Source organism: Castor canadensis, chromosome 6, assembly GCF_047511655.1.
Source record: "Castor canadensis chromosome 6, mCasCan1.hap1v2, whole genome shotgun sequence".
Classification (NCBI taxonomy): domain Eukaryota; kingdom Metazoa; phylum Chordata; class Mammalia; order Rodentia; family Castoridae; genus Castor; species Castor canadensis.
Window position 1 is genome coordinate 29,997,168 of NC_133391.1, and position 576,716 is coordinate 30,573,883.

The 576,716-nt window shown below is 44.0% G+C and overlaps 1 protein-coding gene, 3 long non-coding RNA genes, 2 other non-coding genes and 2 pseudogenes across 11 annotated transcripts; 2 read left to right on the forward strand and 6 right to left on the reverse strand.

The window, feature by feature from the left end:
* Positions 1-92,871: 92,871 nt before the first annotated feature.
* Positions 92,872-93,041, reverse strand: LOC141424369 (U2 spliceosomal RNA; annotated as a pseudogene).
* Positions 93,042-106,129: 13,088 nt separating this feature from the next.
* Positions 106,130-109,151, reverse strand: LOC109684693 (large ribosomal subunit protein eL38 pseudogene; annotated as a pseudogene).
* A 27,674-nt stretch (positions 109,152-136,825) lies between these two features.
* Positions 136,826-352,357, reverse strand: Etv6 (ETS variant transcription factor 6). Of its 6 annotated transcripts, none has more exons than XM_074076036.1 (8): positions 352,137-352,357; positions 262,088-262,214; positions 184,973-185,137; positions 173,539-173,673; positions 160,002-160,547; positions 146,595-146,737; positions 145,220-145,320; positions 136,826-140,873 (listed from the first exon to the last, which is right to left on the reverse strand). In XM_074076036.1, exons 1-8 carry the CDS (start codon positions 352,167-352,169, stop codon positions 140,768-140,770), a joined length of 1,356 nt encoding a protein of 451 aa, XP_073932137.1. In that variant the 5' UTR covers positions 352,170-352,357; the 3' UTR covers positions 136,826-140,767. The 6 variants fall into 6 exon arrangements, with proteins under 6 accessions (XP_073932137.1, XP_073932139.1, XP_073932136.1 ...); XM_074076038.1 differs by having other exon boundaries at positions 262,057-262,214; XM_074076035.1 differs by having other exon boundaries at positions 262,088-262,217.
* Positions 185,182-193,156, forward strand: LOC141424038 (uncharacterized). The gene is made up of 3 exons (XR_012448840.1): positions 185,182-185,683; positions 191,781-191,838; positions 192,876-193,156. It is a non-coding gene; the product is annotated as an uncharacterized lncRNA (long non-coding RNA).
* Positions 352,358-368,951: 16,594 nt separating the features above from the next.
* LOC141424394 (U6 spliceosomal RNA) lies at positions 368,952-369,058 on the reverse strand. The gene has a single exon (XR_012449331.1). It is a non-coding gene; the product is annotated as a U6 spliceosomal RNA (small nuclear RNA).
* A 5,937-nt stretch (positions 369,059-374,995) lies between these two features.
* On the reverse strand, positions 374,996-375,789 carry LOC141423859 (uncharacterized). Its single transcript, XR_012448629.1, has 2 exons — positions 375,668-375,789; positions 374,996-375,221 (listed from the first exon to the last, which is right to left on the reverse strand). It is a non-coding gene; the product is annotated as an uncharacterized lncRNA (long non-coding RNA).
* Positions 375,790-396,335: 20,546 nt separating this feature from the next.
* On the forward strand, positions 396,336-410,477 carry LOC141423860 (uncharacterized). Its single transcript, XR_012448630.1, has 3 exons — positions 396,336-397,027; positions 398,734-398,840; positions 406,545-410,477. It is a non-coding gene; the product is annotated as an uncharacterized lncRNA (long non-coding RNA).
* LOC141424431 (U6 spliceosomal RNA) lies at positions 408,192-408,295 on the reverse strand. Its single transcript, XR_012449365.1, has one exon. It is a non-coding gene; the product is annotated as a U6 spliceosomal RNA (small nuclear RNA).
* Positions 410,478-576,716: the final 166,239 nt, after the last annotated feature.

Sequence of the window (576,716 nt, forward strand, 5' to 3'; positions counted from 1 at the left end):
GTTTGGTTAGCCGAGACGCAGTAAAGAAATATTAAGAATGGATTTTAGTCTTTTTTGGAGGAAGATGCATACAGTATGTTTGAACAATTGAAACTCCCTGTAGAGCTATCTTAAACAAAAATCTGTTTTTTCAAAAACAGAAGACAGGAGGGTAATTTGTGTCCTGTTTGGAGCTTGGTAACAGTGAGAGGGGGGAGGGCATAGGGAAAGGGTGCAGGAGGGTGAATGTGGTGGAGCTATTATGTACTCATGTGTGCAAATGGAAAAATGAGATATGTTGAAAGCATTCCAGAAATGCGGGAATAAAGGAGAATGAGGGAGGAGGTGAATTCATTTATGATACATTGTAAGAACTTTTGTAAATGTCACAATGTACCTCCAGCACAAAAATAATATGGTAATTCAAAAAAGAGTCATGAAATAGATTGCCAGTGAGTGAATCGCACAGTATGGCCTGAGGCTGTTGTCAGAGTTCAAGTTAGGTAACTAAATGACTGATCGCAGAAGCCATTAAAAACACCCAAAGCAACGGAGCATGGTGGCTCCTGTCTGTGATTCCAGTTACTTGGGAGGCACAGATAGGGAGGATCTCAGTTCAAGGTCAGCCCAGGCAAAAAGTCCAACCATTAAAGCTGGTTGTGGTGTACACCTGTGGTCCCATAATCCCAGCTATGAAGGAGGCATAAGTAGGACTGAGGTTCAGGCTGCCCCTCAAGAGAAGAATGCAAGACCCTATCTGAACAATAACTGAAGCAAAAAAGGTGGGAGTGTGGGTCAAACAAACCCAGTGCCCTGCCTGATAGAATCCAAACAAAGCTACTTTTCTCTTGATTGTAAAGCTACGCAGACACTTCTAAAACAGAAAACATGGTAAAATAAGGACCCCCCCCCGCAATCCAGGCATCCCCACATCCAGTGACAAATATTAAAGACAAGGTGCACGTCCTGGTTAGCTAGTGACCTGTCAGGTGGTTGTCCAGCCCATCATCCTTTCTCTTTATGCTGCCCTGGGGCTTCAGAAGATGTCACCCTGTGACATGTCACTCTGGAATAAGGATATTTTGAGCTGTTAAAATGCTATATAACCCCAATCCATCCCTCCTTCCTCCCTCCCCTCCCTCCCTCCCTCCCTCTCTCCCTCCCTCCCTCCCTCCTTCCTTCCTTCCCTCCCTCCCTCTTTCCTGCCCTCCCTCCCTCCTTCCTTCCTGCTCTCCCTCCCTCCTTCCTTCCTTCCTTCCTTCCTTCCTTCCTTCCTTCCTTCCTCCTTTCCTCACTCCCTCTCTTCCTCTCCCCTTCTCCTCCCTCCCTCCTTCCTCTCTTTCTTTTTCCTTGTTTGTGACAGGGTCTTGCTATGTGGCTCAGGCTGGCCTTGGACTCTTGATCCTCCTGCCTCAGCCTCCCAGGGGCTGGGATTACAGGCATGCACCACCACGCCTGACTCACAAGCCCCTTTGTGTTACTCATCACTGCACTCCACCCCCTCCTCTACACCTGTCAGGAAATCCTCTAACTGTGTTTGGGCAAAGAAGCGATGATGTTGTGTGACTGTGGCTGGCACCGAGGATAGAATTGTGACAGAAGACTGTACCACCCTGGCTTTTTTTGACACCTCACCTGCAGTGGAGAAAGAGCGTCTCTTTGATGCACACATTACCTGCTACTGAGGGAGATGTGAGGGCAGAGCTTGTTCTACACTTGAATCTGACTGACCAAAGGCACCCGTTACTCTAGTGGAGGCCCTGGGAAACTTGGAGAAAATTAACTCTCAGTTATTGTAGAATTCTGAGCCTGGTGGGTCATTAGCTTTTTCTTTTCTTGATGGTCCTGGAGTTTGAACTCAGGGCTTCAAGCTTACTGGACAGGTGCTCTACTACTTGAGCTGCACTCCCAGCCCTTTCTATTCTGGTCATTTTTCAGATAGGGTCTCACATTTTTGCTCAGGGCCAGACTCAGATCTCAATCCTCTTACCTCCATCTCCCACAATAGCTGAGATTACAGGTGCTCACCACCATACCTGGCTTAGTTGTTGGAAAAGGGTCTTGTGATAACTTTGCCTTGAACATCAATCCTCCTAATTTCCACCTCCTGAGTAGCTGGGATTACAGGCATGAGCCATGCACACGCTGTCAGCCTTTAGAGCAAAGACAGGCACCACTGTGACAACTCTTATTTTACTGAGTCTCTAACAATAATTAACCAGCTGTGTGTGTGGCACTTACAGTTGTACTCATCCTACACACAAGGAGACTGAGGCACAGAATTGCCCAACGTGACACACCACATGTGGCAGAGCTGAGACTGGAGGGAGCCCAGGCAGGTTGTCTTTAGAGCCTACACCCTGAGCCCTAACCTAGGCCGCCTTCTTCATCTGTTGCACTTTGTCCCCTTGGGTCTTTTTACTTTTCTGGACTCACTGTCCCTGCTCTTGTGACTCTGGAGTAGATTAACACCAGAAGATTTAAAACGGCCCAGTGAGATGGCTAGGGCCCCTTTTAGCAGTTCTGCGGCTATCTGGCTTTATAAAGACACACCCCTTTGCTTGCTTTATTTTTTTATTTTTTCTTAAATTTGATTTTAGTTTTTGGCAGCACTGGGGGTTGAACTCAGGGCCTCATGCTTGCTAGGCACGTGCTCTTACTACTTGAGCCACGCCACCAGCCCTAAATTTTATTTTTCAATCACCATGCATTAACAATGTGAGGGGATTTTATTGTGCTCATGTCATAGCTGCGTCCAGTGAACCTGGAGCAAGGTCCCCTCCATCTCGTTTCCATGCTTGCCTCAGAACTGTTTCTCAGTTCTTCAGAGATGCGAGTTAACTTGTAGAGAACGCTGAGTCACTCAAATAATAATTCCCATTGAAAGGAAAATTAGCTCCTGTGAGTGCAGTACCTTAGGGTGTGGTTGATAACAACTGGCTTTTCCACTCTCCTCTGCCTTCAGAATCACTTCAGGATTTTTTATCTAATAGTGAATGTTTAATGGGGCTCGCCTTTGAACTGGTTGCAATAGTTTATTGGTTCCCTTTGCGTTAATCACCACTGCACTCCACCCGCTCCTTCTTTACATCAGGTGAAAGTCATGATTTCACTTTTACATTTTTTTCTTTTCTTTTAATATTGGTTAAATGATTTAAATTCTCAGGACCTCAGGTCACCTCAGTCCCTTCTTGGACTCTATGCTTAACCGATGCATTTGCAGGGACATCCCTAGGGTTGGTTACTGATTCTGCCTCTCACTAGCTACACAAAGAAGCCAAAGAAAACACTTGATTTGAGGCTAAAAAGAGGATTTTGGAAGGGCTTTCACTTTAAAAGTACATATACATGCTGGGTACAGTGGCTCACACCTGTAATCCTAGCTACTCAGGAGGCAGAGATCAGGAGGATCACAGTTTGAGGATAGAGCAGGCAAAAAGTTATTGAAACCCAGACTCAACAAATAAGCCAGGCGTGGTGGTGTGCATCTGTCACTCTGGCTTAAATAGAAGAATTGGAGTCCAGGCTGGCCTGGGCGTTAAAGTGAGAGCCTATAAAAAAAATAACTAGAGCAAAAAGGGCTGTGGCCGTGACTCAACTGGTAGGGTGCTGCCTAGCAAGTGTGAGGCCCTGAGTTCAAACCCCAGTACCACTATCCATATATATATGTATATATAGTGTGTACATATATATGCATATATATATAGTGTGTACACACACACACACACACACACACACACACACTCTCACGTACCATAAGGTCCTCAAAAATAAGAACAATTATTCCAACACCTGCTAACATGGTAAGGCAGAGAATTTGGGTCTGTGGCCATTGGTGTGGTGGTTCCTGTAATGGGGTTTTGCATGGGGAGAGAGAGTCTGCTCAACTCTGAAAACATCACCAGCAAGTGGAATTTAAAGCCAGGGAGCCATGGACACGAAGTCCTAAGAGAAAATATCGGGAAAAGGAGAGACTCGCTGGACCAAGGTGGCTGGTTGCTGAGCAAGTCGGGTGACCAGACCTCAGCTGAGGGATGGAGGAAGAAGACGAGGGGTTTGATGGGAAGTGAGGATGAAGGACACACTGAGGACAAGGCCCTGGTGGCTTCTGATGAGCCTGGCTAAAACTTGGTCAAAGAGAGAGTCTTCATCAGTGGCTACAATAAAAAACACCACCACCAACATAAAAAGCAAATATAGAACAAGAGCAGAACAGGCCTGGAAGAGGAGTGTCAGACTAGATGAAGGCTCTAGAAGAAGTGAATTACCAATGAAGGGGTGTCTCAGAAGGCAGAGAGAAAGCAGACCTGCTGTGAGTCTGGGATTTCTGTCTTCTCTATGAAGAAGGACAGTGTCAGTTGGAAGCAGCAGTACAGTTAGCAGCTTTAAGTAAATGTCACTAAGGCCCAGTGTCAGATCCAGGGTCACCATTGAGGGGGGAGTGAGAATGGGGTGACTCAGGTTCAGGGAGCTGGCGGGCTCCAGAAGCCTCAGGCTTTCACTAATGCCTTGCAGAATCCTACACCGGATTACTGAGTGGATGGTTTGTGAGCTGTTAGGATGGCGAGTTTCACGTGTTGTCGCCACCTGCGAGGACATAGGGATCCCACCTTTGATGGGGTGTCTTCGATGAAGTGCATGTTCATTCCCGCAGCTGCACGACAAAGGCCTCAGCAGATGTGTGGGAGCATGTTGGAGATCGCCGGCTGGATGGCACTGTAACTGCAAGACTTTTGGGTGGCTTCTCACTGACACCCTAAGTGTGCGCTGTAGGATGGCAGACTTGACCTTCCTAGTTTATTTTTCCATTTCCTTTGTTGCCCAGCTGTGTGAGTGTGGGCAAATTGCTGGACGTCTCTGGCCCTAACGTTATGTGGACGTCTCATCTCCAGCAGTCTGTGAGTAGGTGAGATTGGTCTGTGTACATCAGAGGTGTCATTTACCTCTGGGTTCTGTCCTTGAGTCTGTGTGGCATGTTTTAGCTGAGGATGAATTGGTTGAAGGTGCAAAGAGGCAGGAGAGAGTCTGGATGAATGTTCAGGCCCTGGAGTCAGATCACTGTGAACGTGAATCTTGGGTCTGTCACTTCTCATGGGATCTGGAGCAAGTTTCTTAACCTCCCTGTCTTGATTTCCTGATTAAGGCTAATCCTGAATAAACAAAGACAGTATGAACATTTGAAGTTGTGCAAAGACTCAACAACTCTGTGATCCCAGCTATGTGGGAGCCATAGGTAGGAGGACCGTGGTCCAAGGCTGGCCAGGGCAAAAACTCGAGACCCTATCCAAAAACCAACTAAAGCAAAAAGGGCTGGGCGAGACTCAAGTTGCAGAGCTCCTGCCTAGAAAGTGCAAGGCCCTGAGTTCAAATTCCATACCGCCACCACCAAAACAAAACAAAACAACACAACACAACAGAAGGCCAAACGACTCTAAAGGTGTATCATGAAAAACACAAAGTAGATGCTTGGTACACAACCTGCCAGCTGCTCCTGTTATGCTGTTCCTATGCTGGGAGAGGTCACCTTTGATAATTTATCTAGTTCAAAAATTACTGCTAGAATTTGTAGCAGCAAATGTGAAAGCCAACATTTAGGATGAAGTGATCAGCTGCATGTGACAGAATGGGAGGGACCCAGGTCCAAAACATTTAGGTGATCGTTAGCCTCACGTGTGATGTGGCTCCCAAGAAAGCCAGCGTTGTCTTAGGCTGAATACAAAATGCTCTGGTAGGTTGTCCCAGCCTACAAAGCTCAGCTCGGCTCAGCCTTTGCAGTTTTGCAAACCAAAGGGTCAAACCCAGAGCCCCACACATGCTAGGCAAGAGCTCTACCCCGAGCTACAGGCTCAGTCCTATGCTTGTGTTTTTACTTTTACTTTTGGCAGTTCTGGAACTTGAACTCCGGACCTTGCACTTGCCAGGCAGACAGACACTCAACCACTTGAGCCACGCCTCCCAACCCTTTTTTGCTTTACTTATTTTTCAGGTAGGGTCTTGTGTTTTTGCCTAGGGCAGATCTCAAACTGTGGTCTTCCTACCTATTCGTCCCACGTAGCTGGGATGACAGGTGGTTGAGTGCCCTGTTTATTGGCCTATTTATTGGTGAACTTTTTGCCCAGCCTAGCCTCAAACTGTGATCCTCCTGATCTCTGCCTCCTGAGCCAACTCTTGTGTATTTTGTTTTTGTGGTGGAGGGGTAGGCTTTCTTCATGCTAGGCAAGCACTCTGTCACTGAGCTACATCCCTCTTGAATTTTTTTTTTTAAACAAAGAAGTAAAGCAGGTAGCCCGACTGTCTACATTCAAGTCCTACCTCTGTCGTTAGAAGCGCTGTATGAACTTGGGCATAATCTCTCTGTGTCACTGCTTTCTAATTTGTGTGAAAATAAAAAACTAAGGTGGGTGCCATTTGGTCAAGAGAGAGAGCCCAAAACTACTCTGTGAGCCTTAGATTGCATTTGACAGCTGCTGCTGCATTCACTGACACAAATGCCTCACTTTTAGCTTCCAGAAAGAATGCTGTCTGAAAAGAATGCGCTAACAAGACTCCAACATCGCAACAGTTTCCCATCCTGGGACTTCTGCTGACTTATTACTGATAACCCCATGGTGACAGCCATTGCCCCTAGCTATTGTCACCCCAGCCACTGTACCTTAATGTAAAAACAGACCCCTCAGTATAATCTAAATAGCAAAACGATGTGTGTAACTAACAGAGCCAAGCGAGACTTGTTACAGAAAGTTGTCATCTCACTCCATCCATCTTTCCCCTTTCAAAAGCCAAGTCCTCTTTTTCCTTAAAGGAACACTTAGCTTGGTTTCTAACTCAACCTGTGGCTTATCTGCAAAGGCCATCCCATAGCTGAGTAAAAGCCGTCTTTGCTGCCACTGTAATCTGTTTACGATCACATTTGTATCATGGGAATACGAACTGTACCTGTCTCATAGAGCCGTCAGGAGACAGTGGGGTAGAATTAGATAGTAAAATGCTTCCAGAGGTGTCGGGCTGATGGGAAGCAGAGACATGCTGCTGGTGCCCGTGCTGAGGGAGTGCTGGTGGTGCTGTCACACCATTCTCAGGAGATTGTCCCCAAAGGGACCTGATCAGGATGGTGATTCATGCCGTATCAGGGAGACAGGTAGAACATTGAATCAATGACCCCCTTGGTATCCCCAACAACCCCGCCCCCAGACACACCCCATTTCCTGGATATGGGCAGGATTCACACTTTGGGGCTCTTACCAAGTCAGGTTGCTCGGAGTTTTTGGCATCAAGGGCCCTCGTGATCATCTAGTCAGGGCCCTCGTTTTAGATGGACTCAAGGTCACAGAGCAGTTAGGGTTCCACAATGTACCTCTGGGTAAGTAACCAAGGAAACTGAGTGCACCATGTTGCAGACACACCTGCACCCCGTGTTCATTGCGGCGCTGTTCACAGTACCAACCCAAGTGTCCACCGACAGGTGCAGGGATGAGTAATGGTGGCCTCCATACGCAATGGAGCCTTAAAATCCTGCCTTAAAAGGGGAGAAATGGGGTAGGAGGCGTGGTTCCAGGGGCAGAGCTCCAGCCTGGCAAGTGCGAGGCCTTGAGTTCAAATTCTGCCACCCCCCAAAGGGAGAAATTCTGTTTTTTCTGACCACAAGGATGGAACTGGAGAGCAGTAAGTGGCGCAAGCCAGGCACAGGAAAAGAAATACTACAGATCCATTTATATACAGATCCAAACAAGTAGGAGGACAATAATGGAGACCAGAGGCTGGAGAGAGGGGACTTGGGGGAAGGGAAGAGGTTGATCAAAGTGTAAAAAACGTCATTGTACAGTGGTCTAATTTACAACGATAGTGCGCTGTTTACTTTGAAACTGCCGGAATTGAGTTTAAATATTTTCACACAAAATGGTAAGTATGCAAGGTGATTAATTTGTTAATAAGCCTGATTTGATCACTCACATTAGAAACGTATCAACACATTCCTTGCACCTCACAAATTATTTTATATATATGTATATTGTCAATACAAACTAATTTAACAACTCAAAATTAAATAAGTAAACAAAAAGAGACTGTGCAACAGCCAGGGTTCTGGCCCTTGATGTTTCTTGGTCAGGAGAGCAGGAACAGAAATGGTTAGGCGGCAAGTTCTATAATTATGGTTTTATTTTTGTGGTCCTGGGATTGAATCAAGGGCCTCACGCTTCTGCTGCTTGAGCTATGATCCCAGTCCTTTTGCTTTTAGTTGGTTTTTCAGGTCGGATGTCCCACTATTTTTCATGTGCTGGCCTCTGACTGCCATCCTCCTGTCTCCACCTCCCAAGTAGCTGGGATTACAGGTGTGCACCACCATACCTGTAAGACTTTAATGTGGATTCATATTGCTCTATTACAATTTTGTTGAAATCTTAAAATGACCTACACCTGTTGACTTTGTAAATCTGAGAATAACCAGTTGAAATCCTTGAGCCCTCACAGGCTGGAAGCATGTACCAGACTGCACAGGTGTCAGTTTTAACAGTGCAGTTGGTGTATATTTTAGCTGTGTAGGTTTCCTGGAATTTATAGTCTCTCTGTGCTAAATTCGACCAAAGATGATCAATTGTCCACCACTAAAAATACCTTTTCACTTGGAAAGTGGCCAGAATGTGGTGATCTTTAGGCAGGCATTCTTACCACTTAAGCCACTCCACCAGGCAGCGGTGATCTTTAAAAAGTAAATTATTATAATGGCATAAGAAGTTGGCAAAAATGTCTTTTATTTATTTTTTTGAGACAAGGTGTTTCCATGTATCCCAGGCTGACCTGGAACTCATGATTCTCCTGTCTCCACCTCCTGACTGCTGGGAGGATTATGGATTTTTTTTTAACCAGAACTGGGATTTGAACTCAGGACCTCAGACTTGGTAGGCAGGTCAGGTGCTTTTACTGCTTGAGCCACTCCACCAGCTCTGTTTTTGTGACGAGTTTTTTGAGATAGGGTCTCTTGAACTATTTGACCTGATCCTTCTGATCTCTGCCTCCTGAGTAGCCAGGATTATAGGTGTGAGCACCGACACCTGGCTTAGTTTACTATTTATTGATCATTTATTTATTTTTGTAAGCCTAAAAGTGATTCTTTGAAAGATCAAAGAAACTTGACCAAAAGACAATGCAAAAACACTGGCACTTGAATGTTGAATGGCACTGTATTGTGAAATAATATATTCCAGTGTAGTGTGAGCTTTCAATGTCAAGTTCTCTAAACTTGAAACAAATGAACTAGACCCAGCATTGGCAATGTAGCAATAGTTTCCTGACAAAATTGGAGGCAAAATTGACAACTTGAAATGAAACATCCGTTCATAGACTTGTCTTAAGATATTAGTGAAAATGTTTGTCAATCCTGCTACAATGTGTCCACGCTCTCAAAGTTTCTCTGAATCTTTATTTAGATAAGGATTTAACTTGCTTTGGTTTTCAATGGCTGGCTGGCGTATTTACAATCTTGGAACATGATTACCTTAGTATATTGTCATATTGTCACAATCAGTGACTTTTACAGTCAGTTTTATTTGCCAGCAACATATTCAGTAAATAACAATAGACTTAATTTGCTGAATGCAAACTTGCTCGTTACTGGGAGCTTAACAACTGCTTACTGTGTTAGTTTAGATGCTGGTTCTGTGTGTGCTGTGTTTATTCTGATTTTACTAAAACGAAACATTGCACACACACACACACACACACGCAACATGTAGGTCTCACCACCTGCTCCCTCTCAAACTCCAACTCAAAGCCCACTCTTCCTAGGAGCCTTTGCAGACCTCCACGTTGAGTGGTCTGCCTCCCCATGCCCATGCCCACCCCAGGAAGCTCTGAACGTCTGTCACAGAACTCACCACCTTGTCTGTGCTGGGGTCCAGCGTCCTGTCTGTCCTCACCCTACCTGCTGGGAAGCAAGAAGCCAGGGTTCAGGTCCCACTCAGCACACCCACACATTTTTCATGTAACATGAAGTGCTCGTTGGGTAATTTGGACTCTGTTCTGGAGCTCAGAAGAGTCGGGGGAATGGGAACTCATGGAGACAAAGGATTCCATTTAGAGTCGTAGCTGCAGACAGCAGAACAAGGTCCAGGGACAGTCACCGTGTTTAATGAGAAGGAGGCCACAGGTGTTCAAGCAGAGGTAGGGGTGCAGTGGAGAGGATCCCTGATGCACCGAGAGGCTCCCCGTTTCTGAGCTGGGTTTCAACATCGCTGCATCCCTGCTGACTTTAGGGTTCACATGTAGTCAGACACCACAGACGCATGGGAGGTCTGGGCTATTGACGCAACGGGTTGAGACATGGCCAGTGCTGTCTGGAGGACCCAGGTCTCACAGTGTCACTCTGACACTTGCTAGTCCAGTGTGCAGAGACTGTGTCATGCAGATGGCTCCTTCCCCCCACTTCCTCCATGTCCTGCAATGTCCCTTCCCTCATCACTTCTCTCTCTGCCCACTTTTGTCTGATGAGCCCAATTTCATGTGGAACTTACAGTGAAAAGCCCTGACTTCAGCACTTGGGGTGTCTCGCTGTGAATCCTAAATCCTAAAACCTTAGCTTTAGTTTATGGCGTGTTCAATCCCTGCTGAGCCCTTCCACAAAGAGGTCCAGATCTTTCCTCTCTAGGCACTGGGCTTTGAGCTAGACTTTTGTATTTCTTCTGTTTATTCTACTTCTTTCTCCAAATATGGCCCTAGCCATTTCTTTACTATTTGGGCCCCAGACGTACAGTTGTCCCTCAGTACCTGGTTCCAGGGGCCTCCTGGACACCAAAATCCGCGGATGCTTAAGTTCCTTCTGCAAAATGGTATTTGCTCACCACGGGCACACGTCCTCCTGTACACGTGAAACCATCTCTAGAGAACATGTAATACCTAACACAACGGAAATAGTCGTGAGGCTGTGTTGTTTAGTGTTGTGGTTTGAATATGAAATGTCTCCTCTAAAGACTCATGGATTGGAGGCGTGGCCCCCAGCTGGTGGCACTATTTTGAAAGGTTCTGGAAACTTGGGGGTGGGCGAGCTGGAGGAAGTAGGTCACTGGGAGCAGGTCTTTGGGGGTGTCTTATTCAAAGCCCTTTTAACAAATTTTTTGTCTCTTTCTCTCGGCTTCCCGGCCACAATGGTGTGAACAACCCTCTTCCACAAGTGCCCACCACCACGATGCCTGACTGGTCACCGGCACAGACACAGAGCCCAGTGACCAGGAACAGAACACTGCAAAACCATGGGCCAAAATTGCTTTCCTCCCTTAATTGTTTCTGTCAGGTGTCAGTCATAGAAAATCAGCAATACCTTCAAAGACTCACGTTAAGAGAAAAATATCTGAACACGTTCAGCACAAATGCACACTTTTTTGTCCATATACTTTTTTTTTTTTTTTGGTATGACTGGAGTTTGAGCTCAGGGCTTTGCATTTGCACAGGAGGTGCTCTACCACTTGAGCCATGCCTTCAGTCCATTTTGCTCTGGTTATTTTGGGGATAGGGGTCTCTTGAACTATATGCCTGGGGTGGCCTCCAACAGCAATCCTCCTGATCTCAGCCTCCCAAGTAGCTGGGATTACAGATATGAGCCACTGCACCCAGTTTGTCCATATACTTTTGATAGGCATTTGGTTGAATCTACAGATGCAGAACCCACAGACAGAGAGGGCCAGTCGTGTTCCTGTGAGTTTCTGGTTAAAGACCCCCAAAAGAGCTCTGTGGACTCCATTTTCCCTGTGTTTGAGGCTTCTTTCCTAGTCCTCTCCCAAGCCTCTGTGACCTCCTGCAGCTCATTCAAGTTCATCTAGATCTCCTTCTACCACAGCTGTGCCCCACTCAGGCACTTGGTCTCATTCCCTTCTCAACTGGTGAGGTCAGCAGAGTCCCTTCTCCACATCAACCTGGTGAGTGAGGGGTCCCCAGGCCACCTTCTCCTGTGGCATTCAATTCTATGCAGTGTGGAATGAAGAGCAGGCACTTTTGCAAAGGCTCCTCTCAGAGACTTGTGTAGAGTCATGTTTTCTCTCGCCTCCCTCTTCGTGGTGGGTGGTGTTGCCAGGTGAGTCCAGGGTGAAGCTATGGCCTTGAGCTGTGGAATCCTTAAGAGTGGTAACAGTGTCCAGAATATCCCGTTTCTATGGGGAAGATTTGCAGAGTTCTGACTTGGAATGAGGGGAATCCATTAACTGTTTACAGTGAGAACGTCCCACCTTCATATTAAAAAAACACTTGAATGACTGCAGTTTTGGGGGAGATTACCATACAACAGGCACAGGCTGAGTTATGATCCTTCTTGCTCCCATCAACACTGTGAAGTGGGGACTGCTGTCACCCACCCTTTTCAGACAGGGAGGTCCGGGTTAAGGGAACTGTTTCCAGTGACTTTGGAGAAGGGATTCTAGTTTAAAAAAAAAAAAAGTTAGGAAGTTCTAGGAAAGGAACTTTCCTAGATGAAAGGTGTGAGCAGAGCTGGGCAGGGCTGGGAAAGGTGAGACAAGTGACTGTGGGGACATGGCCGAAGCGGTTTGGTTCAGAGTGAGGAATTTATAGTCATTTATTCCCTTCCCGTGGGACACTCAGATCCTGTTGTACAGACTTTGGAGCAATGGACAATAGGCACAGTTGGCCACGAGAAGGAAAAGTACTTAGATGGCAGTGCCAGGGCTGGACCCTCACAACAGCAAAATAGACAGACAGACAGACACATACACACCCTCTTTCAAAGCTCTGAGCGTCTCCTTCCTCCTCTCATTTCCCGCCTCGCTTAGATGAGGTGGAAAGACAGGTCAGGGTTGTTGCTTAAGAAAGACACATATGGACTAGATTACAGGTGACTCACACGTGCAATCCCAGCTACTTGGCAGGCTGAGAATTGTGGTTCAAGGCCAGCCTTGGTAAATACTTCCTCCAAAATAAACAGAGAAAATGGACTGGAGGTGTGGCTCAAGTGGTTAGAGCACCGCTTTCCAGGTGCAAAGTCCTGAGTTCAAACCCCAGTCCCACAAAAAAAAAAAAAAAAAAAGAAAGAAAGAAAGGAAGGAAGGAAAAGAAAGCAAAAAAGAAATATGGAAGCAGGTGTCTTTCATCTTGGAGGTGGTCAGTGTGGTGCGGGAGTCCCAGCTTCCACCTCCTGTGCCCTCCTGCCAGAGAGTGACCTGCCAAGTTCAGCAGAACTCTGCGAACTCATGAATAACAAATCTCTTTTCATATGCTCTGAATGTTATTAAAAGTAAGTTTTTTAAGCTAGGTTTTCTTTTTTGAGGTAATTGTCGATTTATATTGTAAGAAACAATAGAAATGCTGTGATCCCTTTACCCACTCTCCTTCAATGCTACAGCATGGCGATGTCACAGGGCACCGACATGGGTACGGTGCAGACATGGGGCACTCCAGTACCCTCAGGACCCCTCATGCCATGAGTTTCTCAGCCACAGCCCTTTCCATCCTGCTTCTACTCCTTCCTTAACTCTTGGCCACCTTGTCTATAATTTAGCAATCTTAAGAATGCTAAATAGACGAAGCCACACAGTGTGCGCCCTTTCAGGATTGGCCTCTCCCATCCCCCGCTCAGCATAGGCCTCTGACAGTCCCCAGGTTGTGGCGTTCAAGTTTGCTCCTTTTCACTGCTGAGTAATATTGCACGGGATGCTCTGCCTTTCCTTTAACCTTCACCCCGCGAAGCAGAGCTAGATTATTTCCAGTTTGGGACTATTATGAATAAAACTGCTCTAAACATTCTGGTAGAAATTTTTGTTTCAGTATCAGTTTTTATTTCTCTGAGATAAATGCCCAGGACCTCAGTTGCTAGGTTGTACAGCAATCGCTTTTGGGTGGCTCTCTCTTTCTGGTGGTATTCTGTCTCTCTCTTTGTGGTGCTTCTCTTGTAGTGATCTCTCTCTCTCTCTCTCTCTCTTTCCCCCTCTCCCTGATGGTACTGGATTGAATGCAGACATCACACATTCTTTGCAAGGCTCTCCCACATCCCCAAGTCTCCTTTTCTCTTTTTTTGGAGCCAGCATTTAGTTCTACTAATTCTCCTCTCAGCACGCTTTAACTGTGTTCCACTAATTTTTGAATTTTCATTTTCATTCAGTCCAATGTAATTTGCATTTCAGTTGAGACTTTGACCAATGAATCAGAAGTGTTATTTGGTGTCTGATTGTTTGGATATTTTCCTGGTATTTCTGTGGTTTTAATTGTGGTCAGAGAATGTACTCTGTACAACTTTAATTATTAAGCTTTCCTGAGGTTTGTTTTATAAGATCTATTTTGGTATATGCTCACTGGACACTCAGAAAGAACTTGCACTAGAAGAGAAGTTGCCCTTGAATCATCATGCAAGCTTCCTCTCCCTCCGAAGCCCACTTTTCTTTGCTCCAAAGTCTACCTTATGTGATATTGATGCTGTCATTCTCACTTTCCTTTTGTTAGTGCTTGTATGATATACATTTTCCCATCTTTTTCCTTTTAGTCTGTTGATATCATTGTATTTGAAGTAAATCTGTTACAGTGTCCATAGTCATATTTTGGTCAATCTGTCAATTCCTTTTTCTTAATTGATGTTTTCAGGTTATTTTCATTTAATGTAAGTATGAACATGTTACAAGTTAAGTCTGCCTTACTTTTCACTTATTCTGTGTTTCGTGTGTCTGTTTACTTTTTCTTACCTTCTTTTGGGTTAATTGAACATTTTCCCACTTTATTTATCTATAGTGTTTATGAATGTATCTTTTTGTATAGCTTTTTTAATGGTTGCCGTAGGAGTTACTCTACCTATTTATCTATCTAGCGAATCGTTTTGCTAGTTCCGGTGAAGCATAGAAAGCATTCCTCCTTTTTCATCCCTTCAGCCTTCCCTGTTTACAGTGCATCTGCCTTAAATATTTCCTCTATGTGAATTGAGGAACACATCAATTTGTGTTTGATTGGCTGTTCCATAAACCATGGCCACTTTCCCCTGCACCATGATTCCTGGGGTCCTGTGTATAGGAGACTCGACATGCCCTTGACACAACACCTTCTGGGTTTAAGTTTCTGAGCAATATCCAGTAGACATGAAGGACATAAGTGGTAGGAAGAAAAGGTGGTCCAGAGCTACACGGTAGGTAGTGGGACAGGCTGATGATAAGACGCCAGGGAAAACAAGGTCCTTCAATTCAACATAATTTAGGAAACCCGTGGCATTTCCCCATATTTTTGCTTTTCATGATCTTCCATGCTTCTTTCACCATTTCCTTTCTGCTTGGAGAACGAAGCTATTCCTTTAGAGGGGGGCCTGCTGGTAACAAGTTCTCTCCAGCTTTCTTCCACCTGAGAATATTGTGAATTCTCCTTAATTATGGACGGATAATTTCACTGGGCGTGGGACTTCCGCCTGTCTGACACATATACATCTGATTATGAAAGAGAGAAAGTTTGTAGTCATTGTTTTAGAGATGCATGTTGGTGGGCAACACTTTTTAAAAACATGGATTTTACAGGGAAATAGTGAAGCAGGAGCCAAGTCTGGGACACCATGATCCAGAAAGTAACTTGCCCAAGGACACCGTGACCTTGGCTTGTTAGTCGCAGCATCCAGACTAGACCTCATTTTTCCTGGTGTCTCGTCATCAGCCTGTTCCCACCGCCTATGTTCTTCACGTTTATCGGATTTTGCTGTGGGAACTCCAGTCCAGGATATGTCGTGCCACAGGCATCTCAACCCTCACATATGAGGCCCCCAGGAATCAGGGTACGGAGAAGGTGTTTGTCATGATTCAGAGGAATAGCCAAAAGCTTTCTCCTGCTACCCTTTGTCAATTAGAGGAATGTGTGGTTCAGAGATTGTAAACGCTTGGCAATTACTTAAGAAAAAAACCATGTTGCTTGTTCATATCGTTTGTGCTTTGTGCCTGTGGGAAAAAAAAAACCAGGATATTTACAGCCACCGCAAATCAAAGTGGCTGAAATGCCCAGGAGAAAGTGGACCAGGTGGGAGCGGGAACTGTGCACCTGTGCACCTGTCTGCAGAGAGGTGTGTTTTTACGATATGGTCACCAGGTGGCGCTACACACACACGGTCAAATCTAACAGCGTTTCCAGGCTTGAACTTTTTTCCTGGTTCACTGAGGCAAGAAAAATACAAAACAAAACAAACAACCCTCTTTCCCCCAAAACACAGGTCCATTACTTCAGCTCAGAGTAGTCTAGCTGAAAGATGGTGCAAAAGCCCCAATGAACCCTGCCCAGCTGTGTGGCAGAAAATCCACTCAGCATTACTTGGATTCATTGAGTAAACTGAGGCTGGAGCTGGCAGAGTGCACAGGGAGAGGTGGCAGGCCCCGGTAGGAAGAAGCCCTGACATACTCAGAAGGGCAAAGCCCTCCAGGATTAGGGTTCCTGCTGTGCCTGTCACTAGGGTAAACTTTAAGGCCTTGGAAGGCAATGTCCACTTCTGTACTAGAAACTCATTCCTTTGTTGCTTCTCTCACTTTTTTCCTCCTGGGAGGAGGAGCGGGACCAAGCAGAGGGCCAGCAGTGTCCTGTCCTGCACAGGACCCTCCTTCCCTCACCTGCCCAGCCCTCCATCCGTGCCTTTCTCCATTCTGGATTTTCTGCTCTGTTCTAATTTAAAGAATCTTGCGTTCAAGAGGCCACTTTGCATTAAAAGATCAACAAAATCCCATGCCTCCAACCCCAGAGCCTTTCCTTGGTACGAGGAGAAACAATTGAGTTATCCTCAGCCTTCTAGCACCTCCAATACTAGGCCAAGGGCCACCATACGATGGTGATGACCAAGGTGATGGCACCTTCTCTGCGACTGTGAGGACTAAGCTGTGACTCCACCAGGTCCCTGGTGCTGCTTACATTTTAGAGGAAACCATGCTCCAAAGCAAGGCGTCCAGCCCTGGGCGAGCACCTGCCGGGCCCTGCTTCCAAGTAGGGAATTTGCATTTTTATCAAAGTCCCTCCCCCACACCCCCAGGGCTCCCCCACACCCCCAGGGCTCCCCCACACCCCCAGGGCTCCCCCACACCCCCAGGGCTCCCCCACACCCCCAGGGATGCTACTGGTCTGGAGGCCTCACTTTGAGAACCAGTGTTTGGGAACTGAATGCTGCTGGGGGTAGAGGAGCCCAGAAAGCTCAGGGTGTGGCTAGGATGGTCTTTTCCTTTTTTTGGTGGGACTGGGGTTTGAACTCAGGGCCCTGTGCTAGCTAGGCAGGTGCCTCAACCACTTGAGCCATGTCCCCCACCCCCCTTTTTTTAGGTAAGGCCTTGGATCAATATTGTCTTATCTTTACCTTCCAAATCCAATTTGCTCTTTGAGATGAGGTGTTGCTAACTTTTTTTTTTTTTTTTTTTTGCCCAGCCTGGCCGTGGGTTTCAATTCGCCTATCTCTGCCCCCAAGCAGCCAGGATTACAGGCGTGCACCACCGCGCCCAGCTTGTCTTTTTCTCAGGGGGATGGCAGGTCCTCAAGAAGATTCTTCCTTTGGTGAGGCTGGAAACCCACTCTTCTTTCTAGACTGTGGTTCTAAAACCTGACAGCAGACTGGAGTTACTTTGGGAGTTTTAAAAAACATAGCTGAGGCTGGGGCGGTTGCATGCACCAGGCTTTGGATGAGGAAATGCATTCGTTTCAATTCTGTACAACAAACTGAGTACCTATTCAGTGGTCAGACTCCGGTGCTTGTGGGAGAAAATGTGGACACTACCCTTAAGAGAGCCCTCCCAGACTTGGGCTCTTGTTAAATCTAGCTGGGAAATCAGTGAGGTGGACCCCAGGCACAGAGCAGAGCTGGGTCTTCCATGGCATTCCCCACCACAGGGTTGAGTGCATTTCTTGAGTCTTTTGCAAACCCCCCTTTCCAGACACACAAGGCACAGCACATTCCATACTTGGGGTGTAGCTCCCCGCATACACCAGGCCCTGCCAGCTACACCTTTCTGCTCCCCACAGTGCCCTGCTCACCTTGCCTGGCCAACTTCAGCCCCGGCTCAAGGGGCTTCCTGGGTGCTAGGTGAGTGCCTTCTCTTTGTATTTGAGCATTTTACATACTTGCCATGGTTCAAATGTATCTCCTGAAAGCTCTGGTGTTGAAAACATACAAATGTCCATGTAGTGGCAATTGGAGCTGTGTGTGTGTGTGTGTGTGTGTGTGTGTGTGTGTGTGGCAGGGGGACTTTGGAGTTAATTAGGAGTAGATGAGGCCAAGGGATGGGGACCCCATCATGGAATTAGTGGCTTTATAAGAGGAAGAAGAGCACATAAGCTGTGTCAGGACAGGATGCCCTTCACTGTCCTGGAGACTTCCAGCCTCCAGAACTGTGGGCCAAATAAAACTTTATTCTTTATAAATTACCCGATCTCAAGTGTTTTGTTATAGCAACAGAAAATGGACTAAGACAACGTCTTTATCATTAGGTGGAAATAATTCAAACTCTGTCTTTCTGTCAGTCTCTCTTTTGGTGGTACTAGGATTTGAACTCAGGGCCTGCACTTGCTAGGCAGGTGCTCTACCCCTTGAGCCACACCCTCAGCCCTTCAATTTCATTTTCCTTTTTATGGGCCTGGCAACAGTAGGAGCTTCCTGTGTATTGAGCTGAGGCGATCGATTCCAGAGTGATTGTTAAACTTTCTTCCTGTCTATGTCCTGTTCACATGCAAAACGCGTTTACGTCTCTCTTGACCCAGTGTTTCTTCCCCCCGGGGTTATGGGTTTGGAACAGGTGGGCACATTTTCACAAGGGGAGTGAGAATCCAGAGCAGGAGGGAGGGAGGACTCAGCTAGAAGCCCTCCATGTGCTACCTACATTCTAATATGTGCCTTGCTGTCAAGTAGAGAGCTGTGGCGTTACCATAGGGAGGCAGCGCGCTGGGTGACTTTAAAATTATGTCTACAGTGCTCATACAGCCCTGCCAGTCATTGTCATCATCATTGCCATTTTATGGACACTAAGACTGAGGCTAAGTGATTCGTCTGAAGCGCACAGCTGGCGAGTGGCAGGTGGATATAAGGACCGAAGCCACACCATCTTCTGACTTGGTTCTCTTTCTCTTCCTCCCAAACTGGGTGTTTCCTGCAGGCGTGGACTTGGCCTTGGTAACTCTGAGCCTCCCAGCACCTGACACAGATGGTCCTCAGTGAACGAGTGCTGATCGAGCAGGATCGTTCTTGGCTGCATCTCTCCATCATTTAGCTACAAATGCTGGTGGAGGTGACATGCTCAGATGTTGTGGTGACTTCATCCCTGGGGATGTCAGGGTCAAACGATCATGTTTATTCACACGTATCACAAGAGTCTTATTTTAATTGATCTTTTGCCAATGGTCTACTAAAACCCTGGCATTTTCTACTTCTACGGTGACCTAACTCCTATGGCGTGGGTTTGGCTTTAATTTCTCTTCTGCTGTTCTTTTTATGTGGCTCCTTCTGGGAACTCTCTTCCCACCATAATCACATGGAGAAGTCAGTCCTGGCAGCTCGTCTCCTGCCTCCCGACAGGTCAGACAGCAGCACTGAAGACCAGAGCTCAGTTTCCCCTCCCGGACTCAGGACCCAAGCCAAGTTCACACCCTGTCCCTGGAGCAGGACAGACCATGTGTGCCCCGAAAATCGGTGTGAGATCAGATGCTTGAAGCATCCTCTAGCAGACGTCCATCCCCCCAGGTTATTCTCTTCTGACCTGCATGTCCCCACGTCTATCCTGACACTCGTCACCACGAAAGTCCCCCATGTGACCTGCTCACAGTGCTCCAAGTGCATGACCTCATCTTCTCACCACAGCGCTGTGTGTCAGGCTGGGCTCAGTGTGCGTCCTCCTGCTTGTCCTTCATTCCCTCTCTACTCTGTGTCCTTTCTGGGCCACTGTTAGCATCTTCTCTACTGACTTTCTGCCCATAACTGTTTTATTTCAGCGGTTACTGGAAATAATGTCTCCGTAGCTGTCACAGTCCGACTTGAATTAGGAAGGCATCCTGTGACTATCAGAACTTACAACAACTCACTCCCCTCACCCGTCCTCTGTCCTGTGTGCTGTCATTGACATACATTTTATTCTGCATAAATTATCATGATTATTATTGGTGGCACTGGGGTTTGAACTCAGGGTCTCATGCTTGCTACCTCAGTGCTCTACCACTTGAGCCACTCTGCCAGCAGTTTTTTTACAAATATTATAAATCCCCAAACACACCATCATTATTTTTGTTTTACTGTCAGTATAAAGAAATCGAAAAATAAAGTGTTTTCAGTGAAAACCATTAATTTGTAATTAACATGATGAATTATTTAATTATAATGAAAATAAAGTGTTTTCTATCCACTCTACACATTTACCCCATCTGGCACTCTCCTTTGTGAATTGTAGATCTATGTTTCCCTTTGGCCTGAAGATCTTTGTGTGTGTGTGTGTGTGTGTGTGTGTTGATAAATTCTCTCAGCTTTTGTTTATCTGAATATGCCTCTTTTTTTTTTTTTTTGGCAGCACTGGGGTTTGAACTCAGGGCCTCATGTTCATTTGGCAGGTGCTGTACTGCTTGAGCCACTCTGCCAGCCCTCTTTTTGTGTTGGGTTTTTTTTCTTTTTCAAGATAGGGTGTTGAGAACTATTTGCCCAGGTTGGCTTCAAACCAAATCCTTCTGATCTCTGCCTCCTGAGTAGCCAGGATTACAGGGGTGACCACTGGTGCCTGACTTGCCTTCATTTTTAAGGCAGAATTCCAGGTTCACGGTTCTTTTCTCTTTCAGAACTCCCAAGGTTCCATGTGATATGGATTCTGATGGAGATTGCATTCCTGTGTGGGGGAGTGGTTGCTGTGTGGGTTGTGGGTTGTGTTTTGCCTCCTGAATGCTTTTAAGATTCTTTACCTCTGTTGTTCAGTAACTCGACTATAATGTGCTTAGATGTGGATTTCCCTGCCTTTATCTTGTTTAAGAAACACTGAGATTTTTGGATCTGTGGACTGGTACTTTTCATTGCATTAGGAGGTCATTTTTTTCCTTTCGAGACAAGCCCTCAAACTTAAACTGGCCTCCAACTCATGATTTTCATCTTTGCTTCCCTAGTGCTGGGATTATAGGCATACATTACCATTTCTGGCTTTTTTTTTCTTTTTTTCGAAACATTTCTTCTACCTTACTTTCTCTTTGCTTTCCTTCTGAGACTTCAACTGTACATGTTAGACTAATATTATCCCATGTGTAATTCAAGCTCTGTTCTTTTTTTCCTCAGCCCTTTTTTCTCTGTGTGCAATTTGGATAATTTCTGTTATTCTGTCTTCAAGTTTTCTGGGCCTCTCTTTGATAGTGTCTAACATCCTGTTATGTCCGTTCAGTTGCTGCATACTTTTGAGCTCTATAGTTTCCATGTGGTCTTTTCACAGTCTCTTCCTTGATAAGCTTTCCATCTGTTCATTCCTCTGTCCTCTTTTTCCCCCTTTAAGTTCTTAAACATATTTATTCCACTCACTTTAAAGTCCCTGCCTGCTAATTCCACCAATGTCACTGTGGGATCCTTTCTATTGACTGCTTTGTTTTCTTCGTATTACATGTCTACTGATTTTTTTTTATTGCATGCCAAAACATCATGGACTTGTCTTTTTTTAAAGAGCATTGCATCTGTTTTGGCCAGCAGTTTATTGATGGATCAGCTAAATATTATGGAGTGTTAGCTGTTGGCTCTGTTATGGTGGGCTCAGTACAGCCCCTCTCCAGGGTTAAGGGGGGGCAAAGTCCAAAGATGTGGTTTTTACTGGTCCTCAGTTCAATGCCCAGAGTGTATATTGAATTCTCTCTACTAGGGACACTGAGACCCTTAGACTCTCCCACTGTGTGACCCTGGTTCAATACATAGCTCCTAACATCTCTTCTCTGCTGGGCTTTGTGAAGTGTTACCCCTCCATGTGCAGCTTGGTTTTCAGCCAGACTCAGGTGTCCTTTCTAGTGCCTGGCCCCACAAATTCAGTCCCTTCAGCAGCTCTAACATTTGGTCCCTTTTTCTTCCATCCTCGGTATAGCTCTGTTTCCCTGTGCTGTTGTTGGGTAGCCCCCAGGTGGAGGAACACATAAATGAGGATTTCACCTCGTGAGTTTTTCTTCTTTCTTCCCTGTATCATCTGTAGTGAAGTAGCTGGAAACCACTGTTTCATACATTTTGTTCAGTTTTGCTGTTGTTTTATGGCAAGAGGGTAAGTCCCATCTCCCTTACTGTGTCATGGCAACAACCAGAAATTACTGTCATTAGACAAACATCATTAGTCTATGTTGTAATTGAAGGAACTGAGGCTCAGAGCACATAGCACCTTGCTCAAGATCCAGCTGGGGAAGGGCTGGGCCTCAGAGTAGAGCCTTGGCCCTTTGGCTCACAGAGAGGGATCTTAACATGGCTTTCCAATCCACTTCCTGTTTCCTCTCTATCTCACTCCCTTCCAGAGAGAACATTCTCGAATCTCTTATCAGACTTCATATCTTCAATTCTGCCCTATTTCACACTGTCTCTCATTTTCATGGCTTTGAATTTTGCTCTGCCTCACCTGGCAGGTGCTACCTTTTAACCATTTCCCCTCCCCTTTCTGCTTCTGTCTTTGCCAGACTACCTAGCAATGTTTCTCTTTTATTCTTGTACGTCCTCAGTCTCAAATTCGGCAAGTGGTACACAGTCATGTCTTTATAAATGTTTAACAGGACCAAGGAGAAATGAGGACCTCGTCTCGTTCATATTCCACCTTTTTCCCCATGTGCCATTGAAAACAGGTGTATAGCGAGGCCCAGGTGAGGAGCCAAAGTCACAGGTGCCAGTGGGGTGTGTGGGGGGATCCCTGGATGTGCCTCGATTCTGCACACGAGGCTTGACCCCACTTCTCTCTAGATAGGGGCTGTTGGCTGATAATTCACACATTTCTTTATGATTCTTGGCAAGCTGGGATCGTCCCACTGCCTTCTCAATCTGCATTTCTCCTGGAAACAATTTCATAAGATCCCTTGTATTATTCATTTCAATCTTGCCACTACAATCTGGTCACTTATCTTGTTTAATTCTCCCATTACTCTCTTCCCCCTACATTACTAGAACACTCTAGAATTTTGTATGTGACTTCTTTATCTTTGCTGTATCTCTCTTTTTCTTAATCTGACCTCCTCTGGAAACCTCTCTGGGGTCTTTTTGCATTTCATCATTTCTCTCCAACTTCTTCATCCTGATCTGTTTATTGCTTCTGCTTGACAGACTTTAGTTTTCTTTTTGATTTCAGGGTCACTTTCCTACTACCACTTTCTAACAACCCACCTCCAGCAGCCTGGGAGATCAGAGGCCTGGCCTCCCTCCACCTCATCTCTTTTGTCTTAGTCTCTTCCTGTTCCATCTTGATATCCTTCCAAATGTCTCATTTTTAAGAGGTGAATTTTGGCTTCCATCTTCATAAAATAAAAAAATGCAGGCACCATTCACACTACCTGTCACAACTGCTATTCTTTTTTGTACATCAACAACGTCAGTCCTCCTGGCTCAGGTTCCATTTTGGTAGCCAACTGTTGGCAGCTGTACAAGCAAACACCCTTCAGGCCTATCCGCCTACTGCCTGGGTTATTTGGTTTCTTGGGGGGCACTTTTCTTAGATCCTCTGTTTCACTATTTTTCCAAGAATCACTGGAAATCTTTCTCTCTTCTCTCTCATGATGTATATGCAGTGAGTCGTATTTTTACCTATGGCTTTTCTTTTTCGCATGCTTTTCGATTGTAAGGATTTCTTTCAGGGGGGTGTGCATATTCAGGAAGGGAACCATTGTACTTCTTCAGGTCACATGCTCATATCATCAGGACCTCAGCAAGTTCTTTTTTACTTTTTTTTTGGTGGTACTAGAGCTTGGACTTGACCTCCCACTTGCTATGCTGGGCAGGTGCTCTATTTCTTGAACCATGTCTCCAGTCTTTTCTGCTTTAGTTATTTTGGAGACAGGGTCTTAAGCTTTTTGTCCAGGCCCAGCCTTGGACTGTGATTTTCCTACCTGTGCCTCCTGCACAGCTGGGATTACAGCTGTGACCCTGGCAGACATCCCTTTGGAATAAGGGTTCCCTGCCTTGGGAACTTTTCTCATTTGACGCTGTCTTCTGCTGGGGGTGTGCCTCAAGTGGTAAAGTGCTTGCCTGGCATGCTCCAGACCCTGGGTTCAATCCCCAGTACTGCAAAGAGAGAAAGAAAAAAAAATCTGTCTTCCCCCAGGTACCTTCTCTGGGCACTGGCTATCACACCCTGGCTTCTTTTTCTCCTTTTCTTTTTCTTTTCTTCCCTGTGACCAGCTGAAATAAGTCTTCCTTAATTCTCCCTTTTCCTTCATTCTGCTTGAACTCACCATTGTCTTTTCTCCTCTCCTCTGCCTGCTGAAGCCAGCCCAGCTGGTCCAGCCTCCCGAGACTGACCTGCTCTGGGCACGCTGCCTACACTTTCTTCAACAAAGGCCACACACTGGGTAATTATGATTTTATTCCCAACACCTGACGTGTGATTGCTTGATGGTCACCTTTCTTTTTTCTTCTCCTGGCTTTATCAAGGTGTTAATTGACTAAATGAAATTAAACCTATTTAAAGTGTATGTTTTGATATCTGTATATATTATGAAATGATCACTGTAATCAAAATCATTAATATATTCACCACTTCACATAGGGACCATTTTTTTTCTTTTTTCTGGTGAGAACCTGCTAACCTTTTAACAAATTTTGGGACTATAATATAGTATTATTAACTCTGCGCTATATAACAGATCTCCAGAATTTACTCATATGGCAGAACTGCAACTTTGAACATTTTGAAAAATATTTCTTTACTTCCCCCATCCCCTGGAAACACTGATCTGCTCTGTGCTTCTATGAGTTTGACTGTTTTTGATTTCCCATTATTGAGGTCATGTAGAAGTAGTCTTTTTATGCCTGACTTATTTCACTTTAGCTCCCTGTATTCCGTGTTGTTGGAAACGGGTGAATTTCCTTCTTTTTCAGTTTCAATAATATTCCACTGGGTGGGAGTAGTTCACATTTTCCTTCTCCACTCATCTGCTGATGAGCACTTAGGTTTTTTCCACATCTTTTTAGGCTGTCTTTTGCGACTCTTTTTCCTACACAAAAATTATAGGATAGCATCTCACACTTTCTATGTAATATTTGCATTTTTTGTTTCCCCAGTCAGATTCCATAGTGGCTGACCATTATTGACGCTACCAAGTAGCTGATACCTCACCAGGTCTCATTAGCCACATCATAATATCTTTATGAAGAAGGCCTGAGATGTGACCTTCCCAGTGGGATCACTGGGAAGTTCTGTAATATCCTGACTCCATTTAACGGGTACAGACAGATTTTTCTGATGCTCTGAACTGACTACTCATTGCTAGAAAGGAAACTTTGTATTATGTGTTCATCCATGATGAATTGAGACCAGGGTGGCCTAAGGTCTCAGACTGCAGAGGACTTGAGATGGTGCTGTCACTCCCAGTGTCTGGGTGGCTTTGGAGCAGTTCTTACATATAGATCCGTATCCGGAACAGAGGCAAAACTTTGAAGTGGTCTGATTCAGATGAAGGAAACTTTACCTTTCCCAGTGTCTAGACTGGGTGGTTGGGAATTCTTTGTTGATATTTATGGTTTGTTTTATGGTCAGCAGGACTGGTGGTGGCTAATTGGTGTGGTAAGAATAGCCACATTTCCAGCTCATGGGGTCCTCTGTGCGATTGTACTGACAATGGTTGGTGATGGCAGCTCGGAGCACCTTAGGCTGGTTTCTGAGGCTCTGGCTTCTAGACAGCATGATGAAAGTGCAAATATTCCTAAAGATTCTTGTCAGATGATTCCTCAGGTAGGGCCCTGGTCCCGCCATTGCCTCTGGAGTTGGATGAACCAGGATTCCCATTCTCTTCCCTATTAGCTGACAGATCTAGAAAGTCTTTGCGCCCCAGTGTCCTCATGGGTAAAAATGAGCATGACAATACCAGCCTTCACTGGATTGTTCTAGAGTTCACGGACAGTTTTGGAAGAGGATTAGTATTGCAGAGGGCTCTGGTAGTCATTTCTTCCTTTTTCTGTTTCTTCCTCTTGCCTACAGCTTCTGTGCGTGGTGTGTGGCAAGACATTGGTGTGGCAGGGGCATTGGTGGTGGAATCCAGGACATGCAATAGACAATGATAAAGAGTAAAAGTAGAGAACTCAGGACAGGTGGGCAGATTTCACCCTCAGGTAGAGAGGGCAACCTGGGACCCAGGGTGAAACTCTGTGCTAGAAGCGAGAGAAACCCACATGCCCGTATGTCAGGGAAGGAGGGCGGAAAGCCTTGTTTCTAATTTGAGGAGGGTATAGGTGTCAATTTTTGCTTTATTGCAGGAAGTGGGAAAGAAACAGTGTATATGCTTCTTTGGTTGAAGTGTTTTTCTCTTGGCAGGGCTTGGACAGTATTAGGACAATGACAAATGCTAGATTCCAAAGGTAGGGGACATGGAACTGGGGACTAGCGGTGGGAGGGGGTACTGAAGTTACCCTGCACCCACTCACCAACCTTGCTAGGACAGACCTTGTTGTTTCCCCCATGTTGGGCACATTTGGCCAGACACCCAGCCTGAGAATGGGAACCAGTCTGAATGGAATTTAGTGGGTTGAGCTGGTGACCCACAGGGACATGAATGTCAGCTCTGGGCTGGTCATAGCCAGAGAAAAAGCTGGGAGTCCCCACTCTGGGATCCTACCTGGAGCACTGGGCTCAGGGGTCTGTGTGGAGTGGTGGGTGCTGGGGGAATAAGCTCGGACCTGGCTACCTCTTAGCCATGTCACTTGGGATGCATTTCCTAATCTCTGAGCCCCACCGTCTTAATAGTCCTCGTATCTGACATCACTACTTAAATCCTATGTTCTTTGCGCTCATTAAACAAAAGCCCTTAGTTTTTTGGTACATAATGGTGCAAGGGGGTTTCATTGTGACAATTCCATAAAAGCATGCCGTATATTTTGAACAAGTTTACCCTTGATTATATTCCCTTAATCCCCTTTTCTCTCCTTTTACAAACAGTACTTGGTGGGTTTCATTGTTTTCCCTTGGTATCACACACACACACACACACACACACACACACACGTAACGTACTTCCATCTTCTTCATCCCCAGGACTATCTCCTTGCCCCCTCCTCCTTCCCGCAGATTCATGTCCCCTGCAGACATTCCTTGGTCTGTTTTTTAAAATATTTCGTAAATTATTTATTAATATCAATAATTGTACAAATGAGTTTCATTGTGATATTTACAACTTGCATATAATGTACTTTGATCAAATTCACCCCATCCTTGGTTGCTTTTAAGTTCCACACAAATTTTATTTTTCTATGAAATTTGAATGGAACTTTATTATTTTAAAGTCCAGCCATTTTAATGGTACAAGGACATTTTTATGGTATAAGAAGTTACAGTTTGAAGAGGTTCAGTGAGTGCTTGAGGCTGTCAGTGGCACAGGCAGGAAAGGAACCCAGGGCTCTGATCACTGGGAAAGGAGTGGGGGCAGCTGGAGGACAGTGTGAGTGTCTCAGCCAGGTGAGCAGATTCTGAAAGGCCAGGGACAGCAGAGCTGGCAGCCAGGGCTCTTCCGTGTGTCAGCCATCGGGCAGGAGGGCAGAGCACAGAATGAAGTCTTTCATAAGTGAGTTACCACCTGGCTATGCCAAAACTGCCCAAGGGAAGGGGCCTTGGTGGGTGACTCCTTGGAGGAGTGGGGGACTGTGGGGAGCGCTAAGGAGATGGGAGGGGTGAGGGTTTCCTCCCCCTCTCATGTAGATGTTGGGAGGGACTCGTAGGGAGGGAGTCTGGGACCAGGCAAGGGAAGTTGCAGCTATAGCAGGGCAGGAAGAGTCCATCCTTGGTCATCTTGTGACTGGAGCCAGGTTCCCCAGACCAGAAATGGTAGAAGCAGGGCCAGACCTGGAGGAATCAGGCTATCTGCTCAGGCATGTCGGGAGGCAAGAACAGCCAGCAGTTCCCTGGAGAAAGGAAAAAGGGATTGGGGGTAATACAGAAGAGTTCCTGCCAAAAGTTCCTTCATGAGAAAAGGGATTGGAGCTTGCAGTGTCTGGTCCTGAGTGGCCAGTGTCTCAGCTTAGCTGTGGGCAGCTCACAGGTCAGCTCTGACTACGAGGGTGAGGAGCTGGCCCTAGTTTGCACGTTTAGTAGGACATGTTTGTAGCTGTTGCAGTTTTAATTCTGGGACTCTGTGGGAACCCCGGTTCCCATCTACATCCTTGCTTGGCTTTGGTGCGAAAGCATATTCAGGTCTGATCCCTGTGGCACCCCTTCCCAGCTATCTGTTATTTTTTTAATCCCTATTTTCAGCATTTTATTTATTTATTTATTTATTTATGTGGGGCTGAGGTTTGAACTCAGGGCTTCCAGCTTGCAGTAGACATTCTGCCACTTGAGTCATACCTCCAGTCCATTTTGCTGTGGTTGTTTTGGAGATGGGGTCTTGTCAACTTTTTGCCCAGGTTTGCCTCGATCTATGATCGTCCTGATCTCAGCCTCTCAAGTAGCTAGGATTACAGGTGGGAGCCACTGTGCCCAGTGGCGGTTGTTAAACTTTTACCTGTGTATCACTAGATAACGGGATGCAGAATTCAGACTGGTCCTTCGAGTGTCTTCTGTTTAAGTCCCCAGAGGCCACGAGTGCTTCCCAACAACATCAGTGACCCCAATTCAAGGCAACCACCCTCTTGGGGTGTTGGCTGCCTTGGGAGAAAGTGACAAGGAGCAGCATAACAGGGAAGGTCTTTGAGGGAATTGTTCGTGGCAGTTACCCCTTCCTAATTCTTTAAGAGCGCCTTCCAAAGGCTTTATTGGTGTGAACAAAAGCAAATTTTGGTGGAACTGGAATTTGAACTCAGGGCCTCCTGCTTACCATGTAAGCTCTACCACCTAAGACATGCCTCAGCCCTCAGTCATAAAGAGACAACTTTAAGATTTTTATTTTTTGAGGCAGGGTCTTACTCTGTAGTTCAGGCTGGCCTTGAGCCCGCCTCTGCCTCTGGAGGGCTGGGCTTATACTGCCAGGCCTGGCTAAATGGTTAAGATGCTAACTGCTAAATCTTTCTTTAGATCACAGAACCCAGAATATCTGACGGCATTTGTCCTTAATCTTTCACTGCAGGAGATGGAAGTCCATTGTGATGTCCTGGCCAGGAAAAAAAAGGAAAGGAGACATGTAGCCTGAATGGCGAAGACTCCCTTTCCTTCCCATTGTCTCGCTGCACCTCCTTGCCCTCCCCATAAAAGCCTTTTTGTGCCCCTGAGAAGGGCTTGGTGATATGAACTCCTCACTTCTTGTGCTGGCTTTTTGAATGAAGTCAGTGTCCTTACCTTAATGCCCTGTCTTTGGACTTGACTGGCCTGTGGTAAGGACAAGCAGACAGGCAGTGACACCAATACTGAGCAATACATCAGGCTTGGCAGTGAGCGGCCTCCTTCTTTCCCAGGTTCTGGCTACCATCACTTATGCCCGAGGGAACTGCTCTGCAGCGGAGTGACCACATTCTTTGATGAGGTGGCAGGGATAAGCCCAGGGCTCTGAGCCTCCTTGGAAGTCTGAGCCAGGACTCCCTTTCCCTTCCTTATCTTTGGATGGCAATCACATGAAAACCAGATGTTAAACTCTCACTGATTTCCTAGCCAAGGCATCTGGTGTTTGGCATTTCCTTAGGCATCTGACTATGACTTTGAACTACCTTGACCTTGATGTGATCAAACCCTGGAGGCTTTTTCTTCCCCCCAAAACTTTCTCTCCCAGTGCCTCCAATGCTTCACTGAAACACATCACCACAGAACAAAACAAATATTTAAAAAACCCAGCTAAACAACAACAGAAACCAAATCAAGCCTCACTTTGAAAGAGGGAAGCCCAGACATCCACACCCACACCTCGGAGGAGGCCAACTCTACCTTCCAGAAAGTGATGGAAAGTGCTATTCAGAAAGCACTTAGCACTTGAATCACATCTCCTCCCACTCCTTCATCTGTATGAAAATAGTCACTTCGGCTGCTTCTATTTCTACTTTCCTGCCCAGAAGTCATTATTCTTTGGTGTCATCAGCACTGGTAGCTTCAAGGGATGGTTGTAGGGAAGGGAAAGGCAGAGATGAGCTGGGTGTGAGAAGGGAGGACAATGACGAGAACACCCAGAGATGGCAGAGTCTAGGTCCCTTTTTGTCCTTTTTCTTAGGGTCCAGACAGGGTAGTTGACCTGCCGAAGATCATCTCATGAATGGGTTTAGACATGGGACAGAGAAAGAGTGTGTCAGGTCCAAAGTTCTATACCAGACAGAGGCTGTAGTTGGCAGGGTTTGGACTAGGCCATTATCCTGGCTGGCAGTGGGGCACACTGTGAACAAGGGAGATGGGGGCAGCTTATATATCAGGTGCAGAACCGAATCTGTGGATTCTAACCCCACGCTGAGCCCCAGTCACTTGCCTTTCCTAAGAGTCAGATTTCTCATGTCTCAAGAGGAGCTTGCCTGGACAAACCAGAGTTGGTAACCTATGGCTCAAGGGCTAAATCCAGCTGCTGCCTGTTTTCCTGGTTTGTTTCGCAGTATTGGGGTTTGAACTCAGAGCTTCATATTTGCTAAGCAGGCGCTCTACCCCTTGAGCCACACCCCCAGCCCTTTTTGCTCTGGTTATTTTAGAGATGGGGTTCTCACAAAATGTTTTTCCCAGGCTGGCCTGGAACTGTGATCCTCCCAAACTCAGCCTGAGCTGGATTACAGGTGTGAGCCTGTAATCAAGTGCCTGGCTTGTGGCCTGCTTTTGTCTGGCTAAGGAAATAAGAATGGTTTTCACATTTTTTAATGATTAGAACAAGAATTTCCTGACACACAAAGATGCTAAGAAATTCAAAAGTTGGTATCCACAGACAAAATTTTATTCGAATACAACTATGTCCACTTTGTTCCCCGTTGTCTGTGGCTGCTTTTGCTGAGCTGTTGGGACAGAGATGGCATGTGACCTGTGAATTGAATATGTTTACATTAAGCTAGGTGTCACCATTCCCCTCCCACTGTGAGGCCCTTGCAGCCCTGACATTCTAGACAGGACGCCATATTTCCCCTCGGAGTTTTCTCACCGCCCTTGCCCCACCACTTCTCCTGTGAGATCTACACCTGTCTCTCAGCACATGTTCCTGCCCCTTGTTGTCCTGGTTGTGGTCACACTAAGTGAAGTGGTATTCCGACCTCCAAGGAGGGTGTGACTTGGAAACGTGGACTTTTAATCAAAGGTTCCATAGCAAGGGGACAAGGCAGGGTGGGAGAAAGGTGACTCTAGACCTGGAATAGAGCCATTTCTCAGTGTCACAACTTAATTTCCATTACCCTAAGGTGGCCGGTGGTTGTTTGGGACAGTCATGCTCTTGGAATGGCACATTGGGGTTGGAAATCAGCACTCTTGGGTTTGCCTCCAGATCGTTCATTCATTTTCCCCAACAAACAGCTACTGAGCTCCTACAGGGACACACCAGTAAAAAACAGACATGAGCATTGCAAGAGGGACCTGGATGGTGTTCAGAGAGCGAAATGCATAATGCAATGCTGACAAAAAATAAAAATAAAACACACAAAAAAGTAGAGCAAAGCCAGGTGCCTGTGGCTCATGCCTGTAAATCCTAGCTACCTGGGAGGCAGAGATCAGGAGGATTGTGGTTTGAGGCCAGTCAGGGCAAATAGTTCATGGTGAGAAACTGTCTCAAAAAAAAAACCCACCATAAGAAAGGGCTGGCAGAGTAGCTCAACTGATAGAGTTCCTGTCTAGCAAGCAATGAGGCCCTGAGTTCAAACCCCAGTCAGAGATGTAGACAGAAGGTTCCAGGAGTTCTGACTCTGACGCTGGCTAGCAGTGTAGCCTTGGTAGAGCAATGGAGGTTGATTGAGACCTACCATTTTCAGGCAGGGCTCAGGAAAAGGCCAGGTCTTTGGCAAGGTGTCTTAGGGTCTCTATAAGGTAGGGTGTTAAGGAGCGAATTGTGGGGGGCTAACTTGTCAGACTGTCAGAACCTTTGCCTAACCAGAGTTGTGCCATTTCAAACTTTCTTTTACTTGCTGGGCCTCTGTGTGAAATTCCAGCTGACAGAAATGTTCTAGAGTTTAAAAAGAGCCTGACGGTGTCTACGCTAAGTAGTTTCTAAGTTCTCTTCTTGGAGAAAAGACTAAGAATCATGGGGTTTTTTAAGTATATGAAATCTATGAACTGCTGCAAACACAGACCTTGCGCAGGTCTGTGTTCCAGCTTTGTTTTTTGTTCTAGTACAAAGCTCAAGTGCAGAACTTACATTTACATCTGAAGTTACACCTTCATAGTTTGAAGGTACCTGAGAGAAATTCGGAACATTGCTCCTAGCATTTTCTGTATTAGTGATGCTTCTCAGCTTTGGTTTATCTGCACAGATTTTTTGTTCTCTACTAGGCTACTTTACAAGTTAGTCTATCATCAATATCCTTTGAATTTTTTCCCCAGCATTGAATTTGAACTCAGAACCTTGCACATGTTAGGCAAGTATTCTACTAGTGATCAACACTCCCGGCGCAGACTTTGAGATTTCTATGGTCAGATAGACTCACTGACGTACAATGGCACCATCCTCTGTTTCCCCTTCTCTTCCCCATGTCATCTCAATTTCCACACCAATTTCATGGCTTCTACCTGTCAAGGTCTGGGATGGATCTTGGTGAAACATGAGAAGACACCAGGGTCTCGCCACTAGAGGACAAGATGGACGTAAATGACAGGAGTCATAGCAACGATACAAGGGCTGGAAGGGGGTGTGAACCAGGAGGTAAGAGAGGAAGGGCCTGGCTTTGCCTGGCCAGAGAGATTTTCTCAGCCAAAGAGACATTGTGGAGGGTCTGGTTCCAACAGGTATCCGTGAGAAATGTTGTCCAATGTCATATGAATCCAGACGTGACATCTACAGCATCCTTTGTTCTAAGGATTCAACAAACGTTTTTTGAATTTGACTTAAGGAAGGGGCGGCATTTCGTGGGTTGGGGAACAGATGACTGGAGAGGAAGGAGGCTTTGGGAGTGGAGAGAGGTGAGGGGTGGTGAGAACCTGAGTCAGTCTGCAGCAGTGGGAGAGGAGAGGGCAGAAAACAGGTGACAGGAAAGTCCGGGCATGTGAAAAACATGGAGTGGATTGCGGCAGAGGGAGGAGGAAGCCATGCAGCACTCTAGGTTTCTGTCTTGGGGATCTGCGGGCTGGTGGTGCTGTTCCCTGAGTTTGCAAGGAGACACATATGAACTTGAGTTTCAGAGGCTTGCAAGACATTTAGTGTTCTAAATTTTTCACCGTGTTCTTTTCCTTTCTAGTTCTGACTTTGATTTCAGATTTCCTCTGATAGCTACTGACTCAGGACAAGATTTCTAGGTGGCCAGGAGTGGTGACAGAACAGGAGTGAGCTCAATTCTCCTCAAGGAGCTCTCACCCCAATCATGCCCTCTTCTTCAGTGTGGCCTGGCTGGCTCTGTCCTAACCACTGAGACACAGTTTTGGTGTGTGTCACCAAAACTCTGCAGGCCATTGTATCTGTGTGCTTGGCCAACTCATTTCATTTTGCCTGGGACTTTCTTCATTTTAACAATGGAAGCCCCACCTCCTGGATCTCATCAGCCCTAGGCAAAGCAGGGCTGTTGATCACCCTGATGCACACAGGGTGCTGGGTAATTGCTATGCATTGAACATCCTGGGTGGCTGTGATGGTTACTCTTGATTGTTGACTGGATTGGATTGGGAAGTGGATAGGAGATCAGTCAAGCAGCGTCTCAGCATGTCTGTGAGGGCATTTCCAGAGAGGATTAACAAGGCAGAGGAAGACCCGCCCTGAATGTGGGCCCCGATGGAATAAATGGAGAACAAAGGAGAAAGCCAGCTAGCAAGGCATTCCATCTCTCTGTCTACCATGACATGGGCTGTCCTGCTCTGCTCACCCTTCCTGCCATGAAGGACTGAGACCTCTGGAACCATAAACCAGAAAAAATAATTCCTCCCTGAAAAGGTTTATGTCAAGTATTTTGACCAAGTCTGACTAAAAGAAAATTGGTACCAGAGAAGGGGGGTCATGACTGTGACTACTTGACTATGTGGTTCAAAAGCCTTAGGATTGTGAGAGGAAATTGGAAAAGTTTGGAGATGCCCAAGGTTAAGAGAAGTCCTAGAATGCTGTAAGTTCAGCTTGATGGGTCTTTTGGTGGGAACTCAGAAGACCAGAATGCTGATAGGAACACAGACAGCAAAGACTGTGCTCAGGGGGTTTCAGATGGGAGCCAAGACTCTATTGAAAATAAGACTAGAGGCCATCATGTTGCATTGTGGCAAAGAACTCATCTACCCTTTGTCCCTGCCCTGAGACTTTGTGGGAAGAACTTAAAAGTGATGGACTAATTATCTGGGGAAGATTTCAAAGCAGCTCACCATGTGTATTGCTGGCTGCTTTTAGCCTGGTTTATAGTGAGAATCATGAGCAAAAAAGCAGAACAGAGGGTTTGAAAAATTGCAGTTTATCTAGAAAAGAAGCTTAGGTAAAGTTGGGAGCAGGGAAAGCATGGCTGCTGAAGAGATTGGGCCATTATAAAGAAGGCACACACTGGACAAGAGAAAAGATACCTAAGGACATTCATGTATTGACTGGTCCCAACCATCCTGGGCTCAAGGATGTGATGGTTTTAACTTGTGAAAGATTTTGCTTTGAGACTAGACAGGGCACCCTGTTTGCAAATGGCCTGCTAAGGAAGTGTTTCCTTGCTTTCAGTCATCCAGCACTCAGAGGCCACTGCAGTCTGGTCCAAGGGGGCATCAGCTGGCATCAGACCTTGGTGATGATGGCTTTGCAGATATGCAGAAAGCAAGAATTGCAGTGTCATGAAGGCTTCCACCCAGATGTTAAAGGAAAGCCTGGGAGGCCAGGCAATGTGTGGTCAGGATCCCTGTGGGCAGCCCCTAAAGAGTGACAAATAATGTTATTAGAATAAAGCTGAAGATGTGATGGGAACCTCAGGAAGGTAGAGATGCCAGGAATGTGGGATGTTTGCTAAGGAAAGGCAACAAGCAGAGCCAGCTCAGGAGAGAGGCTGTGTGGGCTAAATATGGGGGCTGTCTAGGACATCCAGAGCTCACATCACACACAGTGTGCCCCAGGTGCTGGTCATGGATGGAGCTATAGGATTTAGTGTTTACCTTGCTGGGTTTGGTCTTGCTTTGATCCAAGTTCACCTTGCTGTGCTCCTAGTCCTTTTTTTTTTCTTTTTCTTCAGCATTGAGGTAGAACTCAGGGCCTCATGCTTGCTAGGCAGGTGTACCACCACTTGAGTCGTGCCTCCCACCTTAGTCCTTCCTTTTGGAATTGGAATGTGTAAGTTGTGTCATTGTAGCTTGGAAGTATGTAACCTGTTTTGTTTTTTTTTCCCCCACAGGGGTTCAATGCTAAAAGTTTCCCTTGAGTCTCAGAGGATGAAGTTGAATTTTTGAACAGTGTTGGAATTGTTGACTATGGGGCTCTTGGAGGTGGACTGAATTATTTGGTGTTAGAAGATTGACGTAAGCCTTTTGGGGGCTGGGGGTGAACGTCATGTTTAAGGACTTGTGTTTCGGTGTCAAGTTGGAAAAGGATGGACTTGTAAGAGTTAATCTTAATTATGTAAAGCACACACCTCAGTGTGTCTGTGAGGGTGTTTCCAGAGAGGATTAACTAGTAGGGGAGAGGCACCCTGACTACGGGAAGCAGCATCACATTGGCTGGGGACCCCTGACAAGTAAGAGGGGTAAAAAGAGGTATTCCATCTCTTTGCTTTCTGGCTGCCATGAGGCAAGCTCCCTGGTGCCCTCTCCACCATGACAGTCTCTGAAACTCTGAGTCAAATAAATCCTTCTTCCCTTATGTTGTTTTCTCAGGAGTTTTGTCCCAGTGATGGGAAACTGACATTAGTCAGAGACACAGAGGAAATGCAAGCTCTGGATCAAAGCACTGCTCACAATTCTACATGTGCTAAGAGAGGTGCGGGGGACTGTGACACAGCAGAGAAAGGCCCAGGGTGTCTTGCGTGTTTGTGGTCCCCAGGAAGGTCACTCTAAGGCAGACGTACATGGCTCAGGCCTCGGGTAGCACTGTGGGCGGCTACAGTGGGTCTTGCCACCTCTCCTGGACACTGGGTCTGTCCTTCCCACTTTTCTTTCCTGAGTATCAAGCTGGGTTCCTAGCGCTCAGACCATAGCTGCTTCTATGCAGAAGTGTCCTGGGAACATGTCCCCACTTTCCTTCCTGTCACTTACATTGCTGCTGCAAGCCAAGGACATCAAATAGCCAGGGCTGCTGTCCTCTACAGAAACCTTGGGTCAAGGACTGGAGGCATGGTTCAAGCTGCAGAGTGCTTGCTTTGCAAGCACAAAGTCCTGAGTTCAAACCCCAGTCTCACGAAAAACAACAACAACGAACGTCATCAGAAACCTTGGGTCAGTAAAACCAAATGATTATGGAGGTGAGGTGGACAAAGAAGACCCAGGGACAATTTTTACTCCTGCCTTTGCTGGCTTTTCCTGCACACACTTGTGTACCCACTCACACAGGGAGGGACACAGGATGGTTACAGGATGCCTCTTTTCTCTTCCTGTAGGAAGCAGACAAAATCTTTTGCCCGATCTAGTCCTAAATGTGTCACTCAGGGAATATCCAGCAACCCCCTCATGCCTCTCCCCCAAAGGTTAAATAGTTCCCACAGTGTGCAAGAAAGGGTTATTGAAAACAGCAGGTTTTTTTGTTTTTTTTTTTCCTTCACTTCTGCACTTCTGGTAAATCTCTGATCCAGCATCTAGTGGTTAACCACTGATACAGGAAATGACATTTAACGTTTTTATCACTTAGCCAGAAATGGAAGAACAAGGCAAGTCTGTGTTTAGGGAAGATGGATGGCTGCCCACCACTTCATTTTGAAGGCACACCGTCTCTTTCCCTGATTGCTGAGTTGATAGGTGGCCCCCACCCCCCACCCCAGTCTGCTCGCTTCACTGACAAGAGTTAGCAGGAATGTCAGGAGGACATTTGCTGCCTTGTTGCTCAGAATGGGCACACAGGCTGTCAGCTATCAGCAGAGGTGAAGTGGGTGTGGGGCTACTTGGTTCCCTCCTGTCAGGAGCCCTTGCACGTGGTGACAGGCAGGCAGGAAATGAGCTGGGATGTCCATGTCCCAGCTGCTTGGAACCACAGCACCAGCCTGGGGTGGCTGAGCCCAGGAGGCTACCTGGCTGGCTGGGACTTTGAAGAGTCCTGGCTGGTCATTGTAAGGAGGACACCCAGCAGAGCCCCTTAGCCGCCCCCAAGACCATAGGCAAAGCAAGGGTATTGAAAACCGCAACCCACAGCCAGGGTGACAGCATTCGGTTTCACTTCCAGTTTCCCTGGTCACTGGGTTCTTCCCCATTTCTTATTGCCTGTTGGTGGCGAGGGGGTTTTCAGTGCAGCTGCTAAGTGGGAATGACATGACAACAGCAATGATAGGCATTTGGAATTGTTGAGTGGTAAAAGTTTAGCTGCATGATGCTTCCATGCTCAAGGTCTAGGGGTGCCAAGTGCCATGGCTAGCCAGCATTTGAACCCAGCTGAGTCTATGCAAAGTCCAAACCACCTATAAACACCTAGTCATGTCCTTCCTCGTGTCCTTCTCCATGAGGAAAAGAGAAATCGCTGTTTGACTTAAAGTCTTTCCAAAGGATACGGTTGCATATGGGTGTCGCGTGTGCAGGGACTGTATGGCCAACTCAGTGATGTAGCTTTGTACAGGAAGGAGTTGAAGAGTCAAGGGTAAGATGAGAGTCCCAAGGGTGTCATCTCTAAACCCATGCCTTCTCCATACCTTCCCTTCTCAACTCAGTTGTTTGCTCTACACATGGAAGCAAAGAGCAATCTAGCATGTTCTCTGAGATGAAGGAATTACAGTCCACACAGTGGTGCCCATTACAGTTGTTTGGGGGATGGGGAAGCTTGTGAAACACCAAGGGCCAGGACAACCTTAAGAGGTTCTTATTTAATTAGTGTTAGCAAGTTTCATAAGGTCCTTATGTGACTCTGCTGCATAGTCCGGGTGTAGACCTGTCTACATGGAGAGAGATAAGAAAACACAGCCAAACCAACAACACAAAGTATTGCTGTACAAGCACCGAGAGCCACTTAACCTAGCCCTGAAAGACTTGGGGAGAAGGTAGGAGCACCACACTGAGATTCCAGGAGCAGGAATCAGGGTAGATCGGGGCTGGAGAGGCTTAGGTAGGAGGGAGGTGAAGTTAGGATGATTTGCAGGGAAAGCAAAGTGCATTTTCAGAGTCCAGGAGTGAAAGGGATGAGCGTTTTCGTGGGGCTGGAAGTAGTTCAGTGTGGTGGAGAAAGCTGGGTGGGATGCACAGTGTGGAGGCTGGAGATGGGACCCGAGTCCAGCACAAGCAGGAGGCTAACAGCAGCATTAGGAACCTGGGATCTTACCTCGAAGGTGAGTGGAGCTAATGAAGAGCTCTGATCAGAGGAAGGGCTGCGGTCAGCTTTGCAGGGTGAGAAACAGGTAGGAAGGGAGCCAGACAGAGGTGGGAGGAAGTCAGAACATGCTTCACTGGCTATGGGGATAGCAAAAGGTGGCCATCAGATGTGAGGAGTGAAGGAGAGATAGATCAAGGACAATGTCTAGGTTTTATCAGGATGGTGATGCTAAGCCCTGGGTCCTACAGGCCAGGCAGGAGAGCCTGACTTGTAAGTGAGTAGGGTGGCCTAATGGTGGCTGGCACAGAGTCCTAGAAGCTGACCAGGGCTGGAGAGCCTCCCAGGCAGCTCATGGTCCCTAAGCCTGTGCACATCTCCTGTGGGTGGCACAGTCCTCTTGGTGCATCATGGGAGGATGTGGGGCTTGGGTGTTGTGTTCTTTCAGCTTGCTGGCTTATTCAGGTCTCCTGGGACCCTTCCCACTCAGGACAATCATTCCCTCAGCTGGACAAATGCCAGACCAACCCCAGAATCTCAGAGGCAATAGTGACTCATTTCCATTGTCTGTGACTTATTTTTTCTCCTCTAGAGAAAAACCATCCATCTATCCTTATAAACAATTCTTTAATGAGATTCCTTAAAATGATATTTCTGCATAGCGCAAGCTATCATCCTGCCTCAGGTTCCTGAGTGCTGGATTTACAGGTGTACACTACTATACTTGGCCTCTTTTGTGTTCTTGTAGAGAAGTTTAGGAGTCTTGTAGACTCCCATGTCATCCCTGCCCCTCCAAAGAGCCCCTCTCATTTCTCATCCTACAGTTGTGTCTCCATCCCCACAGTGTACTGATGTCAAGTTCAAAGACCACCATTGAGGCCAACTTCTAAGATCACTACCCTCTTTCCCTGGCTTGGGGGCCATCCCTGCAGTACTCGTAGGTGACACCCTTCCTCTTGTTAAACCTCTTCCTCCTTCTCCTCCATGTTCCCTTCTTTCCTTCCTTTCTTCCTTCCTTCCTTCTTCCTTCTTGTTGATACTGGGGTTTGAACTCACAGCCTTGTGCTTGCTAGGCAGGTGCTCTACCAGTTGAGCCATGCTCCCCAGCCCTTTTTGCATTAGTTATTTTTCAGATAGGGTCTCATGTTTTTTTCCTCCAGGCTGACCTCAGATTGAGATCTTCTACTTATGCTTGCTGAGTGGGTGAGATTACAGACATGAGCCACTGCACCCGACTTGATCATCTTCTGATTCTCTCTTGTGCCTCAGCCATCACTCTACTTCCTTTTGGGGACTCTTTTCTGATTTACCTGTCATCTTGTTATTCCACAAATATGTCAAAAAGTTATTCTGCAAAGATGTCAAGGTTGAATCCTATGATTTTAAACTATTTATTTATAATGTTTTTCTGTGGTTTTTGGAACCACGTTTGGGGTGTCACTCTAACACTGAGTTGCACTCCTCGTATTGATGACTAGGGCTGTGTAGTGCTGGCTGAATATGACAACGTAAAGGACAATGGTTTGTAAACCTTCACATGCACACCAAATCGTCGCTAGACAATAGTGACAGGCTTTGAAGGTCTCCACCTGCATGGTAATTAGGTAAAAGTGACACAGCTAGGAACAGGTTGAATTGCAATGAGATTATATTCCTAAAGTCTCCTGAAAGTCCTGTGCTTACAAAATTGATCTTTCAATTCATTAAATTAATTAATTAAAAATATTTTTGGTACTACTGGGATTTGGATTTAAGGGCCTCAGGTTTGCTAGGCAAGCACTCTACCATTTGGGCCACTCAACAAGCCCATCTTTGCTGTAGTTATTTTACAGATTACCTGGGGATAGCCTTGATCCATGATCCTCTTTATTCTCCGCCCATCCTTAATAGCTGGGATTGCAGGTGTGTGCTGCCTCGCCCAGCCCCTAAATTGATCTTGCATAATTCAGATTGTAAACTGAGATGAAACACTGAAACACCACAGCTATGTAAAACTTGGCTTATGTCCAGGCTCTTGTCTTTTATAAAAAAATTTGTCCTGTACACCATGCAAACTTTTTTTTTCAAATGCTGTCACTTGGAATTCTTTCCTCCCTCCCTTCTTCTGTCCCTCCCTCCCTCCGTCCTGTCCCTTCTTCTCTCTCTCTCTCTCTTTCTCACACACACACTATCTCATCTCATTCATTCATTCACTCAGTCACTCATCCTGCATCTAACTTGAATCCTGTTGTGTGACTCAAGATATACTAAAAGCTAGGGACCCAGTAGTGGGCAAAGTAGATAGGGTTCATGTCCTCATGAGTTTGTAACTTAAAGTCAAGTGTGGGGACAAACACATTAAAATGCTTATACAAATAACAGTAAAATACTAGTTATGCTGAATAAAACACTAGCCAGAGGCCTGGGGTGGTTGGTAGGTGGGCAAGAGAAACACTTTCCTGAGGAGACCATGTTTCTGCTCAGCCATGAAAGATGAGGAGGAGTTAAGCAAGTGAGGCAGGGAATGGGGGGGGACGGTGAGGAGATTTCAGGCAGAGGCAGAGGTGATGTGGAGGCAGAGAGGGTGATGGATTTGAAAAAAATCCTGATTGGAAATCCTCTGAAATATTTTAATCCAAACAGTATTAAAAAACCAGGGCCCCCGCCTTTGTCCTCTGTCCTCGAGAAGCCCGGGTTGATGGAAGTTGTCAAATTCATGAAGGATGGGTTCATACCATGGAAGTCTGAGGAAGTGAGGCTTTCCCCTTCCAGGTGAAGACAATCACAGAAGGTTTCAAAAGTGAGGTGTCATGGGTTTGATATGAATCGCCCCCACAGTCTCATGTGTTGAAGACTTGGTCCCTGTTGGTGGTGCTTTTTTGGGAGGGGTAGAATCTCTAGAGACGGGGCTTAGCTGGAGGAAGTAGGTCACTCTAGTCATGCCTTTGAAGGCTGTATCTTGTTCCCTTCCTTTTTCTCTCACTGCTTCCTGGCTGCCATGAGGTGAGCAGCTCTGCCACCTGCTCCCGCTGCCATGATATTCTGGCTTGTCTTTAGCCCAAAGCAATGGATCCAACCAACCCTGAACTGAAACCTCTGAAGCCATGAGCTAAAATAAATGAATCCACATTTTAGGTCATTTTCTCAGGTACTTGTCACAGCAATGAGAAGTCTGACTAACATAGGAGGTCATATTTGAACTTGGCATTGAAAAACAGGGCTACCCAGGTAACAAGAAGTGTGGGAAGGGATGAAGGGGCACATTTGGAGAAGGAATTGGATATCTAATGTAGAGGTCAGTGTCACAGGTTAGCATGAAGACCAGTCATTGGGTGTGGCTTGAGACTGGGGCTGTTTAGCAATATCCCAAATCTCTTTTCTTCTCCGCAGATAGTGGCTTTGGATTTTCTAGAAGACCTGAGTTTAGATGTGGGTGATGACTGTAAGCAGAGGGATGTCTGTCACTTCCACTTAGAAGATTTAAAAAGTATTGCACTCTGTTACATTCTCTTTTCCTTCAGCCACTGACAGTGGTCAGAGAGTAGGTGTTTTGTCAGATCATGACCTACAGTGAGGACAAGGATGGATGATGGGAGAAGGGCCACCATCTGCAACCAACTTGCAAAGGACATGGAGGATGAGCAAGAAACAAAGGTCTGTTGAAAGGCACTGAGATTTGGGGGTCATTTGTCCTAGTAGCATAACTTAGTTAATCGTGACTGGTGCAGGGATCTGTCAACAACTGCAAAGGGTCATGAGATGTTACGTGGTGTGGAAGCTAGCAAGCTAGCCAGACAGAGTTACAGGGACGTTGACAGAAGACACAAGTTTCCTGAGGCAAAGACACAGGATTTTACTGCTTGTGGCATGAGCTGCATTTTCTCATTGATTCCCTTGCCTTCCAAGTCACAGTGTGACAATGCAGAGTGGCCCCAATGGGTACTGCACCCAGTGGGGTTGTGTCACAACTGAGGAACCCCAATTTTTTTCTGGAGAGAAATACTATCTTTCCTATACTGGAAGCAAACACATCCTCCCTCTGCTTAGGAAAGAGTTACTGTATTTATTTTCCAAAGCTGTTCACCACATAAACATTTCTTTTTTAATTTCCTTTATTCATATGTGCATACAATGATTGGGTCATTACTCCCCCCTTCCCCTACCTCCTCCATTTCCCCCCACCCCCTTCCTTACCACATAAACATTCTTGAAAAGATAGTCTGGAACAAAATTTGTTAAGCGCCTCTGTTTGCAAGAAGTGCAGGAAGGTGATAGGCTCATGGACAGTGCCTTCAGATACGTGAAGGATAATGAATGACAGAAGGCATCTGGAACCAGATTTGGGGGAGTTTTGTAAAACACACCAGGGAAGAAAGACTTTCATCGGGAAGGCAATGGGGAGTCATCGAAGATGTTAAAACTTGTTATGGAGAGTAGAGTGTGGATGGAAGAAGAGGGATACTAGTGCTAGGTGAAAAGTTTGGCTAAAGATGTAGATTTGAGAATTTTTTTAACATACTTCAGTGAGCCAAAGTCACAGTATTTCATCTATCCTTGGATAAATTCTATAGCCCTGAAAGCCAGATCAAAGGGTGTCACCTTTTGTAGTTTAAAAAAGATATTTTTTTAAAGCAGAAGCTTTTTGTCAAAGCCTAATGCATACTTCCAACAAGTAAAGCAGATCTAAGACACTATGGTTTGGTTGAAGCAATAATGACAGCCTTAAGTTCTGCCTCTCACTCCTCCTGCCCTGAAAGGCCCCCAGGGACTCCTCCCTGGAGCCCCCGGGATCTTTAAAACACACTTTGAATTCACTTTTCTCAGACCACGTGGGCCACACTGAATTAATTGTTCCTTTTCTGTTCCGCTCAACGTTTTAATCTTCTCATCAGACAACATCTATCATCTTGACCTGTTTGCGGGATATGCATCCTCCAGCTCTTCCCTAGCATTCCCCAGAGCCCAGCCCAGCCCCTGTCATCCTGGAAAGCTCTCAGCCAAGGTTTGAGGAATTAAATCAAACACACCAATGAAACAACGATAGAATTACACTTTTTCTTAATCTTTGTCTTTTATATGTAATTAAGTATAATAGACAATCAAATAAGAATCAAAGACATAATGGGAAAAAACCCAACCTCTTTTTACAGTGAAACAGTTATACGGAAATGCTGTTAGTTTGTCCAATGTACCAACAAATGGTCATTCAAGAAACAAAGAGCTTTTGATTAAAAAGAGGACCGCCGTTCAATAAATGACATCCTCCAAATCAGTGTGAGAAGACTGTCAGAACTTCCTTCACTCAGGCACCTGTGGTTTTTGTCAGGCAAGGAAGGAAAGCCTGGTGTTTGCTCTGCTAACTTTCGCCAGCAGACTATTTACATTAGAAAAACAGAATAATAAATACTAAAAAAGTAACCCAGCAACGAGGTGGAACACATTGGGTCTGGCTATCGCGTTCACAGGTGGCGTTCGGAGGTGATTAGGTGCAGACAGGAATCCGAGCCCCCTGCGTTGCCATGGGACTTCACACCGCTAATGAAGGAACCCGCTTCACGATGAAGGAGAAAACCCGCACAAATGGAAATTCTGTTCATCTTGATCTGGTTCTGTCCTGGCTCTGTCTGTCTGTCTGTCTGGCCATGGATCAGCCTCAAGTTTGGATGAGGAAGGAGGGAGGGACAAAGCTGAGGTCTATTGTGAGATGGATCAGGGTTCGTAGAGGGAAAATTTTCAGTAACAATGAGAAATTAGGAACGAAAAGTGGATGTTTAGAATGAGAACAGAAATAACAACCCTTTTATTAATTATTAGACAAAAATTTATAATATATTTATATTATTTCAGCTACACTGTATTTTTTTATCCTTTCTTTTTTGCAGTCCTGAGGCTTGGACTCAGGGCCTGGTGCTTGCTAGGCAGGCCCTCTGCAACTGAACCAGGCCCCCGGTCCTTTTTGCTTTAGGTTATGTTTCAAGTAGGGCCTTGCTGTTTTGCCCTGGGCCTGCCTTGGACGACAGTTCTCCTAAGTCAGCGTCCCAAGTGGCTGGGATGACAGTCCTGGGCCACCACGGCTGGCTTGTTTTGTTAAAATGGGGTCTTGCTGACTTTTCGTCCAGGCTGGCTTCTAACCATGATCTTCCCAATCTCTGTCTCCTTAGTAACCGGAATTACAAATGTGAGCCGCCATGTCCAGGCTGCTGTCAAGTTTTTATCTTAAGTACGCTCAGAACTGATGACACCATGTCTTCATGTCCATGAAAAATTATGAATTCTGTGCTGCTTTCATTGATGTCAGTATTTTGTGCCAAACCAGAAAAATTTAAATCTTTTCTTATGATTCACTTGTCATGAATTAGATTATCAAATAATCCAGGGGTTTATTACTTATCACTGAGTCTATTTGAGATCACTCCCTTCCCTTCCTCTTGCTGAATCACTCACTGCTTTGTGTAATGTAATGAGTTTTGTTGTTGATTTGCTCCGTGATGTTGGTATTTCTAATGATTTTATTACTCATCTGTATTGCTTTTCATTTTACACTTCATTACTATGGTTTTTTTTTTATGTGTGTGCATGATTTTTTTTAAAGACAAGATCTTGCTGTATAGACAGGCTGGCCCTGAACTTGTGATCCTCTCACCTCCACCTCCTGGGTGCTGGGATTACAGGTGTGTGCCACGTGTAGTTCTTCAATAACTAAATTTATTAGACTTCATGAGAAGATGATAAGTCGTCACTTGACTTATTAAACAATTCCAAGACATCTTTGGATATTGAAAGGAGGGAGGAAACAGGTTGGGTTAGGATCTTGACTTAGTATAGACAATGAGCCAGAAAAAGCTTCTGGAGTTGGGCTAGGCGGAGGATCAGGCAAGGGCTGATGGGTACTGCATATGAATATGAAGAGTTGAGGGAGGCCAGGGCTGCTCCTTTGGGCTGGAATTGCTAAAACCTCATCTAATCAATCCAGGGAAAGGGACATTAGGATGGGAGACCCAAAAAGAGGATAGCCAGGCCTGAAAAGGAGCAAGGCAGAGTCTCCTTAAACAGTGACAAAGATTGGGTTTGATCCCCAGCTCCTCAACAAACAAAACAACAACAAACTTAACAGGATGATTTGGAGAAAAAGCCCAAGTTCTGGAGAGGCTGGGCTGGTCAGGTGGGGAGGACCAGGATTCTGGTGGCTGTCCTGTGTCTCATGCTTAGTGATTGTCTTCAGGGGACCCTGGGGGAGAAGGTACCTTCCTCCTTCAGGAGACCACCAGCAATGGGAAATCCTAGATTCTCCCCTGGGGCTTGAAGGGCCAGTGTATTTCTCAAGATAGAAACATTTTGAAAAGGGACAACTGTAAAATAGACCATGGATATTGGAGTCTGAAGGTCTTGGATTTGAATTCTACTATTGTCCCTAGCTCAGATCCTAAGCCATGATATCTAATTTCCCCCCTTTCTCGAAATGGAGAAAATAGGACACACCTGTTTGTGTAGACTGTACGTAAATCTTATAAAACAATGCAATGAAGAGCACAAGACTATGCAGTTGCATCGTCCGTCATAGCTGTGTTTAAAATGGCAGGGTTTTAAAAAACACTTGGTTTCTTTTCATAATTTTGCTGCATCTGTGTTCATTTTTTATTTCCCAAAGGAAGAAAATGACATAAGATTGACTTGCCTCAGACAGATCTCAGAATTCTCAGTGTTTACCTGGGCGTGTTTGCTTATTTTTATAATACTATCAGTGTCGCACACACACCCACGCACACACACCCCACACTTTGCTGGACGTTATGAAAAAGAGGGCCAGGGAGAGAAGTGGAGGGGGTGCTGAATACAGTGGAGGGGATGGACTTGTTTAAAGTACACCGTGTACAGCTATGAAAGTTTTACAATGCAATCTACTTGTACCATTAATGATCCCTAAAAAAAAAGTAATTATAAATTTAAAAAGAAATAGAACCAGAGTCCTTGAACTAATTCCAGAATTTAAAGCAAAAAACTCAGAATTGTGTTTCTCCCCAATGTTTTCTTTTGTTTATTATTTTATAAATAGATATATTTCATTCATTCCATAACTCCGTGATTTTGGAAATCAAGGAATGTGCACAGGCTATACTTTTTTTTGGGTGATTTTGTTGCTATTATTTATTCTTTTCCTTTTCCACATTGTTTGGGTTTGTTGCTTGGATGTGTTCTGCCAGAATGTAATCACAAGTTCAGCTGCCAGCCATCAGGTGCTCTGTCATCAGGTGCTCTAGGCTCATCCAGAGCACATTCTGCTGCAGTCACAGTTGGTGAGACACCTTGGGACTGGGTGGGACAGAACCTTGGCTCTCTCTCCTGTGTCCCATCAGGCCTCCCCCTCCCCTTTGCCAGCATTGTGAGTTCCTTTAAGCTCTGTGTGTTATTATCTCACCATGAGAAAGTAAATAAAAGGAACACAAGTGCCAGATTGGGATGATTTAAGTATGCCAGACCAGAAATTTTCCCTCAGAATTTGTGTTAGAATTTTGCCTTTGGAGAAAGGTGAAGGCAAAGCTGTGTTTGGCTTTGGAGATTAACACTGGCTCATTTAGTATTTTCTCTACTTACTGAGACCCAGACTCTCCTCAGATTCCCTTTCTGAAGGTCCAGAAACCTCAGTACAATAACAATTAGTTCTCAATTCCTCTGGTTGGATACTAAGAAAGAGCCAGATAACAAAGGGCCAGCCCTGTTCTGATGTCGTGGTTATGGAGAGAGGGCTCAACCAGAGCTGGCCATTCCCAGGTGACAGGATGAGGTGAGCAACCTGGACGTCTGAGCCTGCTCAGGGCGGGTGCTTTGGTGCATGTCTAGTTTGGTTGGATGGTAACTTCAGACCCAACCAGATTATTTAAAACTTCTCCCATCAAAGAAGGCAATAAATAAATAAATAAATAAATAAATAAATAGAGCCTGTAGACGGTCAAGTCATAAGTTAAGGGAGGTAATTAACAGCTTCCTGTGCTTCACTCATCTGAGTGAGGAGCACAGTAGTATCCCCTTACCCACTTGGACAGTTTCACTTTCCATCTTTTCAGTTACATATGGTCTGAAAACATTAAATGGAAAATTACAGATATAAACAATTCATTACATTTTAACTTGCATGTCATTCTGAGATGAAATCTGTGCCACCCCATCCTTCCTCCCTGAGATGTGAGTTTTCTTTTTGTCTAGGGTATCCATGCTGTACCCTCCTGCTAGTCACTTTGTAGCTATCTTGGTTATCACAGTAACGCAGTGCTTATGTTCAAGTAACCCCTATTTTACTTTATAACAGTCCCCAAATGCAAAAGTAGTGATGCTGACAAGTCAGGTGTGCCAAAGAGAAGCCACTAAGTGTTTCCTTTCAGTGGAAAGGTTACAGTTTTCTACTTAAAAGAAGAAAAAAAAAATCTATGCTGAGGTTATCAGATCTATTAAGAATGAATCTTCTGTTCATGATGATGTGAAGAAGGAAAAAGAAATTCATGGCGGCAGATGCTGATGGCTTGCACCTGTAAACCTAGCTACCGAGGTGGCAGAGTTCCAGGAGGGTTGTGGTTCAAAGCCAGCTGGGTCAAATAGTTTGCGAGATCCTAACTCAAAAATACCCAACACAAGAAAAGGGTTGGCAGGGTGGCTCAAGTGGTGGAGTGCCTGATTAGCAAACATGAGGCCCTAAGTTCAAAGCCCAGTACCGCCAATAAAAAAGAAAGCGATGCTAATTTTGCTATTATACCTCAAAAGTTATGGTCACCATACTTAAGCAGGAAGCAGTAAGTGCTTAAGATGAAGAAGATATTAAACTACAGGGTTCGGTACTACCCATAATTTTAAGCATCCCCTAAGGGGTCTTGGAATGCATTTCCCACTGATAAGGAGAGACAACTGTACCAATTGAAAGACTATCCTGTCTGGGGACCTTGAGTGGGGTAGTACAGTGACGCTTTTCTGTCTTTTCCTTTTCTGTTTACAGACTTCAACAACCCTATCTTTTTTTCCCCAGTGGCTGGCACAGAGTGGCCAATTTAATTAAAGCACTCAGGAGGACGAGGGAGGATTTGCATACATGTATGCACCATGGTGTGCCACTGTCACCACAGTGTCCACATAAGAATGTGGACATGCCACAGCTGGGGAGAACAAGCTTCCCTTCTTCACTGGACCAACAAATGATGTCTGAGCATCGAGAGATGTGTTATAGTTACTACTAAAATGAAAGCTAACGCAAAACAACAGTAACACATTGACTTCCCACCAGGATTTCTTATTCAAAAAGACGTTGCCTACAGAAGGCCCGTAGAGGTTAAGGGGAAGTCCTGCCCAGGTGAGAATGGACCACTTTTCTCAGGTGTGTGATGAGTAAGCACAGTACGTGGAAATTTAAAATGGAAAAAAGAGCCCACAGTTGTCTTCATGCTGGCCTGTGGCTTTTGTCATTTTGTGTCTTATCAGCCAGGATATTCTCTATTGCATGTTATCAAAATAATCCTACCCCAAATGACTTAACCAGAAAGGAGATTTACTACTTATGTGACAGCCCCAGCCAGGAAAGGCTGCCTGTCACAATGGTGTCATCATATCCCCCCTTTCTATGTGTACCATGACAGCTCACCTTCATCTTGGCTCCATTCTCAGTGCCTCTTCCTGGGGGGTCATAATGGCTGCACAGCTTCTGGCTCACCTCTTCTCACCTTTGACTCTCAAGGGGAAAGACATCAATTCAGGTTTTCTGAAGTCCCAGCAAATGTCCCGTTTCCTCTCCTTGGTATATTGGGTTATGCCATCAATGCTACTGGACTATTGCAAAGAATGAAATGTTGATTGACTGAGAGAGGAGAGACCATCCCTGTGCTAATTTTACATTTGAACTTAACTGAGCTAAGAAATGCCCAGATAGCTGACAACACATTACTTCTGGGAGTGTCTGTGAGGGCATTTCTGGAAGAGATGAGCATTTGAGTCAGTACTGAGTGAGGAAGATATACCTTAGCAAGGTGGGTAGGTATTGTCCAATCCATTGAGAGCCCTACAGAACAAAAGGAGAGGAAGGGCAACCTCAGTTGTTCTTGTGCTGGGATAGCTATCCTCTGTCCTTGGACATTGGCGCTCTCAGTCCTCCAGCCTTTGGGCACTAGGACTGACAGCAGCCTCACTCTGCTCTCAGGCCTTAGCCTCGGACCGAATCACACCACTGGCTTTCCTGGTTTTCCAGCTTGCAGAAGGCAAATGGTGGGATTTCTCAGCTCGGTGCTCATAATTGTGTGAACTGATTTTGTAATCTCTTCCTCCCTCTCTCTTCTATCCTCCCTCCCTCATTTCCTCCCCTCTTCTTCCTTCCTACCCCCTCCTCCCTTCCATGTCCCTCCCCTCCTCCTCCTCTTTCCCTTCTTCTTCTTCTCCTTCTCCTTCTTCTCTCTCTCTGACACATACATGCACTCTTTTGCCTACTGCCCTCTGTGACATTATGATACAACAGGGAGGCTCTCACAGATGTGGCCCCTCAACCCTGGGCTTCCCAGCCTCTAGAACTGTGGTCAAATAAAGTTTTATTACTTATCCATGGTATTCTGTTAGACACCCAGAAAACAGGCTAAGCCACCATTCAAATGGGATCTTTTTGGTCCCCTTCATTCTAATCCTATTCTCCTTGTTACCTTAGCCACCATGGTGGCTCAATTGGACCAAACTCATACCACAGATAGAGATTTCAAGTGTTTGCCTTCTGTGCCATCCCACAGTTCTCCCCAGGGTGCCAGCAACTGCCATATGTCACAGCAGCCTGTTAGTGAGGAGGCCTACAGCTGCCACAACATCCAGTGGCAGTTGGCCACTAGGATCTAATGAAGAGATAATTAACCAAGAGAAAATCTGAAGTCTTTATGTGAAAAAACATGTCTCCACCACTGGCTAAGCCCCTCTCAATAGCATGAAACCCTGGGAGAAACTAGTGACATTCTTCTCTTTGTTCCTTTCCTAGGAATAGGGAGAAAAATCACTTTCCTCTGTTTTTCAGTAATTACCAAATTAAAATGGGCTACAGTTTTCTTACTAATCCAACCAGGATGCAGAACCATTGTTGGATTCCTAGCTGATAAAGTCATCAGCAGACACTGTATTGTGTCTCCTAAGCTTTCATCTGGGGACAAAGACTGGAAGGAAAGAAAGACAGAGAGCTTTACGTCTGGGAATGGCTAGAGGCTAAAATGGGGACTTCTGATGAACCACCACCTGTGGGAGGCAGAGATGTTTGAACACAAATTATTCTCCTAATCCCTGTCCGAGAGCCCAGGGAGTGCAATGAGTTTCTATTTCTCCTCACGCTTCAGCAGTGTGTGTAAAATTGTCACTTATTCCAACCTTCCCCTCCAGAAAGCTGTCTGCTGAAGAGAGGAGCAGGAGCGTGGAGTTAGCTGGCTTCCAGCCAGTTTTCAGGAAAGTAACAAGCACGTCTTTTTCTAACCATGCATTCTGAGTTATCTCCTACAAGAAAGTGGGTCCAGAGAATAAGGGTCTAGAACTGACGGCCACAGGTTTGTAGGTCATTTCTCTTACATCCACTCTACCTTCTGGAAAAACTGCAGACTTTTGTTGAGAGGTGGTGGGGCAGGGGAGGGGGAGGGAAGGAGAAGGAGGAGAAGAAGAAGGAGAAAGGATGAGGAGGAAGGGGAAGGAGAAACACTCTCTTGATAACAGACTTAAGCCATTGCTGAGGGCAGAGCCCTATGACCTAATCACCTCTTAAAGGTCCTCTCAGCACTGTCGCATTGGGGATTAAGTTTCTGAGGGAACAGTCAGACCATAGCAAGTGGTTCTTAAGCCATCATCCTACATTCATTTTGGAGGAACATTTTGCCAAGTTCCTCTCAACCACAAAACATCCTTCTGGAAATTACTGGGGACATGCATGGACAGCATGGCATGATTTAGACAGAACAAAGCTGGGCACAGTAGTGCATGCCTGCCATCGCAGTGACAGTGAGAAGCATAAATAGGAGGTTTGAAGCCAGTCTGACCAAAAAGCTAGACCCTCTCTCCAAAATAACCAAGGAAAAAGGGCTGGAGGTGTGGCTTAAGTGGTAGAGCGCCTGCCTAGCAAGTGCGAAGCCCTGAGTTCAAACCCCAGTACTGCTAAAAAAACTAAACAGACAATAACCCATAAATTCATGTTGCCCCACTTGTCCAGCCTGTCAGCATGGTAGTTTGGAAGAAACTCTGGACAGGAAACAACAATGCTGTCTCTCTGAGGGGCTGGCCAGTCCCCATTTGTGGGTGGAAGCTATTGCTTCACGTGTTCTTCCTGTCCCTTGATTTCACCAGAGGATTGGACCTATCCAGACTGGATGGTGATGGTTTTGGAAGTGGGAGGACAGGGAGAGTAAGGAGACAACATGCACAGCTATCTTTTGTAACTTAATCTAGCCCCCAACCACACACTCCTGGGCATTTCGGGGCTGGGGTCTTTCCTTCAGAACATCAGCTCAGGAGCAAGAGTGTCACAATAAGAAAACAGTTCCAATCCACTCTTATTTTCTCCTTTGACTCTAGCTTCATATTAGGACAGTTGTGTTTTCTGACTCCACTAGGAACTTGCCAGGAAAATTTCCCAGAGTGGCTGACTGGTGTAAGGCTTGCACCTTAACTTTTCTCAGCTTCAGTGTGCTGGGGGTGAGGGGGTGGTAGTTGATAAAGGCAAAGCATTTGGAAGCATTCTCTTTTTGGTAGAACCAGGTTAGTTTTGTGTACTGTTTCTCTACCACATGTTTCCCTCCAGTCAACATTTTTCAACTCACTGAATTAACTTTTGAGATTTAATTTTTTTCTAGCATTTCTACTGTTTTTTTTTTTTTTTTAAATTCAGCTGTTTGCTGAAATTCCCCGTGTTCTCTTCTTATCTAGTTTTTCTGGAATACATTTTAATATATTTGTCATAATTATTAAGTCTGTGACTGACAGTTCCAACACATGGGTCATCTCTGGGTCTGTTTCTAACGATGATTTCTTCTCTCTGCCATTAGTCTTGTTTTCTTGATTCTTCTTTCTTGTTTTTACAATTTTTTTTGGTTTTTATTTCTTTTGGACAGGTTTCACTATGTAGCCCAGGCTGGCCTGGAACTCACCATATAGCTCCTCAGGCTGTCCTCAAACTCCTGATGCTCCTGAAAGTGCTAGGATTACAGGTGTGTACGACCATGCCTGGCTTGACTTTCGGATTGTGTGCTGAGATTTGGGTGTCAAACAGTAGATTTTTATCCCCCAAAGAAGTTAACTGCTTAAGTTAGGCCACTAGGGTGGAGTCTGTGTCAGTCTGCTCTATAGTCAGAGTAGGTCTGGGCTTTGTTGTAATTTTAAGTAGATTCAAGTCACAATTACTGCCAGATTTTCCTTTTAGCAGTGCTTAGGATCTGAACACTGGTAATACTCTTCTTTGCTTTCTATTTTGTAGTCAGCTGTAGGGTTGTGTGTGTGTGTGTGTGTGTGTGTGTGTGTGTGTGTGTATGTATGTGTCTGGAGGTTTTCTTTGCTCTCTGTTTTCCTAACTTTTAGTTCCTCAGGAGACCTCTCCCCACTTGACTTCCCCATCTCTGGCAGCACTCTCAGTGATAGCTGCAGAATTTTGCAGGAATTACTCCCAGCTCTCTTTGCTTCTCCTGGCCTCTGGAGTACTACAGGCAGTACAGCTGGAAGAGGCTTATGGGCCTCGGAAGTATTTATTCTTGCTCTCCTGTACTACTCTTGGCCTTTGGAAGGCTCTGTCTTACAATCAGTGAAGGTGAGTATCTTCCACCCTTAGCCCACTTCACACCTTAGGAGGGCTGCTCCCTCTAGAGCACTCTGTGAAGTTGGGATGTCTTGGATGTGTTCTTGGCCCCCTAGGCCTGCCTTGGGTCTTCAGCAGGCTTCTGTCATGCACTTGGGAAGACTCTGTGCTCTTGCTGGGGTGGGAGGTGGGACAGGGTATGTGGATCTTGCTTAAGCTTCTTGTATTGCCTGCATTGTCCAGGACATCCCTGGATGTCAGAGACCCTGAATCCTTCCTCCTTATTGTTCAGCTACGTGTGGCCTTGGGTCATGGTTTAACACAGGGCTGTCACATTAAGGAGAAGAGCAGAAGAGATATAATGAGACTGGGGAAGGGTGCACGTGTGCCATCTCTTTGGGAAGGTTCTCAACGTCTGCTCAGTGTACTCCCACTCTTTCCATCAGCAAGAGCTCTTTCATATGCCCACACTTAGTCAAAAAAAGAGGTAGAAAACACAGTCCTACTGTAAGTAGCTACATGTCCTTCTAGGAATTGGGAGTTCTAGAGAGCCACAGACAGAGGGGAGAATGTATTTTAGGAGAACTTCTGAAGTCTTGGTCAACAATTAGCTCTTTGGTGAAGAACATTACAGATTTCCAGTTTATTCCCAGACCTTGGAACCATTTTAGGAGGAGATAAGTTTCTTTTTTTCCCCCATTTTTTATAGCATATATTCATCGCACAAGGGGATTCATTGTACCTTAGTTAGATCGCCCCCACCATTTCCCTCCCTCAACCCCCTCCCTGCCCCCTTAAAAACAGTTGCCCAAGATTTCATTGTTCTATTTCATATATGTATACTAAGTCCATTAACCATATTCTCTCACCTTCATTTCCTTCATTCTCCACCCCCCTTGCCACAAGCACTCCCCTGCCCCATACCTTGTCTATAGTTTCTCCATGTATCTCAGCTGTGAATAGACTTTGATTTGGTCAGTTCAATCCCCTCCAGTACTCTCCCCTATCCCTTCCCTCTCACTCCCCATTATTCAACAGATTTCAGTACCTATTGCTATACCCTCCATCTGCACAAATGCAATGTACTTCGTTATTGTTGACTCTAGATCATTCTCTTTTCCTTTCCCTCCTCCCTTGGGAGGGATAATATGTCAATAAGTTTCAATGCTGGTAGTTGTTCCCCTTCTCTGTTACCCATGTGGTAACAAAGAATCAGAGTAGAATCTGATTCTACTCTGTAGAATCAGAGTAGTGATGTACTCAGAGAAGAGCATCCAAAGTAATGGAGGAACTAAAATGCCATGCCACTTTTGGATCAGCTGATGAAACCAAGGCTATTTAGTCTAGAGGGAATTGAGAATAACCCATGTTTTTCACATATTTGAATGACCATCTTAGGAAAAATCTAGATGGACCAGAAGGGAGAATCTAGACAGTGGGTGGAAGTTTCAGGAGGAATATTCTAAGTTCAATGTACAGAGGGGAATTCTAATAAGAAAGAGCTGTCTTAAAAAGGAGTGAGCTCAGTTCCCATTGCTGACAGATGCTGAGGACAAAACAGTCACCAGAGAAAGTTTGGTTACTGCCCTCATGGATCTATAATCTGGTGAGAATGACAGGTCTTGATCAGATAATAACACATGTAAATGCACATGGCCAAGTGTAACAAGGAGGTCTTAGACTATAATTGTGGGAGAAGCAAGGGACAGTCAACCCTTCGGAGTCCTCATAGAGACAGGGTTTGTGCTCATGTGGATTTTGACTAAATGGCTTTTGGTCTCTTTTGGTTCATTTCTCGAAATGTGCTTTATGGAGTAGGAGTGGGAAGAATAGAAAAGATTTGCCTTGGAGGGCAAAGTGAATTTCAAATTTGTGGGATTTCTAAAGTGGACTTTTTAAAGTTCCACAATAGGTCACCATGACTAACCCAGGTTCTGGTAATCCCTTGTCTAGTCAGAGGACATTGGCTGAACACATGGGGAGTTAGTAACTTGAAAACTAGAAGACTTGAAATCAATTTAGGATAAGTAAAGACTCCCTAAAATCTGTTAATTTTCTGAAAATTCTGAAAAGTTTTTCTACTGACTACTTAAAAAAAAACCAAAAAACCAACTCTCTTTTGCCCAAGAAAATTACCAGGAAAGAAATCAGGATAACTCTTTTTTCAGATCTTCCAATGTCTAAATATATCAATATACAAAACATGGTAATTTTATGAGTGAAACAAGTTATACATAATGCATTTTTTGTTCCTAAACTAACAGCATGACTTTATATCCGTAAAGGGCACTAAAAATAAGCTCTGCATGTATTTCAATCCCTTGCCCCTAAGTTTTCTTTGAAAAAAACCATTTTTTTGTTCTTTCATGACTTAAAATTTGTGAAAAAATTTATCTAGTCTGTTTCTTTGTTCTTACTGCCTTCTATCTTGTGTTCCACTCCTACAAAATTTAAGGGTATGACATAAACTGATCTGTTAGCTTAACTGATAGAAGGGATTCACCCTCCATAATGTCTCACGAATTCCCCACTAGGTTGTCTAGAGTGTTGTCAATGGTTTTAACCAAGGTGGGGTACTGCATTTCTCCTCAGCTGTAGTATCCATGGGTCCTTCCAGGTACAGTGACATGCAGCAAGTATGTTCAAAGGACTACAGAAGCATACAGCTAGAGAGTAATAGGTCTTCACGACATCCCTTGAAGGCACTCAGGCAAAGAGGCTGTTACCAGTGTGGAGCACTGGCAAGGGAACCAGCTTGAGGTCTGGACAGAGTTGGTTGGGAGCCAAGAGTCTTAGGCACTGCCACAATTCTGTGAGGCCACGGGCAGCTTGGTTGCCCTCCCTGAGGCCTCCGTTGGTTATGAAGGCTGGAGTTACCGAACCAAATCTTCATGGCACAGGTATTATCATTCTATAGCTCTACTTAATGTTGAATCTATTTTACAGTAGAAGAAGATTGGAGGCTTGAGATAAACTTATAAGGTAGGTTAATGGGAGAGTTAAGCTCTCTCCCTTCTGAATCTCACTATTGTCTTTAGCACTTTGATAGACAATTCTTGTTTGCTATGAGAAGTTGTGGAATTGATCAAGAGGCTGAAGGAAGAGTGTATGTCCTTCTGGTGCCAAAATGACTGTGTTCCACTGCAGTGGGATTTCAACAACCAGCTTTAGACTGTGTCACCTCGATGTCTCTTGGGCAGGAGAAGTTGGAGAAGGAATGGTTCCTTACTTACTGGTGCTCTTTTGCTGGCTTCCTTCCTTCCAGAGCCTTCCCTTAAATGCCCAACTTGACTTATGATCAGTCAGCTTGATATTGGCTTTGAGCTGTGCCCGACTGGTGTAATAATGCAGACCACCCTCCTCTGCTGTGGTGATGGAGATGGGATGAGCAGCTGGGTGGCATTTCTGCCCTAGAGGTAAAGACACAGAGTTCCTTTGTCTTCCAAAAGTGGCTCCAAGAGCAGGATTGCCAGGAGGCTACAGGGCTCCTGGCCTTGTTTTGTCTCTAGCCTAATTGGAACGTCCCAAAGGCTGAGATGAGCATTAGAATTTAATGCTGATTCAAAACTTAAGCTGGGTTCTGGAACTAACCTGCTTCTATAAAATTTTGAGTGAATTGCCGTCAACATATGTGCTGTTTCAAAAATGACTAATCTCCACCCAACCACTATTTCCTTTCTTTTTGCCCACATTCTAACACCACAAGGGTGGCTCTATTTGTTGTCAACAAGACACTGCTCAGATTTCTTAGAGCTGAAAATGAAAATAAATACCTTAGTTTGTATATGACATGAAGTGGGTTATTATTCATGCAGAAAGTAATTCTGAAAAAGTTGGAAATAACCTAAACTTCCATCAAAAGGGCACTGGCTTCACCATTTCTGTTAATTCATAAATAAAAGCCAAGGCCTGACTTGAAATGATGATAGCATTGTATCTCTGTTGATAAGAAAAATTATTCTGGTATGAAAAGTAGCATTAATAGATGATCTACTGTCTACAAAAATAAATAGTGCATCTGTACATACTGTAAACATTTAAAAAGTCCATTGGAGCCTTTGTAGTTGAGGGATGAGGGTAAGAATGTCTGGTGTTCAAGGAGCCTGCTCAGGACCCTTTCTCGTCACCATCTGGGTAAGGTTGCTTCAATTTCCAATGCTCTGTGGTTTCCATTGAACAGCAGCTAACTAGAGTGATAGAATTAATGGCTGTGTTTTCTGCTTATAAGATTATTTTTCTACACTTGCCTCTGTGGTAAAATAGTAAAAATAAGAAAAAAACCAGATTTGGTAGAATGTTTGCTTGGGATGTTTTGGTTGGAATTATTTGAACTTCATTTCTTTCCTTTACTTCCTTTTTGTCTCTCAGGTTCTTATTTGTTTATTTTATTTATTTACTTTCGGTACTAGAGTTTGAGCTCAGGGCCTCTCACTTGCTAGGCAGGCACTCTATCACTTGAACCTCAGCTCCAGCTCTTTTTGCTTTAGTTATTTTGGGATAGGGTGTCAGTTTTGCTGGGATAGGTCCCAGGCTGGACTGGGATTTATTCTTCCCACTTAGCTGGGATGGCAGGTGCATGCCTGTACCTCAGTTATTTGTTGATGAGGAGTTTTGCTGCCTGTACCTCAGTTATTTGTTGATGAGGAGTTTTGCTAACTTTTTTGTCTGGGCTGGACTTGACCTCAATCTTCATGACTCCTGCCTTCGGAGTCGCTGGGTTTACAAGTATGAGCCACAGCGCCCAGCTTGCCTTTGAATTCTTTACACTCAGTTGCAGTGCACTAGCATGTCCCCTTCCAATAAATGAAGAAACCCTGGCATGTGACGAGTTGGGCAGTGCCTTCCAAAAGAAAGGTTGTCCTTCTCCATTTAGGAAGGTAACGCTTTCCCCCGACTCACTTGTAGGGTGAAAGTATCATTGAGGAAGCCAGAGGAAAACACCAGAAGTAGTCAGAGCGGGCAAATTGGTTGATATGTGGATATTTAATCACCATTATGGAAAACAGTACTGTTCTCGATTCTTCATGGTCTTATCAGAGACTTATTCACCACATTCTTACTGGGGTCTGCCCAGTAGGGGTTGGGAAAGGCGAATCCTAGTGGATGTGACATGAGCCCTGCATTAAAGCTGAGTCTTTTTGTGTGTCAGTGATGTGTCATGAGATCTTCCCCAGGTATGGACATCCATTCAGCCCAGCCCTGGAATGAACACACATGTCTACACGAACACACATATGTACAGCCCCACCCTGTAGGCCAGAGCCAAGCAAGGCTGGAGCCAAGGGCAGCTGCACCATAGCCTTGCTCAGCCTGGATCAGCTGACCCACAGTCAGCCCTGAAGACTCGTGAGTGTTAGGCTAAATCCTTGGTGTGTTAAACCACTGAGTTTTGAAGCAGTTTATTATACATCATTATAATTGAGTATAGACATGTAGCTACGTCTGCCCAGCAGGATTTCATGGGGTTCCTGGTCACTTGTGCAGATGGGTATGAAAAAGCTAGTAGACATGTTATTTGTGACAACCTGGGGAGGAAAAGAATACAGTCAACCAGCCTAACTTCCTGTCCTAGGGAGCTAACTGGTGCTAATTTTTGATCCAGGACAAATGTGGCTTTTTCCAGCTGATTACAATGCATCCCAGCATCACTTGGACTTCTCAAATAAAGGATTGCACTGCCAGCATTGGATCTCTCGGGCCACAGGCATTCAGTTCATTGTCACTGCCTGACCAGTGACTGAGTCACTCTGAATGGCTTACAAACCACGAAGTCCACACTCCATTTGCGCGCTGGTTTTCTGTCAATCCTACTTTTTTTCACAGGCTCTCTTCCCTCCTATTTTAGCTTTGCTCTTAGTGTGAAATCCAGCAGGCTGTGGACCAGTCAGAGATCACTGTAGAGGATGGTAGCAGGAGACTCACAGAGGTGACAGCAGCTCCAAAGAGCTTTGTAAACTGAGAAGTGTCCTTGGAGCTGGGACTGTGCTTAGGTTCCCTCGGGATCCTTTATCCAGGTCCTCCTCCCCTCTTTTTTTTTTGTGGTTCTAGAGTTTGAACTGGAGCCATGCCACAAGCCCATTTTTGTGATTTTTTTTTTTTTTGAGATAGTTCTCTTGAACTATTTCCCCAGGCTGAATTGCGATCCTCCAGATCTCTGCCTCCTGAGAAGCTAGGATTACAGGCGTGAGCCACAGGTGCCCAGCTCAGGTTCCCCTTCTTGTTCAGTGTTTGTTAAGAAATCAGACTTCCTCTCTGGGATGCTTGCCTTGTGTGCCTCAATTGCTAGTGTATACCAGGGGACCGCGGCACTCTTGAGGAACACAGATTTGGGGACATTAGCATAGAGGTCATGTGACATCTTCTCTGTGACAACAGACAAGTGAAGTCCAGTGAACCTAGAAAGCAGCAGGACCCCCCTACTCACTGCCTGCCTTTTCTGCATGGGATACTCATTGAAAGTGAATTTATTTATGGGCTAAATGTCTAAATCAATGAACTTCGAAGAATCGTAAAGTCATACTACTACTGTCGTTGTAGGTATTTTGGAAAATATAGAGAAGTATGAATAAGAAGCCAGAATTACCTGTAATCCTGTAACCTGGTGTTTGTCTCTATTACCTGACCTCACAAAGAATTTGGTATTTGGAATACAGGTCATTTTATTTAACAACTCATGAAATTAGCCAGGCATCGTGGCTCAGCCTATAATCCTAGCTACTCAGGACACAGAGATGGGAGGGAGATTGTGGTTCAAGGCCAGCCCAGGCGAAATGCTCACGAGACTCCATCTCAAACAATGACTCTGTGTGTTGGCGCATGCCTGTCATCCTTGGAAGCACAACAGGAAATGGCAGTCCGGGCTGGCCTGGATGTAAAACGAGACCCTAGCTCAAATTTACCCAGCACAAAAAGGGCTGCCACAATGGCTCCCGTGGTAGCATGCCTGCCTAGCAAGGCCTGAGTTCAACCCCAGTGCTGCCAAAAATATAAAAAGAAGAAAAGAGAAGAATTTATGAAGTCACTTTTCTTTGCCACTCCATCGTCTTTAATACAACTCCAATTACTAAAAAATAACTGATAATCAGCTATTTTTACTTCCACTATTGAAGGGTGTTCATTTTTCTTCTGATTTTTGCCATTGTAAATAATGCTGCAAGGAGAATTCTTTCCTGAGTTCATTCCTGGTGGGGGAACAGGAGTTATTTTTAAGATCTCTCATATTTTGTAGCAAGAGGAGACTGTCACATGGTACTGTGATGATCCCTAAACTGTTTCATATCTTTTATCTATAAAATTATTCATACTTAGGAAAAATTTGAATGTGACCCCAAAAATTCATGCTCAAATTTTTCTTTGCACTTTGTGTGTGTGTCTCCAATCCAGGTCTTTACTGAACGTAGTGAGGCCTTCAGCGTTCTATGAAAAGTAACACCTTGTCCTCAGAACACTTAAGGGAACGAGATGTTCAGTTTTCTTAAAAACATGAGTCTGGATGACTCCAGTACTCATGAGAAGATCCAGTACTTGGTCTGACACCACAAGGCAAGTCTGTGACCATCCTGGGCCACCAGGCTGCTCCCACCCCAGCGCAGGGGAGGAGACAGAGCTGCCAGACACCTGCTCTGTTTGCACTTTTTAAAAAAGTAAAATATTGAAAAAAATAAATGCCTGTATGGGGAAATAGCTAAATAAGTTACAGTTTATTCTTCTGGTTGAGATGACAGGATAATTTTAAATAAGGGAAGTGCTGACTGTGAATGTTAAACATAAACATAAAATTGCATGTCTAGTTTGAGCTCAAATATAAGCAATGGTGTGCTAAGGAAAGACCTGGCAAAGACCAGAATTTACCACGCCTGGAATGATGGGATTAAGTGAGTTCTCTCCTCTTCACTGTACTTTGAGTATTACCTTAAATGTATTGCTTTTATAATTGGGAGATAGCTGTTGTTCTTTAGACTTACATATTAGAAATGAGGTCACTTCCAGGGAAAGAAAGTCAGGCTGGTCTGTGTGGGTCACATTTCCTTTCTGGCAGGAAGCATGGGGAGTCTGGTGACAGTCACATACCATGCGCTGTCGCCTTTAAATAAGGCAGTGCCCTTATTTTCAGTTTTGTTCAGTTCACTATGAGCTCACCTCTGGCTTGCTATCCTGAGAATTTTTTATAGAGAAAGTTTTTATAGAAAAGTTTTCTAGCTTCCATACATCTTGATGTTTTCTCCAGAGTGAACAAAAGTCCACCTGTTGGGTCTAACCCCCAAATTCTTCTCTTAATTTCATTTTGACTCAAATTTCAGGTAATGTAATGTGATTTGTTGGATTGTAAACACACACACACACACACGCACGCACGCACACACACACATCGACTTTGGAGACAGATAATTCTCACACCATATAATTCGCTCATTTAAGATGTTCACTGCAGTGCTGTGTGGGGTATTCACAGGCATGTGTGGCCATCATGACAATCATTTTTGGAACATTTTCATCATGCCAGAAAGAAACCCTAGATCCATTAACAGTCACTTCCTATTTCTCCGACCCTCCCCCTACCCCATTAATCTATTTTCTGTCTCTCTAGATTTGTTTACTTTGAACTTGATGTAAATTCATAGTCTTAAGCTTTTGTGACTGGCTTTTTTGACTGCACATTTTAAGGCTCATCGTCCTTCTTGAGGCATGTTATCACTTAATCCCTTTTGAGGGCCAAATAATATTCCATCACATGGATTTACCATACCTTATTGACCTGTTCATCTCTTGATGGACCTCTGGATTCTCCTACTCATCAGCAGTTATGAACAATGCTACTGTGAACATTATGTATAAGCTTTTGTGTGGCTACATATTTTCATTTCTCTTGGGTACATACCGAGGAGTGGAATTTCTGGTTCATATAATAATTCCAGGTTTAGCCTTTTGAGGCTCAGCTGAACCGTTTTCCAACATGGTGGTACCACTTTATATCCCACTGGAAATGTGGGAAGAATCTGATTTCTCCACATTTGTTAACACTGGCTGTTACCTATCTTTCTGATATCTTTCATAGTGGGTGTAAACTGGAATCTCATTGTAGCTTGTTTTCCTGGTGGCTAATGGTGACGAACATCTTTCTGTGTGCTTATTAGCCGTTTTATATCCTCTTTAGAGAAGGTATTCAGATTGTTTGCTTATGCTTTCTTCTTTGTTGGCCCATATTTCATTATGGCATTTTCATATATACATATACATATATATATGTATATATATTTTCATATATACATATACATATATACGTATATATATATATATATATCATGCACTTTGATCAATTCACCCTCACTACCCTCTCTTGTCCCCTTCCCCCTCTCATTGGTCCCTTTCCTCTTCCAAAATAGTCACCTTTCTACCAACACATCTCTCTTTTAAAAAAAATCTAGGTTCCACATGTGAGAGAAAATGTGGTATTGATCTTTCTGAGTCTAGCTTATTTCACTTAACACTATGATCTCAAGTTCCATCCATTTTCCTGCAAATGACATGATTCCATTCTTCTTTATGGCCGATTAAAGCTTTATTGTATAAATGTACCATGTTTTTCTTTTAATCCACTCATCTGTTGAGAAATACCTAGGCTGATTCCATAACTTGGCTGTTAGGAGTTGAGACATAATAAGCATGGCTGTGAGGTGTCTCTCTTGTAAGCTGACTTTGATTTCTTCAGCTATATGCCCAGGACTGGTATAGCTGGATCATATCGTAATTCTATATTTAGTTTTTTGAGAATCCTACACTAATTTACATTGCCACCAGTGGTGTATAAAGGCTTCTTTTTTCTCATATGACCTCATTGGTGTTTGTTGTCATTTGTTTTCTTGACGATAGTCCTTCTGACTGGGGCGAGATGGAATCTCAATGTGGTTTGATTAGCCGTCACTGATGGCTACAGATGTGACTATTTTTCATGTATTTATTCACCATTTGCACTTCTTCTGAGAACTGGTTTTTTTTTTTTACTTCAATTGCCCATTTATCAATGGGGTTATGAGGAATTTTGGGGGGTGTAGTTTTTTGCATTCTTATATAGTCTGGATATTATTCTCCTGTCAGATGAATAACTGGAAAAGATCTTCTTCCATCCTGTAGGCTGTTTCTTCACTCTGGTAATTGTTTTCTTTGCTGTGCAGAATATTTTTAATGTGATGCTAATCTATTTGTCAGTGCTTGCTGTCATTTCCTGAGCTACTGGAGTCCTGTACAGAAAGTCATTGCCTGTACCTGTGACTGACAGGGTTTTCCTACACACTCCTCTAGTAGTTTCAAAGCTGTTGCTACATTTAGAATTGAGTTTTGTGGAGGGTGACTGATAGGCATCCAGTTTCAGTCTTCTACATGTGGATATCCAATTTTTCCAGCACAATTTTTTTTTGTGTGTGGGACTGGGGTTTGAACTCAAGGCTTAGAGTTTGCAGAGCAGGTGTTCTACCACTTGAGCCACACCTCCAGTTTATTTCACTCTGGTTATTTTAGAGATGGGGGTCTCACAAATTATTTGCCCAGGCTGGCCTTGAACCGTGATCTTCCCGATCTCAGCCTCCCATGTAGCTAGGATTACAGGTGTGAGTCTTTGGCACTCAGTCACCCAGCCCTATTTATTGAAGAGGCTGGGTTTTTTTGTTTGTTTGTTTTTTGTTTTTTTCTCCATGTTTTTGGTCACTTTTGTCAAAAATCAGATGACTGGAGCTTTACAGATTTATTTCTGGGTCCTCTATTCCATTCCACTGAGCATCTGTTTTTGTGCAGTGCCAAGCTGTATCTGTTGTGATGACTCTATGGCATAATATGAGATCAAGTATTGTGATACTTCCAGCATTGCTGCTTTTGCTCAGCATTGCCTTGGCTCTTTGGGAGTCTTTCATGCTTCTATGAATTTTAGGGTTGGTTTTGCTGGCTCTATGAAGAATGACATTAGAATTTTATGGGTATTGCATTAAATCTGTAGATTGCTTTCAGTAATATGACTTTTTCACAATATTAACTGCTGATCCATGTGCCTGGGCGTTCTTCCCACCTTCTAGTGTCTTTAATTTCTCTGTTCTGTGTTGTATTTTTTAAATTTTTTGTCTTTTCTTTTTGGGTGCTGGGACTGAACCCGGGCCTCATGCATGCTAGGCAAGCGCTCTACCACTGAACCACATCCCTGCTCTATTTTCTGCTTTTTATTGTAGCATTCTTTAACCTCCTTGGTTAGGTTTATTTCTAGGGATTTTTTTTTTGAGGCTATTATTGATGGGATTGTTTTCCCAATTCTTTTTTTAGTATGTTTATTTTTGCTTTATAGAAACAAACGATTTATGTATGTTGAGTTTGTATTGTTCTACTTTCTGTGAACAGGGATACTTTAATTTTTTTTCCTTTTCTATTTTATTCCTTTTCTTTCTTTCTCTTGCCTTATTGCTAATAATTCAAGCAGTAGCCAGGTGTGGTGACAAGTGCTTGGGATTGCAGCATTTGGGAGACTGAGACAGGATTGTGAGTTTGAGGCCAGCCTGGTCTACGTGGCAAGACCCTGTCTCAAAAGAAACCAAACAAACAAAAACAAAAACAAAAACAAAGGAAAAAAGAAGTCCAGCACAATATTGAATAAGAGTGGGGAGAGTGACACTCTTGTCTCCTTCTTGATCGTAGAGGAAATGCTCAGTTTTCCTCCATTCTGTATAGTGCTAGCTACAGGACTGTCACAGGTAGCCTTCATCATGCTGTGCTACAGTCCTACTATTCCTAGCTTCTCCAGGATGCCATCGTTAAGGGATGCTGAATTTTTTTGAAGGCTTTTTCTTCATCTATTGAGATGATCATGTGATTTTTGTCCCTTATTCTGTTTATGTGCTGGATTGATTTCTGTGTATTGAATCATCCTTGCATCCCTGGAATGAAGCCAACTTGATTGTGGTACGTGATCTTTGCAATGTGCTGTTGAATTCTGTTTGCAAGTATTTTATTGAGGGTTTTTGTGACTACGTTCATCAAAACGTTGTTAAAATTTTCTTTTTCATTGTTGTGTCCTTCTCTGGCTTTGGAATCAGTGTAATACTGGCTTCATAGAGTGAGTCTGAAGCATTCCTTCACTTTCTGTTTCATGGAGCAGTATGAGAGCATTGGTATTCATTCTTCTTTAAAGGTCTGGTAGAATTTGGCAGGTCCTGGGCTTTCCTTTGTTGGGGGGCTCTTTATTATTACTTCACTCTCATAGCTCAGTATAGAACTGTTTAGGTTGTTTATATTTTCTTGGTTCAATTTTGGTAGGTCACATTTGTCTTAAAATTTATCCATTGCTTCTATGTTTTCCAATTTGTTAGAATATAAATCAGCCAGGCGCCAGTGGCTCATACCTGTGATCCTAGCTACTCAGGAAGCAGAGATCGTGGTTCGAAGCCAGCCTGGGCAAATAGTTGGCCCCAGTACTGAAAAAATAATAAAAAAAACCCCAGAATATTAATCAGAATATTCCTCTGCATTTTAGTGGTATACCTTGCAAATCCCTCTTTTCATCTCTAGTTTTATTCTGCTCCCTATTTAATTCGGCTGAGGGTTTATCAATCTTGTTTTTCTGTTCAAAGAAGCAACTGCTTGCTTCATTGATCCTCCATGTGGCTCTTTTAGTCTCAATTTCATTAATCTGCCCTGACTTTTATTATTTCTTTCTATCTGCTTTGTCAAATATTCTTAGCCTATTCATTTTGTTTTTGTTTTGGTGGTACTGGGGTTTGAACTCAGGGCCTCATGCTTGCTAAACAGGCACTCTACCATTTTATCCAGGCTGCCAGCCCTTTTTTGCTTTAGTAAATTTTCAGATAGGTTCTTGCATTTTTGCCTGAGGCCAGCTTTGTCTGAGATCCTTCTACCTAAGACTCCCATGTAGGTGGGATTACACATGCATGACACCATGCCTGACTTGTAAAAGATGGGATCTCACTAACTTTGTTTTTGTTTGCCTGGGCTGGCCTTGTGGTGTGATTCTGCTGATCTCTGCCTCCCAAGTAGCAGGGATTACAGGCACGAACCACCATGCCCTGCTAGTTTATTCTTATTTTTCTAAGATCTTGAGTCTGCATCATTAGGTTATTTATTTGACATCTCTCTGATGTTTTTAAATGTAGTCACTCATAGTTATAAATTTCCCTATTAAGAACTACCTTTGCCAATAAATAAGAATGAATTTATGTTGTTTGCAGAAGAATGGGTGGAAGTGGACATCATCACATTGAGCTAGATAAACCAAGCTCAGAAAAACAAATATTGCATGTTTTTGCTCATATTCAGTATCTAGACATAGTAATAATATGACCTGATTATAAAAGGGGGGAATGTCTGGGGAGAGAATCAGTGGGGGGAGGGGAGATGAGAGGTTGATGGGTGAATATGATCAAAGTACATTATATTTGTGTATGAAAATAGCTTAATGAAACCCACTAAAACTGTTAAAAAGGAGAAGAGGATGGTGGGAGGTTAAACAAAAAGAAAAAGAGCCAGGGTGTGAATTGACCAAAGTACACTATATTCTTGTATGGAAATATCACTATTAATTTATGCTAATTAAAAAAAGGAACTGCCTTTGCTGTATTCCAAAAGTTCAGGTAAGTTTTATTTTCATGTTCATTTGATTCTAGGAATTTTTAAATTTGCACCCTGATTTCTTCAATGGCCCACTGACCATTCAGAACATTGCTCAATACCCCTGTGTATGTATGATTTCTACAGCTTTCTACTGATGACCTCTAATTTTACTCAATTTATAATCTGATAAGATATGAGAAAATATTTCTTTTTTATTTTAAAGGTTCACTTTATGGGGCTGGTAGTATGGCTCAAGTGGTAGAGCACCTGCCTGGCAAGCGCAAGGCCCTGAGTTCAAACCCCAGTACCACCCCAAACAAAAATTCACTTTATGACTTAAAATGTGATCTGTTTTGGAGAAAGGTCCATGAGCTGCTGGGAAGCATGCATATTTTGCTGCTGTTGGATGGAATATTCTGCAGATGTTGGCTAAGTGCCTTTGGCCTATGGAGCAGTCTAATCCTGAAGTCTCTTTGTGGATTTTTTTTGTGATCAACCTATTGATGAAGTGGAGTATTGAAGTCACCTGCTATTTTTGACCCATCTATTCCTGAATGTCCCAGTAGTGTTAATTTTATGAAATTGAGTGCATCAATGTTTGGTGCATATATATTTACAATTGTTTTATCTTCTTGATGGATTATTCCCTGATATATCCTTCTTTATCCTTGGTGACTAATTTTGGTCTGCTTTGTCAGATATGAGCATAGCTTGCTTGCAGATTCTGTTTGCCTGGTACATTTTCCATCCTTTTTCTTTCAGGCTGGGTGTGTCTTTACCAGTGAGGTGAGTTTCTTGTAGATAGCAAAGAGTTGGATTTTGTTTTTTAATCCATTCAGTCAGTCTTTGTCTTTTATTTGGAGTATTAAGACTGTTTACATTTAGGGTGATTATTAAAAGGTAAGTACTAATTAGTACAAACTTCCAACTTGGAAGTTTGCTGGCTTACTGAGCTAACAATATTTTATTCATTCCTAATTCTGATTTGTTTATCAATTCTTCTCATGAGATTTATTCTTCTCTAAGTGCTCATGCTTGTGCATAACTTTCTTTCTCTCCTGTATGTATTATCCACATGAGTATCTTTGCAGTCCTAGCTTAGTGGTCATGAATTGCTTTAGCTTATCCTGGAAGGTCTTTATTTCTCCTTTGATTTTAAAGGATATCCTTCCTGGATATAGTAATCTTGGTTGGTAGGTATTTTTTTTTTTTGTCAGTAGATATTTTTTTGTCAGGGCTTACAATACATCACTCCATGCTTGCTTAAGCTTTAGGGTTTCTGCTGAGGGGTCTGTATTTATTCTGATAGGTTTGCCTTTTTAAGTAACTTGGCATTTCTTTCTTGAAGTTTTCAGTATTCTTTCTTCATTCTGTACTCTTTTTCCTATATTTTAATTGAGATGTTTGTTTTTTATTATTGCGTTGTAAGAATTCTGTATATGTTTTGGACACAAGTGCCTTGTAGTACATGATTTGTAGTATTCTCTCATTCTGTGAGTTTTCTACTTTCCTGATTTGCTGTCCATTGAAGCACAAAAGTTTTAATTTTGATGCAGTCCAATGTATTTTTTCCTTTTATGACAAAAGGTTGACATCATGCTTTTAGTGTTATTTTGAAGAAGGCTTTGGCTAATCTCAGGTCATGAAATTTACCCTTATATTTTCTTCTAAAAGTTTTATTTATAGCTTTTTTCTTTTACATGTAGGTCTTTGATCTATTTTGAGTTAGTTTTTGTGTATGGCACGAGACAGGTTTGCTATACACTGAATGGATATGTTATAGGTCCAAATGTATGTTAGAGGTCCTAATAACTCCAAATGTAACTATATCTGGAGATGGGATCTTTAGTAAGTAATCAAGGCTAAATGAAGTCATTAGGGTAGGGCTCTGGTCAGATAGGACTTACTAGAAGAGGAAGAGCCATCTTTCTCCTTCTGTCTTTTCCTACCATGTGAGCACACAGCAAGAAGGTGTCTGTCTGCAAGTCAGGAAGAGAGCTCTCACTAGAACCTCCATTTGTGGCATCCTGATCTCAGATTCCCAGTCTCTAGAACTGTGGTGTAGGTCCTCCACTTACTTGCTTTGTTGTGGCACCATTGGTGACTTACACAGTGGTCCAGTCCTTTCTCTTACACACTACATGTCCCCCCATCATTTGGTAGAAGGACTATTCTTTCCCATTGTAATGTCTTGGCTCCAGTCACCATTAAACTAGCTCAGAACTGAGAACAGAACCTGTCCAAATCATCTGTGAACAGAGGAGAAACAGTGAAATAAATAACACCACTCCCAGCCCCAACTGGTAAGTAGATGAGGACATTCTAGAATTTTGAGCGGAAGCTTTGTCTCTGGTAAGAGTGAATTTTAAATCTCCCTATCTTTGCCAGCATTTGCAAATATCTCTATAACCTGGCATCTGCTTCCATTGGCAAGATAATCAGGCAACGTCAGGCACAAAACACTTTAGCACCTTAGTAAAGGGTGTTTTAGTGTCTGGAACTCAGCTGGTGGATTGTGGGGTGGGAAGGGGGGGCGAAAGAGTACATGTATAAGCGAATGTGTACTTAGTAGCAATTTTAGCTATAAACCTATGAATTTGTACAAAAGTCTAAATCCCAACCCAAGAAAGGAAAGTTTGTCTGCCCAGTTGTTTTCCTTCATAGCCCACGGCCAGGTTTAATTTCTGCTCCAAACCAACATTGAAAGAGATGGAGAAAGAGAGAAAGAATAAATAAATAAAAGCAGCAACAACAAAAGCCTTTTTGCTCCCTAAGGCACATAATGGATTCATTGATCTGAGAACAAGTTAGTTCAATTGCTTGCTTTACCTTACTGCTGGGAAAAAAACAAAACCTCCCATGAAAAACATGGCTTGTGGGGAAAGGTGTGATTACTTTACAAAGCTTTTCTTTGTTTTTGTGGACACTGTACTCCACAGAGCTTGAGTTATGCAGCCATCAGGATGCAGAGTTAAAGTTAGTCCTGGCTAAGTTACTGATGCAGCCTGTGGCTTGGGAAGACTGGGAAATCTCACCAAAGTACCCACAGGAAAAGGGGAGGAGCATAGTGATTTCTCCATGTGACTATGCATTTGGCCTTCTGTCTTTAGCTCCTAAGGGTAGCACTGTGAACCTCAGGAGATGCGAGAGGATGAAGCTTGACTCTTCCTCCTCTACTCTGAATTGGATAGAGGCCCAAGAACCAGAACCAGCTAATAGTTGGCATGCCCCAGCTGCTAATGTGACCAGGTGTCTCCAGTTAGAAAGCAAATGCTAAAGTGGACTTTCCATTCACACATTAACAACTGAAAGAAAATTTTCACAGACCTTTTTTTCTAGTGTAGGAGTGACATAGACATGTCTCAGATTCTCAGAGGCTACATGCATTGACATCTTCAAGAAGGAATGCAATGAAACCCAAAGAAGCAGCCCCGACAGACTGTCCCCTCTTTATGGTGGGGAATCCGAGCTAATGCTGCACTTGCCCAGCCACTTACCTCTGTTGTCCACGCTGCCTCTCTGGAATGTGCTGTGTGGCATTGGGTCAGAGACTACTGCCACAAGAATCCCCTGCATTGTAGGATTTAGACTTGAAGTGGAGTGTTCCTGAACACAGGACATGTGGTTACTGTCATGTTAAGGTAACTGACTTGGAAGTTCCCACTAGGCAGGCTAGAATTAGGGAAAATTTGGGACTTTTAGAAAATATGACTTAATATTGTATTTCAGATTAAACATTCCTCTCTTTCTCAGAGCCTTCTTTTCCATTGCAAGTATGTGTAGGTTATTTACACCCTGACTCAAGGACTACTGAAACCACCCTCATCTGGCCCAGGGATCACTCATGGCCCGCCCTACTCATCCATTACTGGCTAGGAACTTCAGGTTTTCCTTTCCCATAGGTTAGTATAACTTTTAAAGCCACCTGGAAAAGAGAAAGACTCACTCAGCTTCCAGCTCTCTGCTTCTACCTGGCCCCACCATGTAATTACCCTCCCTGACTTTTAATAAACTCCATCAAACCCACGTGTTCTGCAGTGACTTCTTCCATGTGGGCTACAAAGAATTTGGAAGTCTTCTGCCCAGTGGCTACACCATTACCGTTAACACCACCACAGCCTGTAGCATCCCTTCTGGTCTCAGTGGGCACCAACACCAGGTCCTGATGGTCCCCACCATGTAAGCCTCTTTCTTTCTTCCTTTAGAGTCTAGTTGGGGACACAGGGAAGCAGGTAACTGGGGGACTCTCTCAGACTCCAGGCAAATAATTTGGGTCTGAAGGACTGCTAATTTACATAAAAGTTCAGAATGTTCTTGTTGCCATGTCTAGGGAACTAGGCTGTTTCTGTGACTGGAAATGACCCACATACCTAGGAAAGATCAGAGGGCTGCTAAATCTCAACTAGGGACAGAGAAAGAACTTACTGAAAGAGCAGCTTGAAGGGACAGTAGAAGAAAGAAAATCATATTGCAGCCATTGGCTATTTCCTTTATCAAAATACAATTGTGCTGGAGCCACTAACATCTAACTCTAGTGTGAAATTCTGAGACGTTCCCCAAGATGCTGACCATGACCATTGCTCATCCCAGAAATGAAGCAGGAGTGTAAAGCCTGTCTCATCCTGAGGCAGGCTAGGACATAGGTAAAAAGCTTAGGGACTCCTCAGACCCCATGTAACTTATTCTCCTCACATTTCATGCTAAACTCCTGATCTCAACCCAATGCTATCCTTTGCAGTTGTAAATTGCAGGCAAGAAGCCTTGGGGGTGATTCTGCCCTCCATTATCTCTCAGATAAAAGCCATGGATATTGATCACACCCCATACATATGATTAGAATACCTAAGGGCTTAAGTGCATGGTCAGCCCCACCCACCAGAACGGCCCAGATCTTTCCCCACTCACAGGTTACCATGGTTTAAAATACCTTGAAACAGAGAGCTCTCTGCTTCCTGCTTCTTCCATCCTGCCTGGAGAGCCACCATTGCTTTTTGTGATGCATTTCCCTTGTCTTTAATAAACTCTGTTACTTCCCTTACTATATCCACATGTTCTGCCTGGATGCTTCCATGCCGGATACCAAGGCTGGGACTCTTCTGATCAGAGACAACAATCTCACTGAATTCAACTCAGGAGACATGATCTAGAGCCAAGCACATGCCAGTGCCTGAGAAGCACCAATGAGTAGGAGCGAGCTCCTGGAGAGAGATACTGGTCATCTACCTTGTGCCAGAGACCAACTTTATCTCACTGACTACTATGACCAGCCTATGTTCAAGGTTCTGATCTTCATGTGTATAGTTAGAATTCCAGCTCAAGTTTCTTTCTACTGTCCCTTGTTTCTGATAGAACAATAATGTCGCCATTTATAAATCAGCAGCCATTTTATCCTCAGACCTCACTTGAGAAACTCCCAAGGACAAATTCCCATGCTTTAAGACAGCCCCATCCCTACCAGAGATTACTGCTCATGCACTAACTTCCTTAACCTGCCCCTTCTATAAAAGCCACGCCTGACCCAGATTTGCTGCTGCGCCATCTTTTCCCCAGCTAGCCTGGCAGTTTGGGCCTGCCATTAAACTTTACTCTATGGACATGAGGCTTTTCTCGTGAGCTTTCTTTGTGAGCGGCGTTTTTCCTAATGTTTGGTGCCATGACTTGTATTGGGGTGCACTTCAGCACTGACCTTGCTCTCCTGGCCTACCTCCCCCACCCCATCCCTCTTTCTCTCTCTCAACTCCCATTCCCTTCTTCCGAGATCTGAGCTGCTTTGCTGGAACCCCTGATTCTAGAAAATGCCACTCCCTCACTAGCTCACAGGGAAGTTCCTCTACCCCAGCACGCCTCCAACTGCCATCCACCACTGGCCAATTTTCCCTCAAGGTCCTCTCTCTTGGTGAGACCTTCTTGCACGCAGAGCTGTGATCTCTCTCATTTCCTTGAAATCCTAGCGCTAGGTCTCGGCTCACTCCCATCCCTGGGAACCCACCAGGGACTGTGGACCCCTGTGGTGAAGATGTTCCCTCTGGGTACTCCACATCTCTCTCTTTCTCCTGAGGACCTGATATTTTGGGGACAACCACCATATCTCTCCTCAGGTCAGGCCTCACCATGGGAGTTGGAACCATCCCAAATTCCTTCAGACTCCCCATTGGGATGTCTCCTGGCCAACCCTGGGTCTCTCTGCCTAACACCTGATCTTAAGCCATGAAAGCTCATTTTTCTCTGTAATCAGGCCTGGCCCCAATATCCATTAGACAATGCCTCCAAATGGCCACTTAATGGCACTTTTGATCCCAATATTTTAAGGGATTTATACAATTTCTGTGAGCATGCTGGTAAATGGAAGGAACTTTCCTACATCCAATCCTTTCCCTATCTGTGCACCAAACCCTCCCTCTGTACTTTCTGTTCCCCTGTACAGATTCTATTAGTCTCTAAACCAGTTTCTAAATCAATCAATTCCTCTCCCAAACCTCCTCCTTCCCCATGAAAACAGACTTCTTGTGCTGCTTACCATGCCTGTCTCTTCCTATCTTCCTGAGGGACTTTCCTGTCATGGTCTTAAATCAGCCACTCCTTGCCAACTCTGGCCTCACTGCGATTCCGGCTCTGGGGAGCTCATGTTCCCTCCCTGTGGGCTGAGACCAAGCCCGGGGTTTATTCAGTGACCCGAGAATGGAGGTTTCATTTTGCTGAAAGTGTTCCAGTACCAGTCAATGGGAGTGACCTAGAGGCACAGGTGATGGATAATCCCTCAGGCATGTGTCATGCCTCTAGGCTCTGCCTTCCCCTCCCTTACCCAAGATGTCAGGACACCTTTTCTGTTTCCTCCATGGTCTCACCATATGTCCTCTGTCTCTGTCTGCCTTCCCCTCCCTGGGCTTACTGGGACCCTGCCTCCCATGAAAAACCTGTAGCATGGTACCTTATGACTTAAGTTATTCCAACTAGTTTGCCAGGCCTCTCAGTCTAAAGTAACTTTAAGTCAGCTGCTTTATAAAAAGTGCTTACAAAAAACTACAGCTGCCACGCTAATGCCCTAACTCTGCCCCCACAAGGGGAGGAGGGAAAGCAAATAGGGAATGCTTGCCATAGCTAAGAGAACCCATAGGCCAACCCAACACACATCCTAGGCCGCCAGCCGCACATGGCGGTGGCTGCGGCCTGCCACCACTTCCCCTAGAGTACACAGGAAGTGGGGAGGGGCGACAGGCTGCAGGATCAGGCCTAGGCAGTCAGGCTTGCTTGTCCCAGGTGTGTGTGCAGGGAGTGGTGCCTTGCACAAGCCCTGTTCCTAGCTCCACCTCACACCTCGGGGCACCGGACCCAGCCCTTGTAAGCCAATTGTTAACTCAAGGTTATAATCCCAGAAATAAAACATTACTGTAGTCTCTAAACTTCCCATTCAAAACTTTCTATACTTTCGGCCTCAACATAATTTTTCCCTCCAAATATTAAAAGTAGTTGTCCCATATTGTACTGTTATTGACCCAGGATGCTCTCTGAATGCCCTTCTCTAACTTTACAGGTGATTTATTCCTTTGTTAAAAAGTAGCTTTTATTAAAGAGGCTGCCTGCTGTTAGCTAAAAGACAGGATCCTAACGCTTTGCTCTTTCTAGATGGGACCTGCACCTTCCAGTCTTCTGGCTGGTAGATGTTGGAAGCTTTGTACTGAGGCCTGGCCTCAGGATGCCTTGGGTGACCAAGAGAAGTGGCCTTCACAGGGTTCCTTAAATTACAATACCATACTCCAATTAGACCTTTTTTATAAAAGGGCAAAAAATGAACTAAGGTCCCCTATACACATTTCTACCTTCTAAGCTACCCTAATATCCAGAACCTCTAATGGGTGCTTCCCCCTTCAACAGGTAATGGTAGGAAGAGGGCAAGTCTTATGTCCCCTTCCAGTTATCAGATCTAAGGGAAATTTAAAAACATCTAAACAGCTGTACTGATGCCCAGACAAATACATTAAGCCTTTATCTCTGTGATCCAAACCTTTTAACTGACATGAAAGGATATTCTGCTTCTACTAGACCAGACTCTTGTCTCATTAGAAAAGCAATGGGTTCTAGCCCAAACCACTCAGGTTAAAAATGATTACCATTTACAATAAGCCCCAGTACTAGTGGTACCTGGAAATGGAATAAATGTGCCTACCTACAGGGGCACAGGCAGTCCCCTTGACAGATCCACACTAAAAGGGGCTGGTGATATGGCTCAAGCAGTAGAGTGCCACTTTACAGGCATAAAGTCCTGAGTTCAAGCCCAGTATAGCCAAAGGAAAGAAAAAAAAAATTTGGGGCCGAGGAAGTAGCTCAATGGGATAATGTCTGCCCAGCATGTACAAAGCCCTGGGTTCAATTCCCCAGCATTGCTAAATCAAAAAAAAAAAAGGAAGAAATACAACTGGCATTAATGTCACTTCAGCCATTTCATAGTGGAAGAAAGTAGTTTAACCTAGACCAGATCCCTCATTCTTCTAGTGAGGAAACTGAGGCCTAGAACAGTTCAGAGACTTGCTCTCCAGAGTGTCAGGTGTCAATGTAAAATAACAACTTTTCTTTGCAGCAACATCCTAAAGAAAATCCCCTTACCTTTCTGTAGCATCTTGAGGACGCTATCAGAAAGCACACCACAGTGGACCCAGTGTCACAGGTGAGAGAGGTTCTCCTCAAAGATAATTTCCTACAGTCAGCCCCAGATATTTGTAGAAAACTGTCTGTGGCTGAAGGAGAAAAGTCATTGGATCAACTAATACAACCAGCCATGTCTGTACACTATAACTGGGACATTACTAACAGAGAGAAAGATAAGAGACACCATGACCTCATTGCTGCCCCCACCCAACTGGGGCCTACATCTCGAGTTTGTTACCATTGTGGATGGGAGGGGCACTTCCACAGGGAATGCAAAAAGGTGGGACAGCCTGGGAGATGGCCCCACCCCCAGCCGGGTCCCTGCCCTCTCAGCGAAGGTAACCACTGGAGGTCTAAGTGCCCCCTGCCTCCAGATGGAAGGCGAGGTGCCACCTCCTATGGATTGATGGGTCCCGGCCTCTTGTCCATGCTCCACTTATTGATATCAATATTGAGGAGCCTCAGGTAGCCATAATGGTAGAGAAGTGAAAGGTCACTTTCCTCTTAGACAGTGGAGCCCGTTTCTCTGTCCTACCTTTCTCTCCTGGTCCCTGGTCCAATGACAAAAGTTATTGTTTGGGGCAAATCTGGCCAGCCCCTAGAGCACTACTTTACCCTGCCTCTGGCCTGCTCTTTGGGAGACCTCCTGTTCTGTCACTCTTTCCCCATAGTACCTAAAACTCCAATGTCCCTGCTGGGACAGGATTTACTATCTCAACTGAAAACTCAAATTCTCCTCCCCCCAGGTAGCTAGTTCTGCTGCCCCCTCCTTCAGGAAAAAATAGGTTCCACGATATGGACTGATGAGATGAGTGTAGAGTGAGCCTGGATGGCCCTCCCTATTCAAATAAAACTCAAAAATCCCTCACAGTTTCCACTCCCAAAACAATATCCCCTCAAGCCCCTCTGAAGGACAATAAGGCCTTATGCCTATCATAAATTCCTTAAAACACCAAGAGCTACTAATTAGTTGCCCCAGCCCATATAATAAATTCAAAATTCTTATAAAAGTTAATTTTAAAATGCAAGTTACAAAGTAAACAACTAAAAAGGATATAGATTGGTAGTGAATGTATATTTTGAGAAGTTAAAGGAAAAAGGAATGTTTTTGGATGAGAAAGGATTTTGTAAAGGGTTTGTCCTAAAGATTTTTTCAAATAGGAGGAATAAGGACAAACCATAAAAGGGTTTAGCATGTTTTATAAAGGTCTAAGTAAGTTTTAAAGGTGTATAATAAAAAGCTTTGGTGTGTAATAAAGTTAAAGTTGAATATAATCTAAGAGTTGCCTAAAATATTTTTAGGGTCATGTCAAACTAAAATTAAATTCTCTATGTCTATAAAATAACAAGGTTATGTTAATATTGTTCTGCTCTGAGTAACATCTACAAAAAAACCATTACAGAGAAAGATTTTATTAAAAAAATTATTTGTGTTTTCTGCTGATCTTGTCAAGCTTTAAGTACTACTAAATCAGAGTTCATTTACATATTTGCTTACGTGTCTTAAATGACCACCTTGTTAACAGTGTTATGTTATACTTTATCTAAATATGGTACAAACATTTACAAAGTTATATACAAAATGAGCTAAAACTCTCTTTTATCCAAAGGTATTACATTTAACCTAAATCCTGACAGCCCCTGCCTCCCACAGGTCACCTACCTAGTTGTGGCCTTAAAGGGACAGACTCACTCCCTGAGTCATGAGTGCATTAACCCAATCTTCTGTTTTCCTCTTCCATACCATAAGACAGCTTATAGCAAGCTTGGGAGTTACAGGATTTTGCAGAATTTAGATCCCTAGGTATGCAGTCCCTTAACAGACACCTTTTTATGCTCCTCCTAATATTCCTATTTGGTTCTTAAATAATGTATGGCCACCCATTTCTCTTAGAAAACTTGCTTCTTCCAGACTCTGCTCTTCTAGCTGACTATCTACCTTACCTTAACCTTTTCAGGGAACTTCTCAGAGAGCATGCAGACCGGATCCTGCCCCACCCTATAGCAATTTCTGCTAAACCAGGGTATCTTGTTCTCCTAAATGAATCTTCTATCCTCTCCATTGGGACTTCGGTGGACTAGCCCTCATCTGGTCATTCTCACAACACTCACTGCTGTCAAGCTCAATGGGTTTCCCCCAATGGTGGCACCTCTCAAGAAACAGTTAAAAAAAAATGGAGAAGGGAATTGGAGGACCCTTGAAATTGTCTAGGGAACAACATTTCACAGTGGATCTCCTGGCCAATGCCCATCCTAATGCCTATGTTCTCGCTCTCCTATTCTTAAGCTTCTTCCCTTGTATCATACTACATGTCTGCTATTGCTAATCAAAAGTTTAACCAATTGTACCTCCAGGGGTACCAACCTCTCCAAAACCATCCAGAGGACTGCTGTGAGGGCCCCCACCAGGACATAGGAGCCTGAGGATCCTGCCCCATACAACACCCCCTGCCAGCAGGAAGCAGCTAAAGACACTGATGCTTCACCCCAATTCCTGATCCACAGCCCCTACCCTCATCATTAAAGAAAAAATGGGGGAATGATAGAACAATAATGTCACCATTTATAAATCAGTGGCCATTTTATCCTCAGGCCTCACTTGAGAAACTCCCAAGGACAGCCCCGCCCTTAAATAGAAATTCCCACACTCTAAGACAGCTCCACCCCTACCAGAGACTACTGCACATGTGCTGATGTCCTTACCCTCCCCCTTCTATAAAAGCCACACCTGGCCCAGATTCGCTGCTGCACCATCTTTTCCCCAGCCAGCCTGGCAGTTTGGGCCTGCCGTTAAACTTTGCTCTGTGGACGTGAGACTTTTCTTGTGAGCTTTCCTTGAGAGCGGTGTTTTTCCTAACAGTTTCCATTTCAGGAGCTGTTGAAATTCTTAAAGAACTTTGCTCATTCTGTGGACTGCTTTGCCATTGGTGTGGTGGTCAAGACTCAGGAACTTGGGAACAGATAACCTGAGTTCAGATCCTGCCTCTGAGCCTGATGAACTGTGTGACCTTAAATAAGACATTCATCTTTCTGTGCCCTAGGGAGAGAAGTGATAATAATGGTATTCATTTAATAAGATGGTTGTGAGGTTTAATATGTGCAAAGGGTTTAAGAAGACTCTAGTATGTGGTAAAAATGTTAACCAGTATTATTAATATGCTTTGATTATCTTATTTCCCTGATGCTTGCAGCACAAACCTCTGTAGCCAGTAAGATTAGTGCACCTGGATATTGAAGGACTGTCACCTGCTCCTGAAGGCTGTGCGCCGTGCTCCACCTTGTGCTCAAACCATCCCCTGCCTGCCAGTGCTTCCCTCTGTGAGCAGATTTGGGCCTCGGATCTTTCCAGTTTATGTTACTATAGAGATTAGATCTATGTCAAGATCAACCAGTCTCTCTCTTCTTGCCTCTCTCCCTTTTCATGTTATTTGTTTTTCTTAACAAAGGAAACAGGAGCACTTCAGTTCAAATTTACTTCATCAAAATTTTCCCCAAAGATAAAGTCCTTCTCAGGAGGAGGCTTGGAGCAGGAATCAAGCAGCTTCCTTTGTAACCTTTGTTTGTCGGCAGCCTTTCCTACTTGCCTTTAAGGTTGTAGGAACCGGCCTATGTTGGAGTCTTTCTAGAGGCCTCCCCAAGACCGTTAGAGAAATCTTACTATGAACTCTACTGAGTCAAGTCTGAGGACCTGTATGTCTCAGGACCTCACCTGAGATCCCCATTTTTGCACGTTTCAGTTTATATTACCAGGCTTAGAATAGGTTTCATCACTGGGCCAGAAATCACAAGGAAAGAAGGAGCCCCCCTCCCAGCTGGGCTCCGGTGGCTCATGCCTAAAATCCTAGCTACTCAGGAGCCAGAGATCAGGAGGATCTCTATTTAAGGTCAGCCTGGGCAAATAGTTTGTGAGACCCTATCTCGAAAGTACCCAACACCAAAAAGAGTTGGTGGAGTGGCTCAAGTGGTAGAGTGCCTGCCTACATGAGGCCATGAGTTCAAGCCCCAGTACAACCAAAAGTAATAATAAAATAAGTAGCCTCTTCCTGATTCGCATTTAGCGCCTCAGTATCCCCCTCTCTGGTAGTCAGTCTATATTAAGGATGCTAGATGTGAGGGTGGGCTTTGAGGAGGCTGGCTCCGAAGTGGGCCAAGAGTTTCTTGTCAGGCAGCCAAGTCACAGGCAGCAATAGTTGAAGTGGTACCAAGTATCTGGTCAAAGCAGAGATGGTAAGATTTTAAAAAAGTACTGCCTTAGAAAGTGGGAACTTGCAGAAGGTACAGCATATTCCATACTGAACAGCACTGAAAGGAGAGGAAGTTGATCTGAAGGAAGAAATGACAGGAGGAGAGAGAGGCCAGCTAGCAGGTAGCCTAGACCAGGTGGGCAGTGACAGAAGACAGCTTGGAAAAGAGACAGGAGAAAGAGATGAGGAGACAGGGAAATTATATTAACTTAATAAATGCTAAAAGGGCCAGACTCAGACATTAGAATAAGGAAGGAAGAAAAAACCGAAAAGCCAGAGCAAGTAGCCATGTCCCCCTCCCCCCCAAGACCCTTTGGATGGGTAGAGGGACAGAAAGAAAGAAAGGCACGTCTGGCAAAGGGAGGTCCTAAAACTCACCTATTGTCCCTGTGTTTTGGGTGGGCCTAGATCACATCTTCATATTTTAAAATAATAAACAGCACCCGTCTTTGGGCACCCAGATCCATTGTCTCAATTTTTAGGGGTTGCTAGGCGACGTGACCATGTGTATTTCAAGCTCAGAAAGTACAAGAGTAGGGATGAAAACCACCATTTTGAGTCTTTCTTCCCATTTCCTGTGTGGGGTACAGGAAATGATTCTCCTTCTTTTCCCACTTCTCCTGACTTTATCCTATTATACTGAAATACTTGCTAAAACTTCCACCGTGTGAGACTCCTTGTGAGACACCTTACAATGCTTTCCACGTTGGCTCTCAAGGACCTGAGATTTTGCATGGGGCCTCTTTAGCCCTCATCTGGTAGCAGAAAGAGGTCAGGACACAGCATAGCTGGTTTGCATGGCTGCAAAGAGGCCTCTGAACTTGGGACACAGAGTCTGAGCCTAAAGCACAGCATGAGGGAAGACCTGCTTGAGGAAGGCCTGTGTTAGGCAGAGATATGCCCATCCAATCTGCTACTTACACCCCCATGAGGTTCAGTGTCCATGGGCCAGAGTGGAGGAAAACACACATGCCTGAGCAAAACTGCGTTTGAGTCTCAACTCACAATTTATTTGCTGTGTTCTGAGACAAACTGCTCAATCTTTCCTCATTTTTGAATAAAAGTGGGTCAATAATAAGTGTCCAACTCTTGGATTGTTGAAAGGACCAATTGAGAAGGTGTATCTGTCTTATGAGTCCAGAGATCTGTATCAGACCGGCTACTCAATCAGTGAGTATTGACTTGGGGCAGTGGCCAAGTTAAGGCAGGCTAAAATAGGAAAAGCTCGGGACTCTTAAAACACGGATGACTTAATATTGTATTTCAAACTGAACCTTCTTCTCTTTCTCTGTGCCTTCTTTCCCATTGCAAATATGTCCAGATTTTTCATGCCCTAGCCCGGGGACAACTCAAACCATCCCCGCCATAACCCAGGGGCTACCCACACCCCTTCCTACTCACCGATTATTGGTGATCAAGAGTCACCCAGCTTTTTCCCCTCTCATGAGTTAGCGCAGGTTTTAGAAGCACCTGGATGCAGGAAGAGCTCACTTTTTCTTTCCTTCCACCTCATACCTGGCCTGTCATGATTGTAACTTTTCCCCTAACCTTTAATGAACTCCACTACCCCCCTTACTATATCTACGTGTCCTGCCTGGACAAAAGAATTTGGGAATCTTCTGACCAGATCTGACACAAGCCTGCAACAAAATGCCATGTCCCTGGCTAGCTCCTAAAATGAGATGTTAGCGTGGAAGGTTGTGCTGAACAAAGAGTGCATCTTTTCCAAACTGCTCTGTAGCTAAATTGTGATTTCCATTTTTGTGGAGAGCTTAGGTTCTGGAATGCTCTACATGGGGTGAGAGAGGGAACATATTTCCACTCTGAGCAATGGACTGAATGGTGTGACAGTAAATCTGGGCTCGTGAGTGGAAATGGGACAAGTTCAGAGTCTAGAGTGAAAAGTGACCTTCAATTTCTTGGAAGCATCTGTGGGGAGAAACAAAAACTGTCTCTTTCTGGCTGATTCCCCATGGTGATTTTTCTTTTCTTTTTTTGCATTGGAGAACAGAAATGTAGAGCTGCAACATGGCACAGGGTTAAGGTTACTTTTTTTTTTTTTTAAGATGGGGTCTCACTGTGTTGCCTAGGCTTGTCTGAAATTCCTGGGCTCAAGTATCCTCCTGCCTCAGCTTCTATGTAGCTGAGACTATAGGCACCCAGTTAAGGAGTGACTCTCAGACCTTAGCATCCAGGGTTTGCTAGAGCACAGCTTGCTGGGCCTGACTCCCCTGGTTTTCTGACTCAGTCGGTCTCTGACAAGTTCCCAGGAGGAGCAGGTGTTGCCAGTCCAGGACTCACAATCTGTGAGCCACATCTGTAGAGTCAGCCTGGTTTTACATTTCCGTCATTGACTACTTTTATGATGTTGGGTAGATGATACAACTTGTATCTTCAGTAAATAAGGCAATAATATTTCATCTTGTACCTATTGTGAAGATCAGTTAAAAATGTATGGAAAATGCCTAGCACTTAAAAACGCAACCATTAATAAGGAGTTATTAGGGATGTAGCAAGAGTGGAAGATGTGAGGATCCAGAAAACTGTAATTAACAAGGGCCCCAGAAGCAGGGGTAGTGATGCCTAATTTTCCCTCCTGGATCCTCTGCTTACATCACTGGCGTGGGTGTGGGTGGCATGGGAGTCTGTGTGGGGCAGAGACACCAAGGCAGACTTGGAGAACCTCGTGTCAGGGAGAAAGACTCGGTTATTTTTAGCAAAATTGGTATTTCTGGCTTTTCAGCTTAGTAACGCAAGGCAAAAATCCCATCTCAGAAGCATTTTGAAGAGAGAGGAAATCTGCAGTGAGCTGCAGTCTATGCCTACTCAGAGATCCCACGGCTGGATTTGGACTCTCACTAGGACTCTGTGCAACCTGGCCTCGGGGCTGCAACTCAGGCTGTCATCTCTGCTCAGAATATTTCACTTCAGCCCTATCTGTAGAATTTGTAATAATAATTTCTCTCTTTTTTTTTTGGCAGTACTGGTGTTTGAACAAAGGGCTTTATGCTTGCTGGGCAGGTGCTCTGCCCCTTGAGCCATGCCGCTCCAGCCCTTTTTGCTCTGGTTATTTTGGAGATGGGGTCTCACTTTTTGCCCAAGACAGACTGGACCACGATCCTCCTATTTAAGCTTCCCACCATAGCTGACCAAAGCTGAGATGACAGTTGTACACCACAGCACCCAGTTTTTTCTGTTGAAATGAAGTCTCACAAAGTAACTCCCCCTTCCCAAGCTGGCCTCGAACCACAGTCCTCCCAATCTTGGCCTCCTGGGTAGCCAGGATTATAGGTTTGAGTCATCCTGCCCAGGTTGTAATCATCTTGTTGGGTCTGGGGACCTAAAGGACAGATGAGTGAGTTTCCCATTCCCCATGGAGGGCACTATGAACCCTGCACCCTGAGAAGGAGTTACATGGTCTCGTAAATCTTCCACAGAGCTGATAAACAGCATGATCTCAAGGTTGTTTCTCTCCATAAGGGGCAAACAGACCAGCTCATCGAAGACAGCCCATGTGCACGAATCCACAACCAATGGAAAGAACCCACCTAACCCTTACCCTAATCCAGAGTTAAAGCACCCATAAAAAGTCCCAGCCTTCACCTGAGCAGGGAGCCACCGGTTTCCAGGCTCCACTGCACTGCTCTAGCTGCAGCTCTTTCTTTCTCTAATAAATTCTACTTTATGTGCTGACCTTGTTGTCTCACGAGCCAATTCTTTGGCCCATGAAGGCAAGAACTCACGACACCGGCCTGCAACAATCTTTCCACATTTCTTTGCCTCTGTAAAGCTTGTGGCCCCTCACAGGCCTGTGTAATTTAATTATTTTTTTCTAACTAACTTTTGCTAAAGCATGACCTAGAACCTATCTTTTTTTTGTTTGTTTGTTTGGCTATTCTGGGGGTTGAACTCAAGGCTTCATACTTGCTAGGCAGGTGCTCTCCCACTTGAGTCATGCTCCTTGCCCTTTTTGCTTGGGTTTTTGGAGATAGGGTCTCACTGCCTAGGCTGGTCTGGGACTGTGTTTTTCCTCTTTGTGCTTCCTGGCAGAGCTTAGGATGACAGACCCCACCGGCACCCATCCATGGTTGAAATGGGGACTCACAACCTTTTTTCCTGGGCTGGCCTCCAATTGTGATCCTCCCGATCTCTGGCTCCCAAGTAGCTAGAATTACAGGCTCAAGGCAATATATCTGGCCAGAACTTATCCTTATAAACCTTTTGTGATCTCTAGCAAGGGAATGGCTCAACAAACGCCTGATAAACTATAGAGGAGGAAGAAGGAAGGACAGAGGGAGGGAAGGGACAAAGAGAAAGAGGGACATTGAGCACCTCCCCGCCACAGGGAGGACCAACTGAAGAGTTAGCACTCTCTCCTGAAGGGATTGACCTCAAGAGGATCAGAGCCAGGTCTGCCTGTGAAATCATACAGTTTAGGGTGTCGGGCGACACACATATCTTGTCACCAAGTACTGGAAGAACAACATGGAGGACAACCAGATGGAGTTTGAGAGAAGTGGCTTGTGCACACTGCTCTGTAACCTCCCCGACCCCTCCCCACCCTCACCTGCTTCCGGAAGCAAATGGCTTCTGTTTCTTCTGAGCCTGGAAGCATGACTATTGCCAAGAAAGAGGGATGGAGGGCTGAGGACACACCTGTGGGGGGGCAAAGCACTCAATCACCATCTTTTCTCCTTGTCTCATCAGTAAAATCCATGGTTGGATTGGATGTCGAAGCATTCCGACCCAATCTGCAATCCTCGGCTCCAATGACCTCAGGAAGTTCACACCAGCAGAGCTACATGGAAATCCAGCTCCATTATGCCGGTGCTCCAGGCCTGTCTGGCTCTGGGGTTTTGGCCCCAAATAGCCCCATCCCCAACTGTGAGCATGAGGGGGTTACCCTACCTCTTCACTCACACTCCTTCCTCTTGGTCCAGCACTCAGGTCTGTTTTTAGGTCTCACTTGTAGCCTAGAAGTGCCTTATTAGCTAAGTAAATGACTCTCTCTTGCCCCTTCTTCACGTTAGCACCTTTGAATTCCTGCTTACCTTTAAGTGACAGGTTGTCATTAAGACTCTCAGTGGGCTGGCATGGTGACACATATCTGCAATCCCTGCAACTCAGGAGATGGAGACAGAAAGGATTATAGTTCAAAGCCAGCCTGGTCAAAAAGTTAGCAAACAAGCCAGGTGTGGTGGTTCATACCTGTAATCTCAGCGATTTAGGAAGCAAAGGTAGGAAGATCGTGTTCTGAGGTTGGCCACCAGCAAAAGAGAAACCCTTTCTGAAAATTAACTAAAAGCAAAAAAGTAACTAAAAGCTGGTGGCGTGGCTCAAGTGGTAGATCACCTGCTTAGCAAGCGTGAGGCCCTGAGTTCAAACCCCAGTACTGCCAAAACCAAAACAAAAAAATGACTCTCGATAAGTGTTATTACCATTTACACTCCAAAATACGTTTCTAGAGGGCCAAATCTGTAGCCTATTTTTTTGGCAGTACTGGGGTTTGAACTCAGGGCCTCGTGCTTGCAAGGCAGATGCTCTACTGCTTGAGCCACCCCACCAGCTCTTATATCCTACTTTTTATTTTAGCTTTCATCCTCAGTTCAACATTGAAGATGTCGGGTGTTCAGTAAGTACTTCATATGACAGATGGCGCTATCTGAATGGAGATGGAAGTTCTCCCCTTTCTGCTGCCTCTTTTCCTTCCCTTCCCTTCACCTGTCCTGTTCCTCCCTTCTATGATTAACCTAACCCAGCTGTGGATTCTGCATTCACATAACCAACTGTGGGTTGGAATTGTCTGAAAAAAAAAAATCCATAAAGTTCCTAAAAGCAAAATATGAATTTTCCAGGTACCCATGCTGCACTGATCCATGGGAATTCAGTGACGGTGGGCACCCTGCTGCTGAGTCCTGCTGTCTGACAGTCTCTCCGTCTCTCTCAGCCCTCCTTGTTTGAGATTTGTTCACCTGTCTCCTTTGTGTGCTCTGCGTTGTGTCTGTGATGGCTGCATCTGCCTCCACATGTACAGACCTCTCTTCTGTCATTATTCCCTGAACAATGCATAGCATTTACACTGGGCTAGGTGTTCTAAGTTCTACCTGGTGGCTTTATTTAACCTTAATTATCTCCAGAAAGGCCCTAGCTCCATACACAGTGTGGGCATTGGGCTTCCACGTGAATTTGGGGAAGACAGTTTGGTTCCTGACACCTTGCTCGCTCCTCTGTACAAGAGGAAGAAGATGGGAGAGAGCCTAACACACCCATTGGGCCAGACTTGGGGGGCTAGAGAATGACATAAAAGTGGGGGCTCCTTGTGTCCTGTTTCCTGCCTCCTAACCTTCTCTAGTGAGGCCCCATGAGCGACAAAATGAGCCAATTTAGGTGGTCCTAGCTAAAGTCCTGTGTATCTTCCTGTTCCTCAGCATGGGTAGGCGGAGAGTCAGGCCAGCAGAGCGCTGCACATCTGCCCCCGCAACTCTGAGAAGAAGCAAGGGTGCCCCACTTGTTCCCAAGCCATGTCCTCCCAGCAGACTTTATGAGAAAGCCCAGTTCTTTGACCTTGAGCTCCCCTTCCCCATCCTCCCCCTCCCATCCTTCTCCTTCCCCATCCTCCCCTTCTCCCATCCTCCTCCTCTCCCCTCCTCCCCCTTCCCCATCTTCCCCCTCCCTCCAATCCTCCTTCTTCACCCTCTTAGCCCCCTTACCTGCTCCCTTTCTCTGCTCTAGCCTACTTTTCTTACCTTCTTCTTCTTACCTCCTCCTCCTCCTCTTTCTTCTTCTCAGTACTGGAATTTGAACTCAGTGCCTCAAACTTGCTAGGCAGGTGCAGTACCACTTGAGCCACTCCACCAGACCCCATCCTCTTGCATTTCTCCAGTTTATTTGTAAGAAATAACCAACCTTCCTTCCTTCCTTCCTCCCTCCCTCCCTTCCTTTTCGTTTCTTTCTTTTTTTGAGACCGCTCTTGCTGTGTAGCCCAGTTTGACACTCACCATCCTCCTGTCTCTGCCTTCCGAGTTCTGGGATTGCAGGCGTGCCCACGGTGCCTAGCTGTGAGGGTCTTTTAACATGGCACTAGATGGCTTCCTGTAAAAAATATACACGATCACACCATCAGAGGATTCTGAATGTTACTCTATTGAGGGATCTAGCATAGGAAATTCCTGTTTACCTTTGGAAGAAAAGCTTTTTTCTGGAGGAGAACATACAGACTGCTCCCAAATACCTACAGCACTGTTTTGGAGCAGAGGTATTGCAGGCTCTGGAATTTTCCCTCGTGGAAGCTAGGCAGGACGTGATGATGGTGATGGCGGAAGCACTGAATCCCTCACCGTGCCTGGCAGAATGATCAGTGCTTTGGAAGGATTTTCTCTGCAACGATTCCTGTGTCTTAGCAAACACTGCTTTCCCCATCTTACATCTAGGGAAACTGAGGCCCACATTTAAGCCGCATCGAAGACACCATTTTGTTAGCAGTAGAACTGATCACTGTAAAATCAAACAGAGGAAAACAATGAAGCAACCCCCTCCCCAAAGGTTGGGTTGGGTGAGGTCCAACCCAAGTCCTCTTTCCGGGGCCCACGTGAGCTGCCCGGCCTAAGGACAGAACATTCTAAGGACTAGCGTTGGCCGGGGATGGAGAGCAGGGACTGCCATGTGGCCCCTTCCCCCGCGCCCAGCCTGCTCCAGCCGAGGCTGTGCGGCCATATGTGGTTCTGCTGCTTAGGGAAGAGGGCTTTGCACAACTTGTGTGTCTCTTCTCAGCCATAAGAGCCTGAGAAAACGTGACAGAAGAGTGGCATTTCTCAGACTTTTCCATCTGGAAACCTCCAATGTCAAAGGCAAGAGAAAGACACTCTTGGGAGGCCTGGGAAGAGCTGGCTGTGGTGCCTGAAGCGAGATTGGGTGCCAAATCTGAAAAGGAAACCATTCGAACCTTTTACTCTATACTTCTTCTTGTTTGTGTAACACAAATCTGCTAAGTTAGAAAATCATTTTTAAAAGCATGGGCCTTCCATGCAATGCTTAAATCTCACCCCTCAGTAAATCTTCATTTTAATTGGTTCATCAGGAGAACATACCATCGCTTCTTGGCCTTTTGGCTAAGATCATGTGTAGGAGAACATACCATATTTATTTTGTGGGTTTACAGATCCTCAGTACGTCACCAAGGGTCCCTGGGGGACCATTTATCCCTCTGTGAGAGATAAAGTAGTTCTGTTAAACCAACGGGGATGGACCTCTCCCCATGCAAACAGGATCTTCCTCCCTCCCTCTCTCTCCCTCCCTTCTCCCTCCCTTTCTTCCCTTCTTCTTTCCTTTCTCCCTCTCTCTCTCTTTCCTAATTTCCTTCTCTCTCTCTCCTCTCTTTCTTTCCCTTTCTCCCTTCTTCCTTATTTCCTTTTTCGGTTGTTTTTTCTTTTTTTGGGGGAGATGGATAGGGTCTTGGTATTTAGCCCAAGTTCTAGGCCTAGAACTTGTTATCCTCCTGCTTTGGCCTCCCAGGTGCTGGGATTACAGGCATACACCACCACACCCACCATAAGAGCGTTCTAACTACTGCAGCTGTCCAACGGTGGAACAAGCTCTCTTAAGAGGCAGAAAGTACTCTTACTGAAAATTTTCCAAGCAGAGAAGATCTTGGGGCTAGGGAAGTTGACAGAGAATTCTGCTTTGGGGTGCTAGTGCCAGGCAAATTCACAGTCATGCTGAAAGGACTAGAGACAATGCATGCTTCTATGGCTTGAAGAAGCCTCCTTGCTTATAGGGAAGCCATCGTTAGAGCACTTACAGGTAGCATAGTCCTTCCTGTGTGCTGGGCCCTACTACCAAGGCTTTGCCATGTCACTGAGTTCTCAGGCTCACGACAAATTCAGCTCATTTTCCAGATAAGGAAGAACAGGGAAATTCAGTAAACTCACCAATGTTTCATGACTGTCAATGATGACCTGCTTTTAAACCACAACTGCTGGATTTAGGGCCGGTTCTGCCTGTTTTGACACTCTGTCCACCCCCCTCTGCTTGTCCCCTCCACACAGTGACATCGCCACACAGTCCCAGCTCTGACGTAGAAGGAATTTTGAAGAGGCATCAAGGACTGGTGATGAGGTTAGGCCCCTGGATTCCGGTCCACACTCTTACCACTAACCAAGTGACTTTGGGAGGGTTATTGCCTTTTTTCTCCCTTGAGTTTTTTCACTTGCTGATTCATCATTTCTGAGTCTGCCATGGAGGTCATACTTTTTGCATGCCTTTTACTAAAACTTAGGGAATTGTGCCACACCATGGAGTCTCACTCTGCAACCAGTAGAACTGAGCCATGGCAAATCAAAACAGAGCAAAACAACCCAGAAAGGCCTCAAAGCAGACACCTAGTGGGAAATGGATTTACTTTTTGGCAGGGGGCGTCCTGTCCCCAGTCTGCACAGGGAGTGTGTCTTCCACTAGATGGGGAAATGTCTGTGAGGGGGGGTCTTCATGGTTCCCAGCACCGACATTATAATAGAATTTGACTGGACTCCTTTTACTGTGTATTTACTTCCAAAAATATGGCAGATTGTGTCAAGATGGCTGTTTGCTTTTGAATTAAGTGGCCTCTTACTGTGACAGGGGTACAATGGTTTCAACTGTGTCATTTCTGTGCTTTCTACTGTGAAATGGTATAAGGTCTCCCAAGGAGTTTCTGCTTTATGCGCCCCTCTCCAGAAAATAGTAAAATTAAATTAATTTAAAAAATAAAACAAAATATGAAATGAAATAATAAAATAAAATAGAAGCAGTAAGTACAGAAGGGAGTTCCTTAACATGAAGCCACACTGGCCACTGAGAATTTTATCTTATCACCCAGGATGGAGAAGGAATGTGCCAAAGAGTTCTTTCCAAGAAGCTTTTAACAAGGGGACAGTCACAAGGCAGTTGGCCACTGGGGGAATCTCTCCCCGCCCCTCCGTTTCATCTCAGGAGAGAGGCTCCTCCACATGAGTCAAATGCACCCAGGGTTGGTTCTGTCAAGTGTCCTGGGAAATATACCGAAGTGTCCTGGAGGTCTCACGCTCTTTGCATGTTATAGGTGGCAAACAAAGCTACAATCTGCATTTTGGTGTCCCTGGAAATTCTTCCAAGTGGTCTAACACAAATGGAATGGCTTGACCAGATGTGGAGTGCTCATGTAGAATCTCAGCTCTGCAGGAGGTGTAAGTAGGAATAGCTCTAACTGGGGATGGCCTGGGGGGAAAACACAAGACCCTATCTGAAAAATAGCAAAAGCAAAAAAGGCTGGGGTGTGGCTCAAGTGGTAGAGTTCCTGCCTAGCAAGTGCAAAGCCCTGAGTTCAAATCCCAGTACTGCCAAAAAAACGACTGGCTCAATTCACAAGAAACAGTCTGTTTGCTCATTCATGCCATGACCGTGCCTTGAGGACCTTCTAGGTGGGGCTCTGCAGATAAACATGACATGTTGTCTTCCTTCAAGGAGCTCACAGCATGGCTGAGACGTGTATTCCATAAGCAAAACTTGGGAGTAAGATGAGCCAAGTGCAATGTCAGAGCCGGGTTCAGAGAGCAATGGAGCAGGACTGATGGAGCAGGACTGATCGTCTGGAGTAGGAGAATACGAAGACATGGGCATCCCAGAGAAAGAAAAGACAAAGAACCATCAAAGAGCTGCTGCCACCGAGGCCTGAGCACGGAGGAGAGTTCACAGAGCCAGGGGACGCTGGGAGCTGGGAAGCTGGATTGCAGGAGATCTGCCTTGAAGAGGTGGGGATAAGGGTGGGGAAGAAATGGGAGGCTGAGTAAGTGGATTACAATGGGAAGAAACAAATATTAATTACAAAGGGGAAATTAATATTAATAGCAGCGAACATTATTGAATACCTTTTTTTTGGTGGTACTGGGGTTTGAACTCAGGGCTTCACACTTGCTAGGCAGGTGCTCCACCACTATGAGCCATGCTTCCAGCCCGTTTTGCTGGTAATTTTGGAGATAGGATCTTGCTTTTTTGCCCAGGCTGGCCTGGACAGTGATCCTTCTATTTTATGCTTCAGGCCATTGCTGGGATGACAGGCAATGTCACCAGGCCCAGCTGTTTTCTATTGAGATGGGGTCTCGCAAACTTTTTTTGCTGAGGCTGGCCTGGAGCTATGATCCTCCCAATCTCAGCCTCTCATGTGGCTTGGGGATGACAGGTGCATGTCATGTCACAATGCCTAGCTCTCTGTTGAGATGGGATCTTGCGAACTTTTTGCCCAGGCTGGGCTTGAAGCATGATCCTCCTGATCTCAGCCTCTCAAGTAGCTAGGGTCACAGGTGTGAGCCACTGGTGCCCGGCTACATTATTGAATAATTTCTATGTGCCAAATGGGACAAATACATTTAAAATCCTCATGGCTGCCCAGAGAGATGGCTCCCATAATTATCTTTTAGCTTATAGATGAGGCTAGTGGAGACATAATAAATGCAATAAATGTAATAAATGTAGTAAGTGTAATAAATGTAATAAATTGCCCAAAGTCACCCAGATACTAAGAAGAGAGTCAAGTTTCAAATCCTGGCTGTCTAATTCAAAGAAGAGCAAACTCAAGACAAAAAGTGTGAAGAAAAAAGAGAATCAATTTGCTCATCTTGAGTTATTTCTCTGACCATTTAATTATACAGCACTCATCGAAAAATATTTTGTCTCAGAAAACCCTTCATTCCAAAGTCTTTTGTTAAAGATTTTCTCTTTGCTGGGCGCCAGTGGCTCACTTCTATAATCCTAGCTTTTCAAGAGGCAGAAATCAGGAGGCTTGCAGTTCAAAGGAAGCCCAGGAAAATAGACCCTTACCCTGTCTTGAAAAAAACCCACCACACACACACACACACACACAAGGCTAGTGGAGTGACTCAAGTGGTAACAGTGCCTGCCTTGCAAGTGTGGGTCCTTCAGTTCAAACCCCACTGCTACAAAAAAAAAAACAAAAAGAAAAAAAAACACAACTCTCTTTGCTATCCATTTTATTACCTGTTTCTGCAATTCCTGCTACATTTGCATAGTTCATGGTGAAAATCTTTTTAGGAAGCAGTTGTAGGAAAACCAGAATGCAAAATAAAAATTAGTCTATAATATGTACGGGCAAGAGAAGCAGAGTTCTTTGTGGTTTTCTCTGCACAGGTCATTTGCTTCTCAGAGCTGGGCTCTGGGGAGGATATTCAGTGTCTCTTTTCTTCCCCCCTCACACTTCCTGAACAGGAAATGGTTTGGATCTGGTGTCTATCCAGTATCAACCAGTATGCAAAGTAATTGAATCAGATAAAAGCAAAAAGAAGACGCTCTCTACCATCCTGAATTGGACACGAGCACAGTGAGACGGAATTCGCCTTTTTCGTGTATGAGTGGCGAGGGGGAGAAGGTTCTAGTTTAGCATATGGTTGGACAATAAAGGTGTCCTTTCACAGAGAGGAGCTTGGAGAAAGGTGTCCCTAACAGGGACCTCAGCATTCGTGCACAGACCTGCACAGCAATTGCCAGCAAAGGTGTGTTCTCATGGGCAGATGGCCAGGGACCTTTGCCTGGGAGATGAGTGGAAGCCAAGGCCACCCAAGGGCAGGGGCTCTGGCAGGGGCTCTGGCAGGTTCGTCCTCTTTCACATGATGGTGTTCACAAGGGTAGGGAAAACTTAATGTAATGGTTTTGCCTCTCCTTGGGGACTGTCAGAGAGGACTTTAGACTAAGCATATTTGTATATACAAGGTTCCTAAAACTGTCACACAGCAGGGCTGGCCAAAATGCCATTTCCTCATATGGACCAGGTGGATCAGTTCACAACTGGATGTCATAGCATTCAGAACAGACAAACTGAAGGAGGACCCACAGAAACCACCACTGGGAACTGAGCACAAGGCTTCTCTTGGCTGAAGCAACAGGGGACCCTCAAGAGGGCAGGCTGCTTCTGGGACACCCAGGCCTCTTGCTAGAGGGGAGGCAGGTAGGAAAACCAGGGAGTGGCTTGAGAGTGTTTGGGAGAAAACATAGAGAGTGAGTACAGACACGCTTTTGGGGAATTTTATCACAGAAAAGCCAGAAGGAATAAAGGTGAGAGCAGCAGGTGGCTGAAAAGGTCAGTGGGAATTTCCTTCTTCTTTTTTAAAGATAAGGAAATGGCCATTGGAAAGTGTGACTTTGCATAGGTCATCATGGATGTATCCCACAAGCATAATGCAGAGGAAAAAACAAAAGCAAGCACAGATTAAATCACATTTTATTTCCTAATTTGTTTAAAAATTTAAAATCAAAACTCCATGTTTTTACTACACTTGATCTTAGCCAAAAGGCCGAGGAGTGATTAAAACTCCATTTTTTTATGTGCTTACATGTAGTAATGTTTTTTTTTTTTTTAGCTCTGGATATTGAACCCAGAGCCTCACACACAATAGACAAGCGCTCTACTACTGAGCTGCATTCCCAGCCCATAAATATTTTTTAAAGGCCTTCATGGGACTGGTGTCATTAGCCCAGGCCAATGGCTACCTACTGGAGCAGAGGGAACGATGGACCAGGCAGCATTCCTTGTACCTACGTGCTTTATTTGTTACAAAAGACATCCGAACGAAATAACGTCCAACTATTGTTAATATTAAAGCTACATGTACCTACACAAGTTTTTATTATCTATACTCTATTTACATTGCGATACTTGTAATATGAATCACGCAAACACAAAAATGTCACCACCACCTCAGCAAGAATGGAAGACTTCCGCTGGGCGATATGTCTCGGCCAGAATACATGGCATAGGGCTTGAGATTTCTCTAGGTGTTTTTTTCTTTTTTTTTGACGACTGCTCCTGATGTGAAACAAAATTCATTCGCTGCAAACACATGGAGTAAAAGAAGTAATTGTTCTAGTGCTCTGCCTCCTTGCGCCCTTCCCACCGTATGGGGTGTCCTGGCACATGGGGTGACTGTGAGAGGAAGATAGGGGACTTTTTGATGATGGTTCATGTCTGCACCTTTTTTTTTTAGAGCAATGTTGACACATTTATCCAAATACTTTTAGCAAGAAGTCAAGGTTGCAGGGAAATGCCCAGATGGAGCCATGCTCCTCTATAGGAAATGGAGTCCATCACTGAGGGGTCTCCTTTCTCCAACGTGCTGAGTAATAAGCAGGATGTCTCTCCCGCCCTCATCTCTTGCTTTGTCCCTTCCTCCCTCCCTCCTAGGGCTTTCTATGCAGCCAAGGCTGGCCTGGAACTTGCAATCCTCCTGCCTCAGCCTCCCGAGTGCTGGGTTTGGAGGCTGTGTTCTTCTTGGTGCTCACGGTCACCTTGCACTCTGTGTGGCATGCATGGTGTTATGCACATGGCGCACGTGTGCTGCAGTGATTGGGAGGCTTTGTGCTGTCATGGGGGATGGAGGAGGGGCACAGGCAGGGGCACAGGCGAGAGGAGCCTGCTGCCAAAGGCCTTTCACAGATCAGCAGGATGGGCGTTGTAATCCCCAGCACCAAGAAAACAACCCAACCAAGTCAAAGAAAAACATGACTTGGAAGGCGCTAAGGACCCCTCGAGCATGAAGTGGGAGGGAGGGTCAGGAAGGGACAGACTGGAGACACCTTGTCCTATTATTTTGGCCGTCCCGTAGAAGCTGGTGTCATTTCAATTTGAGGAAGTGTTTTCCCCTTCAAATACTTGAGTGGGCGTCCGCACCAGGGGCTGCCACACGCCAGGGACTCTGAGGAGGTTTGAGTGGCGGAGGCGGGGACACCCGGCCTGGGAGGTCAGGGGCGTGTGACATCTCTCTTGGGAGGGAGGTGTAACTTCAAGGGCGGGGGGCTCCGTCCACTGAATTCACAGGCTCCAGGACAGGAGGGTGGGGAACAAGAGGAGACTGGGGGGACACTGTGGGACAGTGCACAGATGAGGGGATCTGCCGAAGCAAACTGTCTGCAGTCCCCTTAAACTACTTGAGTTCACTTGGAAGCAAGGCCAAGGTCGCAGTGAAGACCATGCTTACACAACTCCTCAAGTTGACATTTCCCTCTCTGGGGTTTGAACTCAGGGCTTCACACTTGCAAAGCAGCCACTCTACCACTTGAGCCATATTCCCAGCCTTCCCCCCCGCCCCCCGCCCCGTAGTTTAGTATAGGGTCTTACGCTTTCTCCTGGGGCCAGATTTGGACGGTAATATTCCTGTCTATGTCTCCTGAGTAGCTGTAGGATTACAGAAACGAGCCACCAAGCCTGGTTTGTTTGTTGAGATGGGGTCTCATGAACTTCTTGCCAGCTGACCTTGTGCCACGATCCTCCTGATCTCTGCCTTCTGAGTAGCTGGGATTGCAGGTGTGAGCCACCCTGCCAGTTGTGCTCATCTTTCTTTGTGACTTTTCATCCTCTGCAAGAAGTACTCTACTTTCAAGGCAGAAGCACATGCGATAAGTAATTCTTCCTCGAGGGAGACGTTTAGAATATTCAAATATAGTATTTCATGGAACTTCACAGACTGTTCAAGGTTTGAGTAGCAGGAACGTACAGGAAAGGAAAATATTCACTTAGCATGATTTTCAAAGCACTTTTGGCCAATCTTACCCTCTCCTCTACTAAAACACACGCTCATTTTCGGAAGATGAAACTAACTCAGAAGTCCAGGAGGTTATGAAAGATGGCGGGGCCAGCAGGGGACCCAGCATCCTGCCTTCAGTTTCTCTCTGACGTTCCTTTGCTTCTTCTGTCTGCTGTCCCCCAGTTTGTTTCTTTTCTTTTTCTTTCTGACAGTACGAAGGCTTGAACTCAGCGTCTTGTGCTTGCTAGGCAGGCGCTCTACCACTTAGGCCACACCCCCAGGCCTTTTTGCTTTGTTTATTTTGGAGTGAGGCTCTCGAGTTTATGCCTGGATTGGCTTGAAGTGTGGTTCTCTTACTTCAGCATTTCCTGTAGTTGGGATTACATTGTGACCACCATGCCCAGCTATGAGTTGAGGTGGGGTCTTGCTGACTTTTTGCCTGGGCTGCACTGAAACTGCTCTTCCCAATCACCAACTCCGTAGTAGCTGGGATTACAGGTGTGAGCCACTGCACCTGACCTGTCCCTTAGTTATCAGCACTCAGTTCTCATAGGGGCTGCTTGGGTGGTGGGTGTATGGACATGAGGGGACTCACAGCCAAGAGCTAATGAGTGACCGGCTTCTGGCACCAGACACCAGGCATCTTGCACTCAACTCACAGCCACTCTCAAGAACAGGGCTACACCCTGCCCTCGATCCCTGGATCGCTAGCCTTTGAACAAATGCACCCAACAAACATTTCCGAGTTAATTTATTGCGCAGTCATTTCTGTCAGTGGATTATAAGGGTCAGGAGTGTCACACCGGCCATCTGAACCAGGAGGGGTAGAGCAGGGAGTGCTTTGATTGCTTACAGGGCTAAATAACTTCCTATCTTGGCTCTACACACTGGTGGCCTGGAGGCTTTGAGCTGGACATATGTCCTTCTGATCCTTAGTTTCCTTCTGTGTAAAATGGAGAACACAGGGCTGTCCTGTGGATTAAAGGATGTCCTGGGAGGCTCGGCATTTATACCCCCACCCCCAACCTCCACCCACACCATGCTTCCTCTCCCTCCACAGTTGGTGGTCAGGACATCCCTGGCAGTCAACCCCTGCTCCAGTGGACAGGACATGCTGTCAATTGTTCCTCCTGTCCTCGGTTACTTCCTACCACACAACTAGGTATGAGTGGATGTGTGAATTCCAAAGGCACCGTCCCGTCAAAACCATCCTTGTTTAGTGTCCCCTTTGCAAATGGACCGTACTGTTGACAAATCAGAGAAATGTAATGTGGCACTTACTACTGAGAGGAACATTTGTTTACCTCTTACAATGCAAAATCCCAGCTGGGCACTGGTGGCTCATGCTTATCATCCTAGCTGCTCAGGAGGTAGAGTTCTGGAGGATCGCAGTTTGAGGCCAGCCCAAGCACAGAGTTAGCGAGACTCTATCTTGAAAAAACCCATCACAAAACAGGGCTGGTGGAGTGGCTCAAATGATAGCATGCTTGCTTAGCAAGTGTGAGGTCCTGAGTTCAAATCTCAGTTCTGCAAAAGCAAAAACAAAATCTAGCTTAGTCTTCAGACAATACAATGATTAAGTCATCTTAACTCTCTCTTGCAGAGGCAGAGAGGGAGACCCATGGAGGCTTCGCTCAAGCTCACAGCTGAAACATACCAAGCCACTGACTCCGTGCAGCACTTTTTCTGTTATTTTCCTGCTATCCTTCTCTGTCACCATCAACACTACAATAATAAGAATTTTTTTTTCTTTTTTTTTGGTGCAGAAGGTAGAACCCAGGCCTTCACCAAAGCTGGGTGCACACGTCACTGAGCTATACTTCAGAATATTTGCAAAGGTGAGTTATTGTCTACCTCATTTTATTTCTGTCACCTCCTGGTTTTCACTTCTAGCTTTTCCTGGCTATTTCAGCCATTTGGACACACAAGGCTGCCCACGCTGATTTATCTTATTTTATCCCGGAAAGGAAAAGACTCTGGGTGTGTTTCCTTTGTGACTTTTCCCAGTTTTGGCTAAGAGATCCTGACTGTGGTAACGACTGTCATTTCAGAACCTGATGGTCCCTTTGTGTATCTGCCTTTCCCTTGGCATGGCTGACTGGCCATCCCGGTGAGTAGATTGCTTTCTGCCTCGATTGCAATAAAAAATTTAATTATTCATCAGCACAGTTGCTGTTAGACAAATGCCCAGTGATTGTTCATCCATCGCTAAGTCACCTCCTGCTCTGTTTCGGAATGGAGACAAAGGCAGCCCTTCAGAGCTGGCAGGGGCAGACTGGAAAGGGCTGTGTGTCCTGCTGTAGCCAGCAAGGGAGGAAAGCTACCTTCCTGGCCTGTGTCTCTGCCTCCTTCTTCACCTGTCCCCCAAGTCCACCTTCCAGCCTGGCCTTAGGAAACCCGGGAAGGGGGGTGGACAACTTGGAGCCCCTCCACGAGGCCGGCAGCTGTGGGGCATATTTAGGGCCTTTGGCTCATCTGGCACCAACAGCTGCACCGGGCTCTTTGCCAAAGGAACAACAGAACCGCCAGCAAGGACACAGAAAGAGGCTCTGGATTAGATCTTTTTTGGAAGAGGGGAGAGTACTAGGGTTTGAACTCAGGGCCTTGTGCTTACGAGGCGGCTCTCCACCACTTGAAACAACACATCCTCCTAGCACTTTTTGCTTTAGTTATGGTTTAGGTTAAGCCCAGGCATTTTTGCCTGGGCTGGCCTGGACCTCGATCCTTGTACCTATGCCTCCTGTGTAGCTGGGATTACAAGCATAAGCCAGTTTATTTGTTGAGATGGGGTCTCACTAACTTTTTGCTCAGGCTGACCTTGAACTGTGATCCTCCCAATCTCCACCTCCCAAGTAGTTAGGATTACAGAAGTGGAGCACCTTTCCCAGCCTGTAGTAGATATGTTTCGTGACTGATTCACCTTCTCTCCCAGTGGCTGCCTCCCTGCCCTGACTCCTGCAGACCCAGGTCACTTGGAGCGCCAAGTCACGAACGAGGACCCCCAGGGGCAGCTCCTTCCCTTCCTGACCTTCCTCTCACCTTTCTGCATTTACATAGTAACATCCTGCCTCTCCCTCGCCCCACTAACCTAGCCTTTTCCCAGGGTTCACCTCAGCAGAGTGCAGACTTGCTTTTGTTTTCCGTATGCCTCAGCTACAAGAGTACAAACCCCATAAGAGCACGGGTGTCATTTTCTTCCCCAGTGCTGGAGGGCTGTGGATGGCACAGTAGACCCCAAGCCAATTCAGACGAGATTGGGCACACTTAGACTGTCCTCCATCACGTGTCAAAACACTGACCCCCGTTGTGATGGTATTTGGAGATGGGACCTCGGTGGTGTTAGACGAGGTCATGAGCGTGGAGCCTCCTGGTGTCCTTAAAAGAAGAGCTCTCTCTCTCTCTCTCCTTTTCCCTCTTCCTCTCTCTTCCTCTGTCCCCCATGTGAGGACACAGTGGGATGGTGACATCTGTAAGCCACAGAGGGCCATCATCAGCACCCAGCCATGCTGGCTCCCAACCTCAGACTTCCAGGCTGCAGAGGGGTGGGAATCCATTTCTGCTGTGGCCACGGAGTTCTGTTCCCACAACTTGGAATGAATGGACGTGGTCATGTCCAGTGTGGCAGGGGTGAGACACTCGCTGCCCCACGGGAAGCCCTGCCTGCCCTGAGGTCATGGTCTCCTGGCTCTCACTGCCTCCTCTCCTGTGGGCTCCCCAGCTCTGTCACCCTGTGTCAATGAAGTCCCCTTCTGGCCTCTGCTCCCTCTTGCTCCACTGTGGCTTTTAGCATGTACATGGCCTCCTTCGCTCCACTGCACTGCACCCTCCCTGGAATGTGTGACTCTCCGGAGCCCGTCACAGCTCAGACTGGGACCCCAACCTGTCCACCCACCATCCTTACACCTACCATGCTGCTCTCTCACTGTAGAGGCTCCATCCCTCCCCAGTCAGTCAGCCCAGAGCTGTCACAAACAGCTGCCCTCTGCACTGCACAGCGTCTGTCACCCAACAAAGGTGAGAGGGAGGGTCAGCCATCAGCAGGGTGCGGCAGTGTGCGCTGGAAGAAGAGCGCACTCTTCTTCTCAGGAGAACTGAGCCTGCCCAAACCCTGTGCCTCCAACGCCACCTGGATGGCAGAACGTTTGGAAAGGGGTACAGAGGCCTGAGGATGCAGTGGCCTTGATACCTGTGGGATGTCATGCTCCTTCTGCATGCTGATGGTTCCCCACGGTGCACAGGGGACTCTGCTGCAGAGGAGATGGGGACAACACAGGCACACACACACATGCACATTCATACACATACACACACAGGCACATGTACACACATGTGTGCACACACAAACACACACGCACACACACATAATACACACATGTACACAGGCACACATGTACACACATACAATCACACACATGCATACACATATACTCATGCATACCCATGTACAAGGGACACATGCACAAACATGCAACATGTGCACACACGTACACAAGGCATGTACATACGTGCACACATGTGTACGCATGCTCAAAACACATGTACAGACACGTGTATGCATGCACACTTATACACAAACATGCATGCACACTCTGATTTCTCAGCCTCCCTCGTTCCCTTGGGACGGCTGGGTGATCAAGCTTACCCCAATTTAATGCTGCTCCATGACACCTGGCTCACAGCTGAGCTGCCCCAGGCAGGTGCAGAGGGCATCTGCTGGCTGGCAGATAATGGTCAAAGGCATCTGGTGACATAGTGACAGCTATGGTGGTCCAGCTCTGAGTGAAAGCTTTGTGATTTTCTTGGATGTATACCGGAAGGAGTGTAAGTGAATATGTAGCAAACACACTGGCACACAGGGTTTACACAGTTCTGGTCATGATAGCAAAGACAGGGAATCAGCCTAGGTTCCTGTCAACTAGCAAGTGCATGAAGAAAACGGGGCAAACACACAATGGAGTATTATTCAACCATAAAGAAGAATGAAATTATGTCATTTGCAGGAAATTGGATGGATCATCATGTTGAGAGAGATAAGCCAGGCTCAGAAAGACAGAGGTCATATGTTTCCCTCATGTGCAGAATCTAGATCTAAAAAAAGAAATAATGTGACTGTAAAGCAGGGACCTTTGGGGACAGTGGGAATGAGGGGGGGAAGGAGAGGGAGATGTGGCTGAGCATTATGGAAATATGTTATATTGTGAAGGGAGAAAATGGCAAAAGTAACTTTGTTCTGGATAGAGAGGCAGGAAGGCATCCTTAAAAGCAAACATCTAAGATGTGAGGAATGGGCTTCTCACCCAGATAATAAAGTACAGTGGACTTTCTCCTAGGTAAGGGAGACAGAGAAGCATCTTCAAAAACATCCAAGGGGATAAGAACAGCCTCCTCTAGGAAAGTAACACAGCAAACCTCTCACCAAGATAGCAAAAGGGAGTTATAAATGTAAATGGTGGGCGAATAGCCAAGGCAATACTCAGCAAAAAGAGCGGTGCTGGAGGTATCACAATACCCGACTTCAAACTATATTACAGAGCCATAGCAATAAAAACAGCATGGTACTGGCACAAAAACAGACATGAAGACCTGTGGAACAGAATAGAGGACCCAGATATGAATCCACACAACTATACCCAACTTATTTTTGACAAAGGCGCTAAAAATGAATGATGGAGAAAAGACAGCCTCTTCAACAAATGTTGCTGGGAAAAGTGGTATCTGCCTGCAGAAAACTGAAACTAGATCCATGTCTATCACTTTGTACTAGTATCAACTCAAAATGGATCAAGGACTCTGAAGTTGGTACAGGAAAGAGCAGGAAACACTCTAGAAGCAATAGGTGTAGGCAAGGACTTCCTCAGTAAAGTCTCAGCAGCACAGCAACTAAGAGAAAGAATGGAGAAATGGATTACAAGAAATTAAAAAGCTTCTGCACAGCAAAAGAAATGGTCTCTAAACTGAAGAGACCACCCGCAAAGTGGGAGAAAATATTTGCCAGCTATACATCAGACAAGGGACTGATAACCAGAATATACAGGGAACTTAAGAAACTAAACTCCCCCAAAATTAATGAACCAATAAAGAAATGGGAAACTGAACTAAACAGAACTTTCTCAAAAGAAGAAATTCAAATGGCCAAAAAACACATGAAAAAATGCTCACCATCTCTAGCAATAAAGGAAATGCAAATTAAAACCACGCTAAGATTCCACCTCACCCCTGTTAGAATAGCCATCATCAAAAACACCACCACCAACAGGTGTGGTGAGGATGCGGGGAAAAAGGAACCCTCGTACACTGCTGGTGGGAATGCAAGCTGGCGCAGCCACTCTGGAAAACAATATGGAGGTTTCTTAAATGCAAACATAGATCTGCCATATGATCCAGCAATCCACTCCTGGCGATATACCCAAAGGAATGTGACTCAGGTTACTCCAGAGGCACCTGCACACCCATGTTTATTGCAGCACTATTCACAATAGCCAAGTTATGGAAACAGCCAAGATGCCCCACTACTGACGAATGGATTAAGAAAGTGTGGTATTTATACACAATGGAATTCTACTCAGCCATGAAGAAGAACGAAATCTTATCATTCGCAGGTAAATGGATGGAACTGGAGAACATCATCCTGACTGAGGTTAGCTAGGCCCAGAAGACCAAAAATATGTTCTCCCTCATATGCGGACTTTAGATCCAGGGCAAATGCAGCAAGGGGATTGGACTTTGGTCATGTGATAAGGGGAGAGCACACACGGGAGGTATGAACATAGGTAAGAAACCCAAAAAACATGATAGTATTTGATGACCTCAACACAAAGGAACTAATGCAGAAACTTTAAAGTGACAGAGGCCAATAAGAGAAGGGGACCAGGAACTAGAGAAAAGATTAGTTCTAGATGAATCAACTTAGAATGTAACACATTTGTACTTGGAAGCAATGCAAGGAATCTCTCTGTATTGCTATCCTTATCTCAACTAGCAAAAATGCTTTGTCTTTCTTATTATTGCTTATACTCTCTCTTCAACAAAATTAGAGATAAGGGCAAAACAGTTTCTGTCTGGAAGTGAGGGGGTAGGGGAGGAGAGGGAGGAGGCCAGTAGTAGGGGGGATAAATGACCCAAACAATGTATGCACAAATGAATAAACAAAAAAATGTAAATTATGGGTCTCACTAAAATATCAAATAGTCATAAAATGTAAGTGGCCAGTCTTGAGGACAGGATGGACCAATAAGACCCTCCTGGAATGTCCAGCTTGGTAAGGATGGGGAGGACAGCCATATGGTTGGGTTCAGTGAGAAGTTAATTAGATGACATCCAATCACAGATGTAACTTCAAAGTAGAGCAGGGGGAGCCTAAGTCAGACAGACCTACATCATACCCCAGACTTCAGCCATTATTTGGCTCAGCTCTTTTGCTAAGCCTCACCCAACAGAGTGCTTTGCTGTCCTTTCAATAAACCTTGTGCTTGCTTTAATCTAAACTCCTGGTCTGGTGTCTTCAGTTGAGACACGAACTTGGGATCAACACTCCAGTGTCAGTATGTGTACAAAACAGTATAACGAGAGTTAGGCTTAATAGTTAACAAACCAGTTAACAAGGGGAGGGAGTGAGGGTGGGCTAAAGAGTGGTGAACACAGGATGAATCTGATCAAAATACATTATATGACTGCTGTAGCTTTCACACTGAACCCCTTTGTAGGTTAATTTATGCTGAGCAATCAAAAAAATCTTTATGACCATAGTGGAGCCTGGGCATCTTTGGTGTCCTGAGAACAGTGTGTGGCAGGTGGTTACTGCTAGCTGCTGAGCTCCCTATGTCCCTATGTCCCTTCTGCTAAGCCAGCTGCCATGGATTCTGCTCTGTGTAGGGAAAATGCTGCTCACCTGACTGCCCTCTTGTCTCTCTCCAATCCTGGTTGTGTTCTGGGATCATCTAAACCCCTCTCTCCTCCCCCTCTGTGTCCCTTCCATGCTTCTGTGGCCACCCAACAAGACTCCTGCCCCTTCTTTCCTTCCCTTTGACTTCTGCACAGCTGAGCAGTGCTGGGGGTGCAGGGCACGGTCACAGAGCCACAAAGACGCCACTGAGTATCTCAGCCTCACTGGGTCTTTGTGGATACCCAGAACCTGTCAGGGCACCCCTCCCACATGGCCTTCTTTACCCTGGGCAGCCACTTGTGAGGGGCTGCCTGTCTTTTCCCATCCTCCCTACTCTACCTGCAGACCCTGAGCATCCCCCCTTGTCCCTACAGGCAACCCCTGCCTCTCCCCTGACCCTGTCACTTCCACCTCCCCCCACCTTGCTTCCCCAGGCATGCCCCTGGCTCCTGCACCTTCTGCATTCTTTCTCCAGTCAAAAAGTAACTCAGGCTCCTATAAATAGAATTGTTTCCCTATATTCTTTCTCAGTCTGCTCATTGTTGGCATATAGAACGCCTACTGATTTCCGTAAGTTGAGTTTTTGTATCCTGATACTTTGCAGAAGCTGTTTATGGTGTCTAGGAGTTTTTGGGTCTTTTAAGTATAAGATCATGTCATCTGCAAGCAGGGATAATTTGACTTCTTCCTTTCCTATCTGAATTCCTTTCATTTCTTCTTCCTGTCTTATTGCTCTGGCTAGGAATTCCAAGACTGTTGAATGAGAGTGGAGAGAGTGGGCATCCTTGTCTTGTTCCTGACTTTAGGGGAAATGGCTTCAGTTTTTTCCCATTTAGTATGATGTGGGCTGTAAAAAATAAAATACCTAGGAATAAACTTAGCAAAGGATGTGAAAGACCTCTACAAAGAAAACTATAAGCCATTGAAGAAAGAAATTGCAGATCACTACAGAAGATGGAAAGATCTCCCATGCTTATGGATTGGCAGAATCAATATTGTGAAAATGGCTATTTTAACCCAAGCAATCTACATGTTTAATGCAATTCCCATCAAAATCTGAATGACTTTCATCACAGAGAATGAAAAATCTACCCTAAAGTTCATTTGGAAACACAAGAGACCACAAACAGCCAAGGCAATGCTCAGCAAAAAGAGCAATGTTGGAGATATCACAATACCTGACTTCAAACTATACTATAAAGCAATAGCAATAAAAATAGCATGGTACTGGCACAAAAACAGACATAAAGACCAGTGGAACAAAATAGAGGGCCCAGATATGAATCCACACAGCTATGCCCCCCTAATTTTTGATAAAGTTGCCAAAAACATATGATGGAGAAAAGACAGCCTCTTCAACAAATGTTGCTGGAAAAGTGGCTATTTGCCTGCAGAAAACTGAAACTAGATCCTGAACTGAAACTAGCCTGTCACCCTGTATTAGTATCAACTCAAAGTGGATTAAGGACCTTAATATCAGACCTGAAACTTTGCAGTTAGTACAGGAAAGAGCAGGGAATACTCTGGAAGCAATAGGTATAGGCAAGGACTTCCTCAATAGAACCCCAGCAGCTCAGCAACTAAGAGAAAGGATGGACAAATGGGACTTCATAAAATTAAAAAGCTTCTGCACAACAAAAGAAATGGTCTCTAAACTGAAGAGACCACCCACAGAGTGGGAGAAAATATTTTCCAGCTATACATCAGACAGAGGACTAATAAACAGAATATACAGGGATCTTAAGAAACTAAACTCCCCCAAAATCAATGAGCCAATAAAGAAATAGGCAACTGAACTAAACAGAACTTTTTCATAGGAAGAAATTCAAATGGCCAAAAAACACATGAAAAAATGCTCACCATCTCTAGCAATAAAGGAAATGCAAATCAAAACTGCACAAAGATTCCACCTCACCCCCGTTAGAATAGCCATCATCAAGGATGCAGGGAAAAAGGAACCTTCATACACTGCTGGTGGAAATGTAAGCTAATACAACTCTTTGGAAAACAATATGGAGGCTTCTTAAAAAAACTAAACATGGATCTGCCATATGATCCAGCAATCCCACTCCTAGGGATATACCTGAAGGAATGTAAGTCAGGTTACAACAAAGGCACCTGCACGCCCATGTTTATTGCAGCACTATTCACAATAGCCAAGCTATGGAAACAGCCAAGATGCCCCACTACTGATGAATGGATTATGAAAATGTGGTATCTATACACAATGGAATTTTATTCAGTCACAAAGAAGAATAAAATTTTGTCGTTTGCAGGTAAAATAATGGGACTGGAGAGCATCATCTTAAGGTAAGTTAGCTAGGCTCAGAAGCCAAGCTAACATATGTTTTCTCTCATATGTGGAATACAGACCTAACACAAACACAGCAGTACTATGAAAAACAGGTCACGCTTAAGGGGAGGTCACATATGAGAGAGGGAGGGTAAAAGAAGAAAGTTAAGAGGATGAATATGGTTAATGTACTTTGTATAGTAGAATGAATAAAGAATTTTTAAACCTGTCAAAACCACCATAAGAAAGGGACTAAGGTAGATGGAAGAAAAATAAGAGGGGATGAACCAATTTGGGTTATAATACACACACACACATATGGAAATGTCACAATGAAATACCCTGAATAGCTATCTTAAACAAACAAAAATGTCAATTTTTTAAAACAAAAACAGAGAACAAGAGGGCAGAACAGGTCCTGTGTGGGGGGGGGAGTGTTGCTTACAGTGGGAGGAAGGAGGAGGTGGGGAAAGGGTGTGGGAGTATGAATATGGTGGAAATACTGTGTACACATGTATAAAAATGGAAAAATGAGACATGTTGAAACTATTCCAGGAATGGGGGAGGGAGAATGATGGAGGGGGTGAATTCAACTATGATTATATATATATATACTATATATATATATATATAGTATATATATATATTTTTTTCTTTTCTTTTCTTTTCAAGAGTTTAATACAGTTCTCTGTGTCGGATTCATTGCAGCTCCTTCACTGCCAAACCTGGGTGCAGGGACTGCTTTAGCTTCTCAGCTTCTCCTTGCCTGTGATGACCAAGGTATAAAGGGATCTGCTGCAGCAAACTTTAAACTTCACATTATCCTTGTTTTTCTTGATCTTGACAGATTTGGCATCCTTCCGGGCTGGGAGCAGAAAGTCCTTGATTTCTTCGATTTTCTGAGGCGTGGCGACGGGCGCGCAGAGGCACGGCCAGCAGGGAGAACCCAAGAGAACGGAACGAGTGTGCTATATTGTAAGAACTATAGAAAATGTAGTCCTAGATCAACAATAATAAAAATAAATAAAGCAACCATTCAGTGTGGATGTTGGTTAGTTATTCTGTGTGTAAATTACTTCCTCCTATGTAAGGAAGTTGGGTCTTAAGATGAAGTAAGTAAGGAGTTATGTGTGTTTTGAAAAAGGGTGGAGTTTGAGGAAAATCTGTGGAACACACAGTGAGTGTCACCTGCATCTGTTATGGGGCGAGCTGGTTTGCAAGATGGTCTCCCTGACCTCTTGTCCTTGAAGTGGTTCAGAAGGCAGAGGAAAGACATTTCAGTGGTTCGTGCGTTCTCCAGAAAACCTTGCCAGTCTGGCTGAGCGTATGTCCCCGGCTCCCTCTGATGCCTCCCTGAAAGCAATCCTCCAACTTTGTTTTTGGAGGGACTACTGGGGTTTGAATTCAGGGCCTGTGCTTGCTAGGCAGGCACTCTTCCACCGGAGCCACGCTCCCAGCCCTTTTTGTTTTAGTTGTTTTTTTAGATAGCATCTCATACTTTTGCTCGGTGCTGGCCTTGGGTCTTGATCCCACTGCCTCTGCCTGCTGAGTAGCTAGGATCACAGGTGTGCACCACCATGCCTGGCTTGTTTGTTGAGATGGGGAAGGGGTCTTGCTAACTTTTTGGCCAGGCTATCCTCAAACTGTGATCCTCCCAATCTCTGCCTCCTGAGGAGCTGGGATTACAGATGTGAGCCACCATCTCTGGCTTATTCACCCACCAACAGTTTTTTGTTTGTTTTGTGTTTTGAGACAGGATCTCCATATGTAGCCAAGACTGACCTTGAACTCATAATCTCCTGCCTTCATCTTCTGAGTGCTGGGATTATAGATATGCACCATCATGCCCATCCCTCCAACTTCTCATTCAAACCTCCCTCACACTCACCTCTCTCTCTCTCTCTCTCTCTCTCTCTCTCTCTCTCTCTCTCTTTCTCTCTCTGCTTCTTCACCTTCCTTCTGCCCCTGATCCTGTGGGTTTGTCTTGTGAACTTCACTCTGCCAACACTCTGGGCAAAGGTAGGTCATGCCTGCACACTAACACAGGAGACATTGAAAAGTTCTCTTCTTCCTGGATTTTTCTGCTTTTCTGTGCTCTGAGATACTCAGCCCTGGGTTTCATGTTTACCTGTGGGCTCTTATAGGCTTCCCTATGGCTTTACCTATGGGTTTCTCTCCTTCATACCCCACCCTTATGTGGTGGCACTCCATGGGGATTTTCTTGGTTGGTTTCTTCCTTCTGGACTCAGGGTCATCTACTGTCATTTTCTATAAGTAACGATCATGTGCTACGAGGTGGTAACTCCACAACCTGCTGAATACTGCTAGAAAATTTTTCAGAGGAAATCAGTCCAGAGGAGGGGACAGAGTTACTTTATCAGAAGGCAGAAGTACTAACCCTGCACAAAACTCATGCTATTAATATTTTTCTTTTTTAGTGGTACTGAGGTTTGAACTCAGGGCCTCATGCTTGCTAGGCAGGTACTCTACTGCCTGAGCCATGCCCCAAGCACTTTTTTGCTTTAGATCATTTTCCAAATAGGGTCTTATATTTTTTTGTTGGGACTTTTCTTAGACCATGATCCTCCTATCTATGCCTCCTGCATAGCTTGGATGACAGGCGTGCATCTCCACACCAAGCTTACTTGCTGAGAGGGGGTCTTGCTAACTTTTTGCCTGGGCTGGCCTCAAACTACAATCCTCTGAATCTTTACCTCCTAAGTAGCTGGGATTACAGGAGTGACCTATCACACTCAGCTCGTGTCATTTTTTATTTCCCTTTCTCTGGGCAGTCATTCAAATGTTCACCAAGGAGGTGATCACGTTTACTCACAGGTCAGTGAAGCACCTCTTTGCCTGAACTGCTCTTCCTTTTCTGCAACAGGGAATTCAAAATGAAGACTGGCTGTCTTGGGTCACCCCATCCATCTATTGTTACAGTTCCTCTGTAAATTGACATTAGTCACACTCATGCCAGTCAGGAAAAGTGTTCTCTGCCCCAGAAAGCGGCCCTCACTCTGTCCACATCTACTGGCCTACTCAGGCCACTCATGAGCCATTTTCTGCAATTAAAGCATAATTAGGGTGTCTCATTGTGAAGCATCAAGAGGACTCAGACTGATGTTGCTGTTTGAATTTGTTCTTGGAGCACTGGTAGAATTCCATGGAAGAAGTAAAGGCACTTGCTGCTTTAAGAAGTCTACCCTTCAGCTAAGCATGGTGGTGCACGCCTGTAATCCCAGCTACACAGGAGACAGAGGTAGGAAAATCATGGTCTAGGTCAGGCAAAAAGCATGAGAGCCTGCTGGGCACTGGTCCATCACACCTGTAATCCTAGCTACTTGAGACTGAGACAAGGAGGACCAGGATTTGACATCATCCTGGACAAATAGTTCTCGAGACCCCATCTCCAAAATAACCAGAACAAAATGGACTGGAGGTGTGGCTCAAGTGGTAGAGTGCCTCCTTTGTAAGCATGAAGCCCTGAGTTCAAACCCCAGTCCCACCAAATAAAAAAGCAAGAGACCCTACCTGAAAATAACTAAACACAAAAAGGCTGGGAGCATGACTCAAGTGCCTGCCTAGCACGCATGAGGCTGTGAGTTCAAACCTCAGTACTGCCACAGGAACAAAAAAGATGGGTACCCTCTCTCCACGGCACCATCACTCCCCCAACATGGGTGACCTGTAGTATCTTCAGGTGTTCTGCCACCCGCACCATCTTGTCTGTGAGGCTTGCTCCTTGAAGGCTGAGGCTGTGGACATGGCATATGACACACACAGGTTCCCAGTGAGGAAAGAAACAGAAGAAAAAGCCCAGACTCAGAAGGAGCAGGAACTGAGAACTGGAGGGTCTGTGTGCGAATTCTGATCCATTGTTTGCAGATTGTGTGACTTTGGCATAGTACAGACGTGAGCCTGTCCTCAGGTGACTGAATTATGGGAAGAGTAATTTGCTTTGTCATGTGATGACTGCACAAACGGACAGAGGAATCACAGGTAAATGTTTTGCGTTTGTTAAATGCCCCCAGTGGTAGCCGTCTCCGTTAGGAGAGCTTCATAAATATTTCTTGTTTCTGTTACTTTCTCCCGGAGAAGCCTCAGCTCCCGTGACTTGCTTATTGCAGCCGATGGGGACCGTGCCTCTTCTTAGTGCTCTCCTTACAGTTGGCGTCCTAAATTCTAATGTAAGATTTTTGAAGGTGGGACTCGATTTATTTTATTTATCTTTTTTTTTGGTGGGACTGGAGTTTGAACTCAGGGCTTTGTGCTTGCAAAGCAGGCGCTCTACTTCTTGAGCCACACCTCCTGTCCATTTTTGCTCTGGTTATTTTTGGAGATGGGGGTCTTGTGAACTATTTGCCCAGGATGGCCTTGTAACGAGGTCCTCCTGATGTCAGCCTCCCAAGTGGCTAGGATTACAGGCATGAGCTGACCCCCCATGTGACAGCTTTTGAATCCTTACTGTCTGGCTCATACCATGTCAGGATTGTAAATATTTGATGACACAGATGAATAGCATGAACCTTAACCGTCATGTGGAGTCTAGGCTACCAGGCTCTCCACGTTCCTGATGAAGCCCTGACCCCACTCAGGCTAACTGTGGTAGCCCAGACTGGGACAGATTGCTGTGGAAATACTTGGCAAAGAGATCACCTATTTGTGGACATGCAGGATTTGGCTGTGTCCCTGGTAGTCATGAACTGCCACTATCAACACCCATGAGTCACTAGCTTCATGGTGGGCTGAGTGATTCTTTTTACTGCTAGGTTTGGAAGGCATGTTATACTAAAAATGCCACTGTCCATCTGTCTGATCAGTGTCTGCTCCACTGATGTCACAGACTTTTTTTTTTTGGCAGTACTGGGTGTTTGAACTCAAAACTTTGCACTTGCTAGACAGGCACCCTACCTCTTGAGCCACTCCACCAGCCCTTTTTTGCTTTAGTTGTTTTTCAGATAAGGTGTACTTTTGTCTGGACTGGTCTCAGGCTGCGATCCTCCTATCTATGCCTCCCATGCGGCTGGGGTTACAACACACCCGGCTTATTGATTGAGATGGGGTCTTGCTAACTCGTGGGTTGGTTGGAGAAGGTGGAGAGGTGTCACTTATGCTGTGACCTGAAGCGCCAGAAGGCACCAGCCACATGAAGAGGAAGACAAAGTGCTTCCCATGCCTGTGAATAGCACAGGAGGCTCCTAAAGCACCAAAGAACTTGGCCCTTTTTTTTTTTTAATTGGAGGAAAGAAAAACAGTGAGGTTGGATTTAATGATTCAGGAAGAGAGCAAAGCAAGCAAGGTTTGCTTGAGAGGAATCAAGTATCGGATCGGGATGGGGTCTCAGGAGTTTGTGTTTCACTCTGAGGCAGACAGGAAGACATGACAGGGGTTTTCATGACCTGCTTCACCTTTTAGGAAGATCACTTTTATTGCTTTAAGGAGCGTAAGTTGGAGGGCACAGGGATGGAAAGGGAAACAAGCAGCTTTCTCCTCTGCAGGTGACATCTTTGAGGACGGAGTGGGTAAGGATGGGAGGACATGGGAGGATCAGGAGAGGACTGCTGTTATGTTGGTGGGTTTGAGTGATGGACTGGATAGTGTAGGATGCGGAAAAGGGAGGAATTGGAGAGTCCCCACACTTCTCCTGTCTTGAACAGATGACTGTTACACTAGTATTTTCTTCTTTAAAATTATTTTCACTTATATGCGAATGTGTGTGTGTCCACGTGGTTAAAAATCAGGCAGGAAGTGCTAGTCAGTTTCCCATCACTGTTATAAGTAGCTGAGAGAATCAGCTTATAAAGAGGAATGGTTTATTTTGGCTCACAGTTTTAGAGTCTCCATGTTTTGGGGGCCTGTGGTAAGGATGCACACGGTGAAGCAAGATCTAGTCGTGTCATGACAAAACAGGGGTGGAGGAGGGGCTGAAATCTCCAAAGCGTCTTCAAGGAGACATCCCCAATGACCAGAACACCCTTCATGGGCCCCATCTCTTCAAGGCTGCCGCCTCCTGATAGTGCCATGGAGTCTGTGGGACTCCCAGCGTACTCTCTCGGGATTTACTTCCTAATTTCTAAAGAATATGTGTATATTATTATTTCCTTTAACTGTCTGTTCGTCCTTCACGTTAACGTTGAAGGGAGAGGCCCTTGTGAATGGGCTAAGGCTCCATGTGCATGTCTGGCCTTGGCCTTGGTGACTAAGAGGCTTCCCAGGAGGGGACAAGCAGTGATCCCACAAATAGCCATGTCTGATGGTTGTATCTGAGGAGCCACTCAGCTTCTCCAAGGAAGACTATTCCAGTCTCTTGCCTGGAAAGCGGCCCTCTCCTGGGAGTGCAGTGGAGGAAAGAGGCCGGGGTTTGCTTCTTACCGTAATGTACACAGACTTTCTAAGAATTTCCCTGTTTTCACCTCGAAATCTTGTCCACCCCTCTGTACGCCTGGTTCTCAGCAAGCTTCTATCCCTGCAGACCCACACTAATCTCTTATCAAGTCCAGGAAAGGCTTCTGGTAGGTTCTATCCTGTTGGTAGATGGACAGGCAGAACCAAGAACTCAAGGCTTGTACACGTGATGAGCTGGTCCTAGGTGCAGCTGAGAAGCACATAGGTGGGTGTTTGGTTGGGGTCCTGATGGGCCTATTTTGGAGTCTCCAGACCAGGAGGGCACTGAAAGCCGTGGAAACAGAGGGGGAGTGAGGAAAGAGGTGGAGAGGGCACAAGAGCCAGTCCTAGGGGTTTCCAGCATCAAGCGGAGGCCTGTGGACTGAAGGGAGTAGGGGAGGGGAGGGAAAAGACCCACCCCACTTTGGAAAACACTGGTAACTTTGAGCCTGAATGTCCACTGTGGGGGGCAAATGGATAAACACACAGGGAAAATGGCTGGGGGAGGGGGGCACAGTGGCAGAGCGCTTACCTGGCATGCACAAGACCCTGGGTTCCATCCTTAGCACTGAAAAAAACAAAGAATGATTATTTAGAGGGGAAGGAACTACACTTGTTCAAAGGACAGTGGACATGTTACGGAGTTACCACAATGAAACCCCTCATATTATTAATGGATGCTAATTCAACAATAAAATAAAAAACTTTAAAATGTGCTAAATGCACACAAAAAGGTATTACTTAGCCTTAAAAAAGAGAGAAATACTGACACATTAAAGACTTTATGCTAAGTGAAACAAACAACTTACAAAAGGACAAACAAACACTTATGATTCTATTATATAAAGGTATCGAACCTAGCCAAATTTAGAGATCTGGTGGTGTGGTTACCCTGTGCTGGAGGGAGGAGGGGAGCTGGAGAGCTGGCGTTTAATGGACGCACAGTTCCAGTTCTGGAAAACTAAAAAAGCTCCCAAGATGGAGGCACAACACTTGAAAATGGTCTCAGATGGTCAATTTCACATTGCACATATTAATATATATTTTTGGTGGCACTGGGATTTGAACTCATGGCTTTGCATTTGCTACGCAGGCACTCTACTGGTTGAGCCACACTTCCAGTCCACACTACACCATAATAAAAAAAGAAGGAAACTAGAAAGTACCAGGTAGTGCTAAGATCAATGATGAAATAAACAGTGATATGGAAAATCCAACCAAACAAGCCCAAACTGGTAGCAGAGAGAAGGCAAAGGAGCCACGTGAATTTGTTAGTTTAGCCTGGCTCCCCTTTCCTCTCACCAGCTGCACATCTGCCCTTCCGTGATGTTTTTGCAGCATCCTTGTGAAAGTGGGTGTGGAGAAGGGAGAAAATAAAAGACAGTAGGAGAGGAAGCTGGCTAAAGGAGAAAAATTGGGGGATGGCAAAAGGATGCAAGAGAAAAAGAACAAAGACAGAACAAAGAACAAAAATGACAGAGGGAAAGATCTACCCCCAAAGGCATGACAGCCAGGCACGAGGCTGTCATGTTGGGTCTGCTCACAACCCTACGACAAGGACCCTGGATGGAGGTCCCACAGAGTGGCACCACTCGGCTGGAGGAGGCCACTGTCAGACAGAGCTCACGAGAAGCACGCAGTGGTGTTCCTGAGCTCCTGACTGCTTCCCATTCCCAAGGAGAAGCCTGAGAAACTTGATTTTGGTGTCACGTGCAGAAGAGAATTTTTAACAGAGACCCACGATTTTTCCAAGACACTTCTAACAGAGAGCATTTGCTAATTTAGAGAAATTAAAAAAAAAAAAAAGGTAAGCACAAAGGGGAAGATGAAAGTCCCCCCAGATTTCACTCGCTATTCTCACGCTGATGTGATTTAATCTCTAGCTCCCCCTCTCTGAATCTGGGAGGCTGGTGACTACTTTGCTCAGCAGAGCAAGGTGAAGTTGGGCTGTGACTGTTTTTTTTGTGCTACTGGGGTTTGATCTCAGGACTTTGTGCTTGCAAAGCAGGTGCTCTACTGCTTGAGCCACGCCATCAATTACTCTGGTTTTACTCTGGTTATTGTGGAGATAGGGTCTTGCTTTTTTTTCCCCAGGCAGGCCTGGATGTGATCCTCATATTTTACTTTTCCTGCTGTAGCTGGGATGGCAGGTGCACGCCACCATGCCCAGCTATGGGTTGAGATGGGGGAGTCTCATGAGCTTTTCACCCACAATCCTGATATCAGCCTCTGGAGTAGCTAGGATTACAAGCAAGAGCCACCAGCACCCTGCTTGCTTTGATTATTTTTGAGATAGGGTCTCACTTTATGTCTGGGGGGCCCTGGACCACAATCTTCCTATTTATGCATTGTGTATAGTCGGGATTACAGCCTTGAGCCACTGCACCTGGTCCTAGGCTCTGTGACCTTTGAAGGTAGACATAAAAGGCCATGCCTTGTCATGTGACAGCTCTGACTACTCTGAGGCCACCATGCTGTGAGGAAGCCCAGCATCACCTGAAGCTACCCTAAGCGCCCACCAAGTCATTGCAGAGCAGGTGCCAGACATTGGTGTGATGAAAGTTCCAGATTTTTCCAGCCCCAGACAGCACTTTCTCCCTGCTGGGGCTCCACACACCAATAAGCAGAGATGACACTGGCCAAAGTCCTGCCCACGGAATCTGTGAGCGTTAAGAAAATGGAGGTGGCTTATGCTGCTACGCTTTAGGTGGTTTCTTACCCAGCTACAGATAGCTGGAACACCCGCTTCCCAGGACAGGACCATTTCCAGTTTCCTGTATGTTCAATCAAAGATAGTGAGTATGTGATCACGAATTTACCCTTTTAATATATTTTAGTACAATTGGTTGCACACCAAACACATTGTTCTAAACTTTGGTTTTTATTCACTTAGCAACATATCTTTTGCACACATGCGTAGTTATTTCAGCGTTATTTATAAGAGCATACTGCTCAATCCAATTGAAATATTCCTTAATAAATAATAGTTAAAATAAAATTCTTAACGACATATCTTAAAGGCTGGGTATGTAGCTCAGTGGTAAAGCACTTACCTAGTGTGCACGAGGCCCTGGGTTTGATCCCAGCATTGCAAAAACAAAACAAAACATGAAGATTTGTTCTACAAACATGTATCTAGAAGCTGTCATTCCTTATGCAATCTGTAGTGTTTTATTATATAACTAAGTCATAATTTTAACAACTAGCCTTATGTTCACAGATAATTAGGTGATTTCCAATTCTGTAATTTTATAAACAGGTTGTCATGACTGACGTGGCATTTTTAATTTTGGTGACATTGACAAGTTACCATCCACAAGGTTACTTCAGTTCACTCTCCTAACAGAAATGTCTGAGAGTATCAGCTGATATTTCTTCACAAATACAGTGTTTGGTCAAACTTTGTTTTAAATCTCAGTCAAATCAACTGGTAAAAAGGGTCCATCATTGTAGTTCTAGTTATTTTATTATTTATTCTGTTAAGAATCATGGGGGTGCAGCTCAGTGGAAGAGTGCCTGCTTAGCAGGCAACATGCCCTAATAACAGGTGCTCAGTCCCCAGCACCAACAAGAACCAGCTGCATTTCCTGCTTGATGAACACCATGTCTATCCCTTGCCAAGTTTCCTACTGGACTATGGTCTCTCTTTATGCTTTGTTTACTGAGTTCTTTATGGCGTAAAGAAATCAAACCATGGTCTATAATATACATTTAAAACCTCAGTTTTTTCTTCTTTTTTGATGTCCTTTCTTTTCAAAGGACTTTAATGCTTTCATGTTGTCAAATTGCTTAGCCTTTCCCTTTAAACACTGTATGGGTGGTGACCTTGGAGTGTCAGGTAGGGTTGCACATGCTAACAATTGTGAGAATCCCCAGTCTAAGTGCAGTGGCTGCAGTCCATAGGACTGTAGGGAGAGGAGGTTGTAACATTGGTTCAGCTTTTTTAACAGTGTCAGGGCTGGTTTGACTCTCTCCGCCTTGTCTTCTGGCTCCTAGATGATTTCTGGTCTTTCGGGGGAGACAGTGTGCCAGTGTGTCTGTTCTTTTTTATGCTGAAAGGAAGAAATTTTCCCAGCAGATTTTTACTGATGTCTTATTGACCCAAACCAAGCTGCACAGACACTACAGCTGTAAGGGAGGCTGGGCGCAGGGAGGCCAACCCTCTTTTGAGATGGACCTCTTGCCACCCTGAACAGAATCAGTTCCACTCCGCTGGGAAGAAGAGGGGCATGGGTACAGGTGACAGGCAACCTGGCTCTGACACACACAAAGGGTTTGCCCTTTCTGAGATTAGAAAACTATTCCCCTATTTTCTTCTAATATTTATGTTTTAAATTTTTCACATTTAAATCTTTGGTCTGCTTATTTTATTTGAATATTAATTTTAGGGTATAATCCATTTTTTCCTGAGACAAAAACATAAATTATGTTTTCTCAGCACTATTTGCTAAGTTATCTAGCTTTTCCTCACCTATTTAAAATTCCATCTTTAGCTTATAAAAAATCCCTATGTGAAATTGAACACATCTCTTGATTTTTCTAGTCTATCCTGTTGATATATTTAAGAACCAGAAGCATGTTATTTTAACAAACTAAATTTTATAAGAGATTTCCTTCACTATTTTTCTCCAGAGTTCTCCTAGTCTCCCTCCCTCTCTCTTTCCTTCCTTCCTTCCTTCCTTCCTTCCCTCCCTCCCTTCTTCCCATAATCCCAGTATTGAGGTTTGAACTCAGGGCCATGGACTTGTTAGGCATGTGTTCTACCACTTAAGCCACAACCCAGCCCTGCCCCCGCCCCTTTTATTTTTTGAGGTAGGGTCTAGTTAAGTAACTCGGTCTGGCTCAAACTTGCGATCCTTCTGCCTCAGCCCCCAGCATGGGGTTACAGGTATACACCACCACACCTGGCTCTCTTGACATTTCTTGAACATTTATTTTTCAAATGAACTTCTGAATTCACTTATCTATTTAAAAAATTCAGTTCTTACTTTAGAAGAATGACACACATTTTAGATTAATTTAGGAACTATTAGTATTTCTATGATGTTGAGGTCTCCCATTTAAGAATATATACCATTTTTCATCTACTTAAGCTTTATTGTGGGGGTTTTGTCCCTCGGAAGCACTTTTATAATTTTTTTGCACGTTTCTCCTAGATGTTTTGTATTTTCTTACTAATGTAAATGATATCTTTCCTTCCATTATAAAGTCTGAATAGTATTTGTACTCACAAAGACTTTTCAATTTTGGATGTTATTTTTGTATCTAGGAGCCCCTAGCTCTTATTATTTTAGAGAGTTTTATAGTGGATTTCTGTGGGTTGTCCAGGAAAACATCAGAGTACCACAAAGATTATAGTCTGTTTTTTCTTCTTTTTAAATTAATTTGAATAGTACTTTCAGAATAATGTTAAACAAGTAGAAATGATAACTCACAGCCTTTTATTATTTGTGATTTAGCAGAATGTTTTATACATATGCAATATGTGTGTGTGTATTTTAAGACAGTTTCACTATGTGCCCTCTAACGCGTGGCCCTGTCGCCTTAGCCTCCTGAGTGCTGGGCTTACAAGCATAGCCACCATGCTTGGATAAATTATATATTTATTTTCCTTATTATATGTATATCTGTAGTACATATATATGTATTTATGTAACATTGCAAGAAAGTACCCATTTATTCCTATTATGTTAAGGGTTTTCAACTGATGCCTTTTCAGAAGCTTTGTTTTGAGAAATGAATTTGATATAATCTCTGAGTTTTATATTTGTGACCAGCTGGGAGATGATCCCAGCAGTCTAGAGGAGAGGTCAGTGAGGAAAAAGAGACCTTATCCAGACAGCTCTGTGATTCTTAAGCTTCCGAAGGAGGCTATTTTCAGATTGCAGCGTGTTGCAGTGATGCTCGCATCTATTCACAGCCACAGGGTCCACTCTGGGTGTCCCAGTGCCTCCAGCATCAGACTGAGTCGCTGATGGTAACCGAGCCCTCAGTGTGATGCGGCAAGTGACCCCATGGCTCCCAGGAGGAGAATACGCTTTCAAAAACGGGTGTTTCCATTCGTGTTCGCTTCCTTGTCAGCATCTGGAAAATCTCCGGATCCTTCTGTACAGCTCCTTTTGGGTGTGAAAAAGAGTAGATTTCTGATCTGGAATTAAGGAGGAGAAGCTGCAGAGGGGGATCCTGTGCTTGCTTCTGGGGAAGGTTAATGTAGACGCCATAATGCTGGCTGATGGCCAAGTCTGTCGATGGCGTTAAGCATGCAGAATCAACGCTTGCTGTCTTTACTCTGGAATTTACACAGAGGCTGAGGTCATGCTAGCCTGTCCCCTGCCCCAGGTTGGGCTTTGTAGCTTGGGAGGCCGCCACAGATTTTCATATCAGTTTCTACTTCCTGGACCTGAAACAAGTAGCAACAGCAAAGAACGAGGAATCACCAAACAAGCCTTAGTGACTGCGCACAGGTGACAAAGATGGCCGAGGGGACATAAGAGAAGTAATGTCAGTACGAATCCCCATGCCCTACCACAGCACAAACCCTCCAGGGAACTTGAAGGATGTCACAGTGTGGTCTGATCACCTCACCCAAGACTGGAGCTAGGTAACAAGCAGAAAGGAAGCTCTTATTTCTGAGAGTTCATTGCTGGAGGTGGAACAATGGGAGCCCTGTGTTCCCTGCATTCCCCAGACACCACACAATGGAAACTCCAGTCTTTGCTGGATGCTCTTTCCAGGTGAGGCATATTACTTGTGATTTTTTTTGCCCTCTTACTGGAGTCAGCTTGGATTTCCTCCTTGTGTTAGAGAAAGTGAATCCCACACTTTGAAATCACAATCAACAATACTGGCTTTGTGGAGTCAGCCGTCCTTCCTTGCCGCTCCTTGGGGAAGAGTGAAAAGTGATAAGCTGGAAACTGAACCCGTTGAGCTGGGCTTGGCTGCAAATCAATGACCCCGGGAGATCAAGTCTTATCAACTTTCATTAGAACAATTTGAATCCCTGAACTGGGTAATTTTCCCAAACTAAAGTCCATTCTATCTCTCTATATGTAAAGAAACATTGAAAAGAGAACCACAGGTGTCTTGTGGGGGATTTGAGGACAAAGATGTCAATGACAGATGCAGGTTTTGGTGATTGTTAATAGTGACATTTATTAGACACTTTTAAAGGTTCTGAAGGAGCTCAAGTTGCTTATTTTTTGTAAAGTTGAAGTGGAGAAAGCAGAAAGGAAGAGGAAAGTTTTCCAGAAGTTGAAGAAGAGAGATAATAGTTCATATTTACCTGCTGGTTACTGTCATCATGATTACAGTTGTATCACAACAGTGCCACACATTATGGGGTGCCGTGGCCACCCAGATCATGCCCCTGGAAAAGAAGGTTCTCTTGGAAGCCTCAATTTATTCCCACTTAATTCCCACTTAATGGCATTGTGTATGAGGAGAAAGGCAGGGAGAAGCTGAAGAGGAGGACAGAACGAAGAGGAGTAGTAGAGGGCTGGGGCACGGCTCAAGTGGTAGACAGCTTGCCTAGCATGTGTGAGGACCTGAGTTCAACCCCCAGTACCTCCAAAAATGAAAGAAAGGAGAGAGAGAGAGAGAGAAGGAAGAGGAAGAAGGAAGGAAGGAAGGAAAGAAGGAAGGAAGGAAGGAAGGAAGGAAGGAAGGAAAGAAGGATGGATATAGGCCACGTATGGTACAGTAACCAAGATGGGGTGGTATTGGTGAAAGAAAAGCTGAATATATCAAGAAGATAGAACAGAAAGCTCAGAAAGAGATGACATAAAGATATTCAACTGATCTTTGAACTAAACAAAGCAAAGGAACACAAGCTATGCAATGGAAAAAGGATAGGTTTTTTTTTTTTTTTTCCAACAATTGGAAATCAGTCTCAAAAAAAAAATTACATTGACTTTATGCCCTTAACAAGTTAATGCAAAATGAATCACAGACCTAAGTGTAGAGTGCCAAACTATACAAGTCTTACAGCATGAGACACAACACCACACGACATTCATGAGAGAATTGATAAACTGGACTACATTAAGATTTAAAACTTCGGTTCTGTAAAAGACATTGTTGACAGAATGAGAAGACAAGCCACAGGCTAGGAGAAAATATTTGCAAAGATCACATCAGATAAAGAGCTGTTGTCCAACATAAAGAACTCAGAAAACTCACCCATAAAAAAGAAAAAGACATGACTAAAAGAGGTGCAGAGATGGCTGAGGATGTTAGCTCCATAGCAGAACAGTTGCCCAGCATCTACGAGAGCCTGATTCACTCCCAAGTATCAAAAAAAAAAAAAAAAAAGAAAGAAAGAAAGAAAGAAAAGAAAAAGAAATTTTGGGCAAAAATACAAAAATATAGACATGTCACTGAAGACCTACGATGGTTATCCAAACATATGGAAAGGTGCCCAGCACCATGGGTTTCCAGGGAGATGCAAATTAAAACAATGAAATACCTCTACCTACCTATGGGAATGACCAAAATCCAAATCCCCAACAGCAATAAATGCTGGTGAGGACATGGAGCCACCGGAACTCCCATCTATTGCTGGTGGGAATGCACAGTGGTACAGCCACTTTGGAAATCAGTGGTGTCACGCGAAACTAAACATATTCTTACTATATGATCCAGCAATTACATTCCTTAGGAGGTGCCCGAAAGAGTTGAAAACTTGTGTCCACACAAAAACTCACACACAGAAGTTTAAAGCAGCTTTATTCAGAATTGCCAAAACTTGGAAGCAAGTAAGATAACTTCTAAAGGTTATCTATTGATGAATGGATCAATAAACTATGGTGCATGTAGACGACAAAAGATTATTCAGCCTAAAAAAGAAATGACCTAGCCACAGCAAAAGACATGGAAGAAGGTCGATCCATGTTACTAAGTAAAAGTCAATCTGAATTGGCCAACATCAAGAAATAGCAACAAATGTTGATGAGGATACCAGGAAAAATGAACTCTCACACACAGTTGCAGGGAATGCAAACTGGTACAACCACTCTGGAACTCAGTATGGAGGTTCCTCAAAAAACTAAAAATAGACCTTAGGACCCTGCCACACCTCTCAAGGGCATATACCTGAATGAGTGTAATTCAACATACAAGAAAGATGCCTGCACACCCAGTTTGCTGCAGCTCTGCTCACAATAGCAATCAGCCTAGGGGCCAACAAGCAATGAATGGCTAAAGAAAATATGGGGTCTTATACCACGGATATTACTCAGCCATAAAGAAAAAGTGAAATGATGTGATTTTCAGGAAAATGGGAGCAACTGGAGGTTATCATGTTGAGTGAGATAAACCAAGCTCAAAAGCCAAATTTCAAGTTCTCAGTCATCGATGGGACTCAGACCTGATGTCCCAAGGATGATAACAAAGTAATAATAATAATGCACGCATATGAAAGTGAACAGCCAGGGATCGCCAGGAGGAGGGAGAGGGAAGGGAAGAATTCTGAGGGTGAGAGGGTGAATTGCACCACACACACATACATGCAAAGACAGCTCAGTGAAACCCAGCAGACACTGCAAAGCGGGAGGGGCAGGGGTGAGGAGGAATGAGAAATAATGGAGGGGTGAACTTATTCAAAGTGCTCTGCATGCACATATGGAATTATCACCATGATCTGTTACCACATATTATTAATATAGGCTAATTCAAAAATATAACGCACCCATTTTTGACAAAGAAAATGTTTTCTACACACGATGGAGTTCTACTCAGCTGTAAAGAAGACAGACACTATGTCATTTGCAGGAAAATGATTAAAACTGGAGATTAGCATATTAAATAGAATAAACCAGACTTAGACAAAAAAAAATCAATCTTCAAAAAAGCTACATAAAGCCAGGCACCAGTGGCTCACAACTGTCGTCCTAGCTACTTAGGAGGCTGAGATCAGGAGGATCAAGGATCAAGACCAGCCCAGGCAAATATTTTGCAAGACCTCATCTCCAAAATCACCAGTGCTAAATGGACTGAAGGCCTGGCTCAAGTGGTAGGGCACCAGCTTTTCAAGTGCAAAGCTCTGAGTTCAAACTCCAGTCTCATAAAAAAAAAAATTCCAACTCTGTAACATTGTGAAAATGGCAAACTATGGTACAGTGACAAGATCACTGCCAGGAATTTGAAGAGGAGAGGGATGAATGGTGGGACACAGAGGATTTCAGGGCAGTGACACTTGTGTGTGATACACATTGGTGGGTACATGTCATTATACATTTGTCAGAGCCGGTAGGATGCATGCCAGGAGTGAACTCTAACATAAAGGATGGACTTCAGGCAGCAGTGGTGTGTCAATTCAGGTTTGTTACTTGGAACCAATGTGCCATGACATACAAAACGTGCTGTGGACGGAGAACAGGGCTGTGCACGGTTGGGGGCAGGGGCTGACAGGAATTTTCTCCGCCTGCTCAGTTTTACTGTGAACCTAAATCTGCCCTAAAGTAGTCTTTTAGCTCCTCCCCCAAGAAAGTCACTCAGGATTAAAATAATATTTTCAGTTTTCAGAAAATCTATGGACACTTCTTATCACCAATATGCACAAAAATGAATGATTTCTTTATTTAAACACAAATTTGAATTCCAAAAATACTAGATTCCTACAATATTAAGCATAGGCTACGTTTGGGGATTTTACTAAATATTCTAGCTTTGGGTTTCTGTAAGGTTAGAGAAATCCATTGGAGAAGCTTATGATTATAGTTAAGAAAGACAGTAAGAAAGTTTGTCTTGAAATCCAGAGGATATATATCTTCCTTCTTAGAAGATATAAGCACGGTTTCTAATCTCTACCTCCTAGATTGCCCCCCGGTACTGTTTTATAGGTGTCAGTGTGAGAATGGGCTGCTTCCCAGAGAACAATGCTTTCTTGGTGACTGGTGTGAAGGAGCAAAGCTCTGGCATGGTGGTGGGGGATGAAGATGTTACCACAGGGACTCTGCACACCGTGTTTAGCTACAGCTACTTCTGCCTTTTTCTTGACTGGGTAGTATCCCATCCCAGGGCTTAGTGGATGCTGCGTTGAGTTTTGGTTGTAAGCTGGGGCCAAGAATGTTGGCTCTTTGGCAAGGATTGAGCTTGGTAGAGGCTGGACACTATCCCAATGGAAGGCTTTGGTTCCAAGAGTCAGACCCTGGGAGAGAGGTAGAGGGTGGAGCTAGAAAGAAGATTCTACCACATGACCTACAATTAAAGCCATCAGTTGGTGTCCCAGACAGAGATGGGGTCATCTCATGCATGAGTGTTGCTTCCGCAAAACTGGAGAGATGACTGCCACTTGAGCTGGATTCCGTCACAGAATATGCACTTGACGTTCTGTGTTTCTCAAGAGAGGAAAAAGGAGGCAGCTTATGACAGAGTGACAAAGATGGCTATGGGATGGCAGGGTCCACCTAGCTATAGGGCCGGTGGACTCTTTAGTCATTGCTGAACTAGTGAGGCCAAAAAGTCATTGCACAACTGGACTGGATGGGGTCCAAGCAGGGAGATATCAAAATTTTTTATAACACATTTTGAACTCAGGTACCAGGTAGGTGAACCCTGCCAGTGGAAAGAGCTTTTAGGTGGATCAAGGAATGACAAAAGTGCCCTTTAAAAGCCACCTGTGTGCATTTGATCTATTCCATCTATTGAGTATTTGTTGAATCATTAAGACTAATCTTAGGTTCTGGGTGTATTGGTGCACACCTGTAATCTGAGCTCCCAGGGAGGCAGAGATGGGAGGATCAAGAGGTTCACCTCCAGCCTGGGCAAAAGTTAGTGAGACCCTATCTCAGAATTAAGCTGGAAGTGGTGGCCTACTCCTTTGGTTCCAGCACCTTGGGAGGTGGGGAGAGGAGGACTGAAGTCCTAGACCAGCCCAGGCAAAGCCAGCTAGATAGGAGACCATATCTGAAAAGCAAACTAAAAGCAAAAAGAACTGCAGGAGTGGCTTGAGCAGTAAAGTGCTTGCCTAGCAACCGTGAGTCACTGAGTTCAATTCCCAGTGAGAGAGAGAGAGGCCTCAAGCTTGTGATCCTTCTGCCTCTGCCTTTTGAGTAGCTGGGATTATAGACATGTAGACATGTGCCATCACACCTGGCTCCCTACTTTCTCATCTTACCAACTAGATGTGGTTTCTGGGTGTCGATTCACACACAGCTCAGATCCAGGTTGCCATTCCCTTTCTGAGCTTGGTAAAAGAATGAGGAATCATTCACGGCCACAGGACAGCACCCATCTGTCCACGAGGACTCTGCCTTTGTGACCCAAATGCCTCTCACTGGGCCCGCCTCCCGGTGTGTGGTCTTGAGAAACTGGGCCTCAGTGTGGGATTTGGTAAGGGACAACCTCAGTCACACCACAGCAGATGGCTTTGGTACAGACTTCACAAAACTCACTTATGTGGACCAAGGGGTGGCCTCAAAGAACGTCAGTAAAGAGCAATTATGATTACACTGGTTCACTCAATCTCATGAATATTTATTGAGTCGTTATGAAAAGGTCTGAGTTGGATGAGATGCTTTTCCTTTGTTGGCTATGAACAGCTCAGATTTGTAAGAGGAAGGGATTATTGATAGGGTAGAAAAATGACTAAGCAAAGAACATTTAAACTCTACTTGAATAAAATTGAGATCTCGACTGATACTTGCCTCCCAAAGTATGTATCATAATCTAATTGACTTATTATATGATGTAGGACTCATTGGGATTTTTTATCAGGAGTGCTATGTTTCATCCCCATCTCTGTGCTCCTGAAGGACCAGCAGATTTGAACAAATTTTCATTCTACAAGCAGAATAAAAGGGCTATTTTCTAAGCCCTACAGTGGATGTCTACCTTTCATTATTTCATTCAGTCATTCCACAACAGCTGAAGCAATTAGGTATTACCACTGTCTTACAGGGAAGTTACACAGCCCTGACCTCCAAAGCCTTTCTCCAAAGACAGCAGGAACATTCAAGGTGATATTGTAGAGTGGGGTAAGGGAAGGAGCAGACAAGGCTCCAAAGGCAAAACGTACCTATTTACAAATTCGCCTAGGGCTGGATCTCTCCTGCAGTATACAATCTGAAAACTGAGTGCATTCAGGACCAGAAGTGCTGCAATTATAAGCACATGCACCTGTCCATTGGGACAAATTTTCCAGTATTATGAAAAGTAACAATGAATTACATTTTTTTGTTTTTGGTGGGACTGGGGTTTGAACTCAAGGATTTGCACTTGCAAAGCAGGCACTCTACTTCTTGAGCCAAGCCTCCAGTCCATTTTGCTCTGGTTATTTCTGGAATAGGGTCTTGAAAACTGTTTGCCAGCACTTGCCTAGAACCACCATTCTCCTGAGCTCAGCCTCCTAAGTAGATAGGATTACAGGCGTGAGCCACTGTGCCAGCTCACAATGAATTATTTTGCTGCTGGGCTATTCCATACTATTTCTCAGGGTCTATATAATTATGATTATCATGTACTGGATATAGGATTTTTGTGTCTACTACCTGAGTGAGATCATCCAATAATTCCATTAAAAAATCATCTTTATGGGTTTTGGTGCTGAAGTGGTGTTAAGCCTTGTAAATGAATTAGGAAAATGTTACTTCTTCTTCTGCTGGTTGGACAATTTTATGTAAGGTTGGATTTTGTGTTCTGTGAAGGTTGGTGGAAATTTCCCACAGGGTTTAATCCTTGCTCTAGTCTCCTGCAATGGCCTCCCAGTAGCTAAACACAACCAGGGGCCAGGAGGCTAGGGGACCATGGGTCCAGTCCCTGAAGACCAGCCTCCCAGGATGGAGAAGAGGGGGACAGAGGAGAACATCCAGAAGAGAATCTTTTTTCTGCTTCCTTTTTCTTGTCTTATGTAACAGATGTTGGCCTTTCTTTCTGAATATAAAAGCAATATATCTTTATTGTAGAACATTTGGAAAACTGCCTTATAACTTGCAATCCTGCTTTGTCCTAGCAGGACAAGAACCCGGGTGAGGGCACATGAGTTTTTCCAGAAAATTCTCACACTCAAAGAATCATAAAATGTAAAGACTATTTCACAGACGTACTCACGCTTGTGAAAAGGTTCACTGGGGTATTTCGCCTCTTCCTAGCTGTGTCATACTTGGCATATTAAACTCCTTTCGATATTTTGAACGCTGAATTGTTCTACATTACTTCCATGGCACTCTCAGGAACTGTGGAGTCTTTAACACACCTAGTGGGGCCTCCTGGAGGGCATAGCCTCAAAGGGATCGTATGACCCTGTGTTTTATTCTTTTGCTTCCCAGCTACGAGGTGAGTGATTTTCCTCCCATGAGGATGTACTATCTGCCTCATCACAGGCCCAAAAGCAACAAGGGATCAATGGGTCCCAGACTGAAACCTCCAAAACTGTGAACCGAAATGAACCTTTGCTCTTCGCAATGGATTGTCTTGGGTATTTGTCATAGTATTGAAAAGCTGGCCAATGAAATAGTGATTGTGACTGTTGATGACTGGTCAGTGATTTGTTTTTTGTTTCCACTGGTTGCCTAACGCTTACCTAAGGAACTTAATAAATTCGTGTTAAGTCATTGGTTAGCTCCATTCATTTACAATTTTACATAAAGCTGGAGAGGCCGCACAACTCGATGTTCATGGTCCCAAGTTGCTTTTAGTTGCAGAGTCTATTCCTCCATAAGATTTCCCCTTGTGGAGGAATAGAACAGAATGCAGTAGGCTTAAGCGTGCTTGAACCAAGTTGTCTTCTATTGTCTTGAAAATAAGCTGATGCAATAGCTGGTGCAGTGGCTCATTCCTATAATCCTAGCTACTCAGGTGAAGAAGATCAGGAGGAATCCAGTTCAAGGACAGCCCAGGCAAAAGTTCCCCAGACCTCATCTCAAGCAATAGAAGATGGGCATGGGGACATTCCTGTCATCCCAGCCGTGGGAAATGTAAGTAGGAGGATTGTGGTCTAGGCTGCCCTGGACAAAAAAAGCAAGGCCCTACTCAAAAAATAACTGAAACAAAAAGGGCTGACAGAGTGGTTCAAGTGGCAGAACACCTGCCTAGCAAGCATGAAGCCCTGAGTCCAAACCTCAATACTGCCCCAAAATATATGAATACACAAATACAATGAGTAAACTGGTGACAGTCTGGAGACTGCTGTCTTTTGATCTTGTTTTGGACTCTGGGTTCTACTGTCAGCAAAGTAATGACTATTTCTGTAAGTCCCCATTTATTTACCAAGCAAGCACTTTTTGTCTTGAAGTCTATTTTATCCAATATTAATATACCCACTTTAGACATATCTTTTTTTTTTGGTGGTACTGGGGTTGAACCCCAGTAAAAAAGCTTGCTAGGCAGGCTTTCTGCAGCTTGAGCCACACCTCCTCTTTTGTGATATAAATTTCAGTGAGTATCCAAGTCTTCTTCACCTACATACACATGTATTTCTTCAGGCAAAATCAAATATTTATTTGCTATAACATTCTGGCATCAAACTGTCCATAATGTTAATCTTTTCATTTTGTATATTTCTTTCTGAACAATATCTTACGCCTTTTCCACTTTCAGTGTCTGTTTGTCCTGAGACTCAGTCACGTTCTTTCTCACGGGCAGTGCTTTTTACATCTGGACTTGTGCTTTCAGAACATTTGCTTTTTATCTCTTTGTCTTCATCTTTACGCTGCTGATGGTAGCTTTTGTGGATTTTTTTGTTCTTCGCCCCTGATTCCTGGCTGAGGTATTTTCCTGACTCTGAGCAAAGCCAATAAACAGAAGCATAATAGCAATGCCACCAAGTAGAGTAGAATGTGGCACTGGCTCAGTTACTCAATGCCTAGTTTTACCATGTATATTACTAATCAGGAAAAAGGCCTAGGCATTGGGGAAAAGATAGATGAGAATAGTCACTCTGCAGAATTTTCTTTAAAAATTTTCCCTTTGAGTAATGAAGGAGACAGACAATAAAACTCATCAGATCCTACCCAGATGCTGAGTGGAATATAAGATTTTTTGGTGTGGTACTCAGGTTCAAACTCAGGACCTACACCTGGAGTCAGCCCCCTTTATTTATGGGTTTTTTTGAAATAGGGTCTCTTGAACTATTTTCCTAGGCTGGCTTCAAGCTATGAACCTCCTGATCTCTGTCTCCCGAGTAGCAAGGATTTCAGGTGTGAGCCATTGTGGCCCAGCTGAAAATAAGATATTTGGATAGAAGACCCCATTCCACTCTAAATCCACCTTCTGGAGAGAGGGCCCACCCACCTGAATAATAATGAGTACTATTTATTGAATGTCTATTATGGGCCAGGTGTCTTTCATAAGTGTCCCTACTTTTCAAAGAAACCCCAGCACTGTAGAGAAGGAATGACCATTCACAGAGGATGAGTACATTTTTACAATGTCACCTTCCACATTGGTGGAAGAGCCAGTGTCCACACCGGCTTTGTCTGATCATCCTGCTGATCTTAGGTCCCTGAGAAAGCCTGCAGATCTACCTCAGGAGCCATTGCCACCTAGGCCACTAGACTCTCCTTTAAAATATGTTCAGAAAAAAAAAAAGAGCGGGTGTGTGCCAAAATAATACAAAGTTGCCTGCCTAAAGTTTTTGGGCTAGACCTTTTGGGACTTGTTCTCCCCAAAACCGGGTCCTCTGTGGAACACTGAGTAGGAAGGAAAGGTATTTTGACCATCTGAGCCTTCCAAAGGTCGGCACCCCAAATTATAAAGTGTGTGCCTAGTGGGGGCACTAAAGAAGTGATGACACTGGATTATTTTATATAGGGGACATTTCTGCTTGCCCGCTGGTGAAGGCTATCTTACATGTCCGCAGTGAGGAAGCTTTATGAAAACCTGGAACTGAATGAGGTATTTTCATGGCAAATTTGTCAGCCAGATAGACACCCAGAAGTCCCTGAAGTGGCACCTTTTCTCCTGGTCATGTTGAATTTGAGCCCGAGTCTTCCCCCTTCCTAGGAAAGGGCCCTGAGGTCCTGAAGGATAGCTTCCCTGCTCACAGCCAGGTAGCATATCACATTTGCACTGAGGCAGCATTTGAAGGTAACCAGGTGTTGAACCCTGGGAGCAGAGGGCGAGAATTAAGCCCTCTACTCACCAGGGCAATTTATTGGTTATTTAAAACCCCGACTGCACGTGTACTGGTTCCACCCAAACCAAACTCTGCCTTTAAATGGAAAGACAGACATTTCTGGAGTTTCCCATGCTCCCTTAGGTTTAGACGTTGGAAGGGAAATGAGTGGAAAGAGCTCCAACTTGAGTTGCCCAAAGCAGAGTTCAAGTTCCTGGGTGAATTTGTATTTGTGTTTTGATTTGGCTAACCAGCCCCAAGTTCATGCAAATGGTGGAGACAGATTTGTTTTTTTTTAACTAGGGAGAAGAAGATTGGGGGAGGAGAAAGGCTTGTGGACTTCTGGTCCTTGAGGGTAGGGGTGGGGTGGGGGCCATTCTTACTCTGGGAAGGTGTTTGGACATCCCAGATTGTGTTGAAAAGTCACCTGGCCAATGTCTTGAACTAAGTGCCACATGTGTGATGAAGAGGTAAAGTGACTAGAAACAGAAGGCCTAAGACACTTCAGCACTGTCACTAAGCAATTTCCCCACTCCTATGGAATCAGAATGACAGAAATTTAGTGCCAGAAGGATGGTGAGGGCGTGGGTTGGGGAGGGCTTAGCAGGCAGGCAAGAGAGATAATGCTTGTGCTGGGATTGTTCGATGTTCTTTTCTTTTTTGGTGGTACTGGGGTTTGAACATGGGTCTTTCACTCGGTAGGGAGGTCCTCTACCACTTGAGCCATGGCCCCAGCCTTTTTTGCTTTTAGTATATTTTTCAGGTAGGGTCTTATACTTTTTGCCTGGGGCTGGCCTTGGTCTGCAGTCCTCCTATCTCTACCTCCTGAATATCTGGGATTACAAGTATGTACCACTATCCTGGTCACATTTTCTTTACTGAATCACTTACACAGGGCTCTGAGGAAAATAATTCCATAAGAAACCAAGGCTCAAACTTTAGGTAGCTAGTGCTTAGAAGGGTCTAGAACCTAATGCAGCTACTTTTCTCCTGTTACCTCACAGGGAGCTTCAGCTCAGACTGGAAAAAAGGCATGCCTCACCCTGCTCATGGGCTCTGTTACCATTTCTAGCAAGAAGCCCGGAATCCAGCAGGCAGAAAATAGTTGAGAGGTTCTCACGGCCTGCTTCCCAAATGGTCAGACACATAGGGCTGTCTAACATGGCTCCCCTAGCTTCTGGGCTCTTCTCAAAGCTCCAATTCCAACTTCCTGGTCCCCAAAGCAAACACAAATAATCTGGTTCTGTGCATAGGAGATCTGAGCCAGGACTTCCTTCAGAGAAAAGAGAAAACAAAATCAAAGAACCTAGGAAACTGATTTCAAACAGCACGCAACCTATACATTTTCTAAGGTCATTGAACTGGAACGAAACCAGATCAAAAATATTCTCAGCAAACCTGAACGGAGCTAATATTTCCCTTGGGTCAAGTCCACTGGTGCAAGCAAACAGCACCAAGTGTTCAGGTGCAGCTCTGGGCTTGCAGGGAGGGCAGTGAGCAAGCAGGGCAGGGGCCTCGTCTCTGACCAGCCATGTGTGGGAGGCCCAGGGCGACCCCTTCCCTCTTCTGTAGAGTGAGGGGGTGGCCCTGGTTCCATGGTGTTCACACTAAAACAAAACCAGCGGAAACATTTTTTAAGAAGGGTAATTTTGGGGAATCCTGAGGTCTAGAAAGACGAAGAGCAGGGTTGCCATGAGCCGTGAGTGGTTCAGGAGACGCAGAGGGAAGGAGAACAGTAGTAACAGTGGGGATTTAATGGGTCCTTTTCCTGTAACAACTCATTCTCTTACAATCATCCTTCTGAGGAGGTACCATTCTTGCCATCGTTGTGAGTTTACACTTGAAGAAACTGAGGCACAGTGGGGTTAGGTAAATTTCTGGAGGTCATATAGCCAGTGAGAGGTGTGGCCCAGGTGCTCTGACCACGGGATTGATCTCGGTTCACAGTTTTGCTCTGCCACAGTTTCAATCCAGCCGGCCACCTGTGTCAGGCACCCTTCTCTATAAGGACAGTGAGTGAGAATGGACTAAGTCAAAACACCAACGAACTCAGAGCTCTGTCTAGAATTCCTGGTGTAACTGGCAAAACGGAGGCTGGATTGGGAAGCCCAACAAGACAGAACTCTGGCACATGAGCAAAGCCAGCCTCCTCTCTAAGACTGGGACATCTGATGACAACTTACACCTCACACAGGGAGTCACACACTGAGACTGCAGGCTGCTCTCCCCGGCCCCCTCCCCACATCTCAAGGCCCATTGTCTAAAAATGTAGCTTTGCCTATAGTTTTACAATGGGCCAAAATTCTGAGACTCAATGACTTGGCATTTGATATTGTTTGCCAGGAATGATGACCGATTTTCTTATCTATTTTTTTCTGGGGTTTGAACTAAGGGCCTTGTGCTTCCTAGGCTGGCGCTCTACCACTTGAGCCACTCTGCCAGCCATTACCATCTAATTTAAGATTCTTTTCTATGCTTCCCAAGAGGCTGCTTGGTTCAGACATTCGCAAAAAGAGAGGGGACAGGGAATATGGATTACAGAACCATAAGAAGATTTCCCCAATGTGACAGACGGAAGAAATAGTTTTAAAACACAAGATGGTTTTTATTACAATAGATATGTAACACCATATCTCTGTCTTTTATGTGTGAGTGATTACACTATCCAGTTTTGAGTGGAAAGATAATTATTATTTTAGATAGAGTGAAAATGTGAAGTTATGCTCAGTGATGTTATACATAGGAGGAGTTTACTATTAGTAGCATTTTTTTATTAGGAGAAAATCATTTTGTTGCCACTGTAACTAAGTAAATGATAATTAATAGTTGAAGAAGATTGGTTCAAAGATGCATTAAATCTTCTTCCTGCTCACTCCTGTCACCCACTAGGTTCCAGACAGGTCCTTCTCAGCCTCTTCATTCTTGAACAGTCCCTTCAAGTCACACACAACACACCCGACAATCTACTGATTCAGGTGACCTCAGTGGTGCCGCCTCCCACTGCAAGAACCCATGACCTGAGCCAGGCACTGGTGGCTCACACCTGCAATCCTAGCTACTTGGGAGGCTGAGATCCGAAGGCTTGTGCTTTGAGGCCAGCCAGGACAAAAAGTTCTCGAGACTCCCATCTCAAGAGAAAAAAGTTGGGTGTGGTGGTGCATGCCTGTCATCCCAGCTCTGTAGGAAGCATAAAACAGGAGGATCGAGGTCCAGGCCAGCCTGGGCAAAAGGTGAGACCCTATTCTGGGGGGCATGGCTCAAGCAGTAGAATGTCTACCTAGCAAGACACAAAGTCTTGAGTTCAAACTCCAGTATCACCAAAAAACAAAAACAAAAACAAAACCTATCACCTGAAACCCCAGCACCAAATGAAATTCAGTATCAATGGCCACCAGTTCAAGTTAGTGGTCACTGTCTACACTACTGACGACTGCCTGGAGCTGTCTGATGATGACCGAGGGTGGACAGCAGGACTGTGTGCTTCTGGGGTGTCAGTAGTTTAAAGGGTTTCACAGACTTGGTTGGGGCTGCTGCTGGGCAAACAGGACATGGCAGTAGCTCCCTTCTGTAATGGTATCCCCTTCCTCAACACTTCACTTTTACCTTGTTTGCAGATCTTTTAAAGTTTTCCTTCAGGTTCTGCATGTGGCTCTTGAAGACATCCCATCTACCGCACAACCAGCACGAATTGGTGAATCTAATTTTTTCTTTTTCTTTTTATATTTTAACAGCTACTTGAAGTAAAATTATGTTCCATAAAACACCCTCTTTATTAGAGTACAATTGTAGTAAATCTATAGATTCTGGCACCATAATGATCATGTGATTTTAGAGTGTTTCCATATTCCTGGAAGGTTCCCTCTCCTTGTTTCCGTTTAACCCTCAATCCCCTCTCCACAGCCAGGCAAAGGCTTCTTAATTAAATAGTTGGTGAGTGCTACAGGTTTTCCTTTGCTGGAAAATTTACATAAAGAGAAGTGTACCACATATGGCTTTCTGTTGCTGGCTTATTGTTAACCTAGAACAGGTTTTGAGGTTCATTCGTGTTATTGCATGTGTCAGTAGTTGGTTGTCTTTTTTATTGTAAATAGTAGTCGATTGAATGGGCATACCACAGTTTACTTACACGCTCATCACTCAGGCACGGGGAGTATTTCCAGTTTCTGTCTGGTATGAATAATGCTGTGACCGGTGTCTATCCGTACACTCTGCACACCTTGTTACACAAGTATAGTGTGACCTCACGTCTCTTGGGAAGACACTTAAGACTGCAATGTGAATATCACAAGATAAATATGTTTAACTTTTTAAGAAGCTGCGAAAGTGTTTTCCAAAGCAGTGGTGCCATTTTATATTTCTATCAGCGATGTACGAAGGTTCCAGTTTCTCCACATTTTAGCCAGCACTTATTATTCACAGTGTTTGTGTGTGTGTGTGTGACTATGGTTTTGAACTCAGGACTTCACACTTGCAAAGCAGATGCCCTACTGCTTGAGCCACACCTGTAGTCCATTTTGCTCTGATTATTTTGGAGATGGAGGTCTTGCAAACTATTTTCCTGGGCTGGCCTTGAACTCCAATTCTCCCGATCTCAGCCTCCCAAGTAACTGGGATTACAAGTGTGCCACTTGTGCCCAGTTTGATGGTGTTTTTCTTTTATTTTTATCACAGCTATTTATGGGCACACAGTGTTATCTGGTCATAGTTTAATTTGCCTTTCCCCAAGGAGCACTTGCTGAGCACCTTGTGCTCAGTCGCCTTTCCGGAACCTGCTTTTGTGAAAAGTCCATTGGAATCTGATCACTTTAATTGGGTTGTTCATCTTGACATTGAATTGTAGATGCAGCTCCTGTACCCTGGATACCCATCCTTTATTGCATGACTTGAAAATATTTCCTCCCTGTCTGTAACTTCTCTTTTCATTTTGTAATGGTGTCTCTTGTTGAGAAAGTTTTAATCTTGATGAAGTTCAATTATCAATTTATTTCTGTTGTGGATTGTGAAGTTCAATTATCAATTTATTTCTGTTGTGGATTGTGTCTTATCTAAGAAATCTTTGCTTAACGAAAGGTCACTGAGTTTCTCTAGCCTCAACTCCCTCATTCAAAGCACTTACTCAAATATACATGACAGGTACTGTTTGGTTTCTTTAAAAAAAAATATGCAAAATGCCCTCTGTGCCCGCAGAAAGGTACATGCAGAGGGCCTGTACTTGCTTTTACAGAAGCAATTATTTTGGGACAAAAATGAGGGTGCTTAGCTCTTTGGGAGGTGTCAGAGAAAGCCAAGGTCAACTCGGCTGATGTCCTGAATGGAATCCTGGTGCAGCCTCAGGGCATTGTTGAGACTTGGAATGAGGGAACAGTCTTCTACGGTCTGGGAAGAAATTCAGAATTTTCCTTAGTGGGTTTTACTACCACAGATTTCTCTTCAATGTGTTGGGGGCCAAGGGCCTTAATTATAAAAAAACAAGGAAGAAGTGAATCTGAAAGTACTGACAGTGGGGACCTAGACCCAAGATTGTTTGAAATGTCGACATCTTGGGTAGTTTGAATGGAAGTTCTGATTATTTTCCTCTAGCTTTTTGGAACATAGAGAATGGCGTTGTTAGGTTTCTTTTCTTCCTCTTTTTTTTTTGGTTGTACTGGGGTTTGAACTCAGGACTGTGCACCTTCTAGGCAAGTACTCTACCACTTGAGCCACATCCCCACCCCCTTTTTGCTTTTTAAAGTTATTTTTAGCATCGTGTCTCTTGTTTTTGCCTGGATCCAGTCTTGTATCATGATCCTCCTGATCTCTACCTCCCCAGTAGCTGGGATTATAGACATGTACCACCACACCTGGCCACACTGTTAGCTTTCTGTTTGCTTTCAGTGATTGGGACTGATCTTTCTGGAGGCTAAGAGAGGCAGCGATGCCCGGAATTTGCACTCCTTACCCAGATGGTGACCATGAGGCATCTGGTTATGACACCTGCAGAAGGTCCCATAAGTGAATGGCTGTTTCTTCAGTTGGCAAAGAGGCTTTTGAGCACCAACTCCTGTTGCTCCCTAAAAGAGAACAAGCAAGCCTCTTGCAGAGCAGAACCTGCCCCAGGGACAGACTAGGAAGGAAGTGACAAGTGAATACAGCAAAGAAAGGGACCGCTGAGTTTTCTGAGACTTGACGGGAAACCCTGGGGCTGATGCTGCTCGAAGTGTGGTCCAAGGACCACCAGTGTCAGCCTCTCCTGGAGTCCAGAGAGTGGGCAGAAGAGCAGGCCCACCCACACTTCCCAAGATGCTAGGATGGAAGCAAATCTACTTCTCCTGAGGTCCCCAGGTGGTGTGTAGGCGCTATCAGGAGTGAGAAGCCCTGGTTTGGCTCCTCTACCTGTTCCCTGGCGATGGTCATCCCTGGGTAATATTCCCAGGGATAGCCAGCCAAGGTCAGTGGGCAGAAGAGAGCAGTCCTTTTATTTTTCCTTTTAGCTCAGGCTGGTTAGGCAGATAAGTGGGTCTAAGTGGATAACTGGCTGTGCTGTAATTTGCAAGGGCAGGTCAGCGATCCAGTGTGCCCTCTGAAACAGCCTGTCTTGCTAGCAAGCTGCTTAAAAGCTTTGGAGGAGACAAGGGGATGGCTCTGGTGTGCCTCATTCCACAGTTTATCTACTTTTTGCAAAATGCAACATAATTATGAGCACGATTAATATTAATTAGTTACCGCCATTATTCCAAGTACTTCTTGTTTAAAATGCTACGTACTCTTTTTTTGTACTAAGATGAACAGATTGATGATAGCAGGGGCCCTTTTTTTTGACACTACCGGGATTTGAACTCAGGGCCTAATGATTGCTAGGCAGGCACTTTACCACTTGAGCCATACCCCCAGTTCTATCCGAGGCTATTAAACAAGATATCACCCAGAGATTCTGTTAAAACAAATCGCTAGCCAGGCACCGGTGCTCATGCCTGTAATCCTAGCTACTCAGGAGGCAGAGATCAGGAGGATCGTGGTTCGAGGTCAGCTTGGGCAAATATTTTTTGAGATGAGACCCTATCTCAAAAAAATCCATCACAAAAAAAGGCTGGTGTAGTGGCTCAAGGTGAGGGCCCTGAGTTCAAGTCCCAGCACCACAAACAAACGAACATCAAATTGCTAGGCCCTGCTTCCAAAGTGTGGGATCCAGTTAATGGTGCATGCACTGATGATGTGAGTGTCTAGTAACTCCCAGGGAATCCTAATGGTGGATCATTGGAAGTAGCTTCTAATGCATTCAGCACCACAGAAACGCTTGCTGTGGAGCTCTGAATCGAAGGCCATATTTGAGGAATTCAAAGTACCTGGGATACCTTCAATACAGAAAGTCTACTGACATTTCCTGAGACCGCCAATTTTAAACTCCTGTTCCAAGTCTGAATCTGAAACTTGCTCTCCTTTCCATTCTTTTTGTCTCCCCTATCTGACAGCAATTAGTTCTAGGCAACACTATGAGGCATGATCTTGAAATCCCAAATGCCCCTGGGCTGGCAGTGGCTCCATTGGCCAGTGTGGCTGAGACACTGAGCCTGTGGGCTGGTTCTGTGTGTGGTGGCCTTCCAGGCCTTTGGAGTCCTGAGTTTGGTCATGGGGTTTTCCCCATGACCGTGTGCCTTAGGCAGGGAAGATTCCTATAGACTCAGACCCTACAAGGGAGTAACTCCCCCACGTGGGAACCTGACGGTCTTCACTCCTACCACCATCTTAGTCCTCAGTGAGCTCCTGCACCTTCAGGCCAGCATAGGATCTGAACAGCTCTGACTGGGGGTCCTTGTGGAAATTTCCCCATCTGTGCCACCTGCTCCAACGTGCCTCTTGTTGACAGACCACAGACAGTTCCATTTTAGAGGCTTCCTGCCATAATTGAGATAGGATTGATCTCACCCAAGCATCTTGCGTGTCTGACTCCATATCATTAAAAACAGAGACTTGGGAACTTCAGGTTTGTTTTTTTTATAAAAAATTTATTGAGATGATGTAATTATAGGCTTTTCTTTAAAAATTATTTGCAACTCACTGGCCCTGAGAAAAGGCATTTTTTTTTGTTTTTGTTTTTTTTCCTTTTTTGTTACATTCATTTGATTCAGTCCCTTATAAACCCCACACCTCATAAACAAGAGATTAGAAACTAAACCAAAAAAAAAAAAATTCATTCCAGATTCGTTCTGGATTGCAGTGGGTGTAGTCACAAAGAGAAACCTCCAAAAACGTTCACTTGGCACATGTGCCATTCAGGGAGTTTGCAGTAGGTTAGTGTTGGTTCAGATGGGCCCACAAGATGACCAGGTTGGCCTCCTGGGGTTTCTAGACAGGCAGAGCTTCCTGGGTGTCCTCCCTCCAGCTTCCTCCATTACTCCCTTTACCCGAGGTTTCTGCTCACGCAGAGCCAGCCGAGTGAAAGAACAGCATGTCTCCTAGCTCCGAATGCCTGGGCAAAGCCAACTGTCCTGTGCTCTTTGTCTATTTTCCCAAATTTTCTTATATCTTCCCTTGCCAGGCTGGGAATGGGTCAAATGGGGGCCTGGCTAGGCTGTGTCCCCATCCTACCTCTGCCTCTACCATGTTATCTGCAACTAGGGCAAGTGACATCACCTCTCTGATAGCCAGGTTTCCCTTCTGCAAAAGGCAGTTAATGTTTCAAAAACACATTCAGGGTTGGAGCCTAGGCATGGTGGTCATTTGGTCATTCTGATAAATTCTGTGACAGTCAATCTAAATTTCAGCCAAAGCGACATTCTCGTTGGGACAAGGTACCAGTGTAGAAAGCATTGGATCAGAGACTTCTAAACTAAAAGGAGAAAACAGCCTGTTGCTCCTCTTTTCCTGGTGTGTGTATATGGGGAGGGGACCCCAAAAGTATTTGGAACCTTAGGAATGCTGCTGTATTAGGCAAGACCCAGTGGTCTTGGATCAAGATCTGAGACGGTGTTACCTTCAGCACACAACTACCAACTACCCCCACTTCCTTCTGATGGACAGGACACAGCCTAAGCCAAGAGAGAGGCAAGAGAATTCCCAGCACACAGCTCTTCTGCAATCCCCTTTCCTGACTGCAGAGTTTATGAGCCAAGAATTCCCATGGAGGCAACAGAGAAAGGGTCATTGTTCACAAGGTGCACGAACTTTCCATTTGGGCCTTTTTGTACTTAGAAGATTCACGTACAGAACCAAGAAGCTTTGTGCTAGAGGGACCCTGCAGATAGAACAGAAGCTCTCAGAGAATTGGAATCCCTCACAGTCTGGTAGGTGCTTCCTGCTAGCTTTGTGGATCTGAAGTCTTTAAGGTCTGCAGTGTGTGAACACTGTACCCCAGTGCTGGCATGGTCCAGGTCTTCTCTCACAGAACAAGAGGTGCAGCTAAGGGTAGCAACAGAGAATCCTCACTGGTGGTTTCTGATGGGAACCAAAGGCAATGCATGTCTACTTGAAGGAGCTGAAGGTGACAGCTTACATTCTCACAGGATATTGCTTTAAATACAGAAATCCTTGGGGCAAAAGGGAATTTCCTTCCATAATGCATCTGGAAGATTCTTTGAAGAGTAAGAGACTGAGGCAAAAGTGGCCAGGGTGAGGTGTCTTAATCCTAGGGCAAGGCAACACCGTGCCCTGGTTTCTTATTTCATATGCACACAAAAGGCCTCAGTAAAAAGTCCACTGTTTCTCCTCAGTTCTTAAACTCAGTGGCTTTCCCGAGGTATTTGGCTAAATCTCAACATTTGAGATACAATGCCAGTCATATTAGAGGCCGAAACTGTATTTCCTGAATACTTTTTTTTCTCTTCTTCAATCCCTGGGGATTGAACCAAGGACCTCATGCTTGCTAGGCAAGTGCTCTGCCACTTAAGCAATACCCCCCAGCCCTTTTGTTTTTATTTAGTTTTTGGATAGGGTCTCACTAACTTTGCCCAGGCTGGTCTTGAACTTGTGATCCTCCGACCTCCACCTCCCAAATAGATTACAGGTGTGCACCACCATATCCGGCTACCTGAACGTTCTTTAAAGTTATCTTCAGCATGCTGGAGTCTATCAGAATCTTGTTCAAGAAGTCTGAGCCCCAAACCCTTTACTCAGAAGATGTGGACTTCCCAGAAGCAGAATGCGGGGCATGTGTGATACCAAGAGCAGGCTGGCCACCCCCCATGTATCTACCTGTGTCTGATAAGAGGCAGGGACAGAGTAAGTCCGAAAAGCCCTGATTGGCTCCTCAGTTCCAGTGTCTTTAACCGTAGTCCATCTACTTGCCCTCTCCTATTCCCTCTCCCAGGCTGGTGACCTTGTCAGGAAGGCCTGAGGAATACTGCCTCTGTCCCCAACCTCTGTGCCTGACTCAACTCAGAAATGGCTAGAGGACAAGCCCAGGGGCTGCCAGAGCACACGTGTGACTGGGAGAACTGGGAGTTGGCTACCCAATGGAGCAGAGGAAATAGAAACGGGTAAGGGTGCTTTGTAAGGCAGGCCCCGTCTTCTGGATTTCAAAACACTCCACTCCAAATAGTGACTGTCTGAAGCCTGTTGGAAGAATCAATTCAGATGGCTAGAAAGGGGGAAAAAAAAACCCCTAAAACAGTCTCTAAAAACACCTGCTATCATCAGAAGAACGGATGGCACTACCTCTTTCCAAGGGCCTACCGACCTTATTTTGAGGTGAAAAAGTGTCACAAATGGGGGGTCCTTTCTGAAACACAGCAAGGGAAGAAGGAAAGGAAAAGTCTTGCATTGGAGGAGTTTCCTGTCTGCTGGGGCTGGGCGAACACTAGCTGCTATTGTTCTGTGTTCAGTGGGGACCAGGACACTTTAAAAAAGGCTAGGAATTGAAAAAAAAAAAAAATCCAGCAGGACATGAAAAGTGACTACAAGATGGCCTTTGGAATGGACCAAGGAGGAGCCTTTCTTTCTCAGTAGCCCTAATAACCTGTTTCAGAAAACTAAATCCCCATTGTAAAACAGTTCCGCTAGTTTCTGGCCCGCCAGGCCCGTGTGGGCTCTGTATTTCCCTCTTGTAGGACTTGCAAGTGAACACCAGTGGCTGGGGCCCTCCGAATCACGTGGCCAGCCTCCGACTCATCAAGGCTCTCACTGCCTTGTCAGGGACAGCCACTGGAATGGCACTTATCTTTCTGGGCTACAGCAGTACCTGTGAGGTTTTTGGGTCCTCCAGATGGGTGGCTGAGTGCCAGGAAGGGGATTTGACTGTGGGATTGTGGCTGCAAGCCACAAAGCAACCAGGTCACTGATCTATTTCAGTGCTAACTGTCTCCAAGACTCTCTGACAGGCTGAAGTGTGTGGTGTGCAGCAGCCCGACAGGAAGGACAGGGCAGCTGGGAAGGAAGGAGAGCAGGAGAGAGCAAAAGACAGCCCTCCTTTCTGTGTGATCATTTAAAAAGCATCTTTTTTTCTTTTTCTTTTTTCAGCCAAGACCCAACTGCAATAAAGACAAACCTGACCCACGTGGCAGGAAAAAAAAAAAAACCTGACCCTTCCTGCAGTATTCTTTCCTGACCAGCTGGGCTGGCCGTAAGATTTGCAAAAAATATATATATATATAATTGATATAGATTTCCATAGGAAAACAAGGTCTGATGTCTTCCCCTGTATGAACAATGAAAAGTCAAACTGTGTGTTCTTAAAAAAACAAAAACAAAAACACCAGGAGACGAACAGTTATGTGGAGGGTGAGGAGTTACAGATGGACAGAGTCCAAGAGAGAAGGCAATGTGACACGTGAGGCTCTGTCCTCCGCCGGAATGCCAGCCCCACCTTCCCTGGGTGTTTTGTGTAAGGTGCTCTGGGTCCCTCCTGGTCTGCCATTTCTGGGTCTCTGCCTTGTCAGCTGTCCTGCAGTCACAGTGGGCAGCTTCCCTCGTCACTGCCCAGCGTGGGACCCTCAGCATTCGTCTTCTTGGTACATTTGTTCATCCAGCTCCTGGGACTCGAGGTGCTCCAGACGGTCCGTCCGGCCACTCATGATCTCATCCGGGGTTTTCATGAACCTTTGGAAGAGGAAATGGGTGTCAAGACAGTCCCTTTCCCCAGAGTTGCCTTCACTCTGAACTGTAACCTACGAGGCTCTGCCATCTTACAGGGCTGCACAGCTACGGAACCCAAACTGTAAGGCTAACTTAGCACGAAGTGGGAAAGCTGCTCCTTCCTGGCTGTCTGGAAAGTGGCAGAAGGACATACGAGCTGTAGGTGACTGTGACGTAGGGAGTGTCCTTTGGAGTGAGGGATGCATTACTGCAGGACCATGTGCAGAAACTCAGGGGCAGCTCATTTCTTTGTGCTTCTTGTTTTTAGGGAGTTACACTTTACAAAGACCCTCGAGTGACATTTCCATTCCAGACTGGGAGCTACCCGCAAAGGATGCAGTTAACTGTGAAGTGGAGAATTTTATCCCTGGGCAAGCCAGGGGAGCTTCTGGAAAACTAGGAAGGAAAGAAGAGAATTTTTTCCAGTGTCATCTGTACCCACCCAAAATGCTGGCACTGAGTCCCAGTTGGCATCTTCCTTCCTTTGCAGCCACCCTTATCTTCTCATTCAAGGGCTGCACTGGGGTAACGTCAGTGATACGCTCTGATCGTGACTTACGTGGCTCAGGAAGGTGGCCTGGCCCAAATGTTTTGTGCTCACTGAGGGAACGCCCTTTCCATGGGCCCCTCTGTGTCTGCACACTTTTCCTTTCCTTATGCTCTGTCCTGCACCACCTTAAACCATACCTTTTCTTTTTCTTTTTTTTTTTTTTGGCAGTACTGGGGTTTGAACTCAAGGCCTCATGCTTGCTAGGCAGGTGCTCTACCACTTAAGCAGTGGCTTTAAGGCCACCAGACTTTAAACCATACCTTCTCTCTCATCTTTCCACGTTTAAGAGCTTACATTGTGCCAAGTCAAACACGCAGTCTTTGGCCCATCCAGGTCTCTCTTCTGCAACTGCTACCCAGGGTGCTCTTATTTCCCACTGTCTACTCTATGGACCTCCACTCCAGCTTGCTGCTTATGGTTTCTTTGTAGAAACCATGTCTCCCTACAAATCTTTAGCTTTGTTCCTATCTGGAACCCTCTTGACTCCTTCCACCACTTATCCGTTGTCTTCTGCTTATCATCAAAGAGCTGCAGAGTGGCACAGTCCATACCAAAATCCACCTTGTCTCATATCTAAACATCATGAAAAGAACACCTGCCATGCAACACTTCATTCCATTACATGTTGGGTCAGTTTTCTTTCTTTTTTTTTTTGGGTGGAGGGGTGGTACTGGGATTTGAACTCAGGTTTGCACTTGTCAGGAAGGCATTTTACCAATTGAGCCACACCTCCAGCATTTTTTACTCTGGTTATTTTGGAGATAGGGTCTTACTTTTTGCCCAGGCCAGCATGGACTGTGATCATGCTATGTTAGGTTTCCTTCAGTATCTGAGATGACAGGTGCATGCCACTGAGCCCAGCTATTGGTTGAGATGGGGTCTCGAGAACATTTTGCCCAGGCTGGCCTTGAACCACAATTCTCCTGATCTCAGCCTCCCAAGTAGTTAGAATTTCAGGAGTGAGTCGCCAGTACCCAGCTACACACCAAGTCTTAATACCAGGAAGCTGTGCCTTCCAACACTCATTTCCTCAAAAATGACTAATCTCTCCCTCCCTAGTAGCACTAAATTCTTTTCTCTTGTTGAGAATCTTTTATTAGAAGCCAATGAACCTTCCAGTAAGTTCCTATGGTTTTCTTTTCTGCCTATCATTGCTGAACTTTTCAGTGTGATCTGTGACATCTACCCTCTGTCTCCTACTTTTACCTCCTAGCTAAAACTTCTTGGGCTGGCAAAGTAGCTCAAGTGGTTAAGAGTGCCTGCCTAGCAAGCTTAAGGCCCTGAGTTCAAACCCCAGTGCCACCAAAAAGAAAATAAATAAACCAAAACTTCTTCTCAACATCCAAAGTCCCTACTAAGTCTGTAGCCCAGGTTCACAGACATGCTTTATTTGGCCCTTCACACAACCCCTTTCTTCCTTTGGCTACTTTGTCATAGTAAGTGCCTGAGGCTCCACACAAGGCCTGTCATGAAACATTTGTCAAAGCCCTCCCTAAAATATAAACAGAGTTATATAAAACATAAGACTGTACCTTCGAGGAGCTTGTGATTTGAGTTGTGCAGAGAAGGACTTGTATACAACCACTAAAAAATACAAATCACGGTGTGGGTGAGGTCAGGGGAAGTCAAGAGACCGTGCAAGAAGGATCTTAGGTATGGGGAAGGAGTGAAGCAGCCAGAAAAGGCAAAGACTTGAGGGTGAATATATAAGAAAGGCAAGAGGTAAAGGGATAAATACACGTTTCTGTAGGGAATCCTATCCATGTTTCAGGGCACCTGGAAGTGTGATAATGAGTTTGGAAGGCAGGGGAGTGGGTGAGAGATAGAGATTGTTGAATGAATCCCTGTATGAATCATGAAGTCCACACATCCGCTTCCAGAGCAAGGGAAGCGATAGTATCACTTTTGCCTTTCCTCCACCTTCCAACTCTCGCAAATGTGCTTGCCACGGGTAGACTCCAACTGGGCCACTCTGGCAACAAATCCCGGCGAATGTAGTTCTCAGGCTTCCCTGCGGCCAGCGTGGAATGGGAATGGTGCTAAACAGCTAGTAGACAAGCCAGCACAATGGCTGACTTGGACAAGGTAACTCTATTGCTTAAAACAATGGTGATGCCTCTGGGAGGAAGAATTCTGGGTGGCATTTCTCACATATGAACAAGGTCTGTCTTGATGGTACCCTGATTGAAATACTAATGGGATATTTTAGTGCACAAGTCCTACAAGATGATCTTAAAAAATTCAAATGTGGAATTTCAGGAAGGTTTTTGGAGATGGATTTAAGAGTATTTCCACTGTAGTGACAAATGAGTGTAATGGGATCAGTTCATCCAGGAAAAGCACAGAGTGAGCAGCATGGGGAACAAGGACTAAGTTTAGGTTGAATGACGACGAGGAGGCACCTGCAGAGACAGAGCTATGAGGGCTCTGGTGTACTGATCCCCTTTCTCAAATAGGTTTTTCTGATTCTTTTGAAGATTGAATTATTCTTACTTGTTCCTAAGTCCCCACTCCATCCCAATGCCAAAGGTTCTCTGCTCTTCCGAATAAGTACTACCACCCCAGAAAGCTCGTCTGCTCAACAAAGTGTCATTTTCCTCCTGTGTGTAGATAATCCCAGGTCTCTGGCCCCATCTGTCGCTCGGCAAAACCCATAACCAAAGTTGGTCTCACTTTCTCCCCACCATGCCAACTACTAAGTGCAGGGGTCCATGTCTGCCTTTCCCCAGTGGTCTTCTAGGTGCCTTCTTCTTCTTTTTCAATTTTCTGTGGAAGGCTCAGTGGCTGGAACTCACTAGCTGAGGGGAATGTGGAAAGAGGAATGTCTAGGGTGGTGGCCTCCACACCTTTCTGACTATGAAGCATTAAGAAATGCATTTTACAACATGATTCATCACACCCGCATGCTCCTGAAACAAAGCCTTTGAATCAACAGTCTTCAGTCTCATATTTTAACTCCATTCTATCCTATTCTCCATTTCATTAAAAAAAATAGTTATCTGGGCACTGGTAGCTCAAGCCTGTAATCATAGCTACTTGGGAGGCAGAGACTGGAGGATCACACTTCAAGGCCAGCTTCGACAAAAAGTTCTTGGGACCCATCTCAACCAATGGCTGGGCGTGGTGATGCACGCCTGTCATCTCCAGCTACATGAAGAAGCACAAATAGGAGAATTGCAGGCCAGGCTGGCCTGGGCATAAAGAGAGGCCCTATCTCAAAAATAACCAATGCAAAAAGGGCTGGTGGGGTGGCTCAAGTGGTAGCGTGCCCCACTTAGCAAGCTCAAGGCCCTGAGTTCAAACCTCAGTATCACACACACACACACACACACACACACACACACTAATTAGTTGTGACTAACCCATTAAATCTATTTCATGACTCACTGTGGGTCATTATCAGCAGTTTGACAAACCCTGCTTCAGAAAGTAGCTTATGGAGTTGGTGACCTGGAAGTCAAGGTTTAATTCCTTGCTTTGCCATTGACAACGATCATTCTGACTGCTCCCTTTAACTACATCAGACTTTAATGCAGGTAACAGTATTTGGTCACTGTGCTATTTGAAAGGTGAGTCAGATTGTGTTTATTTAGTTTGGCTTTATTATAGGACACACACACACATAAATCAGTTAATATTCGCAATAGTGGCTTTAGGTATCAGATAGGCAGGTAGAGATCTTAACTGTCTCCCTCCTCCCCCTTAGGTAAAGAAAACAACATCCTCCCGGAAGAAGGAAAGGAGAAGAAGGAAGTGCTACCTGAACAAAAGCCTCTGTCCTGGCTCCTTCCTGATAATGTTTAGTTTGTAGTAGTGACGCAGAGCTCTGGACATTTTTTCATAGGTCATGTTTGTTCTGTTCTGTTTGTTCCAAGGAGGAAGAGAGAGAGAGAAAAAAAAAAGCACAAAGACAATGAAATGACCCTCAGAAAAGGCCCTGGGGCAGCTATTACAATAAAAGCTCTCCTGCTGCCCTGCCAGTCTGGGAACTCTACCTGGTAATCTGCTGCCTTCCAGACCCCTGGGTCCCACCCCTTGGCTTTCACATACTCGGTAGCCAAGGTGTCCTCCCACTGTGCCCCACCCCCACTGTCATTAGGCTTGGAGCTCTGGCTATGACAGCACATTCCACAGCAAACGCCCCTATTTCCTTCTCCCAAGACTGCTCTCAGTTCAGGCAGTTTCCTGTAGGTTCCCCTATCTCGGGGGTCATCCTTTCCCTCCTGACCCACACCAAACTTCTTTTATTTGTTGCAGTGACCTTTTTTAAACTTGGCTCTGGCCTATCATGTTAAGGGAGAGATTTTTCTGTTGTTTAAATTCTTGTTGTAGCAGCAGGAATACAGTGGTTCTGAGCCCTGGGGCTACCGCACCATGTGGGAGTCACAGACAGCATTTCTCAGTGACTCACACACTAAAGTGTCTGTGGTCACTGGGGCCTTACCATATTTGGTCATGGCCTGCATCAGGTCCTCCTCAAGGGGCTTGGGACCTAGGCTACCTTTTAGGAGGCTGGAGGCCCCTGCAGAGCTGGGCTATGCCTCCTGGCTTGGCTACAGATCTACCTATCCACTGTCTGATCTGGATCACAATGATCAACTTTTTATATCTTCATATTTGAACTGTTTCTCTTATTATAAAAGGCTTTATGATTTAAATTCCCTTTTGGTCTCCTAGTTCAGAAAACTTTGGGGCTGTGAAATTTCTTGCCCCATTGCTTGTAAAAGGGGAGCTTTACAGTGAGAATGTAAGTATTTTCCACGTAGAAGTGGATTTCCGTGAACATGGGAGTTTCCAAATGAGCAGGACAGAAGTGACACTTCCCAAAGGTCCCCTGTGAGTCATGGAGCTCAAAGTACTTCCCTGTTACCCAGTTCCCAGTGATGGTGGGGGTGGCAGGAACAGGTCAAGGGAAGTGGCAGCGAGGGAGACTTCTAAGGCAGTTAAACTGGAACACACTGAGTCATGGGCACCTGACCGAGGTGATACATGGGAAGAGACATCTTTAATGACTTCCTCTCTTTACAACTCTCTACTCGTCCAGTGAGGAATACACCACACATCATGGGCAGGCTTGGGAAGCAGGAGGAGCCATTTTGGCACTAGTTTCTGAGCAATGGCTGGTGCCCTTTTACCTTATGGTTTCCCCACAGCCGAGCCAGTCCATTGGGGTCCACTATCCGGAATATTTTGGATTCTTTGTCCTCCCATCGGATGAAGTTTTCGTACCGGCTGTCAGAGAGCAACTGATAGACGTAATCCCAAAGCAGTCTACAGTCTACAGAGGAAAAGGGAGGGAAAACAGTGTTGAAAATGTTTCTTGTTGAGGCATTAAACAACAAGAAGAATTTTGTAACTGCTTTCACTTTGTTTGGACTGGTTCTCTTAACTTCCTCATTTCCCACCAAGGCAACTAAGGAAGCTAGCAAGTCAGTGAAGTGTGACCTTTGACCTACAGAGACTTAGAGATCATTCAGGCCAGCCACCTCCAGATGAGGACACAGTAACCCAGAAGGAAGAAAAGACTTGTCCACCTGACATCATGACCAAAACTTGAACATGAACAGAGCCTACTTGAAAGATAGACAGAAAGCTGTAACTGTGAATGAATCAGCTTTGACAGTGGGCTACCTTTACTCTAGGAGGGAAAAGGTTAAAAAGAACCCCGAAGTTTCAAAGAGAACAGTTGTAGTTAAAAAAATAAAAAGGACAGTGCCATTTTGGTGTTGATGGGAGATAGTGAGTAGAAAAGGATGAGGATGGGGTGGGCTAAAACATAGCCAAAGAGAAGAGAGATGAGCAAACAACTGGGAAAAGAAAAACTATGTGGCTTGGTGACATTGACTGTGGGAACTGTGGCTAGTGTGGTTTTCAAAAGAAATACAGAGATTTTTACTATTTCATACCTTGGAGTCTTTGAAATGGTTTTATTAGAATGGAACCATGTTAGAAAGGAACCTGGTGCCAAAAAAAAAAAAAAAATCACTTCTCCTTTGCAGAACCAATGCTGGATTATGTGGTTAGGTCACAAATATCTATTAAATGATTTAGTATGGCCCTGGCACTGTGCTAATAACAATAATAAGCCCAGGATTTTAGCTGTGGATTGGTAAATTAAGAGAGGACATGTGACACTTTCCCCTTGTTCTATGACTGCTATAAAGATAGGTGGCTTGACCTTGAGCACAGCCTGATAGGCAGGTGGAGACAGACATGGGTCTTCTAGGGTTAACTGATGCTGGACTGGCCTCCGGATGAGAAGAGGTACCATTTTCAGGTAGTCACTATATGATTCTACAGTGTGAGCCAAAATACTGGGTAAGGGAAGAACAGTGACTGAGTGCCAAGGGTGTACTTGTCACTGTACATACATTTCTGTTCCTTGGAGCAGAGCTTGCCTGAGGTCACTGGGATTTGAACTCTGGAATCCTGTACTACAATGTGCTGACTCTTACACTGAGTGGAGCTTGGGCTTGGCACACCCAGGAAGGAATGGTCCACTTGAGACTTGGAATACTTTTTTGTTTTGTTTTTATGAGATGGGGTCTCCCTATTGGCCTTGAACTCTGGATCTTCAGCCTTCCAAATGCTAGGATTAGAGGTGTGGGAATATCTTAAAGACAATACATCACATCCTTTGGAGGATATACACAGCAGAAATTCAACCAGGCAACTTTGGGCAAGTTTCTTAATCTGAGATTCTCTTTGAAATAAGAGTCACAACACTTACTTTACAGGATTATTGTATTAGTGATAATGCAAGTGAAAAAAAGTAATAAAGCAAGGTTCTATTTGTAGGTGCTGTGGATTCTACAAACATGGCGGCATCTGACTCCTACACCACCCAAGAGGCGTGCCACGGCTTTTCCTATCTGATACACCAGGAAGCTGGGGCTGAAGGGACTGGTGATTTACTCACTGCAGGGCACAGCTTGTGTGTGACACATGTCAGAGTCTAGGCTCCTTGTGACCCGAAGCCTATGCCATTCCATGCCACATGTCCTGATATGATTTAGATTCGCAGAGAAATTGACTAGTGGGTATGTTAGTGTAAAATCTTAGGACATGCTAGAGCAAAGTTTAGCCCTGCTTCGTGCATCCTGTAAAATCCATCTTTCTCTCTAAATAGCACAAGAAGTGGCAGACATTGTGGCATTTTCTAGCAAGCTTAATCACTGAAGAAAGATCCACTAAACTTAGAATGACCCTCAGTTATTAGTATATGACTTGGTGTATGGCTTTTGTATTACCTGTGTCTAAAAATTACTGTGATGTGTGACTTACTGTGATTTGGGAGAAAAAAAAAAAGCAACACAAAAAACCAGTGGTATCCTTAAAACGATGACATCACAGTCCTGGCATTTGAACCTCAATGTAGCATCAGAAGCTGGCTGGCCACTTCTACCACTCATTCCCACAGCCATGTTCTTTAGTGGCAGAGGGTGGGCTGAGGTGAGGGAGAGAGAGAGAGCGACCCAAGCGGCCAACCCCAAGAGATCAATGTCACGTTATTGCAGACAGAATCATCCAGCTGGTTTTTAAGGCACTGGAAAAAGGATGACTCCAATTTCTCTGCAAAGCAGAGGAGTAGGTGACATGTCTTTACCCCTCACAGCCTATATCACTTTTACCACAAATGGAAAATAAGAATAGAGGCCTGTTGTCTCCACCCTGTATAAGTTCATATATTGAAATCCTAACCCCCAAGGTGATGGCATTAGGAGGTAGGGTCTTGGGGATCAAGCCATGGGCCCCACCCTCAAGAGTGGGATTAGTGTCCTTGTAAAAGCCATCTGAGAGAGTGTCCTCACTCTTCCACCTGTGAGGACATGGCAGGATGGTACTCTCTGAGAACCAAAAAGTGGACCTCCCCCAGATCTCAAATCTCCCAGAGCCCGGATCTTGAACTCTCCAGCCTCCAAAAGTATAAGAAATGAATTTCCATCTTTTTTAAGTCACCCAGTATATTGTTATAGCAGCCTGAGTGCGCAAGACAAGAACTGAGCCATGGTTTGACTGTCTACTTTTTGTGCTACCAACAAATGCCCGACATGTTTTAGTTTTCCACAATCTTGCCCAACTGGAAACCATCAGAAGAAAGGGAATATTATGACATAAAATGCCAGGAAGTCAGGAGGAAAAAAGTCGGTTTGCATCTATCCCCTTCTCTGTCGCCTGTGCAGGGACAATCATTTCCACTGCACTGCATTTTTCTGGAAGAAGAATGTGTGATTCTCTACTGTGTTCATTTTAATAAAGTGTAACCTAAGAAACTTGGCCCATATGAAGATGTTTCCTGAACAACTCAGGAAACAGGTCTCCTCAGCTCCAGGCAGAAGCCACTGAATTCTACTGGCCTACCATGAGCCAGAACTTCGAGTGACGGTTCTCCTAACATCCACCCCCATCTGCACTGCATTCTTTCTGTCACCTCTCTTCTTTTGTCACGACACATATAACTAGTGCAACATCCATGAGACCCCTCTTCCAAGGAAGGGCTGAGTCCTGGGGTATCACATCGGGTTTCAGAGACAGATTGGGATCAAGAATGCTATCATGTGACCTGCTCTCCAGATGGCAAATGCAGGGCAGGGCTCACCACAGAAACAGACTTTACCCAGAAAGTTCAAGAACATTTGTATCTTGAGATCTTTTCCTTTCACAAATTTGAAAATAACCTCCAAACAAGTCTGTAATCGATCACTTGAAGTGACATGTAATCCAGCAAAGACAACATTAGCTGAGTAATAAAAATACGTTGACATTCAAGACATATTGAATTGCTCAGTCACTAACGGAAGTGACAACAGGAAGTGGCATACGGCAGCTGTTTCAAGCCTGGAGTATCAGCGGCTTTCCTATCATTATTGATTGCTCTATTTCTTTAGTTGAAAATTATGCTCAGATGATAAAAATAACTTCCTGACCACACAACCATTTTTTCTTTTTAGTTTAAGCCATATAAGCTATTCTTGTTTTTTTAGATTTCTATGAAATAAAAGGCACATCCTCTTTCTTTCCTAAGATCCTTTAGAGGTTGATATCAGGGCCCACCTAGAATCTTAGAGCTTTGTCAAAAATTTACATCTACAGAGATATTCTTTGATTGTCAATGAAATGCTTAATACTATATAATAAAACTATAAAACAATACTCTATAAAGAAACCAAGCAAAGTCTGTCCCACTACAAAACAACTGATCATGCATGTACATTTTTTTTAAATCACAAGGCCTTCATTCAGTGGGTTTCTGTTAAACTAAAAGGACTACATTTCTGTCAAGATGTGGATATTTTAAAGAAATATGTAACTCTTGGACTGTCTTATCCATAAGAAGAAGTTTATAAAGTGCCATTTTCCAAACATAGAAAGAGGGTTCTCTGTTTCCTGCTGGGTGAGGTTCTCTGGGTATCCACCACTAAAAGGCTTTGCAATAATCCCTTCCTGTGGTTAAGAAATATTTTCACTCCCACATTTGTCTCCTTCCAGAGACTTATTGTGTACACTCACTGAGCAGATATTGTAAAAAGATGGGCAATCCACACATAACCAACATGGTTTCCAAAGAAAAAAACCCATGCTAGACAAAACTGATGTTTAAAGTATTTGAGTAGGCAAGTCAAGTTATGGACAGAGAATGTGTAATCATGGAATGCTTCTAAGAAACTCATTTCATGTTGTTTTAACTGCCCAAATGAACTGTTAGATGCAGGTCCATAAACCCGAGTACCATAGGTATAAGCGTAATTACCAACAGTGCGAGGCTGAGTGTCCCTATTCAATTTTCAAATGTGGATTATCTGAAAATTGGCAAATGTTTTTCAAGCTCAGCAACAAAACAGGTAAGATAATGTACAAAATAAAAATGTATTACTATGCTTTATAACCATTGTCTAAGGTGTGGACAATTCTGCTGTCAAGGGGGCATTTGCCATTGTTTGGAGACATTTTCAGTTGTCATAACTGGGGTAAACTAAGGTGCTCTTGGCATCCAATGGGTTTTTCCTGCCAGGGATGCTGCAAAAAAAATCTTATGACATTCAGGAGAAGCCCCCACACAGAGAACGATTTGGCCAAAATATCAGTGCTGTGTAGAGAAACTCTGCTTTCAGGAACATGGATTTAGAACATCACTCTGACTTATTTTTCCTCCCTCCTTTCTACTTTGGCTGTTATCTAGAAGCAGAAAGTTGATAAGTCCAGTCCAGCCAGCCCTGTGTGGACATGCAGAGGTGTGTTTACGATGGGCAATTGCTTGTGTTTAGCTGTGGCTTAGGAAAACAGAAACCATACGTGCACAGTGGCAGGTGGGGGAGAGAGGGGTGGAGGCCAGGGACACAAATCCATGCTTCCTGGCTTCAGGGGGCAGAAGGACCACAGCTGCAGACAAGCTGCGCCTTCCCACCTCTGGTTACATAAGGTGTGGAGCAGGCTGGGGACACTGGTCTCAAACTCACACCCCAGCTGAGGTTCAGCTGGCACCTGTGACCCAGCCTTGCTCCAGTCCTTGCTTTGTTCCAGGGTGGCTGCAGCCTGGGAATTCACATCCGGGCACCACAGAGAGGTGGGGTGTGACAACAGAGCATAGACAGACCCTCAGACAAACTGGAATTTCCAGTCTTCCCCATCCTTTTCTGTTGTTATCTTCTTCTACCCAGGCAGGGAGCTGTTGCTTTTTGTTTTACCTTTTAAAAACAATGTCTTGAAACTTCCTTCGGTTAGGGCTCTTTGATTTATTCGTTCACACTGAGAGTGAAGTGCGGTGAGTCAGGCAAAGCATGGAGATACCAATGCCACACAGAACATGCCACCTGGAGGGGAAGGAATGGTCCTCCCCCGGGCTCAGCAGACCCAGTCCCAGTCTTACCCATCTCCTCCATCAGGTACAGCAGGAAAGGCCAAAGGACACATAGCAAATCTCCAAGGAAACAGGAAAGTTGAGGTGGCCTCAGAGGTAACACTTGACAGGTCAGCCCCGCTTAGAGCAAATGTGCCACACAGATGTGCTATGCCCTCTGCAAGCTGTGCTAGCTCAGGATGGCAGCTGTGCTGGCTACTCCAGGCTCTCCCCTCATTCCTCTTAAGAGCCACAGTGGGGCAGCTGGGCAGCACAGCAGAGGAGGGACACTGACCGTGACTCATTACCCATGTGTGCTGTATGCTCACATATTGTCTGCTTAACAGTCAAAAGTGCCCAGAAATGGGTATCACTGCACAGCAGACAAGAACTGACAAGTCTCATCCTCCTGACTACAGAGTCTGGTGACCTGCAGGCACACATTGCTTCCCTAGGCACCGTCAAAGTCATCGGGCCACTCAACCTCGGGCTCAAGAGCACTCTGTGCTGGGGGTTCCCAGAGGGTCACCTCCTTGAGATTGTGTGGTAGGAAGTGTCTCTTACAGTGAGTTCTAAAAACCTGGAATTCTAGGCTGGAGGTGTGGCTCCAAGAGGACCTAAGTTCAAACCCTAGTATCTAAATTAATTAATTAATTAATACAAAGATCTGGAATCCTTTTGGCTGATGGAGCCATCCTACAACCCTATCCTTTCTTTCTCTAAACACAGACATTTACACATGTAGGCATACCTGAGCTCCCCCACCTCTTACTACTAAGGCTCAGAGATGACTTTTACGCCCTTACTTTCATCCTAATCCCTTCAGACCTCCCCTGAAGATGACTTTTTGTCCTCTAGGCCATTCCTGAGGCTCTCTTACGAAAGAAAACCCAATCCGAGAGAGAGACTCATAAGAAGCAAGACAAAACGCACTGCTGGGGGAGACAGTGAGGGAACAGGCCCGAGTGCAGTGCCTCGGTCCCTGAGCGCAAGCCTCCTCCTGCAGTCCCCGGGTCCCCTCCTTTTCTCTGTTCATCAGATTTCAAATTAGAGCTTCCTGGATGGAGTTTCTGGTATATACAACTCATCTAGTCAATAAAACTAAATCTGGAAAGTATACCACCTGGGTGAGGGGTAAATAAGCATTACAGGAGGCTCGAGACTCCCTGCTGGGAATCTTTTTAGTGATGTCAACTTTAACAGACTTTTAAAAATCAACATAAATTAACTGCATACAGAAGTTTCCTTGTGATATTTCCATACATGCATATTAATGCACTTTGTTGGCATTCACCCCCTCTATTACCTTGATTTGAACCTCTTCTTCCCCCTTTTAAGACAACTTTTAGAGGGTTTCACTGTGCCACTTTGTAACTCCTATATAATGTACTTTGACCATATTCACCCCTCCACTCTCTTCTTTCCCTAGTATATTTGTTGAAGATCCAAAATTTCCCTTTAAGGATCCTAAATATTTCAATGAATTGTATTATAAGAGGATCAGGAGTGAGGAGATCCTAAAACGGGAGGGAATTCTGTGTCCTATCTGCTACTGTAGGATCAATGAGCCAAGTGAGCAATGACATTCTCACAAACCATGAATTCAAGTTTGCCAAGAAGATGGAGAAGCTTCAGGAAAAGTTGTGGGAGAAACACAGAGAGGAAGTACCGTGTCCTTGGTGGGTCATGGACTCTGAGCACTCAAATCCACACGGATCTCCAAAGTCCCCACTTTTGTGTAGCAAATGAGGGTTTAAGAATGCCTCCCAAGACAATTGTCAGCTTACCAATGACTCCTTCTTCCTGAGATTAAGGCCAAGGAAGGGACAACCAGCCAGGAAATCTGGTAGCTCAGGTTGTAATGCAACTGAAGAACTTTCTAGCCAAAGTAGATGTGACATTTAGCAACAGACACTCTATCTCTCTATCACTGAGGACAATGCCTAGCATACAGTCGATGCGTGATAAATTTTGAATAAATGAACAAATGAATGACTCCCATCATTCAGATGTGCAAAGAAACAATGTATTTCACTTAGCCGCATTTTATTTATGTTAATGGTGTTGTTGCAACTCTTCTGGATTGTTCTGCAAACGTAGCCTGCAGTCCAGAACTTGTCTGCCCTCTTACATCACTTGTTATTGTTCCTTCCAAGTGCTTGGGACATGCCATATCATCTGAAGTAGATCTCCTTGTCTGCAAGGAGACTGTTTCCTACGTTCGCATCCTACACTGGGCCTGAGACTTCCAGCAAGCTGACATGCAGAGAGACAGAGCTGGACAGCAGGGGACGCAGACTTTTTATGTAAAGGACTGATCAGGAATTATTTTAGGCCTTGTGGCCCTGCGATCTTTGGAACTACTCAGTTGTACTTGCATTCCCATTGCAGCGTGGAAGCAGACATAGACAGTATTAAATAAATGAGTGTGGCTTTTTCCACTAAAACCTGATCACAAAAACAGGTGGTGGTTGGATTTGGCCAAGGTTTTCAGTCCCTGTATGAGAACTGAAGGGCAAAAGGAAGCAGCATTTTGCAAACTGGACAGAAACTTGTGTCTATGCTGGTGATGCCTCTGCATCGCGGTTCCTTCATCTGGAAAAGATGATTCTAATTGTGAAATCTAGTCCTAAGCAGTTTCAGTACACAGAGTCCTTCATTATCTGCAGAGGACACGGTCCAAGGCCCCCAGTAGCTACCAGAAGCCATGGATCCTACCAAGTTCAATGTATGAAGGTTTTATTCCCTGTATACGCATACCTATAGTACTGCTAATTTGTAAGTTAGGCACAGAAAGAGGTTGACAGCAGTAACTAACAATAAAGTAAAACAATTATAATGACATATTCTAATAACAAGTATCCAAAAATTTTCTGGTATTTTTCATTTCCTACTTTTGGACTGTGTTAACCAGAGGTAACCGTGCAGACTGAAAATGTGGCTCCCAGCATTCATAGGTCACATCCCATCAACCTGCCCGTGCTCACGCCCTTTGTCTATGAAACGCCTTGGTGGGACCCAGGGCCAGTGAAACCTCTGCAGGTGGAGGAAAGTTTTAGAAGATGACAGATACTTCCCATTACCCCTATCCCCCACCCCAGTCCTGAGAGATCCTTTCTCAAAGATTGCAAACAGAAGACACACACAGAAAAAGCAACTTACTCATTGCTACATGGACCATCAGCCATCAGCTAAAAACAGACCCAGGAGTCTTGCCTCACTCTGTCCTGTTAAACAATTTCCCACAGATGCTAGTCAACTTGCTGCTTTTTTTCTTTTGTGGTGCTGGAGACTGAACCCACAACTTTATGCACGCTTGGCAAGTGTTCTACCTATTATTTCCTCAGTCCCCCCCTGCTGTTAAACTCTTAATAACAGCCCTTCTGATCCTTTGAAGAGTAAAAATAAACTATATGTTATATTTACATAGACCTAATTTGTGTTCTGTATTTATGTTATGATTTTAGGTTTTCCGCATAGCAAATACCCAAAGTAAACGTCATAACTTTGCACACGATCGTTTAAATGTATATGTGTCTCAATTTTAGAGCTAGGAAAAGGGGGGAAAAGGGCCAGGTGTGGCGGTTCATACCTGTAATGCCAGCTACACGGGGAGGCAGGGATCAGGAGGATTATGGTTTGAGGCTAGCTTAGGCAAAATGTTAGCAAGACCCCTTCTCAATCAGTAAGCCAGGTGTGGTGGTGCATGCCTGTGATCCCACCTATGCAGAAGACACAGATAGGAGGATTTGGTCTGAGCCTGGCCCTATGCAAAAACACAAGATCCTATCTGAAAACTAAGTAAAGCAAAAAAGGGCTGGGGGCCTGGCTCAAGTGGTAGAATGCTTGACTAGCAAGTGCAAGGCCCTGAGTTCAAACTCCAGTACCACCAAAAAAAAAAAAAGGTGGAAAAAAAAGAATTTATGAAAAATGATGAACTTTTAATTGATCTGGACAGACTTGGGTTCTTGGGCTTCCATTTCTCCCCGACATAGAAAAACTTTACAAGGCTTTCCTTATCTTGTGTTTGCTCCTGTAGGTCTTGTCCACCCAGAATAACCTCTTTTTTTCTATCTCTCCTTGTCCACATGCTAGCTTTCTTCTAAGCCCAGCTAAAACCCAGCCTGCACACAGCCTGTCCTGACTTCCTACAATACCCAATGGGAACCTTCTAAGACACCTATCATGTGCTTTCCTTTTAGCGCTAACTGTGCTCAGCTCTTTTGTGATAAAGATTGAGTCTTATACCCTGATGAACGCCCACCCCTGCAAGAATGCAAGACAGTGCCTTAAACACACACAGAGGCAGCCAGACACTTACATCCTCATGTCCCCGAGCAAATTCTACCTGACACTAAGAATCCAGCTTTGGCTTTTCATCCACATCCATAATTCCCATCTATTCCCTCCAGCTGTCATACGTTCATTCGACAGCACCTTCAATTCTTCCTGGCTGTGCTCATTTCAAGAGTTTTCAGAACTAAGTTTTCTCATCTAACAGCTGCTTTATAGAGATGTAAAGGCTTCTTATGACATGAAGCTCTGAGTTCAAACCGCAGTCCCACCAAAAAAAAAAAGTTAAAAAGGCTTCTTACGGCTGCTTAGTAATGACAGAACCTTCCAGTATAAACAGAAGTCACCCAGTGATTTTGATCTCCAGTAAAAAGAATCAATTTTTACAAAGATCCAGCTAGCCCAGAAAGATACCAGAGGGTTGGGGTGGAAAGGCAGGGTATCCCCAAAAGGAACAAAGGAGCCTAGAGCCGTGAGACTCCTCTTCAGAGGGTTACATTAGACTTAGTGTTAGATCGTAGACTTGCAGAGCCAGGAGGGACTTCAGAGATCACCCAAACCAACTCTCTCATGTCACCCCTGAGAGATGACGCCTTTTGGGTTAAGTTAATGAATCTTGGATTTGGTTACATGAGTTAATGCATCTATTTGGAGAGTTTAAGAGCTTTTGTATATACTATGAAAGCATTGATAATTAGTTTTAGGGTCATACTGAAGGAGTTAATGCATCCTCCCCCAAAAGATCTGGCCCCAAGGTTATTTTAATGAATATTCTAAGTTCTTAGTGCCATAAAGAAAAGCAGAAAACACCCCCTTTCTGCATGTTCTCAGGAATCCACAGACACCCAGACTTATTGCTTCACTGGTGCAATATTCCATGGAGCTTCTTAACTGATAAGACAGTCTCCATCAGCAAACTATTAATGCTTAGGAACACATAAAAAAGTGGTATGGTTTTAAGAAACGTTTTGAAATTGACAATCTACTAAACAAGGGGGAAAACCTGCAGTAATTCACCTTTCCTATCTTAGATCCCCAAGAGTCTGGAGGAGACAGCATGGGCATGACAGACCTTGAAAACGAAGCCGGACCCCACAAGGGCTGCATTGTGGACAGTAGCCAAGGGCTGGCAAGGTCATCCAACATATCTGACCTTGGGCACAGATATGTTGCCTCTCTGGGACTCAGTTTCCTCTGTGGTTTTCCCTGTACAAATGCCCCCTTTGTATGCGAAATGAAAATGGCAGTAAAAATCTACCTCCAAGAGCTGCTCTGAGAACTAGAATCTAGTAAAAAGAATGTGCAAAATGCACCTCCTGCTGTGAGGATCCCGAAAGAAACAAGACAGGAGGGTCTATGTGGACAAGAAGGGTCATGTCCACAAAGGATGGGGGCTTCTTTGCCGCCATCTTTTTTTCTGCAGCTTCTTTTTTTTTCCCTTTTTCTTATTAAATAAGCCTCATGTGTATATCAAAACAGAACAATAATACGAACCTCCAAGCATCTGCCACCCACCCACCCACATAACCATCAGCTACCTCATGGCCAACCCACCCACCCCATCTCCCAAACCTGGAGGATCATTTTGAATGGATTCCTGAACATATTTCATTTCTTATGGTTTTTAATAAGTATATACACACAAGTTTATTTAGTGGCACAGGGGTTTGAACTCAGGACCTCGTGTTTGTTGGGCAGGTCCTCGCTCCACCGCTTTAGCCACACCTCAGCCTCATTTTCCAGGCTTTTAAACACACAAACCATATTTACACATCATTTTTTTTTCTCCCTCTTTCTTTCTTTCTGCAGTGCTGGGGTCAAATTCAGGGCCTCATGCATGCTAGGCAAGTGCTCCAGCTCTAAGCCACACCTCCAGCCCCTATTAAAATTAGTTAATTAACTTGTTTGCGTGTTTGTATGTTTTGGTAGGACTTGGGTTTGAACTCAGGGTTTGCAAAGTAGGTGCTCTACCACTTAAGCCATATCTCCAGTCCATTTCTCTCTGGTTATTTTAGAGATGGGGCCTTACAAACTATTTTCCCAGGCTGGCTTTGAACCACGATCCTCCCTACCTCCCAGGTAGCTAGGATTATAGGCAGTGAGCCACTGGAGCCCAGTCATTTTATTTTCTTGATTCAACATCCCTGATGTAAATGATTTACAGCAATAAAACTGAGGCAACAATGGAGGTACATTTGGGGTCAGAGAAAAATCTAGAAACAATGACTGAAATAAAAAGGGAGACTGAGTCACGGCACAAGTAGGCCTGCAGGAAGGCCTGGTGTTCAGAGCACTGCTGCATCTTGGTGGTCAGCTGGAGCATCAGCTCCTGGAGGAGGGGCATTCCTCACCTTGACCTGAGCAGGTGTGTCTCCTCGCTCTGGGCCTCCCTCCGGCTACCAAAAGCACATTGCTCTATATGGAGCTGTCTCCCCTGAAAAGCTTCCTTGGTTCCTCCAATCAAAACGACCTTCCTTTGGCTTTCTCGACACAAAACATTCTTATTCTGGCACACAGTAGGTGTTCAGGGAACGCTTGCACACTAAAGGAATGGGCAGTAAACCTTCTTTCATTTTTGCCTTGTGTCTCAGTGGCTTTCACATTTGCTTCCCTCACTAAATTCTCAATGCCATGAGAAAACCGTATCGTATTTGTTCAATCAGACCTGTGTGTGGTCCACTTAGTGCATTTCTCTGTACACAGTAGGTGCTCAACAAATGTCTCATGAATGAAGAGACACTAGGAAGAACTCACCTTGCCAAAGGGTTGGAGCGTGAGCTTTTAGAGGATGGGTTCATGTGAATTATGGGCAGACCAGCAAAAATGCAAGGGGGAGGTTTTTCCCTAACTGTCTTCTTGACTTAGGTAAGCAAATTTGGCTTGCCATCATAAAAGAAAAGGGAATTTGGGAGTGGATGCCTTTGTCCAAACGATCCAGCAACACCTGCGTCCAACACCACAGTCCCAGTGCCCTGTCTTCCCCAGTCCCACCGGAGGAGCTGTATGGAGTGGCCGGCCATGGGATAGAACCACAGGCAGGAATCTGAGACAAAGGCCCTTTATGCTGTGTCCGGCCATTAATTAGCTGCTGGAAACTTTAGGACAGGGTCATTAACATTACTTTAAATGTTTCTCTTAGCCATGGCTCTGATGTGACTGTCCTTGGAAGCTGGACATGGGACATTTGGTTCTTCCCATGTCTGAGGCTCACTAACTATCCCTCCCAGCAGCTAATTAGCCAGGCCATTAGGGATTCTGCCTGGTCCAGGCAGAAGCCTTGACCTGCCCTCCCTAAGCCTCTGCAGATACCTAATTGGGAAAGGTGTGAGATAGGTGTGAGGCCCCAAGGAGGGAGCAGGTTCTGGAAGGTTCCCTGATGCCCCAGAGGCACGACAGGGACGAGTCCTCTCACCTGCTATTCTCCCAATGGGCATGGCGTGCTCTTCTGGAGGGGACACGGAGACCATGATGTGGTTCATATAAGCCAGGTCTTCCCGATGGGACAGGTTGATGGGCTTCCCTTCTCTGTGCAGCCCGTCCTCGGAGAGCCTGGACTGTTTGAAGTCCACGGAGTGCCGGGGGTTCAGGATCAAGGGGTGCATGATGGGGCTGGGCATCAGCTGGATGACCCGCGTGCTCTCCTGCCGGGGGCTGGTGGCCTTGGGGTGGGCCTCGGACGACGGCGGGCAGTGATTGTTCTCCATGGGAGACACGGACAAGGGGTAGGATTCCTGGTGGTTGTTCTCCTGGTGGAGTCTGGGTCCCTGGGCCCTCTCGGCTGGGGACAGGCGGCGGATCATGTTGTCCAGGGGGGACCGAAGGGGCCGCTGCTCGGGGTCAGGAGAAGGCCGGTGATTTGTCGTGATGGGTGACCGAGGGCGGTGTAAGAGTTCGATGGTCGGAGGGTTGTGGTGCACACTCTCCACAGGTGGCCGGGGGGTCCTCTGGATACAGTTATCTGTGGGACAGAGGGAAAGACGATCACAGATGCCATCTGGCAGCTTGGGGACCTCACATGGCTCTAAAAGCAAGGGTACGTGTGTACAGAGCCCCTAGGTCTCCAGGATGGTCTTTTCACATGGCTGAATTGAAATTCAAGTGCATACACTTGAAATGGTTTTCCTGCCACTGGACAATCAAGGGATGCCCACAAACATTCCAGGCACCCGGTCGGTGGCTGATAAACATGAGGAACCCATTCCCATTCTTCACCTTTTGCTCACTTGACTCTTCCAGGTGGCTTCAGAGGTGGAGGGTTCTTGGGAGTGTCTCTCTAGATGCTCTTGTTGACTTACCTTTCACAACCAGATTTTCTTCTTCTCTACCTCCTGTTGATTTTGCTAATAATAATGATGATTATCAATGACTATATCCTAGATAAGGATTTCATTAAGATTTCCAACAAGATACCACTGTTACTCTTATTTCACAGATGATAAAACTGAGGCACAAGCAACTTACTCAAATTCACCCAGACAGTTAGGGGGTTAGAACCAGACGCTGGCCGGATTTTAGAATCCATCTATTTGTTACAATATTTACTTTGTCACATAGAAACTAGGGCACAAAATCATGCCACAGCTTCTCAGCATAAACAGTGGCCACAGTTTATAGACTGACAATCTTCTTGTGCTCGAGAGAACTTTCAAGAACAACTTCTTAAGCCTGCAGATCCTCAGCTCAGAGATAAGCTGAGGTAAGTATGTAGAACGAAGGGTGGGTCCCCCAACACCACTGCACTTGTTTAATACCCAATAATAGGTCTATAATAATGGAATAGTATGCAGCTACCAAAAGGAATGAGGAGTATCTCACTATTTTGCTAAGGACTGGTAACTGGGCTCTATGGTTAGAACTGAAAGTAATGGTGAAGTATTTTTAATCTGTCACCATTTACGTAATAAAGGGAAGGGTGGGTTCTAGTGTCAATAATAGTGGAGTAGCTCACACCAGCTAAACTCCCTAAAGATAAAAATTATAGAAGCTGGATAAAATCTACATTTAAAAAACCATTCGGAGATTGACGTAAGTAGACAGAAATGGAAGGGCATTTTATTTCTGGAAGAAGGGACCTGTACAGAATTCCTTATTTATACAGCCTTCCCTGGAGGATTCTCCAAGCCCTACAGTACAGGGGAGTTAAAGGTCATTTGAGCTGTCACAACACAGAGCATGTAGACACCAGAAAGGCAGAAAATCATTGAAGCAAATCTCATAATGGGGTGGGTAGGTTCAGAAGGAATAGCTACTCGGTTGGATAGAGAGTTCTCTTAAACTCTTGTCTGACACCTGAGCATCACAGGTGCAGGGGACGCTCTGTGGAGTTTCCTTGGAAGCAACAGTTGTGTGGTTAGATAGTGGAAGTCTCAGCTAGTGGCTACAGCTCAGCTCCATTTGCGTGTCATCGAGTTAAAGGCCCTGAAAACACTTACGGCTGTCTCTCATTCCCAGCATTGCCTCGCCTTAGGAACAACGACCATGCTCCAGGACAAAGGGATCTGGCTGAGGGATAAAGGCAAAACTAAAGTCAATTTGCTCTAATGAAATGTAGGCCTAGGCCTCTACAGACACCAAGTGACTAGCCAGCCAGTTGGCTGCTAGAGCAAAAGTCAGCATTCTTCAGAGGAATATAACAAAATCCAGTCTCCACAAATGTGCCATCTATACTGCTCAACATCCAATAAAGTCTTCCTAGATAGGAGAAGAAACAGAAAATGTGACTTCTCCTCAAGAGAAGAGGACCTCACAGAAACAGACCCTCAGATGACCCAGAAGCTGGAGAAGAGAAACACTTCAAAGTAGTGATTATTAAAAAGCCACACACTTAAAAGGAAATGACAGTCATGAGAGATGGCAGATAGAAGCCATCGGGAGAGAAAATGGAAACTAAAAGACAAAATGAAGATTCTAGAACTGAAAAGTACAGAATCTGGAATGAAAGATTAGACTGATGGACTTAATAGATTGGAGAGGAGAAAAGAAAGGGTTTGTAAATTTGAAAACAGAGCAATCAAGATTAAAAACAAACTACAACAAAATCAAATGGTCTAAGACATGTGCAACTGGAGTCTAAGAAGGAGAGTATAGGAAGAATGGGGGGGAGAAGAGGAAGAAATAATGGCCATATTGTATTCAGTTCAGTAGCAGTAACAACAATGAGCTTAAAAATTCAAGAAGCTGAGGAGACCCCAAGCAGGACATACAGAATGAAGTCCACACTCAGGGACATCAGCCAAGTCACTGAAAACCAAAGAGAAGGAGAAAAATCTGAAAGCAGCAGGGGGAGGGGAAGGATGCAGCTTGAGCATCCCTTAATCCAAAATGCTCCAAAATCTGAAACTTGTGTCCGTATGTAGAAAATTCCACGCCATGAAATTTTGTCTCAACAACAAAAAATTTAAAAACATTATATAAAACTACGTTCAGGCTATGTATATGAGGTATATGTGAAATGTAAATGAGTTTCATGTTTAGACTTGAGTCTTACTACCAAATCATCTCATCATGTACACATAAATATTCCAAAATTTGAAAAAATCCAAACTTCAAACTCTTCTGTACCCACGCATTTTGGATAAGGCTTACTCCACCTATATTATGTATAGGGGAAAAGTTAATAGAAATTATGGCTAACTTCTTGGTTACTATTTTTCTGGGGTGCAGTATTAGGGTTTGAACTCAGGCCTCGCACTTGCTAGGCAGGTGCTCTATCACTTGAGCCACTCTGCCAGCCCCAATGGCTGACTTCTTAAAACCTTCTGTCTAGACCTTTGGGAACAATGGAAGAGGGAGATAGTACAAGAGTGAGAGAGAAAGAGAGAGAGAGAGAGAGAGAGAGAGAGAGAGAGAGAGAGAGAGAGAGAGAGAGAGAATGAATGTGCTCAAACACATGCACAAGAAGGATCTGGATAGAAACCTATGGATTGAAAGAGACACAACTAGGCATGGTGGTGCTTTGTAATCCCAGTTACTCAGAGGCTGAGGCAAAAGGAGGGTAAGTTCAAGGACGGCCTCTCTCTTTCTCTCTCTCTCTCTCTCTCTCTATATATATGTATATATATAAACAGGTGGTGGGTAGCTGAGTGGTAGAATGTTTGCCTAGTGAGTGTGGGGCCCTTGGTTCAATCCTCAGTAACACACACACACACACACACACACATCAACCACTCACAGTGTTTGGGTCCTAGTTTGGATTCTGATTTGAACTGTAAAAAAGGTCTCTAAGATAGCTGGAAAAGGATCAACTCTAAGAGGATATTTGATGATATCAAGAAACTACTAGTTCCTGTTGGCTGGTTCTGTGATTATGATTTTGAGTCTTCATCGTTTTAGGCCTATACTGACCTGTTTTCAGATGAAATAATATATTTGGGATTTGCTTTAAAGCAATCTGAGAAGGCAGAGGAAGGAGTAGGAGGGCCACAGAGGAAACGGGATTGACTGTGTGATTTTCCAAACTGCTGGGTACTGCTTCCTTACACAGCTCCTCTGCTTTTGTTTAGCTTTGTTAAGTTCCATTATAAGAAAGGTTCTTTTAAAAAAAGTGTTCAATCAGCCTTGCAAAGACACAGGTAGGAAGGAATGGCAAATACTAACTTCCTCACTTGAACCCAAGTGCACACAGATGCTCACACGGTGTCGATCAGGCTCATGGAGTTAGCTTGAATGGCTAGTATTTCATAATTTTACCATAGATCAATCTATAATCTTTTGGGGACAAGTTTTCTTTTTATAGCTTACGAATCTCAAGCTTGCTGCCCATAAAAAACAGATTTATCATTTGTCCATGGCACACTCGTCCTCTGTCATAGAATGTGCTCATTGTAAAAAGTAAAAAAAGGTGATCACAGTAAGTAACTAAGACAACTTCATTCTGAACTTTTACACATTCTCTTTGGAATGCCATTTACAGAATGTCTCTCTTTACTTAAAAGCTTATTAAGGTTTAAAAATACTCAAGGATGATGAAGACCAGGTATTGGAAAAAAAAATCCCATTTCCTGAACCCATTTCCCGTCTTACAAATTTGAGAGCAGGCATTGGTCCATAATCTGGTTACCTGCAGGCTGTCTTTGAAGTCCTGGCTTCAAGGCCCGGCGTGGGTGTGTGCTGGGGCAGGACTTAGGAAGTCTGGGAGGATGGGGAGAGGAAGAACTTTCATGCCAAGGGTAAAAGAGGAACTGATGTAATGTCCTGGAGAGATTTCACTCTCTGTTCCTGCCCAGGGCTTTGGGGACATGGAGGGGCGGGGAGGACAGTACTCTAGATAATTCAACTCAGATTTTACTTCTGACTCAGGATCTGGGCAGGAACAGGACTTGGATGAGCTTGATTTATTTATTTCTCTGCAGACACTGCTGAAAGAGGAAGTACTTGATGGAGCTGATAACATTAATGGTAGCGAACTGGATCTCAGGGTATTTAATTCTAGGCTCCTGGTGGTCTGGGCACAACCACTGTCAAGGCTGAAAGGCCTGCAATGAGACCTTCCCAGTTTTGTGTCAGTTTGCAAAGCATGCGCCCATGTATTGAGTGGGCACTGCCATTCTTGCCCTGCCTCTGTATGGTAAGCTGGCAGTGAAGGTCCGGACAGGAAATGCACAGTGCAGACCCAGGGTGCCTCAGATCCCCCAGATGTAGGAGTCTTTGGTCTAAAGCAAGATTTCTTTGCTCTGGCCTTGGTGTCTGAGTTTGTTCTTGGGAAACTGCTCAGCTGGAACACTGGGAAACTGTGCACCCTGCCCTGGTATTAGGGGTCTTGATATGGGGGGGGAGAAATTACAAGGAAGATGGCGGGAAAAAGCCATGCATCAGTAGTCAGTGTGGGCACAGAAGGGAGGAAGCCGCCCAGGGACTGGTGGCAACCCATCATTGTGGCTGATAGCATTTTCTTCTCCCAAACCTTTCTCTTTCTGGATACACACAGTTCCCTTCTTATCACTATCAAACAGCGCAAAATAAATCAGGATTTTAAATGTGGTCATTTCAATAAAAAGGGCTGGCTTCTTCTTTTTTTCCCTTTTACTTCCTAGTGAAGTTGCTCGGCTTGAAATTCACAAACCTTTGACTCAATTTAACCATGTTATAAATAACAAGTAACTATTAAACCTAAAACAAAACAAAACAAAACCTGCTGGCGGTCAAATCGGGGTTATGAAAGGGACAATTCCTCATGGAACAAGGCTCTCAAATTTATGTCACACACAGTATCACACGGAAGATGCTCAGAGAAGAAGTCTGGAGGTTGCCAATCAATAGTCCAGGAGGGGATCTCTGTCATTCATCTGTGTTTCCCATTGGTCTAGAAGGGACCACATCCCAGCACAGTCTTGTGAAAGGTGAGTGGGAACTATGAATGACACAGAAGCTCCTGGCTCCAGGCTCTAGTGAAAGGCTCATGAGGTTTTAGAATTCAAAACAGATTTCAAACGCACACTCAAGTTCTCTTACTCCCACCCTATGGACTGAATTGTGTCCCCCTTACAAAGTTAGATCGAAAGTCCTGACCCCCAGTATGTCAGAATGTGACCTCATTTGGAAAGAGTGTCCTTGCAGATGTAATGAGTTAAGATGAGGTCACTGTGAAATCCAATATGGGTGGTGTCCTATGAAAGACGGACTAGACACAGTTCCAGGGACAAGGCTATGTGAGGAGCAAGGCAGAGCTCTCCAAACCAAGAAATGTCCCAGATGGCGCCTGGCCAGATCAGACCCTCCCTCACAGCCCTTAGAAGGCACTAATCCTGGCCACACCTTCATCTTGACTTGCAACCTCCAGAAGGATGAGAGCCACATTTCTGCCACTTAGTTTGTGGTACTTTGTTAGGGACAGCTCTAGCAAACAAATACACCCCTCCTCCCCACTCCTTTTCCTCAAGGTTCAACTTCTGCTTGATGTGGGGACCCTCTGACCCTTTGCTGCCCATCTCAGCCTGTCATGTCACAAGGCGCCAATGATCCTGAGTATCCTTGTAGGGCCTAAGAAGAATAAGCAATAAACCTTATGCAAGCTTCCAGGATTTTATAAGCATTTGCTGTAACTTGTACTACCCAGAAGCTTCATCTTTCTCACTGGGGACACTGCCTCTGAACAGGTCACCTCTCCCAGTGGGTCAGTACAGAGAGGGGACTCAAAATCTGCAGACCCACAGGGCACTGACTTTCAGCTCCTGGCTGTAAACGGTCTAGTATCACTGGCTGAATGGAGGAGTTTCCCTCAGTCTCAATAAAGCAGCCAGAAGAAGTGGGCTGAGAGATCAAGGGACAGGGTTTCAAATGAGCCAATGAGGCCTGTGGGGTAAAGCTGCCAGTGATTTGCAGGAACTGGGGTCAGGGTGGCATAAAGATAACGTGGAAGAGTCCTGGGGGGAGAGTTAATGGAGGGCTTCCTTCTCTGTTGATGAAATCCACCTGCCCCCAGTCCCCTTATCTTCACGGGACCACTTGGCAGTGGCATTTCCCTAAGGGTAAAAGGCAGTCTCCGGGAGGCCTCCTGACCGTCTTGGAGAGTTACTCACTCACGCAGGAATCTCTTGCCCTTGCATAAGAGAGCAAGCTAGCTTAGAACTAAACGTGGGAAGCTGGAGGAGGCAGAAAGGGAGGAGCGAGTCCCCCCTGAAGAAGACAGGACTCCCATGAACTGCTAACCTATGCTCCCACTTAGCCAGGGCAAACAAATGCTATGGGGGCGCAAATGTCAGAAGGTAAAAGGTTATGTTGCCCTAGGCCCTGACACAGGAGGCTGAGCAGGAAGAAGAGGCCCCTGGCCTCGATTTCCTCATCTTGAAAGTGGAAACAGGAAGTGGGAATGTGGACCTGCTCTCATTTCCTGCTGCTTTAAGAAGTACAGAAAGAAAGGGTGCAAAGGGGTCAGTCTTGTCCTTACATGTGAGAACAGAGCTCCAAAAGGGATGCCCACCATGTGACAGGAAGAAGGAGGCAAGGCAAACAGCAGTCACTTCAAAACAGGCTATGTTCTGTAGTAATGAAGACTGTCAGTTTTGCCCACAGAAATGTCACGTACGGGTGCCCAGGTACCCATGCAGGTGTTCTAGGGGAGGCGAATGGGATGCACGGATTCGGTGCTTGTGCAGAGTGGAGGACCATGTTCGGAGCCCTTGCTACCGGACAGGTGTTACTATAAGGGCATCCCACACCATCTCTGTCTTATACTGACACTGTGAGATAGGCACTGGTTTTTTGGCACATGGGAACTGAGTCTTGAGGCAGTTAAGTAACTTGCCTGAAGACACACTGGTAAACTGAGGAGCTGGGATTTGAATTCAGGAGGACAGACCCAGAGCACACACAGGTCCCATGAAGCTCTCTGGCTCCATCATGCATTGCGTGGCAAAAATGGATGACAAAGATGTTGTACCCTAGCTGGTGGCCTCCCTGACACTTCATCCATCAACACTTCTCCAGTAAGACTAGAGAACCAGGGTGATTTTTACAGCCAGTAACAGGACATGCACTGAGCAGATTAAAACTTCCTCTGTCCGGTGCTGTTGCAGCAGTTCTGAGGAAGGGCTGTCTGCCCAAGAGTGATCTGTGCTGAGGTGCCGGTCCCCAAGGGATGGGGGTGACAGACAGCGCTTCTGCCTGCACCAGTATCTGTCTCACAGGCTGGGAGATTTTGAATCCCTTCATTCTGAGAAAACCAACCTTCTAAAAGGCTCATCCAAAGACATACTTGGGGTCTATGAAGTTCTAACATTTTCTTATATTTGCACCCGGCAGTGCTGTAAGCAGGAGTGACCTGCCATACTGTGTCCCAGTCAGGTGACCTGGAAATTGCATTGGCAACATAATCTCCACCACTTCTACTCATCTCTCGATCACTCGTCCTACTTTCCAGGGCTCTTGGACAATAAAAGTTTATGAAAATGCTATTTTGGTTGGTTCGCTCACGCTGCATCAGAACAAAGCATTTGAGTCAATCCCACCTGGATTTAAGTCTTAGTGTTGCTACTTGATCTGGGGGCACTGCTTTATTGCTTTTAATCTTTATTTCCTCATCTATAAAGTGACTAATAATATTCCTTTTTATAGGGTGACTGTGCAGATTAAATGATTTAAACATTTAACAGCCAAAATGGGCCCAGCATACAGCAAGGACTCAATAAATGTTAGTTATTAGGCAGCAGAGCAAGGTACCTCATGTTCTTTAATTCTCATTAAAATCGTACAAGACTTCCTCCCTCCAAAACAGTCCTTGCCATTTGGGTTTGGTGCGGGGTGGCGGGGAAGTGAGGGGTGAGAGGGACGCTAGTCCTTCAAGAAAGAAATCGTATAAATAAAACTCTGGGTAGCCATCACTGAATGCATGCCATCCTCCTGTCTCCCACAAAAATGTGACAGCTCTCTACTCTCAGGCCATTCCTATGTGCTGGCTGTAAGGAAAACTGAAAGCTATATTATAATTATTATTACTACTACTATTATTATTATTTGCTGTATTGGGATTTGAATTCTAGGCTTTGCACTTGCTAGGCAGGTGTTCTGTCACTGGAGCGACACCCTCAGCCCTTTTAGCTTTGGTTATTTTTGAGATAGGGTCTCACTTTATGCCCTGGGCTGGCTTGCCCTGTCATCCTCTCATGCTTCCCTCATGTCTGGGATGAGAGGTGCACCCCATGACACCCAGCTTTTATTGGTTGAGATGGAGGCCTCATGAACTTTTTGCCTGAATTGGCCTTGATCCTCCAGATCTCCATCTCCCAAGTAGATGGGATTATAGGTGTGAACCACCACGCTGAGCCTATCAGAAGTTCCGATATGGAGAGGTAAATGGGAACAGCTGAGGTTTTCTACAGTCTCTGGGCAGCATGGACACCTTCTGTGTTTGCTACATTTTAGTTGTCTGAGACCCTGAGGGTAAAGAATGTGTTTTACTCATCTTTGTATCTCTCTCCAATATCATACTAGGATCCTGGAGCTGTTAAGAGAGCTTAGAACCATTTAGTCTAACCCCTGCATCTTACAGCGGCCTGAAAAACAGCTACTTGATTGGTTCTGGCAGAATGGAAGATTAGAATCTGGTTTCCTGACTACCAGTTTGTCAGGATGGTGCCAGTTAGCGCCTGTTGCCCTGGCCTACTTGGGAACGGAGCCCTGTGTGTCTGTCCTGAGCGTATCTGTTTGGATGGTTATTGTATGGCTAACCTGATTACCTAGCAGCACCATTCTCTCCCATAACCAATCAGGGAAGAGAATGGAAACCTTTCCCATATGTCAGTAATGGTAATCTGATGACCGCTTTGCTCAGGGCCTGATAGGATTTCAGAACAGAGTGTGTTATAGAGATAACGAGTGTTTACAAAACAAAGGGTTCCAATTGGAGGGCCAGCCACCCTCCTTCCCAGGCAGGAGGGGAAGCTCTGCGCCAGCCCAGCCTCCTCACTCCTGGCACTGCCATGTCATGGCTAGGAAGGAAGGTGACACTCCAGTGTAATGGACTCACACTGGATAACTGTGGGAAACTGCTGCTAGATATCAACTGCCATTGTAAAATCATGAATGCCTGGATTGGATCTGTTGGTGGCTGGGATGAGATGAACTCCCAGGGCTGAATGAGGCCTATGTTCACACCTCACGCTGCACGCCTCCGTGCTCCAGGCTGCGGAGGGGTAAGTCAGGTCCTCTCTGGAGTGGACACTCTTGTGCCCCCATCCTGTCACTCATACACAGACTGAGCATCCTGAATCCAGGTCTGAAGCCATGTGAATGGCGACATGATGTCACGAGTGGAAAATTCTACACCTGACCTGTGACGGATCACAGTGAAAACACTGCCACTTTGGTGAATTGTAGGAAACCAGATCTTACAAAGTAGCCTACAGAAGTATCTTCAGGCCATGGCTGTAAAGTATACGTGAGGCATAAATGGATTTCATGCTTCATCTCAGGTTCTAGCTTCAAGATATCTCCTGATATACATGCAAATATGACAAAATCTGAAAGGGAAACACTCCCAGTTCCAAGCATTTCGGGTACAGGATACTCAGGTTGAGTCTGTTTGTCTATCTATCCATCTATCTATCTATCTACCTACCTATCCATATACACAACAAATACATGTTTGTGTAGATATGCACACATACATACGTTTATATCTGAGCCAATAGCAACAGAAGTCAATAGCAACATCAGTAGTCTTGGGGCAGCACACTTTTACACTAATCCCTGATTATGAAAAATTAATCATCAAGGAAGTGATGTTTGAGTCTCATTTCCCCTTGCAGTCTGCTTTGCTCAGGACCAGCTCTTTCCACATGCTCATGCATGCCCATGCTGGTCCCCTCAGGTCCTTCACAACCAAATGTAACAGCACAGGTTGGAGACAATACTTGCTGAGCTAGCTTTTAGTCTTTCTGGAGAAGCAGGAAGGAATGAGGCTGGAGGTGGTTGGAGATGGAGACCTGACCCATTCCCCTCTCTCCTCCAGCACCCAGATCTGAAAGTCTGGGGAAGCAGCAGCTTCTGCAAACCATCTCTGGGCCTCTGGCTCTTCCCATTTGATGCCACGTGGTAGGGACCTGGTCTCCTACCTGTGTCCACCTGTCCAGCTGAGAGCATGCACTGAGTCCACACAGACAGGGACAGAGAAGGAGCCCTCGGATCTTGCTTCTTGGCCATCAGCTTTAAGCAGTGGCCTCTGAGAACACGCTGGGGGCTTTAAGAGCTGGATCTGAGGCACAGTTACCTGTCTGCAGGGTGATGAAGTCCTTGGCCTTGACCGCATTCTCCCACTTACTGAGCTCACACCGACATCCTAGCATTTGGGCAACAGCTCATGACAGTGGAACACCTGTATTTACTCAGCAGATTTCGGAGTAAGCCTGCTCTCTCTAGAGAACAGCACACACACCTACTCAGGAGTCACATCAGGTCCAGGAGAGAGGAGGAAGGACTGGGGAGAGGTGAGACCTCGCGCCTCCAGTCACGTTCAGAAATAAGTGGGGATCAAAATTCCAAATGGGATTTTTTTGGAATAATAATAATAGAAGGTGTGTCGGGGGGGGTTACCCATCACACACTGTTTGTGTGTGAGGACAGGGGTAGGGTATATAATTCTGGCCTCACTGTCACATCAGACTCAGTCTCCCCACCTCCTCTTCTCTGGAGTGGCCGTTGCTATTATGTAAGCCAGAAATGAACAGGCAGGAAGAGCAAAAGAATATAAAACCCGAACTGGGGGAGGGGGACAGCTGCTAAATTTAGCAAGGGCAAAGCCAGGGAGGAAAGGATGAGAGGAGGAGGCAGGGAACATTCCAGAAATGCTTCTCCATCATGGAAGCGGGAGGACCTGCTGTGAAATGCCTGGTCTCAGGCGGCCATGTGGTCACTTGGATCAGGCTCTCTTTTGTGAAGTGCTAGGTGCCAAGTGGCTCACGTCTGTAATCCTAGATACCTGGGAGGCTGCGACTGGGAAGGCTGTGGTTCGAGGCCAGCGTTGGCAAAAAGTCTGAGAGATCCCATCTCACTCAACAGCTGGGTGCAGTGACGTGAACCTGTCACCCCAGGTATGTGGGAGGTTGACATCAGGAGGATGTGGTTCCAGAGCAGCCCATGCAAAAAAGTTCGCAAGACCCCATCTCAACAGATGGGTGTGGTGGCTTGTGCCTGTCATCCCAGCTGTGGTGGGAAGCATAAAATAGGAGGTCTGTGGTCCAGACTGACCTGGGCAAAAAGCAAGACCTTATGTTCAAAATAACCAGAGCAAAAAAGGGCTGGAGGCGTGACTTAAGTGACAGAACTCCTGCCTAGCAAGCGCAAAGCCCTGAGTTCAAACCCAGTACAAACAAAAACAAAAAAAAAAAGCACAAAACTTCTTATTTTTCAACTGGTCAACAAAACAAATATACTAACTAGCTGTGCTCTTGTAGTTGATCAACTAATTTAAGGAAATTCTCCATGGGATGGGGGCCTCGACCCCTAGTAACCTGGAAAGTGCATGCCAGTCCCACTGTGTGTTTGCATGTTGTCTGATTAACCTGGCAGATGGTGTGGACATGACGGCCCTCGGAGGCAGGATTCAGCCCTGAATGCTGCTACGTCCTCAGCTGTCAGTGTAACATTTCCTACCCTACACTGTACCCAAACACTGCTCCCAAACTACGTCCAGGGCCCCATTTCAGTTCTGGTCTTGGCTTGTCTCCCGACGCTTTGGCGACTCCTCTGAATCACTACATGGACAGTCACTGCGACATCTGAACAGAGCCGTGACTCTGAGCACACACCAGAAAACATCCGTTGGCTCATGATGAAGAAAGCCCAGAACCAACACCAGGTTGTTCCTTCCCAGCTTTGATCATCCCCTGCTCACGCACCTTCAATGGCTCCCCATTATTTCCTCCTTAGCTGAGAAGTCACAGTTCCCACTCTGGTTCTGACCTAACCTCCTTGAACCAGTTCTGCAGTGGCAAAGTACTCATCATTGGTGAAACAGGTGACCGAGGGCTCACAGGGCTCATTGGTGTGCTTGGCATATATATGTTTGAAATTTCCATAATGATAGGGTGTGGGGGGCAACTAAGCTGAAGAAACCAACTCTCTCTATCCCAAGGTCTTCCCTGATCCCCCTACAGGTCATTTTCTCTGCTTGGAATAGCTACATTTTGTCACTGCTTATTAAGAGCCCACTGGACCTTCCAAAGAACCCCCCTCCTTTAGGAAACCAGCCCTTCTTCCTGTACTGGGGTAAGCCCCTCCCACTCTGTGCCTCCATGGCACCCACTATTGTAATTAGCTTTCTATACTTACATTCTCCACCTCACTGCTTCCCTTATGGTGTGAGCCTCTAGATAATCCCTCCCCCGTGTCTTATATATGACAGGCCCTCAATACCTGTTTGTTGAATGAATAACAAATCCACAGGAATAAGAACATCTTATCAAACCCTCTGAGTTAGTGTAAACCTCAGGCCAGGGAGAAGCCTTTTCCAGTACCTTCCTCGTGGTTCTGATGTAGCAGGACCTCCGGCTGTGTGTGGATGGAGTTTCCAGGGTGGAAGAATGGTGAGAAAAGAATCCGTGGTTTCCTCTGCTTCAGGATATGCTGAAGGAGTTCATAGAGCACGTCCCCTGGAAAGACAAGGGAACAGGACGTAGAGGAGGGGGTGCTGCATCCAACAGCTGCTGGCTGAGCTGCGGCTCTGTGCCTGGCACTGTGAGCTAAACCACTGGATGCTGATCCTCACGGGGACAGGGTGCAGAGCTCTGAAATTCAACACACCACGGCCACTGATTTTTTAAATCAAACTCTTTTGATTATGAAAGTGAACATTTAGGTCAGGTCTGCTGGTTTATGCCTGTAATCCCAGCTGTTTTGGAGGCAGAGATCAGGAGGATTGAAGTTTGAGGCCAGCCTGGGCTAAAAGTTAGCAGACCTCATTTCCACCAGCCAGGTGTGGTGGTGCATGCCTGTAATCCTACCTAAGCAGGAGGTGGAAGAAGGAGGATTGAAGTTAGAGGCCAGCCTGGGCATAATGTTCGAGAAACTCCATTTCAATCAATAAGCTAGGTGTGGGGTAGGGACTTGGCTCAAGTGGTAGAGCACCTGCTTAACAACTGTGAGGCCCCGAGTTCAAACCCCAATACCTCCATACCCCCCTACACACACCAAAGCTAGGCATGGTGGTATATGCCTGCAAGCCCAGCTATGCTGGAGGTACAGGTAGGAAGATCGAAATCTAAGGTCCCCCAGGGCAAAAACTGGAGACCCCATCTGAAAAATAACCTAGGCAAAAAGTGCTGTGGATGTGGCTCGAGTGGTAGACTGCTTGGCTAGCAAGGCCCTGAGTTCAAACCCCAGTGCTGCCAGAGAAAAGAAAAGAAAGAAAAAGATAAGAAATTAATATGCAAAATCAACCTATGATCCCATCACTAAGAGACAGAAGCTGTGCAAACACCACTGGTGGTCTGAAGCTAGAGCCATCTTTCTCCACTGTGCATTTGGTTTGGAAGATGCCGCCACGGTACGGAACTTTTCAGCATCTGCCTAATGACAGCCCATCAGAGGGATACCCCCGACTTTAGAGGATATTCAAATTATACCAGCTTACACCTGTTATTTTTGTGAAAACATCCACTTCGTATTATTCAAAGAATTATGAAACTATTAGGTGTGAAAATCTCTCATGTCCCTAAGATAACTCGTAGATTCTTCATAAATTTTTTTCCTATGAAAAAAACTATTTTACAAGTGGAAAAACCCTCTGAGTCCACCATAGGTGCTAACTCTTGAAGCTCTGAAAGGGACTGGCATTTCTGGGATGTTTTCCTTTTAAAAACACATAAAAGCATCAGTTCAAGGTCACCTAATGCTAGAGCTGTAAGCCCCCTGGCTGGGGTACAGGGCGTCTGTTCTGATGCAGTTGGTATTTGGAGTGTCCAGTGTTAGCAGAAAGTCTGTCAGGGTCTGGTACTGCCCCTTTGGCTTTGATCCAAGTTCAAAATATAAATTCAAGCCTCTTATAAGGGTGGGTGATGTCCCCGAGGCCTTCCCCACATGGTGGCAATTGTACCAAACAATGGGCTTTTGTGTCTATTTTTAGCCGGTATTAACAGATACTTGAAGTAACAACTTTATTTAGCTGCATATTTTGGGCTAAAGATATTGCTATTTTTTCTCCAAACTCAGCCTGAACCTGAGACACTGTCCACACCGATTTCATTCTGTACAGTCTGTCCCAAATGAAGTCCCCTGACTACCCTCTCCTGAGGAACCTGGTGACCTTGCTTTTTCTTTGTTCCTTCCTGCACCTTTGATTTTTGCTTGCTAGTAGTGTAATTACTGCCACTTCTTACAATTATGGTTAAGTAAAGACTTTGAACAACACATCTCTTGGGAGTCTCATGAAAAAAGAGGCACTTAGGAAGAAGCAGAGAAAGTCACAGAGAAGGTAGAATCTGAACACAGGACCATGTTCCAGAGCTGGGGAAAGCTTCTGCACTCCTGGAGTCCAAGCCTAGTAGCCATGGTGATGGCTGTGATGGTGGGGATGGAGCCTGAAATACAGTCCTATTTTAATGATTCGTATTTTAATCTCATACAAAAATAAGTCCCTAATCAACACTTTTTTTTTTTTTTTTTTTGGTTGAGTCTAATGTCTCTGAACCTTCCTAATTTACATGGCCTTATGCTTGCTGGGTTTGATGCTGTTTTATTTCAGCTGTATGCAGAATACAACATTTAAAAATGTGTTCTTGGTGATTACTATCACTAAAAAAACCGTGGTCCGTAATTAGTGCATTCAGTTTGGAAGGGGAGGCCAGGAAATATAAATTTAGTATCTGAGGGTGCTCAACGCTGTGCCAGCAGCCTAGCAGCTGAGGTGTGACCGGCCTGAGCACCAGGTCACCTTGAAGTCCCCAGACTTCTCTGCCGAAGGTGGATCACAGCACCTCTAGCAGATGCTCCACGAGGGAACTGCTGGGTGGCACCTGAAGCAGGGGAGGTGGCACCGAGGCTGGAGAGGAGGCACTTTCTCTCCCATGTTCTATGTACGCTGCCTTAAAGCAGGGTAGCTCTGTCCCTGTGAGTCAGGCTGACGCCTCCTGAGATTTATTTCCTAACTTCAGCAGGCCTCTATTCCCTCAGAAAATGGCCACATGAAAGGCATCTATGCCACATTTCTGCGAGAGTTCAGTGAGGTGATCCAAGAAATGACAATGAACTCGGCCCTGCCTCGAACTCATGATCCTCCTTCCTGCCTCTGCCCCCTAGGTGCTAGGATTACAGATGTGCACCACCAAGCCCATCTTAGATGTTTCTTAGATTGATTCGAACTTCTGCTCCCTAGGGGACCCCAGCTCCTCTTCCCCCACCAATAATTAGGTTTGGCTGTGTGTGTTCTGTGATGGGCAGATGGCCATGGCATAAGCGAGTCATTTTTGGACAGCTCTGTTGGAAGAAAGTTCTGTTGAGCTGGGATCTGGGTCCCTTGCAACCTCCACACCTCAGTTCTTACTCTTAGCCTCTGGAGGACACAAAACGCGTCTTGTCTCCAACAGGTTTCTGAGGAAATGAAGCTGGCCTTTCTACCCTCCTCCAGGCCCACTTCTCTGTTCTATTTTTCAAATCCTCTAAACTACACAGGTGATAGAATAGTACTAACCAGAGGATCTCTGGAATAGAGAAGACATTTAAAAAGAAGTAATATTTATTTGCCTACTGAGCCAACATGCTGTTTTTGACCATTGGCTTAAATGAAATTTAAAGACATATTAAAAAAAATGCTTAGCCCATTTTTTGTTGTTTGTTTTGTTTTGTTTTTGCGGTACTGGGACTTGAACTCAGGGCCTTCACCCTGAGCCACTCCACCAGCCCTATTTTTGTGCAGGGTTTTTTAAGGTAGGGAAACACAGAACTATTTGCCTAGGCTGGCTTTGAACCACAATCTTCCTGATCTCTACCTACTAAGTAGCTAGGATTATAGGCGTGAACCACGGGCGCCCGGCCCATTTGGGTCTTGATAAATGTCTGCCTTCCTGAAAAGAAATGAACAGGACTAATCGGTGCTTTACTAAGCAATGGAGCCTGGCCTCTGGTCTAGGGCCAGTCGCTCCCGCTGGTTCCCATGCACACCTTCACAAGTCCACACAGCCTGCTGCACGGGCTGTGCAGAGGAGGATTTCATGAAGTTGCTGAGCTGCAGGACCCTTCCTTGCACAGGACCCTAGGGGGAGTTCTGGAAATTACTGCAATGCCCAAACTGTAAGGTTTAGGTCCTCAAACCTAGGTATGGTCCTCAGTGTACACGTACTTATGCACGTACAAACATAACACATGTACAACTTTGACATGTATATCTTTTTTGGGCAGTACTGGGGTTTGAACTCAGGGCCTCATGCTTGCTAGGCAGGTGCTCTACCACTTGAGCCATGCCGCAGGCCTTTTTTTATGCTTTGGTTATTTTTCTGGCAGAATCTTGTGTTTTTGCTTGGAGCTGACTTTGGACTGTGATCCTCTTTACCTTCTCCTCTTGCATAGCTGGGATTACAGGCATGCATCATACCTGACCATGACGTCTTGACATGAAAAGCCAGCCTACCATTTTGAGAACCCTAAATTCTACTGTTTTATTGAAATTTGCTTCAAATGGATGGGAGAGAACGGGAACTACAGTGCTGAAAGCTGCCTCGTCGATCTTGCCAGTGTCTGAAGATCGACAGCATTCAGATGCCGTTGGGGGTTAGGATGACTGAGTCACTTCACTTTTACAGGACAGAACTGGGCTCTGGAGCCAGGCAGTGCCGGGCCTGGATGCTGGTTCCTCCACTTACTTGCCAGCTGCGAGCCCATAGGCAAATTTGGTTTTCCTGCCTGGGCGTTAGTTTAAGGCTTAGTTTTCTTTTGTGCAGAAAGAGAATCATGCTCCGTGCTTGGCGGGCTCCTGAGAGGACTAGGGGACGCGCTGCATTCAAGTCACCAGGCTTGAGTCTGCCGTAAGATTCACCTGGGGGTGTCCTTGTGATTCCACCATTCATCAACAGACAAGTCTCAAAAGCCTGGCAACAGTTGTTTTTTTTTTTTTGCCTCAGTATCTTTTTACTAAAGCGTAAGTCTCACAAAGTCACATTCGTTATGTGTGATGTATTTTTTTCTAGTTGATGGCATTTCGTATAGACATTTCTAGATTAAAGCCCCATTCTCCCCTCATTCATACTGTTAGCTTCAACTCCTTTAGGGTTCTTCCTTTCAACACGTAAGTGGTTTCAAGTGTTCCCTGCACACACACACACCCCTCTGTCCTCATTTTTCTCCTCCAGAACCTGCTCCTGTCTCTCCTCCTCTCACCACCAAGTCACCTGTCCCATCTCCACTTTCTCACCTTCCATCCTGGTTCCCCCCTCACCCTTCTCCAAAATGCTCTGGCCTGAGATCCCCTCCCTGTTGTCAAGTCAAAAGGCAACAGTGCCACTTGAGGAACGGCCGGACTGCCCAGCAACCTTCTTCACAAAGGAATCAGGGCCTCCCTCTCCCCGAATCCTCGGTGGCTGCAGTCCTACTTCTGGCTTCCTTCCCACCTTCTGCTCTTCCTCCTCCAGCCCTCCCTCACTATGGTTGCCAGGCTCTCCATAGCTTTCCTTCTTGGGCAGTCTCAGCTGTGACTTCATGTAGTCTGTCTGTCCTAAATCTGTGCCAGTCAGGAAGTCTTCAGAACCCAGGATCCATCTACTTCTCTCTGCTTGGATGTCACAGGCAACATCCACCCAACATGTCTAACGCAAAAAATCTTTGCAAGCCATTGGAGGTTGCCTAGTTCAGTAAATGCCCAGTTAGCTGATTAGGTCAGAAACTTGGAGTAGCCCTTAAGTCTTCTCTCCCTTTCACGTAACATGCTGTCAGTCATCAAGCCATGGAGACTCTGCCTTCTAAACATCTCCTGGTCCTCCTTAGTTCTAGACTGTAGCCAGCCAGACTGACTCACCTCCACTTCTCTCCTCTGCACCTTCTTCCCCAATCCTCTGCTTACAGTTCTGAACATGGGCTGGAGCCATGGATCAAGTGATACAGCACCTGCCTAGCAGCTTGACACCCTGAGCTCAAATTCTAGCACCAGCAAATGAAACAAAACAGAAAACAATGCCAAATGTGATCTTCAAGGCTATGAATAGTCTACTAAGAAATAATAAACGAGGGGTGGAATGAATGGTTGTGAAGCCAAAGTTACTCCATTTTATTTATCTTCCTTAAGTTTGTGCAGCTAGGAGATTTTGGGGGTGGCTGGGGAGTTTCTAGTTTTTACTCTTACAAACAGAATTGCTAAGGGCATCTCTTCCTCCCCCTCACTATCAGATGGTTTCCTTGCCTATTTTCTTAGAAGGGGAATTACCAGTGACAGAAGAGGATTAGTTTTGAAGTTCTTATTATATACTGTGTGCTCTTAGAAGGCTGGGGTCGATGTTTAGTGTCACCTCCAGTGGAACCTAGAGCCTCTCACACGGGACTCCTTACTGTCTCACTTCTGGGGTTTAGTGGGTTTAAGTAGAATTTTAACATTATTAAATGTGCCTTTTATCAGGCCCCAATTTGCTGAGTACATAAATTCATATGCAGATTAACTGAAGTAAGACAGAATTAGTTTGCAAGCAGTTCTCTCTTCTCTTTCATTTTTGTTCAGCAATTTTGGTTTCTTTCTGACCAATTCTTTAAAAAAAAAAAAAAAGTATGCCTGGTGTGGGAGAGATATTTCTTAGATTTGTCAGAGAATTTTCTCCTGGGTCTGTTCTACCTGTGACGGGCTGAGGACAAAGCCCTCGGCTCCAGTCTCTTGAATTCTCCATAAGCTCAGCAGTGCAAGTGCCCACATAGTCGCAGGCCTGGGGCTGCCCACTGCCAGTCCAAACAGGCCCAGTCCTGTAATAGGACAGCTTGATTTTGAGCTCTGCTTGGTCCTGGTTTCTTAGCATTCTACTTAATCCATTTTTGTAGGTTGATTGAATTACAGACTGTTCATTTAATACAAAATGCTTTCTGGGAGCATAAAATGAAATTATTCTTGGGCCTGGCATGGTGGCTCACGCCTGTCATCCTAGCTACTTGGGAGGTGGAGATAAGAGGATGGAGGTTTGAGGCCACACCAGGGAAAATTAGGGAGACCCTATCTCAAAAAACAAGTTGGGTGTGATGATTCAAGCCCTGTAATCCCAGCTACTCAGGAGGCAGAGGTAGGAGGATCGCGAACTGAGGCCCTTCTGGGCAAGTGCTCCCCCACGTGAGCCACACCTTCAGCAAGATCCTATCTAAAAGTAAACTAAAATTAAAAGGGCTGCGAGCACAGCCCAAATGGTACAGTGCCCAAGTTCAAACCCCAGTACTTCCAAACAACAATGAAAACCCACTCTTTTACTCAGGAGCTAACCCTTCAGATTTAGAGCTTTCTCTTTACTTATGCCTTAAACACAGAGCTCCTGAGGAAAAGGTTATGGGAATGCTGGAACATTCTATTTAAGATAATCAAGCAGTTAGAAAACAGATACCCTAAGACATTTACTGTGAGCTAGGCAGACAATGTCAGGTCCGGTAAGCAGTGCGTTCTTGAGAAACTAGACATGCTGCAAGCTGGTGATGTGTTTATTAAAGGAAGAGCTGAGCGCTCGCTCTCCATTATCATGACGTCACTAGGCATGATGTCAGGATTGGGGGCCCCTGTCATTTCACAAACGGGACAGATGAGACACGAACAAATGAAATGACTTTCCATAGTGACTGCTCTCAGCGCTTCTCTGACGTGTGCTGCACAGTCCCCCGTTGTTCAGAAGCACAATAAGAGAAGAGCCACCTCTGAGTGAACTCAGTCAAGGCCTTGAACCACGATCCTCCTGAACTCTGCCTCTTGAGTAGCTGAGATTACAGGTGTGTGCTGACACGCCCGGCCTCATATATATGTAAGGTATCGTGCTGGGGGGATTAATTGTGACAATTCCGAATAGCCTTACATTGTACATGATTAGATTGCCTATCAATATATGTTTCAAATGAACTGAAGGAACTTTAAAAATATGTCTCTCCCCCTACTTTGTTTTAGTGCTGATACCATATAACATGACTTAAATTGATAATTATCTGGGTGTTTTTGTTCATATAAAATAATGAGCCGTGCAACGGCGAAGCTAAAAGAGAGTTATTATAAACAGCAACTTCTCGTTCTCTCTTATTTATGGGTTTTCTTAAGAGTATCAAATAACCCAGGAACCAAAGGCCTCCCTGAATTTAAATCGCCCCGAGAATTTAATATGGCAACTCCTCTGTGGTCCAAGAACCAGGTGAAATCCTCCTGGTCCAGGAGAGGTTTGTATAAAGTTGGGGTCCCTTTGCATTTCTCCGCTAGCTTTGCGAGTGCTGTAAATCTGTCATCGTGGATCCTCCAATGGGGACTATTCCAGAGGCAACACCCCGTGTACCTTCAGCCTCTGGACTCCTGCGTAGAGATCACAGTTACACAAACCACATCCAGGTGCTCCCTGCTTTATTCTAGTGGTAGAAAAGGGGAACTTTTGTCTTGGAAGTGGGTAAGTTTAAGTTGTTAAATTGGCCAAAGAATAAAGCATTTGGAGAGGCCAGTGTACTTGAATTTGAGGTACTGCCATATTTCACACAAAGAGAAGGCGTGAAGCACTGGACCTCACTGTTCTGAATGAGGACCACGGCCACAGCGCTGTCCCCCTTCAGTGGCCAGTGAGTCTACCCTCGGCACTAAGGCAAACATATGTCCCAAGGGAAGAGCTCCAACCACATCACCAAAACTCTCCAGTGGGCACTCAGGCTTTAAGGGGTATTCAAACCAAGCTAGCATTTACTGAGTGCCAACAGGATGCAATGTCCCCTGAGAGGTACTGAAGATGTGACAGTCTAGCAGGACACAATGCCTGCCCTGTACAGAGGGGTACAGGATAGAAGACCCCGTACAACACTGTGTGTGTGTAGGGGGAGGGGCACAACAGAAACAGAGAACACTCTGGATAACACAGGGACGACCAGCCCTTAACCCAGCGGGGGAACAAGACAGGGGATAGGAGGGGTACAATTAGGGAAGCAGACTCATAAGTCAAGTCGAGCTTTCCAGAAGAAATTTGGCCCAACTTGAGATGTGACGAGGGAATCTGGCCCATGAGGGGAATGCACCAGGAATGACAGTGAGCACAGGTCCACACCAAGGATGTGACATGCGTGGCTTTGTCTCTGAACTCCTCCTTCTGCAAGCTGGCCTCCCCTCCCACTCCACGCTCCCCTGGCTCCCTCTTGCTTACCTTTCAAGTTTTCAAAGTCCGGCCCCATGGTCACAGCCACGAATCTTACCAGTCTCACTAGAAATGCTCCTAAGCTTCCTCAGCTGGTGCACATTTCTGTATGATTTTCCACAGCCGCCACCGAGCGTGCAGACTAGACACTGCCTTACTGGGCCCTCCTGGCTCTTCCCAGCCATCGGTGGGACGTTTTCATCACGACTCTCCGAGCCAACCTGCTCCAACAACCGAATCCCACTCCCCTCTCCTGTTCTGATCAGCTCCGTCCCTTCTCATGAGACACCTGCCACTTTGTTCACTACAAAGCCTCCCCAGCTCTCGTTGGCCTTTACTTAGGGTCAGCACCATCTGCTCTCTAACTGGACAGCCACTTCCACAAATGCAGGGCCAGCTTGCCCTGGGCCACCCAGAAAAGACATGCTGCAATAGCGAGGAACTACTGAGTGGCTTCATATGCTTGGAGCGGAGGACTTAGTGCTGCAAAATTTGAGAGGTTGGGGAGAAAAGTACACTGACTATAAAGAGGACCACCTGAGAGAGGTCTTGGGGAGTTCCCAAAGGCTTGGGAGGAAAGCTGGCCTTGGGGTCTAGGTCAAGTCAAGGCAGAACACATGGGTGTGTTCTCCATCTTTGCTTTAATGAACAGTTTCACCGAAACACTAGAGGTACAGGTATATGACTTCAGACACATTAATGCTGCCTCCTGAGTTTAACGCTGTGAGTTTCCACTGGTAGAGAAAAGGGAAGTAGGTTGGGTGTGGTGGCTCAAGCCTGTAATCCTAGGTACTTGGGAGGTGGCGATCAGAACTGTGGCTCAAGGCCAGCCTGAGCAAAAAGTTCATGAGACCCCCCCCATCTCAACTACTCTGGAGAGGCACACATAGAAGGCTCTTGATCCAGGCTGTCCCAGGCATAAAGTAAGACCCTATCTCAACACAAAAAGAGCTGGTGGAGTGGCTCAAGCAGTAGAGCACCTGCCAGCAAGCGTGAGGCCCTGACTTCACTCCAAGAACTATTAAAAAAAAAAAAAAAAAAAAAAAAAGGGAAGTATTTTGCAATCAATTCAAAGGACAGTTTATTTTACATGATTGTTTTACAGATTTCTTATTTTGAGATTACACACACACACAAAATCAATGATCTGAGACAAAATGTTGCCAGTATGCTATGTTTCTGATAAAAACTCAAAAATGGCCTGTTGCCAGAGACAAAAATTCCCACATCCCATAGCATCTACACTTTTGGGGAACTTCCCCTTTGGCGTTTCTTCATGTAAACGGTTCACTGCTTCTAGGACTAGTAGGAAGCCACCACCCTCTAGTTTCATCTTGCCCCGTACTGGGGGGGCCTGTCTTTACCACGGTTAGTTCATTAACTGCTGGCAGGCCTCCCGGACAAATAAGGATTGGACGCACTTAGGGACGACCCCAAGGCCTCAGGCAGGATCAATGCCCTTTGCCAAGGATGGAAGGGACTCTGCCAGGCAAGCCACATCAAAGTCAGGGTCTGTGATGAGCCCTGGAAAAGGAAGGCCTTTGGTGCTGCAATAACTAACCTATCAAGAAGCATTAACCTCAGACCCGAGTAGTTCCCAGACAGCTATCTACCCCAGATCCCCAAGGTTAAAGAAACGAACTTGAGAAGCGTAGCTTATCCATGTGGCAATATACTTTGCAGGTACAAATTTTTGTAACTGAATTCAATCTTCCAATGCGGTCTTAGGAGCCCATTTTTGTCAAATCTTTCTAGTTAGATGGACCCAAGAAACCTCCCACTCTTATCTTTCAGGATTCCCACAAGCTACAAGGTGCATTGCTTCTTAAAAGTCAGTCCTGCCAGAGGACATCATGTGAAGCCCCCTGAGTCCACTTCTGAACTTGCCTTGGCCACCAGGAGCTCACACTTCCCAGTTTGGACCTCCAGTTCCCTGTTTCTATTTCTTTTCTACCCTTCTACCTCAGCAGTGTCCAGGCCCTTTCTCTCTTGCTTGTTCTGTTGTTGTTGGTTCATGACAGGGTCTCACGCTTTAGCTCAGGCTGGCTTCAAACTTTCGATCCTCCTACCTCTGCCTCCTGAGTGCTGGGATTACAGGTATGTACTGCCATGCCCGGTTCTTGTCTGTTTTTAATTGAACAGTTCATGCCCTACACTCACACTTAGCTATCTCTTTTAAATCTTCAGAATCATTAAGTTAGGTACAGTGATTCATGTCTGCAATCCCTGCACTCCAGAGGCTGAAGCAGGAAGACTGTGAGTAAAAGAACAGCCTAGACTATATAGTGAGACCTATAGCCAACCAACCAAACAAGCAAACAAAAGGTCCTCAGAATCAACGTCAAGGTAGAAGAAAAGGAAGGAAGGTATTTTCTTCTTTATTTGGTTACACGGGAGATCAATTAAGGTTCCGTGTCTGTAGGTTATCTTAGGTGACCCTAGGTCTCCCACTGATCTGGAAACTTCCTGGTCTCCCTCACACTGGCCTATGTTAGTGCATTTTCCTTCTCCTGAGCTGTCATGTCTTCATGCCTGTGATGACCTACTTTGGCAAGTCGTTGGGCAAAGAGTAACCAGTGACAATAGACTTTCCACGCTGAGCCAGGAGAACACCCCTGCAGAGAGTGACACCTACCTGAGTGAGGAGATCGGTAGCGGAAGTCCTCTTTGGTCAGCAGCAGGAGTGCTTTGCCATTCATTTCAAACGTGTTGCTGTCGATTGGCCTTAAAGAAAACTCATTCTCAGCCCACTTGAGCCACTGGGCTACGTCATCCCTGCTCCAGTACACTGGCTGCAAGCCTGGTAGAGAGAGAGCAAGACATAGAGAGAGAGAGAAAGAGAGAGAGAGAGAGAGAGGGTCTTGTTAGTGAGGCAGTTGGAATAAAGGGGAAAGATGTCAGCATAGTTATTGAAATTGAGTCTGTGTGTCTCAAGAGCTCTTGTGTGCAAGCCCAAGTCCCCGGTTCAAATTCTAGCCTCGTAGGTGCCGAAGTGTGCTGTCAGATGAACTTTTTAGTTAAAAGGAAAATGAAAAAACAAAGTTCTTTTTATGTATGTAAGGGATGTCAGGCCTTAGCATCCTGTCCCAGGGGGTGTGTTCATTTCAGGTTTGGCCCCCAAGGAGGCCCAGAATAATGACAAATCTCACTGTGCTTAGAGGTGACCTCAGAATCTGAGCTGATCCGATTGCAGCCCAGCGTTCTTTTGAAGTAAGAATGTTCCAGAGCTGGCCTTGACCTCCTGAGCTGCCAAGTAATGAAGTGCTCTCTGAAACTTCTTCCAGGAAGAGCCATTTACTCAGCCTCTGGGAAACCACCAGGCAGGCCTCTGGGAAGAGACGGCAAGGTAAGGATAAAAGGCCTTTGCCTTTTGTTTGAATTGCCCATGGCAGAACTTCCAGTGGATGTGGTACTGGCATGCTGGACCAGAAATGGCCAGGAGGGGGTGGCTGAGTGGGTGGCTCAGGTGGGGTCTCTGGGAGCCTCTTTGTGAGTCTTTATCTTTATTTTACTTGGCTGCTGCAGAAAACCTTTGATGTATCATTCTAGTGTTTAGAAGAATAGTTCTCAAAGTGTGCATCTGTGTGGTAAAAACTGTGTCTGCTTTGTTCGTCACTATATCCACAGTGGTTGAGGGCATGGCTCAAGTGGTAGAGCACCTGCCTAGCAAGCATGAGGCCCTAAGTTCAAATGCCAGCATTGTCAAGATGAATGAATGAATGAATGAATGTACAAACAAACCAATCAATCAATCAAAGCAAGTACAACTGAAACAGTGTTTGCTACACGGAGCTTTAGTCTCAATATAAATTACTTGAACTAGACACAGAAACTCTGTGACTGTCTCACAAAAGTGTCTATCAGCTTCACTTGGGAAGGAATCACCTTTCACCATAGACCAGGCATGACAGAGAACTTTCTAGACACTGTATGTGGGGGACAAATGGTTTGGATCCCCAGGGAATGTCCAGGGCTCTGGGCATGACTTCGGGCTCTATCTTCCACACGGCTCCTCTGTGGATCAGCTTTCTCTAACCCTAGAGAAGTCCCCTCAAAACCAGTCCATCCTGCATGGTATCAAAAAAGTGCAACTGGGCACTGAGATAATTAGAGATAGGCATTGAAGTGTCTTTTCTTGGTTTTTAGGTTTTATGATGTTTTCCTCATGGAAGCAAGTAGCATTATAAAACAACAGCACATAGTGTGTGACTGCTCTGTGATGGTTAGAATAAAAAAATCTCTAAAGAGCTCAAGGTTTTGGACTCGATTGTGATAAAAAGCAATCCAGCTCTTACCAGTGACCTTGAAAATGCTCATCTGGAGCCACAGGGTGGCAGGAGAAGCAGCTAGGCTGGCTTAGCAAAATCTCAAACTTTTGAGCTGGTTCAAACCCTAAGGCCGACTTCCTTCTGTCACCGGTGTCCCCTTTGAACGGGAACAACACTGAGAACTGGATGACTTTCACAGAAGAGGAAAAGGAGGATGGTCCCACTGGGGGGACAAATGGGAGGTCCCAGTCAGGCTTGGCGTGGGAAAGCACCTGACGAGCATGGGGCCGAAGGCAGAGGATGCTCTGGAAATGCGGGGAAGAGCATGGGGTAGCTCGTTGGAAGTGCGGGTGCCAAAGCAAATACAGAACCGAATCCTGCAGGGGAGGGAAATGAAAATAAAATACTGAAGTTTCTGAAGAGGCCACACTGACGGAGGCAGTGAGGAGGGGTGGGAAGTGTGAATAGTAATTTGAGGTTCTTTCTATTCTATGGAAGAAAACACTCATGAGTAATCTTTTCCCTAAATACAAGAAGAGTCACACACTCCAAACAGCACTGCGGGTTAAAAACAAGTTTCTCTTCTCACTTCCCATTAATCTCTCCCACAGCCCAGGCTTGAAGCAGCCAAGACCACAGTGGCGAAAACCCCCTCGACAGGAGCCAATGGGTTTGGGTACAGAAAGGACCCAGCAAGTGACAGAGGGTCCCTTGGCAATGCTGATGGAGCAAGCTACTTGCTCAAGGCCACTCAATAAGTTGATTGGTGCCACTGCACTTCCTTTAGCATAAAGACAGAAGGTGGACAGCTCCCTGAGCTGCAAAGAGCTTGATCCACTTTGGTGTGGGGAGTCAAGTGCATCGCTACTTCCTTGTCCATTCAATAGAATAAAAAGATGTGGTAGACGGCGTCCTTTCCAATTCTGAGGAAAAAAAGCCATTTCCCCTCACACGTAAGGGCCCGATGGCCTTGTGTGTTGTAGCATCTGCATGGAACACAGCTAGAACTCACACAACTAACTGTAATCAAGGTAATTTGGCTTCTAAACAGGAACCAAGCTCTTCTATGCACCCAGCACCAAGTACTTTATAAGTAGCAGCTCATTTAATTGCATGCTTATACAACTCTTGAGATAGTGGTCAGATTAGGAAGCTGAGTGCTGGTATATTTAAGGGATTTGCACAAGGTTGTAAGGCCCTAGATGAGCTGGGATTCCAACCCAGGCAGTCTGATTCCAGAGTCTGTGTTCTTATCCTTCGCACTATGTATTTCCCAACCACACTCCGGACTGAGGTTGCTTTTCTACCTCTATTATGGATTCAAAAAGCCTGACTCTTTTCTGCACAACACTTAGATTCTTGGAGACATCTTCAAGCTACCAGTGGACTAAAAGCACAGGAAAAAGAATCTGTAGATTGCTGGAGAGATAGATAGGGTTATGCATGGGAAGAGGACAGAGGGCAGGTGGCACTGCTCAAAACGCATCCAGAAATGAAGCGCTGCTTTCAGGGCTGCTTGCTCACAGGCCCTCACTGTGACCGCACACGGTGATGCTTGGTGTTGATGTCACACGACTCCCAGCTCTGCTGAAGGGACACAAGCTGCATGGGGGAGGGCCACATTTAACTTGTTTTATAGTTATCCCTTGTAGCCTTAACTTGGTAAAGTTAAAGAACATAGATGTCTACCATTACTAAGGAAAAAAAGGGGGTGGAGAAAGACCCTGTGTTCTTCGGCCTATGAGAACCATTTCCTAAGGTCACCAATTTTAACGCCCATTAATTTCAGAGACTCTTTGAGGAGGATTTTGTACAGAGGAAGTAAATTGCTATGATTACGAAAATTACTAAGAATTCCACTGCTCTTTTTTCAAGTCAAGTTTATGGTACTGCACCCTTCAATGATGCACCCAGACTCTCAAACTCTCCTGCTGTCTTCAATTCCGTGTTCAAAGGTGGCAGCCGTGTCCATCAGGACATTCTTACTGTCACTTCAAACTTTCTGAATAGGCTTAAACTAACAATAAAAGGTATGCTGGGAGTTAGGAGGCCAGATTTTATTCCCAAATCTGCCACTAATTAAATCGTGACTCTGGACAGACCACTCTGTCTTTGGCTCAGTGGCTTGATCTGTAAATGAGGGGCTTAGCATCTGTGATCACTGTCTCCTGGAGGGCTTAATATGGCCTGTATGTGCCTATTTAATTTGAATCTTAAAAACCAAAGGGTACAAACAGCTAAGACCTTTTTGTTTTCCATATAAAATTATTGGGCTCACGACTATGACCCCCTAGAGTTCGTAACTTCTGAAGAATCTTCTGATTCATGGAAGACAAATGAGTGCTTAAGAGTGTTTTCTAAGTTCTACTTCTTTGGAAATTCTTGGTAAGTAGCTATGGCGATGACGGACATCACAGTTTGTATCTTCTGAGTTGATAGCCTGCTCCCCATTTATCCTGACTTAACACTGAGGAAATGGAGGGCTGGGAGTAAGGGGATGCAGTTAGAGTGACACTCAGTTCAAATTCTAATTCCTGCAGAGCTGTGATGAAACCCAGGGCCTCATGCATGCAGGCAAACTCTCTACTCCTAAGCCACATTCCCAGCCTCCACTTCAAGCCCTTCTTTGTCCCCAGCTTTCTGTATAAACAGGAATTTATTCCAGATTCTATGGTTTGGAAGGCAGACTCACATGATATGAAAGATGGGAGACGCCTCAGAGATGATCTGGCCCAACCTCCGCCCGACTGGACTGATTACGAAACTGAATCCCAGAACAGCAAATGGATTACACCACGCACAATGGCCAGCCCCTGGGGCTCTGACTTTCCAACGTCCCACAGTGCCTCAACCCTTGATTCCAGGACAGATGATTTTGTGATCCTTGACATAGCGATGACAATTACAACTTCCTTGCTTGGTCATTTTGCCTCTCCAGATTAAAGTGGCTTTCATTGGTCCAAACATCAATCTCACACTGTGGATTTGAGACCCTCTCCACCCTGCCCACCTCCTCTAGGCATCCTGTGTGGCTCCTATTCCTAGGATTTTCTGTTATGTGGCCAGTACAGCTCCACTGATAATGACAGTTGACAATTATTAAGCACTTACACTGAGCACGACAATCACTGATCACTCACACTACTTATTACAAAGACTATGACTCTTATTTCACAGGTGAGAGAACTGCAGCCCACATAAACCAAGTGTGAGTGCGGAATCCCTGGCCTCATGGCCCCAACTCTTCAAGCCTGCTGTACTGTGCCATAAATTCTGAATGCTTTATATATGCAATTCACTTAATTCCCGTAACGATTCTGTAAGATCACAATGACCACTGGTGCACAGAGAAGTATAGTGACTTGCCTGTCACTCAGCCAGGAAATGAAAGGGCCAATATCTGAACCCAGGTGGTCTGATCCAAAAAAATCTCCATCATTAAACAGCTGTCTCTCTATTGAAGCTTATTTGGTGTTTTGGCAGGACACAAAATTTAAACTCATGATTTAACTTAAAAAAAGAAAAAAAGTGTCACAGTGGTTAATTCTGCCAGCACTAGGCATCAACACGGGACCTGTATATCCCAGCTGTGACCTTATGCAAGTTACTGACCTCTTTCATTTGCCTCCACTGAAAAGTACCACTGACTCACAAATGCTATGCTTATCAAATTCTTATCAAATGATCAGCGATAGCAAAGATGTAGACTAGTATTTGACATGGAGCAAACAGTGAACAAATGTTAGCTACTGGTTTCTACTCTTGTGATTACCACGGTTGCAATCTTAGGATTTGAACTCAGGGCCTCACACTTGTTAGGCAGGCACTCTACCACTTAAGCCACACTCCCAACCCTTGTTTGCTTTAGTTAGTTTTTCAGGTAGGGGCTTGCATTTTTGCCCAGGCTGTCCTCAGACCACGATCCTCCTACTTCCGCCTCCCCTACAGCTGGGATTACAGGTGTGTGCAATAATGTGGACCCTGTATAGCACCTTCCTGAAGAGGATGAGCAGGAAGAGGAGGAGCAGGTGTCTGGCTCCAAAGTAACAATTTGTTCCTAAATGATTATAACACATAGGTTTGAGAATCTGCACACGCCTGTAATCCCAGCACTGAGGAGGCAGAGGCAGGAGGATCACAAGTTCGAGGCCAGCCTGGGCTACATAGCAAGACCGTGTCTTGAAACACCAAAAGTAAATCTGTCCTGAATTTCCTGTGGAAATGAGTGGCTTCAGTCTGTACACGACCCACCCGTGTCCTAGTCCTAATATCAGGTGCACACAGGTCATCTCTCCTCTAGTTCCTCTCCAATTCGCACTCCCCCATGGGGCACAATCAGAGGTGGCTTGTCTTCCCTTGCAAGTTCTCTGCCCCAAGAGCCTTGAGGACGTTTAGGATAACTTGTAGTCTTGCTTTCACACGCACTGCCGGCTTCAGTGTGACAGTGGGACTCCTCGATGGGAGAAGGAAAGGACAGAAGGTGACAAGTTTTGCTTCCTTTGGCTTGTTGATGTTTCCCCACCCAACCCACGTAGCAAGTTGAGCCATGCTCACCCTGACCTTACCCCCAATTCTGACCTGCTATGCTCTGGGGCATCTCCCCTAGCCTCCAGCTCACTTGGTTTTAGCATCCTTGACCTATGAAATTGCCCTTCCCGGTTTTCTTTTCAGTAACTCATTTTTTCACCCATTATGTACATCTTTTTAAAAATTTGAGCTCATTAGACTGGGAGCGAGCAGTGGGAAGATAAGTTGGCAGGATCTTTCTGGCAAATGACGGGGGATATTTTAAGACCCTGGAGAATGTCAACTTCTGAGAATCTAACTTAAAGAAATAACTTAGTATACAGAAACATAGTTCACACACAGAGATGGTCATTGTGATTTTAAACAGCAAGTGTTAATTTTCATAGTGAAACCGGGGAACACAGAGAAGACAGCAGTTAAGTAGACTAATGGCAGACAGAAAATTATGCAACCAGAACACCGTGTCCAAAAGTACATATTCATACTGAAAACCAAAATACTGTGCTCTCATATCATCTCGAATAACACACAGGAAACTGTTAACAGTTACTCTCTCTCCATACAGAATTCCGGGTGATATTTACTGTTTCATTCACTCTATTTTCTACATTAAGCATGTGATGTCTTTTTTTTTTTTTTTTGAGGTAGGTCTTTAAGCTGTCCAAGATGGCCTTGAACTTGGGATCCTCCTGCCTCAACCTCCCAAGTAAGTGGGACTACAGGGATGCATTACCATGCCCAGCTAGCATGTTCTTTTTACATTAAAAAGCCTGTTTCAAATGGAGCTTATCAGAGACTGTGCCCACTCCAGCTCCTCAGGTGCCATAGCTGGCCTTCCCCTCTCGCTCCCTGTAAGACACGTGCAGAGGGTAAGTCAGAGCCTCACTGTCAACACAACGTGACCCTTCTAGCTGTATTGTAGCATTTTCCCTCTACACTTTAAATAAGAAAACCCGCCTGATCGTGTCTTCCATTCCCTCTCCCAACTCTAAGACCAAAGTTCCCATCACTTCTACTCTGCCAACCAATTTTTCCTTGTTTGCCAGATATGAGCCCAAAGTCACACTGTCCCCCAACCTTCTTCCTTCTGAGACATAAAATTATTCATCGTGGTAGATGTGTTAAGAATTAAAGTGTACGTGCCTGTAGCCAAAAGTGATTTGGTGAGGTTCACATGGTGCCTGGCACACAGTGGTCTTCTCTGAAGTGCCGCACGGTATAGACAAAGATCCCGTGACTAGATGACCCACCTCTGGACCAGCTCTGCACCTGCCTCCCACCCCTCCCCAACACCATTCTCGTCTGGATGCTGGAGAGCCAGCACACTTCAGATCTGTGGAGGTTACACCACTGCCAATGCATCCCCTCAGCAAACCCGAGAGGGGCTTCAGTCAGCACAACTGTATTTGCAGAAAAAAGCCAAGCTCAGAGAGGCAAGAGACTTTCCCAAGGTTGCAAGGAGCCCAGGAGCAGAACTCTGGCTCCAGGTCATCTGATCAGTCCAGTGAGCTTCCTCTGGGTGGAAGAAATAGTGGATATAAAAGCCCCTTGCACTCTCAAGTGCCTTGTAAAAGTCAAGGAACTAGAAGAATTAACGGGTGAACTTGACTTTCTGTGGCAGGCCTGGGTGAGCTAGAGATCCAGGGCTCTGTGCTATGCCGGGAGACCATCTTCTGACTTCTGCATAGGGGCTGCAGCAGGCAGCTTGCCTTACCATTCTCTCCTGTTCGTTTTTCTTTCCAGAACAAAGCCAAGCCTTCTCCAAGTCCACCACCCCTTTGAAGAAGATGCAGCTGGATAAGCATTCGTGCCTCTAACCTTGGAAGTGCTATTGGGTCACTACTGCTTTCTGCACACGATTTCTGTCAGCAAGGAGCTGCAACTTCCAGAGCACCTCCAGTTTCTGTCCTCAAGGTTCTCCTGGATCTCAGCACTAGTTTCCAAGAGGTGGCTGGATGAGCTCAACTCAAAATTCCAAGACCAGGATACTTCCCATTCATGTTTCATTCCAAAGTCCTATTCTATTCCCTCAATTGTTTTTTTTTTCCTTATAAAGTTCATTTTGCAGAAATTTCTGACTTTTACCTAATTTTAGCCACCACAGGGGTTTTCAGTAGAAAATCTGTTGACAGTAAAAGTGACCCATGGCATGCCACATTCACCCTTGCAAAAATGACTTAGGCAAGTCTGTCCCATGTCTGCTGTGGGCAGCAGGCCCAAGGTGATAAGGCATGTGACATTTTAGGTAAAAGTGTGGGTTTTGGAGTCAGATAGTCCTGTGGTCAGGGATGGTGGTACATGCCTGTAATCCCAGTTATTTTAGAGGCAGAAATTTGGAGGACCTTGGTTTGAGGCTAGCTTGGGCAAAAAATTACTGAGACCCTATCCCAAGAAATAAGTCAGGTATATGGTGCAGGCCTGTGATTCCAGCTATGCCGTAGGTAGGAGGATGAAGGTCTAAGGCTGGTCCCAGGCAAAAACTTGAGTCCCTATCTGGAAAAAAAAAATTAAAGCAAAAAAGACTGGGGATATAGCTTAAGTAGGAGAGTGTTTGCCTAGAAAGCACAAGGCCCTGAGTTCAAACCTAAGCACAGCCAAAAATATAATATATATAATATATATTATATATAATATATATATTAGTTATATATATATATAACTATTATACATATGTATATATATATATAAAATATTTATGTCCTGCCACTTCCTAGCTCAGCAACTGTGGGTAGATTATATCTCTGAACCTCTACTTCCTCAGCTACAAAATGGGAACAAGGATAGTAGTTCTTGACCTCCTAGGGCAATTAGGATCCCTACAAAGATTAGCACTGAACCTGGGGCCCAGGAAGTGCTTGATACAGTGTGGGGGGCTGGGTAGGGCAGAGAGGAGACAGCAGGTAATTTACACCCTGCCATGTGTCTCAAGGAGACTGAAATACTCTGCAGCTCACAGTGGCCTCAGAAGCTGCAGCAGGGCTCTTGTCAGCTGCGAGGAGCTTGGGAGAGCTATGAGGACAGGGCAGTGCTTAGAGGAGGGGACTGGCACTGCCAGTGTGCAGAGACATAATAGCCTGGACCATGGAGGGACCAGAGGAAAGAAGGCCGAGGAGGAAGCAGGGACAGACGGGCAGACAGGGGTGAGGAAAGTGAGGCATCTGCCTTAGGTGTGAAGTTTAAGGGGCACCTTTAAAAACTCAGTAATTGCTGTAATCCCAGCTACTTGGGAGGCATAGATTGGGAGGATTGTAGTTTGAAGTCAGCCTGGGCAAAAAGTTAGTGAGACCCCCACCTCACTCAACAAGCCAGGCATGGTGGTACACATCTGTAATCCCAATTACACGGGAAGCACAGGTAGGAGGATTGAGGTCTGAGGCTGGCCATAGGCAAAAACACGAGACCCTATCTAAAAAATAACTAAGGTGAAAAAGGTCTGGGGGCGTGCCTTAAGTAGTAGGGCACTTGCCTAGCAAGCACAACGCCCAGAGTTCAAACCCCAATCCCGCCAAGTGGGAAAAAAACCCTCAGTAAATACGATAAATAATGGTTTAATGCAATTTGGTCATCTGGACACATCCACAATTCCCATATCTGCCGATTTAATCAACTGGGGATTTAACACACGCATCTCCAAAGTGTCCATTCTGAACCGCTTCATTTTTCTAGCAGTGACTTAGGTAGCAGTTACACTGCGTTAGGTGCTGTCAGTAGGGTGGAGATTGAAAGAATGTGGAGGAATGTGGAGGTTATGTGCAAACACCATGCCATTTTGCATAAGGCACTTAAGTATCCTAGGATTATTTGGGTTCTAGAACCAATCCTCTGCAAACAGCAGGGGTGACTGTACTTCAAAAATCAAACCTAATGCAAAAAATCCATTAGAAAGTAAACCCCTACAACTGAACCAAAGTCTTACTGAAAACAGATGATGGCCAGGTACAGCGCTAACGGAAAGGAGGACAGACCAGAGTGATTTTCTCAGCTTCTGGAGGAAAGGACACCCTCCTCCCCTTTTATGGTGTTACTGGGATTTGAACTCGGGGCTTTGCATTTGCTAGACAGGAACACTACCTCTTGAGCCATGCCTCCAGCCCTTTTTGGTCTGGTTATTTTGGAGATAGGGTCTCACTTTTTGCCTGGGCCAGCCGGGATCACGATCCTATTTTAGGCTTGTCGCCACAGCTGGGATGACAGGCATGTGCCATCATGCCCAGTTGTCTTCTGTTGAGATGGGGTCTCATGAACTCCCTTCCACCCTAACTGGCCTAGAACCTTGATCCTCCTGATCTCAATCTGCCATGTAGCTTGGAATGACAGATATATGCCACTGTTAGTTGAGATGGGGTCCTGTGAGCTTTTTGCCAGGGCTGACCTCAAACTATGATCCTCCTGATCTCTGCCTCCCAAGTAGCTAGGATTACAGATGTGAGCCACCTGCACAGGCTCGAAAGACCCATTTGAGAGTTCAGGGAAAAGCCAGTAACCCTCTTTTAAAATGCATAGCATGTGTACACAAATATCTGCCTGTGATTTCAACATTTATGGACTACCTTGAGTTTATCCATGGGGCACTGGAGAATCAATACCCTGTATGCAAATGAGCTTGAAAATACCATGCAAAAGCAAATTAGGTTTGAGAACACGCGTACACACACACACACACACCTCCCAGTATTTAGGAGAGGAAAGCAGAAGAGAGAGGAAGACAGGGTGCCTTCTTCTCACTCAGAAGTGGGAGGTCCGGGTGTCACTTGCTGTGATATGTACCCGCTGTACAAGGGGAATGACTGTGGGGAGGGTCAGGCATGTTAGAAATCACTGCTAACGCTGTTATGCACACTGGAGACTGAGAATTATCTTAACCTATGAGCAGCTGTGACATGGCTGTGTAAGGACAGACATTATTGAAAAAGGGTACTTCTTCAGCAAAGGGGCAGAAAGATACATTTTATTATTCAATCTATGGACACTCATGTTCACAAGATGCCCAGCTTTCAGAAGAAAAGAAAAAGAAAAGTAGATACAAAGAGTTGGAATATTCCCCAAGCAGATATAGTGATCGAATCAAAACTGCTGGTGGGATGCTGGTGCAAGAGTGTTCTAGAACTCTCCGTGGAAATGGGTGGGCACAGACAATGGACCAGCCGATTCACTGAACACAGGTGCCCTGCGGAGGGTCCAAGTGACAGAGTGACATGCTTTCTGTCCCCTCTTGCTGTTTTAAGCCACACAGGTGATCTGCTGTCTGGAGCTCGCCTTTCCGAGTATCATTCTGGACGAGGGACAGAACTGGCCCAGGCCTTGGGATGGGAGCGGCTGTCCTTTGTGTGGTCCAGCTGCGTCTGCTCGCTTCCCTTCTGGGTTGCTTTTTATTCTTAGGACATTGAAAAAAGCAAGCTGCCTTTTCTCAGAATGGAGACAGTCCCAAATGTCACTGCATCTGAGAGATGAACAGGAAGCAGGGGACCCGGGAAGGGTGTTGACACCAGAAAGAGAAATCAGGAGAGAAATGTTTAAACTTTACCACGTGGACTACACAGACCTCAGAAAATACATACAGGACCCCAGACGGATTCGACCAGCAGTAGTTTCTACAAGCAAAGCATTCCACAACAATGCTTTTCGTGAAAATGCCATTTTCTATGAAGAATTCCATTGCACCCCCCTCCCCCTATTTCCCCAAATGTTTTTCACAGGCAGCTGCTCGGTCGCCTTCTGGTGTGAAATCAAGTCTCCACTGAGAGGCTGTCTGAGCCAGCATCGGAGGGCAGACTGGCTGGGACACCCAAGATGAAATCATTTTGAGTGTGGCTGATGCTTCATGAAATGAAAGAAAAAAAAAAAAGTCCACCTTGGACAAGCAACTTCTATTTAAAGACACTCGTGCCGCACTTGTGTGCGTGAGTGTGCGTGCGTGCGTGTGTGAGGCAGGCCTCCCTCTGCTCGCCTCCCCTGCTCCTTTATACCCAGGGAAATGGCTGTTGTAGACTGATCCCGAAAACACTGGTAATCGTTCTTTCACTAGTTATATTCCCAGGCTGAAGACCTGCCATTTAGAGGCAGGAAAATGAAGAAGACAAAAGGAAGCCGGCCCCATTCTCTCCTTGGGTGGGTCAGTGGTCAAAGCAACCCCAAGAGACCCACCCTGGCATTCTGGAACACCTTTCTCTTAGGCTCAGTCATCCTGTCTGAAACGCTACACCATTCATGCCTCAGGAAGAAGGGACAAAAGCCCTGTGGAGAGGAAGCTGGTAAAAGGAAAAACATGAAGTCAAAAGACTGTTTGCATCAGGCAGTTAGGTGAATGAGTCAGAAGGAACTGGCCAGGCGACACTGGTGTCAAGGATGGACTCCACAGCAGGTGGGCAGTCCTGAGCAGCCAGGAGACACAATGACAGAGGACACTGCAGAGAAGAAGCCCTGAACTCGCTCTTGAGGCTTAGGGCCTATGAGTCTTCTCAGGTGCCTTTCATTCTGTGCCAGAGAAGGGTGGTGCTGAGTTCTGGAAAGATCTCTCTGCGTTTTTCACTTTGAAATGGGAATGTGAGAAAACTGTGAAAAGAATGAGTGACATCTTGCTGACGGTGCAAGCAACGTTCACTCACAACGTGCAAAAACCACTTTACTGGCATTGGGCAGAGCCTGCTTTCGGGTGAGGGCCCCGGGGGCTCTGGAAGGTCCCACCTGTCACCTGTTTATAAGAGCTGCTGTCCACTTTCATTCCTTCACAAGAATTGGTCACTTGATAGAAATACTAAAAATTGCCTTTCACCAAATTCTTACAAAATTAAATCCAAATTCCAATTCCAATCCCGTTTCTGTCATCCGCTGGCTTGGTGACCGGAGGGTCAATGGTAGCATGCTCTCTCTCCCCATGACCAACAAAAGGATGTCCGCGTCCTAATCCTCGGAGCCTGTGAATGTGGCCTTACTTGAGAAAGCGGCAAGGGAACAGAGAGCAGGGACGAGGCAAGGACCACATCCAGACAGAAGCAGAAACTGATGCAGACACAGCTTGCTTTGCTTTGCTTCTTCACAGGGTCCTGTCATCCACGTGCTCAAATTTCTTTGCCTTTTGTCAATATTTGTCACTTTCTCTTGAATTGTTTTTCATTTTCTTCCTTATTAAAACAACAAAACTTCTGGCCAGATGCAGAGGCTCACACCCGTAAGCCTAGCTCTTGGGAGGCAAAGACCACCAGGATCACAGTTTGAGGTCAGTCCAAGCAAAAAAGTTAGTGAGACCCCATCTAAACCAATGACTGGGTGTGGTGGCATGCAGCCGGTCATTCCAGCTGCGTGGGGAAGCAAAAATATAGGAGGATCAAAGCCCAGGCAAGCCAGGCATAAAGCAAGACCCTATGTCAAAAATAACCAACCCAAAAAGAGCTGGTAGAGCACCTGCCTAGTAAGTGTGAGGCCCTGAGTTCAAATCCCAGTGCTGCCAAAAATCAAGTGAAAAAAATACCCTTCTCTTTCCACCTTGTGTTTCTTTGAACTGCCTTGTGTAACTCCATCTTGAATCTTACTATCTTCCTCTTCACTTCTGAAGTGAATTTTCTCTTAGAATTATCTTAGAATTCTCTCCTGACTTCTGCCATCTCATTTATAAATTGTTCCAATTCTAGTTTAAGTGTCCCCCAACCCCCGCTAGTTTTCTATCATTTTCTCAGTGTCTTCTGGCTCATTTGGAAGTAGGTGACAGTTCTGAATTTCCAAAGTCATGTCGTTTTGGCATTCTTTCTTTAGAGATGCCACTCTCTCCTTGTTTTCTCCTCGGTTGTAAAAGCTGTGAGCGAGACGTGACCTCATCCTCTCCTCTTGCTCATTTTCCTGTGTGGAATTGGTTTTCCTGGATTTTTAGGAAGTGACAGCCTACAAATTTTACTCAGCTCTCTCTTCGGCTGTTTTCATGGAGTGCACAAACGTGCCGGCTGGCTTCCTGAAATCACCTGCTTCTGTCATCTTCTGGGGACCTGCTGTTCCCATCCTGCTCCATCCATCTCTTCCCACTCCCTGCGGTTTCTCCAGCACAGGGCTGTCCTCGAGGGAGGCCATGCTGGGTCAGTTGTAGAGTTCGCAGTGACTAGGGAACTCTCCATCCTGTGACCCCACAGGCCACACACACTCATGGCTGGTGGGATGAGGAAGATGACTTGCCTCCTGCCATCAGACACCCCTCCAGGCTTCTGGTAAAGGCCTTTCAGGAACTTGGGGTTTTCCCGTTCCAAGGTTCATCAAAAGCCCCACTGTGTCTTGGGGATGTCTTGTCATGTAGTTTTGTTATAAGTATCACCCATGGGGTTTTGTTTTGCTCTTGAGTTGCTGTACTCTACATGGAACTTTGGAGAATCAAGCTGTAGGTCACACTGTCTTTCTCAGACTCCGGTCTGGGAGACTTCATACGACCCCCAGAGGACTTCTGAAAAAGAGCATCAGTCTTCTTGTGTCTCTTGGTGAACTGCTGCTGGGTTTTGTGACAGTAAATGAAAGATATGTGACAATCTGAGGTGGCTACACCAAAGGGGGTGCTGGCCAGGAAGGACAGAGAGAGCACACAGAGGGAACACCTGCCAAACATAAGATAGCTGTGGGGTCAGAGGTCACCGGAAGTCAGGGGAGGGAGATTTAGCTTCTCATATTTGTAGAGCTAAGACATGACTTCAGTGAAGATAAGCTTTCCCAAGAAGGAGTTCCGAGTGGGGATCAGTCCAGGCACACTCCCTTCGACTGGCTTTGCCTGCTAGCACTGTGGAAGTTTTAAAAATTCACAGACACTTGAGTCACTCAGCCATCAGTGACACACCTCAGCTATCTTAGGTCATGGTGAGGGCCTCCCCCATGAGGCTTTCCCAAGCACAGTGACAAATGACAGCTTCAAAGAAACAGGGAGTTCTGGTCACCCACTTCCCCTCACAAGCCCTTTGGAGAGGCCAGTCAGCTGTTTTTCTCAGAAGAGTCCCACAAAAGCGGCGAGCGGTGCAATGCCCTCCTGCCCCACCTCCTTTGTCATGAGGGCTTCGTCTCCTTGGAAGGCCACACTCGTCCCTGACATGCCAGGCTCATTCTTGGATACTGTGTGTGTGCAGATAATTTTTCAAAATGGCTCTTTCAAAATGCAGCCCTTGGAATCTCTGCCAGAGATGGATGGACTCTAGCTGAATTATTGAGCTTCGGCAAAAGGAAATAAATCTTTCCCACTGCCCATGCCTGTAGCCAAGTGCGGCTTCCAGGAAGCAGTGCCTGTCCTTTCTGGAAATGAAGCGAAACTCAAACATTCTCTCGCTCTCCCCTGACTCCCTGCCCCTCCCCCCACCTACTTGCAATTCACTGACAAAAGCACTTTACATTCATTGCTCATTTGCCTGAATAGGCATCTGAATTAGTAATGCCCAAATTAGTGATGCCTGGCTAGGGCAGCTTTCTAAATAATGAGGCCTGATGGTCCTGGCAGAGCTGGAGGCCTGTGTTAGCCTAAACACGCTTCCGGTTGTAGAATCAAAATCTCCCCTACAGACCTGATGTGCAAAGCGGGAAGAACACGCTCACTGATGCTTCGGATTAACAAAACAGGAGCCAGAGCCGGGGCTGGAGGGTGCAGCCATCGTGCGGAAAAGGGGACTTGTGCACACAGCAGGATTAGTACACAAACTTCCTGACATCTGCTATTCCTATGGGTGATCCTGTCACCTGGCCGTGTTCCAGGGGAGTTCCCAGCATTCCCATCAGGGCACAGTGTGGTCCAACTGTGCAGAGAGCTCCTTGGCCCCTCCCTCCATTCGCCCATCCAGCCCTCATCCTCCCAGTGCAGTTGGCACCCACGATGCATTGCATCTCCTGGAATGGTACCCAGATAATGGTTGGGCAGGGAGGCAAAGAATGTTCAGGAAAATTACATGGCCAGGCTTGATGTGCACACAGCCAGTTTGAGGACCTAGAAGCAGTTAGACAGGACCAGCACCTGAGATGATGGGTGCATCCAAAGGCGACCTCAGGGCTGCACTTGTCCTCACTGCTGCCCTCAGTCTTCCCCATGTCAGAGAAGGCCACTTCACCCTTCCTGTTGCCAAGGCCCTGCACCTGGTGATCATCCTCATCTACTTTCTTTCTCCTGCCCTTGCAGTCTACTGGTAAGTGCTTTTGGCTTTGACCTACCTCTATCTACAGCTGACCGATTTTGCCACCCCTGCAGCTCCCATTAGTCTCAGCCACTATCTGACCTGTCCTGGTCCCTAGCTGGTCTCCTGCCTTCCACTACTGTTCTCCAATGGCCCATTCTCAATATACTGCCTACCAAAGGAATCCATTTAAACACGTCCCCGCTCAAACACCTCCCCCTCCCCGCAGTGGCTTCTCATCTCACTCACAGATCATGTCCTTAAGATGACCTTTGTGGCCCAACAGGATCTGACCCTGCTTCCTACCATCTTTCCACTCTCTCATTGACTCCATCAGCCATATTGACCTCTGTGCTGTTTCTCAAACACGCCAGGCCCATTCTTACCCCAGGACCTTTGTACTGGCTGTTCCTTCTCCTCCTTGAGAGTCTCACATCCTTGGACATTCCATTCAAAACAACACATCTCTGTTCTCCGACTCCTCTTTGTTTTTTGCGTTAATTCTCCCCTTAAACTATGTAATTATTTTGCTACTCATCTTGTTTGTTACTTGTTTTCTTTATGTAAATGTTGTTGTATCTCTGGGCACTGGAGGAAGTCAATAGGTATTTCTGAACAAATGAGAAGCTGTTCTGCACAGAGACAGTATGGCATAGTGGTTAGGAGTGTGGCCCGAGTCAGGTGTTCTGGGTTTGAATCTTGGCTCTCCAACTTACTAGCTGTGTGACCTTGGGCAAGGCATGTATTTCTCTGTGCCTCAGCTTCCCTAGCTATAAAGCTGGGATAGTAACAGGGCCTTCATGAGAAAACTGTGACCATTTAGGTATGCTGGGAAGCGTGCAAAGCCCTCAGAACAGTACTGATGTGAATTAATCACTTGGTCGGTGTTAGGCTATTATGAGGAAGGTCCTTGTCTGCTCTGTGAGTTGCAATTGAAGGATTTCAAACAAGGGAATGACATAAACAGATGTCATCTCAAAGGATCCTTCCAGCTGTGGAATAGAGAACGAATCAGATGAGGGCAAGGCTGGTACGAGGAGAGCAGTCAGAAGTGCAGACTTGGCCATGACAGATACCGTTAGCATGAACTAAAGCAGAGGATGGGCTCCAGGTAAAATGGGGTTTCGATGGACTTGGAGATTAATTAACGTGGAGGAAGTAGCCAATGATCAAATCCAGGCTTCGATTTCTGCCGCTAGATGGACAGTGGTGCCCCCATGCCAGCACCCAGGGGCCAGATGAAGCAGGATGTGCTACAAACATTTTGTTGACTATGAGGTGACATTGGTGGCATCGAAGTAAAGAAGACCCCGTTGCGTTCGTTCATCTGGTAGTTACGAGAAAGACCTGAGCTAGAAATTAACACACATTTGCTCACCAAGGTTATGCTGATGGCTGTTGAAACCATTGCAGGGGATGCGTTTCCCCAAGGACAACGCTTAAGAAGCAAGGGTCCCATCTTGAAGGCTGGGACAGCAGGCGACAGGCCAGGGGAGAGTGGCATCTCACAAGCCTCGACAGAGTGAGGTGCGGGCAACAGTCTGACAGGAGAGTTAAGATAAAGAGGATTGAGCATGTCCAGTGGATTTAGCATCTGGTGACAGGGTAGGGACCAGGTCACGATGGGAGGAGCAATAAGTGGGGGGTGACATGTGGATAACTCTCACAAACTTGGTGATGACAGGGGGTAGCACAGAGTGAGGAAGAACGATGACAGGTTTCATTAATGATGTGAGGGGCCGAGTGTACATGACAAGATGGCTGAATGTAGCGTTCACTCAGGGCTCGGGAAAAAGACCTCTGGAATCAGGGGCGGGAAGGACGACAGGAAGGAGCAGAGAGATCAGGCATGACTGTAGATGAGGTGATGGGGAGGAAAAGGAGCAGAGCACTGCTGACCCTGGGAGGAGGAGGGGAGGCCCTCTGGGACAAGCAGGAAGGGGAGTGAGCTGCCTGGAGTGCCTTGTGGTTCAATGAGCCACGTCCAAGGCCCACTTGAGGGTCGCACGGTGAACCAAGCCACAACTAGCATTTCTATTCTCCTTGGCAAGCCCAGATTTCAGGATCCAAGATACCAAGCTCATGTTGTAATTAGGATAAAACCAAAGCCACACCAAATACGCAGTGAGAATACAGTTCCGAGAAATCTCTCTTAGAACCGTGCCACTGTCCCTTTGATTATAATCCTCCAGGCTCCCACCAAAGGCACACTAAGTACGACACTCTTTCCTCTTTTTCTTTCCAGTGCGAGGGATGGAACCTAGGGCCATGTGCATAGTAAGCAAGTACTCCGCCGCTGAGCTACACCCCAAGCCTTTTCTTAATTTTATTTTGAGACAGGGCTTGGCCCAGGCTGGCCTCAGACTTGTGATCCTCCTGCCTCAGTCTCCCGAGTGGCTGGAATTACAGACATGTACCACCACGTGGGGTTAAAAAATTGCACTCTTTAGAGGCATTTAGCATATTAACCTGGCGCTGTTCTAGGCCTTCTCCCCAGACCCCACTCACCATGCCTTTGCTCCCACACGTGCTCCATCTGGCTGGAATGCTTCTCTGCCAACCTTGCCCATTCAAACTTACCTGCCTTTTAAGGCCTGGGGCACCTTTCCTCCTAACTTTTTGGTTCCAGAGAACTTGTAGAACCCTATGTTGCAGTTATCAGTGCACACGTGATGCTTCTCACAGGGCAGTAAGTCCAGAAGCCTGTTTGTGTCCCCAAGGAACCCAACCTGGTAAGGGTCCACAGCCCGAGTTGGCTTGACGGCTGGCTTGGCTCAGGTGTGCTGTCGGGGCCACAGAAAAGAGCAAAAAGACTTTTTGACAAATACTGATGATTTGTGTATTAAAACTGAACGTGCCCTATGGTGTCACAGGTTTGGCTAGAAAAGTCTCTTACTAGTTGGGTAGACACTGAGTTACACTGTAAGGCCAGTGTATAGGACATTTTTAGGGGTTTTTGTTGTTGTTGTAGTACTGGGGTTTGGACTCAGGACTTTGCACTTCCAGGCAAGTGCTCTGACACTTGAGCCACACCTCCAACTAGAGGACATTTGTGTGGCTGAGCAACTGGTTCATTTATTGGCTCTCCCTTCCTGTGTTTTTTTTCTTTCTTTTTCTTTTGGCAGGACTGGAGTTTGAACTCAGGTCCTCACACTTGCTAGGCAGGAGCTCTACCACTTAAGCCATTCCACCAGCCCTTTTTGCCTCAGTTCATTTTTTAGTAGAGTCTTGCTTTTGCCCAGGCCTGGCCTCTAACTGAGATCCTCCTGATCTCTGCCTCCTGAGTAGCTGGGATCGTAGGTGTGAGCCACCAAGTCCAGCCTGTGTCTACCTTTCTGGTACACTTCACCGCTAACTCCTCCCTCTTGATCTTCTCCATTATAGTACAGCAGGTGCCGTAGGAACAGCACACAAACAGGACCCCGTGTGCCTCTACGAGAGGGAGAACTGAACAAACACTGACTCTGGCATTCAAAGGCAAAACCTATTTGATACTAAATGATAAACCTGGTGTGCTGAGATGCTATTTCATTCTCACACCATCTGTGGAAGAAAGACACTACTGTCCCCCTTTTCAGTGGGTGACAGAATCAAGACTCACAGCTCAGCCTGCTTCACTGATAAGTTCAGGCTTCCCCATCACCTTAGAGCATGTCACCACTGCTTCTCAAGGCTGTTCAGCAATGGCCCCTCTGCCCACCCCGAGGACAGTAATGCATGTGTGATCCCTGGCTTGGGACTTTGGACACCTGCATTGTAAGAGGGCTAGGACTCCCCTGGAAGGGTGGCGAGATGCTGATGTCTGGCTACTTTCCATTTGCTATAGAGAGCTAAATAGCAACGGAAAAGTAGCCAACAGCTTAATTCCAGGGACCTGAAGTCTATGAAGTCATCAGCTGCAGTGGGGTCCTTCAGCAACTCCCCACCCCCACCTCAACTCCCTGCAGTGTGACACACACTGTCCTTTGGGCTAACTGCGGTCCCTGGCCTTCACTCATGCCACCCCCTCTACCTGGCATGCAAGACTTCTGTTTGCTGCTAGGTGAGCCACACACACTTTGAAATACATGGAGACATGGCTGCCTGCAGATGCCCAGGGACGAAGCCAGGAGGACTTCTGGGTCCTGCTCATTACCCTCTGAGAAACTTGGGATCACTCCTCTACCCAATGACAACCAAAAGGAGCAGGTAGCTGTGACCTTTTTTCAATGCTTAAGGCTGATCGTGCTCCTCCTTTGCTTAAGGGTTTCCAGAAGCTTCTTGGGGCCTTCTGCATTCCTGCCTCATTTCCCATGTCCCCTGTGGCAGACCTGGCTCCAGTCAGGTGACATACTCACAGTCCCTGGTCTTTGCATGTGTCATTCCCTCAGCTTGGGACTTCTGTATTTTGCCAGGTGAGCCACACATGCTTCAGAATATAGGAATCTTCCTTAAGAGTCACCTTGCTTATGAAGTCTTTAGTAACCTCCACCCCAGGAAGGATTAGACACAGCACCCTCAGAGATGGTAAACAGGAGTAAAGAAAAACAACAAAAAAAGCAGAACCTGTGTGACATTGTCTTGGGATTCCAACTTTTCAATATCTGCAGGTTCTAAGAGTTTCCACTACACCAACACCCTCTGCTTCTGTTCATAAATTAATGTGTTGTGTTCTCTTAGCAAACATCACACAGCGCGCCCCTCACCTGGATGTCCTTCTTGTCCCAAGCCAAATCATGAGAAACGACTGGCCCCAATTCACGGTGCGCAAGGGGCGTTTACATATGTGGTCTTGCCTGGGCCTTGCAGCTCGATGGCCCTTACGTTCCAGCTCAGCAACCCAAGGGAAGGCAGCTAAGTGGCTTGGCCAAAGCTGCCCAAATAGTAAGAAGTCAGGTGAGGATTGGAATTGAGACCTGGCTCTCAGTCTTGGTGCTCAGCTCATACATAAACTCCCCAAAGTGGAGGTGGCCCGGTGTCCTCCAAGAGTCTCTGTAGATGCAGTCAACCTGTTCCTAACCAGGTCCTGGGGACCTCAAAGGGTGGACCTATCTCAGGGTGGGCTGGGCCTCAGGGAGTCACAGGTAAGGAATTAGAAGCCTGTGCTGTAGTTAGATGAATGAGAAGGTTTTTGACATCACTGGAAAACACTACCGTTCAACACAGCTGTTCCACTGCTTGACCTTACTTCTCCAGCACTGTGTGGATGGATGAACCATGGGAAGCAGGGTGTACCCTTCCAGATGCCCCAGGTCCTCTGCTCTGTCTCCCTGACATTTGGCTCAAGCTTTTGGATTTTGGAGCTTAATTTGCAGAAGCAGCCCGAGGTCCTGGACCCTGTGCCATGGCTATCTTGGGTGGCAGTTTGTGTCCTTCTTAGGTGGACTTGATGTAAGGCGGACGCAGTGCGGGAGAGGGGAATTCTGCTCACATTTCTTTCCTGGGTTAGTCCCCTCTTAACCCCTCTTCTAGGTACTTGTAGAGTTCTAATTTCTTCTTTCAAGTGTCCTCATTGTATGTCACATTTATTTTTCTATGTAATGTTTCCCTCCAGGAAAATGATGTAAACCATGTCTCGTAAAACTGGAAAGGGAGTTGTAGACCTCGACTAGAGACTGTCAGTCTGAGCCATGTATGTCATTTATGCTATACTACAGTGGCCTTGGAGTAATAGCGTCAAAGCCAGGCCTTGCAGTTGGGCTCAGGCCTCAAACAGTAATGGTGGTTAATGTTTGGGGTGGTCTGTCCCACACTTTGGTGGTCAGGTTTATGGTGTTTCACGACTGCAACAACTACTTTATAAAAAGAAAATGGGGGCTGAGTATGATGGTACATGCCTATAATCCCAGCTACTTAGAAGGCACCGGTCAGAGGATTGCATTCTGAAGCCAGCTGGGGGAAAAGGTCCAGAATTTATTTGAGAAATAACTAAAGCAAAAAAGGGCGGGGGGCAGGGCTCACGTGGTAGAGCACCTGCCTAGTAAGCAGAAGGTGCTGAGTCTGAACCCCAGTACTGCCAAATAAATAAATTTTGTCTCCCCTTCACGTTTGAGATCTATTAATTTGTAGTTTGGACCCAAGTACTGAAAAAAGTTTTTTATGGTGACACTAGGGTTTAAACTCAGGGCTTCATGTTTGCTAGGCAGGCACTCTTGCCACTTGAGCCACTCCACCAGCCCAAGACTTTTTTCTTTGTAAAATTTCATTTGCAAGGTCGAGAAAGGATAAAATATTTTAAATTGACACTGACACAGAAAACCATGGCAGACAGGATTTCTTGGACTTCCCCAGAAAGGACTTAAGTATAATAAAAACTCTTAACATGATCAACTCTATTGAATGCAAGTGGATCTTCCTTTAATTCGGAGTGGGTAATTCAGGATCTTATAGAACAACGGGGTCTCCATGCTAAACATTAGCTGGCATTGTACTGGTAAAATAGATAAAGTGCACCCTAATAAAAGCTTTACAATTCACAGAAAAGCAGCTAATAGTGGTTTTACTGTAAGTGGGATCCTGACAGTTAAAAGAATCAAGAGCCTAAATCATTTCTAGGAAACGCGCTGCTCTGTGAGCGCAGGGCGGAACTTACAAGGAGGTGGCGGGGCCTCCGTGGAAGAAGATGCTATATAACTGTAAACTGCTCTTCAGTATCAAGCGTGCACTGTGCACACCCGCTTCTCTGGACAGCTAATCCTGTGCCTCAGACCCTGCCCACCAACCATCCAGGCTCTCATTACGGGGAGTAAAAGTTCAAGAAACAGCACATAGCTCTGCCTATCACAGCAGTCTTTTCAAGGTCACGTTTGGGAGGATCCTTGGCTTACAACCTGGGCTGGAGTCGGTTCCCAGCTCTGAGGAGGAAAAGCAGAGAGAGGGAGCCAGCAGGCAGTGTAGTGGGCGGGGGACCACAGCACACAGCACATGGTCACCAAGGTCAGAGTCTCTACACTGCCTCATTACAACACGAAACTGATTCGGTTGCCTACGAGCCCGCTGTGAGCTGAAAAGGAGTTAGCTCACTTCCTCAGTACCTGGGGTCCCATCTTTCTGAGTCATGGCCACATTAACGCTGCGACTGAAAACACAGGGGCCTGGCAGAGTGGCCAGCCCTGTGATTCACAGTGCCTGCAACTGCTGGGCAGGGAAGAAGTGCCCCAGTGTGGGGCAGAGAGAAGTGGGGGTGTCCTCGGGAGTGTGGGGAGGAAGGGATTTTTCTTTTCAAGGTGTTTTACTTTCTCTATGGAATCCGGTTCTCCACAGGGAGAAAGGTGGACCTCTCCTAGAACAATGAACCCACTCTCCCTGGAGGCACGTTCAAAGTGGCTGTTGGCTCCTGCGACAAGAAACAGACCTGGCCAAGTCACCGCCCAGCAAAGCAATGACAATTTGGGTGAACTGAGGCTCAGTGCCTGGGGCCAAGTGGCTGGGTGGCCTCCCCTGGGTTGAGGCACCACACCCGGTTTCCCAGGGCCTCTGGGAAACCTCAGACATAAAGATCAGCCAGGTGCCTATGCAGGTTTAGGACGATGGGGGAACATTTCAGCTACATCCAAACACGACACAGCCCCCAGCATGGAAGAAATGAACCCCTTAAATCTTCAGCCTCCACCCTGCACCCTCCCTGTCGCGTTGAAGCTCTCAGAAGCCTTTTGTTAAAATCATAGGAACAGGCGCTTCATGGGAAAAGCGTGGTTTGTGGTCACTGTGAGCCATAGAAAGTGGTGCTGGGGGAAGAGGCTTGCCTGATCTAAGATCCAACTCCAAAGTCTGATGGTAGATTATTTTGGGACAATGAGGGAATCCACCGAAGGACAAGGTACCCCTCTACCTGAGTACTCCCCCAAAGGCCTCAGAGAGGCAGGAAATACACCCCCAGGAGCAGTGAGTGCATGAGTGTGTAAGCAAGCCCGGGGGAGGAGGGCTAAAAGGGTTCCCTCATTGGTTGTTGTGACTTATTTGGGGGGACCTATGAATTATTCCAGTATCATTCCCTAAGGGGACCTGTGCTGGCTGTGATCTAGGGTAACAGGGGCTCCCCAGGCAGCATGAGGACTTAGAGGTGGGAGGGGCCTCAGCCTTGACCTTCACAGCCCTTGGGCAATAATGCAAGATTGTGCAAGGCTGTGTAGAGTGTGGCTATGATGAGGAGCGTCTCAATGCAAGTGCAGGAAGGCTCTTGATGAACAAGTATCACATGGAAACTACTTTGTGGTATCATATAAATTTTACTTAAGAGGAAAGCCAAGGTTTAAAATAAGCCCACCCACAGTGGCAGATTTTTCCCGTACTGTGCAGACAACTGCAAAATGACACTCTAAAAAAATTTTTTGGTGGCACTAGGTTTTGAACTCAGGGCCTCGTGCTTGCTGGGCAGGTGCACCTATCACTTAAGCCACACCCCCAGCCCTTTTTTTGCTTTAGTTATTTTTCATACAGGGTCTCATGTTTTTGCCCAGACTGACTGGACCATGATCCTTGTGTCTACAGATCAGGTATAAGTGGAACTACAGGTGTGGCCACCATGCCGGGCCTCCAGCCTCAATCCTCCCAATCTCTACCTCCCACATAGCTAGGATTATAGATGAGCTATACCGCACCTGGCTGCAAGATATTTTTAGACAGGCTTATAGTCTTATGCAAAATTTGAAGGAGGCAATTCCATCTCCGTTTTCCAGTTCTTTCCCCTTGTCCCTCCAAAGATGATAGGTAACACCAGGCTCCAATGGAATAAGAGAGCACAGACTTTAAATCAGGCAGCTCTGGTTTAAATCCCAGCCCTGCCACCCTGCCCCTTCCTAGCCTATGACCTTAGCAGGTCACTTTGTTGCCTGTCTTCCTCTCCTCATCTGTGAAAGCACATCTGAAGTCACAGGGATCGTGATGAAAGTTACACATTGAAGTGAGGGTCCTCTCGGGCACTCAGAAATGCTGCTTTTCTTCTCCTTTCTCCCCTCATGGCCCCCTTTCCTCCAGAGCCTGTGTCCTCTCCCCACCTCCGCCAATTAGAGGGAGCTTCCTGGAAAGGACCTAAAAGTGATTAATGCTCTAGTGAGATGAGCAGGAGTCTAATGAGCCATCTCCCTGGTCTACGTGCTTTTTCACTTTTTGCAAAAATTCTTGCTGAAAGAAGGGCCGGGAATTATTTTGAAGGCAGAAGGTCTTTTCTGGAAACTGAAACCAGACAGATAAGCAGGTAATGCGATCGCAGGGTCACCACACAATGTTCCAAAGACATGGCTTCTTGGAATTATCACGGGCTTTGCCACACTGCCTTTCCTTTTCTATTGATGGCCAAATTTTCTGTTGATATAAACAGAGCATGTCTCATTTTTAGTTGGATTCTAAACGAGTCCAGTAATTTAGATAGCACCGGAGCAAAAAATAAAAGCAGAAAGACTAGCTGAGGTTGATTAAAAAAGGGGGGCGGGGAGAAAAATATGAAAAAGATCAGTCATTTGCTCAACACTGCTGTAGAAGTGGTGTGAGGCTTTATCTGAACAAATGTCATGTATCTAAAATCTGAAAGGACTTTCTGAAACTGAGGTTTACTATAGCAAAGGCTCCCTTGGGATAGTGTGACCCTTGTCCTTCACAGTGACCTTCAGTGATGGACATCAGTTAGCCGTGCCCCGCACGGAGCACTGGCACTGGGTGAGGCTGGGCCAGATGTTCATTTAACCCCAGGTTGTAGTACAGATGGATGAAAGTACAGCAAAGAAAAAGACAACAACAACCTCAACTCTTCCAGAAAGTGGGGGGTTATTATTAAAAGTGGTCCCAATTCACCTTTAGACGGAGAGGAAAGTCTGATGTGTGGAGCTCACACTTGTCCTAAAGGATCGAGACTGGATCTTGCTAGCCAGAATTTCAGGGCACTGTGTGCATTTTTATTTTAGTGCGTTTTCTCTTAAACTCATTCAGACTTACACTTTTTGTCCCCGTGACACTTAGAAACCATGGGTCACATTACACGAATGCTTTTTCTGAGCTAAAGAGCCACTGGTGCATGGATACGTCACACAACCCCTTCTATGCCTGGCACACCTGTGCCACCCCATACACGCCCAGCTCCTCCAAGGTCTTGGAGAAGGCACAGGAATGGCTAGCTGTCTTGCTCTTCCTAAGGATGTCATGCTCTTCATGGATTCACGCTGGACCCTGTGTCACTTTCAACCCTCTGTTTATTCTTACTCCAGACACCACAGCCCAGAAGGAATTAAGGAGTAAAAGAGTTGGAGTTCACTTCCCACATCTGGTGGCAGGTAGGGGAAGTCTGTAAGAAAAATGTTCTGTTCTATCACCAATTTCCAAGCAGTGACAGAAATGAGAGCTTTACAGTGAGCAGAGAGACTGGAGGTTGGGTACCAGCACATGGTTTCAGCCCAGACAAAGGGACATCTGCAGATACTGATCTTCCCAGCCCAAAGGAAGTGACAGGAAGGAAGGAAGTAAGATAAAAAGCTGGTTCTACCGAATCATTTGTGAGCCTTGTGGCTTCTCTCTGTTTTATTAAGAAAAATTTTAAAGCACACGTGAAAAGAGACAGATGTGCAGGTGATGATAATTATATAAAATGTACTTTAAATCAAAACCCATGAATGTTTGGGAGACAATGCATTATTCTACATTAGTGATGTCATTTCCTATTCATTAGAACAGAAAATGGTTGGTGATATGCTTTCCTGGCTTGTGGCTGAACAAATCTGAAGTTTCATTCCTGCGTTACTCATTTGTTCTCATTCCTCCCTTACATGCCTTTCCTCCTTCTTTCTGTTCACCTGTCCAGCATTGGTCAGTGTTTCTCCTCCTCTGATTACTGCCCTCTCCCTCACTGCTATCAGTGGGTTTCCTGACCTCACGCTTGGCTGCTCCTTCCTCCTCTTTCAACTCACTTCTATTTCCAGCCTGCTCTCTCTGTGTCTTGGTGCCCCATGCCCACAGTCGTCACCTTTGGTGTGCTCTGTTATACCTTCTCAGAACTTTCCTTCTTCTCGTTGCATTACAGGGGGAGAACGGGAAGTAGATGGGTGGACACGACCATGGCTGAATTAGTAAGAACAGTAAGAAATTCACACTAAATGTTTCTGGGGCCCAACTTCACATCCAGGGCCACCACATGGTTGAGATTCTGGAAAAAACTGTGTATGCTACCCTTGCCATCAAACGTTTGAGAACAATTACCTTTGCTGGTCAAAAAATAATTCATAATAAAAATTCTAGGAGCCCCTTTTAGGTATTCTTTTTTAAGCACACAATAATAGCACAGGGGTTTCATTGTGAAAATCCCATTTGTGTAACAAGTTGGCCCTACTTTATTCTGTTAGTCCCTTTTCCTCCCCTAGATATGCTTTTTCAAGTAGATTCTATGTTGCTTTTTCATGATACCATCAGTGATTTATGGGTGGGTGTATTGCTTATGGTCACTGGGGAAGGCACTATGGCGTATGAAGGAGAAAAATATGGGCTCCTACTACTTTAGAAAAGCGTGCTAATTAAGGTACAAAAAAGTGGGTCAAGCAACTGGGTTCTTTAGTTTATGAATTAATTCCTATTTTTGCAAAACTTCTTGGAGCGAGAGAAAAGATGGTATGATCCCACTCACAATTTTTTCCCCCAGAGGAAGTAAAACTTGTCAGTCTAATCAAGCATCCATGGCTCTAGTGACAAAGACACCTGCAGGCAGGTGCACTCCGTGTCACTGAGAAGTGAGTTAGTTTACATGGAACCATTTTAGTAAAGCATGCTTCCTGCCAGTGAATAGAACCTAAAGCAGCTCATTTGGTTGGTCTTTTACATATTATTTTAATGTGACACTGCGCTTTTCCTTCTCATCCACCTTTCAAAGGGCCCAGAAATGAAAAACCAACCAAACAAAAACCTTTCTATCTTTGAGTTTTAACAACAGCAGTCAACTTTATCGCTTTGAGCTCACTTGCTCACTGCCTGGTGAGCCCTAAAAACCTAAAGGTCCCTGCCTGGACCACTGTCCTAGCTGAAGGCCTACCATGCATGTCTTCACCTAAGGCTGACGTGGCTCTGTGCCTTCCTTTGGCCAATTTTCTCTCCTACTACACACATCTGCGTGTATTAATAAAAAGCAATGTTGAAAGACACTGTTCAAATCCACCTGCTCTCCGGGGTGCATTTACTCTCTTTGAAATTCTTTTAGGATCAAAATTAGGGAGATGCCTGTTTCTGCTACAGTTTACAGCTGCAAGTCTCTACTGAGCTGTAAAAGGCAGTACAACGATATCCAATCACGTCGCTCTTGTGTGAAGCCCATGGCCTTTCCGTGGATGTCTTTAGAGCCTAATCATGCCTCGCAATGGGCAGTTTGTGAGCCTTCAAGTCAGCCTGCATCTTTAAATCCCAGAATGAATGCTAAAAGCTCAAGACAATTTGTCCAATGTGACAGTTCGGTCTGAATGACTTGAAAGGTGGAGCATCAGTGTGACACCTAGAAGTCACTGGCTTCTTTCAGGCAGCACGCTGCATGTTCAGAGCTGTCAGGTCACATGTGAGGCTGATGCCTGGGCTCATGGAGCGAGGTCACAGTTGGGCTCCCGGCTTCTTGGGTACCAGTTGGACATAGGTAATGTGAGCACCAATGTACACGTGCACCAGTAAGTTTAGAGGCCAAGATTTGCCAATTTACCCCTAGCCAAATTTGCAACTTTCTAGTCAATTCTTTAAAGTAATAAATACATTCTAATTTAAATAAAGATGTATTAAAGCATGAAGACTTTATTGTATATTATCTATAGTGTTCAGCACATTCCTGATCACATAGGAAACTTTTTTGAGGGGTGAAATGGTGGGGATTGAACCTAACTGTATGCACACTAAGCACATGTTCTGCCACTGACCTACATACACCCTTCTAACATGAAAACCTAAAGTGATGGCACCATTATCAGCTTAAATTGCCCCAAGACACAGGTGTGTGGAGCTGTCCACCTGTCTTGCTGCCTGCTTCCTCCAGAGTTCCCAATGACCAACGGGTGAGCTCTTGATCAAACTTCTTACCATCTGTGACTGGCAGTATGGCTGTAATCCTATCACCTTTTGATCCTCTAACCTCTACACCAACTTGCAGGTCTACCTTAGATGGGGTAGGGCAACTGACACCTCTGTCACAAGACTTCTTGATCCAAGAACCACGCCTCCCAGTTGTATCTTACTGTATACCTTTCACTTGGTTGATCGCGAAGATTATTCTTCACCTTGACACCTTGATTATGCTGTTCTCCTGGGTGCTACTGGAGCTGGCATTCTCCAAGGAGACTGAATTCAGCAAACAAATGTGGTGGTTTCTAGACGAGGAAGTATAAACACAAAGATGCCAACACTCCCTACTCTGTGAGGTAGAAATCACTGTGCCTGGCTTATGAAAGGACCAAGACTTTGTAAGATCTGGGGTTACACTGACGACACAGTCATGGCTGCCAGCCGCTCTTAGGACAAAGGTCAAAATCCTTACTGGGACTGTCTCACTCCACCTCCCTATCTTGACCACTTGCAAGTCTGTACTGTGTCACTGTGGTTTTCTAGAACAAATCTAGTCTCAGGGACCTCAGACTCCCTGCTCTCCTTCCCAGAAACAATGCTGCTTCCTCTTCACCTGATTAACTCCTACTAAGCTCTGAAGCTTCCTCTTAAATGCATGCCAGGGTCATGTCCTTGGGCTGTCAAAGCACCAGGTATTGCCACACCCACGCCCTTACCCCCAGGTAACTAAATAAATGAGACATCTTTGTTCCTGCTCCTCCCTGAGGTCCCACCAAACCATAGCACGGGGAATAATAGCTGTACAAACCCACAGGAACACAGAATGGGAGAGGAAACCATGGCAGTCCAGAGGGGCCCACCAAATTTTGGAGGATGGAAAGCAGATGGACAATTGGTATCTGACCTAACAGAGTGGAAGAATTAAATCCCATGCGACTACAGCGGGAGACAGCAAGACACCAGCTGATCTCCTGCCAGCTCCTCAAAACCCCTTAGGACCTGGAGGATCCAAGTACCTCCATGGCAGGAGGGGAGCAGGGGAGGTCACCAAGAAAAGGCTCTGTAGTAGTCCACCCTCCACTGGCCCAGCAACACTTTTCCTACAGATAACAGGACACAGACTCAGAAAGCTGCAGGTTCAGGAGGGAATGAGTTTGGGAGCCCTGGCATGCAAGCATTTCCATGGAAATCTTCATGCTGAGCCTTGAGAGCTCCAGACCCTTCGGGGAGTGGCTCCTTCCAAGCACAAGACCATAGTATTACTTTTCGGACAAACTCATCTGCCCTGAGGAAAAGCCTTCCGGAGTTCTCCACGAGATGGTCAGGCCCACATCCAATCACCTGATAACTGGACCTACTAGTTATCAAGCCCACCTGTGCACAAAGACCCGCCATTTTGAATAGAAACCAATGGGTCACCATCCCATTAAAATATTGTACAGTTGTGGTGAAAATTGCTATAAAGGAAAGTAATGCAGGGTAGATGGGATGGAGAATGAAGAAGAGCATCATCTTGAAAGAGTTACCGGGGAGCTTGTCTGAGAAGGTGACACCTAGGCAGAGACCTCGATAAGATGAGGGACAATGACATAGAACTGAAGGAACAGCTTTGTATGTAGGAGGTAGGAACATGGTTGGAGTGTTCCAAGAATGGTAAGACCACCAGTATGTCTAAAGAGCAGAACATTTACAGGTTCAGGATCCAGATTGTGCAGGGCCTGGGGGTTCATATCAGAATGGAAACCAGTGGAGGTTCTGGAGCAGGGAAGGAACGTAACTTCACTTATATTTTACAGCAGATTTTCCTGGTGGCTGGGGGGAAAATGGACTCCAGTGGGATGGTAATTCTTTGGTAAGAAGCTATCTGACATCCTATACACTGTAAGTACCATGAAGGCAGGGCCATACCTGCTTCCGTCATCAGTATAGCCCAGCACCTCACAGGGTTCAGTAGCCACCCAATAAAGCTGTTAAGAGAATTTATATCTGAGAAAAATAAAACTACAGATCAGGTAAGAAGGTCCCAAACCCTTGGTCCTTCTGCCATAGTAATCAGCTTTCTAAAAAAGGTAACTCGCCTAATGGACCCCCCCAAAATACTCTAATACAACTTGATCAGGACCCTGAGGTGATGGTGATGATGACATCAGGGCCACGTCTACAAGCATTATGATGTCACTGTGATTTATTTTAGAGCAAGTACGCATGGGAATGGCAATTATTCCTCTGAGATGAACGCTGTCTTTGTAATGACAGTCTCCTGTGTTGGTAACATATTCCCAAAGTCATCAGACTGCAAAACATGAAAATAGGCTCTATTCTTCTTCCAAGTACCCCCAAATTAAATCACTGTTGTTGTGCATTTTCCTATTTAAAGCTTAACCCATGGCATGTTTTTCAAAGATTTGTTCTCCCGCCTTTGTGAGCACAGTACAGGGAGTACCGCTCCCTGTTGAAAAGTGAGCCTGTAGAGGCTCACTGCTCAACTCATGGGGACAGCTTTCTTATAAATAAGCTGAAAACATTCAGAATTTTTATGTGTTCTAGAAACCACTTAAGTCCAATACCCTGTGCTCCTTGGTGACTTTTAGGATTCATTCACTCAACAAACTTTTCAAAATGCTGTGGACCCAAACGGAGATGAATAATGGTCTTTGTCTTCTATAAGACAAAGTCTCACAGGCAGACTTCTTATCAGCCAACCAAGTTCTTGCTTCCTGGTCACCTGTAATTTCTTTCATGCTTCCTTAATGTGTAACGTGGACTAGGAACAGAACTACAAAACCCCACCTAAATACATGTTTATTTAGTTCACTGATTAATTCTAATCTAAAATGGTCATTTCCTACAAGCAAGAAAGAACAAGCTGTGGCAGAAGTTTGGAGATGGGACTGCTAGAAGCTTGCACTTAATCTAATGCATTTGAGAAAGGCAGGCTACAGTAGCCTCTAAACCAGGAAAGAAATTCCATTAAGGCCCTTGTGGAGAAACAGACTCAGGGCAAATAAAGTAATTAAAAGATGTCATTCAGGTAACTGTCTACCTATATGGGAACAGACAGAGGACAAAGGTTCAATCATTTTTACTACACAGTAAGAGCAGGTCAAGCAGTAATGGGCTTGCAGGTCACGAGGGAAAACCCAGGCTAATGAGGAGGCCACACTTTGAAAGTACGAGCTATAAGAGGTGCAGAGAGGAACAACAAAATTGCTCACACAAGAAAGAGTCAAAGCTGAATTCGATCCTACGGGAAGATTTAGGACTCTGCCCAAGAGCTGGCAGACAACAGAGTCATCCACGAGAGGTCCAGGTGAGGTCAAATGACTGTAGAGCTCGCAGAGAATTTTGGGTTGTGCTTAACATCAGTGGTCAAGTGACAGACACCCCAGATGGTTCACACTTGGTGTTAGTGAACCACACTGCACACATAGTCAACAGTGTCTAATTAAAAGTCCCAGTTAATAAGTGACAGCTGAAAATAAATATCTGTAGTACTCATAAACTCAACATGAAGAGTAACAGAGCAGTGTTTCAAAATGGTGCAGGGAGAATCAGAGCCGGCACCATGAGATGTTTCTAGGGCTCAATGAAGATATCCACAGAAAGGCGTCCTCGAAGATACCACTCTCCTTAGAAATCTAAGCTGTCCCTGAACCAAGAGGGCTGGTCTTCCAGAAGAACTTGCTGACATAGCTGTAGCTTTTAGCTTCTAGAAAACACCCCGGGATGGAAAGTGCCAAGGTCTCAACATACTTGTCCCTTCTGTGAGAAGGCAGGGAAGGACCACCCTCTCCTCCTCAGCAGCTGTAGTGGGAGGTCTGAAGTGGTTCTCGTTATCAGCCCCCTGCAGCGGCCTAACCAACAGGAAGTTTCCCAGAGTTCCCATGACAGGAAATTTCCTGAGAGGAAGCCCTCCTCGCAGGAACAAAGAGTGCCCAGCCTCCACAGAAGCTGCAAGATGGCTGAGGTTGGTGGCAGAGGGGGGATGTGGGTGGGGGTGGAAGGTGGCAGGGGTTGAGGCCTGGACAACATAGGAAGAGATGGAGGGGAACAAGGACGTATTCCCTTGGCCTTGGATTTGTCAGAAGTGGCTTACTCACTGGCACAGGTCTGCTTTCACGCCTGGCTAACAGCACCTCCCCAGGAGAGAGAAGACCTACTGGGTGCAATTTCTGCTGCCAACCTTTACCTCATTGAGTCAGTTTCCTCAAATGTACACTAAGTGGCTTTTGGATGATCAAATGAAGTAGGTTATTACATTACATGAACAGTAGTAAACCATAAGGTGTCACGTAAATGTAAGCACTTACGAGCTTAACCATAACAATATTTTCAATACAGCAAGTGCCAGCATGACAGTATCCCATGTACCCAATGGTGAGCTATGTCACGTCCCTAGCAGAACCATTTCACGTTCCAGCCTTTATCAAAAATGATCCAAACTAAGCACAGCACGAGCTATACTCTAGCTCACCAGATGCTATAGAAATGGAGCATCCTGATGACTTGAATTTTTTGGTCACATAAAGATTAATTAAACAAGATTTCAGCTTGGCATGGTAGTACACACCTGTAGTCCCAGCACTTTGGAAGCTGAGGTGGGAGGATCCTTGAGGCTAGGAGTTCAACATGAGCCTGGGCAACCTTGCTAGACCCTGTCTCAAACAACCACCACAAAGACAAGAACCAAAACCCCCAAAACCAGGATTTTATTTTTCCAACCACAGGAAACACTTTTAAAATGTAGAAAACCAGCCTCATTGCCCAAAGCAATAGCTACAGTTGCCTCTTGAACTAAATCAGATAAGTTTAACAAAAAATTAAAAGTGTGCCTTTTTCTCGAAAAGGCCAAGGTCAAGGTTAAAAAACAGGCAGCCGAGAGGTCCGTTTTGTTTCTTACAGTTAATTTATGTCTCTCTGTTCGCATAGTTGACATTCTGAGGCTGGAAGCCTCCTCAGAATAACAAGAAGCAAGGTCACATGGATGACAGAGGTCAAAGCTTCCATGAAAACAGCTCTCGTTCTGTTTCACCTGGGTTTCTGCTTTTATTTTTAAACCACCATGCAACGAACTGACTTCGGAGAGTAGGCTGAGCAGAAAAGTATCCAGAAAATGCTCAGGAACATTTGCTACAAACTACTCCGGCTTTTTCATTCTTTTCAATGAACAACTGGCCCCATGTTGTTGAAGAATATTTTAATCTTGGCACCCCCATTTGTGACATGATGGATGAACCTGGAGGACATTATGGTAAGTGAAAGAAGCCAGGCACAGAAGGACAAACTGCATGATCTCACACCTGTGGAATCTAAAACTGTTGAACTCATAAAAGCAGGGGGCTGTGAGGTGATAGGGCGTTAGGGAGATGGGGCTCAGAGGCTGCATCTGAGCAGTGAGACGGGAGAAATTTCCAGAAGATCTCTTGTACACCATGATGACCACAGTAAGAATAAGAAGTCGGAAATTATACTTAAAATATAAAATATGCAAATTAAAGTATAAAATTATACTTGAAAATTACTAAGAGGCTAGATTTTATTGGCAGCACTGGGGTTTGAACTCCTCAGCGTTTTGTTGCTTGCTAGGCAGGTGCTCTACCACTTGAGCCACTTCCTCCAGCCGGAGACTGGATTTTAATAGCTTTACCACACAGAAGTGATTAATGGGTAATAACGTATTAATAGATGTCAATTAGCCATTCTATACTTATATCAAATCATGCTGATCAGTCTGAATGCGCACATAAATAGTGACCATTTCAATATGGTTTGAGGGGCTCAGCTTCACTACATCAAGGCTGATGCCACTGCTTTTTGTTTACACACCTGTTGCAAAAACAGGCTTGCATTTCGAGCTGCTAGAACAGAAAACAGGAGAAGCAGAAAAAGAGGAAGAAAACTCAATTTCTGAAGCAATCGGTCACAGAAAGAGAAGCTCAAACACGTGGGAGCGTCGTGCATGGCTCACGTAGAGACGGCAGAGCACACAGACACATATTTTTCATAACAAAGAACATTCGTCTGACTAGTGTGTGTCACACGACATAGTACCACCAGCGTCTTTTGTTTGAGTCCCATGTTAAAGGCCTCCGAGGAGTCTCCTAAAATCAACGTGATTCTATTTCACAAGCATTTGTGAAACACACACCAGGAGGCAAACAAGGCCCTGTCCTCAGGTCTGTCCCTCTCCAACAGGTGACAAAGACACATGAGCTATTATTGTGCCATCAGAAATCTATGTTTACTGAGGAGGTCCGACTATGAATAGAGGGTGTGAGTTAGGATGAAGCAATGAGATGGGAGACGTGATGGAGGGAGGACAGAGGGCAGGACCAGAAGGTCAGCTGCTATTGACCTAGAAAACACCTTGGGATACACTTTTCAGTCCCTAGATGGTCACTGCTCTCTCATTCCTCTTTCCTACTTGTACCAGATCCCCCAAGGTCACATATACTATCAGAGGTAACCTGCCACCAAGCTGAGACTTTGATTCTAAAACTCAAATATTAGCCTTTGCTCTTCAGAGATGGATCCCAGGGAAACAAGAGAGTGACGACTAGAAAGCAGACACATGGGTGCAAAGTAGAAACAGCCACTATGGAGTCCAGGGTGGGGAGGAGGCCTTAGTCAGGAATAAGAATGAACAAGAATGCATGGTTGTACTTGTTTTGTTTGTGCTCTTACAAACCAGATTCATAAATCTAGTTTTTCATTATAATCCTGTAACATTTCCTTAATGCTTTTTTTTTAGCCTTAAATGAGGGTTTGCCACAGAACTGAGGTACCAAAGGTTCTCTTCTTCCTCTTCCAATAGAAAACGATCACCAATTTTGAGGCCTGCATAACAGGAACCAATGGACCAGAAGCTAAGTAGGGAGTTCCAAGTTGGTGGGGTTCAGGAGGTGTGCACTGTTCATGCAGGCTCCCCAGGAACTGGCTAACGTGACAGGACTTGTTTTAAGGAATGCTGAGAAGGCATCTGGATGCCTTGAAAAGATGGGAGACAGCCAAGGAGACCCTGTTACGCCTCAGTCAGTAAATTCACTTGAATACTTCTGAGCCACCATTCGCCCATTCTCTCCTCAGGCTACGTGGACCAAACTTCTGTGGGTAACTGTCTCCTCTTCTTCCTTTCCCCTCCCCCTTTGCCCTTAGTTAATTGCAGCTGTGGTCAAGGGCCAGCAGCCAAAAGTCCCACAATGCACTCCTCCACAGGAAGTTCCCAAGATCTCTTCCTGAACAGGAAATTTCCTGTGGTCCAACAGACATTCCTCTCAGTTTATCACTCACATACATTTGTTTTGGCAGAGAGACTGGGTCTTGGGTAAGCACAACAAGAAACGGTTAGGGGAAAAGCCATCTCGGGGGGGTGGTGAAAAATGCAGTTACTGTCACGGGAAGAAAGTGTGACTAAATTAACTTCCATCTCAAAGGAGAACAAATCCTAGCAAAATGGACTCTGGGGACCTGAAATGTGGGGGAGGAGAATACCACTCACCCAGTCATGAGACATTTGAATTTGATCTGTAACTCAAAAAATGAAGGTGTGCAGGCTTTTTTGGGGGGGGGGTTCAACTTCAAAGAATTTTAGAAAAATATAAAATGCTGGGGTTTTTACATATATGCCCTGGCATAACTTATTTTTTCACTGCAGAGGTCATTTCAATGGCCCCCACTCAAGGGCATGAGCTTGCCCAGAGAGTGGCCTGTGTGGCTCCTAAGCCTGTACTTATTTCATGTTTCTGTTACTCCTCTACAGTCAAGCTGTATTTTTGGAAGTTACAATGGGTGGTATGAGAAAAATGTCAATACTGCAAATATATTACCCGTACCATTCTCCCAACCGCCCTTTCTCTTGTTTTATAACCCATCTTTGGCACATCCAAAAGTCCTTCTGTTGGCTCCCCACTGAGTTGGGGTTAACAGTCCATCTTTACTTTAGTGCATTAGGCCCCGAAGGCCTAGCTTTCCAGTTTTATTTCTTACTACTTCCCTTAACTCCAGCCACCAGCTTCTGGTACTTTCTGGAACAAACCAAACACTTTCACGTCTGCTTTTGCCTTCCTCAGACTATTCTTTATTTTACTTTCCTTAATGGGTCAGTTTTCCTAACTCAGGGGCTTATCTTCCATGGGCCGGTGACATAAAAATGTACCCCCCACCCACGCTAGGTTCTGATTTGTGGGTTATTTATCTGTCTGCCATGGATGACAAGCCCCTTAAGGGCAGAATTACCTTATGGGAATCTCAGGACAAAGGACTGTGCCTGACACAGGGTAGTAGATAAGTATTTGCTGGACAGATAATCCCAAAATCTTATCCTTGTATGGGAATAAAAAGGAAGGAATTTTCGTTTGTTTCTCCAGTCACATTCACAAACAGGCCACACAAAATGAGTCTAGTAACCAAGGACCGGCCTCTGAGATCCACAGACCTGAAACCCTTTCTTCACTTCACACAAACCTAGAATGTTCGTTTTTCTGCACTATGAGAGGTTAGTGTCTCGTGCTTATCCTATTTATTTTCCTTGGGTTTAGCTGCAGTGAGATGCTTGGCTGTCTGCCCTATTAGCTTTCCAACTGGGTTTACTTAACTCACCCCCAACCCCTACTAGTTCAACACCATCAGGGCTCCAGGACCAAACCTGAATTGTAGCAAGAGAAGGCTGAGGACCAGTGGTTCAGGAAACCAGTACTGAGATACTCTAACTGCTGGCTTTGTTGTGGACTTTATCCTGTCACTTGAAAACAAGCTTTGGTTTTGCTAGAGTGCAAAAGGCCCTGTGTTGGTAGCCTACCTCCTTTTTCTTCTGGTCCTTTCCAGCCACAGAACTAAGCAGACGACCAAATCTCATGGTCGTGGCTGCATTGCTGTTCTCTGCTCCTTAAGCTGATTCTAAGGTTAGTTCGTGCTGGGTGCAGGCCCTACCGCCAGCTGCCTCCCTCTCCACGTCATCAGTGGCTCCCAGTCTTGGCCTTGGTCCATTATCTGATGCTGAAGCTTGACCTAGAGACCCCGACTCTCTAGGCACACCTGAAGTTTTGGAATTGTGAATTTCTTAAAAGAGAACAACCTTTTACTTCTGTGTTCCTAGTCCCTGGGCTGGTGCTAAGAACGTCGTACAAAAAAAAATAATGGTGTTTAAAAGAATGGATGGCCTTCCAAATGCTGAGTTTTTTTCTAGTACTGGGGTTTGAACTCAGGATCTCACACGCGCTACATAGGTGCTCTACCACTTGAGCCACACTCTCAACCCCTTTTGCTTCAGTTGTTTTTCAGACAGGGTCTTGTGTTTTTTGCTCAAGTCTAGCCTCAGACCTATGTTCCCTGTGGATCACAAGCACATGCTACCAGGACTGGTTTATTGGTTGTGATGGAGTCTCACTACTTTTTTGCTCAGGCTGGCTTCTAACCTTGATCCTCTTGATCTCTGCTTCCTGAACAGCTGGGATTGCAGGTGTGAGCCACTGCACCAATATAAAACTGAGCCTTTTTAATGCTGTAATTGATATTAGTTATGGACATCATAGCAGAGACCAACAAATTATTTCTAGAATCTTGGTTTGAGAAAAAGGCAACTAAATGCTTTCTCAAAAAGGAGGTAAAGCTCTACTTTAAATTACCCATTAGTGGTATTCAATTTATGAAAAAGAAAGTGTATAAGGAGGAAAGTGATGAGCACACAGCCCTGGTGTCCTTGCTGGGCCCTGTGCTTGAACACTTTAAGTGGGTCGGACAGTTGCTTCCATCATTTGATTCATGCCTCACTGAGCTGGGAACCAGAAGATGTGGGTTCAAATCCCACACTGCCACTTGCTAGCTTGGTGACCCCGGACAAGAAATCTCAGTTCCCTGACTCAGCTTCCTGGCTGTAGATTGTAGGCAACACCACCTGGCTTATGGGTTGTTGAGAGGCTAGATGAAGTGACAGAGGCAGCAAGGCTGGCAGCTGACCGTGAGACTGTGAATACGCACACAGCAGGTGACTATGGATCTTGGGCAAGGACCAGATGTTGAGGGTGATGTGTTTTTATCTCCTCTCCTTTATAGAGGCCTCAACAATCTATGCTCTTGTCATAAGCTTGTCGCAACTACCCTTTCCACTCGAATCTCACTTGCAGTGTGCCTTCTGCATTCCTGCCAGTGGCTGAGCCAGAGGTGGAGAGGTATCTGCGTGATCTCTGTGTGAAATGGGTGCCTTGTTTGGAGGCAAAGGGAAAAGTCTAGAGAATATGGCCCAGGGAATCTGGGCACCATCAATGGAGGGAGGACTTGCTGTGGCCATCTCAGCTCAAACTCACGTTCAACCTTTGTTATTTTGCTCAACCTTCTGAGGTTGAGTTAACAACAAGCCTAGGGCGGGGGCGGCTTTTCCATCTTGACCAGCATTTATTGAGTTCTTTCTACGTGTCACACACTACCACTACACTAACGTCCTTCCATTTAAGAAGGTTCTCATTTATTTCTTAGAACAAGTCTACAAAATGTTATGAACTGCATCCTACAGGTCCTTGGGGGTGGGGGGAAGGGGATGTCACCTTTTAAGTTACTTGGAAGTAGAAATCAACAGAGCTGGAATCCCAGTGCTATTCCCCCACTGCCCAATGCCACCTTTTTTTTTTTTAATATCACAGAAGCTTCACTTGTTCTTTATAATCTGGGTGAGTCTGGCCCCTGCCATGCAAGGCTGGGTTAAGGTGGACGGATGTTAACTCTCAGGCTGGCTCTCAAAGGCTAATCGAGGTTTGGTGTATGAGTGATCAAAGTCCCGCGTGATCCACAGTGGTTCCTGACTGCAGGCAAGATGCCCACTTGGACCCCACTGGCTGATTTCTTTGGAGAGGGCCCCTCCCCCATGCTTCACTGGGGCAATCCCGCCACGAGTGAGCGGATCGAGAGAACCAGCCCTTTGGCGTTGGGACTGCCCCAAGTGTACCACTTTTACAAGTAATGCTTTACACAGGCTCTGATCAGCCGAGTCACACCTCCTGCTTTGGTGTTACAAATGTTCTTGAAGGTTCAATTTGAAGGAAGGAATCTTAGAAATTAAAAAAAGCACAGATGCAGATCATAACCAGCAAACACTCAGACTTTAAACATGAATGGTAGCTGAATAGTGTTATATTTACACCATCAGCTGATGGGATGCCATGGACACTAAAGAAAGGCTGTTCTGGTCAGTGTGACAGTCACATTAAGATGTGATATTTATTAAGCTTTGCAGGCAGCTACCATTAAAGTAGAGGACATTTTCCACCAAACAGGAAAGACAAAACAAATACTCTTATGCATCAATAAAACGCCATTGCTGCCTGCGTGGAAGGAAAACGAGACACAATTTATTTCAGGGAAACACCACGTAAAATGATGACTCTCTCTTGCCAAAACCCAGGCTCCTAATGATATGGACACCCACAAATCTAAGAAAACTGTTCTATCCTGTGTAGCCAAACAAAACAAAACAAAACAAAACAAAAAAAAAGGTCAGTGTATAGCATGAAACTCAAAGAAGAGATTAAACGGTCAGGTTCAATTAAGTCTACAGATAGGAGAGTGAGGTGCTAAGTACAGCTGCCCGCCCCTGTCCCCTGGGTAACTCCCTCAATTCCAAAGCCAGCAGCAAGAGCTATTTTTAATCCCCGGGCTCTGGGCAGCTGAGTGCAGTAGAAAAAGATATCCGAATGCAGAGGCAGGAGGGCGCTCACACCGGCGAACTCGCCTGTGCCCGAGCAGCTGGGCAGGGAAAGAGCACGATTCGGAGATCACACAATGGCCAAAATAGCCCAGGTTTGAGGGTCAGGCAGGGGTTGCTTTTATAGGAAGTCTCTTCCCTGTCTTTGAACTTAGCCAGCACCCAGTTCCAAGAGCTATTTTAGGTACACTCTTAGGGCTACTTCTATCCTCTCGCCCACACTGAGGTCCAGGAATGGAGAGAGGAGGCAGAAGAGACAGAAGAGGCTGGATTGATTGACTGGGCTTTACTGCTCGCTCTGACTTCCGTGGCTTGGGGAGCCAGCTTCCAAGAAAGCAGGATTGAGCGGGCGTCAGAGCTGTGGCTATATTTACTCCCTCCAGATGCCCAGTTGCTGAGGGTTTCACATTCACAAACAGCAGGAGAAGATGCTTCCAGAGGGACCGTTTTTCGCATGGTATTTATTCCAGGCTTCTCTGGGATGATGTCAGCATTCCCTTCTTTTTGATGAAGAAAAAAGAAAAAGGGGGGGAAGAAAAGACGCAAGAGTTGTGGGGGGAGGTGCAATTCTCTGCTGCCAATGGAGTAAAGGGTTATTTTCTCCCCTGCACAAAAGGGGTGCTCTGTCTGTCTGTCCTGCAGTGAGGTTGGTGCCTGAGAAACAGACCACAGTCACCCAGCACTCCACCAGGTAACTGTGAGTGGAAGAGCCCTTGCATCCCTGATCCGCCTCCCCAGGGCCAAAACAGAGCAAAAGTTTATTAACGGAGTTGGGTATCTGAAACTCCAAAGTCCAAAAGATGCTTTTGTCCTGAAATTGTTCTCAGTGCCGACACCACAGCACAGTGAAAAATTCCACCTGGGGGCCTCATGTGACAGATTGTGGTCAAAGGGCAGGTATGCTAAAATATTGTATATAGTTTCCTTTAGGCTCTGAGTGTGGGGTGTTTATTACACGTGAGTTTTGTGCTTCGATTGGATCTCTTCCCCACGGTCTCTCACTGAGTCTATGCAAATACCCCAAATCTGAAATCTGAAACACTTTTGGCTCCAAGCATTTAGGACAGGGGATAGTCCACATCAACTAGGAGAAGGGAGGCATTTGGCTAGTTTGGGCAGTACAGCTTTCTGTGCCTCAGTTTCCCTGTCTCAAATTAGGGGTAATAACAGATCCTTCTCTAAGGCCAATGGTTGTGAGGACTTAATCAGCTAGCAGGTGGAAAGTGCTTAAGATGGAATCTGGCACTGGCTGCTCTTGTGACATCAACTCAAAGTGCCATCGTGACTCTATTGTTCCCACCATAGGGACAGAATTTTAAATAAAGATTTGGAAAATGATAAAAGACTGCTCCTTAGAATCGAGCATTTGATACTTTTTTTTCTCTTTAAGACAGGGTCTTGCTATATAGCTCAATGTAGCCTCAACCACACTATGTAACCCATGCTGGACTCGAACTCATGATCTTCCTGCCTCAGTCTCCCGAGTGCAGAGATTGCAGGTGTGCACCACCAAGCTGGAAGGGCTTGAATGTAGCCATTCTGCAGTTTGCACATGGTGCCTCCCAGTCCCCCTCCCAGCTATGATTTCTGTCAAATTATTCTCCTAGGACTGTTTTAGTTCAACAAAGACTTGCTATTAATCCTCAAATAAAATAACCATTCAGAGTGTTCTAAGCCAATTACATGCAAATAAAACTTAATGCTTTTTATTCCCCCCTCCACCCAGCTCAGCCACAAATGAAGGCTTTTTGGTTTCCCAGCAGATGGATGAAAATTGAGACCCATTAGCAGAAGAGATCAGACCAAGGATTCATTTCAGAGTCGGGTGGGTCCCAGTTGGGAATGGGGGTTTTGTCTCAGGTAAATGCTTGGCTGGCTCTGGCCAAAATGCTTCAGAAACATTGTCTGGGCAAGCAGAAGACACGGGCCCATGGGGCCTCCTCTGCCCAGTCTCCTGTCCTGGCAGAACGTGATTTCAGCAAAGGGTAGAACGCGAGAAAGAAAGGGGAGAAAGCTGGGTGCTGGTGGCTCATGCCTATAAACCTAGCAACTCAGAGGGCAGAGATCAGGAGGATCGCAGTTCAAAGCCAGCCCCAGCAAATAGCTCAAAAGACCCTATCTCAAAAAAACGAATCACAGAAAAAATGGCTGGTAGAGTGGTTCAAGGTGTAGGCCCCGAGCTCAAGACCCAGTACTGCAAAAAAAAAAAAAAAGCTATGTCCAAGTGCAATGCTTTGGTCTCCAGGTTTTCTCTCTATATTTATGCTACACACATGGAGAAAGTATATTTTATACAGTATCAGCATTGTCTAAGTGTTTATTTATGGTGCTTTTAGGCTCTGCTCTCAGGCTGGCTCTTCCTGCCTTCCTAAACCTAGGCCACCGTCCCATGCTGAGCAGCGGTGTGCCAGCCCGGGGTGGCCTCACAGTGTCTTCCCTGGACAAGGGCTCTGCCTCATCATGAACTTGGAACACCTCCCCAGGAGACGGATGAACTAGGATTGGGATCTCTTAAGTGAGGTGTGGGATCTTTACAAAGGTCACCTGGAGGTCTGCCCCGTGGCTGGGTTTGAGGACCATTTATTATAAAATCAACAGTGTAGAACAGCAGAACTGAGTGCTTACAGCACTCTGCACTAGCCATGGCTCTGAGGGCTTTTCGTTACTGCGATCTGCTCACAGGTGAGTTCTTTAATGACTTACAGGGCTTTAGTGTAAAATCAGAAATAAGTGTCAAGGACTTCTCCATTAAGTACCACTTTAACCACCCCCTCCCCCCTGCAAAAAAAAAACAGTCCTGGGTTTGAATCCAAAGCCTTGCACTTACTAGGCTTGGCTCCGTCTCCGCCCTTGGTGTGCTGGTATTTTCAGATCTGGTCTCCCATTTATGCCCAGGTCAACCAGGACTGTGATCCTCCTATTTACACTTTCTGCATAGCTGTGATGACAGGAGTGCACCACTACACCCAGCTTTTATTATTTGAGATGGTGTCTTACAAACTTTTTGCCCAGATGGGTCTGGACCCTCGATCCTCCTGATCTCCACTTCCCCAGTAGCCGAGATGACATCCATCAACTCTTTTTATTTTTAATTTTGTATTATTCATTTATTCACATGTGCGTACATTGTTTGGGTCATTACACCAACTCTTAAATAGGAGCAGAGAAGTAGGGATCACCACACATTTGAGTAGAAAGGGCAGAGAACAAACTAAAAACCAAACCAGAAAAAAGCAATTTGGAGAAGATGCAATTGAGGAAAAGAAAAAGTAAATACTATCATCCTTGGAGACATGGAAGAAGATATTGCAAGCAGGAAACTCGAAGGAGATGCGACAGTGAGGAACGCGTGTGCTAAGTGCACACTCCACCACTGAGCGATCTTCCAGCGGTGATAGAGCTTCGGTTAGATTTGATATTGGATTGATACACCTTAGAACGTGTGCTTTGGAAAACTGCTGCTATTCTAGGGTCATCGCACCTTGTACACAAAGCAACAGCCTCGCAGACTTCAGGTAAAACAATTCCTCTGAACCTGTTTGGCAAAGGAAAGTGTGCTGGCCCACTCCTGGCTCAGCTACCAACTCGCTGTGTGATCCTGACCAGCTGGCCTAACTTCTCTGATCTCACTTTGCTTATCTGTAAAAGAGTGAGTTCTAGCCTTTTTCCTACCCAGAAATCTCACTTCAGGCCAGTGCTTCCAATAGAAATATAGTGTGACTCACATTATTTAGAATGTTTTTGTCCTCATGGTAAAAAGAAATAAAAAGAAGCAGCTGATAGCACTTTTTTGGTTATTTTTGTGGTACTGGGGTTTGAACTCAGGGCCTCGAGCTTCCTAGGGAGGTGTTCTACCATGTGAGCCACACTTCCAGTCCCTTTTGCTTTTGTTATTTCTCAGGTGTGCTCTCATGCTTTTCTCAGAGCTGGTCTTGTACAACCATCCTCCTACTCCACCTCCCAAGTAGCTGAGATTACAGGCATGAGCCACCATGCTGGCCCCAAAGTACTTTTAATGAAAACACTACATTTTACCCAATATGTTGAAAACACTATCATTTAAATGTGCAATCAAGATAAAGTCATCATGAGATAGTCACGGTTCTGTACCAGGTTTTAGAAACCTGGTCTACTTGCAGCAGAACTCAAGTGGCCACAGTTTAAGTGCCCTGTACTCTCATGTGGCCAGCACCCAAGGTGTGGGACAGCCCAGCTCCAGACACTTGCTTCTGAAGGTTTGTCTCACTCAACAGCAATGACTAGAAATAACTGACTCATTCTCACGTTCCTAACTCCAGCCCAAAGCAGTGCCTCACGCACTTAGCTCTAAGTGCAGAACCACTGAGGACCGTCTGGATGCTACACTCAGCTCCTGGCCCCCCTCACTCCCACTCCAGACTCCTGGGGATCTGCAGGACACAGGTGACCTACAGAAGGCCGATGGCCTCTGGCAGTTCTACCGCTGGGTCATTCCAGAGCCCGGTCACTGGTGACATAAATCATGCAGGTGCTCATCAGAGAAGAAAATATCCAGGGTTTATCAAGGGGGAGGAAGGGACCTAGGGGGGCAGCAGAGGTCTCCTCACCCTGGGTGCTTCCCAGAAAACCATGAGGCTGGGACGCAGAGGCTCTGCACTTTGATGCCAGGTCAGTCCCAGCACCCACCTGGCCTGGGCTCTCCACACCACCTTCGTATCTGGGTGACCTGCTTGCCATGGCACGGCTGCTTGGGGGCAGAATCACTGGTCACTCGTGACACCCTTCCACACCCTTAAAACAGAGGTCCAGTCTCTCTTCTAGTCGTGACTGACTGAGGGTTCTTGAAAGGCCTCCATCCTAATGCTACACTTAAAAATGTCAGAAATCCTACACTGAGCCCCTGTGAGGCTGAAGGGCTGCATCTGTAAATTCCTTGCTTTCATTCTAGAATTATGTCAATGATGTGCTGGGTTTTTTTTATCCTTACCAGAAGTTCCAAATTAGTAGTTTATATGTCTTTAATTAGGCAAAAGTGGGAAAACAAATTAAGTTGTACTTAATTCACACAGATTTTGTGGTAGAGGAAATGTTGTAAGACACGGTATTAAAGTGTGAAAAATATAACAAGAATAAAGACTGGGAGCCAGGCACAGTGGCTCATGCCTGTAATCCCAGCTTCTTGGGAGGCTGAGATTGGGAGGGTTGAGGTTTGAGGCCAGTCTAGGCAAGTAGTTCGAGAGACCCTGTCTCCAAAATAACCAGAGCAAAATGGACTGGAGGTGTGACTCAAGCAGTAGGGTGCCTGCTTTGCAAGCACAAAGCCCTGAGTTCAAATCCCAGCCCCACAAAAAAAAATGAATAGAGGCTTGGTATGACAGTGTAAAGGTGACATGGCAGCAGCCTCCTCAGCGGAAGTCACTGTCTGATGGCCAACGCACAAGGCCTGGCACAATCCCACGAGATGAGAACTGCAGGTCGATTTGAAAAAGCAAGAGCCCAATCCCGTCTTAAAATCCCATCGGCCTCCATCTTGTACCTCCAAGTCCCCCTGCACAGGAGATGTGTCACTTCTGTGGCCAGCGACTAACTTACACAACACAGCCAGCTAGAGACAAATGCCACCGAGCACAGACAGCGGGTACTGGTCGGTACTGATCCATCTGTTTCTCGAGGTCACTTGAGTACACAAGCCAGGGACCAAGAAGCGTGCAAGCAACGTGACTGAAAGCAGAGGCAGAGGCTGCCGCGAGCAAAGCCAGGCTGCTCACTCCAGGAGCAAGAGTCACTTCATGCCTCAGTGACACGCTTCACTGCTTACAAGACAGGTGAAGCTGGACAGTCTTTCCAAAAAGGGACACGTGGTGAAGAAAAAATAACACCTGCAGTGCCACTGTTCTCACCAAGCACGAGGGGGGGGCGTGGAACTGGTGACTGGAAACAGCAGAGCTCATGCTGTCTCATTCAACAAACACGCACTTGAGCACCGTGCTAGGTGTCAGGGGTCCAGTCATGCACAGAACAGAGAAAAAGCCCCATTCTTACAGACCTTATGTTCTAGTCAGGAAAAACAGACAATACTAAGTAACAAGTACAACCTTAGTCCAGTGGTGGTATGTGTGACAATGGAAACGTCTAGAAAGGGTAAGTGAGTGGCCGGGTAAAGGTTAGGAGGAAGCCTGACATTTGTGCAGGTAACTGATGGAGTGGGGGAGTGGGCCAGGTGTGTATTTAGGAGAAGAACATCGCAGACCAAAACAATGGCAGATGCAAAGGCCCCGGGGTAGGAGCACAGTAGGAGGAACCTGCATTGTCTAACTGAGCATTGTGTCTATTCTCTCAGTATTTGTCAGTGACAGAAGGACTGACTGACACACATTCAGTCTACTCAGTATCACTTGCTATTTGTATTTCCCTTTTGCTCCATCCCTACTGGCACAGACTTGGTTTGCACTTGGATTTTGTCTCAACACCTATTTCTTTCACCCCACCCTCTGTGTGGCCACCTATTGGAAGCTTTTCATCAGTTCTCTCCCCTGTGTAAATTCCCTAAATGGCGACTTATCACTTTTGGGTACCTGGTGTACCTTCAAAACCGAGCTCCTCTTCCTGGCGTCCCCTGGTCAGTTATCGCTTCACACATGTGCAGTGTTCTCCATGTTTTTCTAACACATGCAAAAATATTGTATTTCGTGTATCAATATACCTGAGACTATCTTACATTTAATCTTAAGCACATACAAACCAATGCAGCATGTTCTTTGGAGGTTATGGTGGCAAATTATTTTTTGAGAATTAAAAAATATTTAGAGTGAAACAACACATAGCCAAGCAAAGCTGTCTCACTCTGAACTTGGGAGCTTGGACATCTGGGTAACTGACTGATGCCAGGTGTTTCCCAGTGACCCCCAAGTCCCTGTCTATCCATTATATCACTGAAACTTCCACAGAGTCAAATTTAAAATGAAAACCAAGCCAGGTACCCGTGGCTTACGTCTGCAATCCTAGCTACTTGGGAGGCTGAGATCAGGAGGACTGAGGTTCGAGGCCAGCCTGGGCAAATAGCTCAAGAGACCCCGTCTCCAAAATAACTAACGTGAAATGGACTGGAGGTGTGGTTTAAACGGTAGAGCACCTGCTTTGCAAATGTGAAGCCATGAGTTCAAACCCCAGCCCCATCAAAATAAAATAAAATAGCTGGTGGAGTGGCTCAAGTGGTAGAGCGCCTGTCTAGCAGGTATGAGGCTCTGAGTTTAAACCCCAGTACTGCCAAAATAATAAAAATCGAATGAAATGAAAAAATAAAAGGGAAAAACCTCTTATCATGAGTGTTCAGAGGTAGAACACACACACACACACACACATGCACACAGCATGGTGAGTAAAAGAACAAAACACCCTCGTGGTCACTCAGTAGGGAGTGACTATGTCGCAGCTGGCTTGCTGGGTTAAAAACTCCTCCCAGACAAAATGAAAATTCTCCTTTTCTCTCTTGAAGACACCGAGATAAGTTGATCAGCCATTTGCTTATTGCCATTGATCCAAGAAGGCCTCGTACATGGCTTCAGGTTCGCCATGAGCTGACTGGTGAATCAGAGGGAGGCTACAGATGTTAAGCAGAGACCAGCAGCTCATCTGGACGTGCAGCAAACATTCTCACAGTCCATGTCGATGTCTGCTTATGGGTGACACTGCAATGTAGAACCTCTGTGCATATTTGCAAAGCTGGGAATGTACCATTTATAGCACACACACCATGTAAGCAGAGATGGGGCCGGGCCTGCTAGTGCTCATCTATAATCCCAGCTACATGGGAAGTGGAGAGCAGGAGGATTGTGGTACAAGGCCAGTTGGGCAAAAGTTAGTGAGTCCCATCTTCAACCAACAAGACGAGTGTGGTGGCACACACCTGTCATTCCAGCTACATGGGAGGCATACGTTGCTGTCTGAGGCAGACCCTATCTGAAAAATAAGTAAAGCAAAAAGGGTTGGAGGTGTGGCTCAAGTGGTTGAGTATCTGTGTAGCAAAGGTAAGGCCCAGAGTTTAAAACCTCAGTACTTACAGGGACAGAGATTAATATTAATCCTAAAGACTAGTCCAGGTCTCCCTGGAAGGCAGTGTCTACAGGGGTGACAAGGCTGTCACTGATCCTATCCCATTCGGTCTTTTTTCCTTTCACATAAATAACACAAGGGCATAAAAGCAATGAATGCTCAACTAATCTGGGTGACATGAAGAAGAAAGGAGAAATTACAGAAACGGATGACAGTCAGATGTGGCTCACGCCTGTAATCCTAGCACTCAGGAGGTGGAAGCAGGAGGACCAAGAGTTCAAGGCTAGCCTTCGAGACACCGTGAGACCCCCATCTCAACAAAAGCAAAGGGATGACAAAGTGGGATCAGAATCACCTTAGGGGATTTCAATGAAATGTAGCAGGGTTCGCTATAAAGGCATTTATTTAACCTGAGAGGGGGAAAAAAAGACCTTTAAAAGATAGGTCTTTTGCTAGCCATAGCCCAAGCAAAAATGATCAATAAGAGTGTAACACCCATTCTAAAATGCTAACATAACCTTATGTTGCTCTGAGACAACTGTCTACACATTCACTCAACAATTAGTTCGCACGGATTAGAAGAAAATCCCGACACAGAAGAGTCCCATTTGGGGTAAATGGCAAAGCTGAGGACCACGCCTGCATCTGACTGCAAGCTTCTGTCTGTCGCTAGAACGAACATAGAAAGAACATGTCCTATTTGGGTCCACACGGCAAGTCTGGAACCAAAGAGCAAAGGGACATTGCGGTGAATTTCAGCTCAACTGGGGACATGCCTCTAGACACTCAGCACCATCCAAGAACGGGAGGGGACGGGGGGCAGTGACACCTTGTTGCTGAATGGCCTGCATAGCTACGAGGCCACAGACTCATTGGCAACATGGGTGACAAGTTAAAATACGTCATCTCTAAGGTCCTTTGCAATTCTTAGACTAATTGATATGATCAGAAATTAATAAAAGCAGCTGAAAAAAGACTCAAGTCATAGAATTCTTACCTAGCAAGCCCCAAGTTTAAATCCCAGTACTGCCAAAAAAAAAAAGAAAGAAATTATTAAATGTAATTTTGATGAACTTGGAAATGAACACTTCCAAAGAGCTGCACGCTGTTCGTGTTAACAAGGCAGGCTCACCTTGTTCATGATGTGGGGCTTTTCCATGGTTTTGGGGTGCCGGCAAGTTTCCTAGTGGGCACACAGAATTTGGAGGTACAGTGGGGGGCACTTATGGGAGGGGAGGGTGAACAAATGAGATTAAGGTGAGGGGATATGGTGGATGGATTCATGCACCTACATGAACTAGAACAAAGAAACCTCCTGCATTTGCTTTAAGTGGGGTGGGGTGATCTAACCACGTACAACAGAAGCCTGTCTGAAATTGTCACGATGAATCCACCTGAATAATGAATATATCCTAATAAAAAATTTTATGTAAGAAAAGGATTTGGGAACACAAGCCCACTGTCATTAGCTGACTGCACCTCTACTCGCATCTGAGAATGGGGAAAGAGACCCTCTGCCTGGAGGGAGGCGCTGTGCACCTGCCAGACTCCACCATGAAGAAACCCCGTGGTCGGGGGAGAAACGCCTGTGCAGGAATTCACAGCGCTCACACCAGATTTCCCTAGCTTGGTCTGCTCGGCATCCACACACCTCTCCTGTCTGGAGAAGCCCAAGACTGGCAGAGCTTTCTGGAACCTGTTCCCTGGAATGTAACCTGAGCACAGTCATCGGAGGCACCCTGCTGGGCTTTGCATCCTGAAGGAGTGGCCAGTGCCCCAGGGATGGTGAGCTATCACTCCTGGCAGTGGTGCCAGTCTCATGGATGTGTGTGATCATGGGCGGCCATGCTGCCTGGCGCCCTAAGAAAACCGTTCCTGTGGCCCCATCTTCGCTGGACTCTTGGCTGTGATACACCCTAGGACTTCTGCTACCCTTCCCTCTTGTAAAACTGAACCAAATGAGCTACTGAATATGCTCTTTTGTGACTAGGGCATTCTTAGCTTTTGATTAATGTTATTTCTGAGTACGAATCGATGAATTCCAAATGTTACGTCACAGAAGGAGTTTGGGCGAACATTGGCTCTCGTCCCCATAAAGTAAAAACAAGAACACAGGCTACTGAACTTCAAAGGAATTATCACAATGAAATGCCCTGTGCGAGTAAAGCACACTACTAAAAACAGTAAGAAAACACTCTAATATGAACAGAGGATGTGTGTTCTCCTAAAATTAATCTCCCCTTTAAATCAACATCTATTAAACTCGAGGATATAACAGTTATACTTTCATGAATCAACTCTGTGATAAATGATAACTTATAGACGGATTCATTCAGCTAGTAATTATTGGAGACTTCTCTGTGCCAGGGAGAAATTATTCCTAATTAACCCCCTTAGTTCTGCAGTGCGGGGGTGGACCCCAGGCCTCGTGCATGCCAGGCAAGCGCTCTACCACTGAGCCTGTCCCTACCCTTCCCCTCTTTTTTTAGCATCCATGTAAAAGCAAGAACGTCTAAAGGTAAAACTTTTGTGGGCGGGCAGAGTGGCTCAAGTGGTAAAGTACCTGCCTAGCAAGAATGAGGCCGAGTTCAAATCCCAGTACTGCCAAAAAAAAAAATCTGTGATGTTAAAACCTTTATAAAAGTTGTATCATAGCCAGCACCAGTGGCTCAGTGGCTCACTCCTATGGGAGCCTGAGATTGGGAGGATTAAGGTTTGAGGCCAGCCTAGACAAAAAGTTAACGAGACCTCATCTCAACCAATAGCTCTGGGGTGTCCTGACATCCCAGCTACGGCAAGAATCATATACGAGCAAGATCATGGTCCAGAGTAGCCTGAGCAAACAGCAAGACCCCATCTCCAAAATAAGCAGAACAAAAAGGGCTGGAGGTGGGGATCAAGTGGTAGAATGCCTGCCTAGCAAGAGCAAAGCCCCAAGTTCAACACCCAGCACGTTTATTTGACATTGCATAAAATTTACTTCTTATGGACTTTACCAGCTCATTTAATTGGATAGCACACTGGAGAACACGGAAGCTATTTTCTTTACACTTTTTATGCTGGGAAGAAGACTCCCATGCTGCACCGGGCTGTCACAGCCGGAACCACCTATGTCCACCAATTTCTGAATATAAGCAGAACAACCTGGAAAATCTTAGAAACGAAACACTGTAGAATCCAAGTTCACCAGGGCATCCACTAAGCACCAACCACCACCTCAGTGACTGGAGATTTTCTATACCACCTCACGTGTTTTCCTTCTGAGGCAGAAAGGAAAATGGCAGACAGCCAAATGGTTACATCACATGACTTACGTCACTGCCATCCTGGAAACGCTTCTGTCTTGATTCCCCAGGTAGAAACCGAAGTGGCCTTAACCTGGAGGTGATTTTTAGCATCTGACTTCATGATTGCGAAGTCTAGCTTTTGGCTACAGCTTCGGATCAGACATGAGCACATCCCAGGAAGAGGGAGACGAATTTCAAGTTCTTCAGACAGGCGCTTAGCTCGTTTAGGGCTGGCTCGAGGACCAGAAAAAGTACAAGCTGTAAAGCTGATCGCTTCCAAATGACAAAGGCTGGGGTCTTGTGAGCTTTTTACCTAGGCTGGCCTCGAACTTCAATCCTCCCAATCTCTGCCTCCTGGGTAGTTAGGATTTCAGGCGAGCCTAAACAATTTTCATATTTGGTTGAAGCCCAAATGCATGAAAAGCTAAGACTCAGGTATTTCATCTGGCTCTGAACTATTATGGCCTGGAGGGAAGAGCTAAAAGCTGCCCTTTCCCATCTCCTTACAATGCCTTCTCAATTACACTTGAGCATTTCTAAAATGAGACTTTTAATGAGTGCGTAATACTCCAGCATAAGGGCTTATCGTCATCTGTTTAGGTGGTGCTCACTGGGTTATATCTTTGCACTCAGGTCACTGCTGGTGTGTTTTCATGTCGCTTCATACGTACACCTGTTGTGTGAATTCTGAAAGTCTGGCATGACTAACTCGTGTAAACGCAAGGGTCCCTCACCCCAGAACCCCACCTGTACTGAGATTTAACATTTAAAAATCATTTTTCACCATTTAAAAAGATAAAAAGTAGTCTCTTATTTTCTAGCAATTTGCACTTTGGTATTCACTGTTATTTATTTAATGTTAATGCCCATTGTAAGAGAAAAACTGGGTCTTCCCATTGGAAGACTTTTAATTCTGCTTTGAATAGGGTTTTGTCTGGGTAGGCTTACGGACATTTCACTGGGGGTCATTTTAACATAAGAAATCAATTTCCATCACTGGGAGGCATAGACAAGAGGATCAGGGTTCAAGTCCAGCCTGGGAAAAAGTTAGAGAGACCTTATTCGAAAATAAACTGGGTGTAGTGGTGTACACCTGTAATCCCAGCTACCTGGGAGATGGAGGAAGGAGGAGCACCGTCTGAGGCCAGCCTGGATGAAAGTGTGAAATTCTATCTGAAAAACAAACTAAAAAGCAAAAAGAAGTGAGGGTGTGGCTCAAGTGATAGAGCACTTTCTTTACCAGCGGAGGTCCTGGTTTAATTCCCAGTACCAGAAATGAAAAAGAAGAAAAAGGCAGAAATCCATTTGCTCCCTGGCTTGGGCTGTGCTCTCCTCCATTAGATATGAGCGCCCAGGAGGAGCCGTGAGAATGGCACTGTCGGTGACCTGGCTTGCAAACCCAGAGCTGTCAGAAATCACTCCCTTTAATGCCACCAGCAAGCGAACTCAGCAGGCTCGGTGCCTGGCACTGCAGGAGACACAGCTGAAAGTTCCGAAACCAGGTCAGCAGAAGTTGAGACATGTCACACAGAGACAAGTGGCACCAGCCTGGATGGACCTAAGGAGCTACAGAAAGGGAAGGAGGTGAGCCCAAAGGAGCGCTAACTGCGCCCTGTGAGGGCACAAGCTATGCTGGGTGCACGGAGGCCCACTGCCCAGCTGCTGTGGCTTTTAGTCCCTGGTCCTTCAGACACCCACATGTCAGAAACACTCGTGTCACACACTCGAAACATGCGTCACTCCCTGTGGGGTGTGACTCAGTGAAGACAGACTTGTGGTAGGGCAGTGATGGTGTCCCCTACAATACACGCACCCAGTGGGGTTTGTGAGGTCAGGTCTGTCCCCTAGGTGATAAATTCCACAAATTAACCAGGAAAAGTGTCTGCTCCTACTCATTATGGAGTCCACCGTGTCTAGCAGCCACCTCGCACAGGACAAAGAGTCAATCAATGTTTGCTGAAGTACACACAGATACACACAAAGACATCGTAGCAGACGGTGAAGAGCCAAGTCTGTGTCTGACTGATGGTTTAATGCCAGCTCTCTGCGCAAAACAAGTCAGGTTCTTTGTTACAGTCAACTTTCTAGGCTAGAACCCGTGTGAAGGGGGCTCCCTGCTTCTGCCATTCAGTCTGTTGTCACCATCAACTTCACTTCCTTAGGTCACCATCCTGGGAATATCATTTTTACTCTTCCAGCCCCAACATTTTTTTTTTACTTGTAATTACTAATAGTGAAATTCTTACACCATAGTTTTGACTACAGAAATGGACAAACAGGCCTCTAGTACAAGGCTTCCCCAGGGTCAAGACCACCCAGGATGAAAAGTACAGATAGAGCACTCGGCAATGGTATCGAGCCATACCCAAATCTCCAGAGATCCTGCTTTTATATGTGGAGCTCCAGATTCAAGACATTCAACTTAGTAAGGACATGCATGGGACGGGGGAAGGTGTAATTCTGCTTCCTCTGATCTGGGACCATGATGCTCTGCTGTAAAATCGGCTGGAGTCCTGAAATACACAATGGCCCCTTAGCGAATTTTTGCATTAGTTTTGATTTTTATTTCGGTTTTTTTTCTTTGGCAGTACTGGGGTTTGAACTCAGGGCCACACGTATGCTAGGCAGGTGCTTTATGACTTAAGCCACACCACCCTTCATTTTACTTTTTAAAATATAGTTATCCTATGGTATCCACTGCCTAGTTCCAGGATCTCTGTGGCCAGCAAACTTCACGGATGCTCAAATATCTTACATAAAATGGCATGGTGTTTGCATACACTCTGCGTATTCTCCCGTGCACCTGAATTATTACTTGCAACATCCAACACAATGCAAATGCTACATAAATAGTGTTTGCACTGTGATTAATGACAAGAAAAAAGTCCATACATGTTCAGTACCGATGCAAATGTAGAATATTTTCAACTTACAGTTTAATCGAGGTATCCTTGTATCACGGATACAAGGACCGGCTGTATTTTCCAGATCAATTACGCTAGAAAAGGTCGTTGAGACAGTCTATCTGTCATACAGACTGGGGCCAACCAGGAATCACCTGCTCAGTGGAAATTTGAATACCATTTGTTGACATTTATTTTTCCTGGAGGAAGACACGGGACTCTGGGCACCACGGAAGTTTGGGTGATCAGATGCAGGTGGTCCTTTTCATGTCCTATTCTGATGGGACTTAGGACACACAGGTGTGCTGGCACTTTGCCCAATGATAGCAAGGCAAACAGTTCATGGCCTCCTTGCTCAAATCTACCCTTCACTTTCTGAGTTCTGTCTGTCTGAGCCTTTGGTGTTCCCATAGGAAACTCTCTTGGGGAGTTAAGATGCAGGATCTCTATGTAGTACCCCAGGAAGCAGGGCCATTTTCAGCCAAGATGAAATCTTGGTTTGCTGACTGGGAAGACCATCTTACGAGACCATCTTCCCATTCTGAGACCTGAAACTTCCCACAACCTTCCCAATATCCTCCCATCCTTTGCCATCTAACTCTCCTTCTTCCATTAAAAGCAAAATCTAACCTGCGCAGCACCTCTCCTCTTCCCTTTTCTGCAATTGACCAACTTCCTCTTATATCAGAGGCCCGTTCCACCAGCCTGGCAGTTGGGTTCTGTCCTTAAAAGTCTTTCCCCACAGTCATCCGGGCTCCAGGTCCAGCCTCAGTTGTGTGACACAACAGTTTGTCCCTGCTCTCTTCACACCACTTCTCACTTCTCTGAGGGCCCAGGAGATGGAGGAAGACAAACCTGTCAGTGTTGTGTTTGCCCACTCGTGAGGGCCGATACCCTGCTAACCCCCCACCACACCACACACACACACTCCGCCTTCTTTTTCCTCTGAGAACCCCAATTATTTTCTGAGAACTCTTCCACTCAGAATCTAAACAAAGTGCTTCAAACACCAGCCTAGCTGGACTGAGCCACATATAAAATTTCCTCGAAGAAGACTCGTAACTCTTCATACGCCCTTCCTCACGGAGCTACAAAATAATGTTCAGTTACATTTGAACAAGACAACGCTAATGCTCCTGAAATTGCACAGTAAGGAGGCTGAGCTCCACCTCTCCATCCTCTTCACTGACTTTAAGAACTTTCCAGGTTCAACTGAAGTGTAAGCACAATGTTGAGACTTGGGAAGAAGAAACTTTTAATTAAAAAATTATATACCTTAAGTTTAATGGAGGGAATAACTTGTTCAAGGTATGCTATATACATGTACAGAGTTATCACAATAAAATTCCCTTGTATTATTAATGTATAATAGCTCAAAAATAAAATAAAATTTTTTTAAAAAAAAGAAAAATTGTATGTCTTTTAGATCTTGCTAGGTTAAACAAAAATGCTTTTCTGCCAGCAAAGTCAATTTAAGACAAAGCTATGACAAGGGAAATAATAAGATGAGGTCAAAATTTTTCATACTCAAATCCTGAACTCAGACCTTCCTGAGACCAGTCTTAGGAGTAGCATATGTTCTAAAATGAAAAGGTTAAACTTTGGTTGGTTAAACATAACCTGGGGAGAATCACAAGAAGTTTCCACAGAGCGCTTAGTTGGTCTTGTAATCACGCAGAGTGGAAGACAAGTACTAGCATGGCTAGTTTTAGTCAATGTCTCCCCTAAAGCGACCACTTATAGGAAATTGGCAATTAGTTACTTCCTTGACTCACTGTGGGTTTAACTCCCCCACAGCCCTAGGATTAAACTCCTTAGGAAAAAAATTCTCATTATGGAAAACTTGGTTCCCTTTCAATGTACACAACAAAAACCATGCCCAATCAAAGAAAGGATCTCCCTTCTGAGCTCACCCAAGCCCAGCCGGGGCGGGGGGGCAGAAACGACCCCTGAGCACTCTCTCCCCGACCCTTTACACCTTTGATCCTGGAGGCCTCAGGGTCCCCAGGGCAGAGGTTCCTGGAATTACTGAATTACATAATTGTTCTTCCAAATTCACAAACGTTCTTTTGTGGTTTAAGATAAACCAGTGTCTGCTGGTTCTTCCTGCAAATTAATAACTTTTGGTGACCCTCTGCTGGCTTCCCAGCCTCCAGATTCTGATTATTGCATTCAAAGATTAATTTTTAACTGGGATGAATCCTACCTGTACTTCTCAGGTGCTTTGAACATTTTCACACACACACTCATTATTACCCCCTTGATGGTGGAGGACAAGGTATGCCAGCTATATTTAGTCGGCTGACTTTCTTACTACTGATGTACCATACAGATGGCTTGACATATGACTGACTATTAGAACTGCTGGGAATTTGAGAATCTGGGATGTAAGACCCTGTTTCTCCCATCACAGTGTTTGAGCTGGGTCTGGAGGCTGGGCTTCCTGACTCCAAATTACATCCTCATCCCACTTCAACACAGCCTTTCCCGTGCAAGGCTGTTTACACTGGGCATAAATTAGTTGAAATTTGACAGAATACTGTGGGTTCTCTGAAGAGTTTTAGTTGACTCAGCGTGATGCAGGTGGTTAAACCAGACATGTTGGCTATATAGAACGACACTCATGTCCAGAACTCTACAAGGAAAGGAGTGTCCGTCCATATCTCTTGATTTCTTCCTATCTGCTGTGAGAATCTCCCTCCTTATGGGAGCCTGAAGCTCTGAATGTGTGGAGCTGTGACTGGCGCCATGTTGATCTGTTGCCATGGAGATCACTGGTCACATACAAAGCTGCCACCAGAGCAGACACCAAGAATCTCATTTTGACTTCCTGAAGGATCTTCCTACCCCTTTTCCCACCAGTTTAAAGATCATCTCTGCTGGGATTTTGCTCTAAAGTGTTTAGAGTCTAGCTTTTAAGTGTCATTGAATGTATGGCTGCTCAGAGACAGACAGGGAGGTGCTGTCTTGAGATTTTAAAGCAACAAAGTTGACAAATGGCAATTGCATCCTATGTTGGAGTTATGGATTCAGTTTTACATTACTTGCCAAAGATATGGCAATGGAATTACCACATCCTACTTACTGGTCATTTACAATGCATCACACACAGGACTGTGCCTGTGAAATGCCAAATCCTTTCACAGTGCTAATCTGCTAAGGTGTGAATACAAAAGTTCCCCCGTGGGCTCCTATTTTGAATACTTGGTTCTTACCTGGTGACTTTAGTTTTGGATGCTGAAGAAACTTTAGGAGGTATGGCCCAGCTAGAGGAAGCAGATCACTGGGGGTGGGTTCTTGGGGTTATATTATCCCTGGCTCCTTCCTGTGAGCTCTCTCTGCTTCCTGTCCACCAGGATGAAGCTCGTCCACCACACGCTCCTGCCACCATGATGTTTTGCCCAAGTGTGCAAGACCAAACAATAACGGACTGAAATCTCTGAAAGTGTGTGAGCCAAGATAAATCTTTTCTCTGTTCAGTTGTTCTCTCAGGTGTTTTGCAAACAGCAGTGGGAAAAGTAATTAGTACATAGTCCCCATGAAGTCCTGCTAGGTTTTCAGAAACTGGAGTTCCTGTATGTAGTAGGTTGATGGCAATGCTGCCACAATCTCTAAAGGAAGAGACAGACAGATATGATGGTGGCCCTGGTTAAAGCCTGTCAGAGTCACTCTGAGTCTTATACACGCTCACTGGCTCATCTGTGAGGGTGAGGGTGTAACATAGCCAGCACGTACTCTTTATTTGTAGAAGTCAAATGGTTTTCTTTCTCAAACATCAAAAAAAGCTACAATTTGTACATGGGACCTCGATACTTCTCTAGAACAGTCTATTTTAATTTCCCCTAAATCTTGAGGTGTCAAAGAAAGGTAGTAGAGGGGAAGTAAAGAGACCTAGGTGTGACAAAACACATCTGTCATCAGGATGCCAATGGTTAGATGAGACTCTCTCTGTTAGTTTGTTGGATGTTTGGAGAATCATGGAAGGAAGGTTGGCACCACCAGGGTTGTGTTCAGAACCCCCAGGATTCAGGATGGCCCACACTAGCTGAGACACGATGTTCTCTGGGTTCTTATAGGATGGGCTCAGGCAACTCCATCATCTAAATAAGTATGAGGCAAACAAAGGGCGGAATGTCCTGCCTCTAATGTCCACTGTGAAACCCAGGCCACTGCCTTAGTCTCTGGGCCACCTGGGGTCTCAACAGTGTAGGGAAACAGCTAGGAACTCAAGACAATCCTATTTGTCCCCAGTATCCAAGGACTGGTGGTGTACCGAGAATCTCAAGGTTGGGGTTGGGGGGGTTGGTCATGCTACCCCCGCCCCATGCCTTATTTGCATTTTGGTCTCCACCAGCAACTGTGTCTGAAGAGCAGGAACTATGAAAATGAAGATAAAACTCAGACTTACTGGCAACTTTCTGATTTTTTTGAATTGAAAGGAAAGGCCACTGACTTTTATCCACGAGCTTCCTTGAAACGCTGCTTGAGAACTCCGTGTGAGAAATCACAGGAGTGGATCCAGGAGCATGTCTACAGTTCTTCAACAGCTCAGCCTGGGTGCACTGGCTCAGGCTGTAATGCCAGTTACTTGGGAGGTAGAGATCGGAAAGAATGTGGTTTGAAGCCAGCCTGGGCAAAAAGTTAGTGAGACCCCCATCTCAACCCCATAAGTACTGCAGTGTGCACTTGTGATCCCAGCTCTAGGTAGGAGGCACAGGTAGAAGGATTGAGGTCTGAAGCCCGCCAGAGAAAAAGTGCAAGACCTTATCTGAAAAATAACTAAAGCAAAAGGGGCAGGGGTGTGGCTCAAATGGTAGCGTGCCTGCCTAGCAAGTGGGAAGCCCTGAGTTCAAACCCTAGTACTGCCAAAAAAAAAAAGAAGAAGAAGAAGAAGAAAAAAGATGGCTCTTACTCCAAACTGTCCACCACCTCTCTCCTTCTCACCTCCAAACAAAATAATCAATCAACCAATCAACCTCTTCCACCTCCCCTACTTCCTCACCAGAGGAGCCAGAGAGCACATTAAAGTGGCAACCTGGTCGCAGCATTTCCATAGTACTGGGTTTTTGGTTTTTTTTTTTTTTCATCTTAAGATCAAATGGGTAATATAGAGTAATGAGGAAAAGAAATATTTCTAAGACCCCTCTGGCTGTTAAAGCCAATCAGAGATGAAAGTGAAAGACTGAATTTCTCTACAGGAGAAGTGGCGCCATCTCTCCCTTCACTATGAACGTGAAACAGCACTGTCACAGAGTTCTGCTACATGTGCCAAAGAGTAGCTTAGTACTGGAAGTCTTTAATAATTAGGCGATGTCAAAATTGTATTTTTCTTTAGATTTTCTGCTTGATGCCACTTGTGTGAACTAAGAAAATATTTTGGGCTTGATTAAAAAATAGTTTTAGAAGTTTGTCTTCTTCAGGAAAGAATTCTTCCTGAATTCATGGAAATGAGGAAGAAAAATTAATTCTGCAGCTGTAGGTTATAGTCAAAAGTGAAAAAAAAATATTGGATGTACACATATGCTAAAAGCTTATTTGTACAGAGATTGGTGGGTAAATCCAAGACTGAAACAAGAACCAATGAACATTTTCTGTGGCCAGTTATACTATGACCTTGTGAGTTGTATTATCTCCTGTTCTCCTGGGTCCAGTAGCTCCGCAATAAACTGCTTTTCATGAATGGTTTGCAAGTGTTTGCCTCCTTAGACCGAGTTCCCAACTTGTTTGTATTCCTAGCACTGACCCTGGTGGCTCTAGGTCAAAGACTGTTGGAAGAACAAGACTGGACTTTCTTCTGAAGACAGGGTGTCTGCAAGGACCCTCACGAGGGAAAAGACACAGCTAGGCACTGGCCACTTCCTGGCACTGGCCAGATTTCTGTCCTAATATGCAAGACATGGCCAGCTGGGGTTCCAGGTCACGTGGGTCCTAGGATGGAACAGAACGGACCCTCTTTCAGAGGTGAAGGTCAGGGTTATGCCCTCTCAGTTCACCACTCAGGTAGATGACAGAATTGCAGGCTTTTCTGCTATTACAAGAGTCTGGGGACCATGAGGTCACTTTTGTTTCTGTTCAGGAACTGGTGGGTTTGACTTCACGTGTAAGCAGTTGGGGTCAGCATAATAACACAGATGTGCAAGTGTTGAGGTCATATAATAACCACACAGACGGGCTCCATGGGAGGGACAAAGAACACAGGCTCAGACATGGTTCACCTTCCAGTTCTACCACCACCAATCCAGCGGTCTTAAGCACAGCACTTAACAATTCTAAGTCCCAGTGTCTACAGCTGTAAAAAGATGGTGTCACCTACCCGTCAGACTGGTTGGGAGAACAAAATGAAGGGGGAGACTCATTACACGCTGAGAACACTGTGACCTTATACTGCAGTATGGGATTTTTCTAGCACCTCAGTTTTCTGGAACCAAAATGAGTGCATTTCTTTTCCTAATACAAACTGACAAACAGCAGCAGATGACGTAGCATATAGTAAAATCTATTCCCTGAACCAGTCAATACTGGGACTCTACCTGAAAGCCTCCACAGACAAGAGGATGATGGGAAAGGCCTAAATGAACCATCTGCAAACACCCTGCGTGTCCTTGGGAGCAGCTGAAGAAGGCCAACCAGGATCATGGGAAACTTGCCAAGTTCAACCTATAGTCCTGATTCTTTTCATGTCAGCCTTCACTCAGAAATCTCCAAGGACAAATGACCACAGCAGACATATGCAGCAAGCACTCATTTTTTCCTGTTGGCCTCAGATATACTAATAAAAAAGGTCTAGCCTATTGTTTTTTGGCAGTACTGGGATTTGAACTCAGGACTTTTGGCTTGATTACACAGTGAGAATCAGAAAGTATTCACTAAAGGCATAATTTGATTTCTCCCAATTTTACAGACAAGCAGCTTACAGCTCACAACTGTTGCAGAGCTCACCACAAAGCACAGAGCTATGGTGTGACAGCCAGGATTGAACTCTGGCCTTCTGTCCTGTAGTCCAACATTCTTGTAGCCACACCCCGTGGCTACTCTAAATGTCACACATTGGTATTCCCCACTGAGCCCTGCCATGCTGTGTGCAAAGAAAACCTTTATTGCTAAGCTGATCTCCAGCGTCTACAATCTTCCTGTCTCCACCTAACACTGCATTTCAATCCCAAAAGATCCCAATGGTGGTTTAATCCAAAGTGCAAAGAGGAGTTTACTAAGTATTTTGGAAACCATAATCTAATTTCCACACAACAGGAAAAAGGTATTGCTGTACCCATTTTAGAGATAAGGAAATGAAGGTGAAGATATTAAGTCACTTGTTATAGGTTCCACTGCTAGTTATGTATTGCTAGAGCTTGCACCTGAATCTAGACATCAGATTCCCAAGTCTGCACCAATTCTAGTTCACTAAGCCTAATTAGCAATGGTTGTTCCTGGGCTGGGTAGGGTGGCTCATGCCTCCAATCTTAGCTATAAGGAAGGCAGAGATAGAAGGATCACAGTTCAAGGCCAGCCTGGGTAAAAAAAGTTTGAGACTTTATCTCAAAAAACAAGGCCATGTGACACCTGACTAAAACTCCAGCTATGCAAGAAGTGGAGGTAGGATGACGGTCCAGGCTGCCCCTGGGCAAAAGCACGAGACCCAATCTGAAAAAAAAGAACTAAAGCAAAAAAGGCTGGAGGCGTGGCTCAAGTGGTAGAGCACTTTAGCAAGTGCAAAGGCCTGGGTTCAAACCCCAGTACTACCAAAAAAAAAAATAAAACAAAATAGTGACTATTCTTTTTTTTGGGGGGGAGGGTGGGGCAGGACTAGAGTTTGAACTCAGGGCTTCATGTTTGCAAAGCAGGCACCATTCTGTTTGAACTACACCTCCAGTCCACTTTGCTCTGGTTATCTTTAGAGGTGGGTTCTCTGGGACTATTTGGCCAAGCTGGCCTTGAACCACCACCCTCCCGATCTTGAGTCTCCCAAGTAGCTGGGATACCAGGTGTGAGCCACCAGCGCCCAGCCATGGCTATTAAACAACAATGTCATGACTCCCTCCATTCCCTGGTCTGTTCTATGTGGGCATAACCACAGCCACGTCAATCTTGGGGGGAAAGAAAGCATCCTAGCTGACTGAACTGCAGGATGTACACCCGCACAGAGGAAGTAGCTGCACTCCCCGCCTCGGCTCCCCGCCAGGCCCAGCCCCATTGCTGAAGCCAGCTTCAATCACTGCTGTGTGTCAAAGGGACAGGGAGAGGTCATTTCTGTGTGTCTGGGCTGCATGGGGCTGAACTACAACCGACAAGGCCTCGGTGCAGGAGGAGGCACGAAGGCCTCTCTGGGCCTCCCTGTGGCTGCTCTGGAGCCCTGAAGACAGGGCTGGTGGCAGCTAAGGGTGGGGGTGGGAGGAAGGGAGCTGAGGGAGGCTGTGAGGAAGGTGTGGGGGACAGATATAATCCGGCACACAAAAACCTGTCAGGATGGGATTTATTTTTGTGCTGTGAGGGAGGATAATGGGGCTTTGCCTGTGCTCTCAATGGCTGTTTTGAAGTGAACCCGGCTGGTATGTCTTTAATTTGTCATTCATTATGAAACTGTTTCCTTTCCAAGAAGCCTTCAAGTCAGGAAGCTCTGTCTGCCCACACAGGAAATTCCTTTGCTTCGACTTCCCCAAAAAGGAAATTTCCCTCAGAAGTGAGCCCAGCATTTGCCTTTGAGCAGAACTGTTTCAAGAAACCTTGGCAGCTGAGTCCTGAAAACACCCCTGGCCTTCTGGATGCAGGGATAAACAGTTGGGCCCTCTCTCAGGGGGTGGGGACCCCACCAAAACTGACCAGGTCCACCTCTTCCTCCCTGCAATTCACTCTCTGGCGCCCTTGCCCTCACTCACAGCCTGGGTGACACAGGGAGGGACTCAGGATCTCAGCTGTCATGAAGTGAGAGGTAGAGCCACATCCACAGGTACACAGCAGACCCTCAGTCACAAATCCAGCCCCTCGCCCCAGGCAGCCCAGGGCAACTGCAACCTTCTCGGGTTCTCACAAACTTGACACTTCTGCAGGAAAGACCACAGTATTTCAAATGAACAGGGCACAAGGAAAGAAAGGAAAAAAAAAAGCAAATTACAGTCCCTTAAGCATGTCTCTTAGCAAAGGACCTTTTATCTGGGGTGGTACATTTTTCCACCCAAATTTTCCCAGTGAGAGCCTGGAGCAGCTGTGCTAAAATAAATAACAGTATAGTTTTTTGGTTTTTTTTTTTTAAATGGGCTTTCTCTTAGCAGAGAAGCTGCCAGACTTGCATTTAAGTTTTTAATTTTCCATTTCAAATTAATTCATAAAGACATGAAAAGGAAGTATCACAGAAAGAAGAAATAGTATTTAACTTCAAACTGCATCAAGCAGTGGCCACAGAGACGTATGCAGAGCTAAGATGGATTTTCACCCTGCAATTAGAAAGCTGTAGAATGGCAGGGTGGTACCATAGGATCTGCTTACACTATTTATGTGCTAAGGGTCAGGGAGGGTTTTTACTGACCAGGAGACAGAGCAATATTTACGGGACTAGTGAGAATCCTTTAACTCACTTAAATCTGAATCTATGAACACTTGACGTTCTGGGTTGTGGTACATGTTTTCTGTGGGGTGGCTATAAAATTTTTACTTTAGTGGGTGAGTCTGTTTTTCTAAACTTTATGATGTTTTAACCACAGTTGGGTCTCTGAGAGTGACCCAGCAATGTGTTTCATGTTCTTAGACAGAAAGGTCTAGGGACTAAGGCCTTTGGCCTACCCTGGGAGGAAAGGCACAGAGTGGAAAGACTCTGAGGGATCCGAATGACCATGTCCTAGCTCTGTGACTTTGGCTAGTGTCCTTAACGTCCTTAAACTTGACTTTTTGTCAGTAAACTGGGGTAACAAAATTCAGGTCACAGGACTGTCAGGAGGATTAAAAGACAGGGTACCACACACACTGTTTACTTGGTGAATGGAACTTATTACTCCACAGAAGTGCTATAAAAGCTCTTTCTCCCAAAATTCCTCACACCTAGTCCTCATCACACACATATAAATAAGTCACTTGCTCTGGTGAGTCCTTAAAGATCTTTTGGGGTCAAGGTTTTCCTGACCGCTTCAATGTGAAACTTGAATTAGCACATCCTTGCACACCTGCAAGGCAAAGACATTTCATTACAGTGGCCGAGATACTGGAGGATTCGGATTTATACCTGTTAATTCACTGCTCCCCAGAAAGAACTGTGGGCAGCAGTGTCCTTGAGGATGCCTAGCTTTGGCCAAGATCAGATCAACACTGGCAACCATCTGGACCCATAGCTGTGTGCGCGTGCTAAGCAGCAACTGATGCTTTGTCCAAATCAAGGGGCGTGGCTTATTTTCCATCTCATCTTACGACTGACCTCTCCATGGAGCAACTCTGTGGAGTTTATTGCCAACTTTGTCCCTTCCCTTGGCCCCTTATGCTGGTCATGACCCCTCCATTGCAAAAAAATGGAGAGATTTGAACTAATTTTCATTAAGATATTAAGGACTCAGACTCATCATTACCTCTATCCCAGGTACTATCTGCAGTCCAAGCCGTTTACTTTGAAAAGTGGAGCTTGTGGGAACGTGTGGCTGCCAAAAGAATGTCTCTTTCCAGTGGTGGAATCTCAGGCACCAAGGTGGCTAGCTCCCCACAGGAGGTTTTTATGTTCAAGGCACTGCACTGGAACTGGGTGAGCACATTCCCTGCTGAAGCTTAACACTGGCCCTGCACACAGACGACTGTCAGCTCTCTGTCCTCAGTCCACAGCCAGGCATTTGGTGAATCTTAGGACCAGACAGCCAGCGACACAGCTGTGTGAACAATACCATTGTACACCACCCCACTGGATTTCTTCACGCTCATTCCTCGATCATCTGGGTGGTAGGAGTCATCACAGGAGCTTTGTGAAGCAGACAGCTGGAGAATTATGCTGGGACATTCCCAACTGAAGCCTGTACACGCGCGCGTGTGCACGAACATACACACACACACACACACACACACACACACACACACACGTACACACACCCAGATTCACCAGAAGGAAAGCTTTTCTTTAGCTAAGCATCAAAAGTAAAACTTTTCTTTTATAAGGTCCAAAAGCATATTTGATAAAAAACAAATCTGTATAGGTTTTAGTGGGCCTCTGAACTTCCTCTCAGCACCTGATCAGGGCATTAAAGTATAGCTTCAAAAAGGTATTTATCACAAGGCCCTTCGTTCAAACTCCAGTACTGCAAAAAAAAAAATAATAATAATAAGTAAATGAACAAATAAATAAATACAACATCCATTACAACCCCCAAGTATCAAGTGAGGAACATCACTCTCAGGAAATTTCTACTTTTATGTGATCCTAAAAGACCTTTAAATAAAACCCCAAATATCTGGATGAATATTTGACTCACCACCAAGTTTTAAGGTCAGCAAGAATCCCACTCAAAATGTTTGACAAAGCTGTAAATTGGGGAACAAGGACTATTTGTCCTGGACAGAGATTTTATATGGTGGCTTCACCATGTCACATGAAAAGTGAAAGGAGTTAGGTTCAGTACTTCAAGAAGGAGGCTGTGGAAGGAACCAGAATGAAAAACACGAGCATAGTTTTCTCCCCAAGTGTTTACATCTAATGGGAAACTGTCTCCAAGGCCAGATGAAGCTTCCAATTCACCAGTAACCTGGCACTGCTGTCAGGCTCCTTCCTGAAGAAAGGTGGTCTACAGGGAGGAGGAAGGAAGGTTGAGTCATGGCTCAAGAGGTAGAGTTCCTGCCTAGAAAATATGAGGTACTGAGTTCAAACCCCAGTACTGCCAAAACATAAAAAGATGTAACAAGGAGGAGGAAGCAGCAAGAATGATTGTGTTTCCACAAGACAGCTGGCATCAAATCATGGACTCACCCTTGTTTCCCTAACCACTGTTCCTGATGTGACCCAAGTAACATCATCAGAAAAGGGAATAAAATGGAGCCCTTTGTCACTTCTGTTCCCAAATCATAGCTACACTGGGCAGTTCCTTTCTCCCTAATCTTACACACTCCTTCCACAGCCCATGGCAGCCAGATGATTTGAGTGACTGGTTCAGGGCCTGTGTATGGAAGTAGTTTGTTGGGTGTAAGTGTCATAAATTCGCTGCTGGCCATGGCGTATGGAAATACACTTTCAAGCTCAGCATCAAAGCTTTCATTTTAGAAGCTGAGAGCCTTCATTCTCTTGCCAACTGGGCTTTTTCTCCCCATAATTAATTAATGCAGTATTAATTGTGCATGTGCCATGGCTGAAGGAGGATCGTGTGGCTTATCTGTGCAGATCAACTGGCTCTGGAAAGTCCAAAACCCAGTGGGCACCATGGAGAGAGGGAGAGAAATGCAGATTCTAATTTGTGCAGGTTACAGGAAAAGTAAACATGGCCCAATTCACGGAGGGGATTTCCAATAAATCGCACAGTCAGGGTTACCAGAAGCCACACCTGTGTGTAATGTGCCAATTCACAGGCAATTCTCAGGCCACAAGGGCCTACAAGAACAGGGGAAGAGGCTTGGGATTGGGCCAGGTAAGGTCCAGGGAAGCAGCATAAGGGGTGCACATCAGAGGCAGTTTCAGAAGCCCTGCAAGGCCTCAGAGTTGGTGCCACAAAAGCATGAACTTGATCTCAGTCACATGTCACAGGGAAGTGTCCAACAGAGTCCAGTTAGATTTCCACATTTCCTTGTAGGAAGGCACCCTCACGAAATAATCACAGCTAAATCAGAGGAAAATGTTCTGTGTCATGGAAATACCACCATCTACACTAAAACTCAAGGTTGAGCATTGGAAGGCAAATGACTGATCACTGCACATGACATCCACAGATCCTGCTTCTGTCACTATCCTTTATATTTCTCTCCTGGAATCACAGTGCAATGTAAAACGTGTGCGTTGGGAAGAACCTGAGATACTTCATTCTACAGATGAGGAGAGATGACGTCCCGGGAGAAGGCATGAACCATGGGAAGGGATGACCCAAGCAGCATCCATGTCGGGGTCATGTTGGGGCTTTGAGAAGAGAAGACTCCCTGCTTTGTCACCTGCTGTAGAATGTCCTGGCACCTAGGCCCACCTGGGAAAATGAAGACCCCAAAAGAACAGGCAAGTTTTCTGAAGCACATCAGCTTAACACAGATCATTAGAAAGGGTGGTTTTTTAATTTGAAAACCCAATAATACAATGAGTTCAAGCACTTCATCTTTATTACTGCTTAATATGTAGATGAACTCTTTTTAAAGGAAAAAAAAGCACAATAGGAATCTGTCTACATCATTTAATTTTGTTTCTAACATTCCTGAATTTATACAGAGAGTTGAAGATATGGTGTGCCTCCAGGACTGGATTTGAAATCTTATTGTCCTCCAAGTTCAAAAGATAATTTGGTTTGGATCTCTGATTTCATCCCTTGCCTCCTTTTTTGCATCAATTTTGCTTGAATTTTTTCCTTAAAAAAAATTAATCTACGAGCTTAGTTTTTCTTCTTCTGACCAACACCCAGAAAAAAACATCTTCCTTCCATTCCTAACACATTAAGAAGCAATGCAATGAGACGTGGGTACAAGTCACAGCTCTGCTACTATCTCCCTGTGCGCTTCAGAGCTACAGGTATAAAAAATGTCGGATTTTAAGTGCTTGTGATTCTGCAGAAGAACTGACACAAAGTTCCCAGCATGGGGAAATTACTGAAGGTGTAGCAGTAACTCTAGCCTCTCGCTGCCACAGCTGTGCCACGCAGTCTTTGCCATGATGGTCTTAAACACAGCTGACCTTGGCCTGGGGCCCGGGATGAAGGACAACTCCTGTAAGTTGGCACGGTGGGTCTGATGTGTGTAAAAAAATACAATCAAATAAAATAATGCAAAAGTGCTATTCAACACCCTTCAACACTTGTTCTGGGTCCTTGAAATGATTGCTTTATCTCACCTCTATCTGTGTCTATCTCTGCAACCTGCATTTCTATCAATGGAGTCTTACAGACCCATTTGAGGGCTGTTAGTTTCCATGATCTACCGGAAGTAGAAACAGAAACCAGTTTCAAAAGAATGGTGCTTAGTCTACCCACCCAAGATGGAAGCAGGAAGTACCAGGCTGGAGTGACTAATTACACTTGGAAATCTGCATCCCTTGTGTGGTCAGAGCCAGGGCCAGTTTAATCTCTCAAGTCCTGCCTGCTCCAAAGAGATCAGGTTCAGAAAGAACCCCCCGAACACTCAGAGCTGGCACAAGCCCCAGAGAAGCTGAATCTACCTAAGACAACAGCGAAACCAGTAACATTCAAAGGTTTCTGCTCAGATTTACCTCTGGAAAAGCTCAAGGATGAAGCTGTCAAAGTGACTGCTGCCAGAAAAAAACTGCACAAGTGTGAGTTACTGATGAAGGCAAGTCAGGCATGAAGGCAAATGGGAGAAAATACCTGCTTCTGGAGAACAGAGATTTTGTCATATACGTATATACTCAGCTCAGTCAATGCTTTGTGAGAATGAAGAAGAGGTGGGAAGAAACTTAGGAGACCACGGTGTGAGCCAGCATTAACCTGCTCCCAGCAAGTATTACACAGATACATGCAAGGCTGTCTGTGCACAAAGGGACAGGACCCTCCATCTACAGACCCTAAGGTGCCAGGAGAAAGACCATAGAGAATCTGAGGATTAGAAAAACTATGGGGAGATAGCACAGAGGAGAGAGAAATGAAATAAGGTCTTTTATTCCCTGTTTTTGTTTAAATCTACTCATAAAATTGATCTATTTTCAGTTCTTCTATTTTTTTTAATGCCTCTTTCTTAGTCTGTCATAAACTTTCAGGGTGGGGGTCTAGAACAGAACTGGATATCTCTGGGCTCGTATCTCTAACCCACAGTGCCAGGTAGGGTCAATCAATTACCAGTGATGTCTAGTTCAGAACACCAAGGAAACTGAGAGCCGCCATACCCAAGAGGTGGCTGGGCCTCCACCACCCCCCTCAACAGAATCCACGTTCAGAGCTTGTGCTGGAGGAACTGCCTTAAATGTACACAGAGCTCGCTGCAAGAAATGTGAAGTGAAAGAGAAGGTCAATAAACCACTGGTTATATATTTTTTTTAAAAAAAAAGACATCTATAAATAGCTGCTTTTATTGAAGCTACTTCCTTATCAGGAAGCAGGGAGCTAGGAATTAGCTTCTGCCTGCATCGGAAATTCTTTTCAGACAGCCAACCCAAAAAGGAAATTTCCCTTCCAAAGCATCCTGCTGCTCTGCTTTGGGCTGTTTTTTCTCTTCAAGCTGTTTGAAGCAGCTAAAGCGACCCTTGTGCTGTGGGGAAGTAGAAAATTTTAGGCATTTCAATGCAAAACCTGAGGTTCCCAAAAGAAGACTTAAGGGAAAAGAAGACATAAAATCCACGGCCACCAGTTTCACTGGTATCTTGCTTTGCCAAGATACCAAGTGGGAATTAACTCTCTTCCCTATGTCCTTGCCTCAACTCTGTGGGTGATGTCATTGAACGTCACAGGCAGTTGTGTAAGGAGAAGCCATTTTTGGAACACTGATGGTAGCAAAGGACAGGAGAGGATTTGACAGGACTGAGAAGAGAGAGAGGGGCTGAGAAAGGAGATTTACAGATTTAGACGACACATGAAGAGAAACTTCCAGACTAAGGGACAGATGTGAGGGTAGGAAGAGACCTTGGAACTGAACTCTTCAATGCCATAGGAAAGAGAAAATAAAACCATCCCCATAACGACTCAGAAAACTCAGTCTCAATACTGTTCTTTGAGCATGGCAATTTTATCACATTTGCATGTATTGAGCTCAGTCAACACTTTGTGAGGATGAAGAGGAGGTGGGAAGGACAGAGTGTAGATCTTTATTGAAATGAACATGAATGCTGCCCTTGGCTTTAAAACTGGGGGAGCCTCCTAAGCTGTCTGTTTACCAGGTCTGAAGACTGCAGTGGACCATGGTGTGTTAGCTGGGCACCAGGCACCATGCCAGCGGTTACATGCATGGGCTTGGCTATTTCTAGTAAATGCTCATCACTAGGTGTTATTAAAAACTTGAGTCTTAAAGAGGTTAAACCATCTTTCTAACAGAAAGGGGCAGTTTCAAAATTCAAGCCCATTTGAGTCTCTGTAGACCAAGTCCTTTCCACTACACTTTTGATTTGAAAATTTTAAGAAGTAGTTGGGCCCCTGTGGTCAGGAGTCACCCTGATGAAATCCTGTTCGATATCGGCACTGGGCTGAGCCCCTCATTGTAGGTCATCTAAGGCCTATCACAACCAGCCATCGTTTTGTTTGCTGAAACCAACTGAGCTTCAACAGGAGCTCACAAGAAAGTGAAGAGGGGACAGCTAGAGCAGGTGAGCAAAACCAGAATGAACGATTCATCCTGACAGACTCTTGTTCCTAGTGCCTTTCCTCACCCTGTTGAAAGGTAGCTGCCAGCCCCAGGGAGGTTCAAGTGCTATCTGTCTCCAGAGTCACATCTGCCCCATACCCTGTACCCACTGCCATCCAGACACCAACACAGCAAGCAGCACCTTGACTTTCAAGTTCATGAGACACAGCTGTAGGTTTTCTCCTATGAAAACAAAAGAATGCCTTCTGAAATAAAATCACATTGGACCCTCACATGCTGTGTGAACCTGGACAATTCAGTTGACTTATCTGGGCCCCAGTTGGTCACCTTGTCAAAAAAACCAAACTCAATAAACACCCGCTTTAAGGATAACACATGAACACTACAATGGAAGATAATAACTATGATTTTATTTACTTCCCAACATCACCTCCTTCTTTGAGAGCAAACACAGTTTGAAAGTATAGGAATTGTGGCTCCAGTCAATTAAGACAGAGAGGCCTGTGGCCCTTGCGTCTTGTGCGGGTTCTAACACAGCTCCACTTGCCAGGTGACTGGCCTCAGCTCAGATGCTCTACTGAGACACCGGCAGCAGAGAGCGTGAGCAGCGAGGCAGCATCTCCAAAGGAAGGCATTAGATTAAATTATTAAACATGAACAAGCAGGAATAGTCATGTAAGAATTCTGAAAAATTCACAAGGAAAGGAAGGAGTGCCAGGGGACTACCTCTTAGAAAACCCCGAGCGGTCATTAAGGCTATCTATTAACCTACGCCAGCGTAAATATGATGAATGAGTCCTAGGCTCTGATTTTAAATATCAACTCGTACAGATTTTACACAGCCAAACAGACACGTAAGATGCAAAGGCTTTGGGCAAGTCGCGTAATGTCATGTGATTAGATGTGACTAGACCAACCAAATGTGACATCATACTGCTTAAGAGAAATTATTTAAGTTTTGACTCATACATCTGAAACATATTTCTATTGTTATTGTAGGGCCCGGCCTGGACGTCACTGTTTGCCTAGTGTGTAATAGGGTCCCCGTGAAGAGACTGTAAGCCTGTTATGTTTGGACCTTAAATGTCCCCAGAGACCCACCAGCCTGTGGTGCTACTGGAATGTCGGAGGGACTTGTAGGAAGTGGGATCTAGAGAGACAAAGTTAGGTCACTGGGGGTGTGCCCCTGAAGGGACCCCAGCCCTTCCTCTCTCCTTCTCTCTGGTTCCTGGCCACCATGAGGTAGCAGTTTTGGGCCATGTCTCCAGTCCCCGCCATGATGTTACACTTCACCACAGGCCTAGACACCGTGGAGCCAAGCGACAAGGGACTGAAACCTCTAGAACCATAGGTCAAAATAAAAGTATTTGGTCACAGTGACAGAAAGGTAGCACAGAATCTCTGGCATAATTTGGGTGGTTCCACCTCATGATGCACCTTTTGCTGTCCCCTTAGTGCCACTACCCATGAGTTTAGAAAAAGTCCCTCCCTCGCAGAGCCAGGATTCCAGTGAGAATGAGGGAAAGGCAAGCCCTAATGGCCCTCCTGTGCCTAAAGGGACACCGGTAACCTTGGCTGGGTACCACTGGGGTCCTTGATCCTGCAAATGTTCTCAAGCCATACTGGAAGACTGATGTTCCCTTTAAAGAGTGGAATCTTTTTTCATGGGCTGCTGTAATCACTGGACTTCAGCCTTTCTACACTCAAGCTTAAAAACAACTCAGTACCCTTTGAAGAAGAAGAAGAAAAAGAAGAAAGGAAGAAGGAGGGTGAAGAAGGAAGAACAGAAAAAGGAATGAGAGGAAGAGGTAGGAAAAGAAGGAGAAGAAAACATGCCTTTTCTATCTTCTCAACAAACATACTTGGGTTTTCTCTTCTGGTGACAGGAAGCTCTGCTCTGTGGCACAACTGTTAAGGACACAGTCCTACAAATTTGGGAAGTAAGTCAAACCAGGGTGGTGGGCTTGGCCCTTCTTCCCTTGGCTCCTTCCTTCTTCAGGCCCAGACAACAGACCCTGGACCGTCCCTTCAGGTCCCCCAACCACCACTTCACAGAAGCAAATAAAAGGTAAAGCATCCCTTTCTCCCTTTCAATAGCTTGCTAATTTATCACATTGTGTAGTTAGTTTAGCCTTGTTTGTGTTTGCAGAAGAAAATGGTAAGAAACTCTCTTTATGAGAATCTTAGCAATTATGACCCCTGCCCCTCCAAGATATTATTTTGGTTTCAGAATGAAAGAAAGAAGAGTTAAGAGAGAGAGTTTATCTGTAAATCAACGATAAATGGTGAAAAGAAGCCCCTGAGAGCCATCCCAGGCTGGTGAGTATCCCTTTAAAACAAGCCATTAAGAATGCTCTCAACCTAGCAATACCATAAATGTCCTGGTGTGCAGATTCTTCCCCGTACTTTCCATGAACATTCCACTGGGAATTGTCTGGAATCCCAGATTAAAACAGCAATAACCCAATTCCCTTGTCAGAATATTTGTTTTCTTTTAGGTTTGGAAACTCAGCTGGGATGCATCCTCAAGTGTGTGGCCCAGTGTCAGCCATCAGAGGGGCCCTGTGTTCCTCTCCACAGCATAAGAAGCAGTGAGTCTGGAATGGGACGGTGGTGGGGGAGGGGAAGGCATTGAGGGAGTGGGTGGGGGGCAGCAGCCACAGGGCTCATTTGGAAAGCCCCAGCTGAGGGCAGACAGCAAGAGCCTGGGAACCTCCACTTCCAGAAGATTCATTCCAGATGTTGGAAGCAACCATGTCCCAACAGGCTCCTGCAGATCAGGGAGAGGTATCTCAAGTCAGACTGTCACACAGCAGGCGCTCAGGCAAAACCATTACCCTGACCTGAATCCATAATCTTAATGACTGATTATGTCCCAGGGTAAGCAGTGATGTGGTATGGCTCTACAATGCATCATTACCTATGTGAGCATCCCTCCTCCCACCCACCCACCCACCCACCCATCCATCCATCCAACCACTCACCTATTCATCCAGCCAGTCACCCACCTATCCACCCTCCCACCTATCCACCCACCCATCCATCCCATCCACACATCCATCCACCCACCTATCCACCTATCCATCCACCCACCCATCTGCCTATTTACCCTCCCATCCACCCATCATCCACCCACTTAACTACTCTCCCATCCATCCATTCAACCATTCATCTATACACCCACCTATCCATCCATCCATCCATCCATCTGTCCATCTGTCCATCTGTCTGCCCACCCATCAATTCACCCTCCTATCCATCCATCTACCCACCCATTCATTCAAGGGTGATATGAAACTGTTCAGCAACTGACAGAACAAAGTCAGAATGGATTCCAGCCATACACCCATGCTGGGATCATGTCAGAGAATACTAGATAATTCTGAATTTGTTCATCCATGTAAAAAATATTTATTAAACAAACACATACTTATGTGGTAGCATAATGGTGTAGAGCCTAGGTTCTGGAGTCAGACAGAACTGAGTTTGAATCTTGAGTTTACCTCTTACTAGTTCTTCAGCTGACCTTGAAACATTACTTTAATTCTCTAAGCCTTTATGCGTGACAGGGGTAAAGAATAAAAAATAATTTCCATATATACAGACTCCACATGGTATAGGGTCATCACACAGTAGTGAATAACTATGATGGTGTGCGAGGTACACAGCAGGAGCTAGGAAAATACCAGCAGGCAGCACAGAGATGGCTCAGTAAGGAAGCCGTCCTACTCAAGAAAGCACCACCACACCCAGCTTTCTTCAGTGGGGTCTCGCAATCTTTTCTGCCTGGACTGGTCTGGAACAACAAGCCTCCTGATCTCAGCCTCCTAAGTAGATATGATTACCTATCCACCCTCCCATCCATCCATCCACCCATCCATCCATCCACCTATTCAGCCTCCCATTGGCAACAGGCAGAGAACTATAACATATTCAAGTTAGGAAGGCTATTAAGCACTCTCTTCTCCAAATGCAAATGTGCATGGGAGGAAACCTGAGATAAATAACCATCTCACAAACAGCAGAAAGAGGTTGGAATTCAGATCTGATCACCAGTTAGTCTGTGTGCTTGCTTGTTTTCCCATGATAACTTCTTGGGGAGAGGGTTCTATAGCAAACAAGTTTATGTACATCAAAGGCACCCAGAGGCACACTGGCGGTGACAGCCTCCTTGCGGGAGGAGGGAGATATAGGAATAAAAAGTTTTGAATAAGCAATTTGCAAAATGAATAAGTGAGTGAGATTTGCAGTAGAAGTGCTTTGCCTATGTGTGGCATGACTATGTTCCACCCTGAAGAGAACATTCAGGAAATATACTGGTCACAGGGCAGTCTGGAAAGATATTTGCTATTGGCTCTTTCCTTTCCGGTTCTGTGTGCTCCAGTGCTGCTATACGAGTCACATTTACTAAGGACAACTTTGCCCACAGTCGTGACCAGGACCTTTACTCCCCATCTCTTCTTACAAGGTCATTGCAAAGGGAGAGATGGTAGAGTTGAGCTGTGTCCTTTCCCTCCCCACCAAGAGAAGCAGGGATGTCTTGACCACAGTGGGTAGGACTCTATAAATAGTGACAGGCACAGTAAGCGGCACGAGGGGAAGGATTCGAATTCCAAACTCCCTGGAAAAATTCCAGTAACTACCCTTACTGCGGGCAGAAGGGTAAGCTAGCGACAGTCACCCAGGACTCCTGAACGTCACAGTGAGCGTAATAGAGACAGCAGAGTCTGCATCCTCTGTCTCTCGCTCTCTACTTTCAGCAAGCAACCTTCTGAGAAGGGAGAGGCCCAGAGGAGGAGAATAACCTGGGGACTACTGCCATGCCACAGAAGGAGGGGAAGCATGACCATGCGTGCCACCAATGAGGTCATCGGGAATCACGTAGGGAGGAGCCACGATGACCCAGGACTCCTCCATCATCTGCACTTGTGCCCCAGGGTAACATACAAGCCAGAGGATCCAGCATTTCCTTCTCCATAATCACCGAGCGAGTCAGATGACTCATTTTCTCTGGTTGCCCGGTCACATTTTACCCCCTGGGCTGGGGGTGGGGGGGTGCAGTACAGGAAAGACAGACAGAAAGAACCCACAGCTTAAAAAGAAAGCTGGAGTGAGTCTGAATCAGGAACTTAGCTATAGTTTAGACCAAAGAAAATACAAGTCGGGAGTAAGTGTGAATTTAGAAATATGGAAAAACTTCGCTTAAAAAAAAAAAAAGGCCACCTAAGAGATTGACTGGACTCTGCCTATGTTGTACATTTCCAGATTACTTTCCTCTCTTTTTTTAATAGCTGTCATTGTCAGAGACAAAAAGAAAACATTAAGAAATAAGGGCAAAGAATCTTAAACTTTTCAAAGGTGTTATGGCACAAGTGCAAACGATTCCAAACCAGCTGACAAAGTAGTGAGAAAATATCTGAGTGAGAATATCCGCTCTTGGCCTTGGAGCCCTCTACCTGCCTTCCACCCCCTCCATCACCCAGCAGCTGTCCGTCTGTCTTTCCCCTTCCCAACCTTGACCACAGCCGTGCAGGTGGACACTCACGCAGGTGCGCTGGCAGGCGGATCTGGTCTTCCTCCATCCTGAGCGCTCGAGGCACTGGCACATGAAGTGGGGTCGAGGGGGCGTAGCTGGGCACCGGGCTCTCTGGAGGTGTGTATGAAATTCGTTCCTGCTGTTGAAAAGAGGGGTGGGAAGAAGAGTAAGTTTGGGGTGCTGTGTGTGAAGCTATCTAGCTACATATGGAGCAGAAGGTAGGTGGGGTGGCACCCAGGCTTCCTCAGCAATCCCAAAGACACTGTAGAGTTGACTTTCAGATGCCCAGCATTTGGGACTTACTTAAAAACAACAAACCAAACACCAAACATGCTTGGAAGGCTGAAAATAGGGCTTTTCTTTGGACTCAGGTCCATAGGTGTGCACCTCTGTGGTCTGCTCAGGTATCTGAGGAAGGGCAAGGGAGGGAATGAAAACAGAGGTCCAAGAATGGCTTCAAAAATTACTTTTCCAAAGTCACCTAAGCAATCAAAACCACATTTCCTCTTCCCTGGCAACATCCCCAGCTTCTAATCAAAGTATGACTACATACCCAGATCCAGCAAGGGTGAGCTACTCAGGCAGTGACAGCTTAAAAGATGTCAACTCAGCCCACTGTCTCTTACTACACAGGAACCACAACCCCATTTTTGCCTCCTAACAGAATATCTGCAGTGTGAACAGGTGTCACCTCAGTCCTTCACTCCATCTGTAAATGGATCTCCTTTCCCTCTAAGTATTCTGGAGACCCTGGGAAGAGTTACCTGAATTTAACTGAAGTACTGTTCTCGAAAATACTACTCAACATTCAAGGAGGGGGAAGACTCAGCAGATCTGCCATTTGAATACACACGTGCACTGCTTGCTACATCAATTAAAATAAATTTCATGGTCTGGGAAGGATTAGTATTCATTTTAAATTAAAATATTGTAAACAAGGGCAAGAAACCAACTGTTGTGTTTAGCTGGAATACCAGGGTAGCCTGCATCTCAGATCTATGAACCAACGCGTTTGATTTGCAGTCAGGTGACACATCAACATAGCTTCCAGAGCTGGGGAAAGTAAGATGCGACACACAAGGTCAAAGGTAACTTGGGAGGAAAAGACCAGTAAGATGCCACTGTGAAAATAAAAAAATCAGCACATGCCTGCCATCCTGCCAACTCAGGAGGCAGAGATTAGGAGGTTCAAGGTTCGAAGCCAGCCCCGGACAAATAGTTCGCAAGAAAAAAAAACCTACCACAAAATAGGGCTGGGGGCATGGCTCAAGTGGTAGAGTGCCTGCCTAGCAAGCATGAGACCCTGAGTTCAAACCCTGATACCTCCAAAAAAAGAAAAATTATTAGTAAGTAAAGTGAAAGGGGTATTTACGTTAGAAAGTTCTTTCATGCTTTCTGTTTCATCCACTGTGCAAAAGACGAAGAGAGCCCAGCCCTATACCAAATTAAAGCTTCGCTCGTACTCAGAGCCTGGGAAGTTTGGTGACTGTGGTGGGTTTCAGTTTTAAGTGAATATTTACATATTGTTATAATTCTGGATGTAATCCCTATATCTTCTACCAGAAGCAAATAGAGTAGCTGGGAGTATTTTCTGTTTAAACATACATCTCAAAGGTTCCTGGTGAATTTATTTTTTCTTTTTGGTGGCCTGACTCAGGGCCTCATGCTTGCTAAGCAGGCGCCCTACCACTTGGGCCCCAGTGAATTTCTTAATTAAGGGCAGGCCCAATTTTGATTTCTCTGTCAATCAAGACATCCCCGGGAAGGTCACCCAGAGGTAAAGCAAAACCCTCAACTTCACTTTTCTGGAATTTTATTTTTGCTAGTCCTAAGGGCCTCTCATTTGCTATACAGGCACTCACCACTTGAGCCATGCCCCCCCTTCCAGTCCTTTCTGCTTTATTATATTTTTCTATAGGGTCTGGAGCTGTTGCCTTCAGCTGGCCTCAAACTGAAATCCTCCTAGCTCTGCCTCCTGCATAGATGGGATGACAGGCATGAATCACCACACCCAGCTTATATTTTGAGAGGGGGCTTGTTAATTTTTTTGCCCAGGCTGTCCTTGAACCGTAGTCCTCTGATCTCTGCCTCCCAAGTAGCTGGGATTACATATAGGTGTGCACTACCATGCCCAGCCCCCACCTTTCTTGCACTTTATGGAACAGCACACATATTTTGAGCAACTCTAGCTTAACAATGAGTTATACTTTTTGGTGTTTGCTTTGCAGTCGTTTGGGGTCAAAGAAGCAAAGATATGTAGTCACATAGAAAACACATATTAAAACTACTGAGGGGTTTTTCCAGGTGGCGTGGGGTTGTAAGCTTTTCAAAGAGTCTACTTTGCTTGTTTCATAAATTCTCCCTGCTCCCCCACCCTCACATGACCCCCTTGCTAGCATGTGTTTGGATATCTACCGTTCATTCATTCCCAGAAATAGCTTGCTGTTTTGTTATGGTTTTTGCAGAAGGGTCTGCAAATGGCATGGCATAAGGACGAGAAAAAAAAGAAGGCAGTATTTCGTAATATGATAGCTTTTCCCTAAAGCAAGGGGAAACACACAGGACTCTCCTGCTTGTCCACAAGACAGTGGGCCTCCTTGTGCCAGCCTCCCCAGCTGCATCAGAGCAGGCTGGAGAGAGCTGTTTGTATTTTCTATCCTGGATTCACCTATGAGGACAGGGTTGAGCTAGGAATCACCACTGCAGGTATATATTCTGACTTTTACCCCATCGTTGTGCTGTGGCACTAGAGTTTCCTTGGAAGCAATCCCATCACGTTTTCACATGTACACAGTTCCCTGTCCTTACAACTACCCTGAAATCCACACTGGATGACTTGCCCTAGGATTTTATGCCTACCCCCTGTCCAGGAAGTTGTAGATGGAGACAGGTTGTTATTGCACGATGAAACCTGCAGGAGGCAGGCCAGAGCCCAAGCAACTAGCTCTGGCCCCTGAACGCTCATTCTTGATGACAGCTTCTGCCCAGGAAAAGCTCAGAGCTGCAAGGTTATAAGCTGAAGTCAGGAACTCCCCAGTTGTAAAAAGTTCAATGAAAGCTGAGCATGGTGGCTTGTGCCTATAATCCCAGCTTCTCAGGAGGCAAAGATAGGAGGAGTACAGTTTAAGGACAGCCATGGCAAAAGTTAGCAAGACCCTATCTCAAAAAATAAGCCAGGGGGAGGGTTGGTGGCTGGGGATGTGGCTGAAGTGGTAGACTGCTTGCTGAGCAAGTTCAAAGCCCTGAGTTCAAATCTTAACACCACACACACACACACACACACACACACACACACAAAGCCAGGCATGACCCCATCTACACAGGAGGCATAAGTAGGAGGATTGCTTTCTAGGCTGGCCTGGGCAAAAACTCAAGACACAACCTGAAAAATAGCCTAAGCCAAAAGGCCATGTGGTTCAAATAGTAGAGTGCCTGCCTAGCAAGGCTAAGTTCAAACCCCAGTATCACCCAGAAAAAATTAAAAAAGATTCAATGAAGATAACTGTTGGTAACAAAAGAAAAGCCACCTTGAGAAGGGTGGGGGTGGGGGTGGGGGTGGGGGGCAGGTGGTGGAGCAGAAGACACTTTCAGGGCCTTGTGGAATCTGTCAGACGTCATCACTCCCTACTGGAACCCTAGGCTCAGCAGGCAGCAAACACCCAGGGGCCCCAGAAAGGACGCTGCTCCGAGCGTGGGCTGTTTTCCCTGGAGAGCAGAACACAGAGCCGGGGATGTCACACTGCACGTGGGACTTCCTTTGTCTGTTTGTGACTCTAGCCTGACTCACAGGGTCTCTGTTTTTGCCTTCTCTTACTGTAACAACTAGAGTGGCACACCAGCTAGCAGCAACTAAAACCATCAGATAAGGTTATCTCAGACAGCCGGCTTCAGGAGCCCAACAAAATCCAGTGTTCCAGATAAAAGGGAGCCCCCTTTCTGCACACAAGCGCTTCTCTAGTCTGCCCCCAACAAAGCAAGAGGGTGGTTACAATGCCAACTGACAGCTCGTTCACCTCTGAAGCAAACTGTCAGAGAGAAGGAAACCAGAGGTGCTTTATTTGAGCGTGGGGAGGGGAGGATTTTCCCAGGAGGATTATAAACGCTGCTCTAATTAAATTAAAATGCTACAGACAGTGGTCTTAATGCACTGGAGTGTTGTAGGGGGATAAACAGCCAGCGGAGGTCAATGAATGGCACTAAAAATGCCCTGATGTGGTTGCATTATTGTTTAGCTGGTGAAAAAAAAAAGAAAGAAAACGTGCTGCTCTCAAATTGAAGACACGACCTATCAAACCAATGGACTGAACGAACGAGGGAAGCTGTCACTTCTTTTTTTTTTTTTTTTGAACTCCTTGAATTTATTTGGTTACTTATTTCTTTATCTTGTGGCATCACAGTTTGGACTCAGGGCCTGGCGCTTGCCAAGCAGGTGCTCTACCACTTAAGCCATGGCCCCAGCTCTTCTTGCTTGTTATTTTTTCAATAAGATCTCACATTCATGGTTTATGCCTGGGCTGGCCTGGACTGTGATCCTTCTATTTATGCTTCCTGAGTAGCTGGGATGACAGTGCACGTCACCACCCTTGGCTTTTATTGACTGAGATGAGGTCCCACAAACATTGTGCCCGAGCTGGCCTTGAACCTCCATCCTACTGATTTCTGCCTCCTGAGCAGCTGAGATTACAGGAGAGCAGAGTTATAATTTCTGAGGTCCACTGCAATATTTATCAGGTAAGAAGGTGCCAAGGAGGTGCAAAGTCTAGCTGTCCAAAGCTACAGCAAGAGAACATAAGCAGAGGGGTGAAATGTAAATTGAATTAATCATTTCAAAAGAAAGAGAAAGTTCTTTTTCTTTTTCTTTTTCAGGGTAGGGAGTCTATTCCTGTAAGAACTACCAAGTCCAAACTGATTTGCATCCCCTCCCTTAAATCCTCTCCCAACTAGGAAGGGTAACTATCTAATTCTGCTCACATTTGCATGGAGTGCTTAGGAGCCTGTGAACCAGTGACTTCCACATGGAATAGGCCCATTCTGTGCTGTGTGAGGGAATGCAAATTAAAGAATCAAAACATGAATGTTAAATGAAAATGTGTTTGTTTTATCTTTTGGCACTCAAGTGTGTAGCCATTAAAACTATGGAAATGTTCAAAAATAAATAATAAAAGGGAAAAAATGAATGCTATTATGACCAAAAGAGTCTTTCCTTTTCAGAATTATTCAGTACAGGACTGGTATAAACCATGGCAACCCCAACTGCATGTACACAATTATTATTACATCATTAACTTTTTGGGAAAGTTGACAGGGTGAGAAACTTCAGAACCTCTTGCTAATTAAATCCTAACTTTCTGGAAATGAAGAGAAAGCATTTCAGGATTGTGAAAAACAGAAATAAAGTTGGTATATGTGCACAAAGATGGCTTATAGATTATTTCAAAGCTTCTTCTCCTGCAGAGTCGAGATAGCCTTGACTTAGGAACTTTTTTCTAGAAATTTGCCCACCATATGACACCCCAATAAGGCTCCTGAAGCCTGTGGTGAAAGTCCTGAGGAGGGGAGGGTTATGGAACCAGATGGTGACCATCTCCTGCAGTTATGGTAAGAAGGCCACAGGCACCTTTCATCTCGACATTGGTGTACCATCATGGCAGCAAAACTGTGACCCAGACAAGATGGGAAATGGCAGGACCCAAAGACCGAGAGTCACAGTGGCCACGTTCAATATTTTGAGGGCAGTCTCTCGGTTTTTGTTGTAGTTGGGTGTCTGTTTGGTTGGTTGGTTTTGGAAGTACTGGGGTTTGAACTCAGGGCCTTGCACTGGTTAGACAGGTGCTCTACCACTTGAGATACTCTGCCAGCCCTAAGGGAAAGAGCTCTTTTCCAACCCGCAGGATTTGGGGAAAGCTGCCACTTGTACTTGTTCACCCTCAATAGATTGAACTAAAACGTCTTTCCTCTGGGAAACTGCTTAACTGACATTCCCGAGTGTCTGAAAACACAATTCTTCAAGGATATTCTTCTGGCTGAGAAATAATTCAAGGTGATGGTGCTAGCTTTCATTAAATATACTTTCATTAAGCAAGCTTTTATTAACAAGCTGTATTACATATTACCAAAAAATTGAGTGAGCAAAAAATTGCCTGCACCATTATCTAGGTCTTTTGGCCTCATGAATACAAACAGATGGACATAAGAACCAAAACTACTCCAGGCCTGGTGGCTCATGCCAGTAATCCCAGCTACTCAGAAAACAGAGATCAGGAGGATCACATTTGGAGGCCAGCCTGGGCAGAAGTTAGTGAGACCCCATCTCAAGCAATAAACTAGGCACGGTGGTGCATGCCTGTCATTCCAGCTATGAGGGAGGCTTAAATGGGAGGATCGCAGTCCAAGCCAGCCAGGGCAAAAGAGGCAGAACCTATTGGAAAAAATAACCACAGCAAAAAAGGGTTGGGGGTGTGTCTGAAGTGGTTGAGGACCTGTGTAGCAAGTGTGAGGCCCTGAGTTCAAACCACAGTAATGAGAAACAAAAACAACAAAACACAAGCTAACATACTCTCAAAAGTCAATTTCTTCCACTTGGAAAAAAAATACATTGAATATTTTATCCATCCCCAAAGCCAGTGAGATGTAGTTACAAAACTGAGGAACATTTTTGGAATGGCCCTCGAAAGAAAACAGAATCCCCTAAGATCTGGGATGAGGGAGAACATCACAGGTGCCCAAATCAGAGAGTTGTGATGGTTTCTCTGCATCCCCAGGAGGCGCAGGCTGACTTCCCTCTTGGTGTCCGGTGCCCCCTGAGAACTCCATCCCTCTGGACAGCCATGGGAATTAACAACCTGTGTGGGACTTGGCCTTGGCAGGCTTGCAGGATGCGGGTCCCTCTGAGGAAAGCAAAAGGGAGGACCCTGTGCAAAGGAGGATGGGTGGGAGCCCCATTGCTGTGTCTGGGGCTTCCTCCTTAGGTTACCAGATGGCCCGGACAGCCCTGGGGAGAGGGCGTGCCGGACAAGTCACTCAATGCTGAGCAGGGTGCCTCCCCAGCTCGGCTGCCAGTCTAAAGGAGTGTCCTTTCTCTGGGGGTTTAGGACCCGAAATTAGTGGATTCTTGATTAGAAGTAAAATAGACAGTCCCTTCCCTCCCATCCCTGACCAGTTATATCCTGAAATCAGAAGGATGCAATTGAATCAAATTATCTGAAATTTTCCTTTTACCCAAAGCTGGTATCTGTGCACAGTGAGATTTAAGAAGAAATGAAAGAAGAAAAAGCATTTGCAATAGGCCCTATAATCAGGCTTTGCTTTCAAAGTTCATTGAGACTGAGATTTGTTTTCCTTCGATTAAGAAATATTTCAGAGCTGGTGCAGGTGGCTCACACCTGTAATCCTAGCTACTCAGGAGGCAGAGATCAGGAGGATCGCAGTTTGAAGCCAGCCTGGGCAAATAGTTCTCAAGACCCATCTCAAAAAAACCCATCACAAAAAAGGGCTGGTGGAGTGGATCAAGTGGTCATTTTTGGGGAAGTCCAAGAAGAAGTCCAAGCTCAGAAGAACTGGAGCAGCCTTGGAGTCTTCCATCCCTTTGCATGTGTCCTGGCTCCACCTCCTCAAGCCTGCTGCTTATCTTACAGACAGCAAAGACTCAGTAAATGCTTTTAGCTGAGGGAAGGGGAGTTACTGTGAAGTGTGAAAAAGTTCCTCCCGGCATGAAGTCTGCACAGGAGTAGCCACTAGAACTCTTCCATGAACTTATATGCATTTGCTGTGGGTCACACCAATAGTGCCACCAGGGCATTACAGAGCGCTTATACATATCATAACTTTACCTTGGATGGGAATCTCAGCTTGCGCATCACTGGGTAAAAATATGTTTTGTCTCTAATTTTTCTTTAACAAGAAACCATTTCCCTTACTCAACTACTTCCCAAGCATCCAAGAGCAGCAAACCTAAGCATACAGGTGAGGTAAACAGGAGAACGGAGGAGGAAGGGACCCCGGCCACACCTGTGGGGGGCCTGTAGCAGGCAGATCCCTGTATCAAAAAGGAGCTATGCTCACTTCCAGAAATCACAGCAGCCACAGTCCAGGTAAGACTCCCCCACGGGCCTGAGACACACACTCTAGGATGAGGGCTGGGCAAAGCCACTGAGGATGTAGGAGCCCATGGGGCAGGAAGAGTTAAAGGGGCTTCAGAGATGTCTTCAAATACCAGAAGGAACTAACACTCACTGTGTCAGCTTTCCATCACTACAACAAAGACCTGCGAGGGAGGGTCCACTTAGAAAGAAGAAAGGTTTATTTTGGCTGTGTTAGAGACTGAAGTCCACAATCAACTTACTTGAACCTGTGCTGTGGGCCTGTGGCGAGGCAGCACAGGATGGCAGGAGCACATTGTGGAGTAAAAACACCTACCTCATGGCCAGGAAGCAAAAGAGAAAAAAAGGAAGGGGCTTATGTCCTACTATCTCCTTCAACGGCATGTCCCAACAACCCCAAGACCTCCTACTCATTCCCTTAAAGGTTCCACCACCTCCCGATAGCACCACTCTGGGGGCCAAGCCTTTAACACCTGGGTCTTTGGAGGACACTTATCCAAACCATACCTCAGTAGACTGAGCCCATCCCCTAGAACAAAGGACTTTCAAACAGCTGAAGCTTCTAAGTATTTGTGGGATTTATTATTTCCCCTAAAGCTGACTGAAGCTGAGGTTGGATGCTTACTCTAAAAGGGTTTTCTGCACTGGGAAGGGGCTTATATTTGTCCCCCATAACTCCAAGAAGCTACTTCTCTACAACCTCTAACCCCGCCATGAGTCAAGGTCTACTCATTACAGTGTGGGTGGAGCAGGTCCAAACACAGCACAACCACCACGATCCCCTTCTCCATCGACTAGACTCCAAAGTCCCCTCACTGGATCCTGGGGCTGTGCCAAACCCAATCTGAAAAAGTCCTAGTTTCTAGAACTAGGAGCCACACAGCAAAAAACCTCAAACAGATTTATTTTTCCGATTTTAAAACATTTTAATTAAGATCCTTCCCGCTCCTGAGATGCCATGAAAATTCTTTTTTTTCCCCCCTGAATTTCTTAAATATTTCTGACATGAATAGTAAGCAGAGTCAAAGCCGGGTTTCCTTTTTGTGCCAGGTTGTGGTTTCTAGGGAGGACTATGGGGTCAGCCCAGCTGTAAGGACACACGGATGGCTAGCTCATTTGCCTGGGTCCCAGCGCTGATGTACACACTAGCAAGGTGACAAGCTTCAGACCTGGGTGGGAAAACTAAATCCACACCATTCCAATGGCTCTGGAGTGCACCCCAGTCCCTGCCATGGTGGAGAGGTTTATTTTGCTCAGAGCAGAGACCAGATGAGCTCAGCAGCACACGCCACCGCTCCTGGAAACGCCATAAAAGTGTGTGTGCCACTAACTGTGGGACGATGACATGGCTTCCTGAAGGCAAGGTGATCTACCTTTATGCAGAACTTTCAGGTGTTAAGGTCTTGCTGTTGACTTTACCCAGATCCATCCCCAAGCTTTTGGTTCACCTTTTGAAAGAGGGCTACTGCACCCCTACTGCATCCCTTCTACCTCGAGCAGCAGAAGAAAGAGGGACTTCAATTCGCAGCAGCCTGAATCCTAAGCACAACAGAGTGGCCAAGTTCACCTCTGATTAGCTGCTTTCTCCTCCATTTAATGCTGTCCCCTTTAACGCGTGGCTATTACAATTAGCTACTCTCTGTGCTGTCCCTGCCTGGGGCACACGAGTAATGAACTGAGAGAGTTGCCCTATACTTGTATCAAAGGCACCATTGCAGTGAGTTTCTCAATTTCTCCCCACAAATGAGAGACACCTTCTAGGCAAGTACCACCACCATGTGACCCTCTAGTACATCACTCCCAGTGCCCCTGCGGTGGCAATTCACAGGACTGAAGAGCTGGGCAAAGGAGCGGTGAGGGGCAGGCTCCTGCAGGCAATGGAGTGCAACCCACCCATTAACTATGAATCCTTCTCCCCACTGGCCTCCTAAACCCCCCACCTCCTCCTCTAGTGGCTTTCTTCTCTTTGTCATAGCGTCACTGAAGACTATGCCTTTTCTTTCTTTCCTTTCTGTACTTTTTTTTTTTTTTTTTTTTTACTTCTTGCAGTACTGGGGTTTGAACTCAGGGCCTTACACTTGCTAGACAGGTGCTCTACCACTTGAGCCACTCCACCAATCCTTTTCTTTCTTTAATGTTTATATCCTGGAAGTTTTGTAAAAGGAGGGAGGAAGAGGAAGAGAGAGAGAAACCATGGTTCAAACCTACAACCCCAATAAGTAGGGAGAGACAACATAAACCTCCCCTGAAACCACAAAGACTTTCTGTCCTTGGGGGAGAGGGTGTGTCTTCACAAATTGTCTATAGCTTAAGTGGACCACCTAGGCCTACTAAGAAACTTTAGGTGTTCGAGACCAGAGAAAGGAGAGAAGGCTTCTGTTCGAATTCAAATGTGGGTAATGGAAGAAATGCTAAGAGGAGCTCTGTTTTCTACCTCTGCATAGCTAGCCCAGTCACAGAAGTGGTCCTGAGAAACCTACAAGGCCCTACCTAGGCCCGGGAAGTGGTCCTGAGAAACCTACAAGGCCCTACCTGAGATGAGACTCCCCCAACAGCAGAGAGGAGGAAGTAGGCTGGTCACAACCATGGCCATGGTCACACTGGAGAACTCCCCTGTTCTGCACCCATCAGAAATTGTATTTCTGAGAAATACCAGTGAAACAGAAAAAGCCCTGTATATCTAGAGGAATGAGAACAAATTGAGTCAGGAAGGATTTTTATGTCTGGAAAACGTTACTACCAACATAATTTTCAACAAAAGTGGGTAATGCTGTGTTAAAAAGCAATGTAAAAGGAACAGTTCACATCTCAGTGTCGCCATCTGAGGAACTAGGGTGACAATACCAAACCTTGACTGTCACCTAATGTTGCTGCCAAAGAGGAAAAAAAAAAAATAGCATGTAGCTTGTACACGATTTTGAACTTTTTTCACTTTTTTTTTTTTTTTTTTTGCAGTATGGGATTTGGAACTCAGGGCCTTGCACGTGCTAAGCAGGTAGTCTACCACTTGGAGCCACGTCTCCAGCCTTTTGTCGTTAAAACTAATTAGTAGTTTATTTTATATAATAGCTTGTGTCTTCACTAAAACCATTAGCGCTCAATAGTGTATGAAAAATTTGAATTTCCACCTATTTTAGGGACGCAGGATCAGTTAACAATTTAGAAAACACACATTTTAAGTTGGGTATCCTGAATTATGGCTCTACATTAGAGTTCCCAGAGAAACTTAACAAATATCCTCATATACAAGCAAATAGTCTGTAGGGATGGGAGGCAGGCATTAATGTCAGCAAATGACCTAGGTGAGTCTGATATGCAGAGGTAAGGTTGAGAATCACTGTCTGAAATCAAGACCTAAATAAGTAAAATAACTCAAGACAGAAGGCTCACGCCTATAATCCTAGCTACTTGGGAGGCTGAGATCAGATGGATCTGAGGCTCAAAGTCAGCCTAAGCAAATAGTTCATAAGACCCTGTCTCCAAAATAACCAGAGCAAAATGCACTGGAGGTGTGGCTCAAGCACTAGAGTGCCTGCTTTACAAGCTCAAAGCCCTGAGTTCAAAACCCAGTCCCACCAATAAAAAAAAACAAAAACAAAAACACAAGACATTTGATAAATGATTCTATTTCACAATGTATTTCAGAAATCTTATTAGTTCATGTGCTAAACTGTCCTTCCCTCCAGAGTAAATTACCATCGTCTGCCTTTAACCATAGAGTAGGCATTATCGGTGCCATACAGGTCAGTCCTGAATGGCAGCTACCTGACCTACATAGGAACGACTGCTCTACACAGGTGGCTTGGTGGCTCCTGTTCCCTCCCAGCTGCCTCCGGAGTTCCCCTGAGGTCACCTGAAAGCTGCTCAGCCTTAATTCAGGAACTCTGCAAGGAGTCCCTGTCCTCAGCCCTATCCATCACCAGAGGGTGTATGGCCAGAGCAGAACAGGTCAATGGAGAAGCAAGAGGGAGGGAATACACTTCTTTCCTGCTCTGTACCCCTTCTCCTACCAAGCCAGGCCCTGGACCCCTTCTCCTGCTTAACCAAGGACCCACAGCAGGTAGCTGGGCACCTGGGAAGCCACTGTGTCCTGTGTGAAGGGAATGACCCCACGGTAGCTGTCAGGGCTGCTACAGAGACAACTAAGCCATGCCACTGAAGTGCTTTCAACTCCAACCTGCAGCCATCTTAATAAAATCTTAGAACCTTAAACTATTAGAAACTTTGAACTTGCTTAGGCTCTTAAAGTCCTGCAATTACAAGCCACCATGTCTTCCTAAGACCCCCAGGAGTCAGGCCACCAAGGCTAGCACAGAACTGACATGGCAGATGTAAACACTAAGGCTGAAGTGTTGACAAGTTCCTTGAATGAACCACACAGCTGCTGTGGACTGAGCTAACGTTCCTCACCCCAAAACAGTCTTTTTCCCCAGAGCACACCTGCTACCTACATTTTTTAACCTCTTGGTCCTCGTGATGAAGGCTGTGTACAAAGTGGCCCTACAAGGTAAGGGTTGTTTGCTCAAGAATGGGGCCCTCACGCCTGTAATCCTAGCTACTTGGGAGGCTGAGATCGGAAGGCTTGAGGTTTGAGGCCAGTCCAGACAAAGAGTTCCCAAGGCTTCATCTTCAAAATTATCAGAATAAAATAGGCTGGAGGTGTGGCTCAGGCAGTAGAGTGCCTGCTTTGCAAGTGCAGAGTGCACAGTTCAAACCTAAGTCCTACCAAAAAAAGAACCTGATGCATTTCCTCATTTTTAAAATGCAAACCTTTTCCAGAAAAAAAAGCAACTGGACACATAAATTCTTAGAAAACAAACTTTCCAACAGCTTCCAGAATCTGGACTTTATTAGTATTTTACCTCCTTTTTCTCGAAGCAACCAGCTTCAAGAGTTCTAACAGTGACAAGACCATGGCATAACTGTGGCTTGATGTAAAATCCGCTCGGGTGTTGAAACTTCTGGAGGGGGTTGAAATTCTCTTTGCATCTTCCAAAAGCAACTTGTAAACCAAGCCCGATGGGTGGTACGGAGCACCAGTCAAGCTGACCGGGGTGCCACCAACAATCCTAACACACGGCTGCCCAAAACTGGAGTCTACAAGGAAAGATCTGGGAAAATCCCTTGGGGCTCAGCTGCTGTCCTCCAAAGCACCGGAATTCCCCTGTAGTTGGCTTGCTTTATATTCCTACCACCAGTGAGTCCAATCCAGGGTGACAGTCACCAAGATGTGTGCCTGAGAAAAGGTGGAAGATCCAACAGACAAACGACAAAGCACTAATGGAGCTCTTTGTTCCTGGGGGAATGAGTGGAAAAACACACTGGAAAGTTACTCTGGTTAACACAGGGAAAAGGATCTTCAAGTAACTTGCTCTTATTAAAACCTGTTTTCCAGGCCTCAGTCATAAACTCATCCCCCAAAAGCTCCACTCTCCTTCCTGGACTCCACCGGCACTGTGGAGCAACACAGAATGCAGGTCACAGGTGTGATTTAACATTTCCTAGTGCGGACTTAAAAAAACAGACAGGTAAAACAAATTTAACTAATATACTGCCCTCAGCCCAATAGTCTATCAACATTCAGTTGATAACAAAATTACTGTGACATTTTACCTTTTGAAACCTGGTGTCTAGATCCGGCAAGTTTTCACTAGCAATATTTTATCTGTATGTAGATGCCATAAACTACACAGCTGAAGAGGTGAGTTTACAGCAGGGCACTGGTGGCTCATACCTGTAATTCTAGAGATTTGAGGGGCTGATTGGAAGGATCGTGGTTTGAGGCCAGCCTGGGCAAATAGTTTGAGAGACCCCCCGTCTCTAAAATAACTAGAGAAAAATGGATTGGAGGTGTGCATCAATTGGTAGAGTGCCTGCTTTGCAAGTGCTCAAACCCCAGTTCACTCCCCCACCACCAGAAAACCATAATTTACATGTACCAGCCATTCCAAATAGTCTTAAGATGACTTTTAATAGCTGACTATGATTTCAAATTACATTGAATTCAAGTTCAGTAAAGGAAGAATTCTACTTCTCAGCTCCAGTAGCCATTTCAGGCACTGACGGGAACCATGATGTGTGCACTGCGCCCTGAAAAGAGGCCACGGCTGCAGTGCTGTGACCGGCCTGGAACAGACAATGCCTGCACAAGCCACCGTCCTCCTTCCCATTCCCCAGAACTTGTTAGGGGCTTCCAAATCAGAAGCCATTTACAGAGAAGGGGGGGCTGCCTCTGTGCTCTCAGGCACCATGACCACTTTTACACCTCTCTTTCTTCCTCCCTCCTTCCTTCTCTCTCTCTCTCTCTCTCTGAAAAACAAGTCTGTTCAGGACGCCACCTTGAAAGTTTCACCTCTTCTCTCCAGCACCAACTGTCCCTGTCACCACAACCATTCTTCATTTGGGTAATTCCTGTACCTGTCACCAGACTCCTGAGGTCCCAGGAGAAAAAGCCCAGAGCTCCAGGCACACTAATTCTGATTTCTTACCACCTAGATTTGTTTGGAGGTTTAGAGTGCTCCAACCATTGTGCTCCTCGGAGGAAAGACGTCTATCTAATTAGGAGGAAACGGACTTAAAATGCAAGCTCTATGCAAAATTAAAGAGCATGATTCTAACTTCCTTGACAGCAGGGCTATATCTGACATGTCGCTTGCCGGCTTGACTTGCCTGGAAGGCAGTTGCTCAAAAGTAACTGTGCTTCCTAGGCTGTGACAGAGGTGACTCCTTCTTTTTTGTTTGTTTTGTTTTTGTTTTTGTTCGTACTGGAGTTTGAACTCCTTGCACTTGCTAGGCAGGAGCTCAACCACTTGAGCTACACTCCGGGCCCTTTTAACTTTAGTTGTTTTTCAGCTTTTTTATTTTTTAACTTTTTGCTCAGTTTGAGCCTTCTGCATAGCTGGGATTACAGATATAAGCCACCATGCCTGTCCTATTTGTTGAGAGAGGGTCTTGCTAACTTTTTGCCCAGGCTGACCTCAAACCATGATCATCTTACCTGAAAAGTAGCTGAGATTACAAGTATGAACTACCACACCTGGCCTGAAGGACCTCTTCTTAAAAGGAAGAAGGATACCTAAGACCCCTCAATGAGACATGCCCCCCCACCATATCATCAACCACTTACTAAAACTAACCTCATAGTTATAATGCATCTTCATTTCTTCTTTTTTTTTTTCTAATTAGAATCTCATTATGTAGCCCATGCTGGCTTGAAACTCACAATTCTCCTGCCTCAGCCTCCCCTGTGTAGGAATTACGGTGTGCACTTGCTCTTTCACCAATTCTAGCCATCCTTATCTGCATTCCTTCCCCTGCTGGCAAGACTAAACACAACCAAACCCAAGCCTGCACAAACACACACATTTCCTCCTCCACACCTATCCTTCCCACTAATGCTACAAAACCTGCAGAGTCCAAATCTGGCCTCCATTTCCTTGGCTCATGAAATAAGGCAACTGTGCTGGTGAATAGGTGAGGTTTGGAGTAAACCGAATGAGTTAAAATCCACGGAAAACACCAGTCGAGCATGACGCCTCTTTCTTACACAACAGTTTCCATTTCTTTTGAAGACCCAGGTTCAAGGACAAACGCCACTGCGATTGTTCCCTCCCGTGGCCATCGCTCGTGAGAGATGAACACGCAGCGACTCTGCGCCTCGCTTCTTACGGGCATTAGCTCGCTTGCAGAGAGGAGCGGGGAGTGTTTTCACAGCTCAGACCCAAACCAGCCGAACTAATTGTCAGAGTCAGGCCTTGAGTGTGTCACAGCGATATCACAGGGCAAAAGCTGAGAATGGAAATCTGTGGGTGACTCTGAGTGCCCTGTGGCCATCACAAAAATGTCACTCGCTTTCAACCGCTGCCAATGCTCACGTTCTAGATCACTAAAGGTGTTCAGAAAACCTCTCACGGTTGCCTGCAGGGTTTGCACCCGATCATCGTCCCCAGCTGGACTGGGCTCAGGTGCCCTGTCCTGCCTCTGTGCCGTCACCACGCTCGCCTGACCTCAGTAGACTCTGCCCTTGACTCTGGGCCGAAGGCTGACTACTCCCAACTCCTTGTGCCCGGGTCAATGGCTCACTGCAGTTTGGACTGTGACTTTCCTGGGTCCACATCCAGAGTCAGGGGCAACGTCACCTTCATCTGCCTCGCAGACCCCCAAGCCACACAGGAGCCCCCGCTCTCCCACTCACACGGAGGGGACGTGATCGTGAGGAGAAAATGTCACATTAGCAGACACGTGGCTGTCTCGTTCACCACACCGTGCCTGACCCCTAGGACAGGGCACTTGCTCAGTGTTTAGACAGTGTCACTCAGACATTTCTGCTTGCCAACAGACACTCAAGTTTTGTCCTGGGTTTTCACTGAGGGCCACCAGTGACTTACTGACAACATTCTAAATCCCACTGTACATAGAAGAATCTTGGTACAAGCTGCCCCATCTCCTCTTAGCTGTCCCCAACAGACCCGGTCTCTGTCCCATCACCAGGTTTGTGGCCTGGCTTCAAGTCAGTACCCAGGTCACCTTTTCAACTGTGATCCCAGCCATCAAGCCAGGGGCCTCTCAAGAAAGACACTTTACAATATTTAAACTCATCCCAGTCACACCACCATTTCTCAAAAATACTTCAGCAACACATCCTTTTAGACTGCCGAAAAAAAAAAACCATCATAAACGGTGGCTGCTGTTGCTTGTACCCAACCAAAACCAGTGACAGGTCTAGTCTGTCGGACATGACACCAAATGACACCATCTGCAAAAGTGAAAACCCACCTCAAGGACCAAGGCCGATCGTGACGCTCATTTTCAATGCAATGTTTCTCTCCTGGCTATGCAAAAAAATGGGGGCAAGGACCATGACTGTGTTGTTGGTTGTGTCCCAAAGACAGTGCCATGCTCGGTTGATCACTGTGGGTGAACAAATGAGCAAACAATTAAAGACCTTTATAAATGACTTTTCTTTGATTCAACAAATTACCTGACACTGCTAGGTGCTGAGAATGGAGAAATGAGTAAGAAAAGAAACACGTCTTCTTTAAGAAGCTTATAGTTTAAAAAAAAAAATTAAGACAAGAAAACTATCCTTCACTGTCAACTGTTTCGTGATGGGCACATGTATTACTTCATTTAAACTTCCCACCAATCAAATAAGTGTGAGATTTTAATTTCTGTCTTAAAGACTAAAAACCTGGAGCTGAGCAGGATGGCACACACCTATAATCCCAGCAACTCAGGAGGTGGAGGTAGGAAGATCATGGTCTGAGGCCAGGTTGAGCAGAAGCGTGAGACCCTATCTGAGAAACAAACTAAGCAAAAAAAGGCCAGGGGAAGGGCTCAAGGGGTAGAGCACTTTCTTAGCAAACATGAGGCCCTGAGTTCAAACCTCAGTACTGCCAAGAAAAATTTGTAAATAAAAACCTGGGGTTCAGCAATGTCACAAACTTGCACAGGTGTTAATAAGTGACAAGGCAGGTGTGGAAGTCAGAGCCTACTGACAGCAAAGTCTAGGTCCTTCCATGGAGTACACGGAGCAATGATGTACACCAGTCAGTTAATGGCCTTTCACGACAATGACTGGGAATTCTGAAGGAGACAATGCTCATGTGGGCATGTTAGCCTGGCCTCATGCTACTCAAGAGGTCACTTGAAGTGACAGACTCTGATCTCATCCTTGATAAAGCTAAGAAATCCTCCAACACCCAGAGCCAGCCCAGGAAAAAGTTCTCAAAACCCTATCTTGATCAATAAGAGCTTTGGCTTGGTGTCAGGTGCCTATCATTCCACACCTGTGTCTGTTTCTTTTGACTCACACATTAGTGGCCACAGGTAAAATATCAGAGACTTGCTGAGCAGAGGCTCCCCTGCTGTCTGTGTGACAACCAGTACAGCAGGTCATCTGCTGGCCCGGCCTCAGCTGTGTTCACAGGCCAACCTCCAGCATGGCTGAGCACAGGTGTGGGAGAAGGATAAGGAAGGTGTCTGTATTGCTCTAGTCACACGCATGCTTCCCTTCCTGCATGGAGGTTACTGGGTCTTTGCTAAAGATACCTGTTTGCTAGTTGGTTCCATAGCCTGCCGGAGCCGTGTGACCTAGTATCAGGTGTCAGGGGCCAGCCTGGTGCAATACTCACCAGCACCCACTGCTGGGAAGTATTATTGCTGGGAACTTACACCTTTTCTGCAACCACTGAAATTAGACAGAGGGAGGCAAAGGGAAGGGAGAAGGGACAATGAAGAGGTAACTATACAGAGTACATTCTATGTGCCAGATGCCTAAGTTACTGTACCTTTCTGCTTTATAGAGGGAGAAACCAAGTTTCAGTGAGATAAAGAATTTACTTTCTGGCAAGCCTGATGGCTCACACTTGTAATCCCAGCTACTTGGGAGACAGAGATCAGAAGGATCATGGCTCGAGGCCAGACCAGGGAGAAAAGTTCTTGAGACCCCATCTCAACTGTGTGTGATGGCACACATCTGTCTCAGCTATGTGGGAAGCATAAATAGGAAGACTGGTGCAGTCAGTCCAAGTGGGCCTAGGCAAAAAAGTTCAAGACGCTATTCAAAAATTTACTAAGAGAGCATGGCTCAAGTGGTAAGTGCTTGCCCAGCAAGCACAAGGCTCTGAGTTCAAACCCCACACCACCAAGAAAAGAAAAGAAATTGCAAGCGATATAAGTGATGCTATTATTCGAAGCAAAGTATGTCAGATTCCAAAGCTGTGGTCTTTCTACATTTCTCCTCCAAAATGAGGAACAAAGATCTTTGGCCAAATGAAAGTGGTACCAAAACTGGGTATTGTGGTGCACACCTGTAATCCCATACTTAGGAGGCTGAGATAGAAGGATATTGAGTTTGAGGCCAGATATGGCTACATAACAAGATCCTGTGTCAAAAAACAGAACGAGTGGGAAGGAGGGAGGAGACAGGGAGAGAAGGAAAAGTGGTACCCCAGACTTGGTGAAGATGGCAGACAACGTATTACAAGGCCCTGGCATCTTGCATGCTGATTACAAAGCTGGACCTGGATGAGTTAAACAGAAGAGCACATTCTGACATCCAGAGCCAGATGTCAGACCAGGGACAGGGAGCCCCAGATCGAGGTTTGTTTTGGGTCCTCTAGGAGGCTGAAAGCAGGACCAGGGCACCATGGCAGGCCCAGCACTGACAGAGCTGCCCAGTTAAACCATACAGTGTTTGATGGCAGGGGAAGATGGGGGAGAAAGATGGCTGCACACCCCCAAAGGATGTACAAAGGTTTACACTCAACAAAAACGTCCTCCTCCTGCACAGGGCTTACTGAAGGAGATGGTGTCCACTTGCTCTTGATCGCTCCTGCTGGCTACTTCCTCTGTTCCCCACGGGGAGTCTGGGCAGGAAGCAGCCTTAGAAATGGAGACCAGAGGGGCTGGAGGCATGGCTCAAGTTGTAAAGCACCTGCCTGGCATGCATGAGGCCCCGAGTTCAAACCCCAGTACCACCAAAAAAGGAAGAAAGAAAGAGAGACCAGAATCGTCATTTTTCAGATAAAAAAGTCTGAGACCCACATACGTGTCCACGATTGTACTTCTTGTTTCAGAACTCAGGTAATTTTTTTGTTTTTCACCAAAGAGAGCAATGGTGGACAAAACCCCAGGAACCAGAATCAGGCTCGGTGGTACCCCACTCGTCTCCATCCCCTCCACCTTTGGCTGTGTGGTTTGAGTCCTCTTCTGTGGGACAGCACTGTAAACATGCCCTGAGTCGCTTCCACCCTGGGGTCTGGTTGTTTAAGGTTAAGGTGGAGTCTTTTCTCTTTATCCAAGTTACCTAAACTGTTCATGTGCTTAGATGACCAGCCAGCGTGGTTTGCTTGGAAATAGGGATTATTTTTTCCTGGAATGTTGGGATTTTGGGGTGCTAACACCACGAAAGTCTCAGGGAACACGAGACAATGGGTGACCCTGTGGCCCTCACCGGCGCCATGTTCTCATCTGAGCGAATAAACCAGAGATAAAGTGCACTTTGATAGAAGTTTTTGCTTTTATAATGTCTATTCAGGGCTTTGGGCCCTTGGGGAGGAAGACATCCTCAAAGTAGGAAGTGTTAAGTCCATAAAAGAAACTAAGAGAATGCAGTGGAAGCTTTTTCAGACCTAACAAGAATGACTAAACCTCTAAACGCTTCCTGTCCTGTCCCTTATTTTTCTCAAATTTGCTTTTCCTCCTGGGTCAAGAAAGTAGAACAAAAAAAAAATTCTCTGTCTTCTCTTAAAACTAATGGGGAAATTTCAAAACCTCCAATGGTTTAAGAAGCCCTTGTTTTCATGCAGAAATATTAGGGAGAAACAAACACCATTTTTCTCCATAGGCAATCCTCAGTCCTTGCCACACATCATTCTGGATAAGTGGGAAACCATCTCACTAGAATAGAAAAATATTTATACTAAGCAGCACCCATGGACTCATCCATCCAGTTACATTTTTTTTATAAGCTTTTCCTAATAAACTCTTCTATCATTTTATTTATTTATTTGGCAGTACTAGGGTTTGAACTCAGGGCGTCATGCTTGCTAGGCAGGCACTCTTATCACTTGAGCAACTCCACCAGCCCAGTTATATTTTCAATCAAAGTTTTTTTTCTATTAAGCGCTGTGTGAGATGCCGGATAGGAATATATTTTTACTTGACATATCACTGCCTCCCAAAGATCAAAAACTGCATACTTGGGCTTATTCTCGACTCTTATTGCAGTGGAGAAAGAGATACCCCAGCTGGACATGGTGGTTCATGCCTATAGTCCCAGCTACTTGGGAAGCATACATCAATTGGGAGGATTACGCGTTGAGGCCAGCCCAGAGAGAGAGAGAGAGAGAGAGAGAGAGAGAGAGAGACTCCATCTCAATCAGTAAGCCGGGTCATCACAGCTATGCAGGAGGTGGAGGTATAAGGATCACAGTCCAGGCTGGTCTAGGCAAAAACACAAGACCCTATCCGAAAAATAAAGGGCTGGGTGAGTAGTTCAAGTGATAGAGTGCCTGCCTAGCAAGCGTGAGGTCCTGAGTCAAATCTCAGTACTGCCAGAGAGAGAGAGAGAAAGAGTCTCCATGTTCTGCCTGGCAGCACTTCTCATTTACAAAGAGCAGTTCCACAAAAGACAGCCTCACTTTTACCTTTTCTGGGTCACCAAAAACAATGGTAGCATAGGTCTAGAATGGGGCAGGGGGAGAGCCAAGGAGGGGGCACAAGGCGTTTCCTCATGGAGATGCCATGGGCCCACTGCCTGGAGCAGCTTAAAGCTGCCCTGTAGACACATTTGGGAAAGGCATTCATTCGCCCACATCTCCTGGTGTCCTCATGGCATGACTGGACCACTAAAAAGTAATTTTCTGGGGAAAGGCATATGGCAGTCCCTGGAGGGGCCACAGAAGCCTCCTGCTTCTACTTCTAAGCGCCGGTTTGCTTTCAGAGCAAAAGGGAAAAAATCAAAGCCAGCTCACAAAGCCACCCACATTCTTCAGGGCAGTGGCCACCACCATTATCTGCACCTGCAAGAGGAAGTCTAAGCAGCTGATGTGAGGCTATAGGTTAGCACAGCAAGGACACCTGTCAGATGTCCACCCAGCAGCAGGGCCACCTCACCCAAGAGTCCACAGTCATTAAGCTCGGCTGTTCCCTGGGCTTCGATGGATGGAGCTCCCCAGTCCTGGGGACTTGTACCTTTATGCATACTACAATTGGTTCCTTTGAGCTTGGCGATCCCACACCAGAGGCTTATTGGACTTCCTCTGTTTGTACAAGACTTGTGGAGCAGGTTAGACTGCTTTTCCGCCACTTTTCTCTCCAGACGCCTCTAAAATGCCAAGATATGAGAGAACCAGAAAGGGGCATGGTTTTTCTCCCCAAATCTCAAAGGCCTACAAAGGCAGACACAGACCCTAGGCTTTGCTGGCCGTCTGCTGCTCTTAAAAGGTAGGGCGGGCTTTTAAGGATTGTGAGGGAAGAACTGTCAAAAGTAAGGTCAAAGACAAATGCACCGTGCTTCTGTCATTATTGCTGGCCTCTTTCCAGAGGGAGTAAAATACACCTCGTGAAGCCAAAGGCAAGTCCTGTGGTTGCATCAATAATTTTTTGCTTGCACAGAAAAATCCCCCAGTAGCATATAGATGGTCATGAACTCCTCTTTCTAGTTTGCAGAGCTACAGAACCTGGTAGAAAGAAATCAAATGCCTTTATGGGTCAGCAAAAACCTAGGGACAGAACACAGCTGGTCTTGGTGCTTTAACCCATATATCCAGCACATCACGGAGAACATGGTTTTTCTTTCACTACAAAAGAGATAGCCTTCTACTTCAGACATACAAGGTTAAAAAAAAAAATCTTTAAAAACACCAGTTATTTGTGGAGAGAATCTATGAAACCGTAATCTGGGGTAACCCAGGGCAGTTTTTCCTGAGGTTAAGATGGTAACTAGCCAAGGTCAAGACTGTATCAAGCCAAGAGTTCAAAGGCCATTGCGTTTTCCATATATGAGTCAGTCATATTGACATGGCTCCCAGGTTATGAATCAAGCTGTGGGTAGTCACAGCAAAGAGGACTGAGACCCTGCCACTCTTGTCACACCTCCTTTCTCGTTCACAGTCAGTGATCTGGAGAGTGACTCCCTCAGATCCTGGGAGAATCCATTTATCAGGCATGAACACCACCAAGCCAGTCCCACCTGTTCCAAGATGGCAGCCTAACAGCTCCAAGGACCCTCAGAAAGATCCTTGGGGAAGAGGCAGAAAGCTTTGGCCAAGGGCTTTAATTTCAGGGCTCCCCCCAAATGGAAGCCTGCTCAGGTTTCACCCAGAAGATGAGAAAACTCCTGAAAATGTGGGCAAAGTTCAGCTGCAGCTGCCCCTTCCAGGCTGTGAACAGCACACCTGGCCATTTGGCAACTGGTCCTTTCCCCAGCAGACATCACCTGCCGGAGCAGCCAGCAGTGCTAAGGTAATGCTGGATCACCTTGTGTGCTGGGTCCTGGCTTCCCACAGTTGGGCAGAACCCAATTTATAGACAGCCTTAAACTGTGGCTTCAGTTCAGTGGGTCGCAGAGCCATTAAAAATAAGTGATAACGCATGTCTACATGTTTTGTAAAGTCCAACATATGCTATCACATAATATTTTGATATTACTATAATGCTAAAATTGCGACATGGATAACTATGGAACCACTGTGTGAGACTTGAAGAAGTAGTTGGTTACTGTTTTTTAAAGAAGTCATTCAAATGGGGTAAACTTTTAATAAACACCAAGTTCAAATGGTTCCACTAATGATAAATGTTGACAATCTTAACTTGAATGGGGCTCTGCCTCCTCTGTAATGAATCCTATTTTCCAAGAAGCAGAATACCTTCATGTGAGACACCCTATGGCCAGCCAGTGCCAAGTTCATCCTTCATTTACTCGTGGTGCCTCAAGAATACCCAGTTTGAAGTAGGAGTGGGGGAGGAACCAAGCCCCACTCTCTGAAGACCAGATCACCAAGTCTTACAACAAGGAGCAAGAGCTTTCCTCTTGCACCATGGTCACCTCCTGCAGAGCCATCAGAGGGGCACCAAGCCCACACATGTGACGCTGTCTCTACGGAAGCCTTCACTTTCTGGAAGGATGGGAATCACAGACCCACTCCCCTCTCACATCCAATTACGCCTCTTAACTACGAAACTGGTCCCAAGCACACTCGGGCTCTATGTTCTGAGTTCTGACTTCTCATCCCCTCAGTCTTTCTTTGGAGGTGATTATTCCTCCCAAGTGACTTCATGAGTCATGCTGGTGACGAGACGAGGAACAAGGCAACATGAAATCATTGACAGGAGTGCACACACCACAAAGGGAACAGGAAGTTCCCAGGTACCATGAGGCACAGGTTCCAGCTGATGGTTCTTGACACCCAGATACCCAGACAACAAAAGCTGGAAGTGGGAGGTGTGTGGTTGGCTTGTGTGTGACTCCAAACGGCTTCTGGAGACTCTGGGAAACAGCATGTCTGTGTGTGTCACACAAGGTTTTCTTCTGTAGTGCTCTCTACGAGGAGCCAGACAAACCCTGTCAGCAGCCTGTCGTCCATCCTGGGTGGTGTTTGGAGCTATGCAAGGGCAGGCTAGGTCCTCAGAGCTAAAAGCAAGCTGGTTGTGCTGGCCTTCTCCCTTTGCCCATCCATAGATTGTCTACCTGCCCCTAACACACACACACACACACACACACACACACACACACACACACACACACACACAAAGTAGACAGAGTTTCTGCCCTCACCACAAAGCCATCACATGCCCTCTCCCTTGTGTTCAAATCCAGGCACTGAAATTTGCTGGCTGTGTGACTTTGCACAAGTGACTTGACCTCTGAACCTCAGTTTTCCCACTGGTGAACTAGAGATAAAGACACCCATCGTGAAATGTGAGCAGACTAAATGACGTCCTGTGCATAGGCTGAAGCTCCTAGCACTTTGTACAGCACCTGGACCACAACAGGTATTTCTCTGCCTCTGTCGAGCTGAACTCCTCACGTGCTTGCTCCCGACCCATGTGAACTTACTTACATGTGTTTCTATGTCGCTTTATGCATCACTTCCCGGAGGCACTTTAACTTGAACTATTCCACTGCGTGAGCTGTGTGCATAGTAGGTAGCCAAAAACTCACCGTGGCTAGGCTTCGGAACAAGTGAATTGTGTCTCCCACATCCAATAACACCCAGGAATGGTCCCTAAGAGCGACTGTAGCTCCTGGATGCAGCTGGCCTCTCCTCCATCCCTTTGGCTCCTCAGGCATCTTTTTCCAAACCCGTCCCCTACCATGAACACTGCTCCAAGAGCTCTCATGAGCCAAGTTGCCCCTTCCCTTGGTGACTGCTTGAGTGTATTTCTCAAGTACACAAAAAGATCTTGAGTACACACTGCGTGCCAAATACAAGGGGAGGTGTGGATCCACAATTGAATCAAGAAATGGATGAGGGACAAGTCTTGCCTCCCCTTGAGGCAAGTGAGAAACATCACAAGTTGTAAATGCACAGACAAGAGCACATGCCAGTCCTGAGGGACAAAGAGGAAGTCACAATTCACCTGGATACCACGCTGAGAGTTTTAAAATACACATTGTCTTTCCCATCCACTTTCAGTGCACTTAACTTTGCTGCAATATAGGGAAGCCCAACCCCAACCTGCTACAGAACAGGGCAGAATACATTACCAACGAACATCTCAGGATCAATGGGGTCTTTTCTTTCAGCCATGCACGAGGCAAAATAGAATTTCAGTACAAGTAAAATCTGGGATTCTGACCTACTCGTTCGCACACATGTTCACAGTGTAACATCTACGAACTCAGTAGGAGGCTAAATGGTGAGTAAAGAAAAGAAAAAGAAAAAGAAAAGATGTCTGAATGGCTCCCACTCACTTCTGGTCAGGGCATGGTCCAGGAGAAAAGTGAAGCAGTGGCTTCAGGGGAGGCCGACAGGGAAAACAGGCAGAAAAGCAGGCAGCAATTGTTCACAGTGTGTGAGCTCAGGTCCCTGTGCTGGAACTGGGTCCCCAGTGTGGTGGTGTGGAAACCTGTATGGGGGGCCTAGGAGACAGTAACGAAGTCGTGGGAGATTTCACCCTCATGGATGGATGAATGCTGTCTCGCGAGAACAGACTGTTTTAAACTGAGGTTACTTCCACACCTTGGTCCCTTCCACACAGTGGTGGATGCCCTTTCTGTTTCTCTGCATGGTGATGCAGCAGGAGGAATGGCAGGCTCACTAGATACCATGCTATTGGACCCAGTGGTGGCCAGATGAACCTCTTTCCTTGTACAGTACCCAGGCTCAGGTATTTTGTCATAGCAGCATAAAATGGAGTAATAGACATGATCATGAAATGCCAATGTTCCCAATGAGAATTGGAGAACCCAAGGGCAGGAGGAGAGGAGCTGTGTGTGTGCACACTGGCATGGCCTCTACCCAAACCTTGCTGTGACAAATTAAGGAAGATTTTATGCTAATACAAACCACCTAGTCAAAAGAGGTTTGGGAAGCCTGGAGGGGGTCGCAGGCATGGGCCACATGGCCAGACCAGCCCCAAATTTACATAAAAATCCCCTACAAATACCTTCAGAAGCTACTGGAACAATTTTCCAAACTAACACTTTATTCCTACTTCTCTAGGGCTTATCGTGATTTTCCAACTGTCCTCCTCCCCCCAACTCTGTATTCCTGTCACTAGCCCTACCCTCTACTGATACACAGAGCAGACACAAAGGCCCCCTGTAGGCTAGTTCTCATTTGTCTCTGTATCCTAGTCCCCATCCTTGCTAGTACCTGTCAGAGTAACTGTACCTAGTAGATGCTGAATCAATGTTTATTTCATGCTCAGCCAAAAGGCAAGCAGAGAGAAACAATGATATGCTAGGTACAGTGGTACACACCTGTAATCCCAGCTACTCAGGAGGTAGCTAGGATTGTGGTTCCAGGCCAGCCTGAGCAAAAAGTTATCAGGACTCCACCTTAACAAGTCAGGCAAGAGGCACACCTGTAATCTCAGCTAAGCAGGAGGTGGAGATAGGAGAATCACAGTCCAAGGATGACCCCAGGCAAAAACGCAAGACCCTGTCTGAAAAATAACTAAAGCAAAAAAAATGGCTGGGGAACATAAATCAAGTGGTAGAACACCTGCCTAACAAGCATGATTTCAAAACCCGGTACCTCTTCTCCAAAAAAAAAAAAAAAGAGAGAGAGAGAGAGAAACAGTGAGGACAGGGACCCTTGAAAGCTAGTAGAATTCACAGATATAAACTGCTGGCACTGGTGGGCACAGGTCAGCTCCACATGACTGGCCCCAGGCCTCACAACCTCCTTCCAACTTTCACAGCACACTCCTTCCATGAAGCTGCCTGCCAAAGGGCTGGGCATGGAAACCTCAAACCTTGTTCTAAGTCATGGCCACACAGACTGTGCAGAAGCAGCAGCCATGAGGACCTGACAGGGAAACCCGAGCTTCAGGGTAACCAGAGACACAGGCAGCTGACCTGTTTAGGATCCAAAGTACTCACAGCTTAGCTGGGAGCTTAAACCCACCGTGACCGTGACTGGTTGGACCTGACAGCCAGCTTCCCTTGGTGTGAGCTCACACACAGCATCCTTTTGTGGGTTGCTGGGGAAGGACACAGCCCCCCAATGCCTGATTTTGTTTAAGAAAGGGAGCAGGAAGGGAAGGGCTAAAAGAGAGAGGCTGGCGGAAGACAGGAGGGAAAAAGAGGGAGAGATGGTCAAAGGTATGAAATATAGTGAAGTCTTGTCAAAGGTGACATCTTGGGCTTAAAACTTATTAACATTATGTTCGTGGTTCTAGGGAGCCTGTGACGGTGTCCTGATAAGTTACATTAAATGTCTAGCATACAACACACACTATTCTAAGAGCTTATCGTGTGCTAATTCATTTAGTGTTCACAATCCCCCGAGAGCTTAGCATTCCCACTTTATAAATGAGAAAACTTCAAGAGATTACACATGAATTCCCATCCAGGTCTACTAAACAAGAGACTGGGGTTCTGAGGAGGGGAAGGTTAAAAGCCCGAGGTGATCCTGAGGGTCACTGGAGTTGGAGCCCGGTGGTGGCAGTACCTAGATTGTGTGATTCTTTCTGTGATGGCCAAAGTAAGGCAGAGAACCAGACAGCGCTCTCTCACCTGGAACCACCTCACCTGGAAATGGGCAAAGGTCAAGGCCCTCCGTGTAGGGAGTGGCCTAGGATTAGGGCTTGGGGAGCAGTCTGCATTCTCTTTATTTTCAGAGATGTCACTTGGGCTTCTCTGCCCATACTTTGAAATGGGAGTAGGGAGACGGCAGGGCCTAGAATATTCTCAGAATGCTTTAACTCCTTTGCAGCTGGCAAACCTCATTTGGCTGCAGGGTTCGAAAATATCTGTCACTGGATTAAAAAATCTAGGAGGGAAAGCCTTGCTTGGAATGTGTTAATTCAGCTTCTGACAATGCCTGGCGGGTGAATCTGTCTGTTCTTTTACTAGAGATAATTCAATCATTCAAACCAATTACTTAGTGTGTGCACGATCACACCCTTTGGCTTCTGCTCCCCCCAGAGCTGCTTAGCTGTTGGTCACTTCACTGCTTGTTAGCACTTCTCCTAAGGACAAGCAGGGGGGAGTGAAAGGTGAGGAAGCTCAAACCAGTCCACTTCTCTCCTCTTTAGCAATTCCGGGAAGGGCTCAGTGGGAGAACTGTTAGTGGTGAGGTGACACACTGTGGTCTTCAGTCTTGCACACTCTTCCTGCCTCTAATTATACAAAAAAAAAAAAAAAAAACCCTTGTCTACAAGTGAAAAGAAGCATAATATTCAAATTCTGGAATCTCCAGAGGTAACTTCAGATATCTTCTGCCTTCAATTACAGCTGTCAAATATGCCAAGGTCATGGACAGCTCTGATCGCCTGTGACCAGGTCAGAAAAGCAATCCCATGTTAACAGTTGACTTATACACCATTCCACCTTTCCACACCCCTACAGGAAAAGGTTTCCATCTTCACTCACACAAGGAAAACAAGAGTGCTCATTAGGCACTCACCATATGCCAGGGTGCCAGTCCTTCAGCTGGCTATCTTATCAACATGACCAATTTGTGCCATGCGTGTTGACCGTGGTTGCACACATAGGCAAACCTAGTCTTAGAGGACCTAAGTCCCAGACTTCATCAGCGCCACAGAGAAGATCTGAATACACAGCTGCGCTTTTTATTTTTTAAAACCCAAAACCTGATGTCCCTTGCACGACACAGTGGGGCTACATTGATAGGGTTTCTTACCTCTCTCCAGAACTGTGTGACAGTGCTGTTGAGACTGGTTCGACTGACAACTGTGCCAACGGCTCTTTGGGGCGTCTCAAGATTGAAGACTGTGTCTGAACACGTTGCTAATATCTTCATTATGAATAGCTTATACTTCTCTGCCACTGCACTGTCACGGCTTCTGATCAGTGGGAGACCAGGCTCTTCTGCCATGGGGGATGCTGAGGCCCTTGTGGGAGAGGAGGTGGTGAGAGATGCCCTCACTTCCTGCATGGCTTTGAGCCAACAAGGGTGCCCGTGCCCAGGGGGCAGAAGCCTATGCCCTTGGTGTCACCAACACGACCACTGCCTATTTCAGGGAGGGACAAAGCCCAAGAATAAGAGGAAAAAGAGGGAATCTCCAACAGCCTCCATCCCTAGCTTCCTTCTTCTTTGTTGCTGTCCCTTGTCCCAGCCCTACTCCTCACTACATTTAATGCCTGGCCTTGCCCTTCACCTCCCTAAACCTGGTCGCTCTATGGCACCCCCCCCCCATCAAAGAAGCCACACATATGAGTTTGTCATTGTAAGGAATACTAAGACCTCCCGGTGTCAGCCAGAGATAAATGTTTCTTTATCCAGAGCCCTGGAAAATGGCAGACTTGCTTCACTGTTTGTCGGTCTGTGAGGGAAAGACAGGACGGTGTGACTCTTGACCTTGCAGGAAAGAAAGCCTCTGCACGTCTAGATACACGGCACTTACTGTCATTAGTACACCCAAGACCTAAAAGATGGATGTCTCTCTTTCATGGTCTCAACTTTCTACTTGTGATGCTTACTGCGTTGCCCAAGGAGACCGTAAGACAGTTTGGGGTGAGCACCATCTTTCCTTTACTCAAGATCACCGTTGTGACGCTAGACACCTGCAGGCCTCCGACCTAGTGTATGTGGATTCCAGACAAGGTAACATGGCTCTGGTAGCCCAGGCTTCAGGTGTCCTCTTGCCAGGGGCTCAATGACAGGGTGACAGCTTGGCCAGTCCTTAGGTAATGCCGATATCTTTGATTTAATGGAGTCTGCCCTCAGTTGGATGCCAGGGAAACCATACTGATTGCCTTAACTGGTTGTCCCAAACACTAAACACAGAACACTCTGCCCAGCCCTGACAACTTCAGAAAGAGAGACAGACACCCAGAGCCTGGGCAGTTCCTGTCCAAATGACTCTTCCTGAATCACAGGTCAGGGACATGCCAGAGGCTTTTGGGTCTGAGAGGGACAGCCCTAAAACCAGTACCCAGCACTGAGCACCAGGCTGGCTCCATGAGTGTGAACTGTGCAGCCACCCAGAGGCACTGTGCTTGTCTGTGAGTGTCTTAATGTTCTCCAGTGGCTGTCCTTAAATTCTTTTCAACAGGGGCCCTGCATTTGCATTTTGCACTGGGTCGCACCAGTTACGTAGCTGGTTGGTCTCTTCAAAATAGCTAGCAAGTCTGGTGGGGGTGCTGTGGCATAAGAGGCAGGGTATGGTTGCACCCACAGTGGGGTTATGGGCTGAGGTGAGGGAGCTGGTCAACACAGGGGCATACTGGGTGCCTGAGATGAGGTGACAGCACCAGTACTATGGGGGACACAGGAAGGACCTCTCAAACACACATGAAGACAGCAACACTTTCTGGAAATTCCCCCAAAGCTTGGTTTGAAACGTGGCGTTCTATTTGATCTTTTCAGCTTGAAAGAAATCTGCATGAAATGAAAAGTTGCTAAGAGAGAGATAGAGATAGAGACAGAGAGAGAGAGAGAGAGAGAGAGAGAGAGAGAGAGAGGGGAACACTCCATTTTCAGGCTGTTCATTCTCTGTTGAAAGTCCAGACTCTGCTAAAGAACTGGCAGGTGGCACCAAGAAGGTCAAGTTCACCTGTCAGGACTGTCAGAACCACAGGTGGGGAGTACCAGGGGCCACTCAGAGTCTAAAGAGTCTGGAGTGCAAGTTAAAGAACGATCCCAAAAGAGCTTCTCTAAGAAGGGGCCTTGATTAAGTTTTCCCATTTGTTTTTAAAAGAAGCCAGAAGAAAAAGACACGGTTTCTTTGAATGCTCCCATAACTGTCCACTGGGGTTAAGACTTTCGTTAATGTTCTCAGACATGACAGCTAGAGGCCGAGGGATGCGCTGAGCTCTCGTCACTCGTGTGCGCATGCCCACGGCCTTATTGCATTATACTACTCCACAATGGGGCAAAGCAGCTACCAAAAAAAGGAGTCATCTATTTATTAGCAGAGATGAGTATCCCACAGGGCTCCCGCTTCCTGCTCGTTGTTTCAGTCTGTCTTAATCACTAGGCATAGACTTTCCTCCAGAACCCTGAAACCAGCAGGAAGCAGGTATGATTTATGGGCTGTGTGTCACCTAGTGCTGCCTGTACATCCTGATCGGTGACGAAATGGGGGAGCTGATGTAATCACCATCAAAGCTGAAAATGCAGCACCCCTGGCTCCAGGTTTGGCCATGCTTGGGAAAACAGAGCTGGCACCCTCCTTTTTGGCAAAAGGAAGAAAATATACCTCCACAGACACTGCTGCACATGGAGTCAGAGTAACACTGCCATCCAAGGGGCGGAAGAGCAGGAACAGCTCAGGGGAAGCCCTAAGGATGGCCCAGGGCACTTGTCCAGGTGAGGACCCGCTGCCTACCACTCTAGCCCTTGGACCTTGGTTTCAAAAATTACCTCATTGTTTCAGATCTAAGAGAGAAGACATCTCTGCCTACTTGTAAGACCAGGATAGGTGGCAGGGCAGCTTATAGACTTACAGACGTTAAGGCCACTAAGGTGTTCTTAGCACCAGATAACTTGACCAGATAGCTTGCACATCTGGACTCAGTAAGTCCAACCTACTACCAAAGCTCATTGGCTCCACCCATCATGTCAAAGGAAAAACCACAGAATTTCGGAGTTGTAAGACAAAAGACTGATCCTGTAGTGTGTGTCTTGTGGCTGAAAGAGTGAGGGAGATGTCAAATGTAGTCCAGCTGCTGCTCTGACTAAAGAAGGTTCCAGAACATCCTCAGGGCATTCCTACATCTACCAACTTGAGACCAAAGTCAATCAACTTCCACCAAATACTACCATGAGCACAGGTGCAGAACCACAGCAGATTAAGGAGCCCAACCCACTCTGGTGGCCTCATTTGGGTGGCACAAATTGGTCCCAGTTCATCATACCACAACCCTGACCTCCACATATTTGGTTCTAAATGGTCTTAAAACACCAGGATAAGAAGCAAGATGGCACTTCTTTCTACTTTTTGATATCCAATCCAGAGTACTCATCAACTTTGCTTTAACCAAGACACAGCTTGACACCATGATGTAAAAAGTCATTTCTCACACACTCTCCTTCTCATAAGCAAAGAGTGCAGTCTTGATTAGTATGAGAACCTGACTCAGAAATCTGATAGAAATTCTCTGATTTGGCTTAGTTTTCCTCTATCGCCTCTCCCAACTTACATATTTTAAGGGATTTAAAGCATTTACTTCTAAAAGTCACACTGTGAAATTGTGGCCAAAGTTACAGTGGTAAACCAGCTGTCATACATAAATCCTCAATTCATGATCACTGGAGAAAACCAAACCCCAAAATAAGGCCTCGTTTATAAGGTTGACTCACTGTAAGTGGTATGAGTGGGGGCTGATTGAGAGGGCACAGAGTAGCAGGAAAGAGCACAGCTGAGGTGGAACGGACCTGGGTTCAAATCCCAAAAAGACCACTAATTAGCTATGTGACCTTGGGTGAGTTACTCCATCTCTTTGAGTTTTGCTTTTCCTCACCTTTAGATTCAAAACATTTTATTTTATCTCCGATCTCATAGGATCACAGGATTGAGGAGACATGTCTATGCACTCCCTAAGTCCTCCTTCTGATGGAGGGCTGCCCTCCTTCAGGTTCAGTTATCTGTGGTCAACTGCAATCCAAAACTATCAAAGAAAAAATTCCAGAAATAAACCATTCATAAGTTTTAAGTAACTTTCACTATGATATATTATAATTATTCTATTTTAGTATAAGTTATTGTGGTGAATCTTTTATACTGTGCCTAATTTATAAATTAAACTTTATTATAGCTATGTTATATAGGAAATAACACAATACAGTCATGCACTATTTAACATTTTAGTCAACAAGGGACAGCTACATGATGGTGTTTTCATAAGGTTCTATCATTCAGTGATGTCAAAGCCATCTTTGTTCATACAACAGAATCACCTGAAAGCAAATTTAAAACACACACCATCATTAAGTGACATGTGACTGTGTATAGGATCTAGAACCACTGGTGGGTTTGAAAAGAAAGTAGACAAAATAATCACAAGGGTCCAATGGGACTGGAGTCTCTAACAGAAAGAAAGGGCTCACCTAAAACACACACCATCATTAAGTGACAAGTGACTGTGTATAGGATCTAGAACCACTGGTGGGTTTGAAAAGAAAGAAGCCAAAATAATCACAAGGGTCCAATGGGACTGGAGTCTCTAACAGAAAGAAAGGGCTCACCGCCACTAATCCAATCTGGTGGCCCAGGAGAAAGAAATGACCTCTAATTGCAAATACTACAGAGTTTTCAGTGTATAAATGCTCACAAAATTATTTTATTTTACTTTGCTACAAGAATTCCAGCTTGTTTGAATTAAATAAAAAAGACATATCACATTTTATATTCTCCTGGCCCTGCCCAAGGTCAGGGTCCTGTCGTCTAACTTGGATGTTATCTTCAGTGATTGCCAAACTGGATCTGATGTGTCCATGGTCTTCTTCCTCCAACCCACTGCCCTTAGTCAATGTCTCAAAACCCAGAAGGGACCATCAGACACTTCCTCTTGCGACAGCCAAAGCTCATGGCTCCCTTGCCCTGTGTCCCAGCTACTCACACACCCAACTCAAGTGTCCCCTGTCCTCTCCACCAGGAGATCTAACCTGAATTCACCACTCAGTCCTGACCTTCCCAGCAGTCTAGCTACATGGCTACAAGCATTTTACAGGTTCAAGTTATAATGACTTACCTGAGTTTCTGTCTCTACAGCTGGACTGAGTTGCTCTTTGCCATCTTTGGCTCATAGGCTCTTGAGCCTGAGTTAAGCCATGCATGCAATAGGTAGAGCATAAGGTCTCACTGAATTATTTACTTAATTGGCTAATTGGTTTCAGCAGGCCCCTAATCAAATCTATGCTTGGAGTGGAGAAGCAGGGCGGGTAGTTAGGCAATTCATTACCACAGTATCTTTGATTAGTCAGCTAGCGCTCTGGAAAGCTGAGTGATGGAGGTGAGCCTGTGAGGTGCTGCACACGAGGACACTGGGCAAGGAGCAAGGTTACACCTGTGTCCACAGCCATGGGCTGGGCACAGCTGCCTTCTTCCTGTCCCCCCTTCCCTCGCTTCCCCTGACCTTTCTCCCTTGTTACCTTCCTCTCAGCTCCAATTTTCATTCAATCATTCACTCGCTCAATAAAGTGAGTGCTAGTTTTTTGGCAGTACTGGGGTTTAAGCTCAGAGCCTTGAACTTGCTAGGCAGGTGCTCTACCACTTGGAGGCCGGTGCTCCTGCCTCCAAGCCCTTTTTGCTTTAGTCATTTTTCTAATAGGGTCTTGTGGTTTTGCCCAAGGCAAACCTGGGCCTCAATTCTCCTGCTTCTTCCTCCTGAGTATCTGGGATAACAGGGAAAAGGCATCATGCCTTATTTGTTAAGATGGGGGTCTTGCTAACTTTTTGCCCGGGCTGGCTTCAAACCACAATGCTTCCGATCTCTGCCTCCTGAGTAGCTGGGATTACAGATGTGAACCATTGCACCCGGTCTATTTTTTTTTTTTCCTGACACTAAAACAGCAGCAAGCAAAACCAGCTCTGGCTTAGTTTCTAGCATAGTATACCTCCAACTCCAGTGTGAAATGAATCACCCCGGGATCTTGCCAAAGAGCAGAACTGGCTGCAGTAGGTCTGGGGTGGGGCCTAGAGCCTGCATTTTACAGAAGCTGTCAGGTAAGGGGATGCTGCCTCTGCATGTCCTCTTAGCAGTTAGCTTCCAGAATGGAGCACTGGCTCTCAACTGTGGCCGTACTTGAGGGGTCCCCTATGCGTTTTATAAAATACTAATGGCTAGATCTCTTCCCCAGAGCTTCGGAGTTCACTGTTTTGCAGTTCAGTGTGCATTAAGATTTTTTAAAACTCCTATGGTGGTTCTAATGAACTTCAAGGTTGACAGCCACTGTCCTCATCGGAGGGCAGACAGAAAGTGAATCTGTATTCCAGATAAGTACTATGTAGAAAAACAAAGCACTAGAAGTGCAACAGTTAGTGACAGTGTATATTACTTTATAGAAAGAGGTCAAAGAATGCCCTTCAAAGGGGGTAACCTTTGAGCAGATACCCCAAAGAAGTTCAGGAATCAGGCAGGTCGTTATCTGAGCTCCATCTAGCAGAAATTACACATGCAAAGGCCCTGAGGTAGGAGTGTGCTTGACATGGAACATACGTTGAACTAGAGACTGTTCAATCATAGCAAACCAACTAATCTAATCTTTTGTTGTTGGTGGTGGTACTGGGGTTTGAACTCAGGGCCTCAAGCTTGCTAGACAGGCGCTCTATCACTTGAGCCTCTCCCTTAACCCTTTTCTTACTTTAGTTATCTTTTCCGATAGGGCACTTTTGCCTAGGGCCAACCTTAACCTCAAACCTCCTACCTACACTACCGACAGAGCTGGGATGCCCCCCAAGATCTGATCATGGAAGTTTAAGACTCAATTATGACACCACCACATCCAGCTTATTTATTGAGATGGGGGTCTCACTAACTTTTTACCCAGGCTGGCCCTGAACGGAGATCTTCCTGAACTTTTAAGTAGCTAGGATTACAGGTGTGAGCCACCACACCCAGCCAAGTACTGTAATCAGAATGGAAAGTCCAGGCACACAAAGCCTGAACGAGTTTGACCTGAGCAATGATCAAAATCTAAAAACTACTCGGAGATGGGCAATTATGAGGCATTTGCAATCAAGAGAAACCCACACTGTAGCAGGTCACAAAAATTGTATCAAATCTTATTCTCCCCAATGTAGATTAAGTGATGAGAGGCCCACTGAGGCACACCCATGGCCCATGATCACAGACCGCTGTGCTCAGTCCAGTGTGAAGGACTTCACAATCCAACATTAATTAAGCACCCACCTGGGCACTACACACATGCGCCAGGCTCAGGCAGTGGGTGGGAGAGGGCTGCAGTGTCAGAGTCAGGATGGGAGGAAAAGCAGAAGCAAGAAAACAGAAGTGAGGAGGTAAGGGAGGCAGAGAGAGAGGAAAGACCAAGTGCTGCCTTCGCTCCTGATGTTCACATGTGCTGTTCGCTAAGGCGTGATGGAGGGTGGGGAAGTGAATGCCCTGTGTCCACTTGGCTGGGCCAAGATAACTGACATTTGGTCAAACGCTGCTCTGGCTGTGGCTGTAAAGATACTTTTAGATGAGATGAACATTGAAATGTGTGCACTTTGCGGGGAGTTGACTGCACTCTGGAATGTGGAGGGGCTTCATCTGATCAGTTGAATGCCTTGGGAGATAAAGTCTGAATTCTCCTCTCCCCCATCCAGCCTCTCCCTGAGGAAGAGGGAATCCAGTCTCCTGACTGCCTTTGCCTTTGAACTTGAGACTACAAGATCGACTTTTCCCTTCATCCCCAGCCTGCCAGCCCGCAATGGCTAAGTCAATTCCTTCCAATAAATCAACTCTCTGTTTCTCTCTCTGAATACACAAACATGCATACTGATACACACACTTACCTATTAATGCAGCTCTCTCTGTGTCTCTGGAGAACCCTACGACTCCAGACGCAACCTGGAGCACCACCCTCACATATGATGGGGTGACGTGTCTCTAACAAGTCACATTTCTAGGAAGGGATGGGCTTGACACTGGCCCTGTGGTCTTTACTCCCTAGACCTCTACAAAGGCTGGCATTTCATCTCAGTCTCAGCCCAGGTTAAAACACAAATGCTCAAAGCACACGAGGAATGGGACCGCACTTGTATCTCCAAAAACCAAATGAGATTGGAGAAACAAGGACTGAAGAGGAGATAAATAAAAGAACTACTTCCCTTTGCCCACAGGGCATGTGATCACTGTCCAGCCTCTGAAGCTGCTAAAAAGTGATGCAGGAGCTGGGCACCGGTGCCTCACACCTGTAATCCTAGCTACTCAGGAGGCAGCGATCAGGAGGACCTACCTCAGTTTGAAGCCAGTCTGGGCAAACAGTTCTCAAAACCCTATCTCGAAAAAAATCCATCACCAATAGAAAGGGCTGGTGGAGTGTCTCAAGGTGTAGGCCCTGAGTTCAAGTCCCAGTACTGCAAAGGAAAAAAAAAAAAAGAATGGTGCGAGAGGGTTCACGGTTACTGGAGCTCAAACCTCTACAAAATTCTTGTTCAGCTAGGAAATGAGGATGAGAACTTAGCACCATCACAGATGCCAGGCTGAAACTTCAGGACTAAAGACCACAGGCGGGGCTGGGGGTTGGGAGGGAGTTTGTTGGAGCCTTCACAAAGTAGTAGACAGAAAGGGAGGTGAAAATAGCAAAAAGTGACCCTGTGATGTAATTCCACCCTTGGGCTGGGGGTGAGGAATACCATACAATTCTTCCTCAAAAATGTTGATAGAAATCCTTTCTAGTTCAAAATTCCTGATGCTGAAGAAAGTGGAGAAATGGCGCATACACCAGGACAGGGACCATTGGGCCCTCGCTTGCTTAATATCTGAACATGTTTTAAAGAGAAATGTTTGGGAAGCCGGAGAGCAGGTGCATCTGGGCACACTGCAAACAGGGGCACACACAAACATGCTCTCCCCTTCAAAACAGGAATTTGGGGTCTCCAAGTACCAACAGCTATGTGAGAATTCAGGAGAGAAGGAACCAGAATAGATGAGGAACAGAAAGTGAAGTAACTTCTGTTCCCTAACCTCGTGAGAAGAGAATCTTCTTGAACTCTTGTCAAGTGATGGTTTTCTCAGTGTACTTCCATTACAAAAAAGCTAGGATAGACTCCACAAAAAGAGGGGAAACCAGCTGCGTGGTACCACTTCACTCCTTATCAAATAGGGGAAGAGTTCTACACTCTTAAAAACCACAGGAATGGGCTGAATCTGTGTGGAAAACCTGGAGAAAGACGGTTGGGAAGGAAAAAGAGAAGGTGGAGACAAAATTTAACACCAGGCTTGGGTCTCCAGGGACACCGAGATGTCCAAAGAACAGGCAAAGACCTTTCATGTTATTTGCCCAGCTCAGCTCAATCATTAGTACCTCTTACAATGAAGGTGTTGGGACCATTTAACATTTGCTGTGGTCCTGAGCAGGACTGGAAGTACCAGGCCTGGTTGAGCTCTCCACCCTCCCAGCTCACATGTCCTCCCAAATCCAGGGTGGGACTGCCTGGTGTCCCTGGTCCACATGGCAGCCTCTAGGACCTGCTTCAGCACAAAGCAGGAGATACAACCTGAAGGGAGGCTTGTGACCCTACCTGCCCACTAAGCATCCTGTCCGAAAGGCCCCTTGTACTTGGGCTCAACCAAAGGCATCTGCTGAAGAACACACACATTCAAAGAAGAGCAATGTATTCCTACCAGCAACCTCATCAGCTGGGATGAGGACAACAAAATGCTCTCGCTGTCACAGCACAGGGCCCCAAGATAAGTGGCACCTTTTAATCATGGTGGTAGCTGCTGTCTGTGGCGCCCTTTCAAAGCCACAGGAACAGGGGCTCTGAAGTCAGACTGGATTAAAATCCTGTTTCTACGACTCTCTTGCCCTTTCTCGAGGCAAAGTAGACATAATTACCCTGGCTGCCACCTGAGGACAAACAGCTACAGCACTCAGATTAGTTTCTGGCACGTGGTGACAAAAAATAAAAACAGACTGATGGTTGCCTCCAACCCTGGGCTCATGAGGAGCCAGGAGTTGGAGAAGCTCAGTGTCTTTCCTGATGACGAGCAGAACTGGGGCTCCACATAGAAGGTGTGGGACAGCACAGCACAAGTGTGCACGCGTGTTAGGAAGGGTTGGGGGGAATGAGTGTTAGGTGTGGGGACATCTGAGTGCTCTGACAGCACCACGGAGCTTTGGGAGGGTAGAAAATAACAAAAAGGAGAAAGGAGTATCCAAACAAAGAGAGCTTGCCATGCTCTTACAGAAAACGAGTTTCTGTTCCATGGCCTAGACCAGACAGTCAGGCTTCTCCAGAGAAACAGACCAATTGGATGGGGGCGGGGAAGAGAGAGATTGGTGAAGGAATAGCTCACGTGCTTTGGAAGCTGGCAAACCCAAAACCTTCAGGCTAGGCCAGAGGCTGGACACCCAGGCAAGAGCCAATACTGCAGTTCAAGTCCAAGGCCATCAACCAGCAGAATTCCCCCTTGTTTTTGTTCTTTGGTTCAGGCCTCCAACTGATTGGATGACACCACCCACTTCATTCATGCAGAATCTGTTTTACTGAAAATCCATGATTTCAGTGTTGATCTCATCCAAAAATGTCTTCACAGAAACATCCAGAAAAATGTTGGACCATATGACTGTCACCACAGACACATAAAATTAACTGTCACAGACGCCCTAGGTGTTTTGCCTTCAGAAATCCTGTGTCACAGAAAAGTATACTAAAGAAAACCTGTGGGTTCTACACAGGACTCTCAGAAAAGAAGAAAAGCAAGGGGATAAAGCCCACAAAATTGAAGATACCGGCCAGTGGGGGTGTGCAGGCAGGGGCAGAGTGGGGCCTAGGAGCGTGCTCTACGGTAGCAGTGTTGGTCACGTCCCAGTCCTTCAGTTGGGCGTACAGTTCACAGGCATTCATTCTATCATTATGCTCTGCAAGTCACATACATATTTTCCTGTGGATCTATCAAACATTACATTTAAAAAAATGTTTTCTGGCCATGTGACAGTCTTCCACCCCAAGGCAGCCTCTCTGGCCACTCCTCCACGTCTATGATCTCACCGTCTGCTCTATTCACGGACTGCCAGGACTGCATGACTTCATGTGCACTGGGCCTTCTCAAGTGACTTGAAGTGCCCTAAGTTCTGAGATGGCTCTTATCATGTTTGCATTCTCCCCAGAGCATGGCTGAGCATCAGAGCAACTCAACAATGCTCACTGATGGCTGAAAAACAAGGGGGGTGCAGGAAGGAGAACAAGACCCACCAGCAGAAAAGCTTGAGTGCCACTTGGATGTGGACATCACGAAAGGCATGAACAGTTCCTGAGTGGGCGCAAGCCATCAGAAGCCAGGCAGGGTCCCCTGTATGACTGATGAATTTTCCTAGAACGTCCCTCAGCGCTGTTACCAATGGTCCCGCGCTAACACAGTGAGGGCTGCAGAAGGCCAACACCAGGACTCCCCAACAGAGCACGGTGAAGGAGGATTGCTTACCTGCCTTCACATTCCAAGTCCACACTCTTGCTCATTTTTCTCTTCAGGACTCCCCAACACTGAACTTGAGATGACCTCTTTGTCCCATGAACCCCAGCTCTGACTCATTCCGATTTTGTCTAAAAGCAACCAAGCTATTAACGTCTTTCATAATTGCGGGTGTGGCAGGGGAGCTCTCCTTGTTGGAAACAAAGGTCAACCTGGGGAAAGAGCACTGTTTTGGAGGGGGCTTGTCTTGTTGTTTGAGACAGGGTCTTCCTATGTAGCCCAAGCTGGCCTCAAATGCACAATCCTCCTGCCTCAGCCTCCCAGGTGCTGGGATTACAGGTGCGTACCTCCACACCCAGTTTTCATATCCACTCACCCCAGAGATGAGGAGACAAAAGGCTGAGGTGGGAATAAGCTCCCTACTCACTGACCTTGGAACGCGGCTGAGAGAATCATACAGCTGCCAAGGGAAGAACGTGTAGACTGTGAGTGGCTTGTGAACTGATCCCGTTAAATGGCACTTTCTGTAGTATAATGAAGGAGAGAAAGCTTCGGTTAAAATGATCATAACCGTGTTAGGGTCCAAACGGGTAAATATGGCCCTGAGAGGAGAAGCATCTGGTCACTGACCGAAGAAGCACTAGGTCAACTTTCCGCCATGATGCTCCCTTGTCACACATATGGCTCAGTGTGTGTGGAGCCAGCAGTGAATCAGAGAAAGGCCCAGATTAGCAGACATGAATGCATTTGAGGGAGTGTGGAGGGCACTAATGGAGAAGAAAATAATTCCATCCTTAAACTAAGAGCAGGAAAATTGTTAGAGGCCAAGCCAAACCAAGAACAACGATGGACCCCATCAGTAGGGCCTGTACATTTTGGTTCAAACAAATCCAAAATTTCTCACATTTAAATGAAACCACTCCTTGATGATAAGGTAATTCCTAGGAACAACCTGGTGTTTGGGACCTGAGGACACAAGCCAGAGCATAAAAGATAATAGTAATCTGTGTCCCGCTCAAGTAGAGAAATCCTGCAATTCAGATGGGCTGTGCCTCCCACTGCCATGCCTCACACTAAGCCAAGCGAGCACCTCCAAAAGACCAGCGCTGCCCCCACATAAATCCCAATTAACGACTGGGCAGGCAGATGGGCCCAATGTGCCCCATTGCTCTGTGATTTTTAAGACGTCACATTTGAGAAGCAGGGAATGAGGGTTCTTCGCTGTGGACGCTCCATCGCTGGTCTTCCAGCATTTGAAACTTAGCACTTCTGTTTACTTTCTTCTGACTTCCCTCAGGTCAGAATGCTGGTGTCTCCTCGAGTCAGTGATTAGCATTCTGACTTCAATCCCTTCTTCAGAGGCAGCCAAAGGACTTCAAGAAGTTGGCGACAGCCACTCCTTGGGAACAATAGGCCCTTTCTACAAAATACAGGTTTGTCTTCCTTTTCAAACACACGGGAACTGGTCCTCTGGCAGAGAAGGCTACCTGGGGGTACAAACTGTTCACTGAGAACCAGAGGGCTTCCCAAACAAGAAAAACCAAGTGGCGGTCATGTGTCTAACAGTCAAGATTTTAGCCCTGATTCCATTTATAGACCGTGGAAGGTAAAGTGTATGCCCCGTCAGAAAGCAGGCAGAGCCACAAAAGCAACTGTCCTAGAAATACCAGGCCCCGGCCTGGAATGGAAGGCGATGAAGCAGGCCACAGAGGGACTCTCCCACACTGACCAGCTGTCAAGTTCAGAATTTCCAGGTCATATAAGACTTCCTTGCTTATCTGTCCTGCTCACAAAAGACAGCCTGGCCGGCCCCACTGCTTCTCCAGCACCTAAGCATGAGGTCATTAGAAAACACAGTGTCTGTCTAGATGAGGCTTGGGTGACGTGGGAGGTCAGGAGGCCTGCCCACCAGAACTGCTCAAAGGACGCTGATTCATTATTTTACTGAGGAAAACCAAATTATTGCCTGTGAAAGCTAGGCTTCATGCCGTTAAGACTGCTTCATGAGAGACAAGCTCGCAGTGTGATCCAGTCGGCATTCCCAGAGAGGAGACATGGAGTCTAATCTGCTTTGCCTTTTACCAACTGGGCAACTTAACCTGGTGTCTCCCAGTGCATCCAAGGACAATTGGAATGCCACCCTGCTTTGCTCACAGGGCTATCATCACGATGGTATGCGATAAAAGAAAATGTTTTTAAAGCTGCTTTTCAAATGAAAGGCTTTGTTATCCTCACTGCTTGGTGGAAGCTGGGATCAGGACATCAAGAGCAGGAAGCAAGACTGTCACCCATCCACAAAAGGAACAGTGGCTTCATGAAGAGCTCTGATAGGGGACTTATGAGCCACTTATATCCAAGGTCCTCCAAAGATTTAGATCTGGTGAATTAGGCATGGTTGTTCACCCCTGTAATCCCAGCTACTCAGGAGACATAATTGGGAGGACTGCATTTCAGAGGCTGGCCTCAGCCAGAAAACATGAGACCCTATCTGAAAAAGAACCAAAGCAGAAAAAAAAAAGGGCTGTGTGAGTGGCTCAAGTGGTAGAGAGCCTGGCTAGCAAGTGCAAGGCCCTGAGTTCAAACTCCAGTACTGCCCAAACAAAAACATAAACAAAAATTAAAATTCAAATATCATGCAAGTGTGGGGCGTGACTCCAAAGGTAGGACTCCTGCTGCTACAGAAAGTGTTTCCCAAGTGTTCCAGATAAGCCTGGAAGTTCAAGGCTATTCTTTCAAGTCCCTGGCTTCCATGGACATGGAAGGCCCCGAGTTCCAGTTCACTGAGCACAGAGGTGCAAGGCTGCTGGGCTGTCCTGACTGCCCTTCCATCTTCCCTCTGGAATATTCTTCCCATTACGAGGGAACCCTGGGGTTCAAGGCAAATATTTTCCTGCCGGCTCCAACACATGGGACGGTTTGGGAAGTAGAACTGTTTGGGTCTGAGGAAATCTGTTTGCTGACTTCTTGGTGCCGTTTGCTTTTATTTCTCTTACCCTTTTGTTACTATGCTACAACTTCAAGTTAAGCGTCCTAGGGTCTGGGACTTCATGTCCTGAAGTCTGACTACAGCAGGCCAGAACAGACTAAATCAAGATATTTCTTGGCTCCTCGGGCTGGGAAGAGTTGAACAGTGCAAAGCACGAGGCAGATTGCCACAAAAGCGCTCCATTACCCCCTGCAGATAACATAATCTAAAATTGCTCAAAACATCTGAAGGCTGAGCAGAGAATACAAATGAAGGAGTCAGATGCTCGACGGTGTGCATGCCCTACTGGAGCCTTGGATTTTAGGCTGTTTGGGCCATTTTAGATAAAACTGACAAACTTTACTCGGGATTCACTTGCCAGAGCTAGTGTGTCTAGCTCCCATGTTTTATGTGACATCAGGGTTCTCCCATTTTTAACCCATTCTTAATGTAACAGCAACAACAAAAGAAGGGAAAATAAAAAGGCCCTGTGCTCACTTCCCTTCCCTCTCCTCCTCTCCCTCCCCTCCACTTCTGGCTTTCCTTCCTTCTTTAGCCTCCTGGCTGTCATCCACTGTGAGTACTTGCCATTCCCTGACTGGCTCTGTGATACCTTCTCCCCTTCATTCAACCAGTATTTCTTGAGAAAGAAAGAGTAGACCTACTTTGAGTCAAGGCTGTGCTTGACGGGAGAAATACACCTAAGAACTAAAAAAACCTAACCCCTGTTTTCATGGCCTCTACCTTGTCATGATGAGAAAAACAAAGTAATGACACAAAATACATGCAATTGTAATAATTTTTGTAATTACATATTTCTGTATTACATATTTGTAATACATAATTCTGTATTACATATTTGTGTCTTTCTATGTGCTCAATACCACATCACTTAGAACATGGAGACTACAGAGTGAAAGCCTGAGGTTAAAATCTATCAGCAGACTCTTACAAGTCAGTTCATTCTTTCCACTATGGATACAATAAGGACAGACCTGATGGAGATGTTCCAAAATCCAAACTCTAAACCACAGTTGATAAGCCTTTCAGAGCATAAAAAGGCAGGATGGGTGGTATGATCCAATGAGCAATCCCTAAACAAATTCTCGTCTATGACTGCATTGATTCAGGATCTCAGCAAGTCTTGCCTGAAATGTTGGAACCCACTGCCTGCCTGTCCCTTCCCCCAAACCCACACACTGGTTTCTGGTCCCATTTTTCTCCCATTCCAAGCCATCACCACTCTGTCAACCCATGGGTCCAAGTGGGTCTAAGTGCATGAGGCCAAGCTGCCTAGCCCCCAACTCCCTGGAATGACATTCCAGCATCCTGCAGCCCCCCCGCCACCCCCACCCTGCATTTCAACTACATAGTGCTGTTTTTCTCTCCCTTCAGGCTCATTTGAAATATGACCTCTTCTCTGAACCTTTCGAAAACCTCCCCATAATCCTCGGCAGCCCCAGTTCTCAGACCCCTTCCGTCCTCTTTAGCACTTAGCACATGGTTCTGTAGTCAGCTGCATACACAGTGGTGTCTTCCGCAAGACTGTGAGCCCCTGATGCGTAGTAAGTGCTCATTTGTGGCTTGACATTGCCTCAGCTTTTTTACTCAGGAAGACAGGACATGCCTTTGGAAGATTCATTCCAGGAAAAGACCACGTCCAGGTCTGGAAGAAAAAAAATCTACCTCTGCCTATGAAGACTAAAATCACTTAAAGTCTGGAGTCTTAAAAGATTACAGCTGACATAAAAATGAATGAAATTATGATACATAATCTTTTAACATTATGCTAAGAGAAATAAGCCAGCTGCACAGGGATAAATACTGTCTGAGTCCTCGTAAATGAGAGGCCTAGCATGGTCAAAGTCCCTCCAGACAAAGGAGAACAGCAGCTACCTGGGGCTGGAGCAGAGACAGAAGGGTGAGTTGGTATTTGATGGGCGCAGAGTTCGAGCTGCAGATGAAAATGATCCAGGAATGGATAGTGGGGAGATTAATCAACATTGCGAATGTACCTAACCCCACTGAGTTGTACACTCAAAAATGATTAAAATGGTAAATCTTATACATATCTTACCACAATTACTGGGAAAGAAAAAAGTATACAATACCTAAGAGCCAAAAACATTAAAAATAAATAAATAAATAAATAAAAAGGAACACACTTGTTCTCTGATTACTGGAATGAGGAAGTGCCCTCAAAGCCTTAAATGGGAGTGTTAGAACGAATGACTGGAAGTCCTGTCTTCCACAGCAGGAAAGGAATTGGTGAAATACATTTAAATGCCTTTCATTCAATTCAACCACAGCAGATGATGCACATTCAAAGTTCCAGTCCTCATGCTCACACTGAAAGGGGATCAAAGTTGAGTAAAAACAGCCAAGGGCATCCTAGCGAGAATGAGACATACACAAATAACTAGAGTACTGGACTGACTTGGACTGTGGCTTATAAAAAGAAATTCAAATGCAGTAGAGGAGAAAGGGCTACAGGAAGTTCAGGAAAGTTTTCCAACAGGGGGTCAGAGAAAGCAAGTTCATAACCATGGGGCAAAGGAAACAGAATGCGTGACCTTGACCTGTCTACAAATTTGCATGTTTACTCCAAAAGAAGAGGGGACCTGAATGCCCACAGGTCCTTCCAGCTGGAGGGCTCTGCCACTCTCCACTTGACAACAAGGAGCATGGGCACGACCCTTCTGGGTGTTTGGCTGGAGATGACCCACTGTGACATTCTTTGGCTCCTTGACCTCCACACTTGTAACTGATCCATTCTACAGCACATGAAAGAGCTCAACAATCAACAAACCTTCTGTGCGCTATTTCCCTCTGTAGTTACAGCTCTTAAAAGTACTCTGAAGGATAGCTGTCTGAGTTTCTGCAAATACAGAGGAAAAACCCACTCCAGGAATTTATTTACTCTAAAATTTCAGTTTCTAAACAAAATATAAGAAATAACAACAAAACCCATAAAATTTCAGTTTCTAACACTCAAATTTTGTATATCTCTCGACAAATCCATGCCCAGATGGTTTTACAGGTTAGAAAAGTACACCTCTTCTACATTTTCCAGATTATTCATGTTTTATAGAGTAATCAAATGCATAGTTCTTAATGAAAAGGAGTATTTTACATGAGTTAAAGTGAAAGCTGTATTCTAACTTTGAAGAATTTGCGACTGATTCATTGGATATGTACTCAAAAAGTGTTATTAGTACATGCAAAACCTGCTAAATTTTAGTTTTCTTCAATTTGTCCTAAATGTCACAGGAAATCAAGAAAACTTAGCTCAGGTAAAAAAGAAAAGAAAGCTATCTCTCCATTTTAAAAATACACTTTCAAAGAGGCGGCCTGTTGGAAATATCCTTTTGCGTTCCGCAGTGACTTACATAGCTCACGAAAGAAAAGAAGAATCCTGGATCTGGTTAGTGTGACATCCTAACAGAAAGACCTTCACAGCATCATGACGGTGGCTTCTGGAATCCATCTATCAGTGCTCAAAACTAGCCTGTGCAGCTCCTGTCTGCAAACTCAGGCAAGTTATAGACCTATCTAATCCACAACTTTCACACCTGTTAGTTAGCAATAATAATACCTAACTCAGAGGACTTTGCCAAAGATGGAACAAGACTGTAGAGACTGAAAACTCTTAGCACAGTGCCTCGCTCACAGTAAACATTAGGAAATAGCTGGGTGTGCAATTACTCAACTTGTGTTTGTATTCTGATATAACGAGGTGCTGCTTTGCAAACTTCCACGTTTCATTGAGCACTTTGGGACCCTGGGGAAAACTGAGGTCACAGCTATAAGGAAATTTAAGATATAAGAAAATATACTAAGCTAGCTTTGAAGGAATAAGCTCATTGTAGGGTGCCTGTGGTGAGAGGTCCATATAGTGAGGAATGGAAGGCAGCCTTCAGCTGAAATCCCTGGTCCTACAATCACGAGGTACTGAATTACTCCAATGAGAGTAGGTTCTCCACCAGTCGACCCACAGATGAGACCACAATCCTGGCTGACACATTAATTACAGCCTGTGAGACCTAATAGGTGACCCAGTTTCCTAAATGTATACTGTTTTAAACTTTTACATTTGTGATAACTCTTACATAGCAATAGAAAACCAATAATGTAGATATTGGGAATGCAGGAAGATACACCAAGTACAGCACACACATATAGACACGCAAATTTCTACTATTTAACACTATTCTCGTAGTGACTTGGCCTTATTGGAACAGAGTGGCAAGTGAAGACAGGAAACCAAGATAGGTATTTCACACTCAGTAGTGATGGGGCATGGAAAAAAAATTGTGTTCTATGACACTTCATCAATATAACCAGGTTTTGTTTTTAATTTTTTTGTTTCCAACTTATTTTCAACATAGTTAAGCTGGTGTTTCTGGGAATCAAATTGGGCAACAGACTACGGAGATCCGATCTTCTTGCCAAATTGCCTTATGGGCATGACTGGAAATCTCTTGGGACTTGACTTTCTTGGGAAAGGTTCGCAAATCAGACACCCAGCTTGGATAGCCAACGTGAAACCTAGTCCATGTTGTGCTCGCCCGAACGGGAGATCTGAAAGGCTTCACTGAAAGCCTTCTGTGAAGACATAGGTTCTTGGTTCATTTTCTATTTAATTACTATAATTTTCCAGCTCTGCTCACAAACACATCCTCTGTGCCATTTAGTCACTGTTCTTGCAGTAACATCCTCCTCCATTTTACTGGCGTCTCCACTGAAAACCATGTCCTCAGACTCTTAATCAGTCTGGGGCCTTCTTAAACATTTTGTACAGAATAAGGAGATTTTAAAAAGAAGAAGGTTCTTTAGAGATGACCTAATTTTAGTGCAAAAGTTGTGAGGTCTATGGAAGTCCTATGAGACACTCAGGATTAAAAGTGAGAAACTTCCAATCCTTGAAACTAGGGATACACCTCTCTCTTGACCTCTCTTTCACCTTGTCTTACAAGATGAATTACATCTTGTCTTGGATGCCTGTAGCCTCTGTTAAGTGTGCCTTTTGCTCCGGAAGCATTTCAAGAACAGAAGACTCTTCAAGTAGCTCCTGCATATCTTATAGGCTGAGATGACACTCATGTCCCAAACAAGTCTCCACCACTGCTGTCAAAACCCCGAAAAAAATCAGCCAAATCATGACCACAAAAAGTAAACTGGCCCCACTGCCTAAGTGATAAGCCCAACACAAACCCAAGACTTCAGGCAGATTCACCAACTTCAGCTTGGGAAGAAAGACTTATGCACTTAAATTTAATAAATAAAGGTTTATTAAATAAAGAGAGGTTGCCTACAACCTCTCTATAATTTATCCATCTACTCAATAAACACTGATTATCAATCACGTGTTAGCCAAATTGTTACTAGAAATGAAAAGATGCTGTGAAAAAGACCCTCAAGAAATTTACAGTCTATGTGACACAGGTTACTCCAGAGGCACATGCACACCCATGTTTATTGCGGCACTATTCACAATTGCCAAGTTATGGAAACAGCCAAGATGCCCCACTACTGACGAATGGATCAAGGAAATGTGGTATCTATACACAATGGAATTTTATGCAGCCATGAAGAAGAACGAAATGTTATCATTCACCGGTAAGTGGATGGAATTGGAGAACTTCATTCTGAGTGAGGTTAGCCTGGCCCAAAAGACCAAAATTGTATGTTCTCCCTCATATGTGGACATTAGATCAAGGGCAAACACAACAATGGGATTGGACTATGAGCACATGATAAAGCAAGAGCACACAAGGGAGGGGTGAGGATAGCTAAAAAATTAGCTAGCATTTGTTGCCCTTAACGCAGAGAAACTAAAGCAGATACCTTAAAAGCAACTGAGGCCAATAGGAGAAGGGGACCAGGAACTAGAGAAAAGGTGAGATCAAAAAGAATTAACCTAGAAGGTAACACACACACACAGGAAATTAATGTGAGTCAACTCCCTGTATAGCTATCCTTATCTCAACCAGCAAAAACCCTTGTTCCTTCCTATTATTGCTTATACTCTCTCTTCAATAAAATTAGAGATAAGGGCAAAATAGTTTCTGCTGGGTATTGAGGGGGTGGGGGGAGAGGGAGGGGGTGGAGTGGGTGGTAAGGGAGGGGGTGGGGGCAGGGGGGAGAAATGACCCAAGCCTCGTATGCACATATGAATAATAAAATTAAAAAAAAAAAAGAAATTTACAGTCTAGCCAGGTGATGGCAACTCACGCCAATAATCCTATCTACTTAGAAAAGTGAGATCTGGAGGAGCACGGTTCAAGGATAGCCTCCACAAAAAGTCCACAAGACCTCCAACTCAACCAATAACTGGCCACAGTAGAGTGTGCCTGTCATCCCAAGCTACACAGGAGGCTAAGATTGGGAGGATCATGGTTCCATGCCAGTCCAGGCAAACAAGTTTGCAATACCCATCTCAATGGGAAAAAAAGCTGATGGCATGCACCTGTATTTTAGCAATGGAGGGAGGAGTAAAACAGGAGAAGTGCAGTCCAGGAGGGCCTGAACAAAAAGTGAGATCCTGTCTCCATAATAAATAGTGTGCATCATGAGTTCAAACCCTAGTACCACTGAGGGAGGGAGGGAAGGAGGGAGAGAGAGAGAGAGAGAGAGAGAGAGAGAGAGAGAGAGAGAGAGAGAAATTAATTTACAGTCTACTAAAAAAAAAACCAAATAATTACAATAGCAGGGAACCTTTATTGAACATTTACTAGGTGCCAGACTGCTTACAAGGGTTTTAGATGGATTAATTAAGCCCCTATTTGTCATTTCAGCTTGATTAGGCACTGTTTGCATTCCTATTCACTCACAAGGAAACTGAAGAACAGAAAGGTTAAGTCACTTGCCCAAATTTCATATATTCATTCTTTCGATGGGTATTTGCCTACTGTGCTCCATGCATGGTTTTAAGTGATAGAGATGTAGCGGGGAATAAATGTATACATATACACACTAGTATAAGGAGACAAAGATTAAGCAAATAACAACTAAAGTCAAAAAAACAAAAAACAACAACAAAAGCATTTTGCACCTCTGGGTTTTGCCCATGGTGTGTGCTGTGTTTTTTCTCTTGTTCCTCTGTCTTGTGTTAGTTTAACTTACTAAGCCTCAACTGGAGAATAGAGATTTCCCTCCCCCTTCACCCTACCACGTCATCTCCCCAGGGCTGGCGAGTTCTTATTTCTGGAATGAAGGAGTTAGACAACAGAGACTACAAGGGTCTTTCTCATTCTAATGGTTCATGGGTTGATGACTGGGAAGAAGAAATGTCAATGGTGATACAGAAAGAACCAACTGAGCAAGTACAAGCTGCTCTGAACCCATGGATGGGTCAGGGAACAAGGGGTGCAGGTGAGCTTGCTCCCAATTGTTCAGGATGCCCCTGGGTCTCCAGCACTAGGGGAAGAGAGAGGAGGAAGAGCAAGAGAAACAGGAGGAGGAGGAAGAGAAGGAGTAGGAGGAGGAAGTGGAGAAGAAGGAGGAAGAGGAGGAGGAGGAGGAGGGAGTGCAAGAACACAAACCTCTTCCACCTGGCAAGTACATGAGGGCAGCATAAAGGGACACCTGAGAACACCTCAAAATCTGACTCTACATGTCATGGAACCCATCAGATGAAAAAGAGTGGCTTCTCTAGGTCTCAAGTCACATTAACTAAGTCCTTCTCCTCACAGCTGTCACAGCTCCCCACCCCACCCCTATCTTAAGAGCAAAACTGGGCAGGACCGTAACTTACTTCAAAGGAGCCATGGCAAACCCCAGTGTCTGGCAGGAGACTTCCGATGGCTCATGAAAGAATTCAGCTCCTTCAACGCAATGGCCTTCACAGCTGCTGTTTCTCCTTTCTCCTCTCCTCCAGCTTTCCCCACACTGGTCCCAACCCTGCCCATGTCCCCCACTTCCTTGAGATGCTCTGAAAATGTTACTTACCTGAGGTGGAGCAATCTCCAGCTCAACTCATTAGAATCTGTTTATGTCACATTAATTTTCTAAGGAGCCCTGTGAGTTGGGACTCAATTTGATAGCGTCATTAAAGGGATGGACAAAGTATATGCAGTTGCATGAAAATACCAGAAAATTAAATGTTTCCTCGGACAGATTTCAGCAAAATTCAGTAATGAGAAGTTAGAGAAGACAGACTAAGTGACACACACTGTCTTGACAGGACTGACTCCACCATTTAGTTTTTTAATCACATGTCAGCCTAAGAGAAGAAAAGACAGTGATAAGCCAGTATGTGATGAGTGTGAGGCAAAACTGTCCCCTAGCTCCTTGAGGACAGGGAAACAGCATTTCCACGGGGCAGGAAAAGAACATTCTCCTCAGTGCACCAGCAGGGCTATGTCTTGTAGAGAGAGAGGTGGGACAGGCATATACACAAGTGCGTGTGGATAAGGGATGTGACTCTGCAGAGGTAGCACAGAAACAATACCCACGTGAAAAAAGAGGTTTTGTTAAGGCAGTTTTGTAGGGAAGGGTTTGTTTTTTTTTTTAAAGCTCTTCTTTGAAAGTGAGAGCAAGCTCAAATTCAAATAACTCCATAAGAAGCTATTAGATAATATTTAATATGCAATACATCCTACATACCTGTCCTAATATTCCAGTGTGAGAACTACATAGAATTAGTGGCCCATTTTTCAAATGAAGAAACTGAGCCTTAGAGGTTAATATGCCCAAAGGCACAGAGCTACTACGCTGCAGAGGTAGGGTTCAGACGTAGGTTCAGATGTAGGTTCAAACACAGGTCTACCAAATCTTAGTGCCTGAGTTCCTAACCTTGGTCTAGCCAGGCACAAGAATGCAAAGCAATTAGATCTGTAATAAAGCAGACCTAAAATAAAGACTTCCAAAAGCCATCCAAAATATAATAGTATACTATACTGTGGCAGAACTCATTGTGGTTTTCTACCACCATCCATTCCAACGACATTTTATTTGGTACCATGCCACCCTGTCTTCCCAAGTGTGTGTCTGCGCACAGTGAGCTTGTAATCTGTCTAGTTAGAGGGGAATTGGTGGCAGAGGACTAGCCGTTTTCTCTGTGAACAGAGACTCCTGCTGTCCAGTGGCCCTCTCTGGTACTCTTCCCTGAAATCATCACTCCCTCTGCTCACCATAGAGCCTCTGAGAACAGATGGCCAGGGATGGGTGTGGGCAAGATAGCCATTCAGCAGCCTCCCAAGTGCCTCGTCACTAGAAAGCACATAGGTAGAAGCAGCTGGAGACAGAGATAGGGTGGAGAAAGAACACAGGGCTGAAAGACCCCAGAAATGGGCAGCAGAATGTCCCTAGTCCCCCGCACATACTGGTGCAACCCCTGCCACAGAGTTATCTTGGTCTGATGATTCCCTGGAGGGAAAGACATGACTCCATGACTATTCCTAAATTCCATTACTGTCCAAGTAAACAGGCAGACAAAGATCAGAAGTCACTGGAGTCTCCACCCATTCTGGGCACATGTCTTAGCCACTTGGATGTGCCAGGAAGAGAAAGGGTGAGAGGATGTCACTGACTAGCATGGACTCAGAAGACAGCTGAGGAACAGACATTGGGAGTAAGTGAAAATGACTTTGGTCGACCTGCAAGTCCCCAAACTGAAGATATGCAACGCCACAAGCACGCCATTTGATTCGCTGTAACTTCCTCCACTTGACTGTCCCCTGCGTGTTCCATCAAAGCCAACCACTCCCAGTGGCCTTAGGGTGCCATGTTCTCCCATGCCTGTGACTTAGCTGAAACAGTCCACCCCATCTGTCTCCCTCATCTATCTTGTAAACGCTCACTCATTGTCCTAATAATCAGATCCCACAGTCCCTTCTCACTCTCTCTCCCTCACAAGTCTTGTCTCCTCATGGCCTAAGTGTGACAGCACACATCACCCACTCATTTGCACACATCTTCTTCCCAATAGATGGCAAGCTCTGTAAGCACAGGAAAGACGTCTTATCATAATGCTATCTCTCTAAACCAAATAATGCAAAGAACTGACTCAAGGGCGGGGCACAGTAGCTCATGCCTATAACTCCAGCTACTTGGGAGGTGAAAATTGGGAAGATCGTGGTTCGAGGCCAATCTAGGCAAAAAGTTCACGAGACCCCATCTCAACCAATAAAAGTTGGGTGTGGTGAAAAGAGAGCAGTCTGCAACTCAAGAGAAAGACCCTCACCAGAATTCTGGCACATTGCCACATTGAGCTCAGACTTCCAGCCTCCAGAAGGGAGGAAAATCAAGTCTGTTTATGTGTTACCCACTTTATGATCATTTGTTGGAGAAGGCCAGACTGCTTATTACATATTTTAAATAATATAGGAGGTAAGGATTATCACTAACCCATTCTTTGCATATAAAGTCCAATATTGAAAATAAATTTAAAAATGAACCTGTTGATTATTACATGGTCCCTGAGTCTGTACAAAATGAACGGGCGTCCTGTGAGGTCTGAGGAAGGGGACAGAGGAGGGCTCAGAATATACCCCACCACTAAGTGTATCTATGAAACCAAGAGGAGACCAGACCATGCACTCCACACCCCTCAGTCCACCTCTGTCTTCTCTGCATCTGTGGGGAACCCCGAGATGCTCTGGGCAGCGCCAGATTACCCCTACTCCATTGCCTCAGTACCATGAAGCAGTCAGGATCATCTTGGAATATTCTGACCCTTTTCAAACAGCAGCATAAATCCAGGCTTGTGACCATAGCTTCTGGCAAGACTAGCACTGCGGGCTGTACCTGCACATGAAAACTGATCAGTTCTTGCAGCAGATGGCAGAGAAAAAGACGAGGGAGAGAGAGGGACAGACGACAATGAAGAGGATCAGGCCAGGGGGACGTGTGGTCGTCCATGAAAGACACGGCTTGGAGCTCCCACTTCTGCAAACACCCTCACACTGTGTCCCTATCCTGACAGTGGACAGCACCTGATTTTTTCTTTTAGGAAAGCTATGTAGTCAGATGTTGGAGCCAGAAAGGCAAAATTTATCTGCTCCTCTAGGCTTTGCCTGTTAGCCTAACTGTAGATGTTTTTATGTCAGGATAAAAGCAAACAATCAGGTTTTCTTGTTGCAGACTGGAGAAGAGTTAGCCGTAGTTTAAAATGAAATCAAATTAAAAAGCAGTGAATATGCTGTGTTGTTAAATATTCAAGTCATGACGAAGGGGTCAGGTTTGCCTTTGAGCTCTACTCCTGCCCACTCAGTGCAGTCTCCACTTCAAGCAGAATCCTTCCTCTACTTACTCTGGTGCTGGAGTTTGAACTTGGGACTTTGTGCTTGCTAGGTAGAGACTCTACCACTTGAACCATGCTCCCAGTTCTTTTTGCTTTAGTTATTTTTCAGATAGGGTCTTGCATTTTTGCCTAGGGCTGGCCTTGGACCATGATCCTTCTACTTCTGCCTCCCATGTAGCTGGGATTACAGACATGAGTTAACATGCCCAGCTTATTCTCTGAGCTGGGTCCTGCTAACTTTTTGCTCTGTTTGACCATGAACTGAGATGCTCCTGATCTTTGTATCCTAAGTAGCTTGGATAACAGGCATGAGTCACTGTACCCAGTCCTTTTTCTGGCTTTTTCAGGGATCCCCTCAACAGCTTAAAACCTTATTGTGGTACTCATTCTTGAATCCTGCGCAGGTATAGGGGCTTTTCTCTACTTCCATGCTTAAGGATGTTCTTCTACAATCTCAGCCATCACCCTGAATTTTCCCTGCCTGGCTGAGTCCCGGGCCTCCTTCCCAGTAGCTAATCTTGGTGAGATCTTGCCAAAGTATTTCTTAGTCACATATTTTCTTTGTCTAAAGAAAGCTATAGCTGCAGTAGGTAACCTTTGTTCCCAGTCCTTCCCACATTTTCGGAAGCCCCAGGTCACTTAGCATTCGGCTAGCTTGGCTTCTTCAAGCTACTGTCACTTACACCTTATTTCAGAACCTATATTTACATCCCAGATTAATCGCCAAGAAGTAGAAAACTGTGGTTATTCCTTGCTCTCTAAATACATACAGTTTTGACCAGGTGGTTACAGATGTCCTCTTTGGGCAACTGGTTTCCTGTAAGGGTCTCCAGTATTCTTCTCCTGGGTTCTGAAGGTTGTACTCAAATTCAGAGATGTATAGAGATGAGAGAGAGACAGAGGAGACAGAGAGAGCAAGCGGGGGAGAGAGAATAAAAAGGAGGAAGAGAGGAGGAGAAGAGAGGAGGGGAGGGGAAGGGAGGTACCACATGTCCAAGGTGGGTTCTGCAGCAGGACAGAGGCTTGTCAGACTTGTCAGGAAGCCCAGCTGATCACAGGGGGTCAGTGAGCTCCTACTGCCTGAGACCGAGATAGGGTGCTTATTGATCCTCCAAGGTCAAGGGAGAAAGGACTAATGGAAAATCAAAGGAACCACTGGACAGCCACAAGACTGAGCAGAAATGATTAGAAACCCCTAACTGCGACCCTAGTGGCTGCCCTACCATATACCCAGCGTTCCTTGGTGGCATCTGTCCCCTCAGAGGATCATGGTATTTTCTTTCTCAGTTCGATCGCTGCTTTCTGGATCGACTTCAAGTGCCTTTAACCTACACTAGGGCCCTTTAAACACAGCCCTGCAGCCTCACCTTTTGCCCTTCCTGTACATGCAGACTTTTCTCTGAGGTGCTGCCTCTTCTGCTCACAAGGTCCCCCTTTAATCAAGGGACCCTAAGCCACCCTGACATGGAAGAGATCATGGCTCTGAAGTCAGGCAGCCCAGAGTCTGAAGTCAGGCAGCCCAGAGTCTGACAGAGGCTCCGCCACTCCTTGGCATGTGAGCTGGAGCTCTTTGGTTAACCCGGCTCCGTTCTGGGTAAAAAAGAGCAATAAAACCGCCCACATTCCGTGGCTGATGTGCAGACAGAATGAATGAATGCCTGCAAAATGTGATCGGTCCTCAGCACATGGCAAGCTCTCAATCAGGGTGGACCACTATCACTGTCATCATTATTACTCTCACAGTGACCTCTCCCTCTTTTAGGTCCTTCACCCCACATTTGCATTTGCCGTGGATGACACAGTGCTTTGTGCTAAACTTATTATGTTAAAGTGGGTTGGGGCTTACCTCCTTCGAGGTAAAGACCACCACTTCTGTGCTTTTCTCCGCCTTCCAATGCAGGAACACAACAGGTGCTCACTATTCAACAACAGCACTTAGTGAGCTTGTGCTAAGCCCTTCAGACTCACTTAACTCCTTCATTCCTCATGCTTAAAAGTCTTGACTATCGGAGGACATGATGTTAAGTGAAGTAAGCCAGGCTCAGAAAGACAAAGGCTACATGCTTTCTCTCATATGTGGAAGACAGAGCCAAAGATAAACATATACACAAACAAGCACGATCATGTACAAACTCATATATAGAACATGTCTGTTAACAGTGGAACTACTCTCTGGCACTCAGGGAAGGAGGGAAAGGAAAAGAGAAAGATAGAGCATCAATAGTATCATAAAACATAACATTTGTGAAGTAGAGGATATAGGGTATGTACTGAAAGCTGCTGAAAAATGGAAGGTGGAAGGGAAGGGGTAAGAAAGAGTAATGGAAGGGGTTGAATGGACCAAAGTAAAGACTACCCAGAGTGGGCTTACATTAAGACACCTCTTTGAACATCAACTTAAATATTAATAATGAAAACCAGGACTGTAAAATAGGAACAGTGTGTGTGAGGTACTAGTGGGAGGGGGAGGGGAATGAAGGAGATTAAGGTACAGGAATATGGTTGATGGACTTCATATACCTATATGAAATGGAAAAAAGAGACCTCTTGCAATTGCTTTAAGTGGGGCAGGGAGGGAATCAAGAGGAAGAGATGGTGGGGGTGATCTAACCAACGTACAATATAAGCCTATCTGAGATTGTCACAAATAGTAGTAATATTAGAAATATTAATAAAATATTAATAAAAATATATCCTAATAAAAAAATTCTTTAAGAATCTTGAATAAATGAATGAGGGGTACCCAGGGATGCAACCACCTACTTTCTTATAAAACAAACAAAAGTAGTTACTACCAAGGAAGTTTAAATTTAAAGATGTACAAAGCATTGAGAGTCGCAGCAGACTAAGTCGTTGCTATGCAATCCTTGTACCCTCAGTGACGTCCTAGACCCCATGACCGAGCTGTACCCAGTGGTCTCTGAAAGGCATGGAAGTTCATGAAAGGTGGAGAGGTGAACTCCAGTCAGATGCAAACAGTGGTCGCCTGGCTCACCTTTGAAAGCTTCAGGCCCTAGAAGAGCTGAGTAAATAAGGACAAAGTAAACCTTCCACAACTCTCTCACCACTTGCTAGAATCCCATCCACTGGGGAGAAAGGCCTGGGGTCCCCATGAGTGACCACAGGAGCACTGATGCCGGGCAGACACACAGACAAATGAGGAAAAGTGCTAAGTTTACACATTCCGAAACTAGCCCCTTTTTCAAGAATGATGGAAGGTAGATCTTAAACTACCTTATCACTCAAGGGAATTCTACTCTGGGTTAAATTCAGTGGTGAATGCTAACATGAAGATTTTGTTGCAAAAAGAAACCACAAGAATCAGCACATCCCTCCACCGGGGGCCACATGCAGCTTGCAACTGTTTAGTCTGACTGTGGCTGGCTGTGTTTGAAGAAAGGCTGACAAAGTCTGTGTGTGTAAACACTGTTTCACATTCTTCTTTCAGTGCAACAAGAAGACAAAGATTGGGCTCCTCCACTTTCGTTCAATTATGTAAACATAATTCCCCATTTCATCTCTATTACAGAAAAGACTAAGACAAGAATGCACTGAAATGTGCTATTATCAAATTGGATAAAGACCATCTTCTCCGTGCATCTTCCCTCTCTCCTGGGTATTAGCCATATATGTACACATCCAGCTATTTGAAAATACACGTGTGCGTGCACACGCGCAGTTGGATTTTACACATCCATTTCCTACTTCCTGGTTTTCACCAAAGAAGAAGTATTAAAAAGTCATGAGAAAAAAAGTTGTTCCTTTGCTTTTACCCAGAAAGAATGAGGAAGTGCCCCAAAATCAAGAGAGAACCTGTGCTGAGAAATGAGGTTCTATCATTACAGACAGATGAGGGGCTGCACCCTTAGGGTCTATATTTCAGAGGGTCTTAAGGTAAACTGGATTTTTAGTTCCATTTTTTCCCCCTGAAATGTCCAGGGGCAATTATAAACTGATAAACCAATCAACCAAGAGTCACCACAAAGTTTGTTATCAGTGTGCCCTGTTGAAAAAGCCAGTGTTCCTAAAGAAAAAGTTTGCTGTGTCCAATGACACCCTAACTTTGCACATTGGCAAACACCCCCACTGGAGAAGCTGGTCCCTAGGTTCTCAGTGCCAGGTCCTTTTCCTCAGCTGGTCTCAGCTCTCATGTCACCTCTACAGGCCTTCCCTGACAGCCCCACCTCAAAGAGCCCCACCTTTGGTCTAGGTCACTCTCTCTGACCCAATGCATTTATTTGAGCATTAGCAGAATTTGTCCTGTTTTTATGTTACTTATTTTCTGTGTTTCCTCAAGCCAGAATATTCATTCGTGAGCATTGAAACTTCCAGACTTTACTTTTATAGCTTGTATCCTAGTTTGTGCTCAAACTCAGTATGAATTAGATAATGAGAGGAAATTATTGCTAGCTATTAGATGATAAGGGCATTTTTCTGAGTCTGGTAAGGTGCGGCATACACTCTGTAATCCCAGCACTCGGGAGGCTGAGGCAGGAGGACTGTGAGTTGGAAGCCAGCCCAGACTACATAGGGAGACTCTGACGCAAGTGGATTTCAAAACGGCATACATCTCAGTATTTATGGATGAAATTAGGGGGATTTATATAGTATTTGAAAATACCAGGGCAAGGGAGTGCTGAGACGTGTAGAGGACAGAGCGAGAACATCACGTCGGTAATGGCCACAGCTGAGTGCTGAGGACGTTTTCATTACCTTTGAATGTGTGTGAAGATTTCTGTAACAAAATCTAAAAGCCAAAATGGAAAAGATGCAACAGGTAATATTTCATTTCTCTCAGCATTTATCTTAGAGCAGAGAGGCTTTGTAAGCCAAATATCAAAGAGGAAGAAAATAAAACCCACAAGTTTTTTAAAACCACTAACTAAAACTTAGTGCTCATTTAGTCTATCAAATTAGCAATTTTTCAAATGCTGTGGTGAGAAGCCTGGATTGTAAGAGGCAATGCTGTAGCTGTTCCTAAGGAAAAGGAACACTCAATCTGGCTAGACATGGAGGCACACACCTAGAATCCCAAAGTGTGAGACCACATCCAAAAAATAACAAGCAAAAAGGGCTGGGGACTTGGTTCAAGTCATACAGCACTTGCCTAGCAAGCACAAGGCCCTGAGGTCAAACTCCAGTTCTGCCAAAAAAAATTAAAAATAAACCACTTTTACTTTGTATTTATTGAAAGAACTTTTAGAAGTATGCATGGTGCCTACACTGATCTTGTGTTTAAATTTAAAAAAGAGTAAGCAAAATACTGGGTGCCAGTGGCTCACACCTGCAATCTTAGCTACTTGGGAAGTTGAGATAGGAAGTATTGTGGTTCGAGGTCAGCCTAGGCAAATAGTTCATGAAACCCCATCTCCAAAAAACAACCAGAGCAAAATGGGCTGGGAGGGTGGCTCAAGAGGTAGAGCACTTGCTTTGCAAGCACGAAGACCTGAGTTCAAACCTCAGTGCCACAAAAGAAGAAGGAGGAGGAGGAGGAGGAGGAGGAAGTAAAATTAATTAGTCAACACTGCATGCAGACTCAACACTTTTGAACCATTTTTACTCAGAGGCCACCCCCATGCTCTAACCCCATGACAATACACATCCATTGCGTTATCAATTCTATTACACACTGTTGAGAAAGGTTGGGACCTAAACAGAAAAGTTTGGGAGGCGACCTTATGAAGCGCACATTGTAAGATACGGTCCTGCAAGAGAAAAGCTAACATAAAAAAAGTACCAGCAACTTGCTAGGGAATTTTTCTTGGGGCTAACAGCTCTTAGTTTACAGTCTGGTGACATTTCAAGGAAAACAAACTCTAAACTCAGGCTCACAGTTTGCTCTCAGTTCCTTCAGATACAGAAAGTCACAGGCAGACCCAAAAAGCCCTGAGATGGGGCTGCCCCTTCCCTCTCTCCAGTCACGGCCCTCTGAACTTACCCACAAATAAAAAAGTCACTTGGTCTAGTGTGTGTCCATCACAGGCCAAAAGTAGTCATTGTTGGGGTGGGGTGGGGGGGCATCAAAAAAGAATGGGTAAATTCCCTTATCAGCACTCTTAGCAGTATAGATTTACAGGTTGATCTGTGATCTGATGTCCTTAACCAGTGGTTAAAACGAGCACCATTACAGATGGGAGCTTTCATACCTGCCTCCGACTTTCTGTAAGATCCCATAGAAGTCACTGTGGTTTGTGATCCATGACAACAGAAAAATACCAAGAATTTCAGCAGAAAAGGGCAAGAAATGGTCTTTAAAAAAAAAATCTCCAAACAGGTAGCTTTAACTATGGAAATTCTTGCCTAAGGCCACAGAACCCAAATCTTCTAAGAGAAGGAAAAGGTAGGGCTATGCATGCCTCTCCACCTAATAAACAAATATTACCCTGAAATACAAGTACGCCTGATGGGCTGGCAGTGGTGCAGCTGCTTTGGAACCCAGATGCAAGTGGCAGGCAGCTGCCTCCATAGCCATGATGACAAGTGACCTTCCTCAGTATAGGAGGACTTCAGTCTAAAGTCAGTGGGAGGTCATCCTCGCCTATGCCACCAGAAAGTGCTGACCAGACACTGGTGGCCTTCAAGTCTTCTACCTGCCCATGTGTGCTATTAAATATGGCACATGTTTTCCTTATCTACCTTGGGATCCAAAAGCAAATATGTTTTTTTTCCTCCTTCCCTTTCTCTCTCCCTTCCTTCCTGGGAGTCAAACCCAGTGCCTCAAGCATGCTAGGCAAGCACACCACCACTGAGCTAACCCCCAGTCTCAAAGATTTCAAGAATAGAAAGTAAGAAATAAGGAGGAAGGAGGAAGGAGGGCCTGAGATTCATCTGAAGGACTCTGCATTCTTCTGTTAAGAAGGAGAAAGGTGGAGAAGAGGATGGATGCTTTATGGCTGGTTCCTGTCATGTGGCTGCAGCTAAGAGACCATAGGTGTGTTTGAATTCTAGCAGGAAAAATAGATCAACACCATTGGGGAAATGTTCTAATTAGTTTTCAAGCACATCTCGTTGCTGCCGGACAGTGAAACAGGGACAGTCACTGTTCCAACAAACACTGTGGGTCTTCCCCCTCACACAAGTCTTGGATGGGGGGACTGTAAGAACATCAGTGAAATATATGAGTGAAGTCTCCCAGGCACTCGTTGTCCTGGCTGACCACACCATAACAAGGAAGGAATTCTCAACAAACACAAAAGAAATGAAATCCTCCACCATCAAAATGTGAATGGCAGTGATATTAAATGATATGCCATAAACACTTTGCAATTTGGTTTCTATCTTACGATCAGCAAACCCGAAATAAACTGTTCCCAAAACTACAAGCTTTTTATTTCTAGGAGCTGCTACCTGAAGGGGTCAGCATGGTCCCCTTTGGCTATCATGATAAACTCAGGGTGTTATGGAACCATCATTCAGTGAAATGGTCAAAATGTTCCTAGAAGAGAAGGCAGAAAAGATTGAAACCCCACCACATCCTTTCAGCACTCAGAGGTCAAGATGCCCTCACAGCCAGAGAACTGTCAGGCTGGTATCTGAACTTTCACAAAGAAAAACAACAGGCCAGGAATGGCAAGTGTCTTATCCAAGCACACAGTTAGACCTGATTCCCAGCCATGCTACTCCTGCTACACCACGAGGCCAAACTAATGAAATCCATGAAAGAGATTTGTAAGCTGGAAAAAGAGTACCATGAACTTGATAAAGGATGATGGATGATGGATGCCAAATGGCCTTGGGGCCCAGAAGAACCTGTGTGAAAGTAACTCATGGGGCCTCAAACAATGAAGAGGCATGTGTGAAATTGAGAACTGTGTTTGCCTAGCTCTGATACATGGTTAAAGAAAGACAGAAGTCATCAAATGTCACAAACTCTTTCTAAATGTGCCATTTCCCTGTGGGAGGAGAGGAAGAAAAGAGAGTGGCAAGAATAAACACAGTCAGGTCCTACGATGACTCCATTCTGAAAAGCACTTATGTATAGATTGGGGAAACGTCAAGATCATTTAAACATGCTGCACTTGAACTTTGTGGCAAGAAGTTCACCCAGAAAGAAGGGTGGAAGATATCACTCTATCCCCCAGTGTGGTGGAACTAGGGGTGGAATGAAGAGAATTTGTGGGAAGAATTTACCCAAGAAGTAATGCTTTTCTTTAAAAATGCAACCATTTGTTCATTCATTCATCAGGCAAGAAGGATTTACTCTCCCTAGAACACTATACACCTGTTAAGCATGGCCATGTCTTTCCCAACAACCATCTGGCCTAACTTGTATTTCAACATAGAGAGAAAAAGAGGTGGGTAAACCAGGCACCAGTAGCTCATGCTTGTAGTCCTAGCTATTTGGAAGCCTGAGATCTGGGAAAATAGTTCTCAAGACCCATCTCCAGAGCAAAATGGACCGGAGCAGTAACTCAAGAAGTAGAGTACCTGCTTTGCAAGTGCAAAGCCCTGAGTTCAAATCCCAGTCCCACAAAAAACAAACAAAAAAAAAGATATAGTCAAAGCAGAAAAGAAGGTGACTCCAAGAGAAGGTGATTCCCTTCTGCAAGGGAAGAGAAAACCAGGGTAAGCAGTGAATTGTAGAAAACGGTGACAATGAGGCTTGAATTGCCACCTCCAGCTCTTGTTAGTTGAGTCACCAATGAAACCACGCACTGACCTTAGATTAAGCACACAGACTTCCTCCCTGCCCTTTTACCTGGGACAGGTGGTCAGCATCCATGGCACAAAGTGTACAGATTTACAACCTAAAACTGGAGTTGGGTATGCCAGGATCTCCTTTGGTCTCCAGGGCCTAAAAGTACCCTATTCTTATTCTGTCTTCTGTCCTGTAGTAATAACATGACAGGTATAGTACTCAGCCATTCACAACCCTTGCTCGCCAATTCAGCTATGTGCTGGACTCTGCATAGCCCTGGGATTACAGAGCGGGCACAACTCATTCTTCACCCAGAAGAGCCTGGCACAGGTGCTGAAAGCAAAGCAAATGATGCCTACAGCAAGGAGGGAAGGTCCACAGTAGAGTCTGCATGAGGGGGCACCTATCTGTGTCAGAGGAGGTCAAAAAGGGCTGAGGTGGCTACCCTGAGAGGCGTAAAAAATGCACAGGTGTCTTTAGGTGGAATTTAGAAGATATTCTTGGCTACCCTATAAAAGAAGTGTTACCATCTTCACAGTGACCTTGTGTAGGGGCTATCATGCCCATTTTACAGTTAAGAAACAGGAAGTTCAAAGAAACAGGAAGTATGAAGAGGCTAAATGGTAGCCTCCAAAGTTACAGGAAAATAGCACAAGCTTGACCCACTACGCAGCAGGCCTCTTGAATCAGAGGCCTTGTATTCATTACCTTGTAGAATGAGTGACCTTGACTGTCAACTTGATTGGACTGAGAAGCACCAGAGACTAGTAAGGCACAGCACTGGGTGTGTCTGAGAGGGTGTTTCCAGAAACCATTAACTAAGCGGGGGGAGACCTGCCCAGAATGTGGATGGCACCACCCCATAAGCTGGGGGCCAGCTGCAATAAAAGAGTAAAAAGATAAGGCTGCCAGTGTAAGCATTCTCTCTCTCTCTCTCTCTCTCTCTCTCTCTCCCCCTCTCTGTCTCACTCTCTGTGCTTCCTGGCTACCATGATGTAAGCTGCTCTGTGTCCCAGCCATGGTGGACCGAAACTGTGAGCCAAAATAAAACTTTCCTCTCTTAAGTTGTTTATGTCAGATATTTGTCCCAGCAATGAGAAACACAATAACACACCTTGATAAGTCCAATAATACATTGCACATCACAGGTGCTTCATAAGTATTTGCTCAATTAATCCAAGTCACCAGACTACCTGCCCCATGTTCTTTCAGTTACATTCTAATAAACCAACCCCAGGAAGAATTCAGATAAGAGCAATCCATCTGTCAAGAAACAAGTCTTGTCTTTGTGTACAGCCATAACATCAGGCCAAAGGCAGAGTGGATGTATGTATGATTGTATGCTTGCTTGCATGTATGTATCCAGAGAATCTAAACACACATGCTATCTGCATTCTACTATTCAGAGTCAGGAAAGAACTTGGCTTCTCAGAGGCAGTTCCATTCAGATTTATAATTACTGGCAGAGAGATGGGAGGAAGGGGAAGAAGGAGAGCTCATCACAAAGCCAGACCCATCTATCTTCCTCTCCTTTTTCACAGGCAGCAACTAGAATTGATCTGTGATCACTCTTCCTGTCTTACAGGAACAGGCAAAGAGCCACAGCGTCCTTGTAGGGAGGAGTGAGTGATAAGGGAGGCCTTCCTCTAGTCAATTTAGTTAGGATTTCACAATAAGCAGAAACTCGATTTAAAAACCAAACCACTTCAGTTCACGTATAACTCAAGATTCTGAATTCCTAACTACAAATGTTCGACAATACAGCGCACTCTCTGCATAAGCAAACTTCCTCCACTCTCACTGTATCTGACAAAGCATTGCAGGTAGGCTTTGTCCCCAGCTAAAAGTCCTACAGAGTGGTGCAGGCTGCTGAGAAAGCTCAGAAAAGCTTAGACACTGAGCCACACCCAGATGTAATCCACGACCATATTCTGGTTTTGGCACACTCCTTCATTCAACAGATATTTAGGAAGCACCAACCCTCTGCCCAACACTGATCAACACTGGGGCCTTCACTTAATGGGCTTACTGACAAGTGATGGACAGAAGAGGTAATTAGAAGATAATGTGATAGAAGTCTCAAAATGGGCGTTATGAAAGCACGAAAAGAGGGGCATCTTGGCTGGGCATGGTGGCACACACCTGGAATCCCAGCTACACCAGAGGTGGAGGTAGGAGAATCACCATCAGAGGCTAGCCTTAAGCAAAAGCATGAGACTCTATTTTTAAAAACATAAAAAGAGCTGGGGACATGGCTTAGGTAGCAAAGTGTTTGCCTAGGAAATGTGAGACTTGAGTTCAAACCCCAGTTCTGAGGGAGGGAGGGAGGGAGGAAGGAACGAACGAACGAAGGAAGGAAAGAAGGAAGGAAGGAAGGAAGGGATCCAGACACAGAAGTCCAAGAGGAGACTCCTGGGAGATAAGACCTAAGGATGAGTATCAGCCAGGAGCAGAAAGACTGAAGGAGTGTTTCAAAGAATGACATGTGCAAAGACCAAGAGGGAAGATGGGACCTTAGTGGAATGCCGAGGAGTTGGTGTGGATAAAGCAGTCCAAGGAAAAGAGGTAAGACAGGGCCAGAGAGGTAGACAGAACCAGACCCTGCAGAGCTCGGTAGCCTTGTCGGGTTTCACTGGGCTCTACCCTGAGTGCAACAGAGGACTGGTGAAGGCAATGAGGCATGTGGAATGTGATCATGCTACGAGAGGAGGGAAAGAAGGGCAGACTGAGTTGTGCCGCTGTGGTGCTAGTTTTTCTCACCTGAGAGTGGACTGAGAGAAAGGCACAAGGCTCATGTGCCCCACCTCATCACCTCACTCAGCAGCTCCTAGTCTCTCGTGACTGTTTTCAGTCATCTCCAAGGCATCACCCAGGCTGGGACCATTCCAAACCAACGAGGAAAGTGCCACAAGCAGTGGCCAGAGAATGCAGTGAGAAACACAAGGTAAGGAATGAGACTGGGACGTCTGACTTGTCTTCAGTGACATTTTCTTTACAGCATTATTTCATTTAACCATTTCTAGGTACCCAGACTCCTCAACTAGTGTTTTTCTAACAGAAAAAACAAACAAACAAAAAAACCATGTCTTATTTTAAATTAATAATTCCTTTTGTTGTTTTTTCCTTTTTCTCCTCTTTTTGACATACACTATGTGCTGGCTGACTTTAGAGCTCTCTAGCACAAAGTTTAAAAGGACTGACATGTACAGATCCCCACAGACAGTGATAAAACAACATGTTAAATATATGTATTACTCTAACTAAAGGATTTCCAGGGATCGTCCCTATTTGTTTTTTCCCTTTGTAGCAGAGTACAAAGGGTGATCCATACAAGGTCCTCAAACAATGTTTTCTGAGCATTCCCGACATCAGTGTAAAAACACCTGGGAAATGCTGGTGTTTGAGGCTATAAGAATAGCTGTTAGAAAAATTCCCCCCCTAAAAAAAAAATCTCACATTCTTGCTTGGAAATAAGCTTTTACAGGTTGGAGAGCTAGGCCCACTCCTGTGGTTACTGCTAGGTCTTCAACTATTTATAAATATATGCATGCAAAAAAATCAAACAACCTGTCCCAGTATGCTGATGGGAAGCCCTGGCTACACCTACACAGACCGTGATGACTTCAATAAATGGTGGCTGAGGTCCCCGCTCTTCTCCAACATTAGAAGAACTGTGGCTCTCCTCAGCTCAACACCAGACTTTCTTCTGTCCCTTAGGGAAGCAGGGATCTGGTTGATCCAGACACAGTCAAAGCCTCCTGAACACCAGCAAGAGAGAGGCGCAGAGCTGTCTCCTCTCTGTCCCTTCTCACCCATCATCTCTACAAGTGGGTCATGGTGGGGAAACACCAAAAACAAACCAAAAAAACTCAATACCCCATGCCTGGGCTACACACTGCACAGTTGAGCAGAGGGTCCAAAAGTAGATTCTGTCTTTTTGGGGTGACTTCTGTATAAAAACATCACCACTAACAATATCACCTCCTCTTTGGATGGTAAACCCTCAAGGGCAGAACCACTTTTGGAATTTTCCAACTTGAAGCTGCAGAACTTCTTAATGTAAACCACACATGAAAGAAAAATGGCTTTTTTTTTTTTTTCCACTTTAAAATGCCTGCACTTTCCTTCCTAGGTCACTGGCTGGCCATCTGCTCCCTGGCTCAAAATTCTTGCTTTCCCTTTTCCTCCACACCCCCTTGGGAACATCCTCTGGGATTTTATATTGCTGTGTCCCGTGGCCTAAGGGACTCACAAGCGAGGACTTCCCAAAAATCAAGGCAAAAAAGGAAGGAAGCTAATGATGCAGCCACGCGAGCCTGCTGCTCCTTATTGTTTGCTGGGTTCCGTGCATTGTGTTTTCTGGGGTGGTCCACTGGTCCCCAAGGTACAAGCCACTAATGGATTGAGGATGCATCACTGTTTCTATCTTTTAGAAAAAAAGGGGCATGGAGACCATTCTTTCTGAGTAAAGAAATTCTCTGGGATGGATTTGCACTGGCAGAGGAATAAAAACTGCACCTGCTTCAAGCAAATTCTCTAACGTAGCCATTCCATTCCTGAGCTTTACGGTCCAACTCCACTCCCAACTGCCATGAGTCACTGTCAAATTCCAGTCTGGAGACCATGGGCCTGAGCCTGGCTGGGCCATTCTGACAGTAGTCACTGCCCATATCTGGCCAGGATCAAATACAGGACCAAGAGGCAAGAAAACAACTGAAAAGGGAACAAACTTACTCATCTTACTAAGATGAACTGATGTATTTGGGACAATTACAACTATAAATCTGAAGGACTGGGAGAATGGGGAGTTGACTTCTGAAGAAATGCATTCACCTGTCCTACAACCACCTCACCCATCCCACACCATCCCACACACCCCACACACTGTTCCTCTAATCATTACTTCAAACACTGCACATTTGAACTTCGTATGACTAAAAGGCTCAAGGTTTAGACCTGAGGCTACTACCTTTTCGCACCTAGAGCCTTCTCTTTCCTGGTCTCCCCTTCTCCACCTGGATGGCAGAGGGTTTACTGTCTCAATAATGACTTCCTTTTGAAACTAAGACCTCCCATCCTCCGCCAGCCCACTCCCAACACCCATGTAGGTTTTCTTCCTCACTGACATCTCTAACAATTTTCCAGTGGAGCCGATGCACGCACACCCCCCCCCCCACCCCTCCTGCCTCTTCTGCAGCCAGGGTCAACACCCTCACTCACACAGCCCAGGAAAACTACAGTGTGGCACCACCAGGCGCCACAAATGGCTTGCTGGGACAGCAGTGACACAAATGCCCAACTCCCAGCAGCTGAACCACTCTCCCTTTCCCTTCTGTCCCTGAAGGTTAGTGAGAAGTGCCAGATTTTAGAATCTGGAGAGTAGAAAGGCTGAAGGTGTCCAGAGGTGTTCTTCATTCCCCTCTCCTGCTTCCCACGCAGTGGACTGGCAATCACCTTTGCTCCTAGCTCATCCGTTATTTCTGTGTGGGTTTCCCCCTACAAAGGTCCAGTGGCTGTGGACCTTTCCATAGTCTGATCACCACCTTCCTTCCCCCAACCTCAGGGAATTTTACTACTCAGCATTGCTGAGTGGTTCCTTTTTGCAGACTTGAAAATGGCAACCGTTTTATACGAGTGACCTCACTGCTCACGTGGAGTGAGGCGCAGTGAGGTTTCAGTAAGGTGGCTGTCTGCTATGGGTAGCATGGCTTATGGGCTACGCTGCTGATTACCTCTTCAACTCTCCCAGCTGTGCATTTGGGTGACCAGCACAGTGTGTTACATACAAGCTTTGTTTCGCCCCATTAGCAGAGGACAACTGTATTAGCCGTCTGAGTCTCAGTCCCCATGCTACTTAATTGACACGCTGCTGTGTTAACGAAGATGGGGTAGGGGGGAGGTTGGCAAGAGCAGAGCTCACCTTCGTGAGCAGGTATTGTGGTTTTCTTTTTCCTTCTGCCAGCTTGCCTGTCTGTTTCAATTGCCTACCATCTGCCTTTGAACCATCTAAGTACGAGCAGATAGATTTTATTTGGAGGATGAAATGCTTTGAGCTCGTCCTACAAAAGCATTTTCATATACTGGTGTTCACAGCATTTTCTGTTTAATAGGATCTCAAAGGTGATTGGGTTTGGGCCGGGAATTGGTTCCTTCCCACAGTCAGACAGCACTGCAAAATTAAAATCATCATAATCACAGTTTTTGGTAGAAGGACCAAGAAAGTCAGGGAGGTCAGAACTTACCCCTTGTCCCAAAATGAACCTGAAGTAGCCCCCAGGGATACAGGTGGTGAGATAGGGCCATTGATGTGATGTTATGCACATAATCTATTTCCTATTTCACTATCTTTAATTCATTTTGAGTCTTAAAAAATAAAAAAACAACCAAGCATGATGGACCTGCTGATTCACGGTTTTCTTAACATGACCAATAAGCACCCATTGAAAAGCAGATGCAGCCAGGTGCCGTGGCTCACACCTGTAATCCCAGCTACTCAGGCAGCAGAGATCAGGAGGACTGTGGATTGAAGCCAGCCCGGGCAAATAGTTAGCGAGACCCTATCTCAAAATAAACCTTCTCAAAAAAAAAAAAAGGACTGGTGGAATGAATCAAGGTATAGGCCCTGAGTTCAAACCCCAGTACCACAAAAAAAAAAAAGTAGATGTGTTCATTCAGTTCAGTTCACTCACTAATGAGAAATGTGATTTGGCCTTAATTGAAACTAAACGCTGAGTCAAAAATCAATGAGCTGGCCAGAGACAGACAACCTAGAGTTCTGGTTCTGTCACAGCAAACAAACATGAGACCCTGGGCAGAGCCTTGGTCTGAAATTCCTCCAAACCATCCCTCAATCCTGTCATTCTAGTGACTGTCTTGTAATTATATGTGCTCAGTAGTTACAACTGACTGCATAAGTGTAAGGACACTTGACCACTGGGCTGGGAAAGCACTGTACAGCAAACCTAGGCCTAATGAAAGAAGCCAGATATCAGAGGCTCATGCCTGTAATCCTAGCTATGTGGGAGGTTGAGTTCAGGAAGACTGCAGCTACAGGCCAGCCTGGGCAAAAAGTTCACAAGACCCCATCTGAACAGAAGAAAAGGTTGGTGTGGTAGCACCCACCTGTCATCCCAGTGATGGCAGGGAAGCGTAAAGTAGGAGGATTGCAGTCCAGGCAGGCCTGAGCAAAAAGGAAGCTTCTGTCTCCAAAATAACCAGAACAAAAAGGGCTAGTGGAGTGGCTCAAGTAGTAGAATATCTCTGCCTAGCAAGCGCAAAGTCCTGAGTTCAAACTCTAGTATCACTAAAAAAAAGAAAAAGAAAAAAAAATGAGAAACAAGGCTGCCGCTTCAGACCTCTTCTAATAAGCATCTTAGACATGAGTCCTCCAGGAGCACCCAAGCAGGAACCCTAATTCCTTCCTGCAACCAATAAAACCCCACTGGCTTTCCAAGTCTGAGATGGGGAGTCCTCACTGTTTGGAATTGCAGCAGAGGCTGACACTGAGTTTCCTCCCCACCTCCGTTTTGGAAACCACAGGGAAGTGAGCCAGGGGAGAAGGACAGAGGGGTATCCCTGAAGGAGAAGGCCACAGTGCAACTGTGGTTTGGGTCATTGCTTCTTAGGAGCAAGACAGACTAGGAAAGGCAAGAACAGCTCCCAAGCTCGCTCACTCACCTGTCTCTCTCCAAAACACAATGCATGATTGTAAGAAAATGCCTTGCTAGTGGTTCTTTATTATAAAATATTAGAATTCAGAAAAGAGCATTTTTTAAAGCCCTGAAAGGCAAGTTTCAAAGTAGAATACTTACAGAAATGCCTTGTGTTAGAGAGGAAAATGTTTCACCTTCTCGCCTACCCATCTTAAAGCTATTAAAGGTGACTTCTCATTTACAAGAGGGAACTAGTATGTCTGTCTGTCCCTATCAACCCTCTAACTCTTCTCCCCATTATTTTAGGACGGTATGAACATCGCCACTTTAATCCTTAAAATGATGTGCTATAGAGTAGAGCAGGACTCAAGTGGCCTTCCCAACCTGTCCCATCTACTCGAAAAGCAGGGTGTGTTGTCAGCAAGATGACACGGTCCTGACACTGCAAACCTTACAAGTAAGTAGTTTGAAAGCATCACAGGATACAGCTACCTCAATGAACATGTGCAAAGCAAAGCCTACTTAAAAGAAACACACTTCCACTACTTAAACACAGCCCTGCACACATTATAAACTCTGCCATACGGGAGAAAATTACAATTCCTAATAGGTCAATACTACACAGTAATGCATCATAGATTCTAAAAATTAATTATTAGTTGTTAAAACAGCAATCATTTGTTTGTAAGGCCACTATTTGAAAGACTAATACACATAAACCCAGTGAGATCTACATCAATTACACAGAAAAGAGTAACTTGTAAGCTTTTACTGTGTAAGAATCACATGAGCTATTCCTCAATTATAAATTTGCATTTATCATGCTATTAAAAGCTGTCAAAAATCTACTTTTCTTCCCTTATTTCAGAAGAGCATCCTTGATACCAAATTTGATTATGTCCATTTAACAAATTCAGGTAATGAAAGCTGATATAATTACTAGTGAATAGTAATACCAATGTGTTCCCAAAGAACAAGAAAAACTTAAACGACGGACCACAAAATGAACAGACCGTGATGTGTTAACAGTTAAGTAATTTAGGAAAGGAACACGATTAGGGTAGAATCATCAAAATGCAGAAAGAGGCCAAGCACAGTGGCTCACACCTGTAATCCTGTAATCTAGCTACTTGGAGGCAGAGATTGGGAGGATGATGGTTTAAGACCAGCCTGGGGGAAAAAAATTAGCGAGACCCTATCTTAACCAACAAAATCTGTGCATGGTGATGAGAGAGCCTGCCATCCCAGCTACTTAGGAAACACAAATGGGAGGACTGTGATCCAGGCAGGCCCAGGCATAAACGTGAGAATCTATCCTTCAAAAGAGGCTGGGGCGTGGTTCAAATGGTAGAGCACTCACTGGGTAAGTTCAAGGCCCTGAGTTCAAATCCCAATTCCAATGAGAGATCAAAAAAGCAGACAGAAGGACAAGACAGCGTGAAGATGGATGAATGGCGACCACAGTGCCATGGATGGAGTGAGCATGTTTTGCAAGATCTCACTTCAGTACTTTTGCATGGAAGGTGTGCAAGCCAGACATACTATGCTGTTCGGGGAAGATGAATGAATGCATGATGCTCTGAAAGAGAAACAAAATGACTGTGTATTAATAAAGAAAGGAAGACCTGAGTATGAATGAACCTGAGAGCTGGCTCGCAGAACACCTCACAGTGGTGAAGGGAGCAAGAGCTGAGGGAGAGGAGGAGGGGCAGGGCGAGGTGGGGACTGATGGTAAAGCTAATAATAGAGACAGAAGGAAGTGCTCCCTGCAGGAGATAGAGAGGCAGGGAAGACGCAGCAGCCTGGGAGCCCAGATAATCACCCCAGCGCTGCCAGGGTCCAATACAGAAGGAAGGAAAAGGAGAAGAAAAAGCCCATTCCTCTCCATGTCCCTCCCTTCCCCTTCTCGTGGGCCAGCCTTCCACGGTCACTTAAAGACAAACTTGAGGCTGGCAACTGCAGGCCTCTGGTGAAAGAATTCCACGAATATCCAGGAACCCTGTTTTGATGTTTTGAGTGTGTATGTGAGCCTGATTTGGTTGGGAACTAAAGCAAAACCCAGGAAGCAGAAGCAAGTCGAAGGACAATGTTTGAGAGATATGCATGTCTGTGCGTGTACATGTAGACCCAATTTTAAACCACCCACAAAGGTTGCTGCGGCCATCTGGAGACATGGCCTTGAGTTGCCACATGGCACAGGAGGCCAGCCATGTGCAGAAGCAAAAGGGCTTCCTGCTACCTCAGAGCCTGGGAATTTGTCAAACAAAGCGACTGCAGCCTCCAGCTCCAACATCTGCTTCAAGAGGGCCAGGAAGGAAGCGTGTGCCTGTATGTGTGCGCGTGTGTGTGTGTGTGTGTGTACACCTGTAGGTGTCTGTGTGCACACGCCTGGGTATGCATGTGTGCTCCTGTGTGCATTGTATGTGCGCCTGTGTGTGTGTGAACCTGTGTGTCCCTGCATGGATGTGTGTGTATGTGTGGTGTGTGTGTGTTTACCACAGGTAGCACACCTGGCTGGGCGACTGTGCAATGTGATATCGAAAGGGGAAATTTTCTTCCTGATCACAGCTTGTGATCAGTTTCTACCCTGAAGCATAAGGCTTAAGTGTCCTGTAACCTATGGCAGAAGAAAGGCAAACACATCAACCAGCTCTTTGGGACACTAGCCAGTGATCATAAAAATGGTTGACGTTCACAGAAGACCCTTGGCACAGGTGGCCGCTTTGAAATTCAGTGTCACCTTTGTCACACAGAAGATTGGTTACAGGAGAGGCTGTTCCCTAAAAGTCCTGATCTCACATGACTTTGTTTTTAATAAAAGTAATTTCTTTCCTTTTTGGGGGAGGCATGGAGGGATGGGGGGGCGTTCTGTGTTTGCCAGGCAGGCAACCTGCCACTTGAACCCACTCTGCAGCTCTTTTTCGTGTTGGGGGTTTTCTAGATGGGGTTTCATGAACTATTTGCCCAAGGCTGGCTGATCTCTGCCTCCCAAGTAGCTAAGGTTACAGGTGTGAGCCACAGGCGCCCAGCAATAAAAGTAATTTCTTAAAACATAACTGCATACACTTTTCTAAAGGTTGCCACATAAATATTTTTAAGGAAGAAAAAACACTGAGAAGTCTTTACCAGGAGAAAGTTAAGAGGGGGTGAATCTAATACAATTGTATGAAAATAGAATAATGAACCCTGTTTAAAATTGTTTTTGAAAGGGAGGAGGGGAAGATAATAAAGAGTAAAAGGGGGTGAATTTGATCAAAGTACATTATATTCGTGTATGGAAATATCAAAATGGAACCCCTGTGTACAATTAACATATGCTAATAAAAGAGAAAAAAATAAAGAAACCAATTAAAAAGAGAAAGTAATCTGTCTCAAAAATCACAGTGCCAAGAAGTGTTATCACCTGGATCCGGGAGTCTAGGCAATAAAAATGGTTTTATATTTTCAAATATTATAGATCGCAGCAGTTAGGAACCCCTCCCCCACTATTTTGCAATAAATAAGATCTCTACTTTAAAAAAAAAAAAGCCAAGCTCAGTGGCTCATGCCTGTAATCTTAGCTACTTGGGAGGTAGAGTTGGGGAGGACTGCAATTCAAGGTCAGCCTGGGCAAACAATTAGCAAGACCCATCTCACCCTATCTCCAAAAATAAGCAAATAGTAAAAGGGGCTGGAGTGTAGCTCAAGTAGTAAAGCGCCTGCTGAGCAAGTACAAGGCCCTGAGTTCAAATTCTGATCCGAACAGAGAAAGAAGTTGAGCAAGGGTTTGGGTAGTACTATGGAGAGAAGTTTGACACCAGCGTGTTGTCTGGGGAGGAGGTATATAAATCCAGTGTCCATAAGAGGGCATGCTCGCAGTGACCACCCTCTCTCTACCTTAGTAGCTTCATAAATGTCTATTTTCACAATGACACATGTGTCCCTAAGTGGCCAAGTTCAGCACCCCTGTAACAACTCCTGGCCTGTCCCATGAGCCCTGTTGGAATCCATCTGAAAGGCAAGGGAACCCTCAAGACTCCCCAGGAGACAGATCCGGCCTGCAGCCAAGGTCAGGTCAAGGGCAGCAGGGCTGGCAGGCAGTGGCAGTGTGGATCTGGAAGAGACAGCCCCTGGCAGGTGGTCAGGAAACCTCAGGACAGGTTGGAGGGACTGTAAAAGGACCCTTGTTGGGGTCTGCTTGGGTTCAGGAAGTTGAAACTTTTCATGTAGCTCAATAATGGCTTGGATCCCAGATGTAGGTTAATGTCGGTAAGAAGGAGAAAATGAGCCATGTAGGCTTCATGGAAGGCCCAGGTGTGTCTGCCAAGATGTGAAAATATCTGCCTTCTCTCACTCGTCCATTTCACAGGTATCAGGTGGCTTGGAACCCTAAGAGACCCTCTTCTAAACGTCCACTTGGAGGGGACAACCATGGAGTCGTCTATTGCAGACAGTGAAGGTGAGGCTGCTCCACCACCCAGAAAACAAACTCAGCTGTGGTGCACTGAGTCATTCCTGCTGTCGGTCCCCTGGGCAGTGCAGTGGGAGTATAGCAAGAACTGCAAAGATCTTCCTCTCTAGCAGTGCAGAAGAGAACATGGGATCCAGGGGAGGAGGATGGGAAGGACCAACCCAAGGCTATCCCAAGGCCAGGGTCAACTCTGTCCCCCTACTTGGGAAGGCTCTGGAAGCTTCCCAGATTGTCTCTGCTAGTGGGAGAAGGAGGTGGGGAACAGCTGGAAGTCCCACCCAGGGGCGACAGGCCACTGATTCTCAAAGCCAGCTCCAGTCACTCTCTCTCTCCCTGACCCAGCAGGCCTACCGTACCATGCAAGAAAGGAGGGTCAGTACAAAAGTTCATTTGAGGCTGTTGGAATTGAGTCTGGCTCATCCAGACTAAAGGCTCTCCAGCTTTCTCAGGCTAGGTCCTCTCCAAAACATGGGTCTGGGAAAAAAAAAGCACGATCAGGTACGCTGCATGCACACATCTGTTTGGTACATAAGCCTCCCAGGAGAATCTTTGGCTGTAGAGGTGGCTATGTGTTAATCCCCATCCTGTGGTCTTCACATGACTTTGATACAGTTCTCTACCTTGCTTCCTTCCTCTATGCTCAAGGGGAATTTGCTCCAAATTTCAATACAGCAGGGTCTTCATGGTATGTATCACAGAGCCTAGCATCCGCCAAGTCCATAACAGAAGCTCAATAAACAATGCTATTTTTAAAAAAAATGTATTCAAGCCGAGCTTGGTAATACATGTCTATAATCCCAGAAAGTGGAGGTAGGAGGATCACCCAGGCAGCAAAAGCACGAGACCCTATCTAAAAACAAACTAAAAGTCAAAAGGGCTGGTGGCATGGCTCAAGTGGTAAAGGGCTTGCCTAGTGAGCATGAAACCCTGAGTTCAATCCCTAGTACCACCAAAAAAAAAAAAAAATTACACACACAGCACACACATATACATGTACATATGTACTTCAGAGGACAAGTAGGTTGAAAATAGAAATAGAGGATCAGGGGACGATTCCAGATATAAAAGTTTACCATGTGGTTGATCTAGGACAAGAGCGTGGAAAGGGATGTTGGAGGTGACACAAGAAAGTAGACTGTAAAGGCCTTGCATGTCATGACAAGGAGCAACAAGGAATCGGTCCAGGTTGGATTGGAGGGACAGGAGTGGAGATTGGGTAGGAGACATGAAGAATCCATGGCCAGAAGGAAGGCAGTGAGAGCCAGAGTGGAGAAGGCTGGCAGAAAAGACAGCTCACTGTGCTCTTGAACTTTGGATTCAGAAGCCTTAAGAAGCAACAGTGGGCCAGGCACCGATGGCTCACACCTGTAATCCTATCTACTCAAGAGGTAGAGATGAGGAGGATCGTGGTCAAAGTCAGCCCACGGAAATAGTTCTAGAGACCCTATCTCGAAAATACCCAACCCAGAAAAGGGCTGGTGGAGTGGCTCAAGTAGTAGAGTACCTGCCCAGCAAGTGTGAGGCCCTGAGTTCAAACCCCAGTGCCACCAGAAAAATAAAAGAAGAAACAACAGTGGAGCTGGGGGCGTGGCTCAAGTGTAGAACACCTGCCTAGCTAGTGCAAGAACCTGAGTTCAGACTCCAAAAACAATAAATAAAAGATGAAGAAGCAACACTGGACCAGCCTATCAGTATGCCAAGGTCTTGAAAAGGGTCCTCATTCACCGCCTTTGCCCTTGGCTATACTGGAGGCAGCAATGGCTTTAAGATGGCCTTTGAAGAATGACGAGAGGTGACTTGGTCAAGCTATCTACTACCCTTCTTTTGGCAGTTCTTCCCTGCAATTGTTATCCTGAACAGTTTTATTTACTCCTATCTCTGTGACAGGACTCCTAGATTAATGTTACAGAAGCCACACCAAGAAATGCTGCCTTCTCCTCTCACCAACGTCTCTTGGCAGGATCTGGCTGTACATGGGTCCAATAAATAACAGCAATAATGGGGCGCGGCCAGCCCCACACACGGATGCCTTCTGAACAGACACCTGTTTTTTCAACACAGCAGCTGCTAATGTAGAAAACGTCTGACATCCTGGTAACAAGAAAGAGTTGGCTCCCATGAAAGGTCCAACAGTGGCAGAAACGGGCACGGCCCAGTTTTCATCTATGTCACCTGAGTGTGAATAGAAGTCCAAGCAAGATCAGATACAGAATGGGAGCCCTGGTCTGCTGAACTTGAGAATTCAAATGCTCGTTTGCTGCTAGGGGGGCGATTTGCCTGTTATCCAAGTATTCTAAGAAATGAATCCTTAAAGCAGTCATTATATGCCGAGAGTGTTACAAAACATACCAAAGCTTTTAGAGGTTTGGTTGACTCATGCCTTGTGGCTGACCATACCTCTTCATTTAAGCCAGGTTAAAAAGCAAATTAAACCACTGCCCAGCTTAGAACGCAGACCCTGAGAGGAACCACTAAATAACATGTTGATTTATCTTCTTAGTCCATTCACCTCTGAACACACACACACACACACACACACATACACACACACGCACGCACAACCTATCAACACACAAACTCCGCAGGCAAACTAATTCATAGCTATGATAGGCACAAATTACCTTGTCAGAGCAAACCAGGGAGATGCTCTCTGAAACAGCTTGTGAGCAGCCCCTCGTCTTGCTGCTCAACAATCCGTTTATAGCCTGTCACAGTGCTAGCCCTCCCAGGAGATATACTGTACATCTGTACATAAGGGTTCTCTCCACAACCAGGCTGGGGTCCGTGCAATCTTTTCCTCTCTATGCTACAGAATAGATTCTGCAGTAATTTGTGTAACTTCTGATCCTATGAGCACGCAATACGTCCACATAAATGCAAACAGAGTTACAAGACAAACCCTTGGAATAAAAGCAGAGTGATGCCCAAGAAAGTGCAAGCCATATCAGAGTTCTGACCAAATCTAAAACTAGCACATAAAACCTTTCCATCAGTTACCCTCACTCTTCTGCCTAGAACATGCTACTTCTAACCCCCATTGTTGGTTCTTCTTCATCTTTTCCTTGGTGGGACTGGGGTTTGAACTCAGGACATTATGCTTGCAAAGCAGGCACTCTACCACTTGAGCCATACCTCCAGTTCTTTTTGCTCTGGTTATTTTTTGAGATAGGATCTCACTTTTTGCCCAGGCTGGCCTCACCGCTATCCTTCTATTTTAAGCTTCCCACCATAGCTGGGGTGACAGGTATGCACCATCATGCCCAGCTCTTGATTGAGATGGAATCTCATAGACTTTGTGACCAGGCTGGCCTTCAATCATGATCCTCTTGATCTCCAACTCCTGAGTAGCTGGGATTACAGATGTGAGATTACCATGCTGATATCTTTCAAAACATTTCAATTGTGATATCATCAATGCACACAAGTGCAGGCAAAGAGTGAACATTTTGTGCCCTGGGGATACTGGGCCAGCTGAGAGATGTCCCTCTGGCCAACAGTACAACATAAGCCCCTCCAGTGCCAGTCATAGTCAACAGCCCAATGTACAACCAGTTGGGCTCACTCATGTCTCACCCTGCCCAGTGTTCAGCCAGAATGCATACCTCCCTCAAGGTCCTAAGAGGGCTAAAGCAAGGGGGAAACCTTAATAATACAAGACTCTAAGAAGAATGACAGGCATCAATTTGGGGACCAAAGCTGGGAAATTAATTCTTTCCAACAATCCATTTGGCATTGTGCCTGACAGTCCACAAATGTATACCTCAAGACAGTGCCACTGGGTTCACCCGAAGGAGGCTCTGCAGGTCATCATAAAAGGCACCCAGAGGAGAAAGAGGCTGTGCTGTGAACTCACATTCACCTCTAACCTACATCTAAAGCAACCAAGAGGCTAGAGAACCACGTTCTCATCCACCCACACCTCCTCCATGGCAGAGCTTCTAAGACCACAGCCGAAATGAAACTGTACACAGACCATCTTTCCCTTAAATCAGACAGCTCAACACGACGGCTAACCACAAAAGCACACACAGGCATTCCCCCTGCCTGGAGAAACCCCACTGGGCCATTTCACCAAGTTTTTTAAGACAGACAAACTCTGAGAAGAGCTGGCTCTCAGAAGAGTGTCTTGCAGCCCTGGACCCACCTCCCCACCTTTTCCTGGAATAGCAAAACCCTTTCACTGAGGTCTGGCTGGCTGTCTACCCCTCCTCCTTCTTGTATTTTTAAGGGGGGTTTTCCCCCCTCTCAGGCCTTGTCCCATGTAGCTCCCAGGAAAGCACACTGCTGCTGTGTACTCAGAAGATGATAAAATAAAACTGCTGCTGTCAATGCTGGTGGGTTCTCATTCGTCTTCTAAGAGTAGGTAGCTTAGGAGAGGCAAGGTACCAGCCAGGAAGGGTGGGGAGCCTATGGGACTGATACAGAAACAGGTGCCCTGCTGGAGATGTAAACTAACTCCTAGGTCCCTTTGCCTATCTCCTGTCTATCTGGGTAGACGTTAAAGACACCCTTAGAACATGCTGGAAAAGATTACGGGATCATCACCCCAGCCTCCTGCTTGCCCTAGACTCCATCGTGTTCCAGAACTGTCTGACCTACAGCTGACTTCTGCCTCAGAGAGGTTCACTCTCGCCTGCTAGCTCAGAGCCCTGCCAAAAGCTGAGCGTCAGGAAGAGACGAAGGCAGAACACAGAATTCAGAAAGAGAGCTATTGTTTTTCTGGTTCTTGGAGGGAAGACGCTCTTACCTTTCAAGTTGAAAGGTGTCTCCTTCCACCTCACCCTACAGTACTACAGTCAGAAGACTAAGGAAAGAACCAAACGGATGGAGTCAAATAAGGAACTGGCAGCTTTCCAGGGGATTTCAGGTATGCTCAGCTAAATCAGGTCACTCAGGTCACAAAGCTGGGGAGGACAGGAGACTTTACCCTGATTGGGGAATCTGCCCCAAATCACTTAGACTTTTTCCCTGAATGACAGCCCTCTTGCTTTGTGTGAATTCGGATCAAACAGTGCCAAGTGAGTGACCCCTCCCCTGGGGACCCTCCATCACTGGCCATTACATCATTGGGTCACTGGGACCCACTAGGTCAGGAGAGCCTCGGGTTTCAACAGCACAAGGCTGACTCATGGCACAGATTTGTTTTAAAATCTCCCAGACCTTGAGTTTAACGAACACAGCAGCTCCGAAATGCACTGGGAGTTCAAGGCTTTGGGTTTTCCATTTTTCCAAAACCAGCCATGTCGACCCCATAGCAGGAGCACAGGCATGAGTCCACAAAGAGGCCGACAGAAAAGAGAAGTCACTTTGTGTACCCGGCCTGTGATCGCAAATCAACCCATGAAAAGAATTAGCTGAACCACACGGAGAGTCACACGACAGTGTGGTTTGCTGGAGCAGAAGTCTGATTTGATGGTCAAGGAGAAGGAAAATGGACTAGAAATAACAACGAATAATGAAGGAACTAGTGTTGGGAGGAGTTCCTTCCCTAGTCTGAGCTCCTTACCACAGTCAAGGCAATTGCTTAACAAACCCAGCCTTCTTTTTCCTTTTTTTTTTTTTTCTTGCAGTACTGGAGTTTCAGCTCAGGGCCTATACCCTGAGTCACTCCACCATTCCTTTTTTTTGTGATAGGTTTTTTTGAGATGGGGTCTCACGAACTATTTGCCCGCGGCTGATTTTGAACCTTGATCCTTCTGATCTCTGCCTCCTGAGTAGCTAGGATTACAGGTGTGAGCCACTGGAGATCAGCTCCCACCTCCTTTTTACATATACCTCCATTCTATTTCTTGGGAATCTTGCTCACCCCCAGTGTGGATCTGTCTGTCCAAGTACTAACAACTAGTCTTGAGATGGCATCATGCTAAGTTGTCTTGACGTTGATTCTTCCCTGGGGATCCAGCACTCCTGGGACCACACCTGCAGTGAGGTGAACAGCCCTGGGCCCTCCTCTCTCCTCTCCCAGTGCCAGCCCTGGAGCTACCACACCTAGACCCACACTTTCACTAGGAATCCAGGGAGGGGCTTTGGGGGAACAGCTGACTTCAGAGACAAACAGACTGTTCTCTTGGGTTTGATTTTTTTTTTTTAATTACAAGACTGATTGTTATCTGTAGCTCGTTTCTTCCAGGAAACACTGAGAGTCAGCTTCCTCACATACAGAAGCCTCCAGTGAGGCAAGGATTGCTGAGCTGGTTACACAGACAAGTCTTACAAAATATGACACGATCAGTCCATCACAGCCCACTGTAGAGGTGGACAGGGCAACTGAGAAGAAAGGGGGCAGGGTACATCCCCTATCCACTCTTCTCAAAAAGGGTCATTTTCTAGTCTACATTCCATCTTCTTGGGCAACAGGCATATGCAAATGAAGTTTCAGGATAGCATGTTAAGTCTGCAGCAAAAAAAGGACAGCTGCTCAAAAGAGGTTCTTCCGTTCCCTTAACCAAAGTGTCCCCCTTTTCCCACATTGCCCCAAGGTGACAAATTTGCCTTTTTCAGACTCTTCCGGATAATTCATGGTCCCACTCTGGGCCCTGCTTGTGAAACTGGAAATCCACCACCCCACAGGACAGTGTCTGTTCTGTGGTCACACAGACATGAAATTGCCTGCGACAGAAAAGCAGACTAAAGAATGGATTTGGTCTTTCAAGTTTCACCCTCATCGCAAATAATAAACGACTGTATGAACAAGCAGATCCCTGAATACATCAGAATACTTGAGTGCTGAGTAACTGGAGTCTCAGTACAGGACTTCCAAACGTAGGTTCTTTCCTTTTCTTTCATCTTCAGAGCCACACCAGCTATTTCCCTCAAAACTTTGCTGGAAGATACAAAAGGCTTTTCTATTATCATGTAATTACAGTTGGCTCATCGCTTCTATTGTTGAGGCTTGCATTCAATTAAAGTTAAACTAAGAGCTTTTTTCAACCCCAGCCCTGTGAAATTTCAGTGGAATTGGGATGGGAGTGCTGTGTTGGGAGTTAGCCAACCTGGGAGGCCTGGGTTTTAGTTCACCAGGCTCACAGGGCCAAGATCAACTAGGAGACACTAGCTGTCTAGATCATACATGGTGGAAGATATATAAAAGGGAAGAACTGACTTTTTTGAACAGCATCAGGCTGTTGAACTACCATCAAGCAATTTATACACGCTGACAACTCTAAGAGACAAGCAGTTTTATTACCGATTCAGATGCGTTAATAAGTTCGTGTCATGGTTAGGGAACTTGAACAAGTTCAAGTTCAAGAGCCAGGCTTTATTTAAAGGTCTGTCTGCTCCAGCATTTGTACTCCTCTGCTGACAGCACTGGTGGACCCCTCTTTTCAGCAACTTACAGTCCCTTCATGGGAAGCCCACTTTACATGGAAGAACCAAAGAGCAACATAAAAGAATAAAATTCAACTCTAAGCCTAAAGCAAGATGAGTGGATGACACAGCTCACTGAGCCCACTCAGGGTGGCACTCACACCAACGGCGCTACACATCCTTTTGGGGTCATTCAGGAAATGAGGTCGTTTTCTCTATGTCTAAGGCCCACATACAAAGGGAAAATACCCTGGAGAGGGGCAGAAGGCCTCAGGAGAGTTCAGAAGGATTGGCTAGCAACCTGGGGAGCGATTCCATAAATCATTCAATCAGTAAGTGAGCTTAGCCTTTTAACACTCCACGTTATTTTCATGCCAGCCTTTTTTGGTTGAGTATCTTTCCAAAATATATTTCATTCTCTCCTCACTTGTTAAATCTCATAATTTAACTTGGAAGTCGTCATTATAAACACTAATATCATCAGTCATCCTGTGGTGCCATACAGAGGGATTTAACCCCATAGGTGAGTCATAATAGGGAAGCTGTGCTGTCTTGAGTGTCTGCTTTCTTTTGTTTCTGTTGTTGTTGTTTGGTTTCTATTTTGCTTTGGCGGTACTGGGGTTTGAACTTGGGGGCCTTGGACTTGCTAGGCAAGTACCCTACCGCTTGAGCCACACACTCAACCCTTTTTCTTTGTGGTTATATTTTGAATAGGGTCACACGTGTTTTGCCCCAAGATGGCCTCAGACCACAATCTTCACACTCTCTACCTCCTGAGTAGCTGGGATTATAGGTGTGCACTACCACTTCTTGTCTGCTTTTTATGATTTCTCCTCTGGGGTTAGACTGATATGGACCTGGGACAGAACACATGATTCTGACTTTGGCTTTGTTACAATTAGCATGTGATCTTGGGCAAGCTATTTAAGTGCCACAGTACACGGTTTCCTTATCTGTCTCATGAAAAGTGTGAACGGTGTTTCCTAAATGTCCTCCCATTACCTCCATGGAGGCACCTCTTTCTCTGTCTCTCTCCAGCCTTCTCCAAATCTCCTCTATGACTCTTTATTAAAGTTGCTCAAATTCAGAAATGTACAAACCCAGGTGTCCAAAATTCTCTCTCGTTACTCAATTAAATGAGAAAGAACAAAGTCATGGTGGGTAGGCCATCAGGAGAAAAAAGAAGAAAAAATTATTCTTTGGTGTTGATGGGGGTTATAGAATCAGGGAGTATCTACAAAGACTTCAAATAAATTGCCAGAACTCACACAGCATTAAAGATGTATATGATAAATGCTTTTTTTAAAATTATGTTCAGACATTGGGTAAAAAGCTTTAAAAGAAAAATAATGTTGTGCAAAGGAAAGGATAGAGAGCAGGGAGTGACACAGGCAGAAAAAGCACCTGGTTCCCAGCAAGGCAGGCTGAAGACACAACCCTGCAGGTGTCCAGTCCAGCCACTGAATGAAGCAGTTTTCAGGCACTGGAGGATTAGAAAGGCACAGGAGGGAAATAGGTGTCTGAGCAAAACATGAGGGCCTGAAATCAGCCCACTGAAAAACAACATATTACTGGAGAGAGTTAGAGATTGGTGTAAAAATGGAAGACGCTGACATTCATCACAAGGCGGGTGGCTCAATGTGACCATCTGGCTGTTCCCACTACTTGTGCAAAGGCAAGGATCAACCCACCTTCAGCAGAGACCAGCAAGCAGAAGCAACACAGGACCCCTTCAGGAGCTGCCTCTTGTCTCAGCTCCTGTGATGACCACCAGTCCCCATGATGACCCACCAGTCCCTGTCACTCTGAGTCTCCCACATTTCTTCATAAAAATATCTATACTTGAGAACAGAGTCATGGTGAATCCTTGGGAAGTACAGCCCCATGATACAGACTCTGGCCCTGGCAAATCCATTCCCAGCCTGTGAGAGCTGAGCCCAATCCATCACTTAACCTCTCTAGGCTTGAGTGTCCCCGTTTGTACAAAACGGTACATATTCTGGACAGGGTTGCAGAGGGGATGAGATTGTGTAGACAAAAACACCAAGCACAAAGACCAATATTAACAGTCAACAAAGGATGGCGGTGGTGAGGAGGAAGCTAGGGAGAAGAGGAAGAAGAAGAAGAGGAAGAGGAAGAAGGAAAAGGAGAAGAAAGTACCTAAAGAATAGCAAATCAGTTGTAAACTGGTTGTCTAGGAGCCATGACCACTAAAAACAGCAAACACTTTCAATTACACAGAATTCCTAAGGTTCCAAAAATGCTAGTCCACAGAGTAATGCTCACCTTAGGTAAGGCCTTCCCTCACTAGGCCTCCGCCCATCTTCTGGGACAAGGCCTAGCTGTACTGTGTATTTTCACTGTCTAAAATGAAAAGGTCACCAAGCAAATTAACAGATCAAATGATAGATTTATGACAGTATTTCGACAGTGGAGGAACCATTTTAAAGTGCACATTGGCACGCAGTCCTACCCAACAAGGCACAGGTCTCTGTACCTGTGCATGAAGGCTCACTCCCAAGATGTCCTAGTAAGTGACACTTTACTAGTCTGGGTCCTATACATTCAGAAAAATCAATAAAAATGTGCTTGCTTTTTAATAGGCTATAATTCTAACTTCTCACTAATTTAGCCTGGTCTTTCCCTCCCCAAATGCTAGGTTTGGCAATGAACAGTCTGGGCCTGGTTTGACGTGGGAACTCTGAGGAGACTCATATTCCTTCCATTCAACCAACACACAGAGACTGGTTCCTTCACATCTCACAACAAATCAAGTGGTGACAGACTGCCTGAAAACAAGCTCCAGTGCTGATTCTGAAGTGGGATTCACAAAGAAAAATATGTCACTTCTATACCCCACACCCTCGGGGGCTTCAGTTGACACTGAGTCCTTCAGTTGGGCAGTCCACACCAAACAGCAAGCTTTAAAACTCAGTAATAAAATGAAACTGCTCTAGAAGTGACTCCCAACAACTCCTGTGTCCTTCCCTTCTTTGCTGGAAGTCAGGGCACTTCCTCTGAGAAAATTTTTCTCAGTTCTTCCTGCCTCTGGTGTTCACTGTTGGGGTATTTTCCCCTTGCCTTACCCTAAGGAGGGGAGTTTCCATGATGACTTCTCTGGGACTGGCTGCCAGGTCTGTGGCTTTTGCTGTCTGAAACAGGGAGCTTACTACACACAAGTGAAGGTATAAATAGGTTTGGATAAAGCACCTGTGGCCCCCTCCAGGGTTCCACAGAGGGGACCTGACAGCAGGTACAATTGCCTCCAGCCTAAAGCTAAACTGCTAGGCTCTCACTCACCACAAAAAATACTGCTGGGAATTGTGGTGCAAATCCAAGGCCATCAGACCCTTCTTCTTTCATCCCTACCTCCTACTACTTCCTCTTGTCACACCTGCCAGGCCCCTCCCTCTCGGCCCAGTGCTCCCCCACATCACATATACCTCTGTGCCCTCACACCAGCTGGCTGAGATTAAAATGGACCACGCTAGGAAGTGCCAGAGGGTATGAAGCCTATTGTATCGAGTTTCCCTGGCCTTTTATGGACACTCCATGAAGCAGGGAATGTGGAGTGGTGGCCGGAGACCCATATTCCTCCAAACCCAGCTCAGTCACCCATGGATGACCATTTAGCTCTTGGAACCCCATCTATGAAAACAGGAGGCTGAGCTCCTGTTGAGAGGAGAACCCTAGCTCCTCTCAACTCCGAATGTCTAAACGCTTCCTTTTGTTTTGGCCAGAGAAACTGGGAGAACTCAGAATCCTACTAATTTGTCTGAAACTTTCATGGCGATTGCTCACACAATGCCTTTTTTTTTTTTTTTTGCTTATTTACACATAAAAGCAGTTTTTGAGAATTGTATCAAACAAAATATCATTATATCAAAACCTTATTAATAATCATTTTTGGACAGACACCCAAGGAGAGCTCCAGCCTTTCTGAGGCAGTAGGGTGGCCCTAATAAAGGTGTTAAGTCATCCCAAAGTGACATGTGGACATGGAGAGGAAAGGGCACTTGCCTCCTCTGGTCCTCACTTCAGGTCAACAAACACGACAACCACTTCTGTGCCAGCTTCCAGGAGAGGGATGAGGTCACCAAGATAACCATCGCTAACCCCAAGGAGCCTGGGGACCAGCAGCAAAGACCTAGACAGTCTCTCAGTTAGTAACAACGTTGTTAAAAAGATCTCATTCTGCTATGAAAGTGGACGGATGGGGGCACAGGGAAAGGGGACCAGGGACACTATTAGATTAGGGTTTTTATTTGGGATCACCCCAGCCAATGACAGAACAGGCTGGGTCATAGCCACTTTCCCCTGCAATTTGGCTGAATTTAAAACTGAACAGGTGACTTGAAGGTGACGGTTGATGATGGAAAAGACAGCCTCTTCCTTCTTTCTGCAACCAGCCCAGTTCGCTAAAAAAAATTTGGCTTTTTATAGAGAGAGTTGATCCTGTCCTTACAGTCAAACACCCCAAACAGTCAGGAACTGAAGCGTCTGAACTCTCCTAAGCCAAGTGACACCACACACCCAAGGGGCTCAGCACAGAATTAACAAAGCTTGGGGTTAGTCTGGGTGACCTTGGGCTGGTCAGTGTCTCTTGCACTGTAAAAAAAAGTATGTCTGACATTAACTTCCCCAGGTAATGGGAGGATGCTTATAAATTGCAAAAGAAATATAAAAGCCCTTATCAGAGACTCACTGTCAACCACCGGGCACTTACGTGATCTTTACAAAGGTGTCATTGATGGACCAACCCAGAAACTTTCACCTTGCAAACTCCACCCAAGTCAGACACTAGGCTTAGCTAGCAGAACTGCCCCTGCTGGGAAGTAAACAAAGCACTTCCCCCTCCTGCGGCCTCTGCCCAGACCCCTGGAGCTCCATCTCACCAGCTGCCCCCTGATCAGCTGCTTGGGGGGCACACAAGCCAGAGAGGAAGGTTTCAGGAGTGGACCTCAGCCTTGCTGGTCACACATCTTCAGCACATCAGTCATCAGCTCGACCTTGAAAAACTCTCATAATTCATTCTCAGCTCCACAGAAAAGTTTATTATTGTTTTGGACTCCAGAAGCAATCCTTCTACAAGCCCCCTACTTGCTAGCAAACATTTTTTAAGTCATGCCATCACTGTACCACATCACAAGGGCTAAAAATGGACTAACAGAAACACAGCTCATATCACCAGGACATTTTCAGACGACCTGGAATAATCCTGGCCCTTGCTCTCCAGTGCTTATTACTAGAACATCATGAGTTCAGGAAACTCCACGGAGAACCACTCTTCTTCACATATGTGGGCCTCAACGCAGGCACCATCTACAAGAATACTCACATACTGGTTGCATAGAGAACAATCCACAATCAAAGTGATACTGCCATGACTGACAAAGAATACTAAATCTATTTTAATTAAGTACAGTCATGAAAAGAAGCATCCAAAAAGGAGTGAGGAGCTGGGAGTGTGGCTCAGTGGTAGAGTGCTTGCCTAGCATGTGCAAAGGCCCTGGGTTCCCTCCATGCGCATGAAAAAAAAGAACTGAAAAGTACTAAGGGAGAAATATAATATGCAAATTGCAGACAAAACTTTGATGCCACATTTAAGAAAGTGCTTTGTTTGGGTATGGGATTGGTTCAGTGTGTATATGGAAGGGACTGCTGTACTTTTCCCACTAGGGTTCAAGGTAACCAGCTACTCAGTAGCCCTCTGCCTTCAGCACACAGCCACAAGCCCTTTAGAACAGTTAGGATGCAGTCTCTTCCGAAGAGGTATCCAAAGTCCCATGAATGCACTGCTTTTTGTTGTTTTTAACCCTAAAGTGCGTGGTCCGCATTTCCTGACATCAGGTTTACTGACATTGAGCCAAATACAATTGACTGATTTAATACCCTATTATTTAATTACCTCTGTTTTTGTTATGAAGTGTCAAATAAATTAGATTACCTACCCTGAAAGATTTCCCTCTACCTAAGGCAGCCTGTAATTCATATTGCAAGCGAAATTGATTTTTGAAGTATCAAAGTATCTAAATTTTCTACTGTGCCCCCCCCCATCTGTACAACACAGAACCCCAAAAGTTCCACTGGGCTTTTTTTGTGAATTCAAAACAAAGAAAGCCACCCCACCTTTTGCATTCCTACTGGCCTTCCTTCAAACTCATGGGCACCTCTACTGATAAGAAACCCTAAGCTCTGATTCTAATTATGAAACCTAGCAAGCAACTCTGATAAAATACTGCCTTTCCCCTACAGAGATCCTGGCTGAAAAACTGTTAAAACAGGAAGTGTGTTCTAACTGCCCACAGAAGAAGAAAACAGGTTCTATGTCCATTGTTCCCCAGTGTCCAGTGCAGGAACATACATTAAAAAGGCCAAGCCAAAACCAAACTTGAGAAGCTTCAGGGTCTCCAAGGACCAGAAAGTTTGCTACTGGAGGGCTGAAGGAACTGGGAATGAATAAAGTGCCCAATAAATACAGGGATGAGGAAGATCAATTTGTGTGTGGTGGGGGGGGGATGCAGAAATGATCGTGGCAAACTTTACAACTTTTTACAAGCAACAAACCATGGCACTAAGGTCTTTATAGCTAGATTTTATAAATACATATGTATACATATGTATGTACACGCGTGCGTGCACACTACTTGAAGCCTGGTGGTGTCTACACTCACAATACTGCAAAGTGTGGCCACAGAGTCCACAGACTGCTGCCTAGACACCCCACTCTGCACTGTCAAACACAGAAGGTCATTTGGCCTGGTCACTTCTTTTCCTCCCTGCATCACAGGAGTTTTCTACTTTGAGATTGCTCAACTTTCATAAGCATTGGAGTAAAAGAACTATTCAGCAACTTTATTCACCTCGGTTTCAAAAAGAATTCATTGTGCAACGCCTAGGAAAAGCTGACACCAGGACTGTCTCTCCCATAGCGCTCGCAATTCCAATGGGGGGGGTGAGTCCTGCGTGATCAAACCCAGGGAGAGTACTTTTAAAAAAGAAGAAAAAAGAAAAAGAAACGATCCGATCCCAGTGGGGGGGCTGGAGAACTTTCTTCTTATAAAGTAGACCACCCCTGGGAACAAAAGTTACATTTCAGGCACATGTTGGGTGTAGAAAGAGCAGGGGGGGGTTTTTGGTTTTTGTTTTTTTTAAGCGCACTAATTACGGGGGTGTTTTTCACGTCGGGAGACGACCCGGGTTCCTCCTCAGGCGACGAAGCCCGGCATTTCATTGTCAAAGGGAAAGGGGGTGGGGTGGGGGGCCGGGGACCCGCCGGGGGGCTTGGCGGGGGCGGGGTGGGGGCGCAGCAAGGTTACGCTACGGAGTACGGCGGCTGCCGCCAGCTGCGCCCCCTTCCCTGGCGCCCCCCAAAAATTCCCAGCGAGCAAAGCCACAGCAACCGGCCCGCTTTGCAGGCTCAGCAGCAGCGCCGGGTCCCCGGGCCCGGAGAGGGAGGGGAGCTGGGCTTTACCTTAATGCTACACAGCGCAGGAGTCTCAGACATGTCTCCCAGCGGCAGGGATCAGGAAGTTCTCAGGGCTTTTCCACTTTGCTTTCCTCGGTCCCCACCCCGGCGGTGCTGGGCGGGTGGCGCGGCGCGGTCATTTAAGAAGTTTCTTGCAGCATCTCCGGCGGCGGTGGCCGCCCGGGGTCTGAGCGCGGCGCGGGCGGGCGGGCGGGCGAGCGGGGCGGGCGGGCGCAAAGCCGGGCGCGCGGCCGGGGCCGTGGGAGCCTCGGGCGAGAGAGCGAGAGAGAGACAGAGAGAGAGAGAGAGAGAGAGAGCGAGCGAGCGAGCGAGCGCGGCGCGGGGTCTGCGGGTCGCGGCGCTGCGACCCGGGCGCAGCCGGCCGGCCTCCCGTCTCTCCTCCCACCCGCGGCGGGCGCGCCCGCCCCCCGCCCTCCCGCCGCGCTCGCTCGCTCGCTCTCTCGAATGTTTTCCTTCCTGGAAGAGAGAAACTGAAAGGCAGAACTGAGAAAGCTCTTTGCTCATTGATCTTGAGAGTTTCAGTGCAGAAACTGACGTGAATTCCCAGCACTCAGCTCTGCCTCTTAAAGGAGCCACCAGGAAATCCGAGCTCGGGTTACGGCCCGGCACCCGGGGAAGGAGAACGGGGGGGGAGGGGCGGCGATCGGAGCGGGGTGCGCCGCACAGCCCCCCTCCAGGGGAACCCTGGCACCCCCAGACCTCCGCCGGCCCAGCGCCGCCACTGCCGGGCTGCGGGAAGACGCACTCCAAAACGTTACATCGTTGCTCCAGAAACCGCAAACCAGGTTTTATTAACCTCCTCCCGAGCTCTGCGGCTCAGACCCGTGGAAACGCACCAGGGCTTTGAAATGTTTTCCCCAGGAGCAGATGCCACCCCGAGAATGGCCTAGGAAGGGGCATTCCGGGAAGGACGCGCAATCCCCAGGAGGAAATAAAACAATAGCCTTTGTTCTGCTTCTCGACCGCGGCCTCTTTAAGAGAATCCACCAGGAAATGGGAGCTCGGGTTACAGACTGCACAAGGGGAAATGTAGGGAGCGAGCGCCCGAGCGCGACGCCCGAGACAAAGCCGGCGCTGCGGCCGCGAGGGGCGGCGGGCGGGGGATTCCCCGGGGAGGTGGGCGCCCCGAAAGGCGCAGGCCATCGCGCGCTCCCCCGACCCGGGCTGCGGGGCGGTTGGTTAGCCAAGGCAGCCCGGTTCCTTTTCCTGCCCCCCACCCCCTCCCCATGTCGAAATCCACTGGCCATTTAAAGGCATAGCGGCCGCTACCAACCGGAATGGGTGACTGGATGCAAAGTTGACAGGACGCGCAGCTGCAGACCGGACCCCAACCCAGAGCCGCTGACCGGGTCTCTGACCGGGGATCCTGCGGGCACCGGTGTGGGAAAAGCAGTTGACAGCAGTCACAGCCCTTTGGGGTGACTTAATAGTCTCTTAAAATGCTCTAGAGTGTCCACCGCAGGGGTCTGAGAGCTTTGTGCTTAAGTTCTGAACACTAACGCAGACATTGGGGTTTAAGGTGTACACTATTATAAATACACGGATGCAACTGTGTGAATGCGCGTGTGGGTACAAATGCACACACGGCCACGTGTTCTCTGCACCCGGCCAGATTTCTGCCCCCCCCCCCCGCCCCCGCCATGGTTCTGTTTTGATTGACTGCTTTTCTGTCACTTTTCATTTCTCTGCATTATGGAATGGGTTCAAACTTTCCCAGAGATACCTTTGTTCACGCGCTCATCAGAACATTGTCAAGTAAAGTTTGCTAGAAGTGGGGCGGGGTGGGGGGGCGAAGGTGTCCACTTGCTGGGGGTGGGAATGGGGTTTTGGCATCGCGTTGTCGTACTCTCCCCAAGGGATCTCGGTCTTGCAACACCAGCTCCTCTGCCCCAACAATCACCACCTAGCCGTCTTTATTTCTCTTAACTGATGTTCGCAGACACTGGTGGCCCATTACTGAGCTAAATTTTTGAAACCCTTAGGTCACTTATCTATCAATTAGTGGTAGAGTGCCTGCCTAGCAAGCGCAAGGCCCTGAGTTCAAATTCCAGTACTGTCAAAAATATGCTAAGCTTCTATGAAAAAAAGGAGGGAGGTGGATAACACCCTTATAATAATATTCTCATAAAACACGAAATGTATACAGCAGGCATTCTGTTATTTATGGAGGAGATACATTCCAAGATGCCTAGTGCATACATGAAAACAGACAGCATGAAACCCCATAAATACTACTTTCTCCTCTGCATGCATACCTTTGACAAAGTGTGATTTGTAAATTGGGACCAGTAAGAAATGAACTGTGATAACTAATAAGAACTCGGCAAGGGTAGGTAATGTTAAAAGCTCCCTAAAACTTACGGATTGTTCATTTCTGAAATGTCAGTTTTCATAATCTAATAAAACTGCTTTTTAATGTGAAAAAAGAGGAAATGTGACCTCGGGTAACCAGAACTGTGAAAAGCAAGTGGGTGTAAAGAAAGGGGAGCATCCTACTAAGTGCTCTGTAGCACTGTGCCGCCGGGTATCTGTGTTTAGTTAGGGTCAGATGCGACTATTACCTCACCTCAGCGCTGAATTTCCTTCCTCCATTCCTCACTCGTCACCTTTGCCATGTCCTGCAGAGAAGGAGCAGTTTGAGCTAGAATGTTTGTGCTTCAGAAGCCAAAGACATGTAGCAACAATGGCTAAACTACTCTTAAAAGACAAGGGATGACAATCTCTGCAAAGGGCCCAAGAATAAATATTTTAGGTTCCGTGGGCCAAGAGGCAAAATTGAGAGCATTACTGCAAGGACTTGTGTGATAAGATGAAAAACAAATTCCCACAATTTTTATTGACAAAATGCACAGCAATGAAAACAGCAATTTTCTTACAGGTCTAATAATGAATTCTTTTATATAGAAAATACTTCATTTGTATGAGGGACAAAGTAAGTGTTCTGTGTCCTCAAAGTTGATCACAAATGTTTGCAAATGCTAACTTTTCTTTTTGTGGTACTGGGTTTTGAACTCAGGTCTTTACACTTGCAAAGCAGGTGCTCTACTGCTTGAGCCACACCTCCAGTCTGTTTTGCTCTGATTATTTTAGAGATGAGGTCTTGAGAACTATTTGCTTGGACTGGTCTCAAACCCAGATCCTTCCGATCTCAGCTTCCCAAATAGCTAGGATTGTGGGTGTGAGCCACCAGTGCCTGCCTGGCTTGCTTTTTATTCATTTATTTATTTATCATAATTTTTTTAATGGCAGTACTGGGGTTTGAGCTCAGGGCCTCATGCTTGCTAGGCAGGCACTCTACCACTTGAGCCATTCTACCAGGCCTTTTTTGTGATGGGTTTTTCAAGATAGGTTCTCTCAAACAATTTGCCAGGGCTGGCTTCAAACCTCCATCCTCCTGATTTCTGCCTCCTGAGTAGCTAGGATTACAGGCATGAGCCACCAACACTGGGCTAGAAGGCACTTCTAAACCTCTGTTAGATTCCACAAATTCTCCTGCCTTTCCCCAAGACTGCCTGTACATCGCCAGTTAGTCAATTCCAGTTAAGGTCGGTGGAAGCCCCTCAGATGCTCAGCCAAACAGATTTTCAATATGGAAATTTTCTTTGCACTTGCTTCGAAACCTAAAAAACGCTCTTGGCACTTTGGTTGAATTCAGAAAAATGTAACTGCCACAAATTTGTATTGGAGCAGAGATCTTGTTTCAGCGTTATTTGTGATTCAAGCAGTCGCAGGTGAGTCAAAATGGTTTCACTACAGTGTAAATTTGGCTCATAAACTGTTTTGCCTTGTGATTTTAGATTAAATTTATGAAGAAACACTATCAGTCAAAAGCAAAAGCTAATTTCTAAAAACATTCAGTGTTCACTAACAATGGATAGATGAGCTCTTTTCATTCATCCAGCCTGTATGTTGACTGATTCTCTGTTCCTTCTCTCCTGACATCTTTTGGGCATGTTCGATACTTTTGCATATTCCATTTCAATTCCTGCACTGTCTCTCTAGCTTTTCTTTATGGTAAACATAATGATTGCTATAGAAATTACAATTTGCATCGTTAATTAGCACCGTATGCCTTCAAATAATACTATTTTGTTATGAATCTATAAGAAAATTACTGCTGAGGAGAAAGAAATCAGGAGGATCATGGCTAGCCTGGGCAAAAAGTTGCTGAGCCCCATCTCAATAAATAAGCCAGGTGTGGTGGGGTGTACTTGTAGTCCCAGCTACTGGGAGGTACAGGTGGGATGATCAAGGTCTGAGGATGGCCCCAAGCAAAAAACTCAAGACCCTATCTGAAAAACAAGTAAAACAAAAATGGGCTGGGGGCCTGGCTCAAGTGGTAGAGCACCCACCTGGCAAGTGTAAGGCCGTGAGTTCAAATACTAAAAAAGCAAAAATTCACAATAGTAGGTTTCCATTTGTCCCTCATCCCATTCTTTTTGATATCCTTGTCTTACAGCTACTTCTACACCTTATAAAATCCACTAACATGTGATATGTTTTGCTATTTAGAAATTTGTTTAGAAATTTGTAAATTTACAAATTTCTACATATATAGAAACTATATATTATATATATATATATAATATATATATAAAATGAATGCATTAAAATATATGTCCCTTTTTAATTTGCCCAGATACTTTCCTTCCTGGTACTTTAAAATTTCTCCTTACAGATTTGGCTTTCCATCTGGTATAGCTTCCTTTTGGCCTCAAAAACTTCTTTCAGCATTTCAGAAGTGAAGGCTCAGTTTTTGTCATCTGAGGATGTCTATCACGCTCATTTCTGAAGGATATTTTCACTAGATATAAAATTTTAGATTGACAGATTTTTTTTCCTTTCAGCATCTTAAACATGTCCTTCCTTTTCTGTCTCCATTATTTTGATAAAGTCATTTCTAGTTCATAGTTTGGCACCACAATGTAGTATTTTTCCTCCTTGTCTGCTTTTGCGATCTGCTCTTTAAATTTGGCTTTTGGAATTCTTCCTTTTTTGTGTGTGGGAGCACTGGGTTTGAATTCAAGGTCTCATACTTGCTAGGCAGCTACTTTACCATTTGAGCCATTCCATCAGCCCTGTTTTGTGAAGGGTTTTTTTGAGACCAGGTCTTGCCAACTATTTGCCCAGGGTGGCCTCAAACTGTAATCCTGATTTCTGCCTTCTGAGTATCGAGGCTTACAGGTGCCCACCTTGGTTTTCGGAATTCTGCCTGTGATGTGATAGGTTTGAATTTCTTTGCCTTTAAGTTGATATTTTTATTAGTCTTTAAAAAATTCTCTTTTATTATGTCTTTGAATATTATTTCTGTCCATTCTCCCTTTCTTTTCCTTTCATTATTCCAGTGATACAAATGTGAGGTAATATTTGTTTTGTGGATCCCAAGCACTCTGTCTTGAGTATCTTTTCTCCTTGTGTTTCAATTTTTCCATTTACCTGTTTTCATGTGTCCCCCCCCCATTTTTTCCAATTTACAGTTAAGCTCATCTATTCTTTACTTCTGGTGCTGTATTTTTATTTCTAGTATTTATTTTCATGTTGACATACATGGCTTCCACCTTTAAGTCCATAGTGTGAGAATTCTAAAACTGGGGCTACTGCTTGGTTAATTCCATTTATGGTTTTCTTTCTTGACCTATGGGTCACAGTTTGTCTATTTTTTTTTTTTTTTTGCAGTACTGCACTTGAACTCAGGGCCTACACCTTGAGCCAATCCACCAGCCCTTTTTTGCAAAGGGTTTTTTCAAGATAGTTTCTCACAAACTATTTGCCTGAGCTGGCTTCAAACCAAGATCCTCCTGATCGCTGCCTCCTGAGTAGCTATGATTATAGGTATGTGCACTGGTGCTAGGCCATATGTTCTTATTTGTGTGTGTTTTATATAGTGCTTTATACAAAAAGGCAAGAGACAACCAACTAAAGATTTTCCTCCCAAAAGAAGCACATTTTCTAAGAGTTGGAGCTGGGTCAACATGACCTGTAGTTGAACTGGATCTGGGTGTTGTTACAGTTTTACTTTGACTCAGTTTACTACTGGCTTCAATTACTTAGAAAGCAAGAGCAGCACTTTTGCACAAACAGAGCTATGTTGGCCTTTCTGCTGGGCTTGGTGTGTCCCTAGCTTCAGGTCTTGGCAGAGGTTGTCTGTCCTGCTCTTGCCCACCATGCTCCCTAGGAAAGATCTGGAGGGCTTGCATTTTTGCAGTCCACACACTGCCATTAAAATTTGTTAAAATGAAGCTGCCTTCTCCTTACCATCACTTGTAATGGGTTCCTTCTCCCTCCACTTCAATGGGTGAGGACCAATGTGGGTCTTTCCTGCCATATGAAGGACTGTCACTCCCTGAGGTTTAGTTCATTTACTGTGCTCTCGTTTCTTTGACGGCTTTTAAAAACACTGTAATTATGTAGATTACGTGGTTTGTTTTGGAGTTAGGAAGTGTGTTATGGTCTTTTGACTTTCCCCATACATGATGATGGGAAGGGGTGAGGAGCAGGGAGGATGGAGTGTTCAGTAGCCCTGTGAGACTTGTGGCTACTGTTCCAGACAGCACAAACATAAAAGAACAGGTGGAGGTGTGTGTTTAACATAAACACTTACAGTCAGGCTGGGCTCCAGGTACCCAGTGGCTCACGCCTGTAATTCTGGCTACTCAGGAGGCAGAGATCAGGAGGATTGAGGTTCACAGCCAGCCAGAGCAAATAGTTTGTGAGACCCTATCTCAAAGAAAACCACCACAAAACAGGATTGGTGGAGTGGCTCAAGTGACAGAGTGCTTGCCTAGTAAGTGTGGGCCCTGAGTTCAAAACCCCATGCTGCCAAAAAAAACCACCACAAACCAGAGTTCAAAAGCATGAGCCAGAATCCAGGAGGATGAAGCAAACCCACGTTGGTCTTGATGACCTGGGTGTCCTGCTCAAGCTGAGGGTCTTTGTCATGGAGCTAAAGGCACACACCTGGCCCAGGAGGGCAGAAACTCAAGGAGGACAGCCAACATAAATGACGACATGTGTGTGAACTTCTAAGCGACTCCATTCTGGGAATGGAGTTCAGCTCAGCCAAATTGTCACATTACAAAGTCACCTCATATACTAATCAGCTTTCTAGCAACCTACTCTTTGGCAGTTATATTTTTAGAAAATTTCAGGATTTCTCTCACATCTTTTTTCCACTCATTCTTCATGCTGTAGTCTTCCACACACCTTTCTTTGGCACGTGGGTCTTCCTCCCAATGCTATGTTATCAGCTTCCAAACGAATGAACTTCAAGTTAGTGTTGGACAAACTGCTTTCTCTCAGCCACATAGGTTGCCCATTTCTGAGTCTTTCTGTGACACTGCAGGTATCCTTCTTCATTCCAGGCATCTTTCTGGAAGCAGTACACTTCCACTTTGGGTGATAGTTGTTTCCATTTTTTCTGCCACCAGACTTCTGTAGTTCATCTAGTATCACTGCAGAACCATTCCTGCTAAAATGTCGCCTCAGTCAGGGCTCTCCAAAAAACAGAAGCAATAAGATATATAGAAAAGGTGTAAGAAGTGATTTCTTGTGGGAATTGGCTTACAGAAGCCAAGATACACCACATGCATCCTGGGAGAGCAGGGAAGCAGTGGTGTAACTCAGTCCATGTCTGAAGGTATGAGAACCAGGTGAGCCACCTGTGTAAGTTTAAGATCCAAAACCTGAGAACCTGCAGCAAAAAGATATGAGGGCAGTAGAAGAAAGATGTTCCAGTTTGGGAAGAAAGAGAAAGAATTTGTCCTTCATCTACTTTTTCTATTCAGATGCTTCACAGACTGGACCATACTTGTTCTCGCTGGTGAGGGGAGAAGCTTTTTAGTCAGTCTATGAATAACTGAATCTTTTTTTGACACATCCTCACAGATACACCCAGAAATAAAGTTTTATCAGCCTTCTGGGCACCTCTAGTCCAGTCATGTTGACACAGAAAATTAACCACCACCGGCCTCTTTGCTACTCCCGTTCTTATCTTTAAGTCATATCTATATTATTCAAAACTCCACATACACACTCAAACTATGAAAGTCTTTGTTTTCTATCAAGTACTACCTGAAAATCATTTCTCTCCTAAGTCCATCTCATGTTTCTATAAATAGCATTCAAAGACAATGCACTTAAATGTTGGAATGGATTCATTATGCAATAACTATTCAGCCACCCACTAATTATAACCTGGGAGCATGCAGAAGATGCTCCCTTCATCCAACCTTTAAGAAATGGATCATCTGCTGGGTGTGGAGGTGAAGCTTGTAATCCCAGCACTTGGGAGGCAGAGGCTGGAGAACAGCAAATTTGAGGCCAGCCTGGGGCTACATAGTGAGTTCAAGGTCAGCCTGAGCTACATATGGAGATCCTGTCTCAAAAAACAAAAAATACAAAACAAAAACAAGAAATACATCATTGACGCAAACATCAGGATCCTTGTAGAGTTCTGTAGTCACCATTCTGTATAGCCATTAATGCTCCATTAAACTGGGCTTCTTCAGTGCCTTGGGGAGGGGGAGGGGGATAGTAGAGTGGCAGGCACCAAGTGACATCACTCAACTACCAGACACAAGGGAGATGTGAGAGTCACAATGGACAATAGTGCTAAAGTGGACGTCACTGGTTTGACGTTTGGGGTTGGCTAATTGATTCTGATATTCTTAGGATTGAAATAAATGAGCAGTCCACTGAAGTCTTGTTTGATTTGGACACACAAAAAAAGCTCTAAGTCTGGAATAGACTTAGATCCCATTAAAGACAGTCCTGAATCCCCAACTTATTCCCAGACTTCATCCAATCCATGGACACAGAGTCCCTTGAATTAAAGGGAGGGGCCTGGCCTCCTGAAGAACAGTGCTGTTATACTGCCAACAATGAAAACTATGAATCTTCCTCTTGCCCTCCTTCATCCAGAACTGTGGCACTTACAGGGGTGATTGTGCATTGTGGGAGGGGAGATGTGGGGGAGGGGTTGCTGCACACTTGTCTCTAACCTGATACTGATTCCTAGGGACTCAAAATGCAGGCCGTGCCCCAGCCTGAAGAAGCCAGAGAATAAGTGACACCAGTGGATACCTGATCCCAATCTGTGATGATTTTCCCGGTTCTGAAAATGAAGAGTTGGAGTATTCACTCAGCAAATGTTACAATCCTCAACTCAATTCCCCAGCTTATGAACTGAGGGCTTTTATGATAGAGAAGTCCCAGAAGAAGTTCTTGTCAAAATAGTAAATCAAAGCACTGTGGAAATATGCAGGGACTGCAGAGAACAGTGGCACCCTACAGTCATAAAGGTAGATGGTAATGACCAAAAAATGCAGTGTGGTTTCCCCGTCCTACCTCAAGGCTTTGTCGACTCTCCAGTCCTCTATCATAGTTGGGCCTAAGAAGACACTGATGGCCTCCACCCCACAAGGTATCATTCAAGTCAGTTACAATGATCATGCCAAGTTGACTGGCCTTGGTGAGCAGAAAGTAATGAATACCTAGAAGAGGATGAGAAATGAGTTTGACAAAAGCTAGGGGACGTCCACCTCAGCCCTGCCTCCTCTGATCTGGGCCATGGTCAAGGTATCTCTTTGAAGGTGAAGAAAAAGGTGTTGCATCCAGCTCCTCCTACCCAAAAGAATGAAGCATGGGACTTCCAAATTGGAGTGGGACCTAGCACGAGAAAACTCTACAACAGGTTGAAACTGCATACCAGTCCCCCAGCCTCTTAAGCCCTTAGACTCATAAGATCTATTGGCATTTGATTTTAATTTTATTAGCATAAGTTAAGTGTACAAAGGGGTTTCATTGTAATATTTACCACATGCAAGTAATGTACTTTGATCAATCCACTGACATTTTAAATGTCTAAGACAAATAAAGATGCTGTTTGGGGCTCTTGGAATTACAGTGCAGACTTTTAGGACACTGGAGCAAAGCCATGCCATCTTCGAAAGACAACCATTCTTCTTAGAATAAATGCCTTCTGCCTTGCTACTGGACCCAAGCAAGAGTGAACACTTGACTACCAAGTTCTAGTGCAACCTGAGCTGCCCTGGTGACCCACTAAGCCATATGGTGGGCATAGCACTCCATTGGAAGTAGGGCACCTGAGACTGTCATTAGCAGTTCCCAATGACATAAATAAGTTGTACAAGTCACTAGTCCAGATTCGTATGGCTCTGATTCCTGTGAAATTGCCTCCTCTCTCTCAAGCCACACTTGTGACTTCATGGGAACTTCTCTATGTCCACTCTACTAAGGAAGAAAACGTTCAGGCCTGATTACAGATGACTTTCAGGCAGACTCACGAGTGGCCTAAGGGGACAATGCTTATGGGGAATACTTCCAGTGGATTGACCTGGATATAAATTTGCTTTTTCTGTCTGTAATGCTTCTGAAAAAACTTCTGTGTACTTACCAAATGCCTTACTCACCTTCCTAGTATGCCACAGTGTGTTGCTTCTGACCAGGGGACTGATTTTCTTCCAAATAAGTTACAACAAGGAGCATGGATTACTCATGGAATTTCCTGGATTTGTCATGTTCCCAGCACTTTGTCCTGAGAGAACAGTGAGATGACCTTCTGGCAACTCTGTTGTGGGGCCACTCTGAGGGATAGAGTGATGTCTTCTAGGATGAGGTTGTGTGCTGGATAAGCACCCACCACAAGCTGCTCTCCTCCTACCCCAGGTTGAAGCATTAAGAGGCAGAAATGGGATTGATGCTTTTTATTACTCACTCTACTAGCAAAACTTGGGTTGCCAGCCTCTCAGGTTTGTGGTCTGTTGTCTCAGAGGTCTTAGTCCTCAAACACCACAGGCCATCCTACTAAAAGATGAGAGTCATCCTGGCCACTTTGAGCTTGTCATGTTCCCGAACTTTTCAGCAAAAAAGTGGCCTACTGTTCTAGCTTGTGTAGTTGGTTCTGATCCTAAAGGGGAAATTGGTTGCCACTAAACCATGGGATCAGAGGCGAGTATCTCAGGGTTTGAACATCTTCTCTGGGGACACCTCTTCATGTGTAACCTAAAGTCACGGGAGCGAAAGTGATTCAGAAATGTAGGTTTGGGCCAACCTCCAGGAAAACTGACATGGAGCTGAGAGCAGCCTATGGAAACCAGCTATGACCATGTGGCCAATGCCAGAAAAGAGGATGGTGGTAATTATGAAAAAATACATTTTGATAGGAATTCATTCATCATTTTTTCCCTCCTATTCCTCTGCTCCCTACCATAACACAGTCACTTTATACATTCATGTTGAAGTCTCAGGATATCAAAGGGGAAGTGAAGCGAGCTGCTAGGTAAACAGGCATCCACCGAGGATGGATCTCATGGGTGGGTCCTTTGGGGAGGAAGGGTCCCTGTCTTTTTAGCTATATGAGAAGCAGTTACATCTTGGTAAGTGGGAGCATTATTGCTAGTATTTTTATTTGAAAACGATTAAAAGAAGATTATTGCTGTCAAACTGAAAAAAAGAGGACCACACTGTTTCGTGGTGCTGCCATACAGAGTTCTTTTTCCCTGTGGTTCTGAATTAGAGTTGGCCAAGAGAGGACCCTGCATGGAATCCTGATGGCAGAGGAAAGGTAGTGGCTCTCAGAAGTTTGCTGCAGTCAGATGTGGTGACATTGATGGACAGACGCAGAGGTGCCTGTAGGATCCAAGCTTGTCCTCGCTCTCCTTCAATTCCAAGTTCAGCCCACAGAGGCAACAGCTTCCCATCAACCTCTCCAACGCCCTCTTCATGGTCTCACGTGGGCCTCTTGAGCTTCCGTGCAAGTTTCTACTGCCCACTTGTGCCAGTGTTCCCATTTGATTGGTGACTGACTGCCCAGTGGGACAGTTCATGTAGGAAAGGTAAGATAAGGGCTTGATATTTTTCCCCTCTTAATTTGAATATGTCCTCTCTCCAAGCCAAACAAATACCTTATCCTGCCAAAGTACCTAAATTCAATGGAGTTAAACACATTTGTTCTGAGCCCTTTCTTGGCAATCTCTCAAATTCTAATATGTAGCTTTGTTGTCATTTACTCTACAGTATTCTTTTTTAAGGCTCTTAATAGTATATGATAACTATACAGGGGCTTTTTTTTTTTTTTCTTGTCAGTACTGGGGTTTGAACTCAGGGCCTCACACTTGCTAAGCAGAAGCTCTACCACTCGAGCCACAGCTCCAGCCCTTTTTTGTGTTGGGTGTTTTCAAGATAGGGTCTCTAGAAGCTGGGGCTAGCTTGGAAACTGTGATCCTCCTGATCTCTGCCTCTCGAGTAGCTGGGATTATAGGTGTGAGCCACTGGTGCTAGTCATACAGGGGCTTTTGTTTTTTCATCCTCTCCATTATTCTCCCTCTTCTCCCACCCCCTTCTTAACATGACTGCAGCAGGTTCAATGTTCCATATTCATTCACATACACTGTACAATATTCTTGTCTCATTATTTCCTTTTACATTTCCAAGGGTATGGCTTTATTTATTTTTTATTGGCTTCATATTTAATTATATTATGCTTCAGAATTTGTGGTTATTTGATACTGATATGTTGAAATTTTCTGGAGTGCCTTATGTTCATGTACAGAAATGAAAAAATCTTTTTCTGTAAAGGGCTAGAAAATTAATATTTTACACTTTTGGAGTCATATTCTCTCTTCACCTTGTGAAATTTTACCTTCTATAACTTGATACTATTTATTAGGTACATATCAGCTTAGAATTTTTATATTTTCTAGGTTGATGAAGCTTTTAAAAATTCTTAGGGCTGGGAGTGTGGCTCAAGTGGTAGAACATCTGCTTAGTGAGCATGGGGCTCTGAGTTCAAACCCCAGTACTGCCAAAAAAACAACAACAACAATAATTAAGTTGTGTGCTGGTTGTTCACGCCTGTAATCCTAACTGCTTGGGAGGCAGAAATCAGGAGGATCATGGTTCAAAGCCAGCCTGGACAAATAGTTTGAGAGACACTCTCTCAAAAATACTCAACACAAAAAAAGGGCTAGCAAGCACGAGGTCCTGAGTTCAAAACCCTAGTACTACCAAAAAAAAAAAACCCACCAAAACTGTTATGAATGTCTCTGTTGTTGTGGCTTGGAAAAGAAGTGTCCCCCAAAAGTTTCATGTGTTGAAAACTTGGTCACTTGCTGGTGGTGCTCTTGAGAGGTGATCAGATCATGAGGGCCTAACTTAATCAATGGATTAATCCAGTGACGATAGGTGAATGGGTTGTTATGATGTAGAACTAGTTGGGAGAAGTAGGTCACTGGGTTGGGGGGTGTCCTTGAAGGGTATTTTGGAATCTTGGTCCTTTCCCATCTCTCTCTCTGCTTCCTGGCCACCATGAGGTGAGCCTCACCATAGGCCTCTTACTCCTCCAGGCCTCTTGCTGCCATGATGGTTCTTGCCGCCATGATGGTTGTCTACTCACAGTAGAGCCAGCCAACCATGAGTGAAATCTCTGAAACCGTGAGCCAAATTACATCGTTCCTGTTGTTGGCTTCAGGCATTTGATCACAATAACAAAAGCTGACTAACATAGCCCTTTATGCTTCATAACTTTTTAGATTTAAACATAAAGACAGATCAGCCCTCTTTTGGGTTTGTTAGCCTGTCATATTCTTTTTGTGGTTTATCTTCAAGCTTTATTTGTTCTAACATTTTAAGTGTGTCTCTTCTGAACAACATGTAACTAGATTTTAAAATCTACCCTGACCTTCTCTGCTTTTGCACTTGCATGTCATCATATGTGTATTATGATTAAGATTTATCTGGACTTATTTAAGCCATTTTATTTCCCTGGCATTTTCCTGTGTTTCTCTTTTTAAGGCAGACAGCAACGATCAGCAAGTACTCCTTGTCTTGCCGCACATGAATGTAGGGAGAGGCAACATGAATGACCTTGGACCATAGGTCAGACAGGAACGAATCTTGCCTCCAGTCCAAAACTGGGAGGGGTGGGTTTGAGTTTTCCACATGTTTCTTTATCCTGTTGCAAGAACCCACAGTGTGCCAGCCTGCCTCACTATGCAGCAAGAGTGAGAAATAAATTCTGATTGTGTTATGCCAGTGAGATGGTAAAGCATAAAGTGGCCTTTGTGACTAACACTTTATACTGAAATCTTTAGTGTGATTACATTTTAAGGCCTCCCCTCCCCCTTTTTAAAAATTTTTATTTATTTGTTTATTTGTTTATTTATTTATTATTTTTATTTTATTCATATGTGCATACAATGTTTGGGTCATTTCTCCTCCCTTCCCCCCCCCTTTTAATGTGGAATGTATTTGGTCTCTTTCTTTTTTTTGCCCAGACTAGCCTCAAACCACAATCCTCCAGATCTCAGCCTCCCAAGTAGCTAGGATTACAGACATGAGCCACCAACACCCTGCTTACTTGGTCTGTTTCTATGTACTGGGTGGTCAGTAAGAGGCAGGGCTGGAGACGGGAAAGAGGGCTGGGAATTTCCAGTATTGCCAATGAGCACAACATGGAATTAAACATTTTGTTTGTTTGTTGGCAGCACTGGGACCTAAACTCAGGGCCTCATGCTTGCTAGGCAGGTACTCTACCACTTGGTCCACTCCACCAGCCCATTTTTGTGATGGGCTTTTTTGAGATAGGGTCTCGTGAACTACTTGCCCAGGCTGGATTCGAACTGTGATCCCCCTGATCTCTGCCTCCTCACCAGCTCTGAGCGAAATGTGTGTTTTACTCAGGATCTTGGTTTTGCTTGCCTTCATAGGTCCTTCAGAGCACCCAGAGCTCCACACTGATAGATATGGGATCCTTTCTACTTTTTCTTATGGGTACACAGATGCTTGTCTTCTTCTGTGTACAACAGGTCCCTAGTCCCCAAGCCCAAATGGCTTGCTCAGGTGTGTTTCTGATTTCAGATATTTTGGACTTAGAGAGGTGATACAGGACACCTCCAAAGCAAACATGGAAGTCGTTCAGCAGTTGAGTGTGTGACTATTGCAGGCAAACAGGATAAATACCCAATAATAAAAGAGTCTCCCGTGGTTCCTACCAGGTCTTGCCACTAAGTTACTTATGGAAAGAACTTATTTTTCATAATTTTCTGGAATTGCAGACAAAGATAATTTCCTGAATTCTTTTTAGAAAGCTACAAACTGATTAACTTATTGATTTGTAAGTTTCATTCTGGTCCTAAGGGCAAATTTTGGTCAGTTAGTGGAAATCCGTGTTTTCCTGGATCTTTACCAGCAATGCATTTCATATTGGGTTGTTTGTTTATGTGGGCACACTGGGATTTGAACTCAGTGCCTCAAGTTTGCTAGGCAAACATTTTACCACTTGAGCCATGCCCCAGCTCACATATTGGTTTTTGTTGGAAATATCAAGTCACCAAATAGAGGTCGTTTCCTCATGACTCCATTCCAGTATCATGTCTACTGATTATAAAATTTAAATTTAAATTTTAAGGCTATTTTATTATGTCAGCATGTTTTTATAGCAGGTCAACTAGAGTAGTAAGGAGGAAGCTAAAATGTACAAAGAATATTTGAAGAGACCAAGTATTTTATGGAATAGAAAGTCATGAGGATGGTCAAGTGTACTATGGACTTAGAATTTTGGGAAAACTTCAGAGCATTCTTGTTGTAGCCTTCTGTAAGAATCCCACCCTAAAGACTTTGTAGGGAAAAATCACCGTTTCCTCCTGTTGTACTTGAACTCACTACTTTTAGGTCAAGCTTCCATGTTGACTAACTAGGAAACCAATAGTTAAGTAATTTTCCTGGTACAGAAAAGAGGTTTATTATTCTTATCATGAATCCATCAAGAACACATACACATACACACACACACACACACACACACACACACCCCTTGTTTTCTCCAGGTTAAATATACTCAATTCTCTCATAATCTACAGAGATGGTGCCGTTCAAATCTGCAATTGTCAGAACTATAATCAAAAGTGGAGATGATGAAGTGATGGCTAGATCACTCTAAGAATTTTCTGAGTTGAGCTTTAAAATAATGAAATACTGGGATAATTAGAGCAAAAAAAAAAGCAATGAATATAATGAGCCTGCAGCATAAGTTAATATCTGCAAGTCCACCTGATAGAAAAAGTAGAATAAGTCAACAGGGGAAGACACAGCTCTTCATTACTAATTGTAACTAATGGAGAAGAAACATTGGGGACAGAAAATTGCCTTTTGACAAATACCACCATGACAATGGTTGCAGAAAAAAACCATCAGTGGACACGAAAATCAGTGGGCGAAAGGTGGTGAGATGGGGTGTTTGCTGAGTCGAGAACCCCCTCAAGATGCTAGCGATTACAAAGTGACATCGAAGAAATCACCTCAGCTGAGTAAGTAGCCATTGCCAGGAGTGAGACCCACGGCAGGTGTTCCCGACATTCACTGAGGACACAGCCTCACTTCTGGGGTTCTCTTGACCTAAATGCATGACCTGAATTTAATCATGAGGTAACATAGATGGAACCCAGACTGAGGGACACCTTACAAAGTAATTGCCAGTACTCATCAAAATTGTCACGGTCATGAAAGCCAAACTGAGGAATTGGCACAGCGAGAGGAGACAAGGGGACATGAAGACTCGATGCACTCAGGGCACTGTGGGCTCCTGGACAAGGAAGGGACCCTGGAGCTGTCTGGAGCACTGAGGGTCTGCACCTCAGCACCAGGATGGCTTTAGACTTGGTTTCCTGGTTTGTTCTGTGCTAAGACTATGTAAGATATCATTTGGTAAAGTGGGGTGGGGGAGGAATAGGACCCCTGCCCTTCATTTGTAATCTTTGGAAGTCTGAAATTATCATTTTTAAAAAAAATTTGGAGCACTTCACAAATTTGTGTGTCATCTTTGCACAGGGGCCTTACTAATCTTCCCTGTATCGTTACAATTTTAGTAAATGTGCTACTGAAATGAGCACTGAAATTATCTTGAACTAAAAAGTTCAGGTGCCCAATGGTAGTCAGGAGGCTGAAGCAAGAGGATTGGGAATTCGAGGCCAGCCTGGGCTTTGTAGTGAGACATGTCTCAAAAAAACCGGGGGTCTGGGGAGCTGTGAGTATAGCTCAGGAGTAGAATGCTTGTCTACCACGTGCAAGGCCCTGGGTTCCATCCCCAGCTCTGCAAATAACAACAATAATAGTAAATGAATTAAAAGCCACATGAATTTGATTAAAAGCCACATATCTTCCTAGGGTGAGAAATATCTTATTTGGGGTGGTAATACACAGAGTGGGGACAATTTGATCTGAAGAAGAATTTCCTATCACAGGATAAAGACATACTTGGCTGGCTGGTAAGTTCCTCCCTGATTCCAAAACTTCACGATTTTTCAAACAGTTGGGTAAAGATGAAACAAAACTTCAAGCTATTTCTAGTTTCCTTCCTTCTCCCTTGGTGAGTCTCACTCAAATCATCCTTCCTAAGAAAAGATCTGAGTTTGTTATACACAGTTTTTAGAAGTGAATGCATTATTTCCTTCTTAGTCAATTTGAATTTAAAAGTCAATTAAAAAAAATTCCCAGCAGAATTGTCAAATATTGATCTGGTGGTTGCCAGACAGAACGTGTGTTTTGTGCTAATCTGTGGTAAGGTACAGGGCTGGAGGTGGGGTTGGGGGGTAGAGCACCCACCTAGCAAGTGCAAGGCCCTGAGTTCAAACCTCAGTATTGCCTTAAAAAAAATTGTAGTAAGGTACATTTCATAAAGGCAAATTGGATTTCAAAGGGCTCTTAAAATGTTTTGAATTGGTTTAGAAATGATAGTTATTACTGTGTGATACGTCCTTGCTTTGTAGTCAGACCTACTGTTTCCAAAAAACAATACAGAGGCATAAAGTTGCCTGGGAAAGTGAGGCGACAGGAGAGGCCGGTACACGTGAATCTCACTGGCCACTGAATAAAGACAAAGCGTGTTTTCTTCTAGGAAGTGCTCTGGATGAGGTATTGGTCAATGGTTCAGTAATGGGAAAAATAATTAAAATAGCACACATATCTGAAATGTGATAGTTACCCTGCTAACATCTAAATGAATATTTTTTTAATATAGGGCCAAAGCCTTTAAAATATGACATCTTATTTTTTGTTTTCAGTGTCGGCCTGCAGATGATACTTTCACCTCTTTCATAAACTAGACCCTTGCTAGAGGTGTAGCTCAAGCAGTAGAGTGCCTGGCTAGAAAGCATGAAGTCCTGAGTTTGAATCCCAGTACTGCCAAGAAAGAAAAAGAAAAAGAACACAAGTGAATAAACTGAACCCTTAGTTCATGATCTATGATTTCTTTTTGATTTCTGTGTGTGTGTGTGTGTGTGTGTGTGTGTGTGGCTACATTGTGCAGGTACCTAAAAGCGAAGGGGAAGAGCCACAGAGGGAATGGTCTAGAAATCAAATGTAAGTCTCTCAAGTTTGCTTTTTTTTTTTTTTGGCAGTACTGGGGTTTGAACTCAGAGCCTCATACTTGCTAAGCAGGTACACTACCACTTGAGCCACACTCCAGCCCTTTTGGTGTTGGGTATTTTCCAGATAGGGTCTCAATTTCACTTTGGCCAGGCTCTGCCTCCTGAGTAGCTAAGGTTGCAGGCATGGCCACCACCACTGGACTACAATCTTTATGGTCAGCTATGGCTGGTGAAGAGAAGATGCCTTTGGAGTTGGTTTTTCTTGTCATTTTTCTTCTTGGCTCTTGTGTTTTCTTTTCTTTTGCTTTGCTGTGGGCTGTCAAAACTCAGCCTTTGAGGCCTATGACACAATTAAGCCTTCCAATGAGCCTGAGAGAGTTTATTTTTTAAAACCTAAGCAGTATCAATGTAAACTAGCCAATTGTAAAGTTGATCATTAATTGAGCTACAAGTGTATTTCTTTAAAAACAGTACAACTTTTAACATGAAAAGATGGAATTTTCTTGCTTCTGCTGTCTGCCCTCAGCAGTGGTCCTTACTGTGGGTACCCTCCGATGGAGACTGCTGCTGCCACTGCAGCCGAGACCTCTACGATAGTCAGCTTTCAGTCACTGTGACCAAATGCCTGAGACAATCAGCTTATAAGGAGGAAAGGTTTATCAAGGCTCACAGTTTCAGAGGCTGTAGTCCATGGTCACTTGGTCCTGTTGCCTCTGGGCCTGTGGTGAGGAGAACAAGCATGTGATGGAGGAAACTGCTTGCCTCCTGATGGCTGAGAAGCAGGGAAAGAGCAAAAGTGAGAGAGTGAGAGAGCGAGAGAGAGAGAGAGAGAGAGAGAGAGAGAGAGAGAGAGAGGAGGAGGAGGAGGAAGAACACAGAAAAGGAGAAGGGAGAGAGACAGAGAGAGAGATAAGGAGAGACAGGAAGAGAAAGGAGAGATAAGGAGTATTCATGGGGTTTTCACATGTCCTAAAATTAACTAGCCAAACACTTGCCCTTTCAAAACAAGGAATCATATCTTGTCCTGTTGAGTACCTCTCTCTCTCTCTTTCTGTTGCCAGGGATTGAACCCTGGGCCTTGTGCATGGCAGGCAGGAGCTCGGCCACTAGGCTATTCCTCCAGGCCTGAAATATCTTTTTTAGAACTATTTTATGCCAGATACTAGGGGAAACCTCGTTATCTTTACTCTTTTGCTTATAATGCAAATGGTTATAGCCACAAGGAGCATCGAGATGATTCAGCCAGTGGCTTGTTCGGAGGTCCTCAAACTTCACTGGTTTCCAGTAACTAGAACCTGAACGTTTATTAAAGTTTGTTAACTAGGAAGGGATTGAGAATCTTTATTTGCAGTAAGTTCTCTGGTGATGCAGATGGTTCTGGTCTGGGGGTGACACTGTGAGAATCAGCCCCAGCCCCTTCCGTCACGATTAAGGAACCAAAGACTGAGAATTGAATGGTTGATCCCTGAGTGATCAGCCCAGAGCCAAGACAAGCAGCCGTCTTCTGACTTGCATGAGCTAGTCACACAGGCCCTATTGTGTCTCGAGTTTACCAAGTGTCCACAGGACGCTGCTGTGTTCTGTTGGCACCGGACAGGTCTCAGATATCACTGCTACTTCCCCCTGTCAGTCTTCACAGTGAAATTTGGGGCATAAATCTTGCAGTCTTGTAGCCATTCCAGGCCTGAAATCCTTTCCTTGGGGAAAGACGGCCTGTGTCACATTCTAAAAAACTTTTGCAGAGGACTTAAGCAACCAATTTTTCATAAAATTCCCCAGTTTTGCTTTTTTTTCTCTTATAGAAGAAAGTAAAAATTTCCCTCTACCCTTCTAGTTTCTTCTATTGGGTCCTAGAAATTAGAACTATGAATCAGATTAACAAGAGAATAAAATGTTTTAGGCCAGGCCCAGTGGCTCATGCCTGTCATCCATGCTACTCAGGAGGCAGAGATCAGAATTGTGGTTTGAAGCCAGCTGGGGCAAATAGCTGGAGAGACCTTATCTTGAAAATCCCCAACACAAAACAAGACTGGTGGCTGGTGGAGTGACTCAAGTGGTAGGGTGCTTTGCCTTGCAAGCATGAGGCCCTGGGTTCAAAACCCAGTACTGCAAAAAAAAAAAAGAACAAAACATCTTAGTAGATGTTTTGAAGAAACATAGATTCATGAAGAAAAGAGACTCAAGGAGGTGGCCAGACAACTGAAACTTGTATACTGTCTTAGTCAATTTTGTGTTGCTGTCACAAAATACTCAAGGCAGGATCCTTTATAAAGTAAAAAGGCTCATCTGGTTCTTGAGTCTGGTGGCTGAAGGGTCCAAGCAGCATGGAAGTAGTATCTTGGTGGAGGTCTCCTGACTGCATTGCGACATGGTAGAGAAGCCAAGAAGGAACTGGCCGTGTACAGAAGAGGTCAAGTGTATGGGGTGGTGTTGGTTATGGTGACTTGCTTTCAGGAAAACTAATGTAGTCACATGACCCATTCCTGTGAGACAGCATCAGTCCAGCCGTTATGGTGGAGCCCTGGTGACATAATTGCCTTTCACTAGACCCCACCTCCTAAAGGTTTTACCACCTCAGCATATGAAGTTTTGTGGGATGAACCATCAGACCATATTGGAACCATACAGAACACCACCTTTGCTAAGCAAAGGAAAAGGGGTTTTGGGTCTTGGATGGGGGAGACAAGTCATGAATGATAAAGAAGTACCATCCTGAGATGTGGATTAGAACTCAGATGATAAGAGCTGTCTCAGGGAGAAGCTCTCTTTCTGGCCCAGAGACTCCCTCACAAATAGAAATTTCCTTTATAAATGTAATTCTCTCTCATGAAAGGGGAAGTTCATACTCTACTCTTAGGCAGTGAGGGGAAGATAAAGAACTCTGTGTCTGCTGGCTCTCCATTGCTTTTAGGTTAAAATAACCACACACCAAGGAGGCATATTTTGGGGTGACATCTTCTGGAAGCTTTCATCCAGAAATTTCAGGTCAAAGAACTGAGTTGGTGTCTGCAGAAAGAGATTCTGGTTCAGGGTTGCTAGATAAATCAGCAAGGGGGAGCAGACACAAGTCGAATAAAGGTGAGAAGAAACGGTCAAGTTTAAACCCATCCCTCGTCTTTCTGAATCAGTCCCTTGGACCTGTTCCCAGGTCCATCTACCTAAATAGTCGTGTCTTATTTCCACAGACAGCATCACAAGTGGGCTAAGGGTGCCCACCCATGTTAGGTGACTGTGTGGTGCTAGCAATGGGGGCACTTAATAAAGCACATTTCTACAGAAATAAGAAAGAAAGCCAAAGGTTAATTGTTATGGCACATTACAAACTCTGGACTCTTTGAGTCCAGGAACACCCACTCAAGAAGCTTCTAGATGTTGGAAACAAAGCGTCTTTAGATGCTGGGGCCAGGGCAGGGAGTGGCCTCTGACACATTTCCTGGTTTATAGTTTGAGTGTCACTGGCGATGGCGTGTCCAGTGTCCCTGTCATGGTTATTTCTCAGAGCAGAGGACAGAAGGGTCCGGTTGCATCCTGCCAGGCTGTTTTTACACAGTGCCGATGCAGGGCTGGACAATCAGGTTTTAGTTCTCAGCTGCGCCAAATCATGGAGGTCAGAGAAAAACTGGAAGTGTTAATTATCAACAAAATGCCCAAAATGGCATTTTGTTACTGAATAGCTAAAAAAGCCTCCTCCTCCCAAAACCTAAAAGACAGTGAACGTGGCTACAACTCTGCAATCTACATGGAGAAACATAAAGTATGTCTCTCTGTAAATAACACTATTTTTATTAAAGATAATCAATGCAAGACTCCTTTTGTTTGCAAAATGAGCCTTGCCTTATTAAGGTAGGCCTGATTATTAAAATTTAAATTCAGAAAGATTAGCGGGCACTGGGGGGGGTGGCTCACATCTGTAATCCTAGCTACTTGGGAGGCTGGGGTCAGGAGGATCATGGTTTGAGGCCAGTCCAGGCAAAAAAGTTCACAGGGTTCCATTTCAGCAGAAAAAAGCCGGGTGTGGTGGCACCCACCTGTCATCCCAGCAACAAAGAGAAGCATAAAATAAGGATCATGCTCCAGGCTGGTCTGGGCAAAAAGTGATACCCTAGCTCCAAAAGAACCAGAGCCATGGGCTGGCGGAGTGGCTTAATCTGTACAGCACCTTCCTAGCAAGTGAGAGGCCTTGAGTTCAAACCCCAGTGCCACCCCACCCCTCCCCAAAAATAACCAGAGTCAAAAAGGCAGGAGGTGTGTCTCAAGGAGTAGAACAGCTACCTGGCAAGTATGAAGCCCTGAGTTCAAATCCTAGTATAGCCAAATAAATTATATATAATGTATGCACATATAGACATACACACACTTCCAAGTGCTGTAATTATAGCTAACATAAGAGAAAAAGGGCCCCTTAAGTATGGAAAAAGAGCATCAAAGAACCAAGCATGTTTCAAACAGAAAGCCATAAAATTATAATTGTTCTCATCAATTTATTCAGGGCAAAGGATTACATTTGTGCTCCGTTTGAGTCTGGGTGTGAGTTTTGTGGACCGAGCAGTTTCTGCACTGGCGTTTTAGAAATCTTTCCCCAGACCAGCGGCGCTCTGTCAGCAGAGTCAGGGCTGCATACCTCAGGACACCTGTCGGAGTTTTGCCATGGAGCCCCTGGACACCAAGCCAGGTCACTAGTACTTGCCTGCAGAAGATCCCAGAGAAGAATCAGAGAGAACTACCAGCCATGACAAAAGACTTAAAAACAGTCACCATTACAGATGGGTGTGAATTCATCCTAACAAAGACATTTACTTATTTCTGTGAAGTGGACATCTTAAAAACACAGGGCTGGTGGAGTGGCTCAAGTGGTAGAGCACCTGCCTAGCAAGCGTGAGGCCCTGAGTTCAAACCCCAGTACCACCAAAAAAACAAACAAAAAACCCAAAGAAATCTTAAAAACCACTGTGAATGAAAACACTATATACATGGGTAGCAAAGATTGATACATTTTTAGGATCTTCATACAATGTCCGGATCACTTGAATCAGTAACTTACGACCCAGTGTGTAGCACCTGCCTAGCAAGCTCAGGACCCTGAGATCAAATCCCAGGACCACCAAACACCACACAAAGTAGGTTAGGTATCACCTTTTTGTTGTTCTTGTTTTTGAGACAAGGTCTTGCTTTGCAGCCTAGGTTGGCCCAGAAGTCCTGATCCTTCTGCTTCAGCCTCCCAAGTGCTGGGATTACAGGCGTACTTCACCACACCTGGCAGACATCATGTTACAATCAGTGATGTTTTCTATGTAATTTAGCATATCAAAAAAATCTAATTAGTTTAACATCTCCCTTTTTCAAGGTGAGACAAAAAATCCTTTGAGATTTTCCGGGGGGCTTCTGGGGAATTTCAAAGTTAGGTCAGGTTATAAAAGTGTCCAGAATTTGATTTAGGGATACTTATCAAGAACTTTGTAAAGTTTGAATCGAATATTTAAATAGATAGGATAAGAATGCCAGTATGAAATAATACTTCGTTATCTACTCAACCAATTAACAATAAATATTTTAAAGGTAAACAAAGAAGATCATATGATTGTAAAAGCAAAAACAGACCTGCGTTAGATTTCTGCCACAGCCACAAAATATCTGAGATAAACAAATTACAAGGCCGAAAGATTAATTTTGGGCTCACGGTTTTAGGCTTTAGTTCTTGGTCACTTGGCCCCGTTACTCTGAGCCTGTGGCAGCACAGGGCAGCATGGAAGGATCGTGGGGTGCCGGAGGCCTGCTCACCTCATGGCGGCCGGGAAGCAAAGAGAGAGCGAGGAAGGGACCAGCGTCCCAGATCTACTTCAAGGACAAGCCCATCATGACCTCACTTCCTCCCACTAGGCTCCACCTCTTAGAGGGTCCACCATCTCCCCATAGCACCACAGGCTGGGGACCATGCCATGCCTAAAACACTGGCCCTTTGGGGACATTTTATATCCAACCCATAGCAATATCTTGGGTTTTATGTGTGTGTGTGTGTGTGTGTGTGTGTGTGCACGTGTGTGTGTGTGTGGTTTGTGGAAACTGGGATTTGAACTCAGGGCCTTATGCTTGCTAGGCACACACCACCATCTGAGTCACTCCACCAGCCCCACCTTAAAAAGATGCATTTATTTTTAAGTAATCAAAAACCTGATAAAAACCATCTGTAGCACAGGAAATTATTTTCAAACATCACAAAGAACCTAAATTAAACATATTATTCTCCCCCTTTTTTTACTGTTAAGCTTGACACACCATGAAAAATTCATTATTTTTGTACATTTTGTTCTTACACTGAATAATAGTTTTATAATCTCAAACATCTAGAAGAGATAACAGAAGCTTATTTTACAACAAGTGCAGGTGGAATAAGATCATATGTCTGCATTACATTTAATGCTAACAACTCTAAAGATACATCTATTTTTAATTAGACATGATTATTAATTACAACAGAGCACAAGAACATAAAAAAAAATTGGGGTGGATTAATTCCTATTTTCCTGGGAGTTTTAGGAATATTTAATTTATTTCTTTCTAAATCAGTCACCAGAGCTCTTTTTAGGAAATTTGGAGATAGAGAAACATCAAAATACAAAATAAACACATGTGCACAGGGCTGGTAGAGTGGCTCAAGAGGTAAGAGTGCTTGCCTAGCAAGTGTGAGGCCCTGAGTTCAAACCCTAGTGCTGCCAACACACACACACACACACACACACACACACACACACGCATGCCAGACACACACACAACAGACACATATAAATGTACAAACAAGTGCAAGAGAGGCCTCACAGGCTTCATTAAAGCATTTTAGCCATGAATCAGTACAATAATGCAAAACTCACTAGTTCATATAAAGCAGTTGGATGCAAATTGTGTTTCTGGAAGCAGGAATAGGTTACGGTCATTTAGTTAATGATGGCTGAAGCTTTTTACCAGTACTTATAGAGAAGAATTTTAAGATTTTTCACTTTTCCAGTTTGTTTCAAAATAGCCATTATTTTTTCCCTTCTTTCAATGTGATCTTCTTGCAGATACCATGAAAATGTTTGTTTTAGGGTGTGATCTCTTTTTGAAAGTACTTTTGTGTTAAAAAGTCCAAATTTCCAAATGTATGCCCTTTCCAGGATAATTCTAAACCAGTAAGCCTTCACTCACCATGGATGCAGGTGACGTCTCCCCACCAAAAAAAAAAAAAAAAAGCAAATAGCCTCCTCTATCTCCAAGATCCAGACAGCCTAAAAACACAAAGCCTTCATGAACACACAGAGAACACACAAGGTAAGAAAACTACAGTCTCCCACGAAAGTGAGAAGTGTGCCTTCAGTCACGGACCCACTAATCTGGGTACCAGGTAGGTGACACTGGGATGGGACTTCATCCAGCACAAACAAGGTAGATGACAGTCCTAAGGGACTGTGGCTCCTCGTTGAGGCAGACTCCCCTGGCATCTGGCAGAAATGTCACTGGTTACAAAAGACCATACTAGTCATAGAGCCAAATTTTCAGGCTACAAAATGAGAAACAATAATCACACCCAAGTTGGTTTTATTTTTGTTTTTTTAAATTGGTGATCCACAGCAAAGACAGTCTATAAGATGCTGATCTGGTGCCACATGTGACTTGCCAGTCGGTGAGACTGGTGTGAACAATAGGCCTCCATGATTGCTCTGTCATCAAAAATGACAGAAGCCGGGCGCCGGTGGCTCACGCCTGTAATCCCAGCTACTCAGGACGAAGAGATCAGGAGGATCGAGGTTCAAAGCCAGTCCGGGTAAGTAGTTTGAGAGAACCTATCTCGAAAAAACCCATCACAAAAATAGGGCTGGTGGAGTGGCTCAAGGTACAGGGTCTGAATTCAAGTACCACAGAAAGAAAGAAGGAAGGAAGAAAAGGAAGGAAGGAAGGGAAAGAAAGAAAGAAAATGACAGAGAAGACAGAAACAAAGGAAACAAAGGCCTTCTGAGGCTAAGAATCAATAATCACCGAGTATTCAAATTAAAGTTACAAGAGTCGCAATCTTATAAATGATTTTCTCCTTATAGGGTAAATTTGAGAAGGAAAAAATAAAGAGAATTTACTATTTTATCCAATCAGACCCTATAGATAGAAACCCTGCATGCTGACTTTGCTGAGAAGTTTTACCTTTTGCTAACTTGGTCAAAAGTCCTGGATTTCAACTTCAGCCCTGGGGACAAGCAAAATGGTCCACTTGTCCCTTAGCAATAGCCCAAACTCTAGAGGAATAAGACATTTCTTCTCTTTCTAGGTGTTCCCACCAGGACCCTGGAAATTAAACTGACAAAAGACAGAAGACAAGAGAAAACAGTACTTATGCACCTGCCTACTTAGGAGAGTTTCCCAAAGGACTGAGAAACAAGAAAACCCAGATAATTGGGCTTTGAGTCACTATCTTGGACTGAAAAAAGGGGAAGGTAGTTTCAGGCCTTTGTGAGATGGAGGTGGTAAGAGGAAGGGGAAGTGAGGAAAACAGGGCTGTGAGGCTGGCGGAGTGGCTCAAGCAGTAGAGCACCTGCCTAGCAAGTATGAGGTCTTGACTTCAAACCCAAGTACTGCTGAAAAAAGCAAGAAAGACAATAGGGTCATCCTATTACACAGCTAGGAGCATCTCACAGGAATAACTGTCTTCCTTTACAAATGGAAATTTCCTCTGCAGAAGGGGACAGTGGCACTCTGTTTTTAGGAGGAAGCCAGGTCTTTCACTACTTCTGCTGGTTCCCAAATGTCATTAGCTCAAAATAATCCATATGCCAGACAGATGTATTTGGGGGTGGCATATTCTGGCCTTGTGTCAGTCAGATTTTTTTTGTCACTGTGACAGAATACCTGACAGAGCAACTTAAAAGGAGAAGGGACTGGTTTTGGCTCCTGGTCCCAGTGCATGGTCAGTTGACGCTGTTGTTTGTGGGCCATGGTGAGGCAGGACATCTTGGTGAGAAGGGCAGTGAGGAGCAAAGGTGGCTACCCCTTTGTAACCAGGAAGGAGAGAAAGGGGGGGAAGGGCGGGACACAAGAACAGAGAGGAGCTCAGGACAAGACACAGCCCCCAAGGTCACACATGCTCCTGGTGACTACTTCCTCTAGGTAGGCCCCACCTCCCAAAGTCTCCAGAGCATCCCAAAATAGTGCCACCAGCTGGGGACCAAGCCTCAAAAGCCTTTTTTGACTAGCACTTCATTTCAAACCAAACCAAGTATTCTTCAGTTTCAGGAAGAATCTTTTCTTCTTCTTCCTCCTCCTCCTCTTCCACCTCCTTTTCTTCCAGACAATTATTTTTTCTGTGAATCACTTCTCAGGCAGCTCTGAAAAGCCTCCCCTCCCTTCCTTCTCCCACTGTTTCCCCAGTAAATAAATAAATTAGAACTGTCTTACAATTGCTGATGTTTTTTCTGATCCGTTTTTATTTTGAGGTTTGGCTTTGCCAGCCTCGGGCTTTCTGTCAACCACTGCTGTTTTTTTGCTCCATAGGAGATCAGTTTGGAGCCTGTTCTTCCCTCACCTGACCTTAGCTCTTCACACATGCTTCTCTCCTTTGCTCGTTCTCATTAGGCTTCTGACCTCTCTCTTCCTTCACTTCCTCCCGCTAATAACTTCCCACTGAGGCCTCTGGAGTCACTCTCTAAGTTATCCTCCGGTTCCGATCACTTTTGTCTTTTCCTGCCTTGGACATAATTTCCTCAGATTGTATGCTTAGGTTCCAAATTTGCTTCCTTTGCTGAATCAATGTGGCCATTTAAGGGAAAAGGCACGGGGTGGGACGAGGAGGGTGCGGAAGAGACCGATGTGCATGTCACATGACACAAAGTGGCACCGATGGCCAGCCCCTTGGCTTTTCCGGGCATCACCTCCTTATCTGTTTGCTAACAAGGGCTGCAAACGCAGAGTCCAGGAGGGTTATGGAAACACACCAAAGCAGGCCAGGCAGGGACTGTGGGAAGCTGGGGACCTGAGCAACGTCCAAGGGCATCATTGTTGCTCAGCGTTTGATATGACCACTGGCAAGTGCTGGCTGCTCAGGGTTTACAGATCTTCCAATGTTCAATAGTGATCAAGAATCTGGACTTTGAAAAAGTGTGAACTCTTTTAAGGTGAGAGCAGAAAGTAGGGAAACCGCCCAGGGAGAGGAGAGGTTGAAGCTTGACCTTGATTTTGATTTTCAGTACGAATTTAGACCATGAAAGCAGGGCCTCATTTCAAAGAAAATAAAGTTAAAAAAATTTTTTTAAGCTATTATCCAAACTCTTGGGAGTCTGAGGCAGAAGGATTGCAAGTTCGAGGCCAGCTTGAGCTACCTAGTGAGAGCCTGTCTCAAGAAATTAGAGCGTCTGCCTAGCAAGCATGAAGCCCTGAGTTTAAACCCCAGTACGACCCAGACAAAACCAAACACAACAAAAATAAATCAGTAAGTAAATTTAAATTGTGAAGTCTCCTTACTTTAAATGTTTACACTTAATTCAAATTAAAACTCAAACAGAAAACATCACACTGTGGGGCAAATATGGTCCTAAGCTGTCATTTGTGGACTTCAGGGGAGATGGGAATTTTAATTTCTTGTCAGGTCTGAAGTCTCCTGACTCTTCAGGAACACATTTCAACCTAATGAGCTCTCCCTTTTGCTATTCCTGTCACTTGTGTTTATTTGGCTGTCAGTGTCCTAGGTGAGCACTCTGGAGTTTGCTGGAAGAGGAAGGCACAAATCCACCCCCACCCAATGTGAAGCTTTGCTCCTGTCTTCCATCAGCACTGCCTGCAGAGCGTTGTCTCCCAGGACAGTGCACGATGCTGGGTGGATGGGTTTTGGATTAGGCAATGTCTTTGCTCCCTTGCCTGGAAGCAAATTTCCAGTCGTTCCATTTTGCTACACTCTGGCTATGTTTGAGTGTGTCCCCCAAAAGTTCACCTGCTGGAAGCTTGCTTCCCCGTGTGATAATGTTCAGATGGTGGAATCTTAAGAGGTAGGCCTTGGGGATTTTGAAGCCATGGGTTGAGAAAAAACTTCATCAAGATGGGAACGTAGGAGAAGCAGATTTTTAGGATGTCAATAAGGGAAACAGCGGGCAGGCTGCACAAGGAGTATAGCCACACCAAGGCAGGGCTGTGTGCAGGCTTTTAGGGTTTTATATTCTGGTTGAGGCTACTTAGACTCTGTCGGTTGGTTGTCCCTGCCTGGGATCATGGTTTGAATTTCACACAGGAACATTTCTTGGATGTGGCTCTCAGGTCCACATTCCACCCTGCCCCTTGGTATTTTATTTCCACCATGCCTACTTAAGGGGACTTTCCTCAGTAGGGGCTAGTGGGAAGTGGTTAGGTCACTGAGGCACCACTCTTAGAAGGGATTAAAGTGGTTCTATGAAGACCCTGTTAGCACTCTTGAGAGCAAGTTGTTACAAAAGAGAAAGCTCAGCTCTGGAATCTCTTGCCTCCTCTCCCACTGTGTGTTCTCTCCCTCTCACGCCCTCCCACCACGCATCGCCATGTCATGAGGTAGCAAGAAGGCCCTCACCAAAGGCCAAATCAATGGGGCCACTCTATCGGGAGTTTGCAGTCTCCAAAACTGTGAGCCAATTAAATCTGTTTTCTTCATCAAGTATTCATTCTTAGGTGTTTTGTTATAGCAATAGAAAATGGAGTAGGAGCTGTGCCAGTGGCTCACACTTGTAGTCCTAGCTACTCAGGAGGCAGAGATCAGGAGGATCGCAGTTCGAAGCCAGCCTGGGCAAATAGTTCGCGAGACCCTATCTCGGAAAAAACCCATCACATAAAAGGGCTGGTGGAGTAGCTCATGTGGTAGAGCGCCTGCCTGGCAAGTGTGAGGCCCTGAGTTCAAATCTCAACCACCAAAAAAAAAAAAAGTAAAGTACTCACAAATAGGTCCCCCCATTTCTTCCCTCTATCTGGAACTTGAGCATCTTCCCTTTCAGGTCTTTTCGTGGAACTGTGAAGAGTTAAATGACCCTGAAGATTACGAGGCAAACGAGGCTCCAGGCCCAATAATATTATCAAAGAGGAGGAAATTCTCTTGGCAAGAGTGTCATTGTTGTCACAAAATATCCACCACAAACAACTTATAGGGAGGGACTATTTAGGTTCACAGATTCAGAGGTTTCAGACCACAGTCCTTGGTTCCATTACTTCTGGGCCTGTGGTGAAACAGAATGTCAGGGTGGCAGGAGTGTGTGGCAGAGGCTGCTCACCCCATGCCAGACAGGAAGCAGGAAGAGAGAGAGAGAGAGACAGAGAGAGAAAGCTTGTGTTCTCAGGCTCTCTCCTTTTCTCCCTTTTATTCCACTCAAGTCCCCCAGTCTATTGCATGGTGCTGCCCATTCAGGGTGGTCTTCCCTGCTTAGTAAATTCTTTCTGGACGCACCCTCACTAACCTACCCAGAGGTGTGCTTGACTTCAATGCAATCAAGTTGACAATCTGGATCAACCATTATAGCAAGTTAGCGCTTCTTTGCCTTGTATTACTATGCGTTACTGATAAAGTTGGAGATTTACACATTAGGAAATATTTCTCAAATGATGTGCTCTCTGCAAGAATCTTTAATTTCTTAATTTTGATGATTATATAAAATAAATTTTTTTAAAGCATGTTCTGAGTCATTTTACGACTTTTTTTTTTTTTTTTTTGGTAATACTGGGCTTTGAACTCAGGGCCTACACCTTGAGCCACCCCACCAGCCCTTTTCGTGGTAGGTTTCAAACTGTTTGCCTCGGTCTGGCCTTGAAGGGACCTGAGTAGCTAGGGTTTCAGGCATGATCCACCAGTGCCCAGCATTTTATGATAGTAAACCAAGACTGATATGCAGTTTTAGACAATTCATTTGTATTTGTTTTTACAATTTTATCCTTAACAACTATTTAACCTCAACTAGCATCACTAACTTCTAATAATTTCAAAACTTCTGAAGTTTTCTCCAAGAAATGTTAGGGATTTGGGAATATTAAGTAGGGAAAAATAATTAGTGTATGGTGAAGAGTACCAGATATTGGCCACCCCAAAATATGCACCTTTGGCATATGGTTTATTTTGAGCTACAGGCAGTTGGGACTCAGTAGGTATAAGAACAGCTCTTTACCTACCCATAATTGCCTAAAAGTAGAGTATAAAGTTCCCCTTTGTAAAGGAAATAAACCTTTATACAGGAAATTTCCATTTGTAAACGTGTCTCTGTTGCTGGAGGGGTGCTCTCCTGGTGAGAACGCTGCCTGAGATGATCCTATGGGCACAAGAAGACGGCTCTTTGTAAGTACACACTCCTCCCCTTCTCTTCCTACAGCTTCTCTTCCCGCAACTGCTTTTCCTAAGATGGTATAGAAGCCTCAACCCCTGCACCTCCCTGACTCTCTTTTCTTTGAAAGACTCCTGTGCACAGGTGCATAATCAAACTGCTATTCTCATGTTAAACTGTCTTTTGTCAATTAAATTTCCTTGGCCCTATAGGAAGGTAGAGAGGAGAAGTCTTTTCTTCCCTACACATATTAGAAACCAGGATCTGAAATGAGATGTTTTTACATATTACTGGCTCAGCAGATTATTTCAACTCCTAAACGTCTATATTGATTAATTTGGGATAATGTTAGTGATGTTTACATAAAATAATACTTAAAAAGAGCTCAATTCAGTGTCTGCCATAGAAAAGCACTAAAAATGATGCAAGCTATTTCTACTGTAGTGTTATTCAGTGCTGATGACTTAAAAAAATGACCTATTCTGGCTTTTGATTCTAGTTTTGTCATGGGTATTTTATTTAATATTTCAAAATGATACACAGACACAGACTTAGGAGACAGAGATGATGGCTTCTGATGGGTTATAATCTGAGGCTCCCTATGGGGAACTCCTGAATATCTTAAAATTTTCTCCTCTGCTACTAAACATCTATAATTCAAGGTTCACTTGTTATCTTCTATGAGAAGCAGCTAGCTGTTTGACAAAATTTGTGTTTCCCCTTTAAAGAATAAGTTGTTACTGGAAGCTAGCCAGACCTGGGCTCTGTTTACTCCTCCTGTACCTAGTGTGGCCTAAACCATGGCATGTAGCAGAAGTGGTATGTGGCATTTTCAGGTCAAGATGGAAGGAAGAAGTGTACTTTGTTCACCCTTTCTCTTTCCATCAGCTGAGTTCATTTGAAGATGAGACCCCAGGACCAAATGTGGAAGGAAAGTGGATAGCTCACAACATAGAGGAAAGCCAGCTGCCTATGGAGGACACATGCACCCTTGGCTAAGTGAATGAGAATAAACCCCGATTAAGTTTGAACCATAGATTTTGGGAGTTTATTATTCACTGCCCCTAACATTCCCAGAATTGACTTAAAAAAAATTGATACCTTGAAAGGAGTGTAGATACAATGAATAATATTAAAATAAGTATTTTAGGCTGTTACTTGCTACCACTTGGGTAGCAAAGGAAAAGAACAGATGGAAAGATACAGACCTATGCTACATATTGAAGAAGCGTTTTCAAAACGATGAAAGAGCAGAATGAGTTCGTACAATGGATCAGCATCTGTGGTGAATTCGCAGTTCTTTCTTGATAGCTGTTGTCATGGTCATTGTGTGCCTGTTTTATCATTACACATGGAAGGGGCAGATAACCTTTTTTTTTGGAAACAGGGTCTTCTAGTCTAAGTTTCTATTGATTGTAAAACACACTATTTCTGTGTACCACTAAGAAGGAAAAGATGCTACTAACTAAATTTGAGCTTATGTTGAGAGGTAAATTATCGTGGATTGAACAATGATTTCTGATTGAAGAGATGTGAAAATGTGGAAAAAATACGCACATTAGGATTTGTGGAAAACACTAATTTTTCTGAGAGCTGGCATCCTTCAGAGACTATATTTCCTGTGCTCCTGCATTCAGGTTTTGCTTTAAGCCATATTGTCACCAATAAAGTGTGAGTGGGCGTGAGCTATCATTTCTGAGCCAGGCTCCTTAAAGTATAAGAAACTTCTCCACACTTGCTTCTTTCCTGGCTGAAAGCAGATGTCAGTGAGGTCTCAGAGAAGGCAAAGCCACAGGGAAAGAAAAGCCCAAGTTTCTGGTCACAAAATAGAGGGAAGTTACCCACAATGCATTGCAGTCCCTCCACCATGGTAGATCTGAACAGCCATGTGTGCCTCACACAAGCTGAGAGAAGTCAGTCTTTCTTCCTTGGAATCAGTGTGGCTTTGGCTCTGTGAGAGTTTGTGTTAGTTGCGGGGAGCTGTCACTCAGCACCATGCCCAGAATCCATTTTATGGCCCCTAAAAAGCCATGTGCAGGCCAAAATCACAGAAGAGCAGAAATTTTGAATGAATAAAGGGATCTGGTCTGCAGAGATAAGAATGAGGCAGATATTCAGAAAAGAGCAAAGGAGAGAGGCCACATAGCTCCCAGGATTTATGGAGCGTGACCCTAGGCCTGACAGTTTACCAATTCCTGTCCTCAGTTCCCATGAGGATGGACTGAATGGCCCTTTCATGAATTTTAGTGTCCTTAAAATAAGCCTACTTTCAAAAATCCTGAACTAGCTGAGCTAGTTTCAATCAAGGACTGGGTAATGACTTGGTCAATGACTGAGTCAATTAAAATAAAAATCCCTTAACCAAGAACTTGCTTACTTGCTGTCAAGTGTCAGCACCAACAATAACAGAGTCCGTCTCTGCCCAGGGGGCAGGAGTTAGTCAACCTCCCACTGAAACTGTGCCTCCTCACTTTCCACTGCTGAGCCTGGGCTCCCTGCTCTTCTGAGACAGCTAACTTCCTAGAAATCACCTCAGGGAAGATTTGAATTGATAGGCTTAGATTTTCATATTTCCGCCACAAGAGATCAAATAGATACATTTTCAGATGCTATCCTAGTCACGGGGCTGGAGCTATAGCTTACTGGTACAGTGCAGACCAGCATGCAATGCACACCGGGTTTGGGAGAGTAATAGAAGGGGTTGAACAGAGCAAAGTGAAGTAGACCCACAGCGGGAATGCATCAAGAAACCCCTCTGAGCATCACTTTAAGCATTAATAACCAAGGACAGGACTGTAAAATCGGTACAGCGTGGGGGGGAGTACTAGTGGGAGGGGGAAGGGAATGAAGGAGATGAAGGTGAGGGAGTATGGTTGATGGACTTCATGTACTTATATGAGATAGAACAAAGAAGACCCTTGGAATTACTTTAAGTGGGGAGGGAGGGGGTCAAGGGGGAGAGAGGATGGATGATCTAACCAATGGTTAATATAAGCCTAATTGGAATTGTCACTATGAATCCCCCCCATAAGGAATATATCCTAATAAAAAATTTTATTAAAAAAAGAAGACACTGGGTTTGATCCTCAGCACCGCAACAACAATAAACAAACAAAAGATGTTATCCTATTCTGAATTTAGACAACTAAAAAAATACTAAAGTAACATATGTTCATTAGAGATATACATTTTATAATATAAATATAAGTAAAATAAAAATTACAAAATTCACTTACAGCTTAGCGCCAATAGTTACCAGCAGTTTTTAGGACAAGCATGACAAAAATGTAATGCATCATGATCATGAATTTTATCAAGAATTGGTATTATTTTCTTGGTTGCCTTTTGTCCCATGGTCACGGACATTTTCTTCAAGGAGCAGAAGTTGACATATTTTTGGAATTAGGCTTCATTACTCTTTCTAATGACTAACAAACACATTTTCTTTATTCAGTTCCTCTGTTCTCTAGGAAATGAAAACAAATGATCTAATTGGGATACCCTGCTGTCACAGGGACAAGACTTAAGCCATGTCCCTCATTCTCTATGTCCCTTCATCTGCCTTATCAGCAGATTAATGGAAGTATGTTCTTTTTCTTCCTAGCGGTGCGCTCACATTTCCTGTTAAGCCACCAAGTCTAAATGACTTCAATCCCAAAGAGGTCTACTTGCCACTCCAGAATCTTGTCTTGTTTCCTCCTTTCTTTATTTTGGGCTTTTGCTGAATGTCCTTCTGTTATTTTCTGGGATGCGATATTTTATTCCCTATCCCTTGGGGGTGATAGCCATTATTTTTATTCCTCTTATCATAGTCCCTTGTGAGAATTAATTGACCCTCTCTTGTTTTAGTTACCATATTTTAAAAATGAATTATTCTGAGCCTATGTTACGTGCTCCTCCTACCAGTGATTTATTGTCTTAGTAAAATTCTGTTCTTTTAATCATCGAAGCAGGAACATAGCTCAGTGCTTTGCTTTCTCCTATGTATGGCTTTTATGTTAGCCATATTTAGCTCCATTTTCCACTAATAAAGGAGATAGACTCAAAATATTATGTTTCCTAAAAGCTGGTATCTCTCCAGCTGGTTTTCTGAGTTTTCCCACTTCTAATTTCAAACTTATTTAGAGGGTGGTTTTACAATAATATTTTCTTGATTGGCCGCCAAGGGCTAATGTTCTCATTTTGCTAAATCATTATCTCTTGCTCTTAAACCAGTAATGATTCACAGTTTTCTTTTCATATGAAGAATTTGCTAGAGTTTTGTCAGGAGGCTGGGGGACCATCCACTTAGTCGGATTACACTTAACCACCAGCCATCATAACTGAGGGTTAGAGCTCCTGGTAGCCTAGGTTAATAACATTTACGGATTTTCTACTATGGGTTGAACACTGTCCTCCTTGAATAGGATGAGTGCACCCCCTGCTCTCAAGGATTCACAGTCTAGTGGGGAGGGGATCAGGTGGGATGCGTTGCATACACTCGCGATTGGGATGGGGACAAGGTTAGAGGAGCACAGAGCAGGTGGGAATGACAGATAAGAGATCACACACGAGAGAAGAAAGACCAGAAGAAGTATGTGCATGTGTGTGTATGTGTGTTGGGGGGTGGGGGGCAGCTAGAGATAAGACAAGAGCTGAAACAAAATCCTGCAGGCAGGAGAAGGGATGTTTGGAGAATTCCAAGTACCCTCCAGACCTGGCCATGAAGTGTGTGCAGTTGGGGCTGTAGCTGGTGTTGGGAAGGAGGGGATGACGCAAGCAGATGAAAGGCTTGTGTGCCAGGTTGATGAGTTTGCACTTGACCCTGAGGATGCCAAGAAATCACTGTAGAATTTTAAGCAGACGTGTGATGTTCAGATTTGTGATTTACAAGGAGTGTCAGCATCCTCTAGCAATGGAAGACATGGCTGTGGCCCAAAGGGTCCTTCTTCACCTGTGTTCAGGGGCTCTCACATGTAGTCAAAGTCAAAGGGGTCACCAACTCTTGACTATTTACCTCTTTCCCTACTTTTCTCTACCTTCCCTCTCTTTCTTCCCATCTCCTCAGCTTCCTTCTCCTCTCATCCATTCTTTTTGGAAGCTCTTAGAGCTTGAACAGGTCATAGGTTGGCTTGAAAAAGAAATGTTGATGAGTAATATTAGATGTCCTGTCTTTTTCCTCATGGTCAATGTTAAATCACTTATGGGAAGAATTTCCTTTTGTGAATGCTCAAAGCTCTTATTTTCCCATTTTCTACCTATAATCCTTTATCGTTGTCCATTGTCACCGTCAACATGGGAGGGGGAGAATATACATTCAAGTAAGTTGATTGTACTTTTAACTTGTAGTTCTTGTAGGGATTTCTAGTCGACTGAAAATGACAATTGATCATTGTGTTTTTCATGTTTTCTTAAACTGTTTTCTACCTCATAACCTAAACTGTAGGTGTGATGCATGTGTAGGTCATGAAGTCAATTTAATGACCTACGCTAAAAAAATAAACAGGACATAATCTATAATAGAATAGAAGATACCTGACTGCACTGAGTACACTAAGTATCAATATTGTCCTGTGAAACTTTTGTTCTGTAGGCATATCTGCTTATGCATGCAGATAATATACAATAAGTCTTCCTGTGTGAGTGGTAACCAAAAAATTAATTCTTTTTTTGCTAGTACTGGGGTTTGAATTTAGAGTCTCACACTTGCTAGGCAGGTGCTGTACCACTTGAGCCACTCCTTTAGGCCTTTTTGCTTTAGTTATTATTTTTTGGCAGTACTGGGGTTTGAACTTGGGGCTTCATGCTTACAAGGCAGGTGCTCTACCACTTGAGCCTCTCTGCCAGCCCTGCTTTAGTTACTTCTGAGGTAGGGTCTCACTTTATGTTCAGGGTGGCCTGGTCCACAATCCTCCTATTTGTGCATCCCCACATAGCTGGGATGATGGGTGCTTTTTGCCCTGGCTGGCCTGGAACCAAGATCCTCCTGATCTCTGCCTTCCTAGTAACTAAGATTGTAGACTTGAGCCACCATGCCCAGTCAAAAATTAATTTTTTAAAAAACCAAAAATAATGTTAAAAGTTGTAAAAAACTGCCCAAGATTAACCTTTTTCCATGGTGAAGATTGAAGTAACTGAAAACCAGAGAAGTTGACTTGTCCATGTCTAGGACTTAGTGGCAGGGTAGGAGAGTTGAACTCAGATACCTAATGATGCTATGCTACCTAGTTTGAAGACTGGAGATTGTGGGTTTCTTTTACTTAATTTTTCTTTAAGCCAAATTTAGGAATCATATTCTAGGAAATGGAGGGGAAGAACAAACATATTTCATGATGTCACAGTCTACCTCAATCTTTGAACTTGAATCCCTATTGAGAAAAGAATATATACCGCAAAAGAGAATCCTGACCAGCCATTTATAATAAGTTCAGTCCGTGATCACGTTGAATGAATATGTCTTATGGGGCAGGCCACTCAGGCTTGCAGGGTGGAGTCTTGAGTGTTTCCAAAAGCAGAAGTGGTCTGGGATAATTGGGCTAAGAGACAATATGGCCTCGTGTTCTGTGCCTCTTTTGAACTGGTAATGTTGTACCCGACTTTCCCCAACTCATAACCCACTTATGCATTCATTTCCTCTCATCTCCTGCTCTTTCCTTTCACTTACACTTATGTCCCTTTTGGAGGGAACATCAGGTTCATTGTGCTGTGTCTGTTTATCCTGCAGGCTGCCATAGTAGCCTGGCTAGTGCTGCCCCCTCAGCCTCCCTCAGGTAGGGAAAGGTCACACAGGTGCAGAGCTAGTAGGGTCCAATCACCACCAGCTCACTGTTAATCCCAATTTTGCTGGATGGACTGGAAGTACAATCCAGTGCCCCTCGGGCCCTCAGGAATTCTGGCATGAGGTTTAAGACACAGCCATACTTTCTGGCTTAGGAAGCATCACTGCTTCCAGCACTTGGTGTTGCAAGACCTGGTCTTTGAACTACTTCTTCCATCAGACTGGCAGCAATGCAAATAGGGCACTGTGTTTGCTCACCTTGGACCTGTCACCCACTCAGCCCTCTGTTGGTCAGTGAAGAGTTGTGTGTGGAGCACACAACTGTGGAATCCAGCTGCTCCCCACACAGTCTTGGGAGAAAAGAGATTCCTTGCTTATGTGAGCACCTCTTCCTTGCATTCCCCAGAAAGCATGATGGTCATAAGGAAATGACAAAGGTCACAGAGAAGGAGACACAGAGGGCAAGGGATGCAGGAAAGGATGAGGTGTTTGCACACCAGGAGGCTCTGTTGGTTTTACTTACAAAATATTTTCTATGTCTAACCACTTCTCCCCAACATGGCTCCCCTCCTGGTCCAAGGCACCATCTGGGTCCTCTGGATTATCTAGTGGTCTCTCACAGGGTTTTCTGCTTCTGTTCTTGCCCTCTGTGGTCTTTTCTCATCACAGTGGCAGGGGTTAATCCTGTTACTTTCCTGCTTAACATCTTTCAACAAGCCTCCCCTCCATCTCACCCAGAGTAAAGTCCAGTCTTTCACGGCCCTCACCATCTGGCCCAGTTCCCTCTGGTCTTATCTTTTACTACTTTTTATCCACTTCTCCCACTCCATGTTCTATACTGTGGCCTTGCTGACCCCCTTGTCATCTCTCAAGTGCACCAGGCATGTGTGTCCAAAATGGGACTTTCCATTCTGTTCCTCAGGCAGGTATCTGAGTCCGCCATATCTCCTCATGGATGGCTCTCTCTCCTCCTCCATGCCTCAGCCTCCTGAGTACAGGGATTATAGGTGTGGGTCACTATGGCTGGCCAATACAAGAATTTTCATCTGTTTTGTTTACTGCTGTATGTCCCGCACTTAACACAGTGTCCTGGCACATAGTAGTAGCCATTAATAAATACTTGAATTAGTGTTGAGTTTGTGGAGAGCTTTCTGTCTATACATGAACCGTACATCCCTCCTTTTCTCTAAAGGCTAGTGAAAGACATCACTGCTCATGCCCAATGTTGACATATTAGTTGTAATAACTCCACAATCAAATAGTCATAAGATCTTTCATTTAAATAGCACTTTGCAGAATGTAAGACACTTTTGCATACAACTCTGTAATCTTTGTAACACTTTGATTTTGCCATCTTTCACAAGAAGCCGAATCTGAGAGGAATAGTGTTTTAGCCAAGAGCATAGGAAACGGAATCATAGAGGAATGAAGTGATTTGTTCAAAGTCCACACAGGAGACCAAAATTCAAACTCAAGTTTTTCTGACAGCAAGTCTGATACGACTTCCATTTCAACACCCAGCTCTTTGGTTCTATATTGGATCAGTTGTCTATATATTCCTTGACTCTGTATCAATAGCATCTGCCTACTGCCCTTGGTCAATCAGGTTTGGGCCTCATAATCCAGTTGATCAGGTTTGCTTCCATTCTCATTAACTATGCCAACCTAGCGAAACTGGGGCAGCTGAATGGCTCTGCCTGGTGGAAAACCCAGGATTAGGTTGTTTAAATATGAGTAATATGATATTCTGGCCAGGGTGCAGTGGCTCAAGCCTGTCATCCATCCTAGTTGCTGGGGAGGTGGAGATCTGGAAGATCATGGCTCCAGGCCAGCCCCGGCAAAAAGTTCTGGAGACTCCATCTCAACTAATGGCTGGGCATGGTGGTGTGTGCCTGTCATTCCAGCTCTGTGGGGAAGCACAAATAGAAGAATTTCGATCCAGGCCAGTCAGGCATAAATCGAGACCCTATTGTCCCCCCTTCATGAATAATCCACATAAAGTGGGCTGGTGGAGTGTCTAAAGCTGTAGAGTACCTCGTAGCAAGTACAAGGCCATGAGTTCAACCCCCAAAAGAAAAAAAGAAGAGAAAAAAAAAGGAATATTTTTAATGCAGCTTATCTGCAAATTTTCAATATAGGTTCAAGCTATAAATACCTACAGGCAAAGACTCTTTCAAACTCAGTTTATATAGAATTGCATGCAGAGAGGGACTTAACTGGTTCTAATCAAATGACTTAAATGTTATTCTATAGCCTTAAAATTACCATAGCCTTCTGAGAGAAGTGTTTCTTGCTGACTTTTAAGACTAAGAAAAGTAGGTCCATCTTTTAGACACTCTGCAAACCCTAAATAAATGGCTCTGGACTGCCAACTGTAGGAAGGCACAATGCTATGTTTTCCCTTCTTGTTCACCTATAAGCACACACTAGCTTTCTTGGGTTGCTTGATAAACTTTATTCGCTCTTGGTCTTCCTGATTCTTCTCTCACAATTTCCATTGTTGACTCCCACTCACAGAAAAGTCATTATTATCCACTCGGTCCACTCTGGGGTTTCTTCCTTTTTACCTTCTTCATTTCAACTAGCAGCTGCTTAGAGTTCAAGATCCATTTCTTTGTAGTATCACAGATCGTGAATATCCAAAAGCTGGTGACTAAGGGGAGGGTTCACGATCTGCGCCAGAGAAAGGGAACAGATGTTATCAGATGCCCCATTTTAATGCCATACAAATAACATGACTCAAACTGGTCCAGCTGCAGTCTGTGTACATCAGAGAGGAGGAGGCCAATAGCTGACTTGGCACAGGGGCTGTAAATAAAGCTGACTTAGGCTTGTTACCTATAATTACACCCAAGTCACAGCTTGCATTTTGGTTGTCTCTAAGAAAGAAAGAAGGAAGGAGAAAAAGAAAGAAAGAGAGAGAGAAAGAAAAGGAGAGGGAGGAGGGAATGAAAAGAAGAAAGGAAAGAGGGAAAGAAGGGAGGAAGGGAGGAGAGAAGAAAGGATGGAAGGAAGGAAAAAAAGGAAGAAGGAAGAGAGGAAGGATGGAAGAAAGAAGGGAAGGAAGAGGTGAGGAAAGGAAGAGAGGAACGAGAGAAAGGAAAGAGAGCAGAAAAGTGTTTTTTCTTAGTGAGATAGACTCAGACATTTGATTTTCTTACAGAATCTCTGGAATTTCTCTTAAAGAGGAAATTCCTGAAAATGACAGAATAGACAATGTGGTAAGCACCTAGATTTTCATAGCAGATATTCCACAAATTCCAAAACATTAATTCCAACATTGAATTAAAATTTGGAATGACTAAGAGGAGAAGCAAACTCTCCTCCCAAATCTACATGTTCTATCTAGGTCAAGTCGACAGATATTTGGTAAAGACTTACCAGGTTTGTTATTCATGCTTAACACAAGAGAGTTCTTGTCCTTAAGAAAACTTTACAACCTAAAGGGAAAATTAGACGTATGAAAATAAGTGTAGTGTAAAGCCAAAGTGTGTAGGTAGAAGTATCAAGATCTGTAGAGTAAAGGTAGCCTGTTGCTATTTGAGACATTACAAGTGTTACGAAGATGTTGACATTTGAGGAATAGGTAGGATTTGGGGAGAACATTGCAAGCACAGAGGCAGGAAAGTTCTGGAAATATTTAGCAATGAGTAAATGGTCATGCTTGGCTGAGAATACAGAAGCTGAGATGAAGTAGGAAAGAAAGTGCCGAACCATGGGCTCCTGGGATGATCACTGGATGTTTATGGCTGTTGGAAGAGGTGCATGGTTAGTCTGTGAGTCCTAGGGACCACTGAAGTTCACTGAAGAGAAGGATGACATATCAGTCTGAGCTTTAGAAGCTCGCTGACTGCAACTGAAAGATATTTAAAAGACAAGAGACTAGAGTTTGGGAATAGAATAAGGAAGCCATTACTGTAGCCTAGGGCTTGGTTCACGTGAAACCAAATAGGATCTATAGGAGGGTTGTTTAAGAGATAGAAGGCACAGGATTTCACAGGATTTGGCAGTGGGTAAGTCTTTTCCTATCTGTTCAGAGGACGGGGAAGCATGTGGCGAAAGAAAAAGCTTAGGGTAGGACTTTTTCCCCCCTGTGGTAGTGGGGTTTGAACTTAGGGCTTTGTGCTTGCTGGGCAGGTACTGTACAGCTTGAACCATGCCTCCAGTCCATTTTGCTCTGGCTGCTTTTGAGATAGGGTCTCCCTTTTTTCCCAGAGCAGCCTGGATCAAAATCCTCCTATTTTATGCTTTTTATAGTTAGGATGACAAGGATGACACATCGTCATACCCAGCTATGTCCTTTGAGATGGGGTCTTGTGAACATTTTCCCCTGGGTCTGGCCTGGAACCACAAGCCTCGTGAAATCAGCCTCCCATATAGCTGCCATGATAGATGCCAGCCACTGGGCTCAGCTATTGGTTGACATTGGGTCTTGCGAACTTTCTGTCTGTGATGGCCTTGAACTGTGATCCTCTGGATCTCAGCCTCCTAAGTAGCTAGGATTATAGGTGTGAGCCACCAGTGCGTTGTTAGGGTAGGACTTTTAAATGATGGAATCCCAACTTGATTCATCTAAAAAAAGAGAGCAAGAGAGAAACTTATTTGTAAAGTTAAGTTATTAACATAACAGAGATAGAATCAGGGCCTCAGATATTACAGGAAGTCTGCCTTGTTTGTGGATTATAGTTTCTTTTTTCAAGTTGAGTTCCATAGTAAATGACAACTGATTAGTGATAGGGCCATCAGGTGGCAGAAGGAGAAAGATACCTGAAGGCAGGAGATGGGGATTTTACTTATAACCACTGCCCTCTTTGCTCCCTGCTTCTGCCCAATCACCTATACGAGCCTTTATACTCCACCCTCACAGCCTTAAATAAGTCACGTCATCTCTGTGTTCAGTTTCATCAGCTGATAAATGGGAATGGTAGTACGTCATTGACATAAAGGTAGGGATTCCTTGACTTTCCTTCTGCTGTGAAAAATGAAATCTTAGGATTGTAATTGTTCAGCTCTGTGACATGAGTACACAAAGCTAAAAGGATTGGTTCCTGCCCCCAAAGAGCCCACAGTCTGGACTTGGGTAAAGGAAACAGAGAATTCAAGACACACAGTTGCTTCTAAAGACATGACACCCATGCCTGCCCAGGCAAGGTAAGGGAGCTTCCTCAGGGAGACTGAGCCTGAAGGGGTCTTCATGTCAATCGGGAATGGGGGGCCCTGGCAGGGAGAATCACATGTGGTTTTAAAAGAAGGCATGTTTTGAGGAAAAACTAAAAGTAAGCCTATAGTGCTGGGCCATAAAGAATGGTATGAGGTAGTCCAAATTGGGGGCTGGAGAGATGTCAGGCATTATTCAACCAAAATGGCTATCATGAAGGGAAGTATGGAAACTCCTTGTAGAGCTATCTGAAACTAACAAAAATGTCTCTTTTTCAAAAATGGAGGGCAGGAAGGTAAAACAGGTCCTGTCTGGGGTTGGTACCAATGGGAAGGGGGAGGATATAAGGAAAGGTTGTAGGAGGGTCAATATGGTGGAATTTTTATGTTCTCATGTGTGAAAATGGAAAAATGAGACCTGTTGAAATGATTCTAAGAATGGGAGGAGGAGGATAAATTGTAAACACTTTTATAAATGTCACAATGTACCCCCAGCACAACAAAAATATGATAATAAAAAATAAAATTTAAAAAAAAAGAGGGAAAGTATGGGGCTGACAGAGTAGCTCAAGTGGTAGAGCACCAGCCTAGCAAGTGTGAAGCCCTGAGTTCAAACCCCAGAACCACCAATACATACATACATACATACATAAATACATACATTAAATTCATACATAAATAAACAGAAGGGAAGTATGCAGAGTGCCAGGCCCATTGGGAGTGACAGGGTCCTGGAAGAGTGTTGGTAAGACTGCAGCTAAGGGTAGAACAGAAACAAAGTTATTACTTGACTCCAGGAAAGGCACATAAAGGTCTCTAAAAGAGTGGCTGTGGGGAGGTGTTTTGGAGCTAGGAGCAGCCCTGAGTTTATTGACTGAGGCAGAAGGAGGGAAGAACAAAGGATCATGTTCAATTTCTGGCTGGGAAACAGGCTGGATGACAGTGGCGTTCACTAAGGCGGGAGGCACAGGACAGACGCAGGTGTGGGGAGACGCATGAGGCTTTCCTATTTATGTCTTTCTTTCATCCTGTTCTGGTTGTATGATGCAATGCTAATGTTCGTATTTCTGAAGATGCTAACGAGCTATCGCTTGTTGCTTGCTTATTTCTCACTCTTGCCTTCTGTGGTCTCAAGAGTTGAGAGCATTTTTGAGTTTATCCCAGGCACACTGACTGACTCCCTTTGGCTGAAGTCCCATTCTTCAGGTGTGCTAGACTCAGCTTCACCCATCTTTCAACTTCTCCAGCTTTTCTGGAATCTCTTCTCTAGTAACCCTGCTCCGCTTGGTTGGATTGGGTTAGGTATGTCCACACCTTTTTATGTATTTACTATTATTTTAATGTGGCATTTGGAGGAAAAGGTAAATGGATGTGTTCGGTCTGTGATCTTAAACCAGCGCTTCTGAATTGGATATTTGATATCTTATGTTTAAGGAAGCTATCTAGTGTATTTAGGTGGTGATGTTTCTTGGACAATAGGATGCATGAATGGATCTGGGATTCAAGAGGCAAGCCTAAATCACAGATAAAGATCTGGATTACTGCTCCAGAACCCAAGGGTGGATACGAGTTTGCTTAGGGAGAACGTTCAGACTGAGAGGAGAAGAGGGAGCAAGCCCAATGCAGCCAATCGTCGATATTCAAGATAATTGCTTTTAGGATACAATATTCCCTGAGTTGAAGGGAAGGTAATGATAAATCAGAACTTCTCCTCTTACTGAAGAAAGGACCTCAGGATTGCTCCTTGAGTTTAGGACAGTTGCATCCAACCACGTAAAGATTTTAAAGCAGTAGGCATGACAAAGTTGAACAGGGTGAGGACAAGAGTTTTGCAGATGAGGGAGATAATCAAGGGTGTCACCATTTCCAGATAATGCTACTTAATTTGTTTTTGGTTCTGAGCCCACTGGAGTCTAGAACCATGGGGTTGTGGCTCCTGTGAGCTGTTCTCTTATTTTTTTTTTTTGCTGAGAACATGGCTTTGATTCAAGTGTCATTGTTCAACAAGATACGTGTTGATAGTCTCTACACATTGAGTAAATATTTATTGAAACCTTAGAATATGTCAGTCATTGGGTGTGGTGCTGGAGATATTAAAATATATAAACTAACATTCCTGTCCTCAAAGAGCTCATAGAGCCACACACATAAATTTCCTTCTGTGGCCCAATTTGACACTGCCAGCCACCAACTCCCATTATTTCATCAGCAATTTCAGGGAAGGTTTGGCTACCCCTCATTTTGACAGGTGGAGATGGAAGGTCTTATTTTGGAGACCTGGGTGGTATTTTGTGTACTGGTTAAGTAAAAGTTGAGGATTTTTTTGACTATTTTTGTCACTGTTCTAATCTAGTATGGTGCTATGCTTAGTACAGAGTGGGCATCACTACATATTAGTTTATTTAGTCTTTATTTTTATCACTTCAAATTATTATCAAGCAAAGGTTCTAAGAAAGCAAGCACCTTCTACAAAACAAGAACATCTTTCAGAGAGAGCTGATGAAATAATATGGTTTTTAAGAATCAAACTTCAAATAAGTATAGTTTGTAAATAAGTCATTGGTTAAAAAAATACAACCAATCAAAGAATGATTGTCTATTTACAAATGCCTTCCTTATAAACACCCACATCCAAGCAAAAACAATTTCTTTTAAATCTGGAATTTTAGCTGTTGTGTTTCTAAAATCAATTTTTTAAAGGCTTCCAAAGAGATTGGAAAATTTTAATTAAGTAGAGAATAATAGTGTAGATTGGCAAAGGTTGAGTACTGAATGTTCAACTAAAACTAGCCAGATGGGGAAGTGCACTCCTATAATCTCAGCTCTCTGGAGGTTGAGGTAGGAAGATCATGAAATCAAGGCTACATAAGCATGATCCTGTCTCAAAACAAACAAAAAAAGTCCCCAAAACAAAACAAATTCAGCTAAAACTAAGGAAAATAACAGTAGTGAAGGGACAAAAAGAGGAGGATATGACCATTTTGAATGATGACTTTTTTCTATTTTAGGTAAATTGTTGAAATTTCTTCATTCATTCACCCATTCACTCATCTAGTCAATCAACGAATACACTCAGCGTTGTCCAGGCACTGTGCTAGGTGCAAGAGATGCACAGGTGAATTTGACATCTTTCCTTCTCATTGGATATTCACTGATAAGTGAATGAAATTTCACCAAAGAAAGAGTGCAAAGTGTGCAGGACTGGGTACGATGGTTCACATTTATAATCCTAGCTACTTGGGAAGCAGAGATGAAGAGGATCAGAGATCACAGCCAACCTGGGCAAAAGGTTCATGAGACCCCGTCTCAATCAATGGCTGGGTACAGTAGTGTGTACCTGTCATCCCAGCTACTCAGGGAAGCACAAATAGGAGGATTGTGTTCCAGGGTGGCCTGGGCAAAAAGTGAGACCTTATCTCAAAAAAACCAACACAAACAGGGCTGGTGGAGTGGCTCAGGTGGTAGAGCACCTGCCTAGCAAACTTGAGGCTCTGAGTTCAAATCTCAGCATTGAAAAGAAACAAACAACCCAGAGTACAAAGTGTGCAGGAAGTGCGTGTTGCCTGGGCAGCTTACTTTAGTTAGCTCATGCTGCCACCTGCTGAGCATTTTCTTTTCATAGCGTTAAGCTACCCAAGGCAGGAGATACAGAATTTAAGAAAGACTGAGCAAGTAGAGAAAGAATTTCCAGTTTTGTGTGCTGGCCCGTGCATTTTTCTTTCATTTTTAAAACGTGACTTTCAGAGTATTTTAAAATGATTATTCTTAGCTGTACGATTTACGGGGTACAGTGTGACAATTTGGTATATGGACACCGTGAAAGACTCAAATCAAGGCAGTTTATATTTCCTTTCAGCTCAGACATTCAAAAAGCCTTTTTTTTAGATTTGTGATGTTGGCGTTTGAACTCAGGGCTTAGCACTTGGCAAAGCAGATGCTCTACCACTTGATCCACACTGCCAGTCCATTTTGCTCTGGTTATTTTGGGAGCTTGTGAACTATTTGCCTCGTCTGGCCTCGAACCTCTATCCTCCTGATTTCAGTCTCCCAAGTAGCTGTGATTACAGGTGTGAGCCACCAGCACCTGGCTAAAAGTGTTCTTTTGATTGACACATAGTAGTTGTGCGTACTTATGGGGCACAGTGTGTTTTTCTCGGTGAGTACACTTTTTCTCTTCCTTTCCACCCAGCCCCCTGAGGCACCATCCTCTGACTGAGCCACCTCCTGTAGGCTCAGAGCAATTGCTTTCCTGCTCTTCCTCCCACAGAGTTTTGCTACTGAGCTTCTGTATGGAGAAAGTTTGGCTTTCTTTGGCGTCTTTCCATTTTGATGGGAGTTAGAATTTCTTGCCAGACACACACTGGAGGTGTGTGCCTGCATTGCCTAACCTGGGCAGAAAAGAGCCCAAGGTCCTTGCAACAGGCATTCTCTCCCAATTTTGAACCTGCTCGAAGTGCTGAGGGGTCGGGCAGGAATTTACCAACCCCTCATGGTGGTCTGGGTTCAGGACCTCTGGGCTGCTTCAGAATGCTGCAAGTGTGGTGGCCCAAGTCTATAATCCCAGCTACGCTGGAGGCAAAGGTAGAAGGGAAGATCATGGTCCAGGCTGGCCCAAGCAAAAAATAGGAGATGCTATCTGAAAAATAAGTAAAGCAAAAAGGTGTGGCTCAAGTGGTAGAAAGCTTGACTAACAAGCATAAGGTCCTGAGTTCAAACCCCAGCACCACCAATAAAAACCAGAACAAACAAACAAAAGCTCTGCCTGGAAGGTGGGGCCCAGGAGATTGGGTATTAAATAGGCGATTTGCTTCGCTCCATCAGTCTTTGAAGTGGTGCACTCTGGGATGCGTTGAAATGCATTCTGTGATAGATTAATCACTAGGGACCCATTTGTACACGTTCAAATGCCTGGCTCATCCTGCCCTGCTTCGAGCCAAGGGAGCCCCTGAATCACTGATGTTTTATCCAGAAAAGATTAATCGAGTAGAGACTACTTGGTTGGACACAAAACCTCAGAGGTCACCATCTTCCTTTGCGTGCTTCACATCAAAAATTATTCCAGGTTTAAGCAGATTAAAGCAACTGTTGCAGCACTAAACATACTTTTAAAATAAGTCCAATAATAACTTTCCAGCTTCTTGCCCTGGATCACTTAATGGGGAATATCCTGAAGTGTACCTAGTGTGCTCCCCACCCAGGTGCATCCTTTAAGAGTATCTGCACTGGAAAGAAGGGCAGTGTGGTGGACTGTGAAACAAGTTAACTGCTGAATTTCTTCTCTGGCCCTCTATGTTCTTGACTCTTTTTCTTTTTTCTTTTAGTTTTTTTTCTTTTTGGTGGGACTGGGGTTTGAACTCAGGGTTTCACAGTTGCAAAGCAGGTGCTCCACCGCTTGAGCTACACCTCCAGTCCATTTTGCTCTGGTTATTTTGGAGATGGGGTTCTTGCAAACTGTTTGTTCAGGCTAGCCTCAAACCATGATCCATCTGAACTTAGTCTACCAAACAGCTAGGGTTATAAGCGTGAGCCACTGCAGCCAGTACTCGGTTTTATGTTTGTTTTTGTGATATCCGGGTTTGAACTCAGGGTGCGAGGCAGGCGCTCTATTGCTTGAGCCACACTTGTTTTGGTTGTTCTTGATACAGGGTCTCATTTTATGCACTGGTTGGTTTGGACCAGATCCTCCTATTTGTGCTTCCCCCCGTGCACCTGGGATGACAGGTGCACACCACCCTGCCCAGGCATTGTTTGAGATGGGATCTCCTGAACTTTTTACCCAAGCTGGCCTTCAAAAACCACCGATCCTCTGCATCGCTGACTCTCAAGTAACTAGGATTACACGCTTGAGCCACCGAATGTTGCCTCATTCTCAGTTTAAAACTTAGTTTCTTATCAGTAAAAACTCAGTGATTATAATTAGCTCCACAGTCCTACTGTTTCTGTCCTGTTGTTTCGGGGTGGTCTCTGAGTCTCAGAGACACTTGTGTGATGTTGTGGCATCCTGGTGGGCGTTGTGTGAGTTTGGCCCTTGGATACTCCTGTCTTTCCTTGACTTTTGTATCTCATTCTTTTGGGTCTTGAGCATTGCTCTCTGGTCCTACTGAGACCTGCTATGCCTCCCAGTCATCAGGACTAAACTTGTATCATCCTTGTCCTAATCACGATGACAAGCTTGGTGAACTCAGCTTGTCCCATGTCATTTCTGGGAGCCTCAGCGTCCAGCTTCTCTCCCAGCACCACACTGGATGTCAGAGACTCTGAGCACTCTTAGGGCCTCATCACCCCCTTGCCTCCACTGAGGGGACCCAGTGGCTCAGGTTGTCAGGGAAGATTGGCAGTGGCTTTTTTTGCTTTGGAACAGCTCAGATGAGTCTGAATTATCTTGCCTCTCTGCAGAGACTTGGCCTTGGGGAAGGCAGTGACGGCACTGGATTTCATCGCCAGCAATGAAATCCTCAGTCCCCCTAATCCTTACTCTCCTGCTTCTGGTCAAACTCTTATCTTCTGTGACCAGACACTGCTCCTATGACATCACACATTTTCTGTGGTTATGATGTAAATATTAGGTCTTGGTCCTTCAGGTATTGTCTTTAATTAAAGTCAGATTTGGTTATTAAAAAAAATGTTACATGGAAGGCTAAGATTGGGAGGATCACAGTGCCAGGCCAGCCTGGGCAAAAAGTTCATGGGACCCCTCCCCCGCCAACTCAACCAACAGCTGAGTGCAGTGGCATGCACCTGTCATCCCAGACATTTTTTCATGTGTTTTCTGGCCATTCAAATTTCTTCTTTTGAGAAAGTTCTGTTTAGTTCACTTGCCCATTTCTTTATTGGTTCATTAGTTTTGGGAGAATTTAGTTTTTTAAGTTCCCTATATATTCTGGGTGTAACTGGCAAATATTTTCTCCCACACTGTGGGTGTTCTCTTCAGTTTAGAGACCATTCCTTTTGATGAACAGAAGCTTTTTAGCTTTATGAGGTCCCATTTATCTATGCTATCTCTTAGTTGCTGTGCTGCTGGGGTTTTGTTCAGAAAGTTCTTACCTATACCTACTAACTCCAGAGTATTTCCTACTCTTTCCTGTATCAACTTAAGAGTTTGGGGTCTGATATTAAGATCCTTGATCCATTTTGAGTTAATCTTGGTATAGGGTGATATACATGGATCTAGTTTCAGTTTTTTGCAGACTGCTAGCCAGTTTTCCCAGCAGTTTTTGTTGAAGAGGCTGCTATTTCTCCATCGTATATTTTTAGCTCCTTTGTCAAAGACAAGTTGGTTATAGTTGTGTGGCTTCATATCTGGGTCCTCTATTCTGTTCCACTGGTCTTCATGTCTGTTTTTGTGCCAGTACCATGCTGTTTTTATTGTTATTGCTTTGTAATATAGTTTGAAGTCAGGTATTGTGATACCTCCTGCATTGTTCTTTTGACTGAGTATTGTCTTGGCTATTTGTGGCCTCTTGTGTTTCCATATAAATTTAACAGTAGATTTTTCAATCTCTTTAATGAATGTCATTGGAATTTTGATGGGAATTGCATTAAACATGTAGATTAGTTGCTGGGCACTGGTGGCTCATGCTTGTAATCTTAGATACTCAGGAGGCAGAGATCAGGAGGATCATGGTTCAAAGCCTGCCCAGGCAAATAGCTCATAAGACCCTATCTTGAAAATACACAACACAGTAAAGGGCTGTTGGGTGACTCAAGTGGTAACATGCCCACCTAGCAAGTGTGAGGCCCCACGTTCAAACCTCAGTACCACCACCACCAAAAAAAAAGCTTCAAGTTAAGGATTAAATTGTTTTCTCGGTATCCTCTCTACCTCCAAAACTCCAATATTCCTTGAATGGAAGGAAAAGTAACAGATCAGAGGAATTAAAAAAAAATTGGATATCAAAATAACCCACTGCAAGGACAGATATAGTCACCATACAATTAATTTTGTGAGGTGATGAAGAAACTTTTGTTTGCAAGAATTCCATCGTAGGAGAAGAATTTGATTGGAAGATAATCCTTAAGTCTCCTCAAGATGAAGACAGATCTTAGGGGCAATGTGATATAAATGCTGGTCTCTAAACTACTGCACAAAAGATAAAGGGAAGAATTTGTTCCAGCAACAGAAGGGGAGGGAGGCTGAGAAGAGGAGGAAAAGAAGACAAGAAAGATGACAGAAAGGTGTGCACTGCAAAATGTGACCCTATTTTGTGACAAAGAAAGAAAGAGTCACTGGGAAATAAAGGTAGAATTTGTAGTTTAGCAGACAATCCAAGAAACAAAAATATATGTGAGAAAGTAGAGCTCAGGCACATGGCCTTAGGTTGGTTGTAATTTCGTGCCAGGCCTTATTTTTTTATTTATTTATCAGCAGTATTGGGGTTTACACTTTGAGCCACTCCACCAGCCTCTCCCTCCCCTTTTTTTCAAGATAGAATCTCGAGAACTATTTGCCCAGACTGGCTTCAAACTGAGATCCTATTTAAGTGCTTAATTTAGATTGGCAGAGAAGTAAGTACTATTGTTGATATCCCTATTATCAAATGTAGAAACTGAGGCACAGGGGAGAGCAGAAACTTAACCAAGTATTGGGGGAGAACCCCAATTTCATGGAAAGGATGAAGGTAAGGCCAGGGAAATGACTGAGCCAGCAGCCAGGTAGGCTTGGCAGTACCTCATGGGTGCGAAAGCAGACAAGAGACTCAATGGATCAGGCCAGACCGTTTATTACTTACACCATGGCACAGAGTAGAAGCATCAGCTTGGTAATTCTGGTTTCTCTGCTCCTTAGTCCATTGGGGGAACTTGGGGTCCAGATAGCAGCTACTCCCTTGTGTCATGTATGAGGATCTCAGCATCTTCTACAGCAAGCAGCAAACAGGCCAGACCTCCAACAAGGAAGGCATTGTTGGGAAGCCATGTGGCGTGAGCTGTGGTGACTTAATAGCTGTGGGTCTAGCTACAGAAGCCTCTCAGAGTCAGAGGATGGCAAGGTGAGCTTTGGCACACTCAGTAAGGACATGTAGAGAGGCCAACAATGAAAAACTCACTTGCACACCAGGACTATGGCTAGTAAGAAATGACACCAGGACTTGAACTTGGGCAATCTCGCTCAAGATTGGAGATAGAGGCTTGAGTCAATTCTTTTTAGGTGGCACTGGGGTTTGAGCTCAGGGCCTCACACTTGAACCACACTACCAGCCCTGTAGCAGTGGTTTTTTTTTTTTTTTTTCAAATGGTTTCATCTAAATTTCTTTATTTTTTTTTTTTATCATTCATATGTGCATACAAGGCTTGGGTCATTTCTCCCCCCTACCCCCACCCCCTCCCTTACCACCCACTCTGCCCCCTCCTTCTCCCCCCCACCCCCTCAATACCCAGCAGAAACTATTTTGCCCTTATTTCTAATTTTGTTGTAGAGAGAGTATAAGCAATAATAGGAAGGAACAAGGGTTTTTGCTGGTTGAGATAAGGATAGCTATACAGGGACTTGACTCACATTAATTTCCTGTGCCTGTGTGTTACCTTCTAGGTTAATTCTTTTTGATCTCACCTTTTCTCTAGTTCCTGGTCCCCTTTTCCTATTGGCCTCAGTTGCTTTTAAGGTATCTGATTTAGTTTCTCTGCGTTAAGGGCAACAAATGCTAGCTAATTTTTTAGGTGTCTTACCTATCCTCACCCCTCTCTTGTGTGCTCTCGCTTTTATCATGTGCTCAAAGTCCAATCCCATTGTTGTGTTTGCCCTTGATCTAATGTCCACATATGAGGGAGAACATACGATTTTTGGCCTTTTGGGCCAGGCTAACCTCACTCAGAATGATGTTCTCCAATTCCATCCATTTACCAGCGAATGATAACATTTTGTTCTTCTTCATGGCTGCATAAAATTCCATTGTGTATAGATACCACATTTCCTTGATCCATTCATCAGTGGTGGGGCATCTTGGCTGTTTCCATAACTTGGCTATTGTGAATAGTGCCACAATAAACATGGGTGTGTAGCAGTGTTTTTTAATTGGGGATAATTTTGCCTTCAACTCCCTGGGGACATCTGTCAGTGCTTGGAGATGTTCTTGGTTGTCACATGGGGTTGGGGGATGGGAGAGTGCTACTGGCATTTAGTGAGTAGACCAGGGATGCTACAGTGCACAGGACACAGTCTTCCATGACAGAGAAATTTCCAGAAATGTCAATAGTGCTGAGTTTGAAAAACTGCCGTTGACATCTTCCTTACATTATTCAAGGAACATTTCATTAAAGCTGGCCAAGAATGGACAGAATCAGGAGATGAGTGAAAGGAGACCTATTCAGCTAGTATAGTAGCCGAAAGTGTTTTAATGCTTTTCAGATTAAGAGAACATAAACGAAAACAATTTCATCTTTATGGCTGGAACAGATGTTAGTTGATTTAGTATTTGTATAGTTGAAGAAAACCAAGGGCATAAAATCTTTGTGACAGGCATAGCTAACCAGATACATACCTGCTCCCAGAAGTTTCGATCCCAGAAGACTGAAACTCAGCCACAGGGAGGAAGGTCATCGTGTGGAGAACACAGAGGAGGGACGGTAGCAGGTGACAGATACTTGCCACAGAGCAGACTTGACTGAGGCAGTGGGGATAAAAGTTTGTGTTTCAAAGTGCTCTGTGGCCTTTTTCCATGACAGCAGAGTGGCAAAGACCTAAGGTTTTGTACCAAGGGATGATTTAAAATTACTTAAAATTCAAGCAAGTCTAAAACATTAATACACTTAAAAATGAATATACAAATAAAAACCTACATGACTCTCCATCAACAATCCTGTTTTATCATTTCTGATCTTCCAGGCTGCCAACACTAGAATGTAGGATTTCAATACAATCCATGAAAAGAACAGAGAGGAAGAACTGGTGTGCAACACATTTCAAGGGTGTGTGAAATTAACTTAATTCAATGGAACCCTATAATTACTTCACAGTCTGTATTCAACTTCATTAAATTTGAAATTTAGTATTGTTACTTTCCTGTTCTTGGAAAGGATACCTCAGAGATTCCGGGAAATTGGAGGATCCAACATTATGCTTATGAAAGGAAGGAAAATCTCTAAATTCAGGACCAAATTACAGATGGCAAAGGGAGCTTGTTGAGTAAGTATTGATGTCACCAGGTCATTCTGCGCAGATATAATTTTGATAAAAATAGCAAATAGGTAAAACGTACCCAGAGAGATGGAAAATGCTAAAGAAGACATCAACAGGAAATGCTAGGGATCAAAAACACAGGCAGTAATGCGTGCCTGTGATGGGCTCGTTAGTAGATTGGATGGGGCTGAGGGAAGAATCTCAGAGCAAGAGGACAAGACAGCAGAAACTCCCCAAAGTGAAAAGCAAAAGGAGAAAAAAGACTGGAAACCCCCAAGAAGAGACACCCAAGAACTGTACGACATTTACAAAAGTTATAACAAGTGCATAATGGGAATACTGGAAAGAAGAAAGAGAGAAAAAAGCAAAAGAAATATTTGAAGCGATAGCAACTGAGAATTTCCCCAAATTAGCATCAGACACCAAACCATAGATGCAGGAAGCTCCGAGAACACCAAGATAAATGAACTAGACCAAGGGATATCACTTTCACACTTCAGAAAATCAAAGACAAACCATCCTGTAAGAAGCCAAAAGAAAGAAACACCTTTTCCATAGAGGAACAAAGATGGCGATTGCATTCAACTTCTCAGAGACCATAAATACAAGAAAAGAGTGGAGTGACATATTAAAGGGGAAAAAAAGTCACCAGCTTAAAATTTTCCGTCCTGTGAAATTGTCTTTCAAAAGTGAAGGAGAAGAAGGCCTTCCCAGTGTATTAGTGCATTTACTATAACGAACTACCTGAAGCTGAGTAAATTGTAAAGAACTGTTTTATTCAGCTCCCAGCTCTGTGGACACCTCCTGGCAGGTGGCATCGTGGGGGGAGGGCCCACACCAGGGAGAGACCGTGTGGAAGCAGGGGGGCTGGGGAATGGTAGCTCTCTCTCATAGCTACTCTCTCCTGACCCTTAACTCAGGAGTCCCAGGGGAACTACTTTAATGCCTTTTGAGGGCAGAATTCCCCATGACCTAGAGCCCTCCCAGAAGGTCACATCCCTTAAAAGTTCTTCCACCTTTTAACATTGCCACACTGGAGACCAAGCTTGGGGGACATGCCACATTCACACCACAGTACTCAGACAAGCAAAAATTGAGGACATTTGTTGCCACTAGACATGTCTCGAAAGAAAGATGAAAAGCAGTTCTGCAGAACTTCAGAAAGAAGCAGCAACTTGGATACGTGTGAAGAAGGGGGCTGTGTGGCTCAAGTGTTAGAGCACTTGCCTAGCAAGCACAAGACCCTGAGTTCAAATCCCAGTACCATCCCTCCAACCAAAAAAATTAAAAGAAAATTCAAACAAAAAAAGAAACCAAGAAAGAGCAGGGCTGGGGATGTAGCTCAGTGACAGAGGGCTTACCTAATGCTGCATGTATTTGCATGTCATCCTTGTGCAGGAGCCGTGCTAATCTTCCCTGTATGGTTCCAATTTTAGTACATGTGCTGCTGAAGTCACCACCTTTTTCTGTTTCTCAATTTACTAATATTATCCCTTTGCTATTTATTCAGCTTTCTGTATTACTTTGTTAATTTACTTTTTCTCTATAGGGGATGTTGGGGAAAATTAAGATTGTGGGTTTCTTTTTTTTTTTTTTTCCAGTACTGGAGTTTGAACTCAGGGCCTACACCTATAGCCACTCCTACAGCCCTTTTTTGTGATAGGTTTTTTGAGATAGGGTCTTCTGAACTTTTTGCCCAGGCTGGCTTCGAACTGCGATCCTCTTGATCTCTGCTTCCTGAGTAGCTAGGATTACAGGTGTGAGCTACCGGCGCCTGGCAAGATTGTGGTTTTTTTTTTTTTTTCTTAAATTACCCATTAATATCCAAATACTGTCTTGGACCAATTACTTCCAGTTTAAAAAACCATGTATTGAGTGGCAAATGCCTGTAATCCCATCTACACGGGAGGTATAGATAGGATACTCATGAGTTCCAGGCCATTCTGGGTGTCTGGGTGTCTTTTAAATGGTTGTGACCTCAGCTTCCAACAGTAGTTGAGAAAGGTACTAAACTAGGCCAACCTGAGAGACTCTTGGAGCAAGGATGCAAGTGGACCCCACTTTCTCCTGTGACTCTAAGCAGTTGATAGTGGCTTCTTGAATTCTGTGCCACCAGATTCCAAGATTAAAGTCTGACTTGGTGGGGTGGAAGTCCCACAAACAAAAATTCAGAACCAGATCACTTTAGTGGAGAAATTTACCAATGTTCAAAGAATGACACCATTTTTTTTTTACAAACTCCTCCAAAGAACAGGAGAGGGAGGAACAATTCCTAAGTCATTCTATGAAGCCAACCTTGATACCAAAACAGGAAAAAAAAACATTATAAGAAAACTTTCTGTAAATGATTGAACTCTGTTCTTCAATATTCCTTATGAATACAGATCTAATATCTTTAGCAAAATGCCATCAAACTGAACCCAGAAACATACACAAAGGATTACGCAACATGACCAAGTGGTATTTACCTGAGCAATGCAAATTTGGTTCAATATATGAAAATTAATTAATGTAATACAACCCATTTATGGAATAAAGGACAAAAATAAAGTGTCATCTGAATAGGTGCAGAAAAATCACTTGACCAAATCCAATACTGTGGCATGTTAAATCCCATCCGACAAACCCAGAATGGAAAGGAACACTGATAACCTAATAAGGGAATGTATAAAAGTCACAGCTAATATCATACCTAATGGTAAGAGGTTAAAAGAATTCACCTTAAGATCAGAAATAACACAAGGGCATTTGCTCTTGACATTTATTCAATATTGTTCAAGAGGTATTCGCTACAGCAATTGGCAGGAAAAAGAAGTAAAAGGCACCCAGATTGGAAAGGAGGAAAAAAAGGTATCTTTATTTATAGGTGATATGGAATTATGGGTAGAAAATCCTAAGGAATTCCCCACCCCTGCTCCCCTACAAGCTATGAAACTCGTAAATAGGTTTAGCAGGGTTGCAGGATACAGGATTAAAGTATAACTGTATTTCCATACTCCAGCAGTGAGTAGCAGAAAAGTAAAATTAAGAAAACAACTCCATTTCCAACAGTGTGAAGTAGCATAACATACTGAGGAGAAAATTTAACGAAGGCAGCGCCAGTGATGTGCACATTGAAAACTAGAAAACACACTGAAAGAAGAAATTAAGGAAAAGACTTCTTGTGTTCATGAATCAGAAGACTTAGTATTGCCAAGATGGCAATACTTAGCTCAGCAATCCATCTGCAGTTTGGACACCGTCTATGTCAAAATCCCAGAAGCCTTTTTGCAGAAACCAGCAAACTGATCCTGACATTCACATGCCCATGCAGGAAGCCCAGAATAACTAAGGCAATCTGGAAAGGGGGACGCACACAAACCGATTTCCAAACTTGCTTCAGGGTAACGGCAGCCAAGCTGTGTTATAGCGTAAGGATAGACCTGCAGGCCAGCATTGAGAGTCTAGAAATATACTCTTGTATTTTTGATTAGTTGACTTGTGTGTGTGGCTTGGGGACTGAACCCAGGGCCTTGTGTATGCTGGGCAAGTCCTCTACCACTGAGACAGACCCCAGCCCTCACCTGAGTTTTGTCAAGAGTGTCCAAATAATTTTATAGTGGAAGAACAGTCTTTTCAACAAATGGTGTTGGGCCAACAGGGTGTTTTACAAAAGAATGAATTTGGATTCTTACCATAGCATGTGCAAAAATTATGTAAATGGATCACAGACATACATGTAAGAGTTAAAACTCTGAAACTGTTGGAGAAAACACAGAACTAAATATCTCTGATCTTGGGTTAGGAAAGTGTTCTTAGTTATAGCACTAAAAGCACAAGTGACACAAACCTGTGAAATAAATATAAAAATGTTTCTGCTTCAGAGGGTACTATCAAGAAAGTGAGAGCTTAGCATGGTGGTACAAGCCTGTAATCCCAGCACTCAGGAGGATGGCAAATTAGAGGCCAGACCAAGTTCTCATCTCCCCTCTCCACCTCATTGGTCTTGTGATATTCCTGATTCAGGGGTTGTGTGAAGCCAGCATAATAAATAGATTGGATTAAATATGGATCACACTGAACTGCTTACAAAGGTGCTTACTCCTTAAGTATTAATGCTCTTGAAATTAATATTTTAGGCTTTCAAGGAAAAGAATCAAAATGGAGTAGCATTGGTTCAGATCATTTAAGAGTTGGAAGGCCACTGTTAACCAGATCACAGATGTGTCAGCAGCTGAACCTTTGGACTGGGCTGCACACCTGTTCACTTATGGATGCAAGTTGACCTTTGAAATGCTGTTAACTGTGGAACCTCTGCAGACCCTCTGTCTTCCCCAAATTACCCAGAACCCAAGACCACACTCAATCCCTTTCTTACAAACCAGCTTAATTTCTGCTGCCACCAATCATAATTCCTCAACAAATTATGTAATTAATTTACATAATGTGTGGTTTAAAGCTACACATTGCAGACTCCATTTTGTAGAATCTCAGAGCACATTTTTAAAAATGTTTGAGCTGGGCACTGGTGGCTCTCACCTGTAGTCCTACTACTCAGGAGAGAGAGATCAGGAGGATCTTGGTTTAAAACCACCCCAGGCAAATAGTTTGTGAGATCCTATATAAAAAATACCAAACACAAAAAAGGACTGGCAGAATGGCTCAAGTGGTAAAATGCCTGAGTTCAAACTCACCCCAGTAACACCAAAAAAAGAAAAAAGAAAAAAAAAAAATGCTTGACTCTGTTTCCCTATTGCAAACTCAGTTAGCTCCAAATAAATCTATTTTTTTTTCTTTCAACCAGGTTGATTTTATCCTAGGTTGAAAAAGCTAAACCTGTTAAAATGACAGATTAAAATCTTTTATAATTTATTTTATTACTATTATTATTACTGTTATTTGAAATACCCATGGCTTGGTGTGTGCTACTGAACTACATCCCCAGCTCTCAACTTTTTCTTAAAGAACCTAAGCATGTTAACTATAGAGTATTTGGAAAATTTGAAAAAAAATTTATATAAGTAAAATCACCCACAATCTGACAACCCAGCCATAATCATTATTGACATTTTGATGTTTTTCAAAGGGCACTTTTGTCTGTTTTTTTTTTTTTTCACTATAATTTGAGATGGGGAAAACTCTATTATTTGAGTAATGGGAAGTTAGAGCTGGAGTAGGTTTTATACTTTGCGTTAGGCTACTTTTGATTGGCTGTATCCTTTTATGGGGAACTTACTGATTGGTTGAGACTTCTTCAGATCAGTTTGAATTGGCCCAGGAACATCTCAGGAGGTTGGCTTTTACCTCTGCATTCCATCTGGTCCAATTCCACTGGGCTCATTTCATGGTCCCCCTCCCTTGGCATTTTTTTCCATCCACCATGTCCTCTTAAAAGGGAAGTCAGTGTGTGTGTGTGTGTGTGTGTGTGTTCGTGTGTGCGCGCAGGGTGGGGGTTGGGGGTGTGGCTCCTTGACCCTGATCTTCAACTTACCTGAGAAATGCCTATGAAAACAGCTTGCCAGGTAAACTTATATAACAAATGGTTATATAATTTACATAACAAAATTGTTAGGTGTGAGGAGTGGAGTATAAGAAGACTATGAGAACTTGACATAAGCACAGCTGTGTCAAATAATTGGCAGACTGAGTTTGGCACTGCCCCAGCCCCAGAAGGGGGAGAAGGCAAAATGAAGCACAGCTGCTTTTCCTAAGATGTTTACCTTCAGAGAAGTAGAATCCCAGATTTCTCTTGTTACAATGTTACACCCCTCTGCCAGAACTGTTGCTCTACCTCCTTGTTTGCCACTGTATATAAAAGACTTTCAATTGATTGATTGATTGACTGACTGGCTGGTTGTGGGCTGCTTGTGAGGCTGCTGCTGCTGCTGTTGCTGCTGCCGGCTATGTGTCTCCACTAGAGCAGCTTTCTGCACCGATAACTTTATTCATAGGCTTTAGAAAAGCTACACTAAAGGTAAGCTAAAGAGAACCTGGGACAGTGCAAGTCTGAGCACCGAGACTTTAAGAGTTATGCTAATGCAGTTTTTAGATACAGCTGCTGTTGTGTGTCTGCAAGTGTGAGGGCCAAGACTTTAAGAGAGTTTAAAGAAAACATGGGACAGAGCAAGTCTGAGGAAAGAGACTTTAAAGAATAGAGAAGAACAAAGACTTTAGAAGAAAGGTTTTAAAGAATAAGAGAAAAGAAGCAAAGTAAAAGAAGAGTTAATAGAGAAAAAGAAGCAACAAGGCTGCTCCTTGTGCATCTCCATCCAAGCGCCAAGCACACCTGATCCCAGCTTTCTACATGTCTGTCCTCTATCCTTTGTCCTTTCTGCATCTCCAGTCACCCCCAGTTAGATCAGTAGCACAAGAGCTCGTTAAGCTTTTGAGAGTTAGGGACAAGTTTGACCCATGTAAGGGCTCCTAAGGATTTCAAAATACTTTAACAGCACTCACAAGTATTTATAAACTTACGAGTTAGTTTTCAATTGACTCTCAGCTAGTCATTAAAATCTGTTAATTAGAGCAATGAGTAGAGAGTAAGGAAAGTAAGTTTAGATTCTGAGATATGCTTTATAATTCAAAGGCCAAAACATGCAATCTGTTTTCTTCACTTTTCTTTGGCCCACATAGTGTCTACAGTTAGCAAATCAGTATTCACTCAGTCAAGTCAAACGCATGAACGTTGAAGTCACAGTGAAGGACACAAAAGTGCTAACTGTTCTTCTCTTCTTTAAGAATCATCCTCTACTATGAAGAGGCAACTGATGATCAGGGCACAAGTGTGTTTAACCAGACTTCAAAATCACACGGTTCCCCATTAACATGTACAAGTTTGCTGATTTGGTGCGTCAGTTAAAAAAATAAAAAATAGCTGGGTGCCGGGGGCTCACACCTGTAATCCTAGCCACTCAGGAGGCAGAGATCAGGAGGATCACGGTTTGAAGCCAGCCCGGGCAAATAGTTCATGAGACCCTATCTCAAAAAAACCCATCACAAAAATAGGGCTGGTGGAGTTGCTGCCTAGCAAGTGCAAGGCCTTCAGTTCAAACCCCAGAACCGTAAAAAATTAAGAAATAAAATGTACCCCCTCACCCAGCGCAACAATTAAAAAAAAAGCATTCTTAAACTTTCATCCAGTTTTACTTTTCTTGACCATATTTCCCCCTTCACACAAAGTCTATTGTTTGATTTCTCAAGTCTTCTTAGAAGAGTCTAAGCTGTATTATTTCTGTATTTTCAATTTAAAAATAATATTTCGTTCCCCATTTTTTTCTCTATGGCTATTTATTGGCTGAGTGGATGTACCAACACAGTTTAATGTATACATTATATGTTAGATTTATTAGTTTTGAGCTCACATTCTTTCATCCTCAACTTGTTCCCGGCTTGCTCTTCCCCTTAGAGGAGATAATGAGTAGTGTAATGATTACATAAAGTCACATTAAATAAAGCAAGGCGTAGAAAAGGTAAAATAGTTCTCAAGAAGAGCCACAGAGGTACATTTGTATGTATGGGTACGTTACACAATTTAAAAGCAGCTACAGGCACTAAACAAAACCCACATTGTATCAATATTGATGAGTAGAAACAAATTTTGCAATAATTAAACTAAATAATTAAAAATATTGTCTAGAACAGACTTACCCTTAATTAGAATTCTTTCCAATCCTTTTTATCACTTCCAAGAGGTAAAGATTTTATTAAGTAGAGTGCAGATTGTAATGAATGTCTAATACATGATGAATATTTTAAAATTCTTTATTCCTTAAATTCTCTATCCATTTTCTGTCTCTTATTTGGCACTTTTTATACTGGAGACAGGGTGTTTGTATGTGTCTTCCCGCAAGAGAGCGAGCCATTGACGGGCAAGCGCCATTTCTTATTCACATGTACCGCAGTTGTCCCCATCTTAGCACATTTCTCATAAAGGAGGCACAGAAATTTTAGCCGAACCAGAATAATCTAGATTCTTTGCAGGAAATCACTGTCAGAGAGGAAATTGGTCTTCCATCTGATCTATCTTCTAATATCGTCTGGGGTTCTGCAGATGTTCCCCTCTCTTTTTAAATTAAGGTTATTTGAGATGACCTCACAGTGAGAAATGCAAAAAAGTGGTGAGGCACTAAGGGTGAGAAACCCTAGATTCGAAGTCCTCTCTCTGACATTGACCGTGTGACTGTGGATAAAGCACTTAACCTTTCTGGTCTCATTTCTTCATCTGTTAAAAATGTTTGAATTTATCACTCCTTCCAGGCCTTTCCTGAGATTCAACTTTCCACTCTCTCCAATTCATCTTTGCTGTTCTTACTCATGGAAATACGTTACTCTTGCCTCCTCCCATATGCAACTAATTTTCTAAAGAGCCACTTTGAGTTCTCTGGTCCTTTCTCAGATAAATGGTGAGCAAGTCATTCAAACTGTGTGGCCTCTGGGATGTTAGCCAGTTTTTTCTATTGCTATGACAAATGTTTAAGAAAAACAATCTAAAAGAAAGAGTTACTTATTTTGCTTCACAGTTTCAGAGGCTGCAGTCCACAGTCTGCGGTTCTGGGCCCGTGGTAAGGCTGAAGGTCCCCGGGGCAGAAGTGAGCAGAGGCTGTTCACCTCATGGCAGATAGGAAGCAGAGAGGGAAGGGAATGGGACCAGGCGCACCTTCAAAGGCACATTCTTTCCTCCTGTTAGGCCCACCTTCTAAAGTTTCCAGAGACTCCCAAAATAGTGCCAAGCTGGGGACAAATGTTCAACACATGAGCCTGGAAGAGACATTTTATATTCAAACCACAACACATGGTCGTCACAGCTGTATGTATGGGAGTCCTCGATGGTCTTTCAGCTTTGTCACAGTTCTGACATTCTGAAGAGGAAGCTTGGGTTCTACTTCCCCAAGATATGTCATCCAACAATATCAACTTCCCATTTCTGAAGTCATTTATTTATTTATTCACTCACTGTGGTGCTGAGTATAGAACCCAGTGCATGCCACGCTAGGTGAGATCTCCACCACGGAGCTACACTCCATCCCTGAAACCCTGCATTTACTTGCATAAATTTAACCTCTCTAGCTGCACATCTACCTCAGAGCCATCAAAATCAATCAATAAGTCAATCGATCTGGAATGGAAAAGCATGGAATTGCTTACAGGATTGAAAAATAAAAGCAGTGGGCACAAAATTCGTCCTTAAAACTCCAGCTACATTGTAAGAATGTGTATGCACCCTGATGTTTTATGAAACTCACATCCTTGGGGATACTGGCCCATATTTAAGTAAAAGGTAGTAATTGAAGAATGAATGCAGATAAATTACACTGGCAAACACACGTTCATGGCTGTGATTAAGCATCTTTGCCTTTAAAAAACAGAAACAAAAACGAGAAACAAGCAAAAAACCAGCTGCAGTCTTATTAGAACCGAACTGGCTCACGTCAGTGGGCAAATAAACAAAGAGATGATTGTAATTGAATTTCCAAGCTCAGTTTCTGTATCTCCATCCCCCACCCCCCACCCGCAGTGGAGTTCTAAATTAAATAGGTTAGAATGCTGTCTCATTTAGGAAAGCCATTTATAGCTCAAAACAATATAACCATCCACAAAATTTTCACAGTTTTTGGTAGCTGAATTACTATGCAACTGATTTAGAATACAGGACATTATTTATATTAAATGATTTCAAAAAGTTTACAAAGGTTACTAAGACCATCAAAACAACTGCTCTAATTTTTCTTTGCATGCAACAAAGGTACAATTGTTGAATCACGGAATTTCAGCCTAGGAAGGAAGATGGGAGAACCATTTACTGTGACTTCCTTATAACAAGAAAGAAAGGAGAACTAAACTGGAATCAAGAAGTCACTGTGGCTGGAGGAGAGCTGGGAGGAAGAAGTGAATGACATTGTCCCTGGGGTGGTGTCTCTCCAGGAAGAGACAGTGGAGGGTGATCTCAGACCAGGCACTGGGAGAAGTGATAACAGATGGTGGGCCCCCCCAGGTCTGGCCTCAAAGGCGGAGTGGCCAAGCTGTCTCCAGCCACACTGCTAAAGTCAAAGTCACAGAGGAATCCCTGTCAAGCAGGTGTAATCACAGGTGTGTTGGGTCTGGAGACGTAAGGCAGATGAGTGAATATCTCATCCCCCATGGACAGCACTGTGACTCCTGCATCCTGAGAAGGAGGTGTAAACTGCATTCCTGCACCCTAAAGAGCAGATACAGGGTCTCACAGATCTGCCACAGGGCTGATGAGCAAAATGCTCTCAAGATAGTTTCCCTCCCCCAATAAGGGGAAAACAGACCAATTCACCTAAGAAAGCTGGGAAATCCATGGGCAATGAAGAGAGCCCTTCTAACCCTTACCCAAACCCAGAGTTAAAACATCCATAAAAGCCCCAGCCTTCACCTGAGCAGTGAGCTACTGGTTTCCAGGCCCGCTGCACGCTCTAGCTGTAGCCTTTCCTTTCTCTCTACTAAATCCTACTTCCTGTACAGCTTTGGCTCACAAGTCACTCAGCTGCCTCATGGGCCAGTTCTCTAGCCTGTGAAGGCAAGGACCCTCGACACCATCATGCAACATTTCAGACCTGCACATAACAGGTGCAAGTTCACAGTGATCGCATAGGGGGGACCAGCTACTACATGGGCCATTATGGCAAGTCATTGGCCATTTTTCTTTCCCTCCCTCCCTCCCTCTTTTCCTCCCTCCTTCCTTCCCTCTCTCTTTTCCTCCCTCCTTCCTTCCCTCTCTCCCTCCCTTTTTCCTCCTCATTCCTTCCCTCTCTCCCTACCTTCCTTTCCTTACCAGTCTTTTGGAACCTCTACTTTTTTTTTTGACACAGGGGTCTCTGTGTATCCCAGGCTGGCCTTGCACCCTTGATCCTCCTGCTTCTGCCTCCCAAGTGCTGGGATTACAGGTACACTCCATCGTGCCTGGTGTTGGAACCTCTTCTTAAATTTGAGTATTTCAATCACATGAATCTTGGGCTCCAGAAGCTGAAAAGACCCACGACTGTCTTTCCCAGCCTGTGGAACCTCCAGTGTTGACACATGGCCCTGCTTTATTTTGTATTTTTAAAAGTCAAGCTCTTTGTGAAAGATACGTTATGAAAGCCGTGGGCTGAGAACGTGTGAGGGACGCGGGGTAATGACAGACTCCTAGTCTACGGAAGGTGTCACAGGTGGGGCGCATCCCAGCTTTCCTCCCTCCATGCCAGGGGAGTTTTCTTCACTGCTCTCTGAATCTTCTCAGGGCTGGGTGCAGCTCAGCATCTCCCTCTTTGGTGTGTTCTGCTGTGTGCAGAGTGACTGCGTGTGTTCTCAGTAGCTTGTGGCTGGCCCTGCCTCTGAGTCTGGCTTGTTATTTAGGAAGCAAATTCAATTCTTTCAATCCAGGGAGCCAAGTCCCATATCTTAGTTTTGAATTCAGATGGGGAAAAGGATGTGTTGTGTACGAAGCCAGAATACCTTATCACCAGACGGAGACACACGTTGTATCTTTTTACCCTTCCAGGCACTAGGCAGTAGAATTATTATTATTATTATTATTAATTATCATGATTTTATTGCTTTTGAATGTGTTTCTGAACTTGATTTGCAAGTGGCAGCTTTAAGCTGCAAAGGTAGACACAGTCTTTATTTTTTGGCAGTATGAGAGTTTGAACTCAGGGCTTCATACTTGCTAGACAGGAGCTCCACCACTTGAGTCACTTCACCAGTCCTTACTGGGAAATTTTCAGGGTAATGATATTGTTGTGTGTGATACTGAGATAGAGGAAAAATAGCTCTGCTTTTGTGAAAATCCACAGAAATCCAAGGAAAGTTCTTTAATGTATACAGTTTAAAACCATCTAGCAGGATGCTGGGAGATGCAGGATGGAATGCCAGCTTTGACAAATGACCCTAACTGTGACACAATGTCACTGGGGGTGGGGGTGGGGAAGAGAAGCACCCCAGGAGCTGTGAAGCTGTTGTTTTGACCTGGATGGTGAGGCTGAAGACAAAGGCGTCACCCCGTGTTTTTGCAGGTGATGATGGTTAAGCAGCTCTGAGACTGTCTTACTCGCACACTCAGTGGTAATGTGAAGGTCCAGGTCCCCACATGGGTGGTGGGTAGTGGGGGGCCAGGGTTTTCTTGTTGGAGAGAGGTTACAGATAAGCAAAGAGGGAAGGTTGCAAAGAGCCCTCTGGTTTGGGATTAGAGACAGAGGTTTGAGTAGGAATTCACATGGGATCCTTGTTTCCCTTGTAGATATCAAAACTCTCAGGTGTTCCAGACGGTACCATAACATGGTGTGGGGTTTGCTTCAAACCCACGCACGTCCTCGAGGTACTTTAAATCACCCCCAGAAAGCTCAAACGCCAAGTAAATGCTATGAAAATCATTGTTCTAGCATGATCTCTAGGGAATAATAACAACAAAACGCTGCTTGTTCAGTACAGTCCCAATTTTTTCCTGAATATTTTCGATCTGTGTTTGGTTACATATGCAGCTATAGAGCCGTGGATGCAGACGATTCAGGTCACGTATATCTAGAAATCTTTTCAGTGATGTGTGCAAACATGGGCTCTGTCCTGGTCAGGGCATAGAGCAGAGATACCCGATGTGGACAGGGTTTCCAGATCAAACACAGGCTGCGAAGTACAATTTGAATTTTAAATAAACAACAAACACATACCCATATATCCACACAGACAGATAACTGAGTGAAGTTTCTTTGCCCAGATAAACTGGATAAGTGTACCACAGCTGGGCCACTGAGGTGGAAGCAAGGCTTATTTGGTAAGTACCCTGGCACTAGTGTTTCCTATTAAAAAAAAATTAACGAAAATTGAAGAAGTAAAACCTTGTAATTAACTTGATAAGCCAGGCACTGATGGCTCACGCCTGTAATCCTAGCTACTCAGGAAGCAGAGTTCAGGAGGACTGATGTTCCAGGCCAGCCTGGGCCAATAGTTTGTGAGACCCTATCTTGAAAAAAATCCATCATAGTGAAAGCGCTGGTGGAATGGCTGTAGCACTGAGTGCTTGTCTAGCAAGTGTGAGGCCCTAAGTTCAAACCCCAGTGCTGTCCAAAAACAGAAATTAGAAAAAACAAAACCTGCCTAATTAACTTTTTAAAATGCTTTTTAGTGAAATAATTTGCACTTCATATTAACTCCAGGGGCCATCTTTCTCCAGGTTTTCTGCACTCTCTGCAGGTGCTGGTGGTCAAGTGTAACCTTCCTTCCTTTCCCTTCGTAACCGTCCTTCCATGGGTGGGGAGGACACACTCCAGGGGCTGGTGGCTCTCTGTCATGTCAAACATCTCCACCGAGTGAGAGAAGGACTTATTCCCTGCTGTTGACACACAAAAATCAGTTAATTAACAGTCGCGGCTAGGCCAGAGTCAAAGCAACATGCGTCCCATGCTATAAAGGATGTGTGAAGGGAGGAGGGGATTAGCCTGTGCAATTCACTGGTACAGGGCCTCAGAGACAAGGGAGCTTGTTAGAGCCCCCAAACAAACAAAAGCAAAAACAGCCTTCTGCGTCAATCTGGATAAGAATGGCCTCCACCCCCAGGATGAAGCTTCCCAGGTGCCTGGAGCCCACAGTAATTGCCAGAAAGGAACGCAGAGGTGAAGAAGGAATTTGCTCCCACTGAGCAAGTGCAAAACAACCCGGGCTGGAAACTGTGGGAGAGGACAGCTTCAGGCTGTATGGATTGTGCCCAGCCAGAGATTGTATGGGAAAAGAAATCCAAACAATTCAACGAAACTTCTCTTCTGGTCCAGCCTGTGCCAAAATGTCAAAGCTACACGAGGAGTCTGTGATAACCACCCTGCCTTGGCTCTTGTCCACAGACTGGACCAGGGCCAGGACCTGGTCTGGGAGATGGAGGAGAAAGGCCTGTCTTCTCTCCTTCCTCAGATCAGCAGACGTAGGGCACGGACCGAACTTTCTTCCTACCTGGATAAGATTTATGCTACTCTCACCAGAGACTTGTATCTCAAGAAGAATATTCTCAGTGTGATAAATGAGGTGATTACAATTAATCATTTAAAAATTTTCCATCATGTTTTCTGAACTGCAGAAGTAATGATAGCTGAGTTATAACTGGGAGTTCTAGCCCCAATTGCAGGAGTGCCACATGTCAGGTCTAGCTTTTTGCCCCAATTCCCCAAATAAAGAGGTGTGTAGTGATGAAGGGCAGAGAAAGGGCACACCCCAAGAAGAGTAAGCACCTCAGTCCATCTTCAGGTACAGAAATAAGTCTTAGGCTTAGTGAGAGGAAGAACTGGGACAGGGAAGGCAGGATGGAAAGTGTGGCCTGGTCATCGTTTCAGTTCTCCTTCTGCAAGGGATTCGCTGTCATCACTTGAGGGGGCGTTCTGGTCCCTTGAGATAGCTACTCTTGCTCAGGGCACAGCCTCATAATCATAGGTCATTGTCCTCATTTAGGGGTGGTCTGTCCTGTGAGGCTCTGCTGTTCCTTTCCTTGGGGGTGGCTTTGGGCCTTTGTCACGAAGATATCATCCGTAAGTCCCATCCTTCCTGGAACCCCAGGTGACTGCAGGAGAGAGAGACTCGGAGTAAAGGAGACAGGTGTAACATGGAAGCCAGGATGCCTAGCTTCTCTCCTGCGTTTAGTCACTTTGTGGGACCAAGTAAGGAGCCTGTGCTTTTTAGCAAAAACATTGTCTGAGAGCCTGTTAAATGTGCACTTTATGAAGTTTCCAGGAAACCGGATGTTTCTCCTCTTTCCTATGTCCCTCTTTTGCCTTGTATGTGAACAGGAAGTTTCCTAACAAGTGGTGAGAACTAGCTGCCTTGACAGGGCTAGGTTACAAGTCTGCATCCTACCCTAGATAGCCGGCAAGAAGAGAGATACTTAATGAAAGTCCCAGCCTAGGTAGCTAGGAGAATTCACTATTGTACGAGTCCTTCTCTGGTGTGGGAGGGATTTGAACTCAGGGCTTCATACTTGTGAGGTAGGTCTCTACTTCTTGAGCCACACCCCAGCCTTTTTTGCTCAGTTATTTTGGAGATAGGGTGTTGCTTTTTGCCCATGGCATCCTGGACTGAGATCTTCCATCACTGGGATGATGGGTGTGTACTACCACACCCAGCCTTTTTTCCATGGAGACAGGGCTTTCCCCAACTTTTTTTGCTAGGCTGCCCTGGAACCATGGTCCTTCTGATCTCAGCTTCCCTGCTAGCTTGGGATAGCAGGCACACGCCACCACACGCAGCTATTGGTTGAGATGGGATCTTGTGAACTTTTTGCCCAGGATGGCTTTGAACTGTTTTCCCCCTAAGTAGCTGGCATTACAGGCGTGAGCCACTGGCTTCAGCAGCTGGCTGCTCTATTCCTTTTTAAGAAAACAAGTCTCAGATGCTCTGGTTAGCTTCGGCGTGTGTCCCTCAGACAAGTTCCCTTTTCCTGGCTGAGGTCGGGAAGGATGGAGGGGACCCTTTGGCAATTGTATTTCTGTTCTTCGTGCTGCATTTGTCAGTGCTCTTATAGGATTTTTCCTTCATTGGCTAGTGATTAGGGAGGTTCTGTAGCACTGTGCTACCGTGCAGGTTGCTCACTAGATTCTTCTGTGCTGGGTGAAAGACAAATAATAACAGAGATAAAGAGAGGAAGACAGAGAGAATAACAAGAATAAGCAGAAACTTCTGTCCTGATCTCCACTTTCTGCACCAAGGCCTGGGAAAAAAAAAAAAAAAAAAAAAAATCACTCACACCGTCCACCAGGGGGTGCTAGAGAGAACGTGAACCCAACAGACCTGGGTTTGAGTTCTGGCCTCACCACTTGTCTTAGTGTAAGTTACTTAACATCACTCAGCTTCTCTTTCACCATTGATAAAATGACACATGGACAAACATTGTGGGGAATAAAGACATTAAAATTCCAGCCAAATGGTATTTTCTCAATAAGTGTTTGTCGAATTAAATGGTATTGAGATATTTTTTTTGTTTGGTTTTTTTTTTGAGGTACTGGGATTGAGTTCAGGGCTTGCACTTGCTAGGAAGGAGCTCTACTGTTTGAGCCACATCTCCAGCCCTTCTTGTTCTGGTTATTTTTGAGATAGGGTCTCAATTTTTGTTCAGGCTGGCCTTGGACTACAATGCTCCTATTTTATGCTTCCTACGCTAGCCAGGATTACAGTCATGTCAGGTACCACCACACCCAGATTTTTCCATTGAGATGGAGTCTCATGAACTTTTTTGCCTGGGCTGTCCTGGAACCATGAGCCTCTGGATCTCAGCTTCCCAAGTAGCTAGGATTACAGGCGTGAGCTACTGGTGTATCCAGTAAGTAAGTAGCTTTTTACCTGCTTATAGCTTGATAGGTTTTTTCTTTTCATCCATTTTGATCAATTCTATTTTCAAATTCTTAAAAACGATTTCTCTCCATGTCCTTGAAGGCTTTTGATGTAAGTGACTAGAATTCCCTTTCTCTCAAATTAACATTCGTTTACCATATTTGGTGAAAATACCTGGAATTCTGAGTAAGTTTCACTTCAAACTACACAGAGCATCGTACAGGATTTGCATACTTGGGGTTTAAGAGCCTTGGGATTTGGCAAAGAGGGGAAGGGGAATTGGATATGGCCTTCACTTTGGTCTGAGGAGAACAACTTTGCTGGCTCCTGCTGCGTTCTAGGCTTGTATCTATTCACCACCACCTTGCCTTGAAGTAAGACTGTGAGCACGTGTTCAGGGGTGCCACCTATTGGTCACTGCTCAAATCACCCAAAAGTTCATTTCCTTTTTAAAAATTTTTTTTGCCGGCATTGTGGTTTAAACTCTGTGCCTTAAGCTTGCTAGGCAGGTTCTCTATCACTTGAGCCACTCCACCAGACCTGGTTTGTGATGGGTATTTTTGTGATTGGTCCTCATTAACTATTTGCCCAGGCTGGCCTCTAACTGTGATCCTCCTGAGCTCTGCGTCCCCAATAGCTAAGATTACAGATGTGAGCCAGTGGTGCCCAACCCATTCAAAAGTTGAGAATATTTTATTTATGACACTTAATTCATCCCTTGTTTTCACCTTGGGTTTGCTTCCCAGAAGTGAAAGAAAGAAGAAATAACTGGGAGCCAGTGGCTCACGCCTGAAATCCTAGCTACATAGGAGGCAGAACTTAGGAGGATTGTAGCTTGAAGCCAGCCCTGTGGAAATAGTTCACGAGACCCTATCTAAAAAACAATAATCACAAAACAAGGGTTGGAGGAGTGGCTCAAGTGGTAGAGTGCCTGCCTAACAAGTATGAGACCCTAAATTCAAACCCCAGTACCGCCATGGGTGGGGGGAAGGGGAGGAAAAAAAAGAAAGAGGCACTGGTGGCTCATGCCTGTAATCCCAGCTATTTGGGAAGTTGAGATCAGGAGGATCTTGGTTCCAGGATGGCCCAGACAAATAATTCAAAAGACCCCATCTCAAGCAATAGCTGGGCATAGTGATGCACATCTGTCACCCAAAGCTACTTGGCAGGCTGAGATCAAGAGGATTTTAGTTGTAGGCAGCCTGGTGGAAAGAGTTTGTGAGACCCATCTCAGTGGAAAAAAGCTGTGTTGTGGTGTGTCCCCTGTCATCTCAGTGATGGCAGGAAGTAATATAGTAGGTTCGTAGTCCAGGCTGGCCTGGGCAAAAAGTGAGACTCTATCTTCAAAACAACCAGGACAAAAAGGGCTGGCAGAGTGACTCAAGTGGTAGAGCGCTTGCCTGGCAAGTGTGAAGCCCTGAGTTGAAACCCCAGTGCTGCCCCCTCCCGTGCAAAAAAAAGTCAACAAAGAGAGTTATTGAATCCCCTATTTAAAAAAGCAGTAGTAGAACTCTTATTTCAAACAAAATATGAGAACAAAACAGAAGCAAGTATACAAAATGGCCATTTTGTTTGAAGCTGAGTCTTGGGGGCACTTTCTAGTTCTGCTTTTATTAATAATAAAAGTAAATAATGAAATCAAATTAAAATTCTCTTTGTCACATAAGCCCAGCAGGACAGTTGCCATGTGCACAAGCTGAACCTCCCCAGTCCGCTCGCCCTTTTGGCCTCTCACTGCCCCTTCCCTGCCTCAGGTCCCCTGTGCGACTCAGGACTGCCCAAGTCACGTTTGAAAACTGCTGAGCAGGCTGACTAGATGACACCACGTGTGAATTGCAATTTGTTCCTGGTAATACCAATTTCAAACATGAAGTAGAACCGATAGTTTGATGGACACTGTCCCACGGGGAGATGGGGCTGATTAAGAAGTGGTTCTCTGCATTTATTTAATGGAAATGACAGAAGACCCAAAGGACACCTGTAGTTGTTTGCTGGGGTTGCCACAAAATTGCCTTAAAACAGCAGAAATTGATTCACAGTTCTGGGGCCAGAAGTCTGGGATCAAGGTGTTGCTCAGGTTGGTTCCATGCCTCCTCCCTGACTTGTCGCATTGCTCCATCTCTGCTCCATCCTTGCCTGGTGCACTGCCTGTGTGACTGTGCTCTCGCCCCGTAAAGCCCAGTCATGGTCCTGTATGACCTCATCTTTACTTGACTTTGCAAAGACCCATTTTCTAAATATAGTTGCATCAGAGGCTCCTGTGGACATGAATTTGGGAGACACGATAGCCCCTTTCCCAGGGTGGCTCCCCAGCTCACCTAACATGCCAAGCCATCTTGGTCACCAATAACTTCAGAGCTCCTGTCCTTGCTTCCTAAGTTCTCACACAGAAAAAAAAAAAAAAAAAAAAAAACCAACTCCTTAAAAAGCAGTTCTCAGAATCACTTGCCAATGATTTAATACTAGTATAAGGGAATAAAAAAAAGACATTGTTTTAAATGTAGATGGTTAAGAATAAAGTTCAGAGTGAACAACTTAGCAGTAGGGCCAGGAAGGTGTGGTTCAGAGAACACAGCAACTGTGAGCCCTGAAGGAAGCTCTTTGGGCTCTTGAATAAGTTAATATTGCTGAAAACATGGTTGGAGATCAGCTCTGAGTGTTACAACAACCTTTCCCACCAGCTAGTCATTGCCTGAGCTCAGGACCCACTGACGCAAGGTGGCAACAACCAGCCTGACTTGTACCTCAGTCCTGGGGTCAGTCGGTGACCTTATAAGCCCTGCTTAGCTGAATTCCCTAGAGGAATTTAGTCTCCTGTGGGCACTTTTACTGCAAATCACAGACAATGGTGTTGTTTCTCTGGCTGCTTGAAGAAGCAGAAATCTGGCAGGAGCCGAGCAGGATAGATCAGGGAAAACCAGGCAGGGTTCCAGTCAGGAACCCAGAGAGAAACACTGCATTCATGAATGGCTTGATTAAAAGTACACAGGCAGGGGCTGGTGGAGTGGCTCAAATGGTAAGAGTACCTGCCCAGTGAGCCTGAGTTCAAATCCCAGAGCTGCCAAAAAAGGAGTACATAAACACTATTTTCTTTACTTTAAGGCTTACACTCTGTCAACAAGCTCCAACATTTAGTAAAAAAGGAAAAAAATGGAAAAAAGGAAAAAGAGCTGCTTTCTCCCTCTGACCGTGCCCACTTGCCTTAATAATTAGTTCTCCCTGAGAATAAGCATGGATATTGTAAAGAAATACACTTATCTTGGAGGAGACAAACATGAGAAAATGAATCCTTTGATCAGAAAAGTATTTGTAAAGAAAAATATTTATCACAAGGATGGATACCTGTCTTGAAAGGAGCATCTGGCAAAACTCATCCTTTGTTTAAAGAGATGCTCAAACATCCATGTCATAATGACCCATATTTAATAAATGGACCAACCTTGATACCTCTGGGCCCAATCAATAAAATGTAACTCCATATGCGAGAATAACTCCATATGCGAGGTGTTCAGAACAAAGGGAAGCGCTATTTCTAAGGTAAATTTAACCAAAGCCTCTCACGACCCACATAAGCTTGTCCTGCAAACCTAACTGGGGGCCACTGGAGATGCAGAAAGGACAAAAGATAGAAGACAAACATGCAGGAACTTGGGGTCAGGTGTGCTGGGTGCTTGGATGGAGACACACAACAGCCTTGTTACTTCTTTTTTACTTCTCTTACTTTGCTTCTTTTTCTCTATTCTTTGAAACCTTACGTCTTTTCTATTCTTTAAAGTCTTGGTCCTCAGACTTGCACTGTCCCATGTTTCCTCTAATCTCTAACTAACTCCTAAAGTCTTGGTCCTTAGACTCACAGACACACAACAGCTGGCAGCAGCAGCAGCCTCACAAGCAGCCTGCAGCAGCCACCAGCCAACTTCTCAAGCAGCCAACTGCATCCTCCTTCAGCAAGTCTTGGTGGAACAACAGTACTGGAGAGGGAGGGAGAGGCCTGACATTGTAACAAGAGAAACCTGCAATCACTACTCTCTGAATGTAAACATTTTAGGAAAAGCAGCTGTGCTGCATTTTGCTCTCGCACCTTCTGTGGCTGGGGCTGTGCCAAACTCAGCCTGCAGGTTACTGAGCACAGCTGTGCTCATGTCAAGTTCTCATAGGCTTCTCATAATCCACTCCCCACAAAACCCCCAACCCACTTCTTCACCATAAACACCATGGATGTTAGAGCACTCATTGCAACTGTTATCAGAGGTGTCTGCACCCATGTCTGGGTGTGTACTATCCTTAATTTGCTGTGCTTTAAAAATAAGCCTTCTTGGTCTCTATCTTAATGTATCAAAAAATTCTTTTTTGCAACAATGTCATGAATTTGGTACTCAAGGGACAGGTAGAAGACTCCTTCCCTTTGGAGACCTCCTCCCTGCAGCCTCACTGGTTCCAGTGACAAAACTACCAGAAGGCTGCCACCATGTGAACAAGACGGGGAGGAGCTGGCCAAGCAATCAAGGCTTACCAAATGCTACAGCTATGCCTCCTGCATGGGTCTTGCATCTGGCAGCTGACCTGGAGTGGGCTTTCTTTGTCATGGACACAGGACTGAGAGTGGGGCCTTCTGGTTTCTGATTGAGGGTGTGGAAAGGGGTGCCATAGGAATCAGAAGCAGAGAACCTTCTAGGCCATTTGAGGAACTGCATTTGGAAGGTTCTTGCTCAATGGATTTCATCAGTAACAGCACGGCCTTCAGAGGAATCGATAAAGCATGTTTTGTGCAATGCTAAAACCATTGTCTTGTGAATACCTTCCAAAGACAGCTGGAGGCAGTGGCTCCCTGCCAGGGCCACTGGGTGGCAGGGAGAGGAAGCTGTGCACCGTGTACTGTCTGCTTACCAAGGCTCTTGCTGCTTCTGTGTGCAGTAGCTGTGCTGTCTCTGGAGACCCTGGGACCATTTCCACTACCTCTCACTCATCATCGAGAGGCTCCCACGAGACACTGGTAACTCTATTGTTTTCACCACACATCTGCTGTGTTCTTGTTGGACTCCACGTTTAATCCTGGAGGGCTCAGATTGAGGAAGAAGGCTGCTTTTGTTCTGCAAATGCCCAAAGTTTCCCATTTGGTTGGGATCAGGACTTGTGGAGTGTCCCCAAGACACACTAAACAAGCACTTGGGAAATGAGAAAAGCAGATATACAAAGGTATGTGTGTATGTGTAAAGAATGATATATTTCCTTCCAAAAGCATAAAAGTTTTAATTAAGGAAAACATAAATGACATTGTTATTTTTTTTAGAACAACAAGTATTTTAAGACTTGTGGGTTTTAATCTGACCCTATAAGGGGGGAGCAAATATGTACACAAAAAACTAATACTAGACAAAAAAATGCCAAAATGAAGTACCTAAGCTTGAGTTAGCAGAGAGGCAGAGGGACCACAATGTGTGTGGAGGAGGTGGTAATCAATGTGGAGCACAGGATCCTAAATCCATTCAAACTTGTGAACACTGATGTAGAGCATGGGGGCAGGTGGGAGGGGCAAGGACACCCCACAAGAGCATACTGTTGTGGGAGCAGAGAGGCCTGCTGGGAATGAAAATCTTTTGGATGCACCTGGAGAGAGGCATGTGGAGGTCAAATTTGGTTACAGCAGGAAGCTCCTTAGGCCTTCTTAGCTGAGGCACAGCTTCCAACAAGACAGTCAGGATAGCTGGCCACTTTCCATAGGGCAATTTGCCCAAATGCACCTGCCCTGATAGGGTAGCAGGAAACTACTACAAGGCTTTTTTGTTTGAAGACTGCTTCCGTGTATTTGGAGATGACCTTTAAGGTACGACATTTTGGTGGTCAGTGGGGCTTCCTGTACACTGCAGTGAGTTTGTGACTGTGACCAGTGCCAGATTCCCTTTTGTGAGCTGCATATCCAACACGTTTGGCCTTAAAAAGAATGATCTGTGTAAATGGGAACTTTTTTTTTTTTTTTGGCAGTACTGGGGGCTGAACTCAAGGCCTCGTGCTTGCTAGGCAGACGCTTCACTGCTTGAGCGACTCAACCAGCACTTTCTGCTGTGCTTATTTTTGAGATAGGGCCTCACTTTACGCCTGGGCTGGTTTGGACCACGATTCTTTTATTTGTGCTTCCCCACGAGCTGGAGATAACAGGCATGAGCCACCACACCCAGCCACTGGTTGAAATGGGGTCTTGTGAACTTTTAGCCTGGGCTGGTCTTGAACCACAACCTTCCTGATGTCATCTCACACAGCTTGGATTACAGGTGGGAGTCACCATGCTCAGCTTGCCTTTAAGAACATCAGCTGGTGCCCACTTGGATAAAGGAGAATCGCAGGTGACAATACTCTGTGGCCTCTTCCCAGCGCAGGACAAAGATCCCTGTTCAAAGAATGGCCTTGTTCTTAGCACTTCCTGGTTCTGATGTGCGCCCCATCCCGCTCCCATCTCTTCCTTTGTGCTCTTATGAGTCATTTACCTATGAATTTTATTTACCCTAAGAATTTTATTCATAGGGGTAGGGTGGCCTCCATCTTATTCCCTCTGCCCTGTTTCTACCTTGATGGAAGCCATTATTATTGATTTGAGGACATTTAATACAATGTGAAGGTACAATTCTAGGTACACGTCCTGCTGAGAGAAGTCAGTCTCTGTTAGTGACAGAGAGGAAGGTGTGTGTAAACACACCCTATCAAACTGACAGAGCTGTTTAAAGATGAAGAAGAGTAGTGTCACTATTTCAGAAGTCCAAAGATAAAAAACACCAGTCCAAGGGCAAAAACTAACAGATGTTGAAAGCTGCCCACTGCATGGACCGATAAACACATTTGCTCAGTACTGGGGTTTGAACTAGGGCCTGGTGCTTGCTGGGCAGGTGCTCTACTGCTTGAGCCATGCCTCTAGCCCTTTTTTGCGTAGCTGCTTTTAGGAGACACCTTGCATTTTTTTTGCCTGAGGCCAGCTTGGACCAAGATTCTCCTAATTAGGCTTCCTGCCTAGCAGAGATGACAGGTGTATGCCATCACACTCCTGCCAGTCGCCACCTCCTGAGTGAGGCACAGTGTCTGGCTTCTAGATTAATTCTTGCTGTTCTCCAACCCATTGTAGCACATTCAAAGACTCACTCGAGAGTCACTTGAGAGAGTAGAACACAGCCAACTGTGAGACTGCTGAATCATTTGACTCCTCGCCACTTACCTTTTCTCACTTTCAACTTGGGGACGTTACACCAGGGGGTTTCTAGGTATTTTTCCATCTTTAACAATCCGTATGTAGAATAAATGCCATGATGAATCCAGTGCTAAGCGTAGTTCAAATAAGTGATTTCTTCTCCCTGGACCTTGCTTTCATCAGTAGTGGAGCTCTCATGTTTTATAGTTCTCCAACCTTCTTTGTTTTCTATTTCCATGGGGATGGGTGTGGGATAGGAGGGAATTGGATGAGACCTGACTGATCACTCGTTTTCTCAGTCTGTCTCTGTTTTGTTCTCACTCTCCCGTCCTTCTCCTCTTACCTCCCCCACCCCCACTTTCTCTCCTATTGTTCTTGGAGAAAACTGGGACGGTTTCCTCCTAGGCTGCTATGCAGACACGGATTTCCCAGAATGAGTCCTGAATCTGGATCAGAGCTGGGGTAGAGGGGCCCTACCTCTTTGCCTTGCTTGTCTTAGTATGGTTTGCTCTAAGTCCTGTGATTCCCCAGGCTATGAACACCTTTGAGCCTTGTGTTGTTCAGGACTAAGTTTGATTGAGAGAGACAGAGAAAATGTAAGGAATAATAGCTTTGAATCGTAGAAGTTCATATCTTTCTCAAGCAATAGTCCAGAGTTTGCAGCCAGAGGCTTGTATGGCAGTTCTGTGCCAGGAAGTCCTCAGGATCCCTGTCAAACCTTCCCTAGGATGGAGCCCTTGGCCTTTTGATCCAGGCATAGTAAGGAGGAAAAGGAAAGGGAAGGGGTGTTGGGGGGGGGCTGGAAACCCCCAGGGTGCACTAATGTTTGCTCCCTATTGGCCAGGCCTCAGTCACTTTGCCAGCTGCAAGGGAGGCTGAGAATTGAAGTCTCCCTTCCAGTGGTCATACCCTTAGACAAAAACTGAGGACCGTGTGATCTGGGAAGAAGGGGATAATGGATACTGGGGGCACTTTAAGCACCTCTACTGTCATTCCCATCTGGCCCTGATTGGCTTTCTCAATAGTTAGAAACCTCAGAGAAGGAGGGTGAGTACCAGGGCCTCCAACATCCAGCACTCTCCTGGCTATTCCCTCTAGGCATTGCTGTCTCTCAGGAACTCCAGACCTGAGAATGGATTTGCTTATCTGACAAACATACCTGCTCCGCTGTAGGCACTGTGTTAGGCAAGAGGACCAGAAAGATTGATGTTTCCTAAGGAGTCTAAACAGATGCAGACACATGTAACAACTGCCCCAAGGGCCTGCAGATGCTCGGCTAGGCACTGAAACCAGGCATTGTGGGTATGAAAAGGTGTTAACCCTAACTTCAAAAACAGGAGGGGAAGGGGGAAGTAAATGCCTGCTAAATGATGTCTTCATTAAACTGAGTGTTTAACACATTGGATACAGAGTGCAGGGTGGATTTTCTGTCTTTCTTCCTTCTGTTTTTCTTCCTTTGTCATAACTAATAAGATTTGTATATAATCACCTATATGAAAACAGAACAACTCAGCCATTGTCTTATTACAAAGAAGTTATGCCATGCACTGGTACCTCATGCCTGTAATCCTTGCTACTCAGGAAGCAGAGATCAGGAGGATCATGGTTTAAAGCCAGCCCAGGCAAATAGTTTGGGAGACCTTATCTTGAAAATACCCAACACAAAAACAGGGCTGGTGGAGTGGCTCAAATTTTAAAGTGCATACATAGCAAGCATGAGGCCCAGAGTTCAAACCCTAGTACCACCAAAATGAACAAAGAAAGAAAGGACGGAAAGTAGAAAGAAAGAAAGAATTACACTGGTTTCCCTCTTTCCTTAGTGCAGGATTTAAAAGCACCTGGCTACAGGAAGAGCTCCGTTTTTCTCTGTTGCCACCTCATGCGTGGCCCACCGTGGCTGTTTGTAACTTTTCCCTAACTTTTAATTAACTCCATTACCTCCCTTACTACACCCACATGTCCTGCCTGGATGCTTCCATGTGGGACACAAAGAATTTGGGACTCTTCTGACTAGAGACTACAGGAGTCTATGACAGGGTCACCTGGAAGGAGGAGACAGGCCTGAATGACCCAGGAGATTGCAGCACCCATAGTTCTGTGTCACTAACCAGGGACATTTCAGTAGTAAATCTTCAGAGGCAAACAAAGAATGATTGACACCCTGACTGCTTGACTCAGAGTCGTCAAGTTGGGGAGACAGAGGTGACTGTCCACACTGAGCTTGATGGTTTAATCCCCTCTGTGCCCTCTGCCAGTTGACAGGGAAATCTTACCCATATACCACCCCTTCGTGGTTTTTGGGCAGCTCAGACTGTTCTTCCATCTGTAATTTCTATTTTTTGTCTAAGTGTCCTCGAGGAGCAAGCCTTGTCCACCCTCTAAGTGGGAGTCCTGCCCTCACATCTTCTCTGGGGTCAGTAAGCCTGGCCTTCCCTATTAACCATCAACAACTTGATTTATTTCATGCCCCACGTTCACTCCTGCCTTGCTCCTTAGACTGTGTTTTTCTGTGCCTATTCTCTTCCTGTAGTTCTGCTGGACCAGTGCAGAATAAAAGAGCCTTTATCTTTTACAGTTTAGATCTGACCATTCTGCAAATAGAGCCTAGCATCACGTTAGCCATCATGGTGGGAAAAGCTGCTGGGAGGGAAGGGGACATTGAGTATTAACAATGTCGCTTGCTGTCCTCTAAGTTGTCACACCTTCTCTTCACGTCTTGGTGTACATTCAAAGTAAATTTAGCTGGTGGAATGGCTCAAGTGGTAAGAGTGCCTGCTTAGCAAGCATGAGGCCATGAGTTTAAGCCTCAATGCTGTCAAAAAAAAAAGCAAAGTAAATTTAAGCAGCTGAGGTATTTCAGTGACTCATGCCATGCCTCATGGTCCTGTTGATTTGTAGGAAAACTGTGAAGATGGAATCATGTTAAAGCCTTTCTTTTTTTTTTTTTTCTTTTATTATTCATATGTGCATACAAGGCTTGGGTCATTTCTCCCCCCTGCCCTCACCCCCTCCCTTACCACCCACTCCGCCCCCTCCCTCTCCCCCCCACCCCCTCAATACCCAATAGAAACTATTTTGCCCTTATTTCTAATTTTGTTGTAGAGAGAGTATAAGCAATAATAGGAAGGAACAAGGGGTTTTTGCTGGTTGAGATAAGGATAGCTATACAGGGAGTTGACTCACATTAATTTCCTGTGCCTGTGTGTTACCTTCTAGGTTAATTCTTTTTGATCTAGCCTTTTCTCTAGTTCCTGGTCCCCTTTTCCTATTGGCCTCAGTTGCTTTTAAGGTATCTGCTTTAGTTTCTCTGTGTTAAGGGCAACAAATGCTGGCTAGTTTTTTAGGTGTCTTACCTATCTTCATCCCTCCCTTGTGTGCTCTCGCTTTTATCATGTGCTCAAAGTCCAATCCCATTTTTGTGTTTGCCCTTGATCTAATGTCCACATATGAGGGAGAACATACGATTTTTGGTCTTTTGGGCCAGGCTAACCTCACTCAGAATGATGTTCTCCAATTCCATCCATTTACCAGCGAATGATAACATTTTGTTCTTCTTCATGGCTGCATAGAATTCCATTGTGTATAGATACCACATTTTCTTAATCCATTCATCAATGGTGGGGCATCTTGGCTATTGTGAATAGTGCCACAATAAACATGGGTGTGCAGGTGCCTCTGGAGTAACCTGTGTCACAGTCTTTTGGGTATATCCCCAAGAGTGGTATTGCTGGATCAAGTGGTAGATCAATGTCTAGTCAAAGCCTTTCGTAAATCAACAGTAACATCCAGAGAAAGAGAGAGGGAGAGAGAGAGAGAGCCAGCCAGATGCTATCTCCTGGAGACCCCACTGCCCCCTGTGATGCAATCTTGCACAACAACAAAAGCAGCTGAGCTTGAATCTGATCAGACCTCAGGGTTTAACTACCAATTTACAGGAAGCAACAGAACAGAAGACTCCTGAAAGGCATGTCAGCAGGTAACTCAGTAAAATCAAGACTGGGAAAACAATACAATTCAATTAAAGTAAAAAAGTGACTGGAGAACTCTACAGAGAAAACAAACAAATGGAAAAAGCTTACTAGCATGATTTGGAAGGCAGAGTTGCAGAGGATGGTGCTTCATCTAGCTGTTATCGCTGCTTTGGTAGCGAAACTTTGGTACCTTCCTGGTAGCTCTGAGGTTTGGTTAATTTTAGTTCTGTGCTCACATATGAATTTATTGCTGGCTTTATGCTAAATTCTCTTCAACATCAAGTGATGGAAATCTTTCCCACAGCTTCTACTACTACCACCAATACGGCGACTGTTATCAAAGCCATGTGTCTTGTGTCCAGAACCATAAACCTTATCAGCTTCTGGGTATCTCCGCCTTACACAGATTGCTCAACATGCCAGGTACACTCCCCACTAGGTGCCTCATTCTCCCTCCTCTTACCTCTATATACAGTCAGATTTCAAACTCTGAAGAGGCTAAGTCAGAGCATTTATCCCCATTCTCACTGTCACTGCCTTATTTCTGGTCTTCCTCAACTCCTACACAGATGATTAAAACTTTCTTCCACTGAGTCTACTCTCCTAAACCAGACATTTGACTTGTTTTTTTGCCTTTCCAGAATCTAGACCCTCACTTCTTATTTTGGGGATCCTCGAGTTGTCCCAAGTGTCCATTTTCTTTCTTTTATAATAGTAGAAATCGTGTGTGTGTGTGTGTGTGTGTGTGGTTCTGAGTCTTAAGCCCAGGGCCTTGGGTGTGCTAAGCATGGTTGTGAAATTTTAATTGACCACATGGCTACACGGAATCCTCCCTACAGTCTTAGCTTTCCTGGCACCTAGGCATGGCTTTGTAAGCAACTTTGGACAATGACATGTAAGTGGTAAAACCACATGCAGCTCCCAGGTTGTGTACTTAAGGGGAAGTACCTGTAAGTAGGATGGGGCCTACTGTCCCATTCTCCCCCTCCATTTTTTTCCTGCTAGGCAGTGTAGGAAGGTGGTAGAGGGCATGGGAGCAGCCATCTTGGCCACAAAATGGAAACTGTGTGCGGAGGACTGCAGAGCACAGTAGGAGGCTGGGCCAGTGGTGGCTTTACAGAGGACAGCTTCCCAATATAGGAAGGAGATACAAACTTTGGCCTTGCTTAAGTCATTGTTAATTTTGGTCTTTGTTACTTTCAACCAAAGAGATATCCAACCCCATGCTCTATTTGCAAAACCTGTGCTCCCACTGGGATGTCCAGGGCAGCAGTGACAGTGACGTCTGCCTACAGCAGAGTCCTCCAGCTACAAGGCAACTGCTGGGCCTCCCAGACCTACCTTTGCTCTGACCTGCGTCTAAGCCCTGTCTTCCAGTTTCTTGATGGTTTGGTGCACTTCTGATGTCGTTAGGACAAATACCTTGTTTTATTTAAGTGACTAGAATTGAGGCAGTTTGGAAATTTTAAACTGCATAGCTTAATTTTGAGCAGGTTAGACACCTCAGACACTCCTTTTGAGCCCAGAGAACTCCTTTTCAATTGCAAATATTTTGTTAAGCTAGAAAGAGTGGCAATTTCCTCCCACATGGATTTAGGATAGCTGAAAATTAGCATAAGTGTGTGCACAGTCTGCCTAGATCCTCGCATTCCCCACTCTCCAGCCATTGGAGATGGCAAGTGACACAGGTTTCTCCCCACTCCAAGTTAAGAATGGTATAAAAATGGTCTTAAAATAGAAATGTGGTTTCCTGCATGCGGCTCCTCCATTCCACCTGGCAGAGACCCCACCTGCAATCCCCTTCTCCTTTCCCTTTCACCTGTAATCAACTCCCTTATCTCTCCCACTTCATCCACAAGGATTCTTCTTTGCCAGAGTACAAGAGCTGAAAATCGGATCAGAATTTCTCAATGACGATAACATCATGGCTTCTGTGACCTGAGTCAACACGCTTGCATGTTCCCACACTAAATTTCCATCTCACTTCTTCCCATCTATTCTCTCCACTTTGGTATTTGATGACAGAGATCGAACTCCACATTTTCCGCTTAACACCTGCTGATGGCTCCTCACTCGCTGCCTACAAGATGACCTCCCTGGTCTGGACCCTTTGTCTCTCTTTGATCCGTCTCCATGGTTTGTAGTTCAGCCATCCTAAATCACTTTGCAGTCCCACTGTCTCCACTGTGTCTCTCCTTCCTACCTCTGCCCTCCACCATTCCCATAAACAGGTCAGTTCTTTTTCAAGAGGCACCTTGGGGTTCCTCACCTCAATAGAGCCTTCCTAACTGCCTGTCACATTGGTCACCACCTAGCATGAAGACAACTCTGTCCTTTTGCATGTGTAACCCTGTTATCAAACCTGTTTCTATCTCCTCTCCAGGATCTCACCTGCCTTCATTCTGCCTCCCCAACTTGAGCCATTTTTCTATTTCTTTTTTTGAAAGTTTTAGCAAGGATTTATTTCAGTCTAGCAAGATAGACGGGGCGGCGGGGGGAAGAAAAAGAGAGTGAAAAATTTCCTGTTCCCCACATGGGAAATGGAAGCAAAGACTCCCATTTTTCTATTTCTAGCGTCTCTGTCGCTTATCTTGGTGCTTAATACACATTTTCCCTATAAAACATTTGAAAAGTTCAAAATCATGTCAATAGGTGGCAGCAGAGTCCTTTTGATAAAGCCAACTCCTCCACGTAGATTTTTTTCTCCCTTAAACTCACATGAACTGGCCAGTGGGGTTCTCTGACACAAAGCCTTGCTTAACCATGGCTGCTCGCTCTGTCACCGTAAGTATGTCCAGATAGTACTGAAGCCCCCAAACCAGCCACACCCACACAGAGTACCTGGGTAAGGCTTCACATGCACTGCCTTCACCAAAAATCTGCTCTTCCAGGAGACTCTTGTCCAGGAAGGGGAGGAGGGGAGGTGGGGAGGGGGGGGAGAGAGAGAGAGAGAGAGAGAGAGAGAGAGAGAGAGAGAGAGAGAGAGAGAGAGAGAGAGAGAAGGATGGAGGGAGGGAGAGAGAGAGAAGAAGGAGAAGAAGGAGGAAGAGGAGGAGGAGGGGGAGGGGGAGGAGGAGAGGAGGAGACAATGGGGGAGGAGGAGAAGAAAGAATGTAGTGAAGAGGCAATCTACAGAGTGTGGAAAAACATTTGCAAATCTGTATCTAATGAAGCACTTTACATACATGCACAGTCAGGTACCACTGAGAGACCACGTGTGTGCCTTGTGGTCCCACCAAGATTCTATGGCTAGTGATCTTAACCATCTTACTTTGTGTAAGTACACTATGATGTTGCAAAAAACGAAGTTGTCTGGCAATGAGTGATTGCATATATGAACTTCTACGATTCAGCCACAGCAAAACAGACGGCCCAATTAAAAAGCAAGCAAAAGGCCGGGCACCAGTGGCTCACGCCTGTAATCCTGCCTCAGGAGGCAGAGATCAGGAGGATGGCAGTTTAAAACCAGCCTGAGTAAATAGTTGGTGAGACCCTATCTCACAAATACCCATTACAAAAAAGGGCTGGTGGAGTGGCTCAGGTGTAGGCCCTGAGTTCAAGCCCCAGTACCACAAAAAAAAAAAAAAAAAAAAAAAAAAGCTGAGGACATGAATAGAAAATTCTCCAAGAAGACACACCAGTGGCCAATAAACAAGCATATGAAAAGAAGCCTGACAGTATTCACCATAAGAGAATGGGAATCAAACCTGCAACGAGATGTCACCTCCCACCACTAAGGTGGCCGCTATCAAAAGAAGGAAAGTAACCAGTGCCAGCGAGAGTGTAGAGAAAGTGGAGTCTCTGCATGATCACAGGCTTATAGAAGGGGCTGTTATGGAAAGCAGTATAGGGAGTTCCTCAAGACCTTTGAGGTAGGATTAGCACGGTGATGGGTTTAAAATGATTCCTCCCTCTGGACTCATGTCGGGGGGGTGGGGGGGTCTGAGCCCCAGAGTGCTGTGCTCCTGCTGTGAAGGTGATGGCAACTTAATTTGACCATGGACTTTAGAGGTGGGGCCTTTGAAAAGTGACTAGGTTAAATTCAGTCATTAGGTGGAAGCCCTGTGTTTGATTCCTGGTGGCTTTATAAAGATAGGGAGCAAGACACACAGACATAGCAGACGTGTGTGCTCCTACGATGTTGTGACACAGTAAAGGGGTGGCCTTGTTGTAGCCTGAGCAATGGTGTCTCCGGATCCACAAGCCAAAATAAACCTGTTTTCTTTATAAAATAGCCTGCTTTGGGTATTTTGTTATAGTGAAGAAAAGCTAATATACATAAGAACTGGCATTCCCACTTCTGTAAATGTATCCAAAAGATTTCAAGGCAGTGACTTTCTTGTTTTTTTTTTTTTTTTTGGTGGTACTGTGATTTGAACCCAGGGCTCACACTTGAGCCACTCCACCAGCTCTATTTTGCATTGAGTAGTTTTGAGACTGGGTCTCCCGAACTATTTGCCCAAGGCTGGTTTCAAACCATGATCCTTCTGATCTCTGCCTCTTGTATACCTGGGATTATAGATGTGAGCCACCTATGCCCTGTGAAAACAGGTCTTTCTTGAAGAGATATGTGCACACCCATGTTCACTGAAACATTAGTCACAATAGCCAAGAGGTGGGAACAACTCAGATGATCAGATGAACAAATGTGGTACCATACACAATGGAATATTATGCAGCCTTCAAAAGGAGGAAACCTAGTCAGGTGTTGGTGGCTCACACCTGTAATTCTAGCTACTCAGGAGGCAGAGGTCGGGAGGATCGTGGTCTGAAGCCAGCCTGGGGAAATAGTTCATGAGACCCCATCTCAAAAAAAGCCTTCACAAAAAAGGGCTGGTAGAGTGGCTCAAGGTATAGGCCCTGAGTTCAAACCCCAGTACCGCAAAAAAAAAAAAAAAGATAAAAATGTTATGTGTTGTTTGGCACTATTTTTCCTTTGGCAGAGCTGAGGATGAGACCCAGGGCCTTGTGCATGGTAGGTAAGGGCTCTACCACTGAGCTCCACCCCCAGACCTTGGCTTTTTGATAGTGGGTCTCACTATGTAGCCCAGGCTGTTCTCGAACTCATCACTTTCCTGCCTCCATGTCCCCAGTACCATGATGTATTTTAAAAGGGAATATATAGTTAAAAAAAAAAATCACTGATGTTTTAAATATTTTAAAAGAACCTAAGAAGAAAGCCACATTTTTGTGAGCCTGTTTGATTTTATTTATTTATTTATTTTGGCAATACTGGGGATTGAACTCGGGGCCTCAAGCACTCTACCACTTGAATCTTTAAATTGATAGAAAAAGAAAGAAAACACAGGGGCTGGAGTTTGGAGAAACTTTTCCTGTGATGGAAAGTCACTCACCAATCCATTGAATAAATAAGTAAGTCTGCAGCACCAAAGATCCCGAGAAGCACCAGAACCACAGGACAACTGAATCTTAATCTCATCTATAAATGTTTCAATGACTCAACAAATATGGGGGCTGGCGAAGTGGCTCAAGTGGTAGAGCGCCTGCCTAGCAAGCAGGAGGCTCTCAGTTCAAACCCCAGTACTGCAAAAAACAAAAAAACAAAATATATAGTAATAGCATGCATGGCCCAGGAGCTGGGGTGACTTGTGAGAGGGAAGGGGTTCACAGTCTTGTGAGCAGAAGCAAATGTGTAACTGAGGCACGTGACTTTTCCCCGCAGTTCACAGAAACTGGGTCAAGGAGACTGGTGGAATGCAGCAGGGAGGGCCACGGTGTGTGGGACATGAGCCCTCCGTGGGCATGCAGTGCACGTTGTGTGGTTCTGGGGAAGGAGCAGCGTCAATGTGGAAGAAGTAGAAAGACTGACTGCTTGATATGAGATTAGGGAAGCAGCCAGGTTTGCAATGCTGGGCTTTATCTGGAAGGGACAGGTGGGGAGCCACCCACGGCATTTAAGAGGGACCAGAGGCAAAAATGATTTGTTTAGAAAAAACAATCACTCCTTCTTTACTGTGTCCAGCAAAAGAGAGGGACAAGGTGGGGGCAGGGGGACAGTTAACTAGGCACTGAAAGAAGGACCAGACCTCACAGCTTGTAGGACACAGAATCAGAAGGCCAGGGTGGGCAAGATCTGTGGGATAAGGAGGAGAGCAGACAAGGCAGCAGGGGACAGGTCCGCCCAGCAGAGACCAGTGACAGAGGTTAACAGAGCACAGGACAGTGCTGTAGACGGACAGAGATTAGCAGCAGTCACTAACAGGTGATGTGGGAGGGGTGCAGGTTGTGCGGGGGACAAGGAGTTTTATTTTGAACTCGTTTGATGTGAGGCCCTGGTATAGTCAGGGTCCAGCAGACATTTGAGGAAGCAAATATGTTTTCCTTGTAGTGGGATCGATTTCCTGAGCCCCCTTTGCTAGAAATGCTTCAGTTACTAATGCTTTGGGTGGAAGAATTTTGAAAGTTTTTTTTTTCTTTCTTTTTTTTTTCATTTTTCTTTTATTATTCATATGTGCATACAAGGCTTGGTTTATTTCTCCCCCCTGCCCCCACCCCCTCCCTTACCACCCACTCCACCCCCTCCCGCTCCCCCCCCCAATACCCAGCAGAAACTATTTTGCCCTTATCTCTAATTTTGTTGTAGAGAGAGTATAAGCAATAATAGGAAGGAACAAGGGGTTTTGCTGGTTGAGATAAGGATAGCTATACAGGGCATTGACTCACATTGATTTCCTGTGCGTGGGTGTTACCTTCTAGGTTAATTCTTTTTGATCTAACCTTTTCTCTAGTTCCTGGTCCCCTTTTCCTATTGGCCTCAGTTGCTTTAAGGTATCTGCTTTAGTTTCTCTGCATTAAGGGCAACAAATGCTAGCTAGTTTTTTAGGTGTCTTACCTATCCTCACCCCTCCCTTGTGTGCTCTCGCTTTTATCATGTGCTCAAAGTCCAATCCCCTTGTTGTGTTTGCCCTTGATCTAATGTCCACATATGAGGGAGAACATACGATTTTTGGTCTTTTGAGCCAGGCTAACCTCACTCAGAATGATGTTCTCCAATTCCATCCATTTACCAGCGAATGGTAACATTTCGTTCTTCTTCATGGCTGCATAAAATTCCATTGTGTATAGATACCACATTTTCTTAATCCATTCGAAGTTTTTTTTTTTCATTTAATTCAATCTGTTGATTTCATCAGCATAAAGTTGACCCTCACTGTCTCTTAAGTTTCCTGTTGGATATTTATTTTTTCATTATATTTTGAATTAGTGTACACTAATAATGCACATGTCTCATGATAATCCCACATGTGCATACAGCGTGCTTTGCACAAGTTCACCCCTCCATTATTTCCCATCTCCTCCTGCCTCCCTGCCTTTCCTTATGCTTCAAACATAAGTGCAGCGTATTTCTCTCCTGTCCCCCTCAGTATCCCTCCCTTTCCCTTTCCTCCTCCCATTGACCTTCCCTCAGACCATCCCCCTTTCACATTTGTGTCCCAGTTTTACTACTTATTTATTTACTTTTGGAGGTAACAGGGTTTGAACTCAGGGCCTTGAACTTGCTAGGCAGGCCTCTACCACTTAAGCCATTCCACCATTATTATTATTGCTGCTATTACCATCATCAAGAAATATGAAAGAGCCAGGCACCAGTGGCTCATGCCTGTAATCCTAGCTACTTAGGAGGCAGAGCTCAGGAGGATCGAGGTTTGAAGCCAGCCTAGGCAAATGGTGTGTGAGACCCTATATCAAAAAAACCCATCACAAAAAAGGGGCTGGTGGAATGGAGTGGCTCAGGGTGAAGGCCCTGAGTTCAAACCACAGTTCTGCAAAAAAAAAAAAAAAAAAAAGAAAAGAAAAACCTAGTTTTTTGCACCTGAGCTGGCCATCAATGGAAGACATACTTTTTTTCTTGTTTTTTGGCAATACTGGGGTTTGAACTCAGGGCCTCAGGGTTGCTCCTCCAGCCTGGGCTAAACTCTTAATATTGGTGCATGTAGAAAATTCCCTCTAGTCATGGAGCAGGTTGGATCTTTTTTTTCTTTTCAAATCCACACATCTTTATTAAGCTCTTGTTATGTGAAATGTAATTAATATCGTCCATGCCTTCAAGGGCCAATGTTTGTTTAAATTCAGTTTAGCTAAACATATATATATATATAAATGCAAGGACAGTTAAACAGTTAAAGACCTGACAAGTCAATGTCACCCATGTCACAACAGAGGAAAAAAAAAAAAGAGACACAGTAGTATACAACCAGATGTCAAAACAAACATGATCAAGAGAATTACTGTTTAAGAGAACGGTCATTTTTCATCATGTGAGTTGGGGTGAACTTTCTGGTGACACTGGACAGAGCATTCATCGGGAGAAGTGAGGTAGTAAGTAAACACACTTGGGTGAAACAGAATTGGTGGGAAGAGGGGCATGAAATTTGAGGAGTTAGTTTGGCGTTGCTTATACTCCAAGTTTTTCTTTTCTTTCTTTTTTCTTTTGAGACAGGGTCTTATATAGCCCAGGCTGTCCTCAAACTCAGGATCCTCCTGCCTCAGCCTCATGAATGTTGGGATTATAGGTGTGCACTGCCTCGCCAGGCTAGAGTCAGCAATTTTTTCTCCTCACAGTGCTAGGGATCAAATCCAGGGTCTCACTCTGGAGCTTTTTCTGAATATGGGTTCTGTTGTTTCTTTTCAAATTCCTTTTTGAAAAGGTTTGCAGGTTGGACTGGCAGAGTGGCTTAAGTGGAAGAGCACCCGCCTAGAAAGTGTGAAGCCCTGAATTCAAATCCCAGTACTGCCAAAAATAAAATCTACAGGAAACAGATATTTAAACATGCTTAGAGATCCCTTAAAATTCAAAGCAAGACAGTTTCCAAATAGGCAAATCTAGATTAATTCAGTTTAAACACAGCTACCTTAGATGGATTTAAAATAATCCCCTGGAACCAAAGCTAAACTGAAATATACAAAATCAAAACCTAACAAGGAAACAAAAGAAACTAAAACAGAAAAGACGTCCAGAGGAGAGAAAAAGAAAAATAACTCTTTTGTACATCTACTATGTGCTGAGTGCTCTGAGGTTTTATATTTTGTTACTTTATTTGCTCCTTATGGCAATTCTAAGGGGCATTATTTTTATCTTTACATACGGGGAAACAAATTCAGGAAGAATCAGTATCAGTAAGTTTGAAACATCTAATTGCTTTCTCTTTCTACTTCTCATAAAAAATTCTGTAATTTTTTTCAGGTGATACTGGGGTTTGAACTCAGGGCCTCACACTTGCTAGGCAGGTGCTCTTATTGCTTGAGCCACTCTGCCAGCCCTTTTTTTGTGATGGGTTATGTGCCTGGGCTGGCTCCGAACCTCAATCCTCTTGATCTTTGCTTCCTGATAGCTAGGATTACAGGCGTGAGCCAGTGGCGCCAGGTCAAGCCAATTGCTCTTTATCAGTGACAATTGGTCCCCCAAGGGACACCGGTCAGTGTCTGGAGACATTTTTGATTGTCACACATGGGGTAGAAGAATGCACAATTGGTGTTGTGCAGGTTCAGGCCAAGAATGCCCCCATTCTGGAGCCCTCAGAACAAAGAATTACCCAGCTAGAAAATCTGCAGTGCCAAGACTGATTTAGACTGAGAGCAAAGTTATTAAATGTAAGTTATGAAATGTTGCACTTGTCAATATGTGTGTTTTCACGTAATTACACTTAGAAATAAACACAATGCTAGGAGCAGTCACATTTCTTTGGTCTCCTCTTTGGTAATTAAAATAGGGTAAATCTGTTTAATTCTAGGAGCTGGTTTCTTAAATGTTGCACCTCTCAAAGGGTGGGAGACCAGCTGGTTGCAGTTAGGTAATTTTAGAGGTAATTAAACTGTTTTTTTTGTAACACTTTCCTTTCATAGCATTTTAAGTTTATATTAATATACAAAGCCCGAGTAAATGTGAATAACCAATTATTCAATTTGCTAGCTATGTCCTTTTAATAGTTGTCTCTAAGAATGCTTGCTGAGATAATGTCCCCGACACCTACTAAATTATCCACAAATGTCAAAATCATTGTATTAGAAACCTTACCTTACAAACATTGTGGTTTCTCAAAAGATACACCCAGTCCTTAATCTCTAGAGCCTATGTGACCTTACTTGAAAAAAGGGCCCTGGCAGGGTGGCTCACGCCTGTAATCCTAGCTACTCAGAGGGCAAAGATCAGGAGGATTGCAGTTTGAAGCCAGCCTGGGCAAATAGTTCTCAAGATCCTATCTCGAAAAAAACCCATCACAAAAAAGGGCTGGTGGAGTGGCTCAAGGTGTAGGCCCTGAGTTCAAACCCCAGAACAACAACAACAACAAAAAGATCTTGTGGATAGAATTAATTAATGCAATTAAATGAGACCATCCTAGATTATTGGGGAGGGTCCTAATGCAAGAACCAAGGGATGCCTACAGTTACCAGACACGACTCTCCCTGGCCACATCAGAGGAAACACAATCACACAAAGAATTCCAGTCTGTGGCCTGAAGGAAGGATAAGGGTTCTTTTAGCCTTTTAGTAGAACTGCTCCAGAGTCAGCTAGGAGCAAAACATCAGTAAACCTCTGATTACTTATCTTTTCATTAACAGCAGAGTGAAGTAGGGCTTCTGGCTCAGTGTATCTGGTCCCATCTCTAAATTCTAAGCCCTCAGAGCTCAGACCAAATGCTTCCCTCTCTAGGACATGTTTCCCAATTCCTGACTTCAGTCATTTGTCCTTCTGGGCTCCTGTAGCATTATTTTTTCCTGTACCCACCTCCCAAACAAGATTGCAAAATCAAAGACTAGGACCCCATGTTCTTCCCTTCCCCCTATTTTTCCTCTCCAATGAAGTTTGGAAAGGGTAGAAAGAAAGACTATTATTCCCACAATAAATGCTCCATAAACACTTTTTGGCTAAGTAAAAATTTAAGGGAGTATTTTGTGTTATACTTATCTTAACCTTGGAAACGACCCCTGATCTGTGGAGGTGGGCTTCAACTGGGAGTATGAATGTTATAACTTACTATTGTGGCGAGGAGACCTATCAGGACTCACTGAGCCAGGAGCTGTCCCCAGTGAGGGCTGCTGGGAATCTACACTGGAAGAAGTGTCAGGGGCTGGGGGTGGAGCTCAGGGGTACAGTCTGTAGCGTGTATGTGGCCTTGGGTGGGATCCCCAGCACCAGAAAAAAGGAAATGTCAAGTGACATGGTTTTTGCCACAGATGCAGGAGATTATGGGATCTTTATGAGTGATGGCACCCATGTCCTATGCTCGGCTTTGTTGCTTGTGCTCTGAGACTTTTAGAGTCTTTCTGGAACATGTTTCTGTAGGCTCTCGCCTAATTCCTCTCACCTCTGTTTCCGCTTTCTGTGGCTTCCCTTGGAAGGTTTTTGCTTTTATTGTCATTGTTGTACTGGGGGTACATTGTGACATTCACAAAAGTTCTTACAATATATCATAGTTGAAGTCACCCCTCTCCATCATTCTCCTTCATCCTCCCTCCCCCCATTCTTAGAGTACTTTCAACAGGTCTCATTTTTCCATTTTCATACATGAGTGCATAATATTCCACCATATTCTCCCTCCTGCACCCTTTCCTTATGTCCTCCTCCCTCCCACTGATGCCAACCCCCAAACAGGACCTGATTTATGTTCCTGTGCTCTGTTTTTGAGGAAAAAAAAAAAGAGACATTTTTGTTTGTTTAAGATAGCTACTGCCAGGCACCTGTGGCTCATGCCTGTAATCCTAGCTACTCAGGAGGCAGAGATCAGGAGGATCATGGTTTAAAAGCCAGCCTGAGCAAATAGTTCATGAGACCCTATCTCAAAAAACCCCATCACAAAAATGGGCTGGTGGAGTGGCTCAAGGTGTAGGCCCTGAGTTCAAGCCCCAGTACCACACAAACACACACACACAAAAGCATTTCCTTGTGACTATTCCATGTATATATGTATTATATCCTGAATTGGTTCAGCCTCTCCCTTTTTCTCCTTTCTGCTTTAGTCCCCTTCTTATGGTGATTTAAAAGTTTCTTATGGTGGTTTAAAAGTTGTATATTCATTCACATGTAGGAAGTACATCAACCATATTCATCTTCTTCTCTTGAAGGTTTTTGGCTATCCTCTGTGACTCCATTTCTTTCTACCCTTGGAAAGTCCATTTAATTTTTCCTTTACTTCACTTAGCATTCACTAGCTTACCTCAAAAATACTGAAGAATGCTGACTGAATAAACTCATCAGCAGCCACGTGGATAATAACTTCTTTTGTCACTTGTGTTACTTTGAGGTCTCAGCCCTGTGTCAACATCCCACTGCTTCCTTTATCCACCAGGACTGTGTCTAACCTTTTCTGGTCTCCACAGCAGCTAACCCAGCAATGAAAGACTCACTGGTCCAGGTAGGCGGATCCTGGCACAGCCTGGGTGCCAGGCATTGTCTGGCTGATTCTCCTGGGGTTTGAATGCCGTGATTCTCTGCCCAACAGGATGATTCTCCCCTGGATGGGCTTCCTGCCCAGCAGAAGGTGTTCATCCTTTCTAAGTAAATAACGAGGAGCAGTGGGCTCAGTGAAATGGTGGAAGTGTCCACCTGATTAGAACAGCACAGTCGTGTTTTGGTGACTGGGGATTGAGCTCAGGGCTTCCTGCATGCTAGGCAGGCCCTTGACTACACGAGCCCTTTTGCTTTTAGTTATTTTTGAGACAGCATCTTGCTTTTTGCCCAGGCTGGCCCGAACCATGGTCCTTCTATTTATTTATGATAGGCACACCACCACTGTGCCTGGCTTTTATTGGTTGACATGGGGTGTGTGTGTGTGTGTGTGTGTGTGTGGGGTCTCGTCAACTTTTTGCCTGTTGGCATTTCTCCCACCTTCCACCTCTCTGGGATTCCTGGTGGAGCCCCTCTGGCTGCCTTTATTGCTGTTTTTAAATTATGATCTTGGTTTCTCACTATTAAGCCATTCCAAAGCACTGATCCCAGGACAGGAAAAGTGCTGTGTGTCTTTTTCTCTTTAGGAGTCACCTGTATTCCTTTCAGGATCTGTGTAAGTTTCGTGGCTTACCTCTCCCCAGCCCTTCAATACACTCAGTCCCTGTCCCTTTCTCTGCCTTGCTTTCCCTCTGATCACTGTATTGTATAGTACTTTTTTTCTTTTGGAGGTACTGAGATTTGAATTCAGGGTCTCATGCTTGCTAGGCAGGCGCTCTACCTCTTGAGCCACTCCATCAGCCCTACTTTTTATTTCTTTAACTTACATATCAGTCCCTCACTCTCTGGTGCTTTGTCAGGACCAGGAACTTTGTTTAGGACTCTGCCTGTGCTCTAGCACCTAGAATAGTGTTTATATCTTGTAAGCACTCGGTATAAACGTTTGCTTAATGAATCAACGCTGGAATATAGACATTTGCTCCGTGAAAATCTCCCTCCTGATGGCTCGTAATTTTACTCATCCTATGTTGAGAGAAGACCAGGCAACAGTTCATGAAGAAAATGAACTGTTCAATATATATTCAATAGGATATATTTGACATATTGTAAAATATTGTAAAGTATCCCCAGCATATTAAAAAAATAAAAAAAAAAAAAAAGAAAGCAATGAGATAGGGGGAAAAAAGGAAAGAAAATCCTGTTTCCTTGTTACCCTCAGGGACTTTGTCCTTGCTGTTGCTGCTACCTACCTGGACTTGTCCTTTCTCCAGACAGCACAGGTCTCTCCGTCACTCTGTCGCAGAGCCCCTGTGTCCCCTGTAGGACTGTGCAGTCTTAACCCAGCACTACCCTGTTGACTTCCCCTGCCATCAAACTCATCTGATTTACTATGTGTACTTGCTTGTTTCTGATGTTTCTCTTCCTTTGCCAGATGACAGGGCTAAGCTCTAATCTTGTTTTCTTTTCTGTTAGAACTTAGAGCAATGACGAGACATAACTTGTTAAAGGAGTTAACACACTTGGCAGAACATGGAAAAAGGAGGGAAGCATTTACATTTTCTGTGAAACAGAATTTGCCCCTTATAAGGACCAACCATGGTCACTAATACAATTATCATGAAAAGAAATAAGGAACACCCATAGTCTTGTCATGCCAGTAGAATTATACAGCAGATCATTTGATATTTCCTTCAACAGTTTTTCCTATGTCTGTGGTTTTTGTGCTTTTTTTAAATGCAGTTTTAGACAAGTTGTATATATACTTTTGTATTTCCTCTTCCTTCTTACTACACAAGTAGTTATTATAGTATAACATGGCCTGTGTTTATTTGTTTTTGTTTTTGGTGGCACTGGGGTTTGAATTCAGGACCTTACACTTGCTAGGCAGGTGCTATTACCATTTGAGCCGCTCCACCAGCTCTGTTTGTGTGATGGGTTTTTTTTTTTTTTAAGATTATTTTTAATTTATTTTTGTGGTACTGGGGTTTGAACTCAGGGCTCATACTAGGCAGGCTTTCTACCCCTTGAGCCACGCCCCCAGCCCTTGTTGCTTCAGTTATTTTTGCCTATGTTGGCCTGGTAGCTGGGATGGCAGGCGCCTGCCAGCAAGCCCAGCTTTTATTGGTTGAGATTGGGTCTTGGTAACTTTTTGCCTTGGTTAACCTCCAACTGTGATCCTCCTGATCTCTGCTTTTGGAGTAGCTCAGATTATAAGCAAGGGCCACTATGCCTGGCCACTTGTGTTACTTATAAAATCAGAATGATGTATTTCTAGCGCAACCTTAAAACACAGTTCAGAATTATTTATTTTGGGAATGTAAACTAGTGCAACAACTATGGACATCAGTATGGAGGCTCCTCAAAAAAACTGGAAATACACCTACGTTATGACCCTATCCTACCACTCTTGAGTGTTTATCTGAAGGAGTATAAATCAATATATAAAAGGCATCTGCACACCCATGTTTATGGTAGCTCTAGTCACAATAGCCAAGCTGTGGAACCAGCCGAGAAGCCCAAAAACCAATGAATGGATAAAGATAATATCATATATATGTATATACACACATATATATATAATGGAATATTACTCAGCATAAAGAAAAATTAAATGATGTCATTTGCAGGAAAATGGATGGAACTGGAGATCATCAAGCTGAGTGAGAGAAGCCAAGCTCAAAAATCCAAACATTGTATTGGGGGGTGGAGAGGGAGGGGGCGGAGTGGGTGGTAAGGGAGGGGGTGGGGGCAGGGGGGAGAAATGAACCAAGCCTTGTATGCACATATGAATAATAAAAGAAAAATGAAAAAAAAAAAGGAAAAAACAAACAAACAAAAAATCCAAACATTGCATGTTCTTGCTCATTTATGGAACTTAGACCTAAAATGATGACAATGGAGAGATATGAATGTGGAAGGGGGACTGTGGGGGGATCAGTGGGAGGATAGAACAGGGAGAGGGGAAAGGAAATATGATGGAGGGGGTGAACTTGTAAGCAAATGTAAGCAAAAGCCAGTATAATGTAAGCATATATGAAATTATCTCAATGAAATCCTCTCATATCATTAATGTATGATAAATCAAAATAATGAATGAATAAATATACAATGAAACAAACAAAAAAGAAATGATTTTCCCCTGTATTCTCCACCATTCCTTCATAGATTTATATATTTTTTGTCCCTGAAGTATGTGATAGGGATGAGAAAAGAGACTGAGAGAGAAGAACACCCCTTCTTCTTCCCTGCCCTCAACCCCTCCTTTCAATGCTCACCCCCACCCCTCTGTGGGGAAGCTCATCTCTAGATTTCACGTCTTCCTTGATTTCTTCTGGTACCAGAGAGAGTGTCCCTCTTGCAGGCTGCTGAACAAATGGCATTAGAGCTAGCTGCCTGTCACAGACATGCATGATTCCTTATCTTAGGCTGTTCTTGCTTGAGACATTTTCTTCCTTTTCTTAGCCATTGTGGTCCTAAAACCCATTGCACTGCATGCTCGTCTTACCCATTTGATGGTGAGTTCACTAAGAATGGGCATAGTGGTGCACACCTGTAATCCCAGCTATTTGAAAGGCAGAGAATGGGAGGATCATGGCTCAAGATTGGCCTGAGCAAAAAAAGTGAGCGAGAGACCCCATCTCAATCAGCAAGCCATGTGTGGTGGCATGTGTCTGTGATCCCAGGTATAAACAGAGGTATAGGTAGGAAGATCGCTGTGAGTCCAGTCTGGGCATAATGTGAGAAATTTTATAAAAAATAACCTAAGGCAGAAAGGACTGGGGGTGTGGCTCAAGTGGTAGAGAGCCTTCCTAGCAAGCATAAGTCTCTGAGCTCACCCCAACACTCAAAAGAAAGAAAGAAAGGATAGAGAGGAGGCACCAGACCACTTGGGTGCGCAGGAAGGTGTGTGCACTGTAACCTGTTCATTGATGACAAGGGGATGTATCAGAAATCATGACAGCATGTCACCTTTTCTCCTCCTCTGTCTCGTCATCAGCAATATTGTTTTTGGAGATGCAAATGGGGCAACGTGTGTTCTTGTCCTGATGGAGACTATGCATTTAACTTTTGAAAGAAAAGCTTAAAGAGAAGATAAATGCTAAGCTGTCTTGAGGTGTCAGATTCTTGAAGCAAACTGCAGGATCTCCCGGACCAGCATCATGTACACTGCCAGTTAGGACTTCCGGGGATGTGCCAAGTGCGTAGGATGGAGGCAGAGGGAAGGTGGCCTGGTGGGAGCCCTGGAGGAGACCTAGGGCCCACAACTGAGCTTCGTGCTCTCGGGGGCAGCCTGGATCCAACAGTGGCTTCGTGCTGTCAGGCACTGGACAGACAGTCAGGGCTCAGGTTCTCTTCAGAGACTCTTGGGGACTGGCGCCATTGGGAGGGGGTATTTTCAACTCAGCATGGAACAGGCTGAGAAATGGGCTGAGTGTGGGTGAGGTGGTTGGAGCAACAGGCCAGGGCCATGGTGACCACCTCAATCCCCAGGACTGCTTCTGCAGCCATGCAGAACCCCAGGCTGCTAGGTGACCACACACTTGCCCAGGAAGTGTCCTAGCTTTCTGTATGGAGTCTGAGGGACTTTGGTCAGACTTTCTCTCTCTTTTTTTTTTTCGGTACTGGGATTTGAACTCAGGGCCTCATGCTTGCTGGCAGACGCTCTACCACTTGAGCCTCTCTGTCAGCCCTTTTTTTTTCTTTCTTCTTTTTTTTTTTTGGGAGGGGGTTCCAAGATTTGAACTCTGGGCCTCATCCTTGCTAGGCAGGTGCTCTACTGCTTAAGCCATGCCTCCAGTCCATTTTGCTCTGGTTATTTGGGAGATAGGCTATCTTTGAACTGCAATCCTCTTGATCTCTGCCTCGTGAGTAGCTAGGATTACAGGTGTGAGCCACTGGTACCCAGCTTAGTCTGCTTTCTCTTTAAGATGCCATTTAAATAAGCTTGGAGCTAGAGGGTCAATTGGTAGAGTAACTGCCTAGCAAGTGTAAGGCCCTGAGTTCAATCCCCAGTACTGTCAAAAAATAGGCAATGGCTGGGTGCCGGTAGTCACACCTGTAATCCTAGCTACTCAGGAGGCAGAGATCAGGAGGATCACAGTTCAAAGCCAGTCTGAGTAAGTAGTTAGCAAGACCCTATCTCGAAAAAAACCATCACAACAAAAGGGCTGATGAGTGAGTGGTTCAAGTGGTAGAGTACCCGCTTAGCAAGCGTGAGGCTCCGAAAAAAAATATCAAAAAATAAAGGATTCCCTTTATGGTTTTTAGTGGGATTGTAACATGATCATCCTTCCCTTGGGTGCTACGGAATATTTGATCAAGGGGGAGTTGAAAATTTGACCTTTGTCCTGCTTTCTCTTGTGATCTCTCCCAAGATCTGCGGAAAGGCCACTACCCTGTGCTCCCTGGGGCTGAGACCTGTGCTCATCTGGCTGTGGGATCTGCTTTCGCTCTCCTGGGCTGTTTAGTCCCATGGGATCCAGTGCCTCAGTGCACAGATTGTGGGGGGGGGGGGTCCTTATGCTCAGATTTGTAGTTATCTAATGAATTCCCATTCTTTTCAAGTTTTAAGAAAGTTTCTCCTCATTCTTTTCAAGCTTTAAGGATTTGCTATGGGGCTGACAAAGTGGCTGAAGTGGTAAGAGTGCTTCCTTTGCAAGCTCTAGGTCTTGAGTTCAAACCCCAGTACCACCACCAAAAAAAAAAAAAAATTACTGTGCTCTGGGCTATGGAAATGGGAAAATCCAGAGCAGTTAGACCAACTTTCTTGTCTAGCTTCTTATGGCCTAATATCCTTTTTGCTTGTTTGGTGGCACTGGAACTTGAACTCAGGGCTTTATACTTGTGAGGCAAGTGTTCTACCATTTGAACCACTCTTCCAGCCCTGAAGTCTAATATTCTTTTTTCTTTTTTAAGTCTAGTATTCTTGACCATTCCGTGTGCTTTGTGGCAGAGAATTTCTAGAACACTGTGCCTTCTCCCTTGATGAGACCATGTAGTAATGGCTCTAGCTGTTCTGATGCTGTTCCAGTGAAATGGCTGTATTGTTTTTTTTTTCATATTATCATTCCAGAGACATCTGACCTCAGGATAAAATCAGCCAGTTCTACTTTTAGACCTAAAAGTTTATTTTTTTTGTAATAAGTCTCAAACATGGGACTTTCTGGTTTTTTCCCTCTGCTTCCCATCCTTCTTAACACAAAGGACACTGGGAAAACAGCCACTGGAAATGAAAAGGGAGAATGAATTATATGCTCTCCAAACTACGTAGAAATCCTGTGTCTTTTCTCCTGCGGTACACATGTCTGAAACTCCACAGCTAATAAAGATCTAGATCAGTGGATGGTGCCATTCTCTAGGTATATGGGAGATGACCTCGCTGGACCACATTTTTTAAACACCCATGACCTTGGGGTTGGTCTGAATCCAGTCCTGCCTATACCTGTACAGGTGGAGAACATGAATTTACTTTTTTTTTTAAATTAATTTTTATTGTTTTGTTATTCATATGTGCATACAATGCTTGGGTCATTTCTCCCCCCTGCCCCCACCCCCTCCCTTACCACCCACCCCGCCCCTTCCTTCTCCTCCACAACCCCTCAATACCCTGCAGAAACTATTTTGCCCTTATCTCTAATTTTGTTGAAGGAGAGTATAAGCAATAATAGGAAGGAACAAGGGTTTTTGCTGGTTGAGATAAGGATAGCTATACAGGGAGTTGACACACATTAATTTCCTGTGCGTGTGTGTTACCTTCTAGGTTAATTCTTTTTGATCTAACCTTTTCTCTAGTTCCTGGTGAATTTACTTTTTAATGTTTTTGGCACCTTAAAGAGAGCAGAATGCTCCCCGAGAGAGAGGATGTCCTGTGGTGGAAAGAATATGGGGTGTAGAGACAGATTTTAGTCCCAATGTGTCCATGTGTTCGTTAATTGATGACAATAATTGCAATAACAGCCATTTCTTGAGTACTTAGTAAGTGCTTAGTAGGTGCAGGGCTTGTCCTAATCGTTACCTCAACCCTTTTAGGTAGGTATTATTGATCCCACATTCCATGTGGGGAAATGGAGGGTCAGAGAACGTTAGGAAATTTTCTAAGAGACAGTGGTGGGATTGAAGCTCAACTTTCTGTCATTTTCCTTCTGACTAAGAGGAATGTGTTGGGTTGACCTCTACCTTTATTTATAGTCTAAAGATCAAGTTTATTGATCTTTAAACTTAAAAACTCTATGTTTATTTACATTCTAATATCCTGTGCATGGGACATTTTATATATGGGAACTCCACTATGACAAGTTTAAGATATTTTGGGGTTCATGTAGTAACCATGAAAAATAAGGTTGGGTCCCCTGGATAGCTGCCTTTATCAGGATTGCAGAAACTTGCCTTTCTGACTCCCTATTTCTCTTGGTTTTTGAGACATGAAGGGGGCATTACTTGAGAATTGTGGTACTATCTGGTCTTTAAGGAAGTCATGAGTTGGCCCATTTTTCTCGCCTCTAAGGAACCAGTGCCAAATCCTGAAAGTATTCAGTAAAATTGAAAAAATACTCACCCCACAGGGCTGTTGTGGGAGTCAAGTAAGATAATATTTAGAAACTTGTCTGTAACTTGTCAGATTCTGTATAAATTCAAGGAATTTTTGACCTTGTCTGAAAACACTGATTCATAGCTAAGAAACTGGGAGGACTAATTTTCCCAATAGAGTTCTAGCAAATTCCACTTAGGAAGCCTGCCGCTCTGGTTAGTGTCTGTGCTAAAGGGCAGATACCCTCTGGCTTGTTTTAGTTTTCCTAGGGTCAAGAAACAATGGCCTCCATGAGCAAACCTTCTTACCCAGAGTTCCCTCGTGCACCACACCACTGTGTTTTCCATTACATTTCCCTAACTGGTTAAGACTAGAGCAAGGCAGTTCAGGTAAATTTTCTTCTGGTTTCATCTAATATGCTGCTTGTGTTAGGACCTTGAATTCTTGGACTGGTGGAGTGGCTTAAGTGGTAGAACTCCTGCCTAGCAAGCGTGAGGGTCTGAGTTCAAATACCAGTACCACCACCAAAAAAAGGACCTAAATTCTTTTCTGCTCCAGCCTTCTTCATTCTTATCATTCATCTTTCTTTATGTTGCATGGGAAAATAAGACACATTCCTAAATTTGTTAGATCCCTTGTTTGGCTTCCTGGGTCTTTGTGCTACACAATTTTCTGGTTTGAGGACACTCATTGCTGGACCACCCAGAGTGACTATATTTATTATGTGCATATGACATAATAAAACTCATCAAATATTGTCTGAAAAAAGGGGGAGGGGAGAATAATGGAATATAATAGAGGTGTAACTTGTTCCAAGTATACTGTACATGAGTACAGTATAGAGTTTTCACAATGAAACCCCCTTGTACTATTAATGTATCCTAATTAAAAGATAAAAAAGAATATGGCTTCAGATAGAGAAAGAGGCACTGATCTCACTGGGTGAGATTGTAGTTTGCAGGATGGAAGAATTCTGAGTGTCATGATTATAAAAAGGTTGTAGTTTCTTGTCCCTTCTTCTAACCTCCACTCAGTCATTCTCTGGGAGCCCCCTCAGGCAGCAGGAGATGGAAGACAGACCACTGGTGGTATTGGTACTCTTGCAAGGGAAAAGAAATATTATACCTAGGTCCAGCTGTATAACTAGTCCAGAGTCATAAAAGGCTAACCACAGAAGGCAGAATAGAGAAGGTGTTTACCAGGACACCTGTAGTCACAGAAGGTTGAACCATGATAGGTGTGCAATCCATATTTGTTGTATGGATGAGCCAACAGCAGAGGTGATGCTAGGAGACTATGTATCAAATACATAGATTCAAGTACAGTTGACTTCAAACACAGTTTGAAGTTGACTTGACTTCAAACACAGTTTTGAGTAAGGGGTGGAGCATTACAGGAGAAACACTGGGAGCAGTATGAGAGGGAATGCTCCCAGCTTGCTGCTGGAAAGATCAGGGATGAGTTGGTGTGTGTGTGTGTTGGGGGGGGGTTAGCTGGAGAAGCGTACAAGGGCTTTGGGGACTGAGAAGTAGCTTGGAAAACACTTTGGAAAGTTGATGTGGTCCTGGGAACCCTGGGTTTACACATGCTGCCCTCAGGAGATTGGAAGGTGCACAGAGAATTTTTCTTCACTGATATTGAGTGGCTGCCTGGACAAGAATTCTCAACTGAGGCATCATACGCAAAATCACAAAACCCTGCTCCATGGCATGCTCCTGTCACCCCAAGCTATGTGAGAGAAGGAGGAGATGGAGATGGGAAGATGGTGGTTCCAGGCCAGCTAGGGCAAAAAAGTTTACGAGAACCCATCTCAATGGAAAAAAGCTGGACATTGTGATGCATACCTGCCATCCCAGTGACAGTGGGAAGCATAAAATGGGGGTGGGGGGGATTGTGGTCCAAGCCAGCCTGGGCAAAAAGCAAGACGTATTTTTAAAAATAATCAGGGCAAAAAGGGCTGGAGGTGTGGCTCGTGTGGTGGAGCACCTGCCTAGCTAGCACAAGACCCTGAGTTCAAACCCCAGTACTGCCAATAAACATAAAAACGAATCAGAGTTTTCCTTGTCTTTTCTCATTTCCTACTGTCAGTATGAAATAAAGTAGGAAAACATGCTTAAATATATTTACTCATAAGTGGTGGAGGAAAAAAAACCCAAACAATTATGAGCTATTCTGAGCTGCATACAGAAACGAGTAGGGAAGTGGATGTCTCCTATTTCCAACAGCTTCTCCAGAAGCTTCCTGTTAGGACTGGAATGTGAAGACGTGGAGGATTCTGGGAGCCTTCTTCTACCTCCTGATGTTGTTCTAACCACCACCACCACAGCAAGATATTCATATGTGCTCTGCCAGCCTCTCAGAATTGGTATCAGGAAAAATTTGTACTTGAAAGTCTTTTGAAACATTTATAAATCTTAGGAATTTTAGAAACAGAAGGCTGAAAATCAAAGAGGAGATTCTTTTAAAAATTTCATTAGTACATGAAAGTTGTATAGAGGAATACATTGTGATATTTACATATGTGCCTGCAATATTTCTTAGATTTACCCCCACCGTCATTCTCCCTTTTCCCCCCTCTTAGAACAATTCCAACAGCTTTCATTCTTCTATTTTCATATATGGATACAAAATACACCCACCATAGTCATCCTCATTCTCCCTTTTCTTGTGCCCACCCTCCTACCACTGGCACCCAACCTCAGAAAAGACCTGTCTTACCCTCCTGCTCTTATTTTTTTTTTTTGCTGCTTGGAGGGGACACATTTCATCTTGTCTTTCCTCTCGTCTGCTGTCCTTATGGTGTTGCCCCATCCAAGTGGTTCAAATGACTCACCACCATAACTGGCCCCCAGAGAAGTGTAAGCAAGGGTAGTCCTCTTCCTGGTAAGGAGGAATCTTAGGAGAACATATTCGTTCTGCTCAACCCCCTGGAAGGCTGGGAAAGCGGTCTTATGTTGGACAGGCACGCACCAGCTAAACACCAGGGATTCTTTTGCTCTGAGACAGAGGGGGACAATGGGCGACAGGGACAATAAGTGATCTGGGATGCTAGCATGAACTAGTCTTGGTCCTGTCCTAAAAGTGGTTTACTTTGGTGGGAGAAAACTGAAGTATAAGTAGCTAAACAGTTAATGAAAGGCTGTTCATTAGCCTTTCATATACAGATGTGGCTCAGTGGTAGAGCTCTTGTTTAGCATGTGCAAGGGCCTGGGCTCCATCCCCAGCACCACAAAAAGAGTGAAGACAGAAACAAATTAATTAAACACACTTTATGCAATCTTGTTTCATCATTTATCCCAACCCTTTTATCATCTGTTCACCCACTTCCTGTTGTCACTTTTCTTTCTGCCTAAACTATGCTTTAGTCTGTTTTACCTAAAAAAACCCAAAAACATAAAACAAAATAACTTCCTCTTCCCTCCCTCCCTCCCTCCTTTCCTCTCTCTCTACTGCTTTGGAGGTAGTTAGCCTTCTCAACAAAATAGCCTCATATTTCCTGCTGCTTATGGGATACTTCGAGTCTCCTAAATTGCCAGTAGCCAAATCCCCCTGGGCCATTCCTGCAATTCCTCTCCCTCACTGACTGCCACTCCTCATAAAGCCTCTCAGAAACTGTTAGAGTTGAATCAACATGGGACGAAACACATGGGTACATGAGACCAATAGTAGGAATCTCTCCGTATAGCTATCCTTAACTCAACTAGCAAAAACGCTTTGTCTTTCTTATTATGCATATGTCTTTTCTTCAACAAAATTAGAGATAAGGGCAGAACAGGACCTGCCTGAAACTGAGGAGGAGAGTGGGGGGGGGATGGGGGGCATGGTGGAGAAATGACCCAAACAATGTATGCACATAATAAAAAAAAAAAAAGAAAAAAAAAAAGAAACTGGCTTCCAGTTTGACTTCTTTTTATGTCATTGGGGTCATTCAGGCTTTAAGACTGACTCTAAGTCCCTATTTCCCTTATCAAAACCTAAATTGCTGCCTGTGCACTTGCTACCCTCATAGTAGCCTTGCCAATCAATGTCCTTCCTGTGCCATGGTCAGGGTCCCCTTCTCTTCTTTCCTTCAAATTTTGGTCACTGTCACTTCATACAACACGACTGGGGTCAGCTTAGTCTCCTAAGAAGCTGTCAATGACAGGCCATTATCAACGAGTGCATTCTCTTTGGTGTACTCTTTCAAGGGAGGCTTCCCATAGCATGGCCTTGGCTTTCCACAGTCCCCACAATACCGTCTCAAAACATGCGAGACTCATTGCTGTTGCCTTCATCTCTGCTTGTCTGTGTATTTGGAACAATGCCTTCTTCCTAATAACATCCTCTGTTTACTCGTCATTTTCCCCTGTTGACATTGTATCCATATCTTAGCATCAATTAAAATGAAACATCCCTTAAGAAGGTTCTTGGACTTCTATCAGCCAGTACTGCCTTTTGAGCCAGACGATAATTTGTCTGTATATTGTTAATGTCTAACAACTTTAGGAGGTATAAATTAGACAGACATAACCAAAAACTTCCTCAAATTTTAGAACTGGTGTTAAGAACTAATTATTCCCGAGATTCTATTCTGTAATCTTCATACAGTTCAAATAGATTATATGATTTTTGAAGGGAGGGAGGGTTTGTACAATCCCAGATCCCCAGTACATTTTATGGAACTTAATATTTAAATATTAAAATATTAGAATTGTTGGGGTAATGCAATACTGGTGACTCTCCAAGGAAAGAGTAGAGGACAGGCCAGGTGGTAGATGTCACAATGTTGGGAGAAGCAACCTTTTCAGACTGTTCCCAAGAGACTAATGACACACATATTCTTAGAAGATCCTCTTAATAAGCTTGTTTTAGGAAAGCATTGTTTTTACAAAAAATAATACTGTGGAGGAAATTCCAGTGATCAATAGAGGAAAGAAATCTTGTATATAAAAGATTTTGTAATTCTCTCCCTCTGTCTCTGTGTGTAGGGCATCTCTACACATGCACTTTATTCTCTAGTCACATACTTAAAATTGTCTCTGTCTTTTGATCAGTGGGCACACAATATTTGTACATATTAATACAAATATTGATTGATACACAATGTGAAATTTTGATTCATGTATACATTGGGCAGTGCTTGACCAACTCAGGGTGGTTGACATATCCTTTCTTTATGGTGAGTACATAAATTCCTCTCTTCAAATCATTTTGAGATATATAATGCTTTACTGTTAATTATATCCATCCTGCTGTGCCATTCAACACCAGAACTGAATCCTTCTATCCAACATGCTGACCGCCCCCCACCCCTTCTCCTTTCACTCTCCATTCTCCCCAGTTTCTGGTAACCATGACTCTACTCTCAACTTCTAGACTACCAGCTTTCCTAGATCCCATTAAGAGTGAGATCTAGTGTTTTTCTTTCGGTGCCTGGCTTATTTCACTTGACAGAATGTCTGCCTGATCTGTCTATGCTATTATGTTTTTCTTTAGTGAGGCAATTTACTCTTAAAGTTTTCTTCCTTTTTTTTCTTCAGTACTGGGGCTTGACCTCAGGGCCTACACTTTGAGCCAACTGCTCTTTTTTGTGATGGTTTTTTTTTTTTTTTTTTTTTTTTTTGAGATAGGGCTTCAAACCATGATCCTCCTGATCTCTGCCTCCTGAGTAGCTAGGATTACAGGTGTGAGCCACCAGTGCCTGGCACTCTTAAAGTTTTAACTCATTTTTTTTTAATGTAAAAGATAGTAAAGAACATTAGAAAAGGAATACACTTTCATTACACTGAAAGTGGGTCATTTCAGAAAGGGAGTCAAGAATGATAGTTAAGCTGGGGAACAGTGGCTCACACCTATAATCTGCTCAGATGATCTCTGCTACTCAGGAGGCAGAGGTCATCACAAAAAAGGGCTGGTGGCTGGTGGAGTGGCTCAAGAGATAGAACACCTGCCTAGCAAGTGTGAGGCCCCGAGTTTAAACACCCAGTGCTGCCCAAAATAAAAATAATAAACACCACACAAAAAAAGTGTTGGTGGAGTGGCTCAAGTGGTAAGAGTGACTGCCTAGCAAGAGTGAGGCCCTGAGTTCAAACCCTAGTGCTGTTCCCCCGCCAAAGTTATTTTTTACCCCAATACAAGTTTTTATTGAAGTGGAACAGACTAGAGGCATTAACTCCCTCCCCAGGACCAGCCCAGGAGGCTGAAGTCAAGGTTAAGACGGTAGGTCTGGTCAAAGAATGAATTGTTATTGGGAACAGTTGGCCCCTTGGGTATGGTTTACAGGCCTGGATTTGATGTTGACCCTGATGTTGACTGACATTAGGATGGGCGGAAGACTCAAAAAATCTTGTGATATACCATGACCTTTGTGGTCTATTTTGCTACAGTTAACAGAGGCTGTTAAGTGTTTTTCTTTCTGAGACCTTGAAGAATCTTCCATTTAGGTCCTTGTGTTTAAGGAAGAGAAGCCAGGCTCAGAATTTTGTAGAGTTAGCCTTGGAGCTGTATTATTTGTTGTTTTTTAGCTTCTTGAAGAAACAGAGGTATTATATCAGACATACTAAATCTGATGTCCAAATCATGGCACCAAAAATGTTACCAAAAAGAAAGCACAGATGTCTTCCTCAGTCCTGTGTCCAGCAAAAGAACATTTCAGGCAAGACCCAGAAATGTAGTGAAAGTGATAGCCATGTTTGTTAGGAAAGGAATGTGTATTCAATAGACTGGGTTTGAACTCAGACCCTTGATTTAATAGGCACATACTCTACCCCATGTGCCACGCCTCCACCCTAACTCATTCTTTAGGGTTCATTTCAAATGATAATAATGAGAGCTGCCAATCATCTATCATTTACTATCTGCCTGTTACTAGTTTACATGGATCAGTTCATTTAGTTCTCATAACAGCTGGGTGCTGGTGGCTCATGCCTGTAATCCTAGTTACTTGGGAGGCAGTGATCAGGAGGATCCAGGTTCAAAGCCAGCCCCAGGCAAATGGTTCTCAAGACCCTATCTCAAAAAACCCCATCACGATAAAAGGGCTGGCTGGCGGAGTGGCTCAAGTGGTAGAGCACCTGCCTAGCAGGTGTGAGGCCCAGAGTTCAAACCCCAGTGCTGCCAACATAAAAAAAAAAGAAAGAAACGATAAAAGGGCTGGCAGAGTCGCTCAAGTGGTAGATCACCTGCCTAGGAAGTGTGAGACCCTGAGTTCAAATCCCAATATCACTAAAAAATAATTCTCACAATGATTTTAGGAAGGGATTACTAACATGACCTGCAGGATTTCAGAAGCACCTGGATTCATGTCCAGACAATCTAAGAAGGGAACCCAAGATCTCAGTCCCTGTACTACCGCTCAGACAATGCATTGATGGTAACTTCTCACCTGTTCCTTGTTAGAACTCAATACAAGTAAATAACCATCGACTTGGTACCTTAACACTCTTGGTGCTCTTAACACTTGAACCACTCCACCAGCCCTTTTTTTGTGATTTTTTTTTTTTTTTTGAGACACGGTCTTGAAAACTATTGCTTGGGACTGGCTTCGAACCAAGATTGTCCTGATCTCTGCCTCCTGAGTAGTTAGGATTACAGGTGTGAGCCACTGGTGCCCAGCAGAGAGGGCTTTTCTTTTTCTCTATAAAACTAGAGATATTTTTGCTGCATTCAAGTGAATTCTACTTATACCTGTCCATCTTCCCTATGGAAGGTTCCTGGACAATGATTTTTTTTGTTTTTGGTGGGACTGGGGTCTGAACTCAGAGCTTTGCACTTGCAAAGCAGGGGCTCTACCACTTTAGGCAAATCTCCAGTCCATTTTTGTTCGGTTATTTTGGAGATGGGGGTCTAGGACATTTCTACTTTCATAAAAATAATAGCTAAGGTTTACTACGTACTTTCCTTATGCTAGATATTTTATAAGAACACAGTAATCCTTATCATAATCCAGTAAAGAAAATATACTCTTATCTCTATTTCGAAGAAGAAAGCACCCTGGGGTACTATGAGTTAAGTAACTTGCCTATGGCTACTTAATCACTACCTGCACAACCAGGATCTATGACCAGGCTGTTGGACTCCAGAGTCTGCAAGTTTAAACTCCTTGTCAGGTGCCTCTTCCGAGTCAGTCTCTGTCCTTCATTGTCATTTTGTAAACATTTGTAAAATAAACAGATTTTTGGGTACTACTGGCTTAGGATTAGATTTCTTGGTATCTTGTTATAAACTGCCTTTGTATTGTATATGTTTATACTCTGCGGAGTCTTTAGGGAGGAATTGCCTCGCACTGAGTATAATAGCTGGGTCACTGAAGAGCTATTCAAAAAATGCCTCGGAATGGCAGAGTGGTTCAAGTGGTAGAGCACCTGCCTAGCAAGCATGAGGCCCTGAGTTCAAACCCCAGTACTGCCAAAAAAAAAGGTTAGATCTGACCCTAGGAGACAGGGCTAATTCATGCTCACAGCTGACTTATGAGGACAGGGGGCCAGGCCACAGTGTCTACTGCATCGTGACTTCCCATTCCCCAGGTTAGAGATTTCAGTCTTGGCTTCTAAAAATCTCTCCCTAAGGAGAGTGATTACTGGGGGTTGGAATGAGAGACAGCCTTGCCCCAGGACAAATGTCTGGCCAATACTCCCAGGTGCTTTGGAGCCTGGTTGGGGGTTAGGGGTTGGGAGTCAGGGAGAGATAGAGACATACCTGTTGGAGGGACAGACCCCAGCTTGACCTGCTTCCCACAAACCGAGTTCACTGGGGGAGGGAGCTGCAAAGCCTTGTGAGTGTCTTGAATGCTGTCAGGACACTTTCCATGCTCGCTGCCAGGCCGACCTTTTAGTGATAGTGTAAAAATTAGTTTAATGCAATCAACTAATGCCCCATATTTACCAGAAAGGATACTGGTTTTTCTTTTCTGCTCTAATTGGATCAAACTTGTGAACATTTATTTTAATTCTAGTACTTGCTTTTTTAGAAGATAATAGACAAATGAAATCCCAGACTAGTGGCCATGAGTCATTTAGTCACTAATTTATTAATAAATGTATTTTAATCATCTTCTGTGTGCCAGACATTGTACTAAGTAATTCCTGGGGAAAAGATAGGCGCAAATGTCTATTTTCCTTTTAGAATGGTAAGGAATTTTGAAAATAAAATGACAGCTACCCTTGAAATTGAAGAGGGGAGAAGGGTCCATTTTCACGTATTTATGGTCCGTAAGAATAGAACTACTACCACCGGGCTGAAGTTACAGAAAGGCACAGCACACTTCAGTTATTGGACTGTTCTTCTCAAGACACTGAGGTCTCCATCGCTAGGGATGATGGGGCACGTGACAGGTATGTTACATGGGAAAAAATATTCTTTACTTAACAAAGGACCTGGGATGTCTGACTGAGCTGGGCACGTTCTATTTTTTTTTTTTTTTTTTGGTGGCACTGGGGTTTGAACTAGGGTCTCACGCTTATTAGGCAGATGTTCTTACTGCTTTAGCCACTCTACCAGAAAAGGTGGAGATAGGGTCTTGAGAACTATCTGCCCAGGGCTGGCTTTGAACTGTGATCCTCCTGATTTCTGCCTCCTGAGTAGCTAAAATTACATGTGGGAACCATAAACGCCTGGCTGGACACATTTGAAAATATCTTTAGGCCTTAAGATCACAAGACTCTGTAACATTTGATCACATCTGTAAAAAGTCAAGGAAGTCAAAATACTACAGTAATGTAGTAGCAGAACCATAAAGCCTTTGAATTAAACCCTACTGTCACTATGTCACAGGTCCCATGCGCTCACCATGTGGTTCCTCTCTGGGACCTCAGAGTCAATCACCAAACAACACAGGGCATCTCCACCTCCAGGACTGGAGTGCCTCACTCCCTTGGCCCAACTCAGTGCTCAGCCACAGCTGTTTGGGTCCTAATGCAGGGGAAACTGAGGCAAGAGCACAATGCTGAGCCTTCAGAAGTGTCGTAATTTCAGGTGATAGGGAAGTGGTCACTGTGCCCTCAGTGCCTTTCACTCCTTCTGAAGCATTTCAGATGCACATTTCAGAGTCAATCCTTGTGCCTTAACACTGCCCTTTTCAGCCCAATGAAAGCAAAATGTCTCCTTTGTCTCCTGCTCTGTGACTCATGCTTAGCTGTCTTGGTGAGTCCTATCCTTTCCTGGTGTTATTTGCTTGCAGATTTCTTATGAATATCTAGCCTCCCAACTCCTGCCTGTTGTGTTTGGTTACGTCTCATTCACTACATAGGGCTCGCCCAGGAAAATGAGCTTCCAGACAAACACAACGTTCTCTAGTGTGTGTGCATTTTCCCTTTGTTGGGGAGAAGCCTCCTGTGGACATCACAGGACAAAGCCAGCAATGAGTAGGTCAGAGAGAACTGGGCTGAGGGATGCACTACTTGCAGTGCAGAGGTTGAGAACCTATGCTCTGGCTTCACATGCAGGTGGGTTTGCCTCCTGACTGTGTAACATCTACTGTGTGACTTTTCTAAGTTAACCTGCCTCTCTGTCCCATGCTTTCCTCATCTAGAGATTTCCTTAGGGTTACTATTAGGAAAAGTCACACATGCCTAGGGTACATTTTTTTAAATTCATTTATTCACCTGTGCATACATTATTTGAGCCATTCCTCCACCCTGGCCTCCCACCCCCTCTCTCTTCCCCAAGGGTACATTTTTAAGCACTCGATTTTTAAGTCCACTGTTATTATTAGCATCGTTAAGAGGTTTCTCTCAATATGATGCCAGCTTGTGGTTTTGGAGGGTTGGAACCAGATGTGAACATTTTTTTCTTTTTCTAGTACTGGGATTTGAACTCAGGGCTTTGAGCTTGCTAAGGTAGGTGCTCTACCATTTGAGCCACTCCTCCAGCCCAGAACCTCTAAGTAAAGGAACCTAAGGTCTGAAGACCTCATGGGAGTTGGACCCTGCGTGTTGGCAGAAAACCTTTCCAGGTCCTAGTGGTGCCTTGAGCAGTAAGGCTGACTGATGTGAGCTGGTGCCTTGTGTCACTCCCGTTCCTGTTTCCATCTCTTCTCTGAGTTACAGTCACTGCTGTAACCAAGACAGGTTGACACTGGCCCCTAGAGGGTGGAGAAAGTCAGTAGGAGGAGTCAGGCCCCCCAGCCAAGCCCATGTCCGTGTACATGACGCCCCGGTAGAGAGCGGATATCCTAAGTCGATCTGGGTCATATAAAACTGCTCAGTTACAAGGTTCCTCACAGAAAAGGGTACGGTAGTGGAAACCACACTGGCTAATGTGGAGACTCCAAGGGGATGGTGAGGACTGGGGCCATGGTTCAAGTGGCAGAGCACTTGCCTAGATTGCGTGAAGACCTGGGTTCAATTCCCAGTACCACACACACAAACACTATGCTGAAGGTGTGCCAAGGCCCCGAGTTTAAACCTTAGTAATACTAAGATAAATTTCAGATGATTGAGTCAATGGAATCTGGTAGAGTAAATTAAGATTTCTGTTATTATTGAGTAGAAGTACCCACACTTCTCTCTCAGGGTCTGCCAGGGTTAGGATTCTGTTTGCCATAGTGCTCCTTTAGGGTCAGAGTAGCCCACAGACACAACCTGTGGCACTTGGTCTCCTTCTCTGACACAAAGTCATCTTTGGGGGGCTCAATAAAGCAGGATCTGTAGCTCTGATGGGGAACTTGCAGCCATGGCTGGGATGGGGGAGGGGAGTTGTCTCAGCCTCTGGGGGCAGGAATTTCTCCCGGTGCTCAGAGAAGCAGGTGAATGGTGCTTGTGGTGATGGGATTTCAATATCACTAATTACCTTATCAGACCTTTCTCCAAACATCCTCCTTGCTTTACCTTCCCTCTTGTTCCTTCCCCTCCCGCATCCCTCCAGGGGCATTCTCTCCACTGGGTGAGGCTGCTTTTTTTTTCCCCCAACCACCGGCAGGAACAGGAGCTGAGCTGCTATAAAAGCTCAGTAGAGCTCTCTTTGCCTCCTGCTTTCTGTCTGCCCCCCCTGCTGCCTCCTGCCTCTCCCTCCTGCCCTGGCCATGCTCTGCAAAGTCCTGATCCTCTCGGCCTTGTGTGCCCTGGCTGTGGCTTTCCCCACAGCATCCCCAGGTAAGTGCACTGCGGAGGGCTTTTGGGGAACAAGGCTGGAAACATTTGCGATGTGTGTGTGTGTGTGTGTGTGTGTGTGTGTGTGTGTGTGTGTGTAGAGAGAGGCAGAGAGGGAGGAAGGGAAGGAGAGGAGAGGGAGAGAGGGAGAGGGAGAAGGAGAGGTAGAGAGAGAGAGAGAGAGAGAGAGAGAGAAGAGAGAGAAGAGAGACAGAGACCTTCTGGGCTTGGGTATCTGAGCACTAAGCTACTTGTGGGTTTGAGTTGACCTCATAAAGGGCCCGACTGGGTCAGAGCAGGTGACTATAGAGCGGCTGAGATTCTCCTGGGGGTTCTACTCCCCCCTGGAGGTCAAGGGTGATGTTCTGTTCAGTTCAGGGTGAAATCTGGGTGGGGCAATCCTCATTTTATAGTGGAAGTACAGTCAGCGTCAGGAGCTTTAGCTGCTAGCTCAGTCAGAGACTGTGGGAACCAGTGGGTGTTGAGACCAGTGGAAAAGGAAACTTCTCCTAAAGCTTTCTCTTCCAGTTCTTCCTGAATTCAGGTCACTTTCTGGGGAGGAGAGCTGCTCATTTGCATTAAAATGGCCACTTACTATGCCATTTTTTTTTTTTTTTTTTTGGGCTGGACTGGGGTTTGAACTCAAGCTTGCTAGGCAGGCACCCTACCACTTGAGCCACCCTGCCAGTCCTTCCCTTCCATCTCCTGTCAGCTCTGGATTTCTGGGCCAGAGCTGGGCTTGGGCTCCTTCAGCTTGTGTGACTATGGGATGAAGCGAATGGCAACGTTAGAGAGCTGGTGATGCTGGCAGGGGTCTTGGCAGGGGTCCATACCTGCACAGAGACTCTGAGTCTGTTTCCTAGTGTCCTAGGAGAGCCTGCCTCGTGCTCACCATCCCTATCTGTTTTTGATGTTTCTGTGGTTAATGAGGATGTCACAGTCAGGGGTTCCATGGGACACACTGAAAAACAGTCCTGGACATACTTCATTAAATAAGAGTAGCCTACTTTACAGTTGATTATTGTTTTTTTATACTTGAGTTTGAACTCAGGGCCTCATGCTTGCTAGGCAGGTGCTCTACCACTTGAGCCATGCCACCAGCCCTGTTTTGTGTTGGGTATTTTCAAGATAGGGTCTCCTGAATTATTTGCCTGGACTGGCTTTGAACTGCAATCCTCCTGATTTCTGCCTCCCAAGTAGCTAGGATTACAGGCATGAGCCACTGGCGCCTGACCAGTTTTGTAGTTTTTGTTTTTAGCCTTCAGGAAGCTGGGAGGGTTAAAGAGAGGTGTCTTGGAAGCTTTCTTCTGGGGCAATCTGACCAGTAAATTGTTATAGGTACAATATGGAAGCTCCTTCCTGAAATGACCTCTCAAAGGAGGCAGGGATGGGGGCACTGAGAAGGCTCCTGGGTAGCAGTGACCTTCCAGCCACTGGTGAAGAGATACTTGTGGTGAGACCACGTTGGACCTGGCAATCACTTATGTCCACGCGTCCCTCAGAAGAAAAGTCTAGCTGGGAGCAGGAAGGCAAGGACGTTCTCACTGGAAAGGACCTGAGCTCTTCTTTCTGTTCTTTTCTTCCTAGCTCCTCTAGACTCAACCAGTGAGCTAGACTCAACTGGTGAGTCAGAGTTTACAACTTATGTGGAGATCACCTCTGAAGCACTCTTAAGCACTGCTGTAGAGGTAACCATAGATGGAGATTCAACCACGGACCCACAGCAGACTACAAACCCAGAGGCCACCACAGAAGTGTACGAGTGGGACACACATACTTTTGGTAAGTGAAGGTCTGATCAAAGGCCTGACAGGCATTGCTGGGCCTGCATCTGCTTTCCTGAGGGAGAGCCTGCTCTCCTTCAATGTACAGATTCCCACCTTGAGCTAGTGATCACACACTTATCTTCCATGCTGTTTTCCCAGAATTCTCTACTGATGTCAAGACCTCCAGCTTTGTGGATGAAACCAGTGAGGCCACAGGTGAGGATCCCTGTCTTCAAACATGCAGGAATTTCCCCCTGCCTTCCTTTCCTTGTTTCTATCTCATGGCTTAGAAATGTCCTGTGGTAACTTATGTTTAGGATCCTTTCACTGTTTTTATCTCTTGAGGATGAGTACACTTTTGCCAAAACTTTATTTGAAAAAAATGTAAGCATTTCTCCAGAACATTTCCAACAGAAGAAATCTGCTGGCTACCAACAGGACTCCAGCCCTGAGGTTTTCCAATGGAAACCAGCTTAATAGCTGCTTTAATCTGGCTCATGCCTGTAACTCAGGAGGCAGAGATCTGGAGAAAAGCCAGCCCCTGGCAAACAGTTTGTGAGACCCTATCTCGAATAAACCCATCACCTAAGGACTGGAGTGGCTCAAGGTGTTCAAACTCCAGTACCATAACAAAACAAAACAAAACAAAACAAAAAACCCAATCAGATGCTTTGAGGATATGAACTCCTTGCTCTCTCTGTGGGGTTGACGATATGGTGAGGCGGATGGGGTTAATCTCTTCCAGGTGATCACAATACACTTCTGACTCAGTAAACCCCAATAGGTAGAGGATGTCTGAGATTCTTGCTAGAAAAGGTAGCTTACCTACAAAAGCAGATTCCTAAATCTGATTCTGTCTGCAAATAATAGAACTGTATCCTAACACTTCTAGATGTGAGGATTGAAGGTAATAGTTGAATGAATCTAGGAGTTGCACTTTTTTTGCAGTACTAGGGTTCAAACTCAGGGCCTACACCTTCAGCCACTTTACCAGCCTTTCTTTGTGATGGATTGTTTGAGATAGTCTTGTGAACTATTTGCTTGGGCTGGCTTCAAACCTTGATCCTCCTGATCTCTGCCTCTTGAGTAGCTAGGATTACAGGTGTGAGCCACCGGTGCCCAGCTAGGAGCCTAAAGAGCCTATCAAATGGGGTTGAATTTGATCCCAGTACATTTGTGTGTATATATGAAAAGATCTTAATGAAACCCCTGTAAAAGTTTTGTAAGTTAAAAGGTGGGAGGGGGGCTTGAGGAGGGGGAACAAGAAAGAGTAATAGAGGGGGTGGATATCAGTTAATACACCCTAATGAAAAATGGGGTTGTTGAGTGGCTTTAAATCTTGATACTAATTGTCTTCTTCACAGACTATACCTTAATTGCATAATGGAGCCATGCCTCAGTATTGGATTCTAACCTCCCTACGTCTAGTGGTTGGTTAATGCCTCATGTTCTGCAGCCCATGGGATGTCAGAAAGAGTCTCATGTTTGATTACAGGAGAGAAGTCACTTCAGGGCCCAAACTCATGGGGTCATTTCTGGAAACAGGACCCTACCTGTTTCCATCTCTGCTTGTCAGGAAACGGTTTCTGACAATACCAATGACAAGAAAGCTAAGAATCTTCTGTTCTTAGTAGGAAGAAAACATTGTGGTTTTTAAAATTACTGAACTTTTGTTCTCATTTTCAGCATTGAGGAATGGCAGAAGTAACAAATAAGGCTAAAGCTAAAGGTCTTTGCTTTTCCCTTTATTTTTTGAGGGATTTTTCTGTGGAAGGATTTCAGAGCACACCCAAGAAGTGGTGCTTCTGCACTGTGCCCTGTTTCACACCCTTTTCTCCCAAGGTCCTGTTCATTAGATAAACACGCTTGGGAGAGTAGAATTTGGTGCTAGTGCATGAAGATAGGGCTGGTCCAGGATCTTCTGGTGTGAGTGGATGAGTGGAGGCCAAGCCTCCCATCAAACTGTCCACTTCCACTGGTAGAGCTTCTGCCCTGGCAGAGTGCCTTCTTCAACTACTTAGTCTCATTGAGGCCATTAATATAATGCTAGAGTGAGTGATATTAGCAGTGAATGGAAAGCATTTCTTTTTTTTTTTGACTGATAAAAATATTCTATATTTTAATTAGAGTGTTAGCTTTTTTTTCCTTACTAGCATATAATGCTAATTGTGATATTTACATATGTGCTTACAATATATCTTAGATTCCCTCCCATTATTCTCCCTCCTTCCTCCTCTTTCCTCTTAGAACAATGTCAACTTTCTTCCATTTTCATATATGAATACAAAATGCATTCATATTCACCCTTTCCTTATGCTCTCCTGCCACTGGTACGCACCTCCAGAAAAGACCTGTTTTATTCTCCTGTCCTTCAATTTTTGGAAAAAGTGTGTTTATAGTTCAAGGGGGTTTCCCTGGCATTTCAGACATGTATGTATCATGCTTTAATCACTATTAACTCTCCCGTTACTTACTCTTTCTCTATCACCATGCTCCCCTAACATTCAACAGCTTCCAGTGCATGACATTGCAGTCATATAGATGAAATATTCCAGTAGTTTTAATTCTCTGACATTTCTTTAATTGCAGATCAGATCAGCACCTTCACAGAAAGCAATGAGTCTGCGACCGTGTATCTTTGTAAGTTTCTTCTCATTCCTGATGTCTTTATAGACACTTGATACCCTTTTTGATGCTGGTTTGTTTTTTTTTTAATCCCCTGGTTTAATCCCTAGAAAAGGATCCAGAATTAACACTTTCCAGATGCTGAGTTCAACTATAGGATATAATAAGGAGGCTAAAGAACTCCTGTTTTCTCTGAGGTCTTCCATCTCCATTTGATGGGACATTTAGGCATGGGACAAAGCCACCTGTCTTTCTTGAGTTTTCTGAGATGGTCCTGCCTTTCTGTTTAAAATGTGGATCCAAGTCCAATACATGGAATCCCATTCAAAGGAGGAGAGACTGAGGACAAGTCATGTTTTCTGATACATAGGACATACAACTCCATAAAAACTCCAGACTGAGGGGCTCTGGGTCAGGAGGTTCAGTTTTGTGCAGTTTTCTTATCTTTTTTTTGGATGGCACTGGAGTTTGAACTCAGGACCTCACGCTTGCTAGACAGGTGGCTCTTACTACTTGAACCACCCTGCCAACCCTTTCTGTGAAGGTTTTTTTTTCAAGATAGGGTCTCCTGAACTATTTGCTTGGGACTATGTTTGACCCTCATCCTCCTGAGTAGCTAGGATTACAGGCGTGAGCCACCAGCGCTCGGCAAGAGGTCCAGTTTTAATGTTTCACCTCTGCCTTGCTCTTTTTTGAATTCCATATAGTGGTTTCTTTATGCAATAGTCAGGACAGTGTGTGAATCTCCCAGTTAAGGGACGGAAAGAGGGAGAGAGTAAGGAATTACACAAAGATATTAAGCTCCACGCCCAAGGGGACAGTGGTACGCGGTCAAAAATGGGCCTGATCTTTTGAGCACTGGGTTCTCTTGGTAACTCATGTTTTATTTTCTCTTTTAATTTAGAAAATGAAGCAAAATCTCTGTTAGCTGTGACCTTTGCTATCCACCATTTTCTACCGTTATACTATAGTACCCAGCCGAGGAGAAATGGCAAGGCAGTGATCCTGGGTGGGTGCTGTGAATTGCACCCAGAAGGCAGAGGCCCATTTTGTAGCTCTGTCCAATTTATTACAAGCTTAATAAATATTCACTGACTGCATTTTGAGGTTTTTTTTTTTTGGAGGGAGGAGATTGCTTGATTGCCCTGTGTTAACACATCATTTTATTCTTGTGCTTTATAAACAAGATCCAGCACTAGTCAGGGACCACAGGAAAGTATAAAATAAACTTGAGGCGAGTATGTTAATTAAATTTATTGCTCTATGACAAATCGCCATGAAGTTGACTAAACCAGCATGATTTATTACCGTACAGTCTGTAGCTTTGAAGTCTGAAATGGGTCTCATGGGGTTAGGCCTGTTTCCTTTCTGGAGGCTTTGGGGAAGGATCCCACTGTCTTGCCCACATTCCTTGGTCCTCTTCAAAGCCACCAAAGGCCATATGAATGTCACCTTCCAGTGCTTCACCCTGACACACACTCCTGCATCCCTCTTCCATATGTAAGGGCCTATACTTAACCTCAGGCCTACCTGAAAGACCCAGAAAAATCTAAAGTCAGTCGGTTAGCAACCTTAATTCCCCTTCCCATGTAAGGGTTCTGGGGATTAGCGACAGGCATCTTTGGGAAGCTGGTGTTCTCATTCCTATCAGGCAGGACAGACAACTTACTCTTCACTCAGTTCCATCTGGTGAGCGGCAGAGACAGTTACTAAGGATGCTTTTAATAACATTATAGTTTATTGCAAAAAAGATACATAGGAATTTATGCAAAATTAGTAGGTATTGTGTATATTTATACTTTGAAGAGCAAATGCATTTGTAAGTTGGGGATGAATCCATTAGGTGGTGTGTGGACTGGATATGGGAGGAATAGATTTTAATTGTAGCTGTGCTGAGTGCTGCAGTCAACCACCTGTGAACACAGCTTCCTCTGTAAAATGAGTCAGTCTTATCGAATCAACTTGAAGTTTCCTTTTTGCTCCTTAGGAAATAATATGGCAATGTTTGGAGTCATTAACTGACAATTATAACTCATTAGCTTGTCTCAGCGAAATAGTCTCTGTTTACCAAGTGGTTTTTATATAACACATCCTAAATCCTTTTTTACTTATCCTTAGGATGGGATTGTACCAGAGCACAGTGTATTCTATTTTTTTTTTTTATTCTGGCTCATTCTCAGGGCTTTTCTTCTAAATAGAAAGTAGTTTCAAGTCCTCTGCTTATCTGCTTAAAGATTATAAGATTCTTGGGCTGGAGCTGTGGCTCAAGTGGTAGAGCACCTGCCTGGCAAGTGTGAGGCCCTGAGTTCAAACCCCAGTACTGCCATAAAGAAAGAAAGACTATTTGTCCCCCCCCCCCACACCCTTTATTTTCTTGGAGACAATCTTGCTATGTAGCCCAGGCTGGTCTTGAAATCTTGTTCTCCCTGCTGCAGTCTTCTGAATGCTGGGATTACAGACATGAAACACCACCTCTGGCTCCATTTTCTTTTTAATTTCCTGTAGATTTCAGCATAGAATTGTATGACATACCATGAAGATGATTCATGAAATTAGCCAATTAGGGATAAGTGTTAGTGGACTCAAAATAGGTGCTCAGTATCTATTGAGGATGGAAAACAGATTTTAGTTCAAGTTTGGCTGCATCAACTGAAAGTAGGTTCCTGGAGAGTAATGGAGCTATGGCGTGCACCATGCAAGAGGCTGGCCCTGGTGTAAGTAACTGTTGGTTACAGGCTGAGGTGAGGTCCCATAGGAGAAGTGCAGGAACCAGGAGGAGTAAGGTCCTGAGACAGCCCTGTGGAAACCTAGTACCCAGGACAAAAGACGAGAAGTCACACTCACAGTGCTGTCCTCCCAACATCAGCGTCCACTGACACTGACCTGGGCCATGCATGGACTGAGTTGAGAAATGATAATACTACAAGTTTTGCACAAGGTCATTAATTGTACAAAACAGTACTAAAATTAATTGTATAAAACAGTAAATGATACTTAATATAAAATTGACGCCATTTCTATACCAATACAAATTTATATAAATTTTGATAAGGGTGTAGACTACTCTGTTTCTGTGACCCAGAAGCCCTCCCCATTTTCAAGTATTTGTTTAACTTTTTGTTTTCTTTTAGTTATATGTACATACAACGTTTGGGTCATTTCTCCCCTCTTCCCTTGTTTAACTTGAGACAATTGATTTTTCATGTAATTACTGATATGTTGAGGCTTAAGACTGCCATTTTGTTTTTTTCTTGTTTTCTGTGTCTTGGCTTCTGGTGTAGTACTTGATTTTTTTTCCCAGTACTGGGATTTGAACTCAGGACTTAAACCTTGAGCCACTCCACCAGCCCTTTTTTGTGATGGGCTTTTTTGAGATAGGGCCTCACAAACTATTTGCCTGGGGCTGGCTTTGAACCGTGATCCTCCTGATCTCTGCCTCCTGAGTAGCTAGGATTATAGGCATAAGCCACTGGTACCTGGCTGATTTTTAATTTTTTTAGGGTTTCATTTTGGCTTATATATTATAGTATTTTTGAGTGTTTCTCTTTATACAGATTTTTTTAGTGGATGCTGTAGATTTTACATTATAAATTACTTAACTTGTAACTTTGGCTTGAAGTCTAATATAAATGTTTTGTACCTGCTATTCAGGGGCTGGCGATATAGCTAAGGGGTAGAGTGTTTGCCTGGCATGTACAAGGTCCTGGGTTTGATCCCTAACACCAAAAAAAGCAGAACTACAGCTCTGCTATTCAAAATGGTCACTATCAGAACTGTGACTATTTAGTGCTTGAGACATGGCTAGTGTGGCTGACAAACCAAAGTTTAAGTTCGAAACAACTTTAATTTTATATAACGTTACTTTAGATTTAAGTAGGTACATGTGACTTGTGGGCATCATAAAGCGCAGATCGAAGGAAAATGGGGCTGTAAGTCAGATAAATGCACTAATGGATGCATAATTTCAAGTGGAGCTAGGAACTCAGAAAGAAATTAACATGGCTCCAAATAACAAAGGGATATGAGGAGGAGTTACCTTTGTGTAGGGAAGGTAGGGAGTGGAGAAGAAGAGCAGCCCAGGGTGTCGCACCTGCTCTGGAGGGAGGGAGCAGGAAGGCAGAAAGCCAGTCTGCAACAGTGAACAAAAGGGAGGGGATTTCATCTTACCCTGAGCTTGGAGACAAGAGAAAGGGGCCAGATGGTGTTGGCTTTCATTGTTGCCTTTCTGGATTCTGACTTTTATCTTAGGGAATTTTATAATTAAAGTTGATAGAAGGTTTTTCCATAATCATGTGTGTGCTATGGAAAGCTTAGACTGTAGACTACAGTTTGGAGAATTTGGAGGAAAAGCTAGAGTCACTGTCATAGGGTTACCAGGTGGGGAGGAGGCTGTAGTATAGGTGAGAGTGGCGGCAGAGATAGACATAGTGAGTGGAGTTGAGAAATATTTAGCAAATTAAACAAGGAGACAGAAACTGATGACAGAATTTGTATGTGGAACAAGACAGGACCAAAGCTATAGGTTCTGTGTTGCATGGCTGTCTGCATGGTGGCTACTGGAGTTAGGGTTACTGGATATAATTCTGTTTTGGAAATCTTGAGTAGTGCCTTTAAAACATTTAAATGGATAAGATTTTTTCCCCCCTCCCAATTCTGGAGATCAAGCCTTGGGCCTTGTGCACGCCAGGCAAGTGTTCTACCACTGAGTGGTGTGCCTAGGCCTACAGTGTTTGAATGGAGATGTCAAATAGACAAGGTGATGAAACTCCTGGGGAGAAATCTTGTCAAAAGACACAACTTCATATCACTGGCACATGGATAATAACTGAAGTCTTAGGAAATGACACATTTTTCTGAGGAGAAAGTTGAAAGACTAAAACAAAATGAAAGGATTTCCATTTTCATGGCTGGATGGAAGCAGATGCACCTGCAAAGGACGCAGAGGTCTTGGGTGGTGGGGATGGGGAGGCTGTACCCATTATGCCCTATGATCTTCAGTAAAATTCCGGGCATAGAGAGGCACTCAATACATATATGATAAATGAAAGAAGTAAGGAGTGGAGCAACTGGAGAATTAGAACCAAAAACAAGTAGTGTCTGTTGTATGTATGCAACATCACGAAACCAAAGGGAAGGGGTATGCTAACAAGGACAGAGGAAGCCATTTCCATCTCGGCTGAGAAGCAAGTTCAGGTGAAGACTGGAAAATGCCCATGGGTTGTAGCAAGCTGGAAGCTTGATGGTGCTGGTGTCTTCACCCTTGCTAGGCAGGCGCTCTACCATTTGAGCCACTCTACCGGCCTCGAATTGCTTTCTTAAAATATAACTGAAAGTAATACAGTTTAAGTAGTAAAGACATTTTTTAAATCCTTTGTCTTCTCAAACACCACTCCCAAACAAAAATGAAAAAATGCAAATACAATCTTCAATGAAATATATAGAGCACTTTTTGGGGAGGGCAGCACTGGAGTTTGAACTCAGGGCCTCATGCTTGCTAGGCAGGTGCTCTACCATTTGAGTCACTCCACGAACACTTTATCATGTTGGGTATTTTGAGATAGGAGCTCTCAAACTATTTGCCTGGGCTGGCTTGGAACCATGATCCTCCTGATCTCTGCCTTCCGAGTAGCTGGGATTATAGGCGTGAGCCACGTGCACCCTGCCTACATATAGGGCATTTATAAGTTCAATACATGAAGATGGAAAACAGGCAAAGGATGATTAATGGTGTAGTAGAAAGGAGAATGGCAACAGTCCTGTCCTTGCTGAGGTCTGGTTGAGGGAAATAAAAGTAAGCAGATTGGCCACCCAGCTCCCTGGTAAAGCTCAAGGAGGGCAGACACCAGGGCACTGAGGATCAGGTTGGCGGGGTGGTGGAGAGACTGGTGAGACAGGTGTCAGTACAGACACCTTGTTCATCAGGAGAGGTTTATTTAGAGAGACTGAGGTAGAGAGGTGCTGGGCTTGGGAACAACTGGCACTACCAGGGCAGGTGTGGAATATTTTTCTAAAATGAAAGGATAGAGTATGCCCAAGAGCCCAAGGTCATCATACCCATTTCTTGTCATTCTTGTCACTTGGCAATTTCTGCCCCACTGATCTCTTGCTTAGCTTGCCTAATTTAACAATTAGGACACTGAAATGAAAGGCACTGGCCAATCAAGGTGAAACCAGACTAGAGAACGTGCACAGTACAGCAGATAGCTGCACCCTTCCCACAAAATGGGGTATTTTGTCCAGCTCACTGGATTGTAATCCATCCCAGCAAAACATGGAGCACATGTTTCTGAAAGCACGGCCTGTTCCTTACCATCACCCTCTGAGCCCCCCTTCCCTGGACAGCCCAAGACCTCACATAAACCAAAAACCTTCCCTCCTTTGGGAAATTGGGGACATTCTGTCCTGAGACCACCCAGGTTCCTGACTTGCACAACTCAATAAAGTTCCTTTCTGATTGACTCCAATCCATTTCTGAGGTTTGTTGACTCAAGTCCTAGATAGGTGCCTGGCAGCCATTGGCTCAACTCTTGAGTGTGAAGAGAAAGCAAAGGACCACTGCACATTTGAAGAAAATCTCCATCAAATAAGAAACAAAAAGGGAAATTCAGATGACGCAGAGAGGATATTAGGAGCAGAATAAACCTTTAATAGTAATAATGTATTCTGAGTGACAGGAAGGGATACTGCATCGTTGACATAAAGATAGCATGATATGACATACAGGATTGGCCAGAAAGCAAAAACAAATTGTAAATTCAGTTGATGATCAATTCATTAAAGATAACTGTAAGACAGCTAACATGAATTTCAGATAAGAAAACAATATATTGAGGTTGAAGTTATCAATGAAACTGGCTCAAGTGGTAGAATGCCTGCCTAGCAAGTATGAGGCTCCGAGTTCAAATCCCAGCACCTAAAAAAAACAGTGAAAAAACTACAATACATTTACTAGAATTCAAAGGTCCAGCTTACCTATAGGTCCACACCTACCACTTGCAGCAGGAATACAGGTAGAGGCTCATATGCTCTATTTTAAAGATTCAGAAGTTGTAGACCAAGCTAGACCCTGGGGTCAGCTCACATTTCTACCCAAGCCCTGCAGCCAGTTTCTTGGAGACTGGCTATCCTGTGACCTCGCCTACAGACTGAAGGAGCCAGGTGTTTCCCTGCCTTGACCCTCACCCTGCAGGAGAGAGGTGGGGTGTGGGGAAGGGATAGGGCTTCATGCAAGAACAGCGGGTTGGAATTGGGTTGGGCCCTTGAACTGACCCTGGTAAGCTCTCATGGGAGTCTGAATGGCAAATTTTCCTCCTGTGTCTCACTTCTGATTTAGGCTATCCTGGAAGTTCTAAGCACCTTTTTAAGCCACACCACTGGGCAGAGGGGTGGCAGGCAGTGCAGTAGGTTGAGGTGGGGAAACTGTCGGCCTAGCTGAGCTGTTTGTTGGATATAAAGTGAATAACTTTCAGCATTCCCCTTCTGTGCCCCAGGGCAGAAGGTGTGAATTAATTCTTTCTGTTCAATCTGAAGACTGCGTCCTCAGGCCTGCCTGCCACAGTACCTCTGGTACTCATCTCCTATGATTCTTGTTTTTTATTCACTCAATGAATTTTAGAAATATCTTTATTGAGAAGAAAAGGCCTAATGCTTTTGTGTTTGTACAGAACCTTTTCTGAAGTACAAAGTCCAGGACAAAAGCCTGTCTTGAAATTTTGAGTGCCCAGAACAATAAAAGCAAAAGAAATCCCACTTAAAGTATGAATCCATTGTGAGGCTAGATTATATATATGCTTTGACACGAGAGGTCTTGAAATATTTTACCTTTCATTGCTTATTTTGCAAGAAGATATGGTAGGATATGTTTCATCAACTAAAGAAGAAAACCAAGAAAGAGGAAGACTTTACTCAGTATATTTCATCTTACTAAAGAGAAGAAAAGGAAATTCCCAGGAAAACTAAAACAAAACAAAAACCCAAACAAACCTGATTTTGGGACAGTTGTGAGATTTAAGAAAATTGCACTGAAAGGCATTTTATGGGTCAGGTGGAGGATGGTGGAAGACTTAGATGTTTAAAGAAATCCACCTATGTGAGGAAAAGGAGATAATTATTTATCCCAGGAAAAGCAAGGAAGTAAATGCAGGTGTCATTTGCAGGTGGTTTCAGGTACAGAGTTGTGTTGACACTGATACTGATATAGCTGTAGGATACAACTATAAATAAAAGGCAAAAAGCACCTCATTCTAACAAAAAAAGCTCACTACCAAAGAATCTTCAGTACCTGGGACTGACTCCTGACTTCCTAGCGGGTAAGCTAGTGAGGAGAGAGCAGACCCGTCCACACAGTTCACCCCACCTGCATGTATTGGTAGTGGGGAGAGGGAGGTGTTTTCAGAGGTGAGTGAGGAGTGAAGGATTGGAAGTGGCTGATTTTCTTTTTCCTCTAGATACTTTCTCTCTGGAAAAGATATCATACGGGAAGGATGGCCACCCTGTGGGGTACATGGCACTGTAAGTGGCTTTTCCCAAAGAATATAACCAAAAGGGAGAGAGGGAGAAAGAGAAGTGGGGGGGGGGAGGGAAAAGGGAAAGAAGAGAGGGAAGGGAGAGGACACAGAGAGAGAACTAAAAATAAAAGATAAAGCCACAGTTTCTTTTATAACTAAATCTCAGAAGTTGCATAGCACCACTTCAGCCATATTCTACCTATTGGTCACACAGACCAATCCTAAGATAATGTGATGGGGACAGAATACAGAGAGGTAGAGAGGTGGCGCTGGTTATTTCACAGTGACAATTATACTGACTAAAAAAACACGTTAAGGAGTTTGAGGATTTTCAAGTATTCAAAAAGGCTTCAAAGTGGTGAAGTTTGAGTAGATAGGAATAAAGTGACAAAGCATGCTTTATAAAAGTAGGACAAGCCTAATATATTGGTGTAGGAATATTAAGACGGGCAGTGTGGTGAGAGGGGAGTGAATTAGGTATAGAGAACTCAGTAAATTCAGAGATAGGAGGGCCCAATATGTGGGCTTTGACCATAGGAACAACTTTGGATTTTGTTTATGGAATAGAGCAATGGAGTGAGTGAGTGGAGAGTACAAAAGCTTCTGTAGAATGTATTGCAGGAAGAATGGGTGGTGAAAGGTTGGGAGTAATGACTATTGATATTTTCTTATGGAATTTTTCAATAAAGGTGGTGGACAGGAAGAGTGATAGAAGGAGAGGTGTTAAGGGTCTGGAAGGAATACTGGGAAGATGGGAGACAGTGCAGCAGACTTGCAATTGGATTCATCCCACAGTCAAGCAGGAAATGAAGCTGCAGGAGAAATTAGCAGCATAACTGCAGATGTAAAACTTGTGATGAAGGCTTGGGGTATGGAATCAGTGTTGAAATAAGTACAGGAGCAAGGAGGCTTCACCTAGGACCATTGGAGAGAAGCTAGAGAATGGGCTGGTGTTGTGTGTGGGTTTGTTCACTTGGTAATGATTGTGGCGATGTCTTTATTTTCTGATTTCTTTGAACCACTCATTGAAATTTTTGAGGCCATTGGTAGGGTGGGGCCAATTACCTGGTTCTGAACCATCCTTGCAATCTTCTTCATCAAGGTGTATCATTGTCTTAAAACACTGTTGACTTGTGTGTATACTACTGAGAAGGTAACCTATGGAATATCTTTGCAGTCCCACGTGTTTTGCTTGATGAAGTTCACAGAACAAATCCAGAAACTTCATAACCTTTTGTATACTTCAGAAAAATAATGTATAAGGATTATGTATTGTTTAATAATGTAACAAATACATATTAAGATTTGCTGTTTTGTTTACCATTGAAGGTGATAGTGAGGGATGGTTGGAGAATTTCTTGTCGATGTCTTTCATTTCTTTCCAGGTTACTGTTGTTCAACTTTTCTTAAGATTCTTGGGTGAATTTTGGTATTTTACATTCTTTTGCAATGTTAATTTCACTGACTTTTTATGTCCAAAAGAAAGTGACATGTTACCATATTCTTATTTAAAACCCAAGACTTTCTGGAACTCTTCCTACTCATTTCTGCAGTGTATAGTTTTGTACTCTTTTTTCTTTGTTGGAATATAATAACTCTTATGTATACATACACAATCCTTTAATACCGTCTAAGACCAATAAACAAATATTGTAAATTAGATTGCTTTTCTGTTCTTGTTATAGTTTCATTATCCTAAGTTGAATGGTGGAAAAACATTTGCTTATGCTTTTAACACTTTATTAACTTATACATTTCTGGTCTGGTAGAAGTTTAAGAAGACTGTGAGTTTCAAATTCTAATTTCCACACATTTTAAACTTCCATATTATACATTCCAGTTTTCATAGTAGGTAATCACTTTTTATAGACACTAATAAGGCCATTTGTTCCTAAGAAATATTGTCAGGGAATAATATAATGGAATTTTTGAGAAAGCATTTATTTTAATAATATATTAAATACATTGCTTGTATTTGTATTTATTTCCTTATTATTCCTTATCTACTGTTCTTTTCTAAAATAATTATGAGACAGTTGTGAAGTCAATCTTAGCTATGTTTTCCATGTATTCTATCTCTTTATTCTTCACTTTTTAAAGAGGTTGGTGTCCTTACTTCATAAGTGAACAAACTGAAGTTTTAAGTTGTTTCCGAAGAGTCCATAGGTAGTGAGAAAGAGTTAGGGCTTAAAATCAAGCATGCAGGACTCTTTAAAATGCATCAAGCTGTCTCTTATTTTTCACAAGAGAAAGAAAAAAAGCCAGATTTTAATAAAGAATGGTGGGATGCAGGCAGGGTGAGGACTGAGCATGTTGACAGGAGGACAGAGTGTAGTCTATCTTAGGACAAGGGCCTAGGACCACATTCACTTCTCTAGTAACCAACACTGGTGATTCAGGAAGCTGTTAAGAATCCCTTCCCTGTTGCAACTTCCTCACATTTGTTATAGTTTTCTTGTTTCCCCCAAATTACAAGAATATCAGTAAGAGATCAGAAGTGATTTTTAAAAATTGAATTTGTTCTAAGAGATCCAGGTAGTGTGTGTGTGTGTGTGTGTGTGGTTGGAAGTCTTACACCTGGCAGGTGTGTGTGGTTGGAAGTCTTACACCTGGCAGCTGGCTTGTGGATAAAGGGGAGGAAAGCTTGCTGGACGTATCCATCTAAAGTGTCCTGGACGCTCTTATGTTGTGTCTGCTGCCCTCAATTCCTGTCTCGTACACACCCCCAATAAAGGTTGGCAGTCAGAAATTCCATACTGATTATTTTATTCGGATTTGGAACACGCAGCTATGACCACACTATCCCAATGGCGTAAGTTTCTGAAGCACATTATCTTCTTATTCTCTTTCTGAAAGAAACAAACAGGAAGGTTATAGGGAAGGTGTGACATGCAGGAACTTTTTGATCTGTTGCTGGTACCACTTAAGTAAGAAAGGTGGAAGCCCACCTCCTCTCCCTCTTCCCCTTCTCCTTGCCCCGTTTTCTTCCTAATTTCTTCTTGTTTGTAGTGTTACTTGAACATAAGGGATAATGAGGTCTACATTTCTGCTTATATAATGAAGAAAAAGATTATTCTTCTGCTGCTTATCTTTTGGTTTTGATTGAAAAGGTTCAAGGACACATTTACAAAGTTATTTTGTGATATGTCTTGTAATAGTGAAACACTGAAACTAGACTGACAAGAGGGTAATTAGAGAAACCATGGAAGAGCCATACAATCCAATAGTATAACATTGTGAAAAAAAGTAAAAAAGCCAAAGTATCCAAACATCACAATAATAACAAGATCACTACCACCACCACCACCAAAATCTTAGGAGACACATATCTCAATGGTGCAATGCAGAAGTTTTTTAAAAAGCATGTTTTTGAATAGAGTAACATATAGATCTGTATAGAATGTATGATACCATTCATGGAAAAAATGGATTACATATTTGTACATATATACATAAGAATAAATGTTAACAAGCAAATGTCCTAAAGAATTAATGGCAGTAGTCTTTGGGAGGGGAGTAGAGAGGTGAAATGAGATTTGATTTTAAAAATTAGATTCCTATCTTTTGGTCGAGGTAGATTCTCTTTCAATTTGAGCATATTCTAATTTTAATTACATTTTAAAAAGCCAGGATAACACTTAGAAGCATTGCATTAAGGTATCACTTTGCAGGGACCCTGGTCCTGAGTGTCCTGATGGCAAGCAGGGTTAGCCAAGAGTGATCAGGCGGGAACTTGAGATGGGAGGTCACTGAGTGTGACCATAGGAAGGAGAGACCAAAAAAGGCACTGCTCTGACTCCATAGCTAACACAACTTAACACTGGTCATGTGATAAAGAAGGTCTGGGGGAAGTTTTCCTCTAAATTAGAATTACCTGGGAGAGCACCTTGCAAATTAAGGTCTTCCTATACTATTCCCGAACATCTAAATAGAAATATCTGAAATGGGGCCTGGGACTATGTATTAATTTTCACCCTATTGTGTGAGCTGTAGAAGTTTAGGTCTTCAATGCTGAGTAAATTTGAAGCACACCTGTCATGGACATGTAGATTACTGGGGTGCTTGGCCTTGGGAGGGTCCTCATGCTCTGCCCCCTTGGGGAGGTGAGGGTGATCTCTGTTGGTTTCCAGGAGGTGGAGGGGGAGGCCTTCGGTTAGGGAATCCAAAGTTGGGGGGTCCATATGGGTGTCTGGGGTGGGGAGGACGAGGATGCGCCTGCTGCCCTCCTTGTGGTGGGGATCCTTGTTGGTTTCCAGGAGGAGGGCGAGGAGGCTTTTGAGTGCCCTCTGGTGGTGGTGGTGGTGATCCCTGAGGTAACTCGCCTCCTTCATCTCCATTTTCAGCAGGGGATGGGGTAGTAGGTGGTTCCTGAGGCTCCTGATTAGGGCTCTGACTTTGTTCCTCAGTATCTGTGTGGGAACGGCACAGAACAGATGAACGTGGTACTGGGGACTCCCCTCCCTTTGACCTCTGTGACCTTGTCACACAGTTTCTTTCTCCCAGAACCTGCCTCTCAATCTCCAATCTCCCTGTTGCTCAATGCTTCCTTATACTTGGCTTCTCTTCATCCTATGATGAAGAAGCTCGTATCTGTGTTCTTAAGAGAAAATGTGCTCTTAAATGGCCAACATTGAGATTTGGAATATCTTAGATTTCAGAGAGGCTGTCTCCAAAGACAGAAGAAAAAGTGAAAGGTTGATTAACGTCAGTGACGTTTCCAGTATTAACTTGCTGCTTACGAGTTCAAGTTTTGGCTCCTGAGCCCTGGTGATGAATCTAGAACAAGATGGTTAGGGTTCTAGAGTTTTGTACAGAAATACTAGATGATTGAAGAACAAGACACAGTGAAGGTCCATACAGGATTCACTAAATACTCAAATTTTTAAAATCAGTGGCCAGGACACAGCAAAGTGGAGAAACAGAGAAAAGGGAGGAAGGCTCTGTGAGCATTGGTCCATGAAGTCTTGTAAGTGTAGTGAGGAGTTCTGGAGAAGAAGGAAGCTACTGAACCGCTCTCAGTAGCCAGAGTTGGGACACATCCCATCTGTCTCATATAGCCGTTGTCCTTTCTGCATGAGGAACACAGTTCTTCAGTTGTCGTTGAAGCCAGGTCTCCCTGTTATTTAATGTAGCAGCTCTGCTCATAGTTTGCTGCATCAGTGTTGCGGAAGGTTTACCCATATCTTCAGAAGAGCTAACATTCATTTACTCCTCACAAAATACTGGAGAACTGATAAATTGCTGAGGAAAAGAAGGAGGAGAGTGGATTGAGCATGGATTGGGCCTTACCTGATACTACAGGTGATGACCTCTAGGATTTAAAGCAGAAAACAAATGTGTGTAGGTTAAAATGCAAAAATTGGGCCTGGTGTTTTTATCTCTGTATGTAGAGTAGGTCGGATTTTTTTCAACTGTGTCTCTGAAGCAGCCATGATGTGTGTTTATCTTCTTCACCTGCACTGCACACAGTGCACAGCAAGGCTAGTGGCATCCACTTATGCTGTGGGAATGATAAGATCTTCACTGGGCTTCTTTCTCCACATGACATGCACCCGTGCTTCCTTCACAGCATAGAGAGATATTCAAACAAAGGCAAAACCTGTCTTAAAACTACTCTGGTCACAGTTTGCATGGAGTTCTTAATGTACATTAAACAATAAGACCTCTATGAGAACCTAACCAGTCTTTCTTTTGTTATCATAACCATGCAGTACAGTCTTTCTGCCCCTCTCCATCCCGCCCTCCTCTTCTAAGCCCCAAGCAGAGTCTATCACCCTCTGTGGTCTCATACCTTGACTTGCAACCCGAACTGAGCTCAGGGCCAGCAAAGCTGCTGTGAGCAGGACCACCAGCATCTTGAAGGATGCTCTGGAGTTGCTCCCAAGTCTGTGCTGGGGAAGCAGGGCGGCTCCCTTTTTAAGGAAGAGCAGAACAATGGCACCTTTGAGCTCCCACTGGGTGACCTCACATCTGACACTGTAGGAAGCTTCAAGTGCCTTATTTCTTTTTGGGACCTTAGCCCAGCAGGATGGGGTGGGGAGGTGGTTGTCAGTATGTCATTTCTAAAAGGCACCACAAAAGGCTTGGGCATTGTTGTTGAAGGAGCACAGATATTAGAATTAGAGTTCTGTCTTTATTTGAATTTCAGTCTGGTTGGTAAGACTTTGAATTTGTCTCCTTGTGTGCTGTTTGTGTGTGCTGGAAGTGGGGAGTGTTCATATGTGTGTGTGTGTGTGTGTGTGTATGTGTGTGTACATGTCACCAGTGATGTGACAGGCTAAAACAAAGATGATGAATAGTCAACTGTTTGACAGTGCAAACTCCACCAATCATGGTGTATGCGTGCCTGTACATATGATTCTTGGCTAATATTTTGGTGATATAGCAATGACTTCTCTCTAATTTTGACATGAACACATGGTGACAGACCATGTGTCACCTGCTCAGACCCAGAAAGATTGTTCAGGACTCAGATGATCTGGCTGTAATCAGAGAAGCCTTGGTGATATAGATGGTATGGCCAAAACACTTTGGTTTTATCAATATCCTTAAGGTTATGAAAGCAAAAGTGACCAATGGAGCAACAGTCATATTTCTACTACACAGCAGCAGGATCCACTCTTACTAGAATGCACAATTGTGCTTCATAGCTCTAGAACTTCTTAGACTCTTTCAGGATGTTCTATTAGATTAGCCTCGGGCCTTACTTCTTCTGGAATGATTTTTAAATTATTGCCACTGTAATTGATTGACCATAATCACACACCTGATCAAGGTAGCCAGCTTCAGCCTTTAAGGTCTCACATTTTGTTTTACTGTTACATTCTGTGATGGTTTCTCAGATTGGCCTTCAACACAGAATTTTCTCTGCTTTATTCTGATGAGTGTTACTGCCCACTTCTCTTGTGAAACTGATGGGTTGATATTTATGTTTTGAATTGATCTTTTTTTTGTGGTTATTTTCCTACAGTGTTTTGTTTCTTTTTTGCCATTTATTTTGGAATACTTTCTTTAATTTTTAAAATCAGGCTCTGGGTTACCCTGCATTACTTTGTTTCATTCTTTTTTTAAAAAAAATTGATGAGATATTGTGTTTCCAAATGTCCCATTGAATACCTGAACTAGTCACCTTTTTTCCCATCTGCTGTTTATTCTGTTATTTAAGGGAGTCAGCTGCTCATGGTATTCTAGGAAGATCTGAATTAGCAAGTATAACCTGCTGCTTCTTATCATTTCACACCTTGTGTATGTCTTGTGTGCTTGTTCAGTTTAATGCAGGGTGCTGGTAATGTGCAGATAGTTTGTGTGGAGGTAAGGCATAGGACTATGTGAGTGAAGATGCTGAAGACAGGACCCTTCTCCAGTGTGGACACCTGGGTCCTGGGCTATGCCCACAAGTCTCTGTTCTGCCCTTTCTGAAAGGGCACAGAGAATATTGTAGGAAGAGCTCCTAAAAATGGATTTTCTACACATGATGTGGTTCTTGAAGAGTGACTGGCTGATGGTTTTTCCCCTGCTATATCATGGTGTCTTCTGAAAGGGGAATAACTTAGAAGGTGACCATGGTTCCTGGGGTATGTGAAAAGCTACTCGTAGGCCTTGTGTATCCACAGAGACAGGGTTGGTTGCTTGCTTTTGGCAAGCCCCTCTATTCTACCATGACTGTCTGATTTCTGCAGATACTACATGGGGAGGGACCTTGAGATGAGTGGTTCTGTTAAGGTAGCTTATGGTAGACATTCTGGTGGGAAAGGAAAGTCAAAGAGAAGGAGCAGAGGGTGGTTCCAGGGTGACTTGTTTTCATTCTGTGGGTGGCTGTGGATGCTGCAATCCAGGTGGAAGTCAGCCTTGTCCTTGGTTTGGTGGGTGTTGTAACAGAGCAGGTGGTTTTTCCAAACATTACTCAGTTTAAGCCTTCTGTGACCTTCTATACTGTGAACAATGAGTGAAGAGATTAGTCTATTAGAACAGAAAAATATCACCTATGAATTCAGCAGACAAGAGAAAAACAGAGATGAAAGAATAGCAGACAAGGAAACTGGCAGTTGAGGATGGTGGTGGTGTTGAAGCTATGTGTCAGATTGCAGCTATGGTTGATGTTCTCAGGCAATCTACTTATCTTCTAATATCATTAAAAAAATTTTTTTGGTGTTGTACTGGGGCTTGAACTTAGGGCCTACACCTTGAGCCACTCCACCAGCCCTGTTTTGTGATGGGTTTTTTCGAGATAGGGTTTTGCCTGGGCTGGCTTCAAACCTCAATCCGTCTGATCTTTGCCTCCTGAGTTGCTAGGATAACAGGCATGAGTCACTGGCGCCCAGTTTGTCTACTTAAATTTTAATGTGCCTCAAGTACATTTCTTGATTTCCATGCTCCCAACACCCCCTCTTCTTCATTATGTCCTATGGTTGCAAAAATAATAAAAATAATAAAAAACAATAGAAAATGAAACCAAAACCCACAGATGGAGTGATGTGAAAACAGAAGTTGTCTTTCACACAGATTTGGATGCAAGATGTCCAGGCTTGAGCTGCCAGCAAGCTCAATTTCTTTGGAGGCTTCTCTTCTTACATTCCACAAGGTTGCGTTCTTGGTGTTTCTTCTTGTGTCTTTTCTCCTGTGTCAATACATCCCTGGTGTTCTTGTCGCACTTTTGTATATCCTCCTAAAAGTGTCATTTGAACTTAGTCACATCTTTATACACTCATCTCAGAATACAGTCGTGTTCTGGGAATGGTTCCTATCATAACACCTCTAGTCTTTACTCAGTTAACACTGTTTCCCCAACAAGTTTTGAAAATGTGTTATTCACTTTTGACTTCTCAGAATGGTAGGCTGTGTTTCATACTAAATAAAAGCAACGATGAGGAAGGCATTAACTGAAGACTTTTCTTACTTAAGAGCAGAAGAAGAAATTTCCAGGAAAATTTTCAGATAGGTAAGAGATTTAGGAAAATTGCACTGAAAGGCATTTTATGGGTCAGGTGGAGGATTCAGGAAGACTTAGGTGTTCAAAGAAATCCAACTATGGGAGAAAAAGGAGATAATTTTAACTCCAGGAAAGACAGAAAGTTTTGCAAGGAGCAAATGCAGGTGACTTCAGGTACACAGTAGTGGTGACCATGGAGATTATGGGAAATAACGATAAACGGAAAACAAAACTCCCCTCATTCTAAAGAAAAGCTCCACTCACTGTCAAAGAATAATCAGTACTTAGAGTTGGACACCTCACTTCCTAGCAGGTGAGCTAGTGAGGAGGGAGGCCAGCCATCCATATCACTGACCTGTTTTTTCCCCGTGTTGGAAACAGTGTGGGGAGAGGGAGGTGGTTTTAGAGGTAATGTGGGAAGGGAAGGGTTCTTCTCCCTCCAGATGCTTTTCATCTGTGACACCAAATAGCTGAGACTATCACTTGGGGGAAAATGTTATCCTTATGTGGGGGTTGACATGGTAACTGGCTTTTCTCAAAGCACATGAGGAGAGAGAGAGAGAGAGAGAGAGAGAGAGAGAGAGAGAGAGAAGAGAGAGGGGAGAGACTATGGTTTTCCTTAAAACAACTCAGTCTTAGAAATCACATAGCACCACTTCAGCAATATTGTGTTGGTCACATGGACCAATGCATGGACAATAATGTGGTGGGGGCTGCACAAGAGTGTAGCTACCAGGAGGTAGAGCTATTGGTTCTGGCTACCTCAATGTCACAGTGACAGTTATGTTGATCAAAATAGAAAGCATGCTAAGAGAATTTGAGCGGTTTTTTTTTAATTTAAAGAAGTTTTTAAAGGAGTGACATTTGTGTGGAACTAGTGATTCACACCTATGATTCTAACTACTCAGGAGGCAGAGATCAGGAGGATCATGGTTTAAAGCCAGTCTGGGCAAATAGCTCATGAGACCCTATCTCAAAAAAACCCATCAAAAAAAAAGGGCTGGTAGTGGCTCAAGATGTAGGCCTTGAGTTCAGGCCCCAGTTAACACAAAAGAGGGGTGTGTGTGTGTGTGTGTGTGTGAGTGACATTTCAGCAGATTTGAATAAAGAGATGAAGCATGAATCATGAATGTAGGACGGGTAGACGAGTTTCATTTACTGGTGTAGGAATATTAAGAAACAGTGTGGCGAGAGTAGAGAATTAGGTATACAGACGTGAGTACGTTCAGAGATAGGAGGTCCCAATTATACAGGGCCCTGGCCATAGGAAGAACTTTGGATTTGGTTCTTATGGAATAGAAGTGATGGAGTGAGTGGTGTGTACAATGTGTGGAAGGGAGAATGGGCGGTGAGAACTGGGGAGCAATAACTAGATATTTCCCTTGTGAAGTCTTGCAATCAAGTTGGCAGACAAAGAGTGGTAGGAGGACAGGTACTAGCATCAAGGCAGCACTCTGTAAAAACGGGAGATGGTGCAGGTCTGCCTGAATGCATGCATCCTGCAGAGAGCAAAACACAAAGCTGAGGAGAAATGTGGGACATATTTGCAGATGTAAGACTTGCAGTTAGGCCATGTGGTATGGAATCAGAGTGCAAGTAACTCGGGAGCAAGGAGGATTCACCTGCAGAAGAGGAGAAGACAGAGAATGGGCTAGTGTGTTATGAGTTTGTCACTTGGTGATGATTGTGGTGACATCTTTATTTTCTGATTTGTTTGAACTTCTCAGTGGAATTCTTGAGGCTGTTGGTAGATAGAAGCTGTTTCCTCATATTGAGTCACCCTGGCAGGTCAGTTTCAGCAGGTGTGTTTTTCTCTTAACACAGTGTTGATTCCTTAAATACTACTGAGGATTGAAGTAGTGGAATATATTTTTAGTTCTGTGTATTTTATTTTATGAACTTCACAGAATGAATTCAGAAAATGGGTAAACTTTTTTATATTTGGAAAAGAATTATTGTTAGAAGAATGTGCTCATTTATAATATTAAAAGATAGGTATTAAAAAATTTCTATGTTCATAGCTGTGTTCTATGTTCACAGTGAGCAGTGGGTGCAGACAGTTTCCTACCAATTTCTATTTCTTCCATTATTTTTTGATATACTTTTTCTAAGGTTCTTGGTAATTAATATTATTTTATAATAACATCAATTTCATTGACATTTTATATCAGAATAAAATTTTACATTATCCTACTCTATTTTTTTTTTTTTTGGCCGTACTGGGGTTTAACTCAGGGCTTCACATTGCTAGACAGGTGCTCTATCACTTGAGCCACTCTGCCAATTCCCTACCTTGTGATTTTTAAAATCTCTTACCCTATGGTAAATTTCCCTTTCTCAGTTTTTTCTATGTATTATTCTATGTTGTATTCTTGATTAGAATTATAAGAAGTTTTATATTTACATGTATTCCCTTGAGTGGTACTTTTTTTTTTTTCAGTACCAGGTTTGAATGAAATGGAATAAGTTAGACTGTTTTTCTGTTTTCCATTCTAGGTACTTTATTTTAATTTGAGTGGTGGACAAAGTTTGACTTACAATGAGCAACACATTAAGAGGTACTTTTTTTTTTTTTTGCAGCATCAGGGTTTGAACTCAGGGCCTCACTTGCTAGGCAGGCGCTCTACCACTTGAGCCACTCCTCCAGCCCTGTATAACACATTGTTGATGTGGTAGAAAAAAATTAAAGAATATGTGTTTCAAATTCTAATACTCATGAAGTTAAACTTCCATGTTAAATGTGTACCAGTATTCATAACAGACTAGTTTTTTTGAAAACTAAAAAGACTATTGTTAAAAAGTGATAAGATGGCTAAGACAAAAATTGATAAAAATATAGACATAGTGTGCTTTTTAACATTTGGAAGCAGTTGTATCAGGGAATATTGTAATTAGATTTTTGATAAAAAAATGAAATGCTCAACTTGGGATCAGAGAATTCTTTACAGTTTCTTGTCTTTCCTCAAATAAGTATGTGGAAATTGTAAGGTGTTTCCTCGCTGCCTTTTAAATGTATATTATCTCTTTAATCTTCATCTTTAGGGCAATCACACTTGCTATCCTCATTTTATAGATGGAGAAATGAGGCTCTGCAAGCTTTGAGTAGATTGCTAAGAGTTCAGAAATAGCTAGAAAAAGCACGAAGACCCCATATTTCTTGCCACTTATAATCCATCAAGTTACCTCTCTTTTGATATCCGCTCAGGTTTTAATAAAGAGTGGATTAGAATGTGGGAAAGGGGAATCTTGGGTATTGATGAAATGAAAAAGTAGAGTACAGTGAGTTCTAGGGTGAAGAGACCCAAACCACATGTATGTATGTGCAAAAGAATTATCGATGGTGGCTTTTGCAGAGGGGAATGGAGAGGTCAGATGAGACTTGATTTTAAGATTTAGTTTCCTATCTTTCTATTCAAGTGAATTCTTTTTTAGCTTGAGAATATACTAATTTAAATTAAGTGTTAAAATGGGTAACATCTAACAGAATTACCCATAGGTATCACTTAGCAGGGACACTGGATCCAAGTGTCCTCACGGGAGGCAGGAATGAGTCAAGAGTGGTCAGGTAGGAACTTCAGATGGGAGGTCATTGAGTGAGAGACCGAACAGAGATTACAAGCCTACACAACTTGATACAGGAAATGATTATGAGAAAAGACGTCTGGAGCAGTGTTCCTCTAAATCAGAATTATCTGGAAGAGCATGTTGAAAACTGAGGTCTTCCTACACTATTTCAGAATATTGGAATAGAATTATTGGAAATGGCCCAGGACTATGCATTAATTTCCACACTACAAGTTGAGAGCTGTAGAACTATAGCTTTTTGATACAGTGAGTAAATTTGAAGCATATCCGTCATGGACATGTAGATTACTGGGGTGCTTGGCGTTGGGAGGATTCTTGTGGTCTGCCCCATCAGGGAGATGGGGGTGGTTTATGAAGAGGAGGGGGAGGCCTGCAGTTAGGTCCTTGTGACCTGTGGTTGGGGGGAGGACGAGGTCATGGAGGTCCTTGTTGGTTTTCAGGAGGAGTAGGGTAAAGAGGCTTTTGAGGGCCTCTTGCTGGTGGTGGTGGTCCTGGTGGTGAATCTTCTCCCTCTTCAGCAGAGCATGGGGCTCCCTGAGGTTCCACACCAGCGCTCTGGCTTTGTTCCTCAGCATCTGCATGGGAATGGTACAGAATAGATGAGCTTGGTGGTGGGGACTCCCCTCCCTTTTGACCTCTGTAACCTTGTCCCACAACCTCTTTCTTCCAGAACCTGCTTCTCAACCACCCACCTCCCTGTTGCAGACTTTATGCCTCACTCCTCTCAGCTCACGTAGTTATGGTGAAAAGTCTCATATCTGTGTTCCTGGGACAAAGATGTGTCATTCAATTTGGTAAATAAAAGGTTGAGGATACCTTAGATTTCAGAGAGGATGTCTCCAAAGACAGAAGAACAGAGTGAAAGGTTGACTAATGTCACTGATATTGCCTGTTATGTATGGGACACCACGATAATGTGCTGCCTGTGAGTTCAAGTCTGGGCTCCAGAGCCCTGTGATGAATCTAGAGCTGGATGGTCAAGGCCTTAGACCCTTAGAGAAATACTAGGAGAAAGAAGAGAGACAAATTGAAGGTCCACACAGGATACCTGGAGTATCTATAGAAATATTTTTGAGCATCAACAGACACAGTTGAGGGGAGAAACAGAAAAATGGGATACAGAAACTTGTTTCTGCATATTTCTCCATGAAGTCTCATAATTGGACAGATGTTCACTGGGGAAGAAGGAAGCCATTGATCCACGCTCAATACCAACGAAGAGCAGAATTAGGACTCTTTCCATTTGTGCCCCATTTCTCAGTAGCATTTCAGCATGGGGAATGGAGAAACTTCTGTCACTGAAGTTGGCCTCCCTGTTATTCAGTATGGTGTCTCTGCTCATAGTCTGCAGCCAAAATGTTTGGGAAGTTTTCTCATATCCTTAGAGAAACTAACCTTCATTCTTTCCTAGAAATGGCAGGGATGAGAAGACACTGGAGAACTGAGAAATTGTGGAAGAGAAGGAGGAGGAGAGTGGATTGAGCATGGATTGGGCCTTACTTGATACTACTGGTGAAGACTCTTCATTAATGACCTCTAGGAATAACGCATAGGATGAAGAGAAAAGTTACGTCACTGAGCTTTCAGGGATCATGGTATTCTGTAGGGAGGGGCAGGTGACTTCCAACCATAACCTGTCCTGCTCGTGAGTGAGCTCCTTAGACTCTCTGAGATGCTGCGGGGAAGGGAGGGAGATGCAAGTGTTGGCAGGGTTCTTTCTCTGCTCAGTGTCATCCATCTGCTCTAAATAATAAAATTCCCTTCCATCTTCATTGGAAACCTCCAAAACTTACTGGTAATTTTTGTTAAGAACTCTGTTTCAATGTCACATTTTTGTATACATCTACCCTTTTCTTCATTACATCCTTTGCTTATATGCACATATTTTTCCAAGAGTAATCCTATGTGTAATGTCACATGTTCTACACATAGCACATTGAAATATTGAATGTGGGTGGTAGTGAAATGTGCAAATTGGATTCTGATATGTAGAGAAGATCAAATTTTCCATCTGATTCTCTGAGTGTGTTTGATGTGTGTTTATCTCCTTTACTGGTCCTGATTTTACTGCCCAGGAAGGCTAGTGGCATCCACTTGTGCTTTGAGAATGACAAAGTGTTCATGACCCAGCTTTCTTCCCATGCCATTCTCGCATGCATCCTTCATGTATACACGAGTCAAAGCATAAGGCCTGATGTTCACTGGTCCATAACTGGTCTTACTCTTGCCATCACAACTCTATCCTGCAGCCTCTCCTCTTATCTGGATGCCTCCCTCCTCTCCTTCTGCTCTGCAGCATGGTCTCCTATTCTTCAAGCAGAGCCCACTCTCACTCACTGTGGTCTCATACTTTGACTTGCACTCTGAGCTGAACTCAGGGCCAGCAAGGCCGCAGTGAACAGGACCAGCAGCATCTTGGAGGAGGCTCTGGAGTTGCTCTCAAGTCTGTGCTGGGGGAAGCAGAGCAGCTGTCTATAAGAAGGAGTTCAATAACAGCACCTTGAGTTCCCACTGGCGGCTTCACACCTGACATGCTAGGATGCTTTGCATCCCTTACTTCTTTTTGGGACTTCAGCGCAGCAGGATGGATTGGTGTGGAGGTTGCCAGTGTGTCACTTATAAAAGGTACCACATGTGACTTGGGCACTGTTGTTGAAGGAACACTGTGCAAGCAGTTCCATCTTCAGTTGAATTTCAGTCTGTTTTGATAAGACTTTGAATCTCTCTGACACTGTGAGTTGGTTGTGTGTATTGAGGGTGGTTGTATGTGTGTAAACAGTGATGTTGTAACCTGAAATGAAGATGGGTAATGTCTCTGAATGTTTTATATCACAAGCTCCACCAATCATGGTGTATGTGTGCCTATGTGTATGATATTTAGCTAAGATTTGGTGATGTAGGGGTGATTTCTGCTCAGCTCTCTAATGGGTTAGGACACCACATGATCTTTGATCTTTAGCATCTTGGATTAGAAAAGATTTTTCTGGATTCAAGTGATCTGGCTCTAATCAGAGAAGCCTTGGTGATATAGATGATATCGTGTAAAAAATTTGTTCTTATTAATATCTTAAGGTTATTGAAGCAAAAGTGGCCAAGGAAAGCATACTGGGAATGGGATTTCCACCACAGGGCAGCAGGAATACACATTTCCTAGAATAAATCATTGTGTTTCAGAAGTCTAAGACTTCTTAGTGTCTTAGCCCTTTCACAGAAAGTTCCATTAGAATGGCTGTGGGCCTTATTTCTTGTAGGAATAATTTTTAATCCCTGCTCTTGTAATTGATTGACCACAATTACACACCTGATCAAGGTAGCCTAATAGTCTTTCATTACATCACTTTCGTATTTTCTTTTACTGCCACATACTATGCTGGCTTCTCAGATTGTTCTTCTATATAGAGAATTATCTCTGCAATGTTCCACACTTATTGACCACTCTTGTTTGCAAAGCTCATCTGTTGATATTTCATATTATGGATGAATTTCCCCTCTGTTTACTCTTTTCTCCTATTTTGTTTTCTTTTTGTTTGCAGTACTGGGGCTTGAATTCGGGACCTACACCTTGAGCCAGCCCTTTTTTGTGAAGGGTTTTCAGGATAGGGTCTCATGATGTATTTGCTCCGGCTGGCTTTAACTGCGATCCTCCTGATCTCTGCCTTTTGAGTAGCTGGGGTTACAGGTGTGAGCCATCAGTGCCCAGCTCCTATTTCTGCCTTCTTATTTGCCATTCATTTAGAGAAAATTCCTTTATTGAATCTTCTAAATCTATCTTTATGGCTTCCTCCAATCCCTTCATTTCATTCTTACTTTTCAAATTGAGAAGAAACTATTGTATTTCCAATGTTCTCTATGGTACCTGAACTCATCACTTTTTTTCACCTGAGGATTATTCTGTCCACGCTTTTCTTTGGAAGTTCTGAATCAGCGAGAATAACCACTGCCTTGTATTTCACACCTCATGGAGATCTTGTGTGATTGTTAAGGCAGGGTGTTGGTAATTCGAGGATAGTTTGCTTGGAGGTAAGGTGCAGTGGGCCATGTGACTGGAAATGCTAGAGACAAGGTGGATAAAGTCTAGGGTGGATGACTGCTCCTCACCCATGCCTATGACTCTCTGTTCTATCCTCTCTGAAGTGGGGCACAGAATATTATAGGAAGAGCTCCTAAAAATGGGGATTGCTACACGTGATGTGGTCCTTGAAGGGTGACTGGGATATTTTTTCCTGGTGTTTCATAGATGTCTTCTGAAAAGGGAAAAACTTAGCAGGTGACAGTGATTCTCTGTATATGTGAAAAGCAACTCAAATCTCCCGGGCCTTGTGTATCCACAGGTGACAGGGAGCTTCTTTTCAGCAGGTTCCGCTATTCTGCTATGATTCTCTGATTTCTGCAGACACTTCATGGGGAAGGACCCTGAGATGAGTGGTTCTTTTCAGGTGGGTTGTGGTAGACCTTCATGTAGGAAAGGAAGTACAGAGAGAAGGAGCAGAGGGTGGTTCCAGACTGACTTCTTTTCATTCTGTGGGAGGCTGTGGATGCTGCAATCCAGGTGGAAGTCAGCCTTGTCCTTGGCTTGATGGGGTTGTAACAGAGCAGGTGGTTTTTCCAAACATTACTCAGCTTGAGCCTTCTGTGACAACTATACTGTGAGCAATGTGTGAAGAGATTATCAGAACAGGAAAATATCACCTATGAACTCAGCAGACACAAGAAAAACAGAGATTAAAAATAGCAAAGAAACTGGCAGTTGGGAATGGTGGCGTTGAAGTTAGGAGTCAGGCTGCAGCTGTGGCTGGGCATCATAGATGTGTTGAATACTCAAGCAATCCACTTGCCTGTTAATGTCTGTTGCAAATCTCATTCACCTCAAATAGAATTCTCTCTCTCTCCCTTTTCATTTTGTGGTAGTCCTGGGGTTTGAATGTAGCACTTTGTGCTTGCTGGGCAAATAATCTACCTCTTGAGTCAAATCCTCAACCCTTTTTACTTTAATTTATATTTCTGTAGAGTCTTGCACTTTCCCCATGTCAGCCTTGGACAGTGATCCTCCTACTTCTGCCTCCCATGCGGCTGGGAGTTCAGGAACATGTGCTAGACCCAGCTTGACCTTTGAGATAAGGTCATGCTAACATTTTTGCCTGTGCAGGTCTCAAGCAGCTATCCTTCCATCTCCTCTTCCCATGTAGCTGGGATCACAGTGTAAGCCACCATGCTGGGCCCCTCCAGTAGAAATCTTGTTATCCCTCTCCTGAAAACTAGTTTAGTTAAATTAAGTTAGATATGGCTGCCAAAAAAGAAAAGAAGACTGGTGAAATGGCTCAAGCGGTAGAGCTCTTGCTTTTAAGTGTGAAGTCCTGAGTTCAAACCCCAGTCCTACCATAAAACAAGACAAAACAAAAAACTCTGCAAAGGAAAGAAAACAAAACAGCTATAATAAGTTAAACTGAACTGAAATGAAACAAATGATAGTAAAACAACAAACAGAAATAACCACAGTCATAGACTGGGGTGTGTAAACAGCAGTTCATTTTCAAGTTCAAATTCTTTTAAGGTAGGATGTTCAGGATTAAGTTGGCACCAGGTTCAACTTCTTCAGAGGCTTCTCTACCTGACGTCCACAGGCTCACTTTCTTGTTGTGTCCTCTCATGGTCTTCCCTCTGTGCATAGGTATCCCTGGTGTCTCTCTGTTCAAATGTCCTTGTCTTCTAAAGGCACTTGTCACATTAAGTTATAGTCTCCTTGAAAGCCTCAATTAAAACTAACTACCTCTTTTAGGCTCTGTCTCCAAATACAGTCATATTTTGGACCCAATTCAGAACATAACATCTAAGTTAATCACCATTGTTTCACCAAGTTCTGAAAACATATGTAAGAATCACTTTTGACTTCTCACTTTAGGAACTGCACATTAGCAAGTCCTGTTGATTCTACCATGAAAACATATCCCAATATGGCCATTTGTGTAATCTCTACTCCAAGACCCCGACCCAAAAGAAGTCTTTCTCTGAAAGGAATGAAAGAGACACCCAGCTGGGATTGGTTAACATTTCAGCCCTATTCTGCATCCCATATCAGTTCTCACAAGAGCAGGAGTGGTCTTCAGAATAGGAATTAGATCCTCTCCCGTTCTTTCTTAAAGTCCTCTAAGGTGTTCCCTTTGCACCTGAACAGAGGGCGAATTTCAAACCTCAACTCTCTCAGTAGCCACCTTCCTTCTGTTTCTTGAAGATTGGTACCTCTCAAATGTGACAGAATGTGGTGTCTGTCCCATGGTCAAGTTCGTCATGGTCTAAGGTTTGGAATCCTTAGGTGAGGCATCACAGGGCAGATAAACTTGTGCTGACAGTGAGCGAATCGCTTTGCATTGCTCCGGTCCAGGAGGAAATTGTGTGGATGGGAAGACGATTTGTGTATATTGAATTGACTAAGTGTTTTGATGACGTCAGTAGCAAATGAACGATTGTCTATAAGAATGAAACTTTGTTTAGATTTTTGAAAAGATCATGGGGTCTATGACTTTCATTTGATGTTGACTCTCAGTTAATGTGAGTTTCTTCTATATGTTTCAACAACTGCTCACAGTGTATATCACAGTGTGAGAGGTGCTCAAGTTGCTTTTGCTGAAAAGCACTGACTCCTTACTTGAGCCCACAAATTACATAAAAACAGGAAAAGCTTGACATCTTTATCTCCATTTTGTATCTGTCTTTGATCTAAGCCATTCCGTTTACAATCACCTTGGATTCCATAAAGGACAAAACTGGTAATATCTTTATGACAATGAACTGGAGCCACCTGGAGCCTCTACCCTCACAGTGAGGACAATTATCCCAAGAATCCTCTCAAACAGGAACCAGATTTTTTTCCTCCAGGTGCTAACTTTCAAAGCTGGACCAGACCATCTGCCTGGGTCTGCTAATCAGGATCCCACCAGACTACCTCCCTGACCAAGATTGCTGACCCCACCAGTCATGACCAGACCACACTTATGACTGACCCATTTAGCTATGCATACTTTTATCTCCTGCCCTCAAGTTCTTTTGTCTATTTAAACCTACAATTCATGTCTGTACCCCGAAGATGGTTGAAGATGAGCTGTTACTCTGCCTCTTGCCACGGCATGTCCTGATCTGTGTAATAAACCTCCTTTCTCTGCCTTCACCATGCTCTTTAGTGCTTAGGGGTGGGTGGTTGGACCCGGCATATAGAATCTCAGGAGTTTGGGCCCTGGGTCCAAAACTCAGGTTTCAATCCTAGCAGTGATTATAAACCTGTTATGGTCTAGATGGGTACTGGTTGTTCATTCTGTAATCCTGGCTGCAGTGGAGAGTGAGATCAGGAGGACTGCCATTTCAGATCAGCTTGGGCAAAAAAGTTCAGGAGACTTCCTATCAATGGAAAAAAGCTGGGCGAGGTGGCATGCCTCTGTCATCCCAGTGAAAGGCAGAAAGCCTAAAATAGGAGGATAGTGGCTGGGTGTTGGTGGCTGGCACCTGCAATCCTAGCTACTCAGGAGGCAGAGATCTGGAAGATCACAGTTCAAAACCACCCCCTAGGCAAATAATATGAGAGATCATGCCTTGAAAAAGTCCATCACAAAAAAGGGCTGGTGAAGTGGCTCAACTGGTAAGAGTGCCTGCCTAGTGAGTGTGAGGCCCTGAGTTCAAAGCTCAGTGCCACCAAAAAACGAGCAAATAAATAAGAGAGGATAGTAGTCCAGGCTGGCCTGGGCAAAAAGTGAGACCCTATTTCCAAAATAACCAGAGCAAAAAAGGGCTTGAGGCATGACTCAAGTGGTAGATTGACTCCCTAGAAAGTGTGAAGCCCTGAGTTCAAACCCCAGTACTGTCGAGAGAGAGAGAGAGAGAGAGAGAGAGAGAGAGAGATGTTCATTTAATCCTCAAAACCATCTTGTTAGGAGTGTTTGTTTTTCTACTCATTTTTGCACAGAGGCCCAGGCTAAGGGTAGTCTGATGGTCAGTGGTGTTGGAGACATTTGGTTCAGGCCAGTGCCCACGTGTTGTTATGGTTCCACTGCCTGCATCTTTCTTATTAATTCATTTATTGGAAGGTGAGAGATAATGGGCTTCAGATCCCCAACATAAACACACTCATTGCGAGCTGGTCAAGGTTGAATTTTTCCTGAGGTATTCATATATGTAGTACATTAAAATCTTTTTTTTTCCCCTGAGGAAGCAAATTTGTTTTAAAATCATCAACACCTATCCACAGGTTTCTAGTATTCTTGTTTTTCCCTCCCCAAATATAAATTAATTCCTTTTTTTTTTTTGCAATTATAAAAATCAAGGCCAAAGACTCAGACATTGGCATGAGAAAGTAACAAGTGAAAAGCTAGGCTGGGGGCATGGCTCAAGTGGTAGAGTGCCTTCTTGGCATGTACAAAACCATGAGTTTAAACTTAATCTCTAGCCCCCTCCTGCTTCCTTTTAGATGCTAAATTACAAAAACAAGGAGACACAGAAGGGCTGTCTGCATCTGCCTTCCTCTTTGAAAGTTTACAAACTGCAAGACTCCTTGAATGGATAGAAGGATAAAAGAAGGAAAGAAAGGCATGTCTGGCAAGGGGAAGTCCTAAAACTCATCCATTGCCTCCGTGTTTTGGGACATGGGTTTAGCATTCATCTTGGTCACCCAGATCCATTGTGTAATGATTAGGGTCGCTAGACTCTGACTGGATAACCTGTAATACCCTAGCTCAGAAAGTATAAAGCCATAGATACAAACCACTGTTTTTGAGTCTTTACTCCCATTTCCTGAATGAGGAACAGTGGAAATGTTTCTCCCTCCCCATCTCTCCCTTCTTTATCCTGCTATATCAAAATAAATCCTTGCTAAAACTTAAAAACAAACAAGAGAAGTTATCACTGTGATCACTTGAGGGGAGCAAGCTGGTTCCCGTGAGATGAATGATTGCTCCTACTCCACGGTGCAGCCTCATCATTACAGGTAATTGTCCTCATTTGGAAGGACGGTCTGTCCTGCAAAGCTCCACTGTACCTCCAGTCAAACTATCCTTGAATTACCAGCACCCTACTTCAAACTGAACAATCATGCAAGACCTCCATGCGTTATGAAATAAGAGGCAGCAGGTTATTCTCTCTGATTTAGATCATTCAGAGAAAAGCATGAACAGATGACTATAATAGAATAAATAACCTAGGTGAAAAAGATGGCAAGTTCAGGTACCAAAGAGAACATTGGAAATACAATACTTTCTTTTCCATTTTAAGTAAGAAGTAAATCATAAAGATAGATTTAGAAGATTCAATAAAATAATTTTTTCTAAATAAATGATAAGAAGCCAGAAATCGGAGAAAAAAATAGAGGGAAAATCCATCCATAATAGGAAATATCAACGTGAACTTCACAGAGTGACCAATAATAAGTATAGAATATTGCAGAGACAATGCTCCATGTTGAAGACTAGTCTGAGAAACCAGTATAGGTGGGTACCAGTGGCTCATGCCTGCAGTCCTAGCTACTCAGGAGGCAGAGATCAGGAGAATTGTGGTTTGAAGCCAGAAAATAGTTGGCAAGACCCTATCTCGACAAAACCCATCACAAAAAAGGGCTGGTGGAGTGGCTGAGTTCAAACTACAGTCATGCCAAAGAAACCCAAAAAACAAAACAAAACAAACCTCAGAATAGGATGTAGCAGTAAAAGAAAACACAAATGTGATGTAATGAAAGGCTGTATTAGGCTACCTTGATCAGGTGTGTAATTGTGGTCAAGCAATTACAATAGCAAGGAATGAAAATTATTCCTTCAAGAAATAAGGCCTACAGCCATTCTAATGGAACTTTCTGTGAAAGGGCTAAGACTCTAAGAAGTCTTAGAGTTTTGAAACACAATGATTTATTCTAAGAAATCTGTAGTCCTGCTGCTCTGTAGTGGAAAACCCATTCTTACTATGCTTTCCTTGCCCACTTTTGCTTCAATAGCTATAAGATATTAATAAGAACAATGTTTTTACACCATATCATCTGTATCACCAAGGCTTCTCTGATTAAAGCCAGAGACTTAAACCATACGAGACCCTGTATCTAAACTAACAGCAAAATGGAGTCACTGCTATAATCCCTTCCAAAGTACTGCTAAGAGGTTAAAAAGAATGGGTCCTTATGTGTGGGTCTTTTGGATAGGCAATTTCATTAGAGGTTTTATTCTTATCAATCAATGCATCAATTGTTAATTATTATTTTGGTTTTATTTTTGCAAGGAATAGAGACATTACATCTGATGCTGGAGACTAATGAAACTGTCCTCTATAGCTCAGTGTAGTATGTCAGATTCTAAACTTGTTTTAAGGTCCTTTTCAAACTGTGAATCTTTACTACAATATGAAGATGATCTTACATTCTTGGGGTCTGCAGAATATTGAGCTTCACTTCAAAAGGCACAGAGCTTCCAACTAAAGGTAAATTATTTAGGCACATTGTAACTCTGGGGAACTAACTCTTGCCCTTAAAAGGATGAACCTTCTTAAAACTGGGGCCACTGCTATGATGGGCCCCCACCAAAATTATTTCACTATGACCATGGGGAAGCAAATGTGACTTATAGGACATAAAGCACTCAGGACTGTGGAGGCATTCCTCTTCTTCCTGAATGCCTACAAGGTTTTCTCAGCTGTAAGACTGAAAAAATATTCAGGGGAGCCATAATTCAAGGAGGATCATTTGTTTTCAGTAGAGTTGGAAGTTTCTTGATACTTGATTGTGAAGCTAGCACTGTAACTTTTTACAACAGAACCTTTGCTTTTGGACATATTATACTGCAGTGGGCATTATAAATAATTTTACCCTTGTAGGGGAATACTGAGTGACTGACCACACAGGTATGCAGAAAGCAGTATAGTGGTTGGCTGGGTCTGCAATGTTCTGATTGGTTGTACCCTAGTCCTCATACTGTCCTTATTCTGTTCTGTCCTGTTTTTCCTTCTTTTCACCCTTTAAGGTCACAGAGAGGTCATAATGGAGGTTTCCAGAGGCCCTTCTGTCCTAGCTATAGTATCTAACTTCAGCCAACTGCCTAGCTTACTTGCTCATTATGATTTTTTTGTTTTGGTAGTTGAGAGTGAACCCAGGCACTCACACATGCTATGAAAGCCATACAACCATCTGGGCCATGTCTACAGCTTCTTCCCCTCTTTTGGGCAGTACTGGGGTTTAAACTCAGGGCCTCATGCTTGCTAGATAGGTACTTCCACTTGAGTCACCTTGCTAGCTCCTTTTTGCTTTTTACAGATTTTCCCTACCTTTTGTCTATGCTGGCCTTGAACTCACAATCCTTTTGCTTCCACCTACTCAGTAGCTAGAATTACAGGCATGTGCCACCACACCACGCTAGTAAGGATCCTTTTTATAGCAAAGGAAATAGTTAACAGAATGAAGAGGCAACCTGCAGAATGGGAGAAAATATTTGCAAACTACTCATGCAACCAATTAACATCCAGAATCTAGAACAACTCAAAAACCTCAACAACATCCCTCCACAAGGCAATTAAAAATGGGAACATTTTCTGAATGGAGAGTTCTCAAAAGAAGGCATAAAGATAGTCACGAAGCATATGAAACAATTTTCAATTTCACAAATCACCAGGGAAATGCAATCAAAATTACAATTCGATATCATTTCACCTCTATTAGAATGGTTATTATGCAAATGTTGACAAAGATGTAGGAAAAAGGAAGTTATCCATTTATGATGAAATATAAATTAGAATAACTGTTATGGAAAATAGTATGGAGATTCTTCAGAAAACTAGAGGTAACATTTCTGTCTGATCCTGCTAGCTACTTCTGATATATACCAAAGGAAATGAATCAGTTATCAAAAAATCTCCACACTCCTATGTTTATTGAAGCACTATTCACAAGAATTGAGATATAGAATCTACAGAGATTCAATTAATGGATGAATGTTTAAGGAAATTATGGTATTTATCCACCTACACACACTTAATTGTAGTCATAGAGAACTCTAAAAAGAAATGAAATCCTGCCATTTGTGGCAACTGGAAGACATTATTTAACTTATTTCACTTTATTTTTCACAGTTCCTTTGGGCAAGTGCTGTACCACTAAACTATACCCACCCACATCCAAGTCATGATGGCTTAAATTTATGGTGATTATTGCAAGCTAAATAAAAGGGCCGAGTGACACAGAGTGACATGTTTCATTACTTATATTTTCTGGTGCAAACCCAGTAGTTTTTTTTATTGTATGACTTCAGAAGATTTTGAATTAAAGATTACCTAAACAGTTAATGAATCTGTGATTTTGTGTCATTGTTTAAGCAGCTGGGGTCATGTGTTAAGTAGTACAAAGTAAAAAATTTTTCTTAAATATGTGAAATATTTTGTATTACCTTCATCCTATGAGGAAAAGTCTCTACTAGCTAAGGAATCTATGGTCTATAGGGAATTTTCACATCTCTCTCTTTGGATATTTATCAAAATTAGAAAAAAAAACCCACTCCTAATTCTGTCTTAGAAACTTTCAGATATTATTGGGTAATTTGAATATAGAACACTTGGAATAGTAGGTATATTATTCAAAGATTATAAAAGAAAATGCATAATAAAGTCTCCTTTCCTTCCACATTGCCCTGGTATATGTATAAATTATACCTAATTTATCTTATAGATAATTTGCACAATGAGAGCTTTACTTAAGTAGAACGTACTTCCAAAATTAGTTTTCTCCTTTGCACATAATTTTCATATTGTCAAGATTATTTCATGCTTAGATAAAATGGTCTATTTAGCTTTGGACTCAGAGTAGGGAAACTCAGGAGAATTAGAAGATTATTCATGTGTACTGCCTGTACAAATGAGTTTCATTGTGACACTTCATACATGTACAACAGGAATTTTTTGCACTGCCATTTGAACTCAGGGCCTCATGCTTGCAAGGCATACACTGTACCATTTGAGTCACTCTGCCAGCTGTTTTTTGGGAATGGGAGTTTTCAAGATAGAGTCTCACAAATTATTTGCCTGGGCTGGCTTTGAGCGGAGTAGCTAGGATTACAGGAGTAAGCCACCAGCACCCTGCTGAATTTTGATCATAATGACCCCTTCGATTGCGTTTTCTTACCCACCTCCCCCACCCTCTTTTAAATACTTTTTAATCGTTCATTATGCACTTTCATAAGTGCACATCATTCTCTTTGACCATATTCTCTCCCCTTCATGCTCTCCTTTCCCTTCCTTCTGCCTCAATAAGTTCCCTTTATACATTGATATCTATCTATATATAAAATACATAAAATATTTATATTTTAGGTTGAGATTCCATATGCAAGAGAGAACAAGTGATATTTGTCTTTCAGAATCTGGCTTAATTTGCTTTTTTTTCTTTTATTCATATATGCATACAATGTTTGGGTCATTTCTCCCCCCTTCCCCCCACCCCTCCCGCCCCCCACTTGCTACCAGGCAGAAACTATTTTGCCCTTATCTCTAATTTTGTTGAAGAGAGTATAAACAATATAATTTGCTTAATAGGATGTTCTCCAGCTCGATCCACTTTCCTTAATGACATTTTATTCTTCTTTATGACTGAGTAATGCCCCATTGTGTATCTATATCACATTTCTTTATCCATTCATCCATTCACCAGAACCTACGCTCATTCCATAGGTTGGCTATTGTGAATAGTGCTTAAATTATGCAATAGTGCTAAAAACTTACTGTCATGCACATGCCTCTATTGTACACTGATCTGCAATTCTTTGGATACATGTTGGGGTAGCAAGCCACATTGTAGTTTCATCTTCAGTATCTTGAGGAACCTCCATACTGACTTCTATCATGGCTGCACCAATTTACATTCCCATCAATGATGTATAAAGGGAGACTTTTCCTCCGCAGCCTGGCCAGCACTTCTTTGTCTCTTCTAGGTTATGTCTGCTGGTGCTGCTTTCTCCAGTGCTTTTGATTTGATTCATTGAGCTTTTCTCATTTCTAAATTTCAGTTGTTTTTCCCAGACTCTCAATTTCTTTGCTGAATTTCTGGTGCTGACTTTCTTGTCCTGTTCTTAAATTGATTTTCTTAACTTCATTTCTTTGTTTGAATCATCTTTGCAGTCATTGATTTTCTTTTTTTTTTTGGTGGGACTGGGGTTTGAACTCAGAGCATTTTGCTTAACAAGCAGGTACCTACCACTTGAACCACACCTCAGTCCATTTTGCTCTGGTTATTTTGGGGATGGGGTCTTGTGAACTATTTGCCCAGGCTGGCTTCGAATTTCAGTACTCTCATTTCAGCCTCCCAAGTAGCTAGGGTTACGGGTGTGAATCAGCATTTGTCTCCATTGATCGTTTTTAAAGCAAACTTTTTGATGATTGTCTGGCATTTCAGTCATTTCATTATCTTTGCATTTAGTTATTGAAGTGTCACAAGTTTTTTGAGGAGTCATTGTTTTGCCTTGCTTTTTCATATTATTTGTGCTTCTACATTGTGATCTATTAGGTTGTCTATAATATTTAATATTTCTTTTAGTTTAATGTTTCTTTTAATAACACTTACTGGAAAAAAAGCAGGTCCTAATAATAAAATCAGCAATTCAAAACTAACAGCTGTTTAAATGTAATAACAAAAAACAATTGTTCACATCATCTGTGTCCCCAATATTTGGTTATAAGGGAAAGAAACTAAGATGCTTATAGGATAAACTAGTAGTTTACATCTTTTTTTTCAGCAGTATTGGCAGAATGTCTCAAGTGGTAGAGCACTCACCTAAGAGAGAGAGAACTGGGGGAGGGGAGGGGGAATCCGGAAATATTGAACTTTAGATTTATAAAAGAAACAAAGAATTCTAATGTATAGTTCTAAGCCAAATAGTAGGGAACAGGACACTCTCCCTGTGGGCCTGCAGTTAAAATGGAAAAGAAACGTCTCCTCAGGAGACCATACAGGTGCACAATCTGGATACAAATAACTAGTATTCTACAAAAAGATAAACTTGACAATGAGAGCTATGCATCACGTCCAGCAAGCAAACACTAGCTAAGGGGCCCCTGGCACTTCCCAAATGACAAATTGGGAGTCATTTCAGGAGAGGTCTTAAAGACAAACACCTCAGCCCGGGACAAAAGAAGACCCTGTAATTTTATGTCTCTACTCCCCAGACTCACCCGCTATTGGTTAAGCAAATAACTGCCTCAAAAATCCATGTGGACTCATGAAACCAGTGGGGACTGAAGATCAAATTCATGAACACATAACTCCTCGGGTAGAGAGTGCAAATAGCCAGCCAGAGCTGTCACACTAGGAATGACTTCCACTAGAAGTGACAGAGCACAGAACCACTTTGAAGCACAGGTGTTCCATTTTCATACATTAATACGTAATGTTTCCACTGTATTTTCCCTCCTTCACCCTTTCCTTATGCCCTCGTCCCTACACTAGTGCCAACCCCAGATGTTAAATTTTGACGTACCCAGAAAAGTATTAAATGCTCTTGCTCATATGTAGAACATAAATTAGTTATTTCTTAGATGTAGAGAGAATATTGTGTGTAGGTAGAAGAGAAGAATAGGGTAAGGGAGAGAAATGATAGAAGGGTGGATCACAAGTATTAAAATACTGTAAGAGAGAGGAATAAATTCAAATGTCCTACAATAGAGTAGGGGGAGTAAATTTAATATATATTTCCTAAAGGCCTGGTAGAGAGGTGCTTCTACATTCACAGCACAAAGAAATTAAAACTATTAGGGAGATTGAAATCTTAACTACCCAGATTTGATCACAACACAGTGAATACATGTTTTGAATTATCAAACTGTACAACATAATATGTACAATTATTATATATCAATAAAGTAAACAAGCAAAAAACCATTAGTAGTCTTACTAATGTGCAATATTAATCATTTTCCTTCCTGGAAACAATTATTGGAATACTCTGAGGGCATTCCAATAATTGTAGGTTAGAAGGATAATTTCTTAAACACAGCTCAAAAGAGCTTCTATAAATAAATAGTACTTTTGCTTCCTTCTGGTTAGAAATATCCATTCAAGTTATTTTAATGACACACTGCTCCTCTCTGTGTTGTTAGGTTTAACAGAATAATCTGCATTGTCTTTTAATACTGGCCACATTAAATATAATGTGATCATCTGTTCATAATTAGACATTTATTTTTCACAAGGTTGATGAGTCATAAAACCTAGTTTTTCAACCCTGGATACAATCTTAGTGAACAAACACTGTCTACTATTTTAGCAGCCTAACAATACCATTTTCTATAACAAAGTCCATATTTTCAAGTCTACCAATTAAACATCTTTAGAGACCAAAATAATCCTTTCAATATTATAGGAAATTCCCATGTCCTTTTTATTACAAACATGGACAGAAACTCAAGTTTGTGATAGGATACAGAAAGGATTTAATTTATATTTTCACTAAATTCTTGTGTTTTCTAGTAAAATCCAGTGCATAGGTAAGTTTTACTTATGTTCTCAAAAATATCTTTACATTTTTGTAGAAAAAATGCAGGTTTATTTTAATTATGATGCAAGTAAGGTGTGATAATTGCATTTAGTCAGATTTGAATTTTCTGCAAAGGCAAGAAAACTGAAGCTGTGGGGTCTCATATCATCTCAGGACCTATTTAAGGCAGCAGGAATTTGTATTCATAATTTGCACTATTTTTTCATAAAGACAGTAACTCAAATGATATCAACTTTAAAGTCCACAAAACTGGAATCTTCCTTACATTTGGTTGTCGTGCGTTTTAATCTGGAGGACATCTTTCTTCTCATGTCACTAAACTACTGAAGTAAATGTGTCCCATATCCCTTGGATCGACCCAGATTCTGGAGTTGTTGGGTTGTGTTTTTGTGTCATTCAGCTTCTTACTCTATCCCCAGAAATTCCTCAAAACTGGAAATTAATTCTAGAGGTTTTTGATTTCAGAATTCTTTTTCAACACTTGAATATATCTCTCCCCGCTCCCTTATCCAGGCCATTAGCTCTTCAAGGTTTCCATGCTTCATTCCAGCTTCAGTCTTTCACCTATTTTGTCTTGTGAATGTGGAATTTTTTTTCTGCCAACATCATTGCCAAAATTCTGTCCATCCTTCCAGTTTTAGTGTTGGGGCCCTCTTCTCCTCATCCCTAGATGCTGTGAGACCTCACCGTTTGGGGCTTCCTTGGCTTCCGATTCATATCCATGGCTTCCAATTCATCATATCCATGGCTTCCGATCCACATCCATGTCACCTGATGCCTTTATTTGCTTGATTTCCCATAGGTATGAAGTAAAAAACAGTGAGTCCAAGTGTGTTGATAATGTCTTTTTATTTTTATTTGTCTCAACTTAACTTGTCCTAATTGTATTTAGTTGTTAATTCAAGGTCAACATAGTTATTTCAGGGATTTTGTACTCCCATCCCCATTTAACCTTCCTCTAGGGGTGGCATGTGAGTTCTCTCATCAGTGAAGTGGGCTGTACCTGTTATTAGTTATCTGCTGCTGTATCTTTAATCACCCAGTTTGCCACTGTTGGTTCCATAATGGCAGTGATTGCGATTATCAGGATTCTACTTGGCTCTGCTCATTAGTCTACTTTGGTACCCATTACTGTGTACTTCTGTCCAAAGGTCTACCAGTCTTTCTGCTTTGACAATATTCCAGCCCATATTCACACTTATTTTTGGTACCTGGGGAAAGGTTTGGTTATCTACGCTATGTGGTTATAGATAGGGGCCATTGTCTAAGCATCTTTATTCAGCACCTTCCTTTCTTCCTTCCTTTTCCTTTATTCAGATGTGATTGATATAAAAGTTCTCCTGTATTTGTTTTGTAGTTGTTCCCATAAATTGTTTGATAACCTCTTCTAAAATGTTGGTGCTTAAGCACCCTCTGTGAGATTTAGGGAAATTGTATTGAAAAGCATTTTATAGGTCAGCTGGAGGTGGTAGGAAGATGCACTTGTTCTAAAGAATTCAACTATGGGAGGAAAGGAGATAAATATTAACTCAGGAAAAATAAAAAGGAGAAAATCTAAGAGAGAGAGAGAAAGAGAGAAAGTCACAGTTTCTTTTATACCTGGATCTCAGAATCAACACAACCCTGTTTTGCCATATCCTGTTATTCTCACACACCAGTCCTGAGATGACTTGTGGAGACTGCACAAGGATGCAAACAGTAGGGGGCAAGACTTCCATGCTGTCTCTCTCAGAGTGTCTCACAGGCTAACAGGTAATGTCTTTTTAAAAACACTAGTAAGACTATTCCTAAAACAATGATAAAACTGCTAAGACAAATTGTTCCTTTTTTAACATTTGGAAGAAATATTGTCTGAGAATATTAAAATTTGATTTTTTTTTTGGAAGTACTGAGGTTTGAACTCAGAAGCTCTACCATCAGACTTTCTATTGTGTTGGGTATTTCTTAGGTAGAATCTCAATTTTTTTTTCCCCCGGGATCACCTTGAACCATGATCCTCCTCCTGTCTGCCTCCTGAGAAGCTAGGATTATAGGCATGAGCTACCTGCAGCTGGCTCTATAATTAGATTTTTGATAAAACAATCTTAAAATATTTAAATTGAGACAATTTTAATTATTTACAGTTTCTTATGTACTGTTCTTTCCTAAAATAATTATGAGGCCAACTTGGCTGCGTTTTTTAATGCATGTTATAGCTCCCTAATCTTTATCCTTAACGCAGTTGGTACTGTTATCTTCATTTTATAGGCAAAGAAATTGAGGCTATGAGAATTTTAAATGGCTGGTTAGGAGTCCTGGGGTAGTTAGAAAACACATGAAGACTTCCTATCCTTTGCCCCCTAAAAATCCATTAAGCTACCTCTTTTATACAAGTCAGTCAGGTTTTAACAAAGAACAGAGGGTAATGTAGGGAGGGTAAGGATGGAATGTTAGTACAAAGGAGAAACAGATTATAATGTATTCTGGGGAGAAGAGGCTCAGGACCACATTTGTGCTCCTAGAAACAAACATTGACGATTTGGAACTGTTAAGGATTCCTCAGCTTTCTGCAGCTTCCTTACATTTTCCTTAAATTACTATACTATCAATAAGAGCAGAAAACATGACGGATATTTGTCTTTTGACTGTGGAAACCAGGGATGGGTGATTTGGGGTCAGCGGAAGTCTTTCACTTGTGAGCCAGCTTGTGCACGAGGAGAAGGGAAGTGTGCCGAAGGCATCTCCCTAAGGGGTCCTGGATGCTCATATGTTGTGCCTGCTGCCCTCACTTCCAGTCTTACCCACTCCCACAATGAGAGTCAGCAATCAGAAATTGCATGCAATTTTTTAAATCGGGATATTGAAGATGCAGTTATGACCACACTGTTCCAATGTCCTAAGTTGCTGAGGAACATTATCTCCTTCTTCCCCTTCTGAAAGAAACAAATAAGGAGGTTGGAGGGAAGACTTGACATGCTGGGGACTTTGGATCTCTGCTGGTACACTGAAGTGAGGGAAGCGAGAGCCCACTTCCTTTCCTTCTTTCCCCTTTTCCCTCCCTGCTTCCTTTTAAATTTCTTTTTGTTCGCGCTTATTATCTGCACCTAGGAGACAATGAGGTCTAATAGGATGTTGCTTATAAGGTAAGGAAAAACATTTCTCTTAAGTTGTATGTCTTTTGGTTATGATTGAAAATGTTCAAGAATATATTTAGAAAGATTAGAAAGATGTCTGCCATATGTCCTATAATAATGAAATCCCGATGCCAGCCTAAATGTCCATTGATGAAGTGCTGTTTAAAGAAATCACGGAAGAGTCACACAGTAGCAAACTGTATGATTAGAAAAAACTAAAAAGCCATATATACAAACCACAACAATAAAAACAAGAACAATAACAGAGCTGAAGTGAGAAATACATTTTTTTAAATGAGTAACATGAAATTGAGTATGAAGTATGATGTAAGTCATGGAAATGGATTATACATATATATTTACATAAAAATAAACATTTTCAAGAGAATGTCCAAAAGAATTAATGGTGGTGGCTTTGTGGATAGAAGTGGGAGAGAGTTTGAGATAGATATGATTTTAAGATTTAGGACAGGACTTTCTGTTCAGGCAGATTCTTTTTCAGCTTGAGCATATACTTATTAAAAAGTAAGTGTTAAAAAGCCTAGATTATGTTGAACACAAGGATGTTATTACTTGGCAGGGATACTGGATTTGTTATCACTTAGCAGGGATTTGTTCTGATGGGAGGCAGGAATGAGTCAAGAGTAGTCAGGTAGGAACTTGAGACAGGAGGTCATTGAGTGTGAGCATAGGAGGAAGAGACTAAGATCAGTGCTGTGACTCCACAGCCAACACAACTTAACATAGGCCATCATGTGATAAAGGAAATCTAGGGCAGTGTTCCTCTAAATCAGAATTACCTGGATGAGCATGTTGAAAGTTAAGGGCTTTGATGGTCCCTGTAGGCTTCCAGGAGGAGGAGGAGGAGGAGGAGGAGGAGGAGGAGGAGGAGGAGGAGGAGGAGAGCTTCTTGGTTGTGGTGGTGGTGTCCCTGTGGTGAATCCTCTTCTCCATCTTCAGCAGAGGGTGGAGCAGGTGGCTCCTGAGGCTCCTCATCAGGGTTCTGGCTTTGTTCCTCAGCATCTGTGTGGGAAAGGCACAGAACCGATGATCATGGTGGTGACGTCCTTCCTTTTTGACCTTTATGACCTTGTCATACAAATTCTTTACCCAGAACATGACTCTCAACCACCAGTCTCCCTCTGGCCCAGCACGTCCTTAGGCTCATTTTTCTCTTAATCCGTAAATTGATGATAGCGAAAGTCTCATAGCATGTTCTTGGGGTGAGATGTGGCCTTCCATTTGGCAAGAAGTAGGTATCGGATGCCTTAGAATTCAGAGGATGTCTCCAAGGACAGAAGAAAAGCTGAGTGAAAGGTTGATTAATGTTAGTGTTGCTGACAGTTTTTCTTTGGGACATTACAATAACTTGGTGCCTATGAATTCACGTTTGTGCTCCAGGCTATGTGATGCATCTAGAGTTAGATGTCAGGGTCCTAGAGCCTTGTAGAGATGCAAGGAGAAAGAAGAGAGACAAATGGAATGTCCACACAGGATGCAGTGAATATATCTTGCAAATTAAAAAAAAATCAACAATAGGGACACTCTGAGTGCATGCAAGAACAGAGAACAGAGACACAGTTATTTATTTCTGAACATTTATGCAGGAAATCTTATAACTGTACAATGGAGAACTGGGGAAGAAAAAAATCCTTGGATCACTCTTAGTACCATAAAGGAGCCAAAATTTGAACACCTCCCATCTGTTACCTATTGGTCACCAATCATTGCTGTGTGAGGTGCAAATTACTCTTGTGTCACTGAAGCCAGGCCTCTCTCTCTCTTATTCAGTATGGCAGCCCTGCTCATGGTCTACAGCATCAGTGTTGGGGAAGGTTTGCCAGTATCCTCAGAGGTAATAACATTCATTCATTCCTCACAATAGCAGTGGTGAGAAGAAGATGCAGGAGAATTAAAAAGTTAAGGAAGAAAAGAAGGAGGAGAGTAGATTGAGTATGGATTGGGCCTTACCTGATGCTACTGATGAAGACTCTTCATTGATGACCTCTAGGAAATAAAGCATAGGATGAAGAGAAAAGTTACATCACCAAGTTTTCAGGGCTTACAATGTCCTGCAGGGTGATTTCCAACCTGTAAGCGAGCTCGTCAGCTACTGAGATGGGAGGGAGATGTAAGAGAGTGGCAGGATGCTTGCTGTGCTGAGTGTCACCCACCTGTTCCAAGTAAAATCCTACCTTCTTGTTCTCCATTGCAACCCTCAAACTTGCTGCTTATTTTTGATAAGTGTTCTGGCTGTTTCAAAGTTGCCTGTTAGTATACTTCTACCTCTTTCTTCATTAAGTCCTTTACTTAAATTCACATGTGTTTCCTGAGGGAATTGAAGAGTAATCATGTGTATATATTGGCGTATATTTAACTTGGAGCACATTGAAATTTTGAATGTGTGTGGGTTTGAATGTGAGGTAAATTGGGCCCCAATACTTCTATCTCTTTACGGGGAGGGTTAAATTTCCCATCTGTTTTTTTGTCTTTGAAGCAGCTCAGGTGTGTGTTTATCTCCTTCACCTGTCCTGCATCCACTAGGCTAGCAGCATCTACTTGTATTTTGAGAATGATAAGGTCTTCTTGCCAGGGACTCCTTCTTCACATGCATTGGTCCATTCATTCTTCACAGTACAGAGAGGTCTCTGTACAAATGCAAAACTTATCCTAGTAATTCAGGTTACAGTTTTTATGCACATTGCACAATAAGGGCTTGATGTGTAGTGAGGATTTATCCACTCTTACCCTTGTCATCATAACTACAGTGCAGTCTTTCTGCTCCTCTCCATCCCTTCTTGCTTCACAGTGTGGTCTCCTAAGACCCAAGCTGAGTCCACTCATCCCTATTGTCTCATCCTTTCACTTGTACTCCGAGCTGAGCTCAGGGCCAGCAAGGCTGCTGTGAGCAGGACCACCAACATCTTGAAGGACGTTCTGGAGCTGCTCCCAAGTCTGTGCTGGGAGAAGCAGGACAATTCCCTTTATAGGGAACAATGGTACTTCTGAGATCCCCTTGGGTGACTTCCCATATGACACAGTAGGATGCTTTTCATCCCTTATTTCCTTTGGGGACTTTAGCCCAGCAGGATGGGTTGGGGAAGACATTGTCAATGTGTCAGCCTTAAAAGGTACCACATGTGATACGGACACTATTGTTGAAGGAACACTGTGCAAGAAGTCAGCATAGATAGTAGACTTAAAGTTGTATCTTTATTGGAATTTCAGTCTGGTTGGTAAGACTGTGAATCTGTCTGACACTATTGGTTGTGTGTTGTGTGTTTTGAGGTGGTGGAGCTTGCAACATGGATGTATGTGTGTGTGTGTGTGTGTGTGTGTGTGTGTAGTGATGTTATACACTAAAATGAAGATGGTGAATATCTGACTGTTTTGCAGACTAACTCCACTAATCATGATGTACGTGTGACTCTATATATGTTTTTTAGCTAATTATTTGGTGATATAGGAGTCATTTCTGCTCTGCTCAGTAATTTCTGCTCAGTTTCATAAACACTTGGTAACAGAAGTTTTATACTTGACTGGTCAGACTCAGAAAGATTGTCCAGGATTCAGGTGATGTGGCTGTAATCAGAGAAGCCTCTTAATATAGATCAAGGAGCTTAAAACATTTTGATCTTATCAATATCCTAAAGGTTATTAAAGCAAAAGTGACCAATGGAGCAACAAAGATATTTGGCTCGCAGAGCAACAGTAATCCACGTCGTAGGATGGAGAGTCATGTTTCATTACTCTCTGACTTCTTCCCTTCTTTTATTTATTTATTTTTTAACAGAATGTTCTATTTAATTGCGTTGGGCCTTATTTCTTCTAGGAATGAGTTTTTTAATCACTCTGTCCTTGATTGACCATAATCACACACCTGATTAAGGTAGCCAGATATAGCCTTTAAAGTATCAATTGCAGTGCATTGATATTTTGGTTTGCCACATTTCCTGCTGGTTTCTCAGCTTTGTCTTCAACACAGGATTTTCTGTACAATATTCTGATACTTATTACTGCCCACTCCCCTTGTGATACTGATGCATTGATATTTCATGTTATGAGTTGATTTTCCCTGTGTTTACTTTTCCTATATTATTCGGCTTCTTTCTTGCCATTTATTTTGGGAAAAATGCTTTAATTTTCAAATGAGAATAAAAATTTCCTTTCAATATCTTCATTTCAAAATTCTTATTTTCAAAATTTGATAAGAAGGTATTGTGTTTTCAAAATGACCTATTTAAGTATCTGTGTGGTCACAATTTTTACACCTGCTGTTTTTAATGTTTTATGTACTAATTAGCTGCTCACACTTTTCTTGGAAGTTCTAAGGTAGTGAATATAACCCATTACCTCCTGTCTTTTCATGTCTCGTGGAGATCTTGCATGATTTCTCACTTTAGTGCAAGATGGTGGTAATCTGAGGATAGTTTGTTTGGAGGTAAAGGCATGGTTGGCTAAAGATGGGTTACTTCTCTACTGGTGATGGCCGGTGCTGGGCTTCGTTTATGAGTGTCTCTTCTGACTCTTTTGAATGGGTTCAGAGACTATTATAGGAAGCCCTGTTACAACTGGGTTTGCTCTGTGACCTGTAAAGTATGACTAAGCTTACTGATTTTTCCTTGCTATATGCTGGACACATTCTGAAATGGGGATATCTTAGAGGCTTTCAATATTCCCTGGATATGTGAAAAGTTACTCAATCTCCCAGTACTTATGTATTTACAGGAGGCAGGGACTTGGTCCTAGCAGGTCCCTCTATTCTGACATGGCAGTCTCTGATTTCTGCAGATTCTACATGAGATGAAACCTGAGATGAGTGCTCCTGTCTGGATGACTTATGGTAGACCTTTAGGTGGGAAAGGAATGCCAGAAGGAAGGAGTGGGGTTAGAGGTGGACCCTGATAACTTGCTCACATCATGTGTGCATGGCTGTGGAAGCTGCAGTCTAGGTGAGAGTCAGTTTTGCCCTTGGTTTGTTGGGTCCTAGAGCAGAGCATCTAATTCTGCCAAACATTACTCAGCTCAAGCCTTTCTGTGACTCTTTCCAATATCATCAATGAGTGAACAGATTATCACAGCATGAAAGAAAAATATTGTCTATAAAGTCAGCAGTCACAATGAAAACCAAGGTTAAGGAATAATTGACAGGGAAGACGATCAGTTAGCTAGGGTGACAATGAAGCAGTAAGTAGACAGCAGCAGGCTCTTAGGCACCCATGGGTGTGTTGATGTCTTCAAGCAATCCATTTGTCTTCTTATATCTATTTTAAACTTAACTTGCTTCAAATAGAAGTCTTGATTTCAACTTCCTAAAACTAGGTCCATCCATGTTAATTTGTTCCAGGTGCCAAAAACCCAAACCTAACTACACCTACAAACAAACAAAACTAAACCTCTCAAAAATGCGTGACATAAACAACAGAAGTTTATTTTCAGACATGTTTGGAGTGTAGACTGCTCATCCAAATTTAATGGGACAGGAATGCAGGTTCTACAGAAGCCTCTCTCCTTGGTGTTCCAAGGGTGGCCTTCAGGCTCTGTCTTCACGTGGGGTTTCCAATGTGCACATGTATCCCTTTTATCTCCCCGTGCTCAAGTGTCCTTTTCTTATAAGGGCACTGTCAGATTAGATTATGTCCATCCTATGAGTTTCAATCACATTCACTTTCTTCTTTGCCCGCTCTGTCTCAAAATCTTTACTCTCTCCCCCTCATCATCTTGGCAAACATTTCCACTAATCCAAGACTCCCCAAAATCCACAACAGAAAATGGTGGCCTCTATAAGGGTTAATACAGAGGCCATTGCACCTGTATGGGAATTCAGAGAACTCCTTTTCATATCAGGACCTTTGGTAGTACTGCAATGGGACTTGGGGACAATTGCAGGTCTCTGGTCAGGGCCACTCCCTGATGAGATCCAAAGGCCTCCTCTTCCTGGGTGTCTGGAAGCTATTGCCCTTAAGAGTGAAAGCCTGGCTGTCCTATGCATTGTTAAGTCTCCACTTCCAACTTGTGGTGCAATTGGCAGTGGAAGCTCACTGGGTGAATTCATGCATGCTGTAGGGACCCTACCTCTCTCCTCACACTTACTTTCAACTTCTCTCTCAAACTCCTCAGCCAACATTTTCTTTTCCCTGTGAAAGGAGTCTACATTATCTCTTGTCCCTTCCCTTCTTTGGCACATCACATTCAGTTCACTCAACTCTAAGGTGGCCCTCCTGGGGTCATCTAATCCTGGAGAGTTGAACCTTGACTTTGGGTCCTTCTGACTTGGTTAGATGCCCCAGCAGAGCAGACATCCTAATTTGTCCCTTGATGACATTCCCCTAGGAGAGCCCTCTCTCAACATTCCATTATCTCAGACTCACCCCCGGGCTCCATCCTCCAGCACTGAGCTAAATTTGATTCTCAAGCACTTAAAAAGAAATACCTAATCTTTCTTTGTAAAGTGGCATGGCTGGCTTACAAACTGCCAGAACAAGAAGTCTGGCCTCAACACAGTGTTTAACCATAGCACCATTTTACAACTTGATCTTTTCTGTTGTAATTCCTCTAAATAGTCTGAGGTTCCCTATGTCTAGCCTTTCACATAGCTCTCTTAGGATTGGGACCTTTGGTAGGGACACAGGTTATCAGTATTAGAACATGTCTCTCTAGTTTTGGAGAGCCCTTTTATTTTTGTTTCCATCACCTTTGGCCTCTGGAGACCCAAACAAAAGAAAAAGTTTCCCGTTTGTTGTCTATACTATGCTTGCAAGATGCACGTGTCATGGCTTCATATTCCATTTGAAAACCCTTCTTAAAACCTTGTGGTCTTAGACTCCATGGGAGGGGACAGGGAAATTCTGCCACCGTGGCAGGGGCCACCATGCCTCCTCTTGTGGCCCAATTCCACAGTGGTCCTGTCTACCATGTTGGTATTAGGAGGGTAGACATGAGGTCCTGCACCATCTTTTTACCCCGTAGGGAGGACTGTGATTAATCTATGGCTAAAAGACCTGAGAGTACGCTGAATTAATAATATTCTTGTTTGTATGGATTATTTTTGAAAATATGTAAAGCTGTTGTCAAGTGGTAGAGTATCTGCTTAGCAAGCACGAGGCCTTGAGTTCAAACCCCAGTACTGACAAAAAAAGGTAAAGTATTGCACTATGCTCAGATATCTTATCTCAATTAGGTCTAACTAAAATGCAGGCTTTCAGGAATTAACTCTCAGACTCTGGACCAAGGGAAAAAGTTGACTACTTTAAAACTTAAGCAACTGTTCTGGCTGCCTAATTGGGGGCTTATAAATGAGAACTTAAAAGTATTGTTTTGCATTTTATTTAAAAAAATTTGACTAAGTTCAAAGTTTTGTAAAAATTGTTTCAAAATGCAATTAAAAAATTTGCAAATAGACCTGTCAATTGCTGACCTGTTTCAACATTTTAATGATGGGTGTTCTAAGTCTTTGTCTTTGTAGTTTTGATCCTTCTGCAACATTTACAATCAATTAAGTACTCTAGCAAGTACTTAATCTGTCAAGCAAGTTAGATTTTAAATTCTTGATTCTGTTCAGCTTTTGTTTTATATTTTTTCTTATAAAGACAGCTATACAGACAGATTCCTAGTGTTACTTCCATGTACATGTGTATTGTAACCCACACTGGTTCTTCTCTACCACACCTCTTCACTACTTCCTGCTCCCCTTTCCATAGTGGACTCTGCCAGTTTATGATTACTAAATTTGCTCCTCTACAGTGTGCACATCAACCACATTCAAGTTTTAGGTTTCCTTCCCTTTCCCTATTCTTTCTGTGTGCATTCTCCCCATAGTGTGTAACCCATGCCCAATAATATTACCGCATTTGTTTTGGGTCTATAATCTGCATATGAAGGACAACATGCAATTTTTGACCTTCCAAGCCTAGCTAACTTTGCTTAAAATGATGTTCTCTAGTTCTGTCCATTTTCTGTGAAAGACAGGTATTGCATTTCCTTTATGGCCAGGGATGGTGAGCTGGTTCCATAGCTTGGCTATTGTGAATAGTGCTGCCATAAACATGGGTGTGCTGGTGCCTTTGTAATAATCTGAGTCGCATTCCTTCAGGTATATCCCTAGGAGTGGTGTTGCTGGATCATGTTGCAGATCCATGTTTAGATTTTAAGAGGCCTCCATATTGTTTTCCAAAGTGGTTGTGCTAGCTTACATTCCCACCAGCAGTGTATGAGGGTTCCTTTTTCCCCACATCCTCACCAACATTTGTTGTTGGTGTTCTTGATGGTAGCTATTCTAACCTAGGTGAGGTGGAATCTAACTGTGGTTTTGACTTGCATTTCCTTTATGGCCAGGGATGGTGAGCATTTTTTCATGTTTTTTTTTTTTTCTCTTTGGACTTCTTTGAATTAATTCTGTTTAGTTCAGTTGCCCATTTCTTTATTGGTTCATTAATTTTTGTGGAGTTTACTTTTTTGAGCTCCCTGTAAATTCTGGTTATCAGTCCTTTGTCTGATGTACAGCTAGTGAGTATTTTATCCCACTCTATGGTGGTCTCTTCTAGTTTAGAGACCATTTCTTTTGTTGTGCATAAGCTTTTCAATTTCACGTAGTCCCATTTGTCCATCCTTTCTCTAAGTTGCTGGGCTGCTGGGGTTCTATTGAGGAAGCCTTTGCCTATGCCTATTGCTTCCAGAGTATTCCCTGCTCTTTCCTATACTAACTGCAAGGTTTCAGGTCTGATATTAAGGTCCTTAATCCACTTTGAGTTGATACTACTATAGGGTGTTAAACATGGATCTAGTTTCAGTTTTCTGCAGGCAGATAACCACTTTTCCCAGCAATGTTTGTTGAAGAAGCTGTCTTTTCTCCATCATATGTTTTTGGCACCTTTGTCAAAAATAAGGTGGGTGTAGCTGTGTGCATTCATATCCTGGGTCTCTGTTCTGTTCTACTGGTCTCATGTCTGTTTTTGTGCTAGTATCATGCTGTTTTTATTGTTATTGCTTTGTAGTATAGTTTGAAGTCTGGTATTGTGATACTTCCTGCATTGCTCTTTTTGCTCAGTGTTGCCTTGGCTATTCATGGTCTTTTGTGTCTCCAAATGAAATTTAGGGTAGATTTTTCAATCTCTGTGATGAATGTCATTGGGATTTTGATGGTAATTGCTTTGAACACGTAGATTGCTTTTGGTAGTATAGCCATTTTTACTATGTTGATTCTGTTAATCCATGACCACGGTAGATCTTTCCACCTTCTGTACTTTTTTTGATTTCTTTCTTTAGGGTTCGTAGTTCTCCTTGTAGAGGTTATTCACTTCCTTTGGTAAGTTTACAGCTAGGTATTTTTTTCTTGAGGCAATTGTAAATGGAATTGTTTTCCTATTCTTTCTCAATTTGTTCATTGTTGATGTATAGAAAGGCTATCGATTTTTGTAAGTTGATTTTGTACTTGCTACATTGCTGAAGCTGTTATGGTGTCTAGGAGTCTTTGGGTGGAGATTTTTTTGGGTCTTTGAGGTATAGGTTCATGTTGTCTGCAAATAGGGATACTTTTACTACTTCTGTACCAATCTGTATTCTTTTTATTTCTTCTTCTTGCATTAATGCTCTGGCTGGGAATTCCAGCACTATGTCGAATAGGAGTGGGAAGTGTGGGTGTCCTTGTCTTGTTCCTGAAAATGGTTTCAGTTGTTCCCTGTTAAGTATGATTTTGGCTATAGGTTTGTTATATAAAGCTTTTATAATGTTGAGGTACATTCCTTCTATTCTTAGTTTTCTTAGAGCTTTTATCATGAAATGGTGCTGGATCTTGTCAAAGGCTTTTTCTGCATCTTTTGAGATGATCAAGTGGTTATTATTTTTGCTTCTATTAATGTGCATTATATTTATTGATTTGCATATGTTGAACCATCCCTGTATCCCTGGGATACAGCTGACTAGGTCATGGTGAATGATCTTTCTGATATGTTGTTGGATTTGGTTTGCCATTATTTTATTGAGGATTTTTACATCAATGTTCGTTAAGGAGATTGGCCTGAAGTTCTCCTTTTTGGATGTGTCCTTGTCCACATCCAAAATGTGGAATGAATGTAATGCTGGCTTCATAGAATGAGTTGGGCAGTGTTTCTTCCCTTTCTATTTTGTGGAAAAGTTCTATTTTGTGGTATTAGTTCTTCTTTAAAGATCTGGTAGACTTCAGCAGAAAATCTGTCAAATCCTGGACTTTTCTTTTTTGGGAGACTCTTCATTGCTGTTTAAATTTCATTATATGTTATAGATCTGTTTAGGTTATTAATATCCTCTTGGTTCAGTTTGGTGGTCATAAGTATGTAGAAATTTGTCCATTTCTTCAAGATTTTCCAATTTATTGGAATATAGTTTTCTCAGAGTAGTCTCTGATAGTTCCCTGGATTTTTTTTGGTGTTTGTTGTTATCTCCCCTTTTTCATTTCTGATTTTACTAATTTGGGTCTTTTCCTTCCTCATTTTAGTCAGATTTGCCAGGGGCTTGTCAATTTTTTTCCCCAAAGAACCAGCTTAATGTTTGATTGAATCTTTATGTGGTTTTTTTGGTCCTATTTCATTAGTTTCAGCCTTTATTATTATTATTATTATTATTTTATTATTTCCCTCCTTCTGCTTGTTTTGGGTTTTGCTTATTCTTGTTTTTCTAGGAGTTTGAGATGCAGCATTATGTTGTTTATTTGAGATCTTTCTGTTTTTTTAATACATGCACTCATGACTATAATCTTTCCCCTTAGGACTGCCTTTGCTGTGTCCCATTGGTTCTGGTAGGTCGATTTTTCATTTTCATTAGCCTCCAGGAAACTTTTAATTTCCTCTCTTATTTCTTCTATGACCCACTGATCATTGAGCAATGTGTTATCCAGCCTCCAATTTTTTGTGTATTTTCTGCTGTTGTTTTTGTTATTGAGTTCTAATTTTAATGCATTGTGATCAGATAGAATGCAGGGAGTTATTTATATTTTCTTATATTTGCTGAGGCCTGCTTTGTGCCCTAAGATATGATCTATTTTGGAAGCAGTTCCATGGGCTGCTGAGAAGAATGTATATTGTGTTTTTGTTGGATGTAATATTCTGTTGGATGAAATATTCTGTAGACATCAGTTAGGTCCTTTTGATATATGATGTCAGTTTCCAAAGGGAAACTGGTGATATGCTTGGGGAAGACTGTTTCTTTTGGGTTAATAGATTAGGACAAGTTCAAGCTACCATTCATATATTAGCCACCAAGTCTCTCAATTTAGAGAACGATCCACCCAAGGATGGCTGTCATGGGAAATTACCTGGTCATGGTTTTCCTTGATTTCCCCCTTCTTGGTGCTCAAATATCTAAATCCTTTTCACCATTGGTCCTTGTCTTATTAATGTTCTATCTAGATTGTTTCTTCTCATCTCCAGGCCAAAAGTTATAAGTGATATTACCACATGGGTTCTATTCCCTACCTCCTGACCCTCTTGTGCCTGTTAGCCCCCTGGACCAGTCTTCCATACGATTTTATTCCAATATTCAATTAGACCCTGCCATGGCCCCACAGACTGCTACATCATCCTCTGCCAGAACAAATACGTTGACAGGGCCATTTCTACAACCCTTCCCAGCTGGAAGCAGCAGTACCAAGGAGAGGAGACCTTTGCCTTATTAAAACAAAACTAAACAAAACAGGATTGGTTTTGTTGTTCTGTTAGGATGGAATGTGAAGGAGGCCCTCATTTTAAGGAAACATGGTAGACAAGGAAATAACAAGGAACAGATGGAATGTGAGGCATGATCCAGCCTTCTGGGATGTGTAGATGGAACAGAGATGTTCTGGTGCTTGAGAAATTCAAACTATGATCCCAGGAGATGACAGCCAATCAGTAAGGTCCACATAAGTGAGACAGCCAATCAAAAGTGGCCTAACCTGAACCATGAAACTGTCTCTAAAACTTGTCTTGGGGGCACTATGTTCTTTTGCATAACTGCCCACCATTCTATCTCCTTTCAATAGGGTCTTAATAATTCTTTACTTTCTCCTAAAAAAGCAGAAAGAAAATAAAAAAAAAGAGTACAGTGTTGCTCAAATAAGTAAAGATCATCTACCTCTTGGACTGGAATAACATATCCAGAATGAGGAAGCAGAAAAACAATCTAACTTAAAAAATCTAAATTATAATATTCAATTATTTGTTCTTAGACTATCTATAAGAGAGTACCAGTTCTTACATTTCTAATGAAGAAAAAAGCATAAAAAACACATACTGCAGAAAGGAGAAAAGAAATTGATCATAAACTCATTGATTTTGAAAAGAATAGGGTTGTTATGTAAAACTTTATACTGATATCAAAAGTCAATGAAGATGACATTAATGTATGATAATGTAAATTACCAAACTTTCACCAAGAACCCAGGAAAAGTTGAATAAAAAGTAACCCTGAAAGAAATGGAAAAAGTTGACAGGAGATTGTCGTCAGCCACTTCTCAGTATCATCATCAACCTCAAAAGACACAGCAATTTTTAATATACAATTTTTATATTAGTAAACAATACATATCATAAGAAATCAATTCTTTCCAAAATATAGAAAAGATTATCAATATCTGAATTCATTCGGTGAAATTCATAAAACAAAATACATGGGACTATAAAAATTTTCCATTTGTTAAATTCTTGGTAGTATAGAAATAAGTCAACTCTGTATTAAGAGAAGCACATGTTGAAAATGGACTGCTAAGGTGACTTGATATTAGGTAATTGGGTCCACCGTACCATGACCTCTAAAATCCTACTGAGAATTTCAAAGAAATCAGAAAATAAAGATGTCACCAGAATCATCACCAAGGGGACAAACCACACACCACACTAAATCCATTCTCTGGTTTTACTCCTTTTATTTCAGATGAGTCCTCCTTGCTCCTGTGTTTACTTTCACCTGAATTCCACGTCAGATTGCCTAACCAAGGGTCTTCCTTCTGCAATTATGCCTTATTTCCCCAGCAGCTTTGTTTTGTGCAGGTTGGTGGGATGGATCCAATCAGCACTTTTACAGAGCTGTCTCCCATTTTTACAGAGCTCCCCCGAGATGCTAATGCCTGTCCTTCTACTTGACTATTTGCCTGCCACTTTGATTGCAAAATTCCATGAAGAGGATATCCTGCTTCCCACGCACCACCTCCCAATCTCTTTTCTACACGTTCTATTGAGGCTTTTGTGCTCACTACTCCATCACTTCTATTCCATAAGAGCAAAATCCAAAGTTGTTCCTATGGCCAGGGCAACACATAACTAGAATCTGCTCTTAATTTACTGACTTCTCTATGTGTAACTCATCCCACTCTAGTCACACTATACTTCTTAATATTCCTACACCAATATACTAAACTTGTCCTACAATCCTTGAAGATGGTGCAAAAATCCACAAAAAAATACTTGCAGACCTAATTCAATAATACATTAAAAATTGCACCAAAATCAAATTTGTTTCATTCCCTGAATGCAAAGATATATTGCCATATGCAAATTAATAAATGTCATAAGGTACACAATTATAACCCAAGAGAAAACTCACATGATCATGATATTTTTAGGTTTTTTTTTTGTTTTTAACCAGACTTGGTGAAAACTGTGTAAATAAATCTTGAATAAGGTGGGTTTACTATCCTATTCTCAAAATAGCCAGTAGATTACTAAAAGCAATCTACAGATTCTATGCAAAATTTCAATGATGTTCATCAGAGAAGCAGAAAAAAAATCTTAAAATCCATATAGAAGCACAAAAGAGACCAAATAGCCAAAGCAATCCTGAGCAAAAAGAGCAACGCTGGAGGTATCGCAATACCTGACTTCAAATTATTCTACAGAGCCAGAGTAACAAAAGCAGAATGGTACTGGCACAAAAACAGACCTACAGAATATAAAAGAGGACTCAAATAAACTTGTGAAATTACAGTCATCTAATTCTTGACAAAGGTGCCAAGAACATGCATTGGAGATAAGATGGCCTCTTTGGCAAATCCTGCTGGGAAAAGTAGATATTCACATGCAGGAGACTGAAAAGTCTCACCCTATATAAAAATGAACTTAAAATGGATCAAATTTCTTCTTTTTAAATTTTATTTTATCATTTTTACATTTACTTACGTGTATACATTATTTGGGCCACCCCCCCACCCCTCCAGGCAGAATCTGTTCTGCCCTCTTGTTCTCTGATTTTGTTGAAAAGAAAACATAAAAGGTAATGAGACAAACATAGTGTTTTTGCTAGTTCTAGATAAAGATAGCTATACAGAGAGATCCCTAGTGTTGCTTCCACGCGCATGTGTATAACATGGTTCGTCTCTACCTGACCTCATCACTACTTCTTAGTCCCCTTCCCATAATGGCCTTGGCCAGTTTAAGATTGCTTTTTTAGCTCCTGTACAGGGAGCACATCAACTACATTCAAAGTTTAGGTTTCCTTCCCTTTCCAAATTCCTCCTGTGTGTTCTCCCTTTAGTGTGCGACCCATGTCCAAAAATATTTCTGCATTTATTTTAGGTCTATGATCCGCATATGAGGGAGACCATGCTATTTTTGGCCTTCTGAGCTTCTCCAGTTCCATCTATTTACTTGCAAGTGACAAAATTCCATTCTTCTTTGTGGCTGAATAAAACTCTATTGTGTATAGATACCACATTTTCTTAATCCATTCATCAGTAGTGGTACATCTTGGCTGTTTCTATACCTTGGCTATTGTGAATAGTGCTGCAATAAACTGGGTGTGCAGGTGCCTTTGTAATAACTTGAGTCTCATTCCTTTGGGTATATCCCTAGGAGTGGTATTGCTGGATCATATGGCAAATCTATTTTTAGTTTTTAAAGAAGCTTCCATATTGTTTTCTACTGTAGTTGTACTAGCTTACATGCCCACCAGCAGATCAAATTTCTTAATGCAAGATCTGAAACTATGAAATACTAGAGGATAATACAGGAAGCACTTCAAAGTTCAGGCAGAGCCAACCACTTTCTGAATAGGATTCCAATACTCAGGAAATAACATTAGGACTTGAATCGAATATGGGATTGCATCATAATTAAAAAGTTTCTGCACAGCGCAGGAAAAATTAACAGAGGGAAAAGAAATCCCACAGGATGGGAGAAGATCTTTGCCAGCTAGCTATTCATCCATTGGAGGTTAATATTGACAATATATGTAGAACTCAAAAAATAACACAAAAAAGCACAAATAATTCAATTAATAAGTGGTCAAATGAACTGAACAGACACTCTCCAATAGAAACACAAATGGTCAATTAAATTGATGGGAAAATTGTTCAACATCTTTAGCCATTATTGAAATGTAAGAATGCAAGCAAAAAGGAACCCTTATACGCTCTTGGTGGAAATGATAATTAGATTAGCCTCTATGGAATCGGTATGGAAGTTCCTCAACAAACTAAAAATAGGGCTACCATATGATCCAGCTATAATACTTCTGGGAAAAAACTGGACTAAGTGTCCATAAACCAATGAACAAATAAAGAAAATGTGGTATATAAACACAATGAAATATTATTTAGCCCAAAAGAACAAAATCATGCAGTTATTTCATATTACATGAAATAAGCTGGATTCAGAAAGCAAAATATCATGTTTTCTCTCCTATGTGGAATCCAGAGGGAAGTGACATAAAAGTAGAGGGGAATCACTGGAGAAACCTAAGAAAGTCAATGGGTGGAGTTGGAGGCATAAAAGAGGGAAATGGGGAGTGATTTTGATAAAAGGGTATTACAGGCATATATGAAAATGTCATAGTGAAACACATTACTTTTGTACAATTAATATATGCTAATAAAAACTTTAGGAAATAAAAAGATCACCACCTCACTCTTCCCAAATTGTGTCTATTCTGAACAGAGGTGGGATGAATGACATGGATCAGCAAGCTCTCTCCCAGTAGCTTAACTGCTAGTCATTGAACTGTTTAGAACCAAGCACCACACACCCTTTGGGATTGAGTTTTTCTTTAGAATGAGCTGAATCTTGCTTGTTTGGAATTGTGCCCCTTAGTCACCAATATTAAGACTGCTCCATACCTAAAACCACCTGTTAGTGATGCTTCCTTTCTTCAAAAATTCCCAGGAGTTAAAAGTTTTTCCTTTTCCTTGTATATTTGGATTTCTTTAAACTTCTAAGTCTTCCTACCACCTCCAATAGACTTGTAAAAACCTTTCAGTACAATTTTCCTTAGTCTCGCTCACACCTACCTGAAAATTTGCTTTTGTTCTGGAAACTTCCTTATCTGTACTAAAATAGAAAGAGGAATATCCTGAGTTAAAGCTTTCCTCTTCCTTGGCTCTCTTCTTTGGTGAAACACATCATACCATAGCTTTATGCAAAATAAGCCCATAAGAGGCAAAATATTTCCAGACCTTCCATGTCTGAGAATGGACTTTGTTTACTCTCACACCTGAGTCATAATCTGAATACAGAATTCTAGGTTGAAAATAATTATTATACAGAATTACTATTTGATATCCAATCTTCTAACTTCCATTGTTCCAAAATCACTCTGGTTCTCAATCCTTTGTGAATGTCTTTTTTCTCACTATAGTCATCAGGACCTATTTCTCATCTCTGAAATAATACTAGATATACGTAAGTGTGGTTCTTTTTTTCTGTTGATTGCGTTGGGTGCTTGGAATTCCAGGATGGACCTGTCTTCTGGGCTCTGTACTTTAGAAGGGGCACCACACAAACACAAACACCATATGTATGTTGTATTACTTTTATTCTCATTAGAAACCACCATAAGAAAGGGACTTAGGTGGAAAGAATTAAAAATAGAGGAGATGAGCTAAATCAGGCTATTATACATAAATACATGGATGTGCAATAAGGCACTCCCTGTGTAGCTATCTTAGGCAACGAAAATATGTCATTTTCTTGATTTTTTCTTATACAGAATTGGAGAACAGGAGGGCAGAACAGAACCTGCCTGGGGGGATTGATATCAGTGGGTAGGGGAGGTGGGAATATGGTAATGCAGAGTGAATGTGGTATAAATACTGTGTACACATGTATGTAAATGAAAAATAATATCTCTTGAAACTATTCTAGGAATTGGGGGAGGGAAGAATGAAGGACAATGGTGGAGGTGGTGTATTCAAGTATGATATATTTGATATATTATAGGAACTTTTGTAAATGCTACAATGAGCCCCCACCTAGCACAATAAACAGAAAAATAATAAAAAAGATGTTAGAACAGTTTAGCAAGCAAAAACAAACAAACAAACAAAAAAACAACAAAAAAAACAAAACCCAATCAAACCAACAACTGTAAGAGAGAGATGCAGCCTGAACTGTAACCTCCAGGCCAGGAAGCGTGATTGAGAATAATTATCCCTGGGAAACCAGAGGGGGAAAATGGGGGATTTTGCTTATAGAAAGTGAAATGACCTCAAATCAAAGAGTACATCTAGACAGACAGTTTCATCCACCACCAGGATAACTGCACTTCCTGTATTATAGTTTTGCTCTGAAACGTAACCCAATGACCCATGTGTTGCTAGCCGCGGTGCTACTGGGAGGTAGTGGGAGCTTTAGGAGGTAGAACCTAGTGAGAGGAAATAAGGTCAGTGGGGCATATCCTTGAAAATTATACTGGGACCCCAGCCTCTTTCTCACTCTATCTTTCCATATGTTAACTAGATATCCCTAGCAACATGTTCCTACCAAAATGTTTGGCCTCACCACAGGCCCCAAAACATCCAGGCCAAGCAATTGTGTACTGAAACCTATGAAACCATGAGCCAAAATAAATCTTTTCTCCTTTTAACATATTTTTCTCAGGTATTTTGCAACAGTAAAGAAAAGCTGAGTAACACAGAAAATTGGTACAAGAAGTAGGGTCCTTGCTTTGACAATATCCGGTGACGTGAGTCAGGAGCTTTTGGAACCGTTTTGTAAGAAGAGTTTGGAGGTGCAGTCTAGAAAAGGCCTAGAATGCTGTAGTAGGGCCTAATGGACAAATCTGATGGAAAGGGGATAGACTGGTAGGCAGCTAGGCAAAAGAGCATGCAACATTTTACTTTATTTTTGGCAGTACTGGGCCTCATGCTTGCTGGCAGGCGCTCTACCACTTGGGCTGCTCAGTCAGACCCAACGCTTACTCTTAAGGATACATTCCTGATATGAGATATGATAGAAGTTTAAGAAGGCTTTGTGTTTCAAATTCTAATTGTCATGCAATAAACTTCAGTATTAAATGTTTCTGTTATTCACAGCAGACTAGAAACTAATCACTTTTTAAGAACAACAATAAGCCGCATGTGCTCATGCCTCGAATCCTAGCTGCAGGAGCTGGAGAGTGGGCTCATTGCAGTTTGAGGCTAGCCGATGCAAAAATGTTCACAAGCTCCCATCTCAACCAATAAAAAAGTGACTGTGGTAGTATGCCTGTCACCCTAGCTCACAGGAAGCAGAAATCAGAGGATTGCAGTACGTGCTGGCCTGGGCATAAAAGGGGAAACCTATTCAAAACAACTAAAGCTAAAAGGGCTGGTGGTTTGGTTCAAGTGGTAGAGCACCTGCTGCACAAGATCTGAGTTCAAACGCTCACACTGCCCGAGACAAACTAAGCAAACAAACTAAAAAACTCAACTGCTTGAGCCACTGAGTCAGACCCAATGCTTTACTCTTCACAATACATTCCTGATATGGTAGACATTTAAGAAGGCTTTGTGTTTCAAATTCTAATTGTCATGCATAAAGTTGTGAAAGAATGATAAGAGGGCTAAGACAAAAATGATAAAAATATAAACCAAGTGATTTAAAAAAATATTTGCAAGAAATAATGTTAGGGTATTGTAGTTAAATTTCTTTTTCTTTCCTTCCTTCCTTCCGTCTTTCCTTCCTTCTTTCTTTCTTTCTCTCACTCTCTCTGTCTTCTCTCTCTCTCTCTCTGTCTTTCTCTCTCTCTTTCTTTCTTTTTGGTGATACTAGGAATTGAAGTAGGGTTTCACACTTGCTAGGCAGGTGCTCTACCACTTGAATGCCTCCAGGCTAGATTTAAAATTTTTTTCTTTGCAGTACTAGGGATTGAACTCAGAGTCTCATACTTACTAGGCAAGTACTCTAACACTTGAGCTGTACCTCCATTCCACAATTAGATTTTTGACGAAGCAAATTTATAATGTCTAATTTGGGACCACTGACTTCCTTATTTATTTATTTGGTGCTACTGGGGTTTGAACTCAGGTCGACACACTTGCCTTAGGTACTCTACTGCTTGAGCTACTCACCAGCCCTTTTTGTGTTGGGTATTTTTTGAGATAGGGTCTCATGTACTATTTCCCTGAACTGGTTTTGAATGGATGTGCTCCTGATTCGTTGCCTCCTGATAGCTAGGATTATAAGCGTGAGCCACCAGAATCCGGCTCTTTATGATTTTTGTCCACTATTATTTTCTAAAATAATTATGAGGAAATGATTAAGTCAATCTCAATATGTTTTCATGTATGTTATCTCTTTAATCATTACCTAAGGCAGTTATTATGAACCTCATTTCATAGGTGAGGAAACTGAGGATCTGAGAGTTTAAAGTAGCTTTGTCAGGATTCCAGTGGTGGCAAGAAAGAGAATTAGGGCTTAACATCAAGCTTGAAGGAGTCCATCACCTTAAAATGCATCAAGGTGTTTCTCTTATGAAATCCAGTCAGGTTTTAGCAAGGAACGCTGGGATGCAGGCAGGGTGAGGACTGAGCATTGATAGAAGAACAGAGATTAGTGTGTTCTAGGAGAAGCGGCCTAGAACCACCTTCATGTTGCTAGAAACCAGGATGGATGATTTTGGAAATGTTACGGATTTCTCAGTTTCTCCAGCTTCTTCACATTGATTATATTATCTTTGTTTCCCTAAAACTATTAAAGTTTCAATAAGCGATCTGAGACTCGTAAACATTCATATTTGTGTTATTGAATCCATAGGTGAGGAGTTAGGGGAGCCATGCAGCTCTTTCATATAGCAGCTGGCTTATTGACAAAAGGGGAGGAAAATTTGCTGGAAGCACTCACTACAAGGAATACAGGATGCGCTTATGTTGTGCCCACCATATGCAAATCCTGGCTCACCCACACCCACACCCACACCCACAGAGAGACACAGCAATCAGAAATTCCATGCTGATTATTTTATTGGGATTTTGAATATGCAATTATGACTACATTGTTCCAATGATGTAAGTTTCTGAAGGACTTTGTCTTCCCATTCTCTTTCTGAAAGACACAAACAAGGAAAGTTGTAGGGAAGACTTGACCTGCAGGGAATTTTTGATCTCTGCTGGTACATTGAAGTGAGGGAGGTGAGAGCCCACCTTCTGTCCTTTCCCACTTCCTTCCCTTCTTCCTTCCTAATTTCTTATTGCTGAGATTTGTTTGACACCTAGGAGATAATGAGCTCTAAAATGTTGCTTAGGTGATGAAGAAAGAAAGATTATTCTTAAGTTCTTTGTCTTTTGGTTATGATCAAAAATGTTCAAGGATATGTTTACATGTTAGGAACCTGTCCTATAATAGTGAAACACTGAAACCAGCCTAAATGTCCATTGATGAAGTGTTTAAAGAAATCATGGAAAGAGTTATACAATGGTAAAATATACAAGTATAAAAAAAGGCAAAACTAACAACAATACAATGCAACCAATGGACTACAACCAACAACAGTAAAAACCAGAGAAAAACATCCTAAAGAAATGGAAGTATCTTTAGGAACTGATGTGAAAGTTTTTAAGAAACATGTTATGCCATATGACTAACATGTAGCCCTAAAAATGAATTATGATATTCGTGTAAAAATTGATTATGTATGCTTGCACAAAAAATATTCCCAAGAGAATGTCCAAAGAACTAATGGTGGTGGCTTTTGGTGAGGGGAGTGGAGAGGATGGATTAGATTTGGTTTTAGGATCTAGCATACTGACTTCCCACTCAGGTGGATTCTTTTTTAGTTTGAGCATATATGAACTTAAAGGTAAGTGTTAAATAAACCTAGACATTAGCAGCATGACATTCAGGTATCATTAGAAAAGATCCTGGATCTGAGTGGCCTGAGGTGAGGCAGAATTGAGTCAAGAGCGGTCAGATAGGAACTTGAGCATGGAGGCCCTGGAGCGTCATACCAACGGAGACCACTGGTGTACATTCACAGCCAACACCACTTAACACAGGTCATCATTGTGAAAAAGGACATCTGGAGCAGTGTTCCTCTAAATCAGAACTACTTGGGAGAGCATGTTGAAAATTAAGGTCTTCCTACACTATTCTAGAACATCTAAATGGAAACATTTGAAACAGGGTTCAGGACTGTATAATTTCAACATATTTCCAGTTAACTGTCATACTAGAATTTGAAAGCTGTAGAAGTATAGCTCTTTATACTGAGTAAATTTGAAGCATACCTGTCATGGACACATAGATTACTGAGATTCATCACTTGGGGGAGGTTTCTGTGGTTTGCCCCCCTGGGAAGGTGGGGGTGACCCTTCAGGGGCAGGTGGGGGTGACCCTTCAGGGGCAGGTGGGGGTGACCCTTCAGGGGGAGGGTGAGGCTTGTGAGGTCCATGTGGGCCCTTATGGCGGGGAGGACGAGGTCGTGGGGGTCCTTGTTGGTTTCCTGGAGGAGGAGGAGGGGGAGGAGGCTTTGGAGGGCCTCCTGTTGGTGGTGCTGGTGGTTCCTCTTCACCTCCTTCTTCACCAGAGGATGGGTCTTCCTGAGGCTCCTTACCAGCACTCTGGCTTTGCTTCTTAGCAGCTGTGTGGGAATGGCACAGAATAGAGGAGCATGGTGGTGGGGACTTCCCATCCTTTTCACCTCTACGACCTTGTCACACAATCTCTGTCTCCCAGAACCTGCCTCTCAACTGCTAACCTCTCTCTTACCCAGTGCATGCCCATCCTTGGCTCTCCCCAATCCATGTGCTGATGGTATTGATAATCTCATATCTGTGTTTCTGGGATATAATACGGCCTGCAATTGGGCAAATAGTCAGGTTTTGATATCTTAGATCTCAAAAAAGGTGTCTCCAAAGACAGAAGAGAAACAAAGTGGAAGATTGGCTAAGATCAATGAGGCTGCCAGTGTTACTTGGGGACACTACATAACTTTCTGCCATGAGTCAAGTTGGGGCTCTTGAGCCCTATGATGAATCTGGAGCTAGATGGTCAGGGCCCCAGGGTTCTGTAGAGAAATGGTAGGAGAGAGAAGAGAGAGACAAAGTGAAGATCTACACAGGAGTCAATGAATACCCTTGGAAAATCTTTTTAATGGTGACAGCGAAAAAGCTGAGAGAAAACAGAGAACAGGTACACAGGATCTCGCTTCTGTAAATTTATCCATAAAGTCTTATCAGTATAAAGAGGATCATTGGTGAAGAAGGAAACCATTGAGCCACTCTCAGTACCACTGAGGAGCTGAATTAGGACACCTCCCACTTGTGCCTCATGTCTCTGTGGTCATTTCCTTGTGGGGAACAGCGAAACTTCTGTTGTTACTGAATTCAGACCTCCTTGTTACTCAATTTAGTGTCCATGATTGTTGGGGAAAATTTGCCCATATCTCTGAGTGACTATCCTTATTTCATTCCTTAAAAGAAAAAGTATGAGAAGAAGACACCGGAGAACTGAAAAATTATGGAGGAACAGAAGGAAATGAGTCCATTGTAAATTAATTGTGCCTCACCTGAGTCTATGGATGAAGATTCTTCATTGATGACCTCTAGGAAATAAAGCACAGGATGAAGAGAAAAGTTAGGTCACCAAGATTTCAGGCTCAAGTGTACTGCAAGGAAAGGCAGTTTCCAATCATAGTCTGTAAAACCTGAAAGTGAGTTTTTACCACTCTCTGAGATACTGCTGGAAAAGGAGGGAGATGTAAGGGGTGGCAGGGTCCTTTCTCTGCTGAGTGTCACCTCCCTTCTCTAAATAAGAACATCCCCTTTATCGTCCCTGGTAAACCCCAAAACTTACTGCTTATCTTTTTAAGCAGTTTCAATGCCATGTATTGGTAAACTTTTACTGTCTTCCTCATTAAGTTCATGCTTATATTCAAGTGCTTTCTCAAGACTGAAGTATAACAGTAAACATGTATACAATGTCACATATTCTACTTGTAGTGCATTGAAATATTGAATGGGGGTAGGAGTGACAGGTGAAAATAGGGCCCTGATATATTTATCTCTTTAGGTAGACAGCATTGAATTTTCCACCTCTCTCTCTGTTTGAGAATGTTCAGATCTTCCTGACTGGGCTTTCTTCTTCCCATGCCATCTACCCTACCATCCTTCTGAACTCAGAGAGATCTTTGTACAACCCAAAACTTACCTTACCATTCCTTGGTCAAAGTTTTTATAGTGTTCCAACTCTTACCCTCTTCATCATAACTCTGCAGTTTAGTAGTTCTGCCCCTCTCCATCCCTCCTTCCTCCCCTCCTGCTCTGCAGGGTGGTCTCTAAGCCCCAAGCAGAACCATTCATCCCCTGTTGTCTCATACCTTCACTTGCAACCTGAACTGAACTCAGGGCCAGTAAGGCCGCTATGAGCAGGGCTACCAGCATCTTGGAGGAGGCTTGGAGTTACTCCCAAGACTGTGCTGGGAGAAGCAGGGCAGCTGTCTTTATAAGAAGGAGTTCAATAATGGCACCTTTGAGCTCCCATGGGGTGACTTCACACATGACATACTAGGATGCTTCGCATCTCTTATTTCTTTTTGGGACTTCAGCCCAGCAGGATGCATTGGGGTGGAGGTTGTCAATGTGTCACTTGTAAAGGGTACCACATGTAAATTGGGCATTATTGTTGAAGGAATGCTGTGCAAGCAGTTAGCACAGATATTAGAATGAAATTTCCACCATTATATGTATTTCAGTCTGTTTGACGAGATTGTGTTGTTGGACTCTGTGTTGCTGAGCTTGTTGGTTGTGGGAGGTGTTCACACACGTATATGTGTCAGCAGTGATTGCAAGGTACAAAATAAAGATCATGAATTTCTTTGTTTCTATGGTCCAGACTTCATCAATCATGATGTCTTTGTCCCCATGTGTTTGTTATTCAGCTGAGTTTTTGAAGACACAGGGATCATTTCTGCTTAACTCTCTAATGAGTTGGAATACCACACTTAACCATACCAGGAGGTTGATCATTAGGTTGCTGAGACCCACAAAAATTGCCATGATTCTCTGAGTCTTGTGTAACTCAAGAAGCTTTGATTTTTAAAGCATGTGTTCTTATTAACATCCTTTAGGTTTTTAAAGTAAAAGTGGCTGAGGAAACCACACCGGGATTTCCACGGCAGAGCAGCAAGATATACATTTCCTAGAATGGACCATTGTATCTCCTGTCTCTAAGACATCCAGGCTCCTTCTCTTTTGCAGAACATTCTGTTAGATTGGCATTGGATCTTATTTCTTCTAGGAAAGTTTTTAATCACTGTCTCTGTAATTGAGTGACTACTGTTGCACTTGATCGAGGTAGCCATATAACCTTTAAGGTTTCAATTGCTTTGTAGTCATAGTCTCTTTTAAAGTCACATTCTGCCAGGCCCCGTGGCTCACTCTTGTAATCCTAGCTACTCGAGAGGCAGAGATCAGGAAGAGAGTTGTTCGAAGCAAGCCCGAGCAAATAGTTGTGAGACCCTATCTTGAAAATACCCAACACAAAAAAGGGTTGGCGGAGTATCTCATGGTGAAGGCTCTGAATTCAAGCCCCAGTACCACAAAAAAAAAAAAGTGACATTCTGTGTTACACTTATATTAATTGTAAACACAGAATTTTCTCTATTGTGTTCAGGTAATTATTACTGGTATTCTCCTGTGACCCTGATGTCTATATTTCATATTCTGATTGTTCTCCACTTATTTTTCCTCTTTTATCTGCCTTCTTATTTGCCCTTATTTTGGGAGAATTCCTTTAATTTAAATTTGGCTCTAAATTATCCTTCAGAATCTTCATTTCATTTTTATTTTTAAAATTTGATAAGAAAGTATTGTGTTTTCCACAAGTGCTCTCTGGGGCTGGTGGAGTGACTCAAGGAGTAAGAACACCTGCTTAGCAAGTGTGAGGCCTGAATTCAAACACCAGTGCCACCAAAAAAAAAAAATGTCCCCTTTGATACCTGAACTGGTCACATTTTCCACTTTGCAGTTTATTTTGTTATATTGAGTAGTTAGTGGCTCATGCTTTTCATGGAAGATCTAAATCAGTGAGTATAACCTGCTGCCTCGTATCATTTGTCACCTTGTGGAGGTGTTGTGTAGTGGTTCAGTTAGTGCATGGTGGTGATAATTTGGTTGAACGTATAGCCTGGAGGGCCATGTGACTAGATACCCGAAAGACAGGATCCTCATCCAGTGTGGATGACTGGGTCTTGTGCTATGCATATGAGTGTCTGTTTTGTCTTTTATGAAGGGGTGCAGAGAATATTACTGGAAGGCCTCTAAAAATGTTTTACACTAATGATTTGGCTGTTTGATACGTGATGATGGTCTTGCTTTTTCCTTGGCATAAAATCATGAATATTTTCTGAAGCATTTATTTTCTGGTTATGTGAAAAGGTACACAGTTCTCCCTGGGCTTAGGGGCTTTATGGGAGACAGGGAGTGCTTGCTTGGCCTGAGAAGCTTCATCTGTTTCTTGCCACGGCTTTCTCTGTTTTCTGCCAAGACCATATGGGAGGGGAATCTGAGATGAGTATTCCTGTCCAGTTGATTTTATGGTAGACCTTCAGATACGAAAGGAAGGTCAGAGAGAAGGATCAGAGGAGAGTGCCCGGCAGACTTGCTCCTATTGTGTTGATGACTGTGGAAGAGGCAACTCATGAAGTTAGCCTTTTGCTTGGCTTGGTGATTTTGGAACAGGGCAGACAATGGCTCCAAATATCACTCAGCTCAAGCCCTTTTCCTGACCTTTTGTAGTGTTAGCAATGAATTTAGAGATTAATAGATCCTTTATAAACTCTCCAGACTTACCAAAGCAGAAGTTAAGGAACAGTTGACACGTAGATTGTCAGCAAGTAAGGGTAGACTTGAAGCAACGAGTAGCCAGCAGCAAGTGCATCAGTAGGTGTGCTGACATCTTCAAGGAATCCATTTGTCTTCTAATAGCTCACCATGCCTGAAATAGAGTTCTTGAGTTCTACTTCCTTAAACCAGCTCCATTCACATTAGTTTGGTATGGGTACCAAAAGTGCAAATTAAACAAACCTAAACCCTCCACAGAGTGGGTAGTATGAACAAGACAAGTTTCTTTTTACATGTGTTTAGAGTCCAGAGTTTCAAGTTGAATGTGGCAGGAGATCCAGCTTCTAAGAGGCCTCTCTCCTTGATGTGCAGTGGGTGGTGTCTGCTTGTCTCCAATGGGTTTCCATGTGCACACATACCCTTGGTGTCTCTCTGTGTTAAAGTGTCCTGTTCTTTTCTTTTCTTTTCTTTTCTTTCTTTCTTTCTTTCTTTCTTTCTTTCTTTCTTTCTTTCTTTCTTTCTTTCTTTCTTTCTTTCTTTCTTTCTTTCTTTCTTTCTTTCTCTTTCTTTCTTTCTTCTTTCCTTCCTTCCTTCTTTTTTCTTTCTTTCTCTCTCCCTTTCTTTCATTCATAAGTTCTGGGGTTGAACTCAGGGCTTCTCACTTGCTCAGCATGTGCTCTACCACTTGAGCCACTCTGCCATCTCTTTTTAAAAATTTCTTTACAGTTTTTTATTATGATAAATTCATTGTACAGGAGAGTATTCATAATGACAATTCCAATTAGGGTTACAGTATACATTAGTCATGTTCTTTGTTCTGTTTCGTATAGCTATATAAAGTCTATCGACCACATTCCCTCACCTTAATATCCTTCTCATATGTCCTTTTCTTATAATGACATCTATTAGATTAGATTATGACCATTCTATGAGCTTCAATTGCATTTAATGTAAGCCCTGTCTCCAAACATAATCATATTCTTCTTTTTTATTTTATTATTTTTACATTTACTTACATGTGTGTACATTGTTTGGGCCACCTTTCCCTGTGTCCACCCTCCCCACCTTCTGGGCGCATCCTGTTCTGCCCTCTTCTTCTCCGATTTTGTTGTGGAGAAAGCATAAGAGATAATAAGAAAGATCTAGCCTTTTTGCTAGTTGGAGATAAAGATAGCTGTACAGAGAGATTCAAGGCACACTTTAGACCACAACACCTGTGAATCTATTCTTAGTTAATCACCATACTTTCACTCAGTTGTACAAACATTTTAACTTCTCATTTTTGACTTCTTATTTACCCAAGACCCTGCTCATTAGTAAAATTTTGTTTGCTCTCCCTTCAAAATATATCCCAATATGGCTGCTTGCCTAATCTACTCCAACACCCTGGTTCAGAAAGGATTCTCTCTCTCAGGAATTTTCTAGCTTCCCAGCAGGCCTTGGTAAATTTCTTGCTCTCTACCACATCCCTTGTCAGTTCTCCTCACTATAACCATCGTGCTTTTTCATAATAGGAATTAGATTTCCTTCTTTTCTTGCGTAAAATCTAAGGTTTTCCTTTGCACCTGAAGAGAAATATAAATTTCAAACCGAAGCTCTCTCAATAACCACCTGTCTCTCTGGTTTTTGAAGAGTGGTAAGCTGCCAAAATATGACAATTTACATTTTGAGAGATTATAGGAAGAAAGAAAGTCTAGGGGAAAAGCACAGTGAAAAATATGGCCTGGTAAAAATTGGTGGCAAAAGTTGGTACATCTACTGCTTTTTCCCTGAATATCTTTTGTGCACTGTTACATTAAAGACCAAGTGACTGGATTATTAAGTGAGATCACATAGTTCATCTGTTTCTTTCTCTTTTTCTGTATTGGGCCTTGAACCCAGTGCCTAGGAATTAGTCAGGGCTGAGCCATTTCTCAGCCCTCACATAGTTTTTTAAGTGTGAAAGACTTTCTAAAGGATCATGGTGTATGTGGAGGTACAGTGACTAATTAATTGTCACTCTATAGTTTGTGAGCTGTAGAAGTTTAGGTCTTTGATATCAAGTAAATTTGAAGCACACCTGTCATGGACATGTAGATTACTGGGATGCTTGGTTTTCGGGAGGTCCTTCTCCTTGGGTAGGTGGTGCTAGTCCTTGTTGTCTTCCAGGATGATGATGATGAGGAGGCCTGTGAAGAAGGAATCCGAAGTGCGGATGTCCTTCTGGGTGTCGAGGAGGAGGAGCAGGAGGAGGAAGAGGAGGAGGAGAGCTTCCTGGTTGTGGTGGTGGTGTCCCTGTGGTGAATCCTCTTCTCCATCTTCAGCAGAGGGTGGAGCAGGTGGCTCCTGAGGCTCCTCATCAGGGTTCTGGCTTTGTTCCTCAGCATCTGTGTGGGAAAGGCACAGAACTGATGATCATGGTGGTGACGTCCTTCCTTTTTGACCTTTATGACCTTGTCATACAAATTCTTTACCCAGAACATGACTCTCAACCACCAGTCTCCCTCTGGCCCAGCACGTCCTTAGGCTCATTTTTCTCTTAATCCGTAAATTGATGATAGCGAAAGTCTCATAGCATGTTCTTGGGGTGAGATGTGGCCTTCCATTTGGCAAGAAGTAAGTATCGGATGCCTTAGAATTCAGAGGATGTCTCCAAGGACAGAAGAAAAGCAGAGTGAAAGGTTGATTAATGTTAGTGTTGCTGACAGTTTTTCTTTGGGACATTACAATAACTTGGTGCCTATGAATTCACGTTTGTGCTCCAGGCTATGTGATGCATCTAGAGTTAGATGTCAGGGTCCTAGAGCCTTGTAGAGATGCAAGGAGAAAGAAGAGAGACAAATGGAATGTCCACACAGGAGGCAGTGAATATATCTTGGAAATTAAAAAAAAAATCAACAATAGGGACACTCTGAGTGCATGCAAGAACAGAGAACAGAGACACAGTTATTTATTTCTGAACATTTATGCAGGAAATCTTATAACTGTAGAATGGAGAACTGGAGAAGAAAAAAAATCTTTTAGGTATAGGATCTTGTCGTCTGAAAATAGAGATACTTTTACTATTTCTTTACTTATCTGTATTTCTTGTATCTCTTTTTCTTGCCTTATTGCTTTGGCTAGGAATTTCCAGGACTATGCTGAATAGGAGTGGGGAGTATGGGCATCCTTGTCTTATTCCTGACTTTAGGGAAATGGTTTCAGTTTTCCCCCGTTGAGCATGAAATTGGCTATAGGCTTGTCATATAAAGCCTTTGTCATGTTGAGGTACATTCCTTTGATTCCTAGTTTTCTTAGAGTTTTTATCATGAAATGGTGTTGAATCTTATCAAAGGCTTTTTCTCCATCTATTGAGATGATCAAGTGGTTTTTGTCTTTGCTCCTATTAATGTGCTGTATTACATTTGTTGATTTGCAAATGTTGAACCACCCCTGCATTCCTGGGATGAAGCCAACTTGGTCATGGTGAATGATCTTTCTGATATGTTGTTGGATTTGGTTTGCCATTATTTTATTGAGGATTTTTGCATCAATGTTCATTAAGGAGATTGGCCTGTAGTTCTCGTAGTTGGATGTGTCCTTGTCCAGTTTTGGGATGAATGTAATGCTGGATTCATAGAATGAGTTAGGAAGTGTTTCTTCCCTTTCTATGTTGTGGAAAAGTTTAAGGAGGGTTGGTATTAGTTCTTCTTTAAAGGTCTGGTAGAATTCAGCAGAGACTCCGTCATGTCTTGATCTTTTCTTTTTTGGGAGACTTATTTTGCTATTTCAATTTCATTATATGTTATGAATCTGTTTAGGTGGTTAATATCTTCTTGGTTCAGTTTTGGTGGTCATAAGTATCTAAAAATTTGTCCATTTCTTCAAGATTTTCAAATTTATTGGAATATAGGCTCTCAAAGTAGTCTCTGATAATTCCCTGGATTTCCTTGGTGTTTGCTGTTATCTCCCTTTTTTCATTTCTGATTTTACTAATTTGGGTCTTTTCCTTCCTCATTTTAGTCAGATTTGCCAGGGGCTTGTCAATATCGTTTATTTTATTCAAAGAGCCAGCTTATTGTTTCATTGATACTTTAAAAAATTATTCATTTATTTACATGTGCTTACATTGTTTTGGTCATTTCTCCCCCCTGGCCCTCTCCCCTACCCTCTCTCCTCCTCACCCTCTCAGTTCCAGGCAGGTCCTGTTTTGCCTTTATCACTAATTTTGTTGAAGAAAAGATACAAGCCTAATAAGGAAGACAAAGCATTTTTGCTAGCTGAGTTGAGGATATCTATACAGAAATATTCTTAGCATTGTTTTCGTGTACACATGTGTTATGACCCATGTTAATTCATCTCTAACTGATCACTGGTTACTGATCCCCTTCTCATGGTAACCTCCGTCACTTTAAGTTTTCTCTATTAGCTCCTCTGGAGTGGGGACATCAAACCCTTTCATGTTTTGGGTTTTCTACCTATTCCTATATTTCCTGTATGTGCTCTCCCCTTGTCATGTGATCCAAGTTCAACCACATTGTTGCATTTGCCCTAGATCTAAAGTCCGCATATGAGGGAGAACATATGATTTTTGGTCTTCTGGGCCTGACTGACCTCGCACAGAATGATGATCTCCAGTTCCATCCATTTACCTGCAAATGATAAGATTTCATTCTTTTTCATGGCTGAGTAAAATTCCATGTGTATAAATACCACATTTTCTTGATCCATTCATCAGTAGTGGGGCATCTTGGTTGTTTCCATAACTTGGCTATTGTGGATAGCACTGCAATAATCATGGGTGTGCAAGTGCCTCTGAAATAACCGATGCTGCATTCCTTTGGATATATCCCCAGGAGTGGGACTGCTGGATCATATGGCAGGTCTATGTTTAGATTTTTAAGAAGCCTCCAATTTTTTTTTAGAGTGGTTGCACCAGCTTGCATTCACACCAGCAGTGGACTAGGGTTCCTTTTTCCCCACATCCTTGCCAACACATGTTGTTGGTGGTGTTTTTGATGATGGTTATTTTAACAGGGGTGAGGTAGAATCTTAGTGTGGTTTTGATTTATGGCTAGAGATGGTGAGCATTTTTTCATGTGCTTTTTTGCCATTTGAATTTCTTCTTTTAAGACAGTTCTGTTTAGTTCAGTTGTCCATTTTTTAATTGGTTCATTGATATTAGGAGAGTTTAGTTTCTTAAGTTCCCTGTATATTCTGGTTATTAGTCCTTTGTCTGATGTATAGCTGGCAAATATTTTCTCCCACTCTGTGGGTGGTCTCTTCAGTTTAGAAACCATTTCTTTTGTTGTACAGAAGCTTTTTAATTTTATGAAGTCTCATTTGTCCATCCTTTCTCTCAGTTGCTGGGCTGCTAGGGATCTATTGAGGAAGTCCTTGCCTATACCTATTTGTTCCAGAGTGTTTCCTGCTCCTTCCTGTGCTAACTTCAGAGTTTCAGGTCTGATATTTAGGTCCTTGATACATTTTGAGTTGATATTAGTACAGGGTCATAGACATGGATCTAGTTTCAGTTTCTTGCAGATGGTTAACCACTTTTCCCAGCAACATTTGTTGAAGAGGCTGTCTTCTCCATCATATGTTTTTGGCACCTTTGTCAAAAATGAGGAGGGTATAGTGGTGTGGATTCATATCCAGGTCCTCTATTCTGTTCCACTGGTCTTCATGTCTGTTTTTGTGCCAGTACCATGCTGTTTTTATTGCTATTGCTTTGTAATAGAGTTTGAAGTCAGGTATTGTGATACCTCCAGCATTGCTCTTTTTGCTGAGTATTGCCTTGGCTATTCGCAGTCTCTTGTGTTTTCAAATGAACTTTAGGGTAGATTTTTTTCAATCTCTGTGATGAATGTCATTGGGATTTTGATGGGAATTGCATTAAACATGTAGATTGCTTTTGGTAGTATAACCATTTTTACTATGTTGGTTCTACTGATTCATGAGTATGGGAGATCTTTCCATCTTCTGTAGTCTTCCTCGATCTCTTTCTTCAGGAGTTTGTAATTCTCATTATAGAGGTCATTCACATCCTTTGTTAAATTTACTCCTAAGTATTTGATTTTTTGGGGGCTATTGTGAATGGAATTGTTTCCATATATTCCTTCTCAATTTGTTCATTGTTGGTGTATAGAAAAGCTAATGATTTTTTTTAGGTTGATTTTTTATCCTACCACTTTACTGTAGCTGTTTATGTTGTCTAAGAGTTTTTGGGTACAGTTTTTTGGGTCTTTAAAGTGTAAGATCATATCATCTGCAAATAAGGATATTTTGACAGTTTCTTTTTCTTTTTATTTATTTATTTATTTATTTATTGACAGTTTCTTAACCTATATGTATTCCTTTTATTTCTTCTTTTTGCCTAATTGCTCTGGCTAGAAATTCCAGTACTATGTTGAATAGGAGTGGGGATAGTGGACATCCTTGTCTCATTCTTGATTTTAGAGGGAATGGTTTTAGTTTTTCCCCATTAAGTATGATGTTGGCTGTAGGTTTGTCATATACAGCTTTTATGATGTTGAGGTACATTCCTTCTATTCCTAGTTTTCTTAGAGCTTTTATCACAAAGTGGTGTTGGATCGTATCAAAGGCTTTTTCTGCATCTATTGGGATGATCAAGTGGTTTTTGTCTTTGCTTCTATTAATGTGCTGTATTACATTTATAGGTTTGTGTATGTTGAACCACCCCTGCATCCCTGGGATGAAGTTGACTTGGTCATGGTGAATGATCTTTCTGATGTGTTGTTTGATTCGGTTTGCCATATTTTATTAAGGATTTTTGCATCGATATTCATTAAGGAAATTGGCCTGTAGTTCTCCTTTTTGGAGGTGTCTTTGTCTGGTTTTGGGATGAAAGTTATATTGGCTTCATAAAATGAGTTAGGCAGTGTTCCTTCCTTTTCTATTTCATGGAACAGTTTAAGGAGAGTTGGTATTAGTTCTTTAAACGTCTGGTAGAATTTAGCAGTGAATCCATCAGGTCCTGGACTTTTCTTTTTTGGGACACTCTTTATTGCTGCTTCAATTTCTTTTTGTGTTATAGATCTATTCAGGTGATTAATATCCTCATGGTTCAGTTTTGGATGGTTGTAAGTATCTAGAATCTTTCCATTACTTCAAGATTTTCAAATTTATTAGAATATAGGTTCTCAAAATAGTTTCTGATGTGTATAGATACCACATTTTCTTAATCCATTCATCAATGGTGGGGCATCTTGGCTGTTTCCATAACTTGGCTATTGTGAATAGTGCTGCAATAAACATGGGTGTGCAGGTGCCTCTGGAGTAACCTGTGTCACAGTCTTTTGGGTATATCCCCAAGAGTGGTATTGCTGGATCAAATGGTAGATCGATGTCTAGCTTTTTAAGTAGCCTCCAAATTTTTTTCCAGAGTGGTTGTACTAGTTTACATTCCTACCAACAGTGTAAGAGGGTTCCTTTTTCCCCGCATCCTTGCCAACACCTGGTATCTATACACAATGGAATTTTATGCAGCCATGAAGAAGAATGAAATGTTATCATTTGCTGGTAAATGGATGGAATTGGAGAACATCATTCTGAGTGAGGTTAGCCTGGCCCAAAAGACCAAAAATCGTATGTTCTCCCTCATATGTGGACATTAGATCAAGGGCAAACACAACAATGGGATTGGACTATGAGCACATGATAAAAGTGAGAGCCCACAAGGGAGGTGTGAGGATAGGTAAGACACCTAAAAAATTAGCTAGCATTTGTTGCCCTTAACGCAGAGAAACTAAAGCAGATACCTTAAAAGCAACTGAGGCTAATAGGAAAAGGGGAACAGGAACTAGAGAAAAGGTTAGATCAAAAAGAATTAACCTAGAAGGTAACACCCACGCACAGGAAATCAATGAGAGTCAATGCCCTGTATAGCTATCCTTATCTCAACCAGCAAAAACCCTTGTCCCTTCCTATTATTGCTTATACTCTCTCTACAACAAAATTAGAAATAAGGGCAAAATAGTTTCTGCTGGGTATTGAGGGGGTGGGGGGGAGAGGGAGGGGGGCAGAGTGGGTGGTAAGGGAGGGGGTGGGGGCAGGGGGAAGAAATGACCCAAGCCTTGTATGCACGTATGAATAATAAAAGAAAAAAAATAGTTTCTGATGATTTCCTGGCTTTTCATGGTTATTGTTATCTCCCCTTTTGCATTTCTGATTTTACTAATTTGGGTTTTTTCTCTCCTTATTTTAGTAAATTTGCTAGGGGTCTGTCAATCTTATTTATTTTTTCAAACAGCTTTTTATTTCATTGATTTTTTTGTATGCTTTTTTTTGTTTCTTTCATTAATTTCAGTCCTTATTTTAATTATTTCTTTTTCTGCTTGTTTTGGGGACTTGCTTGTTCTTGTTTTCTTTAGGAGTTTGAGCTGTACTGTTAGGTCATTGATTTGAGATATTTCTGCCTTTTAATATATGCACTCATGGCTATAAACTTTCCTCTTAGGACTACCTTTGCTGTGTCCCATAGGTTCTGGTAGGTTGTGTTTTCATTTTCATTAACTTCCAGGAACATTTTAATTTCCTCTTTTATTTCATCAGTGACCCATTCGTCATTGAGCAATATGGTGTTCAGCTTCCAATTGTTTGCATGTTTTTTACTGCTGTTTTTGTTGTTGATTTCTAGTTTTATTGCATTGTGGTCAGGTAGAATGCATGAGATTATTTCTATTTTCTTATATTTTCTGAGGCTTGTTTGTGCCCTAAGATCTGATCAATTTTGGAGAAGGTTCCATGGGCTGCTGAGAAGAATGTGTATTTTGCAGAATTTGGATGAGATATTCTGTAGACATCAGCTAGGTCCATTTGATCTATGGTGTGATTTAGGTGTTGGTTTTTTTATTGATTTTTTGTTTGGATGACCTATCTATTGGTGATAGGGGAGTATTAAGGTCTCCCATTATCACTGTGTTGGAGTTTATATATGTTTTTAAGTCCTTCAAACTATGTTTGATGAAATTGGGTGCATTGACTTTGGGTGCATATAGGTTGATAATTGTTATTTCCTTTTGGTGTATTTCCACTTTTATTAACATGAAGTGTCCTTCTTTATCTTGTTTGATCAATATAGGTTTGAAGTCTACTTTGTCCGAGATAAGTATTGCTACCCCTGCCTGTTTTTGGGGGTCATTGGCTTGGTATATGTTTTTCCAACCTTTGACTCTCAGCCAGTGCTTATTTCTGTCATTGAGGTGGTTCTCCTATAGGCAGCAGATTGTTGGATCTTCCCTTTTAATCCAGTTTGCCAATTGGTGTCTTTTGAAGAGGGAATTTAGTCTATTGACATTCAGTGTTAGTATTGATAAGTACATGGTGATCCCTGTCATGTAGTTGTCTTTGTTGATTAGAGGTTTGATTATGTTTGGCTGAATCAATGTTACTCTTTATTTTCTTGCCTTTTCTCCTCCTGTGGTTTGGTATTGCCTGCCCTTTCATATTTTTTTTTGCTTTCATTTTTGTGTGCAGAATTGCTTGGAGAATCTTTTGTAGTGGTGGCTTGGTAGTCATATATTGTTTTAGTTTCTGTTGATCATGGAAGACTTTTATTGTTCCATCTATTTTGAATGATAGTTTTGTTGGGTAAAGTATCCTAAGATTAAAGTTATTTTCATTCAGTGCGTGGAAGACCTCACTCCATGCTCTTCTTGCTTTTAATGTTTCTGTTGAGAAGTCTGCTGTGATTTTGATGGGTTCACTTTGTATGTTATCTGTTTTTTCTCTCTTACAGCCTTCAATATTCTTTCTTTGGTCTCTGTACTTGTTGTTTTAATGATAATATGTTGTGGGGTAGTTCTATTTTGGTCAGGTCTGTTTGGTGTTCTGGAGGCTTTCTGTACCTGAATGGTCATATTTTTCTCTAGATTTAGGAAAATTTCTGTTAATATTTTGTTGAATAAATTATGAGTTCCTTTTGCTTTCACCTCTTCTCCTTCTTCAATGCCCATGATTCTCAGGTTTGGTCTTTTGTTGGAGTCAGTGAGTTCTTGCATTTTCTTTTCACAGGTCTTGAGTTGTTTAATAGTTCTTCGGTTTTTCCTTTAATTGCCATTTCATCTTCAAGTTCTGAGATTCTGTCTTCTATTTGTTCTATTCTGCTGGAATGGCCTTCCATCTTGTTTTGTATTTCTGTTTCATTCTTTTTTCTGAGGTTTTCCCTATCATGGGTTACTTCCTCTTTAATATTGTCAATTTTTGTCCTTGATTCATTTATCTCTCTACTTATGGTGGTCTCAGTTTCAGTTTGGTGTTTATTTAGGGCTTCTATGATTTCATTTATTTGTTTCCTGGTTTTTCTCATATTCTTTGTTTTTGTTGTGTTGGAATTTCATGTGTGCCTCCTGTATGGTTTGGTTGACCATGTCTAGTAACATCTCTATGAAATTCTCATTAATTACTTGTAGGATTTCTTTCAGAGTGTTCTTATGGGCTTTGTTGGGTTCCTTTGTATAGTTTATCTTTGTTTTGTTGGAGTCTGGATCTGGGTATCTGTTTTCTTCATTTCACTCTAAATCTTGTACTACTTTATTTTTTGGGGGAGAATGGTTTCCCTCCCTTTTTCATCTTCCCATATTTCCACTAGGTATCATTTCTGTCCCTGGACTATGTGTAATTTAGTGTTAGCTGTATTGCAATATTTGTACTAACAAAACCAGGAGAGAAGGATAAAAAAGAGAAAGAGAAGGAAAGGTAAAAGGAAGAGAGAAGAGAGGAAAAAAGAAAGAAAAACATGGGAGAGATAGTGGGTGATCAAACAGCAAACTAGGCAGCCAAATCCCTCAAAAAGGGAGAAAAAAATGGGAGAGATGGTGAGTGATCAAATAGCAAACAAGGCAGCTGAACTCTTAAAGAAAGGAGGAAAAAAAAAAAGGAATAAAAAATCACGTTCTGGAACAGTAGAACTGCAGGCAGTCTTAGCTGTTCTGTTACTCCTTTAGCATCCAGTCCTGTCTGTGTGTCTCTTAGGCACGTTTGGAGCCCTCTAGTGCAGCCCCAGTGGGAGCTCAGTAGTGCGGTTATCTGGAAACCTGTAGAGCTGGGGCATGGCTCCGTCCAAAGGGCAGGGATCCTGGTGGGCTGTGGGATGTGGTTGTCTCCTGCCAAGCTGGTGCCTGGCCCTGAGGGGTGGAGATCCTGGCAGGGCGTCGTTCTGTTTGTCCCACATGGAGCTGGGGGCCAGCAGAGCCTGAGAGGCAGGGGACCTGAGGGACGGAGGGTCCTGGCAGAATGTGGATCCGCTGCAGCCCAAGAAGCAGGGGTCCCAGCTGGGCTGGATCTGGTGTGGAGGTAGGGCCTGGCATGGCCTAAGGGGCAGGGAACCTGGTGGTGGTGTGTGGATCCGGCATGGAGCTGTAGCCTGTCACAGCCTGAGGGGCGGAGAGCCCAGTGGAGTGGAGCAGTTGCTCTGCAGGTCTATAGAGTGGGGACTTGGCAGGCCAGCTGTTCTTTTATTAGATCATGGCTGAAGAAACCTTCCATGATCTAAGGGTTTAGAGTGCCATATTTTTGGCTCTCTCTGGTTCTTTACCTCAGCCAAGTGTGTCTCCAGCATCTCTGTAGGGTCTCTAGTTTAGGAGCTCAGGAGGTCTGCGGCTCTGTCTTAGTTGCCATCTTGAAGAATCTCATTGATTCTTTGTATGGTTTTTGGGTCTTTATTTCATTAGTTTTCACGCTTATTTTTAATTTTTTTATTTTTTCTCTCCTGCTTGTTTTGGGATTTGCTTGTTCTTGTTTTTATAGGAGTTTGAGATGTAGCATTAGGTTGTTTGAGATCTTTCTGTCCTATTAATATACGTACTCTTGGCTATAAACTTTCCTTTCAGTACTGCCTTTGCTGTGTGCCATAGATTTTGGTAGGTGGCGTTTTCATTTTCATTAACTTCCAGAAACCTTTTGATTTCCTCTCTTACTTCTTCTATGACCTACTGATCATCGAGCAATATGTTATCAAACCTCCAATTATTTGAGAATTTTCTGCTGTTGCAGAAGAAATACATAGGCAGGCACAGCTTTACAACCCTTCCCAGCTGGAAGCAGCAGGGAAAGAAGAGGAGATCTTTGCCTCATTAAAATGAAAGAAAAGAAAACAAAACCAAACCAAAGCAGGATTGGTTCTGTTGTTTTGTCAGGAGGAAGGAAACATGACAAAAATAACAAGGAAGAGATTAAATGTGAGGCATGATCCAGCCTTTTTGGATGCTTAGATGGAACAGAAATGTTCTGGTGCTTGAGAAATTCAAACTATGACCCCAGGAGATGACAGCCAATCAGTAAGGTTCACATAAATGGAGACAGCCAATCAAAAGTGGCCTAACCTGAGGTGTGAAACTTTCTCTAAACTCTGTCTTGAGGGCACTATGTTCTTTTGCATAACTGCACACCATTCTATCTCATTTCAATGGGGTCTTAGTAAATCTTTACTTTCTCATAAAAAAGCAGGAAGAAAGAAAAAAAGAGTATAGTGTTTCTTGAATAAGTAATGATTGTCTACCTCTTGGACTGGAAAACCGTATCCAGAATGAGGAAGCAGAAAAACAATTTAACTTAAAAAATCTAAGTTATAACATTCAAGTATTTGTTCTTAGACTATACAAAAGAGCATGTATAAGAGAGTACCATTTCTTACATTTCTAGTCAAGAAAAAAAGCTTAAAAAATACACACTGCAGAAATGAGAAAAAAATTGATCATGAACTTGTTGATTTTTAAAAGAATAAGGTTGGTAAGTAAAATTCTATTCTGATATCAAAAGTCAATGAAGATGACATTAATGTATGATAATGTAAATTACGAGACGTTAGCCAAGAACCCAGGAAAAGTTGAATAAAAAGTAACCCTGAAAGAAACGGAAAAAGTTGACAGGAGATTGTCGTCAGCCACTTCTCAGTATCATCATCAACCTCAAAAGACACAGCAATTTTTAATATACAATTTTTATATTAGTAAACAACACATATCATAAGAAATCAATTCTTTCCAAAATATAGAAAAGATTATCAATATCTGAATTCATTCAGTGAAGTTCATAAAACAAAATACATGGGACTATAAAAATTTTCCATTTGTTAAATTCTCGGTAGTATAGAAATAAGTCAACTCTGTATTAAGAGAAGCACATGTTGAAAATGGACTGCTAAGGTGACTTGATATTAGGTAATTGGGTCTACCCTACCATGACCTCTAAAATTCCACTGAGAATTTCAAAGAAATCAGAAAATAAAGGTGTCACCAGAATCATCACCAAGGGGACAAACCACACACCACACTAAATCCATTCTCTGGTTTTACTCCTTTTATTTCAGATGAGTCCTCCTTGCTCCTGTGTTTGCTTTCACCTGAATTCCACGTCAGATTGCCTAACCAAGGGTCTTCCTTCTGCAATTATGCCTTATTTCCCCAGCAGCTTTGTTTTGTGCAGGTTGGTGGGATGGATCCAATCAGCACTTTTACAGAGCTGTCTCCCATTTTTACAGAGCTCCCCCGAGATGCTAATGCCTGTCCTTCTACTTGACTATTTGCCTGCCACTTTGATTGCAAAATTCCATGAAGAGGATATCCTGCTTCCCACGCACCACCTCCCAATCTCTTTTCTACATGTTCTATTGAGGCTTTTGTGCTCACTACTCCATCACTTCTATTCCATAAGAGCAAAATCCAAAGTTGTTCCTATGGCCAGGGCAACACATAACTAGAATCTGCTCTTAATTTACTGACTTCTCTATGTGTAACTCATCCCACTCTAGTCACACTATACTTCTTAATATTCCTACACCAATATACTAAACTTGTCTTACAATCCTTGAAAATGATGCAAAAATCTGCAAGAAAATACTAGCAGACCTAATTAAACAGTACATTAAAAGTTACACCATAATCAAATTTGTTTGATTATGCAAAGATAGATTGCCATATGCAAGTTCATAAATGTAATAAAGTGAATGCAAAGATAGATTGCTATATGCAAATTAATAAATGTAATAAAGTACACAATTAGAACCCGAGAGAAAGCACATGTGATCATGCTATTTTTAGTGTTTTTTTTTAACCAGACTTGGTGAAAACTGTGTAAATAAATCTTGAATAAGGTGGGTTTACTATACTATTTCCAAAATGGCCAGTAGATTACTAAAAACAATCTACAGATCTATGCAATCCCCCTCAAAATTTCAATGACATTCATCAGACAAGCAGAAAAAAAAAATCTTAAAATTCAGATCTAAGCACAAAAGAGACCAAATAGCCAAAGCAATCCTGAGCAAAAAGAGCGACGCTGGAGGTATCGCAATACCTGACTTCAAATTATACTACAGAGCTATAGTAAAAAAAGCAGCATGGTACTGGCACAAAAGCAGACCTACAGAAAATAATAGCAGACCCAGAAATAAACTCGTGAAGTTACAGCTATCTAATTCTTGACAAAGTTGCCAAAAAAATGCATTGAAGAAAAGATAGCATCTTTGACAAGTCCTGCTGGGAAAAGTAGATATTTACATGCAGAAGACAAATAATCTCAAAAGAGTCTCACCCCATATAAAAGTGAACTCAAAATGGATCAAATTTCTTCTTTTTAAATTTTATTTTATCATTTTTACATTTACTTACATGTGTATACATTATTTGGGCCACCTCCCCCTCCTCTTCGAAGCAGAATCTGTTCTGCCCTCTTGTTCTCTAATTTTGTTGAAAAGAAAAAAGATAATGAGAGAAACATAGTGTTTTTGCTAGTTTGAGATAAAGATAGCTATACAGACAGATTCCTAGCATTGCTTCCATGCACGTGTGTATTACAACCCGCATTGGTTCATCGCTACCAGACTTCTTCACTACTTCCTAATCCTCTTCCCAGTTGGCCAGTTGAAGATCTCTCATGTGTGTTCTCCCATTAGTGTGTGACCCACGTCCAAAAATATTTCTGCATTTATTTTAGGTCTGTTACCTGCATATGAGGGAGAACATCATATTTTTGGCCTTCTGAGCTTCTCCAATTCCATCCATTTACTTGCAAGTGACAAAATTTCATTCTTCTTTGTGGCTGAATAAAACTCTATTGTGTATAAATACCAAATTTTCTTAATCTGTTCATTGGAAGTGGGGCATCTTGGCTGTTTCCATAGCTTGACTATTGTTAATAATGATGCAATGAACATGGCTGTGCAGGTGCCTTTGTAATAACTTGAGTCGCATTCCTTTGGGTATATCCCTAGGAGTAGGATTGCTGGATCATATGGCAGATCTATTTTTAGTTTTTAAAGAAGCCTCCATGTTGTTTTCCATTGTAGTTGTATTAGCGTATGTTCCCACCAGCAGATCAAAGTTCTTAATATAAGACCTGAAACTTTGAAATACTAGAGGATAACACAGGGAAGGACTTCAAGTTTCATGCAGAGCCAAACACTTTCTGAATAGGATTCCAATACTCAGGAAATAACATTAAGACTGAATCGAATATGGGATTGCATCAAAATTAAAACATTTCTGCACAGCACAGGAAACAATTAGCAGAGGGAAGAGAAATCTTGCAGAATGGGAGAAAATCTTTGCCAGCTAGCGATTCATCCACTGGGGGCTAATATTGACAATATATGTAGAACTCAAAAAATAACACAAAAAAGCACAAATAATTCAATTAATAAGCAGGCAAATGAACTGAACAGACACTCTCCAATAGAAACACAAATGGTCAATTAAATTGATGGGAAAAATTGTTCAACTTCTTTAGCCATTGCAGAAATGTAAATCAAAACTAAATTGATTCCACCTTACTCTAGTCAGAATGGCTACCCTCAAGAAAATAAACAAAAATAAATGCTAATAAGAACGCAAACAAAAAGGAACTCTTATACACTGTTGGTGGGAATGATTATCAGTCTAGCCCCTATGGAATCAGTACGGAAGTTCCTCAAAAAACTAAAAATAGGGCTATCATATGATCCAGCTATAAGACTTCTGGGAAAAAACTGAACTAGGTGTTCATAAACCAATGAAAATGTGGTATATAAACAGAATTAAATATTTTCCTTGTATATTTAGATTTCTTTAAACTTCTAAGTCTTCCTACCACCTTCAATAGACTTGCACAGAGGCCTTTCAGTACAATTTTCCTTAGTCTAACTCACAACTACCTGAAAATTTGCTTTTGTTCTGGAAACTTCCTTATCTGTACCAAAATAGTAAAAGGATTACCCTGAGTTAAAGCTTTCCTCTTCCCTGACTTTCTTCTTTGTGAAACACATCCTACCATACTTTATGCAAAATAAGCCCATGAAAGGCAAAATATTTCCAGACTTTCCATGTCTGAGAATGGACTTTGTTTACTCTCACACCCGAGTCATAACCTGAATACAGAAGTCTAGGTTGAAAATAGTTATTATACAGGATTACTACTTGATCCCTTATCTTCTAACTTCCATTGTTCCAAAATCACTCCGGTTCTCAATCCTTTGTGAATGTCTTTTTTCTCACTACAGTCATCAGGATCTACCTATCTCTAAAATAAAACTAGATATACATAAGTGTGGGTCTTTTTTTTCTGTTGATTGCATTGGGTACTTGGAATTCCAAGCTGGACCTGTCTTCTGGGCTCTGTACTTTAGAAGGGGCACCACACAAACACAAACATCAGATGTATGTTGTATTACTTTTACTCTCATTAGAACCCACCAAAAAGAAATGGACTAAGGTGGAAAGAATTAAAAATAGAGGAGATGAGCTAAATTGGGCTATTATACATAAATACATGGATGTGCAACAGGCACTTCTTGTGTAGATATCTTAAGCAACCAAAAATGTCATTGTCTTCTTTTTTTCTTATACAGAATTGGAGAACAGGAGGGCAGAACAGAACCTGACTGGGGGGATGGATACCTGTGGGTGAGGGAGGTGGGAATATGATGAAGCAGGGTGAATATGGTATAAATACTGTGTACACATGTATGTAAATGAAAAATAATATCTGTTGAACTATTCTAGCAATTGGGGGAGGGAAGAATGAAGAAGAATGGTGGAGGTGGTGCATTCAAATACGATATATTTGATACATTGTAGGAACTTTTGTAAATGCCACAATGTGTCCCCACAGAAACAGAAAACTAAAAAAAAAAGATGTTAGAAAAGTTTCCCAAGCAAATAAAAAAAACCCCAAACAAACAAACCAAGAATTGTAAGAGAGAGGTGCTATCTGAACTGTGATCTCCAGGCCAAGGAAGCGTGACTGAGAATAATTATCCTTGGGAAAACAGAGGGGGAAAATCAGGGATTTAGCTTAAAGGAAGTGAAATGACCTCAAATCAAAGAGTACATCTAGACAGACAGTTTCATCCACCACCAGGATAACTGCACTTCCTGTATTATAGTTTTGCTCTGAAACGTAACCCAATGACCCATGTGTTGCTAGCCGCGGTGCTACTGGGAGGTAGTGGGAGCTTTAGGAGGTAGAACCTAGTGAGAGGAAATAAGGTCAGTGGGGCATATCCTTGAAAATTATACTGGGACCCCAGCCTCTTTCTCACTCTATCTTTCCATATGTTAACTAGATATCCCTAGCAACATGTTCCTACCAAAATGTTTGGCCTCACCACAGGCCCCAAAACATCCAGGCCAAGCAATTGTGTACTGAAACCTATGAAACCATGAGCCAAAATAAATCTTTTCTCCTTTTAACATATTTTTCTCAGGTATTTTGCAACAGTAAAGAAAAGCTGAGTAACACAGAAAATTGGTACAAGAAGTAGGGTCCTTGCTTTGACAATATCCGGTGACGTGAGTCAGGAGCTTTTGGAACCGTTTTGTAAGAAGAGTTTGGAGGTGCAGTCTAGAAAAGGCCTAGAATGCTGTAGTAGGGCCTAATGGACAAATCTGATGGAAAGGGGATAGACTGGTAGGCAGCTAGGCAAAAGAGCATGCAACATTTTACTTTATTTTTGGCAGTACTGGGCCTCATGCTTGCTGGCAGGCGCTCTACCACTTGGGCTGCTCAGTCAGACCCAACGCTTACTCTTAAGGATACATTCCTGATATGAGATATGATAGAAGTTTAAGAAGGCTTTGTGTTTCAAATTCTAATTGTCATGCAATAAACTTCAGTATTAAATGTTTCTGTTATTCACAGCAGACTAGAAACTGATCACTTTTTAAGAACAACAATAAGCCGCATGTGCTCATGCCTTGAATCCTAGCTTCAGGAGCTGGAGAGTGGGCTCATTGCAGTTTGAGGCTAGCCGATGCAAAAAAGTTCACAAGCTCCCATCTCAACCAATAAAAAAGTGACTGTGGTAGTATGCCTGTCACCCTAGCTCACAGGAAGCAGAAATCAGAGGATTGCAGTACGTGCTGGCCTGGGCATAAAAGGGGAAACCTATTCAAAACAACTAAAGCTAAAAGGGCTGGTGGTTTGGTTCAAGTGGTAGAGCACCTGCTGCACAAGATCTGAGTTCAAACGCTCACACTGCCCGAGACAAACTAAGCAAACAAACTAAAAAACTCAACTGCTTGAGCCACTGAGTCAGACCCAATGCTTTACTCTTCACAATACATTCCTGATATGGTAGACATTTAAGAAGGCTTTGTGTTTCAAATTCTAATTGTCATGCATAAAGTTGTGAAAGAATGATAAGAGGGCTAAGACAAAAATGATAAAAATATAAACCAAGTGATTTAAAAAAATATTTGCAAGAAATAATGTTAGGGTATTGTAGTTAAATTTCTTTTTCTTTCCTTCCTTCCTTCCGTCTTTCCTTCCTTCTTTCTTTCTTTCTCTCACTCTCTCTGTCTTCTCTCTCTCTCTCTCTGTCTTTCTCTCTCTCTTTCTTTCTTTTTGGTGATACTAGGAATTGAAGTAGGGTTTCACACTTGCTAGGCAGGTGCTCTACCACTTGAATGCCTCCAGGCTAGATTTAAAATTTTTTTCTTTGCAGTACTAGGGATTGAACTCAGAGTCTCATACTTACTAGGCAAGTACTCTAACACTTGAGCTGTACCTCCATTCCACAATTAGATTTTTGACGAAGCAAATTTATAATGTCTAATTTGGGACCACTGACTTCCTTATTTATTTATTTGGTGCTACTGGGGTTTGAACTCAGGTCGACACACTTGCCTTAGGTACTCTACTGCTTGAGCTACTCACCAGCCCTTTTTGTGTTGGGTATTTTTTGAGATAGGGTCTCATGTACTATTTCCCTGAACTGGTTTTGAATGGATGTGCTCCTGATTCGTTGCCTCCTGATAGCTAGGATTATAAGCGTGAGCCACCAGAATCCGGCTCTTTATGATTTTTGTCCACTATTATTTTCTAAAATAATTATGAGGAAATGATTAAGTCAATCTCAATATGTTTTCATGTATGTTATCTCTTTAATCATTACCTAAGGCAGTTATTATGAACCTCATTTCATAGGTGAGGAAACTGAGGATCTGAGAGTTTAAAGTAGCTTTGTCAGGATTCCAGTGGTGGCAAGAAAGAGAATTAGGGCTTAACATCAAGCTTGAAGGAGTCCATCACCTTAAAATGCATCAAGGTGTTTCTCTTATGAAATCCAGTCAGGTTTTAGCAAGGAACGCTGGGATGCAGGCAGGGTGAGGACTGAGCATTGATAGAAGAACAGAGATTAGTGTGTTCTAGGAGAAGCGGCCTAGAACCACCTTCATGTTGCTAGAAACCAGGATGGATGATTTTGGAAATGTTACGGATTTCTCAGTTTCTCCAGCTTCTTCACATTGATTATATTATCTTTGTTTCCCTAAAACTATTAAAGTTTCAATAAGCGATCTGAGACTCGTAAACATTCATATTTGTGTTATTGAATCCATAGGTGAGGAGTTAGGGGAGCCATGCAGCTCTTTCATATAGCAGCTGGCTTATTGACAAAAGGGGAGGAAAATTTGCTGGAAGCACTCACTACAAGGAATACAGGATGCGCTTATGTTGTGCCCACCATATGCAAATCCTGGCTCACCCACACCCACACCCACACCCACAGAGAGGCACAGCAATCAGAAATTCCATGCTGATTATTTTATTGGGATTTTGAATATGCAATTATGACTACATTGTTCCAATGATGTAAGTTTCTGAAGGACTTTGTCTTCCCATTCTCTATCTGAAAGACACAAACAAGGAAAGTTGTAGGGAAGACTTGACCTGCAGGGAATTTTTGATCTCTGCTGGTACATTGAAGTGAGGGAGGTGAGAGCCCACCTTCTGTCCTTCCCCACTTCCTTCCCTTCTTCCTTCCTAATTTCTTATTGCTGAGATTTGTTTGACACCTAGGAGATAATGAGCTCTAAAATGTTGCTTAGGTGATGAAGAAAGAAAGATTATTCTTAAGTTCTTTGTCTTTTGGTTATGATCAAAAATGTTCAAGGATATGTTTACATGTTAGGAACCTGTCCTATAATAGTGAAACACTGAAACCAGCCTAAATGTCCATTGATGAAGTGTTTAAAGAAATCATGGAAAGAGTTATACAATGGTAAAATATACAAGTATAAAAAAAGGCAAAACTAACAACAATACAATGCAACCAATGGACTACAACCAACAACAGTAAAAACCAGAGAAAAACATCCTAAAGAAATGGAAGTATCTTTAGGAACTGATGTGAAAGTTTTTAAGAAACATGTTATGCCATATGACTAACATGTAGCCCTAAAAATGAATTATGATATTCGTGTAAAAATTGATTATGTATGCTTGCACAAAAAATATTCCCAAGAGAATGTCCAAAGAACTAATGGTGGTGGCTTTTGGTGAGGGGAGTGGAGAGGATGGATTAGATTTGGTTTTAGGATCTAGCATACTGACTTCCCACTCAGGTGGATTCTTTTTTAGTTTGAGCATATATGAACTTAAAGGTAAGTGTTAAATAAACCTAGACATTAGCAGCATGACATTAAGGTATCATTAGAAAAGATCCTGGATCTGAGTGGCCTGAGGTGAGGCAGAATTGAGTCAAGAGCGGTCAGATAGGAACTTGAGCATGGAGGCCCTGGAGCGTCATACCAACGGAGACCACTGGTGTACATTCACAGCCAACACCACTTAACACAGGTCATCATTGTGAAAAAGGACATCTGGAGCAGTGTTCCTCTAAATCAGAACTACTTGGGAGAGCATGTTGAAAATTAAGGTCTTCCTACACTATTCTAGAACATCTAAATGGAAACATTTGAAACAGGTTCAGGACTGTATAATTTCAACATATTTCCAGTTAACTGTCATACTAGAATTTGAAAGCTGTAGAAGTATAGCTCTTTATACTGAGTAAATTTGAAGCATACCTGTCATGGACACGTAGATTACTGAGATTCATCACTTGGGGGAGGTTTCTGTGGTTTGCCCCCCTGGGAAGGTGGGGGTGACCCTTCAGGGGCAGGTGGGGGTGACCCTTCAGGGGCAGGTGGGGGTGACCCTTCAGGGGGAGGGTGAGGCTTGTGAGGTCCATGTGGGCCCTTATGGCGGGGAGGACGAGGTCGTGGGGGTCCTTGTTGGTTTCCTGGAGGAGGAGGAGGGGGAGGAGGCTTTGGAGGGCCTCCTGTTGGTGGTGCTGGTGGTTCCTCTTCACCTCCTTCTTCACCAGAGGATGGGTCTTCCTGAGGCTCCTTACCAGCACTCTGGCTTTGCTTCTTAGCAGCTGTGTGGGAATGGCACAGAATAGAGGAGCATGGTGGTGGGGACTTCCCATCCTTTTCACCTCTACGACCTTGTCACACAATCTCTGTCTCCCAGAACCTGCCTCTCAACTGCTAACCTCTCTCTTACCCAGTGCATGCCCATCCTTGGCTCTCCCCAATCCATGTGCTGATGGTATTGATAATCTCATATCTGTGTTTCTGGGATATAATACGGCCTGCAATTGGGCAAATAGTCAGGTTTTGATATCTTAGATCTCAAAAAAGGTGTCTCCAAAGACAGAAGAGAAACAAAGTGGAAGATTGGCTAAGATCAATGAGGCTGCCAGTGTTACTTGGGGACACTACATAACTTTCTGCCATGAGTCAAGTTGGGGCTCTTGAGCCCTATGATGAATCTGGAGCTAGATGGTCAGGGCCCCAGGGTTCTGTAGAGAAATGGTAGGAGAGAGAAGAGAGAGACAAAGTGAAGATCTACACAGGAGTCAATGAATACCCTTGGAAAATCTTTTTAATGGTGACAGCGAAAAAGCTGAGAGAAAACAGAGAACAGGTACACAGGATCTCGCTTCTGTAAATTTATCCATAAAGTCTTATCAGTATAAAGAGGATCATTGGTGAAGAAGGAAACCATTGAGCCACTCTCAGTACCACTGAGGAGCTGAATTAGGACACCTTCCACTTGTGCCTCATGTCTCTGTGGTCATTTCCTTGTGGGGAACAGCGAAACTTCTGTTGTTACTGAATTCAGACCTCCTTGTTACTCAATTTAGTGTCCATGATTGTTGGGGAAAATTTGCCCATATCTCTGAGTGACTATCCTTATTTCATTCCTTAAAAGAAAAAGTATGAGAAGAAGACACCGGAGAACTGAAAAATTATGGAGGAACAGAAGGAAATGAGTCCATTGTAAATTAATTGTGCCTCACCTGAGTCTATGGATGAAGATTCTTCATTGATGACCTCTAGGAAATAAAGCACAGGATGAAGAGAAAAGTTAGGTCACCAAGATTTCAGGCTCAAGTGTACTGCAAGGAAAGGCAGTTTCCAATCATGGTCTGTAAAACCTGAAAGTGAGTTTTTACCACTCTCTGAGATACTGCTGGAAAAGGAGGGAGATGTAAGGGGTGGCAGGGTCCTTTCTCTGTTGAGTGTCACCTCCCTTCTCTAAATAAGAACATCCCCTTTATCGTCCCTGGTAAACTCCAAAACTTACTGCTTATCTTTTTAAGCAGTTTCAATGCCATGTATTGGTAAACTTTTACTGTCTTCCTCATTAAGTTCATGCTTATATTCAAGTGCTTTCTCAAGACTGAAGTATAACAGTAAACATGTATACAATGTCACATATTCTACTTGTAGTGCATTGAAATATTGAATGGGGGTAGGAGTGACAGGTGAAAATAGGGCCCTGATATATTTATCTCTTTAGGTAGACAGCATTGAATTTTCCACCTCTCTGTCTCTGAAGCAGCTATAATGTGTGTTTATCTCCTTCACATGCACTGCACTCCCTGCACAAGGCTAATGATGTACATTTTTGTTTGAGAATGTTCAGGTCTTCCTGACTGGGATTTCTTCCTCCCATGCCATCCATCCTACCATTCATCTGAACAAAGGGAGATCTTTGTACAACCCAAAACTTACCTTACCATTCCTTGGTCAAAGTTTTTATAGTGTTCCAACTCTTACCCTCTTCATCATAACTCTGCAGTTTAGTAGTTCTGCCCCTCTCCATCCCTCCTTCCTCCCCTCCTGCTCTGCAGGGTGGTCTCTAAGCCCCAAGCAGAACCATTCATCCCCTGTTGTCTCATACCTTCACTTGCAACCTGAACTGAACTCAGGGCCAGTAAGGCCGCTATGAGCAGGGCTACCAGCATCTTGGAGGAGGCTCGGAGTTACTCCCAAGACTGTGCTGGGAGAAGCAGGGCAGCTGTCTTTATAAGAAGGAGTTCAATAATGGCATCTTTCAGATCCCATGGGGTGACTTCACACCTGACATACTAGAATGCTTCACATCCCTTATTTCTTTTTGGGACTTCAGCCCAGCAGGATGCATTGGGGTGGAGGTTGTCAATGTGTCACTTGTAAAGGGTACCACATGTAAATTGGGCATTATTTTTGAAGAATGAAGAGCAAGCAGTCAGCACAGATATTAGAATGAAAGTCTGACCATTATATGTATTTCATTCTGTTTGATGAGATTGTGTTGTTGGACTCTGTGTTGCTGAGCTTGTTGGTTGTGGGAGGTGTACACACACGTATGTGTGTCAGCAGTGATTGCAAGGTACAAAATGAAGATCTTGAATTTCTTTATTTCCATGGTCCAGACTTCATCAATCATGATGTCTTTGTCCCCATGTGTTTGATATTCAGCTGAGTTTTTGAAGACACAGGGATCATTTCTGCTTAACTCTCTAATGAGTTGGAATACCACACTTAACCATACCAGGAGGTTGATCATTAGGTTGCTGAGACCCACAAAAATTGCCATGATTCTCTGAGTCTTGTGTAACTCAAGAAGCTTTGATTTTTAAAGCATGTGTTCTTATTAACATCCTTTAGGTTTTTAAAGTAAAAGTGGCTGAGGAAACCACACCGGGATTTCCACGGCAGAGCAGCAAGATATACATTTCCTAGAATGGACCATTGTATCTCCTGTCTCTAAGACATCCAGGCTCCTTCACTTTTGCAGAACATTCTGTTAGATTGGCATTGGATCTTATTTCTTCTAGGAAAGTTTTTAATCACTGTCTCTGTAATTGAGTGACTACTGTTACACTTGATCGAGGTAGCCATATAACCTTTAAGGTTTCAATTGCTTTGTAGTCATAGTCTCTTTTAAAGTCACATTCTGCCAAGCCCCGTGGTTCACTCTTGTAATCCTAGCTACTCAGGAGGCGGAGATCAGGAGGATAGTCATTCGAAGCAAGCCTGAGCAAATAGTTCGTGAGACACTATCTTGAAAATATCCAACACAAAAAAGGGTTAGCGGAGTAGCTCATGGTGAAGGCCCTGAGTTCTAGCCCCAGTACCACAAAAAAAAAAAAAAAGTGACATTCTGTGTTACACTTATATTGATTGTAAACACAGAATTTTCTCTGCAGTGTTCAGGTAATTATTACTGGTATTCTCCTTGTGACCCTGATGTCTGTATTTCATATTCTGATTGTTCTCCACTTATTTTTCCTCTTTTATCTGCCTTCTTATTTGCCCTTATTTTGTGAGAATTCCCTTAATTTAAATCTGGCTCTAAATTATCCTTCAGAATCTTCATTTCATTTTTATTTTTAAAATTTGATAAGAAATTGTTGTGTTTTCCACAAGTCCTCTCTGGGGCTGGTGGAGTGACTCAAGGAGTAAGAACACCTGCTTAGCAAGTGTGAGGCCTGAATTCAAACACCAGTGCCACCAAAAAAAATAAATGTCCCCTTTGATACCTGAACTGGTCACATTTTCCACTTTGCAGTTTATTTTGTTATATTGAGTAGTTAGTGGCTCATGCTTTTCATGGAAGATCTAAATCAGTGAGTATAACCTGCTGCCTCGTATCATTTGTCACCTTGTGGAGGTGTTGTGTAGTGGTTCAGTTAGTGCATGGTGGTGATAATTTGGTTGAACGTATAGCCTGGAGGGCCATGTGACTAGATACCCGAAAGACAGGATCCTCATCCAGTGTGGATGACTGGGTCTTGTGCTATGCATATGAGTGTCTGTTTTGTCTTTTATGAAGGGGTGCAGAGAATATTACTGGAAGGCCTCTAAAAATGTTTTACACTAATGATTTGGCTGTTTGATACGTGATGATGGTCTTGCTTTTTCCTTGGCATAAAATCATGAATATTTTCTGAAGCATTTATTTTCTGGTTATGTGAAAAGGTACACAGTTCTCCCTGGGCTTAGGGGCTTTATGGGAGACAGGGAGTGCTTGCTTGGCCTGAGAAGCTTCATCTGTTTCTTGCCACGGCTTTCTCTGTTTTCTGCCAAGACCATATGGGAGGGGAATCTGAGATGAGTATTCCTGTCCAGTTGATTTTATGGTAGACCTTCAGATACGAAAGGAAGGTCAGAGAGAAGGATCAGAGGAGAGTGCCCGGCAGACTTGCTCCTATTGTGTTGATGACTGTGGAAGAGGCAACTCATGAAGTTAGCCTTTTGCTTGGCTTGGTGATTTTGGAACAGGGCAGACAATGGCTCCAAATATCACTCAGCTCAAGCCCTTTTCCTGACCTTTTGTAGTGTTAGCAATGAATTTAGAGATTAATAGATCCTTTATAAACTCTCCAGACTTACCAAAGCAGAAGTTAAGGAACAGTTGACACGTAGATTGTCAGCAAGTAAGGGTAGACTTGAAGCAACGAGTAGCCAGCAGCAAGTGCATCAGTAGGTGTGCTGACATCTTCAAGGAATCCATTTGTCTTCTAATAGCTCACCATGCCTGAAATAGAGTTCTTGAGTTCTACTTCCTTAAACCAGCTCCATTCACATTAGTTTGGTATGGGTACCAAAAGTGCAAATTAAACAAACCTAAACCCTCCACAGAGTGGGTAGTATGAACAAGACAAGTTTCTTTTTACATGTGTTTAGAGTCCAGAGTTTCAAGTTGAATGTGGCAGGAGATCCAGCTTCTAAGAGGCCTCTCTCCTTGATGTGCAGTGGGTGGTGTCTGCTTGTCTCCAATGGGTTTCCATGTGCACACATACCCTTGGTGTCTCTCTGTGTTAAAGTGTCCTGTTCTTTTCCTTCTTTCTTTCTGTTTCCTCTCTCTCTCTCTCTCTCTCTTTCTTTCATTCATCAGTTCTGGGGTTTGAACTCAGGTCCTCTCACTTGCTCAGCATGTGCTCTACCACTTGAGCCACTTTGTCAGTTGTTTTTTTTTTTTTTTTTTACAATTTTTTATTATGATAAATTCATTGTACAGGAGAGGATTCATAATGACAATTCCGATTAGCGTTACAGTATACATTAATCATATTGACCCCATCATTTTTCCCCCCAACTCCCTCCCGCCCTACATAAAACAATTGCAAGTGGTTTCTTTGTTCTGTTTCATATAGCTATATAAAGTCTATCGACCACATTCCCTCACCTTAATATCCTTCTCAAATGTCCTTTTCTTATAATGACATCTACTAAATTAGATTATGACCATTCTATGAGCTTCAATTGCATTTAATGTAAGCCCTGTCTCCAAACATAATCATATTCTACTTTTTTATTTTATTGTTTTTACATTTACTTACATGTGTGTACATTGTTTGGGCCACCTTCCCCTGTGTCCACCCCTCGCCACCTTCTGGGCGGAGACTGTTCTCCGATTTTGTTGCAGAGAAAGCATAAGAGATAATAAGAAAGGTTGTAGCCTTTTTGCTAGTTGGAGGTAAAGATAGCTGTACAGAGAGATTCAAGGCACACTTTAGACCATAACACCTGTGAATCTACTCTTAATTAATCAACATACTTTCACTCAGTTGTACAAACATTTCAACTTCTCATTTTTGACTTCTTATTTACCCAAGACCCTGCTCATTAGTAAATTTTGTTTGCTCTCCCTTCAAAATATATCCCAATATGGCTGCTTGCCTAATCTCTACTCCCAACACCCTGGTTCAGAAAGGATTCTCTCTCTCAGGAATTTTCTAGCTTCCCAGCAGGCCTTGGTAAATTTCTTGCTCTCTACCACATCCCTTGTCAGTTCTCCTCACTATAACCATCGTGCTTTTTCATAATAGGAATTAGATTCCCTTCTTTTCTTGCACAAAATCTAAGGTTTTCCTTTGTACCTGAAGAGAAATATAAATTTCAAACCGAAGCTCTCTCAATAACCACCTGTCTTTCTGATTTTTGAAGAGTGATAAGCTGCCAAAATATGACAATTTACATTTTGAGAGATTATAGGAAGAAAGAAAGTCTAGGGGAAAAGCACAGTGAAAATATGGCCTGGTAAAAATTGGTGGCAAAAGTTGGTATATCTACTGCTTTTTCCCTGAATATCTTTTGTGCTCCATTATATTAAAGACCAAGTGACTGGATTATTAAGTAGGATCACATAGTTCATTTCTCTCTGTCTCTCTCTCTCTCTCTGCTGGTATTGGGGTTTGAACTCAGGGCCTAGCACTTGTCAGGCAGGCTACCATTTGAGTCATGTCTCAGCCCTCACATAGTTCTTTAATTGTGAAAGACTTTCTAAAGGATGGTGGTGTATGTGGAGGTACACTGACTATGACTTTTAGCTAGTTGAAAGTCTTAGGTCTTAGTAAGACAGTTCTCCAAGTAAAATTTCCATCTTTCTCCTCAATGTCATTGTCTTTTCTCACACTTCTCTTTACCACGTTCTTCACTTAGCCCCCAGGAGAACCTGTATCTCTCTTCGTAGAGTTTGGTTCTGTGTTCAGACTCTTGGTATGACATATGAACTGGAGAACCTCAAGGTTTAGCTGGGTGCTAAGGAAGCAGCTGCTAATCTAAAAGGCAGGAATCAGGTGCAGTCCCATCAACGTGGGCACCCAAGTGACACTTCAGAATCCATCCCAAGGTTGACTCTGGCCAAATTTTCACTTTTTTTTTTTAGATGGAATGCTAATAATGCTGCTAAGGCAAGTATTGACATTTATTGGAGACACACAGTAATAATATTACATGTGGGAAGTCAATGCTCTTATAATGGCCTAAAGATATATCTACAAAGTGTTTGGTGCACCTCAAAAGTGGTGGTTCTTAATTGCCCAGTCCTTGACTGTGAAGTGGACTTACTTCAAGTGAATCTAATATGGCAGGAAGGATAGGATGCCATTTCTGATGTTGAGTTTACAGAAAATACTCTGATTTCTGGTGTGGGTTCTTTCTTTCTGTTTCTCCCCTTCCCTTTCTCCTTTCCTCCCAGATGTTAGGCAAAGTGCTCTACTAGTGTTCTATATCCAAGCCCTGTTGCTCTCTTGACTCAAAACTTTCTTTGGGGGAAGCCAGCTACCATGGTATAGGGAAGGTTGGAGAGAAGAAAACTCATGGCTATGTTGTAAGATGCCCATCTTATGAAGATGCACAGTTCAAGGTATAGAACTGAGGTCCACTGCCAGCAGCCGTGAATGAATAGAAACTATAACTTCTTTCTAAAGGTGTGAGAAGACTGCATCTTGACTGGAACCTTATGAAAGACTCTGAGCCATCACCAGAAGTCAAACTTGTCCTGGATGCCTAGCTCATAGAAATTGTGACTTCACAAATGGTATTTTAAATTGCATAGCAAAAAATAACAGCCTGTTATTTTTTTTTATCTTCTTATGCACAACTCTTCTGACAGCCTGAAGGAAACAACTCTTGTATTAAGGAGATCAGGCTGACTTACGGTATCAGAATCAACTGCACAGGATGTAACTTTTTGTTATTATGTGTGATAGATGTTGTCAACCCAGGAACCCATTATTTTTCTTCTTCTAATGAAGGGATATAGGGCTTCCTAGTTTAATCCAACAGGAGACTGTTTTCAAGGAGTAAGGAAAAGTTTTAAAGAAGAGCTCAAGATCTAAGCTGTGTAATACAGAAGTAGGAAAAGCCATAAAACTTCAAATATTGTACATTTATCTGGAGCCAGATAAGTTGTCTCTTGGGTTATAGTTGACTCTTGAGACAAGGAAGTGATAGGAAAGATGAGAACATAAGGACAAGTTTAAGAAACAAAATAACATAAGAGAATGAAAGGAAGAGCATGGGTAGATGTTGGTCAGTGTTGAAACCATAAGACAGGTGTTGGTTTTTTGGCCATCCTGCCAGTATCTTTTTCTTGGAGAAAACTGCTTCAGTTCTTGTGGTCCCTGTAAGGTTTCAACGCATAGCTGTCCAAACCCCAAGCATATGATTGGACCTGAGTCAATGACAGTACCCACTTCTTCCCATAGTATTTTCTGGTTGAGGACTTGCCATGGGGTTAAAATGTATCCAAGTGTTTGCTCTATGAATGAGTTGCCAAGAAGAGGGTGTGCATATGGGGCTTGTGGTAGTCGTCACTGTGTCAGCCAGATGGAGAGAGTGGAGAGATTAATTAAGCTTTAGATATGATGTTTAAGTCACAGGATCAAGTCATAGCAATGTCCAGTTGTTTGTACCATCAATTTTCCTTTTTTGCTTATGCTAATTTTAATTGAGCGTCTTTCACTTTGAACCAAAAAATGATCCTGGTGGGAAAAACAGTGCTAATTGTAAATTACCAGTACCAATATGTTTTGGCCAGAAGCAAACTTATTGGACTTTAGTCAATAAGAAAGAAACCCATATATGATGAAACAAGTGGAGTCTTTTCTGTCATATTCCATACAGTTGAATTTCCTAAAAGCTTGAAGATTAAGTTCATTTGCAGGGAAGTGACATATTCTGATCCCCTGGGAGCCTCTTTTTCTGTCACTGGTCATCTACTGTGGATATACCACAGTAGAGAGAGTGGGGTACAGCAGGTGAGTTAACTCTTCCTTATGCATCTTATGAGAGATGCTTTTAGTTCTCCACTCCCTAAAGTGAGCTGCACATTGAGTGATCTTGGAGGGTTAAAAAAGTGCTCGTGCCTAGATTCCATTCCCATGGATGTTGCTTGGGCAATAGGAGTTTAAAATAAAAAATAAAAAATTTAACATTTTGAAATGATTTCAAATTTATAGATAAGTTCTAAGAATAGTAGAAAGAATTCTCATTTTTAAAACTTTACTCAGATTAATTTTCAATAATTTATCACATTTACTTTTAGATTTCTCTCAGTAATTCATCTGTTTATTCATTTGTGTATATATGTACATATATATATAATTTTTTTCTAATCAATTTCAGTGTAAGATCTATATACCATGATTCCTTACTTCTTAAAATCTTGGTGAGTATTTTCTAAGCACAAGAATACTTTTTCATAAAGTGTACAATAGTCATTAAATTCAGGAGATTTAGCAGATAGATTTTATTTAATATGAAATTTAAAAAATATGAAATGTTTAGGAAGAAGAAATCTTACACATAACTGACACTTCAGATTTTTAAAAAAGCATAAAATTAACATAATGAATTCTTGTCAACTTAACAGACTCAGATACAGATACATGTTATAGATTAAGTCACACTATGTGCACGTGTTTGTTGGTTTTTATCTTTGGGTCCGTAGCAACATGAATGATTTATGACCTATGCTAGGTGGTATGTGCAAATGTTAAGCACACGTTTAAGGAAATAAATGGGTGTGAATTACACAATATTTTAGAAGTGTTTATTAAATAAATGATTTGACACTTTATCAAAGAAAGTTATACTCTGTGGGATTCATGGTGTTTTATGAAGACTTGTCAAAATTAAATGAAATGAGTGTCTTTTTATGAGAATAGAGAATATGCTTATCAATTTGAAGACATAAACTGAAGTTTCTGTTTTATTTGGTGAATAACAAAGATGAAACTTTAAATGCCCTCAGTTTTTTCTATTGTTATTGCATTTTTCTTGAGATAAATATTTAATTCATTTATTTTTCTCTCATCTGGAATAACTTTTTTTTCTCCCTTCCTTTGTTTCTTCCTCTGTTTCTTTTCTTTTTTCTTTAGTTTTGGACAGGGTCTCACCATGTATTCCAGGCTGGCCTTGAATTCAACATCCTCCTGCCTCTACCTTCTGAGTGCTGGGGTTACAATGAGAACTAATTTTCTCATTGTATGAGATAGGAATTTAATTTTAATTTTTTTGGGCTATACCAGAGTTTGAACTTGTATCTTTGTGCTTGAGAGGCAAGTGCTATACCACTTGAGCTATGCTCCTAGCTAAGTTTTAATATTTTTAAATTCAACTCTGAAGTTTTGTAATAGATTTAAAAATTAATTACTTGAGTAGAAGTTTAAGCAAAATCTGTTTCAGTGAGGTGCTAGCTCCACGTGAGTTAATAGTGTGTGCCACTATGTCAGAAAATCAAATCACAGTGAGCATTCACTAGTGGAAGGACAGTAACCAGCAGCTGGAATTGAGGATCAATCTGACTCTGAAGGAATACCTCAGGTACTCACTTTCTAGTACATAAGGTTCCACAGTCTTTCTAGAGATTCCATGAATGGCATGCTACTGTGGTAGGGACCCAACTGGATAGATTCTCACTGTCCTATGTAATTTCAACTTAGAAGAAGAGCTAGATGAAATCCAAATTTTCTTTCTCTAATTGAAGTCAGCACCTTCAATGTGCATGTTTTCCAAATACTAATTTTGGTATGACCATTGTGGACATGTCATTCAATCCTGTCACTTTCCCCAACTTCTTCCAATAATGGAAGTGACTAGAACTTGTCAATGTACCATAACAGAATAAGCCAGGAACAGTGTTCCCAGTTAAACAAAAGTGCACCAGGAGCAGAGTTGCATGAGCTTCCTGCCTAGGATGAAGGTCAAGGTTAAGAGAAAGTAAAGAACACTGTAGCTTCCTACAGCTAAGCCTAAGATTCCTAAGCCTTCCAGAGTCACAACTTTCCCTAACTGGTTTGTGAATAACCAGTCATTTTGATTTTTCATTTGAAATATTAGAAGCTTGTGGTTGATACCTTCAATATTTTTTAAGGAGTTTCTATCAGGAATAGATCTGGAATTTTAAGCTGAAACCTTTTCTGTTACCACAGAGAAGTGATAAAGTAAATGTTTATCATTTCAGCAGGCAATAGTCTCCTTGTCAAAGACTTTTATGTCGAACAATTCAGAATATTTTGTTTTTAACCAATGTAACACATAAAACATACCTGAGCATATATAACAATCTAATTATGTCTTTGAACTATATGCCCAAATGCATTTTTTTTCTTATTTTTGGTGGTACTTGGATTTGTACTCGGGACCTCATGCTTGCTAGGCAGGTGTTCTACCACTTGAGCCACTCCACCAGCCCCCAAATGCATTTTAAGTACTTATTAATTCTGTAATTAAAAATTTCCATTTCTGGGTAATAAATTTCTGCCTACTTTTCCTTGGATTCCTTTTGCTTATGTTATCTTCCATTTGTTTTTTTGTTGAGATGAGTGCTAAATTCATTTATTTCAACCATCCAGAACTTATTTTCTTATGGTATGAGATAAAAATATAATAATGACCATGTCTTAGCTTGCCTGATTTGATATTTTATTTTTTCCTGTTAATATTGGTAACTAATCAATATCTTTCAAGTTCCTCTTTAGATGCATAACAAAATTTTTTTTGCACTCTGTTTTTTCCCTCTTCCCCCTCCAAACCACTCCTACTCATGTTTGATTGCAACTAACTAGAATTTTATTTCTAGGTTACAAATTTTATCTTCACAATCTTTTTTTCCTTTTTTTAATTCCTCAGGTATTTTTATTTATTTATTTATTTATTCATTTAAAAAAAAATTTTAATTTTTTATTATTCGTATGTGCATACAATGCTTGGGTCATTTCTTCCCCCCGCCCCCACCCCCTCCCTCCCTTACCACCCACACCGCCCCCTTCCTCTCCCCCTACCCCCCCTTGATACCCAGCAGAAACTATTTTGCCCTTATCTCTAATTTTGTTGAAGAGAGAGTATAAGCAATAATAGGAAGGAACAAGGGGTTTCGCTAGTTGAGATAAGGATAGTTATACAGGGAGTTGACTAACATTGATTTCCTGTCCATGTGTGTTACCTTCTAGGTTAATTCTTTTTGATCTAACCTTCTCTCTAGTTCCTGGTCCCCTTCTCCTATTGGCCTCAGTTGCTTTTAAGGTATCTGCTTTAGTTTCTGTGTGTTGAGGGCAACAAATGCTACCTAATTTTTTTGGTGTCTTACCTATCCTCATATCTCCCTTGGGTGCTCTCGCTTTTATCATGTGCTCAAAGTCCAATCCCCTTGTTGTGTTTGCCCTTGATCTAATGTCCGCATATGAGGGAGAACATATGATTTTTGGTCTTTTGGGCCAGGCTAACCTCACTCAGAATGATGTTCTCCATTTCCATCCATTTACCAGCGAATGATAACATTTCGTTCTTCTTCATGACTGCATAAAATTCCATGTGTATAAATACCACATATTCTTAATCCATTCGTCAGTAGTGGGGAATCTTGGTTGTTTCTATAATTTGGCTATTGTGAATAGTGCTGCAATAAACATGGGTGTGCAGGTGCCTTTGGAGTAACCTGAGTCACATTCCTTTGGATATATCTTCAGGAGTGGTATTTCTGGATCATATGGCAGATCTAGTATGTTTAGATTTTTAAGAAGCTTCCAAATTTTTTTCCAGAGTGGTTGCACCAGCTTGCATCCCCACCAGCAGTGTGCGAGGGTTCCTTTTTCCCCACATCCTCACCAACACATGTTGTTGGTGGTGTTTTTGATGATGGCTATTCTAACAGGGGTGAAGTGGAATCTTAGTGTGGTTTTGATTTATGGCTAGAGATGGTGAGCATTTTTTCATGTGCTTTTTTGCCATTTGAATTTCTTCTTTTAAGACAGTTCTGTTTAGTTCAGTTGTCCATTTTTTAATTGGTTCATTGATATTAGGAGAGTTAGTTTCTTAAGTTCCCTGTATATTCTGGTTATCAGTCCTTTGTCTGATGTGTAGCTGGCAAATATTTTCTCCCACTCTGTGGGTGGTCTCTTCAGTTTAGAAACCATTTCTTTTGTTGTGCAGAAGGTTTTTAATTTTATGTAGTCCCATTTGTCCATCCTTTCTCTTAGTTGCTGAGCTGCTGGGGTTCTATTAAGGAAGTCCTTGCTTATATTTATTGTTTCCTGCTCCTTCCCATGGTAACTACAGAGTTTCGGGTCTGATATTAAGGTCCTTGATCCATTTTGAGTTGATACTAGTACAGGGTGATAAAGATGGATCTAGTTTCAGTTTCTTGCAGATGGATAACCACTTTTCCCACCAACATTGTTGAAGAGGCTGTCTCTTCTCCATCATATATTTTTGGCACCTTTCTCAAAAATAAGGTGGGTATAGTTGTATGGATTCATATCCAGGTCCTCTATTCTGTTCCACTGGTCTTCATGTCTGTTTTGTGCCAATACCATGGTGTTTTTATTGCTATTGCTTTGTAGGGTATTGTGATACCTCCAGCATTGTTCTTTTTACTGAGTATTGCTTTGGCAATTTGCAGTCTCTTGTGTTTCCAAGTGAACTTTAGGGTAGATTTTTCAGTCTCTGTGATGAAAGTCATTGGGATATTGATGAGAATTGCATTAAACATGTAGATTGCTTTTGGTAGTATAACCATTTTTATTATGTTGATTCTACCAATCTTTGAACACGGGAGATTTTTCCAACTTCTGTAGTCTTCCTCAGTCTCTTTCTTCAGGGGTTTGTAGTTCTCCTTGTAGAGGTCATTCACATCCTTTGTTAAGTTTCCTCCTAGGTATTTGATTTTTTTGAGGCTATTGTAAATGGAATTGTTTCCATATATTCCTTCTCAGTTTGTTCATTGTTGGTGTATAGAGCAGGTAATGATTTTTGTAAGTTGATTTTGTATTCTGCCACTTTGCTGTAGCTGTTTATGGTGTCTAGCAGTTTTTGGGTAGAATTTTTTGTGTCTTTAAGGTATAGGATCATATCACTTGCAAATGGGGATATTTTGACAGTTTCTTTACCTACTTGTATTCCTTTTATTTTCTTATTTTTGCCTAATTGCTCTGGCTAGGAATTCCAGTACTTTGTTGAATAGGAATGAGGATAGTGGGCTCCCTTGTCTCAGTCTGGATTTTAGGGGAAATGGTTTCAGTTTTTCACCATTAAGTATGATGTTGGCTGTTGTTTTGTCATATACAGCCTTTACAATGTTGAGGTACATTCCTTCTATTCCTAGTTTTCTTAGAGCTTTTATCATGAAGTGGTGTTGGATCTTGTTGAAGGCTTTTTCTGCGCCTATTGGGATAATCAAGTGGTTTTTGTCTTTGCTTCTATTAATGTGCTGTATTACATTTATAGGTTTGCATATGTTGAAACACCCCTGCATCCCTGGGATGAAGCCAACTTGGTCATGGTGTATGATCTTTCTGATGTGTTGCTGAATTCAGTTTGCCATTATTTTATTGAGGATTTTTGCATCAATGTTCATTAAGGAAGGTTTTTTGGAGGTATTTTTGTCTGGTTTAGGGATGAGAGTAATATTGACTACATAAAATGAGTTAGGCAGTGTTCTTTCCCTTTCTATTTCATGGAACAGTTTAAGGAGAGTTGGTATTAGTTCTTTAAAGGTGTGTAGAATTCAGCGGTGAATCCATCAGATCCTGGGCTTTTTTTGGGAAAGTCTTAACTGCTGCTTTAATTTCTTTTTGTGTTATAGATCTATTCAAGTGATTAATATCCTCTTGGTTCAGTTTTGGATTGTTGTAAGTACCTAGAAATCTGTCCATTTCTTCAAGATTTTTGAATTTATTAGAATATATGTTCTCAAAATAGTCTCTGATGATTTCCTGGATTTTCATGGTGTTTGTTGTTATCTCCCCTTTTGCATTTCTGATTTTACTAATTTGGGTTTTTTTCTCTCATTTTAGTCAGGTTTGCCAGGCGTCTGTCAATCTTATTAATTTTTTTCAAACAACCAGCTTTTTGTTTCATTGATTCTTTGTACTTTTTTTTGTTTCTATTTCATTGATTTCAGTCCTTACTTTTATTATTTCTCTCCTTCTGCTTGTTTTGGGATTTGCTTGTTCTTGTTTTTCTAGGAGTTTGAGATGTAGCATTAGGTCATTTGTTTGAGATCTTTCTGACCTTTTAATATATGCAGTCATGGCTATAAACTTTCCTTTCAGGACTGCCTTTGCTGTATCTTATAGGTTCTGGTAGGTGTTGTTTTCATTTTCATTAACTTAACTAATTTAATTTCCTCTTTTATTTCATCAGTGACCCATTGATCATTGAACAATGTGTTATTCAGTTTCCAGTTGTTTGCAGGTTTTTTCCTGTTGCTTTTGTTGTTGATTTCTAATTTTAATGCATTGTGATCAGATAGAATCATGGGATTATTTCCATTTTCTTATATTTGCTGAAGTTTGCTTTATGCCCTAAGATATGATCAATTTTGGAGAAGGTTCCATGAGCTGCTGAGAAGAATGTATATTGTATGGATATTGGATGAAATATTCTGTAGACTTCAGCTAGGTCCATTTGATCTATGGTGTGATTTAGTTTTAGAATTTCTTTATTGATTTTTTTTTGGGTGGATGACCTATCTATTGGTGATAGGGGGTATTAAAGTTTTCCACTACCACTGTGTTTGAGTCTATATATGTTTTTAGGTCCTTCAGACTATTTTGATGAAATTGGGTGCATTGACATTGGGTGCATATAGGTTAATAATTGTTATTTCCTTTTGGTATATTTCCACTTTTATTACCATGGAGTGTCCTTCTTTATCTTGTTTGATCAATGTAAGCTTTAAGTCTACTTTTTCCTAGGTAAATATTGCTACCCCTGCCTGTTTTCAGGGGCCATGGGCTTGGTAAATCTTCTTCCAGCCTTTCACCCCCATCCAGTGGTTGTTTCTGCTGATAAGATGGGTCTCCTGTAGGCAGCAGATTGTTGGACCTTCCTTTTTAATCCAGTTTGCCAAATGGTGTCTTTTTATGGGGGAATTAAGTCAGTTAACTTTCAGTGTTAGTATTGATAGGTATGTGGTGATTCCTGTCATTTAGTTGTCATTGTTGTTTAAGGGTTTGATTGTGTGCAGCTGAATCAAAGTTACTCTCTACCTTCTTGCCTTTTCTTCTCCTGTGGTTTGGTACTGCCTGTCCTTTCATGGTTTTGTTTGCTTTCACTTTCTGTGTGCAGAATTCCTTGAAGAATGTTTTGTAGTGGTGACTTGGTGGTCATATGTTGTTTTAGTTTCTGCTTATCATGGAAAACTTCTATTGCTCCATCTATTTTGAATGATAGTTTTGCTGGGTAGAGTATCCTAGGGTTGAAGTTATTTTCATTCAGTGCCCAGAAGACCTCACTCCATGCTTTTCTTCCTTTTAAGGTTTTCGTTGAGAAATCTGCTGTGATTTTGATGGGTTTACCTTTGTATGTTATTTGTTTTTTCTTTCTTACAGACTTCAATATTATTTCTCTATTCTCTGTGTTTCTTGTTTTAATGATAATATGTTGTGTGGTAGTTCTATTTTGGATAAGTCTGTTTGGTCTCCTGGAGGCTTCCTTTACCTGAAAGGGCATAGTTTTCTTTGATTTGGGAAATTTTCTGTTATTATTTTGTTGAATATATTATGAATTCTTTTTGCTTGGACTGCTTTTCCTTCTTCAATGCCCATGATTCTCAGGTTTGGTCTTTTCTTGAAGTCAGCAAGTTCTTGCATATTGCTTTCACAGGTTTTGAGTTGTCTGAGTAATAGTTCTTCAGTTTTTCCTTTAATTTCCATTTCATCTTCAAGTTCTGAGTTTCTGTCTTCTGCTTGTTCTAGTCTGCTGGAGTGGCCTTCCATTTTGTTTTGTATTTCTGTCTCATTCTTTTTCTGAGGTTTGCCATATCATGTATGACTTCCTCTTTAATATTGTCAATTTTCACCCTTAATTCATTTATCTATCCATTTATGGTGTTCTCTGTTTCATTTTGGTGTTTATTTAGGGCTCCTATGAGTTCATTTATTTGTTTTTGTGTTTTCTCATATTCTTTATTTTTGTTGTCTTAGAATTTCTTGAGTGCCTCCTGTACGTTTTGGTTGACCATGTCTAGTAACATTTCTATGAAATTCTCATTGATTATTTGCAGGATTTCTTCTTTTAGGTTGTTCTTGTGGGCTTCATTGAGTTCCTTGGTATAGTTTATCTTTGTTTTGTTGGAGTCTGGATCTGGGTATCTGTTTTCTTTATTTCCCTCTGAATCCTGTACTAATTTATTTTTTGGGGGTGAATGGTTTCCATCCCTTTTTTTGTCTTCCCATCATTCCACTTGATACTATTTCTGTCCCTGGTCTATGTGTAGTTTAGTATTAGCTAACTTACAATAGTAAAATTAACAAAACCAAGAAAGAAAGAGAAAAAATAAAAAGAAAAAGAAAGAAGGAAAAAAAAAGGAGAACCAAAGAAATCAACAGGGAGAGATGGTGGACAATCAAACAGTAAACAAGAGAAACAGACACTTAAAGAAAAGAAAAAAAAAAAGAAAAAAAATTCCCATTCAGGAACAGTAGAATTTCAGTCTTAGTAGTTCTGGTGTTACTCCTTCTGCATTCAGTCCTGTTTGTCTGCATTTCATAGGCAGGATTTGAGCCAGTGTTTGTAGATGCTGGAGCCTTCCTGTTTTCTCAGTGTAATGTGGCATGGAGAAGCTTTCAACAGACTGGGGGTTCAGGGTTTTGGAGTTTTGTTTCTTCCTTTTGGTTTCTTTTGCTAAGTGTGGCTCCAGCAGGAAAGTATTCTGTTTGGTCTGCTGAAGGTCTTCCAAGCATGTTTGGAACTAGTGGCTGGTGGGCTGGCAGTGGGGTGGAGGCCTGGTGGGCCAGTGGGCAAATGGTGCCCTGGTGGGCCTGCATGGCAGCAGCCCAGTGGCCAGCGGGATGGCAGTGGTGGCATGGGGGTGGTGGCCTGCCTGTTTTTCAGTGTATCATCGTGTGGAGAAGCCTTCCATGGGATAGGGTTTCATGGTGCCAAAGTTTCAGCTTTCCCTTGTGCTTTACTACAGCCTAGTGTGTTTCCAACATCTCAGCAAGGTCCATGATTCACGGGGTTTATGCTGTCTGTGTCTGTGTTGCAATCCTTCCCTATCAGACAATTATTGAAACTTTTGAATCTATTCTCTCTCTCTAACATTTTCTCTTGCACCCATTTTCTATATATAGTAGATTCTGAGAAATACGTTAACATTATCCCACCTCACTAATTCAGCTTTTATCTGCTTACTTTGATGTTTAGACCATCCA

Coding starts and splice junctions, on each gene's coding strand:
- Etv6 (XM_074076035.1), bottom strand. CDS start 352,169: ATGTCTGAGACTCCTGCGCTGTGTAGCATTAAG. Junction 160,548..173,538: donor ACATCAGAACCACGAGGAAG/GTACTGGAAAAG, acceptor TCTGTCCCACAG/ATAACTGTATCCAGAGGACC. Junction 140,874..145,219: donor GGACAGAGGCTTTTGTTCAG/GTAGCACTTCCT, acceptor CCTCTTCCAAAG/GTTCATGAAAACCCCGGATG.